We start from the raw sequence: 576,716 nt of genomic DNA, 5'->3' as shown, positions 1-576,716 counted from the left end.
ATTATAACATTACTGTTTGTGGGATCTGGCTAAGCATAAATTGTTTGCTATATTTTCTGCATTATAACAATGACAGCACTTCAGAAGTATTCACTGGCTCTAAGGTGCTATGAGATATTGTGAAAGGGACACAGAAGGGTTTTTCAAAAATTCCTGTTTTAAGGACGCTCCTCCTGATTTCCTTCTGGATGTGTTTCAAAGTATGGAGGGAAATGTACTAATTTTGCAAATGTGTATTCAACTTTTAGACGAGATGTGACCAATCCCCCCACAGAAATTATAAATAAACTAAATTATAAATTGGCTTATTATTGTCACATCTACTGAGGTACAGTGAAAAACTTTTGTTTTGCATGCCATCCATCCAGATCATTTCATGCAACAGTGCATTGAGATGGTACAAAGGAAGACAATAACAGAATGCAGTATAAAGTGTTACAGTTACGGAGAAAGTGCAGTATGGGCAGACAATAAGGCCAAAGGTCATAACAAGGTTGTGAAGTCAAGAGTCCAACTTATCGTACTAGGGAACCATTCAATAGTCTTATAACAGCGGGATGGAAGCTCCTTCAGCCTGGTGGCACATGCTTTCAGGCTTTTGTATCTTCTGCCCAATGGGAGGGGGATAAGAGAGAATGTTTGGGGTGGGTGGGGGTCTTTGATTATGTTGGCTGCTTTACTGAGGCAGCAAGATGTAGACAGTATCCATGGAGGGGGGGGGGGGCTGGTTTCTGTGATGTGCTGAGCTGCATTGACAACTGTCTGTATTTTCTTGCAGTCTTGGCCAGAACAGTTGCCATACCAAGCCATGATGAATCCAGATAGAATCCTTTATGTGGTGCATCAATAAAAATTGGTGAGGGTCAAAGAGGACATGCCAAATTTCTTTAGCCTCCTGAGAAAGTAGAGGCAGCGGTGAGCTTTCTTGGTCGTGATGTCAATGCGGTTGGACCAAGACAGGCTATTGGTGATGTTCACTCCGAGGAACTTGAAGCTTCCAACCCTCTCGACCTCAGCACCATTGATGTAAACAGGAGCGTGTGCACCCACCCCCCCCACCCCCTTTTCCTGAAGTCAATGACCAGCTCTTTTGTTTTGCTCACACTGGGGGAAAGGTTGTTGACATGACACCATGCCAGTAGTCTCTCTATCTCCTCCTTGTACCCCGACTCATCATTATCTGAGATTCGTCCCTCTACGGTGGTGTCATCTACAAACTTGTAGATGGAGCAGAATCTGTCATGAGTGTAGAGGGCTGAGGACACACACTTGCAAAGCACACTCCTGTAACATTCATCGATAGAAATGCTTGTCAAATGAGTTTTGTGTAATCTTCATTCAGCAGAAATGCCAATGTGTAGTTGGAAAAGTGGATTTTTTGTTAGGCAATAATGCATTGACTCTTGTTATTGGTTTAGTACTTTGAGCAAATTTCTCTTCTAGAAGCGCATAGCATTAGAACAAACATTAAAACACCTCTCTAGTGCCATGCCACTTAAATAACATGTCCAGAAAACACATTAACTTACAGCAGTGTGGATTGCTAATAGGGAGGGTGATCAGTCTGTGATGAGTGCAGCCTGTAGTGGTTGCACAAAACTATTTATAGTTGGTACCTATTGACGGGCTGTTCCTTTAAGAAATATCACTCACCTAACATCTGTTGTAATGAAACTGGAAATCCAGATCCCTGTGATTTTATGACAGCTGAGTCCAGAATTTATGCCCTGTCGATCTGATGCATTTGGGGAAACATAAATGAAAATGAAAGATTGAAAATAAAAAGCAAATACAAAGCTGTTTGATTTTTAATTAATGATTTTTTTGGATATCACCTGCACCGTGGGTTGAATGGTAAGTTGTGCCAATCAGAAATTTGTTGTTAATTAAAAAAAACTCCATGAAATAAAGTAATTAGATTTAATTAAGTGATTTAAGATTTGTACATTCCAAGCTTAAGCAAGTTTAACATGATTTTTTTTGTGACTAAATAATTAATAGCTTTTCTGTTGATTTTTGTGCATTTCTATTGGAATACGTGAAATTATACATTGTACAACTCCCACCATAACTCCAGTGGGACTGCAGCAAGAGGCTGTGGATGCCTGGGGCTTTCAGGCTAGAACTTAATGAAGGGCACATCTATGATCCCGTGTGTTAGAGGAGTAGTGGTAGGACAGTCTCCTAAGTGTTTGAGCCCAGTCTTTACATGATGGGTGTGTGGATTTCATCCAGTGAAATCTGTGGGTCTGTTTTCTCTGGAGCATAAAGGGAAGTGATCTTGAGCAGCAACAAGCCCTTCACCCTCTAGCCTTTGTGATTGGTCCATTATTTTTCCTCACCGGTATTCCTCTGCAAGTTTAGAAAACTCTGGATGATCTTAACAATGTAATCAAATCCCAGAGGCTTTGCATAATGCACCCATATCTCCAGTACAATACAATATTATTGTGATGCTTTCATGTTATGTGAAATGTATTGCAATCAATCAAGTGATTCCATTTAAAAATTCATCATGGTTGAATCTGTGAAGTAAGAAGCTGTGTTTTACAACAGTGAGGAATGCATAACTCGCCCTACTTGCACAATCTGATCACCAATGTAACCACACCAGAAGGAGGAAGCATACAATTAAATTCATTTTACTCATCCCTTTACCTAAAGTAATTAGTTTACATTATGGAGGCCCATAGTTGTGGTTTATGTGTGGTACAAGACCTCTGGTACTGGAGCAATAACAATTCTTTGGAGGAAAATTGACATCTGGGACCTCGATAAATAGTTATCTCATTTACCAGTGAGATTGTACGAAAGGGATGAACTGCGACTTAGCAGGAATTCAATGTCAAATTATTTACAGAAAGAGAAATGCAGGGAAAGGAACATTCTGTTAGTAAGAATGATAAAATAAATTGTTTAAGGAAGTAAAATTTAAAATTTTATATTTTTAAATTTTCTACCAATTAAAATCTGAAAGAGTGTAAGAGACACAAGAGATGGCAGATGCTGGAACCTGGAGCAACACACAATCTGCTGGAGGAATTCAGCGGGTCGAGCTGAAACATTGAAAATTCCTTTCCCCTGAATTCCTCCAACAGATTGTTACTTCACTCTTTTAATAGGTCATTGCAGTGACAGAGAGGCTGACTGGCAGTGATTAACACCATAGCTGTGTGACTTATTTTGTCAGTAGGTGAGGGACAGCAGTGGCAGAGCTTTGTTAAAGGATTGTTTAGTTGGAGAGCAGTTTTAGTATGCTCTAGAACAAAGGTTTTCAACCTGTGGTCTGCGGACCCCTGGGGGTCTGCGAGCAAGCCAAGAAAAGAATGGAAAAGCAACTTGTTACAAAGACGTAGCTTACTTGCTTGCTCCAGTTTTCCACTATTCAGAAAATCGGCCATATCTTTTCTATCTGTTATAGGCGACAATCTTAGAGACTTAGACGGTGTTCCCTTCTGGTAAGCTGCCGCTTAATATTCGATTTGTGTAGTCACTACTCACTATTCTGTTGTGCACTGTGGTGTTAGCGAGACTGAGTGACGTTGTTGGTATGCCTTAATAATATTGCTTACTTACTGTGCACTTACGCCACAGTGACATCACTGTTAAATGAAAAGTGCACAAGCGTGTAAATTTTAGATTAGTTTTGATAATTTTGTTTATCAGTAATAGTAATTAAACTGTCCAGTGTGTATTGCTGAGTATGGAGAAATTTCTGAAGAGAAAAGCTGACCATAAACCAGAAGATTCTGATGACGAAGGGGATAAGGGTGACCGAAAGAGAAAACAATGCAAGTACGATCCAGAATACATTTCATATGGCTTCATTGCAGTGGGGACAAACGTGGACCAACCTCTCTCTATTGTGTGTTTGCAAACACTGTCTAACGATGCAATGAAACCAGCGAAATTGAAGCGCCATTTAACAACAGTGCATCCGGATATTGCCAGTAAGCCGAAGGAATATTTTGAGCGGCAAAAAGAGCTGTACCTCAAGCAGAAAGGCAAAATGACAGCCTGCGCCACTGTAAATGAGAAGGCTCTTCGCGCATCATATTTGGTAGCATTACGAATAGCACGTTCCAGAAAGCCTCACACAATTGGAGAAGAGCTTATACTGCCTGCAGCAGTGGATATGTGCGAAGTTGTAGTGGGAAAAGAATCCAGTCAAAAACTGAAAGCCATTCCACTGTCTGATAACACAGTAAGCAGAAGAATTGGCGATATGGCAGAAGATATACAGAGCCAGCTGATAGCATGTTTGCAGCAAGTCAGATTTGCGATTCAGCTCGATGAAAGTACTGATGTTGCCAGTGCTGCGCAGTTGTTGGTTTATGTTCGATATTGCTGGGAAGGAGAGGCTTTGGAAGACGTCTTGTTTTGCAAGGCGCTCCCAGGACGTACAACCGGTGAAGAACTTTTCCGTGTGCTTGACACTTTTTTTGTACAATCGGCATTGGCGTGGACACAGTGTATTGGAGTATGCACGGATGGTGCTGCCGCAATGATGGGACGGAAGTTGGGTCTAGTCACACGAGTGAAAGAAGTAGCTCCACGTGTATCAGCAACCCACTGCATGATTCACCGTGAGGCTTTGGCTGCAAAGGATATGGATGAAAATCTTGTGGATGTGTTTTCCACGTGCATTAAAATCATTAACTTTATCAAAGCCAGGCCGCTCAATCATCGTTTGTTTGAAAACATATGCCATGAAATGGAAGCCGAGCATAAGCATTTGTTGCTACATACAGATGTCAGATGGCTGTCATGAGGCCGCGTTGTGCAGCATGTATATGAATTGCGAGATGAACTGCTCATTTTTCTAAATGAGCATAACGGATCATTGGCACAGTTCTTGACAAATGAGATGTGGGTTGCCAGATTAGCTTATCTTGCAGATATTTTCAACATTTTGAACAGCTTAAATCTATCATCACAAGACAAGATCACAAGACAAGGGAGCAGAAGCAGGCCATTCGGCCCATCGCGTTTGCAAGGGCCTGGCTCAAATGTTCTGAAAACACATGACAAAATCAATGCCTTCCAGAAAAAACTCCGTATCTGGAAGGGAAGATGTGAGCAAAGCGTCTATGATATGTTTCTGTTTCTGGCTGACTTTCTGACAGTGAACAAGACTAAGAGAGGCCATTGCGAGCACAGTTTTGAACCATATTCAACAGCTGTCGCATTTCAACGACGATGACACGAGCATGTTTGATTGGATTCGAAATCTGTTTGAATGCATACTTACTGATTTAACTGGACGTGAACAAGAAGAATTGGCTGAACTGTCATCTGATAGGACTTTGCGCTTGCAGTTCAACTGAATGTCACTGTTGTCATTCTGGATAGCATGTTCCCAGGAGTATCCACTGCTGTCCGGCAAAGCCGTCAATGTTCTGTTACCATTTGCAACCACTTGTGAGAAATAGCATTTTCTGCAGTCACTGCCATGAAAACCAAATACAGATCAAGACCGAATATTGAGGCTGACATACGCTTATGTTTGTCGCACATACCACCACGTTTGGACAAACTCTGCAGTGCAAAACAGGCATAACCTTCACATTGAACTGAACACTGAAAGTCAACGCTGACAATTATCGGTGATTGAAATAGTCACTATTTCAATAGGGCCTCTGTGCAGTAATTTAAGTGTTGTATGCATGAATTATCGATTGTTTGATTTTGTGGGCTTTGGGGGTCCACATCTAACAAGGACATGTTCTGGGGGGGGGGGGGGGGCCGCAGCATGAAAAAGGTTGAAAACCACTGCTCTAGAATAGTGCAGCGGCGGGATGCCATTGACTGTTTCGTTGTTGGCTCTCCTCTGAGAATGTCTGTTACAGATGTAGTTGGTTGCATCTGACCCTCTGTCCTGCGGCTGGGCTCTGGAGATCATCTACTGTAGGGCCAGTCGAGGCTGCGCTCTGGCTGACAGAGATGTATGGGGTGGTATGTGATGGTTGCTACGATGGGGTGTGGGAGCCCTGCAATGTGTAGGTGGTGTGGGAGGGAGATTGGGAATGGCTGGCAGTTTGGGGCTAAGGGAGGAGGGGGAGCAATCAAGACACCATGCATTGTGGGGGCTGTGCTTGGGATTTTAATGTATTGGGGTTGATGGATCATTTCAGTGTGAGGGCCAGGCCCAAGGATGTAGGTCAGTTAGTTACTCACCTACACTCAATTTACAATAGCTGATTAACCTATCACCACATCTTTTGGATTTGGGAGGAGACCCATGCGGTTATAGAGCAAACACCACACAGAGAGCACCTGAGGCCAGAATCGAACCCAGGTCCCTGGAGGTGTAAAGCAGCAGCATGATCTGTAGTGCCACCATGGTGGAAAAACAAAATTGATCTTCACTTGGATAACACTGAGAAAAGCTGCATTATACAGTTGAATTCCTGGGCCATTGAGTTTTGTTGGGTATGTTTTTGAGGAGAAACAGTAGAAATTTCCTGTTAGAAAGAAAGATTTGCATTTTCATTGTGTCTTTCATTTCCTCACAATGTCTTAAAACACCTTATATTTTGAAGCCATGGTGGTGTGCCACCTATGGGGGAGGGGGTCCTGGAGATGGTGGGATGGTGGTGTTCCTGTGCACTTGCTGTTTATGTTGTTCTACCAGGTAGACAGGTCAGGTTTAAGAAGTGAATTAGCAATTGATACCTGGTCAGCTATCATCCCAAATGAAGTGCGGTCACTTTTATGATGCCAGAAGCACAAATTTACACACTGAACTCCCAAAACCAGCTCAGTGTTATCACCAAATAATCTGTGTTTGATGACATTGGTTTGGGGATGAATATTGACCAGGAATCTGGGAAAAACTTCCCTGTTCTCCTTTGCAACAATGACACAGCACCTTTAACATGCAGTTCGGAAGACATACTTAACATCTCACCTCATAGTACTGGACTGAATTAAGGGTCGAAGTTTATCCTTGTTTACATGCACACTGTTCTTCACATATGGTGTTCAGTTTCATTCACTTTAGTTGGAGGCAGGGCAAACTTTGGTGAAAAGATTAAAATCCCAAAAGTTTAAGAGCTGCAATTTGCATAAATGCAAAAATCTTGGAGGATTATAGGGCTGGTGGAGGTTTTAGAAATACATTTGTTGGGGTGTATAGGCAATAGGTGGGGTGTTAGCTGTAAGCTGATGGTAAAGCCATATAGGGATAATGCAGCAAATAGAATTTTTAATTGCTCAATTGTAGTTTCTGCTGTGGATGGTCCTGTAATGAGTTGGTGCGATAATTACAGACAGTTCCACAATAAAACAAATTAGTTATTTAACTCCTTTCAGTTCATCTTTGGTCCTCTGTCCAGATATCCCAGGTGCTTACTGGATACCATGGTGGCTTGTATATTTTGGATATATAATAATAATTGGAAGTTTCTTGGAAATTTTCCTCCTCTTCTTCCCTCTGACTAAAATGATGGATTTTGGCGCAGCTAATAAATTACCAAACTAGTCATCCAGACGCCTGGACTAAGGATGCAGAAATCTGTATTCGAATCCTCCTTTGATAGCTGTGGAATTTAAATTCAGTTAATAATCTGGAATTTTAAAAATAATGACCTACTGGTTTGTCATTAAAAACCCATCTTGGGAGAGCAAAGTTCGAACAAAGGAAATGTCTGTAATAGGATAAAATAACCATGGGATGGATAGTTAAACTCCTTTGTCTGTATAATGTGTTGCTAATGTGTACCCTTCATTCCCTTTGATCGACCCATTGCCCTCCACCACCACGTTTTCCACTTAGACTAACAAGCTTTCTCTCTCTCAGTTCTGTCCTCAACCTGAAATGTTAACTGTATCTCTTTCTGTAAATGCTGTCTGACCTGCTGAATTTTTGCAGCACTTTCTCTTCTTATTTTGAATTTCCAATATCTGCAGTGTTTTTTTGAAGTTTACATCTCTTTGAGGCCTGCTTATGTTTTTGTAACTTACTTTCCTACCTACATCATCACCATATTTAGCAACCATAAGCTTCCATTCCTTCATCCGGACAGTTTATATCAATTATATGAAAGTTGAGGCCACAGCACTGATCCCTATGACACACTACTCGTTCCATCTCACCAACCAGAAAGAGATTCATCTATGTGTACTTTCTGTTTCTTGATAGCCAGCCAATCTTCTAATCACATCAATTTGTTACTTCCTACATCATGAGCTTTTATTTTCAACCTTTGAGATGATGACTTACCTAATGCTTTCTGAATACCTAAGTACAGTACATCCTCTTTATCCACAATATTTGTTACTTCAAAAACTCCAATAAATTAGTCATACATGACTTCCCTTTCACAAAACCATGTTGACTTTGCCTGATTACATTGAATTTTTCAAAGCTAAAATGTCTTTAATAATAGTTTTTAACTTACAAATTCTGGAAAATTAAAACAAACCCCTCAGCTATCTCACTTCCTTTAAGACCCTAAAATGAAGCCCATTAGGATCTGATGACATGTCAGCCTCTACTCCAACAATTCACTCAGTACCACTGACCTGGTGAGTGTAATTTTCCAAAGCCTTTTCCTCCCTTCTAATATAGAGTTATTTCAGGGATGCAACTCACATCCTCGGTTAACAAATTGGACAAAATACCTACTTACTTCATTTGCCATTTCCTTGTTGTCCATTGTTAATTGCTCAGTTTCACTTTCTATAGGACTAACCTTTGTTGTTTAAAAGTATCTATCAGAAACTCTTTACTACCTCTTTTTGTATTTCGGCCTAGCAGGATGAAAACAAAAGGTAAATCCGGGGGTTGAGGTGGGTTGTAAATAGGGGAAGATGAATAATTGTGTGAAATCATGACAAGAAGAAAAAATTGAGTGATGGAAATAAGAGATGAAACAAAATTGCTGATAGGGATCTTGGTTAACATCACACTTACTTCACAATTTCCTGTTAAGGACTTTTGTTTTGAATGTATATTTGATGTAAAACACTTGTGTTACAAATATTTAACAATAACTTGTGAAGCAAAGGAAGGTAGAGACGTAATCAGTATTATGGCCCCTATGGAGATGTCCTGTTAAATGTCATTGTGTCCTCGAGCATGGTTAAGTGTAACCTTTTAATTCAGTTATAACTCTTGGTTTTTTGATAGTGTTTTGATAGTGACAACTAGTGACATCAGTGATGCCCAGGTTTATGTTTATTAAGGTTAAGGCTTAGAGATAACCTGCCATTTAAATATTGTCTAGGTGTTGAGATAATCAAGTCATGTGGGTGAGGTATATTAGAATCTCAACAGTAGGTATTTTAGCAATTTTTCCTTCTGTTTTAGAGTTATGAAGGAGCAGTACAATCTTGCAGAACTATAATTAGGTGTAGAATTATTAGTTTATGTAATAGGACTGGGCATGTTGGTATATGCAACTGAATATGTTACTTATGCTTCAGAAAAATAGTATTTAGGGCACAAAGTGAAGAATACAAGTTACTATTAGTGCTGTCAGTTTGATAAGTACTGTCATGAGTATATGTGACTTGTCATGATTTGCCTTCACAGCTTGCAGGTATGTTCAGTCAGCTGCCAGTGCTGGGTACTCATTGCAAAATTCTCCTCAGTGAGGGGGTTACAGTTGCAGTTGATAGTTTTTCAACTTGTGTGGCTGCTTTACCTATGTGCATGGCATTCTTTTTAAGAGGATGCAAAGAGATATGGATAGGTTAAGTGAGTGGGCAAAGAACTGCCAAATAATGGTAGGGAGGTTATGTTTTAGTTACATAGGACATAGCTGACACCACATCTGGAGTACTCTGTGCAGTATAGGTCTCTTTATTTAAGGAAGGATATTAATCAGTTGGAATTAGTTAAGAGCTTTACTAGACTAAAACTGTTAGGAGAATGTGAAATTGTCCATTTTGGCAGGGGAAATAAAAAGAAAGTGCATAATCTAAATGGTGAGAGATTGTGGACCTCTGAGATGCAGAGGGATCTGGGTGTCCTAGTGCAGGATTCACAGAAGGGCAGTGTGCAGGTACAGCAAGTAATTTTAGGAAAGCTAACAGACTGTTTATTGGTGGGGGAATCGAATATAATGGTAGGGAGGTTATGTTCCTGTTATATAGGGCAGAAGCTGACACCACATCTGGAGTACTTGTATAGGTCTCTTTATTTAAGGAAGGATATTCATCAATTGGAAGCAGTTCAGAGCTTTACTGGACAAACTGCTGGGATGGGTAGGTTGTCTTATGAGGATAGGTTGGACAGACCAGGGTTTGTATCTGCTGGAGTTTAGAAGAGTAGGAGCAGACTCGATAAGATCCTAAGGGGCCCTGACTGGGTGGATGTGAAGAGGATATTTCCTCTAGTGGGAGAATCCAGAAATGGGGGTCACAGTTTAAAAATAACGGGCTGCCCATTGAAGATGGCACTCAATTCGGTTGAATCTCTGAGCTTCATGAATCTTTGGAACTCTCCTTCTCAAAGGGTGGTGGAGAGATGAGATTGTGGAATAGAGGTTGGCTGCTCGTCAGCCATGATCTTGTATTCCTGCTCCTAATTTGTATGTTCGTATTTACAAAGGAGGTGATGCCATCACTTCTCCTGTCTCCATATCCAGTCACTGTCCACTTGAGAGCCCTTTACAGAATTGTCCTCAGTAAAATCAATGCCTTCCCCATATGAAGGCACTTGCTTTATTTGTAAAAAGGTTATGGCTGATTACAATTTAGTAAGAAAATCTTTCCTGAAATGTGGTGCCCAAAATTGAACATAACACTACAGTTGTGGCTGAGCCAGAGTTTTATAAGGATTCATAATGACTTCCTTGCTTTTGTACTTCATGCTTCTATTTATGAAGTCCAGCATTCCATAACCACTTTCCCAAACAGTTGTGTCATTTTCAATGAATTATTCCCATTCGTCCCCAGATCTCTCTGTTCTTGAACTCCTTTTAGAACTGTGCCCTCCAATTTATATTGCCTCTTCTCATTCTTCCTACCAAAAGGTGACACTTGGCATTTCTCAGCACTAAATTTCATCTGCTATCTAATGGCCCATTTCACCAGCTTGTCTAAAACTCCTCAGAATGCATTACTAAACTTCTTGTAGTTCCTATACCTGCAGGTTTTGTGTCATTTGCAAACTGTTCTATGTACATGCAAATATTCTTCATTAATATGTATTAAGAAAAGCAGTGGTCCCAGTATTGTTCCTGGGGAATCCACTCTAAACTACCCACTGCTCTGTAAGACCATCTTTCACACTCTGTTTCCTGTTAGTTCTGCAGTTCTGTGTCTGTTCTGCTTTAGCCCCTTTTCCTCGGGCTTTGGTCTTGATGACAAGTCTAATATGTGGCATGTAGGTATCACTGGTGACACCTCCTGCCCCTGTTGTTTTCCTGGACAATGGAAATGTCCTGGAGTTCTCTCCAGCCCTGGATATGAGGTGCCCTGCCATGTGTCCCATTTATTATAGAGTCAAAGAGTAGAGTCACAGAGTACTACAGCACAGAAACAGGCCATTCAGCCCATCTAGTCCATGCCAACCTGATCTTCTGCCTAGTCCCATCTACCTGCACCTGGACCATATCCCTTCAAACTGCTCCCATCCATGTACCTATTCAAACTCATCTTAAATGTTGCAATTGAACCCGCATCTACCATTTCCACTGGCAGCTCGTTCCACACTTGCACCACCCTCTGAGCGAAGAAGTTTCTCCTCAGATTTCCCCTTAAATATTTTACCTTTCACCCTAGACCTATGTTCTCTATTTCTACTCTCACCCAACTTTAGGGGAAAAAGCTTGCATGCATTCACCCTATCTATACCCCTCATAATTTTGTATACCTCTATAAATCTCCCCTCATTCTCCTGTGCTCAAGGGAATAAAGTCAACATCCTTATAAATTTTCTCTGCACTCTTTTAAGCTTTACCTTTCCTATAGGTAGGGGACTAGAACTGTACACAATACTCTAAATTCGACCTCACCAACATCTTGTACCACTTCAACATAACATCCCAACTCCTGTATTCAGTGCCCTGATTTATGAAGGCCAAAATGCCAAAAGCTCTCTTTACGACCCTATCTACCTGTGACGCCACTTTCAAGGAACTATGGATCTGTATTCCCAGGTCCCTTTGTTCTACCGCACACCTCAGAACCCTACCATTCACTGTGTAAGTCTTACCCTGGTTTGTCCTCCCAAAGTGCAACACCTCACACTTGTCTGCATCAAATTCCATCTGCCATTTTCAGCCCACCTTCCTAGCTGGTCAAGATCATGTTGCAAGCTTTGATGGCCTTCCTCGCTGTCCACTACGCCCCTAATCTTGGTGTCAATCGGCTCACAGATAAAAACATGGTGAAGGTACTATTATTATTACATTACCTATTTACCTTGACCAACTTTTTAAATTTCCCAGCTCTGTGTTTGAACCAAATACTTGTTTAGCTGACTGGTCTTGTTTCCTATGCTCTTGTACTTTAACATAATTAGCTAAAATATAGCCACATTTTTATAGTTAGTATATGATTATCAGGCAAATGTAGTTTTCTTGCACGTTTCTTTTATAGCGGTGGGGCACTGTCCCTTTGATATCCCCAAATGCCACCCCCATCGCTCCAATCCCACCCAGTTCTGCTCTCCTTGGGAAGAAGCACCATTAGTAGTGGTGCATTGATGACAGCTGGAGGAGTACTAAGTGGGATGATCCCACTGATCTGGACAGTGGAGGCCTTGGAAAAGGATGATCTCAAAACCAGGTACAGAACCACAAGGAGCAGAGGAGAAGGCCCTATGGTCACAATCACAAGGATCAGTGCTTCAGTTAGGATTATTGAGGTGCCGTGGGAGTGGTGCAAAGCTCATCCATGGAATTCTTTGACAAGGAAAGGGAGGTTGATGATTCAAAGTTACTTCTCTGTGATGGGATGGATGAAGCTCAGTGCAGAGTTGAAAGGAGGCTGTGAAAACGGGGAAAATATAGCTAAGATCATCTTTTTCTTTTTGCCAATCTCGACCGTAGCTAACATGCATCTCCATCGAGCCTTCATCTCTTTACTGGACTTTTCAACTTTGCAGAAATTACAACTTTTTTCAAACTCTGCCACCCATGTTGCTACCCACCCATGTTACAGCTAGCTGCCTTCAACCTTGCCCCCTCTCCCTCCCTCCCTCCCCGCTCACCAGTCCTACTTTGGTGAATTACTGCATCTGGATCCAGGCAGCTGGCACTTTTGGAATCAGCGTGATGTGACATTTTGCATGGGAGTTGGTGAAGTCTGAGGTACAGAGTCAGTAGAAACGTGACTGCTAATCCCTTGCTTGAGTAATGATACATCTCATAAGATGATACTGCGTCTTAAAAAAAATTCTTTCAGGTCGTTTGCTAAAGCTCCCTAACCATGGACAGAAGATGTGTAGTTATCAGAGTCCAAGAGAGATGCAGCATGGAAATGGGCCTCCTCAACCCACCAAGCCTGGACCAACCCTCACCCGCCCATTTATGCTAATCATACAATAATCCCATCTTTTTTTTCCATGCACTTCCATCAACTCCCCCCAGATTCTGTTATTCACCTTGCATACTGGGGACAGTTTACAGTGGCCATTCAGCCTACCAACCTGCGCATCTTTGGGGTGTGGAAGGAAACTGAAGCCCACGTGATCAGAGGAAGAATATGCAAATTTCACACCGACAACATGGCCGTAATTCTTCAGTTACTTTATGTCCCACATTTTTTTATTCCAAAATAAACTTGATTCATCATAAAAACAACAAACTATGTACAACAATAAAACAGTGCAAACCTTTACATTCGTTAGTGTTAACTTTTTATATAAAAAACACAGCACCGATGCCACTCGTGGCTCCCTGGGGTGCTACCCCAATCCTGTATTTATGATATTTAAGGGTGAAAGATGCCCTTTGGTCTGCCCGAAACTTAATGGTCTCCCAGCCCTGCGAGATGTCCGTAGGGAATGCTGCCGACTGGCACATTCCAGGCTGCAGGAGTACGTGCTGAGGGACGCACTGAAGCTGGGTGCAGCCAATGCGAGGGCTTGGTGGGGAAGGACGACAGTTTAGGGTTCTTCTGCCACTGGAGAGGGGGAGGGTCAGGTGAGGAAGCCCATTAAAGAGTGTAAATATGGGATTGGAGTGTCACCCCAGGGAGCCACACGGGTGGCATTGGTACTGTGGTTTTTATAAGACGTAACACTAATGATTGACCTGTACATGAATGTAAAGGTTTGCACTGTTTTATTACTGTATATAGTTTGCCTTTTATTATGAATAAAGTTTATTTTGGTTAAAAAAAATTTAAGGGGCTTTCTTCATGTTCCACATTGAAACATTTTAAGGCACTATTTGGGTCATTGAGGGACATCGGTAAGAACAGAGGCAGGTTTATGAGGGCAGGGTCCTCATCGTAACACCACGCGGAGGTTCTGGGTGGTGTGGAGGGATCTGCTTGAACCCTTTGAGCCTGCTTTGTTCTGCCCAAAGGGGCCCTGTTACCTTTGTCAATATTACGATAGACACATCTTACTGCAAATAATTCAGATGGAGAATTTAAATGAGGACATTTACATGGCTGTTATTAAACCTTAAATAAGCAACTGACTTCCTGAAGGAAAACAGCAAGTAAAATCGGACTGGCCCACTTGTTCTGGTTGTTCTTCAGGAAGTCAGTAGCACAGGGAAGCTTTGTCAACAGCCATGTAAATGTTCTCATTTAAATTCGTCATTTGAATTGTATTCAGTATCATGACAGGACAATATTGGCAGAAGTAATTGGGATATGTTCAGCTGTGACTGCTGAGCTCATTATTTCAAAATGTAATGATGCTTTCTTTCATATCTATGTTGGAATATGAGAAGCAGGGTCCTCGCATTGGTCTGACCATTATCTATCCCTCACATTACTGAAAAAAATACATAATTTGGTCAATTACCTCATTGTTTCATGTGGGAGCTTTCTATGCATAAATTGGCTTCTGGGTTTGCCAACATTACAGGTGTGACTACTCTTAGTGTTTCACTGACTATGAAGCACCTTAGGATGATTGTAGGTTGTGAAAGATACAACAGAAATACCACGCCTTGCTTCAAACAATATTCCCCAGACAAATCCAACTCTCCATTGTGATTAAATAGAGACACAGAGCAATGCAGCAAGGATAGAGGCCCTTCGGCCCAACAGGTCCATGCTAACCATGGTGCCCACCCAGCTAGTCCCAATTTCCTGCGTTCGGCCCATATCCCTTTAAGCCCCGCCCCTCCATGTACCTATCCAAGTGCCTCTTAAATAATACTATTGAAACTGCCTCAACCACTTCCCTTGGCAGCTCTTATACTCACCACCATCAGTGTGGAAAAAGTTGCCCCTCAAATCCCTTTTAAATCTTTCCCCTCTTACCCCAAATCTGTGCCTCCTACCCCTGTTTTGGACTCCCCTACCTTGGGGAAAAGACTGTTACCGTCCACCTTATCTACGCCTCTCATAATTTTAAACATTTCTATGAGGTCGCCCCTCAGTCTCCTACGCTCCAAGGAATGAAGACTTAGCCTGGCCAACCTCTCCATGTAACTCAGGCCCTCTAATCCTGGCAACATCCTCATAAAATATCAGAAATTGTAGGATCGCCATGGCGCTGAAGGAGCCCATTCAGCCTGCAGAATCTGTGCTGGCTCCAGTACAGTGGTCCCCTCAGTCCAATTCCCCTGCTTCTTCCCTGTTGGCCTGCAAATTAATTTCCTGCTAGGACATGATTGGTCCTGCTTTGGCCATCCCTAGAGGCAGTGGGTCCCAAATTGTCCTGCTCTTCCCCCTCCAATGATGTTGGCACACCTGTCCCACATCTCCAGGACTGCAGTCCGCTGTGGTCAGGTAGCTGCTCTCTGGAAGACAAGGCAATCGACAACTAGGTTCCAGTTCGCCACAACTCTCAGGCAGTACAGATGTTCTCCAACCTTCGACTGCCTGCCCCCATCACCAGCTGAAGTGATGTGCCCCTCTGTGCTTCAGACATCCATAAGTGCGGGTGTTCGGATTGAGGTCTCAACATATAGTGATTTAATGAATGTGTACAAGCAGATTATGAAAGATGTGTACAGTAAGGCTGTTACAGCGCCAGTGACCTGGGTTCAATTCCGGCCACTGTCTGTAAGGAGTTTGTATGTTCTCCCCATGTCTGCATGGGTTTCCTCCGGTTTCCTCCCACATTCCAAAGACATACGGGTTTGGAAGTTGTTGGCGTTCTATGTTGGCGCCAGAAGCGTGGCAACGCTTGCGGGCTGCCCCAAGAACACTCTCTACGCAAAAAGACGCATTTCACTGTGTGTTTCGATGTACATGTGACTAATAAAGAAATCTTGTGTGTGAATTTCAGATGTGGCAGATTGCGTTTGGTTCTGAGATATGTATTGAAGGCACAGGTGGGTCTGAGGGTGGGTCCATGACCTTGACTTTGAGGGAACAGGTCACTGAAGATGTACCTTGCGGGCGTACTAGCAATGCCAGGCATGGGGGCAGGGTCAGTGACATGGGACATTGACGTTAGGTTTTGTTTACAGATTGACTTACAGATGGTTTTGTGCTGTGCTGTTTGATGTTCTAAAGGTCAGTGGGCAACACTTTTGGTCTGAGTTCTAGATCCCAATGAAAAGTATCCTGATGCCTCCAGTACAATGCTGAGGGAATGTGCTGCATTTTAGTAAAATTCTTCGCCGTTTCATGTGGATATAAGATATCCCATGGCACATCTATGAAGGACATCAGGCAGTCTTTCCCTGGTACCCCCTCCAAAGTTTATCCTTCAATGAACACCACTGAAACAGATCACCACTTTGATGTTCTGGGAGCTTGCCGTGTGGAAATTGGCTGCTGCCTTTCCATCATCACAGTGACCACATTGACTGCAATGTACTTTGGGATGCTCAGAAGTTGTGAAGCTGCAACGGAAACGTAAATCTCAAGACAGAAAATTGCAACAGTCCTTTAATCAGGCAACAAGAGCAGTTCGGATCAATGGGTGGGGAACAGATATCTTCCCCATTAAGTCTGGAGTCAGGCAGGGTTGTCAACTCTCCCCTGTTTTCTTTGTGTGCTGTATAGAACCCTTTGCCGAATCCATCAGGATGGATGAGAGCATAAGAGGGGGGAGTGGCGTTGCCAGGCAGTGGAGGCACCCAAGTCAAAACCTCCCTGTACATGGATGACGTCGCCAACTTCTGCTCGGATCCAAGGTCAGTTCGCAGATTGATCAGCATCTGCGAACAGTTTGAGTTGGCATCGGTGGTCAGAGTTAACTGCGGTAAGAGCGAGGCCATGCTCTTTGGCAACTGACCCGACCGATCCAATGTCCCCTTCATTGTCGGGTCTGACTACCTGAAGGTGCTGGGGATCTGGTTCGGAGGGGCTGCGGTGTGTAACAAGAATTGCTGGAGCGAATTGGGAAGGTCAAACAAAAATTAGGTCTGTGGAAATGGTATTCTCTGTTAATAACAGAAGAATTTGGTCATCAGGTGTGATATGCTCTCAGGGCTGCTGTACTTGGTGCAGGAGTGGCCTGTTCCCTGCTCCTCTGCCTTGGTAATCACCCGGGCTGTCTTCCAGTTCATCTGGGCATCCAAGATGGAGAGAGTCCGATGGGTCACACCCTACAAGTCCCCAGAGAATGGGGGCAAAAGTGTACCCAACATTGCCCTCATCCTGATGACCATCTACGTGTGTGGCTGTATCAGGCTGTGTGTGAACCCAAAGTATGTGGGCACCAAGTGTCACTACATGCTGAGGTTCTACCTGTCCCTCTGGATGGCCGCAGTGGGGAAGAGACAGTCACCTGTTTGCAGGCTGTGGATTTGAAGATTGGAAGAGGAGGATGCAAGGATCCTTGTTTCAGTTTATTCCCAGCAGCTGCATAACAGAGGACTCTCTGATCTACGAGCTGTTCCCAGGGTCACACACCGAGACAGACCAAGTACTGCTGGAAGGTCATCAGCTCCGTGAAAGATGCCCTTCCAACTGCCTGAAACTTGTTGGTCTTCCAGCACAGTGAGTCATCCATCAGGGGATGCTGCTGACTGGCACATACCAGGCTGCAGGAGGACATGCTGAGGGTGCAGCCAATGCAAAGGCTCTGTGGGGAAGGACAAGAGTCTAAGCTCCTTCCACTACAGGACATGGAGGGGCTGAGTCGGGTGGCAAGCCCCTCAAACAATGAAAGGGTGTATCACCCCAGGGGCCACATAAGTGGAAATGGTGCTATGATTTTAAAAAATAAGATTACCCTACTGAATGTATTGACCATGAATTAAAAAGTTTTTTCACTGTTTCTTCCTTATTATATATTTTTTATTATGAATAAAGTTTATTTTTGAAATAAAAAGGCAACAACATTATTTATTTTAATGGTAAGATAGCTGAATATGTACAATTTTAACAAAGATTTGAATAAATAGGATCTGATTTGACTTTACTTTCAGATTTGATCATTTTAATGATTTTTTTTCTTTAAAATGCTGAGCTGCACTTGCCCAAATCGACCATCAGGCGGCAGCCAAAGGCTGTGCTAACTCAATGTAGGAAACAAATAGGCAGGAGCAGATAGAGAGAGATCAGAATCATCAATCCTTACATCAGGGAAGGAGATCGTTCTACTGCAGCCCTGCGCAAGAAGTTGGTTTTGGAGTCAAATGACTCTGCTTCATGGAAACTTCAGGTGACGGGCAGATGTGTCATAGAGCTATGCAGCACGGAAACAGACCCTTCAGCCCAATCCATCCATGTTGACTCAGTTGCCTACTTGAACTTGTCCCATTTGCTGACGTTTGCCCCATATCCCTTTAAACGTTTCCCATCCTTGTAATTGTACCAGTCTCTACCACTTCCTCTGGTAGCTTGCTCCACATAACCACCAACTTCTGCCTGAAATAGTTGCCCCTCAAGTCCCCTTTAGATCTTTCCCCTCTCACCTTAAACCTCTGCATCTGGTTTTAGACTCCTCTTCCCTGGGAAAAAGACGGTGACCGTTCATGTTGTCTGTGCCCCTGCTGATATTATCCACCTCTATAAGATCACCCCTCAGCCTCCTATGCTCCAGGGGAAGAATACCTCAGTCTATCCAGTCTCTCCTTATAACTCAAGCCCTCCAGTCCCGGTAACATCCGTGTGAATCTTTCTGCACCCTTTCCAGCTAAATGACATCCTTCCTATTGCTAGCCGACCAGAACTGCACACAATACTGTGTGGTTTCTCCAATGTCTTGTACAGTTAACACAGAACATTACAGCACAGTACAGGACCTTCGGCCCACAATGTTGTGCCGACATTTTATCCTGCTCTAAGATCTATTTAACACTTCCCTCCCACATAGCTCCCTATTTTTCTATCATTCATGTGTCTAAGAGTCTCTTAAATGTCCCTAATGTATCTGCCCCCACAACCTCTGCAGGCAATGTGTTCCACACACCCACCACTCTCTGTGTAAAAAAAAAACTTACCCCTGACAGCCCCCTTGTACCTTCCTCCAATCACCTTAAAATTAGGTCACCTTATGTTAGCCATTGTCGCCCTGGGAAAAAGTCTATGTAATATGATATCCCAACTCTTGTACTCAATCCTCTAACCAATGAAGGCAAGCATCCTAAATGCCTTCTTCACCACCCTGTCTATCTGTGTCGCCACTTTCAGGGAACTATGTACTTGTAGTCCTAGGTCTCTTTCTAAAGCACTCCCCAGGGCCCTGCCATTTACTGTGTCAGTCCTGCCCTGATTTAACTTCCCAAAATGCAACAGTTTGCACTTGCTCCAGTTAAATTCCATCTGCTTTTCCTTGGCCCACTTTCCCAGTTGCTCTAGATGCTGTTGTAATCTTCAATAACTTTCACTGTCCATTATACCACCAGTTTTGGTGTCATCCACAAACTTACCAACCATGCCACTTACATTCTCATCCAAATCATTAATATTGATGTCGATTAACATTGGACCCAGCACCGATCCCTGCGGCACACTGCTGGTCACAGGCCTCCAATATGAAAAACAACCCTCCACTACCATGCTTTGACTCCTTCCATCAAGCCAACTTTGTATCCAGTTGGTTAGCTTACCCTGGGTCCCATGTGATTTAACCTTCTAGACTAGCCTACCACGCTGGACCTTGTCAAAAGCCTTGCTAAAGTCTATGTAGACAACATCTACTCCCCTGCCCTCATCAATCCTCTTTAGTTACCTCTTCAAAAAAAAAGATCAAATTTATGAGACATGATTTCCCACACACAAAGCCACATTGACTATCCCTAATCCGTCCTTGCTTTTCCAAATGCAGGTAGATCCTGTCTCTCAGAATCCCCTGCAGTATCTCTCCCAACACTGAGGTTAGGCTCGCCTTGCAGTCCTTTTTAAATAAAGGCTCAATATTAGCCACTCTCCAATCTTTCACTACCTCACCCATGGCTAATGGTAATACAAATAACTCTGCCAGGGTCTCAGCTATTTTGTACTTGGCAATTGCAAGGAAAATTGCACTTGCCAAAGTGAATTGAAGTTTAAAAGAAAAATGATCACTAAAACTGATCAAATCTGGAAGAAAAGTCAAATCAGATCCAATTCATTCACATCCTTGTTAAAATGGTACATATTCAACTATTTTACCATGAAAATAACCAACAGTTTTGTTGCCTGATGTGATGTTAAATAAGGAAGTCCTCAAGTGATGATCTGCCTCATCATTTAATGGACTGAATAACCTGAAGTTGCTGCGCTTATGTGGTTGGCATGAACTAACTTGCTGCAGGTATTAATGGTCAATACATGAGAAAGTCACGTAGCCTGTAATTGCAAAGATGTAAGGGATTACCTTAAACAATATGAGAAATATTAATTGCTATGCATTAACCACTGATGGTTAATCATTACATTTATGGAACCTCTTTCCTTCATTGTCCTTGATTGTTTAGGATGATGTTAATGGTGTTGGATTTACCTTCTTACCACCCTGCTTGTGGTTTTCTCTGTCTCTCATAATCTAACCTTTCCTCATCAATTCTCATCAACTTCTCAAGGGCACTTAGGAATGGGCAATAAATGCTAGCCTTGCCAGTGAAGCCCAGACCCCAAAAATATTGACTTAAAAATAACTGAAGAAGAAGTGGTAAGAATGGTTTCCATTTTGGGTAAGGTTCAAGACAAGGTGCATTAGATACCAGATGGTTACTGGGAAAACAGAGGCAATAGGAGAAACTTGCATATGTAATTCTGTTTAAGATGTTGCAAGAAGTTCCATATGATGTCAATGGAATCTGATGTTACTCCCACATTCTAAAGACGTACAGGTTAGGATGTTATGGGTATGCTATGTTGGCGCCAGAAGCGTTGCGACACTTGCGGGCTGCCCCCCAAAATCACTACGCAAAAGATGTATTTCACTGTGTGTTTCGATGTACGTGTGACTAATAAAGATCTTATCATTCAGCAAACACTTACAAGGGCAGCAATTGACATTCGATGATGGCAGGAAGGGGTGGCTTAGTTTCTTTTGTCTTAAATAGTTGTGAACCCTTGGTATTCTCTGCAGTGGAAGCAGGGTCCTTGAATATTCTGAAGCAAGAAGGTGAATGGTTACCATAGGTAGATGGGAATGCAGGGGTGATGTTATAGTGTGATCAGTCATGATCTAATTGAATGGTGGAGCAAGCCTGAAGGGCTGAGTGGCCCACTTCTGCTCCTGATTCACATGTTAATGCTGAGATTAATGGCACTCAGCTGTAGTTGTCCAGTGATGATCTAATGGCTTCATACGAGCGGCAGTTTGCGGTTGCAGGGATTCAGAAGTTGCTGTCTGGTTGGTGTGGCTGTTTCCCCTTTTAGTCAAACCAGCTTTCAGATCTCATCCCCAGCATGGAGTGGAGGAGCTTTGCTGATGTTGTGCTGCCAACATGTACTAAACTCGCTCTTCAAAGTTATGTTTGTCAGGATAGGTTGTGTTATAGGTTGTAGGTTTTTGTACAATTTTTGTATAATTTATGTTTTTCTTGTGAATGTTATGTGTATCTGATGCTATGTGCCTGTGATGCTGCTGCAAGTAAATTTTTCATTGCACTTCTGCATACATGTACTTGTGCATATGACAATAAACTTGACTTTGACTTTGTCCTTGGATAATGTGTTTATTTTTGCCAGATAACCTCTCCAGGATCAAAAGCAGTAACCAATGCGAAGAATGAAAACTCACTTTTATAGAGTGTATTTGTTAGAGATTTTAAGGGTTATGTTTAAAATGCCATTTTCTTTACTGTCAGTTGCTCTCAGTCTCTTCAAACTTCCTTTTTCTCTCTCAATCTCTATTTCAATACCTGGTTTGAACTTGCCTACTTCAATTTGCATTTGCTGCTAGGTCCTTGTGTTGTCAACTTCACAGTCCTCCATTCTGATTGGAGAATGAGATGTGCAGTCAGCTGATCTGTTCTCTCAGATCTCACGTGCTTGGTTTCTTTCAGTGCAAAGCTTAAAAGTTGCACTTTCAGCAACTTGCCAGACAGACAAAGTCTATAAAGCCCCAAATGTGTGAGCGCAAGTCTAATTAGTGGTGGACAACTTGGATGCACTGGAAAGAGCATAGAAGAGATTCACCAGAGTGTTGGAGACACAAGAGACTGCAGATGGTGGACTCTGGAGCAACAAACAAGAAGTTGGAGGAACTCAACGGGTCAGGGGCATCTATGGGGGGGGGGGAATGGACAGTTGATGTTTTGGGTTGAGACTCTTCATCTGGATGTAGGGTCTTGACCCGAAATGTTGACTGTCCATTTCCCTCCACAGATGCTGCCCGACCCACTGAGTTCCTCCTGCTTCCTGTTTGTTGTTTGACCAGTGAGTTGGCTGGGTCAGAGGACTTTAGTTATGGGGAGAGACTGGATCTGCCGGATTTGTTTTCCCTGAGGCGAAGGAGGCTGAGATAAGATTGAGAGGCAGAGATAGGGCAAATGGTCTAAATCTTTTTCTCGGGGTAGGGGTATCAAAAAAAGAGGACATAGGTTTAAGGTGAGAGGTAGGATTTGAGGGGTAAGTTTTTTTTACACAGAGTGTGGCTGATATCTGGAATGTGTTACCAGAGAAGGTGGTGGAATTGGATACATTTACTACATTTAAGAGACATTTAAGGCTGACATTTAAGTAGGCAAGGCACGGAAGGATACAGTCCTAATGTGGGCAAATGAGATTAGTGTTGATGGGCAAAAAGATTGGCATGGATATAGGGGGTCGAGAGGCCCATTTCTGTGCTGTTTGACTCAATGACTACGTAAAACCCTGTCTGTTATATTTCCAGAGTGCCTAAATGCTTGTTGTAGACAAATAAGCACCAGTGGGTTAGCATTGCAGTTTTATTATTGTATTTGACATAAATAGTTATTTTTCTCAAGGCTCATTTCCAGGGATAGTTAAAGTAGGAAACTTCCATAAACTTTTATATCCGCTCCATATCTTTAAGATTTAGGAGTGTTTGAAGCATAAAATTACACCTCTTTTTTACGTTGATATCTAATTTTGGAAGCATTCACCAATTCCTTCTGACACTTGCAGTGTTGTATTTGCTGTTGCTGCATTAAGGTTTGGTGTTTGTCTATCTGGCTGCTAATGAGTTATAAGGAGCACTGTGTGCCTTCAGGCTAACAGTGGAAGTGTTGTCTGTTTTATGGTTAACTGGAATATTAAGTCTGTAATGATTTTACAGTAAATTCCATGTATGTGCGTGGGACAATGATGTAACCAAGGTAAGCATTGAAATCAATGTGTGGTTTACTGTTTCATTTATGGGAAAATCAGTGTGAAATCAGCAGTGGGTTCTAGTGCCGTGAAGTTAAATAGCTGCATTTTATGGCAGTCTGTTCTGAAAAGCAAAGCACATTCCTCAGAAGAGAGGTGTAGAAAATCAGTTATTTAACCGGGAAGTAAAAATTAATGCAAGTGTTGAAGCAAACCCCTGCTTGGAACCTTTTCTCTGAAATTCCAGAATATTTTAATGTGGGAGGTTTTCCCATTAGAGTCATACAGCACGGAAGTAGATCCTTTGGTCCACTGAGTCCATGGCGACAATTAAACACCCATTTACACTAATCTCGTTTTATTTTCCACACATTCCCATCAACTCCCCATAGATTCGACCACTCACCTGCACACAAGGGGCAATTTACAGTGGCCAATTAACCTGCCAACCCGCATGTCACTGGGATGTGAGAGGACGCTGGAGAACCCGCAGGAAACCCCCACGGTCACAGAGAGAACATGCAAACTCCATACAGTGAGCACCGGGGCTCAGGATTGAACCTGGTTACTGGAGCTGTGAGGCAGCAGCTCTGCAGGTGCTTCACTGCACAGCTGACTTGCATCTCATTTCAGCATTGCAGAAAGGTTACAGTGTGGAAGGAGGCTGTTCAGCCCATCAGGTCTGTACCGACTCTATAAGAGTAAACACAAGCAGAACGCATTGGAAACACTCAGCAGGTCGGGAAGCATCTGTGGAAAGAGAATCAGAGTTCACATTTCAGGGCAATGACCTTTATTCAGAATTAGGAAAAATGAGGAATTAAAGATCTTTTAAATGGCAGAAAAGCGAGAGAGCAGTGGAGAAAGCAGAACAGATAGGGTAGAGGTCAAGAGAGAGTGAATGATACATATGATGGTGGTGTCGGCTGAGAGGGAGTGGTGAATGGCTGTTGTTTGCATCTGTCATGAATGTAAGAGGGAGATATGTGAGGACAGAGGAGAAAGGAAACGACGTGAGAAGGAGGTGTGAAATACAAAACCCACAGTCAAATGCTAAGTAACACAGAATGTTGGAAATACCCAGCAAGTCGGGCAGCAGGAGACATGAGCCCACAGAGGCTGGAATCTGATGCAAAAAAACCAAACCGCTGGAGGAACTCCGATTGAACCCGTGTAGATGAAGTTTGGCAGTGACAATGATGTCAATGAGAGCTGTAAAGAAGAAAATGTGGACTTGATTACCGTAAGTTACTGTACTTGGTGTGGTTAACTAAATTTATGGCTTGAAGTTCAGCGTCAAGCAGGGCAGTGAGTTACTTCACACTCTGGTCTCTGCCCCACTCTAAAGGTTCAAGGCTACTTTGTTAGCCCACGTCTATTGCGTGATAAGGTTTTATAGCAACCAACCAGGAGCTGAATGAAATCTTTCCAGTTAGTCAGTACTATCAGCTGGTCTCGAGGGAACTTCCTGCGTGTAAATTGGCTGCTGCATTTGAACATTTATGACTGACACATGGCTTCACAAACAATGGGAGTCTGGTTCTGAAGCTTGCTTCTTATCTCTGATGGAAACCTCTGGACAAACTGAGGAAATGCAGTGAAGTCTCCCACCCCATCCCAATGTTTTCCACTCTTCCCTTCACAGACGATTTGCTTGCATTCAGAATCAGTAAATGTCTGTAGGTGTTGCAGCACTTAATTTGAAAATCCCAGTATTAAAACAAATGTCAAGATTTTGTTATCATCAGGTCAATAATATATGCATATTAAATCAGGAAAATTATATTCCGTATAAATTTCATAGCTTAAAGTTTTGTTTCAGCTTTAAAAGGGAAGTATGTTAAAATAAAGTTGTGTGTATCACAGCCGTATCATTGGCCAGGCAATGAGGAAGAGCTGGCAGTAGAGGGCAGGATAGAGCCAGTTTCTAAGATGAAGGAGGCCTGTTCTATTTCTCCACCACCCTCGGCAGAGCAAGTCAATCATTGTGATAACAGGCTTTCTACAAAAGGATATAGTACCATTAACTTACTTTATCTGATTAGAACTTTTCGAACTAAAGTACTAATTTTATATTTGTATTAGAAACATATCAGTTACTTGGATTGTATGGCAATAGCACCTTGCGTTTATCCAGCACTTTTAAGATATGTAAACTTCCCATGTCGATCCACAAGAGCATTTAACAAGTAATGTTTGACTCTGTGCCATATATTTCAATGGGCAGACTGAAAATTGTTTTGGGGGTTTTAAGGAAGCCTTAAGAGAGAGAGGATGAGTGGTTTGGGGATGGAATTCCCAAGCACTGGGCCTCAGCAGCTGAAAGCTGGAACGATTTTAAAATCTTGGAGAAGAGCAGGTCCAAGTGATGAACGCAGAGGTTAGTTGTGCTGGAGGCAGAAACAGAGTTAAAATGGGCAGGGGCATGCACAAGGGGCAGCAAGCAAAGTGCTGGCCCCCATCTCCCACCCCTCAGTGGTCATCCTTTTAAAAAAAACTGAGTGAGGTTCTGGATGTGTGCTGACACGCTCAACCCCATTACACTAAGGATGTGCAAGCTGTCCCTCTGAAGCTGCCAAATTTAAACTCTGTGCTCATGGGGGGATTACCACTTGTTCTCCATTCTTTGAGGGATACGATTCACTAAAATGATGAAGGGATGCAAGGACATCAGGCTGAACTGTAGGTGCCCACCCACTCACCGATCTGGAAAAGCAAAGTTTCTGCTTTTAAACTGATCTGTCATGAGAGATGCAAGATTTGGTTACCGTTGACAACATTTTACCCGATACAATTGCTTAATCGCTTTTGAACCTTTTCAGAGCATTTTATTATCCAGCACGTGCTGCAAATCAAATAGGTTAGAAAGACCTCTTCCTATACCGAATGTAATTATCTAATTTAACTTTCAAGTCTATTCGTATGTCCCTGTGGAAGCTGCTCCATTATGGACCAAACGGGGTGGACTGCAGTTCCTCAGGGGCCACTTTTTTTTTGTATAAAGAAGGATAAATGGTGTATCTTGAGATTGCATGGTTAGATAGAGGTCTCTAACTGAAAAGGATTACCATTAAAATCCCCACAGGGCACAGCTAGTTTATCGTGTTGAACTCTTTTGCCCCTTTTTGATTTTCTATGACAATTACAAGATGTTTGAATGATTTGCTATACTCCCAGAGAGACTCTTTCTCAAATGTGCATAAATACAGTGACTAGGGATGTTTCCAAACATGCCTGCAGTGCATTATCTGTGAAAAGCAAAGGTACAATTGCCTCTCGGAATTATTTACTGTGGTGCAGCAGTGGGAAGTGGGATTAATCTGGTGAATGAAAGTTAATTAAAAAACACCACATTATCTTGTGCGGATGGTTGCAATTTAGACATCTTTGGAAGAGTGGTGAAGAGATTAATTTGTAATTTTATTCAATCATTTCATGGAAGTTGGGGCAGGAAGGAGGCCATTTGGCCCATAGTGACTATCCCAGCCCATGGAGCAGCTGTTGAGATTAATGCCCTTTCCAGGTTTCAGTCCATAACTTTGTAAATTATGCCACAGCAATAATCGTGGAGATAATTTTTAAACATGAGGATCATTTCTGCTGCCATCATCCTACAACACAGTGACTTCCAAACCCCACTTCAGGCAAAAATGTTTTCCTGAAACACTCTGACACCTCTACCTGAAATCTTCAACCAAGCCCCCTTGTTACTGACTTCAGTAATTTTCTATTATTTTACAATTATGTGCTTGGGCTGGGTGTTGATCAAAGCGTTGAGGAATCAGCGCTCAGCAGGTTGGGCAGCACCCGTGGAAAGAGTCACCATTACCATTTCAAAGTTTCAACCTAAAACGTTAACACTTTTCTCTTTCCACAGATGCTGCCTGACCTGCTGAATACTCCCTGCATTTTCTGTTTTCTCTATCAATACAATCACTTGGTGAGTTCCAAGCTTTTATTGTTTTTACTCTGTTGTGGAGGACTCCACTGGGGGGGGGGGGACACTCCCCAGCTGAACTGCTAGGGGCCACCACCTTAGGAGGATGTCACTGCTTTGCAACTTGAACCTGAGGGTAGAGCAGAAGTTTTGGAGTAGTTGCAGACTGGGAGACTCTTCCGGTCAGGGACTGGGTGAGGATGTTCAGAGCTCTGGGACTGATGCCAAAGGTGGAGCCTTGGAATTGTTGTGAAGGTATTTGCCGCAGAAGTTGTAGGCTGTAGATTTATGGCAGTCAGAGGAAAGTTTACGCAGTTGACATGGTGTCTGCACAGGATGGTCAATGGGATAAGGATCTGAAAGGAATGAATTTGCAGAGCAATGGCTCTTTCACCTTCTCTCCCGGTCTAAGCTTCTGCTTCAGGAATCAGCCAGCCAGTGTTGTGATCAACCGGGCCTTGGATGTAGTCAGCTGACCCAGAGTTCGTTCTCTGCTTTCTTCCTTCAAGTGGCATCAACAATGAGGCGTGCTTACGCATCAGCTGCAGGATTTAGTATCTGTTGAGGAGCAGGAGGCATCGACAACCCGGTGAGACTTCCATGGATCAGAATTTGAGGACCCGTGGGTCCACTCAGCCCTGTGCCTCACCTCGGGTACATCCATCCTCCTGGCTAGGCAGGTCACTCTGAGGGATAGTGTTGGGAGTAGGTTAATTTATTCTGCATTTAATCTGTAGGACACCTCTCCCAGTGTGTTTCCTAATCTCAGTTGTTAATGGGGCTGAAAAGCTTTTATATGATGCTTGGCTGCTGTTGATGAGCCTGCCTGATTATTTCTGTATAATTGACCGCTTCAGTAATTGTTTAGATCTGAGTTTCTGGGTTGTTTCAAAAGACATTCAAAGTCAACTTCACAGTATGGGATTGGAATCGTGCGTAGGCCAGACTGAGTAAGTCCTATTCCCTGAGGAGTTTTACCACAAACTTCTGACCTGATCCTGGTCCAAATCCCCTTCCCAACCCTAATCAATCCCTGGCAACCAACCTCTTCATGAATTCACCTGTCCCTCCAGCCCCAAAAGTTTATTGGGCCACCAAGAACCACTCTCTCAAGGTGCCTTTGCAGCTGCCAATCAGATGTCGGCAATAGCCTTTAATATTTGTAAAGATGCCTAAAATATAGCTTTATATGTGAAGGGTCCTCCAAGGCTGGGAACCAAGCATCATTAATGGAGACTTGCTGCATTTGTTAATTGTATCTGGGGGTGGGGTGACGTTACCACCTTTGTGGGTAAGGCTGAGTTGAGGCTCGATGATTTTGTAAACCTGTGAAAGAGATCGCAGGAACTGAACTTGCACCAGAGGTAATTTGTGTTTAAAATTTTGCTTTTTGTGGTACTAATTTTGGGTGAATGCTGCTGAAAACCTTGTATACCTAAGAGGAAGGATCATCCTCCAGCTTGCCAATCATTTAGCTGCACACATCAAGTCAAGTCGAGTTTATTATTATATGCTCAAGTACGGTGCGGTACAGGTACAATGAAAAACTTGCAGCAGCATCACAGCCACGTAGATTCAGACAACAACAAACAAAGCATAAATTATACATAAATGATACAAGATAGTGAAAATAAAAGACTGTGTGCAACACAAGACATTAGTGCAAAAAAAAGCAACCAGAGACATCCATGGTGGTGCAGGAGGTCCATTGTGTTCCATAGCCGAGGTGGGATTAGGCTTTCATTTCAAATATAAAATTAAAGTGCTATTATTTCAGATATTTTGCTCTTCTGTTTCGATAAATTCCACTCTCACTGTTAGGAACCAGGGCATTGAACTTTCTCTTGCTTCAAGCCTGCACATAATGTTGTTTCTGTGTTCAGAATAGATGTTTATCTTATGCAAAGATAGGGTTTAGTCAATGCAATTGATAATTTAGTATTTCTTGCTACTGTATTTATCTCCTATTTCTTTTATCCAAATAAATCAAAGCAGACAAAATAGCAGAGAAGTAACATTGCCTCTGCAATTCAACTGTATGTCAGTGAATGACAGGAGATTTACTGTTTGAAGGCAGCATTGCTCATTGAGCACTCTTGGAGTTTCGCGTTAATAAATGCTGCATAGATGGCACTGAAAGAAGGTGAAATCTCTATCTAATTGGCGTGGCTGTTGTGTTGAAATGCAACATTGTGTAATTAGAGTATAACTCACGTTAATTCCTGATGTACAAGCCATAACCATCAAACTTGTAGACAATTCATTGGACTAAGCCATGCACATCTCGGGTAGGTCATTGCGTGCACATTGAGGATAAATTTGACTTATTGCTGTTATATGGTGGTGCTTTTTTTTAACATGATGGGAATAAGCAGAATCTAACAAGCAATAAAGAGACGTTTGAAATGGTCAGTGAATTGTACCATCACTGCTGTATTTTTCCATTTTACTGTATATTCAATTGACACCAAAGTAAAGAATATTACCATCTCCCATCTTTCTCTTGCCTGTCAATAACCCTGTGATTATGATCAGGACTTTTAGCAATTTTATTTCCTTTGACGGTTGCAGGGCACATTAATGTGACCAAGTGGAGATGGAACATGGAAGTGATGCTGTTAAGATTGTGAATTGTTCCACCTTGTGGAGAATATTAGGACTGATGGGCTCCATAACGTCTATGGGCCCCTTTTAGCAGTAAATGGGCACTGAATAAACCTGTTAGTTCAGCTCCTGTTCCTGCTTTAAAATAGCAATTTTGAGCAATTGTACTCTGTTGCACTAGGTGCCTGATCTTTTCAATCTGTGTGCCAGTGAGGAAAATGAAGCATGTATAAAAATCAGTGTAAACACACACAAAAAATGGAAATGAATCAATACTGGCAGCTTTCGTTTTGAGACATGAAACTATTTTTAGATGGTGTGCTGCTGTTAAACTATTCAGATTTTCACAACACAACTTCCAATAATTTTAGGGTTTCTAAAAACTAACAATTGACTTTGAGTCAGAGACTGTGGGTTCAGGCCCTGATTGCTTCTGGGATTTTAGGTTACACGTGTATGGACTGCTCATGCAGAAACAGTCCCTTCCCAACTGGTTCTAGGACATGGAGTCTGTTGCTGGCAGCCCACCATGAGTAGATTCCATCTAAATACTATACATCTGGGTCCTCCTCTGTCCCCAGTCCCTAGCTTCTGAGCACCCCAGCCCAGCAACCCTCCCCACCTTCAACCCCACCACAATCCCGTGTGGCTGAACGTTTCCCTGACCACGTTTTGATTCCATTCCCCACTGACATCTCCTGTGTGGAAATCCTCCAACAACCTGGACTCTAATTTACTTAATTCCTTCCATGTGATCTACAATGGTGAAGTGCACAAAGGAATGAGAAATAAAGGACCGCAGATGCTGGAATCTAGATGAAAAACACAATGATGCTGGAGGAACTCAGCAGGCCAGGCAGCGTCCGTGGAGAAAAGCAGGTGGTCAACTTGGAAGAAAACTTCTTCAAAGTGGGCATCCTTGAAAAGACTTTGCAGTGGAGCAGTAATACTGGTAATACTACGTTAACCGTCTGCTTTTCTCCATGGATGCTGCCTGGCCTGCTGAGTTCCTTCAGCATCATCGCCTTTCTCATGCACAAAGGAATGGCCTTGTGTCAGGCCTGTTCGGTGCTTTGTGAATTTTGCAATGGTGTACTGCCCTTTTGCACTGCCCTAGTAACCTGCCTTTACTGGCACTATTCAATCCATGGGTTAAATTTTTTTTTCTTTATTAATGGATCAAAAGTAAAAATAAAATTAGGAACACATTCACTCTCCATCCCTCGCCAACTGCCAGCTGCACTGATCCCCTGCAAAGTGTTTTCAACCCAGCTAGCTCTGGGTCTTTGAAGTCTTTGTGAAGATTGAGGCCTTTCCATAATTGTTGGCATGGTGGATCTCTTTTGTGTCGTGAGGACCTCTGTGTGCTCAACTGTGGAACATAACTTGAAGTTACACAAAAATTAATTTTTAAATTCCATTTATTTCTATTAAATTAAGTCTTATCAGAGTTGATCTTACCTGGTCTCTGCATTGTTTGGAATCTCATGTCCGATGGCTGGCAATCAGATTTGGGCATTGCTGGTTACTGATCAACTGATGTTAAATGGTGGAATTATATGAGAACAGGTCAGAACAGTTCAACTGTGTCAGTTGCAGCAAGCTTGGTCAAACTTACATGATGCCAATAAATAATCATGCCATTCGTAACTGCCACTAAAGCCATTGCTTAGTGAATAACTCTGCTCTGAATTCACAGTAAATTATGCAAGTGTAAAACCTAGGCCAGCCAAGGCAATTTAATGAAATCAAGATTACAAGTTTCCTTAATCAAAACCAGCCACTTGGAAATTACTCCCTCTCTCTATTCTGTTACATATCTCCTGGCCCACATTCAATGCTTTGCATCATACACCACTCTCACCAAAGCAGGCAAAAAGAAAAGCTATTTGTGGTCCTCTCCGAACAATACAGAGAAACCACGAGCTGTGGAAATGACTGGTTTAATGTACTGTAGGAGTGAAGTTAGAAAGCAGGCAAGGGTTGTGGCGGCAAATAATGGAGCCGCTTCCTCGTAGCTCCAGTGACCCGGCTTCAATCCTGAACTTGGGTGCTACTTGTCTGGAGTTTGCACATACACATTGTGACCACGTGGGATACCCCCCTGGGTGCTCCAGTTACATCCCATATCCCAAAGCGGTGCCGTTAGGGTAATTGGCTGCTGCAAATTGCCACCTAGTGTGTAGGGGAGGGGAGTTACTGGGAATGTGAGGAGATTAAAATGAAATTAGTGTAAATGGGTGCTTGATGGTCAATGGGTGCTTGGTGGGCCGAGGGGCCTGTTTATGTGCTGTATAATTTCATGACCTATGATCACTAATTGGCTGCTCGTTGCACGCCTTGCCTGATATCCTTTGTGAAGCTGGTTCTTGATATAGCCTCACTCGTTTGTGTTGTCACCAAGGGCCAATTTCACCCGTGTATCTTTTCTTGGTCTGGTGTGGTTTAGCTCTGTTAGCTGCCCCACCAAGCAAGCTCCATCCCCTATCCTGCACCTCACCTGTATGAAGGGGTGCAGGCAGAGGTATAGTCACCCACCTAACATAGAAATAAAAATGGGGAATGACAAGATGTTGCAGACGGGTGCAGCAGTCCCTCCAAAAAAAAATCTAATTTAAATTCCTGCCCAAACCTTGACAGAGCTGGAGTATTGTGCCCCATTCGGGTAACACAGTGGTGTAGCCGGTGGAATGATTGGGACGAGTTCATGGGGGTGTGAGAGAGTTACAGGGAAATAAATAGGGGAATGATGGAAATGTTCTGAGAGCTGACACGGACTCGATGGGCTGAATGATGCCCTTCCATGTCATAAGAAAATACATCATCGTTGCAGATACTGCACGCAAGCAAGGATATATTGGGCATGGAAAGGGCACTGTGTAAATTTGCCACTATGAACTCTAGGTTAAATTTCAAAGAACGATTATACAAAATGGTATCCAGAAGATGAGTTATTGAAAGTACAAGGGAACTGATGGGAAGTCTGGATCAGGAGGCAAAGTCTAAAATTCGAGCCCTGCCTTTCAGGAGAGACACTGGGAAACCTCTCTGCATAGTGGAAGTTTTGAACTGTCCTCCAGAAACAGCTGTCAGTTGTTAATTTTAATTCTGAGAGTGATGAATTTTTGTTAGACAAGTCACTAAAGGACACGGAGCAAAGGTGGGTATATGCAGTCATGTCATGGACCAGTCACAACCTCACTGACACACGGAACAAGCTGGAAGGGCTGAGTGGTCTACACCTAGTTTCTATTTAGCTTTACAGTCAAGGGGCCTGGTTTATTATTATTCTCTGTGGAACTACAGTGGATGTGTTGAAACAGGCTACAGAAGAAAGCAAGCAAAACTAGGGGGCTTCTGTTTTTGACTGCTGATGTAGACCTTTGCTCTAGGGTCTTGGTGTTGGGGAAAAGATGAGATGCAAGTTCTCTCCAGTGTAATGTCCTTTGACATTTACAGCCCGTGTGAAGAAGGTGATACTGAAGAGCAACCTGTGCTCATGGAATAATATTTCAGAAGAAAGAGCAAGGGAGAAAAGGCACTGTGCCGGATCATTCTTGGTTATAATGCTACAGCTCAGAGCTCAGCAAGCATAGCCTGCCTTTTGACCTTAGACTACACTGTTCCAATGGACCAAAAGGGACATTGTGTTGAAAAGCATTTTAGTGGGCAAACGCTGAATGCATTTATCGCTTAATAGCACTCTCTCTGAATTACTTTAGGGTGTCCTTCTGCTGCTGTGCTATTAATATAAAATTGCTATTATCCACCACAGGGGAAGTGACTGAGCTCATTCAGTGCAAGTCAGTGCATTTTATTGGGATCTTGGCTCCTGAAAGTTTGCAGCCCTTTCCTTCAGAAAAATGCAGGGACAGATCCCCAGATTTGCCTTATTCTCTGTCATTGGTGATGTGAGTCATTTGCCACCTTGGGTTTAGATGTACTTGCCTTTGTCAGGTGCCACGACTGAGCAGCATGTCAGTGCACGGTTATACAAGTTCACACATGGAAAGCATAAGTGGATGAGCCACACCAGGAAACATCCAGACAGTTGCACTGTTGCCGGCACTGAATGTGTTGCCATATTGTTCCTGCTACATGTCTACGCCACAACTCATGCTGCCTGTCCTATTGAATGAACATTGTCAATGCTCATCTTCAACCAAAGCCAGAATAATGAACAGCAGATGGATTAACAATTCAATGGTGGTATTACATTCCCCCCCACCCCACCCCCAATGAATGCAGTAAAATCTCGTCCAAAGCTGGTGTATTCTCACCATTGCATAGGACTGACACCCACCACTGTAAAATGGATACCTTCAGTGCTGTATTGTCCTTGTCGTGGTTGCTGTAACTCAGTCTTGGGGGAACAATGCTGCTGGGAAGTTGATCTTCGGTAAACAAAGGACCAAGTCACTTTGTTCCCATACAGTAGATGCTGCTCGCTGGATGAAATTTGGATTCCTTTATTTGTTCCCTGCCTCCTGTTAAATGTAGGAACTGACTCTGCAGATGTCCACGCCCACCCCAGTCCCCTGCTACTCAGTCTGCTTCAATCTGCGAAGCAGGGTCTTTTTTGGACAATATCTCTCATTTCTTGTGCTATAACTTAAAATCTTCTGTATGGATGGAAATGTGTAATCTTAGAGTCATCTGTCTTTAGCATCCAGGTCATTTAATAAAATGGAAATACAATGCCTCCTTCTTGTGAACATTTTTGTTTGGATAAGGCAGGTTTTGCTGACCTCCAGCTACAGTAGTGATTTTTTTTGGCATGATCTAATGGAACCTTATTTTGTATGTTAAATACAGTAAAACTTCCTTTCACTGGACTATTGTCAAATGAAATCAACAGAAGAAAATGCTGAAACTACTCAGCAGGCCAGACAGCATCTGTAGGGAGAGAATCAGTTAGCATTTCAGGTCCACCTTTCACCAGGAGTTTCTCTTTCCACGGGCGCTGTCTGGCCTGCGGAGTATCTCCAGTGTTTTCTGTTTTCAGCATCTGCGTTTTTTTTTGCTTGTTGATGTATAAACTTTGACAACCTGTCATCTGGGGTGGCAGTGGGTGGGGAGGGAAGGTGGGGGGGAGTGAGTGAGGAGAGAGAGGATTGTGTAGGGGGAAATAAGAAAGAGAGGGAGATATTTAGGGAGGCAGTTCCTGATCTTAGACCTTTGGTCAACTGGAAGTTTGGCCTCCAATGGGGCAGTAATCCTGAGATGATCAAGATCCCAGTGAGAACTACAGGGCTTCCAGAGTTTCATCCTCATACTTGCTGCAATTTACACCTTTCAAAACCAAATTTTTGTGTGGTCTTACTCATGGTACTTGCCTCTCCCACTATCCCTTTCTGCTTCCCATCCTCAGTTACTCCTTTTCAGAGGGGGTTTATTTGGACTTCAAGTGATGGTGTAAAAGAGGTGAATTGAATTCAGCCACTGCATGGACGTCTCCCCTGATTTTCATTCCCATTTGGATTCAACAAGAGGTGAAAATCAGGGGCAATGGATAGTGAGCAGCTGAATTGATGTGGCTAGTTTACAAGCTCAAAATTATCCCCAGAGAGTTCTGGGTGTTAAAGTTCCGAGCCCTTTTCCAGTGGATTTGGCCACTGTCGGTCATTGTACTTCTGCATGCTTTGCTCCAGCTTTTCTTGTGTTGCACCACTTCCATTCAAGGGGATTAACGAGCCGTGGACATGCACATAGGTTTTCCAAAATGCTGAAACAAACTGTGGCCCAGTTTCAGTCATTTCTACACTGTTCTTAATGTCTTATCGATCAAGTAAAATGTGCCTGCATTGTAATTGAAGAGCAGTGACCTGCAGGGCTGTGAACCGAGTGCTGGAGGTTGGGATTAGGCTGGGCAGCAATTTTTCGACTGATACTGACAGAATACATTGAATGGTCCGCTTCTATGTCATAACCTTTTCCTTGTTCAGTGATCCAAATTATACTATAGTGATCAATTCATTGTGGGCTTCTCTACAGGCACTCTGCAAGGTAGTTTCTGAGGTCCAACTATTGAGTATGAACGCATCAGAAATCTCTCAATAAAAAGCCCCAAGCAAACACGAGACAGGAAGAGAAAGAAGGAATTAGTTCCAATAATGACTGCCGATGCTGGAGTGAGCAAAATCAAGAGGCCAGAATTTAAGGAGCTCCGAGATCCCGTGGAGTTATTGAACTGAGGACATTGCAAAAACATGGATGGATTTTTCAATAAGGGTAAGAAATGTGGATTTGCTAACCTGGAGCAGGCATGGAAGTGCTGGATGAGCAGAACCTGGCTTGAGTTAGGATAAGGGCAACAGAGTTCTAGATGAGCTTATTATGGAAGGGGAAAGGTAGGAGGATGGTCAGGAGTGCATTGATACAGCGGAGTCCAAGGTAGAGCCTCCCCCTCCCAGCCAACAGCATTCCCCTCAAGGCAGGATGGTAAAAATCAGGTCTCCAGCCTCCGAGGGCCAAGAATCTATTGCTTTTCACCAAGTTCATGGATCCTTTCACTGTCCAGCACAGTGGTACTCAGTGAACTGTGATGTAGAATGTGACGCGGATGAATCTATTGCGGTACGTGGTAGTGAGTCCAGGCGATCAGTGGGCAAATATGTGGCTGGACTTGGCAGTCCATTGGCAACAGCACGACCAGAAACATTAAGCTGTATCACATTCCAACGATGTGAGTGGACTGCTGTACTTGTTTCCAGAAAAGACTCTGTTATTAGGACTGAATTATTTCCTCCTCCTCCTATCTCATGTTTTCTTCTGACTCTCACATGTCAATCGCCATACCACATGTTCCTACAGAGAGGAAACTAGAACTATCTGGGTTGCAGAAATGCTTGTAATTGTCCTCATTGGTGTTCTGTGGCCATCTGTTTGGAGGTGCCATTGAAACAGAATAAAAACAGGTACTTTTTTTTCACTTTTTCCAATATGCTGCAGAGAAGCTGAACAAATCAATCCTAAACAGAGTAATAAAAATATATGAACCTTTGGAGTGAGTTACTTAAATAGGGAACAGCTGCAAAAGGTCACTAAAGATCAGATGTGTTAAGAAAGCAAAGAAAGAAGCCATGAAGTATTTGAGATAGCTACACAAGTACATGGATGTTACTGGTATACCTAATTTTTGCAACAAATTGGCAGCAATTTCCTTTGGCCCAATAGTTGTAGTCTGCATCATAAATGGGTGTGGCTCCAGTTTGATAATTGTGGTGGCTGAAATGTAAACAAAATGTGAGGTAACCTATCTTATTACTAATAATTAATATTTCACAAGATTGACTAACTTGCATTGTTTTGACAGAATAGCAAATGATACTTGTAAATTAAAGAACAATTTCCAAGAGCAATTTTCTGGCTTTTGCTATCTTCCAAATTACTGATGCTTAGGCATTGTCATTTTAAATTTTAGGGAAGCTTATTTATTTATGTATGTTGTCCTGTATAACATACAAGCCACTTCCTGATATATAGTCGACATTTTGAATAACTTTTACAACTTTACAAGTAGTAATTGTCAACAGGATGCCAGAGCTACAGACGGAAACCGACTGACTTACTACTTCAATGGCACTATATCAGATTTCCTTGAAAATTCCCAGAGCACAACCTTGAATAAAAGATTTTGGACACTTTGATCTGATACATGTTGCAAAATAGCTTTTCACAGCAATCGGGGGCTACATAATAATTCATACCACAAGTATTCCGTAGAACAAGGTTTAAGTATGTTCAACTGTTGTAAAACTTCAGGCTGTCTTAATAAATACAATTCCAAAGTATTCACTCTTCTGCTTCTACTTGAACTGAGACATCAGAAGTAATTTGGAGCTCTTTGTACATTGACAGCTTTTTCCCTCTACCCATTTGTTCCAACTGATTTCTCTACGATTACATTCCTGCTTTCACTTTTGAAGAGCTTAGGCCTGGGGATGGGGGGATGCGATGGGTGTAGCTAATAGCCGGTTGGAGACTTGGTGGAAACAGATGCCTGGGTCTGTGTGCTTTGTTGAGATTTCCCCATGCATCCTTCAAAGACGTTCCATACTAGTTTGTTTATTGCTGTACAGTGGAAATTCTGTCCCACCGCTCCATGCTGAGGTTTACTCCATCTAGTGGCCAGGAAGAAAGGTGCAGTAACCCGCACACTAAGCCTCAGGTGACCAGTGAGGGCCTGCCTGGGTCTTCATCTAAAAGGCTTGTCAATGTGGTTGCAGGGCTCTGCTGTTGCTAACGGGCCAGATAGTTTGTATTTCTGAGGGCCATGGTGATTTCACAATACATCTTAACTATTGGGCTGCGGCAGAAATATTGGTGAGGTTTTTTTGTGAGGTTGGTGGAAAACATTAATGAGAAAACAGAGCATTTAGGAAGTAGCTTTAGTGAGTGTATCTGGGGATTTCTGAGCTGCTGTCAAGACAAAAAGTGTTTCTGCTCATTTGTCTCAATTTAAAAGGACAAGTTTGAAGATCTGGAAACTCCACATCCACCCCTACAGTCCCCCCAAGCTTAGAATTTTCCCTCTACTTTAAATCTGACATTTCCACTTTTTTTTAAAAAAGCTTGGATTTCTTGGTTGTAATTGCAGAATGTCCTGGCACTGACAAAGACAATGACACTGAGACCGACTCTGGAGTACACATGTGGGCAGTTAATCCCAGAAATCCAGATGTTGCTCTAACTGATTCCCCGTTTTTCCACAAGGTGTACTGTTTTCCAACCTCCAGCACGATCTTGAGAACCATGGCATATTTACGACACGCCGAGAGCACGTGCAGCCATTTGTGTCTGTGACCATCGCAAAAGTGTTCTCCTGCCTCACCCCACCTTTCAACAGTGGTTGTAGACTTGTAGGTCACGGCTCTTCAATTACACATCCACAAATTGTTTTCGTCTGTTGAGGGTTTCTGCCTCTATCACACATTCAAGGAGAGAGTTACAGGCCCCCACCATCCTCTGGATGAAAAAGTTTTTCTCTCACTTTCCCTCTCATCTTGCTACCAGTTCCTTTAAATCTCTGCCCTAGATTTTTCACCTTTCTGTCATGAGAATTAGATCCTTATTATTTACTCTGTTTCAGCTCCTTCTAATTTTATACTCCTCAATCTATCTTCAGCTTTCTCTGTTCCAAAGGAAACAGCCCTAGCTTACTGATATTTTCAAGTCTAAGCTGTTCCTGTCCTGGCAACAACCTCCACTGCACCCTATAATTCCTGCAATGTAATGACTGAGTGGTACTTGACTGTTGCTGAATTGGTGTGGTGCATAGTTCTAGTACAACCTCCATGCTCCTATATTCTATGCTTTGGCTAATAAAGGATAGTATTCCTTATGCCCTTTTAACCTCTCCTGATACCCTTTTTGAGGATCTGTGCACATAAACTCCAAGGGCCCTCTGTTTTCCCACAGCACTCAATATGTTCCCGCTTATTGTATACTCCCTTGCCTTCTTGGACTTCCCCAACTGCATTAGCTCACATTGTTTTTCTGCCTAACTGTCTCTATTTTCCTGCAGTCTGAAGTTTTCCTCCTCACTGCCATTCACAGCCAATTTCTGGATCATCTCTGAGAAGTGGCTGAGCTGATGAGGACTTCAGGTGTCTGAATTATCCATGCTGTAAAAATGTTGTGCTCTGTTACGTGAATTTTAAAAGGCATACCAAACTACAAATATTGCTCAGCAACCTCTCAGGCATGATTTATTTAAAAATCTTTGTGTAGATTGTAATTTCTTTAGAATAATACTTCAAAATATATTGAATTTAAAGATGAAAAATTAATTTTGAATACATTTTTATGATATTTTGGTCTACTGCAATCTTGCATCAGGTCTAATCATTATTTAAGATGTTAATTTAATGGTAGTATAAAAGATGTGCATTTTCCTTCCTGGTTTTCAGCCTGTGAAAATCATTGCAGATCATTGGTTGTCTGTTCAGTTTGATGGATGTCAGGGATTCCCTTGAACTGCCACTTGACAGAAAAGGGGAAACCCACATCACAGAGGTCGTTAGTTTTTTGCACGCAGCCTTCTTTGACGTCAGTAGTGTTGCTTCATCAGTTACCACAAAACCCTAGCCAGTATCTTTATCACAAAATCCTTTTTACTTGCAATGATGTTAGGTTGGTATCCGCCTTAAAGTTAAGATCATATGGAATAGAAGGAGTCGTCTATGAGGTCTTTCAGGCCTGTTCTGTATTTAGTAAAATCATGGCTGACTCTCTGCCATATGCACTTTTCCACCCAATTCCCATATTTGTCGGAGTCTTAGAAAGATACAGCACAGAGACAGGCTCTACCACCCAGTTACGCTAATCCTACGCGAATCCTATTTTTTAAAATTCTCCCTACATGCCTCTCAACTCCCCCCCGATTCTACTATTCACCTACACACTCGGGACAATTTATAGTCATCCATTAACTAGCCAACCTGCATACCTTTGGGATGTGGAAGGAAATGGGAGCACCCAGAGGCAATCCACACAGTCATAGCAAGTGCAAAATCTACACAGACAGCACTGAGGTCAGGATTGAACCTGGGCCTCTGGCGCTGTGAGGCAGTAGCTCTATAATTACTGTGCCACCTAGTCATTAGTTTTCAATCAGCTGTTATCATTTGCTCTTGATTGAGAGGTTCTTGATCGGTAAGGGGGTTAAGGGTCCCGGGGAGAAGGCGGGACAATAGGTTCGAGAAAAGAAAAAAAAAATCAGCCACGATTGAATGGTGGAGCAGACTTGATGGGCTGAATGGCCTAATTCTGATCCTATATCTTATGGTCATCTCAGTCTTCCATAGTCAATGACTGAGCATTGGCAGTTCTCTGGGTAGAGAAATTCTGGCCCTCTGGAGTAAAAGCAGTTGTCTCAGCTCAGTTCTGAATGGCCAACTCTTTATCCTGAGATTACTCCCTTAAGATTTAGATTCTCCTCTCAGAATTTTCCTGTTGATGGTGTATGCTATCTCTTGTGAGTAAAGCTGTGGTTGGAGTCTGCAGAACTGATTAATTGGGCCATAATCATTTGCTCCCTAAAACTAGTGTGCTTCACTGATTGATTGGATAAAGCTACAGACTGGATCCAAAGAATCGTGATTATGAAGACTCCACAAAGTTTTCATGTGCGTATTTCTTTTTGGGTATAGTTGCACTTTTTGAATAAAGTCAATATGATTTGATATAAAAAGGTAATTGGATCAAATCTGCTTTGCTGCAGGAGTTAGCAATGTAAAATCAGAACGAAGTTTGAGTGACATTTACATAACTGCTAAATTTAATATCCATATTTGGTCTGTGTACATTTTATAAATGCAATAATGCCTGTCTTTCAGATGAGGACCCCATCCTGAGATCCTGGCCAATATTTAACTCTGAACCAATGTCATTAAAAGCAGATTACCTTGGCTGTTAGAAGGGTCTTCTTGTATGCATATTGGCTCGTGACAACATTGACAGCACTTTAGTCACCATCTGTGGATAGAGGAACATGAATCCCAAACAAAGGTCACCTACCTTTTCCCCTCTCAGCAGATACTGCCTGATCTGCTGGGTTCTTCAGCCAAATTTGTTTATTATCTTGCGTAAATTTGACCCCATTCCTTCTAAGGGGATCTAAAGACAGGCGCTCAGACATTTTGTCAAAGTGGTAGAGTTTAAAGGACACCTAAGGGGAAGGGAGAGAAGCAGAGACGATTAGGGCTCAGGCGGCTGAAGGTGCATCTAACAATGGTAGAGCGATTACATCTGGGGATATGCATGCAGCCAGAACAGGAAGCGTGCAGAGATCTCAGACGGTAGTACATCTGGAGCGGGTTAGAGAAATAGCAATGGTATGGCCAAGGAGGGTGGAAGCGAGAGATTTGGTGATTTAATCATTCCAAGCTAATTTTCTTTTCAATAGCACTGGTGAAAAACCTGAATCTGCTCACTTGATTGGGGAGAGGAATGTAAGGAATAGTTTTGCAGTCATTTCCCACCAATTTATTCCTGCACCACGGAAGGCACTGGTGGTTGTTTAAGGAAAGTTGGGTGAAACCGTGCACTCTCCAGCCACTCATGTTAAAGTCTTCGTTTAGGCAAACAAAGAGTCAAAGTCAGAAGGCTATTCCACGATAGGCCTTCAGTAACATATAAAGGAAATGCCCATGAAAATTTGAAGAAAAAAGAAGCAAGAGTTAGACACACTCAATGTCACTGGGTCATTGTGCAAGATAAAACTCCTGTTGTGGTTTAATATTTATTTATTTAGTTAATTATTTATCAGGATCATAGGATGTGGGTCTATGATGCTAAGTAATTGAATTGTCCTCCTGTGTGCACCTGGCTCAGATAGGGAACATTCCTGTGTCAGTCTCGTAATTCAAACCGTTGACACAACAATACAACTAATATTTCAAGATGAGGGAATGGCCTTCACTGAATCAGATAACATTTGGGGTCTCCACACTTCCAGCCCAGAGTTTTAGAGCCAAGGCTGTTTGATATGCCAGCAAATCAGTCGCTGCTCCTTGCTCAACCACTGGTGGGTGTAGACGGTCTGTGAAGAAGGAAAGTAGCCAATTGTAGTTTTTACACCAAGAGCAATGTTGGAGGTTTCTCCTCTGTTATCTCCTTCAGTCCTTGCACTCTGTTGTTCAGCCACAATGTCAGGTAGTTAAGTGTGTCACCGACTCCATACGTAACGATGAAGAATATCAACATATCGGTTTGCGCCATGCAGTTATACAACCTGCTGCCTTTTCTTGGAGCTCAGTACTACAACTTAGTTTAAGCAAATACTGATCTGGAGAGATTCAAAGCTTCTGACAAGTGGAAAGGCTGGAGAGACCTGGCTTCTCTCTGGAGCAGAGAACATTTTGAGGACATTTGATAGAGGTGTTTAAGATCACAAAGGGTTGTGAAGGAGTAACTGAGATGCTGTTTCATGCAGATGGGTCAGTAACCGAAGGTTGCAGAAGATGAGATTAATGATAAAACAGGCACAGGAAAGAAAAGAAACCTTTCATTCAGAGTGGGTTGTTCTGGAATGCAGCGGCTGAAAGGATGGCAGAAGGTTTATTATGGATTTTCAAAAGGAATGAGGGGAAAGTGTGCAAGACTGAGGAGAATGGGCCAACTGGAGAGCTCTGATTCCATGGATGAGAATGATAGAGTGACCATTCACTTCTGCATACTGCACTCATAATCTATGTTGGTATCAGTGCAGTACCATTTCTACACAACTGCTGGAAGCTGACAACAATAGCCATAATTTCTATTAGAGTATCAACTTTAGCAATGCTAAAATATATCAAAGTGCATCACGGGAGTATTATCGAGTTTAAATAAAATTGTCGTTGGGCCATGTATGGAGATACTGACGCAGAGAAAGAAAGGTCCTGTCAAAGGGGCAATTTTTAAGGAAGTCTTAAAGAAAGAAAGAGAGCAAGTGCATTAGGGAAGGCATTCCAGAGTCCAGGGCTTTTGACCATGGCTTGGCCATCAGTTTTGGAGTTATTAAATTCAGGGTGGTCTAGAGCTGGAGGGGAACAGTGAGTGAAGGGTTGTGTAGCTGAGAGAAGAGGTTAGACCATGGAGGCATTTGTAAACAAGGATGAAAACTTGAAAGACAAGGTGTTTCTTAATTTAGAGCCAGTGAAGGATAGCAGGCACTAGTTGAGTGATATTTGAAGCAAGTTAGGACATGGGCAGAAGACTATGGTGATCTCAGGTTAACATAAGGTGGACTAGCCAAGTATGTGGAGGAGTACTCAAGTCTGGAGTTGGCATAGCCAGGGTCAAAAGTTGCTGTAGCAGCTAAAATAGGGTAGAATTGGGTCACTTTACGTATATAGAAATTAGCAGATCGATATGTACATACCTAGTGGGCATTAGTCCAATACACTGAGGCTCTGAAATGGGGCAGCACCTTGTTGAGGGACCAGCTTTTTTTATATAAGTTCAGGCTCGCTTTGATGATATTTGCCAATCACTTTAAAAGAAAGAAGTAGACATTTTGCATTCATTTACCGCAGGATGCCTCAATAAACTCCACATCCACAGAACTACTTTTGAAGTGTAAGCAGTGTTTTAATGCAGGAAACATTACCCACAAATTATGTGTAGTGCATGCCTGCACTCTTAAGTTACAAAAGACGGGCTATCACTGATGGTGCATGCTTTTACAATTAACCCTGCTGTGTAAATAGGACAACACCGGTAGTCAATGTGCTGTTCAACATTTTTTATTGGATGCCAGTATCTGGGTACATTGTACTACTAGAGACCTTGACCTTTGGATAAGACATTAGACTGAGGACATTGTATGCTCCCCAACTGGATGCAGAAGATCTGATGGCACTACAGAAGGAGCAGGGGATTTTATCCCAGTGTCCTACCCCGATACTTTATCCTTCGACCAACGTTGCTAGAAGAAATTCAGCAGTCAAGTATTTCTGTTTGTAGGACCTTGCTGTGTACAGATCAACTATTTGTAGTTTTTGCTATTGGTACATTGAAAACATTTTTTAAATACTTCATTGGCTGTAAAGTGATGTGGACTGTGAAAGGTGCATTGGAAATTTCTTTTTCAGGAACTGCAGGGACGATTACAAGAAAACCAGACTGTCTATAGATTGCTCCAACCAAAGGATACAGTTTCCTGCACCACAAAACATTTTCAGCAAATAATGCCTTCAGAAGAGAGATTATCATATTAATAGTAAATAATGGTCTCTTCTAATATTATGAAGGGATTAAAGGGACTGAATCAATGCAAACCAAGAGACACTTAGAAATTAAAAAATGCAACAGCAAAGACTTGCATCTTCTCCCAGGGTATGATTCTTGATGTGTCTGTGATAGTCATTGGGCCACCTCCACCCCACCCCCCCCCCCCCCAACCCAGGAGAAGTGAGCATTTATTTTCACCAGACTGCTTGCCCATTTTCCATTGAAGTTGAGGAGGATGTAAAACAGGTGAGTATTTCACTGTCGCCTGTTCAAACCTCACAAGGAAAGTTTAAAATGAATCCTAGTGAGTTAAAATCAGAGGATGTAAACTACTCGTGTCGATCACATTCTACCTGGATGAGTTAATAATTTATTAATTGGAACGCTTTTTCATTGTCCAAAAATATCGTCTTATCTAATTTTCTGGTGACTGCATGATGTGCAAGAGAATGAAGTTTGTGATCTGAAATAACAGATTGCAGGGCATGGGAATCAGCTCTCTGCCTTGACCCACATCCACTCTCACCTCCAGAGAATTTTTCTGGTTTGTGCCCTCGCCACATTTAAAATTCTTAACCGAGTTTTCAAAAATCTCTAATTGGCTTCTGCTGAACTTTTACCGACCCCACAACCTCCAAAACATCTGCTCTCCTCCAATTCTGGCCGCTTGCATATCCCTGATTTTCACCACTACCAGTGGCAGTTATGCCATCTGCTGCCAGATCCCTATGATCTGGAATTTCCTCCCTAAATCACTCTGCCTCTGCGTCTCGCTCTCCCCTATTGCATTGATCACCATTTTTGCATCGCTGTTCCAATATGTCCTTGCATAGTCTGGCATTAAATTCGGTTTAGTGATCAAGTGAAATCCTCTGAGAAATTTAGCTGCGTTGTGAAGACAAGTTGTTGCTGCTCCAGTCAGCCAATAGCAAGATATGCTTTTTTTCTTTGTCTGGAGGTTGGAAGTGTGATGGCAGTAAACTGCAGTGCAAACATCATTTTGTTTTGCTGTTGAGGGAGAAATGTAAAGGTCGATTGGGAATATTGGAAAAATATAAGGGAATAGTTGTTGGCTGGGAATGATTACATGGTTGTAAAGTAATCAAAGGGTTCAAATGAGGTCATAAATAAGGAGAGCCCTGCTTGGCATCTGTTTAAAATAAATATATACTGGATTAATGTTCAAGGATAATGTAACCTAGATGTGCAACTGGCCTTTTAGCAGAGAGCGAAGAACAGTGATGTCATTACTGCAAGCTTATTCAGAAACAATATGCGATTGATTAATCAAAAATTCTTTCTTACATGTAGATGGAGGAGAGACATTTTAATTGTAGTTTCTCAAAAGATGGATTTCATCATGAACATTCTTTCACATGGCCTTTGGACACTTCTGTCTGAGTGTGAGTTAATACTTTGGATGCCACTTTAAGCAGTGGGAAGAGTAAGGTGATTCTCTGGCCAGCCAGGAGAGGGAGACAGAGCTCTAGAAAACATCAGTCTGAGATTGATGATGAACATTGCAAGTGAGATAATACAAATTAACACATATTAATCCATGATAACTTTCGCACCCTGACAACCCCCCTTCTTAAGGTATCCTTTCTGTCATTAGGACAATGACATAAAGCTGGCTTGTCTGTCCTGTCACTGTGACCTCCGTCCTCTGCACTCCTTCATTTCTGGTCTCTGGCGGTCCCTGTTGTCACTCTCTCCACCTATGACAGCCATGCTGAGAATTCCCTCTCTGAAGATAACTGCCTCTCTATTCTCTTCCATACTTTAAGGTGCTCCTTAAAATCATTCTCGACCAGGCTTTTGGCCATTGGTCCAAAAATCATCTTGCATGTGCTTTGGTATCAAATTTAGTTTGACGGTATTCTTGTGAAGTGAGGTGAGCTGGTTTACTTCAACAGTGATTATGAAATGCAAAGGGCTGTTGATGTTGACACATTATGGTTGCAACTGATTTTTGTAATTCAGAATACTGGTGGGATTGGGAGGATTTGGGGATTGGAGCTGGCTTCGATATTGGGATTAGGTTTGGCCTCTTAGGTTTTTACATTTCAGTGCAGAGGTATTTCAATCCCAGAGCCCTGCTTTCTGATTTCTTCGTGGGTGGCCCCTGGGATTGACGATTACTTGCTTCCACTTTGGTTGTGTGGGTTCTGAGGTGCAGCCTTGATCACACCAATACCCAGAACTAAAATCTGAAACATAAACCCAAATGAAGCCATAAATTAAAATCATGGAATCACCCAGGAGATTATTCAACCCATAATACCTGTGCCGTCCCTTTGAAAGAGCTATCGAATGAATTTTGCTCCTTACCCCCAAGCTCTACTCTTCCCTCATGGCCCTCAATTGGAATCATCAGTAGATGTGGTTTTAAGTCACTGCATTGGGAGTCTGTTAGATTTGGCCAAAGGCAATGAAGGAGGGATGAGATGTGGCGGCTGTGAATGTGGCTCCTTGCTCACATGCAGATCGGCCCCTGGCAGCAAGTGAGATCTACTGGTGCATAATACTTCAGAGGGTGCTGAATTGCCCTTCTCAGGTCTTCCCAGAGGGAAAATTGCAGGCAGTGGGACTTAATAATTACCATTCAGACAGACTGATCACAGAGTGCTTCTGCAATCTCTGAAGTACCAATAATTATAAGTATCAGTGTTGCAGTAAGCCACTTGGATTTCTGTGGTCCCAAATGTAGTCACTCTAAAGATGAGGGTCTCAGCAGCTGAAGGTGTGGCTGCCAGTGATGGAGCGAGTGATGTCAGGAATTGCCAGAGGCCAGAATTGGAGTGCAGAGGAGTTTACAGTAACAGGGCAGACAAGCCAATGTTTTGTCAACGGATAAATTATTGGTCAGGACATTTGTGTATTGAAGAAGTGATGTGGGATCTCAGTTTAACATCTTATCTGAAAGACAATGCCCCTGACAATGCAACTTTTTCTCAGTATTGCATTGGAAAGTCAACCTTGAACCTCAAGCCTCTGGAATGGAACTCGACTATCTTCTGACTTAGTGGTGTGAGTGTTATTCATTTAGCTACAGATGATACTGTACACCTCACCCGTCCAAGGCCAGGATCCACACTGACAGCTAATTTTCAGTACTGCTGTCTCTTGGTGTCTTAGGTCTCTAAACACAACTGATGATGAGCTTCACTGGAAACTAAACCTGAATGATTTTTCATCCATGTGTTTATATTTTGATTTACTGCCTACAGTTTCAAAATCGGAAAAAAAAATTCTGCTGAGAAATAATCAGTTTGAACAACAGTGAATTTAACTTGGAGAATACCAGATGGCCGAGTGGTGTGTTACAGCCTTGAATGCATTCCCAGACCTTTCTTGCGCCCTCACTTATAAACAGTTAGTTCTGGTTTTTATGTTGTGAGTCTTTGTGTTGGGCTCTGCTAAAGGCTTTTTGCATCTTCTGTCGTGGTGCCATTCTTGTTTCTGCACTGGGCTGTTGTTAGCGGTTACTAAGGGTTTGAAATTCTCCCTTTCAATAAATTGCAAGCGAATACTTGTTTTTCTTTGTACTTAATGACCCATAAATGAAATTGCATGGATGTGCAGCTCTGAAAACATGTGATTTCTGAGAGTTCTATTTTTTTAGCTGGACATTAATAATGGAGAAAACTGGGCAATTTTTCTCTCTGCATAAAAGGGATAATTTTTTTCTTTGAAGGGTTTGTTTTACTTCTCCAATAATAGGGATGTAATATTCCAAACAGAAAATTTCAGGAGTGAGAATCATTGTCATACTGCAACCTTTGGTTTCTGTTATACAACACAATCTTTATAGAATTATTTTCCACCCAAACCCATTTGTGCTTTATTGGACCTGGTCTTGACCCCAGTTCACTGTGAAGTGCTTTGGCTGGGTCACCATTAGCTGCACAGGAGCAGGCTATTCCTCAAGCTGACTTGGGCCCAGACTTTGCTCTTGAAATAACAGTGAGCCTAGTGGTGCTCAGTGTGATTTATGCCTGAGTAGTGCCATAACTACTCGATGGATGGGAGGGATGGGTGTGTGGTTAAAGGGGAAGTCTCGTGCATTGGTGTTACGATGCCGCACCACTAGTTCTGAGGACAAGACATCTCACTGCCTGCCTTGAATTGCTTGCTTGCTGTAGATGTGCTATATTTGTGTCGTAGGTGCAAACTAAACCTGCTGAAGGAAGTTTAAATTTGGTCCATTTCAGTTTTGAGTGTTTTTGTTTTTACTTGGGCTGTTGAATGATGCTACAAATCAGCCCCTTTTCCTCCTGGGCACAGCTGTGCCTGACAGATCTCACCCCAACAGGAGTTGGGGCTGTTAACTTGTGTCTTTGTCGCTGGATGTCGCCAGGTCAGGTTGGCCTTCACTCCCAGGCCCTGTGTCCCACTTGTAATGTGGGGTGCCGAGGTGGCAAGATGGCAAGTGTCTGACCTCCCAGGCATCCAGTGGGGTATGGAGTATCTGCCCTCTAAAGGAACCCTTGTGGGAGTGGTGGGAGTCACTTCAAGTTAAAGGGTTGACAGCTTCAAGTTCCTGGGAGTGAACATCACCAACAGCCTGTCCTGGTCAAATCACCTAGATGCCACGGCCAAGAAAGCTCACCAGTGCCTCTACTTCCTCAGGAGGCTAAAGAAATTCTCACCAATTTTTGTCGATGCACCATAGAAAGCATCCTATCTGGATGCATCACGGCTTGGTACAGCAACTGCTCTGCCTAGGACTGCAAGGAACTGCAGAGAGTTGTGGACACAGCCCAGCGCGTCACGGACACCAGCCTCCCCCCTTGGACTCTGTCTATACCTCTCGCTGTCTTGGTGAAGCAGCCAGCATAATCAAAGACCCCACCCACCCAGGTCATTCTCTCTTCTCTCCTCTTCCATCAGGTAGAAGATACAGGAGCCTGAGGGCACATAGCACCAGACTTAAGGACAGCTTCTACCCCACTGTGATAAGACTATTGAACAGTTCCCTTATATGATGAGATGGACTATGACCTCACGATCTACCTTGTTGTGACCTTGCACCTTATTGCACTGCACTTTCTCTGTAGCTGTGACACTTTACTCTCTACTGTTATTGTTTTTACCTGTACTACCTCAATGCACTCTGTATTAACTCAATGTAACTGCACTGTGTAATGAATTGACCTGTACGATTGGTATGCAAGACAAGTTTTTCACTGTACCTCGGTACAAATGACAATAATAAACCAATACCAATACCATTACTTGGGCATAAATTACACTGAGCACCACTAGGATGTCCTTTGTTCAGAGCGGACATTTAAGCTTCCACTGCAGCTCTCCTACATTAGGTGGCTGCTCTTAATGCTAAATGGAAGGGCCAATGCTGGCTGTGCATGTCGACTCCTTCCACATTGGGAGGGATGGGCTCCCTGCTCTGCACAAAGCTCCATGCTCTTTGGTGCTGAGTACAAAATCTCTGGCCACTTTGCTGATGTACCAGGCATTTCATTGTCCATATCCATCACTGTCGCCTGCAGATTTCACTGTTGTGGTACTTGTGCCCGACTGCTCTCTCCATAAAGTGGCACTTGCACTGTTCAAGCTGCAGTAGACTTGTACCGAGGTCACTTCCAGTCTGTCCCCTCAGCTGTGTGCGGTGTCAGTGCCTGAGCTGGCAGTTGTCAGTGCGGCAATGAGTGATGCGGTGGTCATCATCCTTACCGGCTTGGTGTTCCCCCCCACTGCCTGGCCAGGTAACAGGCCTTTGGTCTGGAAGGAGAAAGCCACAAATGTGGGTTGCGTTTAGTGGAGGGAACAGAGGTGCATGCAATGCATTAAGCGATTGTGGAATGAGGAGGCAGTGGGACGAGAGGAGGAGGATTAGGTACAAGGATACAGTCAACCTTAAAGGCATCACCCCTGCCACTGTCCCTAGCCTGGGCAATGACTGTTCCATTAATGACCAATATCCTCTCTTCCGTGGAGGTTAGGACATGCAGACTCTCCTGTTGGTGTGTGTAATCAGTCAACAGTGTGGTCAGTGCTGGCTTAAAGTGGCTGTGTAAATGGCATTGCAATCAACTGAAGCAGGTTAACTCTGCATTGTGCTCCGTGTCCTTTGTTAATGACTATCCACTTTAGCCTGCTCTTAAGTGTGGCTTTCACTTTCACGAAGGCTTACAGACTCTAGTGAGTGGAATCTCACCGTGATGGTGCATTCACTCCAAGGCCACAGCCAGGGCTCTCACACCAAATCACAGAAACATAACTTTCACTGGATGCAATTTGCATTTGTGATGACATGATCTTTGCTGATTTTAGGAGAATTGCACAAGTAACCAGGGCAATGGAAACTCTAGGCCAATGCATCTAGTGGATGAAACAGTGCCCATACAATACAGATAGCAACCAACTGTTTTCTTTCAAATATTAGTCTCCTCCCTTGTTGAGTCTACCAGCTCTGAGTTGGATTAGTTTTCAGATTAATATTTAAGATCATTGAATAACCAGCATCTAAAAAAAACTGCACTTGAAGGCCTGTGCTATTTGTCGGGCAACATATTGAACCTTTTATTGAATTACATCTTTATTATGTGAACTTTATTTGCCCATTGTTACGGAGATGTGAAAGTATTTCGACTGCCTAATAGTGAAAACTTGAATGTAAACTGTAAGTGTGTAGAAGACATTTTCTTCAAAACAAAGGGTCATATTAACTGGGTTTCTGTTAACACACTGGTTTACGTGATTTACATATGTTATGTTACTCATTACTGAACTCTGGGAATACTGTTGGCTTTAATGGAACTGTGAGGCAGGAGGCCCACGAATTATGGATCTGAAATGCAATGAGAATGATAGTAACAGATGTCATGAGGGCATAGACAAGTTATAACAGAAAGATTTAATTCAGAGAAGTGTGAGGCAACACATTTTCTTAGTTAAATAAAAGAGGCAATATGAACCAAAACTGATTAATTATAAAGGGGATGCAGAAACAGAGTGACTGCTATATGCAGATCTTTGAAGGTGGGGTGACCGGTTGAGAAGACAGTTTGGGGGAAAAAAGAAACACATGGGATCCTTGGCTTTATTAATGGAGGCAGAGGGTAAGCAAGTTGCATTAAATCTCTATAAATCACAGGTTAGGTCTCTGCTGCACATGACATTGAGTTCCCGAATGGGTGCGGAGGAAGTTTACAGGATTGGCGTTAATGTTTTGGGTCAATGACCTATCATGAGAATGATTGGCCAACAGGGGTGTTTACTCCTTTTCTCTCTCCACAGATGCTGCCTGACTGGGTGAGTATTTCCAGCACATTTTATTTTTATCTCATATACTCAGAGTTGTGTTTTACTGTTTTTACTAGAATTGTACCAGGGAAGAAGTTCTATAGAGAGACTGGAGAAACTGGGATTGTTCTCCTTCAAGGAACAAAAGCAGGGAATTCTGGAAATATCCAGCAGGTCTGGGAGCAACTGTAGAGGGAGGGACAGATTTAACATTAAAATATTATTAAAAAAATCAGAATCCATCTTTGTTTCAATATGGGATTCAATGGATTAGAAAAGCGGACCAAACATTTAGTACCTTTCCAAGTATTGGCAGCATATTTCTCTGCAGATGAATTCGGGTGAAAAGGATAATATGTTCAGCAATGAGTGCTTTTGCCTCCATTAGTAGTTCCACAAACTGTGGATCCGAATAAGCAGTTGGGCAATTTTTCCAACAGAACCCACTTATGAAGCAGCTCAAAGGAAGAGAGGGGGGAGTAAACAAATAAAACACTTGTTTTACCTGGAAGTAATTAAACATCCTGCACAGACGGAATGGATTAAGTACACTGGAAATTGAGAGCCAGATATTAAGGACCATCATTGCCTTGGACACAGTTTTGACTTGAGCCTGGTACCTGAGTTGAGTTTGACAGGACCCGAGTATATCTGTCACGGTAAGGTGTCTATTCTGCTGGAACATTAGAGTTTGAGTTGGGTCAGGCTGTAGTGTGCCACTGTGGCTCAGTACTTAATCCAGGTCAGTTTGATTTGGTGTCAGTGAGTGCTGGGTGTGTTTGCTAGACACTTGGTCAATGAGTGGACATGGGATATTGAGTGTCGATATCAAATTTGACTTGGTGTCAGTAGCATGATGTGACAGAGAGGTGGATGGGGGATGTTACCCTGGCTTGCCGAACTCATTCAAGAGCCCCTGTTCGAAGCTGGCCCTAGTGTCAGTGGTAGGGTGTGATACCTGCAATGGGAGTAGATGACAAACCTTGCTCGGGCTTGAGACATGTTTTATGGGCATCAGTTTCAAGACCACCTTGGCACCAAGATCACACATTGATGTCTGCCCCGGGAGCAAGCGGTGATTGTTGTCTAGGATTGGGAAGATTTTCTCCTTGGTGTCAGATTCAAGTTCGCCTAAGTGCCACACTTAGGGGGTGACAGCTATCCAGGCAGTGTATGAGGGGCTTCACCCGGGCTATGAGGGTCTATTGCAGACTTGGATGTCATCTGACGCATTGTCTGCATCTGGGCCAGATTGTCTGCCAACTGCTCCCAGGACAGGTACGAAAAGAATCACAAGTACCTGGGCTCGGGTGGGATTTGGATTGCCTATGGTTGGTTTGGTTTCAGAATTTTACATCTGAACAGACCTCTAATTCTATGTATATGCGGCATGTTTTAAGTTTGGATATTTAAGCTGCAATCAATTAGGGTCTGGTGTGTTGAGTCTAGTCCATGGGCTGATGCCCTGCCCACTGGAAATGGTTATTAAATTTTCATTGTCCATCTTTGGTAAAAATTGGTAAAAGAAAATAATTTGTGGCTGTACATCTTCTTCTCAATCTATATCTTGAAATGCTAACATGAAATATGCTTTGAAAATAATTATGATTTGTGCAAGCTCATAGATGGTTAAAGTTTTATTGCAATCCTGGAGGCTGTGCCTAAAATTCAGTCACTTCTGCTCAGTGTAGTTGGTGAGATTCACTCTTTCACAAATCTTACCTCAACAATCTCTAAAACACATGTCAATGGAAATTAATACAAAATTCAATTGTTTAACCATATTTTGGAGTTAGCTTTTTAAAACCTAGATTATTGTTAGGTTTTGAATCTGGATTAAAGTGCTGCAAATTTCATTTGAATTCCAGTCCCAATATGGTGTAACAAGCCACCTCCCATTAGCTCTCTATGTGCAGAAATCCCACAGCAAACATGACACTTAAAACAACACAACGATAATTGCTTATTCACCCAGTTTTGGCAGATTTTCGAAGAGAGTGAAGGAGCCATTCATCTGATTTGGTGCACTTATGCCATTCGAAGTTCCATATCTATTAAACCAATTTTCTACGCTGTGTAGGCAGAAAGAAAATAAAGAGTGAAACAACAGGGGAAAGAATTTACTTTTTAAGTAGGATGTTTATGTCTCCTCTCATGAATCAAGAATTGATGGGTTTGGGAGCCTCAATAAACATTGTTACATGTGTCTCAAGCTTTCCTCTCCACTGGAATTCAGGAAATTTTTTTTGTGAAAATCAAAACACAGGTTTATGCTGGAGAATGGGGTTTAAGGTTAACATATTAGCATTGCTTTCATAACAAGCTTTCTCAAATTCTATCGCTAATCCTCATGGTTAAGGTGAAAGTTAAGCTTGGCTACTATCAGCTAACATGTTTAGCCTTGGGCCCCTATCATTTAATAGCGTTCAGGTTCGAGCAAGCAAGAGATGCAAAGGTTAGCTCTCAGTTCCCACCAACCCCCTCACCCCACCATCTTCTTTTCTACATTGAGACATTCCCCAGCAGTAAATAAAATTGACTGAAGGAGATGGTGTTGAATTTCCAGCCCAGACAAAATTAATCTTTAGTTTCCTCTCGGGAGACTTAAGCAGAAAAATGCAATGCGGGAGGCACACAGCACAAAGTCGAGACAAGAGTGTATCTAGTTTTCAGTAATGTGCGCAATGGCAGAGGTCAAGAGCAAACTAGAAGGAAAGGAAGAAAACAGCATAATGGTTAATTCCTAACCAATGGAGCTGACATAAGAAAATTACTGCATCTTAACCATAGCTATGGACAAAGCTGACACAGAAATGAAATGTAATGAAAGAAATTGTGTAGTATGTGTGGAGGGAGTTCAATGCAGTCCATAAGGGAAGGATACACCTTTGATGTTGGTAAGTTATGCTTGTTTTCATGAGGTGTATCTGGTAGTGTGATATAGTCTTGCTCCTGTTCGGCCAGATCAATGATTAAAGCAATATATTCACACCTACCTTGTGTTAGCACACAAATATGTAATAGTGAAATCAAAGGTACATCAACTGTCGTGTAATATTTCTCATTCTCCTTCACAGCAGTGACTCTGTTTCAGAGGTATTAAATTGGGTGAAAGATGCTTTGGGGCATCCAGAGGTTATATAAATGCCACCTTTGCTTTTTTAGATGTAACGTTGAACTGAGAATGCTCTCAGGTGGGCATAAAAGGTTACGTGGCACGATCTTGGAAATGAACAAGGGCATTATTCCTAATGTCAGCCAATATTTACCCCCTAATCACCATCACAATAGCAGATTGTCAGGCCATTGTCAGATTTATACTTGTGGGATCTTGCCATGCACCAATCAACTGTCTGTTTCCCACAATATAAAAATACATAGTTAGTCCCAAAGCACTTTAGAGCCGCATTATTGAGAGGCGTTATTGAAAAGTCTGTCGTTCTTTCTTTCAATCTTTCATTTAACAGGTCCTTGCAACTTTTTGGAGGATGAACAGTTCAGTGAAGTGACATGGTATTGGTATTGGTTTATTATTGTCACTTGCACTGAGGTACAGTGAAAAACTTGTCTTGCATACCGTTCATACAGAACAATTCATTACACTGTGCAGATACATTGAGTTAGTACAGAATGCATTGAGGTAGTACAGAGTAAAAACAATAACAGAATACAGAGTAAAGTGTCACAGCTACAGGGAAGTGCATTGCTACCCAAAGCATTAAAGTTCTGCAGTGTTTCTGAGGTGAATACCTGCACATACACCACACTGTACTCATTTGTATAATCAATTAAGTGTACCAGCAGCTTGACAATGTGAATAAAGGAAATGCAGACTGGACAGGAAATCAGTGAAGAATTTGCCCCAGATACTTATGAAAACTTTCCCAAGTACAGAGGTAGATTGTCTCCTTTCAGCAATTCACCATGGCACAATGCAAGAGTGTATTGACTAATTAGCTGCGAGCTCAGATCCTTGCTCCACCTCACCATAGAGAAAATACTTAGAGACCAACCCTGGAGTAAGGTATTAAAGGACTGGTAACACAGTGATCTGTAACAAAAAAAAACTGAGAATGCCAGAAAGTCTCAGCAAGTCAGGCAGTATCTGTGGAGAGAGGACCAGAGTTATGTTTCAGATCAATGACTCTTCCTCAGAATTGTATTTTCTGACTTTTGTTTACAGTTCTCCAGCAACTAGAATTTTTTGCTTTTGGTATTGGTTTATTAATGTCATTTGTACCGAGGTACAGTGAAAATCTTGTGTTGCATACTGTTTGTACAGGTCATTCATTACATGGTGCATTGAGTTAGTACAGAGTGCATTGAGGTAGTACAGGGTAAAAACAATAACAGAATACAGAGAAAAGTGTCACAGCTATAGAGGAAGTGCAGTGCAGGTAGACAATAAGGTGCAAGGTCACAACAAGGTAGATTGTGAGGTCAAGAGTCCATCTCATCATGTAAGGGAACCATTCAACAGTTTTATCACCGTGGGATAGAAGCTGTTCCTTGAGCCTGGTGGTATGTGCCCTCAGGCTCCTGTATCTTCTGCCTGATGGGAGAGGGGAGAAGAGAGAATGACCTGGGTGGGTGGGGTCTTTGATTATGCTGGCTGCTTCACCAAGGCAGCTTTTCAATGAGGATTTCCAGGAGTGCCTTACAGGAGGAAGTAGAAAGGTTTAGCATTGGAAGATTAGTGCCTAGGGATGATCAGGAAATTGCTGCAGAGTAAGTTTGGGATATGTACATCTGGGCCTGAATCCTGAGACCTGCTGGCACATACACTGAGACAGGCAGCCACATCAGTGCTCCACTGCTGGATTCTGCAATAGTGTCCAATGTCTGAGCAGGAGCTAGCTGACATTCCCCAGCAAAGAATTTGCTCTCTAATCCTGGTCCAATGTTGGACCTAGTGCAGTCCTTCTAGACCATTTACTTAAATGAGGATGATGCATGTTGCGAGAAAGAATAAGAGAATGTTACATTTATAAAAATGATATTTGTTTGGGTTAATGTTTCAATTATTTTAATGTATTTTGATATCCAGGCCATTGGCTTGAAAGAATGTAGGTGAATAGCATTTCTTTACAAACTGCCCAGCTTCCTTCCTTGAGATGTGGTGCTGGGTCATTATTGGTGAAGGGTTCTGAGCTAATTTTGACGTCGAGAGGGTCAAGCTTTGCCTCAACAGCTCCATGTTAACTGATTTTCAAGCTTGTGAATACAAAAGTTAAGGAAGCAAATATTCCTGAAGTGATGACATCATTGATGAGTGTTAATGTCATCCAGTTGTCCTTCACACATGCACAGTAAATTAGAAGGTGCACTAATGAATTTCAGAATAGTTCTGAATGAAGGATGGTTGTAAACAACACGAATCAATCACTAAAATCTTCATCTTTCTCATTGCAATCTCACCTATCATTGTTTCAGGTTTACATAGCAGTGTGAGACACCATAACTGGAATTCATGTTTGACATATTTGAAGGTATGGGAAAAGTGGGGGCACTGGAAAACTAAGTGGATACCTCTTTCAGGAACCTGGTGCAGATGGATGGTTCCAGTGGCCACCCCCGTGACCTTGTAATTCCTGTTAAACATGTGAGGATTATGGTGAATCTTGTGTAGAAACTGAATCATTCTTCCAGCATCGTCAACAAAAGTCTGGTACATTTTTACAGAAGCACATAACGAAGTTGTGCAATTAAAGGAAATTCAGCATCTTTCATCTGTGCTTGATCATCATGAGTGTTTGGACATTGCTTCCCAGCAGCCCCTAAGTTTGAAGGGAAAGTGTGTTGACTGGGGGCAGAGTAATCGCTTGCAGGACATCTTCAACTCAAGTGCTTGACTGTTGCACTCCATTTTGCAGCTTTGTTACTTACTACTGAATGTGTGCAGCAGATGTGACATTAAACTAAACCTTTCCCGTCTCCCCTTAGAGGTATGATCACTATTTCAATGGAGAGCAGGGGAGTCCTCCCTAGCTAATTTAACAACTCTCATAGTTTGTCTGGGCATATAATCATGTTCTTTTTAGGAGCTTGCTGCGAGCAAACTGACTGTCACTTTTCCTACATCACAAAGGTGATTATATTCAAAAGTTACTTCACATAAAATGCTTTGGACTGTTCTGAAAGCTGGTTTTAAATTTGTTTTTAACTGAGAAAGTTTGTCACGCAGAGCATGTTTGAATGTGGGACCCACGCGTCTGGGGCCAGTTGGTTTTATTGAAGGGGAACTTGTCTCAATACCTGGGCAGAAAGGAATAGGAAGGTGTGTTAATGGAATTAGAGGTGGAGGAGGCTGATGTGAAGCATGAACATTGTCATGGACTCAGTGGCTTGAATGGCACATTTCATTGTAAATACAATGTAACCAATTACATTTTCCAGCACACATTTTATATCCATATTTTCATCTTATGTGAGAAGCACTTCCAATCTAGCCTGGAAGGGAAAGATCTTGGAGTGGGATTGGTTAATGAATAAAGACACACTCACAGTAAGGCCTCACGAGAAAATGTGGTCAAGGCATCCAAAACCTGTTGAAACATCAGCTGCAACGAATGACTGTATATGCATGTCTCTGCGCTCTGTTTATACAAATGCTGCCCCAAAGGCATCGACTTGTTTTCTACAGTTGTATTAGTCACACCCAAACTTTTCTGGCATAGCCTGTGTACAGTTTGAAAACTTGGCTACAGCAAGCCAGGATAATGATGTTTTGGCTAGTGTTTAGGCTTGCTTCAGGGGCTTTCATACGCCTATGAAAGCTGAAAGTTTCTGAAGGCTTTCCAGTCTCCATAGTAACGCTTTTGTTGTCCTACCACTGCAACTTTTGTTGTTTACGGCACTCAGTTTTAACCGTTTAACCCTATTTAAAGCAGGCTTAAGTCGGTACTTGGAGTTAGCATTTTCTTTTATAAGTAAACCCATTCCAAGCCCTTACTCTAAATATAACTCCCTGGGCACTGCTTTAAATGCCTGCCAATAAATAAAGAACACACGACCAAAAAAAGAGCACATATTGAAATAATATTTCAACAAGGTAATGTATTTAAAATTATCTTTAGTGGAGAGCTGATAAAAGCCACAATAAATAAAGAGATACCACAGATAGAAATCTTTCTTTTCCTCAGTGTAACAAGCTGTCCACACAGTGGGGCTAAAGGGACATGTACATACAAGAAAGAGCAGATTCAAATCAAAGTAAACCACACTGTTGCAATAATAATGTTGGCTTTCCATTTTATGACTTAGCATAGGTCATGGACTCCCAGAAAAGTCCCAAACCAACACTGTTAAATAACAATCAAATTTATTTATGAGATTGGATCAGTGCCAGTACTGCATATGGAATTGAGACAGTTGGTTGAATTAAGAGATGTGTCCATCGTATTTTGCTGTGCGTTTTTTTTATTCTTTACTCTTCATTGGCACCAATGCTTTCGGCTGTTGTAAGTGTGGGAGACAGCATACATACTATAATTTGTATTGCATTGTGAGGCTGGCCTTTGGTAGTTGCGTCAATCATATTCAGGTGCTCTGAGATGGCTTGCGAAAGCGCTTCAATCAATCAACCAGGCCTCTCCATTGTCTTTGCGTGATGTAACATTTTAGCTGAGAATAGCCTTTTCAGGGGGCTGGGAGAAAAAAAAATAAAGCGTGTAATTTAAATAACATTATTATCTCTGTTGAACTAATCAGTTAGTTGCAGGAGATATTTGCTTTAGAAGGTTTTTGCCTGCTACTTATGGCATTAAGTACCAGTGCATGGACCCAGTGTTGACTCAACGGTACATATTGATGCAAAACATACTATAAAATTGGAAGGGTCAAAGTTAGATTATGGGCCTAAAATACTGCATAGTGTTTTATAATAATAACTTATTCTAATATAGTACATTAAGTTTAAAGACTTTTGATTTATACTCATTTTCAGATTGCTTGAAATTCAGGATGCCCAATAATGTATAGTTTGCACAGTTATTTTGGATTTTCATTGGCTTCAATATTTTCTTACAACATTTTGGCTTTTGAGGCTCTGTAACTATACCATTGTGAAACTGGGATAAATGGTGACATAACAAGCTAAGATGATGATACAGTTAAGTTTATTCGGTTTTCAGCTGAATCATACAAACTAGGAAGGTCCAAAGATTAATGTCCAACCTGTGCTGCCAGCTGATCCTACCAAGTGCCATGGAGTTAAGTGAAGGAAACGGTCAAAGCTCCCCTGAGTTAGGGAACTGGAATTACTCTGGGTCACTGTCCAAAATGGCTGCAATGAAGTGGATGTGTGTTGGCTCGGGTTGGACATGAGATTGGACGTTGCTACTGGTTGAAGAGGCTGCTATTGCTCAGTGGTCAGTGTGTACCATGGCCACTTGTACATTTCCACTTCAGGGGGTACGGTAGCTTAGTGGTTGTATTACTGGACTAGCAGCCAGAATTTTGAGTTGATGAGAACGTGAGAAGAATAAAAAGTGTGATTAATATAGAATTAGTATAAATGGATGGTTGGTGTGAGCTGAAGGGCCTGTTTCTGTGCTTTACTTCTCCATGATTCATGTTCTGGACTATTGAATTTGAGTCCTACCGTGAGAGCTTTGGAATTTAAATTGATGTAATTAAATAAATCTGGAATTAAGATCTCAGAAAGCGTAACCGTGAAACTACCAGATTGTTGTAAAAACCTAGCTGGTTCACTATTATCCTTCCTCCACTAGTCTCTGCCTTTCAGGCCTATCTTTGGTTCCAGAAAGCACCAATGAGATTGACTCTTAACTGTCTTCTCTGTTTAAGGACAATAAATGAACAACAGAAAGTCAACTCAACTGCAGGAAAAGCCGAGTCGATGAAATTGGAAAGACAATAAAGGAACACAAGCAAATTAGTGAAATACTCAGAAAACATGATCACAAACTGGATGAAAGCTACCACTTCAATTCCATTTCCCCCTCAATGTGACAGTCTCAGCATCACTGGGAAAGTGGGCACATTTTACTTTGCTGGATAATAATTAATCGAGGAGCATTCAGTCGCCAGATGAATTGAACTAAATATTGCTTAAGAATGATTAAGCATTTGCTATGTACTGCAATCACATGCAGTGCAGAAATTTGCATGAAGACATTTTTTTAAGCTAAATTGCATCAGGAATTGGGCATAAATCTGTTGTTTTGGAATTAGCCTCTTGGGGTTCAATTCAGATTGTGAATTTGCTTTATTGCTTGTACTTGGCAGCTTAAAGGAACACTTTAATCAGCAAGCAACTAGTACAGGAATGGTGGGAATTGCATTGACAGAAAAGACCCAAGCTTTCACTAGACTGCACAGCATCACACAGATTCACCACCGCCCTGAGATTAGATGCTTGACCGGACAGATAAGTGTATATACTTGCCACAGTAGAACCAGTAATGCTGTCAGAGTTATCAAACATACTATTGGTGTCCATATCTGGGATTAATAGGTCATTACAGTAGAATACATGCATCTTGCAGGGCTTGTGGAATAGTTGGTATTTGCTACATGCTCCATAAGTTTATTTTGAAAAGAAGTCTATCTGATGACGTCAGGAAGCATTAATGGTACCAGCTGTAGAAGGAAGATTGAGGATCCAGGCACTAATTCCAACTCCCATCCAATAAGTACATCAATTACATCATCTGTAATGGAAATGATCACAACTGTCATGCAAGTAGCCAAACCACAATTTCCTACACTTGTTACTCAGCTCTTCAAACACTACCGAATAGAATATTATTGGAACCACCATTATATTTCAAGCAATGGCAAATGAACATGTCTCACACAAGTCAAAAGCAGGGCACAGGTTTCCCTTGTTGCAAAGAGCAATCTTGGATTGGCACAGTAATCATCCTTGTGCTAGGTTTCAGAAGTAGGACTGTTACAATAAGATATTTAATAATGCACGTAATAATACACTTAAAGTGATTTTTGTGATGTTTATTTGGCATCCAGTGTGTGCAGTTATGCTGAAATATACTCTCAGGGTGTATTTAAAGCCCACAGCCGATGGTGATTGGCTGGGATATTCTGAAGAAGAATGGTGGAGTTATCCACTGTGTTCTGGCCAATGTTTATCACTCACTCAACATTCCTGAAACAGATTATCTCGTCATTATCAGGTTGCTGCTGTGCAAGGTTACTATGGGTGAATTGGCTGGTGTGTTTTCAATATTACAGCCACGACCATGGTTTGGGATGTCCTGAGATTGTGAAAGACATAAACTAAGTGCAAGTCTTTCTTCAAATTCTTGATAAAAGATAAATCTATAAATTCTCTTAAATGTTTTGTATTTTAACATTTGTAGGATTATTTTGTGCAGTATTGTGTGAATTGGAAAGAGGGAGCAACAGAATAGTATAAGGAATAACAGTTTGTAACACATTTGGATTTGTAAAATTAAAAATTTTATTTCACAACTGTAACTTTAAACAAAAAAGAATACTTTTTGTTTTCCTTAATTTGTCAACTTTTCTTTCCAAATCAAGAAAACTCATTATTTATTTATTAATAACAATTTCATTCTTGGTCTACACAGCTGCCACTCCACAAATGAAACTTGTAATTTTAAGTTTGTCTTTTTTTTCTATATCTTTTATACCAATTAAGAAGAAACAGAGTATGCCTAGAGATTTTTCTTTGCAGAACTAACTGTTTTCTCCAAAAATTAAAGTAGTGTAGATATCAGAAATCTTGTCTTGATGAACGGTGGTCAACCTGAAATGTTAACGCTATTTCACTTTCCACAGATGCTGACTGACTTGCCGAATATTTCCAGTATTTTTTGTTTTATAACTGTTCTCCTATGTTATTATGAAATGACTAAAGTTCTCTGAAACTTATCAATAAATGTGGCATATTACTAGTTAAGCCCTTTATTGAGACTAACCAGTAATTTAAAATCAATCATGGCCTGACCTAGCCACAAGGCACAAGTCTGGGAAGTGATGCAATGCTCTCTGCTTGCCTTCACAAGTGCAGTTTTAACAACATTTAAGAACCTCAACATTCAGGACCCTGGTTGACTGGCACATATCCAATCCTGAAACCTTCATGCCTACATCATCCACACAGTGTGAGTGCAGTGTTTACCATCTACAAGAACCAAAATATGTGTGTGTAGGAGAAGTAACTGGCAAAAGCAGGAGATCACCAGAGACTGAAGGGAAGTAGGAGTTTTGGTAATGAACTGAAAATGGTTAAACTCGATATAGAGTTCAGAAGGTTATAATGCAAGGGTCATAAGCTTACAGAGAGATACGACACAGAAACAGGCCCATTGGCCCACTGGATCCATGTCAACCATCAAATGCTTGTAAAAGGAGGTGGGGCACCTGGATCTTGCGTTGAAGCTTCAGTGAAGAGAGTAGGAGGTCAAAGACAGAGGTCAGTGTGAGTAGGACAAAGAATTAAGGTGTCAGGAAACTTGTGGATTGAGTTACACTGGCAGACTGAGCAGAAGTGTTCTGCAGGACAGTTGATCAACTTGTATTTGTATTCCCCTATTTAGAGATGACCACTTTGTGAGCAGTGAATGCAGGATGCTTTATGTGCCTCATCAATTAAAAAAAACCCACCCTGTTCCATTTTATTTGTATTCTTTCTCTGCTCAATTTTTTTTAACAGCATTAGTGTGTACATTTTGCACATTCCATTCTTTTCAATGAGGAAATAAATCTCTCAAATTTAACTTCAGAAAAATTTGGCCTCGGAAATTTGACATTGACATCATAATGCAAGCAGCCTTCTGCCAACTCTGAAGAATATATTTTCAGTAAACAATGTGAAAGGGAGAGACAGAGATCACAGAGGAACATGGAGATAGCTGCCAAGGAAACTTAAATCTTGTAGAAACTAAGGCCTCGGTTCCATTGTGAAGATGCATGGACATGGATCAGTGCAAAATTAGTAGTGTAATGCTTCAAGCACTCAGCGGCTGAGCTATGGGGTTCCCTACCAAAGAGGTGTTCACTGGAAGGTCCCAGTCCTGAAGCATTATCTGTTTCTCTTTCCATAGATACTGCCTGATGCAGAGTGTTTCCTGCCTCAACAGCCTCCAAGGCACCTGAACCATCAGTCACTGTTGCATATGTAAGATCAGTCTTCTGGAGAGTGAACCCATGGAAAGCATCTGGCTTGTATGGTGTCCCTGGCCGTGTCCTCAGATCCTGCACAGATCTGCTGTTGGGGATATTTGCAGACACTTTTAACCTCTCCCTGCTTCAATCTGAAGTTCTCACCTGCTTTAAGAAGACCACTATCATCCCGGTACCTAAGAAAAACAAGGTAACATGCCTTAATGACTGCCACCTGGTGGCTCTGACTTCCACCACCATGAAGTGCTTCGAGAGGCTGGTTACGGCACACATTAATTCCAGCCTCCCACACAACTGCGATGCACTGCAATTCACCTGCTGCAAATCAGGTCTACGGCGAATACCATCTCTCTGGCCCTACACTCATTTTTGGAATATCTGGACAGTAAAGACACCTATGTTAGACTATTGTTTATTGACTACAGCTCAGCCTTCAATAATATAATTCCAAGCAAACTCATCACCAAACTCCTAGTTTTGACTCCTAGGGACTCAACACCTCCCTCTGCAACTGGATCCTTGACTTCTTGATCAACAGACCACAATCAGTAAGGATAGGCAGCAACACCTCTGCCATGATTATTCTCAACACTGGTGTCCCACAAGGCTGCATCCTCAGTCCCCTACTCTACTCCCTATACACTCACGTGTGTGGCCAGATTCTGTTCTAATGCCATCTATATTTGCAGATGATACCACCATAGTGGGCCGTATCTCAAATAATGATGTGTTGGAGTACAGGAAGGAAATGGAGAGCCTAGTGACATGGTGTCATGACAACAACCTTTCCCTCAATGTCAGCAAAACAAAAGACTTCAGGAAGGGGGGCGGTGCACATGCTCCTGTTTACATCAATGGTGCTGAGGTCGAGAGGGTTGAGAACTTCAAGTTCCTAGGAGTGAACATCACCAATAGCCTGTCGTGGTCCAACCATGTTGATGCCACGGCCAAGAAAGCTCACCAGCACCTCTACTTCCTCAGGAGCCAAAAGAAATTTGGCATGTCCCCTTTGACCTTCACCAATTTTTATCGATGCAACTTAGAAAGCATCATCTCCAGATGCATCATGGCTTGGTATGGCAACTGCTCTGCCCATGATTGCAAAAAACTGCAGAGAGTTTTGGACACAGCTCAGCACATCACGGAAACCAGCCTCCTCACCATGGACTCTGTCTACACTTCTCACTGCCTCGGTTAAGCAGCCAACACAATCAAAGACCCCATCCGCCCTGGACATTCTCTCTTCTTCAACCTCCCATCGGGCAGAAGATACAAAAGTCTGAAAGCACGTACCACCAGGCTCAAGGAAAGCTTCTAACCTGCCGTTATAAGACTATTGAACAGTTCCCTAGTATGATACGATGGACTCTCGACCTCACAATCTTCCTCGTTATGACCTTGCACCTTATTGTCTACCTGCACTGCACTTCTCTCTCTGTAACTGTAACACTTTATTCTGCTTTCTGTATTGTTTTACCTTGTACTACCTCAATGCACTGTTGTAATGAATTGGTCTGTATGAACGGTATGCAAGGACAAGTTTTTCACTGTACCTTGGTACATGTGACAATAATGTCAATTTGCCAATTTACTTTCTGCCTTCAGATTTCCAGCACCTGCAGTTTTTTGTCTTTCATTTACTGCTCACACAAGTTGATTGCGATTCAAGTGTAGTAAACTTTAGATGACAGTTTCGCAAAAATTGATCTTGTTTTGCCTGCGGTGTTCAGCGTAAAGGTGAGGTTTAAGCAGTGTTCTTTTTAAGCAGTGGTTAAATTTACCCTTGGTCAATCTGGTTCAGTATTTGCAAGGGATGAAGGAAAGACTTGTGGGACCTTGGAAGGCCTAAGTACACTGCAAAGTCAATGTGGAGATGCTGGAATCTGGAGCAACACAAAAGGCGCTGGAGGAACTCGGCAGGTCAAGCAGTGTCTATGGGGGGAAATGAACAGTCAATATTTCAGGTTGACCCTTTCTTTCCAGTCTAGATGAAGGGTCTCGACCCAAAACGTCAACTGTCCATTTCCATCCTTGATGCCGCTGAGTTCCTTCAGTGCCTTTTGTGTTGCAAAGTCAATGTGATCATTTTGAAGTGTAGTTGTTGTTTTAATGCAGGCTATGCTGTAGAGGTTTGTACAGAGCAAGGTCCCACAGCCAGCTATGTGAGAATGATCAGATGATCAGCCTTTATTGACATTTGAATCTGCCGAAATGAGGAAGTGAGCTGACTGACATGCTTGTCAATATGATGTCGATAGACTAAAAGCTCCACTCTGCAGATATGACACAAACTGTACTTCCAACACAAGCTAATTTGGATTAAGATTTAGGGATTCATGAAATAGCTACATTTTGCTGTCTGGGTCAAATCATTTGTTCACCTCTATTATCTGTCTGGAATATTGAAATAGCTAATGCTATAATCATGAACCATGACTAGTTATATTGAAGCAGTCTCTTAAAGATTAAAACATATTAGGTGAACGTAATCAAATAGTGTGACAGAAATAAATGTAATGTTAGGTTTTGCAGTGTTGATTTATTTTAATAGACTTACTGACAATTGTATTGAGGCATCAGTTTCATTAACATAACATAAGCTTTCAGCAGAAAGCTTCAAGCATTATTTAATTCTAAAACGTGCCAAACAAATTTAGCAATCTATGGAGAAAGTACCAACAATAGTTGTGGAAAAATTCTGGGAAAGAATGGCCAGAAACCTTTTAAATAATGGAGACAGGCTTGAAATGCATGACATGTATATCCTGTTCTTGTATCACCAACCTTGTCAGTTAGCTTCTCAGGTAATTAAGTAATCTTGATGGTGAATGATGTTAATGGGTGTGATCCTGTTAAGCAAGTTTTTCTAAGTGAGGGGACCACAGTGGCATCTAACTGGGGCTGCATTGCAATTTCTAGTGAAACAGCAACAAGTGTTTAATAATGACAGCTTGATTTCTTGTTTTGCAGTGAAACTTAAAATAGTGCAGAATTTCAATCCATTGTCCACTCACAACTGTAAAAGGGTGGCAAACACTGAATGATTCACAGAACATTGCAAGCTCTTTTGATGGAATTGAGCCAGCAAACATGAAATTCTAATTATACCTAAGAGGACAGTGATTGATTGGGTACAGCACAGGTACTCTGTTATTATTTGATGAAGGAAATAATATTTCATACACATCCTGTTCCTTCTACCATCTCCCATTAATAGTGTTTTAGTTAGAGGTTACTCTGACAGCAGAGAGGAATAAAACCTTTTTGAATTGTTTGCCTTTGACTCGTGCCTTCCAGGTATGTGCCTTTGAAGTGGTTTATTCCTATTTTCTTTCATTGGATTTTTCCAAAATTGAAAATCAAACAATTCATTCTCTCCTTCTCAAGCTGCTAAACTTTTAGTCTAAATGTTCTTACCCAGATGAGTCAGTTAAACTATTAGATTTCATCACATCTGTTTTTTCACTTATTCTCTGGCTAAATAGTGTTGCAAATTATCTTATGACAAGTTGCTGACACCTGACTGAAATTCAACAGCAGTACGTCTTTCAAAAAAGATTATGGAACCAGCATTGTTCATAAAGGTGTATTAATGTGAGACATTGTTAATGGTCCAGTCTTGGCAAGTGACCAATGCCATTACAGCAGGAATGTTTTGTGGGTATGAGTGTTGCTACAGCAACTTGTTTAGGGCCGGCTGAGTCCCATTTGTTGCAAACTAGTTTCCCCTGATACTGGTTCTTGCTTTCAGTTCGGGTTAGGAAAAGGGCAGCCAGAGACATGTAGGTTTTGGAAAGAACAAGTGTATTGCTCAGACTCTGGAAGAAAAGGTGGAAAGGCGGCACTCAATCTATGGAACCCTGATGCTTATCAGGATCTGACCCTCAGGAGAGCTATACGGTACCTACCAAAGTACAGCTGCAGTGGCCGGCAAACACCTACTCAAGAAGGTGACCAGTGCATTGTGTAATGTTGGGTGGCCCATGCTGAAGGGATCGCAGACCAGGAAGACTGCTGCTTTCTACATTGCAGCAGGGACATGGCTGAGTGTCGAATGGATAGATTTCACCATGAACCTATCTTCAGTGCTTGAACATTGTGTCTCTTCTGCAAATCTCAGACAACCCTCTCCATTGTAATTAAAAGTTTAAAATCACCTCGTGACCTGAGTTACCAAATGAATGCAGTGCCTAAGGAGTTCTGAGTTGTCAAATCGTTCTTCTGATAAAAAAATTAAACCTGATTGTTAAACTAATGTTTATCTGATTGCTCGAATACATATTTAAGAACTTGTGCTACTATCTGAAGAAGTGTGGAGAGATCCCCCAGTGGCCCAACTAATTTTCTGCCCTCATTCAAAAACATATGAGCTAGCCATTCACCTCTGCTGTTTATGGCCTTTAACTGTGAGCATATTGGTGACTACAGTGACCCCGTAATACAACACTACTCTTCAAAGCAATTCATTGTATCTAAGGTGTTTTAAAATCACCTGAGAGGAGTGAGAAGATGCAATATAAATGGTAGTCTTTCCTGAAGACAGACAGAGGGCAAAAACTGAAAAATGCACTTTAAACCCATAATCTTTTTGCTCTTTCAAAACCAGATCACAGTTAACGGGAAATTGAGGTGTGTGAAGGTGTGTAATAGTTGTAGGCACATGATTACAAACTTTTAAGATCCTCATTCTCATTTATAATTCCCTTTCTTTGCAACTCCTACACCTTTACGATCCTTCATTTTGCACATCCTTAATTTTAATCATTCCGCCATTTGCCTTAAGGTGCTTAGGCACAATGTTATGGAATTTCCTCTCTGAACCTTTCCATCTTTCCACCACTCTGTTTTATTAAACCTATGTCTTTGACTAAATTTATGGTCAATTAGTGTGATATCCTTTATTGGCTTGGTTACAGTTATTTTTATTAGCAATGTTCCTGTGCAGCTAAACAAATACAATGTTTTGTTATTGGTTCACCCAGGTTTCCACACCTCAGTGCACCCTGCAACTGGATCTCCTGACAGGAATATCTATCACCAGCAAACCCCACTCTCTGGAATTCGTAGATAGATGCTCTGACCTGCACCGTTTTCTTCTCTTTGGATGGGCTGAGCACAGTGGTGCAGCTGATAGAGCTGCTCCTGCACGGTTCCAGTGACCTGGATTCAATGCCGACTTCTGAGGCTGTCTCTGTGGGGTTTGCATGTTATCCTTCTGGGTGCTTTTCTTTTTCTAATATCCCAAAGACCTGTGTATTGATAGGTTAATTGGCCAGTATAAATTGCACTGTAAGTTGGTACTAGCTTCTCATTGGTTGCTGGCAACTGTCACATCAAGAGCTGGCACAGCATCAGGACAACTTCTTTCCCCTTATTGGACTGGTACAGGAGGTCTTGATATTCACAGCATCCAGAAAGCAAAGGAAGATGGGCTACGCTTCAGTGTGAAGGTCAGGCAAGGAGGGGTCAAGTTGTTGGTGAATGTACAGCTTGAAACAAAATACAAGAAGACCATGTGGGAAGAGATCCTGTGTGATGCTTCATCTAATATTGCCCCTCTCCATGACCATGACTCCTATGCTCCTGGCTCAAGTGGGGAGTGGGCTGCTGATGCCCATTTGCTTGACTGTTCATTACCTGTCAACTCACGTTATGTGTAACCTTCTCTCTGGCCTTAACCACTGCTGCGATACCCTTTTCAACTCAATTCCTCTGTCTTCCTCTCTACCACTGCATTACCTCTCATCCCACACCCTCTCTCCTCCCTCCGTGCCCTATTTTGGTCTCCCCCACTCCCCTCCCCCACCCCACCTCACCCTACACCCCTACTCTCAACCAATTCAATTAATGGTCCACCAATATTGTTGGCCCAGGACTATAAATGCATAGTAAGAAAGTGAGTTTGTATTTTGGGCTGTGAACATGATGTATGTCAGATGGGACTGTACAAAGCAACACAATGCAGTGATAGCTCACACATGAAGATCCTGGTGGATAATTGGAAGGGCAGTTATTTTCTTAGATAATTGCGTTTCCTCTGGACCTAAAAAGGAAAACATAACAGTCAAAATAGTATTCAATAAATGCATTTTGTAATGAAAAGCAATCTCTTCACTGTCGTTCTTATTATCACATTCAAGTTAACATTGTGTGTTGCTTCATTTTAGATGTAAAATGCTGTTAAAATGCAAATTATTAAAGCTTTTGCTACAATGAAATAATTGTCAGGCATGTGTAGTAGGTAAAAGAATAATTGTTGAACCATCTGAATGTAGAACTGCATCAAGGGCTTTTGTCTTAAGTTCAACTGCTTTCTGTATGGATTAATAACTGTGCTGTGATGTAACTCACTTAAGGCCAAATGTGATCAGATTAAATCCTTTTCAGCTGAAATACTTTTCATTCATGTCCAATGTAATATGACAGCATCTTGTTTAGTTGGAGTGCTATTGAACAAAGGTAGATAGTTGTCATTATAGCTTTTGATTGATGAAAAACTTTGCAGCATGTTGCTTCACATTTTTTTAAGCATTCAGTAACTCTGGCTGACATCTAGTGACCTACTGTTTCGTGACATAGACACAGATTCAGACAAAGGAAATCCCAAGCAGGTCACTTTGCATAATGTAGTGTTCTGATGTGCAGTCTATCTGTAGGAGCTGTTGATACTGCTCCTTGTTTTGAAAATCATTTGAATACACAAGACTGAAACTAAACTTCCAATGAAACTGGTTGAAGCTAGTTCATAAGGTTTGCTGTTGGAACATACCGATGTTGTTTTGCTCCCCAGATGCAGGTGAGCCACAAATCTTATCTGAGGAACGGAGAGGGTGGTGGTGTAGTGAGAGGGCTGGGCTGGGGGAGATCTATTTCAGCCCTGTACTATGTGCAGTGAAATGGAATTCTCAAATATTATTGTAACAGTGGATCACATGACACAAAAGCAGGATTGTTGCCCTTCCATTTGTTCTATTGAATACAAAGTGTGTTTAGCTCAAAACAAAACTGGCTGGTGGAAGTTTTTTTTAGCAGAGAGTGATTTTCCTGTAGCACCTCTGCTGTTTTGCTGAGCTCTGGGTCGGTCCACTTAAGGGAAGTGAAAACTGCCTGATCAAAAGTGAAGGCTGCCATTACACCGAACTGAGTGCACAGCCAATAATATCACCTGCTCCTATTTTGAGGATAGTTTGGGTCTGCACAGACAGGTGCACACCTGATTTAAAAAGTGACAAGTGTTGGGCACGCAGAGAAAATTGACCTGAACATTTATGCACATCAGTGACTTCAGACCCCATAGAACCTGAAGTGAAAATAAGCCATCCTCAATTCCTATGAAAAGCCTGACAAGGTGGAGGAGAAGACAAATGGTCAAATGCTGATTATGTTCTGCATGTCTGGCAATTGCCATTTCAATTTGAGATTTTAAACACCTCATTTTCTTTTTTATATAAGAAACATAATGTTATTTAGTGTGACAATAGTCATGAATCTTGACAACATTATTTCTGTCTCCATGCACGTAAGGCATAACCACTGCTTTAGCTTACTAGGAGTGATGATGGACTTACATAACCCCCTGTGATATGCAGGGCAATCCTGGTTTCTGTATTGATATATATACTTGCAAGGGTCCAAGTGCAGAGCTTATTGGGAAAACTCTATAAGGTAGCCAATGTGAATATGATTGACTGAGTGGCCTCCTTCAGTATTATGCCATACTGTGATTTGTGTTTTCTTTCATTAAAGTTCACTTGAAAGAATCAAACAATACGGAAGTTCAAATTCCATCTTTTTATGCTTGTATTCAAAGATCACAGCAGTGGGATGTAAAACAGACAGCATAATCATTTAATGCAAGCATTAATACTGTTTAGCTGCATAAAATATGTGAAAATCAAAATATAAGCAGGTTACCCAACACCTTTGGAAAGAGAAATGGTTAATCCTTGCAGCACTTTTCATTTCTTCTCATAAAATCTATGGTAATTTTACGTACATCATGTATGATGTGTTGTACTTATGATAATCTTATTCAATGAAGACCATTTTTTTTCATCTTCGAACTTCCATCCAGTATTGAAATTGGAATCAAAGAAAGAAAGAAAGATTTGTTCATATAGTTCCTTTCACATCCTTTTCAGGATGCCCTAAACATTACAGCTGATTTAAAAAAAAATCTGCTGCAGGAACTCAGCAGGCCAGGCAGCAGCTGTGGAGGCAAAGCTGACTTTTCAGGATGCGGAGACACAAGAGATTCTGCAGATGCTGGAATCTGGAGCAACGCACACAAAATGCTGGAGGAACTCAGACAGTATCTATGGACGGAAATAAACCATCGATGTTTCAGGTCGAGACCCTTCATCAGGATGTGACCTTGATGCAGGGTCTTGACCCAAAACTCTGACTATCCCTTTTTGTACAGAGATGTTGACTGATTCACTGAGTTCCTCCAGCAGCTTGTTTTTTGCTCCAGATTCCAGCATATGCTGTCTCTTGTGTCTCCATATTATAGCTGATAAACTGCTTAAAGTGCAGTCATTGTTGTAATGGAGGGAACAGGGAAATCCTCAAATTTTTCACAAAAGCTTGCACAAACGAGAATGTGATGATGACCAGATAATGTTTTAGGTGACATTGATTGGGAGATGGATATTGGCCAATGCACCAGGGAACTGCTTTCCTGCTCTTTGAAATTGTGTCTTGGGATCTTTTGTGCCACTGCAGTTAAGGCCTTGGTTTAACGACATGATCAAGAGACCCTGCAGCATTCCCTATGTACTACACTAGAGTATCAGCTTAGACGATTGTGCCAATGTCACTGGAGTGGGGCTTCAACTCTCAATTTCTAGTAGAGAAATTATAAAAAAGATTTTAAGGAGGCAAAGAGTGTATGCAAAAAGTGCTGGCAAGAAAATTTGCCGAAAATCTAAAGATGCTTTACAAATAAAGGGCAAGATGACAATTAATGAAAGGAGATAGGCCTATTAGAAACGTGTGAATGTGGAGGCTGAGATATGGGTATGATTTCTGATGAATGCACTGTGTCAGTTTTTACAAATGGGCACCAGACACTGACATTATAGTATGCATGTCCACAGATCCCTGAAGGTGGCAGCATATGGTGGTTAAAAAGATACAGGTATATGGGATACTTGGCAGAAGAGTGTGAGTTATTAGATGAAGCAAACAGAGCGAAAGAGAGAGAATATTAAATTTTTAACTAAATAAATCACCAGGCTCAGATGAAATGTTTTTTAGGCCATCGAGAGAAAGAGAAGAAAAAAATACCAAAAGATAAAACTTTTGTTTTCCATTCGTCTCATGTCACAGGGATGAGTCAAAGGATCAAGGAGGGTTGACAGAGATTGTGTGCTTGACAAGTGAATTTTTAGCATTGACAAGATGTCACGTGACATATAAATCACTGGAAGCCAAAGGAATGTGATACATTGGATCCAAAACTGATTCAGTGGGCAGCAGTAAAGAGTATTGGTTAATTGGTGGTTTTATGACTGGAAAGTTGTTTGCAATGCGTTCCATAGGGCTCAGTTGCTAGGTACAAAACTTTTTGTGGTGTGTATATATCAATCATTGAGACTAATAGTACAGATGATACAAAAACTGTGGTCGATATTTAAAAAGAAACCTGTAAACTGCAGGAGCATGTTGGTGCGCTGGTTAGGTGAGCAGACGTAGAACATGAACAAGGAAACGATAGATAATGCATTTCTGACAGGCAAACAAGGGAAGGGAATACACTATAAATAGTAGGATACTGAGAACTGTGCGGAACAGTGGGACTTGGTCTGCACATTCACAGAGGTAGCAGCAGATGGTGGTTAAAAATATATCGGATGTTTCCCTTGATTGGCTGAGACATAGAATATTTGAGGAGGGAAATCACGGTGGAACTGTATAAAACAATAGTTAGGCCAACCGGAAGAGGAATGTGTGTCGTTCTGAGCATCTCACTATAGGAAGGATGTAATAAATCTTGGGGAAGTGCACAGATTTGCAAGGAGTTTGCCTTAGTTGATAAAGTTTGATTTTATGGAAAGGTTAACCAGACTATAGTTTTCTTTGGATCAGAGGAGTCTGAGAGGAGATTTAATTGATATGTAAAATTTTGGGAGGCAAATCTTGTGAATCGAAGAGCCTCCATGCCTTAGCAGAAGGGTCAAAAACTGGGGTTGGGGATATTGATTGAAGGGAAGAGATAGACTTGAAGGGTTTGAGGAAACGTTTTTACACCCTTAGGGTGGTGGTGACCTGGAAATCACTGCCTGAAAGTGTGGAGAAGGCGGAAATCCTCAGTATATTTGGAAATGTATCTGGATGAATAATTGCAGAGTCATAACTCACATCGCTGTGGACCGAGGGTTAGGAAGTGGGTTTGTTCAAATTGCTCTTTCTCAGCTGGCCTGGAGATGATGGGCTAAAAGCCCTTTTCCTTCTGCCATAGACTTACCTGATTTTATGATGCACACAAAGTCAGTTTTGGATCCAACTGAGCCTCTGTGCATTTGAAAAGGCAATGAAGTAACCTATGTTTTAATACAAACCATTTTATTAAGTGATTAAGAATTTATTATATTGCTGTGGTGTTTCAAAGAAAAGCAGTTCAGTGATTCCTTCTGTTACAAATTACTGGCCTATGTTTATACCTCAAAATAATCAATGTAAGGATGATTTTTCACTTTTACTGAAGGCAGCAGTGGAAGTGTGAACAGAGTTAAATGGGTTAGGGAGTGAATGGGATAGGCAGCAATGAAATGGTGAGTGAACGGTGTGGGTGTGACTGGGGTGGGTACCAATGGTCAGGTGGTAATGTTGCAGGGTGTGAGTGGGAATCACCATCGATGGATGGTAATGGGGCAGGGTGTGAATGAGGGTGGGTGGCACGGTGTGAAGAAGGAAGGTATGAGTGAAGCATGGATTGAATTGGGCAGGAAGTGAATGAGAGTGAATGGACATGACTAAATGGGATGCTGGTGAATGGGACATGTGTGAATGGCATGAGGTGTGAATTGAGTGATCTGCAAAAGGCCCAAGTGTGATAGGTAGTGAAGAGAATGTGGCAGAATGTGAAAGATGGGCTGTATAAAGGGCAGGGGTGAATCCGGTGGGCATGTGTTGGTGGTTAAGTGTTGGACTGGGGAAAAATGAGGAAGTGGTTGGGGGAGGAGCATGTGCAGTTTGCCCCTGCCTGGGTGGTGTAGATGTTTACACAAGTGTTCTGGGATATCTGGCTGCAGCAGATTTTGGAACATTGGATAGGTGGGTATACTTTAATAAATAAATTGTCTAAGAACATTGAATCTGAGGGAATCCACCACATGTTTTGACCTGTCTGATGTTTGTAGTCCTTATGGAATTCTCTTAAATATTTTCTCAATGAAGTAGCAAATGCCATGAAAATAAGTTAGGCACAATGCAGCCTGTGTGTATTACAGTGTGCCTTTATTGTGAGGGATGAAAATGGGGAATTAAGCAGCAAACAATTGTACAAATTGGGTTGTGTTACTAATCTCAGCATTATCACCATTGAACAAAGCTGCTTTAGAACAATATTGTATGACAGCACAGAAACAGGAGTCAACCGAACTGTTGTAAACCATGTTTTATGTGCCACACATGGCTTATTCCTCCCTTTCAACCTGTCAACATGTTCTTCAATTCCACTCACCCTTGTGCTCGAATTCTCTCTTTAAATATATCTCTGCTGTCTGCCTCACTTACTCCTCGTGGTATTGAATTCAACATTCTCACCATTCTCCAAGTGAAGCATTTTTTCCTGAATTTCTGTTTGGCTTCATTAGTGACCATCTTTTGTTATGAATATGATAGTGTACCATTTAACTTACTGGACTAGCAGCCAAAGGTCTGAACCATTGATCCAGCTGCAAAGATTCAAATACCACCAATGACAATTGAGGAATTTGAACCTGAGCAATCAAAAAAAAGGATTTGGAATTTTAAAAAAAAGCTCTGTCAATAATGGTGACTATGAAACTATGGGATTGTTGTAAAAGCCCCCTTCTGGTTCATTTATGTCATTCAGGCAAACAAACTGGTTTCGTCACCTGGCCTGATTCGCATGTGAATCCAGTCCCACTGATAGGGTTGACTCTTGACTCTTCCCTTCATTTGAGATGGACAATGCTGACACCTCCAAAGATGTCCATGCCTGGGAAAGAGTTAAGAAAAAGATTTCCAACTCTGGTCTTGTCTACAAGTGGAAACCTGAAGTCCACCCTATAAAACCTTATCAGTTTTTGGGGATTACTATCAGGTCACCCTCAGTTATCCCTTTCCTGGAAGTAAGAGCCTCACATTGTTCAAACTTTCCAGATGGACACACCTTCACATTATTTTATATAATCTTTGCACCTTTCCCAGTGCATGGATATTCTTTATGTTGTGTGATGATATGGACATTTGGTGATCTAAGACATCATCCCAGCCTTGTGATAAAACTACAATATCCTTCTACTCAGGTAACCCAGCAGTATGTTTTCATTGTATTGAAGTAACATTGAAGGTACTTCAAAAGTGGACAAAGCGCTGAAGGAACTCAGTGGGTCAGGCAGCATCTAAGGAGGGAAAATGTACAGTCGATGTTTCAGCAGCAAGCAAACTGCAAGCAAGCAGCTGTATGTGGACCATTGTTTGGCAACAAATCAACTCATTTTTCCAAATGGAATCTTCTAGGCTGACCCCTCAATGCAGAGGGTCTCAGAGGCCTGATAGGATATAAACAATGTAGCTCGGTTAATACTCAGGGAACTTTGAGAGCCTAATCTGAGTATGAATCTGGGAACAGCGCAAGAGATGGTGGACAGAAGTGACAGAGAAGTAAATGTGTAAATAGAAATTGTCCAATGAACAGATTGCTGAAGCATTTTGGATTGTAGGGAAAATGGAGCCATAATCTCATTGAATGGGGATGTGGGCTTGAGAGCCTGTTCCTTCCTTTTTATATATAAAAGGAGTTTTCTGTAGCACCTTATGTGACCTTAGGATGCCAGAGTACTTTGGAAGCCAGTGAAATGACTGTTTCTAAATAGGAAATGCATCAATTAATATTTGCAGAAAAAGTCATCACAAATTGTAATAATGACAAAATAATCTGCTTTTGCAATCTTGGCCAGGACATGGCTAATGACTCCCTTGTTCTTAGTGGCAAGGTGATCTTTTGCATCTAGCCCACAGGGCAGATACAACTCAATTTAACATTTCATCTGAATAACATCACCTTGGCACTGTTGCACACTTTCTATATGGCTCTAGGCTGTCACCCTCCAGGTTGGGTATTTAATCCTCAAGCTGTAGACAGAAACAAGAGCACAACACAGTGAAACATGATTTATGTTCTTTTAAGGTGGGCAGGCTTGGTACTTTTCACAATTTCTCACATGATGTTGATTTCACATCTGTTTCCTCCTTTGAACTCCTTGCAGGATCTCAGAGGAACTAAGTGGTGAATATTGTGGGGAGATGAGAGACAGCCCGACAACATGTGATTAGCTGACACTTGTAATTGACACTGTGGCAAAAAAAACGGAGGCCACCAATTATTTTATCTCCCTGAAGCACAGCATTCATAAATGCCTGAGGATTTGTAACAATATGCTAATTATGATTAATATGCATATTACTTAATGGGCATTGCTTTGCTGATGTGTTTATTTCTAACAAAGAGACACCAGGTATTATTGATGGATTTGTGTAGCCCAGCCGAATATAATGCTGAGGTGCTGTCGTTGCAGCCCTAAAGCTGAACCTGTTATGACTGTGACCTTCTCAGGTGTGATTTCCCAGCTCTCCCACCATCCTGTTCAGTTGATTTGCAATTCTATTATTCTGTAGGTCAAGTGGCTCATTTCTACTCATCAAAGTAATAAATCTGAACGACTTTGACTTATCTCCAATTATGTGGCTTAAGCTACTCCAGTAAATAAGTTAAAACGTGATAGAGCTGAAATGTGGTTGGCTTTGGCTTTGCACAAGCTACTGGAAACCTTTTAAATTGCCTCTCTAACCAACAGTCTGAAAGGAGGACCCCCTCATTTAATATCCACAAGGCATTTATTCAACAGATGGGAAGAAGAAATGCCTGCTCAAACTACAGACAAGCTGCACAATCTAAATTTTATGATGCAGAGATGGGTCTCATTACTGGGAAAAGCATAAAAAGAAAATGGGTTTTGTAGAATTAAACATTACTGTTCCTGCAGAGGCAGAGAGAGAATGCATAGGAGAAGATTGCTCCAGCTTTAAATACTACATCTTTGGGCTCAGAGATATAGTGGATGAGCATGTAGAGTACATTTTAATCATGTCTGCAGGTCAAAGAAGACGGAAAACATAAAAAGGGCAAGGGAGACTTAACTATAGAGTATAAATTGAGGCAGATCTGCACGCTCTGGGCAGGAAGTGTAAGAATTGATCTGGTTGAATCTGAGGGACCCTGGCAGGAAGGTAGTGCAATGTGAAGTTATTAACTGAGTACGTATGGTATAACACAGTGAATAAAAATAGATTCCACTGCTGTATGCACGGACTTACTCAAGTAGCACAGTGACTGAACAAAGTGTTGCACTTCTACAGTGCCTTTCATGACTTCAGGATGCACCTTGGAGCCAATAGAATATTTCAGAAGTGTGGTCTCTGTTGTAAGTGAAGAAATGGCAGAGCCCACTTGTGCACAGGAAGCTCTCAGAAACAGCAATGCAATAATGAGCAGGTAATGTGCTTCTGGTGATGTTCACTGAAGGATAAAGGATCAACTGTCTCTGGAAAAAATCACTGATAAATGCCAAAATGGAAGGAAAGACAACAGACTCAGAGCAATTGTGGCTTAACCTTGCATCCTAGCACCATCTGTAAAATAAGATAAGATTTCTTATTAGTCACATGTACATCAAAACACAGTGAAATGCATCTTTGCGTAGAATGTTCTGGGGGGCAGCCTGCAAGTGTTGCCACGTTTCTGGCACCAACATAGCATGCCCACAACTTCTTAACCTGTACGTCTTTGGAATGTGGGAGGAAACCGGAGCACCTGGAGAAAACCCACGCAGACACAAGGAGAACGTACAAACTCCTTACAGACAGCGGCCGGAATTGAACCCAGGTCACTGGCGCTGTAATAGCGTTACGCTAACCGCTACGCTGCTGGGTGCAGTGACCTGGAGACTGGTTCCAGGATAGTGGGCTTACCATATGAGAGAGTGAGGAGGCTAGGCCTGTATTCTCCAGAGTTTAGAAGAATGAGAGGGGATCGCAATGAAACTTACAAAATTCTTACAGAGCTGGATTCTCCCAGCTGAAGAGTCTATAATCAAGGGTCATAGTCTAAGAGAAAAGGTTAGGCCATTTAGGACTGAGATGAGAAATTTTGTCATAGAGAGGACAGTGAATCTTTGGAATTTAGTATCCTGAAGGACTGTAGAAGCTCAGTCACTGAGTTTATTCAAAACAGAATTGACTTCTAGATATTAAGGGAATTAGAGGATATGGGGAGGGAATTGGACAATGCCACTGTGGTAGAAGATCAGCTATGATCTTGATGCATGGTGGAGCAGGCTTGAAGGACTGGTTGGCTTACTCCTGCTCCGATTTCTTATGCTTTTATATGTCTGCAGCTCTTGGGTCAGAATCCTCAGTCAGCCAAAGACCCATATATATATATATATATATATATATATAAAAACCTCTGGAGATGATCTTCTATTCATGTGGGCATTACTGCCAATGATCTGAGGAATAAATATCCAAGGTGTACTCATTTGCCTGAGAGAGCAGATGGGGCCTCTGTTCCATGCTCATCAGATTGATGGCAGCCCCAGGAGGATAGCACTCCCTTGGCATTGTGTTGTGACAGTCGATGCCTCACTCAAGTCTCTGGTGTGGGACTTAAACACAATGACTTTCTTTCTCAGAGTTGAAGCTGCTACCTCGAGCCATGGTAGCATCTATTGTTACATAATTTAAAGTTGTCACAGTTCTATCACTCTGTAATGATTTCTACTATTATTCTACCTTCAGAATCTGGGAGGTCAGCAAAGATTGTGTGGCACAAAGGCAAAACATTGTAATACCAGAACTCTGAGTCATAAACAGATAATGCTGGGAACACTCAACAGGACAGGCAGCATCTATGGGTCACTGTTTCAGACAGTGAGCTAGTCTGTGGTGGAAGGGAGGGCAGGAATGATTAAACAACAGATGGAATGTTGGACCCAGGCAACTGCAGATGGTTACGGGGCAAGTAAACAAACAATGGGGTCTAGTTGAGCTGTGAGTGGTAGCAGTACAATCTTTAACTGCAACCCTTCTCTAAAGAAATGGAAGCAGTGGTTATGATTTGTAATTGGTTGAACTCAAAGTTGTAAAGTGCAGAACTGGAAGTTGAAGTACTGGACCTTTAATCTTTGTTAGAAAGGTTTCGAAGGGGAAAAGCAGTGGGGGCAGATGTGAGCTGGTGTGAAGCTAAGACTTGTGCTTGAGAATTGGATTCAGCAAAAAGAATTAAGGAGACCAAAGGAAACCAGCTTATTCTTCAGTTTTCTTAAAAAAAAGAGGAAGTGATGGAAATTCACTGTCTGTTGTGGTGAGAGTATCTTGCTTTGGTTTGATCCTGTAGTTACAAGCTCCTCTTTATGCAGTCTATCCTCTTAATCATTACAGTTGGAGTTTGGAATGTGCTTCCTGCTAGGATGTTAGATACAGTGATCAAATGTAGCAGTTAAAAGGGAATCACTTAAATACTCGAGCCAAAAACTTGCAGGGATATCATCAAAAATTGAGCATGTGGGATTAGAATGGTCATCAAATGAGCATTACAGGCTTGATGGACTGAATAGCTGTATCATTCTGCTAAGCTTCTGTACTGTTTAGGGGTCACAGAATTAACCCAGCTGAAATGCTTCACCACTGGAGAAATAGGATAAAGGGAATCAGGGTAACTCTGCCTTTACTGTGCAGTAGGAAAGAAATGGAGGTACACATAAGCCCTGCAAGACCGAAGCGGGAAGCTTGCTTCCAACTCAAAAATTCACAATTATTCATTTGAGTGAGGGCCAAGGATGGAGATTATTCTTGAACTGGGAATAGAATGAAATGGAGATAATCCTTGCCTATAATTACAACATTGATTGTGGAACCATGTGATGGCAGTTCTACTGAACTAAAAACCAGATGAGAAATGTCGGAGGATCAGGGCGCGGATGATCATATCAAAGGTTGCCAAAAGACTGAGAAGACAAGAGTGTGTAATACACCAGAATCATATTTGCTGAAGATGTTTCTCAGAACTTTGGTTAGCATGTTCTGAATGTGGCCAAATCCCGATTGTGGAGACAAAGCAAGTTGGGGTTTCACACCACATACTTTGGATAGAAAAAAGGAGGTTGAAGATGAAATGATAGTTTGCAGGAGTCAAAGTGAATTGAGGGGGGGGGACTGACAATATTTGTTTGGACTAGTACCCGTGGAGAGAGAAATATTTACAATGCAGTAAAAGATCAGTCCAAACATCAATAGTCTAAAAAAAATTCAAAATCTGAATTTCAAGAAGGAGGTGACTCTTCAAGATGAATGTTAATGAATCCACCAAATATTTTATATTTTTTAGAAGTTCTATATAGTTCATAGGATTATTTACTTGTGCAACATAATGTGAAAATAACATTGGGTACACAAAAACCACCACTATACTATGGAAGTTTATCTGTATTCTGAATTATACTGGGTCCCAAGGAATGGGGAGTGAAGATCTTTCACTGTATTAGGATGTGGGCAGGGAGGGAAGGGCAATTCACCTCAAGTGGAATTAAAGGAGTAGGAGGAGGATCTGAACAAGGAAATGAACATGAGGTGAGTTGAGAGAGAAACCAGAACTTGAATTCAGTTTTAAGTAATGATCATACAGGATATATTGGAATTTGAGCACATTTTTAGTACTTGTTGTCTGCTGTTGATAATGTCAAATGTCAGAGTCCCTAGTGTCAAATTACACTAGGAACTCTTTGACATAATATATTTGATTGATCTGAATTTACATGCTACCACTAAATGTCAGTTGACCATCACCTCATTCACTTAAAGTATTGTAAGTGTATGTGTAAAAGTCACAAAAATAAGGATATCCCAATAGCCTCAAGAATATACTCAGATGAGGTAAAACAAAACTTTGCTGTCACTAGTAGGGGATTTGGTCTGTCACCAGTGGACATGGACTGGACAGCTTCCTGTCTTGTTATGCAGGTGCTTGACTTCTGAGGTACAAACTTTGGACTGTCTACAAAGAACGGCATTTCAGACATTGGAGAAATCAATTAGGCTTTGCTCTTTATAAAGCAAGTGTTCTTTTTGAAGTCGGCATATCTTTGAAAGTCCCTTAAAGGCTTCCCCGCAAAAGGTGAGTCTGTATGATTAAATTATAGACTCATCTTTCTGTTATGTTTGAGGACTTGATCCTTATGCCATGAATCAATTGAAAGATGAATTGCATCTCATTCCAGTCACTTAAAGGTGATGTGTTGGGGCAGCTTGTTTGTTTAGTTCTTTATTCTGTCTGTGTGGTTCCATTTTGATTCCTGATGCAGCAACTTCTCTTAATTTTCCTCCTTTTACAAAATTTTACTTGCAACTAATATTTTTTTGAATGTGATAGACAATTCAATAAATGGCAATTTAAAACTGGCAAGGTTGTGGAGCAATTCCCCATTTTATTGATCTATTACATTGATTTTCTTGCTTTTTTACTTAACTTTGTCTTAAGTGTGGTCCTATCAGTTCTGTAAAACTGCATTGGTGTGATCTTTTGGGTGGTCCTCCAATAAAAAAAAGCACCTGTTTTAGGTAAAATTAATTTATGGCAATCTGAGCTGAGTTGTTAAAACCAACAGTGTGATTATCCACACCAATAAATGCTATTTCAGGTAAACTTAATTCAAACCTCCCATTGGATCCGATTCCTAAATCATGCTGGAGCAATGTTAATTAAACTGCTTCAGAAGTGCTGCTTCAGAGACATCCCCATAAACTGTGTATAAACCATTCACTCCTCAAAGAATATTCTTTAGATTCCATAGTGCTTGCCAGTAAAAAAAATAAATTTCTTGCTCTTGGAAACACAGCTTCTGATTGACATTGTCCATTTTTTATATGATAGTCTACAAATGCAAAAATTATGCAACAAAAGTAAATGTGCACATGGATTCCAAATGATGTCATAAATGGGAAGGTTTGTTTGCATGATTCATTGCTGTGCTACTTCCGTCACAACCTGTAGTGGTTGACATGAGGCTCTTTCATTTAAGTCTCTGCATTGGACTCATTAAAACGACTTCATCTGAATCTTGCCTCACACAAGGTGACAAGTATGGTTGAAATGTTGTATGTGCTTCCTATCAGTCGAACAGACAGAAGGACTGTGCATTTTCATTGATCTGAAAGGCACCAGTTTCCTGCTTCCTGGAGATCCAGTAGTAAAGGCAGTGCAGCAAGAAACAGTTTCACTTATGGTATGGTTGCATTCATGTGCTCCCTGTTACTTCAGTGGGGAAGAAATTAATGTGTGGTGGCTGCTGACACTTGTGTAAGTCAGTACAGGTCACTCTGATATTCAATTTGAGCAAAAAGCTTTACTTTACTTCCCAACTTGTGAATATTATGGTAGCCAGAAACTTGGGAACTTGCCAATCAACTGCTTCAGTGTTCTAGAGGGGCATTGTGGCATTCTTCATTGCTGGTTCCCAACAGTGTCCAATAAAAGCATTGAGTAGAGAATAATGTCATGCAGCTAATGTTAAAAAAAATCAGTTCAATACTTGCAGCCATGTGGTCACTAAGCCATATTGACAGGGGAGTCTTCTCCACTTTGGGTGGGCATTGCATGGCCACGATTTGCTGCCTTCGTTTTATGCAAACAGTCCATGACTGGGCTGCACACAAAAACCTGCACCTTCTGTTAAGATAGAGCTGATGTCACTTTAAAGGTCAATTATGCTGTTACCTCTCAGGGGTCATCTGCATTTAAAGTTACTGCATGAAGTGTTGTGGGGGTGGGAGAGAGTAGAATCCCACGCATGTTGGATGGAAATGACCGACAGATTAAGTTGAGGAAGGATAAGAGGTTGTTGGAAGGTAGGGGAGACCAAACTCTTCTGGTGACTCCCTTTCATCAGCCTGCATTGATGGCCTCTGCACACAGTGAATGATGACGAGGGAAATTTACTATCACAAATATATATATAAAAAAGGGAATCTAATGTAATAGTGAAACAATAAAAGAAGCATTGTCAAATGATTCAAAGCAGTGTCTCATTGAAGCAGAATTTAAATGCCAAGGTTTCCGTTGAGTTGAAGGGGCACTGGAGAACAAATGTCACTGTATTGTCATGGTGCCAACTATCAGCTCCAGCACCGTGAATTATTATAATTGCTGTTAAGCTGCTATAATTATATGATCACATACTGAACATTATATACCTTACATAGTAATAAGTAAAGAAATTATAGAAGGTAATGGAGGCAATCAATAATTTTAATTGCCAAGACATTCTACTTATTTTATTATTTTAACTCTCTCAAAGGTAGTGCTGCCATACTTCAGAACCAAAGTAAATGAGAAGAGTGATGTTCTGCCAACATTTAAGTCGCTTCCTGCTCCTTCTGTTGGAGCTATCAATTAGCAGCTTGTAGAGGTCTGGCCTGTGGTCCTTGCTTTACACATAGAGCATAACACTATTCTCCAGGGACCGGGGCACTGTAACATTAATTTTTTTTTCAATACCTGTAATGTTGGCGAAGCCTGAATACAGACTGTAAATAAGAACAGTCTTCATCTACTGCCACGTTATCAATTATGGGTATAACATTGAAACCACCTTAGTACTGAGGTGGGACATTTTTCACCAGTCTCCTTGCAGATCCAATCAGCTCTGTTGCTTTTCATCTCCATTGAGGTAATTAGGGACAAATTAAATTCTGATTTCAGGTGCTATAAAATGCTATCTTCTCAGTGAAAAATGACCAGTAATCAGATGAACAACAGAACTTTGAATTTACAAAGGACAAAATAAAAATCTCAAATAAATGTAATTTTACCTAAGTTGAAAGGTGCTTTTCGTTTGCAACTAAACTTGGTTGAAACTGAAATAAGAGCAAAAGAAAGATGTTGTCTCCTATAGACTCTTTCATATCTTTGGCATACTCCACATCATTTGCCAGTGAAAAAAAGTACTTTTGAAGTGTCCTGATGAAGAGTCTTGACCTGAAACGTTGGCTGTTTATTTCCCCCCATAGATGCTGTCTGAACTGCTGAGTTCCTCCAGCACTTTTTGTGTATTGCTCCAGATTCCAGCATCTGCAGAATCTCTTGTGTCTTTGAAGTGTATTTATTGTCTTAGTGAAGAGAATTTCTCAGCAAATTTTCACGCAGCAAGCTCCCACGAGTAGCCACGAGATGAAAAGAGCAGGTTTATTTTTTCTGTACTGGTCGGGGGGATCAGTATTTGCCATGATAGCTGCCTCATTCTTTGACTTGGGCTGAAGAATCTGATAACGAAACCCGAGGTGAGACACGAGGCCTGGTTTAATTTCTCATTGAAAGATGTACCTCTGGTGCAGCACTTTCTCAAATTGCCTCGATCTATATGATTGTCTCTAAAGTTTGGCAACATTCTGACTCAGGTGAGGGTGCTAAACTAAGGGTGGTTCAGGCCCATCCAGTGATCATAGTGTGACAAGTTTACAAAGGCACCATTAATTGTGTATGCAGCAATCGATTAGGGAGATGTCATTTTGTAAATAAATAATTGTGCAGGTTCCAAAGGACATTTAGTACTCAAAGGGATCAATGCATCATTTCATTTTCAGCAATGTGTGACAGCAACAAAACACTTGCTTTGGGAACAAGTCTATCCTTAGTTTTGGAAGGACCAGGGTGCAAATTCACCAGGAAGTTAGCAGGGCTCCATGGGATAAATTGAGAGATAAAGTTACATAAAATTATAATATCCCATGCATTATAAACTATTAGGAGTTGATTTGCCTGGGAATAGTTTAATGTCCTCTGTGAAGCAGAAGAGACTTGAATGATTGTCATGGATTTAGCTCACTGGGGCCCATTGACACTCTGACCAACAGGATAAAACTGGCCTGTTATGCACCTTTGCCAATATTTGATTTAATCAGGAAGGATGTACAATAGGCCTCTGAGTTGATATTGCCTATTTCATCTGTTTAGCCAGTGTCATCTCTGTAGGCTCTGGAACTATACCACGTGTATGGAAGGTAGTAGTGACCAATGCTCCGTGTTTTGAGAAACTCTCATTTACTATATTCTGCTCCAGCATGGATTCTAAAAACTCTTTTTAGAGCTGTTTTTAGTTTTTGCTTATCTTGGCAGCTATTCACTTTTTTGGTTATTTTTATAGCCTTTAGGACTGGAGTTTTGGCCCAGATAGTTTAACATTTGCACCCAAGGTATTCTAACAAGAATTCCATTCATTCTATTAATTGGAGGAGTAGGAACATATGGGCGTGTGTGTGTGAGAGAGAGGGAGAGAATGAACTACCTAACTTGCTGACCCCATACTTGCTATGACCCATGTGTCTAGTTAAGGAGGCCATTGTTATATTGTACAATGCCAGCCTTTCATCATACCCTCCTTTACATTTGTTTGATTAACATGAAGAATCATCATTGGGAAACATTCTCCTTGTTTTTTCGATCAAAACCCCTCGTGATTTTGATGGTAGAAAGGAATGGTGAAAAAGGGGCATAACCTTGTGGAATCTTCAGTTCCCAACTTCCCCTCTCTGCTGGATCTCCCAGGAAACTCTTTGAAGTCAGTTTTAAATTAGGATCATAACCCCAATTTAAATATGTTAATGAAGCACCCTGTTTCTCTAGAGTGGTGCACTCGGGCTCCTCAGTATCAGCTGCCATGAAAATGATTGCATTCCCTGTATTTAAGTATTAAATCTGTTCCAGTCCCTGGCCTACTCCTTCCTCCTACGTACAAGTTAATAGCATTGATTTACATAATTTCTGAAAAAAGTTTATCAGGCTGACGTCCCAATCTCTGGTCTCCCTCAAAGTGGAGTTGTGAATAGTTATCCAATCGTCTTATTAGGTGCCTTCTTAAGGAAAAGCGTCACTTTCCCTGATATTCCTGGGGAATTGCTTTCAAAGGCAACAGCAAGTTTTGGCCAAGATTCGGAGAGCATTGCTGGCATGCCAGCTGCGGAGGGGGAGGTTTGGGGGGTGGTTTGAATCTCCTGCTTATTGTAGCTTTCCAGTCTTTCAGGCTTCTTGACTCTTTTACAGTTGACTGCATCCTACTGACAGGAGGTCTCGTATGTCTTCAGATTAAGTAGAATTCCAAAAGCATTTTTAAGTTTAGATGAGTCATTTATAAAATTACTGCTCTTACAGTATTATTTTCTACATGTAACTTCCCAGGTATTCAGCAAAGTGATAATAGCCAGAAGAAAATATAACAGAAAATGGGGGAGATACTCAGCAGGCCAGGCTGCATCTGAGGAGAGAGATGATGACTGGTTGTAACCTTATGGCCTGGGATATCCCCCCTACTCTACCTTTACTACCAGCAGCATTGAATGTGGAGCAGCACTGATTCATCAGCTGAGGCAGGACAGGAAGTTGTAATCCTGAGGAGGTTTCTTCCTCTGTGTTTGACATGATGTTATAGATGTCAGGGGTCCTGGGGTCAATAATGAGTACTCTTGTCTGTACATCACCACGCCTGCCCCTCCAGTAGGTCTGAATAAAAAAAAACTGAAGATGCTGGAAATCTAAAACAAAAACTGAAAATACTGGAAATACTCAGTAGGTCAGGTCACATCAAGAAGGTTATCAAGAAGGCAAATAGAATGTTGGCCTTTGTTGAATTTCAGAGCAGGGAGGTTATATTGCAACTGTACAGGGTACTGTTGAAGCTGCACCTGGAGTACTGCGTGCAGTTCTGGTCTCCTTACTTGAGGAAAGATATACTAGCTTTGGAGGCAGTGTAGAGGAGGTTCACCAGGTTGATTCCGGAGATGAGGGGGTTAGCCTATGAGGAGAGATTGAGTCGCCTGGGACTATACTTGCTGGAACTCAGAGAATGAGAGGAGATCTTATAGAAACATATAAAATTGTGAAAGGGATGGATAAGATAGAGGCGGGAAAGTTATTTTCATTGGTAGGTGAGACTAGAACTAGGGGACATAGCCTCAAGATTTGGAAGAATAGATTTAGGACGGAGACGAAGAGAAACTTCTTTTCCCAGAGAGTAGTGAATCCGTGGAATTCTCTGCCTAGGGAAGCAGTAGAGGCTACCTCATTAAATATATTTAAGACACAGTTAGATTTTTGCGTAGTAGGGGAATTGAGGGTTATGGGGAAAAGGCAGGTAGATGGATCTGAGTCCACGGCCAGATCAGCCATGATCTTATTGAATGGTGGAGAAGGCTCGACGGGCCAGATGGCCTCCTCCTGCTCCTATTTCTTATGTTCTCATGTTATCTTATGTTCTCATGTTATCTGTGGGAAGAGAAACAAAGTCAATGTTTCAGGTCGGAAACCCTTCGTCAAAACTGAAAAGGAGACAAAAGTAGTTTGTAAAGCTGCAGGGATGGTGGGGGCAGGGGTGTCTCTGATAGGGTAAGTCTGGGGTGACGATGGTAAGCTGTAAACAAAGTTATCTGGTGAGTGAGGGAATGGGAGCAGGTAGAGAGTGAGAACCGAGACAAAAGAATATGGGAATTGCAAAATACAGAGCAGGATGACGCACCCAGTAGATTAGGCTGGGCATGTGCTCCAGTCCCAGAGAGAGGAAAAAGAGGAAAACGAACACAATCTGAGCTAATATCACAGATGAACGACTGATGTGTACTGAGAAATCAAGCTACCTGAAGTTGTTGAATTTAATATTGAGATCAGAAGGCTGCAACATGCCCAGATAAAAATGAGGTGCTATTCCTCAAGTTTGCATTGGGCCTTAGTGTGATAGGAGAAAACAGACTAATGGGTTAGAGTGGGAGTGGGATGAAGAATTAAAGTGGCAGGCAACGGGAAGCTCAGGGCCACCCCTGGGCACTGAATGCAGATGTTCTGCAAAGTGATCACCCAATCTGCGTTTGGTTTCTCCAATGTAGAGGGGGCCACATTGTGAACACCAAATGCAGTACTCTAGATTGGAAGAAGTGCAGGTGAATCGCTGCTTCACCTGGAAAAACTGTTAGGGTCTTTGGATGGTGCAAGGGCAGAGGTGAAAGGACAAGTATTGTCTGTGGCTGCAAGGGAAAGTGCTCTGAGAAGAATGGACCAGGGAGTCATGAAGGTAACAGACCCTGCAAAATGCTGAAAGGGGAGGAGAGGGGAAGATGTGCCTGGTGGTGGAATCTCTTTGAAGGTGGCAAAATTGCAGAGAATATTAAATGCAGAGGCCAGTGGGGTGAAGGTGAGGACCAGGGGAACTCTATCCTTGTCTCGTCCCAGAGGAGAGTGAGTGAGAGCAGAGGTGCTAGAAATGGATGAGATGCAGTCAAGGGCCTTATAAACAGTGGTAGAGGGGAAGCCACGGTTCAAAAAGAAAGAAGGCATTTCAGAGGCACCTGTGTAGAAAGCCACATCATCAGATCAAATACAACACAGAGAGAAGAAATGGGAGAATGGGATAGTCCTTACAGCAGGCAGGGAGGGTGAAAAGTAGCTGAGATAGCTGTGGGAGTCAGTAGACTTGTAGTGGATGTTAGTAGCTAGCCCATCTCCTGAGATAGAGACAGAGGGTTCCAGAAAAGGAAGAGTCAGAGATTGACCATGTGAAGGTAATGGCAGGGTGGAAATTGGCAGCAAATCAAACTGTTGAGTTCTGCATGAGTGCAGGAGGCAGCACCAATGCAGCCGTTGATGTGCTGGAGAAAGAATTGAGTTAATGGGTCTGGGTAAGACTTGAGCAAAATCTGTTCCACATATCCCACGAAAAGATAGGCATAGCTTGGGCCCATGTGAGTATTATCATCATCTAATTGGTCCAATTCACTCATTGACCAGCTAACCTTGTTTAGAACTTACCACCACGGTCACCCCGGTTTTATCCTCCCTGCAACTTCACCAGCTTCTTTTGTTTCCCTTTCAGTTCTGACCTGAAATGTTGACTCTGTTTCTCCTTCCACAGATACAACCTGACCTGTTGTGTACTTCCAGCATTTACTGCCTCTGCTGAGTCTGGCTGATGGGATCGGATGTACCAGGGCTTTTGGTGGGGAAGTCATACTCACAAAATCATACCTTATGGAATATCATGCTGTAAGGTATATTTCTGTGAGTCTGCAGGATGCCAATTTAGACATCAGCCTCAGATGTTTGGAAGGCTAACTGGGTTGGGAGAGACATTTTTATATCTGAATTCAGTGTCTAAGTTGATGTTGGGTAGTCCAGTTTTTTTTTCTCTCCATTTCCCTCCACAGATGCTGCCTGACCCACTGAGCTCCTCTAACAGCTTGTTTTTTGCTCCAGAATCCAGCACCTGCAGTCACTTGTGTCTCTCTCTATTCTTTCTCGGTTTGAACTTAATGGTAGTTGCTGGGATTTGCTTGCCTCATTTCAGTGCAATTGCCATTATCTCAGAGGAATGTAAAATGCAGGACTCTCAACGCACTGCATGAATTTGATCCCTTGCTGAACTTCCATCATTTTAATTTGATGAAATCTGTATCAAAAGGGCTGAAGTCCTTTTGTTGAAGTCATTACTGCCAGTACATTCCAGAACTGGTCAGAACTTTCATCAGTTCTGTTAAACTGATTTGTGACCCCACAGATACCATTTGATCTGCTGAATATTTCCAGCAGTCTGTTACATTAGGTATTGATCACTGCTGTAGACCATCAAAGATTATTGCAGATAGAGGGGAATGTTTGTCCTGTAGTCCTAGTGTAGTCAGCTGAATTCTCAGTTTAGTCACCAGAGGATTTCTACTTCCATCTTAAACTGGCCCATTCTCATCCATTAGTGTTTAGTAGGATAGAATTTGGATGAACACTGTAAGTGGAGAAATAGTCCACTTTGCTGCATTATCATAAATGCAATGAAGTTGAAAATTGATGTGAGTGCACAACTGAGAGTCTTTTTGTTCCCATGCAGAATTTTTCCATTGCAATTATTGAGGGCTTTTCCTCAAAGGATTCTGCTCTTAGTTCAGTCACAAGTGACCTTGTTAATACTCACATTGCATAGGAAACATTTGGATTCATTTTCATTTTCACAGTCTGGATGGTAATGATGGCAAGTCCATTAGTAATAGAACTAATTGCATTTCCATCCCGTTGATATTAAGGGGATTATTTTCAGTTTCACTGCCTGTAGCTTGGTGGAAGAGTTCACCTGCCCAGATATGGTTTCTGTGATCTGGAGTAGGATGCTTGGAAGCAGGTTCAATGATAAGATTAAGAAGCAATTGGATATTTATTTGAAATGGGGAAAGGTTGTTGGGCCAGTGAAAGAGAATCGGAGGAGTGAAACTCAATGGATGGACCTGCCAAGAGCCAGTGCTAAGACGAATGCCGCCGTGAGCTCTTGTGATGTATCAGTCCATGATTCTCTGAACCTGCTTGATGTTCTTTCCTCGTTTACTCCCCAGGTACCAACAATGAAAATTTATTCCAATTATTCTCACCTTCTCTTACTTCCACTTTCTCCGTGTCACTCACAGGGTATAGGCTTTGCTGGTAAGATAAACATTTGTTGCCCTTCCCTAATTCCCCTTGAGGAGATCATGGTGAGCAACCTTGAACAGTTGCAGTGCAACGGTGAATGTATTTCCACAGTGTCATTAGGGAGGGAGTCCCAGGATTTTGACCCAGTAATATATTTACACCTGTTGCCATGTGGAAAGGAAAATGTAGCCAGTGGTGTTCCCATGCTGCCTGCTGTGCTTGTCTTCTTGCTGGTAGAGATCACAGTCTTGAAAATAGTTGCAACAGAGTCAAGGGAGGAGGCCAATCAGCCTGTGAGTTCAAGCCGGCTCTATGCATGAGCAATCTAAGTAGTCCTACTCCCCATAGCCCTGCAAATTCTTTCCTTTCAGATACCTGTCCAGCTCCCACCACTCATTGTCACTTTCTTGTGTCACTTTTGCTCATGATGCATCCCATGACGCTTAGTTCTTGACCCCTCTGCCAATGGGAACAGTTTCGCTAACTATACTCTGTCTATTTCCTTTATGATTTTAAATACTTCTGTCAAAACTCCTCACCACCTTCTCTGTTTGAAGGAGAACAACTTTGGTTTTCCTAGTCCATGTACCTAAGATCTCACATTGCTGGAATTATTTTGGTAAATCTTTTCTGCATCCTCTCTAAAGCATTACATCTGTCCAAAAGTGTGACACTCAGAACTGGATACAAAACTCCAGCTGTGGCCAAACTCATGTCTTGAATTAGTTCACTATGACCCTATGCTTCTATTTATAAATCTTGGGATCCTGTATTTTTTATAAGCACCTTTTCAATTATTCCTGCCCCTTCCAACAAACTATGCATAAATATGCCACATCTCACTATTTTTCTACCACTTTTAGATTTCTGCCTCTTCTCATTCTTCTTCCCAAAATGGCCACCTACCTGCCCATTCCAGCAGCACACAGTAGGCTGGAGGAACTCAGTGGGTCAAGCAGTTGACATTTCGACTGTCCATTTCCCTCCATAGATGCTGCCTGACCCATTGAGTTCCTCCAGCTTATTGTGTGTTGCTCCATTTTGCTACCCATTCCAGCAGCCTCTCTATATCTCTTTGAAGTCTATCAGTATCACATAGTTTGCTATGCCTCCAAGTTTTGTGTCATTTGCAACTTTGTAAATTGTACCTGGTACATCCGGCCAAATTATTAATGTATATAAGAATCTGCACTCTGATAAACAACTTTTCACTGCCATGGTCTGCTTTCTGTTACCGAGCCAATTTTTTGTCTTATGCTGTTACAGCTCCTTTTATTCCACGACCTTCAATCTTGATGACATATCTATTGCGCGGTGCCTTATCAGATGCCTTCTGATAGTCCTGTGGTTGTCCAGGTCACAGTAAGCATCCTAGAGTACTGACATGGTCCAGGAGGTGCAATCTGTTGGTCTAACATTCCCTGCTGTGCCGCTATTCATGAGATTAGCTAAACTAACAGAAAGAATATACTTAAAGTGCCTTTACTATTTGATTATTTGCTGCTTTACGCAATGTATAGGAATGTTTTTAATTCCCTGGTTCTTTGTTTAAATTAAGTGCTTGTTAAAGCCCATCAGAGCACTGTTCCTTGTACTTTTATTCACTGGGACCTTTTTCCACACCTATTTAAATTTGACAGCCCTCTGTGTCCTGCTCTCCCTTTAAACTCACTGTACCTTTGTTTCTCACACTAAGTTCACAATCCTTATTGAAGAAAAAGTCTTTGAAACCTTGGTGAGTTGCTGCACTTTGTCTCACTAATGGTACGCTGCAGCCATGGAGTGCTGGCAGCAGAGGGAGTGAATGTTTAACAAAGTAGATTCCATCCAAACAACTGCTTTGTTGTGGATGGCAGTGATCCTGCCATGGTCATACTAGAGCCCCAACAGGTGACGGACTAGTTTGCCCACCTAGTCATGCACTTGCTATGGGAGACGCTGACAAGTTTACCTCCCCAACACCAGCTATTCCCACATGACTCTTGTGTATGTCACTGATTGGCCTAAACACCCCTCAGATGGCCAGTGGAAAAGAGAGGTAAAGTAAAATGGTACAAACCAACAAGTATTTGGTCAGGGTTGAGTGTATATGCACAAACTACTGCAGTCCAGATTGGATAGATAAAATATTATTTTCTCCCGTTGCTAAATTTAGGGTTCAGTAAACCACTTTTGTTGGTTAAGCAGCTTATGTGCTGCTTGTGCAAACTTGCTCTCCACAAATTGTCTGCTATATTTCTACTTGGCAAGGATAATTACTGTTTAAGGTACTTATTTTGTGGTGAAATGCTATAGGATATTGTGAAGAAATAGTGTCATAGAGTTAAGCAGCACAGAAACAGGCCCTTCAGCCCAACTCATCCATGCAGTGTGAAAGGCTATTCTTTTAGTTCTTAATTTTAATGTTTACTTCAGCACCAAAGTTGATAATTTACTAAATCTACTTTCTTTGAGAAATTAAGTTCACTTTGCACTGGAGGTTCCCAAACAATTTGCTATCCCCTGCTTTAGAGAGATTAAATATGTTTGGCTGCCTCCAACCAAATTTCCACTGTTATAAGCATTGAATAAAAATTATTTGTTATAGTTATGCCTGCCCTTGCTAACTTTACTGTGCCCCCATAAAGGCCTTCCCCTCCCCAAGTTTGAAAACCTAGACGCCATCTTAAAACCACAAATGGCCTTTGGATAATGCAGTGATGCAGCAGTTAGTACCGCTACCTCACAGCTTTAACAACCTGGGTTTGATCCTGGCCTCTGGTGCTGTCTGCATGTGGTTCTTCCCATGGGCGGGTGGGTTTCCTCCTCTCCAATTGCTCTGGTTTCCTCCCACATCTCAAAGATGTACTGGTAGGGGAACTGGCAACTGTAAATTACCCCATAGTGTAGCTTAAGGGCAAAAGAGGAGTTGATAAATATGTGTGAGCCAGGTAGTCAGTCACGCAGAGGTAGAGGGAAATAGGAGAGGAGGAACAGTACTTATGGGGATGCTCCCATGGGAGTTGGTATGGGCTGAATGGCTGTCTTCTGTAAGCTCCAAGGGCTGTGTGGCCTACTCCTGCTCCTATTTCTTGAGTAGCACATGCGAGTCATTCCTTTGCAGTGTCTCCATGAAAACATCACTTCTCAGTTCCATTCTGGCATTGAGCACAAAACAGCATCCACAACCTTTATATGGTTTCAAAGCAGAACTTGACTTTGTGGCAGCAGATTTGAAAAATCAGGCTGTGAACTTTCACAATGTTTTTGGTGTATTTTAAGAAACAAAAACAGGTCAAAACCACAATTCTAAGTGGTTTAACTTAATTTGGTAATAAAACTTGTTAGAACTGAGAGAAAATAAAATGTGAAACAGATAGGAAAAGTATGTATGTTGTTGCTTTAAATCTTAAACTGTAATCCCTAATGATGGATTTTTCACTTGACAATCATTAAATTAAATCAAGTCAGCTCTTATGAAACTTGCTAATGTCCTGCTGTGTTTATATTTTTAATGTACTGCATTACTTTGGCAAACAGTAGGTACTGGCAGTTTATATTAAGTTATGCAGTGCAATATTTCAAATCAGGCAGCTCCTACAAAATTTAAAGATCATATTTAAATATATAAACAGTGGCAAATCATCAGTTTGTTAGTTTTCCCCTAAGCTGTATTTGTTTTAAGAAGTCATAAGGTTAAACATAAACTTTTTTTTCCAGTTTGTTTCCCTTCTCTGTGCTTAGAACACTTTAAAAAAATTATAACTGATTGATAAAATTCCTTATCGCTTGCTTGCAAAGAATTACAAAGTGTTTCCAGCACAGGAAAGGGACACGTGGCCCAACACATTCAGGCCTGCCTTTACGTTGTCCTCAAGTCTTCTCCCACTCCTTTCTGAAATCCCCGGTTACCACTTTCAAAATTACAAATGCAAGTAAGATGAAGGAAAGCCATTCATGGCACCTTTGAAATCACACCCATTTTGGGCTTGCAGTCAAGGGTCCATGGTCATAGTAAACCTCGAAAGATATGAAACAGAGGCAGGAGCAAGCCAGTCAGCCCTTTGAGGCTGATCTACCATTCAACATGATCATGGATGATCCTCCACCTCAATGCCATTTTGCTGTTCCTTTCCCATACCCTTTGGTACTTTTTGTGTCCAGCAATCTATCTGTCTCCTTCAGTACATTCAGTTTTGACCTCTACAGCCCTCTGTGGTAGAGAATTCCATAGGTTCACCACTCTTTGAGTGTAGGAATTTCTCCTTGTCTCAGTCCAAAACGTCTTGCTCCATATGTTGAGACTGTGACCTTTGCCCCCCCCCCCCCCAAGACAGCAGAAACATTCTCCCTGCATCCTGCCTGTTCAGCCTATCAGGATTTTTAGATTCCAGTAAGATCTCCTCTCATTCTTCTAAACTCTAGTGAATGCAGGCTGAGTTGATCCAATACCTCCTACCTTAGGGATAAGTCTGGTGAACATTAGTTACACTTCCTCTGTGGCAAGTACCTCCTTTCTTAGATAGGGAGATCAATCCCATATTACAGGTGCAGTCTCACAGGTACAATATGTTCCATAAGAGCATTTTGGCTATTGTGGATTTGTAACCCAAATATTACAAAGTGATTACTGAGGAAGAGAGTAATTTGGTCATTTGAATTACTCCATCAAGAGACATTTCCCAACTCCTATTGTGGATTCCTATTGTTCCTTAAATGACTGTATTGATTTTGCCTTACTCCTCTTAAACTCTGATCAGATTGGAATGAATTTTAATATTTTGATGCCCTAGGCCCAGGAGTGGGGGAGGGGAGAGTGGGTGTCTTTCCAGTACCTCAGAGGAGAGTCCAGAAGCAGGTACAGTACTTCTGCAATGGATTTTTAATCCAGCTGCTGTATTGCTATATCATTTTTGGGTTTCCCAATTAATTAATGTGAGTGGGTGTGATGATAACACTGCAAACTTGCAAGTTAATGGAGTTCAGTGCAGGAAAATCAGTCAAAGGAATTGGAAGAGTGAAGCCCAATCCTTCAAAGGCAGTGCCTTGTGTTAGTGATGCCTTCTTGGATGTGCTGCTGGGGCTGCTTGGAGAAACCCTTCCCAAATGACTGGAGAACGAAGCCTGCCAATGAAATGAAGAAGGTATAGCCAGAAGTTGTCTATGTGGTCATTACCAGGAGGTATTGGTGAAAGTAGTTTAATTACCTAATCATCGCTGGGAAGGTGACAGCACTGGTACATTCACCTCCAGCCCAATGTATTTATCACCGCATTCCCGTCTGTTTCCTGAAGCCTATTTCAGCATGTTACTCTTAACACTGACAGATCGTGCACTCTTCATGCTTCCACCTCTCCACCTATCATTGACAGTAATCCTCAATATTATGCCATGTCTCTCCCTTATGGTCACCCTCAACAAGTCACAGAGTCATAGAGAAATATAGCATGAAAACAAGCCCTTTGGCCCACCGAGTCAACACTGACCATCAAGCTCCCATTTTTTACACTAATCCTACCCTAATCCATTTTATTTTCCCCACGGTCCCATCAACTCTTTCCCTCTGATTCTACCACTCACCTACACACAATAGGTAAGGGCTGGATTCATTGGCCATTCCTAATTGACCTCTAGAAAGAGGTGGTAAGCTTCCAACTTGAACTACCATAGTCCTCTTGGTGCTGTTTGCAGGGAAGTTCCATGATTTAGGTGCAGTGAAAATGAAGGAATGATGATGTTGTTCCATAACAGGTGACTTGGAGGGAAGCCTGCAGCTGATGGTGTCCCAATGGATCTATTGGATCCTCATCCATGAACGTAGAGCTCATGGATTTAGGAGATGCTGTCAAAGGAACTTTGGCAGGTGACTGCAGTAGTTTGTGTATTTTGTAGTTGATTCTAGTGCACCAGTGTTGGAGGGAATGACAGCTCTCTCAGTTGAAATACCAGTGCCTCAGAGGTTTGTGAGAAGGAATTTGCAAGGCATTGGGATGCAAATGACTTTGCTGTTTCTGAAGAGGATGGAGTTGAGGGAGTGAGGGCCTATGCCCAGGCTAAATAATATTTCTGTTCACAGAATAAAATGTATAGAAAAGTTATTTACCTCTGTGGGGGTGAGCTCCTGCGATTCCTTTGAAGGCTGCTGGTAAGGACCCAAGAAAACCATGCAGAACTTGGTGCACGTTTCCCAAAATGGGGCTCAGGACCAAGAATTGCATGTTCCTCATATCTGATTCCTGTTTCAAGCAGGCCATTCTTTAGAAGCCAGTCTGTTTCTGATCTGGGAGCTGGCAATCAAATGGTGAGCATGTGAGAGAAATTGCACCCAATAACACATCACCTCAAGACAGGGACACAAGTGATTCTGCAGATGCTGGAATCTGGAGCAACACACACAAAATACTGGAGGACCTCAGCAGGTCAGGCAGCATCTGTGGAGGGAAATAAACAGTCGATGTTTCAGGTCGAGACCCTTCATTAGGACTGGGGTGTGATATCGTCCAAACTCTCCTTTGTTATTTCCTGTCCATCAGCCAGTTTCCATTTCAGTGCTTAGGGTGCACTCTGAATTGACAGAGATTTGAGATCGATGTAGAGTTTCACATGGAATGCAAATTGCGTAAAGTGGAAATGCATCATGTCCTGAGACTTTAACCAGCCCTGTTGGTTAGTTGTTTCCTTGGCCAAGCTTTTGACTTGCATTAGTACAATTTGCAAAGTAATCTGTGGGAAGCCAGTTTGTAAAGGATCACCAGGAGTGTAGAGAGTATTGTGAACCTGAGTGAAATGGAAAGGGGCTGATCAACATGCTGTGGTCTGTTTGTGACAGCTTTCCTGCCCCAGTTGATTGAATTGCAATGCTTTCTAAAGTGGTCATGCAAGCCACTAAGTTGTAAAAAAATAATCGCCTGGAGAAGACCAGCAAACATAACTGTGCCCAAATCCTGAAAATTAGTTTTAAAACATCAGTGACAAAGTTGGTTGTCTGCAATGTATCCCTAGAATTCAAAGTTGCATAATGCAATTAATCTGCTAATTCAAATATTTTCCATTGTTAAATACCCATGTTACATTGTTTGCTTTACTTAATTCAGACCAATGTAAAATCAACTTGGTAGATCTTTGCGGCTTATGCCTTGTTTGCGTTGCAGAACCACTTTTGGCGTTTGTACAGCATTACTGGCTTCATTCTCAGGTGGTGTAGAAAGTTTTCATTTGCATTGCGGTGTGGACTTGTGCAATATTATTGCAGCTGTGCATGTGCAGGGTTCTGTGTCTGCAGTGATTCCCTGGTCATGGCTGCATCATTCTATGATTTTTATATTTCCATTTATTTCTCCGTAACTTACTGTCTCTCACGACCCATCAACTCGCCCTGATTCTCCAGCCAACCACCTACACTGGAGGCAATTTATAGTGGCTAAGTAACTTATCAGCAAGACTTTTAGTTGTGGGAAGAAACCGGAGCACATGGGAGGAATCCCACATGGTTATAGGGAGAATGTGCAAACCCAAACCCAAGGACAGGATCGAACCTGGATCGCTGGAGCTATGTGACAGCAGTGGTAACAGCAGCACCACTTAAGGAAGATGAGCAAATGGGCAATTAGTGAAGACTTGGTTAAAGAGTTTGGGTTTCAGGAACTTCTCAAAGAAGGTAAAGAAATTTTGGAGTTAAGCATTGGGGAAGGAATTTCAGAGTTGAGCTTTTATCACAGCTGCCATTGGGCAAGAGGTACAGGAGCCTGAAGTCCCACACCACCAGGTTCAAGGACAGCTTCTTCCCTTCAACCCTCGGTTCTTGAACCAACTGGCAAAACCCTAATCACTACAGTTTAGCAACACTGACCAACTTAATCACTTTGCACTAAAATGGACTTCAGTTTTTTTTGTTCTTATTGTGTACTTTGTTGTAAAGGTTGTGCATAATTTATGTTCAATTTATGTTTTTCTTGTGAATGCTGCTTATATGATGCTGTGTGCCTGTGATACTGCTGCATGTAAGTTTTTCATTGCTCCTATGCATATGGCAATAAACCTGACTTTGACTTTGCAGCTGAAAGAACAACCACCATCTAAAATTGGGGACGATCAGGAGTCAAAGATTGAAACAGCACAGATATCTTGGTTGGAGAGATTTTAGAGACTGAAAACAAAGGACAAGAATTTTAGACTCATGACATTCGGAAGTATTAGTCAGCAAGCACATGGTTGATGTGTGAATGGGATGGCTGAATTAAGACACAGCTGGCAGAGTTTTGGATGAGCTTAAGGTTATTGAGAGGAGAGCAAAGGAAGGCATCAGGAGTGCAGTTTGATTAAGTCTGGTAATGGGTGTTTGGTTGCTATTTGTTCCCTTCTATTGCATAGTCAGTTCAACAGTTCACAAAAAATGCTGCAAGAGGTCTTCTGGTTGAGGCTGGTATGCCATGCTCTTGGGATGTCTGTTTGTCTGCATTCCTGTCCTAAAGACAGTCAGGGGAACTGGATGAATGTAAACCTATAAGCAGCTGGCATGTCTACTGTCACAGTGATCCATATGTGAACTCATGTACACTAATTCTGTCTCACAACATAAGTGATTACTTATCTCTCAGTAATGAATATAAAGCAAGTGTTTCACTCGGCTTCTCTTCTACATTGCTGTATCCATGTCATCTTTAAAGCAAAGATTTGGAGAGCATGAGTAGTTTTTATGTATGTAATCAGTATATGATAGTTGTTATCAGAATTCATTTGTGAAGGAAAACAGATAGGGATGGTTGGGTGCACTCTATGGAGGACCTCAGTGGAGTCGACCAGAAATAAGCACAAACTAAACAGGCATGTGATTCATCAGCGCCATACAAGGTTTTCTTCGGAAGCTTCAGGCCCCTAGGATTCCCCTAATGTGTTTTCAAATATTATAGTTTACTTGAACATTCTCTATGTCGGAACTGAAGTTGATACGGAGCTACGCAGAACATTAAATGGGTATTTATATTTGTTGTGAAGGAAAACATGTTGCCTGCCTTCTCTTAATAGCCTTACTTGGCAAGGCTGAGCATTGAGTTAAGTTCCAAAACATTCCTCCAGTGTAAGAATAACAGTGCAACACCCTTTGCCAAATTTTAACCATGCGGAAAATGCAGAATTCAGATCAACACACAGATTAATTTATAATGTGGACTCTTGAGAAGTGTGAGACAAAAACCTGCCAAAAGCCCAGTGCAGTTATTACAACATTGCATTAAATGGAGCAGTCTAGACTTGTGCAAACCAATTCATTTCAGGAGATTATAGTCATGCCATGGGTTTAGTGTGATTGACGTCCCAGAAAAGTATGATGTCATATTATTCAACATGTCACAGCAAACAACATCTAATATTTACATTGGCAAAAAAATAACTTCTCCAACTAAGGGTACGTGGCAGATCTTTACTCACTGTTGCTTTAGTGTGGAAGCACTGCTTTGGAATGTTGCGTTTACATTACTGAGCAAGAATAACAGCCAAATTGGCCATACACTATAGAATTTATACTTTTCAAATAAAGTTTGCTAAGGCATTAATCTTCTGCACTGTAAAAGTAGTACCAAAAATGGACACACAAAGTGAAGTAAAGAGTGACAAGGTTCAGGGAATAGTTATAGCTCTCTGTGCATTTTCCCTTCAGGTATTTGCTGGCTCTTTCTACTGACCTGGGAGATTTGCTTTCCTTTCGCTTTCTATCCCACTGCTGGATTCCTTCAATTCCACAGCTGTGAACCTGCAGCAGAGAGAATAGACAAATGGAAGACCAAAATTAGAGCTTGCATGGACAGTAATTTATAGACCCTTTCTATCTGACATTTTATCTGGAAAGCTGATTACTTGACCTGTTTATAAAATTAATCCTGAGTATCTGATATGCTGATAGAGTGCTTGTCATTAAGGTAGCTTTTATACCAAATTCAAAACCCATTTAGGGGCTTTAAATATGCTATCTACTATTATTTACATCCACCTGCAATTAAACGTCTCACCTCTTTATCTACATAAGTATTCAGATATTTAGTTATTGCTCTGATTGTAAAGAAACCAAGGCTCCAACAGCTATGCTGCTGAATGATTGACAGTCTATAGCCCTTACTTTGATCAAAGTTTTAAATACAGGAGGAACTGATGAGACTAGATGGAGAGAAACTATTTCTTTTAGTTGGGGAATCATGGATTAATGGGCAAAAAATAATGCCATGCGTTTCGTGACTGAAACTAGGATAGGAAAAATGTTACGTGCAACAGATAGTAATAGTTCGGGAATCTCTTTAGGAATTGGCAGTTATTGCTTGACCAGTTGTTAAGTATGTTAACCAAAGGTATTAAAAGATACAAAGTAAAAATGATTGAGGTTAGGTCACAGATAATCTCACTGAAAGGCAGAAGAGGCTCAAGCTGTGAAATAATTCTGTTCCTCTGTCCTATGTTCCTGTAAGGGGGAAAAAAACTTTGCCAGAGAAAGCCACCTCTATAGGTTTGTTTAATACAGGCACGATTCATCAGTTTGCATGTGAAGCATTGGTTATCATTGGGATTTACAATAATGTTGAATGCCTCACTAGTTGTGCAGCAGATTAGAAGGAAAATCCTGGCATGCATGTTGAAAATGGTAATATGTTTCCTGTGATGATTAGTTTATCTTATTGTACATTACCACTTGACGCTTTTTAAAGTGTTATGATATCCTGCTGCTGCTCTGTTGAATTGGGTTGGTTTAAAGATTAAGTTGTTACATTCATATGTCTGATTATATCAACTGAAAATTAATTAACATCTGTATGACACAATAGCCCAACCTAAGGACATAAGTTCTGGACCATCATTACCAGGCAGAGAGAAACCACAAAATCCAAGCAGATTTAGTCTAGATACATACTGTTCTCAGGGCACAACCCTGACTCCCACCTATGAGTGTTGCAGGAGAAACCAGGCCCCATTGAAGCAGGGGCTTCCTTGGGTCACTCAGGCGTACAACTTTTGATCTGGGCTTTGTTCAGTGCATTAGCAACTTGTATTTACTGAGCATCTTTTTCAAAAAAGTGAATATTTTAGAGGGCCTTCCACAGGAATGATTAGTAGACAAATGTTGACACCCAGCAATGTAAGGACATATCCTGACAGGGTTGTAGTCCATCCTACTCTCTCACACACAGCCCAGTTGATCCTTTGTGAGTTTACTTTCTGCATCATGTAATACTTTGACTTTAAAATCCTTTGTTTTCAAATTTTTCTATGGCCTCAGCCCTCCCTTGCCTCTTTGAGCCTTAAAACCCTGTAAAATAGTTGTACCTTCCAGTTCTCACCAGTTGTCCTTCATCAGTGTTAATTGTTATGTCATTGGCAGCCATGTCTTCAGCTGTTTAGTCTCCAAGCACTAACCCTCCCCAAACTTTTCTAGTTTTCCTTCACCTTTAAAGATGTTCTTTAAAACCTACGTAGCTCAGTGTGAATTTTGCTTAATAACGTTCTTGTAAAGCTTTTGGGATATTTTTCTACTTAAAAGACACCAATTAACTGCAAGTTATTGTTACTGCTTATTGTCTTTTGGCATTATTACGTCCTACTACAATATCTCATTTTAAGTTATTTTAATGAAAAACATTGTTAATAAAAAATAGGATAACAACACTTTCACACTCTCTATTTCACTCACTTTTTATCTTCATCCATTATGTCAGTTGCCTGCTGAAAATCCTCAGTGTTGTCTCCAAATGGGGAGCATAATTAATTCCTTCACAAAATTGGATGGATATTTCCATGAAAGATTTACTAATTTTCTTGTACGTTTGTGGCAAGGAGGCTTATTTACGTGGAAAGTTACAGCTTGTTCAGTGAAACTTTGATCTCCCATTCACTGTTGTTTATTTGGGAGGCAAAGCACCAGTCAAAGGAATATTCTGCACCTGGGCTTTATTCACAAGATCTAGCCACAATCTTTTTTTCCTATTTTGCAGAGAAGTTACCTGATACAATTCAACTTCACCAGATGTAGTATATGGAGGATTAAAATTAAGCATGCTGACTCTTCTTTACATGAAGCGATTAAGTCGAATCAAACCTGTTAATTTAAATATCAGATGGTTTATTGGATTATGTAATCTGAAAGCAAAGAATATTTATTCTGCTGTTTACCTGTTGACAAATTTTGAAAGCGAGTCAATTAATAACCTGGCTACTCATATCTGTCACCAGTAATTGAAGATTGTGGTTCGAAAGTGTTGAAAATTCATGGAAGCTAGTCAGTGAACTAATCATCATCAGAGGCTGTGGCATACATTAGTCATTAGGCTGGATGCATAAACCAGATGCCTGGAAATTCTGAACCAGCTATATTTATCTAATTGTCAACACATGAGCCCAAAACAGCAAAACTAGCTGACGAGATGTCAACTATACATAAACCACACAGAATAAATATTTGATCCAGTTTTACTCGCAAATTAGTTGAAGGGAAAATCAGTACTTTTGGCCTTATGCAAATTGATTCAGAGCGGAGAGATTTGATGATGTTGCTTATTTGCTAAACTTATTTCACATAATGACCCAGTAGCAGAAATAGCTTTTTGTCAGTTCCTGGGCTCTGCTCTTGGGCTAACATTCTTGAACAATCAGTCAGAGAAGATTTCCCATCCAGGGACTTGATCCAAGGTACCAGTCTTTAGCCATAGAGTACCCACTGAGATCTCCATGTAACATCCTGTTGTTATTGATTCTTTCATCCTTCCATTGATGTCACGATAGGTCCCTAGACCCCACCCATTGTCCAATATAACATTTTCTAAGTGAGACCAGCATTTGCTCCTAATCCAGTTTTGGTGCCCAGCTCTCTGCACTGTACCAAAATGATGACTGGTGGGTTGCCTTCCCAATAATGTTTTTCAAGTCCTTTTCATACTTCATTATTCAGTAACACTTCATTACCTCATGATTTGTAATGCTATGAATAAACTTCATAAACACAAAGCCGCGTGTCTCCTTCGGAAAAAAAATTAACTCTGGTGCTTGTTCATTCTCAGGTGGTATCTCTCTCAACACCGAATAACAACAATAATCTGTACTTGATATATAGTCAAGCATCCTAAGGCACTTCCTGAGTGTTAACAGATATTAGGGCAGGAATCTTTTTTAAACTGCTGGGTGTTAAGGGATGTATTGAAGATACGGAGGGATGAGGTGCAGAGAGGATTAGAAAGCTAATTCATACACCTAGGTGGCTTTAGCACATTGAAAAGGATTTTAAATCTGTTTCAATGGGACACTTTCTCATTTGCTTAAAGACTAATCTGCAACTGGTCTGGTCTCGTACTGCAGGAATTCCTGCAATCCTTGTGGACAGACACTGGGAATTGATCAGCAGCATAATTATGAAGTGTATCTGAGTGCAGACTCCATTTAGAGTTACCGAAATCTGAACTCACCTTTTGGAATTACCGTATCACTTAGAGAGATCTATTTACTGAAATCTTCCATACAGTGGAAAATTTCAGCCCGAGTTAAATTAACAATTATTGCAAATGATCCTTGTTTAGAATCAAAATCAGATTTGTTATCACTGCCTTGTACATGATGAAATTTGTTGTTTTGCGGTAGCAGTACAGTACAAAGATATAAACATGACCATAAATTACAAAATAAATAAACAGTGCAAAAGAAAGGAATAACGAGGTAATGTTCATGGGTTCATGGACCATTAAGAAATCGGATGGCGGAGGGGAAGAAGCTGTTCCTAAATCATTGGGTGTGGGTCTTCAGGCTCCTGTACCTCCTACCTGATGGTAGTAACGAGAAGAGGGCATGTCCTGGATGGTGAGGGTCCTTGATGATGAATGCCGCCTTCCTGAGGCACCATCTCTTGAAGATGTCCTCAGTGGTGGGGAGGGTTGTGCCCGTGATGGAGCTGGCTGAGTCTACAACCCCCTGCAGCCTCTTTCAGTCCTGTGCATTGGAGCCTCCATTCCAGGCTGTGATGCATCCAGTCAGAATGCTCTCCACCGTACATCTGTAGAAACTTGCAAGAGTCTTTTGTGACATACCAAATCTCCTCAAGCTCCTAATGAAGTAGATCCACTGTTGTGCCGCCTTTGTGATTGCATCAATGTGTTGGGGCCAGAATAGATCCTCTGAGATGTTGACGCCCAGGAACTTGAAGCTGCTCACACTTCCCATCACTGACCCCTCAATGAGGACTGGTGTGTATTCTCCCGACTTCCCCTTCCTGAAGTCCACAATCAGTTCTTTAGTCTTGCTGACACTGAGTGTGAGGTTGTTGTTGCGACAACACTCGACCAGCCGATCCATCTTACTCCTGTATGCTTCCTCATTGATCTGAGACTCTACCAACAACAGTGTGTCATCTTCAAATTTATAGATGGTGTTTGAGCTGTGCTTAGCCACACAGTCATGAGTGTAGAGGCAGTAGAGCAGTGGGCTAAGCACACATCCTTGAGGTGCACCTGTGTTGATTGTCAGTGAGGAGGAGATGTAATTACCGATCCGCACTGACTGTGGTCTCCCAGTAAGGAAGTCAAGGATTCAGTTCCAGACAGAGGTACAGAGGCCTAGGTTTGGAAGCTTGGTGATTAATACTGAGAACGCCGAGCTGTAATCGATAAACAGCAGCCTGAAGTATCTTTTGCTGTTGTCTAGGTTCTCCAGAGCAAAGTGTAGAGCCAGTGAGATTGTGTCTGCTGTAGACCTGTTGTGGCAGTAGGCGAATTGCAGCAGGTCCAGGTCCTTGCTTAGGCAGGAGTTAATTCTAGCCATAACCAACCTCTCAAAGCACTTCATTATGGTAGATGTGAGTGCTACCGGGCAATAGTCATTGTACGTCCTGCAGCAAAACTTCCTCGCACTCCTCTTCAGCTAACACCAATATTTCCTTCTCTTTTCTCCCTCATGTGATTCTCCAGTTTCTCCTTAAATGCACTGTGCTGTTTGTATCAACGACTGTGCGATTTGCATCAATCTACAGAAGTAATGTATTATTCCTCATTCTAAGTTAAAAAGAAAATACAAGGAAGTTCCATCCAACAGATGAAGCGCAAAACATGCAGAAGTGAAGATTAAAACAAATGGACAGAAAGAAATAAATATTTTGGGGAATAGTGACCACAGACAAAGCACAATTATTAAGGAGGCAAAAGTGAAGCACAGAAATGCAAAGGCACCAATGTAAAAGCAAAAGGGGAAAGAACGAGCAAAGTAAGGTACTTAGGAAATGGTGGAGAGATGTAAAGTGGAGATCATGAGGTAAATTTGGTCTTGGATGCTCAACAAGGACAATGCCAGATTTAATAAGTAGGCTAATTGTTACCAATCAGTAAGTCCAAAGAAAGTTCTAGCAGGGAAGGTACAAGAAGTATTACGATTCAGACATAAATTTACATCACTCAGGACAACTAGATAATGGGCTTGAAGTTCACAATGGGTAATAGCTAATCGTCTGTTTTGTTATCTACAGACAGGTAGGCAGGCTGAGATCCTGGTCTAAAACCCTAATGCCCTAATTCTGAATTCTACTCTCAGTTTGCTGAAATGTTTTAATATTACTCTGAACACTAGCCACTAATTTGAAAACTCTGCTTTCACAAAGATTAGCATTGTAAATTCTAATGTCAGGGTTGAGGGAAGATCTAGTGATTTGATTAAGACTCCTGGTTTTACTGTGTATGCTAACGATAAATGCTGCTATTTATTGCTCCATTGTAATGAACACCGTCACCTTCATTATTCCCTCAGCACTTCACTGATTTCCAGCAAGGTTGAATCTGACCAAGATGCAATTATCAATGTGAGCCAAATAATATTAGTCTCCCTTTGTTAAAAGAAATTAAAGAGCCACAGAGCATTTCAAAATGTGAGAATTATGTTTTTAAAAATTTGACGCTTGCCGTGACAATTTTTACTTAAAATTGACAAAAATACAATAAACATTTTATTGAAGAAAATGGGCAGCACAGTGGCACAGCCAGTACAGCTGCTGCCTCACAGCACCAGAGACCTGGGTTCAATCCTGATCTCGGGAGCTATCTCTGTGGAATTTGCACGTTTTCTGTGTGACCGAATGGGTTTAAATTAATTAAATTTTTTAAAATTTTATTTACAGCGTAGTAACAGGCCCTTCCAGCCCAACAAGTCCACGCCGCCCATTTTTTAAACCCAAATTAACCTACCTGTACGTCTTCAGAATGTGGGAGGAAACCGGAGCTCCCTGAGGAAACCCACGCAGACACGGGAGAATGTGCAAACTCCTTACAGACAGCGACGGGAATCGAACCCCAATTGCTGGCGCTATAGTAGCGTCGCGCTAACCGCTACACTACCGTGCCTCTGTGTGCTCCAGTTTCCTTCAACATCCTGATGACATGTGGGTTGGTAGGTTAATTGACTACTGTAAATTAAACCTTGTTTGTAGGTGAGTGTTAGAATGTGGGGAGAATAAACAAAAAGTATTAAAGTAGGATTAGCAGAATTGGGCACTTGATGTTCAGCGTGGACTCAGTGGGCCGAAAGGATTGTTTCTGTGCTGTGCTTGTCTGTGACTCTGAAAATCTACAGAAGTAACTTGACAGATTTATTGTAAGAAAATAAAGAACAAGAGGAGGGAGCTCTGTAGGATGGTTGCAGGATCAGCATGAAAGAGAACAGAGATTAAGTCACATGCAGCAAATATATCCACTCTGAAATGCCAGCACAGACATAGATGGTTCTAAAAGTACATGAGTAAAAGTTACAGATCATTCATGCTTGTTTGAATGGATCAACCACAAGGACCAAATGGAAGATGCTCTAGATAATAAATGGGGTAATTCTCTTCTATCTTGAATTCTATGAGAATATAGGCAGATTAAGATATAAAATAACCCTTTCCTTACTTGTAATGGATAGGTCAAATACAGAGAATGTTACATTCCTTTAGTGCAGTGTATGGAGTCAGTGATTATAAAGTAATTGAAGAGCTTCAGATCTACTAGCAGTCCAGCTGGAGAGTTATTATAAGGCAAGAGAGGCTTTCAGCTGAGTGACTTCCAAGATATTGCTTACAATGGAGTTATTTAAAATATCCATGCTGTTCCTCAAGCAATGTCAGAAACCGATTGATGTTTTCTTATTGCACTTATGGAAGTGGAGCTATTGAGTGATAACTTTTTCATGTCTAAATTCTGTATTCACCCAAGTTCCTAGGCTTAATTCAGCCTTAAACTCAATGGCTCGTTGTATCCAGGCAACAAAATCTATACTGATGTGACACAGAGTTACTCATACCTCTGTTTCAACTCTGTTTGCTGAAAATGTATGAGACCCAATGGAGAAAACAAAGTGTTATGTGAAAGTTGAGTTGTGGATCCATGACAAAACAGTGGTACGTTCTTATTTGACTTAAAATTTGCTCCAAGTACATTGCTTTAAATATATGCCTGTTTTAAATAGTAAGTTAACTTGTTAAAATAATGTGATAAGTGTTTAGAGTTATTGACATGCCAGCCATATACCATCATTTCATGTACCTTTATCTTTAAGAAAGATGGAATCATTATGCCAACCCAAATTAATAATAAAGACATTTAGGCTGACTTTAGTTTGAGTGTTGCTTCCAAAGAAAAGTATCCATCACTTAAAGTATTTTATCTTATAATCTTGAAATGATAAAGCATTGCAGAAAATAGTACTGCACTATTAGTTAGGAGGTTATTGGAAATTAAAGAGAAACTCTGAGAGGAAGAAAGGCTCTTGATGTTAGCTGCTAGTGCATATTTGTTTTGTGTGTCAATATGTGCTTATGTATGCATGTCTTTGTGTGTGTCTCTCTCTGCCTATTCACACCAGAACATATATACATGTATATGTGCATATATCTGAGTATGTTATCACTCAAAAGTCATCACTCAATAGCTCCACTTCCATAAGTGCAGTAAGAAAACATCAATCAGTTTCTGACATTGTTTGAGGAACAGCATGGATATGTTAAATAACTCCATTTTATGTATGTGTGTGCACATGCATTTGTCCAGATGTGTGCCTTGTGTGCACATGTATCTATGTTTGTGGACCTGTAGATGTATATTACATGTGAATGTTAATACATTGCATGTATAAGTGAGTGTGTGTATGTGTGAGACTTTACATTTCCACAATGAGTTAGAGAGATCTATTTTTTGTCAAGATAGTTATATCTTTCTTTGATTTTTCTGGAAGGAGATGAGAAGAAAGACTGAAGTGGGTGCTGGGGTGGAGGAGGAAGAAGAAACTAACATTTCATGGCCCAGACTCTCCCAATTTCTGGCCCGGTGACTTAAGAAATACACACTGTTGTTCATAATCTCTCTTTATAATGATTTTTTTTTCCAGTGGCCTTTATTAAAATAAGATCCAGCTGATTGAGGTCACAGCTTTGTAATATTGATACATGACTGCAAGGAATAAAGCAAAATACACAAAATACATCTTTCAATTTCATGCAAAAAGAAAACAAATACTTCCAGAAGTCAGTGCTTGGGAAGTTTGTAGTGTCATAAAGGAAAAAAAAGACTGTGTATTGTAGATTCCATTGCCACAGACGTTAAATCCTAATGCTCAATGCAGTACTCCTTTATCTTAAGCACTCCAGAGGTAGCCAACCCATGTAGTTAGACAAGCTTAGGTCAACCGTGAAACATTAAATTTGGTGACGTGGGGAATATAACTGTGATTGGGGGAAAGTCAGGGACTTGGATGAAGTCTCATATTAAGCTGTGTGAAACTAAACACACTGAATTAAAACACAACAGCCAATCCCATCTATATCCTCCTTCCCACACCCCCCCCCCCCCAACCATCCCAGGAGAGTCACAATGCAGCCATTTTAAATTATTAATTTGTTAATTTTCATATTTCGGTTATTTTTCAACATTATTAGTGGAAAAAAAGGCTTTGACCAAGTTAGTACTGGGTTGCATTGATGCAGTCAGAGGTTGAATCAAACCTCTGAAAGTATCCTGAGCAACTCTTGTGCAGAAAGGGCCAATAAAAAAACATCAGGACACGATGGCATCTTGGATATCCGACCACTGCACAACGTCCTACTATTTCTGTGGAAGTATCTCATGAATTGCACTTTCTGTGAATATGTTATTAATTTAACGAAAAAAGCTCATGTGTTTTTCATTTGGTTTAATGGTAAAATTCTACAACTTTGAAATGACACTGGGCAAATTTGAAATAAACAGGTTAACACCTCTGTTAAAATATCAAGCAAATTATTTTCACATGGATGATTTAGGTGTTCCCATGTTGGGCAAGGGCACGTTTTGGGCCTGCATTATGAATAATGCTCTTCTAACGGTTTAAAAATAAATTGGCAATGCTTCAGCATACACGTATGAATTTGTTGGTGACACAGAGTCTAGAAACTAGGATATCCCCCAATGTGTAAATTTAGAAAAAAAAATGCACTTCATGCATTTTGTAGTTTAAATCTTTTTATCGACCACTGCAAGAACAGCTCCAAGCCCCCAGTTTCTCTGCAGATATTGTAAGGTTTCTTTCTCCCACCACCAGCCCCCACTTACAGTGCTCCTCATTTTTTTTCTGCTGATTAGTGTCACCTCACATACTTAGAATGTCCACCTGTCTGTTCAGAGTGAGAACACATTCCTCATACTGCAGATTTGCTCATTTCACACCGATGTCAGAATTACTTATTAAATCCAGCACCTTCGGAGACTATATGCCTTCGGAGAGCTGATGAGTTGCTGTCCAAACACTAACTGACAATGAGCATATGCAGCTGGTGCGCCTGGTGAACTCATTTACGGAGATAAAAATGTCACAGCAATATACTTTAAATCGTTCTCCCCCTTCATCATCATTAATTGCTGGTTATGGAACACTCCTTTGCTTAATTCGGCAGTGTTAGGACGATGCCTCTACCATTCTGATTAAGAATTAAAAACTGTGCAAATCCATTTCAGCAGTGGCATTATTTCATCGGGAGATGGATTTTTGCTCTTAATTAGCTGGTTGGCCACAAGGGAGGATTCAGAGTCAAGGGTGTGATACAGCCTCAAGCGGGAAGAGATCAGTCTAAGAGAAAAAGCTGGTACTGGGGAATAATTGGCAGCTCACGCCAGAATGGGCTGGTTATAACAGTGACAATATGTTCTGCTGTAATTTCAGGGCTGCTTCCCTCTGTTATTTAAATACCGTATATTTCAGACAGAGAAAGCAATATTAAACTAAACTGTCTTTTTGACCCAGCCCTCCCCTCCCCTCCCCCTCTTCCTCAGCTTTAAAGGCTGAGTGCAATTTCATTAGGATTGAGTCTCCGTCATGGAAGGACTGGATAATCCACTTATCTCCCAAAAGGAAAAAGAGTTTGTCTTATTTATTTTTCATTTAATGTCAGGGAGATCCAGCAGAAGAGTTTCAGGCAGGGATACTAAATCAGTTACGTCTTAGGCTTGGGAGGGTACTTAAAGGGATAGTGTTTTCTTGCACTTTTATGAGCAGGGGTCCACACTGATGTTCAAAATGTTGAATTCTGTCAGACTCTGTATGACCAACAGTACCAGCCCAATTAGTTTCTAAAATATCAAGTCCTTTTCCATCTGTGGGATTTGCCAGCTTCGCTTTGATCCTGAATGGGGAGAGGGATCATTGTAAACATGATACACTACAGGAGAAGGCCATTTGACCCATTGTGATCGTGCTGGATCTTTGCTGGAGCTACCCCACTGGTCCCACTCCCCTGTGTTCCCCCCCCCCCCCCGAGTCTCTCAAATTCTTCCTCTTGGAGAATTTATCCAACTCCCTTTTGAAAATTACTATTAAACCTGCTTTCAGCACCCTTTCTGCAGCAAATTTCAGATCACCACAGCTGGTTGTGTAAATGTTTCTTTCTCATGTCACCTCTCCTCTTGCTCTTCTGAATATCTTAAGTCTGTGCCATCAGGTTTCTGGTCCTCTTAACGCACTGGTCTCAAGTTCACCACACACTTTACAATGTGCCCAGTCATACATTCCATTGACTCCATTATGAGTAAAATCAGACAAGTTGTCTCGTTCAGTTGTGTCAAGTTTCTGTCAGGCAAGTAAGATGAAAGTCAGCCTAGTTAGATGAAATTCCTGCCAATGGACCTGCACTAAGTGCTCAGCCTAGTAAGTAAGACCACGTTAGGGTGCTGCGTGCACCCAGTCCTTGTATGTGCAACATCTTTCACGTATCACACCATAACACATTGACGCTGGAGGAATTCAGTGGGTCTCGCTTGATCCACTGAATTCCTCCAACATCTCGTGTGTTGCTCCAGATTCCAGCATCTGCAGTCTCTTGTGTCTACACTGTAACACATGTTCCCTTAAGCTTTTATTTCACTTTCATTCAGGACAGCAAAAGCTGACTGCAAGGGCAACATAGAGAAATGCCCAAAGATGAAGCATTCTGCTGTTCTATGGCGCAAGAACAGAGGGATGAGACTAATTGGGTAAATGTTTTAAAGGGCTATCACAATGTGCTGAATGGCCTCCTGAGCTGCACCATTCTATAATGCAATATTCAGCTAAGGCTGACTACATCAAAGGCATGTGAATGTGAGAAATGTTTAGCATTCGGCGATCAATCTCAGCAATCCAATGCCTCAATTTTTTTCTGAATTACTGATGCTGATTTGATTTCACTTCAACCTTCTGTCGTTTACCAGTGTTATGGTCGCTCTGGGAGACAAAGAAACAATTGGATAGTGGAAACTGTGGAGAGGATGAGGGCTGCTGATGGGGAGGTAAGTGAGAGGAGAATCTATGTAATATCCCCGCAGAACACTGAGCAAAATAGCAGAAAGGAAAAAAAAAATCAATGAATGTTCAGCACTTCAGTACAGTGCAGTGTTGCAGTGTTGAGGGAGTGCCACCCTATTGGATAAGGTGTTAAGCTGTGACCTGCCTGCTCCATCTGTGAATATAATAGATGTGGTGGGAATGCTTCTAACTGAGGAAGGTAGACACAGTGGCTGAGGGCCGTGGGAGCCTGGGTTGAACTGCAGAGTCCCGAGGAATGATTGTCAACTTGCCTTTTCAATTCATATTTATTTTAATTTGTTCATACGTTTGGAACTTGTGTGTCACTGGCAAGAAAGCTACTTACTGTCCATTCTTATTTGCTGTAGAGAAAGTGAGCTACCTTCCAGGACTTTGTCCCAATGATGATGAAAGAGCAGCAATATATTTTGAAATCAGGATGGTGTGGGATTTGAAGGGAACCTGCAGGTGGTGGTGTCCCCATGCACCTGAGTTCTGTCCTTCTTGGTGGTTGAGGCCATGGGTTTGGGCGGTGCTGTTGGAGTAGCCACAGTGAGTGTCTCTGGTGTATTTTGTTGACAGTGCCTGCTGCAGATACTCTGTGCTGTTGATGGGCGGAATGAATATTTAGGGTGGTATACATGGAGCCATTCAGGCAGGTTGCTTTGTCCTGGATAAGGTTGAGGTTTCTGAAAGAGCTGCACTCATCCAGGCAAGTGGACAACATTCCACCTCACTGCTGACATGACTTGTGGCTAGTGGAAGGATTTCAGGGTGTCAGAAGGTGAGTCACTTTCTGTCAGCTACCCAGCCTCTGACCTGCTTGTGTTGAGTTTCTGGTCAATGATGAACCGCAGGATTTTGATGGAGGGCACGTGGTGATGGGAATGCTTCTGAATGTCAAAGACAAGTGTTTAGACTCTCTCCTGGATTTTTTGTGGTGTGAATGTACTTGACACTTACCAGCCCATGCCTGACCATTGTCCACGTCCTGCTTGCTTGCAGGCATGGACTGCTTCATTTGCTGAGGAGTTGCAACTGGAATTGATTTTTTGTAATCATCATTGTGCATCCTCACATCTGAACTTATGAGGGAAACAAGGGTCATTAATGAAGCAGCTGAAGGTGTCTGGGTATAGGACCCTGCCTCGAGGAACTCCTGCGGTGATGTCCCAGATGATTAACCTTCAACAAGGTATGAGTCACTGGAGTGTTTTCCACTTGGTCAAATGTTGCCTTGATGTCAAGGGCAGTCACAGTCCTTTCCCCGTGGAATTCAGCTCTTTGTTTCATTTTTGGATAAGGTCTGGAGCCTATTGGTTCTAGTGAAACCCAAAATGGGCACTATGGAGCCGTTTTTTATGTTAGTTCTGCTTGGTAGCACCGTTGATGACATCAGCCATCATTTTGCTGAAGAATGGATTGATTTTGCCGTAATTAGCTGATTTTCTACATCAATGCAGTTCTACTATACTATTCCCATATCCCTCGATTCCCTTCATATCCAGAAAGACAGCCCTCCGAGTTAGTGAATTTCCAAGCCTCTGTGCAAAGAACTTTCTCCTCACCTTAGCTTTAAGTGGCCCGGATCTTGTTCTGAGACTCTGACCTCAGGTTCTTGACTCCTCAGCTAGGGGAATCCATTCCCTGCATCCAGTGCATTCAGCCTGTTAATCCCTTTGAGAATCTTTGTCAGTTTCAATGATATCTTTATCCACTTTCCTAAATTCTGAAGAATACAGACCCAGTCTGCTCAATCTCTCCTCATTCAACAAAGCAGCCATCCCCGGAAACAGTCTGGTGAAATTTTGCCACATGTCCTCTATGGCAAGTACATCCTTTTTTAGACAAGGAGATCAAAACTGTGTATGTAACGTTCCAGGTGCAGTCTCACAGAGGCCTCATATAATTGCAGTAATTACTTAAATCCTCTCATAATAAAAAACGGTGTACCATAGGCCGAAGGCAAGTTGGAGGAACGACACCTCATATTCCGCCTTGGTAGTCTCCAACCTGATGGCCTCAACATCGATTTCTCTAACTTCCAGTAACCACCCCCTTTGTTTTCCCTCATTCCTGTGGCCCACTCACCCCTTGTCTTTCCCATCCCCTGCCCTCATGACCTGCCCACTGCCTTCCTCCTATTCCCCACCTCCTTCCCTTTATTCCATGGTCCACTGCCCTCTCCTATTGAATTCCTTCTTCTTCAGCCCTTTGCCTCTTCTACCCATCACCTCTCAGCTTCTTGCATCACTCCCTTTCATTCCCCCTCCCCCACCCACCAACCTTCCCCTCTCAAACGGACTCACCTATCACCTGCCAGCCTGTGCTCCTCCCCCTCCCCCCACCTTCTTATTCTGGCTTCTGCTCTCTTCCTCTCCAGTCCTGGTGAAGGGTCTCGACCTGAAACATTGACTGTTTATTTTGCTCCATAGATGCTGCCTGATCTTCTGAGTTAACATAGAAAATTACAGCATAGTACAGGCCCTTTGGCCCACAATGTTGTGCCAACATTTTATCCTGCTCTGAGATCTATCTAACCCTTCCCTCCCACATAGCCCTCCATTTCTCTATCAGTTCCTCCAGCATTTTGTGTGTGTTGCTACAGATTCCAGCATTTGCAGAATCTCATGTGTCACAATATACCATTTGCTTTCCTAATTTATTATGGCACCTGCATGTTGACTTTCAAGGACACTCAGGTCCCTTTTAGCACTGAAATTGAGCAATTACTCGCCATTTAAAATATTATAATTTTCTAACCACATTTTCCCACGTAGTATTGCATCTGCCATGTTCTTGCTCATTCCCTTAGCTTGTCTACTTCCTCTTGAAGCCTCTTTACATCCTCTCCCCTACTTTCAATTTTCTCACCTCATTTTATATCATCAACAAACTTGGAAATATAATACATTTGCTTCCCTCGGCCAGCTGAGGTGCACACACTGATCCCTGGGATACACCTTTGTTCATAGCCTGCCAACCCAAGAAGGATCTGTTTATATCCACTCTTTGTTTTCTCTCTGATAATCAACTCTCAATGCATTGAGAATTGATTATCAGACTGAAAGCAAAGAGTTGCCCTAATTCTACATGCTCTAACCTTGTTGACCAACTGTGTGGGACCTTGTCAGAAGCTTTCTGAAAATTCAAATACATTACATCCACTTATCTGTTCAACTATTCACACCTACAAAGGATTTCAGGACGTTATTCAAACATAATTTTCCTTTCATAAGTCTGTTTCGGCTCTGCTCGGTTCTATTCTTTTCAACGTATTCTGTTCTTACATCCTTTGTTATTTTGCCTGTACATTGACTTTAGGTAATGGGGTCTCTCTTCTCCTTTAAAGTGTGGAGACAATTGCTGCGATTCAGCCCACGGTAACCGCTCCAGAATCTATAGAATTTTGGAAGATGATAGCTATCTTGTAGGCATCTCTTTTAAAACTCAATCAAAATTTACTGAATGTAGGCAGCCTCGAGGCACTCCTGCTTATGTTTCCCATACCCCCTTCTTAACCTAAACCTGTTCTTGTCACCTAACACAGGAGCTCTGTTAATGCTGCCTGGATACGTTAAAAGGCCACGAATTCCACAGTGGAGCCAGTGGCAGCAGGAAGAGGACATCTGAAAATTGCCATGTTGTATTTACTGGTAGCTCTGACCTTCCCACTATTACCATCTCCTATGAATGGAAGTGACTGATGGAGCATTTGTCTGACTAAAGTGTACAGATCATTGTGCTATGATGGACAGAAGAACATCACAATGCAGTTTACATGCAAGAATGCACAAAAAATACACCAGAGAAGTATTGCCCTTTAGTTATCCCCTTCTTTGCTATAAACTTCTATAATTCAATGATTAACAACTCTGAACTGTGAAATAATTGCTAAATTAGTCAAGGTAGATTGCTATGCCAATACATAAAACAGGGTAAAGTTTCCAGTCATTATTTTTAGCGGTCAGAAAGTTGAAAATACTACAAATCTGACGTGTTGACTTCTGACCCTAGTTCCATGACCTGTATCTACGCTGAATGAAATCATTGCCTGAATTTAGTAACATGCCTTCTCGTGTCTGTTCTCAGTTGTTTGGAACTTGAGCCTCAGCCATCCGCATGCTTGGGACACATGACCATTGCAAGGATTGGAAACTGTGCTGACTTTGTGCCCATTTTGTCATGTGTGGAATTCTTCCCTGATCCAATCAGGTAATAGCAACAGTTGGAAGCTGCCAGCAGGTCCAGAATGCCTGCTTCCCATTCCATAGATGACTGACGGCTGCCATTAGCCAGACGTTTGCTCTTAGTCTTGTGCACGACATAAAATGGAGTACGGTGTGCAATTCCATTAAACTACTTGTGCACAATAAACGAGATGACATTTTATGTTTTTAATGAAAAATAGATTTTTAAATGAACCACAGAAAATACACGATGGCACTTGTACCTATGCTTTATTCTACTTAAATGGGCATCAATCACAAGAGAAAATGTATAACTATCATGAATAACACAGCCGTTTAATTGGAAATCAACATGGTGCTGAAGATGAAGCAATGACAAGTCATGGGCTACAGACCGTGTGCGTAAATATTGCAAATTCTGAATCATTCATGTAGTCATAAAAGTACCTCAAAATAATGATGTTTTAATGGGAGAATTAGCTCTTCTGCTTTGTAATTGTGTATTTTTCTGCCGCGTAATGTCCCTAGTTTCCAAATTTGGAAGGAAATATCGATAAAATAAAATCCAAGGTGTCAGAGTTCCTATAACTGCGGGTGGTGATGCTTAACAATCAATTTATTTTCTGTGCTCTAATGACACATTTATAGAGGATTATGCAATTTGCATTGTAAGATTGCAACCAAGGATATTATGCAAATTCTATAATTTGCATCATTATAATGGTAAATTGACTCAAGTGTGGCTCTGGAACAGGGGATTTTAAAGAACAACCAATGATTCTTTTTCAGTTAATCAGCCATTTCACTTTTATTTGACTACAGCTGCCATCAATTAATAGCCAATTAATTGACTCATTTTACTTCAACTCTGATTTTCTGCAGTATGATTCTAGAGCTCACTCTATCCTTGTATTTGTTAGTAAATTCTTAGGTAACCAGAATTCATACACACATAGCTCTTCAAGCACGTTCCTCTTGGTTGTCTCTCCACCTTTCATCCTCAGTATGCCCAAGCTTTTGCACAACTCTGCTGCACACGTCGCTGCTCCTGTGCTCGCTTGCCTAAGCTGACCCCTAGTCTGCTAACAACTCAAGTTTTAAAATTTACTCTTGGCCTCATCCCTCCCTACAACTGTAACCCTGTCCAGTTCTCTTACAACCCCGCGAGAGCTCTGCACTCTGGACCCTTGCATGTTGCTGATTTTTAATTGTCCACCAATGTGGACCATGCTTTCAGCTGCCTAAGCCCTAAACTATGGAAACATCTCTGGAAGCTTCTTAGCCTCCACCTCAACCTTTAAGGTGCACTTTAAAATTCAGCCAATTTTTCAGTCACCAGATCTAATATATCCTAATGGAGTTAGATTTTGTTTGTTAATGACTAGATACTTGGTATTCATTTCTGGCATGTGACTATTGATAACCGTGCCAATAATTATTGACCTTGAGGCAATGGTGGTGAGTTTTCTTCCTGAACTGTATGTGGTGAAGGTCCTCCTGTAGCAGCAATATTCTGACCTAGTGCTGTTGAAGAAATACCAACAGATTTTCAAATCAGCGTGGGGTGAGATTTGGAAGGGATCTTGCCATTCCATTCCAGCACAGAAATCCAGGACAATTCCCCAGTGAAGTATAGAGGAAGTGCCTTCTTTGGGTGAGACATTAGTTTGAGGTCTCACCTGCACTTGTGTCTTCATCAAGGCCACACAAAAGGCAGAAGGTGCATGCAATCTCCCAAACTACCCATGTGCCTGCTCCATCAAGCACCTTCTACCCCACAAGTGGCAGAGTCTGTGGGTTCCACACTGGCCACCTCACAATCTACAGAACTGGTCTGAAGTACGTCATCCTCAATTCCAAGGAACCACCTGAAGAAGGAAAGACATCAAAAGATCACAGCAGCATTTTGACAAGTAGGGGTGTTAACCCACGTATTTTTTTACCCCCAGTGATTTGGCTAATACTCATCCCTCCAGCAATGGTAATAAATAAAAGCAGATTATCTAGTCATTATTACATGGTTGTTTGTGGGAGCTTGCCGTGCTCTGATTGGCTGCCAGGTTTTTAAAGGGACTTCCTTGCCTGAGAAGAGTCCTGAGTGCTAAAATGTGCTGAAAAGTGTACGTCTTTCTTTTATTCTTTCAATTTTATGCAAGTTTAAAAATGTTGCATTTCTACATATTCTCTGAGGTTAATTAACTGTATGCATGGTGGCCTCCTAATGTTGCAGTGCACAGGTCACAAGGAAGGCAGCAGTGTAATTCTACAGTGCTCCCAATTGTTCTGTTCAGGATCAGTAACAGGTTTACACTTTGTCTGGGTCAAGAGTCTGATGTACGAATTCATTAAAACAGTTCAAAATGTAGCAGTTTCTGAAATGTGAGAACTGGGATAAGATCTAACACCAATTTCATATGGGTAAGATTAGTGCAATGTGTGAAGACAGCAATTTACTGGGCACCTCCTTTAACTACAAAATAATAACTGGGCTTGCATGCCAAATAATTATCTTGCACAGTTTGAAAGCTTTAGCCCAGCACCTGCTGAGACCTTTGCCAATTTTACAACTAGTGGTCTATGCCTACAAAGCATAGACCCACCAAAGGGACTACCTTGTATTGTTAAATTCTCATCCCTTGTGTTTGGGTCCCCTCCCAGCCTGGCTCCAACATCTCTAATTTCCTCCAGTCTTTTCCTCCACTGCTCCAGTTCTTATCACTTGCTCAGTCCTGAACTTAATTGCTTCCCCGCTGGCAGCTGAGACGTCAGCTGTGTGACCCTAAGCTTTAGGATGCCCTCCCTAGATCTCTCTGCCTCTCTGCACCTCTCCCTCCCTTTAGGAGATACCCAGGATCGACTCATTCCGTGGCTCGGTGTCAAATATCGTTTGATAATGGTGCTGTACACTGGCTTGTGAAGTTGCACTACATTAAAGCTGTTATATGAATACAGGTGGTTGTTGCCCAATTGATTCTGGCATAGTGTGCTGTCCCAGGATCAGTTTCTAGGATGGGTTTTGGCTAAGGAGAAGCAATGGTTCAGGTCTCGAAGCAGATCACGCCCTTAGGCAAGGGATGTGGGGAAACTAAAGGAAGTCAAACTATCTACTGGTCCAACCGTGGTAAGTCTCTAGTTCCTTTCGTTTTCAGGCCTTCTGTTCTCACAACATGCAGGGAAAACTGCTGATAGATTGAAATTAGTGGGATTCTAATAGATATCTGTGCTGTTGCGGCAGCAGACTCAGTTCATGGTTATATGAAAGGGGTTAAGCATTAACTAATTTAATGTCAAGATGAGACATGCACCTCCCTGATGTTCTGTTTCTCAAGACTAAGGTTGTCTATCTCCATCACTGCTCTTGCCATACAGCACTGAAACAGGCCCTTTGGCCCATCATGTCCATGCCAGCCATCAAGTATCCATCTATACTAATTCCATTTACCTGCACTTCCAAACCACCTACTCCTTAAACCTATGCTCTCTGGTTTGAACCACCTTAGTATGGGGAAAAGTTTACAACTGTCTGCCCTATCAATCCCCTCAATTTTGTGTACCCCTGTCAGGTCCTTCTCAGCTTTCTTCACTCTAAGGAAGACAAATTCAGCCTTTCTAGTTGCTTCTCACAACTGAAACACACCATTCCCAGGCAACTTCCTGGCGAATCTCCTCTGCAGTCTCTCCAGACCAACCACACCCTTTCTATAATGTGACGACCAGAACGATACAAAACAGCTCCAGCTAATCATTTCAAATTCTCATTCATGCCCTTGCTCCCATAGTGTTATTCTATTCTGACGTACTCCTAACCAGTCTCTCTTGTTCTGTCCTCTACATATGAATGGTCTGGCTCATACCAAGTGCTCCCAGGTCATTGACTTATCTTCTGAGGAGAAATGGTCTTTGCTATCCACCCCCTTCTGGGCCTCTCATAATTTTATGCATCTGAGACTTTACCTCTTTACTTGCTGTTCTACATTGGCTCTTAGTTAAGTAACATTTTAATCTTAAATCATGTTTGCAAATCCCTCTATGACCCTATCGCAGTTCCCTATTTTTTCCTTTTCCAGCTCTGTAACTCTGAGATATCCATGTTCCTTCAATCCTTGAGTACTCCTGACTTCAGTTGTTTTGCTATTGATGTCAGTGCTTTCAGCTTCTACCATCCAAACCCTTCCTAAACCTCTCTGATTCTCTACCTCCTTAATATGCTCATTGAAATGCAGTTCTTTCACCAAGCTTTTGGTTGTCAGACCTAAAATCTCAGTATGCAGCTCAGAATCAAATGTGTTTGTTAATCACGCTTGTGAGTTGCCTCTGGATGTTTTGATATATTAACATTGCTCTATAAAGTATCATTATTTAATATATTGTTACACTTAAGATAAAATCTTAATAAATACAGTAAACAGCATTCAAAAAGTTAAAATTGATACAGATACTGATGATAAAAATGATAGGACTGCAGCTCTTGTATGTCTATACTCACTGGATTTGAGATAAGATGGGAGGAAAGTCATGTGAAAAGGAGCAGGCTTTGATAACATAATGCATGGTAGACTCATGGCCAAGGTCAGACCAAGTGGTGTCGGGGAGAAGCAGCAGAGTGTATGGCAGGTTGGCTGGAAAGACAAAGAGTAAAAGGAAGTTCCCTCAATCAGAAAATCATGCGAAATGGCGTTCCATGGGGATTAGTACTGGGATCACTGTTTCTACCATTTAAATTAATGATTTGGATTTGGGAATCAGAAATATGACTCAAATAATTTGCAGATGACCTGAGAATTGGGGCAGAAAGGGGAGTGTTGAGGTTCAAGCTTTGATGGGGGAATGTGTGCAGTTAACCGAGTGGAGGAATCTAACAAAATTCAGGAAGACGTTAATAAATTTGCAGAAGAGCCCCATTGTCAAATGGACCGCAATATAGACAAGTGCAAAGGGAGAATAAAAAGATCATAGAACTGTAGGAAGATAAGTGTTAAGATGGAGTGCTTATTTGTACAAATTTAGCAATTTGACATCAGAGCAAAATACAGGATTGTTTGAGTGCACCATAAACAGGCAAAATCCACTTTCTAGGCCCATATTTATCTAAAGGGTACAAAAACTTAACTGAAGATGGATAGAAGGAAATGAGGAATCCTTAGTAGTATCAATTTCAATAATTTTACAGATATTCAAACTATATTGTTCTGGAATAGATAAAAAGTATGACATAATTAATTGTTAACCTTTCTTCTGACTTTGGGTGTACTTTGAGATTGGGGAATGTTGAGTTGACAGAGTTTAGCTCTTGAGGATGGGGACAAGAAACTTGGTAAGGGACTGAGTTTTTACCAGGATCCTGTCAATTTCTCTGTGGTTCTTGAATTCCAGAGTGGCGTGGATGGATCTTCTGCTTGCTCTCCTCTGCCTTTCATCATGGAGAAAGTTTTTAGGAGGAGTCTACAGATTTTTCCAGGAATTCTCCCTATGTTGTCTTCTGATGTCTGTTGAATCTAGATCAGGATACAAAGCCATTACTGCACTGGTAATCAGTATTGGGCAGGATGTCTGAGCTTGGTGCAACTCTTGACGAGTGTTGCCTGAGGCTTGGAGGGACCTGGAATCTCAGCAGAGCAGTTGTAGGATTACCCTTGTCACCAGCAAGATGTGACATTGAGTTGTGCAAATGACCTTGTCCCTTTGAATTCTGATAGATCTAGATGGATAGGAGGAAAAAACCTGGATTGCTCCAAAGCACCTGTACTGGTGGAGTAGTCTCCAGGTTTTTTCTGTGCCATTCACCCAAGCACAATGGGCTGATTGACTACCTGTTGTGGTATATCATTTAATTTGACATCAGTAAAGTATACATGGACCAATGGGAGAGCATTAAACTTTGAATTCATTAATGAGTGGATATTACAAGGATCTTTCATGAACACTAAAGCCCCAAGGAGTTTCATCTGGGACTGGCGTAGTGCCAAATTGATAATGAGCCCATGAACTACAAGGACATAAATTATGGAAATAAATCTACAATTAACAGGCATCTGGAAAACAAGTATCACTGTGGCTTTTGCATAGTTTAAAGTTAACTGTGTTTGAAGATTCTTGTGTGGTTTCATCTAAGCACCTCAACACTCTAGATATGTTCCCCTGGGCATAATTACCATGAAAATTGTAGCATGCAATAATATCAGAACATTTATCAGAAAAGCAATAAGCAAAATTAAACACATAGGGTTGTTAGTCCTTTGACTTTTTAGCTTTAGTGCACAGCTAAAGAAAATTGAACTTGTCAAAATAATCAAAGTAGAAGGAAGAAACGAGGTGGACCTTGTCTTATGAATAAGATTTTGTAGACATACTTTCCCTTAAATAACAACATTAGCATTTTGAGAATTTTTTCCTACACAGTCGCACTGTGTTTTAGACTGCTCTCCAAAATGAGTCCATACTCCTGACTGCATTTACACAGCCCCATATCGGGGTATAGTGAGGAATAACTAGAAGCCCTGTGGAATGATCTCAATGCCTCATTCCATTGCGCACCCCACAGGATCTTTCGAATTCAGAAGGGATAAAATAACATAAGGCTTTAACTCATAAACATTTGTTAGGCCAGGTATGTAAAAGATGTGACGAGCAGTATTCATGGTCTGTGCTTGAAGGATACCAGCTGGGAATTGACTGTGGATTAGATGGGGCTAGTTAGCCTTTTATTCTGATCAATGATACCTCTGGAAGATTCTTTGCATCTAGTATGTCAACCGGACTAATGCTGATATCTTCACTGTGCAACAATCCTCATGCAACCACTCAGCTGGACGCTGTGTGTGGATGCTTGGTTCTTGTCTTCACAGGCAAGCCTCTACTGCCAGCTCACCCACGATCAGAGATCCCGTGCTGGTCCAAGAAATCACTCTAAGGACATGTTGAGAGCATCTTCCATGCAGGCTGGTGTAGGCTTCGTGGGCTGGGAAGAGCAAGCCATTAACTGGCCTCAATGGTACCATAAGGGCAAGGGCCCACTTCAGTGAGAAGTGCTTGGCCCTAAGAACCGAAGAGAGAGAAGAGGAAGGAGAAGGAAAGAGCTCCCATCAGGAGGCAGCACAGCCCTGAGCAAACATCTGCACCTTCTGTGGCTGGAATCCGGAGTCAGACTCCCTCTTCACCTGGGGCCCCATGTGTGAACTTGTGGAAGAAGTTACCCTTGAGTCAAGGGATCACCAATGACAACTGGCTGCGGAAGAGATAACCAGCCTAGTCTCTCCTTCTAGCTTTTGACTCATAGCCTTGTAAGATATCAAATCCACATCTGTATATTTTTTTCAATGGCACGAGCTATCTCTCTCTTTCCAAATCTTTCAGGCAGCATGTGTCAGATTTTGCCACCCTCCAGATGAACAAGATTCTCCTTGAGAGCTTCTACCAATAACTTTCACTTTATGCTCCCAGGTTATTGATTTATCTGCTGAGGGGAAACAGTCATTCCTATCCACTGCCTTCTGGGCCTCTCATAATTTTATGCATCTCAACTAAATCTCTCCTCAAGGTTTTTTGCAAATGTACTTTTTTTGGAGCATAAGCACCAGCAAGGGACATTCTGGGCTGAATGTCCTGTTTCGCTATAATGCATTTTCCTGGAGGTATGGCTGGACTAATCCGGTAGGGATCAGATTAGGCATAGCTGCCAGTTTCAGATCTGCAGATTGACAAGCCAGCACATCCAGGGGTAGTCACTACCCATTTGATGTAACTTGCTCTGCAGCTATGCTTTGGTCACATCAGCCAGCTGCAAACAATGTGAACAAATACCTTTACAAAAATTCACTCTGGGACTTCGGTTTGAATCAAGGTTGGAGTGATGGAATGAGATGATACTGCCACTGCCAGCCGTAACTGGTCTAAGTGAAATATAATTGAGCAGCGTCAATTCAGTTCTCATGGGCATGAGTCCACAACACAAAACTGCCCATAATTCAGTACTAATTGGCACTAAATTGGATGTCTCACTCAGAGAGGACAAAAGGGTGTCTAGCGAGGGGAAATGAAAATGTCACATTGATGGAGTAAGGGGCACTCTTCAGGAGATTGGGGTTAAGGCATATTGTCTGAGCACTGTAGACGGAGCTTTATCCTGCATCTAATGCATGTTACATCTGACCTGGGAGTGCTTAATGCTCATACTGGTTGCAGAAAGTGGGAAAAAATGCTTTGTCACCTCATAAAATCGATGAGCACTAAATTAGCATAAGTGCACACGAAGAATAAAGTCATATAAAAGCCACCTTTGTTTCTGTGATCAGATTCCGGCCTACTGCCACCATAACTGGGAGAGAAGCTTGTCGTGAGATATGGAAAATTTTGCCTTAAATTCGTAGTGATCTTTTATGCTACACCATCAGCTATGCTATTTAATTTAAAGGGGCAGGAACATCTGAACCCTAAATGGCTTTCAATCAGAATTCCGGACACTTGCAAATATATTTACAAATTCGAATCATTTTGTGGTTTTCTTGTCTGTCAGAGTTATCTTATTGTGCACTATTTTGGGCAGGTAGAGAAACTGTTGTGCAAGTAAAGAAATTTGCACTTCTACAAAAGCACTGTCCTTTAATGCAACAAAGGCAATGATGTTTTTAACACCTTTCTGTAATTTGATATGGAGGGCTTCATTCACCAGGTGAAAGCTCAATGTGTTCTGCCACTGAGGGGAAATAATTATCAAATACTTGGTTGATAAATTATATATCAGAGACAGAAATGCTATTGTACTTGTTCTACAAATGGGAGGATAAGATAAGATTTCTTTATTAGTCACATGTACATCAAAACACACAGTGAAATACATCTTTTACGTAGAGTGTTCTGGGGGCAGCCCGCAAGTGTCGCTACGCTTCCGGTGCCAACATAGCATGCCCACAACTTCCTAACCTGTACGTCTTTGGAATGTAGGAGGAAACTGGAGCACCCGGAGGAAACCCACGCAGACACGGGGAGAACGTACAAACTTCTTACAGACAGTGGCCAGAATTGAACCCGGGTGAATACAGTAGGTTATTTTGCACAAGGTCCTCCCTACCCATGTCTCATGTTTGCTCCCCCACCCTGTGTTAGCTCCTTGGGCCACTTGATGCCTTGTGGGGTGCACCGTTGAGCCTAATCCTATCCTTGCTTGATGTGCATGGATATGCCTTCCTCCCAGGAGACAGTGTTTAGAGGTCAAGGTCATTGGCAAATTTCATCTGCACTGGAACAGAGGCACAAAAGTCACCTCCCCGTTAAGCTCTGCTCCAGTTAGTAACTCAACATACACTTTGGTCTAATGTTCAGTCTCAGGCTGATAAGGAGAAAGTGACATTTACTCCATGTGAATGTCAAACAATAGCCAGCTCTGGGTGGGACTTCAACTGAATCATTGCCACAGTTACCGTTACATATTGACTGAAGTTCTGAGGAAATTCACCTTGGGTCAGTCTGACTCAGTTGCTGCTCAAATAAACTTGCTGGCATTATCTCCACTTAAAGACAGTAAATGCTGGAAAAACTCTAATCCTATATAACTACGGTAAGACGTACTTATATTCAGGTCCTCTTGTAATAAAAGCCAACGTACTGTTTGCCTTCTGAATTACTTACATATTAACTTCCAGTGATTCATATACAAGGAACCCGGGTCCCTCTGAACACAAACACTTTTCAATCTCCCACCCTTTAAATATTACTCTGCTTTTCTATTTTTTCAATCAAAGTGAATGACCACACATTCCTCCTTGTTATATTCCATCTGCTATTTTCTCAATCATTTCATATTGTCTCTCTTTATCCCCATGAAGCCTCTCTGAATCCTCCTCAACCCACATGTCCATCTAACATTGTGTCATCAGCAAACCTGGATATATACACTTCGTCTCCTCAGCCAACTTATTGATATAGTTTGTGAACAGCTGGGATCACAGCACTGACCCATGTGACACCCCTGTAGCTGTAGCTTCCCAACCTGAAAATGAGCTATGTTTTCCTACTTTCTATATTCTGTCCACTAATCAATCCTCAATCCACAACAGTATATTAATCCCAATCCCATGTGCTCTACTTTTCCATAATATCCCTCTGCGTGGCACCTTATGGAAAGCCTTCTGAAAGTCTCAAACATATCACATTAACGGGTTCCCTTTTCTCTCTTCTGCTAGTTATAATGTCAAAGTATTTTAATTGGTTTTCAAACATGATTTCCCTTTCATAAGTCCATGTTGCCTCTATCCGATCCTATTATTATTTTCCGAGTGCCTTGTTAGCACTTCATTATTAGTCAATTCCAGCATGACCTAAGGTTTATTGGTCTGTAATTCCTGTTTTCTTTGTCCATCCTTTCTTAAATAGTGAAGATGCATTTGCTACATTACCAGCTGTGGAAATCTTTCTGGAGTCTATGGAATTGTGGAAGATGGCAACCAGTGAGTGCGTCCACTGTCTCAATAGTCACCTTGGGATGCAGATCATTGGCCTTCAGATCATTGGCCTTCAGCCCCGTTAATTTCAGCAGTACCATTTTAAAAAAATTTCTTTCAGCTTCTCATTCATTCCATACTTGTTGTTCTCCACGATTTCCAAAAAGCTTTCTGTGTCTTATTCTGTGAACACAGACATGAAATATTTGTTTAGTTTCTCTGGAATTTCCTTATTGCCTGACATAATTTCTTCCATCTCAGCCTGTAACAGAGCCACAGTAAGTTCTACCGGTCTCTTCCTTTCTACATACCTGCAAAAGTTTTCGATAGTCTGATTTTGCGTTTCTTATTAGATTTCTTTCACATTCTACTTTCCCATTTCTCTTCAGTGCCTTGTTCCTCCTTTGCTGAATTCTGACATTTTAGCAACATTATATGTCTCTTCCTCTGATATATTACTATATTTTATTTCTCTTGTTAACTATGGCTGGGCCACTTCTCCTGTTGAGCTTTTGTGTCTTCAATGGATATCCATTTGCTGTAAACATTGTGGTAATGTTTTAACTGCTAGCCATTGCTCCTTTACTGTCATTCCTTTGAATGCAGCTTTGCTAATTTCCATGAAAATAAAAATAAAAATGGCAGATGATGTACATCTGATACAGAAACAGAAAATGCTAGAAACACTCAGCAGGTCAGGCAGAACTGACAAATGGTCTTGGACCTGAAACGCTGACTCTGTTTGTCTTTCCACAGATGCTGCCTGGCCTGCTGAGTGTTTCCAGCATTCTCTAGTTTTGTCCCAAACTTCCATCGGGATATACAGTATGTATCTGCCTCCAATTCTAGAACCCACTAGATCTTTGCTCCCTCTCAGTTCTGGTACTCTGCCATATCTGTCACTTCTTTCACTCAACATTTAGGGCTTTGAATGCCTTACTTCACCCTCTCTATTTATTTTCACCGATTCACTCCTTGAATCTCTCTTTGAACTTTTGATGTCTGATGATTTTCCTCTGAAGAATCTGAGGATGTTTTACTATGTTAGGGGTGCTTTATAGAACCAAGCTATTGTTGTCTGATCAGTTTCTGATCTTTTGTTCTCTTTAACTGCCAGTCTCGCCCTCCTGTTCTCTCAATGCACTTTGACCAGGTCATTTTCCAATACAAGGATGCTGTGAGCTATAGGGACATCCCTGGGTGTCCTGAGGAGTATTATGGGCAATGGAGTTCTTCTAAAGTTTAGTCACTGTTGTAATGCAGGAAAAGCAACATCCATTTGGCGTACAGCCAAATCCTATGGAATGCTTTTTTCTTTGACTTGATCCTGTGCCATGTGGTATCCTTTGGGCACAGGTGGTGCTTCGGCAGTCATAATATTTTACAAGCGTGACAAAACCATCGCCAAGGCATGTAATTAAATTCCTAGAGGGTGAAGTGGAAGAGCCGAGCATCGTTCCTTTCTTATTATGCTACTGAGGAATGCAGACTAAACTTAAAGCCAGGCTTTCATGGATGTCTGTGTCCGGGCTTCACACCAGTAGTGGCAAAGCAAGCCTCCCTTGTTAGGGGTCATCAGCAACTTTTCTTTCAAAGGTGAAAGTGATTTCAAGGAAATTCTAGGCTCTTGATGTTGGTTTTGTTTTTATTCTTCAGGATCTCCAATGCTTCAGTGTAATCAACTCAGATTTTTCTGCTGTCTGTAACTTCTACAGACTCTCTTCCTAACTCAGATTCCCAATCCCAACTATCACCCAGTTGCCTTTCCTTGATAACCTCTGAAATGACTAGACACTCTTATAAAATGGCAAGATCTAAATTAGATCTGATGAAAACTCACTGACCTGAAATGTTTGTTCTGTTTCTCTCCTTGCAGGTGCTATCTGAGTTGCTGAGTATTTCCAGTATTTTCTGTATTTAGTTTAAGATCACCAATGTCCATGGTATTTGTACTTTTGACCTAAATGATACCCGGTATTCCGGGATGGGAGAAGAATGTTCATCAGCACTGTACAAACTCTAAACCAGTCAGTGAAATTTGTGTTCTGTTCTTCTGTCTTTTTCTGTTTGCTTTCCTCACACATTCTACCCATCAGTAAAGCCAGGCCCTTTTTCTATAATGTGTCCTGTGAACTGATGCCACTTATTATTTATGCTGCTACTCATTATCCTTGCTGGATCTTGTCACCTTGCATTTGTTTGCAGTAAATGATACCAGACGATGATTAGCTATGACTTCAACCCAGGCAAGCCTGGATGTTTATGGTCCTTGAGGTTTTTGGACTCATGGACATCAGATTTTGTTTTTGTTCCCACTTCCAACTCATTTAGAACATAGAACAATACAGCACAGTACGGGCTCTTTGGCCCACGATGTTGTGCCGACCTATGTAGACCTACTCTACAATCAATCTAACCCTTCCCTCCTACACAGCCCATAACCCTCCATTTTCTTACATGTACCTGTCTAAGAGTCTTTCAAGTGTCCCTATTGTATCAGCCTCTACCACCACCCCCGGCAGTGCATTCCAGGCATCCACCACTCTCTGTGTAAACAACCTACCTCTGACATCCCTCTTAAACTTTCCTCCTCTGACCTTAAACTGATGTCCTCTGGTATTGAAATATGATGGAAACAGTCCTGGCCCCAGCAGTGACCTTTGAGGCACCATACTGCACACTTACCTTCTCACCAGCCTCATACAACCAATTTTTGCTCCCTAAACTACAAAACTAGAGGGTCTTCAACCTGAATTGTTAACTCTGTTTTCCTCTCTCCACAGACGCTGCCTGACCCGCTGAGTGTTTCTGGCATTTTTGTTTTTTATTTCAGATTTTCAGCATCTGCAGGCTTTTTGAATTTCATTTCCTGAATGCTGGAAATATTCTGCAGCAACTGTGAAGGGAGAATCAGATTTAGTTCAGGTTGATGACCTTCCTCAGAACTGGGAAAAGTTAGGGATGCAACAGTTTTTAAGGAAGTATGTTGGGAAAGCGAGCGGATGGGAAGAGGAAGATTGGTGGGGGGGGGAGAGTTGGAAAGAACAAAGAGGAAGGTGGAAGGCAGGGGCAATTGTGTAAGGAAATATTGGGTTAAGAAAATAAAAAGAACAGTTGGGTCCAGAGGAGCTGCAAATGGCAACAGCAGAACCATTACCCACAGCTGCAGTGCAAAAATATCGGGAGATGGTAAAGGTCTAAAATTGTTGAACTCAATATTGAGTCTGGAATGCTGTGAAGTGGCTGCCAAAAGGTGAGATGCTGTTTTTTGCTTGCATTGCTTCAAAGAAAAATTCAGTCTATTTCCAAAACTCCCCGTCTTCATTGCTCGTTCCAGCTGTGTGGTTAAATCTTCCAGATTGCACTGCATCAAAAGTATGGCTGAAATCTATCAGGAAATCTTTTGCACAGTTCCTCCTGTTCCAGCAATTTCACTTCTCAATGATGACGGCTTGTATTTAGATGGAGTCGGCAACATTGTAAAATGTCTCAAACACTTTGTGGGGATGACTACCACACTACATTGGAGACCACGGTCTATGCAGAGATATTGGATTCGATGACCAAATGCTAGATGTTAAAGGCAGTGAAGGGAATGGGCAGAGAGATTTAGGGAAGGAACTGCCAGGCTTAGAGCCTTGGCCAATGAAGGCATGACTGTCAATGGTGCAGTGATTTAAGTTAAGATATCTTTATTAGTCACACATACATCGAAACACACAGTGAAATACATCTTTTGCGTAGAGTGTTCTGGGGGCAGCCCACAAGTGTCGCCACGCTTCCGGCGCCAACATAACATGCCCACAACTTCCTAACCCGTACGTCTTTGGAATGTGGGAGGAAACCAGAGCACCCGAAGGAAACCCACGCAGTCACAGGGAGAATGTACAAACTCCTTACAGACAGTGGCTGGAATTGAACCCGGATCGCTGGCGCTGTAATAATGTTATGCTAACCGCTACACTACTGTGCCTGCCCCTGGAGTATGTTCAGAAGGTTGAATTGGAAGAATGTCAACATCTTAGGGGGTGATGTCACGGGGAGGGGTTGGGCTGGAGGAGGTTACAGAGGAGGTTAATGGGGAATGAGTGCTTGGAGGGAATTGAAAGCAAGGATAACAATTTATAAATGGAAGCCTAGCTTAACCAGAAGGCAAATTAAGCGAGTATAGCTGTTATGGATGAACTTAAATGGGATTAAGTTACATCATGCATTGAGTGGTTCAGAGGACTTCAGATTTAAGGAAAGTAAAAATTGGGAGGCTGGTCAGGAGTGCATTGGAACAGGCAAATCTAGAGGTGAATTAAGATTTCAGTATTAAGTGACCTAAGGGAGGGTTGGAGTGGAGTTTGACGGACAGGACCTCATTCCTAGTGCAATGATGGCTTCCTGTTAAATCTCTTTTTCTAGCTGGCTTATCGTCTGTTCCTTCAGGAGATCTTGTACTTTCCCTGTATTGAATGTCCAGCTTGTTTTTTTGTGTTACTTCCTTCAGCCTTTTTTCATGTAGTTTTGCGAGGAAACTATCTTAGTCTGAGGGGGAGAAATGAGCAGAGGAAGTATTGATAGCAGATGATGAGGCCTTGGAGCAACTAGAACATAAGTGTGGATTGGCTGGCAGTAAATAGCCTGATTTTGGATGCAAATGAAGTATTGACATCCCATTCACTTCTAAAGCAAGATGGCGCCAGAGCGTGGTGACTTGTTGTAAGCTGCTCTCTACAGAGCTACTCATTACCCTTACTATAAGCGTTCATCAACGCACTCTGTACTAACCCAATGTAACTGCATTGTGTAATGAATTGACCTGTACGATTGGTATGCAAGACAAGTTTTTCACTGTACCTCGGTACAAGTGACAATAATAAACCAATTCCAATACCAATCTTCAGGTGCATCTTAAAATCAGAATGTGCTGAAAACATTCAGCATGTCAGGCAGCATCTGTGGAAAAAGAATTGAAATTAACATTGCAGGTCAGAGATCTTTTGTCACTGATGAGGATCTTTGGCTTGAAGTGTTAATTGTTTCTTTCTCGCAAACGCTGCCTGACATTCTGAGTGCTTCCAGCATTTTGTGTTTTTATTTCAGATTTCCAGCATCTGCAGTTTTTTGATTTTCATCCTCAGAATTCACATACGTTAGAACACATCCAGTTTCCTTAATGCCCAAATCTGGAGTGCATCTGCTCCAGCTGTCTTAGCTTTCATTGGACCATTAAGATTACAGGACAGGAGGAGGCTGGCTACTCATCTTTGCTGTGCTAGATTTTTGACAGAGTGATCCAAAGTTAATCCTGTAGTTGAAAAATGGTTCAATATTTTTCTCTATTTCAAAACACAGCCGTTGATCTTTCCATCAGTTGTATCTATCCCTGCATTTGTAAGACACCTAGTTGTTGAATGGCACCCATGTATCTAATATTAATCTTTGTTCCAGTTAGATTAGCTAAACAGGCAATAAAGAATAAAGAAAATGGGAGGCACAAAATTTATTAGCACAGAACACCAAATGACCTGAATATGAACTTCAAGATGTATCCCAGTAGGGATTATGATTGTTGAAATAAATGATTTTTGAAATATGTAATTGTAAATCAATTTGCAGACTGCGGGCTGCAGGAAGTTCAGGGGTCAGAACATAACAGAATACATTAAGGAGATATGGCTATTAAAAATGTAAATAAACCTCACAGAATTAGTCTAGACCTGGGTGTTGGCCACGTTTGATCAGATGCATCATTGAAATCAAGCTGGGACTTAGTAACCTTACTACATTTATCAGCAGGCTACAGCAAAGTACCATCATCACTCAATAGGAAGTTAAATAAACAGATTTGATGTTTGTTTGAGAGAGAAATTTATTGTAAATGATAGGATGCTTAGTTGTAAAATGGAAAATTAACACACTGCGTGATTTTGTGAAAGTTTACGTTGTTAAAAGGTAAAAAGGTATCATCCCAGTTGAGTGGAGATGATGCTTATTGTATATTCATACAAATCAAAGAATAATTGAGAGCTTTTGTAGCCTTTTTTGATGTTGAGTTTGCAAAGCCTTAACCCCAGGTGGCATTGCAATTAGCTGCTGAATGGAATCACCTCCTTCATTGTCTGTCAGCTCTGTAATTACATAAAGTGGGTAAATTAGTGCATTCTGGTGGCAAACTAACACAAGTAAATGTTCGTGCTCAGAGGGGGCAGGAGATTTCCCTGGATACGATGTCAGGGAATATGTCGATGAGAGCACTATAAAGCTCTTTGTAGTGAGCTTGTCTGCCTCAGTGACATTTCAGCACCATGCTGGAATTAAATAGAATCCAAAATGCTGACGCAATCAAATAGCCAGATTATCATCATTGAGGCTGCTGCCAGAAGACTGAACATTATATAAAAGTGTCTAAAACCGCTGGTTGAATTTTTAAAAAATAAGTGAACAAAATGCTATTCATGCAGATTGCAATAATTTAGTAAGTTATTCTGTGGTAAAAAAAATAATGCAGCAAACAGATATAAAAAAAATCCATTTTAAAACAAGTCCTGTGGCAGTGGAACATTGTGGAATGAAACTACTCTCAGTTACCTTTGATCAATCTATTTTGATTTTGTTTTAGAACAATTGTCATTTTTAACCAGTAATTGAAAACTGTACAATTTATTTCCAACTATGGTTGAATTGTTAACCTATGAACAGTAAGTCTTGGATGAAATATTAATTCCTGACACACTCTTGATTTCAGATTTTGGGGATAGGCAGAGTAAAACTATATTTTTTAAAAGGTCCATTTGTTCTCCAGAATATGTTAGAGGGTAGGGTGTCTAAATTTGGACCCACACCTCACACACGTAGAGAGCAGGCTGTGATCTTCCTGGAATGTAGCCAAAATATCTGCTTGCTTTTGAGTTTTAGAATTGGAATCACAATTTTATTTAATTACAGTCACACAACCTCTGCTGTTAGCTTTTGAACAGAGAGTATAAGCTCAATTCATGGAAATGCGATGAGCAAGATATTCCTCCCATTTGTTTAGTATGGGATTCAGTTGTGAACAGCTAAAATTGAGAGACTTAAAAATCCAATGCTGATTAATCAAGGACCGATTGATTTTCAAGTTTCCCGATGCACTGTCAAAAAATACCTCAGCACTGTCCAGTGCTGGATTCATTCTTCTTGTAGTTACCATCGGGCAGGAGGTACAGAAGCCTGAAGTCCCACACCACTAGGTTCAAGAACAGTTACTTCCCTTCAACCATTCGGTTCTTGAACCAACCTTCACAACCTTAATCACTACCTCAGTATAGCAACACTATGACCACTTTGCACAACAACAGATTTTGTATCTTTTTGTTCTAATTGTGTTCTTTTCTTGGATAATTTTGTATAATTTATGTTTTTCTTTTGAATGTTGTGTCTCTAATGCTATGTGCCTGTGATGCTGCTGCAAGTAATTTTTCATTGCACTAATGCATACGTATGTGTACTTGTGCATATGACAATAAACTTGACTTCAACTTTGGCATTTGGGTTCAATTTAAAGCTAGGTCAGGTGTGGTGAGACTTATTGTCTCTAGTTAACAAGATAATGCCCCCACCACTTGCTCCCCAAACTCCCAAATCCAAGATGCCAGTTTGGATACTGTTGTGCATCTCTGGCCCATGGAACTAGTACAATAACACCGAAAAATAAAAGGGATCTGGTTTCAACAACACATCACAAAAAATGTGTTGCTGTGGGTTTTAAAGATGGTATTTAGGCTCATGGCTCATTTCACTTTAACTTGGATCCTTATGCATAAACCAGATATTTTTCACTCCAGGACTCTTTCACAAGCATAGTTTATATAGTTTATGCCTCTTGAGCTTGCAGGTCATGACTTTAAGGTCCTTTATTAATAAAATTGTATCACATTCAGGATAATTAGGTTTTCAGGAAATGTTTGAGTTAAATTGTGCAGGAGTAGTACCTGAATTTTGCTTTCTTTTATTTGGAGTGATGGATTCCCCTCCCAAAGATCATGCCCCAGCTATCCCTTCCTGCGACTCCCCCAGCAACTCCCCCACCTACCCCATTGTTCACTCTGGGAACCTCTGGCCTAACTTTCTGGCATAACTTTGGCAAGTTATGTTGTATGGTTCTGTTTGATAACCTTCAGCTTGCCAGCCGAATCCTTACTGTCTGAACATACGACATGTCGAGATGTGGGTATGGCTGATGCTGAGTGTTAAGATAAGATAAAATATCTTTATTAGTCACATGTACATCGCAACACACAGTGAAATGCATCTTTTATGTAGAGTGTTCTGGGGGCAGCCTGTAAGTGTCGTCACGCTTCTGGCGCCAACAGACCATGCCCACAACTTCCTAACCCGCACGTCTTTGGAATGTGGGAGGAAACCGGAGCACCCGGAGGAAACCCACGCAGACACGGGGAGAATGTACAAACTCCTTACAGACAGCAGCAGGAATTAAACCCAGGTCTCTGGCACTGTAATAGCGTTACGCTAACCGCTACACTACCATGGTGCCTCGTTTGCACATCAATTCCTTCAGTTTTTTTCATAAATATTCTGAGTTAACACAAGATGAGGCGAAGCTTAACTTAAGCCATTGAGTTGCTTTGCTCCACAGTAAAGTGACTGTGAAGAGCAGTAGATACGGTTATGTTCACAACCTTAGTCTCATATTTGATCCTGAGAGTTTCAGACCACATATACGTCCCATTGTTATTTTCAATTTATTAGTGCCACTAAGCTCCCCCACCCTTGGAACCCTCATCCATATCTTTGTTAGCACCCAGACCTGCCTGAATGAAGTGATAGAAAGGATGCTACACCAGAGGAGTAGATGGCAGTGTTGTGTTTCCTTGCTTTGGGCTTCTTCGCCATCTGTAGCAGCAGATTTCACAGCCCACAAATCTGCCATTTTATCACCTGCAATTGTTTCCATGTGACCCTGGTTAAACCCTGACCATCACCCATTCACCATCCATCCCTTCACACTCCTCCTCCTTCAGTTTTGATTCCTCTAGTGGTGCCACAGTGCCCATTGGCCTCAGAAAGGTGGCAAAATTAGTGCCATTTAAAAGAGAAAGAGATGGCCATTTGTGGCCCAGGTTAAAAACAGTCTTTTTGCTTTAAAATATCAGCGTAGAAATTAGATCTTATCATTGTTGCACTTACTACAAATATCAGCATAGAAATTAGATCTTATCATCGTTGCACTTACTGAAAAGCCTGTTCAGTAGTCCGACACAAAATCATGAATCAGTTTGAAACAGCATTACGTTGGTTTAGACCCAGAAGCATGCACTGAGACAGGAGCTGTGCAGTTCCCAAAGGGGCAAGGCTCAATTTAATGCGCCTTTTGACAATTTGCACTGTACTAGTGACAGAAGAGTATTAATTCTTAAGGTGCCTTCACACTGTGGCTGCCATGGAGGAGAGAGAGGGAGCAAGCACCAAAATTTACTCAAAAGGACATGCATGGTAGAGAAAATGGAAGCAGGAGGTAAGTCCCGTGTGCTAGTGGTGGGAGGGAAGTCAGGGGCCCAGGACCCTTGTTTGGCCTGGGACAGTGTCACCAGGAATGAGAATTCCCAAGCTATGGAACAATGCTGTGCAGGAAATTTTATGACCTTTCTACTTACGTCAAGGTGAACTCCAGGCAACAGAAGAACTGCTATTTCATGCCTGCTTTTACTCAGTCACAGATATACGCACGCAGACATAAAATCGAACTGTTAATCAGGCACCCCTTCCTTTCCTGCACCATCCCTCTCCCTGTTGAAGTGGGTGTTGCATGAATAGTGACGCTTTCAAGTGCACATCAGATGCAGGAAAAACAGGTTCACCAAGGTGACTGGGGTGTGGAAGTGCCCAGTCCAGCTCTGTGTTGGGAATGATTGATAGCATGATCTACACTGGATTTGCATCAATTTATACATGATTTGCACATAGAAACTGGCACTAATTGATCCAATTTCAAGGCAATCATATTCAAACCAGCTCTCTTATTTGAAAAAGGGTTTGAAGACCTTGAATTGCAATTATTATCCCGGACTTGGTAAAAGGAACAATGTCGTGTAATTATCTCAGATTTGTGTATTTTAAATGAGCAAGCTATAGTATTGCACAGTTGGGGTCACTTAGTCCAGTGTGTCTGCACCAGCTCCTTGGTGGAGGTTTCCAGCTGAAATCACTCCACCTGCCCTTAACCCAAACCCTCTCAACATATTTTCCTTCAAGGATTTAATTTCGTTTACAGAGTTATTATTGAATCTGCATCTTCCTACCATTCAGACAATGCACTTCAGAGCAAAAGTTGCTGGGACTAATCAAAAAGTCTCCTCATGTCACTGCTCACCTTGAAATTATGTACCCTAGTTGCTGACTCTTCTGCTGCTGGGAGCAGTTTCTTCCTTTACACTCTATCACCATTCCTCTCGGCCTTTTCTGCTCTAAGTAGAAGAATCCCTATGTTCAGTTGTTCCACAGAAAGACATGGAATGGATTTCTCTAAAACCTCTCTAGAAAATTGCACTTGGCTTGCATTCAATGTTATGGATTTAACTACCTTACAGCTAATAAATCATTATAGGTAATTGCAGTAATACATTAATGTGAACACTTTCAAAATCATAGGCAGAAAATTTCTGGTCACACAGCAAACACTTAGGTCCTTTGCTTCAACACTTCCCTCCTTGAAGTGTCTCATTTTTTAAACAAAATTATTCATGTAATGCTGCCTCCAACAATCAGGTCTTGCCCTTCATCACGTTGTGGAAATCTGTTATTCCTACATTCATGTCCCAAGCTCTCACTTAATATTTGTCACCTGAAAGAATGGTGGTAGCCAGAATATTGCAAAGAGACACACGCTTGCACTCTTGCTGTGTTTGATGAATTATTTGTCATTATTCAGTTAGCCATTATTTAGAACTGGATTTGTATGCAAGATGATCAGAGGCCATTTCAATAATTGGAAATTGCAGAATGACGATATTTTATTTAGATCTACCTCATCACTTAATTAGTTTACTTGGCATGTTAATGACAGATTTGAAAATCATTCCTGAGAAACCATTGCAACTAGTAATCTCCATCTATATAATTGATTGCTGCTACGTAATATATAACAGTGCTGATTTTGGCTAGAGTCAGACCTTTGAAAATATTACTGTTACTCAACAGCATCCCAAAGTAATGGATTTTGATAACGCTTGCCATGAACACTACTCAAAGTACATAGCATTCTTCTCAAAGATGGTTACTAAATGATGCATATGAATCATGTTTGGATAACTTTCACACAGCTGCTTAGTACAAAAGCATAAAGACTTGCATTTCTATAGCACCTATTGTGATCTTATCTCAAGAAGTCCCATAATGCTTTTGTAGTGTGTGTATACATTGTTGTTATGTAGAAAAAATGGCCGCCAATTCATACATGGCAAGCTTCTAGAGAAGGAATATGATGATGGTGTTAATCTATTTTTCAATATTGATTGAGGAATAAATATTAGCATCTGGAAGTGTGTACCTCCAATGGTTTAGTGTTGCATTGGGATCTCAGCCCAGATTTTGTGCTCAAATTTCTGGACTTGGCAACTATATAAGTCTTTCTAGCCAAAGATTGAGCCACCTCCTGAAGATCTTCAACCTGAGGGGTTCCTCCTCCAGTGTCAATTGACTTACTTCAACTGTCACTGCGGCCATAAGGTGCAGCATTTGCAGGGTTGCTTGGACTTCCCTCTGACATGAGCAGGTCACAATCATTGGGTGGGCCAGGTTATGACCTGGCACCCTAAATCCTAAGACCAAAATCCAACCAGTTATGAAAGGAAAATGGCCCGACCAGAGCAGACTCTTCTGGTGGAAGTTATGCTTAAAACAGCGCTTGCAGTTCACACAACTCTGGCAGCTACCTCAGTCTGCCTGCTGGTAAATGGCTGGAACCAAGGTGGGTGAAATTCTCCACCCTCGTTGACTGCATCAGATTTGGACGTGGTATTAATGGTACACTTTCCTATCCTACAATATCAGCCAAAAGCTTGAACATGAAAATCCTTTTGTGAACTCACATGGGTATGGAATTGCTGATCAGTGGTCCCATGGCAGCTGAAAATGAAAACTGGTTTAAGTATTAATTGCTGAACTTCTCCTAGTTTGTTGTTCCCACTATCATTTATTTTAATTTCAGTGAGGACTTGACTCTAGCCTGCACTGTAGACTGACACTAGGGACTTTGGCTAACTGGAGCACAGAGTGATGCAGCTCCTCTTTTGCCCAAGGCTACATTAGATTTCGACAGGCTGCATCTGCATTATTCAGTAGTTAAGCGAGGCACTGTTGACGTTAGGGAAAAGTTTAGGGAAGTGTTTAATATTGAGCAGTGTGCTTTAGGACACCACTGCGCCAGCCAATGAGTTGAACACAGGCAAGTCTTACAGCAGGACTCAGAATAACCAGTCTATTTTAAAATGTATGCTGATTGCTCAGTAAATTATTTCTGTATAAAAAGTGCATAATAGCAAACAGTCTACAGAGTCTATTTGGACAGAGCACAACAGAAAACAGTCTACAGGGATGATATTTCTGGTAAAGTGCTTTAGTTGAGGATAGTTACAAATTTTGAGGGGGAAATCAATCCTGGTCATTGACAGTAAGTTAGTCTACAATGTGTTAATTAAAAAATATAATTGCTGGGATGTAGCTAGGCCAACATTTGTTGTCCAAACCTGATTGTATTGGTGGTGAACTGCTGCAGTCCTTTTGGTGAAGGTACTCACACAACGTTATTGGGTAGGGACTTCCAGGATTTGAACCCAGCAGTCATGAAGGAATGAAAATACATTTCAACATCCATGTGGTGTGTGGCCTGGAGGGGAACCTGCATCACTGGTGTTCCTGTGCACCCACTGCCCTTTTCCTTGAACATCACAGGTTCGGGAAATGCCGCTGAAACAATGTAATGCATTTCCTAGATGGCTCAGGCTGCAGCATTTGGTGCTCAGTATTAGAGCAAATGAACGGTGGATAGGGCACCAATCGAATCGGCTGCTTTGTTGTGAATGCTTCTCGTGCTTGGACATGCACATACTCAGACAAATGGGAAGTATTCCACGTTATCCTGACTTGTAACTTGTAGATGCTGGCATGACTCTGATGAATCTGGAGTTGAGACACTAAGGGGAATTACCTCATCTCTGTTCTAACCAGGAATAGAGGTATCATCCTGAGCAGCCAATATTAAGAGAAACCATATTCTTGTAAGGTCATGTGCCAAGCTACATTGGATAACCAATGAGCTGTGAAGCCTGAAGTTAGATCTGCCCAAATTATTGGAAGCCCCCCAAGAAAAATTTCTACTGCGAAATAACAAGTCCATAATACTGAATGGCAAAACAGGCTGGAGGGCTGTTTGGACAGCTCCTGCTTCTGTTTCTTAAGTTCTTCATCTTGCAGCACTACATATTAGCTGGTCACATTCCGAGAAACATTTTCAAAGTTAAAAACAGGACCGAGCAAGTTCTTAAACTCTTGGCTGTGAAGTCCAGCTGTTCTAAAGTGTATATGAAGTAGGGAGCTTGAGAAGGAGGTAGGACCACAGCCTTCTGACACAGCACGACTCTGTCGGACATCAAATGGATGGGATGAAAATGAAGCTGGGAGTACAGTGGGACATTACCTTTATCAGTGTCAGGACTTCTGGAAGTCAATGTCCTGGCCCTGTGGTTTGGGTGGTGAGTCTTAGTGTCGAATGCAGATCCTTATAAGAGTTCCTGCAATTTACTTCAGGAAATATTTTATTGGTGATATCAGTTTAACTTAAGGCTCAGAGTTACTGAAGCTTGAAGTTGTGTTTGGTGACTTAGATCTGTGCTTTCTGAAGTTCTCCATCACAGGGGTTTAACCTTACCTCCTGCCTGATAAATCATAGCAATTAATTATTCTGCATCAGTCCTGCCTGGGTCTGATGCAGAATAATTGTTTGCTATGATTTATCAATAACCTGGTTCTCATTGTACAATGTGACGATCAGAATGCTTGAAGGGAAGAGTGGTCTTTCATTGCCTAATCATTCTTATGTAAGCAATCATCATAGCCTCTGATACATAATGGGATGGATCATGCTGATGGCTGGCTCACAGTTCTGTAAATATAAAACCATCAACTGGCTGCAGTAAGTGTGTCTGTGTCTTCCATATTTTCACATCTGAGCACTGCAGCGCAGAAGTCCAGGAAGGAGTGGAGTCAGATGCAGTCACATTTATGCTCTTGCTACATCCCTGGACTCATTATTGGGTCCAAGGTATTCTGTAATATCCTGGCAGAGGGGTCAAGTCCACTTCATATTTGGTCCCTGGGCTTTATGCCAGCCACATCTGTGGCCTCTTTCAGGGTCCCTGATCCATAATTAATTTTTGACAATCTTGGTGTATAGTTACTTAGCAAAATCACTGAAAGGAAAAGGTAAGGTACTTTGGTGGTGCAGTGATTTAGTTACCGGATTAGTAATCAAAAAACCTGGACTAATAATCCAGAGGTGAGAGTTCAAGTCCCACCATGACAGCTGTGGAATTTAAAATTAAATTAATAATCTGGTATTAAAAATTAATCATGAATAACGATGACCACAAAACTTCTGGATTGTTGTAACAACCCATCTGGTTCACTAATGCCCCACTTTACCATACCAATGACCCCATTTACTTTGAAATGCTGCAGCAAGCTACTTAATTGAATTATGTTGAAGCAGAGAAAGAATAAGAATAGGTTGATCCAGGCAATGATTCAGACACAGCAAACTCACTCCCAGCTGAGTTGACCTTAAAGTCCTCCAAACAAACATCTGGTCACTAGTGTTCCTGAAGTCTTCCCTCAGCTGACTTAGAAGCAGCATTGAAAGTACAAGGGCACAGAACGCACTCTTGATTGGGGACCTCAATGCCTGTCGCTAAGAGTGGCTTAGTAGCTCCAACACACTGAACTAGCCAGGTCCTAAAGGACACAACTGGGTCTGTAGCAGATAGTGAGTGAACCAGGTGTGAAGGATACACCTACTTGACCTCATCTTCAGTCTATCTGCAGTAGAAGTGCACGTGGAGATAAAGGCTCACCTTTGCACTGAGGACATCCTTTATCCAGTTGTGTGGCACTACAGACATACTCAGTGGAATAAACTTGACAGTTTATCTGCGGTGAACCATCAGCAACAGCAGAAATGTACACTCACCTCAGCATATTCCTCACTCAACCATTCCTCTCAAATCAGGGCGTTAACTCTGATGCAACGAAGATTGCAAGAGGGCATGCTGGGAACAGCACCAAGTGAATGTATTAATCAGGTGAAGCTGTGACAGCAAAAAACAGCAAAAACACCATTCAATAGACGAGCTAAGCAGTCGCACATTCAACACAGCAAATCGAACCACTGCAGTCCTATCCATATCTTGCCATGAATGGTGGTGAACAATTAAACAGCTAATAGGAGGATAAGGCTCCAAGAACACCCCCATCCTCAACAATGGTGGGGCCCAGCATGTGAATGCGGAAGACATACATTCACAACCGTGTTCCCCAGAAGTGTTGACTGGATGTTCCAGCTCAGCTTCCTCCTGAGATATCAATGTACTACCAAGAAACAGCTGAGAGCACTAGATACATCAGAGGCTACAGGACCAGACAGCGTACCAGCTGTGGTACTGAAAACCTGTGCTGCAGAACTAGCTGTGCCTCTAGTCAAGCTGCTCAAGTGCAATTCTCACACTGGCATTTAGCCAGCAATGTTGAATTATCCAGGTAGGTCCCTTTCACATAATACAGCACAAATCTGATTTGGCCAGTTACAGCCCTATCAGATACTCTCAATCGACAGCAAAGTGATTGAAGGTGTAATCAACAGTGCTACCTAGCAGCATTTACTCACCACCAACTGCACACTGGTGCCCTGTATTTCACCAGGACTACTCAGCTCCAGACTTCATGGCCTTTGTCCAAACATGGACCAATGAACTGAATTCTAGAGGTGAGGTAAGAGTGGCAGCCTTCCTCAGTGCAGTGTCCTAGCCCCAAACGTCTTCACCTGCTTCGTCATTGACCTTCCTTGTATCATAAAGTCAGAGTGCGGATGTTCATTGAAGAATGCAGAATGTTCAATTCCATTCACAACTTGTCAGCAGATGAAACAGTCATTGCCTGCATGCAGCATAACCTAGACAACATTCAAGCGTTGACTGACAAGTGGCAAGTAACATTCATACCATGACAGTGCCATGCAATGACCATCTCCAGTGAGAGAATCTAGCTTCCTTTGGCATTCAATAGCATTGCCATTGCTGAGACCTGACCATCAACATCAACATCCTGAGTGTCATCATTTAGACCAGACGCATCAATGACTACAGGAGCTGGTCAGAGACTGAGTGCCTTCTGATGTAACTCACCTCCTGACATCCCAAGGTCTTTCCACCACCTACAAGATACTAGTCTGGATGAGTGCACATGTAGCTTAACACCATTCAGGCCAATGGAACCTTCTTGAATGATACCCCATCCACCATCCTAAATATTCAACACCCTGTGCTCCTGGCACCCAGTTACTCACTGAGGATACACTGAGAATATCTCCAAAATACACAGCCTCTACCACCAAGGACGACAAGGATTTCAGGAGCCACCACCTGCAAGTTCTCATTCCGTGCCACACACCAACCTGACTTTGAAATACATTGCTGTTCTTTCATCCTTGATGGATCTAATCCCTGGAACTCCATTCTCAACAATAGGGGCACCAGTGGGAGCACCTTCACCAGAAGGACTGCTGTGGTTCAAGAAGGCAGTTCACTACCGCCTTCTCAAGGGCAATTTGGGATAGGCGATAGATGTTGGTTGTGCCGGTGACATCCAGATCCCAATAAATTAATAACTGAAAGAAAAAGAATGTTTATGCCCTCCCTGCTGAAAGATATGATTAGACTTAGCAGAATCATATGAAAGCACAACATCCGTAAGAGTGAAATCAAATGGGTTTTGACCAGCAAGCCACTGATTCAATTACATAACATCCCATGTAAAAGCTGTCTGTGCTTCTGTTATAGTGTTCTAATCTCTTTGTAAACTAGTTAAGCTATGTTTTGTAGCATATTAGTTGTTATAACCTTTTTAAACTATTTCTTATTGTGTTCAGTTAGATAAGGAAATAGTACTTGATGTTTCGCCACATTGAATGCCATTAAGTCCAATGACATATTTAGCTGAAATGCCTCCTATTTACAAATAAATTAATGGAAGACATATTGTCTGTGATTAGTAATATGTGCTAAATATGTTTTGTATGTTGTTTTACTTAAGGCACTAATCCATTTGTTTTGTTAAAATGGCAATTTCACATCAACACATTCTCACGTTTATAACTGGTATAATATACGTGATTTTGAATCTATACAGTCACCATTGTATTTACACATCTGCTCTAATATCCAGCCTGGTGCAAAACTCTTCTTCGTCTGTTGTGCATAAAACCCTATTCTTAAAAAGAGCTGACAATTTGAAAGATAACCTGACACCAGCTCACTCAGGTGATCTTTTCAGTTGCTAGATTTTGTTCCTGTGTATATACCCGGTGGATTTGTAAACGCAAAATACATTAAGTACTTAAAGACTACACAATTTCATTATTTTGTTGGGATTCTTGGATCAACAGAGAACACATTCCCTGTATGAAGTGTTATCAATCATCGTGCAACATCAGGAAAAATAGTCAGGCAATTATGAGTGAGTACTCTTATTATACTAAATGTCTTTTTATGCCCTTTCTCCTGATTAGTTTGAAGAGTGTCAAATGAATAATGCATTGAATTAGTGTGAATGTACGCAAAGGAGGCTGTCAAAATGAGAACTGACTGTAGGAGAAATTCTAGAGTTTCATTGTTTTTTGTTATATTTTTCTCCAGAGGATCTTTTAATAACTGAAGTATTTTACTAAGGAAAGAGCTTAGAGGGGTTTTACTTCATCCTCTGCATTATGTTAAGTTATTCTTTTCACCAGCATTTCCTAATGTCAGCTGGATTTAATGCATTATAATTTACTCATTGGCTAATAATTGGCCGGCAGGTGTAAACTCCCAGAGACAAGCTATGTAGAATATGCTTTCTCAGGCAAGATATACAAAGATGCTCAGTCGTCTTTGGGGAATGTGTGTTTTAATCTGTGTTTTAATCTTGGGAACGTCACCTTTTACTGTTGGAAACATTCATCGTGTACATGAGTGTGTTCACATCAGCAAACTGTCAGTAAAAGTTAAGAGTTTGCAAAAGCTCCCAACGATATGATTTGCTTTATCTTTGATCTTCTTGAATTCCCATTTCTCCAAGCACAGTTAATGAAAACATGAAATTTAATAATGGTCGGAATAAGTAAGTACTTTAATAAGCAGATCTTTATTCCCAATCTCAGCAGAGGGCTGTTTGGAGAATTGGTAACTAGGAGTGAAGGTTTTCCATTGAGAGCAAGGAGAAGAAAAATCAAAGTGCAAAGGCAATTCCCCAATAATAGGGTGCACCTCTTTGCTGTCAACACAAACTACAATGGCAGGGACCTTTAGGAAATCACAGGTTCCTCATTAGCTGGTAGATTAGCCCTAGTCTCGGTGTTTAAACAGGAATGTAAAAAAATATAATATGCTGCAGAAATAATTACTTCAAGTTGTGCTCAACAAAGTTGTGAGTTTACGAAAAGGGCACATTGTAATGATTGGCTTTCCTACATCTTGTTATACAGTCTGAATCCATTTGAGATGTCATGGGTGTGACCATGTTAAGCAGAGCTGTGAAGTTGCGGATGATCTCATAGTCTGTCAGTTACAGGCTGGCTTCCTGGTCTGAGATGATCACTTGTGGCAGATTTGGGGAGGGCATGACCAGGCCTCTTGGTCTTACCTCAACATCATCTCCCAGCACATGGAGGCAGTGGGTAAGACTAGGATTTTCTGCCTAGGTTCACTATACAGGGCTTTAATGGGAAGTGGTAGCATTTGAGAGAAGCCATTTATGAAAAAAAATCAGATGTCTGATCTGAAGAAGAATTCAGTTGTTGTTATATGTTTAGGTCTTTTTGTGGTAGTCCTTGATGCATAATGGACTTGAAACTTTCTCTCTACACAGAGTAATGAAGTACATTTATGGAGCAATTATTTCCAATGGGATCCACGAGAAAATAAAATGTGGTAAATTAATCCATGATTGTATTATCAATTGTGTACAAAGAAGGCATTGCCAGGGTGATATTTAGCTAAATCTGTATCGTGTAGTTCTGAGTATATTTTTTCAATGTACGTTGGCTGAAATCCCCGGGATAAACTGAACTGATTTATTTTTTCAGTACAAGAAGTTGAAATAAATGCCACAATATTAAATTCAAATACAGTATGACTGATGTTGCAAATTATTTAATAATCTGGCATTAAAAATTGCTATTCATTTTACTTTCTATTCTTATGTTAGAAAAATAATGATTAAATGTAGCTGTCTCACAACCCACTGCTGAATTACATAAGCTCATCTACTTGTCTTTTGTCAGTATCAAGTCAGACTAAGTATGTTATACATGAGAGGAATCATTATAGAAGCTTGACTTGCTGAGGCAGTCTTTTGCTGTTTACCAAGATGGAGTGAATCTGAAAGCTTATACCTCTTCCCTGGGATGGCAGTGGATGGTGCAATTGATAGTGCCAGAGTTCAGGGCAGTGATCAATTTTTGTCCAGGCAACGTCCTTTTTCTTGTACATCAGTACTCACTGCTAATGCCACCTTACAGCTCTGCACATGAGGAGAGAGCTTTTATTCCCATTTCACTTATCATAAAAAGAGAAGCATTACAGGACTATCAGTTTGACTCATCTGTCAGAGCAGGCAATCTGATCTGTAGCCCCGTCAGCAGATTTCTTTCTGTGTGTGGAGATGAAGGAAGGTGATGTGTAAAACCCAGGCATCATTATTAAAACTTTTGCTGGCTGCGGCAGCAATTTTCAAATCAAGCACTCCATCGGTCAATGCTGTGTTGTTATGGGCTCTTACATCTCTCTAATGGACGTGCAGCAGTTAATTTGGGGCTTTTCTCTCCCTCATACATTCCTTATATCATCTTTGGAAGAGTGTTAAATATAGCAGGGTAGAATTTTGCACTTGGTTGCTTGTGCAATGGGTACTAGCCATTGTACATAACCTACTGATTTCAGCAGAACTGAATATTGGGAGAGAGTACAATGGTACCCATTTAGTGAATTTCTGCACTTGTATATAAGCTCAACTTTCTGTTCTCTACCTATTTAGCGTAAAGTTTGAGACTCAGAATGCATTCTGAGCATCCCCAAGGAAATAAGTGTTTCATTGGAACTGAATAGAACTCAAATCAGTTCAGGGTGTTGAATCTCCAGTGCACTGTTTTGGGTTGTGAATTTGTACAGAATGGTGCCTTCCAGATCTTGGCTGTGATTTTTGGGGAGGGAAGTCAATAGAGAACATTTAGGAAGATTGCATCAGTAGATTGCAAGCCATCCCAGCCTATCCCACTTAATTTCTAAAGAGAGACTATCTGCTTAATTGGCTTGGATATTGTGTATGGCTCAGTCCTGCACACATTACTCTTCAGCAATGTAGTGGATTTCTGCCATACTTTCTGGCAAGAGGTGGCAGTGGGGTTGGAACTTCTTAGCGAAAGACCTTGGCCAATGTTGCTGAGATAAAATTCACAACTTCCTGTAAGCTTCCCAACAGGCATGAGAGAATGGTCTATCACTCTTTGTATTGGTTGGATCTTAATGTAAACAAGAAGTAAGAGAACTCCTGGGAGAACAACATCAGCTTCTGCTGTCTCTACATTTATGTAAATTAAATCCGTCCTCTTTGGTGCCACTGGTAAATTGATCTCAAAATGGCGGTGCAGACTCGAAGGGCCGAATGGTCTACTTCTGCTCCTATTGTCTATTGTCTATTGTCTAAATTTCTTCTACATCCTCCAAAATGCCTTGACATCCTTCCCACAGTGCAGTTACAGAAATGAACAGAATGCACCATCTCAGGCCTAATTATGCCCTTATTTTTATATGTTCTTTTGATATCAAAGTTAAATGTCCCATGCTCTTATTTTCATCAGCCTTCCAACTTGCTGTACTCCCTTCAAGGATTTTTGCACCTATATTTCCAAGTCTCTCTGTTTCTCTGCTCACCTTAAAATTATATGGTTTTATTTGTGTTGCCTCTCCCCATTTTTCCACCAAAATGTATTGCCTCATGCCACTGTATTGAATTTTATCTATCCTATGTCTGTCAGTTTCACTCACCTATGCCTCTTTGAGGTCAGTTACCACCTTTCACGTCTTACTACATTTCTGAGTTTTTATTATTAACAAGATGTAAAATTAAGCTCAGTGTATCTATGTCGGGAATGCCAATACATATAGTATACAATGGTTGGTCTCAGCAGTGTACCAAGAAAGGGTAAACTGTGTTCTGTTTCTGTTTCTTTGACAAATCCCAGTTCAGTCATACAGATAGAGCTGTGGCTGAAAGAGTTGATGGCAGAATAATAAGGACAATATATTGAAGAGAAATTATTCCTTTTGTAGAACACTTTCAGAAATAGTAAACATTGTAAAGATTTGCTGAAGAAATTATTTTCCTTGTTGCAAAATCAAACTTTGTTATGAAATCATATCATTAGGAAAATGTCACACCAAAATCAGTATCTATCATAACTATTACCAAAACACCACAATTCATCTTCAGCTACAACTGTTATTGTTTTGGAGATAGTAACTTAGAAATTCAGATGCATTATACTGTTTTATTCAGCTCTACATATCTGAAAGTACAAATGTTCAGATTACAACCATTTGGAAAGTCAACTGAGCACTTCTAGTCATGATTCTTCCTTTGTACACCTGATGTTATTCCCCATGTTGGGTGCCTTGTGGAACGTTGTGGGGGAAATAAGTCATTCTGGAAATGGCTGTCATTGGGAACTCTCAGGGCAGTAAGGCCTTTGCAGCACTGGGTAGGGTCGCCACCAGTTCCCATACATTGCCTACCTCCTTTCTTGGCACCTTCACTGATCTTCCCCTGGATCCCCCAAGCAACCCTGACCTTCCATTCTCTCACCTGCATTCTTGAGCTCAGTTCCAAATCTTCTGAACTCCATCTCCCATCTCTTCCCCATCAATTGGCTGGGGTCTGGAATGAAATTCCCAGGCTCCACCCCAGTCCTGCCAATTACCTGACCTTCTCCACACACCTCACTACCTGGTTTTGATCCTGCATATTTATCTGACACCAGGATCTGATCCTCAGCCTAACACCCTCTCTCCCTCCTGCCTTGATCCTGGGTGGCACATTTTTAACCATGAGGCCTTCATGTGCAGCGCAGAGACAGGCCCACAACATAAATGGCCATTGGATGCAGCTTTGTCCATCTAGCGGGGAACTATTAGAATGCGCCAGAATTTCTAAGTAATTAACTGAATTGTATAGGAAAGACTTATGTAATTTGCTTTACAATTGAGGCTACCATAGTTAATACACACGTTAATCGATACAATTATAATTGTAGAGAATGCAAGCAATGTATGAAATAATCAATATATCACAACAGTTGTAATTACAGTTGGCTTTTGTCAATGTGGCCCCATCCTTAATTGCAGCAAAAAGTAAGTAAAAGCAATCATAAATCTGAAAATACATGAAAAATAGCAGATACAGAAGAATTGTTTCTCTACTTTCTTTGAGCACCCATTTAAATATTGCAAATTAAGGAAAAAGATCCTGAAAAATATAACAACTGATTTCTTTTCTTAAAAAAAATGCTCTGCCAATCTTTTAAACTTATTTGTTGATCTGTTTAAAAGATTTACCTTTCATAGGTAAACAGAATACCTTTGATTCGAGGCCTCCCTTGGTTGGTCCAGCAGTAAGGATTGATTCGATGTGAACTCCTGTGTAGTGTTGATTTTATCATCAGACCCTCTGTCTGGTCACTCTGTTCCACAGCAAGCCACTGGGGAGCAGTGTGGCTCTGGCTTGCAGAGGATACCCGGTATTGTTCTATCGGTCTGATGACTGAATCCATCTGTCATCAGTTGTGTCTCTCACCCATGTACGAGATGCACAGTGAGGAAAATATTTTGCAGAATATCCATCTGTCATTTGGCAAATGCTGCTCATGAGCAAGGAGACATTGTCAGTAAAGGACTGTCATGTGACCCCACAATTTCATGAAGGAGGACAGAGCCTATGATGCTTGATGGATTGAGACGAAACACAAGGAGCACCTTAATGTCTGTGATGAGTCTATTACCTGGAATAAACTGAGGGATGCTCTTTCATTGAACAAGTCTGATACAATTTGATTTGAAAGTGCTGCTTCCAATTCACAGTGATGACTTGCGTATGTTATCAGAGAGTTGGGTGCACAGCGTTCTGCTGTGATTCTCCCAGTGCACCCAGGCTTAAGATGTGCGTGTGCATGTGTGGGTGTGCACTTGTGTGCATTTGTGTCAGGTGTCGGGAAAGGTCAGGCTCGTCTCATTAATCCATCTGCCACTGCTCCTTGTGAGGTAGGATCAGAGAATGTGCCCGAGGCTTTCTATGGTGTTAACACGGAAAACACATCAGAATGGGAGAGTATTTACTAAGTAGAAAGCAGCCCTGTTCTGTATGAGTAGACAGAAATAGATCACCATGGAAAACCCAGCTTGGGAAAAACACCCCCATTCAGACTGGTGGAGAGGGGAGGAAGGTGTGTGGAAGAACTGGACTTGGCTCAAGGCCATTTAAATAGTTACAGGTCTTTTAAAAAAAGAATCAATGGCTCAAAGCTTCCCTCCCTTTTTTTGTATAACGATACACCTGCTAACAATTTTTAATAATAACATGGGACAGCAGACTAATTGGGTTTATATTGTAATTGAGGCCTGTGCTTTTCTGTCTCTTCTATTGTCAAGATAGTGGTGGGTCAAGGGGCTGAAAAAGTCAGCCACTTCCTCATCTGCCCCGGCAATGAGCGGCTAAACTACAATTAGGCCAGTTAATCTGGCAGGGATTGCTGGAGGCTAACGCCTTTGTAAAGCCTGTGCTGCCTGACTGCAGAGGAACACAGGCACACTGTGTGCTTTTGGAGAGTAGGGCAGTGTCCTTTACCAGGAATGAATAGACACAAATCCAGTGAAAGGACAGCGTTTCCTCCAATGGAAGTTTTCTTCAAATCCTTCTCCTTTATATTGTGCATGGAACATTGAGGGAAATTAATTAGTTGGTAGTTGGTATATCTTTGGAATATTAAAATATTTTTGTTAATTTGTGTCCCAAAGTTTACAGTCAAAAATATTACTAAAGGATTTTGATTTTGTATCCATTCAAATGTATCAGCAGCAAATAACAAAATAATTTTCTGAATTATAAAATGATATGAAGGAATAAAAATCTTTTTCTCTAAACAAGTGATAGACCAGCTACAATAGTACGAGTATAGGAGTCAAAAGGGGTCATTCAGTCCCTTGAGGCTAATACACTGCATCTAGAAGAAGTCATGGCCCCTCGATCTGCCTCACCATTCAGTAGTGGCTCAGCTAGTAGAGCCACTGCCTCACATGGCCAGAGACGTGGTAGAGACAATACTGATCTCAGGTGCTGTCTGCGTGGAGGTTGCAAGTTCTCTCTGTGACCCCTGGGTTTCCTCTGGGTGCTCCGGTTTCCTCCCATATCTGAAAGACATGCAGGTTGGTAGGTTAATTGGCCACCGTATCTGGGAGAAACACCTCATTCAGACTGGTGGGAAGTGAAGGAAGGTGTGTGGAAGAACTGGACTAAGGCAGGCACGGTAGTGTAACGGTGAGCTATTACAGCGCCAGTGACCTGGGTTCAATTCTGGCCGCTGTCTGTAAGGAGTTTGTACATTCTCCCCGTGTCTGTGTGGGTTTCCTCCAGGTGCTCCGGTTTCCTCCCACCTTCCAAAAAAAATGTACAGGTTAGGAAGTTGTGGGCATGCTATTTTGGCGCCGGAAGTGTGGCGACACTTGTGGGCTACCCCCAGAACACTCTACGCAAAAGATGCATTTCACTGTGTGTTTCAATGTACATGTGACTAATAAAGATGTCTTATCTTATCACGACCACCCAAATAGTTGGACCCGGAGGGCTGAAGGGTCTGGTTCTGTGCTGTATCTCTCTATGACAATTAGATCATGGTTATAATTTACAATCATCCATCTACCTTGGTTACATAGCCCTTTAAACCTTTGCCCAACAAAAATCCATCAATCACAGTTGTACAATTTTCTGTTTAGCCTCCAGACTTAACAGGTTTTGGGGATGAGAGTTCCAGATTTGCACCACCCTTCTAGTGATGAACTGTTTCTTGACATTGCTCCTGGACATTCTGGCCCTAATTTTAAGGTTATGCTGCTTTACACGGTACTCTGCCATTAGATAAAAATGTCATCCCTTTCCTTCTGGAGTGTGCACCTACCACAAAGGTGTGGAAAGGGATGCAGTCATCTTTGTTAAGGTTCATTCTGTACACTGGCATAACACAGGACTCTGTGCTCTGTTGGTTGTTCCCAGTGAAGCACATTGAGACAAGCACAAACTTCTGCTGGAAGATAATCAGCTTGGTGAAAGATGCTCTCTGCCCTGCCAGAACTGGTCTTCCAGTGCAAGGAACATGTTTTAGACTGGCACCTTGCAAGATCAGGGCTACCTGCTGAGGATGGCACTGAAGCTTAGTGCAGCTGCTGAAATGGCCACAGTTGAGAGCCTTCACATCCTTGGATACTGAGTGGCTGCGTTGGGTGTAAAAACCTCTCAAATCTATTGCTGAAGGGATGTTTGGAAAAGAAAAATTGATGCTATATTGACAAAATGTAAATCTTGTAAGCTAATTTAATGGTACATATGGTACAGTGAATGAAGACAAATGAATGTCCTGTTTTGTATAATTGCAAATTTTAAGAATGAAGACTTCTGGAAAAAGAAAGTTTTTTCCTAGATTTCCTTAATATGTTGTCTCCTGCAGCCAGAGAGAAATTATGTTGTAAATGGAATGGGATTTTTGTAGATGCTTTGTTTGTAAAGTAACTATAAGCAGGGAAGTTGTCAAAGCCTTCTGAGAATGCTGCTGTAACCTGCAGAAGGAAGCACTCCTTCATAAGTAAGCCTGAAGATTATTACAGTCTCTGAAAAACCTTGTATGTATAAGCTGGACTAAATCCACAGGTTTCTCCTATTTTCAGGTCGTATGCTTAAAACCAGTACTAATGTTTCTATCATCTGTCCTTAAAGGCAGCCAACAGAAATAAATAATCTTTCTTTAAAATAGGAGTCATCCTGCGTTTACCAAACTCGGAAGCTGGCTCAAATTTCCCAGCACCAGGTGGTGATTTACAACAGCACCCATCACATCTCTATTTACAAACTGACTGTGATTCATTTTTGCTCTTAACATGCTGCCATTCTGAATTAACCCTCTGAGCATTTCAATGTCATTGTAGATCACACTCAGGTACATTACAGTTCTGATGCTCAGTTGAATGATGTGATTTGCACATCATTCTATTATTTTCATACTTCTCAAGTTCTCGTCAATTTGCTCAAGTTTCCAAGGATTTTCCTTCTGAGAATGTTTCAGTGTTAGAGATGTACTTACCCAAACCAGTACTTAATTCAAAAAATATTTTTGCAGATCAGTGACAGCTATGGCAAATCATTTCATCTCTTTCTGTTTCCATGGAAACCAAACGCCAGGAACTTCCACTGGGGCTTCTCTTAATGGTCTGTCAGAGCCCTAGATGAGCTGTGTCTGCAGAGTTCCTGCCATTCACACAGTAGCTGCTTGGCAGAATCCTTGAGAATGCCTGTTGTTGTTGCTGCTCCAGTATGACAATATTCTCCCAGAGCAGGTTGTCTCCATTATCCAATGTGGTAGAATACTTCTGCCATTCATTTGCTTTCTGTGCGTCTGGACATTGATCCTGAATTTTCCTTTTTACCGTTATTTGTTGCCCTGCAGTCAAAATTAAACATGAAATAACCCTCTGCATCAAACTTCTCCATTCCACTTGGGGCATTGTTTACGTATCTACAACACAAACTCCAGTTCCTTGGTAAACCATGCTGAAATTTTGTAAGCTTTCTGCACATCTTCTGACAACATTTCGTCACTTTTCAAAGGTGGCTTGCCAGTTAATCAGAAAATCAGGAGCGATGTATCCGCAATCTTCTGACAACATTTCGTCACTTTTCAAAGGTGGCTTGCCAGTTAATCAGAAAATCAGGAGCGATGTATCCGCAATCTTCTGACAACATTTCGTCACTTTTCAAAGGTGGCTTGCCAGTTAATCAGAAAATCAGGAGCGATGTATCCGCAATCTTCTGCCCATTACTTCAGATGGAAAACACGAAATAGGTGAGCAACATTTTTGATAAATGATGAGGAATTGTTTTCAGTGGCAGGACCAGGGATTTAAAGTGATTGGCAAAGTAACCAGTGGTAATCTAAGGACATTTTATTTATGGAATGGTGTGTTGTTAAGCATATTTTCTGCATATCCCTGAGTTGAATCGCTCTGCTGTTGCCTACCATGCCTTCAGAAATCTGACAGAAGGTCATCAGCCTGAAATGTTGCTTCTGTTTCTGTTCCACAGATGCTGCCTGACTTGCTGAATGGTCCCAGCATTTCCTGCTTTCATTTCAGTGACTACCCCACCTCCCACCAAAGCTCTCAGCCTCCCCTTCTTTAAGATGCTTATTAAAAGCTACCTATTTGACCAAGCTCTTGATCCACAGTCCTAACACTTACTCATGCGTCTCTGAGATTTTATTTCATACCTTCCTTGTGAAACATCTTGGACCATTTTACTATGCTAAATACAGGTCCTTGCGTGGACAATTCAGAGTGCATGAAACAAGATTATGCTCTGCTTCACGGAATATTTGCCATTGTAGTTTTGCAGCTACACTGAAAAGCAGGAGAGTTCACTAATGCCCTAGTTTGGCTTTTGGCTTAGGACTGCAGCGGTTTAAGAAGGCAGTTCACCACCACTGTCTCAAGGGCAAATAGGAATGGGCAATTAAATGCTGGCTCAGCCTGCGAAGCCCACATCCCTTGAATGAATATAAAAAATTTAACAAAACCAAAGATAACGGGATGAGCTCAGTGCTCATGGTCACCACCCGCATTGAAGTGAGCTGAATGTGGACGGCTGAACAAGCCGATGAGCTCCTGCTGCTGGGGGTGGGGGGCATCCAGTGGACCCTCAGCTGGCTGCCCGTGGGAACATCCTGTTAATCTTTGACAGGAGGCAGAGGTGGTGGGGGGGGGGGGGGGGTGGGAAGGCGGAGCTATATCTCCTGTCAAAGCTGTCAAGGCTTCGTAACAGATTTTAACTGATATTCAGAGACTTCAATGATTAAGGTTGCTCTAAATTAAAATTATTATTATTATTAAATTAAACCACATCAAAATATACTAAATTCAAGGAAGTATTCTATTTGAAAGTTCTTAAGTTAAATAAAGCATAAGCAACTTACCTTTCTTTCCTAATCTCTAGATCAGGAATCCCATTCAAAGAAACTCAGATTCTATGTCAGGTCTGGCTTAATGCTCAATCAGACTCTCAGTTGATGCCACCAGTGATGCAGTGCAATGACAGGTGTGCGACACATCCCAAACTTGTGTTTATGAGTTTTCTCTATAATGCCTTTGGCTCTTTAGGGTACACGTCCTTGATCTGCAAATTTATTTATGATGTCACTCTTCACCCATGGAAATACATTGTACCAAACTACCCATAATTCATTTTGTCCAGCCTCCTTGATTTATGAAGTTTCGCTTAATTAAATATTTTCCAGTATCTGTAAATCGAGCAATCTCTCGACTTGGCTGGCAGAGGCGAAGGTTGGTGGTTCCCTTCAGAACACCCAGCTGTGGTCAACCTGACTTGGCCCCTTATTTTCAGAAGGCTTTTGATCATTCTACCAGTCTGCATCTAGTGAAAGGAGGTATTTTTAGATTAAGGTTTGATTAAATGAATGAATCAACATTTTGCGCTGCGCACCTTAAACAACAGCCTGGTTTAGGTCCCTCTGTCCAGTTGGCTTCATGTAAAGTGCCTTGGCCATGGCAAGTTTGTCAGGATGTTAAAAGCTGGATGACTTTTTTAATTAATGGAACCATGAAAAGTGCAGTACAGGAGGTAAACTAGTACCTGGCTTTAAGAGGAACTGTCTATTCCATTCCCATTTTAGTGCTGCTGCAATCTTGGAACCTTTTACACCCTTTGAAACTACTTCCCTAATTCCCTTTTTAAAGGTTATTATAGCTTCTGCTTTGACAGCTACTTGTGATAAACCTTTCGATGCTTAAATGCCTGGTGCGTAAACATTTCTCCCCGATGTTCCTTCCCTCTGTAATTAGTTGTGAGTCAATGGCTATTTCTTAATGATCAGCTGAACAGTGGCAATGGTGGAAGTCAGTCTTTAGCTCCAGATCTTAGTGGCACGCTGCTGACCAAATTCCAACAAAAGTAACTTGTATTTATGTAGCACTTAACATCGTAACAAAAGTGCCAAAGGGTTTTGCAGGGATTAAAATCAAGTGACATTTGATACTAAGCCACATTAGATAAAGGAGTAAGTTTTAAGCAACGTTTAAAAGAAAGGGAAGGAAGGAGAAAGGCAGAGAGGTTTTGGGAAGGAATTCCAGAGCAACTGAAAGCACGGTGGCCAATGATAGAGTGAAGTAAATTGAAATCGTACAAGGAGACAGAATTGCAGCTACACGGAGATCTTGGAGTGTTCTAGAGCCACAGAATGGAGAGGAAAGTACATGAAGAATTTGTAGAGAAGGGTGTGAGTTTTCAAACTAGCCTATGTTGCGGTACTGCATGCCATCTCTCAGTTGAGGCATTAACCTAAGGTTTTGTCTAAACTCTCAGATCCATGTTAAAGGTCTCATGGAACTATTTCAAAAAGGAGTAGGGGAATCCTACCTGCTGTCCTGAGGCCAAGATTTATCCCTCAAATAATGTCCCCAAAAATCCCATTTTTTTTGTCATCATCACATTATTACTTGTGGGAGTCTACTTGTACAAATTAGTTGCCATATTTCTGATATTACAACAGCACCAATGCTTGAAAAGTTCTTCACTGACTGCAAAGTGTATTGGGACCTCCTCGGTCACGAAAGGTGCCATAGAAGTGCTGGCTTTTCTTTTTCTACTTTCTTGTTCCTCAAGTCTCCTGGTGCCAGAGCTGGGCTGCAATAGCCTCATGCCTGTACTCTGCGCACTGCAGGTTTGCTTCTCCTTGCTGACGATAGCAGTCCATCTTGCTGATTGCCAGCAGTCAGAGGTCTCTTACCTGCACATTCTGCTGTGCCTCTTCTCCTTTCCCAATTTGTGCAAGACCTCTTTGCACCATGGCCAAAAATTGTGACTTCAGAAAAATTAGATTGCTGTCAAGCTGGTCAAACATCATTCTTTCACAGTACTTTACAGGTTTGTGTATTTTTTTAATCAGCTCATGCACTTCTATAAAATGCATGTGGACTGGTTGGGGACTCCAGCATATGTGTTTAAATAAAGGACTGGGCACAATATACAGAATATTCGTAGGCTTCAGATGTAAAGTGTCATGCATGCAATGTTTTCATGTACTGAAATGAAAGCTCTAAAGGAGGCATCATTTTTAAAGCTTAATTTATGCCAAAGGCAATGTGGGGGATGGTCTCCTGTATTCAGGAAGTGTAGAGCCTCATAATTACAGGGAGTTGTCTGGATGGCAGTTCCAGTGAAATCATAAATGAGTTCTTTTTGGTTTCCAATTTCACCTGAGATAGCAAGAAAGAGAAATATCTCCAGATCTGTTCACACATTGGAAATCATTTCTGCAATGCAAATAAAAAGGTAATGAGATCAGAGAATAATTTGCCTTTAAAATGTGAAAATTAAACACAAAAGTAGTCTGTTCACTTGTATTCTTAATTACCGTGCTAACCGGCCACTGAGGAAGTAGCTCATTACATTTTAATATGACCTCTGTAAGTAATGGGCTTATTGACCAATAATTCAGTTCCTTCATATTTCACATGCTGTGAGAGAAAGAAAGACTTATTACCATTCACATCCCTTTTGGGAGTTTACAAATCATTTTACAGTTAATGAAGCATTTTTAAAGTGTAGTCATCATTATAATGTGGGAAATACGGCAGCCAATTGGCATGCAGCAAGCTCCAACGTACACCAATGCAATAATGACTGGTTAATATTTTGTAGAAATTTTGAGTGAGGGATAAATAATGGACAGGGCATCAGGGATACCCCTCCTATCCTTCGTGTATGTGTGTCTAGGGCTAATTTATGCCCACCAGTGACCTCAGTTTAAAATGTCATCCAAAAGGTAGCACCTCAGACAATGTGGCACTACCTCACTGTTGCGCAAGTCTCTGGAGTGGGGCTTAATCCCACAATTCATCGACTCAAAAGTAAGATTACAAACCACTGAGCCATGGCTGATTATGTGGAAAAGACTCTGCCCAACTTTAAAGGAGGAAGATTATTGGTAATTGTCAGTAGAGAAAACATGTCAGATGATAAATCCTCAGTGAACACCTCTTCCCCCTCAATAAACTCTAATGATGACATTTAGTGTTCCCAACAGTGAAGGGAATACTGAAGCAATCTCCATTCTGCAACTGATGATCTTACAATAATAATACATCACGGTGTAATTAATAATGTATGAATAATAAAAATAATGTTATGATTAATGTTATTTAACTGATGATACAGTAATAATATCATGTGCTTAATAATGCATAAATGACAAAAATAATATTATGATTGTGAATATACTCTATGAATAATTAATTTTTTAACTTTACATACATTTTGCCCTTCTTAATATTTGTTTTGATAAAAGATGAATATGCTGTGGTCTGGTGCATTAATAATCCTTTGACAACAGGCCAATATACATGGTCTTCATCTTGGCAGTTGCTTACTATGCATATGTTACTGCATGTTCCTAAGCAACTGTGATTTATCTATCCACGAGAAGTATTGCCTTTACTTTTCTTATTTCAAAAACAATAACACAGAAGTTTACACGATTCTTCAGATTTATGCTGTGCCAGTGGAATGTTTAATCATGTTTCTTAAATGGGGGATTAGGTGGAAGCCACAATAAATTCAATTATACTCTTTCAACGAGTTCAATGAACTTTAAGATAGTTTAATTTTGGGCGTGTGTGGATGAGGAGTAACCTTGGGGTTGGGGGAGCAAGGAAATGAACAGCTAACACATTTTCTTAATGTGAGGACATACCGTGGGATTGGGGGACAGTACTGAGGAATAGTAAGTAGAATCATTTTTCAGAAACGTAGCTGGTGTAGCAACACATTATCTCCAAGGGTATGGTGAGGTGGAGAGAAAGAGAGGGAGGAAAATGCAGGGTACAGTAGTATATAACACCATCCATCACAAATAATATGCACATTTGGAATGTTACAGGCTACACAAGAGGGAGAGTTGTTGAGCAAGGACTGGAGAAAACAAGGACTGCCTAATAAAAGCAAACATAAGGTAGGGAAAGATATTTAAAAATACAGTGCAACTGAGTGGGAAACAGTTTCCTCTAAGTACCAAAAGTATTTTCTTGGTCTTTTAAAGGAATATTTCATTGTGAAAAAGATGTAGAAGTTTATACATATGTCTGCCAATCAGATTCCTTTTGCTTTCAGCACTCCAGTTAAGGGGTGCTGGGTGGGATGAACATTGCTTCTCGATGGTCGTAAATAAAACTACTTTAAATACTTTCTATCCAATTCCAACAGAATATCAATAGAGTTCAGTGTGCTTGACCTTAAAGAAAGACAATACGATTGGCTGGTAAGGAAGTTTAATGGGTACAAGATGTAACCAAGTACAGGGGACCAGTGTGTGAAGGTGGATCTGTCGTGCAGTCTATTGGCACTGCAACCCTTACATTTAGCAGACACTATAGCATTCCTCTGTCTCTCTCTCAGCCAACTGTTGTTGTAGGTTTTCAACTCCTGAAGTTTGAAACAGTGTAATTACAGTAATAAAGCTATCCATATGACAGAAGTGATTTTAGGACAGTAATATTAAACCTGAAGTATTAAAATGATCAACTAAATGTACTTTTAATCATAAGAATTACAAACTCAGGTTCTCAATTTGCTGGAAAGATCCTGAGAGCACTATTACAGGATGGGACCAGTCCAAGAAGGTCCATCACTATCTTCTTGGGGCAGCTGGGAATGTGCAATAAACGCTGGCTTATCAACATCACCTACATCCTGAGAACAAATATTAAAACATTCCCCTTTTCTTGAACTCTATTTTACATTTAAAACTTTAACATTTTGTTGACCTTTTTACAAACCCTTAAGGCTAATCTATTTATTTTAAAACTTAAAATTTTTAAAACATATATTTTGTACACAAAGTTGTAGGATTTATTTTCTCTCCTATTTCTTCCTTGCCCCAAACATTCATTTTAGACGGTGGCTAATTTGAAATGAATGCCCCAGTTTTTAAGAACATGTGGGATTTACCTGCATTAATGGAAGCAAGCCCAGAACTTCTGAGCATGGGTTGTCAAACACAGAGGTTCTGAACTTACTGATTTGGAATGCTGAATGTGTTGGCTTACTCCGTCACTGAACTACAGGGCAATGTTCATCTTGCTGAGACACCCCAGTATTTATTTGGTAAAAGGTTCCAGATTCAAATGATTCCAGTGGGGATTGTGGGGCTGTAGAGAAGGAAGCTAAAGGGTAATTGGTTACTTTATTAAAACATTATTTTGGCTCAGTTCAATGTTTTCGGAATTGGAATTGGTTTATTATTGTCACATATACAGACATACAGTGAAAAGGTTTTGTTTACTCACCACCCAGACAGACCATTCCATACATAAGTACATTGAGGTAGTAAAGAAGAAAACAGAATGCAGAATATAGTGTTACAGTTACAGAGAAAACACAATATAGTTAGATAAATAAAGTGCAAGGGCAACAACGAGGTAGATTGGGAGATCAGCAGTTCATCTTTTAGCATATGAGAGGTTCATTCAAGAGTTTGACAACAGCAGGATAGAATCTGTCCTTGAGCCTGGTGGTATGTGCTCTGAAGCTTTTGTATCTTCTGCCTGACAGGAGGGGGGAGAAGAGAGATTGGCCGGGGTGGTAGGGGTCCTTGATTATACTGGCTGCTTTCCCGAGGCAGTGGGAAGTGTAGATGGAGTCAATGGAAGGGAAGCTGGTTTGCATAATGGACTGGGCTGCATTCATAATCCTCTGCAATTTCTTGCCATCTTGGGCAGAGCAATTTCCATACCAAGCTGTGATGCACCCAGATAGGAAGCTTTCTATTGTGCATCTGTAAAAAATTGGTGAGAGTCATTGGGGACATGCCAAATTTTCTTAGCCTTCTGAGGAAGTAGGGGTGTTCATGTGCCTTCAATTATTTATGCAAGCTTTTGCATGTTTTTAGCGTTTGTAATATTACTGGTCATGTTGTTCGGATGAAAGGTGAACGTCTGCCAAAACAAATCTTCTACTCCCAACTTAAAGTAGGTAAACGTAAAAGAGGCGGACAACAGAAGAGATTCAAAGACGTCTTAAAAGCCAACATGAAGAAATGTAACATCGACATCAACAACTAGGAAAACAATGGCAAGGACAGGAAACTCTGGCAAACCATCATCCGAGAAGGAACAGCAACTTTCGAAGCCAACAGACGTGCAGAATTAGAGGAAAAGAGAAGAAAATGGAAAGAGAGGCAGCAACAACCAAAGCCTGATCTGCCATCTGGAACTACCTGTCCTGAATGCGGAAGAACTTTCAGAGCCAAGATTGGACTCATAAGCCACTTAAGAGCCCATAAATAGATCAACGGAATGAAGACCATCATCCTTGACCTCGAGGGATAGCCACGCCAATGACTTAATATATTTTTAACAGTTCTTATGTGTCTCTGAATGTCAGAGATGTTCAAGTACTGTTAATTAAACCTCACAGTTGCTGAAATTGGCAGAGTTGTGGATGGGGTTAGGGTTAGTTTTACCAGAAGTTCAAAGCTGTCAGGGGTGCCCATAGAAGACAGAGGGTGGTGGTAGATTGAGCATATTCTGCATGGAGGTTGGTGACCAGTGGTGTTCCGCAGGGATCTGTTCTGGGACCCCTGCTCTTTGTGATTTTTATAAATGACTTGGATGAGGATGTGAAAGGGTGGGTTAGTAAGTTTTCAGATGACACCAAGGTTGGTGGTGTTGTGGATAGTGTGGAAGGTTGCTGTAGATTACAACAGGATATTGATAGAATGCAGAGCTGGGCTGAGAAGTGGCAGATGGAGTTCAACCCGGATAAGTGTGAAGTGATACACTTCGGGAGATCAAATTCGAAGGCAGAATACAAGGTTAATGGCAGGACTCTTAGCAGTGTGGAGGAACAGAGGGATCTTGGGATCCACGTCCATAGATCCCTCAAGGTTGCCATGCAGGTCGATAGGGTTGTTAAGAAGGCGCATGGAGTGTTGGCCTTCATTAATCGAGGTATTGAGTTCAAGAGCCGCAAGGTGATGTTGCAGCTCTAAAGAACTCTGGACCACACTTGGAGTATTGTGTTCAGTTCTGGTTGTCTCATTATAGAAAGGATGTGGAAGCTTTCGAGAGGGTGCAGAGGAGATTTACCAGGATGTTGCCTGGATTGGAGAGCATGTCTTATGAGGATAGGTTGAGCGAGCTAGGGCTTTTCTCTTTGGAGAGAAGGAGGATGAGAGGTGACCTTGATAGAGGTGTACAAGATGATAAGAGGCATAGATCAAGTGGACAGTCAAAGACCTTTTCCCAGGGTGACAATGGCTAACATGAGTGTATGTAATTTTAAGATGATTGGAGGAGGGTATAAGGGGGATGTCAGGGGTAAATCTTTTACACAGAGAGTGGTGGGTGCAGGGAACGCACTGCCGGCAGGGGTTGTGGGGGCAGATACATTGGGGACATTTAAGAGACTCTTAGATAGACACATGAATGATAGAAAAATAGGAGGCCTATGTGGGAGGGAAGGGTTAGATAGATCTTAGAGCAGGATAAAATGTCAGCACAACATTGTGGGCTGAAGGGCCTGTACTGTGCTGTAGTGTTCTACGTTCTATGTTCTATGTTCTATGTTCTATGGGTGTTTTGGTGAAGGGACGGCAGTATCTTCCTTGAGTGCCCCATTGATGTCCTGGTAACACTCAGATCATGCTAGTAGAGTCCATGGTGAGGTAGGCTAGCAAGCTAGGGCCTCCACAACTGGTCCAGGTACAAACAGGTGTGGGGAGATAGTGACTGGTGATTCTAGGTGACAACCAAGGTTATAAAGATTCACCTCATAGGCTGAAAACCCAAATCACTCAAAAGCCGAATGTAGATCTTGGAAGCCTATAGATTGTAAGAATGAACATGATCACACTCCACCCTTGGTATGATTTTACATGCCACAGCATGACAGCGATTAAACTCATCTTCAGAACTGAAAGGGTTAAGCACAGCTTGTCCAAAGTATCTCACTCAACACGAGCATTAGATCTTTTGCCTTCACCTTGCAACTGCTTTGGACACTTCCAGTTGGCAGAAGAACAATTACAAGGTTATGGCACGCAGTCAACAGCCATTTAAAATGCAATATTTCAGACAACTTCCACTTAATAGCACTGCCCACTCACGTTGGGAATTTATACATGGTGCGGCATGATTACAATATGAGTTTTTAATGACCGAGTGGTGGCTATGTCTGAAAAGTAGTTGGCATATTATTTATCACTAAATGGACAGCAAGGTGGAAAAGGAGAATAAGCTGAGGGATTACTCGCAATTTATTTAAAGTTTTCTGTCATTGTGAAGCTGTTATCACTAATCGGTGTTGCATTCAAGGATGTTTTCTGGTTTTTGAAAAGATTGACTTTGTATGACTCATTAGCGGGGCCAGATTTCCTGTAACACTTCCAACCTGGAGCAGCCGGGGTTAGTGTCTCTGCTTTGGGCCCATTCAGGAAACTGCTCCTAAAATTCACATGAGATTGAGTTGGTTAGATTAGGCTTGATGTTTCTGCTAAAACTCATTTGCACAATCACAAAGACAAATTTTACCACAAACCAATGAAATAAAAATAGAAACATTTCCCTCCTTTCTTTCCATTCATAAAATAGTCTTTGAAATATTTGTATGATGTCAAGATGTAGTTTGATTAATACAGCCGGGAACGGGTTTAATAACAAACATAAGGTTTTTAAACCAGAGTGATCACCACCTGTGAGTAATCTGATTTCAAATTGCCAAAAATAACTCTAGGCAAACAATTCTGGACCATTCATTAGTTTAATTCATAGACACAAGCCAGCTTCTTAGTAAATTAAATATTTCTTGGCATGGAAAGAACTTTTACAATGCTTTACTTTGAACTATCTGCTGGAGGATCTCAGCAGGTCAAGCAGCATCTATGGGGGAAAGGAATTGTTGACGTTTTGGGTCGAAACCCTGTGTCAGGACTGAGAGTGGAGAGGGGAGATGGACAGTACTGGCCAATTCCTTTCGCCCCACAGCTGCTGCTTCACCCCTGCTGAGTAAATAGGTTTATATGGGTTGGCACAACATCGTAGGCCAAAGGACCCACACTGTGCTGTATTATTCTATGTCTATGATTTGAAATTCTCCTGATCTTTGGTGCTGGTTTGACCAGTTCTGCTCGAATTTTGCTGATCGAACACTTGGAAATAAATGGAAATAAACTTTAATGGATCATTGGATGCATTGAAGGGGATTTATAAAGGGATTTAAGGAATGAAAAGGCTGGCTTTGGCACTGTGAATCGTTTGTATGACCCCCTTGATCAGTGGCTATTACTTAATAACTGAATAATTACTTAATAACTGAAGGACGTGATTGCTAAATTGACAAGTTTGAAGCCAGATGAGAGAATACATTGTTTTTTCCTACTAATTAATTGATCAAGGATAAAAAGTACAATCGTCAAAAACAGGGGTACTTGCCTGTATTATGGAGTTCAACCCAGATAAGTGTGAAGTGGTTCATTTTGGTAGGTCAAATATGATGGCAGAATATAGTATTAATGGTAAGACTCTTGGCAGTGTGGAAGATCAGAGGGATCTTGGGGTCCGAGTCCATAGGACGCTCAAAGCAGCTGCACAGTTTGACTCTGTGGTTAAGAAGGCATATGGTGTATTGTCCTTCATCAATCATGGAATTGAATTGAAGAGCTGAGAGGTAATGCTGCAGCTATATAGGTCCCTGGTCAGACCCCACTTGGAGTACTGTGCTCAGTTCTGGTCACCTCACTAAAGGAAGGATGTGGAAGCCATAGAAAAGGTGCAGAAGAGATCTACAAGGATATTGCCTGGATTGGGGAGCATACCTTATGAAAACAGGTTGAGTGAACTCGGCCTTTTCTCCTTGGAGCGATGGAGGATGAAAGGTGACCTGATAGAGGTGTATAAGATGATAAGAGGCATTGATCGTGTGGATAGTCAGAGGCTTTTTCCCAGGGCTGAAATGGTTGCCACAAGAGGACACAGGTTTAAGGTGCTGGGGAGTAGGTACAGAGGAGATGTCAGGGGTAAGTTTTTTACTCAGAGAGTGGTGAGTGCATGGAATGGGCTACTGGCAATGGTGGTGGAGGCATATATGATGGGGTCTTTTAAAAGTCTTTTGGATAGGTACATGGAGCTGAGTAAAATAGAGGGCTATAGGTAAACCTAGTAATTTCTAGGGTAGGGACATGTTTGGTACAACTTTGTGGGCCGAAGGGCCTTTATTGTGCTGTAGGTTTTCTATGTTTCTATGTTTCTATAAGAAAATTATAGTTGGATAGAAAGGGATCTTGTCCAGACAAAGCCCTATCTTGTCTAGAAGGAATCTTTGGAAACAGAACTGGGGTAGAAATTCATATTGGATCACTGGTGCTACATGGGTGCTGTGACCTCAGCCATCTCCTGTACTCTTAATGACTTCAATGGACCTGCATTTGGGAGGGAAATACAAAGGGTGTCCAATACCATTGCATTTACTGAGCATTAGTTACTAGCAGCAAAGTTTTAATTAACAAAGGGAAATAATCATTGAACGAAAAGAAAGAATCGGACCTCATTTAAAACTAAAAATAACAACTTTTAGTGCTTGAAAGGTAAATAATATAAATGAAAGCACATATGTTTGGAGCATAAAATTACTGTAGAAAGGAGATTGGAATGTTGGGAGGAAATATGGAGAGAAAAAATAATGAGAATGATTAATTTTGTAAACTAGCTGTTGAAACAAAGTCCATAAATATTTTTAAGAGGAATCAATTGCTTGGAAATGTGTAATATTAAAGGTATGAAAAACAGAGAAAAGACATAGATGATACTATGTTGTTCATATGGGGAAAATTACATAGGCTTCATGATTTGAATGGTTTGTTGCTTGCTTCAGTAGCCTACGATCCCATATACAGAATATCACCCACACCCCCCCACCCCATGTCAATTCATGTTAAAGAGAGATGGATAAACATCCAGTGAAGAATGGTACAAGAGTTGTAATGCTGAGTATAGATATAGGTTCTGGAGATCTTAATCAGTTAAATGTCCTGTTATTACTGGAACAGTGGAAGATATGTGAAATAATTCAGTCTCTAAGACATGGAGAAGGGTGAACTCTGTGTTTTATCTCCTCAGAATTGAAGAAAAACACACTTTATCTTCCCTGAGGTTGTACAGATGGTTAGTGGCATCCTTCAGTTCAGGAGATGAAATAGGATGACAATATCCAAGTTAAACCAGATTGGACATTATTTGTTAGGTTGGAGCATGAAGGGAATAATTCCTTATAAACATAATTCCAGGTGCTCCAGTTTCACTGTTTTTTGACCTGCAATCCATAAAACATGAGAAGACATTTCAGCCCATTGAGTCCCTGCCACTCACAGACCAATCCCATTCTCCCAATAACTTTTACTGTAACTTATTCTCTCCATGTTCCCATCATCAACCCCCAGGTTCTCCCACTTACCTACAAAGTAGGGGTAATTTACTGTGGCTGGTTAACCAGCCAACCCCTGTATCTTTGGAATGTGGGAGCACCCAGGTAAGCCCACACAGTCACAGGGAGAACGTGCAAACTCCACGCAGATGGCACTGGAGATCAGCACTGAATCTGGGTCACTGGAGTACAAATTCCATTGTAAAACCCCCCAGAAAATCAGTGGCCTACAGTAAGTGTATTGAACTGAAAAACTGGGCATTGTGTACATGGTAAGTTTATCATGGTTGGCAATATTAAGTTTAGGAATGAAAGCATGCTGTGATTGATGTACAACTGTAACATGAGTAATTAAAAAAAATGGGCAGAATGGAGACAGATTTGGCCTGCACGCCACATTCGGATGGTGCCGTTAGTTCACTGGATGGGTGGTGAGGAGGTTGGGCTGGGCTGGCACATAGTGAGGCTCCACCCCTCGGAGGCCATGACAGCCTTTGAAAGAAGACAAGGCTGGGAGCAAGCCTCAGCTCTAGTCAATATTGTCAAGGGTTTGGAACAGTTTTAAATATCTCTGATATTTAGAGACATTTAAAAGCTTTAAATAATTCAAAATTAATATCTTTTAAGGAAGTGCTCAACTAAATCGCATTAAAACACCTTGAATTTACCTTTTGCCTCTTCATCTCATTTGAAAATCCTCATTCAAATGAACGAGGGCTCTGATCCTATGGCAGGTGTGGCTGGAATGGGAGAAGAACATAAGAACTAGGGGCAGGAGTTGGCAAGTCAGCCCCTTCAACTTGTTCCACCATTTAGCAAGATCATAGATGATTCAACCTTGGCCTCAACACCACTTTTCAGTTCACTTCCATTTCCCTTTACTCCTTTGTGGTTCAAATATCTACCCGTCTCTGCCTTGAATATATCAAATTAATTTACCTTCACATTTCTCTGGGGAAGAGAATTCCAAAGAGTCACAACACTCTGAAAATGGGTGCCTCTCCCCCCAAAACTGTGCCCTCTTGTTTTAGGTACTCCCATCAAACATCGCCTCAGCATCCATGCTGTCAATTCCCCTCAGAATCTTGGAGGCACAAGAGACTGCAGATGCTGGAATCTGGAGCAAAAAACAAACTGCTGGAGGAACTCAGCAGATCAAACAGCTTCTGTGGAGGCAGAAGAGATGGTCGACGTTTCAGGTCGTGACAATTCATCAGTCCTCAGCATGGAAACGCAACATATGTGGGCTCTACCATGGGTTCACATGGGTAGCAGATCCATCCATGTTGGTCCAGGACTTTGCTGGGAATGGCTGAGCACTCATGGTTCTCTTTGGGAAGCTAGCACAACTTGGCCCAATTTCTCTCAGGAAAATCGCCTTCCTTTGTTCTACCTTGGAGCTAATCCATTGAAATGAAAACAAAATCACAGGTGACAATGAAAAGTGCTATGTTGAATTATAATATAAAATGATTACACACGCTAACCTGTCTTCTAACAAACTCAGAGGTCCATTTTAGCACTAGACTTAACATCATGCTAAAGCAGTCCCTGGTGTGCTGAAACTCATCACAAATGTACACCTTCTCATTCATCATTGACTTATTTTAGGGCATTAAAGCATTTTGCTGTTCTTGCTGATTACCCATGACTACAGCATTTATATATTTTAATTCATTTTAAAATGGAATGGACACTACAGATGGATTAAGAAGTCATACCTCACTAAGCCCTTGTAATGTTTAATTTATGCCATCTAGTCAGTTACAATATGCTTCTTGTATTATGAGTCTCGGATAAAATGAAGGCTGTTTGCTCCATTTCATATCTCTATTAATCTTTTTAGTTGACCATAACTCTTTACAAACTTGCCTCTTGTCCAAAAGCAACTCTTAAGTGCCAACAATTAAAACCAACCTAACATGTAATGACACTTGTACCTTTTCTTTTGGAAGACCAGGAGAAAATGAAATCACTGCAGTCATTTTTGTAGAAAGGAGCGTTAAACTTGCAGCATTTAACACGTAACCTTTCAAAAAATGTTAGGGAGATTTGCTCCAGGAGTCTACAAGGATCACATCAAATAAATTAGAAATTTGAAATATGTTAAAGCATTCAAATATTCCATAGAATTCAATGATGCAGCCTCTGGACATCTTCAAATATGTTTTTGAAAAATCCTATAGAGGTCCTTCATTTGTGTTGAGATACTGGTGAATGTAATTTAATATTTTGGAACCGCTTCTTTAAATGACTCAGATTATAATAATCTTTAATCAAATATCATGGATTTCCTTTTGGCAAATATATGTTGAAGATAATATGCAGACTTCATACATATATAAATAGTTATGATACATTTTTAAACACCCTAAATATGTGTTTGACCACTCTTTGGGGAAGGATAAATTATCAAAGCAACCTACAGGCATTCTTAAATGGTGCTTCAAACAAGCTGTACAGATTTGTTAAAATATGTTTAAAAATTAGTATTAACATTGTTAAACATATTTGTGGCCATTTTTAAATGTTTGAAGCGGCTCGTAGAATATTTAAATGTATTACTCACAAACTTTTGATGTCCTAATTATATGCTGACATCTTAAGTATGTTTAAAGTGCTCCATAAACAATTTAAATATATTGAGACATTATATATAGCTGATTATTAAAAAAAAGAATCTAGAAATACTTATTCAATGGAATTAGATTCCACATTAATAAGTTTTGAGAGCCAGTACAATTATAAAGCTGTAATTATGGATGAGTAAACCACTAAAGACTCACATGAACCCCACACAAAAAACATTTTCAGGGATTTTACAGCAGGAAGAGTTTATAAATACCTGAATTTCTCATTAGTTCAGTGATTTATAAAGCCAACTGTCTGCTGATTCCACATGCTGGATGATTATTACTGAGGGGAGCCAATGAATATTTTGGTTGTGTGTCTCCATTGCAAATTTCAGTTAAGGCTTCAGGTGCTACTGTAGGGGAACTGCATATCTTTGTAGGTGCAGGTACCAGTAGCTTCTCAGTTCTCGTCTACGAGCTGCATGAGACAGTGGTCAGCACCTTCTAATAGTAATTGTTATTACCAGTGCTTATTCACAGTATGCAATGATATCATTGTCATCATGGGGTGGATTTTCTACACAAGTAATTATCTGCTGACTCCAGCAAGTGCACCAAACATTTGTGCCATTAACTCGGGTCTTGCTCAGGTGGAGGAGGATGAAAAAAATGCAAGAGCATGGAGGGGGAGGGGAGGTGGCCATACCAAGCTGATCTCACCTTCTCTTTGCTGGTTTCTGCTGTACCTTACATGTCCTGGCTGTAGTTTGCTGCTCCCAGGCATGTGAAGTGCAGCCAAAGGCTTCATTCACCTTTGGAGAATGGGAGGGCTGGACTCACCATGATAACAATTGATAGTGGGTCATTGGGTGCAGAGACAGTGACTGAATCTCAGGTAAACCCATAATTAACCAATCAGCACCCAAAATTCAAGGTCCCTAAAATGCACACAAACACACACACACACACACACACACACACACACACACACACACACACACACACACACACAATCTCGCCCTGCTATACTAATCCCGCTTGTCTGCATTAATTCCATATCTCTCCATGCCATGCTCATTCAAGTTCATGTCAAGATGCCTGTTAAACGTTGTTACTGTTCCTGTCCTCACCATCTATTCTGACTGCTCATTTCAGATACAAGGTACTCTTTGTGTGATAAATTTACCCTTCGAATCCTATTTAAACCTCCTCCCTTTCACCTTAAACCTGTGATGCCCTCTACTTTTAGACACTCCTACCATAGGAAACAGACACTGGATATCTACTCTATCTATGGCTCTCGTAATTTTATAGACCTCTATCATGTCACCTTTCAGCCTCCTTCGCTCCAGGGAAAGCAGACTAAGCCTATCCAGTCTCTCCTAATAACTGAAGTCCTCCACTTTAGACAACATCCTTATGAATCATTTCTGCACCCCCTCTCTCTCTTATAGTGTGTGTCCAGAACTGCACATAATACTCCAAATGCAGCCTAACCAACATTTTGTACAATTCTTCTCTGGAATGTCTTTTTACTACATATACTCAGGAAGTTGTTGTTGACATCACAGTGTTCTGATAACAAACAACATGAGTATTGCTTTCATTACAATTGTAAAACCCGAGCCATTGTAAAAATAATATTCTGAGATTCCTATAAAAATCTTAAATTTCCACTGACATATTGAAATAGCCTAGAATTATCCATGAGGATGTATCTGAGACACAAAATAGGATCCTTGAAGTATCTGCTTGAAAGGGAATATATGGGACACCTTCAGTGTGCATTTGAAACAACTTAAAGGCATTTAGATCTGCTTTGAAACTGCTTATCTTTAAGTATGTGTTGACATTTTCCATAGATTGTCTTAACGATGCATTTCTAATCAGTGAGAGAGGGAGAGCCCTCAGGGTGAGATATCAGCATGTGCATTCTATAAGATTAAGTGTTATTTCCATCTTGTTTCAGGGATTGTTAACCTGTAAAGTGTGATTAGGCCATTAACAGTGACACACTTTATTATTTTATATGTTATGAAGATCAACATAAAATAGATTAAATTCAGTTCAGTCATGTATTTGATGTAAAATAAACCAATCTGTTGATTTATATTTGGGCTCATTTAATTAGTGTGCATATCAGTCCATTTTCCAGAATGCTTGCGGTTCATGTGCAAGTTCACAGTGTGGGGTTATGTTGTTAAATTTCTGAGACATGCTACCTTCCAAATAGAGCTTGAACTGTAATAGTACTTTTCAGCTCATAGGACAAGGGACCCACTGTAAGGAAAACTGGTGCCATGGAGTAAACATAGAGATATATGTAAATTTAAGTTGGACAGAGACCCTTGAGATTTGTTTAAGAAAGATAGCAGACAGCCTTAAACAATTTAAACCTACCTGTAGACATTTTTAACTAAATAATGATACAACTGTATGGAAACTTATCACTGGTCAGAGTCTCTATGGCAGCAACAGCGCAATACATTCCAATTCTGAAATTTAGTACTGAGTGGAGTATAAACTACTGCATTTGATACTCCCAGCAGGGTGAACTTCGTCAAATGACTTTGCTTTATACAGAATTAAAGCAGGAAACACCGGATAAACTCTTCAGGTCAGGCAGTATCTGTGGAGAGAGAAGCAGAATTAACATTTCATTTTCACCAAGACTGCTTTTGCACTGAGATAGTGCCCTTAACATCATGAGCATCATTAAAATTGGCACTGAACCACTTAAGAGAATCGGATGGTTGGAATTAGTGAGAGAGTTTAGTGGAGCAGAGAGGTTTAGGGAAGGAAATTTAGAGTTTGGAAGGTATGATGCAATGATTAAAATTGGGGTGGACCAAGAGGGGACTATTGGAAGGGTTTGGATCTATAGATGATTTAGACAAAAAATAGATGTTGATAAATATGTGTATGACTGCTAAAATGAGACCCTTTAATAAGTGTTGAGGCAGGCTGTAGAAATTTTGAGCTGGGTGTTGAGAGAGCTTATGCTCATTGAAGAGGGAGACAATAGGCATTGCAAGATAGAGCCAAAAACAATCTGTAGGTATTGAATAGATTCATAAATGATCTGCAGACATTTTTAAGTGAGTATTTTAGCCATTTATATGTATTGTGAGTTTTATCTAGAATATATCTAGATAATCTTTAATTGCATTAGGACAGCCTGATGAAATTCTTATTACAGGTTAAGAAAACCAAAAGCTGTCCTACAGTACTGTCAGACATTACTTTGGGATGTGGTCTTGTTGGCCATGTTTGGATCATGCTCATTGGTTGTCTATAGCACTGCTCCTGATGGATTTTGAGTGGTCATTAAGAGGGCAATGGAGAGGCAGGCTGCCACTATATATGTAGACTTAGCTGCCTGACCATGTGACTGGGAACTTCTAGCATTTGAAGCTCTTCTACAAACATCCTTAAATATTTAGTAAGTTGCACAGAATCCATAAAATGTGTTACTTTGCATACATTATTAGACAACATGCAGGTGTTCTTAACTATGCACTTAGCAGAGCTTACAGAACTCCTTAAACATGTTTTGAGATCACCTGCACGTGTTCTTAAACAATGGAATCCTATAACTGGAATGGCATCGACCTACTAATGCTACACAATTTGCTGAGTATTTCTAACATTTTTTGTTCTGGTTTAAGACTTTTATCATTTTCAGTATTTTGTTTTCATATCCTTAAGTAGATAGTTGACACACCGCAGCATCTTTAAAAATGATTCAGACTATAAAAGAACATCATGATATGTATTTGAAATTTAATAAAGGCATTATTAGCATATGTTCATTGCAATCTATGAGCTTCCTTAAAATATAAATTGGACTAACAATCTATGAAGATATTCTTGAGGTAATCAATATTATACCTCTGATAGGTGTTGAGATTGCTTTCAAAGATCTTTAATTATGCACCAGGTGGTCTATCATTTATATTTTGTCAAATGTTTCACCAATTGACAAAAATGGGCTTGCAGTGATAATGCTGGTTCACATTAGATCTGGTCTTATTCTACTTTGGCTAGTTTTGATGTACAGCACTGAGCTCCATTAACTAAACTAAATATGGTCGAACAGTTATCATTCGTAATGCATGCAGTTGACAGAATGTTAATACATAGGCTGCAGGGATAACATTGCCATGTAAGGGGACGGTTGAGTTACCATCAGCCTGATTGTTTATAGATTTTTTTTGCTTGTCTACTTAATGTTTCATTCAGTCTTCAGAACTGTTCATCGAAGGTCTTAAAAGAGCATGTATTTTTAATATAATTTCACGTTTTGTTTAACACCTGTCTTAATGCAAAACGATAACTAAAAGTGAAGCTTTTCTCTAAGGTCCTATTACTTAAATATATGAAGAAGCTCCAATATTTTACATTGTGAATTTTCATTTCACCCTCAAGCTACTGACAGACGCTGAGAGAAGCTCCAAGAACAACCTTGCAGTCAAGCTGTATACTAGTGTAAGAAAAAATATTTAAATAGGGGTCTAAAAATACACCCCCAGGTTTGCAAGATTTAATGCCAACCCATCAGAAAGTGTTTCACTTCAGCATTATGTGTGATAGAGTGGTGCAATGAATATTTGCATTCCTATATTAATGCGTAGTAAGGAATTTGCCTATTCTTATGAGCAGGCTGGAGTATAGCAATGAGCAACAGAGTGCTTGTGTGTCTTCTTAGTTTAACTGATACTGAGCAGGAAATACTAGGAGAGTGCAGGGTGTAATTATTATGCCCTTTGACAGCTTTTTCCATCTTTCCTTACACCATTTCAAGATTAAAAGGAACTCAAAGCAAGACAGAAGCAAAATACTACAGATTCTGAAATCGTGAAGTGCTAGAATAAAGGCATATTTACATATGCCTTTACATATTTACATATGTACATATTTATGGAAATGTTTAAAGGGAAAAGGTAGCACAGTTGAGTATGGGGATATTGTTAAAAATCAGGTTGAAAATAAAACAACAGGAAAGCAGCTAATTTCAATAGACTTCATAGAAGCATAATGAAAAACTGCTGAACATTTAAGGAGAAACTTGCATCTTTGTAGCATTTTTTACAGATCCAGGTTATCCCAGAGGAAGTACTTCCGAAATGTAGCTATTGTTGCAATGTAGAAATACACCCAGCAACTTGTGCAGAGCAAGATTCCACAAATAACAATGTGATAAACAACAACAATCTCCTTTAATAAAAGAAATTTTATAACATAACAGAACCTTCCAAACCACTTCATAGAATTGTTTTCAAATGAAAAATAATAAACCCCAAATCACTTAAGGTGGTATGAGGACAGATGACCAAAAACTCAGGCAAAGAGATAGGAAGTATTAAAGGAGGAAAGCGAGATTGGGATACAGGGGATTTAGCAAGGATTTACCTAGGATAGAAGCAGGCTAAGGGTGGAGTGGAAGAAACAAGTATGAAAGCAATGGATGAGGCTGTAGCTGGGTGATGCATCAAAGGTGAAGTCAGCAGTGATGGCATGAATATAAAGTTAGAAACTCAGCTAGGGATGAATTGTAGCATCAAGGCTGGGAAGAGTTTGGCACAATTTCAGTTGGCTACCAAGCAAATGATGTAATTGATGGCTAAGGAACAGTTCCTGACAGGAACCAGAAGACAATGGTTTAGCTATTCCCGGTACTTGATTGGTGGAAATCTCTGCTTATCCAGTAGTGATGTCTGACAATCAATTAACAATTTGGAGATATTTAGAGAGGTCAGGAGAGGTGATGGTGAGGTAAAACAGGTTGTCTGCAGTGCACTGAAGGAAATTGATACAATAATTCCAGATTTACGTGTGTTTGATGTACAAACATCTGCTATAGCGCCATTGGCTCTTTGGGGTATCTGATTTTGTTTTTTTTACCCCTCTCTGATGTATAGTGCACCATCATTGGAGTACAGTATTCTGTAACACATTTTATCCAGCTTTTTCAATTTGTAAAATGTTACTTAACAAACCATTTTGCAGGAACACGTTTGCAGAAATACATCCCTTTCCTGATTTGACGAATGGAGACACGAGTCCTGATGAAGGGTCTCGGCCCAAAATGTCACCTGTTCATTTCCCTCCATAGATGCTGCCTGACCTGCTGAGTTCCTCCAGCATTTTGTGTGAGACTCGACGAATTACTGGATCAGATTTTTGATAGGTGTTGCCAAGTGACAGCAGGTAGGTAAGGGATTAGGAATAAGTTAAGTATGGGCCCACAGGAGGACAGTAGACATAACAGTGTGTGCATGGGAAGAGAAGAAGTGCTAGTGATTTCCCATGTAAAACTGGGCAAGTAAGAAGAAAAACTGGATGAACTGGCTTCCATTCATCAGATGATGGTGGAGAGGTGTTAGAGAAAGAATCCATGCTCAGTGGGGTCAAACACTATTGATGGGTCAAGAAGGATGTGGAAGGATAGATTATCTTAGTAACAATTATCTGAGATGCCATTAGTGGGTTTGATCAGAATTGGTACTGTTGCAGGGCAGAAAATAGAACAGATAATCTGCTTTTGTGGTGTCGATAGAGAGATGAATATTATCCAGCATATTGTGGACAACTCTTCTGTTCTTCTTCAAGTAACTCTGTTACTCCATCTGAGAGAGCTGTCAGGGTTACAGTTTAAATTCCATTCAGCCACTCCAACAGGACAGCACACCTCCCTCATTACCAGATCAATGTACTTTCATGACAAAGGAGATATAATAAATCAAGTGAGATGTATTAATCCCCCGTGTATCATCCAGACAAACTGCTCTTCCATGGATCATGCTGAATATACTCACTTAATGGCCCCCATTCCTCATTTGCCATATGAACAATATTAGATATTGATGTCAGTCATTCCTCTCCGGCTTTCAAGTTGGCTGAAATTATGGGCTTTCAAGATATTTTTTACTAATCAAAATCCAGATGTTTAAAAGATTCTTCCTCCCCACTGCTTAGGGGCAGCTAGGATCCAAAAAACTTGACTATCTACGCTTTACTTAGACACCTGTGCCTTGTACCAAAGCCACCTAAGAAGTGAGCCCTTGCTTTGTAGGAGTTAGAGTTGACAATGGAACCAGCCGGTTCTGTACATTTGCAGTGATAAAATTGAAACTGCACTGCAGTATTTACCATTAATAGGAGCGTTAATGGCATGACATTAACGCTCACATGACATCTGAACTTGAAAAAGTCGATGAACACGCGATTTACGTGATCTTGGTTCAAGCTGGAAAGTACAGAGCAAGTTAATTAAGTAATTAAAAAGTTCCAGCTTGCACTATTTTAGGAGCACTCTAAGGGTTATTTTAAGTAGAAGATTGCAACATTTTGCTCAGTCTACTATTAATATTAAACTTCAACTTTTGTCTACACTGTAAACTTCATACACAAGAATTGATAAAGGCTCATTAAGCTTTTTCAACATTTTTCATTGACTATAAGGACTTTCAGAATAAAGTTTAGGACTTTACTCACTTTTTCCCTGAACTGCCTCAGATATGAGTCTCCAGTCTATTTGCAAATGTGGCCATAATTTAGTGAATTCTTTTCAGCAGCACCAGCTGAAAATGTTCAAAATTATCTTGCTGAGGGAGGCAATAATTTCCCCCGTTTTACCAGTACCACTCCAGCTGACTTGGAAATATATCACCGTTTCTTCATCAGCACTTGGTCTGAATCCTGGAACTGTATCTATCAGCATTGTGGAAATATGCTCACTAGAAAGACTGCAGCTGTTTAAGGTGGTTCATCACCATCTACTCAAGGGCAATTAGAGATAGGCTTGTTAGTCATACCTACATACCAAAGAATGAATAGACTAAAAAAAGTCTAATGCGTAAGACATACCGTATGTGGGACAAAGAACAGAAATAATGGTCTGGCATTCTGCTCAAACACTTTTCATAGTAATTTTTGCTGAAAGAGATCGGTTCACAAAATCAATGCAATAAAGCAAGAAGGACTTGGATGTATAAACGACATTTCACCAACTTGTCTCTTACTTTGCAAACATCTTTACTTCAAAAAACATATTTCCTTCAATGTGAAGAGCTTTGGGATGTCCTGGGGTTTTGATAGGTGTCATGTCAATACTGTCTAGGAACGAACCAAAGTGTTTTACAGGAAATAAAGTAAATTGTTTGAGATGTGGTTATTATTGCAATGTTGGGAATATAGTAGCCACTTTGTGCACAGCAAGCTTCCACAAACCGCAGTGAGATATTGGTCAGTTGGGGGGTAAATATTAATCAGGACATACAAAAGCACCAGAATTAATTGCAATACATTCAATATTGTGTATTGTACTTGGTGCTCATGATGTGGACTTACCTTCATTGGAGGCACAGAGTTATATAGCATGGAAACAAGACCTTCAGCCCACTGTGTCACTGCTGGCCATTGAGTACCTATCTGTATTGATCCTGTTTCCCAGAACTCGTCCTTAGCTTTCTATGTCATGTTGCTTCAAGTGCTCATCTAAACACTGCTTAAATGTTGTGACAATACCACCCTCCACTGTCCCCTCAAGCAGTAAGTTCCAGATTTCAACCATCCTGTGGATGAAAACATTCTTCCTCAGATCCCTTCTGTATGTCACCCCTTTTCTTAACCTATGCCCTCTGATTATACACACCTCTGCTAAAGGGCAAAGTTTAGCAATACATAACCCATCTATGTCCCTCATAATTTTTTTCTACCTCCGTCAGGTCTCCCCTCAGCCTGCTCTGCTCCACAGGAAATGAACCCAGCTTATCCAGTCTCTCCTCATAACGGAAGCGCTCAATCCCAGGCAATGTCCTGGTGAGTCTCTTTTGCACCCTCTCCAGTGCAATCACATCCTTTCTGTAATGTAACCACCAGAACTGCGCACAGTACTGTGGCCTAACTAACGATTTATATGGTTGTGCCATAACCTCCAAGATAATGAAGACAAATATCCTGTATGCCTTCTTAATTGCCAATCTACATGTCTTGCTGCCTTTGGGGACCCTTGGACATGTATATCAAGGTCCCTCTGTTCCTCAGTACGTCCTACGGTCCTACTATTCATTATCTATATTTCATACTCTTCAAAGACTACCTTCTTCACGATCAACTACCAATCCTTGTGTCATTTGCAAACTTACTAATCATACCTCCTACACTCACATCCAGATTTTTAATCTATATAACAACCAGCAAGTGTCGCAGCACTGATCCCTAGGGTGCACCACTGGTCACAGGCTTCTCACTGCAAAAATAACCCCTGACCATCATCTTCTGCTCCTATCACTGAGACAACTTTGGATCCAATTTACCAACTTGCCCTTGATCTCATGGGTTTTACCTTTTGGACTTGTCTCCCACATGGAACCTTGTTAAAGGCCTCAGTGAAATCCTTACAGACTACATCAACAACACTACCCTCAGCAATACACTTAGTCACCTTCTCGAAAAGTCAATCAAATTAGTCAGACACAACCTTCTCTTAACAAAGTCTTGCTGATTATCCCTGATCAGTCTCTGTCTCTCAAAATGCAAATTGATACTGCCCCTCAGAATTTTTTCCATTTAATTTCCCTATATGTTATATTGGACTCATTGGCCTGTAACTGCCTGGTTTAACCATACTGCCCTTATTGAATAAAGGCACCACATTCACTGTCCTCTGGTCATCTGGCACCTCCTTCCTGGCCAAAGATTTGAAAATTCCTATCAGGGTCCCACCAATCTCTTTCCTTGCTTTTCCTATCAGCCTGGGATGCATCTCATCAGGCCTCGAGGATTTATGTACCTTTAAGCTCACTATGACATCTAAAACCTCCTCCTTTATGTTAATAATTTGTTCTGGAATCCACTGTCCCATTCTCTGAATTCTCCAACTACAATTTCCTTCTGCATAGTGAATACAGATGAGAAGTGTTCATTTACATCTTCCATCTCCATGCCACTTTGTTCCCTGATGTGCCCTGCTCTTTCCCTTGTTACTCTTTTGCCCTTAATATATTTACAAAATGCTTTGGGATTTTTCTTACATTGTAGAAACCGAATGTAGATTGGGTGACTTACTTGGCAGAACACCTCCATTCAATCTACAAGGGCAAGCCTGAACCTTCAGTTGCCTGCCACTTTAATTCCCCATCCCACTCACACTCTGTAGTATGAGAGCACGTGGCTGTCACGCGACAGTAACAACACTGACCCCTCTGGTCGGAGGACAGCATTGCTTATCGGATCAGAAGTGACACCACTGTCAATCAAGATTTGGCTCCACCCTGCCCATCAGGTGTGGGCATAGGGATTGACCTTGGAGAGCACCTTTGTTCCTGAACCTGTCTGATCATTGGCCTTGGTAAACACCTTTGTCCTTGACCTCCAAGCCATTGGCCTGTCTAAATCACCTGGCCAGGCTCCACCCAGCCTCCCAGCACTATAAAAGGTGTTGCACCCCCCTGGCCCTTCCTCTTTCGACTGCCCCAAGAGTAGTGAGACGACGCTGCAGAGACCACTGGTAAGAGTGTGCATCACCATGTGGTTTGGGAGTGTCTTAGTCAGATTCCAGGGAGTGTTAGGGCCAATACTTGTTTAGGTCAAGGTATTCAGGCATTGAAGTGTTTATCCCTTGATAAGCTGTACCTTGCTTATTGTGTGTGTGTGTGTGTGTGTGTGTGTGTGTGTGTGTGTGTATCTCATCCTCGTTGCGACTGCCCCTCACGTTCGCAGTCTCCTGCGTGTGTGTGTGTGCGAGTGTGCATCTGTTCTCAATCATTCTGTCCCCGCGTTTGCCTTTGTGATTAAACTATTTTTAAAATCCAAAGCCTATGTCCAGAGCCCTCCATCTTTAAGATTCCAAAAGAACCTTTTCACACAACACACTCTAACCTCTCTGTATTTGGCATTCATTACTGTTCCAATGAAGCTCAACATAAGCCTGAAGAAGCACTCCTCATTTTCTGATTTGCACACTACAGCCCTTAAGATTGATCTCTGTATTCAACAATTTCAGATAACCATTCACTCCAGTCTCATATCTTACATTCCAGCACTTAACTCTATCTCTTATCTTTTATTTCAGATTTCATTCATCTCCTCCTATTTCCACCATCTTCAGATATTTTGTTAATCACTAACCTTTACCAACCTCTCTCAGATGGCAGTCACTGTACCAGCGACTTTCCCCTTTGTACCCTCTGTGCCTTTTCCCCTTTTCTGCAACTTGTTTCATTTCTAATTTTTCCCAGTTTCAGGTCATCAATCCACAATGTTAACTCTCTTTCTTCAGAGATGCTGTCTGACCTGTTGAGTATCCCTTGCATTTGTTGTTTTTATTAGCCAGGATGTGTCCAATTTTATGGAAAAAAACAGTGTACAGCAGTGATAGGTCTACTAAGGAAATGGATTCCATAAAGTTTAAAGAGCACCAGTTCCAAAGAGAATGTGTCCAAAGAGACAGCTAAAAGACAGGAAGCCAGCAGCAGGGGATGCTAGGGAACCCACTCTGCAAAGCTTTTTGAGCACAAGTAGTACGTGAATCAAATTACGTGGCTTCAAACATTAACAAAAGGTCAGAGACATGATTTCAGAAACTTGAGTCTCTGTTAGCTTGACATCTACAGTAAGGCAGATATCAGGGCCTGTTACAAAAGAAGCAAATCAAGATTATCCCTTGAGATGGAAGCCTGTAAATCTAAGCCAATTGTTTAGAAATAACAGTTAGATGGATTGGAACTCTTTAAGGCTGGGGTGGGGGGGGGGGGGGGGGAGTGCGGGGTGAGTGTAGGAAACCAATGCAGAGGTCTGGAAAGGAGTGTGTGCATGGACAGAGGAGCAATTCATACTTTGAACACCACTGTACAGGAAGCAGTGTCCATCCAGTCTGGTGTACTTCCACGGGAAGCAAAATTTAGAATTTGTAATTAAATCTGAAAAGATCCAAACTTTAAATCCCAAAACTTTATAGGTTGACAAATGTTAGCTAGAGATTAGTACAAATAGAATTACTCTCAGTGGCACAGTGTTGCAAAGCCTATTTTTCTTAAATCAATCACTGTGCCATGTTTTGGGCATGAAGTGATCACTGTAATGCAGTTACTATGATATACTTTAGCCCTGTTATTTTTCTCCCGCAGTTCTGGATATATTTCTACTTAGTCAGCTATATCCAAGCTTAATTTATGAAGTTTGCACTGGTGTGTGCTTTATTAGAGCTACTTTAACATTAACACGGAATGCAGTACATCATTGTGGACTGATCCCAGACAGAATGCAGAAACTGATTAATGAGCAGCTATGAAATTCTAACGTTAGTTGAGCATATTTCTAACGATACGTCACTGCTCATTTGATCTATCCATATGTCCATGTGTCTTTGATATTTAGTTAGGTTTGAGATTCCTGCTGTACTGGATCCCATGTTTAGATAGAACTTACAGCACAGTAGCAAGCCACTGAGCCTAATTGGTCTCAACAAGGAACAGAAGGATGTACTGAAAAAGTTGAATAAAGTCAGGAGGGAGGAGGCTTGTACTAACATCTCCTCACGTGTCTTGGTATCAGTGTGCTGTTATTCCACTAAATTGATTAGGGATGTTTTACAACATTAAACATGCTGTATAAATGCAAGTTGTTATTGTGATATCCTTATTAGATTTATTAGTGATTTATGGATTAAAAGATTTTGGCAGATTGTTAGTCTGTGGATGGAATAACCTGCAATGAACTCAAAGATCCTTAAGGCAGGGGTGACAATATTTCCAGATCTCCTGTTGGACAATGTGTTTTCCTGACGTACTTCACTGGATGTGAAGTGTTCTCAGGCATCCTGACTTTATCAGAGGTGAAGAATCAGTGCTCATGTTCTCTATCTTCCCTGCTGCACATTAGGTTATTGGAAGTACTGCATAGATCAGAGATTCAACCATTGAGTGGTTCTGCAAGACTTGAACTGCAAATAGTACTGGAACTCTTAGCCTCACTGTGCCCACAACCTCAGTGCAGTGAACGACAGCATTGGTATTGGTATTGGTTTATTATTGTCACTTGTACTGAGGTACAGTGAAAAACTTGTCTTGCATACCGATCGTACAGGTCAATTCATTACACAGTGCAGTTACATTGGGTTAGTACAGAGTGCATTGATGTAGTACAGTTAAAAACAATAACAGTACAGAGTAAAGTGTCACAGCTACAGAGAAAGTGCAGTGCAATAAGGTGCAAGGTCACAACAAGGTAGATCGTGAAGTCATAGTCCATCTCATTGTATAAGGGAACTATTCAGTAGTCTTATCACAGTGGGGTAGAAGCTGTCCTTAAGTCTGGTGGTACGTGCCCTCAGGCTCCTGTATCTTCTATCCGATGGAAGAGGAGAGAAGAGAGAATGTCCCGGGTGGGTGGGGTCTTTGATTATGCTGGCTGCTTCTCCAAGACAACGAGAGATAAAGACAGAGTCCAAGGAGGGGAGGCTGGTGTCCGTGACGTGCTGGGCTGTGTCCACAACTCTCTGCAGTTTCTTGCAGTCCTGGGCAGAGCAGTTGCCGTACTAAGCCATGATACATCCAGATAGGATGCTTTCTATGGTGTATCTGTTAAAGTTGGCGAGAGTCAAAGGGAACAAACCAAATTTCTTTAGCCTCCTGAGGAAGTAGAGGCACTGGTGAGCTTTCTTGGCCGTGGCATCTACGTGATTTGACCAGGACAGGCTGTTGGTGATGTCCACTCCCAGGAACTTGAAGCACTCAACCCTCTTGACCTCAGCACCATTGATGTAGACAGGCGCATGTACACCACCCCCTTTCCTGAAGAGGTATAAGAGAAGCAAATGAAGATGCAAGGTGTGGCTGCAGTGCAGGAAGAAAAGAAAGGAAAGATAATATACAAACAGAATTTCCTGGATCATTTGACAAAGGCTCTTTGACCTGAAAAGTTAACTTGGTTTCTCTTTCCATAGATGCTGCCTGATCTGCTGAGTGTTTGCAGCATTTTTGGTTTTATTGTCCTTGATTTCCCCTCCTAATCTACAGCTTCAGTGGTGTGCCCCTCAGAACCCAAGACCCTTCCTCAAGCATTCTCATTCATTCTTAACCAGCATGGGGAAGGTTACTCTTATCTTGAGAACACTCGATAACATTGCACGGATCACAAAAACCCCTTGAATCATTGAATAGTATAGCAGTGAAGGAAGGCATTCAAAACCTTGACTCCACTCCAATAGTAAATCACAGTGGCCCATCCAACTATTTTTTTTACTATATCCCTGCAATATTCTGTCTCCAGTTAGTTATTCATCTCTTTTTTGAAGCTTACTGTTCAATTTGTATGGCAATACATCAAAAATTGTATTCTAAATCCTAACCATGCTTGTACAAAATATTCATTCCCCAGAAGCAAATCAATCTTCTATCTCTGATTAATCTGATGGGAGAAGGTGGATAGCAGTTCTCTCTCATTTTCTCCTGAGACGGTCCTTTGGGCTCGGTCATGGATCACATTCAAGAGTTTGATAGATTTTTGGATGCACTGTGGCACAGCTAATAGAGCCACTACCTCTCAGCACCTCAGTCTTGACCTCTTGGAATGACTTCCTTCCATTCTGGTTCTGAGGTGACTGATGAAGCAAATGTGGGAACCACAGATAATTCCACAAATGAAGCAGGGGTGCTTGACCTCTTCCTGTGGCAGAGCTCGGAATAGTGTGGCTTTTCTAGTGCCTGGTGTCAGGCATGTGGATGGTGTGGACCACCCAACCGAGCTAATTGTGTGTGACTATTGCCTCAATGCTGTAGATGCTGGCATGGGAGAAGACATGGATACTGGTTCACTTGTTCTTCCAGTGAATGTAGAGAACTTCACAAAGGCAGCATTGATGGCATCTTTTCAGTGCCTTAAAATACCTATAATTCAGTCTCAGAAGCATATAGGAGAGCTGGGCATCACAACTGCCCAGTAAATCATGATTTTGTGCTGGGTACGAGGTCTTGATCTTGACCTCTTCCTCTATTGACCAAAGGCTGTGCTGGCACAAGGAAGGAGGTAACGAATTTCAGCATTGATGTCTGTCTTTGCCGAGATGTGGATCCTGAGATATGAGAAGTAGTCCACGTTTGCCACTCTTATAATCGGGGCGAGCATTGTATCATGGGGCAAGTTAGCAGGGCAGCTTTATCTTGCAGATATTGAGTATGAGTCAAGGATGGCTTGGAGCTCAGCCTCTGAGCACACACAAGTACAAGTGTCATCTACCTTCTGGAGCTTGACTACTGAGGTTTGGGTAACCTTGGTTCTGGAGAGATCTGAAGTTTGTTGGAGCTGGGGCAGAGCTAATGTACAGCTTGCTCTGCGTTCAGAAGGCGAAGCGATAGAACTATTATTGGCAGGAAATATTGAGAGTTGAAGAGCTGTATTCATCCTTGTTGTTCTCATGGGGTTATTGAACCCCTTTGTACACTGTAGCTGAGGTCGCTGTATGATCCTGATGACTAGCTCTGCCCAGGGCTACTAAGGCTGAGCTTTGGGACACATGCCTGAGGCTGGAGAATGGTACCTCCCTCCACACATACACTTACTGCACAGTCACAGTGAGGTTAGTAATGGGCATAGTGGTTAAGCTAATGGACCAGTAGCCAAGGGCTGGATTATTTATCCAGGGAGCATTCGAACACAGAAAAAGAACATAGGACAGTGCAGCACCGGAACAGGCCCTTCGGCCCAAGGTATCTGTGCTGAGTACAATGCCAACTGGAAGTGCCTGCACATGGCCTGTATCCTTCCATTCCCTGCCTGTTCACATGCCTGTCTAAATGCCTCTTAAACGTTGCTATCATATCTGCTTCCATCATTTCCCCCGGCAGTGCAATCCAGACACCTACTACTCTCTGTGTAGAAAAAAAAATTGCTTCATAAATCTCCTTTAAACTTTCCCCCCCTCACCTTAAAGCTATGCCCCCTGGTATTTGACATTTCCACCCTGGGAAAAAAGATTCTGACTACCTACCCAATCTATACCTTTCATAGTTTTATATACTTCTATCAGGTCACCCTTCGGCATCCGATGCTCCAGAGAAAATCCAAATTTGTCCACCCTGTCCTTATAGTTAAAACAGTCCAATCCAGACGACGCCCTGTTGAGCCTCTTCTGCACCCTCTCCAAAGCCTCCACATCCTTCCTGCAACACAGTGACCAGAACTGGGCACAATGCTCCAAATGAGGCCTAACCAAAGCTGAGCATGAATTGCATCTGGTGGTGGACTGCATTGTGCTTCCCGCTGGGTGTCTCTGCAGATCCCCAACATCAGGTACTTGTGATTAGTTAATGTGTACTCAGAAATACTTCAGAGAACCGTTAATACCTGGGATAGGATTCCAGAATGCCACATGGGCTTAAACTGATGATGTGGTGGGTCAGGTGGATTATGCTAAACAGAAAGATCTTCCCTAGTAATAGGGAAATATTTTGACATTGGTTATGTGATATCCACATCAATCGTCCAGCTAACAGTATATTACTCAGCAGGACAAGATTAGGTTCCTGATATTCCTTGCCATGGGAGTATTCCTTCATTCATTTTAAATATCCCAGATTTCCATTTGCAAATCAATCAGTTACGCACAGCTGGGGTCATTTTCTTTGTGGGTGTTAAAGCTATGAAAAATTTTACGAAGCGTTTAAAAATAAAAAAACATTTTGATCGAATAAATAGAGAAAGATTGTGTCCAAAAGCTCAAGGTTTTTAACAAGAGAACAAAGACTTAAGGTCATTGGCAAAACAAAACACTAGCAAGGTGCACGTGAGAGTGAGTGTTGTAGTGGGTGGAGGGTGGTGTGGGTGCGTACATAATGATCGAACTGGAGCAATACAAGCACACTTCTTGCTGTGGTGTTTCATCAGTTATGGCCGATCCCTGCACCTTAATTGTTTCCCTACAGACCCTTTCAATCCAGAAAGTGACTGTTTTGTTGTCATGTGAAAGGCGACATGGTAGTGTAGTGGTTAGCGTGATGCTATTACAGTGGCAGTGACCAGGGTTCAATTCCGGCCACTGTCTGTAAGGAGTTTGTACGTTCTCCCCGTGTCTGCATGGGTTTCCTCTGGGTGCTCTGGTTTCCTCCCACCTTCCAAAGATGTACAAGTTAGGAGCTGTGGGCATGCTATGTAGGCGCCGGAAGAGTGGCGACACTTGCGGGCTGCCCCTAGCACATTCTCAGTAATGCAAAAAGACTCATTTCATTGTGTGTTTTGATCCAGATGTGACTAATAAATATCTATCTATCTATCTATCTATCTATCTGAAAGGGATCGAGATTTTATCTCTGCCCGAGTGTTTGTTCCACCATAAGAAAAGCCACAAAGGCCTCACACTTGGCACAAGTTTTATTAGTCATTTTTGGTCACCTCTGTCGATGGTTTAGACAAAAGATTGACAAAGAGGAGAGAGGTCTCTGTCCCTGCACCAGGGAAGCCATAAAGACAGGAAGTGGTTAATGAGGTCAACACCAGGACTGAAGTGTTGGGTGCAGTGCCACTAAAAGTTAGATGGCTTCACATGTATAGTCAGGGTTAATAAATATGGCACCACCAGCCTCACAATTACTTCATTCTGTACACCTGCCCCTCATTACACTAACAACGTCACTGTCAATCACAACATCTCCCTAACCCCACCATATCCTCACACACTCAACATAATTCCAGTACTCACAATCACATCTCACCACTTACCCAGCTAGTTAACTGGCACAATACCACACATTCAGCAACACAGGTTCTTCCCTCATTCAGGACGAAGTGTAACACAACCTCTGCCAACAACAACAGACTGGCATCACCACTGCATCCAGGGACATAGTGGCCTGGAGGAGTGAATACTCACCAACGTTGGAGTGAGTTCATGGCCAATGATAGTACAAAGGTCACCGAAGATGATAATATGCTCACGTCAAACTCCTCCTCTCTACATCTATTTCTTATTCATTCCACGATCTCTTCTGATTTACAGGATACAAATGGTGTAAGCATGCTTCTGAAAGTTGCTCCCCTGCATTGCAGCATGGAGTGTTGAAGCTTGGAGCATGGAAACAAAGCAATGCAGTTAGGGGCATTAAAGTGTGGAGCATGAAACTTGGGTCTCTGGGCAATGCTGCATGGAGAATGGAACATTAAAACAGGAGCACCGAAGCACAGAGCATGACAATGGAGCATGAGAGTTGGGAGCATTAGAACATGGAGGATTAAAGCTTTGAGCATGACGCAAGGAAGCATTGACATTGAAACTTAGGAGCACAGTGAACCGGAGGATAGAGCAATGAAGCATGAAGTGTTGAAGTGGAGCATTGGAAGTATAGAGCATTGAAAATATGGTGCATTTGAAGCTTAGAAATGGCAATAGAGCATGGATGTTTATAATATGGAGCATGGTAATTTTTGTCAATTTTTTGTCTAAACCATCAAGAGAGGTGACCAAAAATGACGAGTAAAACTTACACACAGCATTTCCACCTACAGTGGAAACAACCTTCCTGCCTCTATCTTATCTATCCCTTTAATAATTTTCTATGTTCTATAGGATTCCCTCTCATTCTTCTGAATTCCAGTGAGTGTAGTCCCAGACGACTCAATCTCTCCTCCCAGACCAACACCCCTCATCTCCAGAATCAACGTGGTGAACCTCCTCTGCACCGCCACCAAAGCCAGTATATCTTTCCTCAAGAAAGGAGACCAGAACTGAATGTAGTAGCTGTGGCCTCACCAGTACCCTGTACAGTTGCAGCAAACCAACCTTTTGCAATTTATGCACAAGCACTCCTGAGTCCCTCTGCACAACAGCATGCTGCAATCTTTTACCATTTAAATAATAATCTGATCTTCTATTTTCCCTTCCAAAGTGGATGACCTTGCATTTACCAATATTGTTCTCCATCTGCCAGACCCTTGCCCACTCACTTAACCTATCTATATCTCTCTGTAGACTCTCCGCATCCTCTGCTACATCTATTTCTTGGTTTATTGCCCGTGCCACTGTCATGTTATTATTTGGTGGCCTAGAGACAACTCCCACCAGTTATTTCTTTCCCTTTACTATTCCTAAGGGCAGGCACGATAGTGTAGCGGTTAGTGTAATGTTATTACAGTGCCAGAGACCTGGGTTCAATTCTGGCCACCATCTGTAAGGAGTTTGTACGTTCTCCCTGTGTCTGCGTGGGTTTCCTCTGGGTGCTCCGGTTTCCTCCCACATTCCAAAGACATACGGGTTAGGAAGTTGTGGGCATGCTATGTTGGCGTTGGAAGAGTGGCAACACTTGCAGGCTGCCCCCCAGAACACTCTCCGCAAAGGATACATTTCACTGTGTGTTTTGATGTACATGTGACTAATAAAGATATATTGTCTTGTCTTGGAAGACGTGCGTGGAAGTGGACCATTGAGGTGGAACATGGGGCATGGTTTATGGAACATGGAGCACTGGAGCAGCAGAGCATGGGTCAGTGACGCATGAAGCATTGCAGCATGGAGCACTCAAGCATAGAGGAATGAAGCATTATGGCAAGAAGCATGAGGGAAATGAAGCATGAAGCATTGCAGCAGGGAACTTTGGAACATTGGAGCATGCAGCATGAAATTAGGGGTCGTCTAATTAAGACAGATGAGGTGAAATTTTTCCGCTCAGATTGTTGGGAGTCTTTGGAACCTTCTTCCTCCAAGGGCAGTGGAACCAGAGTCTTTGGTATTGGTATTGGTTTATTATTGTCACTTGTACCAAGGTACAGTGAAAAACTTGTCTTGCATACCGATCGTACAGGTCAATTCATTACACAGTGCAGTTACATTGAGTTAGTATAGAGTGCATTGATGTAGTACAGGTAAAAAATAGTAACAGTACAGAGTAGTGTCACAGCTACAGAGAAAGTGCAGTGCAATAAGGTGCAAGGTCACAACAAGGTAGATCGTGAAGTCATAGTCCATCTCATTGTTCAATAGTCTTATCACAGTGGGGTAGAAGCTGTCAAGTCTGGTGGTACGTGCCCTCAGGCTCCTGTATCTTCTACTCGATGGAAGAGGAGAGAAAAGAGAATGTCCCAGGTGGGTGGGGTCTTTGATTATGCTGGCTGCTTCACCAAGACAACGAGAGGTAAAGACAGAGTCCAAGGGGGGAGGCTGGTGTCCGTGATGCGCTGGGCTGTGTCCACAACTCTCTGCAGTTTCTTGCTGTCCTGGGCAGAGCAGTTGCTGTACCAAGCTGTGATACATCCAGATAGGCTGCTTTCTATGGTGCATCTGTAAAAGTTAGCGAGAGTCAAAGGGGACAAACCAAATTTCTTTAGCCTCCTGAGGAAGTAGAGGCACTGGTGAGCTTTCTTGGCCGTGGCATCGATGTGATTTGACCAGGACAGGCTATTGGTGATGTGCACTCCCAGGAACTTGAAGCTCTCAACCCTCTCGACCTCAGCACCATTGATGTAGACAGGTGCATGTACACCGCCCCTTTCCTGAAGTCAATGACCAGCTCTTTTGTTTAGTTGACATTGAGGGAAAGGTTGTTGTCATGACACCATTCCACCAAGCTCTCTATCTCCTTCCTGTACTCCGCCTCATTGCTGTTTGAGGTACGGCCTACAACGGTGGTATCATCTGCAAACTTGTAGATGGAGTTAGAGCAGAATCTGCCACACAGTCATGAGTGTATAGGGAGTAGAGTAGAGGGCTGAGGACACAGCCTTGTGGGGCACCAGTGTTGAGAATAATCGTGTCGGAGGTATTGCTGCCTGTCCTCACTGATTGCGGTCTGTTTGTTAGAAACTCAAGGATCCAATTACAGAGGGAGGTGTTGAGTCCTAGGTCTCAGAGTTTGGTGACAAGCTTGCTTGGGATTATTGTATTGAAGGCAGAGCTGTAGTCAATAAACAAAAGTCTAACGTAGGTGTCTTTACTGCCCAGACGCTCCAGAACTCAGTGTAGGGCCAGGGAGATGGCATCCGCTGTAGACCTGTTTCGGTGATAGGCAAATTGCAGTGGGTCCAGATTGTCTGGGAGGCTGGAATTGATGTGTGCCGTGACCAACCTCTCAAAGCACTTCATGATGGTGGATGTCAGAGCCACTTGTCGGTAGTCATTGAGGCATGTTACCTTGCTTTTCTTCGGTACTGAGATGATAGTGGTCTTCTTAAAACAGGTGGGAACCTGAGATTGAAGCAGGGAGAGGTTAAATATGTCCGCAAATACTTCTGCCAGCTGATCAGCACAAGATCTGAGCACACGACCAGGGACACCATCTGGGCCAGGTGCTTCCCTTGTGTTCATTCTCTGGAAGACTGATCTTACATCCTCAACTGTGATCACAGGTTCATCTGCATTGGAGGCTGTCAGGGTGGATGGTGACAATCCACTTCCCTTCTGTTCAAAACGCACATAGAATGCGTTAAGTTCTGAAGTAGATGGAAAGTTGATAAGCAAGAGGACAAAACATTGTAGGCATAGGCAGTAATATGGAATTGACGTTACAATCAGATTAGTCATGATCTAGTCAAGTGTTGGAACAAGCTCGAGGAGCTGAGTGGTCCATTTGTCCATTTGCTGAGTGGTCAATATGTATGTTCATTTGTAAGTGGAGCATTGGAACGTGGAGATAGGGAACATAGGGCATAGAAGATGGAGCATTAAATCTCTGGGTGTGGAGAATTAGAGCACGGAGCCCTGAAGCATTGGAACCCACGGCACTGAAGTGTGAAGCATGAAACATGGAGCTATGGAGCATGGAGAATATAGCAATAGAGCTTGGTGCATTGAAGCAGAGCTTGGAACATGGAGCATTCATGCATGAAGCTTTGAAGCATGGAACAACAGAGCATGGAGCATTAGAACACTTAAGGTTTGAGCATGGAGGCATGCAGTATTACTTACTTACTGACACAGAAGGAAGATATTTGGCTCATTGGGTCCATTCTGGATCCCAACAGACCAGTCCCATCGTAACCATTCTCATCTTATTTTCCCCTGACCCTGCATCTCACGTGTCCATCAGCTCCCCTCTGACTCTTTTGCCACGTACTGAGGGGTAATTACCAGTAGCCAATTAACCTACCATTATAGAGCATAGAAACTGGAGCATTAGAGTAGGGTGATTTGGAGCTTGGAGCAGTAAAGCTTTGAGCATGGAGAACTGGAGCAAGGAATGGAGCATGGGGCGTGGCTATATAGACCACCGATGAATTGAGTAGTGGAGTGTAATCACTGAAGCACAGAGCATGGAACTTTGTGGCATGAAGCATTAGAGCATGATGAATTGGTACACTGGAAGATAGAGCCTGATGCATGGGTCACTGGAGCATGCAACGTTGAAGTATGGAACATTGAAGCATGGATGATTGGAGCCCGAAGCATTGGAGTATGAAGCATCGGAACATGGTGTATTGCAGCATGGAGCATCAGTTGAAGTACTTAACAGGTTGTCACAGGCCATGGGGAAGTTTAGATCCAAACGGCTTTGGCCAGAGTCTGGAGCCCACCCTTTCCAGCATGAAAATGGAGACCAGTTCCGCGTCAACGCGTCCAACCCCTGCATCTGACGGCTGAGGCCTTTGCCTCCATTGTTTTCTGCAGTGGAAGCTCAAATCCCAGACTATGGAAGAGCTTCCACAATCTGCTGTTGCCCAGAAAACAAGGATTATGGAGGTAGCATCTCAGGAGAGGGAAGTGGCTCTTGATGATGACATATGCAATCTCACCACTGCCACCTTTGCCTGTGTCTGTGCTGCAGATGACCAGGAGGTTAGTCCAGACTGCTGCCACTCATGATGAGACAGAGCAGTCTGAAGTTTGCCTATCCGGGCCCACTGCAGTCGAAGTCAGCATTTGTGGGTACAGCAGTGTCCTTTGCTGAAAAGGAGTGGGCCTTCCACCAGCTTGGTTCCCACGGAGACACAGAAGGACACACAAAACCATGTGAAAGAGGCTGTGCAAGAGTGTGGTTGGTTGATACTAGATTACTCAGCACACAGCAGCTGTTTGAAGTTTAGATCCACTGTAGTCCTTCCTGAGTCTGGTCTGAGCACCTGAGCTATTGTTTAAGGAACAGTGGCTATCTCCGTGGTTCCTCATTGATCCATAGCTCAGTAGCCAGAGGGGAAGGCCCAAAGACAAGGCGGTTGAAGGAGGAATGAGAGAAGGACACTGCCCGGCATGCTGGCTGATTAGTGTGAGGAGCCAGGGATTCAGGGAAAATCCTTGCTCCTAGAGCCAGCTATTGATCTGGCATGGTGGAAAATGTGGAGGTAATAAATAAGCCACAGGAATTCCACGGGTGCATGTCATTTGCAGTCATTACTTCTGCTGGTGGTCATAGACTATTTTGACCTCTGAACTCAATGCGCCTCTGAAGTAATCATAACGGTTGTTTCCATAGTACTTGCAACTTCTTGCCACAACCCTTCTTCCTCTCCTCCATCTGAAGGGGAAGCCTTTCCTTCAGGCCTCTCCTCTTGCTTGTAGTCACACTGGGGACCCACAACTGAAAGCTTCCATTTTTGGGATTGAAGGTGGTCCTATGCCACCCACTACCAGCAACCATCACCCACCAACCCCCCCCCCCCCACACACACACACACACAATTTCTAAAGTAGATGGCAGATGGTTCCACAACACAGTTATCCCAGAACTCTACAAACAGCAAGTAATGGAGGATCCCTTTAAACAATGCAGTAGGGAGTATTTATTTGTGCTGTTATGAGCTGACTTTTCATACATTATTAATACTAAGTTTTAGCAGGGTGCATGTGGTTCAGTTTGTTAGAGCAAGCATTGAATCAACATCACACTGGGATTGACATTACTTGTGATCTACTCTCTATACTCCCAGTTCATGCATTAATGGTGCACCTCAATATTGTAGCTAGTGCGAGGTGTGCTTCAATTATCCAATTGTGGTTTGCCATTAAAATTTGACACACTTTGCACTGGCAAAAAAAATAATCAATGTGATCTAAGGTTTGGGGTCAGCATTGCAAGATCATGGAGCCCAGAAATGCCTTTACAGAACTCTTAACTGCGTATCACAGAATTCATTGTTAACAAAATGAATGTAATCTTTGCTGTCTGTTTTGTCAGGTTAATATTTGGAATATTGTCATACTGTTAATTGGAATACACAAAAAATGATCAACTTACAGTAATATGTTGTTATTATGTACTAATTGATGTTGGCAAAATTGTACAGCAGTCTTCGAATACGATCTTATCTAAATATATTCAATTCCTTTAGTAATTAAAAAAACTTTGTGGCTTTCTAAGAGAACTTGTTAGAAAATTCTCTTGGTTCCCATCTGCCAAGTGGAGAAATTCTGATTGTCCTTATGTAAAATTTACTGGAGTTCAAGAAACCCAGGGGTTTCCATGTGATTGGAGTCGGAAGCTGAGGCTCCCCAAAGCCCTGTTTGCACTCACCCTGTAAATTAGCATTTATTGCAAATTTGCAGCATGTTTGCAGCATTTTTATGTATTCTGATATGAATGAAATGAAAACATCCATCTGGGTTGCAAAGTTAAAACCGTTCAACAAAGGAAAAATGACTTAGCCTAGGCTGGAACAGGTAACTGGTATTGGCATTGGTTTATTATTGGCACTTGTACCGAGGTACAGTGAAAAACTTATCCTGCATACCGTTCATATAGATCAATTCATTACACAGTGCATTGAGGTTGTACAGGGTAAAAATAATAACAGAATACAGAGTAATGTGTCACAGCTACAGGGAAGAGCATTGCAGGTAGTCAATAAGGTGCAAGGTCAAACAAGGTAGATTGTGAGGTCAAGAGTCCATCTCATTCGCATAAGGGAACCGTTCAATAGTCTTATCACCATAGGATAGAAGCTGTCCTTGAGCTTGGTGGTATGTGCCCTCAGGCTCCTGTATCTTCTGCCTGATGGGAGAGGAAGGAAGAGAGAATGAGCCGGGCGGGTGGGGTCTTTGATTATGCTGGCTGCTTCACCAAGGCAATGAGAGGTAAAGTCCATGGAGGGGAGGCTGGTTTCCGTAATGCGCTGGGCTGTGTCAACAACTCTCTGCAGTTTCTTGCGGTCCTGGGCAGAGCAGTTGCCAAACCAAGCCGTGATGCATCCCGATAGTACATCAATATGGTGCATCAGTAAAAGTTGGTGAGTGTCAAAGGGGACATGGAGCTAACCTGATACACAATTTGATAAATGCCCACTGCAAAGATAGCATGCAGCTGAGTTGTGGTTTAAATACAGGAAGGCTGAGTGAAAATATCCCTTACTGATATAGAATGGAAAGAGCAGATAGAACTTTGCTTTGAGTTCATGGGGCAAAAATTAGAGCAACACTTCTAACCTCACAGTCCAAGTTTGTCGAATCATATATTGGATTGAAACTTTGAATGTAAATGAAGGCTACAACAAATGGCCAGTTCAGATTTCCTTTCATCCTGGCTTGGTAAGAGAACAATATCAGGAACTACACCATTCTGTCTTCTTAGGCTATCCCTTGGGGTCAAAGATGACTTGCTTCTGATCTAGCTTTTGGGTTCTAAGGTGGCTAATGTGGGGACATGGCGTGACTGGCAGGAGGGTGTTTTGTAGTTTGTGTTCTCCCGTCCCTGTTTATGCAGGGCCTCTATATGCTTTCGGTACATGGCCTTGACGTACTTAATACCTTTCTGAATGCTCCTTCTCCATTTTGAGTGGTCATAGTCCAGAGTTTCCCAGGAGTGAATGGGAATGTTGTACTTCTTTAAGGAAGCCTTGAGCACGTTCTTGAATCTTTTTCTTTGTCCACCTGGTTATCTCCTCCCATGACAAAGCTCAGAGTAGAGATTCTCTTGTGGGATTTTGGGGTTGGACTTGTGAATGAAATGGTCAGTCCAATGTAGCTAACAGTAACCAGCATCTCAATTCTGGATACATTGGTCTGGGAGAGGACACTGACATTAGTTCGCTTGTCCTTTCAGTGAATTTGGAGGATTTTGCAGAGCCATCATTGGTGGTACTTTTTTCCCAATGCATAGGAGTAACTCGAATAGGTAGTCCAGGTCTCAGAGGCATGTAGGAGGGCAGGGATCGCTGCTTCCTGGTAGACTGTGAGTTTTGTGCTAGGTCTGAGGTCTTGTTCTTCATGTACCCTCTTCCTCAATTGACCATAGCTGTGCTGGTGCATTGAAGATGGCCATGTCCACCAACAGACAACTGAGCTGGATGATCCACAGGTAGACATAAACTGTGAGAGGGATGCTTCAGTGGGGAGGGTTAGCTGAGAGTGGCTGAGGAATTTGCTTAGTCTGTACTAGTGCTTTGGGCTCTTGACTGTTCCAAAGTATTGCTCATCAGCCTTCCTCATTCTACCCTCTGTAACCAAGGATATCCAAAACTCTACTGCCTGTGTTGTAACTTGCACCAAGTAACCTTTATCCGTCCACCCTTTCTTTGTTGAACTTCAGTAGCTCCCCGTTAGGCAACACCTCAATCTCAAAATTCTCAGCAAACTCCTCCATGGTCTCATCTCTCCCCTTATTCTCTTCAGTAATCTAGATCTCCTCTAATCTGGTCTCTTGAGCATCCCTAAATTTAACCCTTCTTTGTGGCTATCCCTTCAGATGACACAGACTCAAAGCTCCAGAAATCCACCTTTAAAGCTCTCAGCCTCCTTACCAATCTTTTGTTTTTTTAAGACGCACCTTAAAATGTGATCCTTTGTCCAAGATATTGGTTACTTGATCTCATATCTCCTTAGGTGACCCCACGGCAAATTGTGTTTGATAACCACTCCCATGAAGGGCACGCTAAGTTAAAGAATGCAGTGGAACTTGTTTTCATTAGGTTATTGAGAATGTCAGGAGATATTGACAGATGTTATCCTTCATGTCAAGTGCATTTTCTGCAAATCAGGAGTGTTTCCTTCATTCTTATAAATATGTGCAGTGTATTAGTAAATTGGTTAAACCTTTTGGGAGAGTACCAGTCAGTATTATCGTCTGGGTTGCAAGAAAAGCCTTGCTTTGCTGCTGTTGTTCACACCAAGAACCTTGTGAAATTTCTAATTACCTTATCATTGAAGTAAATGTTTGGATGGAGTAAGCACTCCTTGACCCCTACATGGCAGGGAACATGGTCCATTAGTTAGGATTGATAACTTGAATTTTTACCGACCTAATTACAGGTTATTACAATAGGCTGTAATTTGATTGGAGGAAAATTAAAGTGCCTCCTGCTTTTTACCTCACGGGTCATTTTGTCCCTCTCAAGCCAAAATTCTTAGCTTGATTAAAAATTGATCCATAGGCTTTAAATGAATGCACAATTACAGCAATTTATCACAACAGACAGGGAGCTCAGAGACACAGCAGTGCACTTTGAAGTTTACATTCAGATACTGCATTTGATGTAGAAGCTTCATTGAAACAACACTGCAACAGATCACTTGATGTGGAAATGTACGAAATGTTTGAAATGAGGTAATACTGCTTGTTGTATATTGCAGTGTACAGACTAAAAATAAATTGGACACTCTTCCAATAGAACTAGCTGGAATAAGTGTGCATTAGCCACAACATATCGCACAATTTTACACCTAATTTATTGGACTTATTTTCATATAACAATTGATTTTCAAATTTATATATGTACAGCAGGTATCTTTGTTAGTATCTGCATTTAAGAACATAAGACACAGAGGCAGGGGTAGACTGTACAGTTCATCGAGCTGACTCTGGTATTCAAATAGACCATGGCTGATCTTTGTGCCTGAACCCCACTTTTCTGCCTGAATCCCATATCTTTCAATTCCCTGAGTGTCTGTTGATCTCTGCCTTATCAATGGCTGAACATCCACAAGCCCTGGAAGTGGAGAATCCAAAAGCCTGACAACCATATGCATAAAGAATTCTTTCCTCATCTTAGTCCTAAATGGTTGAGCCCTTATCCTGAGACTGTGCCCTCTGCTCCTAGATTTTCCAGCCTGAGAAAGGAGCATCTCAGTATCCACCCTGTCAATCCCTTACAGAATCGTCTTTATCTTTTCAATTTAATTGTTTTTGTTCTTTTTGGGAATGTAAATGTGACGTATGTTTTATAAAACTTACTTCATCAACAACAACAATTTATGCAGTGCCTTTAATGTAGTTAAAAAGTCCCAAGGTGATTCACAGCCACGATCAGCAAAAGAAAATTTGACACTGAATATTAGGGCAGTTGACGAAAAGCTTGGTCAAACAGATGGGGTGTAATGACTGTCTGAAAGGAAGTGAAAGCAAGATAGGTTTAAGCAGGCAATTCCAGTGCTTAATGCCCCAGCATAAAACAGGCACAAAACAAACTGAAAAAGCTGTGAAGTCACCTGTGCTGGTGAACCAATTCGACATATTCCATATATTCCCCAAAACACCCTGAGCTGATGGGAGTTGGTCAAACATTGCAACATGTCACATTTATAACATTTCCAAAAGATGAGATTTTTAAAATAATTATTTGCATTTTAATTGTCATCCTTGATCTCCTAAATCTCATCCACCAATTTTGTAAAATGCTGTTCAAGAGATTTTGTCATTGCAAATCCACTAATTACACTTTGAAGTGCACAAAGGTTTTGATAGTTATACTGACCAGACAAATAAAACAAATATTGTTTAGCATGTTATAGAATAGAACAGTACAGCACAGGAACTAGCCCTTTGGCCCACAATGTTCTGCTGAACTAATTAAACTAGTAATTAAATGCTAAACTAATCCCTCCTGCCTACACAATGTCCATATCCCTCCATTCTCTGCACATCCATGTGCCCATCTAAGGGCCTCTTAAACGCCTCTATTGTACCTGCCTCCACCACCACCACTGGCAGCGCATTCCAGGCACCCACTACTCTCTGTGTAAAAAAAACTTGCCACACACATCTCCTTTGAACTTATTCCCTCTCACCTTATATTGCTGTTAGAAACTGCAATATTAACTGGCAATATCCCAGGGAAAACAACTCAGAGCATGAAGGCACATTATGCACCTTGCATTGTTTCCTCCTTTCCAACAGGGATGTGTTTGGGCAGATATTTAAACTGGTGACAGATGCAGATAGTAGTACATGGACGTTGACAATTTTCCCTCCTCACCTCCTCTCCTGAATGGTTGATTGCTTGTTAATGTTTCATTTCCAGGGTCATTGGCTTCCTCCCATTGTCTTGCCATTCTTGGTTTTATCTTAGTAATGAGTTACACATAATATTATCAGGGCAAGCTAATAGATGTTCTAGTGAAAACACATTTATATTTAGATGCAAGATCTGGGAATTGCCAGCAAGGGCAACATTTATTCCTCATCTCTAATTGCTCTGGAGATGGTGCTAGTGAACTGCCTTCTTGAGCAGCTGCAGTCCTCCTGGAAGGAACTCCCACAGTGCTGTTGTGCAGAGAGTTTCAGTACTTGGTCTTGGTGACAGTGAATGAATGACGATATGTTTTCAAGTCAGCGTGGTTTATAACTAGGAGGGAAACCTCTAGATGGTGCTGTTCCAGAGGGCCTTTTGGCTTTGTCCTTGATGGTAGAAGTTGCTTGTTTGGGAGGCACTGTCAGAGTAGCTCAGGAGAGTAATTGCAGTGAATTTTGTAAATGGTACACACTGCAGTCACTGTGCATTGGTGGTGGAGGGAGTGAATGCTTAGGGTGGTTGGTGGGGTGCCAGTAAAGTGGGCTGCTTTGTCCTGATGAAGGGTCTCAGCCCGAAATGTCGACTGTTTATTTTCCTCCATGGACGCTGCCTGACCTGCTGAGTTCCTCCAGCACTGTTTGTGTATTGCTCCAGATTCCAACACCTGCAGAATTTTTTGTCTCTGCTTTGTCCTGGATAATGTTGAACTTAAGTGTTGTTGGCACTGTACTCCTCTATCCATCACACTCCAGGTTTATGCCCTGTAGTTGATAGAAATATCTTGGGGTGTCAGGATGTAAGTCACTTACTACAGGAGACCTAGCTTCTAATCTACCATTGGACGCATGGTGTTTATGTAGCTCGTCCAGTTAAATTTTTAGTCAATGGTGACACCCAGCATTTTGATGGGAATGGAGTTGGTAATGGTGATGCCATTGAATATCGAGGTTAGGTAGTCAGATTCTCTGGAGATGGTTGTGGCTGATTTTTGTGGTGCAAATGTAACTTGCCACTTATCAGCCCATGCCTGAATCTTGTCTTGCTGCATGTAGGCATGACTTGCTTCACTTGCCGGTGAGTTGTGAATGGAATTTTACATTGCATAATCATCAGTGAACATCCCAACAGTGACCTTATGATGGACATAAGGTTGTCGATCAAGCAGCTGGTAATGATTGGGTCTAGGCCACCCCCTGAGGAACTCCTGCAGTGATGTTGTGGTGTTGGGATCATTCATCTCCAACAACAACAACTGTGAGGTGTGACTCCAGTTATTGAGCTAGTTGTTTCAGTCACAGAATGTTCCAACTAATTTTACCCCTGACTTCTATTCTTCCAAGTAATTGACATGATAAATCTGTTATGGGATGCATTCAATGATATGATAGTTATTATGATTAAACATGGGAATGTATGGGGAGTGATCTGAAGTACATGATTATAAATGTGACTATGTACCTAAGCTAACTTGGCCATCTTTTCCTGCTCCTCTGCAGTAATTTGACAGGGAGATCCATTGGAACAAGTCATTCAGTTTCCCCTACCTCCACTTCAGTATGTTAAATTGCACTTCTGCATGAATTTTATACCTTTCACCCCCATCACGTTTTGTTTTTAAATTTTATCATTTTGCTGAGCCATTTCAGCAGAGAATTGAGAGTGAAGAATGTTGGTGACGGGCTGATATCACACATTGGCCCGGAGTGGCTAAGGCTGAGATTCCTTCAAGATAGGATATCTGTGAAACAGCTGAGCTTTCTGACAATATCTAATGCTAATACATTTTGAAAAAGCTGCAGTCAAGTGGTCAGACAGGTATAGTGAGATTTGAACCTTTGTCGTCTGGAATTATTAGTCCTTCCCTCTGCGTTACTGGGTTTGTTTGTTCTTATTTGATTTATTCCAGATTAAGCACATTTCCACATTGTGATCCTTCCTTTTTAACACTCAATTGTTCTTTTACAGTTTGTCACTACAGAAATTAAAGACAGTAATGCTATTGTTAAACTGTATATTGTCTTTACTATTAGATTTAGAGATTGATTATTGGTCCACTATGATGGCCACAGTACCATGAACTTTCCTTTCTACAGAGATGCGTGTGGGTAGATATTTCAGCTAGTTGAGAGGTGAAGGTGAATTTGTAGCTGCTCTCTGAAACTCCACCATGGTGAAGCTCATCTGAGAGGGGCGATATGGTGGACTTCAGGTAGTGCAACTGTCTCACACCCCCCGTGTCCCAGGTTCGATTCCAACCTCTGGTGCTGTCTGTGTGGAGATTGCATGTTCCCCCTTTAACCACGTGGGTTTGCCCAGTGCGCTCCAGTTTCCTGCCACATCCCAAAGACCTGCTGGTTGATACATGAATTGCCCTACTGTAGCTGGCTAGTAGGAGATTTAGAGCGGGGATGGGCATGTGAGAGAGAATAGGTTACTGGGAAATAAGTGGGGGAATGGGACTGATAGGATTGCTCTGACAGCTGGCATAGACTTGATGGGCTGAATGGGCAATTTGCTGTTGTAAAGAAATAGAAGAGCAGGATATTAATTACAGCCTCCTCTCATTATGCATGCATTGGTTTGTTTTCTGTCATGTATTACTGGTTTGGTCACAAGTTTCCTACAGAACAATTTCAGGTGATTTAAGCCACTGAACTTGAACTAAAAGGTGCTGAACTGAAGAAGGTAGTGATTGTCCTCCAAAGCCCAAATGAAAGTGAACCAGAACAATTGGGCAAAGGTGAATTTGTTTCAATTTAGATGGATTGGAGTTTTGCAATAATTCTGAATCTTATCCCTCCAGGGCAAAGTACTTTACAGTTAGTAGTGGAATGAGTTTCTGCTGTCTTTTCACATTATCAACAACATTGTGAATTTAAATCTGTGAATTGAGCAAAAGTCCTGCTTATGACACGGAGATTTAGAAATCTCAATTGCTATAAATGAGTTTAGCTATCAGGTGCAGTTTTACATTTTCCTCCATAATCCTTAACAATGACAAATTGCAGCAATGGTGCAAATGCCAGCATTGGAAATTACAGTTAATTGAACAATAATTGTTTTATTTTGTTTATCCAACATTTATCCCTCAATCAATGGCATCAAAATTGATGTTCTGATTATTTACCTCACGCCTGTTTGTGGGATCTTCCTGTGTGGGGAAAAGAAGATGACTATTGTTGTTATCTCATTGAACAGTGGACTTATCCAATCTCACCAGTTCATATCCCACTCTAGTGCAGATGACCCAGGTTAGACACTTCATTGTGACACTCAGGGAGTGCTGCATTATTGGCAGTCCTGCCTCTAGTATGGCAAGTCAAACCACGGCCATGCCTGTGAACTCAAGCATTCTTTAAAGGGGGTTCTCCTTGGTGCAATGGCCAATGTGTCACTGCCATTCATGAGAGCTTGCTGTGTAGAAATTAGATTCATGGGAGCTTGCTGTGTAAAAATTCGATTCATGGGAGCTTGCTATGTAGAAATTGGCTGCCATGTTTTCCTTCTTACACCAATGATAATACTTTTTTTTAACAAGAGTGTGTGAACCTTTGGGACATGCTGAATCTGTAAAATCTGCTAATAAAGTGAAGTTCTTTTTGTATTTATTTTAGGTGGCCTGGTGCCTCCATTAAAATAGTTAAGTAATTTCAAACTAATGCCTTGCGTTAATGTTACACAGCGTAATGTCTAGGCTGAGGCGTCCGTCGTATAGCATGAATAACTCAGAAGAATATTCCAATATTTAAGCCAGTAACATGTCCCTGTTGACAGTACTGAACTGCATTATACATTATAATATTTCTTTTTTGAAGTATTTCAAAAGTCATTTCATCTAAAAATTTATTTCAGATAATATTTCACGGTGTGTAGTACTGACAGTATGGTTGCTAAATAAACAGGAGCAGTGAGAGATGTCAAACAGCTTGATGCTGAATGTAACTGACACACCAAGCTTGTTTAAAAAAGGAATTCCACAGTTTTAGGGCACTGTGCAGGAGAATAGTCTGATAGATGGGGGGGAAAAAGTTGTTTCAATAGTTAGTCTGCTCGAAGGACAAATTATTACTGGTACTGTTAATGGAATGCAGACAGTCTGGCACTGGAAGGGAAGAGGTCACTTATAGATGAGGCCCTTACTCCCTGTAATCTGTTGGTTTTTTTCCCATTAATCCAGCCAGTCTGCTCAATTTTATAGATGCTAGATCAAGATCACTGATGTCCATTGGCCTAGACTGGGATGACAAAGACTGCAGCATCCTCTAAATGGTGGCTTATTCTTCAGATGTTCTAGGCTTGGGCTTTGGTATGGATGTCGTCGAATTCACAATTGTTAATGAAAATCAAAAATTGCAGATAATGAAAATCTGAAATAAAAAGAGAACATACTGGAAACTCTAGCTGGTCAGGCAGCATCTGTGGAAAGAAAATTAACGTTTCAGGTTGAAAATCCTGCATCTGATGAAGACCCATCTGATAAAGGGTCTTTGACCTGAAACGTTAACACTGTTTCTCTTTCCACAGATGCTTCCTGACCTGCTGAGTGATTCCAGTATTTTCTGTTTTTATTTCCCAACTGTTTTGGTAATTGGTAATTACATTATTATTGTCACATGCACCATCTTAAGTTAGAATACATGTGTTGGTCACTCCACCATTCAAAGCCAGTGCTTGATTTGTTTTCTTCATCACTTTAGTCATAAAATCAAACAATAATTTGGATGTCAAACTGACATAGTCCCAAAAACACAAAGGCTTTATACAGGTAGCAGTACAGTTTATGCATAGTTCATTTTTCATATTTAAACCTCGATTGAATCAGTTTTCTCTGGAAATTATATATGATTCCAAGGGTTGAACTCATTTAAAATCAACTCAAGCAAAAACCAAATTGCTGGAGGAAATCAGTGGGTCAAGCAGCATCTGTGGAGGCAAAGGGATAGTTGATGTTTTGGGTCGAGACCCTGCATCAGGACTGAGAGTGGAGAGGGGAGCTAGCCAGTATGAAGTGGTGAGAAGGAGGGGTGAGGTAGAGGCTGGCAGGTGATAGGTAGGAGATGATGGGCAGATGGACCCAGGTGGGGGGGGGGTATCTTCCCTGCCAAGCCCGCTTCTACCTCTTACCCAAGATCCAGAAACAGGACTGTCCTGGTAGGCCCAGTTTTTCTGCCTGCTCTTGCCCCACTAAACTTATCTCCTTATACCTCGACTCTCTTTTGTCTCCCCTTATTCAATCCCTTCCCATCAACATCTGGGACACCTTGTATGTCCTACACCATTTTGACAACCTCTGATTCTCTGGCCCTCACCGCCTCATCTCCTCCACTCTCCCCTCCCTCCATCTGGTTCCAGCTCTCCCCTCTTTTCTCTCTCCTTACCTGTCTCTACCTATCACCCACCAGCCGTTGTCTCCCGACTCCGCCCCTCTCCCTCCCCCTCCTGGCTCCATCGGCCCATCCCCCTCCTCACCTGGTTGTGCCTATCACCTGCCAGCCTCTGCTTCACCTTCTCTCTCACCTTTTGTACTGGCTATCTCTCCTCTACACTCTCAGTCCTGATGCATGGTCTCGACCTGAAATGTTGACCATCCCTTTGCCACCACAGATGCCGCTTGACCCGCTGAGTTCCTTCAGCAGTTTGCTTTTCACTCCAGATTCCAGCATCTACAGTCTCTCTTGTGTCTCTAAAATCAAGTCAATGTGCACCTTAATTTCTTTTTCATTTGGCTAGAGCTGATCTTTTAGAGTTCTTTGTCCAGTAGCTGTGGGGTAGCAGTTGATGGCCTATAAAGATTCTGCTACTTATCAGTGCTTTCCATGTAGGGCACTTGATACATTTGTTAGTTGGCTTACTGATTTGCCCTTTAATTTTTGAATGATATCGTAAAGCATAGTTTAGAGGGAATTAGATGGAATGTAAACGTAGGGTAACACAATTCTACAGTTCTGACCAAGTTTTAAACAAAGTTAATCCACAGGACAAATAGGAAACTATTCAATCTACAAGGCTTAGAACCACTCAGAACCCACTCCAGAACTGAAGTCACTCCAACTACCATCATCGAGTTACAGTTTGTTTGCACATGCAGTGGTTCAGAGGCTGAACTCCAAGTTGTTGTTGTTGACTCCTTCACTGAAGAGTATGAAAGAATGGGCATTACACTCAACATTTGCGAAACAAAGGTCCTCTACCAATCTGCCCCTGCCGTACAACAGAGCTGCTTGACTAAGGTCATTGATGAGACCCTGGGAAATGTGGATCATTAAGAATTAATGCACAATGCACTGAATCTAAAGGCAAAGCTGGACTTAAGTTGCACTTCTGACAAAGTCCCCCTTTTTGCCTATTTGTGCAACTAAGTTAAAATGCTATGTATGAAAGCACACTCTTTCTTCAGAATTAACAACCAGCTAATGATAACAGCCATAATATTTGGCTACAATTGAAACAGTGTGTCATTGGCTGTAAAGTGCGTTGGACCACCTGGAACTTGTGAAAGACTCTATACAAGTGCAAGACTTAATAATATTGCAGGAACTTGCTATTTCTGGGAATTAGCATATTAAGAGGTTGCCTTTGTACATTGATTGTTGAAAAAGGAATTTCACCCTCTGGGTCTTACAGAAAATTCTGCCTAATCATTATGGATGATTTAACTTCCTCAGATATGTTGATTTATTTTTGTCATTTACATAAATGTATTTGTTTGTGTTGGAAATGGATCTGATCAAATTAGGAATCTAGATGTTTCCATCCATTACAATGTACAATTCCATCCAAAATTATATTGGGATTGAGGTCACAGAGGCTACGGTATAAATGCATATTATTTTTTGCTACAAGGAGATTATTCTCCATCTTAACCATCTCCACCTGAATGGTCCAGTGTATGAAAGATCAAAAGTATCATCTGTGAAGGATCTTACCCAGCTTTCCCGAAACACAGCATTGTAGTGATTGCCTGTTCAAAGCATTTTGCATGTTTGCAATTACTGTACATTTATACAAGCAACAAATTTCTTGCTGATTTCAACTGCGTTAGCCACATGAAAGAAATAACATATCTCCTCATTTTCCTGAAAGGCATTTGTCTGCTGTTCTCAATTCCACAGCTCTGACCATTAAACAAAACTTACTGTGAAGTATATGATCTTCTGGGACACCATAAAAGTTGCAATGAAAAGTTTTAAACAAAGCTAATCCACAAGCTAAATGGGAAACCGTTCAACCTCCAAGGGCCAGAACAACTCAGAACCCACTCCAGAACTGAAGTAATTCCAACTTCAGTCATTGGGTTGTGGTTTGCTTGCATATGCAGTGTTTCAGAGGCTGAACTCCAAGTTGTTGTTGTTGACTCCTTCACTGAAGAGTATGAAAAAAATGAGCATTACACTTAACATTTGCAAAACAAAGGTCCTCTACCATCTGTCCCTGGCTTGATGAAGGTCATTGATGAGATCCTGGGAAATGTGAACCATTTCCCATTCCTTGGGAACCACGCTTCAGTGAAAGTAAAGCTTTGTGTTGAAATTCAACATCACCTTAAGTGTGCCACCTGAGGAAGAGAGTTTAAGGATCAAGTCCAACACTCATGGTCTACTGGGCAGGAGTGATCCCTGCTCTTCCGTGTAGTCCTGAGACATAAACTACTTACAGCAGACATTATTGTTCTCTTTCCGTAGTGTGTGTTGTTATTGTTGAGGAAACCTTGACTAAAATGGTCCAGTTTTCTGTCAGTGAAGGAGGGAAGGTGACGCATTGTAGAATCAAAGGCAAAGAAGTTTATTTGGCAATTGCCTGACTTGGCCCCATATAATGAAGAATACTGGAGTTAACCAGCAATGTAATATCAACATACTAGGCAACAAGAATATTCATTTGTACTCGTTTTAGTTTCTTCATTTAAATTTCCAGTTTGACCTTCATTTTTGTGCAGAGAAAGGTTGTGGGATGTGACAAGGGATGAAAGACTTGACTTATGAAGAGAAATTGGGTGTTAGGATTCTTCACCATGGAAGGTTAACCAGGACCTAGTTAAGGTATTCAAGACAGCTGAAATTGTTGAAGTTTTTGGTAAAGAAGAGAGAAAACTATTCCCTATGACAAGTAGGTCAGTATCTGAAGGTGAGAGATTTAAAAGCACGGGCAAAAGATTTAGAGAGAACATGAAGAAAAGGTATGTCACTCAGAGAACCGTCAGGATCTAAAACACTGAAGTGAAGAAAATAGTGGAAGCTGATTCCATATGTAATTTTAAAAGGATTATAATGCTTTGGAAGCAATTCAGAGAAGGTTTACTAAACTAGTACCTGGAATGGATGGGTTGTCTTGTGAAGAATGGTTGGACTTGGGGCGAGGCTTGTGTCTGCTGGAGTTAGTAAGGGACTTAATAAAATCCTAAAAGATCTTGGCAAGGTGGATATGGAGGGGATGTTACCTCTTGCAGGAGAACATAGAACTATTTAAAAATGAGGAGTCACTCATCTAGTACAGAGATGATACAACTTTTTTTTTCTTTCAGAGATTTTTGAACTCTCTTCCTCCAAGGGTGGTGGAAGCAGAGTTAGAAAGATACTTGATAAGCAAATAGGTGATAAGGTACCATGGGAGATGGGAATGCAGAGCTGAGGTTACAATCAGAGAAGTTGGGATCTTACTACATCATGGAACATATTTCAGGGGCCAAGTGGTGTGTTCCTCGTCCTAATTCATATGTTCATATATTTGTAAAAACTCTTTGTCAGGAACTTGCAGAGTTATGGTCGAGGGTTTAGGACAAAGCATCATAGCTCTTTTAAAGAACTACCATAATTCCCTCAGACACATTCCCTCTGTCTATGCTGTAAGTCTCCATAAGCCCATGTAATTCTTCTTGTTATAGAGTGGAGACAGTCTAGGTTGGGGACCTCACAACAGCTGCTGTGTTAATCTGTAAATAATCAAGGAGGAAATAAGATTTGGAGAAGATTTTCCCAGTTGCTATTATGTTTTATTTTAATTACTGCACTGAGGAAGAAGTAACAAAGCTGACCGAGGGAGATGAGTTCCACTTGTCAGCTAACGATGGAGCTGAACTCTTGCCTTTCCTTGGCAGTCAAGCCGATGTATTACCATTCTTCAAACACACACAATACTTGTAAATGTGCAGATGGGAATTTTTGTGGCTGGTGCATTACACTTAATGCTACAAAAGTGGAAAACCTCTTTCATATAACACACAGAGAAGTGACTGGGCAGCAGGTCAGTTCAATTGATTTGATTATTTTATATAGAGAAGTTGCTTTCTTTCAGAAGTTGTATAAACAGCTTTAATAAATCAAGATTAAAATTCAAAGACTCAACAGTAAAAGAATATTTACTGCAGTTGCCTGTGTTTTTTTGTATAAAGTAATGATCTTGTCTTTTCAGTGTCTCTGTAAATGACTGTTTTGAAATGACCTTTCTTTTGCTGGTGTTGATGTAAACGAGGCTCAGGGAGATGGCACCAAACAGGTGAGAGCGAAGGTGATGAGACCCATAGGGATTCATCAGTAGTTCAGAGCAGCCTTGAAAGCCCCTGGGTATTCTGTACAATGAGGAACTTTCTTCTTTACCACTGATGTTTATTGATTTATCTAGTTCATAGGGAGTGACTGCTAATGTTCTGCTTTCATGTTTCTGCTTTGTGCGTGGGCATAGAAACAGGAATATTGCAAATTGATCTGTCTCCCTGCCTTTGTCAGGCCTGAGCTCCTATTACATTAGCTTCGCTGTCCTTCCAGCTCTTGCTCAGTTTTCCAGTGTATAATCAGCATGGCTAAACACTGAGGCTAGAGCTGATTAATTTCCCACATGCTCTGCTGGGCCCATTGATGGACTTGCTGTTTGATGATCTATGCAATAGATGGGCACTTTTGATTACTTGACCTCTGGTCTTCCACACCACCCCCACCCAACGCAAGCTGTGTACTCCAGCACCTGTTTAAGTTAGCAGCACACAAAATGAGTTACAGAAAGGAAGGGTGAGACACTGCTTTATCAAAATGTGTGGTTCTTTTACAAAGGCATTTTCTAGCAATATAGTGTAGATTCAGATATCACAATATGGTGTCATGCATTACATTTAATCCATTGGCAAGAAAATCCAGTTATAATAATGTCAAAGTACATATACCAGGTGACACTTTAATATATTCCTTCTTCCTGATCCTTATTGACATATTGTGAAATATACCATTAATTTATTGTGCCTGCTTTGAATAACTTGGGCTATTTTATCCTAATTTTGCTTTCATTTTAAAAGCTTGTTAGAAGTAAGTAATCAATACCAATCAGACTTTGCTCCATTTTCTTTTTCTTGTTTACTTGTAAGAACCAATATCAATATCTTAGTAAATTTGAACATTAGACTGCTGCTTTATATTTGTCATGTTTTAATTCTGACAATCACAGTGTCGAACAGTCAGGATTTCCCTGCAGTAGTTCAAAGAGAATGAAAATCATGTAAGCCATATAGAGTGGCTGATCCAATGTAGCCCATTTTACACTATCATCTAAATGCAACTGCCAAAGTCTCTGACTTACCTCCAGCTGTATTACTAGGAGACAGTTCATAATTTTGTAACTTTATCAAAGAAGGCTTGTGATATTTTCCCTCCTTGATGCTTGGCAACTGATCACATTGCATGTAAGTTGAATTGCAGAAAGATTATATTCTGTATCTTGCATTAGGTAGGTGTTTGCGTGTGGTAGATGATTCCCTTTTATGTACTTAATTGCAATTGTGCACCAAAAATGATGAAACTAAAAAGGATAAAGAATTTGCATACCTTTAACTCCTTTCAAACTTCATCACGTCCCCAAACTCTTGACAGCAAGTTAAATAGTTTTTTACGATTACTGTTGCAATGTTGGAAATGTGGCATCGAGTTAGTACACAGCACACTCCTACAAACAGCAAGAGATAAAAGGGTATCAGGGATCTCTGCTGCAGGAGTTGGGGGAAGAATTAGGGGGTCTTTGCTATGATGGATGGACGGTGAAGCTGTAATTAGTTGAGAAATGAGGGAGACATTGTTTCGGACTCGGGACCTGGGGATGTTGTATGAACAGACATTGGAGGCTCTTGCCAAGGGGAGGGATGTCACTCCAAGCATGAGACTCAAGGATGAGGTGAGTGGTAAGTGAGTGGAGAGGTTCAGAGATGAGGCATTTTTCGGGAACCTCTTTGGATAATTGACTCATGGGGAATGAAGGTTGGCAGTGGATGGGGGTCAGGGCCTGGCCCCAGGGCATCATGAGGGTTAGGGTGGAGATCAGAGGGTGGTAGGACTGTGCAGTGCAGAGTGAGGGTGCTGGGGGATGAATGGTAAGCCTGGGACTCGCATGATAGAGGGTGCCAACCAACCTGCCTTGGGAAGAGCAGATTGACCTGGAGTTGTCCAACAATGATTGACCCCAGACGTCATGGTGGCTCAACTGCCCATGCTGTGTTCCAAAAGGAATATCTTATGGAGAATGGCAATATACGATGCGTCACAAGGACGACCTCCTCCAGGAACTATTTGGTTGACATTCCGGAGTGATGTAAAATGACCCCAGCATTCCCTCAGAATGTCACCCGAATGGGCAGGTGCACCAGTTGGCTTTGACAGAGGGTGCTGAGGTGGACAGTGGGGAATAGGGAGACCAAAACGGCTTGAATGGTGATGGTGGTGGAAAAGTCATGTGGTGGCATATTGCTGGGGAGGTGGGGAAGGGGGGTGTTGGGGCCTGGGTTGCAGGTGATCATAGAGTCAGGTGGGGAGCCCTAGACTGGAGGATGTTGAGGGTATTAATACTGTGTAGGATGTAGGGTGGATGCATAGGATAAAGTTAAATAATTAACTTACCTGGCTGGTATCCCAATCTAGCACTGCACTGGGCAGACCAAGTTGTCCTGGCAGTACCCAATGACAGGCACTCACAAAACAACAAGGCCCAGGTTACCCTGCAGTACATCAAAATTAAATCCCAACAAGGGCCAAGGATGACTCACACCTGGTCAAATTTCCAAAATGACATGAAACAACCTAGAAATGGTTGGTAATGCATTTCACTCTGCGGAAAGAAAATAAATCATTTTTCCATTGAACGATGGTGAAAAAATCCATAGTTATTCAGTTAAATTTCTGGACAAATATTCTGAAAAGTTATCTCAGCTTCCCTTTCCAAAGGTGCTGCTGGGCCTGCAGAATTTATCCAGCATTTTCTTTTTTCTTTGTTTTAGATAGAAGATTGACCTGATTTGCCAAATAAACCAGAAGTCGTAATCACTTCATGTGCACTGTTGCAGAAACTCTACCTGTACTTGGAGTAGATCACTGCTTTGTTAGAAATCCAAAACAAAATCACAAAATACTGGAAGTACTCAGAGGTGACGAAGGGGTCCCTGTCTTGACCATCTCTTCCCAATGACGCTGCCTGACCTGCTGGGTGCTTCCAGCATTTTCTGTTTTTGTTTCTGCTGTAGTTGTATGGGTTTAAAAAAATAAGGCTTTCTTAAGAAAATTATACAATTATTTATCATAAAGCCCAAACAGAATGGAAATCAAAAACAAAAATGTTCATCCTGCCCAGTGTGTTAGGAAGACAACCTCTGTGCAACAGAAGTGCTGGACAATTAAGAGAGCATCTGACTCCCTTGGTGTTCAATAACAATATCGTCATCAAGTCTCCAACCATCAACATCTGGGATTTACTATTGATCAGAAGTTCACTAGACTTGCAAAACAAATACAGTGACTACAAGAACAGGTCAGAGGCTGGGTATGTTGTGACGAATGACTGACCTCCTGAATCCTATTTTATTGTCTACAAATGTGGTGGAATGTTTTCTACATTTTTGGATGAGTGCAGCTCCAACAACACTCAAGAACCTCAACACCATCCAGGACAAAGTAGTCCACTCAACTGGCACCAGTCCATTATCTTCATTCTCTTCACCACGGGTGCTGCATGGCTGCTGGGTGTACCAGCCAAAAAATGCACCCCTGTCACTCACCGATCTGCTGACACCAATGCCAATCCTCTCCTACCTAAAAGAACAGGGCAGCAAACACATAGGAGAACAAACATCCAAAGTTCTCTTCTTTGTCACACACATCCCAATGTTGCCATTCCTTCACTGTTGCTTGGTCAAAATCTAGAAACTCTTAACAATACTATGGGAGTGTCTTTGTCACATAGGACTGCAGCAGTTTAAGAAAGCAGCTTATTTCTTTTTCAAGGTCAGTTAGGTATAGGCAATAAGTGCTGGCCCTGCCAATGGTGCCCACAGTCATTAATGAGTAAAGAGATATCCAGTACCAATTACTGTAGAAGGTGATGAACTTCATGGGGTGGTTGCTTTAGTACAGTAATTAAGATAAACTGTGCTGGCTGAGAATGCACATAAATTATACGTTAATCTACTCACAGCACTAAATATGACCAGATAACTCAAACTATCTTGGAACAATAGTTTTCGTCAGTCTATATTTTAAGACTTTCCATTACAAATCATTAACAGAGATTTGGAGGAAATCTATCTCGTTCCAGAATGCACCGGAGCCATTATATGACATGTCATCTGTATCTGTGTTAATGTCTACAGGATCGTGTACTTCCCATGACTTAATATTCTGAGGGGCCTGGAACCTTGGTAAAGGACGTTTGCTGTCTGGTTTAAGAAATATTATAAATTACTTCAGTTATACCAGATTGCATCAAATGTCACATGGCTGTTTTATGTGCTGAAAATTGTAACGGGGTGCTTCATTTACAATGCAAGGATCTTAACATAAACTTTATGAAGTTCTCCTGATGATTTCTCGGTTCAGTGAGAACTGCAGATTTCCTTTTAGTGTTTACACATGACTATTGCAGGAGCATATTCTCTTCACTTCTTCTTTTGACTGGCAAGTGCAGTTAGGGGGAGACTAGCCCCATGTGTTGCTTTGAGCGACTGGTCAACGTGTAGCAGTAGGGGAGTAAAAGGCCCACACACTCAGGCACTTAACAACGCCTTGACGATTATCAGAATTTCATTGTGTTCATGGTGGGGAGCATGGCATTCTGCTACAGCTGAAATAAGCACTTCAGCTGCCTCCGATGATATCCAACAGAAGTGAATGCATCACCTGAAGTTAGAGTACAAATCATTACTGGTTTTATCCCAGTCGGGTTTCTTATTTTCAAATGACCTTACTTTGTATGACTGCCTTTCAGGCACATTCCACCTCCTTTCCCTTCCCTCTGCACTTGCTGAGTTTAAGCCCTTTCTTTGTCCTTTGTTTGCTCAGAGTAGCAGTGTAACCAGTAGAATTGATCGAACATCGCATTTTGGTATTGTTCCAGCTGCTCATCAATATGGTCTGGGCTGGGATGCATTGACTGGAAAAGAAGGGCAAGACTGAAATTCACTTTTTGTTCTTGGTGCCTATTAGGGCTCAGTGGAATGTCCCTAATCTGAAATCTGTTACACTGACTGCTTGCTATCGACATGCAGATTAATCAGCGCATTACCTCTGAGTGCTGAAAGTCTTCTAATGTATCGGAGGAAACTGAAAGGCAGGCACCTTTACCCACAAAGCATCTTTGGACAATTACTTAAGAGCAATTTTTAGCAACGAAATAACCATAAATTAGCATTTTACTTCATTGTTTTCCGATTGATTTATTGCTGCTGTTTGTGGGATGCATTACTTCAGACCTGCTTAATACCTGAAAGCTACAAAAAAAGCCGTCAACTTTTTATAAGGATTTACTATTTGAGTTAATTGAAGATTTAATCATCTTAATAAACAACATGGATATACATTTTTAATATGAAGCAAATTCTGGAACCATCTTTGGTTTTACGGATATCTGGCCTTTTCAATCCCACAACAGAAATTCACAGAAATGTATTTTTCTCCACTGTAATAAAAGTAACAATAAAACATGTCCTTCCATTGTAACCAGTCTTTCTCAACCAAGCAGTTTGTTCACGCGATTGAACCATACAATTGTTATGACACAGAAGGAAGCCATGCAGCCATTGGGTCTACTCCAGTTCCCTGTAGAGCAATTTATTCAGTCTCATTCCCCTATTCTTGCCCCATAACCCTGTCAATTATTTTTCCATCCGGTGCCTATCCAATTCGCTTTTGAAAACCCTTATTGACTCTACTTCCACCATCCTTATAGGCAATGAGTTCTGGTGCACAACCACTCTCAATGAAAATTCCACCCTCCTCCCCCCTTACCCCCACAACCTCCCTGGTCCTTATACCACCTTCCCTCTACTTGCTTTATCTAGACAAGTTAGGATTTTGTACAGCTCTGTCCAATGTCCTCTCAACCTTCTCTTCTCCAAGGAGAACAATCCCAGCTTCTTCAGTCTCAACCTGCGGCTGAATCCCACAGCTGAGGAACCAATCTAGTATTTTTTTTCCGGGGCTCTCTCTTGGACCTTCTTCAACTGAGGTCTAATTGGACACAGCACACCAGTTCTGGACAAACCAGTGTTTTATAAAAATTCAACATAATCTTGCTGCTTTTATCTCAAAGCATCCATTTGTGAAGCCCAGCATCTTCTATCACTTTTCTTGACATCCTGCACTCAGAGGTTGATGCATATATGCATCCAGGTTCCTTTGTTCTTGCACGCCCTTTTGAACTGCGCTATTTAGCCTACACTGTCTTTCTCTATATTTTTCCTGCCAAAATCTATTGCTTCACATTTACTCTATATTAAATTTCATCTGCTAATTCTGTCAGCCTGCGCAGTCTATTCCTATTCCCCTCACTGTTTACCACATCCTCAAGCTGAGTGTTGCCTGTAAGTTTTGAATGTTGATTCTGCAAACACATATACAAGTCTCTATTATATCAAAAAATGCAGTTGTCCCAGCATTAAGCTCTTGGGAACACCACTGCTTACTATTCTACAGTCTGAAAAACAACAGTTTACCCCAACCATTTTTTATGTTTCATGTGTGGAGTGGTAGATGATGAAACAAGAGAAAACAGTAATATAAAATAATCAGGAGCCATAAGGTGGAGCATAAATGTTAGATTCGTAGGTCGAATTCACATTTGGTCAAGCAGGGGCTTGCTTTCATTAACTAATTCTGAAATTAAGGAAACAGAACCAGGTAATACTTTAACTTCTAGAAGACTGATAACTGAAAGCAGGGCCTTGCTCAGGAATTTAGGCTATGTACACTTGTCAGCTTTTGGAGGACTTATGTATTCTTAATATTAGGGGGGAAATGTGTGTGCATACACATTTTGCCCCATAATATGACAACTGTTTGCAAATGTGTATAATTTCATCTTCTTAGATATAGTTTGAAGGTGGGTTGAAAGGGACAATGCCCCTGCTTGACATCATACCCTCAACAACCTGTGCATATTTCTGACCCACAGGCATATAACCTAAATTTTAATACATACAAATACAAAGCTCAATCATCAATTTGCACACTAATGTAATTTTTAAATCATTTATGTCCATTTCAGCAATGGAGATAACATTAGGCTCAATAGTTAAGGACATAATTCTAATTTGATTTAGAAGTCTCACACAGATTCTTCATATGTGTTAAATATATTTAAATTTGTTAGTGGCGGCTAACCTAAAGTGGCTGAGATGGCAAAGGAATCGGGCCAAAAGAATAATGGTGCTCATACTAATAGATGAAATGTGGATAGAGGTCTGCTAATTATAATGAAACTTTATAATGCTAAATTCAGTAAGGAAATCTACTGCCAGTAACAATACAAATGACAATGAATTGTTTTTTTAAAAAGCTTCCTGCACATAATTGGGATTAGTTGATAGGATACTCTGTGGGTGTCTGTGTATTGTGTGTGTGTGGGGGAGGGTGGGGTTGTAATTCTACATAATCTCTCCATTAGCACAAAGCAAAGGTAGTTGGGCCACAATTATAACTTGGAAACAGGAAATCTATGTTGGGACAGACAGATTTCTAAGGATTTCATTTTTTTCTCATAAATTCTTACAATGCAATCAATGATAAAAAAAAATTGACATTCATTTTGATCATTTGTTTTAGATGGTCATGTTATTGTTGAAAGACAACACATCTTGTCAACATATACTAGGTTTCTGTGCAAGCATCTAGCGTTGCCAGTCAGTTGGTTTCATTGACTGAAGCTTCTTCTACTCAGCCTCAACAATGCATTGTAACCATTCCTATATCATCACTGGGTCTGAATCCTGGAAATCCTGGCAGGCATGGACTGTAGTGTAGTGATTAGCATGATGCTATTACAACGCCAGTGACCCAGGTTCAATTCCCGCTGCTGTCTGTAAGGAGTTTGTACGTTCTCCCCATGTCTGCGTGGGTTTCCTCTGGGTGCTCCAGTTTCCTCCTACATCGCAAGGACACACAGGTTAGGAAGTTGTAGGCATGCTATGTTTGTGCCAGAAGCGTGGCGACACTTGCGGGCTGCCCCCAGAACATTCTACGCAACGATGCATTTCACTGTGTGTTTTGATGTACATGTGACTAATAAAGATATCTTTAAAAAAATCTCCCCAACATTATTGTGGGGTTAACTCCACCACATACTGTAGACTGCAATGCTTCATGCACCATCACCTTCTCAGAGGCAATTGGCTTGGACAATAAATGGTGATCCCGAAAGATGAATCGAAGAGAACCTAGCTGAAGGGAAGCTAGGTCACAGTTGTGTAACCTTTCCCTTTTGCCACGCGAGTAGCTGTCTTTATGGCGAGTTGGACACCCATTACATACGGAGTGAAAATGTCAACTTGGTATTGACCAATAGCAAATGCTAAGCAATTTTGGACAGCTGGTCTACACTAGTTGGAAACATGACTGCTCAAAGTTATTTGCTGTCATTACTAAATGAATAGATGCAGACAGCATCAAACTTGGTTATAATTCCGGCTGACATTGTCTAATACACACACGAACAATTGACGAGTGATAGGAGGACTATTGCAGCTCATCCAAGTATTAATATTGTTTGAATTGACCATACTTTGCTCACACATAAGGTATTATCTATTTAAAGGATTCTAGATAACTTGCACGGGTGTTAAATTGAATTTCTTGTTTAAATGATGAGTGAAGGTTCTGCAACTTTCCAGACATACTCTTTGTATGATTGACAGCTAAAATTTACAGTTGGAGGATTGCACAGTATAAAACCTTTTTACATAGTTTTGAAGTTAGTTAAAGAGTGACAGATAATAATCAGTATCGCACAATGTCAGAAATAAAAGGTTCCATCAAAATTTTTAGGACCACATACAAGCTAAGTAAAGAACGTGGGGCCAGTACTTACATTGTGTGAGCTGAGCTGACAAGTTCTGTTTGAGGTTGATTCAGTGCTGATTTCATATTTTTTTTAGTCATTGCCACCTGTTCCTTGCTAGTTGCACAATGAATTGAAATGAAAACACATGAATTGTTAAGCATTCTGGAATGCAACCATATCATAAACCTCAGAGACTCATTCAAACTGAACACATCACCAGATAAAATTGAGGACATTGTTTCTGGAAAGCGACCCAAGTTCAATTCCGGCCGCTATCTGTAAGGAGTTTGTACATTCTCCCTGTGTCTGCATGGGTTTCCTCCAGGTGCTCTGGTTTCCTCCCACATTCCAAAAAGACGTACAGGTTAGGAAGTTGTGGGCATGCTATGTTGGTGCCGGAAGTGTGGCAACACTTGCGGGCTGCCCCCAGGACACTGGACCCAAAAGATGCATTTCACTGTGTGTTTCCATGTACATGTGACTAATAAAGAAATCTTATCTTATCTGCACTCCTGCCAAGCAGATTGAGGATGTTAAGCTCTGTCATAACAGAAAGAATGAAGTCCTGCTGACTTATTAACCTCCTGCATGAACCAAACCCACCTGTTTTGTAAGGTTAAAATTAACTCCAGTGCATCCCTGTCCATACAGGTAATTTCTTAGTCAGTTGTGGGAAAGTCCAGTAATTAGAACAAGGAAAAGTAAAGGCTGGAAACTGAACTTGAAGCTAGTGGCCACCCAAATGAAGGAGACATTCTCTGATTATGAAGTTGCTGGAACTGTGGATGACCAATAATGACCAAGTACTCCTGCCTCAACATAAACACTAAGCCAGGCAGGTTTGACGCGGGGAAACCAAACACAAGTTGGGTATCTGCTTTACAGAGCACCTGGATTCGGTCTCCAGGGGTTACCCTGAGCTTCCAGTCATGACCCTGAGCTTCCAGTCACTCTAATTCACCATCCCACTTCCATTCTGATGTATCTGTCTGTGACTTCCTGCACAGTTATATTGAGGCCCAATGTAAGGTTAAAGAACAGCTCCTCAACTTCTGCCAAGGTATATGACAGCCTTCTGGACTCAATATCAAGTTCAACAACTTTAGGCAACTTGCTTTCTCTATTTGTATTGGAACTGGTCTGTTGTACTGAGGGTCATCCATATGTGATACTCTCTGGCATTTCCTACAGCTTTGCACTTCATTGCTTTTACATGTTCCTCTGTTTATGTTCTCTCTCTCTCTTTCTCTCTCTCTCTCTTTCTTCCTTCATTAGCCTACTGATCAGATAGCTTCATCCACAGCTTATCACCATGGCAACCCTGATCCATCCTATCAGAGATATTCACTGTGTCCTCTTCTCTGTTCTATCTTCTCTGCAACTTGCTTTCTCAGTTGTCCAATTCTGATGAAGTGTGTTCGACCCGAAACGTTACCTCTGTTTCTCTTTCCACCCTCGCTGCCATCCTGCGGAGTGCTTCCAGCATTCTCTGCTTTTATTTAAGATCTACAACAACTCTGATTTTGGCTTTTTTGAGGTAGTTTCTCATGTCTGACGCACTCAGATTTAGTCCCTGGATGAAAGGATCAACTGTGGGAAGGTCAGGAGTGCAGTCACAAGGGGGTGTGGTGTCATCATGGTATATTTGGTGGGGGGGGAGCTCTACAGCAACAAGGAAGCTGCGTGGGTTTCCTCTGGGTGCTCCAGTTTCCTCCCACATTCCAAAGATGTACGGGTTAGGAAGTTGTGGGCGTGCTATGTTGATGCCGGAAGCATGACGACACTTGCGGGCTGCCCCCAGAACACTCTACACAAACATATTTCACTGTGTGTTTCGATGTACATGTGACTAATAAAGAAATCTTAAAGAAATCTTACAATGAGTTTCAAATAATTCCAAGCTCTGTTCCTGTACTGTGTGTCAGTGAATAACAAGGAACTTATGATAATGGAGGGCATGTAGTAGCTCAGTACTGGACAGCCTTAAAAGGTTGCACTAATACAGGAAACAACCCCCATGTGTAAAACCAACATGTTAGGTATGATATTAATGGGCCCATTGATATGAAAGCACTTGCTATGAGTAGGGCTTTGACTGACAGTGTTGGTGATGATGACAGTGTGTGATGAAGTGCACTTGTGCATTGATCCAAAACCACTTAATAAAGTCTTTTCAAATGTAAACCACTTGGCCATATAGCTGCCTGAGGTAGGGAATACGAAGCAAATCTGTGCTGTGGATTCAAAGAGAAGCTTTTAGAGTGTTGTATTAGATGGTGAATCAAATCTTTTGATGACCTTTTTAACACTATTTGAAAGATGTGCATGGTTTCTGTACCTTTCAAAATGTCTCAAGCACCTAAGTAATTTCAGAAAACACTTCAAGAGGCATTGGGAGATCTGGAGGGAGTCACTATTGTGATGGATTACATTTGAGCCTATGGTGCAGATTAATAACACCATGGTATAGAAATTTGAAGCTTTGATGAAGCAATCCCAGCAAAAGATTAATTTTATAGCTTCAAAAATATCAACTTGTTGTTTGCAGGACAGGCAAAAAAAAAGTTCTCAGTTAGACCCAGTTAGCCTAGAAATCCAGCAAGGTCAATATTGAGGACAGCATGCCAACTCATTGCACCTTGGGAAACAAAGGGAAAGGAGGAAGCACTCATTGGTGACAATATGTATCCTTGATTGTACTACAGCAGTAGATGATCTGAAACTGTTAAGACTAACAACAAACAAAAGGTGCCGTGACATAAGTAAAGAAGAATAGCTCAGTGTATAAGAGGTTGAGGTACTAAACTCTGGAACTCCCTCTCTAAACCTCTCTGCTTCTTTCTCCTCCTTAAATATGCTCCTTAAAAGCAAGTCTCTTTTTGCTCACCTTTTCTTTTATCTCCAAATTGTTTGATAATTGTTCCTATGGGGCACCTTGGGATATTTTACCAGGTTAAATATGCGATAAAAGCGCAAGCTGTTGTTGATATTAAGTGCTGTATATCAAAGTAAACGATGAAATTACATAGGCCACATTGCAATTCAGGATTGTTCCCAGAGAGGCAGGGAAATGATTTACTTGCCTTTGGTGAAGGGGTCTGAGACACACATATCTAGATACGATGTATGCAGGCTCAAGTCACAGGTGCTTGTAGGTCCTAACCCTTTGTTAGATACTAATTATCAGAAAGGCCGTGGGAGGAAATAAGGTGTGATCAGTTTGAAATGGAAATGGTCTTAAATGTCCCGTCATGGTTGACAGATAAAGTGATGTCTAAGATGGAAGTTTACTATCCATACCAAGTACACATTCCTCCTTGTCCTTAAATAAACCACAATATGGTTCGAGGAAATTCCAAGAGTTTCACTACAATTTGACTCAACAGATTATGATTGTATTAGACTCAAAGTACAACCAGGTAGTGACGTTAACATTACATAGCCATTCCTGGAAGAAGCATGCAAGGTTGGCACAGAGTCTTCCCACGTCTTCCTTAGCAGGTACAGTGTGCTGAGAGATACGAGGCATTTCACTGCTTGAATCAGCTGTCGAAGAAGGCACTCTTCTCAATGATTATACAACTGGGCTCATATTTGTTGATACTTAGGCAATTAAGATGTGAATTGATTGTAGTTTTCAATCACGGTCAATTACGCAGGCACAGTAGTGTAGTGGTTAGCGTAACGCTTTACAGTGCCAGCGACCCGGGTTCAAATTCGGCCACTGTCTGTAAGGAGTTTGTACGTTCTCCCCGTGTCTGTGTGGGTTTCCACTGGGTGTTCCGGTTTCCTCCCACATTCCAAAGACCTACTGGTTACGAGTTGTGGGCATGCTATGTTGGTGCCGGAAATGTGGCGACACTTGCAGGCTGCCCCCAGAACGCTCTATGCAAAAAGATGCATTTCACTTTGTGCTTCAATGTACATGTGACAAATAAAGATATCTTATATATAAAAAAAATTATGGTGAATTGATGAGGTGAACAGACTGAAAGTTTGTGTTGGTTGAAGATGGGACGAGAGGATAAAACCTTAAAATTAGAGACAAGTCTTTCAGAAGTAAAGTTAGGAAACACTTGTGGATGAAGTGAAGATTAGACATTAGGATAGTTGATGCTAGGCCAACTACCAATTGTTTTTTATTAACCAACATTAATGGGAAATATGGAGAAAAGGTGGATATATCAGTTACATCACAGAGCAGACGTGATCTCATTGAATGGTGGAGCAGTCTCAGTGGGCCAGAAACCCCCTCCTTTTCCTATATTCCTCTCAGTATAAATGTTTTTTTTAAAACAAAAAGCTGTACCTGGAACAACCAAACAGGCCCAAAGCACTTGATGAAATTGTAGGTTATTAGAATGGCTGAAGAGTCATAGAAATCTCAAAGTGTCTGCAACTCCTCCATCAAAGCCACAGTGGGTGAGAAAATTCCCTTCCTTTTGCGACTGCTTTCCTGAGTTCTACTGCAGCTTGCAGGAGTCCGTAAAGCTCTGATGAGGATGATAGACCCCATGCAAGGGTTATGGATGGCTCATAGGTCATCCTACAATCTCCAATGTGCATGTACACTGTCCTTATGACATTAGTCTTAGTAAAAGCAAAGAAAAGAGTTTGTCATTTGGCCCCTCAAACCTGCTGCTCCATTCAACAGGGTTATAGCTGGTTGTATACCACAGTTCCATTTTCCTACCAATCTCCTTAGAGCACAAATATCTAACAATCTTCCATTCTGCACACACTCTGAGAACCTTTGAGACAGAGAATTCCAAAGTTTTACAACTATCTGAATGTAGAAATTTCTCCTCCTGTCAATCTTAAAAAGCCAATGATTTATTCTAGGACCATGGTCCCTGGTTCGAGTCACTCCATCCAGGGGAACCTCTCTCTCACCATACAACCATACACATCTGAACACGGTGGGCCATGAGTCCCTCAAGCCTTCTCCAGCATTTGTATATGAGAATGGCTGATCTGACTGCAACCTCAATTCCACTTTCTTATCTGCCTTTCACATGCTTGCTTATCAAGAATCTATCTTCCATTGTCTTAAAAAATCCAAAGACTCTGCTATCACCACCATTCAAGGAATAGAGTTCCAGAGACTCACAGCACCCTGACAGAGAAAACTTATAGAACATAGAACATAACAGCACAGTACAGGCCCTTCGGCCCACAATGTTGTGCCAACATTTTATCCTGCTCTAAGATCTATCTAACCCTTCTCTCCCACATAGCCCCCCATTTCCCTATCATTCATGTGACTACCTAGGAGCCTTTTAAATGTCCCTAATGTATCTGCCCCCACAACTCTGCCAGCAGTGCATTCCACGCACCCACCACTCTCTGTGTAAGGAACTTAACCCTGACACCCCCTTATATCTTCCTCCAATCACCTTAAAATTATGTCCCCTCGTGTCGCCCTGGGAAAAAGTCTCTGACCGTCCACTTGATCTAAGCCTCTTATCAACTTTACCTCATCTCTGTCTTAAATGGGCAGCCCCTTATTTTGAAACACTGACCCCGTCTTTTAGATTCTACCACAAAAGAAAACATCCTCTCTACATCCGCTCTGACCCCTCAAGATCTCATACGTCTTAATCAAGTCCCCTCAAAGTTCTAAACTCCCATGGATATAAGCCTAGCCTGTGCAATCTTTCCTCATAAGACAATCTAGCCTTTTCGGGCATTAGTCCTATCTAGCCTGTTAAGCCCACATTGAATTTTAGATAAATGAAACTCTAGAAAATACAGACCATACTGCTCAATCTTTCATCATAGTACCACCCTCACATCCCAGGGATCAATCTAGGGAACTGTTATTGCTTTTCCTCTAAGAGTAATACATCTCCTTTGGATAAGGAGTTCAACATTATACTTTGGGTGTGCTCTCACCTATACAAGGGCTGGAATTCTCCCAAAACCTTTCTGCCCTTCTTTCTTCTTTTAAGGTTCTTTAACAATTGCATCTTTGCCCAAGCCTTTAGATAGCTGTCCTAATTATCTCCTTATGTAGCTGAACAATCATTTTTGTTTGGTATTTCTCATGTGAAGCACCTTGGGACATTATAGCCATGTTAAAAGTGCTGTGTAAGTAGAAGTTGTTATTTTACCACTGTAGGGATATAGTCAAAAGCACTGTGTAATAATGAGAAAAGCCACAGGTGGGATGAGAAGAATTGCAAAATGGAATCAAGGTGACTATGAAGAGGAAACAGGCTTCAAAGAAGACATTGGAGGCTGATCTCTGCTAGGTTATAGATGAAGTTTGGAATGATGGATGCCCAATATAATGATACAAGTCAGACATGTACTCTTGCCTTTTCTGAAGAAAGTTGAAGAATTACAGGTATAAGATACTAATAAAACAGGGTTGCCTGCTGTGATAACTAAAAATAAATCTCCTTCAAACAAGCATGAAGATGAAAAATCACCTTACTGGGGACTTTTCCCTAACAGAGAATTCTAGGAACTGGTAAATGATTCAGATTGTCCAGATTGTCCTGATAGATTTACTGTTTTCTGGATCCCCCCTGCATTTCTGTCTTATTTTGTACAGGCAAGCAGGTCACAACTTGAATCATTCGCTGTTTCAAACAATATTCAAGGGTAATTTGGTTTCTTCCTGCAGAGTAAAAAAGAGTTGGAAGTTTTACATTTTAAGGTCATTCCTATCTAGTGGTTATTTGTAATCCTTGATATACGTTTTTGTACATTTGATCTTTTGCTCTTCTGGACTTGGGCTCAAAGATCTAGGCCGACACCATTGTGCAGTTTTGAGGGAGGAGGAGTTATCTTTGGAAATTGAACAGACATTCTGTCAACCTCCAACCACCCCGACCCCTCCCCAAAAAGAAACTGTGTGGCACTATTCAAAGTTGAATAGAGAAGTTCTCCCTGGTGTTTTATTTATCTCTCAACCAACATTGCTAGAGTATTGATTATCTGGTCTTTATCACTTTGATTTTTATGCAAGCATGTTGTATAGTAATTTGCTGCAGTATACAGTTCCTACAGTATAACAATAATTATGCTTGCAAAAAAAGTACTTCATTGACAACAAAATGCTTTAGGATGTACTGAAGTTGTGAAAGGAACTGTAGAAATGGACATCCTTCTTTATTTCTGAATTTGCTAGTGAGCACCTGGCCTTAGTGATATCATCCCTGACCTGTAAGTGCCTGAAGTCATTTGACTACCTTCCCAGTATTTATCTCAGTTTTTCTTACTTCGGGTTTATGTTAGATAAGAATCCGTTCTTTCTGTGGCCTCCAACACAATTTCTGATGACAGTGCCAACATTTTAGCCTCCATTACAATCACTCTGAGCAGCAGATGTTGCCAGCACTCTACGACCAAAAGGGAAATGCCTGGCCACAGTAATGAGTGACATCTCTGTCAAACTGCCTCATGTTTGATTGTTAGTCAACCCATTGGTCTCACTGACCAGGCCAGCCTCTCAGTGTTGAGTTGTAGCTGACAATTATCTATTGTTTATTTACATCATATAGTTTTGAGTAAAAGTGTCAATTGCTTTTCTTATTTAAGTGGACACTTAATGCAGGCTTGTAAATAATAGGTTACACAGCTGTCAAAACTAGGAATGAATATATTTTGTTATCACAATGGAAGAATTTCTTTGGAAATATTACTAAGATGTTCTGCTTAGATATTGTGAAACAACTCATGATAAAAACTCTTCTGAGTTCTAGGTGGATTATGTACCACCCCTTGCTTCTTGCCTCTTTTTCTGCTACCTCTAGTGTTGCTAATTGCTTTACTCTGACTCTCAATTGATGAGCTTGACATGTGGTCAAGTAAGACATCAATTTTACCAGTTCTTAAAATTTATTTTTAACAACACCCTTTTGAATTTTACCTGAATTTATGGACTAGAATTGTATAGATCCTCTGTTAAAGTGACTTTGTTCAGGGGAAATTGGTAAATGTGAATCAGTGGTGTATGTAATTAATATTCTTTCTACTTGCATTTAATCTTGCAAAATACGATGAACTGCATGAGTAGGGAACGCCCTTTGCAGATTTTAAAACGTACACGTATTATTTAACATTGTCAAGGTGTAATTCACTATATTTTGACTGCAATTAGAAAAATTGCAGTCTGGAATGCACTGACAACATAACTGAAATCAGTTCATGGATATGTTTTCAAAAAATAACTTGCCTCTACTTTCTACATCATCTCCAATAAACAAAGGAAGCATCGGAGTATCAATTATCACTTTTGCATAGATGTCAAAGTCTTGGAGGGGATGCGGCAGAGACTGACTAGAGTGGTAGCAGGGAAGTGGGGCGTTAGTGTTGTGGAATGCCTGGAGAAGCTGAGCCTGTTCTTGAGCAGAGAAAGTTAAAGGGGAGATTTGATAAAATAATTGAAAACTGATTCTACTATGATAAGACTATTGAACGGTTCCCTTATATGATGAGATGGACTCTGACCTTGAGACCTTGCACCTTATTGTCTAGCTGCACTGCACTTTCTCTGTAGCTATGACACTTTACTCTGTACTGTTATTGTTTTTACCTGTACTACCTCAATGCACTCTGTACTACATCAATGCAATCTGTCCTAACTTAATGTAACTGCACTGTGTAATGAATTGACCTGTATGATCGGTATGCAAGACAAGTTTTTCACTGTACCTCGGTACAAGTGACAATAATATACCAATACCAATACTATTGTCTATCTAAGGAAACAGGTGTAAACTAATTGGTTTGAAAACAAATATCAGAGGCAACACGAAGAATATCTTTTTGTATATACATGCTGCAAGGTGACATCTCGAATGCACTAGTTGGAAGGGTGGTGGAGGCAGACCTGATAACATTTACAAAGCAATGATGAGTCAAGTAGTTGCTCAGGTATACCCTGTTCACAAAAAGCGGGATAAATGCAATTTGGCTAATTACCACCCTATCAGTTTACTTTAAAACATCAAAAAAGTTATGGAAGCTGTCACCAACAGTACTATAAAGTGACTGAGTAGTAACCCACTCATTGATGTTTTGGTTTGCGTTTCACCAGAACCACCCGGCTCCAGACCTCATCACAGCATTGGTCCAAACATGGACCAAAGAGATAAATTCCAGTGGTGACTGCCCTTCACATCAAGGTAGCATTGACTGAGTACATCATTAAGGTCCCCTGGTAAAACTGAATAAATGGATATCGAAAGGAAAACACTCAAGTAGTTGGAGTAAAGGAAGATGGTTGTGGTTGATGGAGCAATCATCCATCCATGGAGCAATAGGTCAATCATCCCCAACCTCAGGATGTCACTGGGGGACCTCTGCAGGACAATGTCCTAGGCCTAACCATTTTCAGCTGCTTCAGTGATTGACCTTCCTTCCATCAAATTGGGATGTTCATTGAAGATTGTGCAATGTTAAATTCCATTTGCAATTCCTCAGTAAATGAAGCAATCCACAGTGAAAGACGAACAAAATTCAGGCATAGGCTGTTAAGTGGCAAGTAATATTTGTGTCACAAAGTGCCAGGCAATGACCATCCCCGACAAGAAACAATCTAACTATCTTGGCATTTAATGGGATTACCATTGCCCTGTCCCCCACCATCAATAATTGGAGGTCACCAATGAACAGAAACTCAACTGGAACAGTCACATAAGCAGTATGACTACAAGAGCAGGTCAGAGACTGTGTATCCTGCACCAAATGACTCAAATTCTGACACCCAAGACTTTTCCATCATCTGCATGGCACAAGTCAGGAGTGTGCTGGACACTCTCCCTTGCTTAGATGTCTACACAACCAAAAAGTTTCAAGGAGTTCAATACCAGAAGTTGGTGTCAGATTTTAACCATTATAATGGTAAGTACTTATAGCTGCACTGTCATTTCTCACTGTAAACTCCAAGTCGTTAAGCTGGATTCACACTTAGTTCCCAATGTTTATAGATTTCAAATAAAAATAAGAAAATGGAAATATTTGTCATACGTGCATTTAATCAATAATTTAGCAGCACTGTCGAAGGAAAATACAGAATAAAAGATCATATGTTATTCATGCTTACTTAAGTTGGAAAATTATTAATTGTTGTTCTGGGAAAAATCAATTAGTTAATGTCTTGGACTACATTGTTCTTGTTAATTGTAGCTATCAGTTCTAAAAGCCAAGGTCAACACCAAAGAGCTTCCTCAAGGAGAATGTTATATGTATTGTGACAAGGGATGACCAAACATAGACCTAATAACATATAAAACGATGTACAAGTTGTCATCAAGCTTTGTTCTTCTACATAGCTTGCTGTACTATGGAGTTAATGTGTTTAAAACACCATTAATAGGCTCTAATATATTAACTATGAGGAAATATATCAACCATGAGGACAGCGTAGAGTCGTGCCTTTAGTTTGGATTGCTCTAGAATAAATGTGATGGTGGAATCACCTCCTTTAGTGCAGTAACATTATATGGATTGAAAAGCAGTGAGTAAATGGAAGTTAAAATAAAACTCCATTCTTCTTGGTGATATTCTAAAAATCAAAGTATGAATTTCAAATTGCCATCCATATTACTCAGTTCTGTTGATTTTCATGCTCCTTGAAAAACATAGGTTTCCATGTTCCATGTAGATTTGTGTCCATACCTCAGGTAACTTTCAGTGACATTCCAATCAGATACGTATCCAACTCCTTTCTGGAATTATTTATTGCACAATCAACTTCCTCACATTCTGAGACTATCCAGAAAAGTTTTAATTGGCTTTATATTCTCAACGTGGATTCTGCATTTGGTGATTTGTGTGTGCCCTGATTAATGGCCTCTTTCACATTTGGTTTCCTGATAGCTTCCACTAGGGAATGTTTGTAATCAATACCTGCTTCCAGAGATTAATTTTAAAATATATTTGCCCTTTTTGGAATGCTTTCTTCCTCTCAGTCCTAACAATTGATTTCCATGGAAAATATTTTTTAGTATTGCAAGGAAAACAATATTTGGCCCAATTAATCAGTTCCCCTTTGCTTGATCTTTACCATGTTGACCTTTTTTTAAATCAAATCTTGAAATCTTTCTTCAAGAGGAAACATTTCTAATTGCTCCTGAGGCCATTAATCCCCTTTTTTTCTCTTGTTGTACCCCACCTCCGTACATCTGCTGCTGAAACCCTTTGTTACGTTCCGACATGACTCCTAAGCCACCTCCCAACTCTCTCCTCCCAGAAACTTTAACCCATGCAAAACTCTGCTGCCCATATCCTACCTCGCACTACCCTGTTTTCCCACCACAGGGTGTGCTCACTGATTGGCATTGCCTCTAGTTCTGGCAACATCTCTGTTTTCAAAGTTCTGGGAATACCTCTGTTTTCAAAGTTCTGCCTTGCTTTTCCCCTTTCTACTTATTTGGCCTCTTCCACCCGATCCTCCTCGGAATGCTGTGTTCCTTCAAGAGACTCTCAGCTCCACCTCACCCATTCACTCTCTTCTTTTATAGTGCTCTTTGAACCAACATCACTGATCAAGTCTTAGGCCAAAATTTGTGACACAGTATCAAATATTGTCTTATAAAGTTCCTGTGAAGCATCTTAGAATGTTTTACCAGACCAAAGGCACTATATAAGTACAAGTTGTTCACATTTCAATTCTCTTTGTTTCATATTTACAAACAGATTTTTAACCTGATAAATTTGTATGAGACTACCAGGGATAATGAACTTACCCTCACTTTGATCACTGCCTGTGAAGCTCTCCTTCCCTTTAATATGGATTTCATCTTAATTTCTTGGTGTTTAAGTCTTCTTCATATTTTTGTTCACTTCCTGGAAATAAAAGTTATAATTTAATTGTGTATGTGCCTAATCCCCACTCATCCCTCATTGTTTCAGTGGCCCATCTCCAAATCTTTTTATTCCTTCTTGGATTTCTCTCTCGCTCTGAGCAAGAAGACCTGAAGGACAGTGTTGCGAGGTTGCAGATCTAGAACCAAGACACAAAAGCAAATAGAGCCTGGCCTTTGGAAAAAGCTCTAACTCTGATAATGGGATGTTTTCCACATAGCCACTGGGATCACAGTGACCTGGATGTTAGTTCTGCTTAGGAGACTACAGATGCTGGAATCTGGAGCAACAAGCAAGAACTCAGCGGGTCTAAGCAGCATCTGCTGAAGGAAAGAAATTGTCAACATTTTGGGTCTGATGCAGGGTTTGAAGGACTTATGAAGGGCTGATGCAGGGTTTCGATCCAAAATGTCGACAATTCCTTTCCTCCCACAGACACTGTTCACCCACCTGATTTCCTCCAGCAGGTTGGTTGTTGTTGGTTCTGCTTATCCTGCTCCTGGTCACACTCAGTATCCACACCCTTGAAATCAGCATCGAGCTTCAGTGAACGGCTGGTGGGATTTTGAACACCTAGACAACAGCAAAGCATACATCAGGCTGCTGTTTATTGATTACAGCTTGGCATTCAACACCATTATCCCCTCTGAACTAATCAACAAGCTTCAAAACCTGGGCCTCTGTACCTCCCCCTGCAACTGGATCCTCAACTTCATTATTGGGAGACCACAGTCAGTGTGGATCAGTAATAACGTCTCCTCCTCGCTGACAATTAACACAGGCGCACCTCAAGGATTCATGCTTAGCCGACTGCGCTACTCTCTCATGACTGTGTGGTTAGGCACAACTCAAACGTCATCTATAAATTCGCCGATGACACCACTGTTGGCAGAATCTCAGATGGCGCTGAGGAGGTGTACAGGAGTGAGATACATCAGCTGGTTGAGTGGTGTCGCAACAACAACCTCGCACTCAATGTCAGCAAGATAAAGGAATTTATTGTAGACTTCAGGAAGGGGAAGTCGGGAGAACATACACCAGTTTTCATTGAGGGGTCAACAGTGGAAAGGGTGAACAGCTTCAAGTTTCTGGGCGTCAATATCTCAGAAGATCTATCCTGGGCCCAACACATTGATGAAATCATGAAGAAGGCCCACCAGCGACTCTACTTCATTAGGTGTTTGAGGAGGTTTGGTATGTCACCAAAGGCTCTTGCAAATTTCAGCAGATGTACGGTGGAGAGCATTCTGACTAGTTGCTTCATCACCTAGTATGGATGCTCCAATGCATAGGATCAAAAGAGGCTGCAGAGGGTCGTAGACTCAGCCAGCTCCATCACTGGCACAACTCTTCCCGCCATCGAGGACATCTTCAAGAGGCGATGCCTCAAGAAGGTGGCATCCATCATTAAGGACCCTCACCACCCGAGACATGCCCTTTTTACATTACTACCATCGGGGAGGAGGTACAGGAGCCTGAAGACCCACACTCAATATTTCAGGAACAGCTTCTTCTCCTCTGCCATCAGAATTCTGAACAGTCCATGAACCCCTGAACACTACTTCATTATTCCTCTTTTGCACTATTTATTTATTTTTGTAACTTATAGTCATTTTTATGTCTTTATGTCTTGCACTGTACTGCTGTCACAAACTAACAAATTTTACATCATATGTCAGTGATAATAAACCTGATTCTGATTCATGTGCTATTTCTTCAGTGGACGTCACAGTGAGTGAACACAAAACAAAAATCAAGTCGTTCTTGTTTCCTTTTCTCTTAGCTGGAATATTGTGTCCTACTTGGGACACTGTGCTGAAGGAAGGATTTTCAGATCTAGGGAATGGTGCTCATAGTCATAGAGTAATACAGCATGAAAACAGGCCCTTCAGCCCCACTTGTCCTTGCTGACCAAGGTGCACACCTAAGCAAGTCCCATTTGCCCATGTTTGGCCCATATCCCTCTGAACCTTTCCTATTCCTGTACTTATCCAAATGTCTTTTAAATGTCATTATTGTACCTGCCTCAACTACTTTCTCTGGCAGCTCGTTCCATATACATACCACCCTCTGTGTGAAGAAGTTGCCCTTCAGGTCCCTTTTATATCTTTCCCCTCTCACAAACTTATGACCTCTACTTTTTGGTTTACTTTCCCTAGGAAAAAGCTTGTGTGCATTCACCCTCTCTATGCTCCTTAAGATTTTATACTCCTATATATGGTCCCCCCGCAGTCTCCTATGCTCCAAGGAGTAAAGGCCTGAGGAGATATACTAAGGAAGAGTGACTTCAGTTATGTGGAATGGCTGGAGAGGTGGCCCTCTCTGAAGTAGGGGAAGTCAAGAAGTTAATTTGACAGTCATGGTGAAAATCACAAAAGCTCTTGACAGACTAAATAAAGAGAAACAATTCCTAGAGGCAGAAGTGCTTGTAACCAAAAGACACAGATTTAAGATAGCTGGCAAAGTAACTAGAAAACGATTTCTTGCTTACAGGAGATTTTATTTTAGTCTGTATTGCACTGCTAGAAAGGGTAGTGGAAGCAGAATCAGTGGTAATTTTCAAAGGGGGTGGGGGTGGGATAAATATTTGAACATTTATAAGGCTCCGAGGAAAGAGAGAGCAAATGTTGCTACCTTAAAGGGCTGGTATAAGCATGGTAGGCAGAATTCTGGGTTATGTTATTAACTGATTTCTGTCCACTTGCTGTGATGAGTGCAGATTCCAGCCCTAGCTTCTGGAATGTTTTTTTTTCTCCCTTTAGGCTGCAGTTTTCACTCGGCAGTGGAAGGCAAATATTCGATTCCTTCTCCACTGCCACCCCATCTCTCTTCTCAAACAGGGTTCCATTGTCTTCACCTTGCACACGACTAATCTCCAGATTTGTCACTTTCACTGTGTTCGACATAATTCCTCCCACCACCTGGACATTTTCCACTCCCCTCTGTGCTTTCCTGAAGGACTGTTCCCACAGGGATGCCCTCGTCCATTCCAGCATCATCCTTCCTCGTGCAGCCAGAGCAGATGCAACATCTATTCCTTCACCTCTTGCATTGTCAGGGGCCACAAGCACTGCATACAGGGGGAACTGCAATTTACATGCACTTCACCTCATCTAGCTCACTCTGTTCATTACTTACCTTACAATGTGTTCTACACCAGGGAGCCAAATGCAAATTTGTTGACTACTTTGACTCTGATCTCCCTGTGGCTTTCCCTCTCCATTCCTATTCTAAACTTCCCCGATCTTGGGCTCCTATACGTATCAAATGACCTGACTGTGAGTTGTAGGAATGTTGCCCCAAAGTTAAAGGGGTGTTGGGAAATTAAGTGAATATCCTTAAATGCCTGATTCTCAACCCGTCCAACTTTTTGGGCAGTTTTGAATTACTTGGTATCTATAGTTCAGGAACAGGTTGCCTAACCAGTCCACAATGGCATTTATACTCCACTGAAGCCGCTTGCCATCCTTCCTCATCTAATGCTGCCCCATCCCTAGTGCTTAGCGTAATGCTATTACAGCGCCAGGGACCTGGGTTCAATTCTGGTCTGTAGAAGACCAATTCTGGTCTCCAAGTCTGTAAGGAGTTTGTATGTTCTCCCTGTGTCTGCGTGGGTTTCCTCCGGGTGCTCCGGTTTCCTCCCACATTCCAAAGATGTAGGGGTTAGGAACTTGTGGACATGCTATGTTGGCACTGGAACCGTAGCGACACTTGCGGGCTGCCCCCAGAACACTCTATGCATTTCACTATGTGCTTCGATGTACACGTGACTAATAAAGATATCTTGACTTATCTAATCTTTTCTTTTCTTATCTCTCTCTAGCCTCCTCTTAACTATCTCAACCAATCCCTGTGGTTGTCATCCACTGGCTAAAGAAATATTTCCTGAATTCCCTGTTAGATTTCTTGATGTCTACCTTATATTGATGGCCTCCAGTTTTGTTCTTCCTCACAAATAGAAATATTCTAGTCGAGAAATTCTGTTAGCTGGTTAAATATTAGAATTTAATCAGTACCTAAAGTGCCTTTTGTGAAGATCACCAAATTGCCTCAGGTCCCCCATACATACGGTGTGGAAAGGTATCTGAGTGTGCACGGTGGCATGTCAGTCTGCAACGAATATTTGAACACCACTTCCCTCAAATTCAGTTGTGTGAACTGGCCCACAGATAATGCAGGTCACTCTTGTAGTTGGATGCCACCAGAACAAACGCAAAGCCTGCTCTGGTGAAGCTGGAAGGATATTTACCTGAGCAGGTGCGAGGTTCAGGAGTCTGATACTTGCAGCCAACTACTGGTAGATTCCCTTTCTTACCTCTCGCTCTGGGATGCACAAACAGGGGTATAATGGTATAACTAAAGCAGAGGACACACAAAAGCCTAGAATCGAAATTGGGAGAGACAAGGCCACGATTTAAAGCAAGGCTGATATGTTAAAAAAAAGACAAGGGCCTATCAGATTGGAAGTGGGCATAGGTTATGATGCACAGGCCGATGGGTTAACAGTCCTGTGAAAAGCAAATAGGCGATCCCCAGCTTTTAGTGGGAAGCACCTCTATCACATTCTCAGTAAAGAGAGGTCAGCTGCGGAGATGATATTGCCTGGCAGGGTGCCCGGGAATGGAGGCCATGAAGCTGTCACAGCTCTCATCACAACCCCAAGGTAGATGTACACAGGAAAGGAAATTAAGGGCAACAATTACCCACCCCTCCACTTGCAAGGTCCCAGTGCTGTGACCACATTCCATTAGGAGTTCAGTTTAAGTAATTAGCCAGAGTTAACTCTGCTAAATCCTGGTTGGGTCAGTCTGACAGAAACTTGGCAATATTTCTGATTCCACAGGCTTAGCACTGGAACCAGAAAATATTCTCACAGTATTAACTTGTATTGTCATCACAGGACTGCTCTGATCAGTGTTTCCTCACCAAAGTCACTGCATCCCTTGCATATTACACCACTGAGGTCATCCCCACTGCTGCTCCTCTCCTTAAAAGCTCGATACTTTGACGTTTTCTCTTGTAAAGTTAGGTCAACATGACTATTTTTTACCGAGGCGTTGTGAGTTGCCAGTTACTTGCAGAAAGTTTCTCCGATCTGCATTCAAAGTGTTAGTTTTAAAAAGAGCGCTCTTAAAAAATCGGATTCCCATAAAATGGGTCACATGCAGGGAAGAAATGAGATAGTGAAGGCATTCACCCACCGACAACCTGCATACTGTTGGTACCTTCACCTCAGTCAAACCTCCCCAAGGCATTTAACAGGATCAGCTTCAAGGAGGAGAGTAAGCTGGAGAGGTTTAGGGAGGGAATTCCAGTGCCTGCAGCCTTGGCAGTTGAAACACAGTTGCCAGTGGTGCAGTGATCAGAGACAGGGGTGTGCGAGAAACCAGAATTTGAGGAGAGCAGAGATCTCAAATGTTTGTAGAGATAACAGGGAGAGGGAGGGGCAATGTCATGAAGCAATTTGAAACATAGATGTTGTCAACCTGCGTACCATGTGGTTCAGTAAGCATATGGGACTTGGTGGAATTAGATCAGACTTTAAGATAAGGTCAAATGTATGTTGAAAGATGGCAGGTCAAGCAGAAGTGTGTTGGAATAGTCAAATTCAGAGATAACAAAGGCAGCAGATGAATGAGGCTGGGTGGTGGTACAAGGGTGCAAGGTAGCTCAAAGCAGAACATCTCTCCCCTCCTAAACAACATAAGCAAAGCAGTGAAAGAGAAATTCCTGGATCCTCTTTACCACCAAGCCACAGAATCAATTGTCTGACTTAGAATATAAAACAAGACCCAAGCCCGTAGAGCCTTTGCCAAAACATTCACGGCAGGAGAATTGTGCATGATGTAGGATGCAAGCAATGTAAGCCAACTGAAATTGATATACCCATGCATTTGTGAACTTTCTTTTTCATGGAAAACAATAAAAAATAACACCAACGTACAGGTGTCCAGGATATCTGTTCTTGGGATAAAGTAGGCCGATAGTTAACAAAGGTGATATCATAAATTTTATGCATACTTTCCTTTGTCTTTTGAATTAACCTGCTTTTTCACTTAGAATGGGTGAATTTAATAATCTCTTGCTACTAATGGACATTTCTCTGTTTCGCATATGGACTCAGAGACGATGAAAAATTAAATTGGATTGAAATGGGCTTCCTACATTATTTCATATTCATGGTTCAAAAAAGAGTTCAGAATCTAATGAAATATGTAGCTCATTGCAGCAATACACATTTTCTCAATAATATAATGGCAGATCCAATTCAGAATGCTTGACTACCTTTTTATCTTAATATTTCTTTACTTCCATTGACTTGAAAACTGTACTTAAGGAAGAAAATATGCCTAATAGAGTTCTTATTGCTGTTGTCTGAACTTGACAGAATTGTTCAGCTGCAGTAAGTGAGACCTACGATTAAAATAATGGCTGGAGGAAATTTAAAAATGACTGCTCACAGATATAAAGGTTATACAGTTAGATTGACGGTTAAAATAATGGATGGTCAGAGAATGGGTGACAGGTTGTGGGTTATTGTGTTTGTTTCTGAGGGAAACAACTTTTCAAGTCAGATAAATCATTTTAAACCTACTGGACAAAACACCATTTGGCCAGACTTGGGCATGCTTGTTCTTTGAAAGGGGAGACATGTTTAGTTATATGTTACTGCTTTTTGGCTCTAATACTGCAAGTTCCCCATCCTGTATCTACCCAATCTTTTTATCACTTTAAGGACTTTGATTAGATCACCCTTCTAATCTCAATCCAGTGTTTCAGGCTGACTCTGATAGAGCCTTGACCTGCTATTTGGTATTGGTAGTGGTATTGGTATTGGTTTAGTATTGTCACTTGTACCGAGGTACAGTGAAAAACTTGTCTTGCATACCATTCATACAGATCAATTCATTACACAGTGTATTGAGATAGTACAGGGTAAAAACAATAACAGAACACAGAGTGAAGCGTCACAGCTGCAGGGAAGTGCATTGCAGGTAGATAATAAGGTGCAAGGTTATAACAAGGTAGATTGTGAGGTCAAGAGTTCATCTCATCATATAAGGGAACTGTTCAATAGTCTTATCACAATGAAGCTGTCATTGAGCCTGGTGGTATGTGCCCTCAGGCTCCTGTATCTTCAGCCTGATGGGAGAGGGGAGAAGAGAGAATGACCTGGATGGATGGGGTCTTTGATTATACTGGCTGCTTCACCAAGGCAACGAGAGGTATAGACAGTCCTTGGAGAGGAGGCTGGTTTCGATGATGTGCTGGGCTGTGTCCATGACTCTCTGCAGTTTCTTGCAGTCCCGGGCACAGTAGTTAATTATTGACTGTCTCTTATTGACTTTATAGAGCTCTGATTATCATAGATCCAGTAAAGGGAAATTGAAACAATAAATTGTGGAACCACTACTCGTCCTCCCAGCTTTTTTCCTCTATGCCATATTTGAGAAATGCACTTTAATGCTATCGCAAACTCTGGATCCATGAGTTGCTAGTGATTCCAATGATATATTCCCCAGTGGTGAAGCCACATATGGAATATTGTGTACAGGTCTGGTCTTCCTACCTAAGTTAGGATATAGATATGATGGAGGGAAGGCAACAAAGAAGCACCGGTTCTGATTCCTGGAATGGTGGCTTGTGAACAAGATGTTAAACAGGCTGTGTCGATACTCTCCAGAATGCAGAAGAATGAGAAGTGATCTCATTGAAACATACAGAATTTGTACGGGGCTTGACAAGGTAGAGACAGGCTGGGCTGTGTGGAACCAGGAGTCTCAGTCTCAGAAGGAGAGGTTAGTCTTTCATCATGATGGTGAGAAGAACTTCCCTCACCCAGAGGTCAGTCAGTCTTTGGAGTTCTGTATCTTAATGGGCTGTAGGGGCTCAGTTGCAGAGTGTATTGAAATAAGAGATTGATAGACATTTAGGTTTTAAAGGAATCAAGGGAAATGGATTAGTGTAGGAAATTGGCGCTGAATAAAAAATACCCGCCATGATGTGAATGAATGGTGGAGCAGGCATGAGAGGACAAAGACTTACTGCTGCTTTTACTTCTTATGTTATTCTGGGCCTGCCAGAGTCCTGTAGTATATTTAATATTTCAGGTTTGAGGAATCCCCAGTAGGATGCCCCGGTTCTGACATGATAATAACTCTTCACTTCCTTCAGCCAAATGTTCATGATGGTTTTTGGCAGATTGCTCAGGACAGTACAATAGGGCCAACCATCTTCATCTGCTTTTATGCCACATAATCATGTCCGAGGTGTGGATGCTTCCTGATGACTGCACAGTGATCAGTTCTATTTGTAGCTCTTCTGGTGGTGCACATGCAACAAAGACCCAGGCAAAGCTCGGGCATGGATCGATAAGTGGTCAGTAGCAGTGAGGCACGAGGCAGGAAATGATTGCTTGGATAAGATAAGATATTTTTATTAGTCACATGTACATTGAAACACACAGTGAAATGCACCTTTTTGCATAGAGTGTTCTGGGGGCAGCCTGCAAGTGTTGCCACGCTTCCAGCGCCAACATAGCATGCCCACAACTTCCTAACCTGTACGTCTTTGGAATGTGGAAGGAAACCGGACCACCCAGAGGAAACCCACGCAGACACACGGGGAGAATGTACTAACTCCTTACAGACAGTGGCCAGAATTGAACCCGGGTCGCTGGCGCTGTTATAGCATTACACTAACTGCTACACTACCGTGCCTGCCCCAGTATCAGTATCAGGATAGCTCTAACAAAGTCAAGAAGCTTGGTACCAGCCAGGAGTAAGCAATCACTAGATCTGTGCCCTGTCCATCAACTTAAACATTGACTCCTTCCACCTTGGCTGGATAGGTACCATCTAAAAGATCAATTGCCAAACTCACCAAAGCTTCTTTGACAATTTCTTTCAAACTCACAGCCTCTAAAACCTGGAATTACTTCCATCCTTCAGCACATCCCCTACCCACCAATCTCACACCGTGCCCCTACCTCAAATCAGCCCGGACCCTGGTCACCCATGGCCTCAATAAGCTGACCCTCTAACTCTCCCCATTCACCCATTAGCTCATGCCCCAGAATTCACCTTTCCTCAATGCTCTGAACGGTGTCCACCACCCCGATCTGACTGTTGACTCTAACTGGCTCGTTCCCATTCCTATCTCTCTGCTCTCTCTCTCTCTGCACCAACCAGCCTTGTTCCCGGAATATCCTTTGTGGAGATATACTGCGTTTGTTCAGTAACCTTGGACTTTGGCAATGCCCAAGTTTGCTGAAATGGTTGCAGTGTGCTGTGATGTCATCCCATAACACAATTCCTAGGCAAAATGTGTGCCCTGCCCACAGCAATACTTACAACTAATGACATAAATCTAAGCAGCCCAGAGTGAGACCAAGTGGTTGTTGGTGGAGAGAAGAAAGCTTACGTGAGGGTAAGAGCAGAGCATGACTCATGATGCAGAGGAAGGAAGAGAGCAAACACCAACAGGAACTGAAGGGAGAATGGGAAGTGCACCAGTATGAACAGAGGAGCAATAAATAAATACCTTCAAAGGAGGTTAATCTGATTCCAGTAATTGTAAAACTATTAAATTTCACAGGTAGGTACCTCACAATAGAGATTCTTCTCCCAGACACCTCTTTTGTGCCTGCTTTTGATGTTGAGTACTTCATTAGCATCGATTGCAACTAATTTTCATGGCATGTTAGGCCAGCAAGGCAGTCCTGAGGCAGTGCCCCAGGGTACACCGCCTGAAGCCTAGTCACTGCTCACAGACCGCTTCACTACATGGGATGGCTGCAGAATTGAGGCCTCCAGGTGAATTGAACCTGAGGGGCTGTGAAAGTTTAGGGCAACTGCAAGAATCACATGCTGGGCAAGCACAAGGCACGGGCCAAGTCGATGGCTAAAAGCTTGGCTGAAGAGGTTGTGCTCAGGAGCATCTTAAAAGAGAATAAAGAGACAATGTTGTTGAGCGAATTCCAGAGCTTAAGCTACACGCAGCCAAAGGCATGCTCTCCAATGGCAGAAATAGGGGATGTACAGGAGTCTCAGTAGGGGAGACATCTGGGAGAAAATTGAGAGGATGAGAATTTCATAACTGTGCTGATATCGCAGGAGAAGCACACATAGGTGAATGGGCACAGGTACAGGCAGATGTCGGATAGACTGCACTTGGAATACAGACAGAAGAAAATTGGACAAGCTCATCGCAAACAAAAAAAGAATACAAAGTTAAATCATCAGAAGTTGTACCATTTAAGTCAGTCTCTTAATTTATCAGATGGCTCAAGGATATCTTTGTGGAACAAGTCCATCTATCAGCATGAAAAGTGGCTTCCTGAAACAGTAATTACTGTAATTAATAAGAAAGACCATTTTGCTTAAAAGGCTTGAGAATGAATAGCCTTACAACTTCAAAAGTGCTTTTGATTTGGTAAGTCACTTTCAGCTTTTAATGCTCCCTCCCCACACAGTGTGGAGAAGTGCTGCTGTATACTTTACAGAGGAGAGTCATTACTTGTGCAGTCTAAGAGCAGTCATTGCATTCATTACACTTCAGCAGAGCAGAGGTAATGTTCAGCTTCTTGCGCATATGAAATATGCATAGCCTAATTCACTATAATATTATCTGGAAACACTCAGAGTCCTGCAGAGTAACAAGAAAGTATGTTTACTTATCTTTCACAGCAGTGAGTCAGGCAGTTTCTTTAGTGTAAAGAGGATCAAGGACTTACTAAGTTTACTCTGATTTTGATTTTGACTGGGCATGCAGTAACTTGACCATATTAGTGAGCTACTTGATTCTACATACTTCGCCTGTGAACTAACTTTAAGCGAATCACTTGCCAACTCTGGTCGTATCCCTGAAGTTTGCAACCTTTGACTGCCTGTCTCCAAATGTCCGACCTTCCACTTTCCTTTTATTGGTCACCAAATCTTTGCAGTACACTTCAGCAGAGCAGAGGTAATGTTCAGCTTCTTCCTCCACCAATTGGAATGGGTACCACTTTTTCATTATGTGATTGGACGATTTTGAACTGTGAGTGAACTAGCCTTTCTTTCACCCCCATCTCCATATTTTACTAGCTGCGTTTAAAAACAAAGGCAATCTGTGAATTTTCCTATTATATTTTTCCTGGGTTGCTTACAGTGCTGTCTTAGAGGTAAGTCCTGAAGACTGTAGGGCAACCTTGGAGTGTTGGCAACTTCACTGGGAACATCAGGAATTCAAGAGGTGACCTCATTGCTTATGTGTTGGTTACAAGATTTATCAAAGCTATATTTTCCCGTTATTGTGGGATAGAGAGGGCCATGAGTTTCCCAAATACTGTTTTATTGAATGAAGTTGTTGAGCACGAATGAACAATCAACTTAGTGTGGTAATTTCTAACTGCTTTTAGGTATTGGTATTGGTTTATTATTGTCACTTGTACCAAGGTAGAGTGAAGTGTGTGGAATATGCCCAGTCAGGGACAGCAAAGTAATACAAAAGAAGATAAAGGAGTGCAATTGCAGCAGTGTTTAATCCCATTGTTAGTAGCTGAGCAGAAGAGGTTGTGGCAAGAACCTACCATTGGTTAATAACATGGAAATACCATGTACATCTCAGGGTATGCTACAAGTTAGCTGGAGCTGGATGAACTCCTTATCATTCGGGAAACTGGGGAGATGATAGGAGTTATCAGGAGGCAGTCACACCTAGGTTACAGGGTGCAGGTAGCTGAGTGACCATCAGGAGAGGGCAAGTGAATAGGCAGTCAGTGCAGGGTACCCTTGTGGCCATTTCCCTCAATAACGAGTATATTGCATTGGATACTGTTAGGGGGTGGATGACCTACCAGGGAAAAGCCACAGCAGCCAGGTCTCTGGCACTGAGTCTGGCTCTGTGGCTTAGAAGGGAAGGGGAGAGAAGAGGAGTGTGGTAGTGATAGGGGATTTATTGGTTGGGGAAACAGATGGGAGAGATTCTGTGGATGAGAACAAGACTCCCGGATGGTATGTTGCCTCCCAGGTGCCAGGGTCCCCCACAGTATTCTTGGGGGAGGGGGGTGGTGGTGGTGAGCAACCAGAAGTTTTCATGCACATTGGTACCAATGACATAGATAGGAAAATGGATGAGATCCTGAAGAGGGAATATAGGGAGATAGGAAGGAAGCTAAAAATCAGGACCTCAAAGGTAGTTATCTCTAGATTGCTACCTGTGCCATGCGCCAGTGAGGATAAGAATAGGAAGGTATGGCAGACGAATGCGTCGCTGAAGAGTTGGAGCAGGGGTCATGGGTTCAGATTTGTGGATTACTGGGATCTCTTCTGGGGAAGGTACAACCTGTACAAAAGGGACGAGTTACACCTGAATTCAAGAGGGACCAATGTCCTTGCGGGCAGGTTTGCTAGAGCTGTGGTATAGGGGAATGGGAACCAGAGTGTTAGTCAGATGATGGAGCAGTCGATGTAAAGGTGAATGCAATGTGCAGAGAGCCTGTGAGGAAGGATAGGCAGTGGATAGTGCATAAATGCAGTCAGTTGGATCGGTTGAAATGTGTTTACTTTAATGTGAGATTAAGAATAAGGGTGATGAACTTAGAGCATGGATCAGCATGTAGAATTACGATATTGTGGTTATTACAGAGACTTGGCTGTCACAAGGGCAGGAATGGCTGCTTAATGTTCCGGGTTTAGATGTTTCAGAAGGGATAAGGACAGAGGTAAAAGTGGACGGGGGGGGGGGGGGGGGGGGTGGTGGAGTGGCATTGCTAATCAGGGACAGTATCACAGCTGCAGAAAGGGAGGACATCAAGGAGGGATCGTCCACAGAGTCAGTGTGGGTAGAAGTCAAAAACAGGAAGGGAGCAAACACTCCATTGGGAGTATTCTATAGGCCACCCAGTAGCCACTGGGACACTGAGGAGCAGATAAGTAGGCAGATTTTGGAAAGGTGCAAAAATAACAGGGTTGTTGTCACGGGTGACTTTAACTTCCCTAATATTGATTAGCACCTTCTTAGTGCAAAAGGTTTAGATGGGGCAGAATTTGTTAGGAGTGTCCAGGAAGGATTCCTGATGCAGTATGTGGACAGGCTGACTAGAGGAAAGGCCATACTGGATCTAGTACTAGGCAATGAACCTGGTCAGGTGACAGACCTCTCAGTGGGCAAGCATTTTGGAGATAGTGACCACAACTCCTTGACCTTTAGTATTGCCATGGACAAGGATAGGAGCAGATGATATGGGAAAGTTTTTAATTGAGGGAGGGCTAATTATGATGGTATTAGGCAGGAACTTGGGAGTGTAAAGTGGGAGCAGATGCACTCAGGGAAATGCACAGCAGAAATGTGGAGGCTATTTAGGGACCACTTCCATGGGGTTCTGGGTAGGTTTGTCCCACTGAGACAGGGAAAGAATGGTAGCGTAAAGGAACCATGGTTATCAAGTGAGATGGAACATTTAGTCAAGAGGAAGAAGGGAGCTTTCTTAGGGTTTAGGAAGCAAAAATCAGACTTGGCTCTTGAGAATTATAAGGTAGCCAGGAAGGAGCTTAAGAAGGGACTTGGGAGAGCAAGAAGGGGACAGGAGAAGGCCTTGGTGACTAGGATTAAGGAAAACCCCAAGGCGTTCTACACATACGTGAAGAACAGAAGGATGAGTAGGGTGAGGGTAGGACCGTTCAGGGATAAAGGGGGAAACGTGCCTGGAGGCAGAGGAGGTAGGGGAGGTCCCTAATGAGTACTTTGCTTAAGTGCTCACTAGGGAGAGATACTTTGATGAATGTGAGGTTGGTGTAGAACAGGCTAATGTGCTGGCGCATGTTGAGGTTAAGAACGAGTTAGTGTTGGAGCTTCTGAAAAACGTTAGGATAGGTAAGTCCCCAGGGCGGGACGGGATATGCCCCAGGTTACCACGGGAAGTGAGGGAAGAGCTTGCCAGGGCATTGATGATGATATTTGCATCCTCCCTGGCCATAAGAGTGGTACCAGAGGATTGGAGGATGGCAAATCTTGTTCACTTGTTCAAGAAAGGTAATAGGGATGATTCTGGGAATTATAGACCAGTGAGTCTTACGTCAGTGGTGGGCAAACTATTGAGGAGGATTCTTAGGGACAAGATTTATGAGCATTTGGAGAAGCATAGTCTTATTAGGGATAGTCAGCATGGCTTTGTGAGGGGCAGGTCGTGCCTCATGAGCCTAATTAAGTTTTTTGAGGAGGTGACAGGACAAATTGATGAAGGTAGAACAGTGGATGTGGTGTATATGGACTTTAGTAAAGTGTTTGACAAGGTTCCTCATGGTAGGCTGATCCAGAAAGTCATGAGGCATGGGATCCGTGGAGACTTGCATGGATTCGTAACTGGCTTGCCCACAGAGGGCAGAGGGGGGTAGTAGGAGAATATTCTGCCTGGAGGTTGGTGACTAGTGGTGTTCTGCAGGGATCTGTTCTGGGACCCCTGCTTTTTGTGATTTTTATAGAAGACTTGGAGGAGGAAGAGGAGGGATGGGTTGGTAAATTTGCAGATGACATGATGGTTGGAGGTGTTGTGGATAACGTAGAAGGTTGTCGTAGGTTACAACGAGATATTGACAGGATGCAGAGTTGGGCAGAGAAGTGGCAGATGGAGTTCAATCCGGACAAGTGTGAAGTGATGCAGTTTGGAAGAATGAACTTGAAGGTGGAGTACAAGGTTAATGGCAGGATTCTTAGCAGTGTGGAGGAACAGAGGGATCTTGGGGTCCAAGTCCATGGATCCCTCAAAGTTGCACGCAAGTTGATAAGGTTGTTAAGAAGGCGTATAGTGTGCTGCATTCATTAGTCGGGGGATTGAGTTCAAGAGCCGCAAGGTAATGTTGCAGCTCTATAAAACTCTGGTTAGACCACTCTTAGAGTATTGTGTTCCGTTCTGGGCACCTCATTATAGGAAGGATGTGGAAGCTTTAGAGAGGGTGCAGAGGATATTTACCAGGATTCTCTGCCTGGATTGGAGAACGTGTCTTATGAGGAAAGGATGAGCAAGCTAGGGCTTTTCTCTTTGGAGCAACACAGGATGAGAGGGGACTTGATAGAGGTGTGTAAGATTGTGAGAGGCATAGATAGAGTGGACAGCCAGCACCTTTTCCCCAGGGCAGCAATGGCTAATATCGGAGGGCATCAGTTTAAGGTCAGAGGAGGAAAGTTTAGGGGAGATGTCAGAGGTAGGTTTTTTACACAGAGTGGTGGGTGCCTGGAACGCTCTGCTGGGGGTGGTGGTAGAGGCTGATACAATAGGGACATTTTAAAGACTCTTAGATAGGCACATGGAAGTAAGAAAAATGGAGGGTTATGAGCTGTGTAGGAGGGAAGGGTTAGATTGATTGTGAAGTAGGTTTATATAGGTCGGCACAACAACATGGGCTGAAAGGCCTGTACTGTACTGTGCTGTTCTGTTCTATGTTAATATTTTTGGGTCTGCTCTACAGTTGTTAGATTATTTTTGTTGTTATACCTCAGTTCAGCTTCATAAGTGATTTCCTGCTTCTCCCTATCTTCACGGATGTCTTCCCTTTCCTTGGAATTCTGTTAATCACATCCCAAGAAGAGCCAGGTAATTGCAATGGAGCATTATATCAGATCTTGTTATTAGTGTGAAATGTTCAAAAGTATAATACACAAAATAAAAGAACAATTAATTTAACAATGATGTGATGCAACACAATTTCATAGTAGAAAGCCTACATAAGTGGACAAAGTAATTAATAAATTAGATCTATAAGTAGAAAATAGTAGTTCAGTCAGAGTTCTGTCCACACGAACTTGAATTCCACTGTGGAAGATGGTGAATTTAAATGAGTGATTAAATAAGATGTGGAATTAGAAAAACAAGCCAGTCTCAATATTGATGGCCATGAACCTACCAAATTGTTGGAAGAATAGAGATAGTTTTGCATTTTGGATACATGATTCACTAATGTCTTTTGAGGAATGAATTCTGTTGTCCTTACCTGTTTTCGCTTATACATGACTCCAGACCCAACAATGTAGTTGACTCTTAAATTCCTCCACAGTTAGAGGGAAAACAGAGATGAATGAATAATTAATTTAAAAAAAACTAAACCTACTTAAGTAATAAAAAGTATTTCTTCTTAGCACTGTGTAGGTCAGAACCAATTGAAAGCTCTTTCTTTGAAAATTGCACAGTGACGTGTCTTCCTTCCAGGATGTTGGACAAACTTGATGAAAAACACTATGATGCTGGAGGGACTCAGCAGGCCAGGCAGCATCCATGGAGAAAAGCAGGCGGTTAACGTTTCGGGTCAGGACCCTTCTTCAGGACTGAAGATAGGAAAAGGGGAAGCCCAGTATAGAGGAGGGAAAAGCAGAGCAGTGATAGGTGGACAAAAGAGGGGAGGCAGGGTGGGCACAAGGTGGTGCTCTACTGTTCCCTCCTCTATATTGGGCTTCCCCTTTTCCTATCTTCAGTCCTGAAGAAGGGTCCTGACCCGAAACGTTAACCGCCTGCTTTTCTCCATGGATGCTGCCTGGCCTGCTGAGTCCCTCCAGCATCATAGTGTTTTTCACCTTGATTCCAGCATCTGTAGTCCTTTGTTTCTCTGTGGGGCAAACTTGTTGCTTTTAATAGAGATTTTAGATTGACTTCTCAGTTCAATCAGAAACAATATCCTGTATTTTGTTATTCTGATAATGGTGACACAATCAGCCTGCCCTGTCATACTGAGTAAATTTGAAGCAACATTTGCAGTTAGACATAAAAAACTGGAATGTGGTTTCAGAGATCCCCTGCTCTGTGCAAGATGCTCTGTTGCAGTCCTTGTCAATAAATTTGCTATTGAAATGACCAGAAAGGTGTGAACCTGTAATCTTTGTCGACTAAACCTGCACAAACAATGGCTGAAAATTTTGAATGGTTGAAGAGCTGCAGTATTTTATTACCTACTTACAATCACCATAGGTTCCCTCTGCTGTGTGGTATTAGTGGAAACTTTTGGAATTGGTTTATTATTGTCACTTGTACCGAGGTACAGTGAAAAACATGTCTTGCATACCCTTAGAACCATAGAACCATAGAACCATAGAACCAAACAGCACAAAACAGGCCCTTTGGCCCACCATGTTGTGCCATCCATCAAACCACCCTCACACTACCTAACCCCTTCCTCCCGCATATCCCCCCATCCCACACTCCTCCATATGCCTATCCAACAAGTTCTTGAACCTGTTCAATGTATCTGCCTCCACCACCACCCCAGGCAGTGCATTCCATGCACCAACCACTCTCTGGGTGAAAAACCTCCCCCTGACATCTCCCCTGAACCTCCCACCCATAACCTTAAAGCCATGACCTCTCGTCTTGAGCATTGGTGCCCTGGGAAGGAGGCGCTGACTGTCTACTCTATCTATTCCTCTCAGTATTTTATATACCTCTATCATGTCTCCTCTCATCCTCCTCCTTTCCAGTGAATAAACCCCTAGCACCTTAAGCCTCTCCTCATATTCAATACGCTCCAATCCAGGCAACATCCTGGTAAATCTCCTCTGCACCCTCTCCAACGCCTCCACATCCTTCCTATAATGAGGCGACCAGAACTGAACACAGTACTCTAAGTGTGGCCTAACTAGAGTTTTGTAAAGCTGCATCATCACCTCGCGGCTCTTAAACTCAATCCCGTGACTTATGAAAGCCAACATCCCATTGGCCTTCTTAACTGCTCTTTCCACCTGTGAGGCAACTTTCAATGAACTGTGAATATGAACCCCCAGATCCCTCTGCTCCTCCACACTGCCAAGTACCTTGCCATTCACCCTGTACTCTGCCCTGGAGTTTGTCCTTCCAAAGTGTACCACCTCACACATCTCCGGATTGAACTCCATCTGCCACTTGTCAGCCCAGCTCTGCATCCTATCAATATCCCTCTGTAAGCTCCGACAGCCCTGCACACTATCCACAACACCACCTATCTTAGTGCCGTCCACAAACTTACTAACCCAGCCCTCCACCCCCTCATCTAAGTCATCTATAAATATCACAAAAAGTAGAGGTCCCAGAACCGATTCCTGCGGGACACCACTAGTCACTGCCTTCCAATCTGAGGGCACTCCTTCCACCACAACCCTCTGCTTTCTACATGCAAGCCAGTTCCTAATCCACACAGCCAAGCTTCCTTGGATCCCTTGGCCTCTGACCTTCTGAAGAAGCCTACCATGAGGAACCTTATCAAATGCCTTACTAAAATCCATGTAAACCACATCCACCACACTGCCCTCATCAATCTTCCTGGTCACCTCCTCAAAGAACTCTATCAGGCTTGTGAGGCAAGATCTTCCCTTCACAAAGCCATGCTGGCTGTCCCTAATCAGTCCATGATTCTCTAGGTGTTCATAAATCCTATCCCTTAGAATCCTTTCTAACAGCTTACCCACCACAGACGTGAGACTCACCGGTCTATAATTCCCTGGCCTATCCCTATTACCTTTTTTGAACAACATTCGCAACCCTCCAATCCTCTGGCACCATCCCCGTGGACAACGAGGACTCAAAGATCCTTACCAGCGGTTCAGCAATCTCCTCCCTAGCCTCTCGAAGCAGCCTGGGGAAAATCCCTTCAGGTCCCGGAGATTTATCTGTCTTAATATTATTTAACAACTTCAACACATCCTATCTCTTGATATCTACAACCTCGAGAACATTACCCCTACCAGCACTCCCTTCCACATCATCAAGACCCCTCTCCCTGGTGAATACCGAAGAGAAGTACTCATTCAGAACTTCTCCCACTTCTGCCGCCTCCAGGCAAATTCTCCCACCTTTGTCCTTAATCGGACCTACCTTTACCCTAGCCATCCTCCTACCCTCACGTACTTGAAAAAGGCCTTGGGATTTTCCTTAACCCTACTAGCCAAAGCCTTTTCATGTCCCTTTCTAGCTCTCCTCAGCCCTTTCTTAAGTTCCTTCCTCGCTACCCTATATTCCTCACGGACCCTGTCTGAACCTTGCTGCTTATACCTCACGTATGCTACCTTCTTCTCCCTAACAAGTTCTTCCACCTCTCTCGTCACCCATGGTTCCTTCACCCTGCCATTCCTTCTCTGCCTCACCGGGACATATTTATCCCTAACATCCTGCATAAGATCCCTGAACACCGACCACATCTCCATGGTACATTTCCCTTCAAAAAGGACATCCCAATTTACACTCCCAAGTTCTCGCCTTATAGCCTCATAGTTTGCCCTTCCCCAATTGAAAAACCTCTTGTCCTCTCTGCACCTGTCCCTGTCCATGACAATTTTAAAGGTTATGGAGCAATGGTCACTGTCCCCCAAATGCTCACCCACCAATAGATCCTTCACCTGTCCCGGTTCATTTCCTAAAACTAGATCTAACATGGCATTCCCTCTAGTTGGCCTGTCAACATACTGCATCAGGAATCCCTTCTGGACACATTTAACAAATTCCGTCCCATCTAAACCTTTGGCACTAAGCAGGTTCCAGTCTATATTTGGGAAGTTGAAGTTTCCCATTATAACAACCCTGTTATTTTTGCTTCTCTCCAAACACTGCCTACCAATCTGCTCCTCTATATCTCTACTGCTACTGTGCGGCCTATAGAATACTCCTAGGAGAGTAACTGCTCCTTTCTTGTTCCTTAATTCCACCCATACGGACTCTAGAGATGATCCTTCTACAACATCCATCTTTTCCACAGCCTTAACAGTGTCCCTGACCAGTATCGCCACCCCTCCTCCTCTTCTCCTCCCTTCCCTATCCCTCTTAAAACACCGAAAACCAGGAATATTCAATATCCACTCCTCTCCTGACGTCAGCCACGTCTCAGTAATAGCCACGATATCAGAGTCCCCCATACTTATCCAAGCCCTCAGTTCATCCCCCTTATTCCTGACACTTCTTGCATTTAAGTAAACACACTTCAGTCCATCTACCTTACTACTTTTATAGCCTGTATTCTGCTTCTCCTTCCCCAAATCCTCTCTACCTGTTTGATCTAACTTTTCCCCATTCCCTTCTTCCTCTGACCTACTCCTCCGGTTCCCTTCCCCCTCACAAACTAGTTTAAACCCTCCCGAACCACCCTAGCAAATCTCGCCGCAAGGATATTGGCCCCTTTCTGGTTTGGGTGTAACCCGTCCTCTCTGTACAGGTCCCACCTTCCCGAGAAGAGATCCCAATGATCCAGAAATTTAAAACCCTCCCTCCTGCACCAGCTTCTCAGCCACACATTTATCTGCCACCTCCTCCTATTCCTGCCTTCACTATCACGTGGCACTGGCAGCAATCCCGAGATTGCTACCCTTGAGGTCCTGTTCCTCAATTTTCTGCCTAGCTCCCTGAACTCACTCTTCAGGACCTCATCCCCCTTCCTACCTATGTCGTTGGTGCCAATATGGACCACAACTTCTGGCTGCTCTTCCCCCGCTCAAGAATCCTGTGGACCCGATCAGTGACATCCCGGACCCTGGCACCTGGGAGGCAACATACCATCCGGGATTCGTGCTCACTGCCACAGAACCTCCTATCTGTTTCCCTGACTATCGAGTCCCCTATCACTACCGCATGTCTCTTTCCCACCCTTCCCTTCTGAGCATACAGATCTCTTCCCTTCATACAGATCAATTCATTACACAGTGCATTGAGGTAGTACAAGGTAAAAACAATACAAAATGCACAAAGTGTCACAGCTACAGAGAAAAATGCAGTGAACGTAGACAATAATGTGCAAGGTCATAACAAGATAGATTATGAGGACAAGAGTCTATCTTATTGTACTAGGGAACCATTCAATAGTCTTATAACAGTGGGATAGAAGCTGTCCTTGAACCTGGTGGTATGTGCTTTCAGGCTTTTGTATCTTCTGCCTGATGAGAGGAGGGTGAAGTGAGAATGTCCGGGGTGGGTGGGGTCTTTGATTATGTTGGCTGCTTTACTGAGGCAGCGAAAAGTATAGACAGAGTCCACAGAGGGGAGGCTGGTTTCTATGATGTGTTGAACTGTGTCCTCAACTCTCTGCAGTTGGTGAGTGTCAAAGGGGACATGCCAAATTTTTTTAGCCTCCTGAGGAAGTAGAGGCGCTGGTGAGCTTTCTTGACCATGGTGTCTATGTGGTTGGACCAGGACAGGCTATTGGAGATGTTCACTCCTGGGAACTTGAAGGTCTCAACCCTCTTAACCTCTGCACCGTTGATGTAGACAGATGCATGCGTACAGCCCCCCTTCCTGAAGTCAATGACCAGCTCTTTTGTTTTGCTGACATTGAGGGAAACGTTGTTGTGAATGACACCATGTTACTAAGCTCTCTATCTCCTTCCTGTACTCTGAATCACCGTTATTTGAGATACGGCCTGCTACGGTGGTATCATCTGCAAATTTATAGATGGAGTTAGAGCAGCTTCTGGCCACACAGTCGTGAGTGACCAGGGAGTAGAGTAGGGGGCTGAGGATGCAGCCTTGTGGGGCCCCAGTGTTGAGGATAATCGTAGCGGAGGTATTGCTGCCTATCCTCACTGATTGTGGTCTGTTGGTCAGGAAGTCAAGGATTCAGTTGCAAAGGGAGGTGTTGAGTCCCAGGTCTTGGAGTTTGGTGATGAGTTTGCTTGGAATTATAGTATTGAATGCAGAGCTGTAGTCAATAAATAATAGTCTAACGTAGGTGTCTTTACTGTCCAGATGCTCGAGAGCTGAGTGTAGGGCCAGGGAGATTGCATCCATCATAGACCTGTTTCGACGGTAGGCGAATTGCAGTGGGTTGAGATTTTTTGGGATGCTGGAGTTAATGCATGCCATGACTCAGATAAAGTTATTAAAGCTTCTTGGAATTCATTTATCTAACATTCGAATGTAGCATGAATCTGACAGGCACTTACAAATTAAATAAGAGCTATAGTGCAATTATTTGTTTGGCTTTAAATTTTTGAGGGCTTTGAGTTGGACACATTCAGTTCATAAGCAAAAAAACAAACTGCAGGAGGAACTTAGCTGGTTAGGCAGCATCTATAGAGGGAAGTATCTGGTCCAGATGAGGGGTCTCAACCTGAAATGTCGATTGTCCATTTCCCTCTACAGATGTGGCCTGACCTGCTGAGTTCCACCAACAGTTTGTTTTTTGCTCTGCATTCCAGCATCTGCAGTCTCTTGTGTCTACATTTAGTTCATATCTCAGTTCTTGCCATTGCAAAGTCCTACAGTGTGAAAATCGAACTTGTATTGTTTATCTTTACCAGTACTCGATGAGGCAACTTACAAATCATGGAGACAAATTTTCAGTTCTTTCATGAGTGGTTGCATGTTCATGTTGCTGAGGGAGTAATCTGTGTGACCCACTCCCAACTTCAGACCTGAACCTGTCCAGAGCCATCAAAGCATCAGAGATGAATATGCATACTGATGTAAGGAGAGATGTAGGTTAGAGACAGGTGTAGACTGCTAACTTTGTTTCTCTTCCCACAGATGCGGCCTGACCTGTTGAGATTTTCTTGCATTTCTTGTTTTTTACTTTAAGTTTCCAGCATTTGCTGTCTCTTTTAATTTTGATTTAGACTAGAGACGGGGCTGGCTTATTCTGTCCTATACTAATGTAAGTCATGAAAGCTTAACACTCAGCACTGTGAGCACAAAACACAGGCATTGTGAGGACATCAGGCATAACTCCTTTGTTCTTTGCAATAATACAATGGGACCTTTTCCAAGCACTGGAATATTGACATAGACTTTTGTGTTTAACACTTTAGAATAGAAGTTGAAGGCACAATTTTTGAGCCAGGCAAGCCTGCTACCAGTTGAGCCATGGCTATCAGAATTTTATCATGGTTGAACTCTGAGAGCAGCGTTGTTAATCGATTCTTGTTGATGAAGCAACTGCTAGATGTTAAGGTCCTGATTCGCAATTTGGAAAAAATGGAAGAATGTGGAAGTACTTTAGGGTACTCACTAAAAAAATACCAGTAAGTGTGGGCATTTTGGAGTTTGCTAGCTCAACAGGGATCTGAAAGTTCAGATGTGGTTCACACAAAATCAAATTTTAAAATAATTGATAGTGATGTCAATGCAACATCTTTCTGGAAATTGAGCAATTATTAGTACGAGTGATTATTTGTCCTTTCCTTTGGTATTCATAGTTCTGTTTTAAAGACTTTTTTCAAACATCTGATAACTAAAAGGAGGCTTGGAATCAGAAAAGCTAAACTCATTGGATCCTGAGCAAGCATATTTATCCCTGGCATTCTTTGCAAGATCACACTAATGTTATGTTTTATTTTGTTTATTGTGTTGTGTAAGTTATGTATAATTTATGTTAATTTAAGTTTATGTAATTTATGTTGGTCATGTTTGTAATGTACTGTGCTGCTGCTGCAAGAAGCTAATTTTCATAGCACCTGGGTATATATGCTCACGACAATAAACTTGAACTTGAGGTATCAGATGTACTTTGATAACTGTGAATGATCCTTACAGGGCTCAAGTTTGTCAAAGTCCACCATATATTAGCATAAGTGCTGTAATTGTGGCCTTCTGTGGCCATGGAAGAGAAAGACAAAAACAGATTAGTCACATTTATGTATCCAGAGTAAAATAGAGGTTGATTTTGACAACCTAGTAATACACAATGTTTTCCCAGGACAATGTAAACCCTGGGAGAGAAGTTTGAGCAGTGAGGTGTTATCCATGTGTCCATCCTGTGCTTGAAAAAGTCTGCATTGCTATGATGTGTACATTTTTGATTATTTCTTGTCATTTCGAGGCCATAGGTGAGGCTGCTTTAAATGGATATCAGATTCTCGCTATTGAAGCATGTACTGCACTTTGAGCTGATTTTACACAATGTGACTTGCAGCATAGCCTCAAATTCTGACAAAGTGAAGTTGCTTTTGACTCTCCACGATGAACGATATAATACCTTGAATGATGTAGGAGAATGGAAATTCACTCAATTTTTCAATTTCTTTCAATTAAGCAGCAGCATCTGTTGGGTTTGACTTCACAGGATTCTCCAAGGATTTTTTGAAATCTAAATCTAATTCAGCAGCATAAATGATTTTGCCATGTCCCAAGACTACTAGACTGGAATGAATTCAGGCCTTTCCTTTAAAGATTCACCTGCCACTGTCTATGCGCAAGGGTCCATACCTGACTACACTGCATCAGACTAAAGAAAGATCTGCATTTACACCGTGCCTTTCACATCACCTGAGGGCATTCCAAAGCATTTTACAGGTAATAAATACTTGTGAAATATGTCTACTGTTGTGCTGTAGGAAATCATTTTGCTGTTGGTACATGAACTAGGTGCCCATAATAGTGAGGGTTAAATATTGTTGATTGAGGAATTAACATTAGCAAAGACACAAAGTAATTCCACTGCTCTTCAAAATTGTGCTGAAATCATTTTGCTGTTGGTACATGAACTAGGTGCCCATAATAGTGAGGGTTAAATATTGTTGATTGAGGAATTAACATTAGCAAAGACAGAGTAATTCCACTGCTCTTCAAAATAGATTTCTACCCAAGAGTCAAAACTTGGTGAAGCAATAAAAGTTAAAACTGTTATTTAGAAGTTTTATAATTGTAGAAAAGTTAATGTAAAGCATCAAAGTTTTTTTTAATATGACTTGCATTGAGGTATAAAACTGACCTGGCAAGCCATTAACCATTGGAATAAAAATTGGAATGGACTTGCTACACAGTCACACAAAGCCCAAACTTACTTTCTTGAGAAGTCTTTGATAAGTTAACACTACAGTTATGACAACTCTATAAACTGTAAAGCTCCTTTCACCACAGCTCACTTTCAAAGGTGTGCTCAAAATTACTACTCGTTTTTAGGATCCAAAAGTTGCATTGCACAGCTCTAAAACGTTAAACAAAATGAAACAGCTTTTCCCTCAATCTGTGCCTCGACACAAACTGGTAGAAATATAATAGGGATTGTAATATGATGCGGTTGATGGGTACTTTGAACTGAGTCTTACATCTTGCGATGGAGCACATGTTCACGCTTCCATGCTGTGAGAGCAAAAATCACAGAGCTGTTGCCCCTATTATTTATTATAAAATTGCCTACAAGTGGCATAAACTTTATAGTTTTTCAAACCTATCTTTTAACATTATAATTTTTGACAGGCTGTTCAAATTGAAATGTAACTGTTGGTGCTCCAGAACTTCAGTGGTTGCATGTTAATGCAAAGAATAAAATTCTAACGAGTACTTTAACTCTCACTTGATATTGACATTCTACTGGAGTCATAGGAACAAAGGAACATAAGAAATAACAGCAGGAGCAGGTCATGTGGTCTTCAAACCTGTACCACCGTCTAATAATAACGGTTCCTACATTCCGCACTTCAGAAATACTTAATTGACTGTAATCTGCCTTGAGATCACAAGAGAAGCTATATAACTGAAACTCAGTTTCAATTAGATCATGACTGATATTCTACCTGCATATCCTACCTGATTTCCAAATCATGTGATTCCCTTTGTGCTAAAAGAGCTTTCAATGTCAGTACTCAAAGAATGTATTCAAAGACTGAGCATCCACAGCACTCCTGGCTGTAGAATTCCATTGGATCAAAGAAGTCTCTCCTCTTCTCAGCTCTACATGTCAACTACTTAACCTGAGACAATGTCTCTTATCTGAGTGGAGATTTGTGTGCCACTCTCTTTTTCTTTATTTTCCCTCCCGATATCCTTCATGATTTTGAAGCCAGTCAAATTTGTCCTCTTAAGAAGAATGATTTCACCTTCTCCAGCACTTCTATCATTCTGGCAAACCTCCATTGCATCATCTGTAAGGTTTTGACATTGTTATTAACATGTGGTCTCCAGATTTGAGCACGGTGACCCTGATTTTACTGTCGCAATAAAGGGAGCACTGTCGGGATTCTGATGAAGCATCTCAGACCTAAACATTGACTGTTTTTCTTTCCATGGATGCTGCCTGACCTGCTGCATTTTTCCAGCATTATCAGGGCTCACTGCCATTACAAGAGAAGTCTGACAGCAACTTCCAGCATCTCTACATGTGAGGTTAAGCAATGAAATCTAAAGTTGGTGTCAACAGTAGCCTGCTCCTCCACGGAACATCCTGCTGTGGTCCTTGTTGACAGTGCACTGAAATCACCATAATGTCATGAACTTGTAGTAATTACCCATTTGCTTTGTATTGGGAATGGATGGAAATGTTGGAGCTTCTATAGTTAGAGTAAGTTTTTAGCAACAAAATGCTGAAAAGTCTGTTTTTTTGGCCCAGAAATTAATTTTACAAGCATGCAGTCTCTTTCCCTCAGAATAAAATTTTGAAGATTTAATGACAATTGTTTTTTTCTTATCTCCTTTATTTCTTTCCCTTATGCCCACCTGTATGTCACAATCTCTGTTTCACTCTCTGTACACTAATTAAATGTAATTCATAATTCCTGTGTTTCTACTTTGCGAGTCCTAGTGAAAATATTTCACTTTGTTTGGTTGAGGAGCTGCCTGGTTGGTTTTCTTGCCAACATCTGCTGCAGGTCTCCTGTAGTAGGCACAATGCAAGATCAGGCTCTGGAGCTGTAGGAATTCAGCTTTCAAATCTGGGAAAAATCTCATGGGTAACAGCGTGGAAAGTGAACTTGAAAGCCATTATCCATTTTTCTAGTGGCATATGTGGAACTGCATGAAGATGATCAATAGCTGAGAGCAGATTTAAATGTGTTCAAATAACCTTCCGAATATTCATTGTAAGGCTTCACCTGAGCAATGGTGAGCTACTAAAGGAAGCCAGCATCAGTAGAACCTTCACCACCTAATGATTGAGGGGAGCTGGAGAGAAGAGTAAACTGGAAAAGAAAGAAAAAAAGGATTTGTACCACTATGTTACAGCAGAGTATTTGATCCAAGGTTTCACATGCAACTTAGTTTCCATTTTGATTATCAGTGAACCTTGCACCAATTTGCTTTGGACTAGTATTAAAAGAAATAGGTCAGTATTTAGGGACCTGCTGCTAGCTTGTAAATGTTTTGGGCTTCAGTAATTACAACATTAAAAGTTTATGGTGCTCTTATGATATCATAAGCGTTGCAACAGGGAATGTACAATCTACCATCATTAGCTTGGATACTTTCACCATTATGGCCAGACTCCAGGTCATCTTGACTTATGTTTTTCTGATAGTATGCTCTCAGTCAGAATTACTTTATCTTTTAATAATTAATCTAACTTTTCAGCCTTCATATCTTTTCATGAGCAAATGAAAAACGGTGAATGAGGGGGAATGTTCTAATCTCTCTAATAATGCTCTGTGGTATTTTAATTTTGAATACTTTTAAAACTTAAACTATGTGATGGAAAAATTGGGTTAATCAAGCCCTGATGAATTATCATGGCCAGAACACAGAAATGATGAAAGGGTATGGATCAGAATCCGACTGCCTACCAGAGGTTTTATGTAATTTGACAAACTGAGCAGGTTATGAGGTAGAGAGTTGATCTTTGAGTGAAACATCAGGCCACATCGCAGCGCATTACAACACGCCTTGCACAGCATGGACACTGTGCCGCAGTACACCGTACTGCAGTAAATCATAGTGCCCCACACAAAACCCTGCTAAGGCATGGCACATGATACCAGAGCAGACCACAGCACACCACATAAAGCCACACCAGCACATGCTGCACCACGTCACACTATATCATGCCACTGAACACCATCCCTCAGCACATGACACCACACCACGCAATACTTTGCCCACATGCCTTGGTGCACTCAAATTTCCTTTGGTTGAAATTTGTTGAAGTCAAAAAGGGGAGGTCTCCTAATCTCAGTGGGACTCAGTGTCACTTTTGGTGGTGTGGATAAATATTGACCAAGACGCTGGGAGTTTCTGTCCTCTTCCTCAAAATAATGACCATGGGATCTTTTATGTTCATCTGAAAGGGCACATAGAGTCTTGGTTTAACATTTTATCTCAAACATATCATCTCCACAGTGCAGCAATTGCTCACCACTGTCTGAAGTTCCAACCTACATTTATTTGCTTGAGTTTCTGGAGTAGGGCTTAAATTTATAATTTTCCACCTCAGAGGCCAAGGTGTTACTAGCCTTATCCAACGCCACAGACCCATTCTTTCCATCAAGGCACTTCCTGACCCCATTCCACCTCTACCTACACTTCTCCCACTTCCCAGTTCAACCTTCCAGGGCAACAGTACGAGAACCTAAATTATTTTCTTTGCAATAATTACCTTGGTGCTTTTCCTGGGGAAAAAAATCTTCAATGTCAAATGGGAAGTATGTAGTAAAACAAGAATTATTTCCCCCAAGTGAGATTTTATTGTCAATTTAAAATTTCATTACAATAAGAACTTGGTTCTGTTCAAAGAACATGTGAGTGACTGGACTTGGTCAGCAAAAGGTTTATGGAAGGGATCCTAATGAAAAGAATATTTCAAAAATCTTAGCTTTGATTTATTGCTTCATTTAATATGTTCCTAGACTAGGATGTAGAATTTGATAACACAGCAACTCGCTTGAAAGATCTGAAGGCTGTTTGATCGGCAACATGGTGCTTAGTAGTATGCTGATTTACCTGTTTGACATAGACTCCATGTGTGCTCTTTGGTAATAACCTCAGAGACATTAAATATTGGGAGTAAGTGAGACGGTCTTTATTTTATTTATTTAGCATGAGAATAAAAAAGCAAGCCTTTGAACAGTTGAGAGTTTTAATTGCTCAAATATAATCTAATGTGCCATATTCTGGGAATGATTGCAGTATGTCAACTTCATTTACTGTGAGATCACACATGCAACCTTGCGAAAAGTACATTACCAACTCATGTAACACACATAAACATTTGTCCTAATAAGAGATTATAGAAACCTTACCTACTCTTCCTGGATCTGGAAAATATCAAATTTGTAAGAGTACTGGCTCAGGTCAACACTGCAACTGTTGTGAATGCTGCTTAGCGTTTCCTAAGAAGAAGAAGAAGAAGAACGGATTTTATTTCCATTCAGTGTTGGGTTGGCTGACTTATGGCAGAGTGGGTGAAGAATGCTGCAATCAGGAGTCAATGGGTCTGTGCTAACAGGCACATTAAGCAGACTAGGTTATGACAATAATCATACCTTTATATTAATTTGTTAAACTATGTATGCACGTTTACAGTTCATGTGGTTCCAAACCATATTATTGCTGGTTGTACACAGTACAATCTCATGCTTACAACGGAAAAACTAAGCTGCTTCCTCTTTCATGCTGTGTCTAAAAAGCCAGGGGATGGCCGAACAGGTTATTCTTTCCCTGTTGGACAACCCTGTTGAGGATGCATCTGACTTGAACTGCATCTAGCGTGCACTCCTGGACCTTGATAAATGGTAATCGGCAACACCTGGTCTAGGATAACTCCCTTGGCTGGAAGACCAGCAGGTTTAGAGCAGACTAAAGGACTACTTCCATTAATCTGATGGACATTAACAGCAGCTGGAAGACCATCTTGGTAGAAATGCAGGGGAGCCGCCCACAGAGTTAAGTATCATGTGTCATTTCATCAGTAGTTTATCCATATAGAATATAATCTGAGTCCCTCTTAGATGGTTATGAGGAAAAAGTAGTTGTCCAAGTTAATTTACTTTCCATTCATAAATTAAGACTAATTAACTTCACTCATACATTTTTATTGTTAACAATATAACAATTATACAGTCCAAATTTCATAAAGGCAGAATTTACATAGAACTCCCTCATTAGTAAGCCATGATTACATTTTCTCCCACACAAATTAGGAAATAATTCTATGCCTGGATTTATTTGGGATGAGCCAGGAGAGCTATTAATGCACTTGTTGCAACAGCTTGCAATGTTAAACGTGCTACATGCAATTGGTGAGAAGGGCTGTTAGAAGGTGGAATATGGTTTTGCTCCTGTGTCAACCTTGAGGGCAATTTATGGCATGTTGAAAGGACCGCACTGGGAGAGCCCCTTGGGACGTGTTGGTCAGTTCCAGTGACAAGACATATTGGCACTGAGAATTTGGTTAGGGAAATGCATGATTGGGTTAATACTCTCCCTTCCCCTCAGGTCTCTATGCATATTCCATGCAAACTGTTGACTGAGAGCTTTTGGGTCAAAGTAGTTGCTCTTCAAGAACTTTTCGACATGGACAGGTGAGAGGGTACTGTCCAGCTTGCTGTGATGTTTGTGACTCTTGATGTGTGAAGCTTGCCTTGTTAGCTTTAGGAGAACCAGCCATCACAGTGTGGGAGACATGTAGCACCTCAGCATGTGGTAACACTTGGCATTTGTATACTGTGGCTCTACAGACCTCCTGAGAAAGCCTCGTAGTACTGGAGATCCCCTCCCATCCAGCCCTCCACCCACTTGGTCCAAGGACAAAACAGAGGATTGTGTGCATGATAATAATATGTCTGAATTTAAATAGGCTGCCCTGCACTGACATAGGTAAAAAGATAAACCTTTTGTAAAAAAATTACCAGTGGATGATTTGTGTTTGGTCAACCACATGGCAGCACAAGTCAGTGCATTGAACATAAGGAAGAAAAAGGAAGAAGAAACTTTCAGGAAAATTGCCTTCAAAATTAAATACACTAATCACACCAATTGCATGCTACATGTTTAACAAGAATGGTATTGATTTATAGGGGAATATATTTTTTTACAAGCTACAGTAAGTATGCAAATGATGTATAATTAGCACACTTTATCAATAGTTTATCCATACAGAATAGAATCTGGGTTTCTCTTAGATGATTATGAGGAAAAAGCAGTTGTCCAAGTTAATTTACTTTCCATTCATAAATTAACTCTAATTAATTTCACTCATAAATCTTTATTATTAACAGTATAACAATTATGCAATCCAAGTTTCCTAAAGGCAGAATTTACATAGAATTCCCTCATTAATAAGGCATGATTACATTTTCTCCCACACAAATTAGGAAGAATTCTATGTCTGGATTTTGAATTAAGTAGTGTACATTGATGATATTTAACAGAGTATTTTAATTGTAATTAATATTGCATTGATATGTTCATGTGTTCAAAATTATTATACCCCACATTTGATAATGGAGTCATTACTTTAGTTAGGTCAGAGAAGATGTGGTGGCAAGTGATTGTTCCTTCCTGACTTTTTATTGCCCAAGGATTTGACCTCAGCTCTGTTTAAGTCAATAGTTATTAAGTTATAAGTTTGAATAATTTGATTTTTGTGCATCTACAATATTACATCAGCCTTCAGTATAGCTGGTTTTGGATATTATTTTTCATAATAGGGCCATCTGGTAAACTTAAATTGATGCTTGACTGTAACCAGATGATGAAATCAGCTGCTGTGGAACCTGAAATGTAGGTTCAAGAATTATTTTCTAAAACTTGGACTAGACATGTTGGCCACTTCAAAAATGCAGTGATGGAGGTTAAGTACCACGTGGATGGATGGAAAAGTGGTGCAGTGATCCAGATTCAATCCTGACATCTGCTGCTGCCTGTATGAAGGATGGAAAACATGTGGGTTTCCCCCAGGTGCTCTGGTTACCTCCCTCCCCCACACAAAAAAGTGTGCATTGGTAGGTTAATTCACCATTGTAAATTGCCCCTAGTGTGCAGATGAATGGTAGAATCTGGGAGAAACTGAGGAGAATGTGGGGAGAATAAAATGGATTTGTGTAAATGGGTGCTTGATGGTTGGCATGGACTTAGTGGATTTAAGGGCCTATTTTGTCTGGAATAACTGATGCTGATCTCTGAACATTTCCTATGGAAAAAGACCATTTGGCCTATCTACTTTGGGCCAGTTCCAAAAGAGCTATCTTCTAATTTAACCGGTCCAAAACAGATTTTGCTTTAACCAGTTTAATACTTATCTTTTAAAAAGACTAAAATTTGCAGAAGTACAGTCCATCTAACCTTCTCCCTATTGTTCTTTTAACAGTAAGTTTGACTTTTTGCCCTTGAGGCAAGGATTCACCAACCAATGGAAGTAGTTTTCTTTATACATTCCTTAATAAAACACTTGCTCATTTTGAAGGCCATTTTAAGATCTCAGCTGAACCTTTTTGTTATTGAAACCTGCTCTAGTTTCTTCTTGTAGCTGTCTTTCCCCTTTAGCATCATATTAAATATTTTTTTACCCTCTCCAAGAAAAATAACTTCATGCTTTATAGCAGATAAATTAACAACTTTAAGTGGAAAAAATACATTAATGTCCAAAAATATAGGAGATCATGATGCAGCTCAGCCTGTTCAGGCTCTTCCAGAGATCTATTCAATTAGTCCCATTCCCTGCTTTCTCCCTGAAGCCCTTCAAGTATTTATCCAATTCCCTTTCGAAAGTTCCTGTTGAATCAGCTTTACACTGCCCTTGCACACAGTGGATTCCAGTTCGGAATAGTAGTTGGTTTATTACTGTTGCATGTATCAAGATACCATAAAAAATATTGCTTTGCATGGCATCCATGCAGATCATTTCAACACATAAGTACATCGAGGTAGTAGAAAGGGAAGAGCAGTAATAGAATGCAGAATAAAGTGTTACAGTTGCAGTGAAAGTGCAGTGCAGGTAGACAATAAGGTGCAAAGGCCACAGCAAGGTAGATTAAGAGATCTAGAGTTCATCTTTATTGTACAAGAGGTCCATTCAAGAGCCTTATAACAACGGGATAGAAGCTGTCCTTGAGTCTGGTGGTGCGTGTTTTCAAGCTTTGGTATCTTCTGCCCAATAGAAGGGGGGAGAAGAGAGAATGTCTGGGGTGGGAAAGGTCTTTCATTATGTTGGCATAATGATATTAATGGTTATATATATATATATTTGAGTATGACACAGTGATGCTAGAAATCAGTTTGCATGGGAGTGATGAAGGGTCATTAACATGAAACACTAACTGTTATTTCTTCTGCAGATGCTGCTTAAACTGCTGAGTTTTTCAGACAATTTCTGCTTTTATTCTTTGCAGAATGCACCTGAGAGAGTTGCTTCCTCTCAGATGCCATATCCTCCCAGGACATTAGAACCTGCCTGGCACACTGTTTGTGCCACTTGGGTCTGTCCTTGTGTTGAAATATGGGACGGACAATCTTCCCACTGCCTTTTTCAAATCCACGGTTCAAGATTCTTACGGGGAGCCAATTGTGGTGCCTGCATATGATGTGATCAATGTATGCCATTTGTCTCCATGGTAGTATAACTTCCACACAAATGTGAGAGTGTATGGAGGCCCTGTCCATCTTTTCCTCTATTTTTGGGAATATGTGTTGAAGTTCTTCACTGTGGAAGTTAACTGTTTATTTTAAACTTTTGATTAATTTGCAAAAGCTCTGAAGGAAGAAAAGTGTAAGCCTGGACTTCTGTTTCATCTTAGATCTGTTTTAAGTGCCAGTGCCATCTTCACTCCGCTGGTTGGAGCCCTCACAGTAAGAAGGCCTTCGCTGGCTGTGGTCCTTGCTGGCTTCACTGGCTGCTGTCGAGGTTCTTCACTGCTGACCACCATGGCAGAGTTATCACTTCTCTGGCTTTTTGATAAGGTTTAGCTATACCCCTGCTGTGACCTTCCAGAAACTTCTCTCGGCTTGACCAATTGGATAGCAAGGTGGTAGGCCACTGCTAGTCACTTCAAAGGATAATGAGCAACACACAAAGCACTGGGGGAATTCAGCAGGTCATGCACCATCTTTGGAGGGAACGGGACAGTCAACGTTTTGGATCAAGACCCTTCATTTGGACTGTCCAGATGAAGGGTCTCGACCTGAAACGTCAACTGTCCAGATGCTGCCTGACCTGATGAGTTCCTCCAGCACTTTGTATGTTGCTCCAGATTCCAGCATCTGCAGTCTCTTGCGTCTCAAAGGGTAATGAGTTTGGGGAATTTTTTGTGTCTCTGTCATGAGTTTGGGGGAAGCTTTTGAATGAAACCCTCCAAATGAGGTAGGGGCAGGAAACCAAGGCTCCATTCAGACTTGTATATTATTGCTCTCTACCTGGACCGACACTTATGTTGAATATTCAATCACTAATCAATGGACCTGCATGTATTCAGCAACACCTATTCCTGCCATGGTATCACTAACCTGTGAGCTCAGACTGAACGTCTGGCCCAGCTAGCTTTGTCAGTTTGGATCTTCCACTAGTCTAAGGTCAGCTTGGCTAACCTTCGCACAATTTCCCGTTCCCTCTTGTGAGAAACTGCTTGATCACAGTGTTCTTTTATTTCTTTCCTTTGGAATTGATATGGGAGAGAGAGAGGGAGAGAGAGAGAAAGGCCTGCACTCCATGTGGAATCCAGATTGAGGTGTCAGAAATATGAGTGTCTCTTATGAATAGAGGATTCTTACCTTTCATAGAGAAATTGGTGATTAGTATATGCTTAAATTAAGAATTTGAAATTGGTATATTGGGAAGATTGGAACAACTGGGGAGTAATCTTAAATGTTGCTTTTCCTAACAAGAATGTTTTTCCATAAGGTTAAAAGATGTTGCTCAATACTTTTGATGTACTGATTTTGAGTTCTAGAGTTCTTTTGGAAAGCTTATTTTGATGCAATCACAATGTTTATTCTGTAAAATGCAAATGAGCAGCCAGGATTCTGCAAATGCAAATGTGTAATGTGCTTGAAGTTCAGCATGTGACTGGTAAAATGCAAATGAGAGTCCAAGGACTGCTTTGCAAATTGATTACATCGGACCAACTGTTTTTTAAAGAGGAGTATTGGGAGAATTAGAGGGGTGGGGGTGGGGGTGGTGGGAGCGGGGAAAGAGACATGAAAAAAAGCAGAATATTACGAGGTAAAAGCAGACATTAAGCCACAATACTAGCAGTAACTATCTTAATATTTCTCCAAGATGCATGGATGGGAATGACAAGGGACAAAGTGACAAATTTTTAAAAAACTGTTGTACACATTTCCATTCCTTAACGTGTAGATATCCTGGATATTTCTGGTTTAACCTGTCTGACATGGCGGAGTGTGATAATGGTTCCTCCACAGAAGACGGTGTACAGAAAGCCCAGTGGGAACTCCAGTGAAGACGTACTCTGAGGGCTCCAACCAAGGGAGTGAAGACAGCACTGGCACCACCTGAATCACCGGAGGTGATGAGTCAGCTGAAAGGAGTGAGATAGAACGTCTGGTTGAGGGGTGCCATGATAACAACCTCACACTTAACATCAACAAAACCAAGGAGCTAATCGTTGACTTCAGAAAGGGGAAGTTGGGAGACCAGGTGCCAGTCAGAGGTGGAGAGAGAAAGCAGCTTCAAATTCCTGGGAGTTAACATCTAGGGTCACCTGTCCTGGGCCCCGCACATTTGATGCAATCGCGAAGAAGACGTGCCAGCGCCTCTACTTTCTTAAAAGCTTAAGGAGATTTGACACATCACCAAATACTCTAACAAACTTCCACAGATGTACCGTTGAAAGTATCCTGACTGGTTGCATCATGATCTGGTACAGCAGTTCCAACACGGAGGAACACAAGAGGCTGCAGAGAGTAGAGGACGCAGCCCAGTCCATCACGTGCACAGCCCGCCCCACCACTGACAGCATCTACAGGAGGGCGGCATCTATCATCAAGGATCCCCACCATCCGGGCCATGTCCTCTTCTAGCTGCAGGAGCTACAGAAGCCTGAAGTCCCACACCACCAGGTTCAGAAACAGCTACTTTCCAACAACCATCTGGTCCTTGAACCAACCTGCACAACACTAATCCTACCTCAGCAACGGAACACTACGGACCACATCTTGCACTACCATGGACTAGTCTCTGATTGTGTTTTCTCTTGCACTAATATCTTGTTTAGCACAGTCATTCTTTTCTCTTCACTGCCTTGTATAAGTCATGTATAATTTATGTTTTGTGTGTTGTCTGAGCCTATGTACCTGTGATGCTGCTGCAAGCAAGTTTTTCATTGTACCTGGACCTCACCGTACTTGTGCACATGACAATTAACTCAACTTGCCCTGAGGCAGGAGACCAACCTTTATGAAGAGCAGACCCGGAGTCCTGGAGCCCAGTGAAGATATCTGTGACTGGCCCCAAACATAAGGGATGGTGTTTGGGACTCAGACAGATAGTTAGAGCCAAAGTTAAGTTTTGCATGATGTGTGTGTGTGACTAAAGCTGTGGTTACACCGGGATCTGACTTGTGTCTTTTTATTTGCCTTGAAACTATAAAGCACCTGGTTCAAATACACCTGAAGAGATATTGGTCAAAGTGCTCAGAAAACATAGGAGCAACAACCTTGTACATCAGTGTTGTTGTACGGAAATTCAAAATATAGAAGACAGTAAGTCCTTTTCTTATTTATTGCAAATGGTTAAAATTTCACTAGTTCTGTCAGTAGTGATCAACTGTAAGGTCAGTCTCTGTTTTAACACCTGAAACTTACATTTTACAATGGTCATGTTCTCTCGTGTGATAGTGGGACACTGCTACTTCTTTACCCTTGCAGTTCCCAGTTTTAGCCTAGCTCAGCATTGTCTTTGGAAACAATCTTCAGGGTCAACTTTGCTGAAGGATTATTCATTCATTCAATCCCCTGTGTGCCTCAAATGCGAGAGAGAGAGAGAGAGAGAGAGAGAGAGAGAGAGAGCCATCCCGCTCTCTGTGCTATGACTCCTTAGCATCATCCCTTTTACACTTCTCATATGGTATTTGGCAAAGGACCATACTGGACAATGCTTCAGGTGGCATTGATTAAGTCATCTCCATCTCCTCCTCTGCATTGTTTAGATAATGTGTTCAGTATTTTCCCTAATGCATCTCCTGGTTTGTAATCGTTTCACCAGAAAATCCCAAAGCTTCTTCACAGGCACATGATCTAGCCTTCCACACTCCTCTTGTTGTGAGATTCTAGCATTCTTAGCCATATTGGAACACTTACTTCTGAAGATCCTCACTTTTATCTCTATTCCCACTTGCTTTCACATCAAACCTTCAGTGTGGTAAAGGAAAGGCTAGTTTTGATAACTTAGTTCACTGGAATGCCTTATTTAAAATTTTTGAATTATGAGGCCAGGTTGCAGAGAGCTTTTTTGAGCTATCTTGAGTTTTTAGGTAAGGGGGTGCTCTGGGCTGCTCAGATGTTTAAAACTATGAAATGATTTGAAAGAGTAGAGAGAAACTGTTCCTTAAAAGGAGTAGAATACAGAGCAAGAGAGCATGGTGTTAAAATCATAGTGGGCCATTCAGCAGTAATTTTCTGGATTGATGACCAGTCCAGATGAAGGGTCTCGATCTGAAACGCCGACTGTCCGTTTCCCAATGTAGATGACTTCTGACCCATTGAATTCCTCCGGCGTCTTGTGTGTTGCTCCAGATTCCAGCATCTGCAGTCTCTTGTGTCTCCATTCAGTGGTAATGTCAGGAAGTGCACCTTCACACAAAGGGCCATGGAAATCTGGAGCACTGAGTCTGCAGATCAATTGATGCATATTTGTTTTGCAAGTTTATTGAGGGTGATGAAATTATGAGACCAGATTGCAGAGAACTTTTTTGAGCTACCTTGAGGCAGGTAAATGATGTTAAAGTGTAGATCAGCTAATTGAATGGCTTGAGGGGATGAATGGCCTCGTCTTGATCTGTTTATCTGCAGAAATATTTCAGTGAAGGGAGGAAGGGAATCCACACTGCAGTCAGGCTTGTGATCCGTGGCCAATGATCTGCCTTGAATACTGTGTTTATGCGTGGATGTACTGTGATCCTATTGGACAGGAAAGTCAGATGATCTTGTGTGCTTGTTTTGTAACAGAGGACCATGACACTGCCTGGAATTAACATTTTGGTTAATCGTTCTGCTTTGTAAGTAAGCCACCAGCACTTTTGAGGTATATACACGATGAACGAATGCATTTGTGAAAATGATAAGAAGATGATCTCAGGTGGTTCATCTACAGGATTGTTGAAGGACATTGACCACTCTTGCTTGTCAAGTTGTAGTTGAATTTATAGCACCAAAAACTAATTTTTCATTGCGCTTTCCAGCAGCCATTCACATCGAATCCTATTTGTCTGAGGCATTCATGTGTACCCCCAGCGCATTCTCAGTAACGCAAAAAGCTGCATTTCACTGTGTGTTTGATATACATATGACTAATAAATAAATACCTAATCTAATATCTAATCAACTGAGAATGCAAAGCCACTGCAAGGAACAACAGTGTTGACCTAAACTGGACTATAGCTGCTTAACTATTGAATAAGAGCGGGAGAACATGGCTGCCGCAACTGGGAGTGTAAGCATATAAAACTGAGTTCAAGAATGTTTAGCTAGTACAGCGAATAAATGGCCACGTTCTTTAAAGTGGACAACAACGCTGATGCTGAAGGAGAAGATGATGTGAGAGTACACAACAATGTGATATCTGGGAATAAGAAAGTGATACTCCAGAAGGGATTGGGCCAGAAGTATATGGCATGCTGACAAATCTCAAACCAAACAAGGTGAACGATGCTTTGTTTGAAGATGCTGTACGGAAACTGAAAGGGTAACTTAAATCCAAAGCTAGAAATAGCTTACAGCCAAGTTTGGGGCAAGGGGCCAGAAGCAGGTTGACACTGTTAGTGAGTACATTGTCTTGTTAGAGAATTTATCCTTGCACTGCAGCTGAGTTTCTCTTTGGATTGTACCTTGTGTGACAGGTTTGTTTGCGGAGTGGTAGATGAAGAAATCACTCAAAGCCACTGAGCATGTAAAACCTGATATTCAAAATTACATGTAAAATTGCTTTATCAATGGAAATGGGATCCAAAAATGCTAGAGAATTACCTTCACCTGTGTAGCTGCAGTCCATGGTCAGAGAGCTGCAGTGATAACTTTAGTACCTACAATATCATGGTTAAAATTTAGTAGTGAGTCCAGTTCAGCCAGTTCCTTTTGCTGCAATAGTCATCGCTCACCATATCGTTGTCAGTTAGGAACAACCTTGTGTTTCAGTTGCCAGAGAAAAGGTTCCATTCAATAGCCTGCAGATTCAAGTCTAAGATGGGCAATGAAAGCAACTTTGGTGGCAGTTAGAAACAACAATTGAAAGGACTCTGCATGGTTTTCAAATTCATTCAAAGTGGAACTGGGATTGGATAACATTCATGCCACAAGCAGACACTGCAGCAGACTTCTGTGCAAAGGTGTAGATTAACAACCAGTGCAGTGACTTGCCAATTGATACTGCTGCAGGCTGTTAGATAACAAGTCAAGTTACTTTAGCAAATTCAACCTGATGTTGATGATAGAAAAGCAACATTATACTGAAAACCTACTTTGGTGAGATTTTACAAATATTAGGAAAATGGAGTGTACTGTGCAACATGACGGACAGTGAGTACAGCCACCTTTCATTGTGCCAAACTGTGAGAACATACCTATCTTAATCAAAGTCAAAGTCAAGTTTATTGCCATAAGCACAAGTACATGTATGCACAGGTGCAATGAAAAACTTGCATGCAGCAGCATCACTGACACATAGCATCAGATACACAACATTCACAAGAAAAACATAAATTATACAAAATTATACAAGAAAGAACACAATTAGAACAAAAACAAAACAAAGTCCATTGTAGTGCAAAGTGGTCATAGTGTTGCTATACTAAGGAAGTGATTAGGGTTGTGCAGGTTGGTTCAAGAACTGAATGGTTGAAGGGAAGTAGCTTTTTTTGAACCTGGTCGTGTGGGACTTCAGGCTTCTGTACCTACTGCCCAATGGTAGCTGCAAGAGCTGGTCATTGACTTTAGGAAAGGGGGCGGTGTACATGCACCTGTCTCCATCAATGGTGCTGAGGTCGAGAGGGTTGAGAGCTTCAAGTTCCTAGGAGTGAACATCACCAATAGCCTGTCCTGGTCCAACCACATAGACACCATGGCCAAGAAAGCTCACCAGCGCCTCTACTTCCTCAGGAGACTAAAGAAATTTGGCATGTCCCCTTTGACACTCCCCAATTTTTATCAATGCACCGTAGAAAGCATCCTATCTGGATGCATCACGGCTTGGTATGGCAACTGCTCTGCCTGGGACCGCAAGAAACTGTAGAGAGTTGTGGACAAAGCCCAGCGCATCACGGAAACCAACCTCCCCTCCATAGACTCTGTCTATACCTCTCGCTGCCTTGATGAAGCAGCCAGCATAATCAAAGACCCCACCCACCCAGATCATTCTCTCTTCTCTCCACCCCAATTAGGTAGAAGATACAGGAGCCTGAGGGCACATACCACCAGGCTCAAGGACAGCTTCTATCCCACTGTGATAAAACTATTGAACAGTTCCCTTATATGATGAGGTGGACTCTTGACCTCACAATCTACCTTGTTTGACCTTGCAGCTTATTGCCTATCTGCAATGCACTTCCCTGTAGCTGTGACACTTTACTCTGTATTCTGTTATTGTTTTTACCCTGTACTACCTCAATGCATTGTGTAATGAATTGATCTGTACAAATGGTATGCAAGACAAGTCTTTCACTGTACCTCGGTACAACTGACAATAATAAACCAAAACCAATACCAATATCATAGAACATAGAACTATAGAACAGTACAGCACAATATAGGCCCTTCAGTGTACAATGTTGTGCCGACATTTAAACCTTGCCTAAGACTATTTAACCCCTTCCTCCCACATATCCCTCTATTTTAAATTCCTCCATATGTTTATCTAGTAATCTCTTATATACTTGCCTCCACCACTACCCAGCCAATACTCTCTGGGTAAAGAACCTTCCTCTGATATCTCCCTTGAACTTCCCACCCATTACTTTAAAGCCATGCCCTCTTGTATTGAGCATTGGTGCCCTGGAAAAGAGGTGCTGGCTGTCCACTCTATTTATTCCTCTTAATATCTTGTACACCTCTATCATGTCTCCTCTCATCCTCCTTCTCTCCAAAGAGTAAAGCCCTAGCTCCCTTAGTCTCTCCTCATAATGCATACTCTCTAAACCAGGCAGCATCCTGGTAAATCTCCTCTGCACCCTTTCCACCCTTATCAATACCAAGAAAATAGCATAGCCCGGATGGTGGGGATCTTTGATGATAGATTTTGCTTTCTTGAGGCAGCGTCTCACATAGATACTACTGATGGTGGGGAGGGATGTGCCAGTGATGCATTGGGCTGAGTCCACTACTCACTGCAGATTCTTATGTTCATTCGAATTGCTGTACCAGACCATGATGCAATCAGTCAGGATACTTTCAGCAGTACATCATTAGTGTTCAGTGACATGCTGAACCTCCTTCACGTTCCAAGAAAGTAAAGATGCTGATGCGTCTTCCTTGTGATTGCATGAGTAAGGTCTGGCTGAGACTGGAAGAATGCTTCCAGCATTGTTGATTGAAACTGGCACCTTATCATGTTGTTGGAAGGATATGACAATTTGATTGTACACAACCACACTGGTACAACAAAGTACAATGTGTGGCAGCACATGTGAAGTGAATGTGGAACAAGGAGCAATTAAAGTGCACGATGAATGTGAGAACAATTTAGCAAGTGAAAAGTATCTTGTTCATTATGAAACTATGCATGGTTTGAAGTTGCCGTGTGATGTGTCATGTTCTGGTGTAGATGTGGCAATAAGCCACATGATGGACAATGGGCAAGAAGGAACCATTGCCTTTGCTTCTTGCACTTTCTAAAGGAGGGAGTGTAATATAAACACAAATCAAGGTGGAAACACTTGGAATAGAGTTTGGAATCAAGAAATTGCCAGTTTTACCGGGCATATCCTTTATCCTAGTGATAAATCATGTCACCCCTAAATGATATTAGGTTACAAATCAGCCACGCTTATTGCAGTGGCATCAAGGATGAAACATGAGCAATCCTATTGTGGTATGACGGTGTTATTGTGTATAAGAATACAAAGCAAAAAGCCACAGTGGGTGCTGAGTTGCAGCTACCATATGAGAGCTCTGATGCTGGATGTACAAGTACAATCTGCATGTTAAATGTGGCCATTGAGGACTTTCCAGTGACTACACTTTATCTGCAAAATCGCTGACAAGACCCAGAATGACTTAGTGTTGAAAAGGGTGAATGAATGGACAGAATTTGACCAGTGTCCAGACAAAATACTGAAAGCATTCCACAATCTTCACACTGAGTTGTCATGTGAGCAGAAATAAAACAGAAAATTGTGAGAACAATCAGCATGTCAAGCAGCATCTGTAGAAATAGAAACAGAGTCAGTGGCTTGGGTTGAAGACCTTCGTCAGAACTGGAAAAGAGAGAAACTGATTTAGTTTTAAGCTGCAGAGAAGATGGGGGAGGGAGGGAACGACAAAGGGAGTATCTCTGGTAAAGTGAGGCCAGGTTTGGTGTGGGCATAGGTTGTAAATGAGATTATCCAGTGGATGGGTTAATGAGGAGGGTTAAAGAGAGAGAATCTGAACAAAGGAACGTAAAAAACTGTGAAATGAAGGAAGTTAAAGAGGACAACACAAAGGAACATTAAAGTTGCAAATTATGGAACTGTAGGACAAGGTCTGCAGGTCAATCTGTGCTAATATACAGAGAAAAACTGAGCTGGTATCGCAGCCGGACTGGCCAGTTCTGATGCAGAGAAAGTGAGTTACATGAAGTTATAGAATTCATTATTGAATCAAGAAGACAGCAACATGCCCAGGTGGAAGATGAGGCACTGCTCCTCAAGCTTACATTGGGCCTCATTGTAACAGTGCAGGAGGTGATGGACAGGTCACCATGGGAATGAGATGGGGAATTCAAGTGGCAGACAACAAGAAACTCTGGGTCATGTCCAATGAGCAAAGATGCATTAATTGAGGCCTTAGGTCAATAAAACCAAATACTTTGAGAGAAAATATTTTGTTTGAACTTCATGCTGCACACATGGCAGAGTCACTATGAAAGCAGTTGCTAAGAGCTTTGCTTACTTCCCTCCTTTGGTCAATAACATTGACTCACCGGTAAGCAAATGTAGTACTTGATAAAATTGTCGGACCAAGCCACCAGCAGCTGGAAGGTCAGTCAGAATAAGTGAGGAAGTTTCAAGGATATACGAAACTTACAGGGCCAGTTTCTTGCTGAAGAACAGGACAGCTTCACACACTTCCATGGGGTGAACACCTTGAAGAAAAGTTTAAGAATACATCAGATCCTTATTCAACCAAGTTTAGCTTCTAGGCTTGGACAGAGGGTGAGCTTTGACAAAGGGTCTCAAACCTGAAATATTAACTCTGTTTCTCTTTCCACAGATGCTGTCCAACTTGTTGAATGTTTCCAGCATTTTGTGTTTTCATTTTGGACTGAAGCAGTTGAATCAAAAACATCACAACACTAATTGAAGGAATGCAGTCTCAAGCAAAACAAGTGTCTTCTTGTTCCCAATCCTGCTAGTAAATCAAGCCCACACAAGTGGGAGGTTGGAATCATCGCAAAGCTTTGAAGAACCAAGAGATATTTGGATGAAATTGGCAATGAAGTCCAAACCATTCAGGTCACCAAACGCCCCTGCCAGAGATAAACCAAGAGTGAATGAACCACTTGACCGTAATGTTGTGTCTGAATTGGATCTGGTGCAGACTTTTGGAAGTGAAGTTCCATACTCAAGCAGCTCTGACAAAGAGATATAACCTGCTTTAATTTCAAATCCAGAACCAAACAGTTAACAAGATCCTTGACCTGAAACAATGATTCTGGTTCTCTTTCCATGGATGCTGCCTGACCTGCATTTTTTTTTTGTTTTAATTTGATTTACCTGAAAATGGAATTTGGGTAACCCACCCCCCACTGCCTGTGAGCTTTTCCCACTCCCACCTGTTCAGCCAGGTTCTCTCTCCCTTTGTTCATCTTTTCCATCCCTTCCCTCCTGTTCCCTAGCCTCATCCTCCTCCCCCACCTGGTTCCATCTGCCCATCACCCACATACCTACCCACCTGGATTTCTTCTCCCTTGGTTCACCTTTCCTATCCCCGCTCCCAACTGGTTTCATCTGCCCATCATCCTCCCCTCATCTGGTTCCATCTATTACCCCTCCTTCTCTCTCCTGGCTGTCTTCCCTCTACACTCAGTCCAGGTGCAGGGTCTCAACCCAAAACGTCGACCATCCCTTTACTTCCAGATGCTGCTCGACCTGCTGAGTTTTTCCAGCTGTTTTTTTCTTTGGTCCAGATACCAGCATCTGCAATTACTTGTGTCCCTAGTCTATAGGTTAAGCCTGGCAAATAAACCAACACTTTTTTAACATGCATATGCTATGCCTTAATGCATTTTTGAAGGCATGATAATCACTAAAAGAATTAATAATTTCTGTGATAAAAAGGCATCTCACTGTGGACTGAACCAGGTAGTTGAAGTCTATTGTGAAAAGTGACTGTTACCATCATTAGAGAGCTGATACCTTAAGTTACAGCAAACGTTTTACAGGCTGGTCCCCAAAGCTTCTTCCATAAATCTATTGTCATTACAACTCAGAAGACATGATACTAAAGACACCATCAGGATTTCACACAATTGGAAACAAGAAACTTCCTTTCCGGACAAAGAAAACTCCATTGGGCCACCCTGGAACAAGTATATTTGATAGGATATAATATAATCATACAATCTAAGAGACTTAGTTACATTATCTCATCCAGCATGTTGACAAATCCAGATAAATATAGTTATGTTACTTTTGCACATGCATGACATTTTCCCTTTTAAATCACAATGAAATTATTAAGTGAGGTCTCCAAGAAACCATTCTTGTAATTCTACCCTCAGAGAGAACTGGGCCAACCATCGGAAGGAACTAAATCAAACAGCCCGGCAGGAACTGAATGGAAACTCTGCTTCCACTTTGAAAATTAATTTTTCTTGTCCCTAAAGGGGAAAGTACATACATTTTTCAAAAATTTAAGCTATCTGTGCTGTCAGCAAGCTATTGATTTGAAAGTAAGGCTTTGGCCAAAGGAGAGAATGATTTAACAAAATATGTTTTAGTTTTCAGTTACAATGAGTTTGTTCTTAGGTCACAATAGGAACAAATGAACGTGGTCAGGGAAGGCAGCCAAATGGACAAGAGGATCATTTTTCCAAATAAATTGAAAGAGGATATAGGATTCCTTACTGCCTGCCCATGTTTATCAGCGGGATGAGTAACGGCCAGGGCGTGACGGAGGTTTCCCCTGCTCTTCTTTAAAACAGTACCACAGGACAACATCTTGAGAGGGCAGATGGGACTTCAGTTTAATATCTCACAGAAAATACAGCACTTCTGACAATGCAGCAGTCCACCAGTGCTGCACCTGAGTGTTAACCTCAAGTTTGTTACTCATGGTATCAAGAGATTAATATTGGCCAGGTCATGGAGAAATCTCCACAGCAATTCTGAGAAGTAGTGCAGTGAGACTGTTTGGTCTCATGGCTCTATTAGTCCAATGGTTGATCTGCATCTTTAAGTTTGAATCTCCAGGCCCCCGACCTTTTGTGTCAGAGGCAAGGGTGTTCCAATAGAGCCGGAGCCAGCATTCAGAGCTGCACATAGAAGGATCTGTGTATTGGCAGAGTATTATTGGGTGCGACTCCTGACTGGAGTAGGTTCTGTTGAGCATGAAAGATATTGGTGCCTGTGTAGCCTACAGGGCCAATTAAGATAGAGGCACTGTGACAGAATACATTCTTGCAGGGGACAGCTACTGTACCTAGGTATGAAGTACCACTGGAACCCTTTACCTTTCCACTTCTGGTGAAGTCATTGAGCATCTTCCGTTACTGGTCCCCTGTTCTCTGATTCAGTGCAGGTTGCTTTCAGCATATTAGCCACCTTCAACCTACCCTGATGTGCTGTTGTTTTGCATCCTTGTAAGTCCATGTGAGGGCTTTAGGGAATTGGCACAAAAGTGGAGTTGAGGCCTACGGAAGATCAACCATGATCGTATTGAACGTTGGGACAGGCCTGAGGGGCCTGGTGGTCTACTCCTGCTCCTCGTGTGTGGGCCATGAAACGGCGCACTCCTCTACAGTGGTTTTTGTTGCAGGAAACACTTCAACCATTTTACCTTTAAAATGGTGAGCATGATCCCTCACTTTGTTGCCAGGCAACTTTCTGAAGACACTGCCTGTACTCCCAGCACGTCATAGCATTATATTAAATGCGCCACACGGAGCATTAAAACAGGAAGATCAGAGCTCATCTCTGTTGGTTTTTATGCTTGAGAAAAGACTCTTCCCACCCTTCCTCATTTCATACCAGCAGCATAACCTTCCATTCCTCTCAACATTGTGCACTTCACACTTTTGATTAAACACATCATATTATTCACCAGCTAATCTATGTGCTAGTAAGTACCACATTCTCACTACTCTTGGCCTAATAGGTTTCTCCTGAATTCCTGACTGAGCTCATTGGAATGTATCTTTTGAGTCTGGTCTCCTCCAAAAGTGGAAACATCTTTGGTGTCAGGTCATGAATCAGCCTTCTCTTTTGTAAGGAAACCAGGATGTTCTTTTTCTCCAAATAAATATAATCTCTCAATTCTTGTGTTACTTAATCTCTGTTTGCATCTTTATACTATGTGCATATTAGAATATATGAAATACTCCGAATGTGATCAATCTAAAGTTTACATACCTCTCTACTTCTTAATCAATCATTCTAGACAGAAATCTTGCTGTTTATTTTATTGATGGTCTTCCCATCTCTCTTTGGAGCACACCTATCCTCAATCCATTGGAATCCCGGATGGAAATTATGGAATGGAATCCCAGATGGAAATTATGTCCGGAGTATGCTCAAAAGTTGCAAATGACTCAACCGGAAAATTCATCTAGATTCAGCTGGATGCATTTGGATAATTTTCCATTGTGTTGATCTGTGAGGATTGAGGAACTGATCCTATTGTCTAAGAATGTAAAGTAGTACAGATCTTCCAGGATTTCCTTTGCCTTTTGATTATCTTCCTCTGCTGTTGTTTTTCTGTCTGTGATGAACAAATAGAAACAAACAGACGAGCTTTAACTATTTTAATCAGAACACACAGTGTGGTTGGACCACACTTGGAGTATTGTGTTCATTTCTGGTCACCTCATTATAGGAAGGATGTGGAAGCTCTAGAAAGTGTAGAGGAGATTTACCAGGATGCTGCCTGGATTGGAGAGCATGTCTTATGAGGATAGGTTGAGTGAGCTCGGGCTTTTCTCTTTGTAGAGAAGGAGGATGAGAGGTGATTTGATAGAGGTGTACAAGATAATAAGAGGCATAGATCGAGTAGACATGTAGAGACTTCTTCCCAGGGCAAAAATGGCTAACACGAGGGGGCATAATTTTAAGGTGATTGGAGGAAGGTATAAGGGGGATGTCAGAGGTAAGTTTTTTACGGAGAGTGGTGGGTGCATGGAATGCACTGCCGGCAGAAGTTGTGGGGGCAGATACATTAGGGACATTTAAGAGACTCTTAGATAGCCACATGAATGACAGAAAAATGGAGGGCTACGTGGGAGGGAAGGGTTAGATAGATATTAGAGCAGGATAAAATGTCGGCACAACACTGTGGGCCGAAGGTCCTGTACTGTGCTGTAATGTTCGATGTTCTATATCACAGAATATACAAACAAAGCAAGGATATTGAATTTTGCCCCTTTAATCACTCTGTTAGACACATGTAAACATCACCACCTGCATGTTCTTTCCTTAGGCACATACCTAACTTGGTCGTATATCTCCATTCCTTAATCATTACTGGGTCTAAATCCTATCCAATAACTTCTGCTGCAGATTTACTAAACAGCAACAGGATAGTGACATGTTGCTTTTTATTTATATAATAGATATAAATATTGACATAGACACCAGGATCATATTCCCTGCTCTTCCTCAAAATAGAGCCACGGGATCTTTTATTTCCACCTGAGAGAGCAGGTGGGAACCCAGTTTAGCACCTTATCCAATAGATGATATTTTGATAGTGCAGTGTCCCTCAATGCCACACATTTACACAGGAGGATAGTTTTTAATTCCTTTCCCTATCCGGATTAGACAAAAGTATGCAACAGTTGCTGGTAATGCTCAGTAGCTGAAGGGAAATGGATCTGGTTTCCAATGGTGAGGAGGGGAGGGGTTGATTTGGACATATAACTGACCTTTGGCCAGTTTAGTGGTGAGTAATTACTTTAAGTGCCAGCTTTGCTTTGGAATGAGGAAATTAATTAGATACTTGCTCATTGGTTTCATCAAGGAATGGTAGTAGAATGGACAGTAGGGGAAGAAGTCCAAATTCTTACTGGTCTTAAGCCTAAGGCATGACCAGCAGTGAAAGGTCTTTTGTATTGGGGAATGGTCATTGCTGAGTTTGAGTTTTCAAAATCTCATGTTTCCAATTCACCCCACTGTTCAGAATGTGTTATAAGATGTGTGTGGAAACAAGAAATACAGTAACTGGAACTTTTAAAGATACACTCTAAATCTGGCATCATCAGAGGATATGTGTGGCTTATGTAGCATCAATGGAAATGAAAATATGGAATTATTTTTAACATCCATTTGGATGAATGGCAGTAATACTGAGGCTGCATGGAAATGGGAATAGGGCAGGGAGATCCCTTTGGTTCTGAATACTGTGAGTCTTTATCACCATTTCCACCTCCATCTGTCCCATCCTAGTTTCTACTTCAGACTTTATCTAGAATTCCATAACCTCACCAGGTTTTCTGTCACCAGGCCTGATTTTGTTCACCTCTCCACCATCAGCTGCCTCCATCCTAGTAATTCCAGCCCCACCAGCTGATGAAATTCTTAAGGCAGTGCCTTCACCTCCTCTCACCCGAGCTCCATTCTCCACAATATTCTTTATGCATAAACTCTAGAGTGCCACGGCTCATGTCCTTTAAACAAATGTACAAACCAGGCACTTAGCTTCCAAACTTCCAGAGAATCCAACCGTCAGTATGAAGCCCCCTTGAGTGACGTGTGTTACAAATAAATCAGCCATGGTCTGATTGAATTGTTATGTTTGTTTTAGATTCTTGATGAGCAAGGGAACGAAAGGTTATCAGGAATATATTTGGGTTACAGTCAGATCAATCATTATCTAGTTGGGCAACAGAGCAGGTTGGAAAGAGTGAGCAGCCCATTCCTACTGCTAATTTGTATGTTTTTGTGTCTGTAAGGGATCCCGTGGCCTCCATGTGAAGAAGAGTGGCAGAGTTCTTCCGATGCCCTCACCAATGTTTTTCCTTCCATCCACATCCTTCAGAACACTGATAATTTGTCTATCGATATATTGCTGTTTCTGGGAGCTTGCTGTGCAGAAATTATCTGCTGAATTACAGTGTCAACACTTTGTTTGCTCTAAAGAGGTTTGGGAATGTACGTAGATGGTTGTAGAAAGGCAAGTTTTATTTTGCTTGAATATTCTTGACTCCCTCATGTCCAAAACATAAGAACCTAAGAAATAGGAGCAGTGATTGGCCATTTGTCCCTTTGAGGCTTTTCCATCGTTTATTAAGATATCAGATGATCCTCAACTTTAACTTCCGCGCTATCCTTACATCCCTTGATTACTTCCGTACTTCTCTTCCAGCACTTTAACTCCAGTGCACATTGGAGTTCTTCTCATTCTCCACCATGCTCAAAAGTCAAGGGCTGGAATACCTGCTCCATTAAACTGTCCTTTCCTAAGTCTTCACTTGCCATTTGACATCCTGTAAAGTGCTCATGAAGCTTTGAAGATGTATGTCGTTGCTGTTCATTGCTTGTCAACTCCCACTCCTTACCTCCCATTTGCCCTCATCCACACACCATTCCTCGTCCTTCCTGTCATAATACACCCTCCTATGCCTTTCTCTCTCACCAACTCATCCTCTCCCTTCTGCCGCTTATCATCTTCCTGCCTCTCATCTCCATTCTACCGCTCCTCACACTCCCACACCTTGCCCTCCCCTCACTCTCCCGCTACTCCTTATCCTCCCTCACACTCCCCTTTGTCACACAACTCAACCTCTCACTAAATCCCCACTCACTCCCTTCCCACCAACTCATCGCCGTCCCACTCACTCGTCACCCGTCCATCCACCCCATCCCTCAGACACGTTCCTTAACCTTCTTACCACACTTCACCTCCCCTTCACTCCTCACTCCCTCACCCACTCGTCACCCTTCCACTTAATCCACTGCTCTTCATCTACTCCTTACCCTCTCAGACCTTGCAGGAGACTCTGAACCTTACCAGCCTTGCGCATCAGTTAAAATTGTGCATTAAATGCCCTGCTGACTAAATCGTCAGTGATTTCTTTGCAAATCAGCAGTAATTGCATCCCAAACAAATTTAATTGCCTTTGTGAATAGCAGTCTGTGGTTGCTTTCATTTGCTAGATTACCTCATAATCTTGGAATACACTGAAATATCAGAGTCAAAGCATAATTTTGGTTGTACAGTGCATACTGGAAAATTTATGGGAAGAGATTTCAAAGTTGAAATCTAATTTTAGGGTTCAGATGATGTTTCTAAATTGCCTGAGCTTTTCTCTTGTGGTTTTGACACCAGTTGAACTCTGAGATTAGATTACAGTCTTGTATTTCACTCCCTGTCATCGATTATTCGATATTTTATCATATTTGTGATTAATTCAGCAATCCACATATAACCCACTAGAGAATTCGGTTTCAGTTACAGTCTGCTTATTAGAACTAATGCTGCTAAACTAACCAGAATACAAGTTCCTGTGAGACAGCTGATAATTTCAGTTAAACATTTCCCTGCGATTCATTCCTTCCAAGATTGCTGCGTCCATTATCTGAGAGGTATAAATAAGATTAGGTGTTGCTAAGATCCAGGCGATGATTCAAGGTCTCCGTGGAAACAGGTAGACTGAGGGTATGAAGCTCACAGCCTGATGATGGGAATAAAGAAAGGTCACCACTGAGCACAATTAATTTCCTGGCTTGGGAATTTTTCCTGTCAAAACACTTCTCATATCTGGCCCAAGGCCATGGGAGCTCTCCAGTGAACACGGACTCCATCCAAAGGTGTGTATCCCCTTCTGTAACACTCAGAGAGCAACAAGGCAGGGTTTTAGATGCTTGCAGTATTATTCTTTTCCCTTTCCAGCAATTGCACTTTAATTTTAATTCAAAACTTAGAAAATTAAAGGAAATAAAATTCTCGGTGAAACCACATTTCCGCATTTCATGTAAATTGCAGGCAGGTTCTTGTAAGCAGAGTTGAATATTCAATCTTTCAGCTTGATTTCTCTAAAAAAGCAGATAAAATATTATGATTTTGGCTTCACTGTATCTTAACTGCTCCCTGAATTTACATTTGCACATGCAAAACCTTGGAATATTACTTCATGTTTTTATTGGTGATGCTGAACATTGGGTTGTATTTCAAGGGCCATTTGGAAGATGCGCTGCTAGTTCTACCGAGACTCAGGAGAAGGCTTATGGAGTAGCTTTGTTCCTTACTGTGATGTAAAACTCTTCCTCAGTTACTCTGTACATCTTGTTGCTGTCTGTCTCGCAGTTTCTGTGGATGTTAGGAACATTAGGATGTTAGGTCCACACTCATAGGGTTAGGCTGCTCAGCCCTTTCTGTACTGTTCCACCATTCACTTCAATCACCTCACATATAGCTGCCAAGGATTAAAAGGAAATCATCTAGTAAGGCATTGAATTTATTCTCACTCCCAAACTACCTTCACCTTGCTAGTTTGCACATCAGTTTCCTCATTTTTTTTTCCTAATGTGTAACATTTGGCAATTATCTGTACAGAATTTCCACCTGCTGTGGTCTAGCCTACTTGACAATTTTATTCTTGGCTCTTACATTGGAACAGCCTGACACCTGCCAGCCCAACAATCTTCCTACCCCTGCCATCCCTCTCGCATACTCCTCCCCCACTACTTCACATGGGATAGCATCACTAGAGAATTTAATCTACCTCCTCCGCATTCAAATGTCCATCTAAAAAATAACCTTAAAGCCTTCCCAAGCAGCGTCTCTCCAGACAGGCATCACCCCTTTTACCAGTATCCAAATGTTTGGCCAGTCCCTAATTCACCTGCACAACTGATTTTGGAATTGCACCACTTTTGATGACATGAAAGGGAGATGCTCCGAGTTGACCTTGTCCATCACTGGATCACATTCTCTGCCTCTTCTACGCTGCTGAAGTTGGTTGTAAGCAAGCAGGCCGCTGCATCACTACTCAAACACGGTTGGCAGATAGGCTTGTCAACTACATGGATGTCTTCCTTGAGACATCAACACATGACTTCCTGCCCTCCAAACACCTCTCCTGCCATTGGTCAACCCACACAGTCAGCCTCACCAATTGAAACACAGGCTCTTCATCACTTGATTGCATACTTCTTGACAGTCAATCAAACAGCTTGTTTTTAATATTTTTATAACTTACAAGCAAAAGTTCTCAGAGGAAGTGAAAAAAAAATCAAACTATTATCAAACTAGCCATCATGGCTGATTTCTTGGATTCCTTTCCTGAAAATTAATGTGTGATTCCCAGAGACTCCACAGTAATAGCAAACAGTAGTCAACCCAACTGAATGGGCATTAATATATTTGAGTCCATAATTACTGAATGTAATGTGACAAATTCCTTCTTCCTTTATATTGTAAACTGCTGGTATGTGATCCATTGCTCCTATCTTATACCTCTTATGAAAGAAAGCCTTAAGCTTTAGAGTCCACTCTTTACTACTAATCAAGTCGAGGAAAATCTGGAAGATGTTACTGATTGCATCGCACTTTCTAAGTACAAATGACTCTTCTTTTGGCATATGTTGTCATTTCAACCACTGAGTGTGTTGTGGGCCTGGCATACGCACAAAAGCCTGTATTGGCATATTTGCCTCTCTGGTCATGATTAGACCAACATTTTTCATCTGACATCAAAAAGCTTGTCAATAAGTCTGTGAAAGAAAGTACTGCTACAGCACGTTATCTTTGGTAACATAATTTAGCTATCCATGGTATTATAAGCCCTGTATTTTGCAGTATGCTGCTTTATTAAGTCAGATGATCCCAAGGAGTGCATGAGCTGTGTCAGGAAATGGGGCATCATCATTAAGAACTTGGATTTCTTGATGATTAAGGCTGGAACTAATGATGCACGTTTCCTTCAGCATGATTTTTGTCTGATTGTGGCGTTGCTTCATTAGCATTGCCTAGACTAACGAGGTGTAGCTGTAATGAAGCAGTTTTATGTCAAACACCATGATTGATAAAGAGCTTCATGCACTAAAAGAAATTTAAAATATAATTACAATTAGAACTGGTTGAGTAAAGTTATTATGGGACTGCTTAAGGGTAGTTGAAGTTCAGTATAATGTCAAGTTGTAAAATTAACACATCAAAACATAAAACAAGAATTGCAGTAATATTGATTACACAGTATGTTTTTTCAAGGGGCTGCTTCTGGCTAGCAAATGTTCATAAAATGAGCTTGAACCATTTGCTTTTGTTACAATCTTTTATGTCGTTGACTTTGCAGATATGCAATGCTATTAGAAGCAAATGCCTGGCAGTGCCTTGACATACATAAGTTGTTGCACAGCTTGTGCTGGTACAGTCTGTCTTATTTTATGATCACAGGTTATAACTGTTTTTTTTGGCTGTTATTATCCATTGGTTATGGCAATAGTCTACTTAATTTTAACAGTAACAAAAATGGATAATTCAGAACTAAAGCAGAAAAATCTTTCAGTAATGAACATACACACACATGCAGCATTATGTTCTGCTGTTCAGATACAAAGAATGTAAATGTGCTGGTGTTCATTTCGCCACAGGTTATTAATGAGGACCAGAAGCATAGATTACCCATGATAATCAGGGAATGAACTAAATTAAATTTGCACTTATTATAAAATTAAGTGTATATTTATCATGGATTTATTTCTCCTGGAAAGAAAGACCATTCTTTTAAAACTCGATATGGAAGGTATAAAACAGAACAATGACTTGACTATGTGGACAGGGTTTGATTCCATATGCCCAGAATTAATTTTCATAACAGTCTTTCATTCATCAGTCTTTTTCCTATGTGTTATTCGAGCAGTGAAGAGCAAGATTAATGGAAGGCGGAGAAGCTTTCAAATGAACTCCACCCATATTTACCTTCGGTTGGTCCCATTGCTATTTGGACCAACCGAAGGTAAATATTGCTTTTTCGGTTAGACAGAAACCAACATTTACTTATTAATAGTGAAAGGTCAAAGAACTACATTCGAAATAAAACCAAAAATGCTCTAAAACCCCAGTGAGTCAAGCAGCAACTGTGCAGGGAGAAAGAGAATGAATATTTCAGGTTAATGAACTTTCAGTGGAACCAAGGGAACCCAATGTCTAGGGTTTTGTATCCTGATTAATCACCTGAAATGATAGCTCTGTTTCTCTCACCATAGATGCTGCCTGAGCTTCTGAGTAGTTGCAATAACTTCAGTTTTATTTCAGATTTCTAGCATCTGCAGTAGTTTACTCTTGGAAACAATTACATTTGTTGCCTGATGATAGTTGCATCCTTCCCGTAAATCTGGCAGAATAAGAAATGCTTCAGTAGAATGAAAGTTGGAGATTTGATTCAGAAGGCACGAGCCCTTCCCTGAGGCCCGGGATAGAAGCTGAGAATGGCCTGATTTCACTGTGCTGCTGGAGTGTAGCCTCATGACTGTACTTCAGTGCCATGGAGCAGGGGCAAGGGGGTGGGGTGCAGGGAGGGAGCAGGGGTCACATTCGTGAAACTTTGCATCTAGTTTACTCTGAGGCTTTACAGACTGCAGCCCACAGGTTTCCACTGGGCACAAATGTAGCCATGACATTGGGTGTGCACATGCTGCTCTCTTGGGATCAGGGAGGATTAGAGGAGGAGGGGGTTGGGAGCTGGATTTCGCTTCAAGTTTGCCTGAGTCCCACACCCATAAATTACTGGAGGCTGGGTAAAATTTAGGGAGTTCCTGGGATGGAGTTGGTGGAACATTTCTGTTTCTCCTGGCTTCCCTTTAATACCTATTAAAATTATTGAGGATAGATTACTTCAAATCATAATACACGCTAGAATTTCCTGAGCAGAGCAGGTATAATATATACATAAAGGAGCTGCTAGTTACGCATTAGCTATGTGCCAGGGAATGGAATCCCATTTTGTTGTTTCAGACATCAGTATGTGCATCTCCTGAGACCAGAGGTGTTCCAACAGTCACTCTGAGAAATGTGCAGAGGTCTGCATTTGGAAAGCCTCATTCTCAGACCTTAAGTTGAATGAAACGTTTATGATGTGTGAAGTTCAAGCAAACATGAGTTTTGGCTTTTCAGTAGGGCTAGTCACATAAGTTCTCACTTTCCTTGTGTTTCCCCCTAACTCTTAAAGTTATTCCCTTCAATCTATTTACCAGTTTCCTTTTCAAAGATAAATTCTCTTTTGAATCTGTTTTCAACTCTTTGAGGTGACGATTTACTGAAAAAAAAACCTTGCCACATCCATCTCCTTTTATGTGTCAGTATACAGCTGATTGACAGGGATCTATAAATCCCCTAGCAATCTAAAAGAACTTCAGGTGCATAATTACAGAGTGTGGTGGTCAATTTGACAACACTTGGTAATGGTGGAGTTGGTGTGGAGATGGTCTTCCAATGTGTGACACAACAAATGGGTGGTTTCCTTTGAGAAAATGGAGCCTCCTCTTGGCATTGTTACCACGAGGTAGAGACAGAAGCAATGGTACCTGTTCCTTCATAGGCTTGCTAACACTGTCATCTTCCTTTAGCTCCTCAGTGGCCCTCCAAGAGAGAGAGGTATAGATGTGTCCAGAAGACCCCAGAGACTACTGGTGAGGTTTGGGGTGGGATTGCTACTCAAAGACATGGATATTAATTGAGATGCTGGGCCCGAATCTCTTCCATTACTTTTATATACTGTGGAATGCAAGCTCCTTGCTGGACAGAGAGAGAAAAACCAAGTCAGATCAGAGGCACAGCTTAAGGCTTTTCTTGCAGCAAGCGGGGTTACACTCCGGTGTGGCACTACTCAGTGAAGAAAAATGCCGGCCTTGATCTTGTGCTGCTAATGCAAGTGCTGAAAGCATATGGAAATGAAGCACAACTGAAATATTGCACCTCCCACCTCATTTCCCCTGGTCTGCATTTCAGCCGAAGGACGATACAATTACCACATTCAAAAAGAAAAATTGTCAGGGCAATAGATTTGCTTGATTGCCCTTCAGAACAAGTACAGCACAACCATCAAACTCCACTTGTTTAAAAAAGAACAGGTTACTAGTTTGAATGACAGGTTGAATGTAAACAGCGGTGCTTCAATATTCAAGATTCATTAATGCAATTTATCTGCGTACTAATGGACTACGCAATCAAACTGCCAGGGCTACACATATTGTGAGTCTGGGGGAAATCTCTATAACTAGTCCAGTCAAAAAGATACACTGACTAAAGTGGGACTGGAGTGAATCAATGAGCCGGACTGTGCTCAATCCAGACCAATCCACACACCAGCCACCATGCTGTTCTCATGGACACGAATATTCCACTGCCCAATGAGCCAAACTCCAGGCCTCACTGCTGCAGCTGTCCTGCAATGTGGAGCAGTCTATCAGCAGCAAGTGGTGAACAGTTTAAATAGACTTAAATCAATATAAGATATAAAAAAGATTTTTTAAAATTTAGATGCAGACTTGTTTGTTATAGAAATTAATTTGAAACGTTAATGTTGTGTAAGATAAAAATTACTCATATGTACCTTTTCAATGTCGATCAGGTGAATGGTGCCATGCTACATATGTTAGCTGTAGCTGGTGTAAGGTCAAGTGGCCAGATACAGAGTGTAACAGGCCCATCACCCCCACTACAACTGAGCTTAGCACCGAGTGGTAAGTGCACCAGCACCCGACCTTGAACATCTTCCTGACTTCCGGGCTGCAGCACACAGATGTGGAATCCTGGGACATTCTGAGCCACCCTCTGCAGCTAGTCCACTGTTCTCTGTGGATCTGCCCATTGGCCTTCATCATGATCTGACCCATGTTATATCATAATGATTTCTTCATGCTTCGTAAAGATAAGAATTATGGAGGATAGAGGAGGCACGGGGGAGGAAGGTGTGTGCCATTGAACCAAACTATGAAGAACCGTTGAAGGTTCCTCACATATATATCCAGAGTGCTTATATATCCAGGGTACTACCCCATCCTGCCAAAGTGAGCAGCTAACTCTCATCAAATGTGCTGAGTTCACTGGCAGGGTTGTTCTGTTCATCAATGGGCACAGAGTGAGAGCACAGAACCAGTGCTGTTAACTTAGCCAATGTATTTCCACATAGAGAAGCAGGCCCCTTTTTACCATCTAACCCACCAAGATCACTTTTTATTCCTTTGTGCCTTGTTTTCTGGTGAGTATAGGGAATGAAAGTATGTCTTAAAAGGAACAAATAGGAACAGCTCGTTCATTTAACTTAAAACTTTCAGCAAGGAGCTTCCTGTGGTGACAAAGACTTGCATGCCAGCAATCTTTGGTTCACATTAGTCACTCTTTGTGATCCTACAAACTGCTTTAATTGATTTATTAAGCAGTGGCTATACCTTGCTTAACCAAGAAAGGAGATAAAAGTGAAGGGATTTGCAATGTACTACAAAATACTTACTGCTCAGGAACAGGCCATTCAGCCCAACAGATCCATGCTGATGTTAGTGCTCCACATGAACCTTCTCCCACTCCTCCACATTACACCATATCGGCAAAATATTTCAATCCTTTTGTCCACCTGTGTTTATTTAGTTTCCCTTCAAAATCATCTCTACTATTCCTCCGAGCTACACCTTAGTTTCACGTTCAAATTACTCCCTGAACAGATAAGTTCCTAAATTAGAATTAGCACCCAACTTTAATCAGAGGTATTTTGCTAACACTGCATCAGCCAATGAATCTGTGGGCATAACGCACACAGCAGAGAGTCTAATGGACACCAAACAATATCAGTTAGCCAGTAACCAGTTTATTTTTGGAGCAGAGGAAATAAACAACAACAACTTCTCCGAATAAAACCAGGATAATTTCTACAACAAAAACACAATGAATGAAGGATGCTTACCTTTAAATCAAGTACATAAAATCAGTCTCAATCGCTTTCAATAGTATAGTCATGAAACTTGATTGATGGGGGAATTACCCAATCATCTCCACTCCAGCGAACCAGAGTGTCACCACAAAATGCCCTTTTTTCTTATTCACTAACAATATATGAGAGTTTCTAGCAAACCCTGGATTTACTATCTAACCTCAATGGCAGATACTCTTTTACAGACAGGTCCCTGAACTGGCCTGGTCCACATGTAAAAACAAGGTGACTAGAAGTTCTTCCCTGATCTGTAATGGTAAGTGCGCTATATAACCATTGAAGTTCATTAAAGTCAGTGGTGCTGAATTTCAGAAGCAGACTATTACACAGTGCACTACTGAACAAGGATTGATTTTCAGACATTTTTCCACATTTGCTTTCTCCAAATCCCTTTCATACACTTTAGGGCCTCTATCAGGTCACCCACAAACTACTCTCTTCTAGAGGAAAGAGTCAAGCCTGTCAGACCTTTCTTGAAAAGTACGACTTCTAAGTCCTCAAAGCATTTTAGTAAATCTTTAATCCACCTGTGGCAGTACCTGAACAGTGTCTTTACATTGTGGAGCCCAAAGTACTCACAGTACCATTTCATAGTTTATTTAAGTTCTTTATATACTACTTCATTTGCATCTGTAAAAATATGAATTTCAAATAATCCTGAGTTAGTGAATTGAGTGAAATTCTTGGTGGCCAGTGGCTCATTATTATGAATAGCCCTGGCAATTTCAATTCCCCCCAAAACACAAGGGGATTGCAAAACAGACTGAAGATCTCCCAGTTTAAAAAACATAGATAGCCCATTCTCCCCGTTATTCTTCTGTTAGTTCTTCGAAAAAGATATCCAACTAGTCCCATTTCCAATAGTTCTTTCCCCATGGTCTGGAAATTATTTCCCTTTAAGTGTTTATCTAACTTTGGAAAGTTATTAATCCTTTCTGGCCATGTATTCCTAATCCTAACATGTTGTGCAAATTTATTTTCCCTCATCTTCCCCGTGGTTCTTTTATGATTGTTTTCTGATTGCAGCCTATCTGGGAAGTCTACTCGGGAAGTTTACAAGTTTTTACAAAATTCCTCAGACAAGTAGAATTGCCAGCATTTGCTGAACTCTGTGTCATCATCACCTCCTTTCTGTAGTTCTCAGCATACTGTGATACTTTCTCATGAATTATAATCCATGACCAAGAAAAAATTGCTGGCCTTTTGGTCTCTTCCACAAAAATCCAGGTGCTTAATCCTCAGAGAAACAGCAGCAGTCACAGAATCAGATAAAGTCATGTGGTGCTCCACATAGAAAAGCTTTTTATAGACTGCAGAGACCAGTTCAGAAAAGGGGAGATGAATCACAATGGAAAAATATAATTTCACGAGATTGGTACCTGACTGATAACCTTGTGTCATACAGACAGCTGGACATTACATGAACTGCATTGACAGACACTGGCTTCTTTGGGGATAAACGACATGAAAATGCACATCATCTTGATAGACAGAGTGACCAATACTGAAGCAATGGGAATGAGTGGACTGCATGTAATAGCATAACATTTTCTATTGGCAGTGGTGCAATGGTCTAACCATACTGTATATCCTGTATGACTGAAGGTCAGTGCTCCCAGCAGATCAGACATAAGGAATGTGCGGAGGAAATCCTGATGGGAAGACAGAATGGATGAGGTGGCAATGAAGCCATGCAGCACCAAGGCATTAATGGCTGGCCTGATTTTGGCAGGATATACCCAGCCTTGGTGACAGGTGGAATGGGGGTAATGATCTACATTGGCAGGGGTGGAAATTTATATACACTACCTGATTTCAATAATGGATGTCTGAATCCTTACCCCTGCTTACTCCAGGGGAGGACAATGTTCAGATCTACTTCCAGAAATACTAAACTTTTCACTAAGGGTAACATGATGAAAAAAAATCATGATGAAAGCAAAGCACTACACGTGAGCTGGGATATAGTTGTAACTGCATGAAATGTAAAAAGGTTTCCAGCATTTTCTGGTTTTAGTCACAACCAGTCACACTTTCTCTTTAGTGACAGTAATATAGAATTACCACCTGTTTATCTTGTTAGTTCATACTTATCTCTTTTTTGTCATTTATGCTTATTGTTGAGAGAGGGAGGAAGATTTTGCCTATTGTTTGTTACTGTGAGAAGTTCCAAATGTTGGTCTTGGCAGTGAAGGGAACTAGATTAGCAATACCTCAGGCTGACAGGACAGTGGAGATTGTTTCCAATGCCCTCAGTCTCACTGCTGTAACATAAAATGCAGAGAACTCTCAGCCTGTCAGGTAACATCTGTGTAGAGAGATACAGTTAAGGTTTCAGGTCGATGACCTTTCATAACCCTCCAGGCACTCCTTTCATTACTCGCTGGCTGTTACCATTCTCGTTCAGCCAGTACAACCACTGCTTGAGTCACTCAACTTCTCTGGCCTCCCTTTTGTTCTTTCTGCCCCTGTCCCTTTCTCTGGAACTTAAAACTTGTTTCTTTATATTTTTCCCTGGAGGTGGAAATAGCCGGAAAGATACAATACCTGAAGAAGAGGAGAGAGAAAAAATATAATATAAAATATATGACTGGAATGGCTGATTATCTGCTATTGCGGAATGCAGTGTTGAACGTCCTCCTTCAATGCAGTAAGTTTTAAGGATCCCATAAATTAATAAAAGAGGAGATGATAATTCCAAGCAAAGCAGTTAATAATGGGAAAAATTACAAAACAGTAGTTGGAACCAGAGGAGTTGTAAATGGCGAGAACTGAACCATTACCAAAGATCTGTACTCTGAGAAAATGAACATTGGTGGTGAACTGAAATTGCTGAATTTGATACTGTCTGGAAGGTAAGATGTGCCTTGTGAGAAGAAGAGGTGCTGTTCTCTGCTTCTTCTCCATGTGTGAGGTTGAGACCAGAGGATGAATTAAAATAGCAAGTAAGCAAAAATTCAGAGCTAAGTTTGAAGTGACATGTTCAGCAAAGAAGACATCTAATTTGCATTTGGTCTCCACAAGGTGGAAGAGGCTACATTGCAGTGTCTGTTGGTTTCTTTTGCTGCTGCAAGCATTTACAGCCATGCACCAGGCTTGAAACCAATTGTCTTATCTCCTTGGAAGGTTTTGTACTGGATGCTGAGCTTTCTTCTCATTCAAAGCATTGCAACTCCCCATTAGGTGGACTGTTGTAAAATTATATTTGCAGTGGTTCCAATGTTTCACTGCCTCCACATCAACTATTGTACCTACCCTCCTGGAGATTTGCCACATGTTGTACTTTTTCTCTCTCTCCCAGGCACTTGCAGAGTAGCCATTGAGCGACTGTTTGCTGTGGCCTTCTCGTTCGTGCTGCGGCCTGTAACCATTGTCTGCCAATACCTTGGCTTCTTGGCATGTCCCAAGCCCACCTGATCAACAATCTGCTTGGGCAGGGGCAGTTCATCCCACGTGGATTGTTTCCAGGATTTCCTTGCTGCCCAAGCCTGTGACTCTTTCAATAGTCCTCAATCAAGTGATTCAATTCAATGTACAATTATAATTGCTGAAGCACACTCATAGCCCAAAACTATAAAAGACAAATAGATCCATCTATCTCTCTCCGTCTGTATAACCTACAACCTAGAATCTCTCCTGCATACATGCCCAACACTGTTTTGCACCATCTTAGCAGAGGATCATGCAAATACTTTAAATACATGTCTAAGGCTATGATAGATTGTCATGTCACAACATTGATGCAATATGCTACATGTTAACAGTTGTAGCTTTAAACCTTCTTGAACAGCCGTTCTGAAGCTGGGTAGCTCCTGTACCATCTGTGGCAAATTCTCCCATTTTCAGCATTCACCTAGCCCACAGGATTTCTGCCTAACCCACTTGTTTGCCCATGTTACACCACATGTTGCTCTGGGTGATTTTCGGAGCTCTCGTCCTCTGCCTTGCATGCTCTTCTTTGCCAGGAGAGCTTTGAAATGCATTGCTGCTGTCTGGTCACCATGGGAAATATGCTTTTAAGCAGTGACCCCTTCTCTGATTACTGTGTAACAAAGCGTGGGGAGAAATGACAAAATGAGTGAGATCCTTTCATGAATCATTCACGTTCCATTTTAATGCTGCTTTCTAAGTGTAAACCTGCCTAAGACCAGTGGAGTGGTGTTACCTGAAGGCATTGAATTGAATCTTGAATCTGGATGTCTGCAATGTGCACACAAGGAAGATGATACAGACAGAGAGGTCAGAGTTATAACAAGGCCCAATGTAAGCACCTCATCCACTGCTTGTGTATTTTGCAGTCTTCTGGATGGATTGTGAATTCAACAGCTTCAGGAAACTCATTCTCTCTGTGTCAGAACTGGCCATTTCTACCATAGGTCAGCCATTGTTCAGTTTTTCAGTCCCTATAAGCATGGCCTGACCTACTTACCATCACCCACAGCTCTGCATTTCACAGCTTTTACATTCTTTGTCTCTCTCCTAACTGTCCTTTCACAGATTTTGAGTTTCTTTCTTCATATTAACTCTCTAACTATCTTCAATAATCCATCAAACGTTCACAAGATCACAAGACAATGGAGCAGAAGTAGGCCATTCAGCCCATCGAGTCTGCTCCACCACTTCACCATGAGCTAAACTATTCTCCTATCTAGTCCCAATTCCCGGCCTTTTCCCCATATCCCTTGACACCCTGACGAATTAGATACCTATCAACCTCCTCCTTAAACACCCCCAATGATCGGGCCTCCACAGCTGTATGTGGCAACGAATTCCATAAATCCACAACCCTCTGGCTAAAGAAATTTCTTCTCATCTCTGTTTTAAATAGGTACCCTCTAATTCTAAGACTGTGCCCTCTTGTCCTGGACTCACCCACCAAAGGAAACCACTTAACCACATCTATTCTCTCCAGTCTTTTCAACATTCGAAATGTTTCTATGAGGTCCCCTCTCATTCTTCTATACTCCAATGAATACAGTCCAAGAGCCGACAAATGCTCCTCGTATGTAAGCCCTTGCATTCCAGGAATCATCAGTAGTTATTTTATCAATAGCTTATCCCCAAGGCAACCCTGAACTCAACCTGTCAGATATATTCCCTCTGTCCTATCCACCCTCTCTGCAATTTAAAAATAACTCGTTTTCTCTCTTTTTGGTTCTGAGAAGGGTCCTCATCCTGAAATGTTAACTCTGATTTTCTTTCCCCTGATGCTGCCCGGTCTGTTGAGCGTCTCTGATTTTTTTCTGTCAGTGCAAGAATTAAACACCCTGCCTAAAAATCTACCATGTGACTGAGATGCTTTAGAGATCCTTATCAAAGGATAAAATGGGTAAAAAAGCTGTTGTCTGGGGAATATCCAAAAATTGACTCTCCAAGACGAAACAGTGCGATGGACTACCTGAGGACATTGAGGGATCTTAATGGTGTAACTTAAAAATTTTCGTACCTTCTGTGAACATTAAGCATGCGCGTAATGATGACTTACAGTACAGAACAAAGCTCTGCTTATGGAGTTAGATTTTGCTGTACACAGTAGAGGCTGCAAAATAATACACCCTGCAAAAAGGCAGGGAATCACTGACAAAAGCTCTCAGATTTCTGTGTTGAACGGCCCATGAAATTGCTGCCAGATTTTGCCCATTATGACATTGAGTATTGATTGCCTCACTGTTATTTGCGCTGCAACTTTCGGGACAATGAATTTTTAAGGCAACATTTTGAAGTTTATCCTCTAAGGGAGAGCTTGGGAAAGGAGCTACTACATTTCAGCTGTTGATTTAAAATGATTGGAAAATCATTTGCAGCAGAGGTTAGCATTTCCAAAATCAGGACAGGAGTTCCAGTCAGGTCTTAAAGCGATTCTTTGTACTTCCAACACCTTATGTGCTAATGTGATACTTCCATTTCCTGCGCTATCTATCCTTGTGGTCTTTGAATGAAGCTGATGATTAATCATTAATTTATAGGCATCTGATCCCGAGAGGAACTCAGTTAAAACTGCCCAAGTGAGCTTCACTTATTCCTCTTACGGTTGGTGAAATGGGAATATTTCAGGCATGCATCTTACCTGGACTCAGATAGCCATGGGTTCAAAAAAGTGTACAGCAAAATCTAATTGAGGGCAAGAAGAAGTATTGCTGGTGTTGGAAATCTGAAATGAAAACAGAAGGTGCTCAGCAGGTCAGACAGCATCTATAGAGAGAGTAGCCTCAGCTCATTCTGCCCTCTCAGATTACAATACAGGGTTCCGTCTGATGAAAATGAAGAAAATCAGAGAAGTTCACTTCTGTTTCATTTCTAATTGACAGTGTCATTCAGCGTTCCTTCTCCCAATTATTTCTTTGTTCTGATTTTAAAAATTGTAACAGCAAAGCCAATGTATGTAGAAACTCTTAACATAGCATCACAATTTTCCCTTCACATATTTTTCCAATTAATTTCTGAATTTTTCTATAGAATCCACTTACACTGGCCTTTCTAGGTTGCAACTACACTGTTTCAACGTGTATTTTTCTCTTGTTGCCTCTGTTTTTAGTCTTTTGTCTTCAATAAATGAATATGCTCTAAAACTCCTCTGACTAGCTTAGTACATACCCACTGGCCCAACTCAGTTTTCTACCTTTAAAATCATTCATTAATGAAAGCAGAATGGAAAGCAGAAAATTAGTCCGTTAGCTGAATCTGAAATAAGGCATTGTTCCTTTGCCTAGACCTAGAACTCTACCTGGACTCAGAGCTCTCAATGCTCACCCACTGATGAATGGTTCTTTACTGCAGCTTTTGAGTACTATTCCATGCTTTGTGTAAAGCAATGGGAAGCATGCACCCAAAATGACTAAGTCTACCGTATTTTCCTCTTTTTTTCTCCATGGAAGTTACGTTCACTCATACAGTGAGTGACCTGGTAGACTGCAACTGGTAATTCATCTCTGGGAACCCAACATTGTTGAGCAGGCTGCTCTCCATTGTTTTTTGTAGCAACATGTCCACAAGTCATTACTGGATCCCAAAATCATTGGCACTACTCTCATCATGAGCAGGATGTGTCCAAGTCAATTGCAGGCAATTTCCCTTTAAGTACTTGCTAATTTGCAGGCTTAAATCTCTGCTGAATATTCTCCACATTCAAATTTGTGACTGCACCAGCCTTTCTGGTTACCAATATGAGCCTGTTCGCAGTGGAGCCTGATATCTGGAATATCAGGATCTATGTCCAAACCTCAAAGATTCTGTGTTCAGTTGTGGAAATTCTTCCCTAAACCTCTCTCCCCTAGTCTTTTTTTGGTTCCTGCTTAAGGATGCTCCTAAAACCCACCATCTAGATCAGTCTACCTTAACATCTCCTCATGTGGCTTCTTCTCAAATTTTGTTGATAATGGTCCTTTGAAGAACCTTGGGATATTTTACTATTTTAAAGGAATTGGAATTGGTTTATTATTGTCGCATGTTCTGGGGTACAGTGAAAAACTTTTGTTTTGCATGCCATCCATACAGATCATTTCATTACAACAGTGCATTGAGGTAGTACAAGGGAAAACAGTAACAGAATACAGAATGAAGTGTTACTGTTACAGAGAAAGTGCAGTGCAGGCAGATGATAATGTGAAAGGCCATAATGAGGTAGATTGTGAGGTCAAGAGTCTATCTTTTTGTACTAGGGGACCATACGAGGGTTTTATAACAGCGGGATAGAAGCTGCCCTTAAGCCTGGTGGTACATGCTTTCAGGGTTTTGTATCTTCTGCCCAATGGGAGGGGGAAGAAGAGAGAATGTTTGGGGTGGGTGGATTCTTTGATTATGTTGGCTGCTTTCCTGAGGCAGTGAGAAGTGTAGACAAAGTCCATGGAGGGGAGGCTGGTTTCTGTGATGTGCTGAGCTGTGTCCACGACTCTGTAGTTTCTTGCGGTCTCCAGCAAAGCAGTTGCCATACCAAGCCATGATGCATCTGGATAGGATGCCTTCTATGGTGCATTAATTAAAATAGTTGAGGGTCACAGGGAATATGCCAAATTTCTTCAGCCTCCTGAGGAAGTAGAGGAGCTGGTGAGCTTTCTTGACTGTGGCGTCTACAAGGTTGGACCGGGACAGGCTATTGGTGATGTTCACTCCGAGGAACTTGAAGCTCTCACCCTCTTGACGTCAGCACCGTTGACGTAGACAGATGCATGTGCACTGCCCCCCTTCTTGAAGTCAATGACCAGCTCTTTTGTCTTGCTGACATTTATGGAAAGATTGTTGTCGTGGACACCATGTCACTAGTCTGTCTATCTCCTTCCTGTACTCTGATTCATTGTTATTTGAGATTTTGCCCAAGCCATGATGCATCTGGATAGGATGCTTTCTGTGGTATCATCAGTAAACTTGTAGATGGAGTTGGAGCAGAATCTGGCCATGCAGTCGTGAGTGTATGGGGAGTAAAGTAGGGGGCTGAGGACGCAGCCTTGTGGGACACCAGTGTTGAGGATAATTGTGGCAGAGGTGTTGCTGCCTTTCTTTACTGATTGCGGTCAGTAAGTCAAGGATCCAGTTGCGAAGAGAGGTGTTGAGTCCTAGGTCTAGGAGTTGAAGATGAGCTTGCTTGTAATTATATTATTGAAGGTGGAGCTGCAGTCAATAAACGATAGTCTAACGTAGGTGTCTTGACTGTCCAGATACTCCAGAAATGAGTACAGGGTAAGGGAGATGGTGTTCACCATGGATCTGTTCCAGCGGTTGGTGAATTGCAGTGGGTTGAGGTTGTCTGGAAGGTCGGAGTTGATGTGTGCCATGACCAGCCTCTTGAAGCACTTCATGATAGTGGATGTCAGAGCCACTGGACGGTAATCATTAAGGCACGTTACCTTATTTTTCATAGGTACCGGATGATAGTGGTCTTCTTAAAGCAGGTGGGAACTTCAGATTGAAGTAGGGAGATGTTAAAAATGTCTGCAAATACCCCTGCCAGTTGATCTGCACAGGATCTGAGGACATGGCCGGGGACACCATCTGGGCCAGATGCTTTCCATGGGTTCACTCTCCAGAAGACTGATCTGACGTCCGCAGTGGTATCTGTGGGTTCAGGTGCATTGGAGGCTGTCAGGGTGGGAGGTGACATTCCCATCCCCTTCTGTTAACATACATAGAATGCATTAAGCTCACCAGGAAGGGATGTGCTGTTGTCGGTGATGCTGCCCAACTTCATTTTGTAGCCTGTTCTAACTTGTAATCCCTACCACAACTGACGGTTGGTCTGGGACTCAGATTTGGACTGGTATTGTCTCTTGGCATCCTGATGCCTTTATGAAGGTTGTATCTCGATTTCTTGTATAGTTCAGGGTTACCTGATTGGAACGCCACAGTTGTGGATATCAGTAGGGAGCGGATCTCCAGATTCATCCATGGTTTCCTGTTTGGGAACACCTGGATTGACCTATATAAAGGCAAGTCATTGTGATGTGAACACTCAGGCTTTATGTGTTATGATGTTCAAGTTGAAGAATCATGCATTAAAAGTTCATTTGCAGGTTGGAGAATGTTTGAAACAAGCTATCTGAGGGTTATTGGTGATCAACAGTGTCAACAAATCCAGGAGATAGTTAATTTTCAGTCTTTTTATTCAAACTAAAGCACAGTAAAATGTCCCTGCTCAGTCACAGAAGTACTTCACTTCAAATGCTATATTTATTCATGAACCTTATTAAACCAATAGTTTCTGCAGCAGGGCCATGAACAGTAGTAGCTCTTGGACAGACTTGTCCTTGCCTGTTTAATCCCAGTGATACTTTATGAAGCAACTTGTGGCTGGAGGGAGATCAAAATAACAAATTCAATCAGATTAAAAGGTAGTGAAGCTTACTGTGTAGGCATTGAGAAGCAATTGTGAATTAGTGCGAGTTAGTTCAATGACAAATTAAGAACAGAAAGTAAAATAAAGGGAGGGAAAGAGGTTAAATTAAAAGAGAAAGTGAAAAGAGATAAGCAGAAATATTTTATAAATTATATTTACAGTAAATCTACAACAATTAAGATATGAAAAAATGAGATACCACACGTAATAATTCATTTTCAGTGATAGAGTAGTTGACTGGCAGTAATTCATAGTTACCGCTGCATCTACACAAAATGAGCGAGCCCTAACCTTCTGTGGTAAGTTTAATTTGATTTGTATCCACTGTGCAAATACAGTATTTTCACACACTTTAATGCACTTCAAACATGTGCCAGATAATAAAAAACTTATTTTTCAAAATTAGCAGCTGAGTGATGCAATTTGGACAAAATAATTTGGCTTCCATATTTAGTAGCACGTCTGCCCTTCAAGCATATCATAGATTTTGGAATTTGGTGTCATGATTTACACCGTCAACTGAATCATTTGATGGAAAATGGAACATTGGTTCTTCTTGATGTAATATAACAATTAAATTAACAACAATTTCACATCAGATGCATTAAAATTTGTGTCAAATGATCTTTCATGCTGTTGGATCCACTTTGGGTTTTCAAAGACTTAATGCTTGCCTGAAGCAAAATAGTTCAGTGTGGAATGAGCTGCATTGTTGCCAAACCATACATTGGAAACTGTATTAAATACAGCTTCATGGCTGTGCGACTGAAGTAGAATTTAATATAGCAATATTAAGATTGTCTTATTGGAATTAGCCTTCAAGGATTTTTTTCTTTGTATTCCTGCTGTCGATTGCAACACCGGTTACAAGATGCAAAGTTCACTGAAGTTGAAAATATTCATTGTTTTTATTCCCTTGATTACATACTTATGCCAAGGCCTAGTTTACCATTTAAAGAACAATTTTGTATAATACAAACCTGTTAGCTTAAACTCCAAAACAAATATTTCTTCAATAATTTTATTCACTATTGGTGCCTGTTAATGATATTTCTGTGCATAAGACTTTCAGCTATGTTTTATTCTTAGGTTAATCTTTGAGGCTGTAATTCTACTGACTTATATTCTAAATCGAGGTTCATGTAATAAATGCGATTTAAACCACCACTGCTCTCTTTTTCTCAGGCAAGAACAAAGGAAAAGGAAAAGTTAAAACAAACTTCTCTTTGAAAATTGAGAAGAGTTGTGAAATGGCAATCTGGGGTCCTTTCCTTCAACCATACCTCAGCATCCTATCTGAGCTGCTTTGTGTTGCCATCTTACTAACTGTTGTTCAGCACTTCAAAAGGCAAGTGGTTTTGAGGGTATCACAGTTGGGAATGGATACAAAATGAATTATTCTGCAATTACTATTGTCCATTTCAAAATGATTTGAGCTCGTGGAATGAGTGTTTTCATATGTTGATAAAAGCAAGGAGTTCCAAAAGTTTTAAATCTTTTTTATCATGTAAATAATAATGCTTAAGAAAAAAGGTTTAAGGATTGTCACATAAATTATAATGTTGGGATTTTGTTTTAACATTGTCACTGGCCTGTATTAATAATATTGATATATCTATTTACATCTCTCGTTTTTCTTTCATTCTCTTGCACTCTCTCTCGTTCCTCATGTCTTGTATGTCATCTTCTCTGATGACAAATTTCCTGAATTTATTAAGAATATGCTTGCTAAAACATATGGGCCATTGTAAATTATTTATAGTGTGAATCATTAATGGTAAGCAGTAGAGGTCAATAATCCTTTGATGGCATCAGCAACACAGATGTCAAACTCATGGAAAACTAACTTTCCTACAAATCTAAGATTTTGCTTTCATCAGTCGAAAATAAATTGTAGATATTGTAGCAGCTTAAAACGAGGAACCAACTGAAGGAAAAAAAATCTTTCTAGCTTAACTTTGGATCATGTGGAACATGAGGATATATACAACATTCTGTGACGTTGCCAGGTTCACAAGTCTGGCTGTAGAATGAAATGTTTCACACCACTTTACACAATTCTGATTTTAAACAGATGATTTCCTTTCTTGTGTGAACAGTGCTTTAGGCTTAATTATGGCATTTTTAAGATGTAGACCATGCCAAATAAGCACTTTCCTGATGACCAAAGCACTAATGGTGTAAGAAGCTTGGGCTCGAAATTTATGCTGCAGTCCACTGGCAAGGCCAAAAACTAATAGCTGACAACTCCTCGTTCCCTCGAATAGCAATATACTTCTCTATTAACTTTCATAATGGCATTTGCCTTTGAGCAACCAGAAATCTCTGAATAAAGTAGTTACATCTAATCTCTGCAGCATCTTTCCCCATCTAAATTGGAACCAAAGCTTTTCGTTTAGTCTGATGCATGTTAGGGATCCAATTTATCTATTTCTTTCTGGTCTTGAATAATAGCTCCCGTGTGTTTTATATTCTTTGGAGTAAACAATTCCCAAGTTCACAAGCCTTGGGCTAATTATCCATTATATTGTCTGATTCCATATCCCCATCAATACCTGGATTTCTTTGACATAACATGATGACCAGAAATGCACGTATCATGCCAAATATGGCCATATTATAGCCTTGTGTTGATTATTACTGTTTCCTTAAGAACCTCTGCTTGAAATGCCCAACCTCTTTCAAGAAATGGTACTTGGCAAGAACCGTTTAACTTCCAGTTGGATAGCTCTGTTAAACTGGAACAGGACATCAAAGAAAAGAAATGTGAATTCTGGGAATCTGGAAAACACAACAAAACCTGGAAATGCACAGATGATTGGAAAGAAAGCAAGGCAGATGTTTCTGACATTCTATTTTAATTATGTGTGCAGATTTCTGGTAATATAAATAGTTAATTGATGGAAATCATGTTTTTATTTCTAATTTCTGAACTCCACAATACGAATAATTATCCTTACAATAATGTATTCAGTTCACAATTTCCCTTTTTTTCTGTAAATATTGCAAAATTGATTCTGGATTGTGCAAAAACTATTGTAGTCCATTTGTCGGTCTGATACCCTTAAAAAAGACTCAAAGGCTCATTTGAAATGTTAGCGTTGATTAGTTACACAATCCTACATTAACCTGTAAATTAAAATTCCTTGGTGCAATTTGATGGCTGATTTAATTTTGTCTTTCTTTGTTTGCCTCAGGCTAATTCCATTATGAATTCTCTATACAGTTTTTCCCTCAATGATTAGCAGCTTAGGCAGAAGTTCTGATTACTATTGTACACTTAGCACTACATAAAGCAGGGGATTAATATTCCCCCGAAGGATTGTTGCTATGGATTTGCTCTTTTCCTTCTAAAAGATGTTTCTGCAGCTTCAATTGTCCATAAATTATGATCTCCTGTGAATCATCACCCTGCCTGACCCCAGTTTAACAAGCCTAAGAAAGTGCCCCAGTCACAGGGAGAGAAGAAAGTGATATCCTCAATTATTAATCACCAGCCTATGATAATGCACATGTAATGATTTTACATGCCGCTGCTTTCACTCCACTTCAGAAAACATTTTTCTCAGACAGGTAAAATGAAGATGAAAAGGGTATTATGAAAAGATAATACCAAGATCCTCAAGTCCATCGTGTTATTATTTTTAACATCAGATCTCTGTGGTCTTGCTCGCAGAATGTGTCATGGTGGGGTGGAATATCATTTCACTTCCAACTTTGCGGAGTTATCTGTGGGAAGCAGTGAAACATTTTCCTGGGGAAAATGGTAAATCAAGGTAGGGATCATCTGTGCTGCCTTCACCTGCCTTTGAACATTAATGGGGTATCAGGGGCTCTGCCAGATGTTGTGCAATTAGTTCCATTCTTGCTTCTCAATTTGAGGAAACTTGCATCTCCACATTATCTTTCATGACCTCAGGACATCTGACCCAATCATTCAAAGACATTATTGTCACCGAGTCCCCCAACATACTGGGGACCGCCACTCACCAAAATCTCAATTGGTTGGTCCAACTGCATAAATACAGTGGCTTCAAGAATAGGTCAGCGGCTGGACATCCTGTGATGAGTGACACAATTCCTGACACCCCAAAGACTCTCCATCACCAGGATAGTGATGCTATACTTGCCTGGATGAGTGCTGCTTCAACAATGCTCAGGAGAATTGACACCATCTAAGACAAAGCAGCCTATTTGATTGACACCCCATCCACCAGTCTAAACATTCATTCCCTCCACCACTGGTGCATAATGTCTCCAATGTGTCCCATCTGCAAAACGCACTGCAATTACTTCCCTGTGCTACTCCGAATATATATCCCAAACCCACCATCTCTGCCAGTGACAAGGGCAGCAGACTCTTGGGAACACTACCATGAACGGGATTCCCTTCAACTTACATTCCATCCTGACTTGAAAATGTATTGCCATTCTTTCATTGTGATTAGATCTAAATCTTGGAACTTCTTACCAACACTCTCAAGCAGTATTATGATAGGTATAAGGTAATTGGTTTTATTGATGTTGAGAGGTCAACTTTGACCAGGATTCTCTACATAGTTCCCTTGCTTTTCTTTGAATTGATGCCATGGTACCTTGAAGTCAATCTAAGAGTGCAGATGAACCACAGTTTAACATTGCACAGGAAAGTTGACTTATCAGAGGGTGCAGCATTCCTTCCGAAGTACATAATGTATCAGCTAGGATTATTTTGCTCAGATAAGATAAGATATCTTTATTAGTCACATGTACATCGAAACACACAGTGAAATGCATCTTTCTTTTCGTGTAGTGTTCTGGGGGCAGCCCGCAAGTGTCGCCACGCTTCCAGTGCCAACATAACATGCCCACAACTTCCTAACTTGTATGTCTTTGGAATGTGGGAGGAAACTGGAACACCCGGAGGAAACCCACACATTCATTGGGAGAATGTACAAATTCCTTACAGACAGCAGCCGGAATTGAACCCAGGTTGCTGGCGCTGTAATAGCGTTACACTAACCACTACACGACTGTGCCTGCCCAAGATTAGTACCAGATCCCACTCAAAGGTGATAGTCCTACCCTAAGAGGTACCATTTATACAATTATCTTTGAGGGAAGTTTCTGTCAAGATAACCTGACTGAACTTGTCTTCTTTCATGCTTTATGTTGTTTCTTGTGTTCTTATAACCGGATCAAATCTAAAGAATTTAGTCTTGCAATTATTATTGACTTACACTCTTTCTTGAATTAGATCCGTTTACAGTATCTTCACATTTTTTAGAAAATATATTCAAGGGACCTGGGTATAGCTGACAAGGCCAAGCTTTACCACCTATCTCTAATTGCCCTTGAGAAGATAGTGGTATTTTGTCTTCTTTAGCCAATTCTGTATGGTAAGGGTACTCCCACAATGCAGGTTGATGAGGAATTCCAGGATTTGGACCCAGTGATAATACAGACCAGCAATATGTCTGCAAGATGGGATATAGTTTCCTTCGAGTTGGTGCAATGTGCTTATGTGGTGTTGGTCACAGGTTCATGGATAAACCTGTGGATAAAGTGCTATGGATAAATCCTTGGCAAATTGCTGCATTTTATTTCTTGGAAGGTCCTTTCTGATGTTGTAGTAGCACCACTGGCACTTTGGGTACAACTTATATAAAATCCTTTTTTAAACTTTATTTATACAGCACGGTAACAGATCTTTCCGGCCCAACGAATCCATGCCATACATCCATACATTTAAACCCATGTTAGCCTACCCTTATGTCTTTGGAATGTGGGAGGAAACCGGAGCACCCGGAGGAAACCCATGCAGGCACAGGGAGAATGTACAAACTCCTTACAGACAGCGACAGGAATTGAACCCCGATCACTGGCGCTGTAATAGCGTCATGCTAACTGCTACACTACCGGGCCGTCCTATTATTTATAGCCATCTATTGTATGTAAGGAAAATAATGACTAGCCCCTGATTTTCTAAACAGAAGCAAACATCTTTGTAACTTCTCCATTTCCACAAATTAGTTTGGACGTATGAATACTTTTTACCATGAGGTATAGGCAACCTTGTTTAATGTTTACATAGTTTTGTCTTTTGTTTCAGCTGCAGCATATCTTGTTTGGCCTTTAATTATTCAGCCTAATTGAATTAATACAAGTCAACCAAACAGTTGCATTCTGCATTCAATCTTAGTCTTTCACATTCAATTTCCCTTCTTTCTGTGAATGAGTTACAAGGATCAGTTCTATTTATACAATAAATGCAATTCACCTGTGAGGTAGTGGGATCACCTTTTCTGGAAAGTCAGCCTGTTAAGAATAATGTAGACATTTTAGAGTTTAACACAAGTTTTCATTTTCTCTGCTTCATGTTCCATGCTTGTCTCAGAATCTGCAACAGGCGTTGAGATAGGCTGAATGATTTAGATTTCTTTCTTTCCCTACAATGGGTTCAAGCTTAATCCGGGTCCTTTGCTCCTTACGACTGTTGGGAGGAGGTTGATTAAAGCGGTACAGCAACAAATTGTGGTTAAAAGGCACCTTTAATGAAGTAAAATGATCCAAGCTGCTTCATATACAGTGCTAGAACAGGAGGCCATTGAACCCTTCATGACTTTGCCAGCTTTATCTCAAAGTACTTGCAATTTCAGATACTTTTAAAAATGATCCTTCAAATTAAAATTCATTTCTTTAAATTTATAGGGTTCATGTTTTTGTTGGAATTGATAAGTAAGCTAAAAGAGGTTGCAAATGCTTGTGTTTTACTGTGCAAGATTGGTACTGATGGAGTTGGGGTTGTATATAAGCATGGATAGGGGCATCAATCAGATTGGGAATCTCTACATGCTGTCCGAGTTATCAGTACTGGGCCCCCAAATACTTGTAACCTAATTTGATGACTTAGATGAAGGGACTGGGTGCATTGCAGCCAAATTTGTTGACAATATAGAGATGGATAGGAAAGTAAGTTATGAGGAAGGCAGAAGGATCCTGCAAAAAGGACATAGATAGTTAAGCAAAAAAATTGGCTGATGTAATGTGGAGAAATGTGAGCTTATCCACTTTACGTGTTTCAATATGATCACCTCTTGTTCTTCTGAATTCGAGTGAGTATTAGGAAACTTTCTCAACCATTTCAACCCAGGAATCAGCATAGTGAACCTCCTCCGAACCCTGAATAAGTGCCATCCTCCTTAAAGATGGAGTTAGAAAAGCAGAATATTGTTTAAATGGTGCAAGATTACAGAATGCTGCTGCACAGTGATCTCTGAGTATTCTCATACGTGAAACGTGAAAAGTTTGTAGGCAGGTACAGTAGTAATTAAGAAAACAAATGGAATGTTGAACTTTATTGCAAAGGGGATTGAGAACAAAAGTAGGGGAACATTGCCACAACCATACAGGGGATTGGTAACTGCATGCAATGTAACTTCATACATTTTCTTCTCCTGATTTATGGAGGGTCATTCTTGCCTCGGAGGAAGTTCAGAAAAAGGTTCACTAGACTGATTCCTGGCATGAATGGTTGATAATTGAGAAAGTTTGGCCAATACTCATTGGAATTTAGAAAAATGAAGTGTGATCATGTTGAAATATTACAAATCCATTTGGGGGATAATAGACAGGTGCTGAGAGAATGCTTCACCTCATGAGGGAATCTAGAACTGTGGGGCATGGTTTCAGAATAATGGCTTGCATATCTAAGGCAAAGATGAAGAGGATTTTTTTCTCTCAGATGGTTATGAATTTTGTGTTTAATCCCAGAGAGCTGTGGAGGCTAAATTGTTGAACATATTTAAGGCTGAGAAAGGTAGACTTTTGAACAAAGGGGAGTCACGGGTCATGGGGATCAGGCAAGGAACTGGAACTGAGGCCAAAATCAGATCAACACTTAGGCAGCTAAATTGAGTAACTGGTTAAGCTTTTGCTGAAATGGGTATGAAAACAAATCATTCTCTCAGTAAGAAGCTCAACTCCAGGGAGAAAGTTTTGATCCTTTAGTTAATTAATGTATAACCCCACCAAGATTTCTCTCTGTGGCTCAGCAGGTAATGGAACAACAAGCTGTGAAAGGGAATCTTGAAGAACAAAACTATCCCAGCTACAGTTATCAATGAGTGAAGCTGGCTGGTCTCGGCAGAGGCAATGACAGGGCAAATGGTCTTCAAGTGCCTAGGTAGAGATGAGTGTGAAGTGGATAAAAATTCTGCAGATGTTTCCTAATTATTATCCAGTGCTTCATGCTAGGGAAGGCTTGTGCTTAAAGGCAATCAGACAGCTCACTATCCAGGTTTCACACAGTGGAAACACGAGAGGGATGTCGGCAGGTATGCAATCATATTCCAGAATAAATTGCTGCTTTCAGGGGAATGGGAGAGAAAATTAAGAGAAGGAACATCATTCTGAATTAGAAGGTGACAATTTTTTTTAAATATTTTCAATTATGTTCAACTGCTTATCGATTCCTGAGGAGATGGGTAGCCTAGGATGTGCTTAATAAGCAAGTTTTTTTTCTTAAAGTAATAAAAAAGGCTCATTTAGTGTCCAAACTATATATGTTTCTGATTGATAATACAATTAATATGCCACATTCAGGCTTCCAGAATATGTGAAAAACCTGGAGACAGACATCTCCTGTAAAAATAGTAGAAACATGTTTGTGCCAATTTATGCAGAAGATCACTTAACACCTGTCTTAGGGTAATGCAGCTGATATTTTTAAATTTGGCATTTATAGCTTCCTTAAGCAGAAGGAAGTGCTTCATCTGGGCACTTGCTATAAGAGTGGAAATAGTGAAGAGACTTAGCTCACCCTCTTCTGCTAATGTAGTGGGTCTAAGGTTATTACATTTCTCCAAAACACCATTATAACATATATTCCTAAGGTACCTATACTTCGTATTTTAGATGATCCAAAGCTTATTACTACACAGACCATTAAAAGCAGGATTGCTCGTAATGGGCTACTGGTGGCCTTTAGAATAATTGCATGTCATTTAAAAGAATGAAAAGAATTGTTATCTGTCCCTCCTTGCCTGGAAGAAACTTCGAGTACAATCACTCCAGAGTATAATACCTAAAATGAAGAATCAATCAGAGATACAGAATAAAATCTTGCAAATGCTTGTTAACACCTAACTAGCCTCTCTGTGGATTAGAAAAGATGCCTCATTTGTCTCTCAGACAAAGAAAACAATAACTTAAATAAAATAAAGAACCTATTCCCGGTTTGTGAAAAAACATCGGCAGATCTTTATGGGTGCTTATCAAGACAGTGAAAGTTATAGGAATTTTGATAGTGCGTGTAAGGTGAAAGTTTCCCCTGGGAATTGGATAGGGAACTAAAGGTTTTTGTTTTGATCTAATTGGCTATAAGTAACATTGGGAAACTGAAGGGAAATTTCTTCAAACAGAAGGTTGTTGAAAATGGAAAAACATTGCATGAAAGCAATGGGAGATAGTGGAAGCAGATTATCCTTATAAAGCAATGGATCAGAACCTGGAAATCTGACCTGAGCCCAGTATGACCCAGTTGATTCATCTTGGGTTGGGTGGGGCCTTGCTGTGCTGAGCTGCATGGGACTGGCTCAGTGCTTTATCCAGGCCAGAACGATTGCCTGATATTACAGCATGGTCCTCTGGTTTTGATCAATATTTGGTGCTTCATCCTTGAGCATCTTAGAGATTGTTATATTTATATCTAGGGCGGCATGGTAGTGTAGCAGTTAGCGCGACGCTATTACAGCGCCAGCGATCGGGGTTTGATTCCCGTCGCTGTCTGTAAGGAGTTTGTAAGTTCTCCCGTGTCTGTGTGGGTTTCCTCCAGGTGCTCCGGTTTCCTCCCACATTCCAAAGACGTACGGGTAGGTTAATTTGGGTTTAAAATGGCCGGCGCGGACTCATTGGGCTGGAAGGGCCTGTTACCACGCTGTAAATAAAATGTAAAATTTTAAAATTTAAATTTAAAAAAAATTAAAAATTAAAAATTTAATTTAAATTAAAACTTAAAAAAAATTAAATTTAAATATTTGTGGCACGGTTCAGGTTGGTTTGGGTCATGTCCGTGTTGGCCATGGCTAAGCAGGGTTCAGGTTGAGTTTTAAATCTTGATGCGAGCAAATCCCAACAGTGTACATGCACATGAGGGTGACTCATTTGTGGAGTTGAAGGGGAAAAGCTAGATTGTGGGGCTAAATTGGACAGGACAGTTATGATGAGCTGAGTATCTGGTTGGAAAGTGAAGCTTGCACCAGAGTTTATGTTGGAACGGTATTCCCCTAAGTAATTCGCACACTGTGGTAGATTTGAACCCATGGCCTGAGCTTTAATTCTTGCTCACCCTGGCCCTTAAACAAAGGTTTCAAATTTACCCTCCAGCTTTTTCTGTTTTCAGACCAGCTGCTCATATACCTCTTCCTTGTGGGAAACCTGGGGTCTAAGTTGTATTTAAATTGTCTGTTCTGTGTAAGAGCAAGCACAGACTTGGTGGGACACATGACCCCTTTAGAGCTGTGTTATTCTTAGAATCAGAATCAGATCACTGACATATGATGTGAAATTTGTTGTTTTGCTTCAACAGTACACTGCAAAGACATAAAAACCTATAAATTACAAAAATAAATAAATAGTGCAAAAATAACATAAATTATGTGATCTTCAGTACACATCCACGTGTGCTCTAATTTTATTTATAAACCTCAACAGTTTTGGTTGGGACCATGAATCAGAACGGAGAAGGAAGGGGAAAAATTGCCAGTATATATGAGTATATGGGGGGGGGGGGAGTGGTGGTGGGGGGGGGCGGTGTGAGGGAAGGTGTCGGGGCTGGGGAGCTGCGATAGAGGATGGTAGGTGTTAACTGGATCTAGATGGGGAAGGGATGATGGGCAGATGGAATCAGCTGGGGGAGGGGATGGGAGAGATGAACAACGGGAGAAGAAAACTAGGTGGACAAGCAAGTGTGTGTGGGAGGAGAGCGCTGGGGTGTGGGTTACCTGATACTGAAAAATTCAGTGTTCATACCATTGTCGTGTAAGCTACCAAAGCAGAATATGAGATGTTGTTCTTCCAGTTTGCGTTTGGCCTCTCCATAGCAGGCTGAGGACAGACAGGTCAGTGTGGGAGGGAGAAGAAGAGTTAAAACGGCTTTTGCGGACAGTGTGGGTTCTCTGCAAAACAGCTGTCTTGTCTACAGTTGGCTTCGCCAGTGTAGATACAGGAAGATACAGGACCCTGAGGGCATATACCACCAAGCTCAAGGACAGCTTCTATCCCACTGTGATAAGACTATTGGACGGTTCCCTTACATGATGAGGTGGACTCTGACCTCACGATCTACCTTGTGACCTTGCACCTTATTGTCTACGTACACTGCACTTCCTCTGTAGCTGTGACACTTTACTCTGTTCTGTTATTGTTTTTACCTGTACTACCTCAATGCACTCTGTACTAACTCACTGTAACTGAATTGTGTAATGAATTGACCTGTTCGATCTGTATGCAAGACAAGTTTTTCACTGTACCTCGGTACAAGTGACAATAATAAACCAATACCAATACCAATAGAGGAGCTCCCATTGTGAACATCAAATGCAGAACCTCTGCCTCACCTGGAAGGGCTGTTTAGGTCCCCATATTGTCGCGATGGAGAAGACGAAGGGACAACCTCTTCCTATGGTTGCAGGGGAAAGTGCCAGTAGACAGGGAAGGGTGGATGGGGAGGGATGAGTAGACCAGGGATTCAAGAAGCACGAAGAGTGGTCCCTGCGGAAAGCAGAAGTGGGGAGGGGGAAGGGGAAGATGAGACAGGGGTGGGGGGGGGTGCGGAATGGAGGAGGATAACGTGCCTTCCCCTCTGCCTTTGAAGATGGAGCCCTCGCATGCATTTCCTCCATTTCCTGCATGCCTGCTTTCATCGCTCCCCCCCTCTCCAGACAGAGCAACAAGAGAGTTCCGTTGGTCCTCACCTTTCACATCATCCACTGCCATTCCATCAGCTCCAAGGTAATCCCACCACTAGTTGCATGTCACTTTAGCTCTCCTTCCCATTCCCACATCATCCTGTCTGTCATTGGGCTTCTCCGTTGCTATGGAGAGTCCAAACACAAATTGAAAGAACAACATCTCATATTCTACTTGGGTAGCGTACAACCCAAAAGTATGAACACTGATTTCTCCGATTTCAGGTAACCCACACCCCCATTCTTCTTTTCCCACACATACTACCCATCCACCTGGTTCTCTTCTCCCTTTGTTCACCTCTCCCATCCTCCTCCCCCTCCCCCCCCCCCCCCCCCCCCCCCCCCCCCCCCCCCCACCTGGTTCCATCTCTCCATCATCCCATCCAATCTGGTTCCTCTTATCACCTACCAATCTCTATTCCATTCCCTCTCCCCTCCTGGTTCCACCTGCCCATCATCCCCTCCCCATCTAGTTCCACCTATCACCTACCATCCACTAACGCCCCTTGCCACTATATAGTGACAATCTTTCTTCTTCCCTCTCGTCCTGATGCAGGGTCTCAACCTGAAATGTTGACTTGCGCCTTTTTTCCTCCACGGATGCTGCTTGGCCCGCTGAGTTTTCCAGCTTTCTGTTTTTTTTTGTATGTAGTTTCTAGTTTTCTCTCTTCCTCCTTTCTTAGATAGCATGGTTATATTTGCTCCCTTCTAATTAGTGGGTACTATTCTGGAATTGATGAGGTTTTGGAAGCTGATAACCAGTTCCTTCACCATCACCGCTGCCACCTCTTTTAAACCTTAGAATGCAACTCCTCAGGATTTTGGTATTTTTGGCTTACGGTTCCATTATTTTACCCAATGTTAGTTCTAATTTCCTTCACTCTAGTCATGCGGTTCTCTACTATTTCTGAAAAGTTTTCTATGTCTTCTTCTGATGCAAAATATTTGGTTTGATTTCTTTATTCCTCAACATATCTTATTCTTTTTCAATCTGTAAGGACCCTTCAACTTGTGTAAATCTTTTCCTTTTCACACATCCATAGAAGCTATTACAGTTTGTTTTTTATGTTTTTTTGCTGGATTGCTCTTGTATTCTACTTTCCCTTGGTCCTCCTTTGCTAAATTATGAGTCGTTCCCAATCCTCAGGCTTATTGCTCTTCTTGGCAACATTACGTCTTTTTCTGTTGACCTAATACTATCTTCAACTTTCTCTTATTAGCCTGGACAACTTTTCCAGATGGGATTTTGTGCCTTAAGGGATGTATATTTGTTGTAAACTTCTTTAAATTACTTCTTTAAATGTCAGACATTTCTAGAAGACTGTTACATCTTTTACTGTCACCCGCTCTTCTGCCATCCAGGATAAAGATAGGGTTCCTCTTGTCCTCACTTTCCACCCCACCAGCCTCCAAAGTCAGTGGATTATCCTCTGTAATTTCTGCCACCTTCAATGTGTTGCTCCCTCCAGACACCTCTCCCTTACTTCTCTCTTTTCAGCATTCTGATGGGAAGCTTCCGTCCACGACTCCTTGGTTTACTCTCCACTTCCGCCAACACCCACTCACTTTTCAAGCTGCCTTTCAGCGTATCCAGAGGAGATGGAACACCCGCCCTTTTACCTCTTCCCTTCCCACCATCTGGCACCACAGATACTCCTTCCAGGTGATTCATGTGTTCCACTTTAGAGTATTGCAACGAATGGTCATGATGTGGTCTCCCCCACATTAGAGAAACCAAACACAGATTGGGTGACCGTTTGCAGAACCATTCTGTTCAGTGCACAGGGATGGTCCTGAGCTTTCAGTTGCTTGTCACTTTAATTCTCGATCCCACGCCCATTCTGACCTCTCTGCTTTTGGCCTCTGGCAATGGTCCAACAAAGCCTGATGTAACCTCAAGGAACATCACCTCTTTTTCTGACTGGAGACATTACAGCTCTCAGCACTCAACACCGAATTCAACAATTTCAGATAGCCAGGCTTTTTAACTCGTATTGGACCTGACCATTAACTCTGTTTCCTGCTCTTGGCAGATGCTGCCTAAGTTGTTGAGTACCTCCAGCATTTTCTGTTGTTATTTTACATTTCCTGTAGTGTTTTATATCTCACACTTCCAGCATTTTTTTCTCTTCTTCAGCATTTTCATTCATCTTAAATTTACATCTCCTCCAGACAATTGAATTGTGATCAACAAGACTTTGCCATCATTAGAACATAGAACATAGAAAAACTACAGCACAATTCAGGCCCTTCGGCCCACAAAGCTGTGCCGAACATGTCCCTACCCTAGAAATTACTAGGCTTACCCATAGCCCTCTATTTTACTCAGCTCCATGTACCTATCTAACAGTCTCTTGAAAGACCCTATCGTATCAGCCTCCACCACGGTTTCCGGCAGCCCATTCCATGCACTCACCACTCTCTGAGTAAAAAACTTACCCCTGACATCTCCTCTATATCTACTCCCCAGCACCTTAAACCTATGTCCTCTTGTGGCCACCAATTCAGCCCTGGGGAAAAGCCTCTGACTATCTACCCTATCAATACCTCTCATCATCTTAAACACCTCTATCAGGTCCCCCCTCATCCTCTGTCTCTCCAAGGAGAAAAGGCCAAGTTCCCTCAACCTGCTTTCATAAGGCATGCTCCGCATCCCAGGCAGCATCCTCGTAAATCTCCTCTGCACCCTCTCTACGGCTTCCACATCTTTCCTGTAGTGAGGCGACCAGAACTGAGCACAATACTCCAAGTGGGGTCTGACCAGGGACCTATATATATTCCTCAGCCAACACTGCCAACTTTTGTGTCATCCATCTCCACCCTATCACAGATATTCCCTTTGTTGTCCTCACTTTTCCCTCTTCTCTACAACTTAAAACCTGTCTGATTTCTAACTTTTCTCAGTTCTGATGGGAGTTCATCGACCCAAAACGTTAACTCTTTCTCTCCCTGCTGATGCTGCCTGACCTGCTAAATATTAACAGCATTCTCTATTTTGATGTTTTTCTTCCTTGGGAACTGCCACATATTTTCCTACAAGCAGTGAGAAAGCAGATGCAATTATAAAAGGATTATGCCACAAGCTTATGCTGTTCCTTCAAATTAGGCAATCCTTTATTAGCTTCCTAGAAATTGCAAAATGATGAAGGTTTTGAAATAATGGAATATTCCACTTGGTGAGTGTTTGCAATCATGTTTCCACAAGATCAATATCTGGAAGGCATGAGAAATGCAAATTAACTGTTTATCTCAAGTGAATTTTTATGATTATAAGGTATTATTGCCCAGAAGTCAAGCTTTGAAATTGTTATGGGTTATTGGTTAAATCTCCTGTCTCATGCTTTAGTGGAAGTGCTAAAACATGTCATATGCTCAATTATATTCCCATCTCTGTGTTTGTATCTGTTCCAAAACTGCTTGAGGTTTCAAAGCTTAATACTAATGCATTTCTTCTTAAAATTGTAGTTCTAAATTCACCACATTCTGTCATTAAAAAGACAGAAAATTCACAAACAAGGCTATTACTGCAGATATTTTCCATTTCACAACTAAGACCAGATAATTGGGATTTGTTTTAATTGGTGGGCATTTGGGCTGTAAATCTTTGGAGGCAGTGCTATATGGACTAATGGTGAAATGAGAGCCCTTTTTACGTCCTATTTTCTTTTGTATTGACTTTGGTGATGCTGCTGCACTTGCAATTAATTACCACGACAAGATGACAATATCTACAGTGTTATGCCAAGGGAGTGCCGCACTGCCTGAAGTACCACCTATTGAGTGAGATGTTAATACAAAGCCTTGCCTCTGCTCTCAGCTGGATGTCCAACATCCTATGGCACCATTTTGAAGAAAAGTGCAGGCGTTATACTTGGTGTTCTGGCCAATCACTCAACCAACGTCTCAAACTCAGATTATTTTGCCACAGTGCTGTGTGGCAGTTTACTGTAGCTTGTAGTCTGCAAATTGACTGCTGCATTTCCAATGACACAACAATGATTATATGCAAAAGCACTCATTGATTGTCAAGTACTTTGCAATGTCCTGAGGATGTGAAATATACTGTATTAAACCAAGCCAAGCCAAGCCAAGCCAAGTCAATCCAACTAATAGCAATAGCTCAGCAGTCCCTTTATACTCATGTTTCTGATGGGTCCAACTTTGGCCCCAGATAAGAACCAGCAGAACATCCAGGTGTCCTGGTCTACCTCATGGCCCTTCTGCCAAAATCTCCTCCTGGATTTGTAGTGGGATTGCACCCAAGTAGATTCTGGTTCTGGGATTGAAATTAAAGGTTCTGATAAATAGTGTCCTTGTTATCTTTATCAGTCCCTGATAGGTAATGACTAACAGGCAGAAGTGATCAATGCGCCATTGTTTAATGGCAATTCGAGAGCTCAAATTCAGACTTAGATTTAAAATGCCACATTTATGTTTGTGAGTATAGTATTGGATTCTTTCACTCCATGATCATTTATTTCCAAAATTTCAAGTTTGATTTTACTGAATTGCAACCTCTTTGTTTCAATCTTAATTGTATTTTCACTTGAAACAGATCCTAATGAATCCAAAATTTGAGCATATCCCAATAAAGTTCAGAATATTCTATTTATTTTCAAGCAGTGTTTTATTATTTATTCAACCATTTTTGCTCAAATTTCTATGGCACCTTTCATGTCCTCAGAATGTGCCAAAGCATTGCACTGTGCTTTTGATGTGTTATTCCTTTTATTATGAAAATGAGGCAGTCAATTTTCACCAAGCAACTAAAACAGCTACGTGATACCAACCAGATAATCTGCTTTAGTAATGCTAGATAATGGATAAATCTTGGCCAGGGCACTTCTTCAAAACAAAGGAGATGGAACCTTGGTTTAAAATCTCATCCAGTAGACTATATGTCAGGCTGTGTAGTACTCCCCAGTACTTCAGTATTGACTCAGCCTAGATATTTGTGCTCACACATATGGAGTGAGACTTGAACCCAGAATCATTTGTCTCAGTGTTGGGAGTGCTATCAACTGAGCTGCAGCTGTTGTGTTGAGAACTGCACCGGTCTTCTGACTGTTACGCTCCCTGCAAACACAAGCAGCTCCAACTGTTGACTGGAATTTACTGATGAAGGTCTAATACCTGAACTGTAATTTACGTTGTTTTAGGTTTGCTCTTTCTCCAGTTTAAATGCAGTGGAAAGGTTAATGGGAATATTGTCCTTTATCTCCAGGAGTCCGGAATATGAAGGTGAGGAGGCATTACTTGGGTTGTAGAAAGTCTCCGCCAGCTGGAGAAGACATTTCAGGGCTCACACCTCAGGAAGTTCTGTTGGTCTTGGAGGAGAAACAGTACAGATTCGCCGGACATTTACTTGGGTCCAAAGAGTTAAATTATGCGGACAGGTTCCATGATCATGACTTGTTCTGAGCCCGAACTGATGACAGTTAACCATAAACGCACAAAAGTAGATAAATGAGGTTGAGATTAGACATAATTTTACTGAATGATAGAGCAAACCTGAGGGGTTGAATGGCCTACACTTCTTCCTACACTGCTAGCAACTTAGTAACCACTGAAAATGAACAATCCTGTGCATTGATTTTAGTTTATATTTATACTTTGCTATTAATTCTTCATTATGGTCCATGTTTTGTTTTCCATCTGTTCCCTCTGAGTGTTGCTTTGTAAACTGAGAGGTTAGAAAAGCAGGACATAAAGCTGTCCTTGACTTTTGATCCATGCCTCTGCTCACATAATGTGCACTTGCTTGGGAGGAGACAAATGATGTGTCTGTTATTCTTTTTCCCGTCAAGGTTGGCCGACCCCAGTCCAGTGGCCCAGCTGAAAAATCAATGAAATGATGTGTTTTTTTTGAATAAAATAAAATTACAAAGCAGATATAAAATAAACACCATGTCCTGCAGAGCACAGTGCAGTCTAATATCATCTGGTGCTATTCCTGTTTTAATCACTTGAGCTTTTCAGTAAGTGCTCCCTGTTCAAGTGAAATAAAATCCACAGGACATCATTGCAGTCCATTACCTCAATGTAGGTCATGAGAGCAGCTGATCAGAAGGACGATCAGGGCAGCAATTTATCATTGGCTATCCCAGCCTGGACTCAAGTCAGAAGCCAGGCAGCCATTCCTCCAAAAGGCCATTATTTGTCATGGTCGCTTCATTTACCTTCAAAGAATGAAACTTCTTTATCATCCGCTGTCAGGACACATGATGGATTCATTGACAGATCACTTCTTATTTTGCGCTTCATCAGACTTATTGATGAATACTATTTGATGTTAAGAAATTGAGTGGCCTGGGTTTTTGACTAATATAGATTTCTCAGTTGTGCAGCACTACATTATGAGCCATGCAGTTTGTTTAAGGTACTCTGTCCGCAGAATCTCAATGTGTATTTCACTGACACTCTCATCTTCTAAGGATTTCAATGTCAGCAAAAATTAAAGGACACTGTTGGCTTTTTAAAGTGCTCTACAAGAGATATTGGCAGGTTTTTTTGAACCAGGAGGAGAGCACAGTTATATCGCCTGATTCATGATCTTTGTTGCTTCTGCCTTTGCAGATTTTCAGAATGATGTTACAGTGTTAGAAACATGAGGCTAAGAGGTAATTTTTGACTTCCGTACAGGTTCGAGTCTGGTGTTATCACAACAGCTGTCTGTTACTCAGGAGTACACCCTCCAGCTCCCTCAAGAAGACCTTTGTCCTCCCTTAGATCCAGACCTTCCCACCCAACCTTCCTCATCTGCACTTTCCAATTTTAGACTTGCACTCTTGGGTCTCTCGATCCGTAGCCACCCTGATCTCCTCAATGCATGCAATGCTGGCAATATGCTCTCCCACCTCACTTCCGTCTCTCCTGACCCCTGTCTGATACCCACCCTTCACCAAGGCCTCCCAATAGCAGACTGGAGTTGCATCTTTCCATTGCTTGGGGCTCTTCAGAAGCACTGATTGCAAAACATCAGAGCCCAGCCAAATATTTTTGGTGTTGTCCTTTTCAGTGGACAACTATGCAGATTTTGCACCCAACCCTTGTTGTAATAAAGGGAAGTAATTCTGACCCTATAATGTATCTGTCCTATGTGTTGTTGCATGTGAGGAGGTGAAGGGACAATAATAGTACTGGATTGGGAAAAAAATGCCAAAGTAAGTAGGAAATAAATTGTCAGCAGGTGTAAAAGCCATGAAACCTCAGAAGAAGTTGATGTGAATTTTATGTGTGGTCAGTGGAAAAGGAGATAATAGTTGCTGCACACAGTGAGCTCATTATCTCCAGTGGAATAGCTTATAGTTTGGACATCTATACCAACTGGGATATTAGAGGAGGTAATAATCTATAACAAAGATTGTAGAAAGTTATTAATCTTGTCAAACAATTCTTCCCACTGCCCTTCTGTATTCTAATCTTTCTGGATTAGGCACAGGGAGATAATAATGCCATTCTTAACCTTGCCTGAAGAGTATTTTATTTTCTCTTCTGGGAATCTGTTAGTGCCAAGGATTGTAATTGAAGATATTTGGTTCTCATACTCTCCCTGTGAGACGTACACTCTTCTGCTTTAGTCAGCTTTGAGGCAGAAGGTTGTGGGTTCAAGCCCAATCTGTTGCAGTGCAGTGAAGCACTAAGTGAGTTCCACATTGTCAAAGGTGCTGGCTTTGTGATAAAATGTTACATAGAATTTATAGCACAGTGACAGACCTTTCACCTAGTGCCTATGTTTAAGCTCCCCTCTCACTCACTACAGATACATGTTAAACTGAGGCCCTGCTGATATGTTACAGTACACCTAAAGGATTGCACTACAGTTTTGAAGGAGAGCATTGGAGTTCTCCTTGTGTTCTGGCTTATTATTATCCCTCATTCATCATCACTAAAAACAGATACACTGGGCATTTACTTTAGTATAGGTTGAGGACATTTACCCATAAAACACTAGTAACTAAACTTGGAAAGCAATTAATTAGCTGGGGACTGCATTGTGGCATGCTGAAGATTTGGAAGGTACCAGTTATATACAGAGCACTCAATCTTCTCCCGTGGGTGCAATAGAAGTAGTGGCTGACATTGGAACAATGGAACAGGAGGAGGTCATTCAACCTCTCAGATCTAACCTGGTATTAAGTTAGATCATGATCGCTTTGTAACTCAACTCTTAGAGGCTTAACATATCATTTCTCCATTGCACATGGTGCTCTGCTAGGATTAAAATATTACAACTGGGTAATACATGCATCAAAGAAGAAAAGGGAGGAAATAAAGACTTGTATTTATATAATATGTTCCACAAACTCCAGACACCCTAAAGTTTTCAGCAACTTTTGAAGTACTTTTGATGTGTAGTCATGACCGTAATGTAAGAAAAGCACTGGCTGATTTTCTGCACAGCAAGATTGAACAGACACCAAAATAGTGATATTGATGAGATGATCGCTTCAAGTGAAGCTGACCAAGGAACAAAACTGGAACTTGGTCTTCAAAATGGTGCCATGGGATCCATTCAGTCCAATAGGGAGGTTGCCAAAGATTAGTTCTTGACATGGGAAATTCGACACTCAGGTTGGCTGACATTAGATGTTGCTGATTTCTGTTCCCTTTCACTGGTTCAAAATCCTTCAAGACATCGATAACATTACTGCTTCTCAGTAACCCATCCACATCATGAGTCTCAGGTGATTTGTGGTCAATAAGTCCTAGTATTTGAGCCACCCTTGCTTGTGGCACATTTGAAGACACTGTATTGACAAAGTTTTAATCAAATGGCAGAACAGGAGAGAGAGGTTGGAACATTTTTGATCAGCGTGTCGGTTTCAGATCTGCCAGTCTCTAACTTGGTAGAGATGAACAGTGGGCAGTTGGTGTGTCTTATGCTACAGCAGGGATACAGTGATGCTAGTACCTCTTCCGGTTACCTAACTTTGTCTTTCTGTGTCCCAATCAGTCATACAAAAGTTTCAAAAGAGATCTACAAACCACAAAGCCATAATGAACAGACAATGTGTTTGATTTAAGGAAAATAAGTTAATGGAGAATTTTGTCTCATTCCCTCATAAGTACAAATTGTGGCTTGAGATCATAGTTGAAACTTCTCCCATTTTGTTCCCCAAGTATGGAATCCAGGTTCAACAAATTCCCTTTAAATATAGGAGAGAAAATATTTAATTGGCTCACTCATTCTACGTAGAGAGACCTAAGTGATCATTCCAATGGCATACTTGGATATATTTTGGGCAGGACAGAATCTACATCAAGTACTTCTGTACCCATTGCTGCAGGAGGCCATTTTAAGCTCTCCTGCTGATCAAAGGCTAGCATTCCACTGTGAACATCATGTCTCTTTTGAGTGAGTAGACTCGATATTGTCACAAATCACAGTGTTATGAAACTTGGAGGCATTTGAAATGAAGCTTACTTCAATATTCTCTCCATGTTAAACTGAAGACCTTTAAAACTGTCAGAATATTTTGCATCTGGAGCTTTACATTTATGCTACTGCATAATGATCACGGGTATAGATTCAGAGTGAGGTAATATTAAATAATGCTAACTTATCATTGTTGAACAGAAATGCAAAGCCATTTAAAATAAACATTATTTCAAACAGCAAAGCACTTGAGAGCATTACTGATATTGTGGAGAATATTTCACTACTTAAGTTTGGAATACCAGGGATTCTACAGGAGAAAAAGTTGTTGGTTTAATTTTTAAATTATTCAGAATTGATTTGCTTTTGGAAGATTTGTAGCATATTTTATCATGTGTTCTGCAACGTTGTATTGATTTTCTGGATGCATTATTGACATCATCTAATTATATTCAGATGAACAAAGTTTTTTTTAATGACCATTCAAATAGTCCTGTGAATACATTCAAACCCAAACCTTGAGTTTTGGAAAGTTACTCAGTCTGGTGATATGCGTCTCAACAGGGTTAGATAATTGACCCTTCCCTTCCTTTTTAATGGTTATTTCTTTATTAAAGGAAAAAACATCCCATAGGTCTGATAATGTGTGGATCATGGTTCCTTTGGATATATCTGGATTCAGGCAGCTCTCCTGAAACTCACTCCACTTTCCCATAGGAATGAGACCCATTCCCAAAGTCAGTTGGAAGGTAAGCTACAGTAGGATAGAGATAGGTTAAGTGAATGAGCAAAGATCTGGCAAATGGAATAAAATGCAGGAAAATGTGAAATTGTCCATTTTAGCAGGGAAGGTAATAAAAAGTATATTATCTAAATGGTAGATTGTCAAATTGCAGAGGGATCTGAAAGTACCTAGTATGCAAGTTCGGTAAGTAATTGAGAGAGCTAACAGATGATATTGTTTATTGTGAGGGGGATTGAATATAATGTAGGGAGTTTCAGTTATGTATGTCATTAGTGAGACCACGTCTGGAGTACTGTGAACAACATTAGTCTCCTTATTTAAGGAAGGGTGTTAATGCCTTTGTTCAGAGAAGGTTTATGAAATATTCAAGTTTTCTTAAAAGGAAAGGTTGGACAAGCTTGACTGATATCCACTGGAGTTTGAAGAGTGAGAGGAGACTTGATTAAAACACATAAGATCTTGAGGGCTCTTGACAGAATGGACAGAGAGAGGATGTTTCCTCTTGTCCGATAATCTAGAACTATTGTTCAGTGTTTAAAAATAAGGAGTTGCCTACTTAACAGAGAGATGAGTTTCAGAATGGAACGAGTCTTTCTTGCACGGTCATGACAGCCTCTCCACTTCAGAAATCCCAAACAAGAATGGCTCTGTGACACTTACTCTATATCTATTCTCACAGGTGCTGCCTGATCTGCTGAATATCTTCAGCATTTCTGTTTTTATTCAAGATTTCCTCCATCTGTGATTTTGGGCTTTTCAATTCCAGGAGAATAGTGTGATCTGTTGGTTCCTAAAGAAGTAACAATGCAGCAATTATTGCAATATACAATTATGCCAAGACATACAGAACAAGTAACTGATTTGGTCAGTTGGTCAGCCTAGCAAGCAATAGACAAAGAGCAGCAGCACCTTCTCTCTCATTGGCTTCTCTTGCTTATTGAGGTGTTAAGCCAAGGCAGGTCAAAGTGAGTATTATTTCCAGCTCATGGAGTTTGAAGACCATTCTCCCAGATTCTGCTCTGTACTGCTAGCTTTTATGGAATTTGAACCCATTTTGAACCCCCAATCCTTCATCAAACATCAAAGTACTTTCCCAGCACTTGTTTTCTGGCCTCCGTCACTGATCCACCCATAACTTCTGTACAGAATTTACGCTGTACCTTACAAGGCCAAGATAACGATGGTCAGCACAAAAAGGTTGTAACCTTATGTGTGCGGAAGAGTGTAAAAGGAAATGTGCTCCTCTCATACCACAAGCTCTTTGAATGTCTTTAGAAGGTTTATTGATGATAAACCTGTTCATTCTTATTTGCTATAGTATATTTATTATAATTTCCCACCTTGACAACAAGATATCCTTACTGAGTTCTCACAACTAACCTGTGACTAATCTACCTACCCATTTATAAGTTCTTTGCCCACTTTCCTGAATTCCGAATTAAATCTTGTAAATATCACATGCAGACAAAATTAATTCACAATACCTCCATGTGAGGGTGGATGTGAAATAATTTTCTCTGCTCCTTTTTAAACCTCTATGCATCCGAGGAGAATTATTGCAGATTATCACTTCTCCTTAGTCTCCAACTGACCCAGGTCAAACTATGTACCCCTTTACTTACAACTTTGATTTGTCTTACAATACTTTGTGTTTTAACCCTTTCTAGATTGTTTCAAAATCAAATTTTCTCTGGAGTGTGTTTGGGTCCCTTAATGATTTAGGTAGTTCTCTCTGTCTGTCTGTCGCTCTCTCACTCTCTCTCTTTCTCCATCTCACTCCATCTCTCTCTGTCTTTCTGCCTTTCTGTGTCTGTCTCTCCCTCTCGCACACTTGTACACATACCACATTAACTATTTCATAGTGTGCTGCCGCCAAGTAACCATGCATGTCTGAGATCCATTCTTCAATGTTAATTCACCATGTATTTACCTCATGTTTGTTACCTCACTCACAACCAATCACGTTTGATACTCACAGCAGTATTCCAGTATCATGCCACATGTATCATCCAATGTAAACCATAGTTTGGCTTTCTGTTGATCTTCAAAGGAACAGGGAAAGTTGAGGGGTCTGTATTTGCCTCTACATGTCTTAGTGTCTCACGTACTGGTCAGGAAAACAAAGGTTGTTTGCCGAAAATATTCATTGACAAAAAAAAGACTTCACTGAGAGAAAATAATTAATAAACTATTCTTAACTACACCTTTCCTGGCAAACTTAATACCAGACTGATATCTGTTGGTGAATTTAATCAAGGTAATATTATCACATTTGAAAACAATTTTGCAAAACCTCATATTTGGTGGAGTGACTTCTGTGATTTTGACTGAAAACACAATAGAAACTATTGTTTCATCTTTTTCAGGAGTCCTTAATAAAACTTTACTCTTCAATACAGTATTTCCATAATACCCTTGAAACATTAATCAGATATTCCCATTTGGCCCCATTTACTAGTATGTTCTTATTTGATTAATGAAATGTCCCAGAAATATCCCGATATATTGCATCTTTGTCTATTCTTTCAATTCATAATCCCAAACCAAAGCATTAGTGAACTCAAATGTTTTGTCAAAGTTCAGTTCTATTTACCTAATTAAAACATTATTCCTTCATATGAGGTAAACTCCACAATGCACTTTTTTTCTTCTGTTTTCTTTTAGCTGAAACCTGATCATTCCCTTAGATGCCAGGTAAGTTTCTCCTTGTTGTAATTTTTCTTGTAAATGAGCAACCCAAAAGGAGTAAAGTGTGGCAGAAAAAGTCTTAAATTCAGATTATCACCATGCAGTGTCACTTGATGTTTGCAGATAAATTCTGAAATTCTCAAAACTGCCAGATATCTTGCTATGCCTCTCGTGGTCCCGAAAAGTCATTGCCATCTGTCTTTTAGAAAATACAAAATCCACTGTGGCTCTGCCTTAGAGCCTGAGGGGTTAATTTGTTACTATAGGGAAATGTGGATTCTATGCAACTTAACTCAAAATTTTCCCTTGAATTAAAGGCTAGTCAGAACAACAGAATCATCTCAAATATCCCAACATACTAATTAAAAAAGCTGCAAAATTTAAAATTCCCTATTTTTGATATGCGATAGTCTTCCTGAAATAATTTACAACATTAACCAGGATGCTATATGGTCATGGTGGAATTTTGGTCCATATAATTTTTTCCAAATGTAATTCTGATCTATAATTTATCAGCTGAAATACAATAGGAATAAATAAAGAGGAAATATAGAAAGATGCAGGTAAAATGCACCAGCTTACTAGCAAAACTCAATGAATCACATCTTTGTTTCATTCTTTCTGCAGATGCCTTTAGGTTACTTGAGGTAACTGAGTAAAAAGTGAATGTCACTGGAATTTAAATTTAAACTGCACAAAACAAAAGCAACTTCTATCTATAACTCAATTATTTTAAAGACAGACATGGAAATTAGGTTTCAAGGTCAAATCCTACCTCTGAAGAGCAAACACTTAAACTCATAGAGCATTAACACACTTTAAGTAAATTGTGAGCCAAAACTTACCAAATCTCAACAAAAATGTACAAATGCAAAAATGAACAGTTCAACAATATAAACAATACTACAAAAGGTTAACAGCTTTCAACTCTGAACTGAACAGTGACTGAGACTGAACACAGACAGTAGACACATTTCAAAGACGTAATTCTAAACAAAGAATGCTCAGGCAAACATCCAGATACACTTTCTCACTACATTCCTTTCACTCTAGCTTCAGTGCCATTTGCAACTTCAAATATCTTTGCTGTAACCTGGGTCTGAAATTCAAATTCTTGGAAGGTACCCACTTCTGGGCCACAAACATTGTTGATGATAATGTTTGAGCTCTCTGCGGGGCACTGCTGATAATGGTCAGGATCTTGTGAAAGTCGATGCTCCCCATTCCCAGGGACTCGAAGAGGCAGTCTCATTGTCTACTCTTGTACTGTCAGTTAGGGCTCCCTCATGTTTTAACTCTGAAGATCAAGCAGTCATGAAGGCTTGTGTAAGGTCAGCCCCCATCCAGCTCAGGGTGACTTATTTGAAGAATTCTCCACCTCAGTTTGAGGTTAGAGAGGCTGGAGTTGGTCATTGAAGCCGGTGCATCTTTTAGAGTTTAAACTGCAATGAGTTGCAAGGGATGTATGTGTGGTGGTGCTAATGGTGCTATTAGTGGTTGTGGTCAGTTGTGCATAGCCATCATCTTTGCCTCTGCCAGACAACCTCGCCCAGGTGACCATGCTGGCATTGGATAGTTTGTTCTATTGGTCCCACATAGTGGAGGCAAACTGGCAAGGGAGTGGTTGTCGGTCATTTTAGTCTGATAAAGGCCAGGGTCTCCTGCTCCAACCTTGGAGGCAGCAACCACAACTGCTCATGGAAGGCACAATCTGGATTCAAAATCTGGAGCAAAAAACAAACTTCTGGGTGAAGCTCGGCATCTGTGGAGGCTGAGGGATGGTCGATGTTTTGGGTCGAGACCCTGCATCAGGACTGAGACTGTAGAGGAGGGATAGCCAGTACAAAGAGGTGAGAGGGAAGGGTGAGGCAGGGGCTGGCAGGTGATAGCTAGAACCAGGTGAGGAGGGGCATGATGGATAGATGGAGCCGGGAGGGGTGGAGTCCTGAGACAGTGGCTGGTGGGTGATAGGTGGAGACAGATAAAGAGACAGAAAAAAAGTGCAGATGGAGCCAGGTGGGGAGAGTGGAGGTTAGAGGCAGAGGCTAAAAGCTGACATGTGGAGACACAATCGCTCACTGTGGTGCAACTTGTCTTTGAAGCGGTCGGGTTTTTGCCTGCCATGGGGCATGATCTGCTTTGGATAGAGGCAATGGTTTGTGCCGGCTCAAGGCCTCCCATGCATCCAACTCCTCACGTAGTCTGGAATTCTCTGTTTATAACAAAACATTTTGCTCACGTATCTGTCCTTGCTTGTTCAGCAGGCTACACACCCTCTCGTGAGCTGTCTCCTTCCAAAGTTGTTGGTCATATAAGCAGTCCAGATGCTTTCCAACAACTCTACTACATCCATTCTCCCGTGGTAACATTTTATTTCCATTCCATGTCTTTCATTCTAATATGCCAATGTTGTTGCCTTAGGTTTCACATTCAATTTGAGTATACCAATCTTCCTTTTCAGGAGGAATATTTGACCGAATCCTTCTATCTGAGGAAGAAACCTCCCCTTCTGAAGCTCCATAAATGCATCCCCTCCCTTTCATGAGATTGGCTCCTCCCCTCAGAAGCTCTACAGCAAAAGCCACACCTCTCCTCTCAGCAAGTGGCTTATATCAATTGCTACACCAGCAGGAATTAAAACACTGTCTCATTATTGCCAAAGGGTCAATTAACCAAAAAACAAAATGCAGATTCTGGAAATATGAGAGAAAAACAGATAGTGCTGGAGTTAGATGCATGGGAGTCCTTGAACCAGCACAAACCATTGCCTCCACCCAGCAGATCTGGAATCAGTAGATCTTCATCCTGAAACGTTAACTGTTCCTCCTTCCTTAGATGCTGTCTGACCTGTGGAGTGCTTCCAGCATTTTCTGTTTCTGTGCCAGTTTACTCTGTGCGTTGGCTCTTGTGAACCAACAGAAAGTACACAAATCAGCTTTGGATTTTGATTCTACCTCGATGCAGGTTACACAGACAGGTTGCAGAATAGTGAATACTCCAAAATCAATTCCAGCTTTAGATACTCTCTCCTCAATCACTCATACAATTGTGAAAAGACAAGTCAGAAGGTGGACTTCTCTTCGCCCAGGACACTTAACTTCTTGTCTTGGCATCTGGCTAATTTCTGAAGGGCAGTTATTTAAACAAAGGAGCCTGGACAGTGTCAACACCCACCCCCCTACCCCCACCTCCCCCTCACAACCCTTTGTCAAACTGACCTGTACTTTTACAGCACCTATTTCCTGGCCTTTCACCAATAACTTCTTTAAAGATTTGCACTGTAGCCTACAAGGCCAAACTGACATAGGTAAACAGGTGGTAAGCACAAACAGACTGTAATCTAGCGTATGCAGAAGAGTATAAAAGGAAATGTTCTTTTCCCAAACCATGAACTGTTTACTGGCATTTAATGTTATTGCAAGTTTTATTGGTTATAAACTTAGTCAATCTTATTTGCAACGATACTATTCCTGACCCACAACGTTTAGCATCTTCATATTTGGAGTCGCCGGAAGCATCAATGCTGATATGGTATTTACTTATTCCTGTAAAATGTGTCCAAAGGCCCGGTTTAAAATAAGCTACTTAATTTGATGATTGATTAGTTAAAAAGGCAATTATAAAATGATAAAAATAGTGATTTGCACATTTGTGCAAAGAGATGTTCTGCATAATTACTAACTAATTTTGCAAAGAGGGATGGAACCATTCATGTTTTCACTTTATCATAACTTAAACCTTCTTAGATTTAGACTTTAAAAGCTTGAATCAAAAGTACAGCATTTTTTTGAAATTGTAAAAGAACTGTAAATGTTCGCTAACAACATAATTATTTGCATAATTATATCCTTTACCAAAATATAATTATTTATATAATCATAGACTACCCCAAACAAATGCATTTTGCTAACTTCTAATTGTTCTGGCAATACTTCATCTAAGCACACTATTTCAATGCCAAATAAAACAGACATCTTCACACAACACCACCATTCATTTACATAACTGCAAACTACAAGTTCCTTACTCAGATATTAAAATATGGTCTCATGAGCTACCTTTTCCTAAAACCTGCCAGAAGTCATCTACTCACTTTTCTCACAATTTACTCCCTCCCTGGAACTACAATACAATTTATAGCTTGCTCTCCTATTTAAATGCAATAGCAATGTAATCATTTACGAGTTTTATTTTAAAGTTGTGTAAGCTTGTTCACTGCAATGATGTGTTATGTGTGATTCTGCATAGCTGTATGGAAGTAGTTGCGTTTATGGTGAGGCACAAGGATATTGATTAGTATAACATTTTTTTAAAAGGAGTCTTCAGAGAATACCTAGCACCCTTGGTCACATAATTAAATTGTGGTGCTAGCCATCTCTGATTAATCATCTTTTTTGTAAGCGTGTAAAATCTGGGACAAGGGAGTTTCAAAAGTTGCCAGGCATTAGTCTCTGGTGAGCTGCTAAGCTCAGAAACAGTATGATTGCATTTTTATGGCTTTCAGATATTTAATAGCTTCTTCCTGTCATTTTCTGAATGAGTGACTATAGCTTGGACCTCAGGGAGTAGGAATAGCGTCACACAGTGAGGAAAATGGCTGCTACCCCTATATTTGAATGATAGGCTTGGTCTTAATTGTTCTCTTAATTAGCTGCGGTAGTGCCAGCATCTGGGGAGAGATCACTTTATTGGTAAACAGCTCTACCTTGGAGCTCTGTTTACTGTCTCTTGGATACATGACAATCAGCTTCTAGCACAGTTGCATCTCCTTAGAGACGGAAAGCTGCCAAAGCTCTCATTCCCCAGGAACTGCTACTCTCAACATGTGATTTGCAATTCAAAGGCCGCCAACTGTTTGTTGTTAAATTAAGTTTTAATATGGCAAGACTGGCTTTATTAGGAAGATGTATAGAAAATGAAAACAAATGAGATTTTATAAAGCTGTAAACCTCTTACAAACTGAAATTAACAGCTCGTTGCCAACGGTTTTAGAGGATTTAACTGGTGCCATTGGAAACTGGTTGGGGTTAATTGCAAAATAAAGCATGTATAAAATTAGTTAGATTATCCCTATTTAAGGCATAAACAGAGATTAATATTCAAAGTGTTTAAAATCTTGGGGGTCCAATGAGTGTCAATGTTTCACTTTCAATATATTTGATCATTGTCTATGTTTCTTTTAAATAGTAATTAGTGGTTAACCCATGTAGATTGGAGAAGAATCTTTCATCTGGGAAGGGATTATTAATTAGAAGATTTTCAATGGGTTTGGCTAGATAAATATCAGCGCTTAATTGGATCACAGTTAACTACAAAGGCCACGTAGGTACTTAGAATGTCAGACGTTAAAGCCTTGTATTTGTTAGCGTTTGCTGACACAGTCAAGATATAGATTCTATTCGTTTCTTGTTACATTTGACTACTTTAAATATTATTCAGTACCAACAGCTAATATCAGATACCATTCATTATTATTGTTTAGTTGCCACTGTATCCTTGCCACTCTCTTAGGATCAACCTCAGTTTCCTATTGATCCCTGAGTTAAACTTTCAAACCCTGTGTCCTCTCCACTACCCAGACCTCTGCAGCATCCTACATTACACTGCCTCACCTTATCTTCCACTGAAATCCTCATTGTGCTATTTTATACCTACAGTTACTCCTACACTTAATACATTGGTTTAATGTTTTACACTCTTTGCAAACTTGAACTCATCCAAAACTCACCTGCTCATGTCTTAACTCACAACGTCCTACTCACTCACCACCCCTGAACTTGCTGATCAACATTAACTCCTTGATCACTAATACCTCAGTTATAAACATTCTTATCCTTTCCTTCAATTCCCTCAATAGCCTCTCAATTTCCTACCTTTGTAATCTCCTCTGGTCCCACAATCCTCCAAAGTTTCTGTACTCTTCCAATTCTGGTCTTTTGTCATGGAGTCATTGAGCCGTAGAACACTGAAACAGGCCTTTCAGCCCAGTGAGTGTGTATTGACCCACCAGCACTCATTTACACCAGTCCTATACTAATCCCATTTCATTCTTCCCATGTTCCATCATTTCTGCCCAGATTCTACCAGTCATCTATAGGGGGCAATATATATTAGCCAATCAATCTACCAACCTATAGGTCTCTGGGATGCAGGAGGAAACTGGAGCACCTGGAGGAAACCCATACAGTCATAGGGAGAATGAGCAAACTCCACTCAAACAGCACCTGAAGTCAAGATTGAACCTGGGTTGCTGGTGCTGTGACGCAGTGGGTCTATTAAATGTGCCACCCAAGTCTCCTATTTTCACTGGTGGCTGACTATGTCTTAAGTTTCCACCCGAAACCTCTTCCTTTAATTATCTCTCTTTACTCCTTCATAGCATTCCTTAAAAGTTTTGGTTACATCCCCTAAGATCACATATGTTATGGTGTCAAACTTTGGTTGATAATGCCCCTAATTTAGTGCTTTGAGTGTTTATATTTCATTAAAAGCTCTATGTGTTTCCAAGTTTTGTTGTATGAAATTGTATACATGAATATTTCATTCTGAAAAGTCATCTAACTGAGCAATAACTCAAGAATATTCAGGTAGATTTGCTAACATTTGGCCCTTTATCCAAAATATAACCACGTTGTGTCCAGACCGACAGACTTTTGGATGGTGAAAGAATCAAGGATGTTGGGGGGAAGGCAACAGAGCTGGCTTGAAGTACAGCATGAGCCATGAGTATACTGAATGGTGGGGCAGGCTGGATGGGCCACACAACCTACTCCTGCCTCCATTTCTTATGTTCTTATCCTTGACCCACACTGCTTCAGACTGAACATGTCCAAACTAATACTCCTCAATGGATCACACCAGATTACGTGTCAATTTCTTTTAAAGAATTGAGTATTTAGGCAGAAGGCCCAATATCTATTCTCTCTATTGAAGTACATTTTAAAGTTATATTTGAAGAATCTTTTTGACAATAACTTTATACCAGGGGTTAATATCACCATGGTGTTCATATCTTGTAAGCAGCTTTCCCATTGGGAATTCCTTGACATTGGAAGGGTGGGGTGGGGGTGGGGTGGGGTGGGGAAGAGAACAAAAGGAGAGCTTCAGGCACAATGGAGATGATTGGTATCCAACAAATGGTACCTGTGCACCACACCTTGTAGGCAAAGTGCATGTACCACTGCTTCCCTGTATGAGTGGCAGTTTCAAGTAACCAAATAAGGTTATTTATATACATAAACAAATAAACATTGCAAGTTTATGTAACATGCTGCCTCCATTCTTACAACAACTTGCAATTCTATAGACCTTAACTATCCCAAGGCATTTAACAGGAGGGTTATTGGGTAAAATTTTGCACATAAGGGAACATTAGCTTAGGTGGCCAGAAGTTTTTTAAAGAGCATCTCAAAGGAGAAGTGAGAGGTGGAGTGGTTTAGACCTAGACAGCTGAAGACACAGCTGCCAATGGTGGAGCAATGAAAATCAACCGCACTTAACGTCATCGTAAGCATTACCAGTGGTTGTTAAAGTCATTCACCATCCTGCACTCAGTTCATTTCAAGCTCCCGTTGAACATAGCAAGTAGTAAACCAATCAACAACGTGAAGCAAGTTACTGATGCTCCAGTATCACAGCCCACTCTCTTTCCTTCAATAACTGAGGACAACAGGAGAGTTGTAATTGTGAAGTTTCTACCAATTGAGCTCATTATATGGACAGACTGCTTAGCTATTTATAGAGATGGTGACCATGTGGGTGCTGCCTGTGGACTTTTTACACATTCTCCCTTTGACTGTGTGGGTTTCCCTTTGATATTCTGGTTTCTTCACATATCCCAAATACGTGTGGGTTTGTAGGTTAATTGGCCACTGAAAAATGCCTTTAGTGTAGTGGGTGGTAGAATTATTGAGTAAGAGCAGAATACAGGTTTATAAGGGAAATTACTGGGAGAATGGGATTACTTTGTTAGCCATCTCAATGACTAAATGACCTTCAGTCTCTAAGGAGATATGGAATGTGGGAAAATGCGAACTTATTCAATTGGGTGAGAAGAATAGAAAAACAGAATACTTCTAAGCAGTGGGAAAGAATTAAACGTTGGTGTATTGAGGACTCGTGGGGTACTGATCTGTAAACATGGGAAGTAAACGTCAAGGTACAGCAATTAGGAAAGAAAATGGAATGTTAGCCTTTATTGCAAGAAGATAGGAGTACAGAACCAGGAAGTCTACTACAATTGTATAGTGCTTAGGTGTGACCACAATTGAACTGGTGTGTGCAATTTTGTTCTCCATACCTAAGGAAGAAAATGGTCTGTGCAGCATAGATTTAGACTGAACCATAGAACCATAGAACCATGTTGTGCCGTCCATCAAACCACCCTCACACTACCTAACCCCTTCCTCCCACATATCCCCCCATCCCACACTCCTCCATATGCCTATCCAACAAGCTCTTGAACCTGTTCAATGTATCTGCCTCCACCACCACCCCAGACAGTGCATTCCATGCACCAACCACTCTCTGGGTGAAAAACCTCCCCCTGACATCTCCCCTGAACCTCCCACCCATAACCTTAAAGCCATGACCTCTCGTCTTGAGCATTGGTGCCCTGGGAAGGAGGCGCTGACTGTCTACTCTATCTATTCCTCTCAGTATTTTATATACCTCTATCATGTCTCCTCTATCCTCCTCCTTTCCAGTGAATAAAGCCCTAGCACCTTAAGCCTCTCCTCATATTCAATACTCTCTAATCCAGGCAGCATCCTGGTAAATCTCCTCTGCACCCTCTCCAACGCCTCCACATCCTTCCTATAATGAGGCGACCAGAACTGAACACAGTACTCTAAGTGTGGCCTAACTAGAGTTTTGTAAAGCTGCATCATCACCTCACGGCTCTTAAACTCAATCCCGCGACTTATGAAAGCCGACATCCCATTGGCCTTCTTAACTGCTCTTTCCACCTGTGAGGCAACTTTCAATGAACTGTGAATATGAACCCCCAGATCCCTCTGCTCCTCCACACTGCCAAGTACCTTGCCATTCACCCTGTACTCTGCCCTGGAGTTTGTCCTTCCAAAGTGTACCACCTCACACTTCTCTGGATTGAACTCCATCTGCCACTTGTCAGCCCAGCTCTGCGTCCTATCAATATCCCTCTGTAAGCTCCGACAGCCCTCCACACTATCCACAACACCGCCTATCTTAGTGTCGTCTGCAAACTTACTAACCCAGCCCTCCACCCCCTCATCTAAGTCATCTATAAATATCACAAAAAGTAGAGGTCCCAGAGCTGATCCCTGCAAGGACACCACTAGTCACTGCCTTCCAATCCGAGGGCACTCCTTCCACCACAACCCTCTGCTTTCTACATGCAAGCCAATTCCTAATCCACACAGCCAAGCTTCCTTGGATCCCTTGGCCTCTGACCTTCTGAAGAAGCCTACCATGAGGAACCTTATCAAACGCCTTACTAAAATCCATGTAAACCACATCCACCGCACTGCCCTCATCAATCTTCCTGGTCACCTCCTCAAAGAACTCTATCAGGCTTGTGAGGCAAGATCTTCCCTTCACAAATCCATGCTGGCTGTCCCTAATCAGTCCATGATTCTCAAGGTGTTCATAAATCCTATCCCTTAGAATCCTTTCTAACAGCTTACCCACCACAGACGTGAGATTCACCGGTCTATAATTCCCTGGCCTATCCCTATTACTTTTTTTGAACAAGGGGACAACATTCGCAACCCTCCAATCCTCCGGCACCATCCCCGTGGACAACGAGGACTCAAAGATCCTTACCAGCGGTTCAGCAATCTCCTCCCTAGCCTCTCGAAGCAGCCTGGGGAAAATCCCGTCAGGCCCCAGAGATTTATCTGTCTTAATATTATTTAACAACTTCAACACATCCTCTCTCTTGATATCTACAACCTCGAGAACATTACCCCTACCAGCACTCCCTTCCGCATCATCAAGACTGGTGAATACCAAAGAGAAGTACTCATTGAGAACTTCTCCCACTTCCGCCGCCTCCAGGCAAATTCTCCCACCTTTGTCCTTAATCGGACTTACCTTTACCCTAGCCATCCTCCTACCCTTCACGTACTTGAAAAAGGCCTTGGGATTTTCCTTAACCCTACTAGCCAAAGCCTTTTCATGTCCCCTTCTAGCTCTCCTCAGCCCTTTCTTAAGTTCCTTCCTCGCTACCCTATATTCCTCATGGGCCCTGTCTGAACCTTGCTGCTTATACCTCACGTATGCTACCTTCTTCTCCTTAACAAGTCGTTCCACCTCTCTCGTCACCCACGGTTCCTTCACCCTGCCATTCCTTCTCTGCCTCACCGGGACATATTTATCCCTAACATCCTGCATAAGATCCCTGAACATCGACCACATCTCCATGGTACATTTCCCTTCAAAAAGGACATCCCAATTTACACTCCCAAGTTCTCTCCTTATAGCCTCGTAGTTCGCCCTTCCCCAATTGAAAAACCTCTTGTCCTCTCTGCACCTGTCCCTGTCCATGACAATTTTAAAGGTTATGGAGCAATGGTCACTGTCCCCCAAATGCTCACCCACCAATAGATCCTTCACCTGTCCCGGTTCATTTCCTAAAACTAGATCTAACATGGCATTCCCTCTAGTCGGCCTGTCAACATATTGCGTCAGGAATCCCTCTTGGACACATTTAACAAATTCCGTCCCATCTAAACCTTTGGCATTAAGCAGGTTCCAGTCTATATTTGGGAAGTTGAAGTCTCCCATTATAACAACCCTGTTATTTTTGCTTCTCTCCAAACACTGCCTACCAATCTGCTCCTCTATATCTCTACTGCTACTGGGGGGCCTATAGAATACTCCTAGTAGAGTAACTGCTCCTTTCTTGTTCCTTAATTCCACCCATACGGACTCTAGAGATGATCCTTCCACAACATCCATCTTTTCCACAGCCGTAACAGTGTCCCTGACCAGTATCGCCACCCCTCCTCCTCTTCTCCCCCCTTCCCTATCCCTCTTAAAATACCGAAAACCAGGAATATTCAATATCCACTCCTCTCCTGACGTCAGCCACGTCTCAGTAATAGCCACGATATCATAGTCCCCCATACTTATCCAAGCCCTCAGTTCATCCCCCTTATTCCTGACACTTCTTGCATTTAAGTAAACACACTTCAGTCCATCTACCTTACTACTTTTATAGCCTGTATTCTGCTTCTCCTTCCCCAAATCCTCTCTACCTGTTTGATCTAACTTTTCCCCATTCCCTTCTTCCTCTGGCCTATTTCTCCGGTTCTCATCCCCCTCACAAACTAGTTTAAACCCTCCCGAACCACCCTAGCAAATCTCGCCGCAAGGATATTGGCCCCCTTCTGGTTCGGGTGTAACCCGTCCTCTCTGTACAGGTCCCACCTTCCCGAGAAGAGATCCCAATGATCCAGAAATCTAAAACCCTCCCTCCTGCACCAGCTTCTCAGTCACGCATTTATCTGCCACCTCCTCCTATTCCTACCTTCACTATCACGTGGCACTGGCAGCAATCCCGAGATTGCTACCCTTGAGGTCCTGTTCCTCAATTTTCTGCCTAGCTCCCTGAACTCACTCTTCAGGACCTCATCCCCCTTCCTACCTATGTCGTTGGTGACTGATTCCTGGGATGAGAGTTGTTCTGTGAGGAAAGATTAAGGTTACCCTTTCCTCACTGAGAGGTTTTCTCACTGGGTGAGAAGAACTTCTGAGAGTGATCGAGCATGCATATACAAAGAAACAGTTTCATCAGCCTGAAGAACCTAGAACTGGACCCATGATTTCAAGATAAGGGGTCAGCTATTTATAACTGATATTAAGAGAAATTTCATCACCAAGTAAATCTTTGGACTTTTCCATCTCAGAGAGCTGTAGATGCTCAGTCACTGAAGTTGATTCAAGGCTGGGACTGACAGACTGAAAGAATCAAGGAAGTTGGGGGCAAGGCAACAGAGCTGGCTTGAATTACAGCATCAGCCATGAGTATACTGAATAGTGGGGCAGGCTGGATGTGCCACACAGCCTACTCCTGCCTCCATTTCTTATGTTCTTATTTTGAATTCCAAGATCCTAGGAGGGAAATGAATGACAGTCCTGTCTGTTCTTGGTGATGTGTGGGAGAGAAGTGTTGACCAGGAGGCTCAATGAAACATTACCCTGTTTATTCATAGAATTCAGGCAGCAGAATTTGAGGACAAACCTGTGTAAATTTCTCACTTTGTGGATTCATTTTGGTTTTCTAATAGCAAAGGGTTTCTGTGTAAGCAGCTGCTTGAACCTGATTGTGCTGGGATTAGATTAATAGAACTTACTATGGTTTAAAATCATTTTCTGTAATTAAACCGATATGTGAGATGCTTCATTCACCACATGTTGATATTTCATGGAGGATTCCTCTGAAGGGATTGTTGCTAAAAAGAGTGTACTCTTTGTAACAAACAGATTATCCCAGAATTAGCTTTATTACCAGCTGAGACACACAAATTGAATAATTATTGCAGCATTTGATTAGTTATATAACCCATCTACTTGAAAATATGCCCAGTTAATTGGTTGGCCACCATGTTTGGCGTTGGTGTTGTAATTCAGATCATTAGCAAGCCATATTATCATCTTTTACTGCATATGCACAGTCAAAATCCTGCAGGGAGACATCATTTCCCTGTTCAAAAATGACTCCAAACAGCAGGAAAATTGCCAAAAAAAAGAGAACAATCACAGCAACAATTTAGCAAATGAGCAATTACAGCTCTTGGGTTAATCTCAGATCATTGTAACCCTGCTGTAACATTACAAAAACAGTTAACAGTAGCTTCAGCGACATGCACAGCTGGGCTGAGAGTATCAGTAGAGAGGGTGGAGGGAAGGGGCTTGTGAGTAATACGGGGTTTAGAAGTCTATGGCCAGGCTGCTGTGCTAGGTGGACACTGCACAGCATTATTCAAAGCCAGTGCTGGCACCAGATGGTCACAGCAGCCATAGTGTAACTATCACGAATGGCAACCTCCATTTAATATTGTCTTCGGTGGAAGTCAATGCAAATGCTTCGTGCTTACACTGCAGAACAGGAATATTAATTTCACCACGAGTGCCACTGCCAGGGTAGAAGCATGGGGCCATAAGTGAAACAGCTTTCCAACTGAAAAATGCTGACACTCTGGGAGTGAGTGTTTTATGGAGGAAACCCAGCTAGCAGGGAAGTGCTGAGAAACAGCAGTTTGAGTGTGATGAAACATTGAAAGCAATGAACAAACTAGAAGAAAGCTGTGAAACAGCAAGGAAGCAAAAGACAGACGAATAGGATTCAGACAGCATCGAATAACTCCAGTGGGAAGCAGTGACATGGAGAAATGAGACAAAGTATTGCTAAACTTCAACAATGAGGAGCAAAAACAGAAGAAAAACAAAGTGAGAAAAAACAAACATTACAAGGATAAGATATCTTTATTAGTCACATGTACATCGAAACACACAGTGAAATGCACCTTTTGCGTAGAGTGTTCTGGGGGCAGCCCACAAATGTCACCACGCTTCCGGCACCAACATAGCATGCCCACAGCTCCTAACCCGTACGTCTTTGGAATGTGGGACGAAACTGGAATACATGTAGTTAGCCTCTGTGGTTTTTGTGATCCTTTTTGTCAGATTTTTATGGGTCCATAGTCCCACTTCAGGTTTAAGTGGACAGTGGCATCACTGTGCTGATAGATACAAATGATGTTAAGCGGAAGCCCTGACTGCCTTCTCAGATGCACACGAAAGGTCAAAGAGCAAGTGCTTGTCCCTCTTATTCTGGACAAACTTTATCCCTCACTCAACATTGCTATCTTATCATTATTCCATCACCATTTGTGGGACTTTGCTGTGCATAAATTGGCTGCTACCGTTGCTGCATTACAAAAGTGGTTACACATCAGAACTGCTTCACTAGCATAATGTGCTTTGAGATGCCTTGAAGCGAATATGAAAGGCTCCATGTAAATAGACATCCAAACTCCCTTCTTTTTGAGTGGTTTTTGTTTACTTTTTACAATACATTTATTAAAATCAAATTGGAGAACTTTTATGTGGTGAATGTCAATGTTGGCTTCAAATGAAGCAATGTTGTAGTGTACACAGAACTGGATGGACTCTATCACTGCTGTTGGGCTCCACTCTACTATTGCACCTTGTTGGAGCATAAAGCTTTACATGGGCTCCAAGTGAGACAGGTTCTAGACAAAGCATCCAAAAACAAAATAGTGCAGAAAATTGGAAATCTAAAATAAAAACAGAAAATCAAGGTTGAGGAGCATCCTTGGTGAGAGGAAGAATTACGTTGCAGAGAAAGGGCATAAGAGAAGAGCTCTGATATGAAAAAGACCAGCAGTGATTGAAAGGCACAAGTGGAAGTGGTGCTGTCTGAAAACCGAGTGAGTAAGAGAGGGAATGTCTGGGGAGGCTGAGGAGGTGGGGGGACAGATAGAAGGAGACCATGAAATCTGCATCTCTCTCCTCTGCTGGTAATTTCAGGTTTCGTTCATCTCCTCCTAGTTACATTCCCCTCCCTCCCCACCACACTTACCCCTTGCTATTCACTCCTCTTTACCACCCTCCTTCAGTCACCCCTGGTTTCCATCCTATTGCCATTAAGTCATAGAGTTTTACAGCACAGAAACAGGACCTTCGGCCCAACTTGTCCATGCCAACCAAATGAGTGAGTCCCATTTGCCTGCAATGGGGCCTTATCCTTCTAAACCTTTCCTATCCATGAACCTCTCCAAATGTCGTTTAAACAATGTATCTTCCTTTACCACCTCCTCTGGCAGCTTGGTCCATTTACCCTCCACCCTCCATGTGAAAAACTTGCCTCCAGGTCCTTTTAAATCTTTCCCCTCTCACCTTAAACCGATGTCCTTTAGTTTTAGAGCCATAGAGCAATAGAGTAATACAGCATGATACAGGCCCTTCGGCCCAACAAGTCCATGCCGACCATGTTGTTCACCCAGCTAGTCCTGATTTCCTGCGTTCGGCCCATTTCCCTCCAGGCCCCTCCCCTCCATGTACCTATCCAAGTGCTTCTTAAATTATACTATTGTAACCTGCCTCAACTACTTCCTCTGGCAGCTCGTTCCATATACTCACCACACTCTGAAAGTGTTCCCCCTCGGGTTCACTTTAAATCTTTCCCCTCTCACCCTAAATCTATGCCCCCTAGACACCCATATGCTGGGATTGTGACCATTCACCTTATTTATGCCCCTCATGATCTTATACACATCTATAAGGTCACCCCTCAGCTTCCTTCACTCCAGGGAAAACAATCTCAGCCTATCCAGTCTCTTCTCATAACTCAAGCCCTCCAGTCCTGGCAACATCCTTGTTAATCCTTTCTGCACCCTCTCTAACTTAATTACATCCTTCACTTTTGTTCTCCTTTTCTTCCCTTGTACTCACATTCTCTACAACAAAGCATACATTTTTTCCCAACTCTTGCCTGTTTTGATAAAAGGTAATTGACCTGAAATGTTGGCTTTAGTTCCTTGCCCTCAGATGCTGCCTGACCTGCTAAGTATTTCCAGCAATGTCTGTTTTTGATTACAAATAATGGGATTGGCATTCAGTGAAGTTGTATCTCACAGGATGGTCACAGAAATTGAATCATAAAATGCATGATATAAAATCAGCTACCTGTCAAGGTCGGTAAAAAGAAGATTTATATGAACAGACTTTCTTTACACTCTTCCCAATGTCAAGATAATTTAACCCCCTGTTAGTCCTATGTTTGATATTGTTGACGGTCCTTGCCAAAGTTTGAGGGCTGGGGTCAAAAACTTCACCCTGAAGGGGGTTGTGGGGTGGGCAATGTGCTTACTTTGTATGATTACGCAAAGAAGCAAGACCAGGGGAGCCTGAGTCAAAGCCTCTTATCCCATCTCTCCAACTGGATGCTGACTTGCAGACCTGGATTGAACTGTTCTTGTGGTTAAGAACAAGAAATGGCAGTGTACATGATCCCTTAAGTCTTCTCCATCATTCAACAGGATCCTGGTTGATAGTCAGCCTCAGTTCCACCCTACCCTTTTCCCTTCAACCCTCTTGGATAAAAAAAATTAAATTAGCCTCGTTGACTTGTTCACTTCCTTAACAAAACATCTATATCTGTCTTATGCTGGTAACTTTGCACCATTTTAATACAGAATGGCAATATTATGCCCTTCCAACATTATATGCTGGAGATTTTTATTCTCTGTATTTTCTTCTGGTTCAGTGTCTTTCGTAGCCAAGTCCTGGCTATTAAACACTATGCCCAGGGTTTGAATGGTAAGCCGTCATTCCTAAACTTAGACTATTGTTTTTCTTACATTGCATCATTCTAACTTCACTGACTTTGGAAGGCAAAAAGGTAAATATTTCATGGGCTTAGACCATCAATGACAGAACCAGATTTATTAGCTGTAATTTAATAAGTAACAAAAACAATGGTACAGAGTAGTCTTGCCTGTTGCTCCTCAAAAGTGAAAAATCAATAGGGGCACTTTCAGTACAAAACTGAGCTGGGTCAGGCAGAAAGCGTGTTAGTATTGAACTTTGTGCATGCTTGTGTGTGTGTGTGTGTGTGTGTGTGTGTGTGTGTGTGTGTGTGTGTGTGTGTGTGTGTGTGTGTGTGTGTGTGTGTGCACGCGCGTGCGTGTGTCTGTGTGTGTGTGTGTCTGTGTGTGTGTGTTGGGGTGGGGGAAGGAGGTGTTGGAGTCATTTAATGTGGTCTGTATTTGCTTGTTTCCAAATAAAAACCCCATGTCATAAAATTTAGCATTTTGACCAGTGTGGAACTGTGTCAAAATCCTTGCTTAAATCTGTGAAGATTGCTCATCAACCTTTCTTGTTACCTTCTCCAAAAATTCAGTTACCAGTCAGAAAGTCTCAACAAATCCATATTGTCTCTCCCTGATTAATCTGTGCCTTATTAAATGTCCCTTGGAATGGATTGAATAATTTTCCCCAACTATAGATAAACTAACTGGCCTGAAATTACTTAGGTTGTGCCTACTTTCCCTATTAAACAACAGATCAATATTCAGAGTACTCCAGTCTTCTGGCACCACTCTTGCAGCCAGAGTGGAGTAAATAATTGTAGTCAGAACCTCGACAATTTCCTTCCTTGCTTCTATTATTAGTTAGAGACATATTTCATCAGGGTTCTGGCAACTTACCCATTTTCAAAGACGATAAACCCTTTAATACTTCTTTTAACTACATTTACTCCATCTAATACTTTGCACACATTTACCTCAGCTACAAAATCAGCATTGCCCCTCTTTTGTGATGACAGCCACAGAATATTCATTCAGAACCTCACCCACATCCTTTGCCGCCACATTCAGAATACCTTCGAGGTTCCTAATTCTTTCCTTAGTTATTTTTTGCTCTTTATGTACTTATAAAACGAGTATAGATATTCTGTGATTTGCCAGTATTCTTTAATATCATCTATTTGCTTTCCTAATTTTGCTTTTAATTTCACTCTGAAACATTCTGCATTTCTCCAGGCTTCCTATTGTATTCAGCTCTGACATGAGCTTCCATCTTTTGCCTTACTCTAACCTCTATGCACCTTGATATCTAGCGGGCTCTAGATTTTGCAGTCCCTACAGTTTTCTTTCTGGGAACTTGAATCTCCTTCTTAATGTCCCCCATTGCTCCAAGATTGATTTGCCTTCAAGTAGCTAATTCAAGCACCTTTTGCTCATTCACTTCTCAGTCAAGTACAATTTGCCTTTTTCCCAAATTAGAATGGTCGTTCCTATTTTTTCTTTGTCCTTTTCGACAACTATGCTAAATGTAATTGAATGATGATCAGTATCATAAAAATATTCCCTTGCTGATATTCCTTCCACCCTTTCAGCTTTATTTCCTAAAACCAAATCTAGAATTCACCCCCATCACCCTAGTTTGGTTTGCTGCATACTAGCTAATGGATTTTAGGAATTATGTGTCCTCTATACTCCTTACACTGACTGTAAATTAATATTAACATGATTAAAATCTCCCACTATTATTGGCCTGGTCAGAAATTAACCTCCAGAATTGCTCTTTTATCTCCCTCAGGTTATTTGGAGGTCTATAGTACATTCCCAACAGTGTAATTGTCTCTTTCTGTTCTTTTGTGCAACCCATGTAGGATCATGTGTTGGTTCTTCCAATAAACCATTCTTTCTCAAAGCTGTGATTGTTTCTGCAAACACCATCAACACCATCCCTCTCCTTTTTTGTCCTGCTCTATAAAACATCTGTGAGCAGTGAAGTTAAGCTGCCAGTCCTGTCCTCCTTAAAGTCACATTTCTGTAATAGCCATGACATTGTATTTCAATGTGCCTTCAACTCTCCTGCCTTATTCACTATATTCATTGTGTTAAGGTATATATAATTAAGCACAGCCAGACTTCTTTTGTTTGTCTATTTTTAATCTTTGTCTTCTCTGCCTTTCAAAGTCTCACTAATCTACTGACATATTTAGTTCTTCATTTCTCCCTTCTGAGTCTTTGGTCAACTTTCAATCCTCCACTGAGTCAGTTTAACCCTTCCCTAACAGCTGCCTGTGAAGATACGGCACCCTGCCCTGTTGAGGTGCATTCCCAGAATCTGAACAAAGTGCCCTCGGAATGAAAAGCTCTCTTCTGCCATGCACCTATTTTTGCTATCCTTCTGTTTCTATACTCACCAGAGGCTGAATATAGAAATAGAAGGATAGCAAAAATAGGAAAAAAATAGGACAGCAAAAATGCCTGTGAGGATCAACTTCTTAATCTCTTTCCTACTTCCTTGAAACCTGCCTAGAGGACCTCATCCTTTTTTCTTTCATTGTTGTACCAATCTGGACCACAACATCTGGGTGTCTACCCTCCTCCACCAGGATGTTCTGTGGCCACCCCGTAACATCCTTGACCCTGGCACCTTCCTGGAATCTTTTCATAGTCATAGAATCATAGAGTAATACAGCAGAGACACCATAGTGCCCAACAAGCTAGTCCCATTTGCTTGTGTTTGGTCCCTATCCCTTTAAACCCCTCCTATACATGTACTTATCCAAATGTCTTTTAAATGTTATTATTGTACCTGCCTCAACCACTTCCACTGGCAGCTCATCCATATGCACACCACTCCCTGTGTGAAGAAGTTGCTCCTCAGATCCCTTTTAAATCTTCCACCTCTTAAACCTATGTTCTCTAGTTTTTAGTTCCCCTTCCCTGGGAAAAAGACTGTGTGTATTCACCCTATCTATACTCTCATGATTTTATACACTTCTGTAAGGTCACCCCTCAATCTCCTATATTCCAAGGAATAAAGTCCTAGCCTGCCCAACCTCTCCTATATTGCAAGCTCTTGTGTCTTGGCAGCATCCTTTTAAATCCTCTCTTCACTCTTTCCAGTTTAATGATGTCTTTCCTATAACAAGGTGTCTAAAACTGTACACAATACTCCAAGCGCAGTCTTACCAACATCTTGTACAACTGCAACATAATGTTCCAACTCCTATATTCAATGCCCTGGCTGATGAATGCCAGTGTACCGAACGCCTTCTTCACCACCCTGTCTGCCTGTGACAGCAACACTGTATGCTCCTGGCTGTAGAATTCCCTGTAACTATTCTTCTCCTGAACTTTATCCTCCCTCCTTGCACAGTTGAAGTACCTAACTTGGTCTTGGCTCTGCCTGTGTTCCCCAGGGTAACTCTCTTCCCCAATCATTATTCAAAACCAAATACTAGTTGGATTAGAATTGGTTTATTATTGTCACATGTACCGAGTGAAAAACTTGTCTTGCATACCATTCATACAGATCAATTCATTACACAGTTCATTGAGGTAGTACAAGGTAACACAATACAGAATGCAAAATAAAGTATCTCAGCTACAGCTACAGAGAAAGTGCAGTGCAGGTAGACAATAAGGTGCAAGGTCGTAACGAGATAGATTGTGAGGTCAAGAGTCCATTTTATCATACTAGAGAAACTAGTTAGAGGCCAAAGTACCCCCAGATATCTTCTGAACTACATGACTGCTCTTTTTTGTCTGAATGGCATTCCCCCAATCCTTCTGTTTGCTCGAACTGCAGACTGACTCCCTCCTGAAATCTGCTGTTCATGAAACAATGAGCCTTGTGGAAGGACCACAGGGGGTCAAGCTCCATCAGCTGATGATGCTTCTTGTGATTGTCCAGGACTTGGGAAGTGTCCTGGAGTTCCCACTTGGCAGAGGATGTGCATTCTGCAGATCTGAGTTGTTCTGCCATGCCTCTTTCTCTTTAGAGTGGCTCACTGAGCAGAAACCAGAGCAATCTAAATTATCTAATTCATTAAGTATGAAGCTACAATTTGCCCTCACCTCACTGAAATCTCTTACATACCAAAGTGCACACTCCATAGCCATCACACTCAGTTGGCACTGCACACTCTGCTAAAACACTTCACAGAGAAGGTTTAATTAAGATATTTAAAAATTGTTGAAGAGATTAGATTCTGCTCAATAGAATTGTTATCTGAAATGGTTTATATTGCAAGGACTTCGGTTCATGAATTCAGAGCCCAGGTGGATCTTTAAGGTGTTAATGAGCATTATTGTTCACAGAGAATGTTCATTCAATCCACCAACATGTCATTAAGCTGCTGGTCAACTGAACTGTCCTTTCAATGCTCTGCCTTACTCGCTTTCTGACCTCTGTCCTTGGCCTTCTAAACCATTCATTGGTTTAATGTTAGTTTAGCAGCACTTGATCTCCCAACTAGGCACATCACAGCCTTCCCAGCTTTATAATGAATTCAATAAATTCAGGTAGTTAGCATTTCCAGTATTTTCTGTTATCATTTCACAATTCCAGCATTCATAGCATTTTTCTTCAGTGATTCTGCTTTTCCCGTTTACATTTCCTCTGGACTTATCTTTTCTTATCTGCTTCATTATTATCCTTTTTGCTTTGCACTATCATCCTTTTTGTCATTTAACCTCTCTGGCCTTCCACTCCAACACACCTTTCTTCCCTTCTCTGTGTTTTAAAGCAGACATTTATAATTTTTTCCCAGTTCTGATTAAAGGTCATTGATCTGAAAGGTTCACTCTGTTTCTCTCACCCCTTAATGTTGCCTGATTTATGTTCCCAGCATTCTTTTATTTATACTTCAAGTCTCCAGTGTTTTGCATTTGGGTTTTTTTATTGGTCACGTTGCTTGAGGGAAAATTACTGGCCCTGAGCATGGGAGAGAAGAGATCCTTCAAAGTAGCACAGTTCGAATGAGCTATTTAATGTTCATTCAAGAGAGCAGGCAGTTAACATCTCATCCAAAAGACAGCACCACCATTAGGGTAGAGATTCCTCTCGAATGCACAAGAACATCAGCCTGGTGTTTGCACTCGTCTCTGGACAGAAAGCTTGAACCCACAGCCTTCTGACTCAGAACTGGGAATGCTATCCACTGAGCCATGGCTGACACAAGGTCAAGGATGTGGCAGTGCAGGAGCATGAGCTCACTGTCAAGGCCACCTGCAATTACTGAATCCGGGACTGAGATCCCACAGGACAGGAGTTCTGAAATCTGAGCATTCGTGTTTTACATTTTCAGGGGTTCTTCTAGCCTGCTTGCTGCCAAAAGCCATGAAAGGAAGTGAGCCTTTGCTCCCTGCAAACCAAAGGGCAATTTTATATGCAATAAGCCCCTATGTTAAAATATCTCTCTGGGGATGAAAAGAAAACTAAGCTACTGGAATCCACTCCCTGAAATGGTCTATCAGTCCTTGCAATTTAGACAAGATACCATGAATCAAGTTTGTTAAAAATAAAACAGTAGCGTGACATTAAGGTGGTAAATTTCAGTGAGATTTGTTTAGAGATACTTGGACACAAATACAATAAGCAGTGCAAACACCTTGCTGACTTAACTTCCATTTACACATCACTCTTCCCCTTGCCCTCAAGTGATTGTTTCCAGGATGGTTTATATTATGTGGCTCCTACTTATTTTGCAATCAAGTGTATTTGCCTAGGATTAATGCCTTTGAAGTGACATTTTGCATACCAGACAGCGATGCGTTTTAATTCCGGATGTGGCATCAAGTCAACAGAGTCGGTTAGCAGCTGACGGATTTTCTCCCTGCATGGAGTAAACAAATTTAAAGTCACCAGCCAAATATTATAAATAGACTGTAAAATAAAATGAGACTGCTTTAAGATATGAATTGGGACATAACCCTATTCATCACAATGGATTGATCTGAGAGGATGCCAGTTATACTGTGAAGTCCAGTGGCACCTATGGAGGAGCCTATTGCTGGCATTAGTGCAGTAATGCATGATTTCCAAATCCAATTGCAGGCTTCTGGGGAGACCATGGTCACTTCAGGGCCATCTGCAGCTTATTCTCCAGTGACTGATATCCTAGAACCATAGAACCATACAGCACAAAACAGGCCCTTCGGCTCACCATGTTGTGCCGTCCATCAGACCACCCTCACACTACCTAACCCCTTCCTCCCGCATATCCCTCTATCTCACGTTCCTCCATATGCCTATCCAACAAGCTCTTGAACCTGTTCAATGTATCTGCCTCCACCACCACCCCAGGCAGTGCATTCCATGCACCAACCACTCTTTGGGTGAAAAAACCTCCCTCTGACATCTCCCCTGAACCTCCCACCCATAACCTTAAAGCCATGACCTCTCGTCTTGAGCATTGGTGCCCTGGGAAGGAGGCGCTGACTGTCTACTCTATCTATTCCTCTCAATATTTTATATACCTCTATCATGTCTCCTCTCATCCTCCTCCTTTCCAGTGAATAAAGCCCTAGCACCTTAAGCCTCTCCTCATATTCAATACTCTCCAATCCAGGCAGCATCCTGGTAAATCTCCTCTGCACCCTCTCCAACGCCTATAACCCTCCTATAATGAGGCGACCAGAACTGAACACAGTACTCTAAGTGTGGCCTAACTAGAGTTTTATAAAGCTGCATCATCACCTCACGGCTCTTAAACTCAATCCCGCGACTTATGAAAGCCAACATCCCATTGGCCTTCTTAACTGCTCTTTCCACCTGTAAGGCAACTTTCAATGAACTGTGAATATGAACCCCCAGATCCCTCTGCTCCTCCACACTGCCAAGTACCTTGCCATTTACCCAGTACTCTGCCCTGGAGTTTGTCCTTCCAAAGTGTACCACCTCACACTTCTCTGGATTGAACTCCATCTGCCACTTGTCAGCCCAGCTCTGCATCCTATCAATATCCCTCTGTAAGCTCCGACAGCCCTCCACACTATCCACAACACCGCCTATCTTAGTGTCGTCTGCAAACTTACTAACCCAGCCCTCCACCCCCTCATCTAAGTCATCTATAAATATCACAAAACCTAAACCCAGACACGGCTTTGCTAATAATTGTTTTGACTGGGGGCTTCAGACACCTTTGACCTCCAATGTACAGCAGCCTCTCTCGTTTTGCTTTGATATGCTGGGGGGCTGGGTGGAGCAAACTGTAACGCATGGTTCCTCCCCAGTGATCTGCCTCTTTATAGCACTCGTTTTTCTCCACACTCACTGATCAAGGAACAGGCTGCTGGAGTGTGTAGCAGCAGGGAAATAGCTTGAGCTGGGATGACCCTTGTGGTCTACTGTCACGTGTTGTGCTGTGGACTTGCAGGATCAGCATAAGGAATACAAGATACTGCAGAATGAAAGTTGGTCAAAGAGTCATTCAGCACAGTAACAGATCTTTCAGCCCACTGAGTCCTCACTGACCATTAAGCACCCATTTCTAACAATACTGCACTAATCCCACAATTTCCATCAACTGCCCTCAGCTTCTACCATTCACCCACATACTAGGGACAGATTACAGGGGCCAATTAATTGATCGACCAGCATATCTTTGAGAGGTGGGAGGAAACGGAGCATCATGCGATCGCAGGGAGAATGTACAAACTCCAGAGATTAGGAATGTGAGACAGTTCTTTTTGGGCCACTGTGTTGTGCTGTAAGTGCTGCTCTTCTTGGTACTGTATGTCCTGATACACAACAGCCAGCCACCATATTCCCTATACCACAATAGGAAGTGGAGGTTTGGCAGAAGAAAGACTTCTTGCATTTACAGTTGAGAATAACATGGCACTGAGACCCATTAGCGCATTTATACTTCACCAGTATTTGGCGGAGAGGAATAGGTTTATTCTGTTTTAACTGTGTTTCAGGATTTTACTTGAGATATCACCAACAAATAAGTCATGGATAGATTGGTGTAGGTTAGAGGGTAGAGCGTGAGGATATGATTTTGACCCTCTATCACGTAAGCACAGAGACGATTCACTGTGTTTTGGACAAAACAGGCAATTAGGTGAAGATCATCCAGTGCATTCTGCCTTAGATCACCATCCAAGTTAGGGTTCAGCATTTATGTTGTCCAAGTCCTCCTCTGCTGCTGGTTTTTGTCCAGCATCCTCCTCCACAACATCCATAGCCTCTGTATGATGAAGTTCTTCAATAGCCAACTGACTACTGTAATCATTGAAGCTACAGTATTATATAAAGATTGAAGATGTGAATTTTAGCCACTGAGCCATCCAGAGTAGGTTGTGAATCTACTGATTTGATATACATTCTTATATCACTGTTCACCGTTATGAAGCAAAGCAGTTTTAGCCTCTTCTGTAAACTTTGCAAGCCTTGAGACCTCTGCTCTCCATGAATAATGGTCTCCTCATCCTTGATTTTAATGAACCATCATTTATGGCTGCCTCAATCCTAAACTATGAAGTCTCCTCCTGAAGCTATTCCACCTCTATTTTGGTCTCCTTTTTGATTCTCATTAAAACTTATGAGTTTGTCTAAACTCTTGGTCACCTGTTCTATTATGTGGCTCAGTCCTTGATTTTGTTGGAAAATTTCCTCTCTCTCTCTCTCTCTCTCTCTCTCCTCTCTCTCTCTCTCTCTCTCCCTCTCTCTCTCTTCCTCTATCTCCCTGAATTCATGACTTGTGTGGTGAACATGACTATCTCTTGGGAAACTGACCTATGTATTGTCTATTCTACACACATTAATTTCTTTTCAATTAAACCACTGGAATATTTTTCAGGGTGTGACATGAATAATTTTTATAATCTTGTTTTAAGTCAATGCCTTTTCTGCTTCTCTAATTTTCCTATTCATATAGCTTGCTGGAGACAATAAAATCCCCTGGAAGTTTATGGTGCTAAAAAAGAAAGTAAGTACTTTTATACCATGCTTGTTCCAAAGTATTTTAACATCAGTGTACTGGCTTTAGAGCGTAATTACTATCTTGCTATAGGAAATGCACTCACAGCCAGCATTCGTAAACAGTAATGAAACATAGGACCAGAGCATCTCTTTTAGGCTTGAATGAAAGATGAATCTTGTCCAGGACACTCTGCTGCTTTCCATGGAGTCATTCACATCTAACTGAGTGGGCAAGCTGTTGCTGGTGGCCCAGCAGGACCAACACACCAAGCTTTTCTGGTGATTGCAGGTGTGCAGTGCCCAGGATTGTTTAATTTGCTTTGAGTTCGAAGCAATTATCAGAAGCCAAATCAGAATCATAGCTCCAAAATTGTCCAAATTATATGGTGTTGACAACATTAACCATTCAATATCACCCACATAAATATATGAGGTTTTATTTCTGACCTATTAAAATAATATTGAGTAGGATGCACTTTTTAAACTAATTTAAACAACTTAACTACTAAATATTAATTATTATATAGTTAATTATTAATTCTATATAATTATTTTATAGAATTAATCATTTTAATATGGATGGTGACTAAGTGAAATCTTTGTGATGAGAATAATAGTAAGAATAAAGATTATATGAAACATTATAATCAGTTTTATCTAACATGAACATCAAAATGTTTGTATAATGAGCATTCAAAGCCCATCAAATTATATAATGATCCCTAAATGTGACAAATGTATGTGATGACCTTGGCTCCAGTTTGTATTGATTTAGCACAAGTATTTTGAGTATTGTCTTATCAAGAATTAACACATGGGATACTGAAATGTAGAGGAAAAGGAGGGGGCATATCATGAGGAAAGACTTGATTTAATTCCATTAGTGAGTATGAAAAGCTATTACCTTGCCAGCACAATTTGTCTGACAGTCTGAACATTAACTTTACGTTTCTACACAAAGGTTCCAAAGGCACCTTCTGCCTGGATTTGAGTTGCCGAAGGCTAAAAATTAGTAGTGTAAACAGGCCTATAGCCTGCCCTGTGGCTAGTCCTGTATATAAAAAAATTTGCAACAACTATTCTGGATCAGAGATTCCCCTAGGCAGCCCAGAGGCAGCTCTCCAGTGCAAATCTCTGTATATAGACATCCTCACAGAGCAAGCAGTAGGCGATACCAAGGCGTGCTTATCATCTAATAAGCGATCAGTAACTACCCCATAGAGCAAAATGCTTCTGTTCCTGTAATAAGATTCGAGCACTTTTCAATCTTTTTAAGCCTGTGAATATTTTTTTCTCATTGGGCACATTGCTTAGTTATAATTCAAAGGTTATTTTTATTCACTGAATGCAGATGCTATTTTAACTCAGCTGATGAAAATCGTGAACAATATTTGGATAGATATTAATGCTGATTTGAATTAAAATATTCTGCACTTCAGACTCAGTTTTGAGTTTCAGAAATTGGAGGATATAATTACAGGACTGAGATGCTTGGGGTCAGCATTTGGAAAACACCTTTTAATTTGATGCAAAGATAAAGAATAAAAAGGTGTGGGTGGAGATATATTATGTTGAATTGTTTTCCTTCCATAGATTTCTTCAACATTTCCCTGGTTTACAGTGAGCAGGGCTTGTACATGCAGTAGGTTAAGACTAGGTACTTCCAAGCAATGTGCTTGACCATAAAATGGTTGTTGGACCATATATCTTCATCATCTTTACAACCACATTTCCATCTTAGATGGAAATTCCAACCCTTTCTCAGTTCACTTGCTACTGAAACATATACGTATGAAGTATGTGCATGACATGTGCACACATAGGCAGAACAGTAAGAGAGCTGAATAAACAAGATCCACTTGTTCCAGCAGCTCTACGAGCCTCTCCCTGATTCTTAATATTACCTGCAGTAATGTGCGTATAAGTAATGTGTGTATACATGCGTATGATACAAATTAGCAATGAGGATGAAAAACAAGCTGAGAAAGGACTTCTATTGCAAGTATATCCTTCCTTCCAGAGAACAGACCTGTGTACATTATTCTAGATATGGTCTTCCTTGTGTCCTATGTAATTGAAGTAAAATATCTGTGCTCCCATACTCAAATCCTCTTTCAATAAAGGCCAACATACTGCTTGCCTTCCTGATTGCTTGCTGTACCTGTATGTGAACCCTCAGCAATGTATGTGCACCCAGGTCCCACTGACCACCTGCACCTTTCAATCTTTCACCATTTAAAAATATTAAGGTTTTCCAACTTTTGTAGAGAAGTGACGACTTGACATTTTACCACAATATATTATTGTTGACATGTCCTCATCCATTCACTTAACCTGTGTATATTTTTGTATTTTCCTCATAACTCACAATGCAACCCAATTTTATATCAGCACTTTCTTTTAGCCAGAACAGCATCAAAAAGGATCAAAATGGCTGTTCAGAAACATTGGAAGTTTTACTGTATATCTTTGGGTGTGGGAAATCATAAACAGAATGCACAAACATTTTTTTAAAGCATATAACATTGAGGAAATTGGTGGCAATGGTGAAAACATGCCTGCACAAACAATGCCATGGAACAGTGCAAGAAAGCTATTTGTATTACTGAATGGGTTCCAAAATATACAGTGGATGAATAAATCTTTTAATACCGTGTAAAGCAAATAATGTTTTATTTAGTGAAGTGGTGCAAAACTTACAGGATCATTTAAATTGTAAACCATCAGAAATGGTGGAGAGCTTCAAATTCAGAACTAGGAATCATAATTCAGGTGATAATTTCAGTGACAACCTTGTCTTGTGAAGGACAGTTTTCTGCACTGTAACCTTGGCACCTTTTTTAACAATGTGCTGTTGGCAAATTTATTTGTGGTCGAGTCAATGAGCAAATTCATCCAAGGTTATTCACAGAAGAATCCCACATTTGACCTTGCAAGTAAAATTGCAATATCTACATAGATGCCATCTTGGAATGCCAAAGGATTTGGTCCAATGCAGTTTACAGTTGTTGTGCCATATTTAAAGTTACAGTCCCAAAGCAGAAACTAAAACATATCACTGGGACAGGGTCAAATTTCTGTTATAGTTGCAATGGAAGTTGTTGTCAATTTAAAATAGCAAAATATTTTAACAGTTAGAGAAAAGGGCATATGTCCTCAGTAAACAAGCTACAAGGCAAGATAGTTAGCCAAATCAACTATAGCAGTGTGAGATACAAGAGACTGCAGATGCTGGAATCTGGAGCAACAAACAATCTGCTGGAGGAACTCGGCAGGTCGAGCAGCATCTGTGGAGAAAGGAACCATCAACATTTTGGGTCGAAACACTGTGATGCAGGTGATGCAAATCCTGATGCAGTGTTTTGACCTGAAACATCGACCTTAGAATGGCGCAAGGGGAGTATTTATCATTGAATAGTTCTACGAACTCTTGTCCAATTTGATCCGTAAGTAGATATGTGACATGTCGTAGGATCTGTCATCCCCTTAGCTGAGTAAACAGTCAATCTAAAAGTGGGAATGCCTACCTCTCAGTCTTTGCTTTTCTGTTGGTTAAGTTATATTCTGCACAGATCCCAGTGCTGCCACCTGAATTCACTGCAGGAAGTATTGGAGCAGCATTCCCCCACCTCCCCACCCCCATATAAAATGGCTAAATGATACTTGCTTCCATAGTTCCTTCATTTCCTTCCCGACCTTTCCCTTTATCCTGTAAGGGCATGCTTTGGTGTAGCATTCTCCTTCATGGCTTCCAAACGTTGAATATTTCCAAGTTCATAATGGAATACCTCAGGGTACAACTGATGCAGCTCCTTCATGGTCTTGATCTCTCTCTTATCTAGTCTTATCTTTGATAGACAGCTCCAAACCCATCAAACTGGATCCTTGCCCTTGGGTGATCAGAAGAGCAAACTTTGCTTCACCTTTATCATTTTTCTCACTGTAACTTCACATATCCCCATCAGCTTAAACCTTTCCCCAGCGTAGGTATGGAGAATGGCAGATGACACCTTGATCTTAACTACACCACTTGGCCAATTTTGCTTAAACTCCTACTTACACATCACTGGTACAGCAGCACCACAGTCAATTTCCAATTACAATCTCCTTCTTGTAATGTTTACTGATGTATGGAAGGGCTCAATGGCTGTTTGAATTAGCTTGAATGGTCTGTATAATCCATCTAGGTCACCACCTTCTCCACCTAGTTCATGTGTACAGTGTCGTTGAATACTCTTCCTAATAGGATTTGCACTGCTTGTGCTTGACAAGGACTTACTTTGCTTTCAATCTCTTGATAGATGTCCCATGTACCACAAATATGGCCAATAGTCTGTTTGTGTTTGCACTCATGAGCCCAGTGTTGTGTGCTGAGTTAAGCTGGTTTCTGCCTTTTCCAGAAGATGCTGAAGAGATAGAACCTGTGCTTAGTGACATTACAAATCATGTGCTTGCTTATCAGCTGCCTCAACTGCCTGGGCTTCCTTCAAATTCAGTTCCATTGAAACATGGAAAAATAAGAGCATTCAGTTCTTTGAGCCTGCTCTGCTATTCAGTACAACCATGGGTGGTCATGTACCTCAATACCACAATCCTGCTTTCTCCCCGTACCTGTGTCTAGAAATCTATCCTTCTTAAATATTTTCAGCAAGTGAACCTCCACATCTCTCTCTGGTGGAGAACTCCACAATTTCAACACCCTCTGAGTGAAGAAATTTCTCCTCATCTCAGTCCTAAGTGTCTTTTCTGATACATCGAGACCATTACTCTTGGTTCCAGATCAAGCCTACCACACCCTGACAGACTTTTGTGCATTTCAGTGAGATCGCCTGTGATGCTTCTAAACTCAAGCAAATATAGATCTGGGTGATCTAATCCCTTCTCATTTAATTATACTTCCACTCCAGGAATCAGTCTGTTGAATCTTCAGGAGTAGTCTTACCAAGCCCTGCATAATTGTGGTTACATATAATTGCTGCTATTTTCAAAACCTCTTGCAATAAAAGGCAACCTATTGTTTGTCTTCTTAACCGCTTGCTGCACTGCATCTTTGCGTTCAATGACTGGTGTGCAAGGGCACCCAGATCCTTTTGTATATCAACATTTCCCAATCTGTCACAGTTTCATTAACACCTTGTTTTCTGTACTTCCTAATAAAGTGTATAATTTCACATTTATCCATGTTATTAGGTATCTGCCACATATTTACCCACTCAATCAACTTGTCTAAATTGCCACGATGCCACTTTGCATCCTACAGAGGGCGGGATGGATAGAACATAGGAAATATCCTTGATACATTGACGCAAGGGCAGAGGGGTTTAAGGGGGCAATTAGAAGGTAATTACACCTCTTTGTCTGTATCATACATTGCTAATAGCAGAGCTGTGGGAATTTCACATTCAGTCTGAAGATGAGAAACTTAGCTCTGAAACTAATGCCTTAAAAACAATTACAAAAGGATGCAGCTACATAGGTCCCTGGTCAGACATCACTTGGAGTATTGTGCTCAGTTCTGGTTGCCTCACTACAAGAAAGATGTGGAAGCCATAGAGAGGGTGCAGAGGAGATTTACAAGGATGCTGCCTGGAATGCGGAGCATGCCTTATGAAAGCAGATTGAGGGAACTCGGCCTTTTCTCCTTGGAGAGACGGAGGATGAGGGGGGACCTGATTGAGGTGTAGAAGATGGTGAGAGGTATTGATAGGGTAGATAGTCAGAGGCTTTTCCCCAGGGCTGAATTGGTGGCCACAAGAGGACATAGGTTTAAGGTGCTGGGGAGTAGATATAGAGGAGATGTCAGGGGTAAGTTTTTTACTCAGAGAGTGGTGAGTGTGTGGAATGGGCTGCCAGCAACGGTGGTGGAGGCTGATATGATAGGGTCTTTCAAGAGACTGTTAGATAGGTACATGGAGCTGAGTAAAATAGAGGGCTATGGGTAAGCCTAGTAATTTCTAGGGTAGGGACATGTTCGGCACAGCTTTGTGGGCCAAAGGGCCTGAATTGTGCTGTAGGTTTTTCTATGTTCTATGTTCTATGTTCTAAGTCAGGGATGGCTAAAGCTGAGTGGGAAAGAAGATGAAAAGGTAAGAGAGTAGATAAGCAATGGCAGACATTTAAGAAAATACTTCTGACCTCTTATCAAAGACATATTCCATAGAAAAGTAAAGACTCAGTGAGAAGGCGGTGAACTAAGATAAGGACAAAATACAATTGAAAGTAGGAGCATATCATTTTGCAAAGGTTGGTGGTAATGAAGAAGATTGGGAAAATTTTAGAAACCAGCAAAGGCAGATTTTCAAAAAAGGAGGGAGAAAACAGATAACGAGAGCAAACTAAGGTAAGATAACATAAGATACTTATTTATTAGCCACATGCACATTGAAACACACAGTGAAATGCATCTTTTTGCATTACTGAGAATGTGCTGGAGGCAGCCTGCAAGTGTCGCCACGTTTCCGGCGCTAATATAGCATGCCCACAGCTCCTAACCTGTACGTCTTTGGAATGTGGGAGGAAACCAGAGCACCCGGAGGAAACCAACGCAGACATGGGGAGAATGTACAAACTCTTTACAGACAGTGGCGGCATTTGAACCCGGGTCACTGGTGCTGTAATAGTGTAACGCTAACCACTACACTACCAAGAAATAATAACAACCAACAGCAAAATAACTACAACCATGTAAAAAGAGTATAGCTAATGAAAGCATTAGTCCCTTGGATGTTGAGACTGGGGAATTAAGGAAATAAAGAAATGGCACAGTAGGCTCTAGACTTTGAACAAAGATTTTATATCTGTCTTCATGGTAGAAGAGACTGAAAACATCCCAATAATGGTGGAAATCCAGGGCAGAAAATGTCAATCCCATTTAATTAAATTAGGAGACCACTGGTTTTGAGAGGGAGAAATAAAGTCATTGACATGGAGCAGATGCTTATTTAACAGAGGTGGCCAGAAGGATGGGTTTCGTTCAGGAGTAATGTTAACATTCATGTTCAGTAAGAACATTCAACAGAGGAGAGCATGGTTTTATGAAGTAATTTTGCATTATCTCGCAAAATTACCCCAATTATCTCACAAAAATTATAAAAAAACAGTGGAATAATGGAACAAAAATAGAAACATTACTTTTATGATTATCAGAAAATGAATCAATTTTGTCTCTTAATTTGTCAATCATAAAACTGCTGCTACTGTAATTACTAATCATATTGTCATTTTCTTTCCTACACTAATCACACATCAATATCCAGGCAACCAGCTTCCACCAGAATTAATCTACATGCAGATGAATTAATTTTACTTTGTTGCTAATCAAATTACCCTACTCGACTATATCCTCTTGGCCAGGCAATTTTCTTTTCACATTACAATTTCCGATTACAATTCAAACACACTTAGGGCTGACAATGCAAACCACTTAAATTGTTCTCTTTTCATTTGAGCTAGATTTAAAATGTCAAAATGTTAAAGTTGCCATTTCTCATGTGCCAGTACTTTCTGAAGCCTATGTTAAAATCTGTACCAAAGCATCTTTAATTGCCAATATTTTGTCAGCAATTTAATTTTTGTATATAAAATAGCAATTCAGCTACTTTGTTAACATTAATACAAAAGAAAAAATACTGCAAATGATGGAAATCCAAACTGAAAGCAAAAAAATGTTGGAAATACTCAGCAGGTCAGTCAGGATCTGTAGGGAGAGAAAATTCGAGTTAATTCAAGTTCCTTGGTATGGCCATTGACCTAAAACATTAATTCTGTTTCTCTTTCTCCACATTTGTGACCTGCTTTACATTGTGAATATGTTGTTTCAATCTCTTGTGAATGCATGAGCTGGAACTTTCAAAACATGGTTAACAATTTGACACCCACAATTACCTTCCCCCTTGTCCTCCTTTTCACTGACTTCACTGCTGATGGGAAATCTCCACTTCAGCAAAGCTATTATATGCCCACTAAAGCTGTCAGTGTAACCCATGGTCAGGGAGTTTGCTACAAAGTGCCCAAAATCCATCAAACCACCACAGAAGACAGGGCACTTTTAAATGTAGGTTATCGGACTGGCACTTAAATTTCACAATCTTTGATACAGACTTTTTTAAAAAAAGGTTCAATGCTACAAGCAACTTCCAGCCACAAAACAGGCCCAGCCCCCATATAAGATGTATCACCATGTTGAATCTTTACTAATTGCACATCGAGGAGGCTGGTTCTTTAGCTCCTAATAAGCACCTTTTATAATTTGCTTCTAATTTGATGACTGCCAACTGTACCCCAATGGCTGTGTTATTTCTGTTTTTTTTATGATCTGGGTATCCATTGATAGCGAATTGTCACTCTGATTTAAAATATTTCTTTCTAGTGATAAATCATTCTTCATGGTATTAATCACGCTCTGCCATGTTACCACTCTCTAATACATTGAAGAATATTTTTTGAAGCAAATTTGTTTTTTTTCTAAATTCCACTTCAAAATGCAGTAGTGCACAACAGATTTTGGCTTCACTTATCTGAAATGAGAAAAAGATATCTCAAAGTACGTACAATTTTGAGACCAATTTGTCTCCAGATCATCAGCTGTGCTCCAAGTTAGAAACTCAGCGATCACAAAGGAGGCAAGTGGTTTCAAATTCTGGATCTTCAGTTTATGGAATCTCAATTTTCAATCCACATCGGCATGAGAGTCTCCTCTCACTCTGTGGCTATAGTGATGTCAAACCAGCCTGGGCAATCCTAACCTATCTCTTTATGGATGTAAATTCATCGCACTGAGGTGTCCAGAATGACAAGTGATGTAGTACTAAATCAACAGTCAGTTCGTTTTAGTGAAAATAGAAGAGGGGCTGGTGTGAATGCTTTTATGCGGTAGGAATGATTTTGTATGGTTGAAATTAAAAGCTCACCAATTGGACGATCTTCTCTTGTCCAGGAGTATCAGCACCAAGATCCATTTAATCTAGTAAAAGCACTCCAAGGCACTTCACTGAAATGTTATCAAAGAAATTAGAATTGAGGACACAAGGGATCGAAGATGTTGGAATCTGGAGCAACAAACTATCTGCTGGAGGAACTTAGTGGGTCGAGCAGCATCTGTGCAGGGAAAGGAATTGTTGACCTTTCAGTCCTGGCCCGAAACATCAACAATTCTCCCCCCACCCCACCCCGACCCCCCCCCCCCACATGCAGATATTCCTCCACCTGCTGAGTTCCTCCAGCAGATAGTTTGTTGCTCTAAAATAAAATTGATGCTGCGGCATATAAACGGATATCAGGACAGATGCCTGAATGAAGCAGCCAATTTCCACACCATGAGCTCCCATAAACAATATGATAATTACTAAATACAGTAAACCGTCAATAATCCGGCATCCTGATGGTTCGGCACCTAGCTCCCTCATTAGTCTGGAGTGTGAGCCAGCAGTCCAGAGTGGACTGTGTGGCAGAGCTGGAGCTGAGGCCTGGAGCGCTTGTATATTTCCCACTTCTTTTAAACTCACTAGGTTCATCAGAAAAGTTACTAGACTACTATATAACAAACAATAAAAGTATGTTAATAGGCATAACATCCAATAGTCCAGCACTGCCCAAGGCTCAAGGGTGCCGGATTGTCAGAATTTTAGTGTAATATATTTCATTGATGTTGAGTCAATGACCTAGATTGTGAATAAATTCAGCAGCACCTTCCAGGCCAATGGGTGTGCAGTTTAACAAGGAGATCCAGGGGTTGTGCTGCTCCACACTTGGCGCTGAGATTCATACAGGGGCATGCAGTTCCAGTCCTTTCCCATGAATTACCCAATAAACATGGCAGAAAGGTCAGGGTTGGTTCATTCAGTGGCAGTGAATTTTAACAACATGGTAAGTCTTAAATTACTGCCAAATAAACTCTCTGGCCCTGAAAACTTAATATTATAAGCATGGAGTCTCATTCCTTCAGAACTTAATTAAATTGAAGATTTAAAAAAAATATACTTTCTCTTTTTTCTATTTTCTTCTTGATATGGTGCCTTCAGAACATGATTTAAATAAGATGCTCATAAATGCCACAGGTACCCTGTGGAGAGTGCCATGTCGGATCAGACACCTCATGGCAACAAACTGTGACTCAGAGGCCCAGGAAAGGTCCTTCCTTTGAAACTGACCACACATTGCAGACAATATCATTTGCCACAGTACAACTTAAAGTCTCATTGCTCACCTGTTCAAAATGTTTCAGTATCTAAAACTCTTCCTTCCTGTTTTTTAAAACACAAAACACCCCTGCAATGTGTGAAATTCTCTGGAAAGTTTTTTTCTTTGCTTCACCCTTCTCCTTGGTAAAACCTCTCAGACTGACAAGCCTAATATCTAATAACAAATATGGTCATTGGGTTAACTCATCCAAATTGACATCCCACGTAAAATTAAGTACATGTTTAAATTCCTGCTGTGTATTCTCCTCAACCACTTCTTATATCATTAAGCCCAATTAAGCAGGAAAACCTTGAATTTCCATGGGACAGTCGATTTCCTGTGGCTTTAACTGCTTGTAGCTATTTAGAGTCATTTCACAATCGACACAGTTTAATTTCCTTGCAGCTATCTTGCAATAACTTGAACCCAGAGTGATGTAGATAATGGCTAGATCTTGTGATCATCAGGATTAATTTGGACTTGGTACTGAATACATTTGAGTGTTAAACTGCAATAAATTTTGTTTCACTTTGTGTAGCTCAGAAGATTCCGGGTCTTTGGGTTTAAGAAGTTCCTTACAGGGGGATAGTAGATTTGAGAGGTGGATATTTCAAGGGAAGAAATTCCAGGGCTTGAGCTAAGCAGCTGAAGGAAAGCCTGCCTGTGGTAGAGCAATTCAATTTGGGGATGCATAAAGAGGCAGGATTGAAGGAAAGGAGAGATCGCAATGAGTTGTAAGGCTAGAGGGGATTGCAGAGATGGAAAGGAGCAAGAAACTTCCAAACAAAGTTGAGAATTTTACAATTGAGATATTGTTGGAGCAGGACCCAATGTCAGTCAGCAAACACAGGTGTGATAAAAAGATTTATTTCTCTGGATCAGGACATGACCAGCAAGGAAATATTTATTATGAGAAGATGGTGGTGAGGTGAGCTGTTGCTTTGGACAACTGTAGACCATCTGCTTAAGGTACCTCCACAATGCTTTTGGGTTGGAAGTTCCACAGCAATAATGAAGGACTAGTAAAGATGGTGTGTAACTTGGAGAGCAACCTGCAGGTGATGGTGTTCCTGTTTGCCTGTTTTTTTTACCAAAATAAACTTTATTCATAATAAAAGACAAGCTATATACAATAATAAGACAGTACAAACCTTTACATTCATGTACAGATCAATCATTGGTGTTACTTTTTATAAAAACCACAGCACCGATGACACTCGCGTGGCTCCCTGGGGTGATACCCCAATCCCATATTTACAATATTTAAGGGGCTTCCTCACCTGACGCCACCCCCCCTCCAGTGGCAGAAGAACCCTAAAATTTCGTCCTTCTCCACCGAGCCCTTGAGTTGGCTGCACCCAGCTTCAGTGCATCCCTCAGCACGTAGTCCTGTAGCCTGGAACGTGCCAGTCAGCAGCATTCCCCTACGGACATCTCGCAGTGCTGGGGGACCAACAAGTTTCGGGCAGACCAAAGGGCGTCTTTCACCGAGTTGATGACCTTCCAGCAGCAGTTGATGTCCGTCTCTGTGTGTGTCCCCGGGAACAGCCCGTAGATCAGAGAATCCTCTGTTATGCAGCTGCTGGGGATGAACCGTGACAAGGACCCTTGCATCTTTCGCCACACCCTCCTCGCAAACCCACAGCCTGCAAAGAGGTGGGCAACCGTCTCATCCCCAGCGCAGTCCTCCCGGGGGAAGCGTGCGCTGGGAGTGAGGTTCCAACCATGCAGGAAGGATCTGACTGGGAGGGCCCCTCTCACCGCCAGTCAAGCGAGGTCTTGGTGCTTGTTGGTGAGTTCTGGTGATGAGGCGTTCTGCCAGATGGTCTGGACAGTCTGCTCAGGGAACCACCCCACAGTATCCATCGAGTCCTTCTCCTGCAGTGTCTGTACGATATTCCGTGCTGACCACTGCCTGATGGACTTGTGGTCAAAGGTGTTGGTCTGGAAGAACTTTTCCACGAAGGACAGGTAGTGCATTGCTCTTGTGCATCTTGATGATAGAGGTCATGGGTTTGGGAGCTGCTCCTGGAATAGCCTAGGTAAGTAACTGCAGTGTACTTTTAGGAGATGGTGTACACTACAGCTGAAATGCACTGGTGGTGGAGGAAATGAATGTTTATGGGGAACCATTCAAATGAACCTCTTTGTCTTGAATGGTGTTGATCTTCTGAGAATGGTTGACATTCCACTCACCTAAGCAAGTGAAGAGTATTCCATCCCCTCTGGTGGGTCTGTCCCAAAGGTGTGACAAGATGCACCCAGGGATTGTGACTGAGTAATCTGGAACATTGTCCTTCAGGTTTAATTCTGTGTGTCAGGCTGTGAGACAGCACTCTCAATTTAGGAACCAATCCCCAGTTTGTAGGGAGGACTTTGCAAAGTTGACTGGTCTGGGAGCAACTTTCATTGTCTGAATTCAGTACCTTGGTTGATGTCTGTCTAGTTTTATTCCTTATGGACACAAGAGACTGCAAATGCTGGGATCTAGAACAAAGGACAAGCGGCTGGAGGAACTCAGCAAGTCAGGCAGCATCAGTGGAAGGAAAAGAACATTTCTGGTTGAGATCCTGCACCTGGACTCAGCAGGGTCCTGATGCAGGGTCTCGACCTGAAAAGTTGACTATCCCTTTGCTTCAGATGCTGCCTGACTCGTCAAGCTGCTCCAGCAGCTTGTTTTTTGCTCCAGTTTTATTCCTTCTCTGTTTAAACATAATAGTACTGGTTGGAATGAGTGGCTTCCTTGGCCACTTTGGAAGGCATTTAGGAGTCAACTCCATGTATGCCTGACCGGGTAAAATTTGGCAGATTTCCTCCCCCAAAGGACATTGGTGAACCTGATGGGTTTTTATAATCCGGCAGGATTTCATGCTCCATGGTCACCATTACTAAGACTAGATAGTGTTCTTTTTCTCTGCACCCCCCCACCCCCCATCAACCCACCTTCCCCAAATTCCAATTTAGTAAGTGAAGTTGAGTTCCACAGCTGCCAGGGTGGGGAGTGGGTTTTAAACTGGGATCTCTGGATTGTTAGTCCAGGCCCTTGGATTCTGGATTACTAGTGTGATAATTTATCTGATGTGTCACACTCAGATCCTAGGGGACGATACAAGTTGGGAAAAAGGCGGCAGAACATTGGGTGAAGTGCCATTCATGGGAATGCAGGAATGTGCAGGAGTGCCCTGAATAAATGTAAACATACTTCTCTATTTTTTAAGCTCCAACCTCTTTCAATATAGGCAATTGCCTTCCTAACCACCTGCTCCACCTGCCTGCTAATCATTTGCCAATCTTGCACAACCTCGATTCAATGTATATATCTGGTCTGTGTGCACATTCAGAAAACTCAGGGAGAAAGTTGTTGACCTGAAAGCATAGCAGATATGTTCTGCTCTATTTTTTGTCAGGGCTTATGGTGTTGATACATTATGTTTCTGTAATATTTTGTTATTGTATCCAGTATCCAATTTCACCACACCATATATTTCCCTTTTGAAGTATACTGTATGTACCTGTGAACATATACATTTGGCTGCAAAGGAAATTGTTGATTATGGGATAAATAATGTGGAAGACATGGAAGAAATCCTCTAGACTTCTTTGAAGTAGCACCCATGGAAATTTTTACAGGCGGCACGGTAGCGTAGTGGTTAGCGCAACACTATTACAGCACCAGTGATTGGGGTTCGATTCCCGTCGCTGTCTATAAGGAGTTTGTACATTCTCCCGTGTCTGCGTGGGTTTCCTCCGGGTGCTCCGGTTTCCTCCCACGTTCTAAAGACGTATGGGTAGGTTAATTTAGGGGTTTAAAATGGGCGGCGCGGACTCGTTGGGCCGGAAGGGCCTGTTACCACGCTGTAAATAAAATCTAAAAATTTTTTTAAAAATTTAGAATTTAATTTAAATTTAAAGTAGGAAGCTTTCGGAAGGGGCAAACTAGGCAGTGGGGTAAAACAAAAATCCATCATCCCTTTCAAGCAGGCAATAATGTCAGTTAAAATCTAGGAGTCCAGGTGTCCCATAAGTTGGAGGAGCCAAAAATGTTCTTGTTAGTTTGCAAAATTGTAATTGGACACCGTCATTGCATCAATGAATATGCAAAGCAGCATGTGCTGATTGTCAGAATCTGGATTCTGTCAGGCAGCCAGCAATAAGCCTAAAATTGCCTGATTATTAATGTGGATGCAATCCACCCTTCCTTGATTAAGTTTACTTCAAGAGACCTTAATGCAGGTACGTATGAATTATGAGCAGGAGTGGGCCACTGGCCCTTCAACCCTGCTCTGTATTCAATAAAATGGCACTTATTCTGACTGAAACCTCAACTCCTTAAATCTTGTATACCTCGAGTAACCTTGGTAATACATCCAATTGTCTAAAAAAGACAAAGACTCTGCTTCCATCACCCCTTGGCAAAGAGAGTTCCAAAGCTCATGACCTTCTAAGAGAAAAACATTTTTCCTCATCTTTGTCTTAAATGGGTGATTTATTTTTAAACAGAGACCCTGGTTTTTGATTCTCCCGCAAAAGGAAACATCCTTTCCACCTCTACCCTGTCAAAATCCTTAAGGATCTTACATGTTTCAATCAAATCCCCTCTCACTCTTCTAAACTCCAGTTGATACACCCCAAGCTTATCTGACCTTTCCTCATAAAATAACTAGCCTATTCCAGTTAGCAGTCTGGTAAACCTTCCCTGGATTGCTTCCAATGCATAACATCCTTCCTCACGTCAGGAGACTAATACCATAAACATCACTCTGGATGTGGTCTCAGCCCAATGTAACTGAATTATAACCTGCTTACTTTTGTATTCAATTCCCCTGATGATACATTCTGTTGGCATTCCTAATTATTTGCTGATCCTGTATTCTAGCCTTTTGCAAATCAAGTGCTTGTACACCTAGATCCTTTTACTTCTCAAAGTTCTGCTATCTCTTATTTTTTAAGTAATATGCTTTTTTTTTTCTCTGCCATAATGGTCAGTTTCACATTTTCACACATACTCCATTTGCCAGTTCTTTGCCTTTGTTGACTCCTTATGTTTCTGCCTATTTCTGTGCCTTCAGCAAATTTAGCCACCATACCGTCAGTGCTTCCATCCATGTCATTTATATGAATTGTAAAATGTTGAGATCCCAACTCAGATCCCTGTGGAATACCATTCTTCACATTTTGCCAACCAGAGAAATACCCAGTTATGCCTATTCTCTATTTCCCGTTAGCTAGTCAATCTTCTAACTGCACCAATATGTTATCTACACCAGGAGCTTTTTTCTCTGCTATGATGCAGCACCTTATGAATGCCTTCTGGAAATGTTGGTACCTCAACCAGTTTCCCTTTATCCATAACAGATATTACTTCTTCAAAGAACTCCAATAAATAGTCAAACATGATTAGGCGTTCACAATACCATATTGACTCTGCCTGATTACCTTGATTTTTTTTCTAATTGCCTGCTACAATATTTTATTCAAAGCTTCTAACCTTTTCCCTTCCAGATGATTCTCATTATGGTTGACTGGCCTTTAGATTACTGCAGACTGCCTCGCCTTTTGAATAAAAGAGTCCCATTTACTATATTCAAATCTAATGGAACCTACCCTGAACCTATGGAATTTTGGAAAATTAAAATCAACACATTGGCTACTCTCTTTTAAACCATAAGACAAAGTTCATCAGGACCCCAGGGACAGGAGTCCACAGCTCCAACAGTATGCTCTGGATCATTTCCTCGACAATTGTAATTTTCCAGAGTCCCTCCCTCCCTTTCAATTCCAGATTTACAGGTATTTCTGGGATGTGATATGCATTCTCTAGAGTAAAGACTGATATCTGTTCAGTTCATCTTCTAACTCCTTATTTTTCATTATTAATTTTCCAGTCTCACTTTTTACAAAACTGATGCTCATTTTGTTAACTCTTTTCAATTTTAAATATCAATAGAAACACTTACTATCTGCAATAATATTTCTGGCTGTCTTTAACTTGTGATCTAATTTTTCCTTCTTAATTAATTTTTAGTCATCCTTTGCTGTTTTTTTATATTTTGTCCAATCTTCTGACCTGCTACCCTCTTTGTGCAACTATCTGCTTTTATTAAGCTTGATACTGTTTTTACTTTTTTAGTTAACCATAGATGATGGGTTTTCCTCTTTTCTTTCTCATTGGGATGTATCTATTCTGTGTATTGTGAAAGATTAAATGTTTGGCACTGTATCCCAATTGTCCAATCCCTTAGTCAACATTGTGCCGGTTCACTTTAGCCAATTCTTTTTTCATGCCGTCATAATTGCCCTTTTTTAGGTATAAAATATTAGTCTTGGCTTCATTTTTCTCTGCCTCAAGCTGAATGTAAAATTCAATAATATTATGATCACTGCTACCTAGGGGCACTTACACTATGAGGTCATTAATTAATCATATCTCACTACATACTACCAGATCTAGTATTTCTTCCTCTTTGATTGGTTCTGAATGTACGGTTCTGAGAAACTATCCTGAGGATAATAAGAGGGTAGATAAGGGTAGGGCAGTGGATGTTGTCTATATGGATTTTAGCAAGGCCTTTAACAAGGTCCCTCATGGCAGGCTAGTCTGGAAGGTTAGATCGCATGGGATCCAAGGGGAGCTAGTGGATTGGATTCATAATTGGCTCAGTGATAGGAAGCAGAGGGTGATGGTTGAGGGTTGTTTCTCAGACTGGAGGCCTATGTCTGGTGGTGTGCCACAGGGTTGGTGCTGAGACCTTTGTTGTTTGTAATTTATATAAACAATTCAGATGTGAATGTACAAGGCATGGTGAGTAAGTTTGTGGATGATAGTAAAATAGGTGGTGTTGTAGATAGTGTAGAAGGTTATGAAAATTTACAGGGGGACCTTGATCAGCTGTGAATGTGGGCTGAGGACTGGCAAACGGCTTTCAATCCAGATAAATGTGAGGTATTGCATTTGGGAGATCAAACCAGGGTAGGAGTTATACATTGAATGGTAGGACCCTGGGAGTGTTATAGAACAGAGGGACCTAGGATTGCAAGTGCACAGTTCGCTGAAAGCTGTGTCACAGGTAGATAGGGTGGTGAGGAAGTCACTTGGCACACTGGCCTTCATCAGTCAGGGCAATGAGTCTAGGAGTTGGGAAGTTATGTTGCAGTTACGTAAGACATTGGTAAGGCTGCACTTGGAGTATTGTGTACAGTTTATGTTGCCCTATTATAGGAAATATGTTATTAAGCTAAAAAGAATGCAGAAAAGATTTACCAGGGTGTTGCCTGGACTTGGGGGCCTGAGTTACAAGGAGAGGTTGCGTAGACTAAGACTTTATTCCCTGGAGCATAGGAGACTGAGGAGTGACCTGATAGAGGTATATAAGATCATGAGGGGCATAGATGGGGTGAGAGCACATAGTCTTTTTCCCAGGGAAGGGGTGCTACAAACAAGAGGGCATAGGTTCATAATCAGAGGCGAAAGATTTAAAAGGGACATCAGGGGCAGCTTTTTCATGCAAAGGGTGGTGCATATTTGGAATGAGCTGCCAGAAATAATGGTTGAAGCAGGCACATTAGTCACATTTAAAAGCCATCTCGATAAGCACATGGATAGGAGAGGTTTAGAGGGCTAAGGGCCAGATGTGGGCAGATGGAACTAGCTCGCTGGGCAACACAGTTAGTGTGGATGAGTTGGGCCAAAGGGCCTGTTTCTGTGCTGTATGACTCTATGACTCTTCTCCTACAGTGTGGTTAATATTAGAGGGTCTGTATGTCACTCCTACAAGTGACTTCTTTCCTTCTGCGTCCCATATGTCATCCCTCACTATTGCACTTAGATCATTATTAATTATCAGAGCCACTACTTCACGTTTTCCTAGCTTCCTGTCCTTCCTAAATGTCACATGCTCTCCAATATTCAGGGTCCAATCTAAGTTATCCAGCAATCATGTCATTAATCAGGTCAAACTTATTTATTTTTATCTGAAGTGCATCTGCTTTGTTTTGAATGCTCCTGATTTTCAGAAACAGAGCCTTTAGTTTGCCATTTTTGTAACTTCTAGCCTTATTCGATAATTTAACCTTAGCGTTCTGTTCTCTTTCATAGCACATAGAACATGGAACAGTACAACACAGGAACAGGCTTTTCAGCCAACAACGTCTATGCCAACTATGGTGCCATTCCAAACTAATCCCATCCACTTGAACATGGTCTGTATCCCTCTATTCTCCGACTGTTCTCGTGCCTGTCTAAATGCCTCTTAAACGTTGCTATCCTATATGCTTCCACCACATTCCCTGGCAGTGTATTCCAGGCACCTAGTACTCACTGTGCAAAAAAACTTGCTATGTAAATCTCCTTTAAACTTACCCCCTCTCACCTTAAAGCTACGCCCTCTAGTATTTAACATTTCCATCCTAGGAAAAAGACTCTGACCATCTACCCTATCTACGCCTCTCATATGTGCTTCTATCCGGTCACCCTTCAGCCTCTGACGCTCCAAAGAAAACAATCCAAGTTTGCCCAACCTCTCCTTATACTTAATACTCTCTAATCCAGGCAACATCCTGATGAACCTCTCCTGCACCCTCTCCAAAGCCTTCCCATCCTGTGGTGACCAGAACTGCACGCAGTACTCCAAGTGTGGCCTAACCAAAGTTTTATGTAGCTGCAACATGACTTCCCAACATTTATACTCAGCACCCCGACTGATGAAGGTAAATGTAGCATACACCTTCTTTATCACGCTATCTATTTGTGTTGCCATTTTCAGGGAGCTCTAGACTTGTATCCCAAGACCCCTCTGTACATTAATGCTCCAAAAGACTCTGCCATTTACTGTATACTTTCTTCTTATAATTCACCTCTCAAAGCGCAGCACTTGTCCGGATTAAACTCCATCTGCCATTTCTCTGCCCATATTTCCAACTGGTCTGTATCCTGCTGAATTCTTTGACAGCTTTACTCACTATCCACAACTCTGTCAATTTTTGTGTCATTATTAAACCTACCAATCTGCCCACCTATATTTTCATTCAAAACATTTATATATATCACAAACAATGGAGCTCCTTTCCCTTCCTGTCACAATCTATCATTTCCCATGTTTAACACCTTTCTCTTGGAGCCTTGTCTGTAGTCTGATTTACCACACCTTCCCAACATTCATCTCCTGAAACAAACTAATTTTCAATGTAAACTAATTGTTGAACGAAGCAGGTTAGTGGTACTCTAGATCTTGTTGCTGTTTGACTGAGCAACTTGAATCATTGTTGGGATCTGGAGAGAAAGTCCTGTCATTGGCAATTTAGATTTTTTTTTCTTTTTAGCTCCTGTAATCCAACATGCCAATGAGTGAAATGGCTAATTGGAAACTCACGAGTGCTTTGCACGAACAATCGGCTTTAGTTAAAACAACCAAATCGCCAACATAAGTGTGTGAGGTTCCTAATTCCTAGATTTTGCCAATATGTCCTTAAATTGTCCAGGCTTAGGTAAGTGGCTTATAACATCTGAAAGTAATGGAAGTACTTCACAGTTTAGGCAACATCAGGGGAAACTGAGTTGATGTTTCAGATCAATAACCTTCCATCAGTTGTCTCTCCACAGATGCTGCCTGAATTCCATTATTTTCTGTGTGATTTTAGAATTCCAGTGTTTTGCTTTGGGTAAGTGAGTGATTGCTTTACAGGTCAGGAGTGTGTACTCCAGAAAGGGCTCACAAAAATGTTACTTACGTGGATTGCCATTTAGTTTGGAGGTTGTTTTCCATGGTCCAGATTTACAGCTGCGTAAAATAAATTAACAATGTGCAAGCTCTTAATTCATGTGACATTTTCTCTTTCCACAATTCAATCTGAACCTCAGCAATGGCAAACTGAGAGCCAGGGATTACAAGTGTCACATTCTGGCTCACTCTCATGAATTGAAGTATTTTTGAAGCAGTTTTGCCACCTTCAGGGCTGGAAGCATCATCAGAAAATTCTCCTGGGACTTCAAGCCCCACACTCCTGCTGCTGGGATATTTTATCTCCAGTACAGAGATTTGGAACTGCTACTATTGTTGTGGTGTGTATTGAATTCAATAAGTACTTCCAACTCTGCATACTTAACCCAACTGCTAGCTGGAATTCACACACAATTTCCCAATGTGAACTTACATCTTGCCATGAATGCTGTCAGACTTGGCACTTCATACTTTCATTGGTGAGAAATAACAGTGCGAGACCATTAACAATAAACTGTTAGGTATTACACAAGGAAAGACCTTAATGATGGCACATACCGAAAGATCTGGGATAGAATCAAAGCCTAGCTCCTGCTGACATTCTTACATAGGCTTCCTTTTGACCATGTGCTTTCTATTTCTAAGTTGTTTTTAAGTCACAGGCCCAAACAAAATGAAGTCCATTGAATTACCAGAAAACAGCATTAAAAGGTGCTTTGCTGTTTCCCACAGTGACCCATCCACCTCCACTGCCTCTGTTAGATATGTGGAATGCAGTAGAAGAGGAATAGAAAATGTCGCATTAAACTAAGTACAAATATTAAAAGGATAGGTGTAATGTTACCATATGCTTATTCAGTGAGATCATGTCATTCTGTGTTTCTTGGCAAGAATATAAGTGTTATTGAAGGCATTGTGGTTGGTGCCTTTGCTACATAGGTCACATTGTGCTGCCAATAAATATTAATTTGCATTGATCCTCTGCAGTCCTTTGTGCAGATACGTTACATGTTTCAGACCATGTTAATGGAACAAACACACAGTAAAAGTAGAGTGGGATTTGCAACAAAGTTATTTTAGAATGGTTCACTCATTAAGCTAAGTATTTATATTTGAACTGTTTTTATGAATGTTTTGAATCTTTGTGGAATACCATGAGGTAGTCAGTTTAAAAAATTCATTATCTATCTTATTACATAAGGTATATGAGTTGTGCAAGTATGTGGGTTGATGTTTGCTTACAGCTGTACAAGTGCATGAGTTAATATATGTTAATCTATGCATACCTGTGTGTGTGCATATATATGTCTGTGTGTGTGTGTGCGTGTGCGTGTGCGTGCGTGCGTGTGTGTGCGCGTGTGTGTGCATGTGTGTGTGTGCGTGCGTGTGCGCGCGTGTGCGCGCGTGTGTGTGTGCGTGTGTGTTTGCGTGCATGTGTGTGCGCGCGCGTGTGTGTGTGTGTGCGTGTGTGTGTGTGCGTGTGTGTGTGATATCTCAAACAAGAGCATGAACATTGATTGAATTTCCACCACTACTCCACCCACCACTCCTTGTAGTCAGCTCAGTCTGAACGAGGAGGATAATGCCACTGAACTTTCAGAGAGCAGCCAGTGCAGTGCACCTCAGAGGGAAGTTTGTCGGAGCTGACGTGGGTGCAGCATTATGCCAAGAAAGACTGAAAACCCAGGGCAGTCTTGTTATGACACTAATTTGCACAGTGATTGGATCTGTTGTGAACCTGTCTGTTTGGATCATTGCGTGCCATCATCATAAAGCAAACTTAAAATGGAGACACATTTCTGCAGGCAGCCAAATTCGAGGAGGATACCACATAGTCTATCTTGTCTGTCTCTGAGTGGACAGAATCCACACTGCTCTTTCGTCATTGTGGGGTGTGGTTGAGGAGGCACCTGGTGTGACTTTCCCTGTGCCCAATAGCAGGGAGAACCCTCTCTAGTTACTACAGTCCGATTTGTCTTGTTTCTTGATGATGATCATGATCACAGTGTCCCTGAAGTCCTCTGGCATATCCTCCTCTTCTCGAGACTGATAGGATTCTTTTCAACCAACATCACATCCACTCCAAAACCTCAGTAGTTGAACGACAGTATGCAGATAATGCTTCTGTGTGCATGCCATATGAGGCTGAGCTCTGAGACTGAGTCAACTTGTGCACAGAAGCGTATGAGAGTATGGGACTTATACTCAATATCCATAAAACAAAGTTCTTCCACCATCTGCCCCCGATATAGAACACAAACGCTTTGACAGAGATGTCCATGATGAGCCCTTGGAAAACAGATATATTGGTATCGGTATTGGTATTGGTTTAATATTGTCACTTGTACTGAGGTACAGTGAAAAGCTTGTCTTACAAATCGATCATACAGGTCAATTCATTACACAGTGCAGTTACATTAAGTTAGCACAAAGTGCATTGATGTAGTACGGGTAAAAACAGTAACAGTACAGAGTAAAGTGTCACAGCTACAGAGAAAGTGCAGTGCAATAAGGTGCAAGGTCACAACAAGGTAGATCGTGAGGTCATAGTCCATCTCATTGTGTAAGGGAACCATTCAATAGTCTTATCACAGTTGGGTAGAAGCTGTCCTTAAGTCTGGTGATACGTGCCCTCAGGCACCTGTATCTTCTACCCGATGGAAGAGGAGAGAAGAGAGAATGTCCTGGGTGGGTGGGGTCTTTGATTATGTTGGCTGCTACACCAAGACAATGAGAGGTAAAGGCTGAGTCCAAGGAGGGGAGGCTGGTGTCCATGATGCGCTGGATGGATATATTCCTCTATCTCACAAGCCAGCGAAGGCAGGCATTGGTGATGAAATCTATCATCGCCATCTGTGCTGCAGGAATACCTTTGGTTTCCTCAGGAGAAAGCATGCTTGAAGATTAAGATGTTAAATCTATCACAAAGTGCATTATTTACCAGGAAACAGTTGTCCTGGACTTTCTATATATTTTCAAGACCTGGAATACTTACCAAAGGCACCTCGAGGCACAGGAAAGATCCTGTCTCCATAATATCCTCCAAACCCACTGGGAGGCCTGGTGAATGAACATTAGTGCCCTTTCCCAGGTTAACATCTCCAGCCCTAGTTACACTCAGAAGGCGTCTTTGGACAGATCACATCTGTTGCATGCCCAACACCAGATTCCTGAAACAGAGCTCTCTTGCACTCATGGATCACCAGATAGACAGACGAAATGATCTTCAAGGATCTTCTCAAAGCCTTCTTGAAAGAGGGGAACATACCCGCTGACTCCTGAGAATCCCTGGCCCATGGCCACTTCAAAGTGGAGAAGGAGCATTCAGGATGGCACGGGAACCATGAGACCATGTACTGTGAGCACACAGTATTCCCAGTGTAAATGGCAGAAGGGCCACACATCTCCCAAACGATCCAGTCGCCTGCCCTGCCAATCTCCTCCTGCTCCATCCCTGGCAAAATCTGTAGGTTCCACAATGGCCTTATCGGCCATCCTACAACCCATCAAACCAGGACAGAAGCAAGTCATCCTTGATCCTGTGGGACCATGGAAGTATACAGAGAAAAATTCACTATAGACCAGATAAATAGAGCAGAACTGTTTTGCCTTTCCACTACAGGGGTATCCAGATAACACAATTATGTTAACACAGAAAGTTATTTGGCAAGTTCATCAGCATTGACAGTCGAAAGATAGATATTCCATTTGGTACGGAGTTCAGGGAGACAGGTGTGGTGCTGAAAGGAAGCAAAATATTCTTGCTTTTCTATTGTTTGATATTTTGCACATCTGAATCTAATTTGAAGATTCATGATGTCAGTAATTAGCCTCCTCATTAGGTGTTGCGGCACTCTTTGTTTAATGCTTTGACCTACCACTTTAATACTGTCTAAGTCTTTGCTTATGTGATGATATACAGGGACGAAAGGAAGGACAGTGTAAGTCCATACTGCTCTGTCCAGTGGAATAAGATAAGGTAAACATTATCTTGCCAAAAAGCATCTTGTCATATGCACCAAAAGTTTAGGCACCTCTTTCTCTTGTAAGTTTGCACACAGCAAATCTCAAAGCTACTAAGAGGCAGCTAACTGATCAGCATTTCTTGGTTCTGCCACAGCCTTGCAACTTATTCACAGACACCTATGTAAGTGTTAGATTGACCATTTCTGGTTTGACCTGTAACCACTTACAGCATTGCAGGCACATGTTTGAATCTGTTTGGGAATGCTTCTAAAAGGGATACAAACAGTTGAGATAGATTCCAGACTGTGTTGTTGAAGCTCCTCTAAATCTGTGATGAAAGTATGCTAAACTCTGATCTTTGTGCATTTTGTTTCCTTATTCTTTTCATTAGTGTTGCCTAAAATCAAGTTAGTTTTCTCTTTTATTGTATGCTCTTGGAACTTGCCTTCTGAAGCCAAATGAAGCCAGAAAAAACAAATGAAATATCCAATTCCTGAACGTGATCAAATGGATCTGTTTCTCTCCTGATAGAAAATAATTAAATAGATTTTAAATCTTCAATCACTCCAGCTACAATATTGCTCAGAACTTTCTAGATTATTGCTGGGATTATTATATATTCCAGCACATAATCTTTAATATTTATTTAATGGGACTGATAGCTGCATAACTGAAGTGAGGTCAGGATGTTACTGACTTTACTATTAATAAGTGCACAAAGCTTTATGTGCGCCTTGTAAAGATAATCTCAGAAACCAGAACTAAATCTGGAACCCATTCAAACTCATGGCTGAAGAAAGGGACCAACACAAACCCCAATTCCCAATCCTGAATGTAACAAAATACCAACTCCCAACATCTTTAACTCCCAAAATTCAGTATACATAGGCATCCAGGAGAGGAAAACTTCCACAAGTAACTCCAAACACTGAGATCAAGGAGGAAGAACTACCCCATTAACTCTGTTTCTCTCTCCACAGACACTGCTTGACTACACCCGGTTTTTTAGGTTTTATTTCAGTCGATGAACTTCTGAAATGCAATCACTGTTGTAAGCTAGGGAATGTAGGAGCCCATTTGCACAGGACAAGATCCCATAAAATAACAATGCTCCAATGACCAATCTACTTTTTTTCGTGTTATGTTGCTTGAGGTGATAAATATTGGCCAGGATGTCAAGGAGAATTCCCCTGCTCTTCTTCGACAACTATTAAATTGCAATGCTCCTGCACTGTGGCATTGGAGTACAGCACAGTTACAGTACTGAAGTCCAAATCTCTTAAGTTTATAATGTTTTGAGAATTTGATAAGAAGCATATTTATATAATGAGTCTGGCTAGCAACTTAATTTGTAAAACCCCTTTGAAAAAGAAAATTAATTTTTGCTCCATATGTGGATGGTCCTGCCAAGTTATATCCTTGCTTGAACTGTACTCACAGACAGCAGACTAGTTTTGGATTGTTTTGAATTAATGGGCAATGGACTACCAGTTCCAATGTTTCAATATTGAACGAGGACCATTTTTAAGGATCAGTCACAGTTGCCATAACACCGACAACTTAAACTTCCTTTATGTAAAGTATCTTGAGAAAGTATGACAGGCGAGGATAACTGAAACTCTACGCCACCTGACAAAGCAATAAAAAGGGAAATGGCCAGTAGCTAAGTAAAGACAGATGGAGTGAAGGGGGAAAGAAAAGGGGCTGAGACCTCAGACCATCATTGAGAAGTAAAGCAGACAAAGAGTGAATGCCTGGGGAAAGAAACAAAACACAGGCTGAAGGAGAAGAAGATGCAATTGCGCACTCAGCTGAGAGGATTCCTGGGTAGTGGAAGAATTGCCAACACTTATTTCAAAAAAATCTTACAGCCCACATATTATTGTGTATTTTATTTGAGAAGAAATCTTTGAATGCTAGCAGCGATAAATTAAAATATTGAAATGAAAGGCTTACAGCCCTGACAGGAAGATTGCTCAGGAGGAGATCCTCACTTAGTTCTGAAAGCAAGAGAGCCTTACAATGACGAAAGGCTATACAGAGCCTGCAATCTCTGCTTCAAGCACAAATTTCATTGTGCAAGTGAAATGATGATCACCTGCTCCAAAATTCTCTTCTTTCAATGTACGATTCAAGGTCTACGTACAAAAGAACAGTTACAGAAAAAATATAGTATTATTTTAATTTTTTATGTCCAAAAATACAAGAGTTATCATTATTTTGTATATGTGTACAGTCTGATCCACTTATATTATATATGGGAATAGCTTTCAATTTGAATTCATATTAACATGGACATTTTGCACATTGCCCTTTTGTTATGGAAAGATTTTTCATTATCATTCTTGGTATGAGAAAATGTTTTCCTGGATGTTTCCACACAGTAAAGAGATACTCACATATAAGCCCTAGTTTTCTAGTCTTGCTAGAATCACTGCTCAGGACTCTTGTCGCTGTTGTGCCTGGGAGATCTGCTTTGTCAATGTTGGGTGCTGGGATCTTCCAGTTTGAATGCACGGACCATCCTTTTGTCCATTCCCTATCCCAAAAGATAAAGCCAACAATCAAAGTTACTGAATGACTGAAATTTTAGCCCAGAAATCAGATCTTATCTAATTTTACTGATAAAATGCAATTTCATGTCATGCCAGTCTCATGTCAATTCCGCTTCCACTAAAGAAAACATAGTCATAGAACAAATTAGCTGTAGCATAAAGGTAATTTTACATACTGAAAGAGGAGTTTAAACAGGAAATGCATGACGTCTGACCATATTAAATTCAGTGCAGTTGCCAACACTTTATCGCATGGGACTTCAGAAACAGAATCAGAATCAGGTTTACTATCACTGACTTACGTGTTGTGAAATTTGTTGTTTTGCGGCAGCAGTACATTTTATTGACTTTATTGTCAATCCTAAAAACACACTTCCCCTTCTTTCCTTCTCTGTTCACTTACTCCCATGGCTCACGCCTCCACCTCTGCCAACCAGCTATCAATATCTTATACAGATCAATGACCATAAAACCATAGAACTATAGAACAGTACAGCACAATACAGACCCTTCAGTCCACCATGTTGTGCTGACCTTTAAACCTCGCCTAAGACTATCTAACCCCTTCCTCCCACATATCCCTCTATTTTAAATTCCTCCATATGCTTATCCAGCAATCTCTTGAATTTGACCAATTTACCTGCCTCCACCACCACCCCAGGCAGCGCATTCCATGCCCCAACCACTCTCTGGGTAAAAAAACCTCCCTCTGATATCTCCCTAGAACTTCCCACCCTTTTAGGCTGACCTTTCAGGAGAACCAGGAAATGTTGGAGTCCTTTCTTAGCTCTGCTGAATGATTATCAACCTGAAACATTTACTTCTATCTCCATAACCTGGCCAATTGAGTATTTCGAGCACTTTCTGTTTTTATTTCAGATTTCTGGCATCTGCAGTATTTTGCTTTTAAATTACAGGTGGCCATATGAATATATTTGCTGTTAAAGGAGGATGGATAAAGAAAGAATTTGTATTTCCAAAGTGTCTCTAATGATCACAAGAGGTTCCAGAACATGACATTTCCAATGAAAACATTGTTGACGTCGACAACTCCTTTCCTCCCACAGATGCTGCTTGACCTGCTGAGTTCTTCCAGCAGATTGTTTGTTGCTCCAGATTCCAGCATCTGTAGTCTCTTGTGTCTCCATGTTTCCAATGAAGCACTTTTCAAGCATAGGTTACAATGTGGGAAACACAGCCAATTAGCATACAGCAAGATGCAGCAAATAGCAAAGTGATAATAACCAGATAACCTGTTTCTGTAAAGTTGATTGAGGAGTGAATATAGATATCATGGTGAACTCTCACTGGTGAAGGTAAGGGCTATCTAATTTTCAAAATTCTTTAAGGGTCTGAATGTTTTAGTGGTGAGCGAATGTTTTAATATATGGATAAGTCAGCAAATTTACCACTGGCATTGGAGGCATAAAGAGGATGTTGGAAGGAGTCATTTCATACAATTTATTATTATAATGTGGATTGCATTAGCACAGATAGGTATTGAAGCTAAGTCAATCATAGGATTTAAGAGAAAATTAATGCTTGAAGAGGGAAAATATTAAGGTGTGGGGGATGGAGCCAGAAAATGAGATGAAAGTGGACAGTAACCATGCAGGAGAAGTGTGCAAGAAGGGCAAGGACCTCCTTCTGCTAAGTAATCTCAGGCAAAAGGTGGTATCATCTTGCATGGGGAACTTCTCCAAACTGAGATATTCAAACAGTTAAAGAGCTGTGATTTCTGCCAATGAAATCACGTTCCTGTTCTGACAGGAACTTGTTTAAAACCATCCATTGTACTCATGAATTCTGAGAGCCACTGAATGAATCTGAGGAGCAGAAGCATTTAACAACATAAGTAATATCTAAATGAAACTTATGAACCATTGTATTTCAGCAAATATTTCAGCAAGAATTCCAGCTGTGATGCTGTGCCCTTATATACAATCTGGTGATTGCATTGAGAGGCTTCACTTGTGGTATGCTTAACAAGGTCCTAATCATGTCCTGTGTTTTACCTTATAAAACACAGGACATGATTAGGACTTTGTTAAGCATACCGCAAGTGAAGCCTTGGATCAAATACTTCCTCATGCATAGTGCAGGAAGGATGCTGGGCACGCAGTGATAGTATCAACTGTTAGCAGTGCATGTTTAACAAAACCACTGCCCCTCAGAACAGAGGTAGGTGACAAGCAAGCTGCGTTGGCAATGAAGAAGAAAATAGAGTTCAGCAGAAGGAGGCAGTTCCTTTTGCGGTACATTAAGGGAAACAAAAGACGAGGGCTTTAGTGCAGTAAGGTAAAAGATCAGCACAGATATTAATTAAAGTAGAACAGGTATAAAAGGCAGCTCCTACTCCAGTTTCTGTTTCCTAAATGCATCACACCTGCATCTTTGTTGAAGTATTCGTTATAGAGGACTTCAAGTGAGACAGCTCAGTTGCAATGATGAATTGGATTGTCAGAATCAGAGTCAGAATCAGGTTTATTATTGTTTTGCAGCAGCACATAAAATTACTATAAATTAAAAAAATAAATAAATAGTTCAAAAAAAGAAGGAATGACGGGAGAGTGTTCATGGGTTCACGGACTGTTCAGAAATCTGATTGTGGAGGGGAAGAAGATTGTTGATTATTATCTAGGTCCAGTCTTTTAAATCTTTTAGGGATGGGGGTGAGGAAGGGCTGTTCCTCAAGTGGTCCTACCCTCTTGCTGGTGTCCTCCTGATCCACCACGATCTCCAGTACAGTGGCGGGGAAACAGGGTGCTTACTCCTGTGTCCATCTTGGCACTCTTTACAGCAGCTTACCCCCAGACCATCTCATTATTGCCTATCGTGAGAGGGGTTGGCTTCAGATCTCCAGCAACAATGGGACATGGTGCAAGTTAGTCTGCAGTTTCCCTCACAATTCCTGAAATTACTCCTGATTAATAATGTGTGCAATCCGGTAAAAGATGGCAAATCCTGCTCCGTGAAATCCTGCGTCCGTGAAAATTTTTCTCAGCAACACCAGAACAAATTATGATGGGCCGGCCGAACAGGAATGGCTCAGCATGTGCTTTTAAGCAAACTTGAGTTTCTCAGCCTCAATTTCTTCACAGCTATCAAGCCTGTGTCTCAGATCATTCATTCTAATAACTGTGTCTCAGTCCAGACATTTAACAAACATTATATTTCGAACTGGCACTTGATCATGTTTTTATGACCTTTTATGAGCATCAAAGATGGTTGTAAATGGAAAAGCTGACAGTTTTAATTAGACTTTTGAAAAGACTCATTATGCTCTGTGCAATTTGACATCAAAAAAGTTATTAGTGATTGCTGTAACCCATGTAGATTTGCTGGTGTAATGTTCCATTTCCAAAGGAATGAGAGGAAACTGGATCAAATGGCAGGGCATGGAGGTGCACAAGAAATTCCCACAAATTCACAAGCTCAGCAAAAAGGAAAGTGAAGGCATAGATCGTCAGCCAGTTTCAGTCCCTTTGATTTCTGTTAAACTGTTCAAAAAATAACTCGACTGAAGGTACCCACGAACCTCCGACGGTAACACAGGACTGCTTATCCAAGAGAAAACATCAGTTGAAAAAGGGGCTGGCATTTAATCTCCCACTGAGGAGTACTGAATCTGAATTAGCCCAACTATACATTGCCCATTTGCACTGTGTGCTCATATAATGCTTATGAGCTTTGAATTAGTCAAATTTAAAGATTGACTGATGCTCCCCACTTTACACAGAGTAGTGCAGCCTTTGTTATTCCCCCTCTGATGAGGATTTACTGTTATAAAAATCAGTAAAAAAGCTTTGCTGCCGACATAAGCACCATTTATATTGCAGGCCCCAGTTAGATTGACACATGGCCACTAGACAAAAGTAACACTGCAGTCTCTGCAGGCAGAATGGATTCTTGTTTAGTTTTCCAGTTTTACGATGTGATAACTAGCCCTCCAAAAATACCCCAAAAACAGTATGCATTAATCTCAGACAATTTTCAGGCCCCTGGCATAGGCACCTAAACAGCTGCTATGCCCCCTTACCTATGTTAATGAGGGGCCTACCACCTGCTTCAGGTTCCTTCTGATTGGTTGAACAGTCCCAAGTAGTTCAAGCCTCAGGTTTTCTGGGGCTGAATATACTTTTAGTGAATGACTCCAGAGAGAAAATAAAACAAACTGGACACATTTTCTTGGCATCTCCTGGATCCAGAGTATTTCTGATAGCCTCTGCCATCCACAGATCAGCCCCAGCAGCAGTACACAATGTGTCCAGCTTGCCTCGAAGTGATTATGCTAAAGGGAAAAGTCTGGAAATTGTTTGCTTTAAAACTTGGCCTGATTATGCGGAGGAAATGTAAGGCTACAAGGAAAGAGCAAGCAAATGGAACTGATCGGATTGCTCTTTGAACCAGCTGTGACAGACTTGATGGGCTGGATGGCCTCCTTCCATGCTATATGTTGCAAAGATTGATCAGAATGAATATGCGCTCTGGTCATTGCATCTGAGCTGACTTGATTAATATCTTCTCCATTGGATGATCCAACAAAGATGCTGGTAAGATTTTTTTTTAAAGTAACACTCAAGCAGGCCTGCTTCTTTTTGCTGGAACCCACAGGGAGACTTTGAAATGTATCCCCAATCCAATGTGGCAACACCAATGTTAGACATTCATTACATGATGATGGACATCATGATTGTGTTTCCAGCATCCTTGTTGCTTAGGTGAGCTGTGCAGTGCATGTTTATGCAGGTCTGTGCAATGTGGAAGTCCTGCTGTTGAAGTTCCTGGGGTAAACTAGGATGATCCCAGGGAAACCCTATTTTTAATCACAACTTCACGGGTCAGTTTATTGCATGTATGTTAGTTGGATCCCTGAACGGTATTTGGTTTGGCTAGGAGCTATCTGCAATTGAGTGGGGAAGGGGGTGAGATGTTTTGCTGTGGCTGAAAGCAGTGTCTGGAGCCAACAGGGCTGGGGAACCTAACAAAAAGAAATTCTATAAATAACTGGATGTGGGTTTCCTTTGCACGTGTTTTGATAGAATCGATTGCTGAGGGATTGGTTACATTGGAAAACCAGCTGAGGAACTTCAGTTTTTCAACTTGTCTCCCCGCACCATGGCCATCGCAACGCTGAACACCACAGACATGTGCACCGTTCAGCATTGCTAAGGGTATAGTCAATAAAATTAAATAAGTTGATGTGTTTCTTTCTTTTATGCTATTAAAATGTACCTAGATACATGTAATAAAAGTGCTATGTTCTGGACTTTAGGATCTGTTTTCTTTGGATAAGACAAAGCTGAGGGGAGATTTGATAGAAGTATATAAAATGATGTGTGTGGTCTGAACAGAGCAGATAATGGGAGGCTGTTTCTATTAGTGGAGAGGTCACGGTTATCAAATATAAAAGCATGTGGATGGAATTTGGAACGTACTGATTGCAGGTATTGTGGTAGCAGGCTCTATTCTGGCCGTCAAGAGGGAATTGGATAAATTCTTTGATGGAGGAAAAAAAAAGACCAGTGGGTGGGACTGGAGAGTTGCTCTGGTATCGAGCTGGCATGTACACTATGGGTTGAGTGGCAGCTTCCTATGCTTTACTACGATTCTATGAATTTGCAATTGGAATGGAAGGGTACCAGACTTGATTTTAGTCCTAACGCAACTCTGACACGCCATACTGTAGAACATTTTAAGCGTAACTACACCGACCAGCTCCCGCAGCCATTGTTTTATTTATTCTGTACTTATTTTTCTACAGCTCCTTAGTTCTCCTCCTCTTGTGATCCGCAAGCATTGTAATGACTGGCAATGTATAATTATTTCTGATTAATTTTGTTTCGCACTCCATCTCTGGATCTCATTTTAAGAGTGATTAATTAATTATCCATCTTTTTAATGAAGGAAATTTCTGAAATGTGGGGGGGAAGAAACAGAACTTTCATTGGCAAGTTTGCCTCTTTAATTTCCACTTCGGCTCAATTGGCGATATGAGTGTGAGTGAGGTGAAGTATGAATGAGGTGCCCATGTGATTTAAGTTCCTTTAGATCTTGCAGAAGACTTTAGATTTATTCTGGAATAAATGTGCTCCAACGCTTAAAAGTATTTGGGTCAGAATCAACTCTTCCATTCTGGGAATCCAATCAATTAGTAATAATAGAGAAATAACTTCCAATTTAACAATTACTATCTGTGAAAGTCCTCCAGAGGAGGTAAGCCTTCCCTGATCATTTTTTCCACCCTGTATGTTGGAATCTTGGGATAAATTGCAGAGAAATATCCTAGAATTAAACAGAACAATTGTCTCATTTCTTCCACTGTCACCTCTCTGTTTGAGCCTCCACACCCAATGACGTGCAAGAAATTTGTGGACTTCTTTTGTTGGTAAGATTGAGTCTGTCTATTCGGTTGCTTCTATACACTCTCCTTGCTCATAAAGCGACACCTCTTTTTTGCTTTTCCCCATTACCATTCCTTGTTCTGAGCTTGCAACTTTCTCTGGACTTTCTTTGAGCTCAGCCCACCCACAAGGCCTACGTCCACTTCCCCCGATCCATGCACACTTGACAAGCTAACTGCCCATCTTGACTGCCAGCTTTGCTGATGTGGGAAGTTATTTTCCCAAGGATTTGTAATGATGAAGTTAGCATCGAGGATACCATCTTCTCATGATGCCATCCAAAGAGACTGTATTTCTGACTCATAATTATTCCACAAACAGCATCACTAAACCCAATTTATCTGGTGACTGGTATTTGTGCTCTTTTCAAATTGGTAGCAGTTTTTACTACATTGCAACATTGACTACACTTCTGAAATACTCTATTTTGTGCAAAGTGCTTTGTGAGAAAATGAAATGTGCTATTGAACTGCAAATACTTCCTTACTGGAAACCTTTACAAGCAGGTACAGCTTAAAAAATGGCAAATTATAGACACAACTCCGAAAAAGAATTTTATAAATAAACTCAGTTGAAGACTTTGTGACTCCAGCAATATACTAAATACCAGCAAAGGGTGAAAATCTTAGAACCACTGCACAAGTAAGTGTAAGACCTCCCACCTATTCATTTTAGGTAGCAACATATTAAAAATGATTTAACATTAAGCACAGTAGCATCACAATATTAACTGTGCTACACAGAATCTTATTACTTTAATTTGCAAACCACATACACAGGCATGTTATTTATAGTACTTCATTCCAATTAACTTTCATATTTGAAATCATTTGAGAAGGTGAAAAGCCATTTTGCATTTAAAGAAAAGCAACGTACTGTGATTTCTCCTGATTTGTTTTTCTTGCTTGAGAAATAGATTCTATGATTTTTGAACATATCTCCTTTTAGAGTCCTCAGTGATGAATATATACAGAAATTATACTTTTCACCAGCCTTACCCGAGGATGAAAGGCTGTCTTAATTTGAAAAGTGCAAGGTATAGCAAACACACTGTAAGTTAAAGCACTTCCTCGTGTTCATGTTTCCACAGACAATTCACACTGCTCCTTCCTGCTGATTTTTGTAACAAATATTCTGATTATCTCTCAAGCATAGGATGTTAATGTGTTTCTCCACTGTAGCCCTTGCACACTCCTGCTGTAAATAGACCCAGATGATGTCTTAGAATCAGGTTTGTTATCACTGACATATGTCATGAAGTTTGTTGTTTTGTGGCGGCAGTACTGTGCAAGACATAAAAATTACTATAAGTTACAAAAATAAATAGTGCAAAAGAGGAATAATGAGGTAGTGTTCATGGACCGTTCAGAAATCAGATGGCGGAGGGGAAGAAACTGTTCCTGAAACATTGAGTGTGGGTCTTCAGGTTCTTGTACCTCCTCCCTGATGGTAGTAACAAGAAGAGGGCATGTCTCGGATGTTGAAGGTCCTCAATGATGGATGCCGCCACCTTGAGGCACTGCCTCTTGAAGATGTCCTCGATGGTGGGGAGGGTTGTGCCCGTGATGGAGCTGGCTGAGTCTACAACCCTCTGCAGTCTCTTTTGATCCTGCACAATGGAGCCTCCATACCAGGTGGTGATGCAACCAGTCAGAATGCTCTCCATCTGTAGAAACTTGCAAGTCTTTGGTGACGTACCAAATCTCCTTAAACTCCAAATGAAGTAGAGCCGCTGGCGTGCCTTCTTCATGATTGCATCAATGTGTTGGGCCCAAGATAGATTCTCTGATATGTTGACACCCAGGAATTTGAAGCTTCTCACCCTTTCCACTGCTGACCCCTCAATGAGGACTGGTGTGTGTTCTCCTGACATCCCCTTCCTGAAGTCCACAATCAATTCCTTGGTCTTGCTGATGTTGAGTGCGAGGTTGTTTTTGCAACACCACTATTTAACACCTATTTTAAGTCTGAATCTTCTTCTTGTCTAATTCTGCAAAGCAACCAGTCACTTCCTATCCCGTCTCTACTACTTGTTTGTCTGGCATCCATGGCAGCCAATTATTGGTACCGATGTGGTTGACTGTGTCGGATATGATTAATTATTTGGATTTAACATTTAGCTGTAAGCTGGCTATTTTGTCTTGCTGCATACGTACATATCACTTTCAGGACAAATTACTGTTCTGTCAGAAATACAGATAAGAAATGAATTCATCTCCAATGGGTTAGACATGCCATTAGTCCTGGCCAAGTGAAGACATGGCAGTGTAATCAATTGGCTTTTTCAGTGTGTGAGTACTTCTGTGATTTATACAAACTCCCTGCAGAGTGGAACTCTGAAATATTCCTTTGAGAGAGTGAGTATTTCCAGGGACTTATGATTAATATTATTTCTACCTTTCCAGTTGATCTTAGGGACAAGTGTTGATGATGTCATTTGAAAAACGATTGGAATGGAGACCAAGTCTGATTGAGTAAATACTATCTTTGTGCTGGTTCTAGGAAGATTATAAGCCAAAATTTCTGGAACATTTGAAGAACTTGGAACCATGCACAGTAATAACCTTTCTCAGGTGTAATGGAACTGAAGGTTGACAACACCCAAAGGCAGCAGGTCCGAAATAAGGAAACACAAAAAGCAGGAAACTCACAGCAGGTTAGGCAGCAGCTGTGGAGAGAGAAATGGATAAAGACCTGAAGCGTTAAGTCAGTTTCTCAGTCGCATTAGGTGATCCTGACCTGTAGAATTGAGTGCTTGCAGTATTTTCTGCTTTCATTTGAGCTAAAGTAATGTAAGTCAGAATAATTGTTTATCTAGGGACCAGTCTGCTGGCCATAAGCAATGATGGTGAAAAGGAAATCTTCCTCTTTCTTTCAAAGTCATAAATGTATATATTTAGAAATATTGAACGTGTAAGTTCTTCAATTAAATTATTTACAGTGCATTTTGTGCATGCGGGAAGCAAAGCTATAGCATTATAATAGAGAATGTTTACGTGTGTACATGTGGTTGCACATCCTTCTGACTGGGATATCCTGTAGCCAAGGTGATTGCGAACTTCTTTAAGTTAATTCCCCAGAAAGTACATTCAACATTCATCATTTAAATTAAACAACAAATAAGAAAAGACTAATGTTAACAATTCATTTATGATATTTTAAGGAAAGACACAGATAGGGAACATCTATTTCAAAAACTCTGGCATTTACTGTGTGGTAATTGAAATAAAATAATGATTAAAGTGACTGAGAGTGAAGACGTAGTTAATGTAGTTTGGAGAATGGAGCTTTCAAAGGTAATAGCAGTTTGCAAAGGTTGTCTGAACTGGGGAAAACCAGTGGGGCATTCTTACAGGGGCAGCATGAAGATAATGTAGATTGATGGTGTGTTAGCAAGGAATTGTATCTATAAGCAGTACATAGTTCCATTTCAATGGAAAAATGAGAGGTAAAGGGAAATTGAGTTCACAAATATGAAAAGTCCAGGATTTCCTTGCACTGTGTTGATACCAGGATTTTGTCTGTATGTGTGTGGGCCACACCACCTTCACTGTACTTGTGAGGCTTGTTTGGTGTTGTTTAAAGGAAAGCTGCCTGATCGGGCCCCGGACTCTGGTGTCCCAAGCTGGGAACCACCTCCAGCCCTGCCCTGTTGTCATGACCTCCAGCTGACACCCCAATAGCTAATTTACCAACTACCCCTCCCCCTAACAAAAGTTACTTTATCCCTGATCCTTGCCCAACACCTTCCTAAGTACTCTACCCACCTTTGACTCAAACTCCCTTCAAACCTGGCTCAATGACCCCTCAACTAATCTGCTTGGCTGACTATCATCTTTCTGATTTTTGGTTGCCAACCACATTTTTGCAATTGAGATGGGTTCTCAAACAAATTATTCATTGGTTCACTTGATAGTTCAATTGCCCTGAACAAGCATTATTCAATTACTGAGCATGTATGCTGCAAATTGCTAAGGGATAGTTAGCACCTTGTTTGACCCAGGTATTAGAGGCCAGTACGTGTGTAGCCTTTGAGTCAAGTTCCGCCACCTGTTTGCTTGACACTGAGCTCCTGTTGCAAAATCTCAAAAGTCATAACAGTGGCAGCAGACAAAAAAATGAATGGTGGCAGTGCAAAATGCAGACAAAGAATGTAAAGCAAAGCCTCAAAATAAGTACGTATTTAAAAAAAAATAATGAGGAATTATTAGAGCATACAGTCTGAGGGCTCTGAGTAAACCAAGCTGTGGTAGTATGGGTGATAATATATTAGAGTTACAGGACATGCTCACATATTTTGTTGTACATAATCTTGGTTTCCATGACAAAAGAATAAGATTAAATACAGTTATTATATGCTCATCACACCCTTAAGATTCTGTTATTGGCACATTCCCAACATCTTCTATATTTTCTAGTACACTTTTTGTTATTTATAACCATTATTGATTTGCTTTGTGCATCTTTCATGCTGCTTCATTGTGCAATGTGGTGCCACTCTTTCATTGCTGTTGATGACCTTTGCTGCTCCACCTTAGCAGTTGTTCATGGAAGTATTAATGCTGAGTTTGCTTGTGTCAGCTAAGTATTCTGCTGCTGGCTTCTGTCATTTAACACGGAAAATAAGATTTGTAAGAGGTGGATGAGAGAGAAATTGTTTCTATTGCTTGGGAGGTGTTAGGTAAGGGGTCATGATCCAAACATTCAGACCAGATCTCAGGAATGCATGCTAGGAAAACCAGACTGCAGAACCGACTGCAATATTCAAGTTCCCACCACCTGGCTGGGTTCATGCAATGCACATTTGAAGGAAGGACAGACACACCAGCTGAATGAAAGCTTTGCAGAGATGTCCATGAAGCTGGCTGAACAGCTAAATCTTAAATGGACAGATGGAAAAGTTTGGTGAGAGAGATCAGCAATGTGGGTCTGTGGTAGTGGAAAGAAAATGGGGTTTGTGAGAGGTTGGGGGGGAGGGGAGGTTGAGTGGAGGAGAAGAAGGTATGCAAGAGGTCAGTCATGATGCTCTTCTCTTCATGGTCAGGATAGGGTTAAAGGACCAGCTCATCTTTTCCTGCCTTGTCCTGCTTGGAAGTTTCGTATAAAAGAAATAATTGAGGATTAGTCAAATTTCCCACATCCTGATTACAACATAATACGTTTCTTTTTGTTTTTATATAGATCATTCATTTGTCCTTGAATTCCTTATGGAGAATGGAAATATCTCCGTAATAAAGTAGAACAGACAATATATTCATGATGTTCTTGCCAAAATTCATCCCTCCATCAAGGTCTCTGAAGAAAAGCAGACTACCTTATCACTTTCACATTGCTGCTCATGGGAGCTTGCTGTGCATAAATTGGCTCCTCTGTTTCATCCACCATAAAAGTGCTCCAATGGCTGTCAAAAACCTAGGCACCTCCTAAAGTAGTGGAAGGTACAAGTCTTTATCAGCTGGGATCTAACCCCCGGCATCTATGGAATTGAATTTCAGTACATGCAGCATGCCTTCCTGAAAAGAGAGAGTTAAACTATCACCTTCAATACTGGAAGGAAGTATTGAAGCCAGTCACTTAAGAGTCAATGAAAGCTGAATATTTATGACTACAGGGAGTACGTGTAGCTATAGTTAGACTGAAGTTCTGAATTAAGTGCTGCAAGGACAGCGAGGGTTATAGAATTCCATGTGTTCAAGGTAGTCTACTTCAACTTCTGTAACCTTGCCTATTTGCATCCTTTTTTGATGCTGAAACAACCCTTTTGTGCAGTCTTTTTTTTAACCTCCAAACTGCAATGTTCCATTGCACTTTCAGAGAGCCCGCCTTAGTTTTGCACCTTCTGGCAAATGTCCACTTAAGCCTTGTTGTCTGTATCCCACTTTGAATTAAGTCCCACTGACCCATTCCCTGATCCTCTGAGTCCCTGAACTCAACAACACCTTGTACTTGTGTTGTGCCTTTGAACTTACAAACTATCACAAGACACTTTCCTGCCATGTTAGTAATAAAAATTGACCTTTAGTCATGTTAAGGAACACATGACCAAGAAAGGTGTGTTTTAAAGGAGGAGAGGGAGTGATGGAAAGGTTCAGGGAGGTCTTAGCGGCTGAACCTGGATGCCAGTGATAGAGGAATAAAGGTCAGGACGATCGATGTCAAAAACTGATCAATGCAGCTATTTTATAGAGTTATAGAATGGGGCATGGTTATAATAATAGGAAAGGGTGAGACTATGAATGAATTGGAATTTTTTCTCTGGCCTATCAATCGATGGCAATTAAAAAAATATATATATATACATATAATCACATTCAATTTGCAAACCTGCTGTGCAAAAAAAAAATCAATTATAATACTGAGGGGTTAAACCTGTGTGTCTGCCACAGAGGAAATAGCATGAAATCAGGATGCAGAAAGAGGAAGAACTTGCAGCATACAGCCTCCCACACAAAGCATGATTGAAACAGCATCTGATATTAGCATGAACAGGTGATTGAAGCAGGAACAGCATCAGGGTTGACATTTCAGATAGTCCCAGCAGAAGCAATGCAAGCCTCTGGCCTTCTGTTGGGTCGGTGCTCCATCAATTAGTGATTACTAAAAGTGTATTTGAATGCACAAGGCTTGTGCTTTGACCCACGTTTGGAGGAAGGATTCTCTATCGGATCAACACACAAAATGCTGGAGGAATTCTGCGGAGAGAAATGGACAGTCGACGTTTCAGGTCGAGACCCTTCATCTGGACTGGGTCCTCCAATATTTTGTTTGTTGTTCCAGATTCCAGCATCTGCAGTCTCTTGTGTCTCCATTTGTCTTTTGGAATCTCTTTGCACCAGAGCACGAATTACAATGGGGGGGAAATTTTGTCTCTGATTGCTAGTGCTGAACGCCCACCAACCATACTTGCCCCCATGCACGTGATTCCATTGACTTCGTACAGCAGTTGACATACCTGTGCACCTTTTAGGGCTGATGATCAAATGCTTGTTTAAATTTCTTCCACCTGCTCACCAATGGTAAATTAGCTGGTGGCAGGGTACTACCATTGGATCCCAAGCGTATGGTGGCATTGTATATGGGTTGATTCCCACCATCTCCATCTAGTAAGATTTGAGTTTCAGCCAAGCAGTTAATGGGACAGTACTGAGTAAACACTGATCATTCGCCTCTCTGAATATCCTGCTGACCTGGTCTTGTACTTTTCCTTGTGCATTACTGTAGACAGGCATTACAAAAAGCCAATTAGTTTCCTGCAAACAGTTGTGGAACAGCTATAGTCGTGTTCCATACTATAATGTGGCAGCAATATTTTGATGACCAGTTTCATCCTGCCCCCCCCCCATTTAACCTCAATCTTTTAAATATTAAAATGTTTAATAACAAAACATATTGGATGTGTTTAAATGCCTTTTTGATACCCAGGACAAGAGCCCACCTCACTAAGAAATTATTTACAGAAGATTTGAGTGGCACTGCATCAAGAAATAACAGCATCAGCAGAAAGTTCCTGGTAACTGCTGGCCTGTGTTCATCCCAGTCTGGGGTGAATCTATGGAACTGATGTGCTAAATTACCTGCTGTAACAGCTTCAGCTCCATGGAGGAAGTATCAATAATGACATTGACCTACCATAATGATTGAACGGGTTAATAATTAATGGACAGTAGTCCTTCCAATTGGTCAGCAGTTTCCTTGGTTTATGTTATATTCTTAGTAAAGTGTTTATGATCTGCAGAACAAAGGATGTTGGTTTGGAAAACAAGCTGAGCTTTACTACTTCTGAAGTGCAAGGGAATATGTTTCAATTTTGGGGTTCCATTATTTCAAATAATGGCTAGAGGGCCTCTGCTTGGTGTGTGCTGAATTTCCCTGCTGCTTTCTTGGCAGACCAGTCTTCTCCACTGGAAGCACAGTGAGAGGTGAAGATCCCTTCAATCTCAGGTAAACATTCCCAAATGAGTTTTGAGGCACCCAGGTGAACAACAGCTTACATTATTCTGCACCAACAACATACCTCAACACTAATGTCTGATGAACTTTGGGGTCAGCTTTTAATGGCCCTCACCAATTATTTTTAAGACTATGCTGAGTTAGTTCATTTGTGAGCAGACAGTTTTAAATTGTGGGCTACAATGACTAGGTTTAAACTGTTCAGATATTTCATGAGCTTGTGCTTCTGAAGTGAAGAGACAAAGCAATAGCCTACTGCCCAACACACACCCTGCATAAATCAGTTTACATTGATGTCCAATGATTCAAGTGGCATTTCACATGTGTAATATCAGGCTTTGGAATGTCAAACCTGTGAAATAATCCTGAGGATGGCGAAAAGACCAGTCACGCCCAAGGAATAAAACTTTATACTGTTCACTGATCATGATAGCTCCCAGCAGAATTCGAGCCATTAATATGACATCTGGGAAGCTGAGGTGCAATTATACTTCAAATAATTTTCCAGATGTATAACCACTGTCAGATTGTATAATTCCTTTCAAATTGACAGACCGATGTTCAGGTAATCTCAGCAGTCCAACATATTATTCTGAATAGAAACTTGATTATTTTGCTTGTTTTATTAAGTCTTTGTCATACACATGAAGTATAATCTGCAAAAAAAAAATTCTAGGGAAATTTTCTAGTTGACAGAATGAAAATTTTACTTGGGCAAATAAATATTCCAAGAGAGAACTCCAGCAGGTATTGTAAAAAGGAAATGTGTATTATGTGGGCTGGTCACATTCTGCATGGCTTTACTATAATGCTCATTCCCTGCTGCTCTTTGTCAATTATTTTTTTTATTCTTCAAGTCAGATGAGCATGTTCCACCCACCGTTCATTGTATCATCATATTGAGGCTGTGCAGCCAGCATCACAATGCACATACATACAGACTCTCACACTCAAACACAGCTGCCTGGGTTTGCATAAACACACTGAAATACTCATATACTCGCATGGTGCTGACAGATGACAGATTCACATACACACACATTCACATTTCACAAAGATGTTTGCATCCACTCACACCCATGTGCACACTTTAACATTGTTCATTCTGATGCATACTCACTTACAGGTGTATGCACACTCCCATAAATTTGCTTGCACACTCATAAGCAGTCCCAGACATGTTCACACATGCACATTCTTCCTCGCACAAATACTCAACCTCCTTTGCATACACCTGCATGTACACAGGCTCTCACATTTGTACACGAAAATGGAAAGTATATTTTGGGAGCAGGAAAAGGCAGAATAATTTTCACTATGTGGTGGAAAATGTATTGCCATGTGTCAAGATTGTCCACATATAATCAATTTACAGAACAGCTTCATAAACATAGTATCAAGTAACTGTTTAAGCACTACAAAATGTGCAAGTCATGTTCTGAGTACATTGGTGTTAGGGGCAAAATCAGCATTAATTACTCAACCCTAATTTTCTTCAAAATGTGGTGGTGAAGTGTCTTCTTGAATCTCTATAATCCATGTGGTGAAGGTACTCCCATTGTGTTGCTGTATAGAAATTTCCAGGGGATTTTGATGACCGATCTATGATATACTTCCAAGTCAGTGTGTCACTTGAAAGGACACTTGGAGTGGTGGTGTTACTATGTGTCTGTTACCCTTGTCCTTTTTGCATGGTCGAGTTTGTGGGTTTACAAGATGTTGCCAAAGAAACCTTGACAAGGTGCTATATAAAATCAGTACCTCTTTATGATAGTACACCTTGCTGCCAGCGGATGGAATACATATGGCCTCCTTTGTCCTGGATGATGATGAGCTTCTTGAGTGTTGTTAGAACTGCATGCAGGCAGGTAGAAAGTACTGCATCATACTTTTGACTAATGCCTTGTTGACAGTGGGGTAAAAGTAAAGAAATCATATAACACAGGATACCAAATCTTTGATTTGTTACCATAGCCAATGCTTAAACGTGGCAAGTCCAGTTAAGTATCTTGTCGATTATGATGATCCCAATGGATTGGTGCTGATGAGTGGATGAAGATAATACTATTAAAGATCAAGGGGATGAATTTAGACTCTGTCTGGTTGGAATTGATCTCTGCATGGCAATTATGTGGTATGAATCTCAGTGATTTATCCAGCTGAAGTTCCCTAAATCTGAAGTTTACGGTGTTCACAAAGTTGACTCTTATCACTGCTGAGAAAACATTGACTTTCTCTCCATAGTAACCAAGCCACTGTTTATAGCATTTAAAATAAATAGTTGCATAGCTGCTGCTTCAGTTGGACTGGGGGCATACCATGCTTATTGTGATCTGCATTAGTCTCTGAGTCCTGTGCCTGCAAGAATAAAATGAATAACTGAATTAGTGCTAGGTATACTGCCCATTTCCAGTCTCCAGCATTCCTCATGAGTCTGACTTCACTGTACAAAAGCTCTCTGATTCAGAACACATTGATATTAACCTCCATAAATACAGCACTAACTCCTTTTTATTTTAAAAAAGGAACTCCCATTATGCCACACCTTTCACAACCTCGGAACATGCCAGTGAGTTTTGCAGCCAATGAAGTATTTTTGAAGTGCAGTCACTCTTGGCAGTCAGCTGGGGCACAAGAAGTTCCTACAAACAGTAATGTGATAAATGAGCTGATACTTGGTGCCAAAGTTTTTTTTGTTCTTTTAGCACCTACATTTCTATCAGTAGCAAGCTGCCTCCATAAGTATCCTTTGCAAGTGTGTTTTCAGGAATTACATGCATCACATGATATAACTTTAAAATGGAAGGCTGTTTAAATAAAATATTAAAACAGGACCAATCAAAACCAGGAAAATGTTCTTATCCAGATGGCTGCTGTTTCTGTGCAATCACACCGGGCATGGCTGGCGGATTTCATTTGTTATGTGGCTTATTCACAATTTTTCACCACACACAGTTTTTAATATTACAATTTTTGCAATCTTTAGTTGCTTTATCATTGACCTTCCATCATAAAGGTTAAAATTAGATCATTGTGAATGAATTTGTCATTTTCTTTGGGCCACCTGAGGAAGACTAATTCTAATCTGAAGGAGTTCAAAAAGATTTTAAATATTTGCAGGGGGGGGGGGAGGTGGGGAAACTTGATTACATATATATCAATTGCAATTTAAACAATTAAATAGTAAGGGTAATCCAGTGAAGACTAAACACCTACACTTTTGAGTATTTTGAGTTATATTTATATGTGCACGTAAGTAGAACCCCTTTCAGTCTAAATGCAGTCATCAATGATTGGTATTGAAGACCAGTCACTCTGATGCACTGTGATTACCGACACCACTACCTGGAAAGAGATTCGGGTCTGCCAACCTTGGCAAACCATTAGAAATCCTACTTGGTTCTGACTTTTCTGGTTGCTCCTCATTGACACCCTGCAATCCCAGAATGCTGCATGTATCACTCTGGTTCTGTTTTACGCTTTCCAAATTAAATTAGGTGATTGCCAATTCAAACATATCTGAGTGTATATTATTTTCTTCTGAAGCAGGTAACTCAGATATTTGTCAAAGTCCATTCTCTTAATGCGGAACAAAGCACTGTCTGCTCATCCCACACAACTGGCAGTCCATACACCACATTAGTGTTATTGGTTTATTATTGTCACATGTACTGAGGTACAGTGAAAAACTTGTCTTGCATACTGTTTGTACAGATCAATTCATTACAACAGTGCATTGAGGTAGTACAGGGTAAAAACAATAACAGAATACAGAGTAAAGTGTCACAGCTACAGGGAATTGCATTGCAGGTAGACAATAAGGTGCAAGGTCGTAACAAGGTAGATTGTGAAGTCAAGAGTCCATCTTATCGTATAAGAGAACTGTTCAATAGTCTTATCACAGTGGGATAGAAGCTGTCCTTAAGCCTGGCAGTATGTGCCCTCGGGCTCTCTTATCTTGTGCCTGATGGGAGAGGGGAGAAGAAAGCGTGTCCCGGGTGGGTGGGGTCTTTGATTATGCTGGCTGCTTCACCAAGGCAGTGAGAGGTATAGACAGAGTCCATGGAGGGGAGGCTGGTTTCCGTGATGCATTGCGCTGTGTCCACAACTCTGCAGTTTCTTGCGGTCCCGGGCAGAACAGTTGCCGTACCAAGCCATGAAGCATGTAGATAGGATGCTTTCTATGATGTATCAATTAAAAGTTGGTGAGTGTCAAAGGGGACATACCAAACTTTTTTTAGTCCCCTGAGGAAGTAGAGGAGCTGATGAGCTTTCTTGGCTGCGGCGTTGACGTGGTTGGATCAGGACAGGCTATTGGTGATGTTCATTCCAAGGAACTTGAAGCTCTCAACCCTCTTGACTTCAGCCCCATTGATGCAGACAGGTGCATGTACACCGCCCCCTTTCCTGAAGTCAATGACCAGCTCTTTTTTATTTTGTTGACACTGAGGGAAAGATTGTTGTCATGACACCATGTCACTAATCTCTCTATCTCCTTCCTGTATTCCGACTCGTCGTTATTTGAGATATGGCCTACTATGGTGGTATCATCTGCAAACTTGTGGATGGAGTTAGAGCACTTGCTGCACTATCAAAGCACCATAGCTGCAAAGTGTGCCATCAGTGGGATCCACTATTTCCATCTGCCAAGTCTTCTCCAACAACACTTCCCAAATCTGAGACCATTACCACTTGAAAGGATAAAGACACCTGTGAACATCACCACAGCTAACATCCTCTATCCTAGTTTGCAAACCTATTGCTGTTCCTCCTTTTGTCACTGAACCAAAATCCTGGAATTTCATCTCTAACAGCACCATAGAAGTACCTGGGCCTACGTGGACTGTGTAGTTTAAGAAACTGACTCACCACCATCTTAAGGACCATTAAGGAAGGACAATATATGTTGGCCTTGCCTATGATAGCCACATCCTATTTGTCCATTGTGTAGCAATCTAAGCTATTCCTCCAAACACCATGCATTATTCTAAATTATGCTCCAGTAATCCACTGTCTACTTTCTGATTGACAGTGTAAAGATCTTTCCACCATGAGTGGTAAGGTTGCTCTTTTTTAAACGTATGCAGTTACTGACTCACCAGTGAAATGAGAACAAGGCTCTTTGCAATGTGCACTCTCCGAGATTGTGGTGTTAATTATGGAGGAAAAACCAGACAATCTCCCAGCTCTCATTTAATAATGTAATTGCCAAGCTGGCTTGCAGCCACCCATTCAGCTTCCCTTTAAAAATCACCAGTGGGGGTGCAATTGACACAAACTACTCTCCCAGTTCCTTTTTGTGTCATTAACCTAGCATCACATTAATGAGGTGAAAGACAGTGGCAGTTTTTAAATCGGTACCAAGGTGCTTTGATGCAGACCGTGAAAGACTTGTGCATATTATCTGCTCAGATACAGAGCTTCATTTCAAAATCACTGGATGGGACAGGACAGGATGTGGGGAGTGATATTGAGAATGATAAGTATTGGCTAAAATGCTCGGATTAACTCCATTATTGTTATTCTGGATAGTACCCCAGGATCTTTTACATTCACCTCAAAGGACTGTCAGAGTCCTTGGTTTAGAATGCCATGTAAAATATGACGTCTCCAACAATACGGTTCTCCCTCAAAGGTACATCACTGGGGTCAAGTACTACTTGCCTTTGAGAGGTAAGAGGACTATCCACTGAGTCACGGCTGGTACTCAACAGTAGCTTCAGATTTTAGTACACTTTAGGAAAAGTAACAGTTGAAATAAAACCCACGATTACATTCTTGTTCAGATATGACATGTGATTCTCCTTTCTAGATTCCTGATAATTGAAAGGGGAATGAGATCCAGGATTACCAGAGAGAGAGAAATAATAGATGTGCAGCAAGATGTTCATTTTCAGGAGGCTTGCATGGCCAGTAGTTTTCTGCGTATAAACTATCTGTTGATTGGGGAATATTGATCCGATGGAAATAGAGCACCTTCTCCAACCAATAAAATCAGAAGGTGGAATAAAATCTGTCCAGCATTCATCTCATCAGAGGCTTGGTCTTGCTTTTATTGTCGTTAATTTTATAGCCAAAGAAGGAGCTGTACTCATCAATCATCCTCTGTTATGGAGGAAGACTAATGGTTGGGTCAAAACAGGAAGATGTGATCTGCATGTAATGGGATTTTGTTTTGATTGTCTTGAATACCAACATGCCCATCATCCTGACTGGTCCTTATTTTACTGCAAAGGATTGAAAGCTTCTCTTTTCACTTTACCTGGATTTCAAATTCTTAGCTGTTGCCTGTGTAATCCATAACAAAGCAAGCAAAATGCAGAATCATTATTAAATAGAGCAACAACTTTCTCAATCCAAATTTGCAAAAACCTGATGTAACTTAAACCATAAGATAAATATTAATTTAGCCTCTTTCAGATTTTTTTTGCAATCAATACATTAGTTGTATGCAGCATTATTGATCTTTCCTGTAAATCAACCTCATCACATGTTGTTGATGAAACAGAGTGTGCCTTTACCACCTCAATATCCAAGAGCAGCAAGTTCAAAGGATTGATTAGAGAGTCCCTTCCATTGTATTCAGGCTTCCTGGATATTATGTGTTGCCACTCAATTTCATTGATGTAGATCAACAGAAGCATCATGTTATCAGGTCATTGTTTCAGTGATTAAAGCACTAAGTAAATTCATTAAGGGCAAAATGGGCAAACAAATAACACATTTACGATGGTTATGGGGTTTGCCATTCACCTCAAAAGGTTGACACCATAAAGGCATACATGCTGTGCTAACCTCCGGTGTGGTCACAGGTGGCTATACACTACAACTGAACCACTGAACACCTTTAGGCCATCAGGCTGACTTTTGGTGGCAACCTCCAATGTAAAGCCAAGGGTGACTAAACTTTCAGATTCTGGTCTGAAATGACTGGTGGCAAGTGAACTGCCAGTATGTGAAGGCTGTGAGGCATGCACGGTGCTGTAAAATGGTGTTCGATATGCACTTAAAACTGCAATGTGCAAAATTCTACTATGTGCACAAGGCCTTTTGACAACACAAACACCGGTTTTAACCAGAGGGTCACAGTTTCTATTGGTTTCAGTTAAAGGGTCTGACTCAGCTGATGCCACTGCTGGAGAATTAAAGCTGTCATCTTTACCTTTCCAAGGTCATTGATTTCTTGCAGCTCCGCTTGCTTCAGCCACTGCCCACTGCCCACCCCCACCCCCACCCCCCACCCCCGACCTCTCATTACGTCATCTACCTGACTGCTCTCAATATCTGCCTGAATACTACAATCACTGCCTCACAAACTACCTGCCCAAACCCCTGCAATCACTTGCTCGAATCGCTCCCACCCCTCTATCTGCCTGAGCCCTCCCCACCCCTCCTCCCCTTTCAATTGATCTGCCCGGCCCCTCAAAATCCTGGAACTCATGACGAAGCTTCGCTGCAGGAGATGTAAGCCTCGTCACAACCAACACCAACTCTGTCATCCTGTACAACCCCCTCCCAAAATTCCCACTCCTGGGGGTGGCAGGAGATCACAGACAAATGGTCTTTTCTACCATGCACATTGCCCCGGGACTTTTAGACAGTAGGATATTAGAGCCACTCCATTTCAGGTACCAAGCCAAGAGCTGTTGGGGGCCATACCTAAGACTTCCTTAATCTATATAAATACAGCTAACATACAATTGCTTTCACTAACAAGCCCGATGGAATGCTTGAAATTATAATGATATTGATCAGTTCCATTTGCCTACTATATGTAAGCCAGCATCTAAGGGAAATCATTAAACCCCCTCCATCAGGGTTTCGTTTTAACTTGCATATTAAGCTGCCTGGGCTGTGCATTGCCAATGACATGAGAAATAATCAGTTTTAAACTTTGTGTGTATTGCAACCAACAAGAAAGAATCCAACATGGGTAAAAAAAAACTTTTATTTTTTTAACATAAATTGAACCCATTCTTCAGTCTGATGCTGTCAGTATCTGCCTGCTGATACAAGGACTTCCTCTCAAATCAGTAGGATACTTGTAACACTCCCATTTCATTGCTCATGCATAGTCTGCTATTTGGAGTGTGTCTAATATAAATCCATCTCAGACCTCAAACTCAGCAGCTTGCCTTTGACCTAATGTAGGACAAATGTCTCGCATTAATATGTCATTAAAAGTATCATAAGCTTGAATGATACTAACAGGAAATGGTGGTGAAATTGTGTGGGGCATGCCACATTGGTCACCTGATAATCAGTTCCACCTACGTCAATAAACCAGGCATGTTACTTAAAGGTAAGTAAATATGATTCGGTTTGGATTGCTTCCCACTCTATCACCAAGTTTGCCCACATGCTATCTCTTTAAAAGGCATACTTAAGCAAAAGTCATCTTATTTGAGAGATTTATTAGGATTGATTGGAAGCAATCATGTGCGTCTCTACATAACCTTTATTGGAGTAAAATGTTCTAAGGCCCTTCATGGAGTGATTGTGAAATAAGCTTTGATACTGAGCCACGTAAGGAGATAGGAGGACCAGTCACCAAAGCCTTGATCCCAGTGACATTTACAGAGAATGAGCGATTCAAAGAATTCCAGAGTTTAGGGCATTGGCAATTTGAGGCACAGCCACGAGAATTGGGTGATTAAATTTGGGGATGCTTAAGTCCAAAATCAGAGCAATAGATTCATCTTGTGGGATTATACAACTAGAGGAGGGTACAAAGATCGGGAAGTGCAAGGCTGTAGAGAAACTGAAAATGAGGAGATAAATTCTCCTGAAGTGTTATTGGTAAGGAGTTCCAGGATTTTGACCCAGTGATGTTGAAGGAACAGTGAAAAATTTCCAAGTCAGGATTGTGTACGGATTTGAGGAAATCTTGCCGCTTATGTGCTCCCATGCCACCTTATTCTCTTTCTCTTAGGCAAAAAAGGTTGCAAGCATTGGAAAAGCAGAATGGCCTAATTCTGCTCTGATGTCTTATGGTCCAAGCCTTGTCAAGTGGTTGCAGTACATTCAGAATATTGTACATCCAGAATATTGGAACACACTGTATGTACAGTGGTGGAGAAAGTGAAGCTATTAGGTGGTGGATGCGTTATCCTGGATAATGTCATAGAGTGATAACAGGTGGTGAGAGTCTCCCTTATTGTAGGTGGTTATAACCTGGTATTTACACACACAAATCCTACTTGTTGTTTTCACCCCTTGCCTGAATGTTGTCCAGATCTTGCAGCATCTGGGCACAGATTGCTTCATTATCTGAGGAATAGTGAAAGGGATAAAGACTGGGCAATCATTGGAGAACATTTTCACTTCTAACTTATGGTGACATAGCTGAGATAGTTGGGCCTGGAACCACTGCCCTGTGATCAATCATCAAAGCCACTGCAATGCTGTGACAGGGCTGGGATGATTGACCTCTGACAACCAGAGCCATCCTCTTTTGCGTGAGGTATGCCTCCAACCAGTGAAGTTTTCTTTTTGATTTGCAATGAGTAGAAAATTGCTAAGGCTTCTTGATGCTGCATTTGGTCAAATGTTCTGTCAATTTTAAAATTCAGCTCTTTTTACCATATTTTGGAAAAAGCTGCAATGCCACCCTTGTTCTCTTTGTCCCAGGTGGTAGAGGTTGTGTACACAGGTTCTTGGTGCATAGGTACTGCTCGATAGCATTGCTTCTTTTGCTGGTGATTAAGAGTAAGGCAGTAATTCACCAGATGGGAATCATCTGGCTCCTTGTGGGTGTGGACAAATTTTTAAAACCAAGGCACTGTTGAATCAAGACATAATATAGTCCAGCAAATGGGGGTAAGAGATGAACAGAACCTGCTGGAGCTTATGATGCAGGTGGCAGCATTTGGTATTTGCTCGGGTTTACAGAGGGTGCAAGATGGGAGGGCAGCTAGCGAAACAGTGAAGTGATCAAATCTGGACCTCTCAAAGACATGAAGAGGGTTTCGTCTGCAGGTGGAGTGAGATTAATGAGATGGGCAGTGCATGGGAGATGAAGGTAAATAATCATTTTTTTTTTGAAGCACTAACATTGTATCTCTACAATTGCCTTGTCAATACAAAGTGCTGCACAGGAGGTCTGGATTTTTTAAAAGAAGGACATTCAGATTGAAATGATTTGTGGGGACAATAAAACAGGCAGAGAGGTAAGCAATGTCTTTATTCCAGCAAGGTTGCAAGCAGTTTTGCCTATCTATGAAGAATGTTAGAACAAATGCATTTCTCTGCACAGGTAGATTATTTCAGAATACTTTTCAGACAATGAAATACTTTAGAAGTGTAGTCACTACAGTAATGAAGTAAAACGTTACAGCCAATGTGCACACAGCAAGTCCCACAAACGTTGATATGGTGATAACCAGATAATAAGCTTACAGAGTAAAGTTAAACTATTGGCTTAGACATAAGGGAGAATACCCTTGCTATTCATCAAGATCATTGCATGGGTTCCTTAAACATTCACCTTGGAGAGTAACTGCAGCTTCGTTTAATGTCTGATTTGAGAAACATTACTTCTGAAGGTACAATACTCCCTTAGTACTTTCCAGTCCTGATGAAGAGTCTCGGCCCAAAACGTTAACTGTTCATTTCTCTCCATAGATGCTAAGTTCCTCCAGTGTTTTGTGTGTGTTACTCCCTCAGTATTGATCTGGAGTGTCGACGTAGAATTTTGTAGATGATCAGTGTTTCAGTAAGGCATGACTGACCAGATACCAGCTCACTGCCTTTAAGCATTCCATTGCTGGGAATTTCCTGATCAGCTGTCATTAATTCCAATGGAAAATTGCAGATGCACAGGATTTGCGACTATCTTCTGATGAAGTGATGTAAGTTGATTAAGACTCTGCCAGAGAATCAACAATTCATTGTATGTGTATTACCTGTCATTGTGCTTGATATAATTTCTATGTTATATTCAGTGAAAGTTAAGGATTTCTAAGGGTGATTCTACAAAAATACACTTGTATTTTATTTGAATAACTCTTTGATTTCAGTTATCTTTATTAGTCACATGTACATTGAAACACACAGTGAAATGCATCTTTTGCATAGTGTGTTCTGGGGGCAGCCTGCAAGTGTTGCCACACTTCCAGCGCCAACATAGCAGGCACCAATATCTATTATGTATCCTGACTGAGGATGCAGTCCTAATTACATTTTTTCCAAAATAGAACACTTCCAATAGGGTTGGAGTTATTAATCATCCAAACATACAGCATTATCATTTCATATGAGAAGTGCCTTAGTCCTCCCAATACAATATGGCTATAAAATGAATATCTTTAACATGGTTTCCTCCTTTAACTGGATCGTTAATAACTCCTGCAGTTCCAAAATGTCCCTTTTGAAGGAACCATGGTTATTCATGCAATGATGGAAAGGAAACTAATACGTACAAGATTTGTTATTGATATTAAATTTGGAGTCAGGTATTGAGCATGAAGTTCAGTAAAAGTGGATGGTTTACGTAGGAGCACGTGATTGCAACTATGAAATAACATTCACTATTTGTTGTATGTTGCTCATTAATTGTTGACCCACTTTGGGAACTAAGATTGTTGCACTGCCTCTCACTCACTACTGTTTTGCTTCTCTGCAAGAAGAGAGAGAGGGTTTGTATTTATACATTGGGCCAGATCGAGCTGTGATGTGGGAAGTGTTTCTGTAGGGATTCACTACCCATCACCCTCTGATGTCCAGCGTGTCTTTGACTTCCAGTGGCATTTTTGAATTGTACTTGAGCTGAGGTGTTGGATGCACTTCGTCTCTGGCTGCTCAGTTTTATGCCAGCCAGAGCTGGTGTCTGAGCAACTGTTCCATTCTTTTGAATAGGGTCACCGACCTTCACTGCACAATTCAGTTAATTTTTTTTTGTTTCTTTTTCTTTGTTTCATTTTAAACTACTGAAAATCAAATATATAAATGTACATTTAATTAAATTTCTTATTTCCTCATTTAAAAAAAATATTTAGATTAATTTTAACCTTTTGTTAAGCTTCCTGAGTTGGAAAGACATTTAAAAATAGTGAAAATTCCTTTGACATCAGCAAGTTGTCAAACCCCACGGTGCCTTGCAGAAGGATCACAGAATGAAGGCCTCCCGTACAATGGATCCAGTCTTTGCAGCAGGATAAGAACAGCCGTGACATTAAGTGTCTTTTACGAGTTTGGCATGTTTCATACTGTTTAACAGTCAATGTTGTACTATAGAGATGTGGTCATTGTTATATTGCAAGAAATGCAGCAGCCAGTTTCTGCACAGCAGGCTCCCATGTGATAGTGACCAGATAATACAGTTTGGTGATATTGGTTGAAGGGTGAATTTTGATTAAGATACCAGATTAAAGTTCACTATTCATCTTCCAATAGTGTCCTGGGATCTTTTTATATCCATATAAGTGGGATCTCAGTTTAATGTCGCAGCAGTGCTGCTCTCCCTCACTACTAGGATGTGAAGTGTCAACTTAGATTATGGGCAGAAATCTCTGTAGGGGCATTTAAACTGATGACCTGACAATGTGAGGGTGTTGTTCAGTGAGCCATGGCTGATATCAAGCTTGAAGAAACACAACTACCCTGAAAATGTCCATCTAACATTTAAAGAAAACCCATGGCAATTTTCTGTGTCTATCCACAGCTGTCATTCTTCCTAAGTGAATTCAAATGAATGCAAGATCAGATTATATTATGCTCGCATTCTGCATTTTTCCTTTGTGCTGCTATAGTATCATTCGCTTCTCAATTAAACATGAATTATAATTTAAGTATTAGCGGAAACTTTTCCAAGAACACTTCCTATTGTGTGGTGTGATGCTATCACTATGCTAAATGGGATGGATTCAGAATTGATCTTGCAATACAAACTTGGGCATTCATGAAGCACTGTGGGGCATTGAACAGCTATAGAGTTGTTTATCACAACAATCTTTAAACTCCTGGCCCAACATATCCCTTAATCTATTACAGCTGGTAAGCCTGGTTCAATGAGCATCATATGAACATGCTTGGATTAGCACTAACCAGTGTGTTGCCAAACACACTGGACTACATGTATGCTAAACAGTGAAAGGAGCATGCTGTCCATGGGTGAGACTAAAGCTTTCAGTGATCGATTCCACTTGTGAATGGTGCAATAAATAGTCCACGAGAGGGCAAGACTTCATGAACATTCTCTTTTCTCACTGATGGTGATGCCCAGAAAACGAGGAAAAAAGATGAGGTGGGAGTGTTTCGAAGCTTCTTCACCCAGAAATGCCAAGCGGATGATCTATCTCAGCCTCTTCTTGAGGACCTAATATCTCACAAATTAGCCTTTCGCCAGTTCGGTTCAATCCATTTGTTACTATGAAAGAGTTGAACATTCTGGATGCAGCAAAGGTTATGGGCAATAAGATCTGCTTCGGTGTTATCCAAATGGGGAATGAAACTGCTACTCATGCCCTGTCTGGCCTTTAAAAGCTGAACAATATCTACATTTGTGCTGATAAGCCGCAAATAACATTTGTACTGCACGTGTGCTTGCCAAAGACCATCCTCTTTTTTTTTGAGAAACATTGGCATTTCCATCACCAAATTCCTCACTGTGAAAATATTGCAGTCACCACTGAGCAGAAAGTTAATTGGACCAATCATATACTGTGGCTACAAGGGCACTTCAGACGATGGAAGTGCTTTACCTTGCTTCTCTCCAAAGACTTTCCAGTACCTGAAAGACATGATGGGAATGTGATGGAGTTTGTAGAGGAGTACAGCTGCGATAATAGTCAAGAATTTTGACTGTGCAAGATCAAGCAAGCTGCTTGATTGGCATCCTGTCACCCAATAACATGCCATGGATGCACTGTACCATCTACAAGATGCAATGGGACAACTTCCTGAGGTTTCTTGGGCAGTATCTCCCAAACGTACAGCCTCTAACATCTAAAAGGATGAGGGCAACATAGAAACATCACCATCTCCAACTAGCACTCCATAGCAACTGGAACTATATTGTCGTTCTTTCATCACTGTTGGTTCTGAACCCTGGAATGGCTTACCTATCACGGAGCACCTTCAGCTTCTGCTCTGCAATAGTTAAAGGAAGAACCTGTGTGTTTTTCTTTTATTATTACTTTATTCTCAGACCTGTGACTGAATTTCATTGGTTATTCTCAATTGCTGTAAACCAAGTTTTCTTGGAGATTATTATTTTCACCTTGTAATCCTGGGAAGAAGATTAAATACATAATATTTTTATGTAGTTAATTAAGCATTCCTGGCTCTCATGTTGGGTGCAAGGACATTGTTTTCCTCACTGTTTGAATGTCTGGAATTAAGCTTGGGATCATGAATGCACAAAGTATGTGCCTATTCACCATCAACCCCAGGGACCAAAAAGAAATTTAAAAATAATTTTTCTTGAGTTGAGAGGAATTGCTGTCACCACCTTGCTGCCCCCATATTAACCCAGACTGTTGCTCCACTATTGTCGCTCCACAAATGAATTTAAAATAAACCCATATTTTCTCATTCTTCTTGCTCATCCCGTAGAAAAAGGCCTTTTGTCTCCAGCTCTTGGACCACCAAAGATCTGATTTTCCCCCATTGTATTTCCCTGTAGTATGTTATCTTTCACATGCCCTTCAACTCCTTTTGAGATCCAATGTTAGCTAGAAGAACAACACCCTCTCTTCCATCTTGATACTTTGCAGCCTTCTCGAAGGAACGTTGAAGTCTCCAACCTCAGGTAAACAGCTCTCTTCTTTTCTTATTATCATGCTTGTGTCCCTCTCTCACTGTTTCTTTAAAATGTCTTGCTAATGATCAGTACTCATGCTCCTTATTACCTGATCTGTCTTAACCTATTTCCACGTACTTTTTTTTGTCTTTCATTCCTTCCTCTGGATCTGCTTTCAAACTGTAATCCCTCCACTCTTCCCCCAGTTCTGAGGAAGGGTCGCTGATGTGAAATGTCTGGTTTTTCTTTCCATATATGCTGTTCACTAGCTGAGTCCTTCCAGCATTTCTGTCTTTTGTTTCAGATTCCAGCATTTGCATTTTTTGTTTCCCATCAACTCCACTTCGATTTTCCTGCTACCCACCTACACTAGTGATAATTTCCTGCTGGCTTAAAATCAGTCCCACGTAACTCTCTATTCACATTATCAAATGTTTCTAGCTGCAGGGGCCCTACTATTTCCACTCATCTGCAATGTTCAGCCAAAGTAGAATGAAAGAACATAGCAGTTCAACTGCAGATCATGTGTGGCGCAAACTTAACTGCCATGATTTTTTATGATATATTTTTTAAAAAAACACACTTTTCAAGAAGTTAACCTTAATCTCAAAACCATTCACACCCTCAGATCAAATTAATTGTCACAATGAGTTTCTGCATATCTTTGAGCAAGTGCATGTTAAAAGCTTTCAAACATTAGCGTAGTGGTTAGCACAACACTATTACAGCGCCAGCGATCGGGGTTTGATTCCCTTCGCTGTCTGTAAGGAGTTTGTACGTTCTCCCGTGTCTGCGTGGGTTTCCTCTGGGAGCTCCGGTTTCCTCCCACATTCCAAAGACATACGTGCAGGTTAATTTGGGTTTAAAAAATGGGCGGCATGGACTCGTTGGGTCGGAAGGGACGCTGTAAATAAAATTTAAAAATTTAAATTTAAAAAATTAATTAAAAAAATATTAATTTACCTAGAAATTATCTGCTCTACCCTAATAAAACTAGTAATTGATTCTTTGGGTTTTAGAGTAATTTTCACTTATTTCAAATTGTACTCCCAAGGCGGGAACTACGCTACTCACTCCTTTTATAATAAGTCCATTTTCAACATTGATCCCCTTTTTAAAATCCATATTAGGGTAACACCTTCATCAAATGAATTGCATTCTGAAAGTGCCTGATTTCTCTGTTCATGGACGAGTGTGGTGGAATCTTGAGAAAAAGAGGTACTTGTCAAAAATGGTGTAATAGTATCAGCTGTGGTTGAGCAGATAGACTCTTGCCTTTAAGTTAGAAAGCTGTCTATTTGCAACAGAAACTCCAACTATAATAGAACATTTTTAGGCAGAATCATTTCCTATCATTGAAAGAACTTGGACGACATCACAAAAATCTTTGTGTAATTTATTGTCAGGATGTGGAGAATTCTGCAGCATGCTTTAAGATTTTGTTGTAACCAATTCATCCCAATTTTGCAGTTGAAAGTTTTTCAGCCACTTCTTACAGGTGCCTGACTGAGAAAGAGATTGGAAGTGTTTTAAAAAGCCCCTTCAATGTAGAGGTTCTTCCACATCTGTTACATCTATTTCTTAGCCATCAAGTACATGATATGCCTTCAGGCTAATTACAACATTACTCCTTTTTCCACTTTAAATCTTTTCATTTGGAAATTATCCTTCTTGAGCACACTATACAATCAAGAAAATGTGACAGATTTCTACTTGCTGCATGGGTCTTGACTCGCTTTTCCCCAGCAACAAGCATAATTAGTTTTAAAGAGTATCCACAGTGATGTTAGTGAACTAAACTGGCAACAGTGTGTATGATAAAACTACAGAGAATTTTCAGTATTCAGAGATTGAGAATAATCTTCCATTATATGCGAATGCTGTTTATTAATTAATAGGGACAGACAGGCCCAAAAGAAAATCATCGTATTCAGCTTTGTAAAGGTAAATTCTGAGGTGATTCCCAGTTATCTTGTTCAAATTCTTCTGCACTTTGCAAAACTCGATTCATCCACACATTCCTGGCTGCTGAAATGTTGCCCTGAGGAGCTGGAATATTTTATAGGATGAGTCTAGCTAATCATAGTATAAATTTAGAGATTGACCCAGAAAATTTCGGAAGAATCATTTTTCAGCCATATCCTCTACATTTTGCCTGCAGGCTATGTATCTCCACACCTGGCTTTATCCCTGTTTAGGCATTGCAGACCAATACAAACTGGGGGAGTTTGCAAGGGAGATTCCAGGAATGACTGGCACACTTCAGGTCCGAGAAGCAAGTCATTAAGTGAAAGGTGAATTTCACAATAACAGCCAAGGATGAAGCATATTGAAGATATTTTAAGACCTGGCATGATCAAAGGAAAGTCGATAATAATGGGTCCACTTTTGTTGTGAAGTAGTGTTAAGCCTAACAATGCTTATTATTTATGTAGAAATTGGAGAACAGATTCTAGCAATCAGAGGTGGAAATGAAATGCCTGGAAACTTGACATTGATAGAGGAAGACTGATAAAGAATGAGACAGACAACTGCATGGCAATCTCAGAACATCTCAATAAAGGCAACAGATCTGAAGATAATTTTATCCCCCTAAAACAGTTGATTACTCAGTGAAGAATCTAGCCATTTTATTTTAATGTGCAAATCAAAGGCACAGATCTCAAGGCATTGGTCAGTTTCAGATGTTGTGCTAGCTGATCTATATACAAGCACCACGCCTCCAAATAATCCATTTATCAAATTGGTCTCATTCCCTGCCTTTGTTTGTCAGAGACTGTGTGCTAGACTAATGTACAGAGGCACTCCATGAATCATGCCAGGAGAATAACAGTGTTTTTTTTAAGAAAAGGAGGGCAGATATATTTCATAGATGCAGGTGCTGCAGGAAATAAATCACCTGGAAACATCAGGTGCACGTACAAATATGTAATTAACAGAGAATGGAAAGCTGGAGAAGTATTTACTTTATTGCTCCTGTCCAATTTCCTAAACTCATTTAGAGTGTTTCCTTACCACCAAGTTGTCAGTGAATATTTCATGAAATTAAAGAACAATTTGTAAGATAGTCATAGATATATTTTCCCATGAAATATAAGACCACAGGTGGTGTTGATGTTGTTACAGTATTTTTCCAGAATGATGGCTCTCAGTTATTCACATTCTTAAGACCTGATTTAACCTTCAGAATGAAAGTGTGTATTTTCCACTGGGGGAAAGATGGGCACTAAATTTATCCCCTACTAGGTAGATTGTAGTTAAAATATCCACTGAAATGGTTATGCAAAAGGAGCAACACAAAAGGAACAGAGCTTCTATTCCACTTGAATTAACTGAAACCTTACTGGGCAGTTTTAGACAACAGCTTTCAATTTTAATTTTTTCAAATCCCCGTGAGGTCAAATCTCCTCCACCATTCTGGGACACTGTGAATGGACCTGTGATGGAAGTCTGGTGGAATTACTCAGAAGTAGACCTGAAACTTGGACCTGAACTCGGAGAAGAAATTAAGCTGGTATGGCACACCAGTGAATGATGCAATCAGCACAAATGGGTGAAGTAGGCAACCTTAACATGATGACAATATTTATACAAGTTATTTTCATTCCTGCTAACCTGCAGTTTCCCCATCATGGAGTAGGCCAAGACTTGCTTCAGACATGAAGCCTCATTAGCATGGAAAGAGAGAAGCCAATGTCTGTACCACTGGCTGATAGGTCCTATATCTGGGAATCTCCACTTCATTATCTCTCATGGGAAACACTGATTCTGCAAAACCACTGCTAAACATACATAATAGAATCAGTCAACCATTTAGCCCATTTTACCTGCTTGGGGTGTAAATATCTGCTACAAGGTTTTAGAAAACGGCAGAAGATGCAGTCTTGTAAAGGGCGTGGCATTTCAACAATTTGAGCCTGTCCCAACATTCAGTGACATAATGATTGGTCTGTTAACTGCACTTAACCCATCTTTTCCCCATTTCATGCAACAGGATCATACAAACCAACAACAAGGAAAAGCCATTTGGACCCTTGAGTCCATTGTACCATTCAATACCACGGCTGATCTTCCACTCAATGGCGTCATGTCTGCCAGTGCCTCAGTGCCAATTTTCTGCACTAGCTCCATATTCCATAGTTTCCTTAGCATCCAAAATACAAAACTGTATCACTTCTTCCTACTTTTAAGCCAGCTTTGTTCAAACTAAATGTATGGTTCAGTTTTTAGTATCCATTTTCATTACTCCTCATGGAGAGTAGTGATGTATTATTTGCATCTCTAAATGGACTCCAGTGACCAATTGATTTGCATTAAAAAGCAAAGTTTCAGTGATTCCTGGTTGTTTTTTTTTGGTTTCCATTGTTGGTTTCCACTGTTAATTTCCATTTTGTTTAGTGTTCCAAAGTATGCTAATCAGATTCCCAGGAAATTTCAGCCTAATTTGCAACTGGAAGATTAGCATCGCTTGGGGTGTAAATATCTGCTACAAGGTTTTAGAAAATGGCAGAAGATGCAGTCTTGTAAAGGGCATGGCATTTCAACAATTTGAGCCTGTCCCAACATTCAGTGAGATCATGATCGGTCTGTTAACTGCACTTAACCCACCTTTTCCCCATTTCATGCAACAGAATCATACAAACCAACAGCAGGGAAAAGCCATTTGGACCCTTGAGTCCATTGTACCATTCAATACCATGGCTGATCTTCCATCCAAACTCCATTTTCCTGCCTTATCTCAATGTTCCTCTGTTCTCTTGGCCTCAAAATCTACTCTCTTCAGTCATGGCTGTACTTAATATGTAAGCATCCACAAGTCTCCAGGGTGGAGAACTCTAAAGATTCACAGTCCCCTTAGTGAAGAAATTTCTCCTCATCTCAGCCCTAAATTATAGCCCATTATACTGACACAATGACCCCTTAATGATGCTTAACAACCAAAATTCTCATGATATGTTACTTCATTTAATAGTAAGACTGGTAACATGAAGACCCATTTTGACCTATATGCAGATTTATTCTTACTTATTGCTAATAGGCTTGAGTTCCTAATTAGATCAATCTTTTAAATCTGTTTAGCTATTTAATTATAGCAAAAGCTAACTATATAATTGCTAATTTATAGTTGAGCGCAACCCACTAACCTTGTATTTGCTGTTAATTCCTCCACTGGTCATTTAATGAAACCTCCAGGAGTGCCTCTGGTCAGGGTTGGCATTCCCACCACATTGCTAAGCCCATAACATTGTTACCTTGCTCTAATGTTCACAAAGTTCCCTGTTCCTGAGATGGTTTAACTCTGACTTAAATAGCAACTGCACTGATTAACTGGGCAACCACATAGCAGGTACACTTAAATATTGAAGATGTGAAGTGATGGTGTTTGGAAGAACTAACCTGGTATTCTGCTATTTTTAGGTAAAGTTGGGGAGGGGAGACATAATAATGGTGTCACAAGATCATAGGGACCTCAGATGCATGTGAACAAATCTTTGAAGTGAGCAGTGCAGGTCTTTAAGAAAGCATGTGGGATTTCTTGTTTTGTAAATAGGAGCAGTGAAGACGCAAGATTTCAAGTTCATTGTTGTCAACAGCATGTACACACAGGGTAGAATTGCCATTAAAATTAGGTCATGGTAACACTATTTCATAGAGCATGTCGGAAGAAATTATTTCCTCTGGCAAGTGATTCAGTAATTGGAAGTCATAGATTGAAAATAATGGTTGAGGAATGAGAGCAGAAATGTGAACAAAATTCTTCTCATAGCAAGTTGTTATCCTACAACCTGAAAGGGTGATGGATTCAGATTTTACAGAAATTTTTAGAAGGCAATTGAAAGTGTTCTTGCCGAGAATCTCCAGGGCTCTGGGGAAAAATTAGGTTGTGGGATTAAACTGCACGGCTGTTCCGAAGAGCCAGCACAGGCATGGTTGGCTAAATGGCCTCCTTCTATGCTGTGGTTTTGTATGCAACTGTGGAATATGTTTTGCGCTAACAGTTGACAAATACCACATAAGTTTGTGCAAATGGTACACTATAGTTGTTGATTTGTCAGCTAATACAGGTGCTGGTGGCTATTTCCTTTTGCTTTATACCGTCATACTTCAAGTACTTCCAGTTATTACACTGGTGGGGATGTGTCATTTGTCCTTGAGAAACTAACCATAAATGCCATGCACCACTACACAATTTACAGTGGTAGCTGACAACGGGGCTAATTCATCTCTAGTTTAGATCTCTGGGAGCATTCTGCCATTTCCCAGTGGCTTGCTGAACAGTTAACGACTTGTAATCAGAGTAAACAAATCTCAGGAAATCACCCAGTCCATTTCAATGTTGTTTTGTAATGGGCCTGTTAAAAATAATCCTTTCAATTTTAACATTGTATTTACCTATATTTTGCTTTGATAATAGAAAGTATTCATAGGGTTAAAGCATCATAGAGTTATGGAGTTGTACAGCATGGAAACGGGCTCTTTGGCCCAACTTGTCCATGCTGACCAAGGTGCCTACCTGAGCTTGTACAATTTGCCTGTGTTGAGCTTTCATATCCATGTACCTGTCCAAGTATTTTTTTAAATGTTGTAATTGTACACATCTCCACCACGTTCTCTGGTAGCTTGTTCCATATCCCTACCACCCTCACTATACAAGGAGGGACACTAGAATCCCAAATCTTCCCTGTCACAGTGTTTCATTTGTGCAGTTACAGTGGAAAGCAGATGTAGGGACATGCAAGATAATTAGATAAATACCTTAGTTTTTATTTAAGACAATTTAAAATAATATTAATTTTTAAAAATCTTAAGATTGGATGACAGGATGCGAGGCCCCAGCCCCAGCCTTACCACTGAGGCCATCCCCCAGAACACCCTGACAGTCTTTGGTGGGGTGTTCTGGGGGATGGCCTCAGTGGTATGCCAGCTGAGGCCTCACCCACCTCATTGTCCAGCTCCCGGAGTGTCAGTTTGTTTGGTTCTCTGTATCCAGCCTAGGTAAGTTATGGTGACCAAGTAGTTTGAACCCAGCTCAATCTGCCCCCATGTCTCTCTAAAAGACACATCTCTGGACAGGTGGCACTCCCTCAGTGGAGCCCTTCAGTGGCTGTCTAGATTTTGAGCTCACTTGGACTTAATTTCACAGCCTTCCAACTCTGCGACAAGAGTGTAATCTGCTGAGACTAATCGTAATTTATAGCATTAATATTAGACTCATAGTAATTAATATTAGAAATAAGAGCTGTTGTTGCTAGAATTACATGTGTATGAGTGCACTTGTCAGAGACAAATTTGTCAAGAAGGGAAGCTTATGGTAAAGTATTAATGGGATTGCTCTGTGGTAGACTATTTCAAGAGATCCTCCTGCAATGTCTCCTGATGTATCAAAACCTCAATAAATGACTTTCTGATATCTCCAAAGTATTGGTGCCAACACAAGTCATTTTGTGGGCAAAATCTCTCACAGCTTAGAGTTACTTGTGATAACTCTGTGGGAGAGGTCCCAGGGTGTATACAGTGACTATTGAAAGATCAGGCAGCTTGGAATGTTGGTCTCTAAACAGAGTCTGTTAGAGCTTGCATTCCAAGCTATTTAACAGACCCAGCTGAGTTCCTTACTGTCAATTCAAATGGAGTAAACTAGTGAAGATTCTTCGTGTGCAGACTCCAAACTACTGAAGACTTATAACATTTATTGCCCTCAAACTCAAGCATAGATTAAGTAAAGTCTGAATACATTTAATCCTGCTATATCAGGGTATCTCTGTAAGGAAAAAAATAAAACTACACTTTAGGGGTTTTGCTGCTCCTTTCTTTTTTTCTCAGTATTACTTGCATTAAAAGCCCTTGTTAAAAGTTTCCTTGTATTTCATTGGAAAAATAGGATTGCTCTTTGGTGATAATAATGTACAGATAGTCATGGTTTGTGTATTTTGCAATGTCATTGAATAATTCCTCAGTGAAGCAAACTTCCACTAGAGAGACAAAAAATCTTCATTGCATTTGGACAGAATCCAGGGACATTGTGTAGCTCGTGTTTCTTTTTCTATCTAAAATGTATTTATGTACAGAGTTTTTTTTCTTTGTCTCTTGGAGTTTTTGCTTCAGAAAGCTTCTTTGTCTGATAGTGGAAGCAAAAATGAGCTATTGAGCATCTCTTCTTCATGGACCAGTGAGCAGGGGGAAAACCTGCCCTCTTATTACCTGAGGACATTGAAGAAATACAAGAGCAATTAGTTGGTAGATAATTAAGCAGCACATAATCAGAATACTACAGACAAATCACCTTTAGTTTAAAGTCGCAGAGGGGCACACAAAGCATTCATGTAGGAGACGCCAGCTTGTTTTCCTTAATGAGGATACCAATACTATTGTCTTGCCTTTCTGTTTTGTTCCCTACTGACATTTTTATAGTTCAATTTTGGTATACAATTATACGGAAATTATACAGAACTGTGGTGTATACTTAACAGATTTATTAATTATGATGGGCAAGATATAACTTTGTATTTGTGATATGTTCATATTTAAAAATGTGTCGTGAATTATACTATTGAAATTGCGTAGATCACTTTATTACAATGGTTTCATTATTCTGTTATTGGACTCTGTTTTGTTAAAATAACATTCTGCTGTTCTGAGTGGTCCCTTCTTTGCAGCAATCTATGTGCAGTAACCAATGCACATGACCTCCAATGTCATAACATGATGCATGTGGATTTTTGTATTGCATGGCTGCAAGTTCTTGGGGCCAAACTATTTTGTAATATGCCATCCACATTAAAATGAAATGCCAGGCATCATCACTGGCACTGTTATACTTTTTTGCTGATTTTTTTTTTGCTTCAAAATGGCAAGGTTTTGGTAAAATGAAAATAATGACCATTGCACTGAAGATGTGACCAGCTGGGACTTTTGTAAAGGCTAGAACCTCACACAGAAGCCCACCTTTCATTTGTGAGCCTTGGCTAAACCTTAGTGCCCAGACTAAACCTTGGTATCTTCCGTCATTGGCCCATTCTGGTATAAAGAGTGACACTGCAAAAGGAAGTGGTGGGGCATATTAAAACACCGTTATAAGCTTGAAAGCTGGAATGATATTCCTTCGACAAATCTATTGCAAAGTATGCACTGTGATTCTGGATGCTCAGTACAATTTTGCAGTGCTCAATTTATACTTAGTTTGTTTTCCTTGATCAAACTGCTTACAGTTGTCTTCAGAACACCTGGTTGGATAAAGGATGGTCGCCATCCTTGCCATCACTGGCAGGAAGAAGATTTACTGGGATGTTGCCCAGCACTAGAGAACATTAGCTAAGAGGAAAGATTGGACAGACTGAACTCACTTTCTTTGGAACACAGGGACATGGGGGAGATTTAATCAAGCTGAATAAAGATATGTTAGGTCAAGTTAGACCAGAAATGAAGAACCTCTTTCCATATCAGTGTGGTCAACAACCAAGGGCAAAGATTTGAAATGATCAGTAAAAAGTTTAGAAAGGTTTTGAGAAGAAATCTCTTCTTGCAAAATACAGTGGGAAGTCATTGTCTTAAAGGGTAACTGTAGCCTAAACCCTTATTATACTTGGATGGGTATTTGGTGTGCTGTGACCTACAGGGCTATGGACCAAGTAGAATTTGTCTGGAGAGTTCTTTAGCAGCCAGCTGGACATATTAGCCTGAATGACCTCTTCCTAGGTCACAAATACCTATTTTTCCATGTAATCACATCACAGGTTCCGTTTCTCAAGCAGCAGCACATTATCAACCTGTTTTGCATTCTGCCAGATTTTTGTGTCTATTCATTTCATCGGTCAGGCTGTGAAAAGGATGCCAATTTATTCAGGTCCATTCAATGTTACTGCTCCGGACCACGTTCGTCCTCCTTTGCTTGGGACAGGACAAGCACTGCTAAAGGTTTTCTTGGTTGCTGAATAAATGGCTCATCTGTGGGTTTTGATTTCAATTATTTTCACTGGAAGTAACTTGTGGGCAAGTGTGGAATCTGTTTTGTCTTTGTTTCTCTTTATTGGTGGAATGAAGCCTGAATTATCAAATAACAAAAATGTAACCTTCAGCTTCTTGTCAAAAATAACATCAACATCTAATCTGTAATAAGAATATACAAAAGGGTATGGGACATGTGATAACTGAGTGAATATTTTTAAAAATTGCAATAAATGGTATTCACAATTATTGTTTCCCTATGGTTTGAAAGTAAATTGCAGGAGCAATGATCACAATTGAATATTCAGAAGGATTGTTAACTACATATAACCGAACAGGTCACCCCTGTATAATTATTACATTGCTGCACAGGATTGATCATTCTGAAATCTCATCCTTTTTTTGTCTTAATAGCCACGATTTCAGTGATTAGACAAATTCAGGATGTAACTTGCATAGTCTGTATATGAGAGTTCAAATTGATTGTGTATCAGAAGCAAGCTTTTATCGTCTTAGGCACAATATCACAAATCCCAGGCAGCACCTTGCTTTGTCACAGAAAGCACCTATTAATCCAGGGGGTATTTTTCTCTGTTCATTGCTTAAAGAGGATGTATTTACAGTGTAGCATTGGGCAGCGGGTAGAGGATGTATTTCTCCACTCTGTCTCATAACAGTCAGTTTCTGTGATTCTCAATAATGGTCTTGCCTTTATTCAGAGAATTGTTTCCATACCCTTCCATCAATCATATTTCACTCTGATTTAATTAGATTTTAACTGTAGCTAATTAGTCTGATTTGTGCTTGTGTGAGTGGAGTTCATTGCCTCCTCCCAATTGCAGTAGCTAAGCTGTTTGAAGCTGCAACCTTAAATGTCGCAGAGAGACATTTCTCAGTTTCGTAGTGCCATGCACACATATCCGCAGGACTTGACATTGTGATTGTCAAGAGTCATCATGTTGAATAAGCTGGGGTAGAGGTTTTTGCTCTCTGTCTGCCTGATCTGCTGTCTAAGCATTGTAATGGTTTCTTGAATTAGAGGTTAAATCAAATTGTTCTGAGGCATCGGCTGTTCAAGATGTGTGCAATCTAGTGTTGTTTTTCATGCCTGCAAGTTGGCTGACTTGATTAACCATTTTAAGATTGATACAATATCACAACTGGTCTCCTAATAGTATAAGGAATTAACATTTAGATCAACACAAAAACCGCTGGAGGAACTCAGCGGGTCAGGCAGCATCTATGGAGGGAAATGGACAGTCGATGTTTCAGGTCAAGACCCTTCATCTGGACAGAAAGATAGAAGGGAGATAGCCAGTATAGAAGGTAGAGGGAAGGGGTTGAGCAAGAGCTGGCAGGCAATAGGTGGATGCAGGTGGTGGGGGGGGGGTGGTGATAGGTTGATGGAGGAGGGGAGAGTGGGAATAGTGTCAAAAGCTGGAAGGTGATAGGTGGAAGTGACAAAGGGCTGAAGGGGATGGAATCTGGTAGGAGAGGAAGGTAGAGTGTGGAATAAAGGGGGCAGGGCAGAGGAGAGTCCTTTTATTCCATGCTTCACCTTCCTCCCCTGTCAGACTTTTGTTCTTTCCAATGGAAGGTCGTCAACTTGAAACGTTGGCACTCGCGCGCTCTCTCTCTCTGGCGCACTCTCACTCTCTCAGTGACCTCCCACCCCCCCCACCACCACCACCCCACCTCCCCCAGTGCTGTCTGGCACACTGAGGATTTCTAAAAGTTTCTGTTTCTATTTCAAGTTTCCAGCATCAGCAGGACTTTGCTTTAAATCAACTTCCTGCCGCTTGCAGGGAATTCACCAGATTGGCAGGGATTGACCACACCCCCTGCCCGCCCCCCTTAGGAACTGAGAAGTGATATCAAAAGCAAGATGGTGCTCATTTATGATGGTCACCAGTTATGGGTGCTTTCCAGAGCAGATTTGGGAAACTGAAACCGAGCACTGGTAGCATTGACTCTGGGTTTTACCATGGTTGCAGCTTGCTATCCTGGAAAGAGAACACACTTGTACTACTGTCCACTGCTTAATGCTTAGAAAGTGGTCACCTTATTGTCTCTTCAGTCTAATGAACAGTATCACTACACAAAGCCGAGGGCAGTGAAGAGACACCAAACACTCAGTGGTACTCGCACCACCTGCTTTAGTTCCATGGCAACAGGACATGATATGGTTACCTATCCCTGAAGGAGCAGCATTGTATACAAAGACTAATGCCATTCTGGGAGGCCATGACCAACCTGAATGACAAAATGTAGAGAGAGTTTTCCATCGGCATCACAACATCATTCTGCAATTAAGATAACAAATGGGCTTTGTTTCTGTGCTGCCTCGTATTGCTCTGGTGTGTGTGCTCCATGTTTGTTTCACCACGTTATTAAGCATGGTGTCAATGCACTGTTTGGCGATAGTTGCTGGTGCTGTGTTTTGGCATGGGGCCGCATCTCAAAGGTCTTTCACTATTTTGCAGGTGACTCTAAAGCTTTGGAGAATTCACACCTATTATTATAATAAGTGCCTATGTTGTTCGGATAGAATTCAAGTAAATCACATATAAGTACAACATGCTATTAAACCCACAGCAGGTCGGGTAACATCTGTGCCTCACCTGCTTGGTATTCTCAGCATTTTCTGTCTTATTTCAGATTTCCAGCATTTGCAGGTCGTTTATTTTTGTGGAGTAAATTGGAAGTCTTTTTACTCCATTAACTTTCAGTTATCATGTATGTTAATGTCCACTACTGTTGGCAGTGATGGTCTCTCATGTATTGTTATCCAACAGACACCTACTTTTATTTTATTATATTTCTTTCTCAGGATAAATGTGCCACTGGCAAGGGTGGCGTTCGTTGTCTATCCCTAAATGTACTTGGCAAAAGTGGTGATGAACTTCATCTTAGCCTGCTCCAGCCTATATCTATTGCCACAACATTTTTGGGTGGGTGATGGATATCCTTATGAGAAGTGATACCAGTCCAAAGTGACCATGTCCTAATTCAGACCAGGTCCTGTTCACCCATTGCCCTCATGCTTGCTGCCTTACGTTGGCTCTTTGATGAGCAATGCTTTGATTTGTCTCTTTTCAAATCCCTCTGTGGCCTCCGCCTCTCTATCTCTTAATCTCCTCCAGCCCCACAATTCACTATTCTGCGTTTTCCCCCATTTCTGGCGTCTTAATCATCCCGGTTTTAATTTTCTCCTTTTAAGCCTTTTCGGCCTCTCTACCTCTTTCCTCAAAATCTGCCATTTTCACCAAGCAGTTTGTCATCTGCCACAATATCACCAGATGGGGCTTTGGTCCAATTGTGTTTGAAGCATCCTGAGATGACATGTTACTTAAATTACTGTATGTGTAAGTTAATGGATATTTAGAATTTGATTTTTACAATTTCAGTGAATCATAGGAAAAATAGTAATTATAAAATAATTAACAACAATTCAATTACCCTTTCATTAAAACATATAAATATTTAGAATTGTTTAATTCATTATTTGTTATTGTAATCCCTTGGCATTGGACTGTACTCAATACTTAAACATTCCTTAAAAGGATTCAATGCCAATACTTAAAATAAAATTCCACTTGAAATGACTTCAATTCATAGTCATGCAACATAGAAACAGGCCCTTCCGTCCACCCAGTTTGCACCAACCATCAAGCAGCTACTTTAAACTAATCCTGCATTAATTCCAGTTTGTTCTCTGCGCAGTCCCATCAAATCCCCCCCAGATTCTACCACTCAGTCACACACTTGGGCAAAGTTATACTGGCCAATGAACCTATTAACCCACATGTGTTTGGGGTGTGGGAGGACACCAGAGTACCCAGAGGAACCCCACACAGCCACAGGGAAAACATGCAAACTCCACACATTCAACATTTGTGGTCTGGATTGAACCCAGGTCTCTGGTGCTGTGAAGCAGCACCTCTGCCAGTTGCACCACTGTGCCATCCTCTGTGTGACTTAAAATATGCCACACAAAGTTGCTGACAATGCCGTTTCATACAAAGTTCCTCAAATTGTGTTGAGAAATCTTGTATAGTACTTGAAACAATTTTTAAAAAATTAAACACATGCACATCCAAAATCAAAATTCAATAATAAGCCATTACAATCTGTGATTGCTGGAGCTTATAAATCTGTGACAAATAAAGTCAGATTTTTTTAATCTTATTATGCAAATTCAGAATCATCTATCTTTGAGGTGTGTATGCCCATTAAAATAACACTTTGATCACACCTATGTGTATATAATCCTGCTGTAGTGATAAACTTAAAACAGAAAATATTACTTTAAAAACATAATTTATGAAAGGTTAGCTCAGTACCTAGAATTCCAATGCTTTTATTATTTTCCATTCAAAGAGTTAATAGAAATCCTCTTGCCTATAATATTTCTATTATCTGATTGTTGCTAATTTACTTGCTTTGGTTTGTGTCCTCTTCACTTAACTCTACGCTTAACATATCAACCTGAGCTTGGCCTGGCTGGCACCTCACATTCACCCCCTGTGATCCTGTGACTATCCTGCCCCTCGTGACCCTGCAGGATTCATTGCACTGGTTGCCTCTACTTTGTACCTTTTTGCAAGATGGAGCAATTGAGAAGGGGCGACTTGTCCCCAGGTTGTGGACACTGAAGTCCTGCCATTTGCCTCGACCTGTCTTTGACAGCTCACCACTGTCAGACCCTTTGTTTACTGCTTCTAAATATCGCTGATATTCACAGACATTACAAATCAGTTTAAGTGGATTCGAGTACTTTTGTATTTATTTGGAGTTGTTTTAAAAATATATACATTAATCTGCTGTAAATAAATTAAATATGGAAATGGAAACCAAGCAAAAGACTTAACCCAAACTTGCCTTTTCAATGAAAGCTGGTGATTGAACTGTTGAAGCTTAGAGACCAGCTTCACATCTAGCCCCTCAGCTCAGTATGATCCAGAACTGCGACTGGGCTCTGTGTGTGGTGGTGGGGACTGGGGGGGGGGGGGGGGGGGGGTGGAAGGTCAGATGCACTGATTTCCATCTTCCACAGTGAGTGTGCAGACATAGATATCAAGGGGGCAGCCCCACATTGGAGCTCAATCCAGCCAGTCATTTAACCACAAAGAGACCTCCAGGTGGCAAACCACAACAATGGGGAGGTATGCTAAACATAAATCGAATGAGGAACATGAAATCATAGTGACACAGTACAAAGGAAACCACTCAGATCACTTAACCCATCCTAGCTTTTGAAAAGAGAGATCCAGGTAATCCCACTGCACTGCCCTTGCCCCATAGCCAAGATCAGTATTTATCAAATTTCTTTTCAAAAGGTAAAACTGCCCCTGCTTCCATTGCTTTTTCAAGCAGTAAGTTCCAGAGTCTGGCAACGTGGCTGGGCAAATTTTGATTTTCACATGTCTGCTCTACATCTTTTGCTAATTGTCTTAAAACAGTGTCCCTCAGTTGTTGACTGTTCTACCACCAGAAACAATTCTTCCTGTTCCCCTCTGTCACAACCCTTCATGATCTTAAACCCCATTAAATATCCCGCAACAGCTTTTGTTCTCAGGGGAAAATGCCCATCTTCTCCAGAGTCTGTGTGACTGGGCCTCCATTGCTGGTACTACTCTAGTAACTCTTCCCAATCCCACTCTTGAGGCAAGAGTAGGCAATGTTACCTTCGTGTCACAGATGCTGCCTGAACTGCTGAGTTTTGTCATTTTTCTTTTTTTATTTCAGATTTGAGGATTTTTTTTTGATTTTCACTTATTGCAGTTGTTGTGTTCAGCCTCGAAGGGTTTCACCCTGCATGTGATCTTTTCAAGGTGTATATAGTAAGCATTTAAGGTGGACAGGTGGTTCTCCTTGTGGACTATACTGAAAGTAGCAATAAAAGCAATAGTTATTCCACACTCTGGGGCTGACCTAATTATTTGCACTCTTGAACTAAATAGTTGTAAATATTTCCGTATTGGTACTGGCTCGGAAGAAATTCATGTAATACCCAGACGACAACATGGAAGAAAAAATAATACAAAGGGAAGTACAAAGCTCTCATTTGGGTCTTTGTCGTGGAAGAGAAATCACGGCAGAAAAACTGAGAGAGCAAGTTCTGCAACCTTCCCCAGGATTATAGAGGTTTGTACTGGAAACATGCAGAGTCTCATTTTGGCGAATATTGTATTACAGAAAACGATAGTATTACAGAAGTTTCAATGGTCACTCAAACCAGGTTAAATATGGCATTGAGGACACAAATGGCATAATTACATCAAATTCATATTGAAATTTCGGATATTGGAATCATGGAATTGTTACAGCATGGGAGGAGGCTATTTGGTGCCTTAAAATCCTGAGGAGAGCAATCCTATTGGTTCCACACCCTTGTCTTTCACCACAGTACTGCAAGTTATTATCACTCAGGAGCAAAATTAAAAGTTTCTGTTTGAAATCACTGATTCTGATTCCATCACTTCATTTCATATGTTTACTCCACTCAAAGCAATCATGAACTTGCACACTCCTATCAAGTCTCCTCTCAACCACTTTCAACTCCAATAAGTCGAATTCCAGCCCTCATCCCTGCATCCATTCCAGTAAATGTTTTCATTAACTTTTGCAGGATGTTTACATCCATCCTGCAGTGTGGTGAACCACTTGTGAAAGCCATATTAACTAATCAACACAATGATTTCAAAAGCCAAAAAATGTATTTTTTGCATATGGAAATCTAGTATCAATAATCTTTGCCAAATGGCTAATTGCCAGTGAAATCTGCAGTCACTCAGTGGCTTTGCAGAATGATTACGATAAAACCAAAATTTTTCATTTTTAACTTTGTCTTCTTTGTAGCATATTCCTCAGAAAGAGAATGGTTGAAATGGAGAAGCCTGGATGTGGTTGATTTGGAGTAATGATTACAGATTCTGCTGTCAGACACGCAGTTTCAAATATTGACAAGATTATTGGGAATTGTATTCAGCGGGGATTTTAGAATACTTCCCTGATGGCTCCTGAATTGATGTGTGCAAATGATGCATAATGCACTTTCTAATGCACTTAAACCTGTTGGAAAGTTTCCTTGTTCTAAGGGAAAAGCGATGTTTTGTTGAGAATCACAGCACTGGCCAATCATTAGTATACTTTATGGAGACGTCATGCAGTGTTTGCTGTAGGACATGGTAAAAAGGCAAGGCTAGTGTGCTGAAGTCAATGTATTGTAAATAAAGAGTTAAGGAGGACCTAAGTCATGCGGCATTTCAGTTGCTGTGAAATTGGCTGTGCCCAGAAAGACTGCTCTTCAGATAGGAAGTTTAAACAAGAGCTTTGTGTGTGTTGTTTTGAAGCCAGATATTCAGTATTCAGACCTGACCATTCCAAAGCGAATCCTCTCCATGGCGATCCATGGTGGCTGTGTTGGACTCTCCTGGCAACAGCAAAATCAAGATCTCACTTCCTATTGGTGCCACTCCATGATCAAAGCGAGGAGGCATCTGTGTTCCAGCGCTCACTAAACAGGAAGCATTTGTCATGGTTCAGTGTAGTCTGTGAAAACACGGGCACTGTCCCTGGCATGATCTCTAAAGCACTGGAAGAAAACAAAGAGTTCCACAGCATATACATTGTGGTTTGCAAAAATAAAGTCTCATAATCCACAATTAGAATTGGGGACAAGAAGGCATCTTAACTGTTGTGCTTCATCTAACTTCTGACCCAGAGTTAGTCTTTCCACTTTAATTATAACTATAATTTCAAAAAGAAATTTCAACATTGTAGCAATGGTGAATTATGGTATGGAATCAAAATGTAGTCTCACTAAACCATCCACTCTATGTTGGTCCAAGCTAGATACTTACTGGTAATGCTCTTTTAACTTGCCCTTTACCCTCACGAGAACATTTTTCATTGTATCCCTCATTTTTGCTTATGGTGTTGCATTTGTTTTTTTAATGATCTGCCTAATTTTACTTTCCAGGTTGGCTAGTTATCATCTTGGTTTTTAAAGTACCTATAGCTTTCTTCTGCTATTTCACCCAATCTTGTGTTATCTCTGTTTTATTTTTCATGTTCTCATTTCTTTGCTGAAGTAACCTTGCCTCTTCTCACAGTAGTGATTAACAGCAAGTGTTCCACCACAGGAATATTGGTCAAGGGCTACATCCTAAATCCTCCTCAAATGTTACAACCGGTTGTCTTTTAAGAAAGTGAGTTAAATCAGTCTCCTCACAACTTAAGTAAAACACCTGCTTAGAAGGAAGAGGAAGTTCCCCTATAATCATTCAGAACCATTGAGGAAGTACAGTGATCTCGGAATGTTTAAGAACATATGTTGGCCCTTTGGCCCAACATATCTGCGCTCACCATGATGCCAATCTAACTAATCCTATCTGCTCGCATGTGATCTGTATTCCTCTGTTCTCTGCCTGTTCACGTGTCTGTCTAAATGCCTCTTAAATGTTGCTTCTGTACCTGCTTCCACCACCTTCCCTGGCAGTGTGCTCCAGGTACCTACCACTCTGTGTTCAAGAAAAATACTTGCCTCGCACATCTCCGTTAAAGTCCTTCCCCCAACCCCCCCCCCCCAACCAACCTAAGCGCTCTGCCGTGGGAAAAAGCTTTGTCTATCCACCCTATCTATACCTCTCATAATTTTATAAATTTTAAACATTTCTATCAGGTCACGCCTCAGCCTCTGACGCTCCACAGAAAACACTCTGGACAACTGGTTGTAATGTTTGAGCAAATTCTCCTTATGGCAAATACACTTGAATTTTACATTTTGTGTTGATGGAAGTCACTCAAGAAACTAACCAAATATTGGGTTCATCTTTGGCCAATTGAATAGCTGGCTTAGCTATTTTATTTTGAGCCTGTGACTGTGGGATGAGCTCCAACAAACCCACACGAAAAAGAAACATTACCTCCAGTCTTGGAGTCTCCCAACCCACAAAATCCATTTCTCCCTCCTGCCCAAGATCCACAAGCAGGATTGCCCAGCCCATTGTTTTGGGCTACTTCTGCCCCCACTAAATTATTTCTTCCTATCTTTACTCCATCCTTTCTCCCATAGTCCAGTTCCTTCCCACTTGTGTCTGTGGCACTTCTGACGCTTTCCATCACTTTGAGAGTTTCCAATTTCCTGGTGCCAACTGGTTCATTGTTACCATGGACGCACACCTCCATCCCTCACCAGTGTGGTCTGAGGGCCCTCTACTTCCTTGAAGAGAGGGCCAACAAGTTTCCCTCCACAACACACACATTCACTTGGCTGAACTTGTCCTCACGTTGAACAAGTTCTCCAACTCCACTCACGTTCTTTAGACCAAAGGTATGCACAAGCTACACCTGCTTTTTAATGGGATATGTAGGAACAGTCCTTGTTTCAGTCTTACTCAGAACCCCTCCCTCAACTCCTTCTCAGGTACATTGACAACTGTATTGGTGCTGTTTCTTGTACTCGCACTTAAGAAATCATTACTTTTGCTGCCTTTTCTATTCTGTTATCACTTTTGTGTGGTCCATCTCTGATTCTTCCCTTTCCTTTCTGGATCTCTGTTTTCTGAATGAGAAATAGGAGGGGTACTGAGACTTGGATAATATCAGATGTAAGGTGTCACAAACCAGCAACAAAAGAAACACACTGAGCATGATTCAGTGTTAAAAACTATTTTATTAATCACTACTTATGATAATACGTAAAATAAAAGTTAAAAAAAAATGTTAGTATGTTAGAATTCAAAAATGTTAAACCTCGAACGTTAACCCCAAAACTAAACTCTTTGTGTGTGTGTGTGTGTGTGTGTGTGTGACAAAGTCCAAAACTCCCAGTTCCTGAATGGTTCTTAAAGTTCAGTTCCGCAAGCCATAAGGTGAAACATGAGCAAGGGCTTCTTCAACAACCACCGTTGTCTGAAGATAAGATGTAGATGTAGAAAAACATAGAGAGAGTACATACGAAATCCAAATGTTCCACGATGGAACCCAAACGACACTCCAGTGTTTACTCGGTAGTGACTTCCTCACCCCGAAAAGCATCCGAACCGTGGTCGTCCACACACAAATACCTGTTTCCTTCTACAGGTCAGCAACAAAGTGAACTCCACCGGGTTACTTCCAACTTCCATACATGGATTTCTATGGCAAACACAGTTATTGTTTCTCATCCATCGATAGAGAAAACAAGCAGGCTGGTGTCTCTCTCCCTTCTCTCTCTCTCCTTCTTCTTCTTCTTCTTCTACAACGTCATTACGTCCTTTATCTTCTATTGACGTAAGCACGCCCCACACACACATACACACACTCTCTATCTTAAAGGGACTTTCACTGAGTCCGTAACAAAGGATGCAGAAGAGAAGCTGTTAATGGTGATTCATGGACTACAACTGGATTGGTTACAGTAGCTGGATAAAAATCCCAGCTCTCTTCACTGTCCTTGTAGCTCAGACCCTGGGCCATTAGGCTGCAGCTTTACATGGAATAGGCAGCCAGGGAAGACTGATTTCAAGCTAATTGGCAAAAAACATTTTAAGTGACATGAGATTTATTTTATACAATGAATTATTGCAATCTGAAACTCGCTAGCTGAAAGGACACTTGGAACCAGATTCGGTTGCAAATTTCAAGAAGGAATATCTGAAATGAAAAAGTTATGAGCAAAGGACAAATGCATTGATTGGATCATTGATACTGGTATGATGGGCTGAATGGCCTCTTTTTGTGATATTTCATTTTGTGACTTCTTTGATGGCATGAGTAACAAGCAGGCATGATTTAGATGTGATGATGTGCAGTTAGGCTTTCTAACAGCTTGAGCAATTAATGTCAAGTACGCACTTCTGTACATTTCAAGTGGAAAACAATTGGTTGATTTTAATTCCAGTTTTTCAAAGAGTTCAGGTGCACAGTGGGAAAAAAAAGCACTGAATGACGTTAGTTAAGCTGGTTCAAGAAGTGGTGGAAGCTGAGAGCTTCAGTGTTATGGAAGTACATTGCGGAGTTTGTGTTTGCTGAATCAATCTAGGGGAAAGATTGCATTGTATCTGACCCATACAACTGAACCCTGCAGTCTCGTGAATTTTGAACCCAGCAACACGTTATCATATGAGGCAAAGTGGAGAAATGTTGCATTTTTTGACAGCAGACAGACTTTTAAACAAAACACAAGCCATCTTATGTTCTTCTAGTAACAAAAGCAATTTGCAAAAGTTATAATGAACTCCAGGAAACAATACAACTTCTATTCAATAAACATGAATCTCCTCAGTATTTAACTCTTACTGCTTAAAAGTTCACATTTGATCATTTGATCCGTGTGTCAAAAATATTTCAACACCTCAGTAATAAGCTGTTCTGAGAGATTGCTAACTTTCCTGTGCAAGCCAATGTTTTGTGGCTCTTATTGCCAGCTGCAATTACATGGGAATTTGTTCACTTCAGTTCCCTTTCCTGATGATCAGGGCACAGGCAACTGGCAACTTAGTTTAATAGAAGTAGTTTTGCTATAAGATTTGCTAATTTTTTAAAGAGTAGAAGTTCTGCTTTGGATACAATTGGCTAATGTTCATAAGTAAAAAATTTGTTCACGTTTACACGTGCCCATTTGTGTGATAGCAAATCAAATCTTCCATGAAGCAGCAATCAAGCACTGTTGTTAGCATATATAATTTTTAAAAACCTTGAAATATCCAAGTCTGCTAATCTAGTTTGATTTAATTAATAATGCTGAAAATGGGGTTATCACAAAAATAAGCATTTTATCAAAGTATCAATCCGAACAGTGAGTAACCATATATTAAATAGTTGTAACTAATTAATCTTAAAGGTGTCACAGCACCATTTGCAAATGATATTCAGATAAACTAAAAGAAGTGTAATGTTTAAATGCATTGTTTTAAACCACAAAAGACTGCAGAAATCAATTTGCACCAAATCTAACACTTGACAATCCTTTGTGCTGGAAACAAGGCAGAGAGACTGAAATTAATAGCTCAGTGAATATTTTGTAAATTGCAGTTTCCTTGTACATCTAAATAGGAAATGTTGGCAAAAATGGGCAAGAATGATTGCAAAACTTCCAACAGAGAGTGAAGAAGGGGGCCTGCAATAGTTGAACAATTCCTTTACTTGCCCTCAACTGAAGTTGAATATTTTAACATGTGGCTAGAAATTAGATTAGACACATTTCTGGTGCACTAAATGTGTGCTGAAGTTAGCATGAAAACCAAATGCAGTCACAAAAAAATTGCAAAATTGAGACATCCTTACTTAGCACAGTTTAGGTGAGGTTAAAACCTGACCTCTGAGAAAGACAGCAGCAAGAGCACTCACATACTGATACTTGGGAAATGGAGCAGTGTTGAAAAGCAATCTATCCATGCCAGCCACAGGCTGCATGAGCCCCTGAGCTATGGAGAAATCACATTGGACTAGAGATTGGGTCGAGTGCACCAAAGGGTAAGCAAGGAGCCTGTAACATCCACGATCGGGCCAGGGGTGAACTGTTGGCCATAATCGCACCCCATAGAGTGGGGTGGGACAATGCTATCTTTATTAAATAATAGTCACTATTTCAACTGAGTTTTAAGTATAAAGATGAAGTTCCAATGATGTCTCTTGAAATCACACAAGCTTCATTATTTTCAGCATGATGTACTCCTTGCTGAACTATGTGTTTATAATGGAGGACCATAACTTGCAGCTTTAAGTTTTTCCGCTCTTAAGTAAATATAATGTTAATAGCATTATTCTCTGGACAATATGCACTGTTGAAATTGCGTCAGTCTTATTATGAACTGTGTTGGGAAGAGCCCAGTCCATTTTCCCAATGTCTTGGATCTTACCAGGAAACATCTGCAAAGACTGCAAACTCTGCCCCAAAACTGCTCTATTAAAACTTGAAGAACAGCAGGTTTCAAGTATTCCAGTTTCCAGGCAATATTCTCCTCTCCTGCTCTCCAGTTGACATTCTTTTAACCTCGACTTCCTTTCACATCAAATAAACATAAGTTTTTAAAAATATATAAATTGAGGTAAGATGAATTGAAACTGAAGATATTAAAGTCAGGACATGTCCTTTAGAATCGCTAGAAAATATTTTTGGGCAAATAAAATTTCAAAAATGCTTGCGGCTTTCCTTTCACTTTAGGTGCATTTTGTGCTGAGGCAGGTTGAAGGCAGCAATGATTGAGACGAAGCAAGAGAAAGATTTTAACTTTTACCAGGGGGATGGAAAACTGAGAGAATTCGCTCTTCTCCCACTCTACCCAGTGCACACATCTCCACTATCCAACCGCCTCACCTTCACCAACACAACAGATATTACATCCTTCACTAGCAGCTCTGCCCACCTCCCAACACAACATAATCCTGTTACTTATTATACTGCCTTGCCCAGTCCCATCCATCATACAAAACTCTAGACAGAACCCACCCAATGTTCACCCTCCTCTGCTCATCTCCCACCCATTTATACAGTGCTCTAATCAGCCTCCACCCATTACACAATGCTTAGCCCATCTTCCTCTCATTATACAAGACTCTGCCTATCCCTCGCCCATTATACAACACCACCCAACTCCCATCCCATCCTGTGTCCACCCGCCACTGATCATGTGTTCTTCCCAGCTCCCATCCTTCTAGAACTCTTTCATCTGTCTCAAATTTGTATTTCTCCAAAGTCAATCAAAGGGAGTGTCTAGCAAGCCTTAAATTGGGAGTTCACACTAAACTGTTTATCCTGCCAGCAAAGTGAATGTTCCCTCTGTTCCAGAAATGACCTAATGTTTAGTGATCATCTTTTCTCAAGCTTCTGAGGCAATGAAGGAGCTGAGATGAAAATTGCTGTGCCTGTTCCCATAACTGTGCTAAAATTATCGGAATGAGTACTACATTACAGGAAGTCAAATTCTGGTAGAGTAAATGGCAGGGACCTGAGGAGCATTGATGTCCAGAGAGAACGTAGGGTGCAAGTCCATGACTTCCTCAAAGTGATGACATGGATGGATAAGGTAGTGGAAAAGACCTTTAATATACTTGCCTTCATAGATCGAGGCATTTGAGTATAAAAACATTGCAGCTGTGGAAAGAATGGGTTTGACTATATTTGAAGTATTGTGTACAGTTCTGGTCGCCACAGGAAGGATGTGATACCAATAGAGAAAGTGCAGTAGAGCTTCTCCAAGCAGTAGAGATGTTGCTCAGAATGGAGGGCTATATTTATAAGGAGAGATTGGATAGGCTGGGTTTATTCAGGATTATGTTGTGTTGGGAGGTGGGCAGAACTGCTAGTGAAGGATGTAAAATCTGTTGTGTTAGTGAAGGTGAGGGTGGTTGGATAGTGGTGGTTGGGCGTGACATTATAGAGGTTTATAAAATTATTAGAGGCATAGATAGTCAGAGACTTTGTCCCAGGGCAGGGTGAGCCTAGAATTAGAGGACATGGGTTTAAAGTGAGAGGGGAGAAATTTAAAGGAGATCTGAGGGGCAAGGTTTTCCACACAGAGGATGGTGAATATCTGGAACAAGTTGCCAGAGGAAGTAATGGATGCAATGTTTAAAAAGCAGTTGGACAAGGAAGGCAGAGAAGAATATGGGCCAATGCTTGCAAATGAGATCAGCATAGATAGCTATCACTGGTGGCACGGACTAGGTGAGCTGAAAGGGCCTCTTTCTGTTCTGTATGGTTCTATGATTCTGTGAGGATTTAATCCATTGCATCAATATGATCTTCAGTTAAAATGTTTTTGTTATTAAAACATTGATTTTTGTTTGTTTATGAATATGAAGGATGACTTCATACAGAGAAGGGTGACTTTGTATAATTGGTTATTATTGTCACAAGTACTGATATACAATGAAAAGCTTCGTCTGCATGCCATCCAAACAAATCATGTGTTTAAAATTTATTGTGCTAATGGCAAAGGGAGAATGGATTAGACGTAGGACAAACCATTACGGTTCCACAACCAAATCCCTTGGATATTACCTCTACGAGGACCTTCCAATTCATCAGTATTATACTCCCACTGGGTCAGGCTTTATGACTGGACTCTGTCACAAGATTATATGAGCAGAAGGCTGACATAGAAACTCTTGTGCCTGCTCCACCATTCACTTAATTTATGACTGATCTATATCTGTTCTCCCACTACTTGCCTTAGTACCATTACCTCTAATCTCTGTGGCTAACAAATTTCCATCAATTTTAGTCTTTAAATTTTTAATCAACTTCCCAGCCTGAATCTTGTTGGGGAGAGAATCCCAGATTTCAGTTATCCTCTTTGGGGAAGTGGATTCTGCCATAGGACCGGCTCTAGATTTACACAGTCAATTCATAGAATTGTAAAATGATCGTGTGACATTGGGGGCTATTTGGCCATTGTGCTTGTGCTGGCTCTTTGAATGTGCCATCATTTTAATCCATGGCCTTGATCTTCCCCCCGCAAAGCTCTCAAAATTATTTCCTTCCAAGTACTTCTCCAATTCCCTTTTGAATTCAGTGCAAAGTAGCTTTAACTCATTGACCAAAAACTAGCAGCCTCTTTAAAGTAACTCCCAATGGCTAGTAGAAAAAGTAGTTCCACCTGCCAGCTTACACAGAACTTGCAATGTTCCAAAGCTAAAATGTAGTGATCAGCTAGGCCATGGCTCAGTGGCTCCAAAGACTTGAGCACAAAAACCAATGCTCACCCAATAGGGAATGCTGCACAGGTGCAACCTTTCAGATGAGATGTCTCGGTTGACTGTAATGATTGAATGACACTGGGCCAGAACTTGCTGGAAAATACCTGTAATCTTGAAACAAACTGCAGGCATTAACCACTCTCAGTTCCCACCAACCCTACCACTGGAAATGTCAGGAGTTGGGACTCCTGTGTGAGTGTGGAGGTCCTGAGCTCCCTGACAAGCCCTTTTTGTGGTTTGCCAATAGCATTCCAATGCTGGACACTATACAGTGTGGCAGTGAGCTTAGGCAATGGGTAACTATATCAAGCTAAATCTTTAGGTTGTATTTGGTAATATTTTCAGTTTACAGTGCTAAATGGATACGTTGGACTGTACAGTCAGAATCAAAAAAATTACATTAATCAGCTTTTTATTAACCCAGTTTATTTGTTCTTAGGACAACACTGTACAGATATTTTGGTTTGGACTCACTAGGCACAACACTTCAGCCTAAATAGTCACTGAGCTAAAAGAATTATCATGAGTCAACATGGTTAGCCTGGCACTACACAAAATGAGATACATCTGATGAGAAAGCTGGACTTTTCAATTAGTTTCTGTGGTGATATGACCACATCCAAACAATTTTTAAAAAAATTGAACAGCATTGTTGTTGGAAGAAATTCTGGGACATTTTTCATTAGAAAAGAGAAAAGGTAAAGGAGAAGATATGAAAGAGGTCTTTAACATATGAATTGGTTGAAGAGGGGAGATGACGAAGAGATCACTTCCACTTGAGGAAGGTTCCAAAACTAGGGGCCAGGGGTACAGGATAAGTTATTATTTTGCTAAGGCTACCGGGGAGGTTTGCTAAGGCTACTGGGGAGAATTTAAACTGGAATTGTTGGGCGGTGCAAACCGAACTGAAGAGACTGGGGAAGAGGCAGTTGGCTCTCAAATAGAGAAAGCTTGTAGACAGTGCGAGAGGGAGGATAGGCAGGTGATAGAGAAGGGATGTGCTCAGACCGACAGTTTGAGATGTGTCTATTTTAACACAAGGAGTATTGTGAACAAAGTGGATGAGCTTAGAGCGTGGATCAGTATGGAGCTATGATGTGGTGGCCATTACGGAGACTTGGATGGCTGAGGGACAGGAATGGTTACTTCAAGTGCTGGGTTTTAGATGTTTCAGAAAGGACAGGGAAGGAGGCAAAAGAGGTGGAGGCATGGCACTGTTGATCAGAGATAGAGTCACGGCTGCAGAAAAGGTGGACGTCATGGAGGGATTGTCTATGGAGTCTCTGTGGGTGGAGGTTAGGAACAGGAAGGGGTCAGTAACTAATACTGGGTTTTTTTTAATAGTCTGCCCAATAGTAACAGGGATATGGAGGAGCAGATAGGGAAACAGATCCTGGAAAGCTGTGGTAATAACAGAGTTGTCGTGACGGGAGAGTTTAATTTTCCAAATATCAATTGGTATCTCCCTAGAGCAAGGGGTTTAGATGGGCTGGAATTTGTTAGGTGTGTTCAGGAAGGTTTCTTGACACAATATGTAAATAAGCCTACAAGAGGAGAGACTCTGCTTGATTTGGTATTGGGAAATGAACCTGGTCAGGTATCAGATCTCTCGGTGGGAGAGCATTTTGGAGATGGAATTATGATCACTATCTCCTTTACAATAGCATTGGAGAGAGAGAGGAACAGACAAGTTGGAAAAGCATTTAATTGGAGTAAGGGGAATTATGAGGCTCTCAGGCAGGAAATTGAAAGCTTAAGTTGGGAACAGATGTTCTCAGGGAAAAATACGGATGAAATGTGGCAAATGTTCAGGGAATATTTGTGTGGAGTTCTACATAGGCATGTTCCAATGAGATAGGGAAGTTATGATAGGGTACAGGAACCGTGGTGTACAAAGGCTGTAATAAATCTAGTCAAGAAGAAAAGAAAAGCTTACAAAAGGTACAGAGAGCTAGGTAATGTTCGAGATCTGGAAGATTATAAGGCTAACAGGAAGGAGCTTAAGAAGGAAATTAGGAGAGCCAAAAGGGGCTATGAGAAGGCCTTGGCGGGCAGGATTAAGGAAAACCCCAAGGTATTCTACAAGTATGTGAAGAGCAAGAGGATAAGACATTAAAGAATAGGACCTATCAAGTGTGACAGTGGAAAAGTGTGTGTGGATCCGGAGGAAATAGCAGAGGTACTTAATGAATACTTTACTTCAGTATTCACTATGGAAAAGGATCTTGGTGATTGTAGTGATGACTTGCAGCAGACTGAAAAGCTTGAGCATGTAGATATTTGAGAAGGAGGACGTGCTGGAGCTTTTGGAAAGCATCAAGTTGGATAAGTCATCGGAACTGGATGAGATGTACCCCAGGCTGCTGTGGGAGGTGAGGGAGGAGATTGCTGAGCCTCTGGCGATGATCTTTGCATCATCAATGGGGACGGGAGAGGTCCTGGAGGATTGGAGGGTTGTGGATGTTGTTCCTTTATTCAAGAAAGGGAGTAGAGAGAGCCCAGGAAATTATAGACCAGTGAGTCTTACTTCAGTGGTTGGTAAGTTGATGGACAAGATCCTGAGAGGCAGGATTTATGAACATTTAGAGAGGTACAATATGATTAGAAATAGTCAGCAAGGTTTTGTCAAGGGCAGGTGCTGCCTTATGAGCCTGACTGAACTTTTTGAGGATGTGACTAAACACATCGATGAAGGGAGAGTAGTAGATGTAGTGTATATGGATTTCAGCAAGGCGTTTGATAAGGTACCCCGTGCAAGGCTTATTGAGAAAGTAAGGAGGCATGGGATCCAAGGGGACATTATTGCTTTGAGGATCCAGAACTGGCTTGCCCACAGAAGGCAAAGAGTGGTTGTTGACGGGTCATATTCTGCATGGAGGTCGGTGACCAGTGGTGTGCCTCGGATCTGTTCTGGGACCCTTACTCTTCATGATTTTTATAAGTGACCTGGATGAGGAAGTGGAGGGATGGGTTAGTAAGTTTGCTGATGACACAAAGGTTGGAGTTGTTGTGGATAGTGTGGAGGGCAGTCAGAGGTTACAGAGGGACATAGGATGCAAAACTGGGCTGAGAAGTGGCAGATAGAGTTCAACCCAGATAAGTGTGAAGTGGTTCATTTTGGTAGATCAAATACGATGGCAGTATATAGGATAATGGTAAGACTCTTGGCAGTGTGGAGGATCAGAGGGATCTTGGGGTCAGAGTCCATAGGATGCTCCAAGCAGCTGTACAAGTTGACTCTGTGGTTAAGAAGGCATACGGTGTATTGTCCTTCATCAATCGTGGAATTGAATTTAGGAGCTGAGAGGTAATGCTGCAGCTGTATAGGACCCTGGTAAGACTCCACTTGGAGTACTGTGCTCAATTCTGATCACCTCACTACAGGAAGGATGTGGAAGCCATAGAAAGAGTGCAGAGGAGATTTACAAGGATGCTGCCTGGAATGTGGAGCATGCTTTATGAAAGCAGGTTGAGTGAACTTGGCCTTTTCTCCTTGGAGCTACAGACAATGAGAGGTGACCTGACGGAGATGTATAAGAGGCATTGATCGTGTGGGTAGTCAGAGGCTTTTTCCCAGTGCTGAAATGGTTGCCACAAGAGGAAACGGGTTTAAGGCGCTGGGGAGTAGGTACAGAGGAGATGTCAGGGGTAAGTTTTTTACTCAGAGAGTGGTGAGTACGTGGACTGGGCTGCTGGCAACGGTGGTGGAGGCGGATACAATAGGGTCGTTTAAGAGACTTTTGGATAGGTACATGGAGCTGAGAAAAATAGAGGGCTATGGGTAAGCCTAGTAATTTCGAAGGTAGGGACATGTTCGGCACAACTTTGTGGGCTGAAAGGCCTACATTGTGCTGTAGGTCTTCTATGTTTCTATATCTAAAACTGAGTGGAGAAGGAATGTTTTTTATATTGTTGTGTGTTTAGGATGTAGAATTCAATCCCCACAGTAGTTTGGGTGCTTCAGAAGAGAAAAAGGAATAGAAAGGCACACTGGAAGGCTAAGAAGAGGCAAATGGAGTAGGAGGAGACTGGTGTGGAGCATAAGACACCAGTTCAACCAGATGGGCTGAATGGTACATTGGTGTGCTGCATTTCTCTGCAATTTGATCATCTAATTGTAAATGTGCACTGCAAACCTAAATCAAATTGTATTTGCATTGCTCTAGTAAACCTTACCACTGCTATGTTCCTGGTGATTAATATCTTCATGATACGGTTGCAATTTGGCCTATGAATGAGTTATAAAAACTTTGTATTTGTACACATTCTAAAGTAACACTGTCCCACTGTCAGAATATGCCCCCTAGATGCAAATTCTCCTTTTTGTTACCTCACAAAAGTCCTTCATAATTCAGACATTGCCTTTTAAATAAATAATATATGCTGCAGAGTAGTTTGGAAAGGAATCTTTGGTGTCAGTGCCAGTAATTATATTTACTTTATTAAATGTATTTATTTTAGAACTAGAAAAAAACATTTATAGTTTCTTCACTGTGATCAGTTAAGCAGAAAGTATTCAAGCATTTTGAACCAGTGACTCTGATAATGGCATTCATTGCATTAATTGCAGTTGAAAACTTTAAGAGAGAATTGATGGAAAAAAAAACTGCTGGTTTTCTCATATACCCACCGGAAATTTTCCAAATGACCCTTTGGGAAATTTTCCAAATGAACCTTCATTGTTAATCCAAATGCTGTCCAAATGTATTCAGTATACAATCAACTTTAAAACTGCCTTATTTTCTCATACACATGACTGCACATAGATTTTTGAAATGGGTTGTAGCTTGCAGAAATGAAGAACAGTGGGGAATGCACTGCTCATTTGACACACACAGTGCTGCGAACTTGAGTGCCCGTGAAAACAATAGTGGAATCTATTGCTGTCTCAATAAGCCGCCTTAATCTATGAAGTCCTCAACAAATGTCCTTGTTGATTGTGCCTCTGCTTACACTGATGATGTATTTACATTGATTCTTTTGACCCAGTGACAATGATGGGCAGCACAATAGCACAGCCAATAGAACTGCTGCTTCACAGCTCCAGGAGGTCTCGGTTTAATCCAGTCTTCCGGTGCAGCCTGTGTGGAGTTTGCACGTTCTCCCTGCGACTACACGAGTGCTCTGGCTTCCTCCCGCACTCCAAACGTGTGGATTGGCAGGTTGATTGGCCACTGTAAATTGCCCCTGGTGAGTAAGTGAGTGGAAGAATCTGGGGCAGTTGATGGGAATGTGGGGAGAATAAAATGGGATTAGTGTAAATCGGTGCTTGATGGTCATTGTGGCTTTGGTGGACCAAAGGGCTGGTTTCCATGCTGTATTCTATGATTCTATGTGGATCATGTAGTGAATTAAATTCAGGCTGCAGTGTTGCTTTCTATTTCAATAGCACAAATATTCTTCTATCCAAATCAACACCTAGAAAGACTACATTTGCTTTTCTTTTGGTGCTAGCCCAGAACTCTCTTGAGAGCATTTCTCACTACCCTTGCATTGCTAGTGATAGGATGTTAATGCTTTATAAATGGGATCAGAAGCCTGATTGCCTCATTTAACACTTGGCTCAACTTTGGGCCCTGCGCCCTGTTGTCCTACCTGATTCAGGAACAGTGTCTCTTCAGAATAGAAATTGGGAGATATGGTATGAATGGGGCTCTCGGCGCCGTGTTTTAGGGGAAGTTGGTCGTGGCCTGCCATGCACCTTTGGCTTAGCTTCACAGCTGAATTGACAGAGCAGGCCCAGCCAAATGTAAATGTTGAATTTTCTTCTTAGGGCTCTGGAGGTGCAGAACTTCTTTCCAAAGCTTATAGCTTTTACTGGTTGCTATCACCCCCAGGACCCTTACAATCCCTCTCCACCTGTGAGTGACTTTTCTGGCACAAAACCCAGCCTGATTTTTGGGACTTCAGGAACCCTAATGCAGACTGCACATTTCAAGTTGGTTAAATGAGGGTAGAGGCTTTAATTTGGATGTGGGGTGGGGAAGGGGAGCAATGGCAAGTCCTCATTGCCATCAGAATAAGTGGAGAGTGAACGAGCTTGCACTTTATCAGCAGTCCAAAGGTCGACAATATATTTACCATTCTCCTTTTATGATTGCCCTCTTACATAATTCCATTGCTGAGGTAGATCAGAGGGAAGGTGATGAAATAGTTGAGAGTGTGGTGATCATTGAATGTCCAAATATTTTCAGCCTTTTAATTTGTCAACTACATCCCGTGACAGTGATACCAAAATTCTATTCATTCCCTGAGTAAAGACATTTCTCCTTATTTTACTCAATTTATTAGTTACAATCTTGTATTTGTGCTCAGGAAGCTTCGGATTCAGCCAAGAGTAGAAAGTTTACTTCACGTCTAATCTACTCTGCTCAATGCATTCACTCTGTTAGAGGAAAAACTGAAAGTGGTAGAAATACTCAGCAGGTCAAGCAGCATCTGTGGAGAAAGAAATGGATCAATAACAAGTTAATCTCTCATATGGTCTCTGTAAACTTTTTTTTCTAATTAAGTGTTTATATGTCCTTTCATACCATATAGAGGCCACATATTAAAGTGAGCCCTATATTCTATGGACTTCATTATTTTTTTGCTGTTAAGCCTATAATTGGTTTTATGACAAAAAAAGCCTTACTGAGGATATCTACCCAGCTTGCAACTTAAGCCATTTAAGAATGTTTTGCTTATCCTATCTTTTTTCATCCCCTTTATTCTCTAACTGTATGACATGTTATCCTTTTGTCCCAGATATTATTTGATATTCTTCACTAATCTTCAGGATTGGCAGGGACCTTTAATTCTAACTGGCACTCTGAATATTATGTTGCAAATAGTGCAAGTTGTTATCAATCCATTCTCACCACCAACAATGTATCTGTCCTGATATGGTTAACTTGGGACCATTGAACTTTCTAAAATGTATGATTTATAGTATTGCTTTTGTTGTTTGGTTTGACTTGTGCATTCAGTTTAGAAATATTCTCCTTTCTTCACAATTTGCTCACTTAACCAATATTTGACCTGGAGTTACTGGTCATGTAGTAATACAAATTAGAGGTGAGGGGTCATTTCCATTCTCAATGGCAACCAGCTGATATTTTTTATCTACCCTATGAGAATTTATTTTGAAAATATACATGGAATCTCTCCCTGGGTGTTTGCCCAGAAACATTGTGTTGTAAAATTTGGACCCAATCCTGGAGATGTGTGTGTTCTGTCATACTGGTTTGTTCAATATTGACCATACCCAGGTGTGCCTGGCTACATTTTTTTCCTACATTTGAGGAAATCCCAGAGACAGCTTTTCTCCTCTTCAGTGTGTTCTCAATCAGTGAAACAACAGCCTCTTTGATTCAGTGAGCAATAAGTAGGTAAATCTATTTGGCAGCTATTTGAAATAGCAATTTTATATAATTCTCAACATTCCACAACTTTGGGCAAATTTCTTTCAGGGGTGGGGTGGTTATTTTTATAGGGAATAGGTGACAGAGGTTCAAATGCAGCAGTTTGGACCTCCCTACGACTGGCTCACTGGAACATATGAGTGGGAGAAGGCCATGAGCTTGCTGTGCTATTCCACAACAATTGTATTAGGTCAAGAATAGCAGCAACTTCAAATCAATAGTTGTGTCAGCAGTGGCCAATGCATTCTTTCCTTTTGTGGCTGGGGATGGTGTGTAGCATGTGGAGATGAGGAAGGGAATAAAAATAGAAACATCGTTTTTTTTTTGGTTGTCCCAAAGTAAGGTGAATAACTAACTTGTTTTGTAATTCCAAATTATGAACTGGCTTTATGTTTCACAGAGATGTGCAAAAACAGTATGTACTTCAAAGCACCAATGCATTATTCCCATTCCAGTTGTTCTGATTTCTGGAAAATTATGAAGTTAAATACAATGATTAATCACTTCCTATATGGGCATGTCACCTCTGCCTATTACAATGCTTGACATGCCTTTTTGTAAAGAAATGCTTATGGAGAGTATTTGTAAAGAGATTCCTTCCCATTCTCTGCTTGCACTTTAACAATAAATGTTGCTGTCAGATCTTAAGCAACAATAAGATAACAAAAAGAATGGCCATAGTGGGTTTAGGAAAGGAATACTTGCTTAAAAATGAAACCAATCAGAGAAAAAACAAAATACATAATTATTTTGTCTGGTGAACTTTGGAGTTTCATCGGTGTTCTTCAAAAGAAGCATTGCAGATGATGGACTGAATTACCTCTCTGTGTGCAGTATTACTCTATAATGCGATACATGAGGGAGTCTTAGTTTTACCAAGCAGACTGCAAAGTTGATACTTGGCTTTTGGCTAGTGAGTATAGTATAATTTGTGTATTCTTGATCAGTAGAACCATTTGTTTATATGAGTGCTGAGAGTTGTGAGAATCAGCCAATGGTCAGTGTTCTGCTGGGCAGCTGTATTTCCGTGGGAACATTTTGTTAGTTCCAGACAGCATGGAGCTTTCAACAGCTCCCAACTGCATTACACATATAACACACTAACTAGGTAGATGGAAGAGTAGTTAAATGAATTGTCAAATATTTTCAGCATTGAATTGACACCACAAGCAGGTCAAGAATACCTCCCTCATTTTCTGTATGGTAGATTGACAGAAGCCATTGATCCTCTCAGACAGTTCAGTATCCTGAATTGCTTTTACTCAATGCTGCACTTTTGCCAGTTGATGGCTTGTCTTCACTGGTCAAGATATAGCAGTGATCTACTGAATTGCAGTACTTGCTTCACAATACACCATCTCTCCAGCAGATACTGAAGGGCATAGCGTAACAGGCATCTTTTAAAGCCTTTTCTAATTCAAGGAGAAGGCAACTTTGAAATAATACGTTTTTGCCCCAATGTATTTTTTTTATTTGAGAATTTTGGAACAAGTACACTCTGACCCAAAGACACTGAATTCCATGGGTGGGTTTCTGCTCCTTATTCCTGCTGTCATTTATATTTCTGACCAAAGCTCTGGAGTCTGCTGTGGCTCAGTTTCCAGTCCCTGAAATGAAAAGGTTGTGGATTAAAGTTGTACTCCAGGGATTGATACTCCAGTGCATTTCTGAGAGCGTGCTGGATGATCAAAGGTGCTGCCTTTCAATTGAGATCTGGTTCTCATGTACTGTAGGTCTGATGGCAGATTGCCGAGAATGCTGCTGTCTCAGGTGAATATGTAAGATCCCAAGGTACTATTTGGAAGAAGATTGAGGGTATAAGCCCTAATGCCCTGAGCAATATTGATTCCTTTGTTAAAGTCACTAAGAGATGGGATTTGTTCATTATCACAGAGGTGTTTCTAGGAAACGTTGTGCAGAAATTGGCTGTTTTATATTGTATGAGCCAACAAGGGCTACTCTTCAAAAGTATTTCTTTGCCCTCAAGTTCTCTCATTCCTCCCTCCCAGTACATCTACCTCCTCTCTTGGTCTTTAGCTTTGTGAATGAGGTCTTCCTGCCAGTAAGAATCCCAGCCTGTCTGTCAATGGTTGGGAGCCCCACTCGAAGGAGCCATGTAATTATATTTTGCAGGCATTTGGGAAACTCATTCTACTGGGTTTTGCAAGCTCACCTCACCCTCGCACAGAATTGGCCAACAGGCTGAAATCCAGCCTGTTAATTCTGTTTCATTTTCCACAGATCGCCTGCCTGCCCGCACCCTTACCAGAAGAGTCAATTCAATATGTAAAATCTGATTAGCAGCAGATAGTTGAATTATTAATTGCAATGTTGAAAAGGGATGAATTTATGACAATGGGGAAAATGCAAGAAGTGCAACTAGCAGGATTGTCACAGCTGGTAGAGTAACCCACAGCTCCAAACACCTGGGTTCAATCCTGATTTTCAGTGTGGAGCTTACACCTTCTACCTGTGACTGCATGGGTGTCCTCCAGGTGCAGGTTGGTAGGTGGCCACAGTAAATTACCCCGAGCATGTAGTTGAGTGATAGAATCTGGGGGGAATTTATGAGAACTTGGGTAGAATAAAAAAAAAGGTAGGATTGGCACTCAATTGTTGACATGGACTCTGTGTACAGGAGGTCCTTTTTCCATACTGCATGCCTATGAACCTATGGATACATAGAGTTGGTGGGCTGAATCACCTCCTTCCATGCAGTAATCATTCCTTGGTTTTGTGAGCTTTTGTTTCAAAGGGTGAAATAGAGAAACCCTGGATATTGATTATCTATTCAGCTTTGAAATGCTTCACAATTAAATCCAAGCTCGTTCAACATTAGCACGATACAGCAAGATCAAGATCCTGCAGATGCTGGAAACCTGTGATAATATGAGAAGATGGTGGAAATATTCAGCAGGTCAGGCTACATCCATGTAGAAAGAAACTTTCAAGCAATACAAAGGGAGGGAATGGATTGGGGATGGTTGAGGAAAGAACAAAAGGGAAGGTCTAAGATATGGTGGAAAGCAGGCACGACTGTAATGGGACAAAAAGAAAGAAAAGACAGATTCATGGAAGGCTTAAGTGGTAATTGTAATTATCGAAAGCTACTTACTTTTTTTTTAAATGTATAAAAAAAATTGGTACAGTGATTATGATCTGAGATAGTTGAACCTAGTGGCCTAAAGTTTTTAAAGTGCCAACCATGAAGCCTACAGTTCCTTTTAAGCCTACATTGAGCTTCTACATTTTCCCCTAAGGTTACTGAATAATAATTAGCAATGGTAACACTGACTAATTTCAGCATGTATTTACAAAAATAAAATCATATTTCACTAATTTACTGGAGTTCTTTTGAGGATGACTGGTAGAGTAGATGAGGGGGAACCAGTGGATGTGTATTTTCAGAAGGCTTTTGATCAGGATCCGCACAGGACATTGTTGACCAATGTTAAAGGACACTGAATCGGGGTAAGATATTGACATGGATTAAGAACTGGATCCCAGGCACAAGCAAAGAGAAGATAAATGGATTTTTCTTAGGTTTGAATACTGTGACTAGTGGAACTCCAGCTAGTCAGTGACCTATAACAGTGGTTTGGCCAATCTGCCATTCAAAAGGATCGTGACTAATCTGACATGCCTTAGGTCCGTGCAAGGTTGCCAGTGTAGGATGGATTGGTTGGTCATTTAACTTAAGCAGCAGAGGTGCTCATACACTTACTTGGGGCAGGCTGTTTATGTTGTAAGCATTCTCCTGTATTCAATATAAAAGCAACTTGGCTTTTGGACTGGCACAATCACACTCATGGGACAAACTGCAACTTCCCCATCACTACTCCATAGGACCATCTATAGCAACAGGCAGAAGCGTTCTTTACCTCAGGAATATTAACTACATTTTTAACTTGAGTGCGGGGAGAATTACTATTTTCCTTGAGTGGATGGAATGAGTTTACTAAAAGTAGGCTGTGGTCTTGAGTGACAGAACGATATTAATTGAAAGTGTTGATAGGATTCTAGCACAGTGGAAATAAATGAGCCCAGACATTAGATCACATAGTGCTCTTTGTCTCAGTGTTGTCTGATTGAAAACGTACTTGCCGTGGATGAAACATGATGATAGTTCTGGATTGTTTCACGTCATGCTGGTTATGAGCTATTTCCTGGCCTCAGCCATACTTGCACGTCTGATGTGATTTCTGCATCAGATGCACACCAAGTTATTTCACTTCTCCATCCCGAGCTCATTTAGACTGTTTCCCTGGGAGCGACCATTGTTGTGTAAACGGGAAAGCTAGACATTCTGAGCACAGTGCTGGATTAGACCCACTGAAGTGAGAGGTGGTCCAGAGCTCGACTTGTTCAGGATTCCCCCAACATACTACTAAGCCTCCTCTACCCACCAATCACCTCAGACCCCTGACCCACTGAACCTCCTTGGTCCCAATGAATGTTTCAATCTCTTCCCCCACTCAGCACCTCCTCTGGCCCCCTTACTCTGACTCGAAGTAAGGCCCTGATTTTGATCACTGATGCCTGGGTCACACAGCTGGTAGAGTTGCTACCTAAAAGCACCAGAGACCTGCATTCAATCATGACCTCGGGTACTGTCCGTGTGGAGTTTGCATATTCTCCCTGTGACCGTGTGGATTTCCTCCAGGTGCTTGAGTTTCCTCCCACATCCCAAAAATGTGCAGGTTAGTAGGTAAATTGGCCTCTGTATGTAGTTGAGGGGTAGGGAATAGGGCGGTGGGGGGGGGGGCAGTTAATGAGAGTGGGGGGAATGTAAGATGGGGTTAACGTAGGATTGGTTTAAATAGCTTGGCATTGATTCAGTTGGCTAAAGGGCCCACTTCTGTGCTGTATCTCTATGACCTCCCTCACCCACTACCTGCCAGTCCTCTGCCCTGAACATAGGTCCAAACTAAACTCCCCCCTTAGGCCTTGAATCTGATTGGGAACTTCATTCGTATCCCCAGCCCCTCAGCTGCTTCCCTGATCAATGACCCAGACCCAGACCAAACTGATCCCGATTCTGATTACTGACCTCAGCGACCTCAGTGGCTAACCCCAGGCCCCGCAACTGCATACCCAATTGCTAACTTGTTCCAATCCTAGGCTTCAAAATGGTTAATGAGCACTGTCCCTGGCATTTCCCACCCCCCACCAATTAGGCAGCCTGTTTTCATTCACTAAAAGGTGTGAACACACTTCAGTACAACAGCCACCTGACACATTCACTGGAGTCCATTGAAAACCCAGGCAATGAAACTTAAATCAGTAGATCAATAGAGGAAAATAAAGTGAAATACCTGGTAGATGAAGCAGACACTGCAAACCTGCCAGATTAAGGCCTCGCCAACGTACCTGCTGTGTCTCCAGTCCTTTGCCTGATTCCCATAATTTCCTTTGTGAAACATAATTGGCAAGAGTTATCAGGGTCACTGCATTAAAGAAAGACACTATATTGCATCTTTCACAATCTCACAACATCCGATATTTGATTTAAGTACTTTTGAAGTATGGTCACAGCTCTCACATGAGTTAATTTCCTTACAATCCACAAATGGCAAGAACAATTTGTTTTAGTGATGTTGAATGAGAGATAAACATTGCCCATGACACTGCAGATATCACACCTGTACTTCCTTTAGGTCATGCCATGGATTTTTTTTATATCCACCTCAAAGCACACTCTTTCAGTATAATGCCTGAACCATGCACTGGAACAAGACTCCATATCCTTCTGCTTTGAGCAGAGACAGCTATCTGTGCAGGTAGGGTTTCTCTACAGACCCTCAATCTTAGCAATGTAAGAGAGAAATTCCTGAAAATATTCAGCAATTCAAGGAGCATCTGAGAAGAGAGAAACAAAGTTAATGTTTGTCAATAACTTTTCCTTGGAGTTCTGATGAGTGGTCAATGATCTAAAATGTTAATTCTTTTCCTCTCCACAGCCCTGCCCTGCTGAATATTTCCAATATTTTCTGTATTAATGCCTGGCCCAATACCACTTGTGAATCCCATTTGTTTAAAACCATGTGGAGTCTTTTGAACTGAGCTTGTTTTAGTTGGCTGCTGATGTTGATCAAATCTCATAAATCTTACAAATATCCTTGTTGCAAAAAGATATCAAGTGACAAACCCAAAAGAACTGGTGTAGATCAAGAACTAAGCATACATAAACTTGTGAATGTACGTCCTATGCAAATTCGCAACAAAGAACATTTGCATTGTCGAACACAAAGATATTTAACTGCTTCTATTAAATAACCAATTTCTCTCTACACCTCCCAGCTGCACCCAAAATTAAAGGGTCAGGCTCAGAACTAGAGAGTAATCAGAGCTAATTACCTCTGATACTGAGATAGATTAATGAGATGCCAGGTAGATTTTTTAATGCCAAACACCCGTCATCCTTGGAGAAAAATGTATTTGTGGGAGTGAATGGAGAATTGTTTGGAATTAATTGGGAGAATAAATCAATATTAAATAACTTTTAAAGGGACAAACTATTTCTTCAAAAATATTTGAAAACATTTCTTTTCATCTTCTCTATAAAGGTGCCACTGTGAAGAGGTCACATTGGAATTGCATTAATGCAGCACATTGCATGTTACATCATTAAAGAATATATTTTTATTTTGCACACTCACCTTCTACAAATGATGCACGCACTGGCAAGTGATTGCATTCAGGCAGTTGTTTTCAGTCCAAAGCACATTAACCTCACTTCCAAGCTGCAGAATGAGTAAATTATTAATTGCTACTCTTATTCCTTCAGCAATGAAAAGCAATTGTAACAAGTGTGATATAAAATTGAGGAGAAAAAGGGTTAAAGAAGCTTTGTGAAGACAGATAAGCAATGGAACATTCCAAGCCGTGCACCCTTGTCTTAACTAGTAATTATGGAGAATTTCTCAGTTGGCAAACTGATGCCAATTACTGTGTTATTGCCTCTTTTTATACCTTGCACAGTAGGGATGCCTTTGGATAATGACTTACATGTAGAGTTAATCACTGTGTTGGCTCTCGTAGTGCTGCAAGCAAATGAAGTCTTGATTTTCCCCATGTAAAAGACTACGGCTTGAATCATCATTGATGAATCTGAAGTGCAGCCCACATGTGGCTTCTCAGTAAATCAAACACAGGTATTTGATAAATCCAATTACAGCACGTTACAAATGTTGGGATAATATTTAAAGCAGATGGGACCTTTACACATACAGCATGGTTGTCAGCTCCGTCAATAGATCCTCCACATGGCTGGGTGCTTATTTCTGTTTAAACACTTGATTTTCCAGAATAAGCTATTGTCACTATATCTGGTTGGCATGGAAGTGATGTCGGCAATGCCTGGTGATGCTTTAAAGCACCATGGAAGCCACTTGTACAGAAGGTATTTATACAAGGATTGAAAGATCCATAGATCCCAGTGAATTTGAAGTGGGTCCTTCCACAAACAAGTGATAAAGAAAACTCTACTGAATTGAAAATGTTACCATGTGTATGATTTTATGTAAATATATTGAGAGGTAACTAATTTATCGTGCTAGTATTCTAACCTTAGAGTATTTACCTTTTTATTTTCTCTCTCATCTTCCCCCTCCTTGATTCTTGGTGCTTAGTTTTTGGCCAAGACTGTTCTTGGCCAAGTTTGAGCTAATGAACCTGCTCTTTCCTCATCCTGTTCAGTAGCGAAGTGTAGATTTGATTTGCGTCCTAGTTAAAATAGAACAATTGAGAACCTTTAAGCTAAATGCAGCCAAGATGGTCGATGGCTTACTTTTTTTTAAATGGATCTAGTTAAATTGAGATGAACTCTTACATGGTTCCTGGATTTGAAATGGTCTTTGTGATCGCAATCCTTTCTGTCATGTTTCCCTCCTGCTTTAGTGACAAACTTTGTCACAAGACCTTCCGACACAAAACCTAGATCAAAGTACAGCAAAATCATTGCCATGTCACTCCAATTCACAAGGATAAGCATGAACATTTTAAGCCTTTGCGGTGTCTGTATGAACAGCTGCCACTTCAGTTACTTTCTGTGTTTATGACAACAACTTTTACTTATATAGCACCTCTAATACAGTGAAAGGAAACACAATTTGACACCAAGCAACATAAGCAAATAACAATACTAGTAGGCAAATGCTTGGCCATGGAAATAAGCTTTGAGGAGTACGTTAAAGTAAGAGGGAGAAAGGTTAGCAAAGGGGATTCAAGACCTTGGAGCAGGCAGCTGAAAGCATGGCTACTAATGTTAAGAATGAGGAGAAACTGGGATGTGCAGGAGCCAGAAATAGCATTGGTATCGGTTCACTTGTACCGAGGTACAGTGGAAAACATGTCTTGCATACCGATCGTACAGGTCAATTCAATACACAGTGCAGTTATATTGAGTTAGTAAACAGTGCAAGCAAGGTAAAGCAAGTCTATGGGGTTAAAGCCAGAATATTTTACTAAAACAGAGCATGATTCCATGGGGCCACACTTTAAAAGATGAATTCCAAATGAAATTTAAAAATACCAATCCTAGATGATTAGGGGACAAAATTTTGAAAACTTTACATTTTTGTCTTATTCTCAGATTCGAGTTGTTTAGAGTTTAAGGATTGATTACTGCTGGTTGGCCAATTTTATTTTGCCTAGCCTGCTTACAGTGTGAAACCATATTGCTAATTCTTCACATGCATGCTGATAAACAACCAGCCAATGTGCTCAGAACAGTGGGACATTATGGCAAGATCACAACCTCTGTGCCAAAAGACAGACTTTGAAAAATGGAAGTTCAATTATATTATTTGAGTCATGGTCAACACTGGATTAATTAAAGTGTGGTAATTTACAGAAAATAGGGATTTGGGATTGTGATCAACCCATGTAAAGTAGAACAAAGAATTTTTGCATTTTACAGCATTTTTCATGATCCAGTTGTTCCAAAGTGCTTTATAGCCCATCAAATATATCTGAAGTGTATTCACTATTTTAAAGCAGAAACCACGGCTGCCTCTTTGAACAAAGCAAGTTCTGACAAACAGCATTATGATTAAAAACCGGATAATGGCCAAGCAATTTATCTGGGCCTTTACTGGCACAATAAATGGTCAATATGTGACACATCAATGACCATGTTCTCATGGGCCAACGCAGCAAAATTAATTTGCAATTGAGCAGAGGGCACTGGGCACTATTATTTTCTGTTTGTGCACTTTCCTTTATGAAGTGTGGAATGCACAAATAGATAGGCAGTAGATCTGGGACTGGAACCAGAGCTGGGAGGTTGGGAGAGAGTGTTGACTAGTAGTCAGGGACTCGTTTGTTACATAGAATGGATTAGAAAAGGCAAATGGCCCTTACTGACAGACTCAGGAGAACTTGTAATGGGGAATAAAGAAATGGCAAAGGAATGAAACAATTACAGTACCATGTGTCTGTCTTCACAGAAAATACACATTACTTGCTGGATATCATGGAGACTCTCGGTTCTGGTGAGAATGAGGAACTGAAGAAACTAGTCAAAAATAGTACTAGAGAAGTTGATGAGCTTGAAAGCTGATAAATCCCAAGGACCTGCTGATCTTCATCCCAGACTTTTGAAGAAGGGGGCTTTAGAGATAGTGGATGCTGTTTACCAACTTGTGAAGTTTTAGAGATTCTGGAATCCATAAATGCAAGATATTTAAGAGAGGAATGAGAGAGAAAATGGGGAACTACCTACCTGTTAATCTGATCTGGTGGTGGAAAAAATGCTGGGACCTACAATGAAGGATGTGACAACAGAATACCTCGAACAGAAGAATAAGATTGGGCAGACTCAACATGCATACATGAAGGAAAAATACGCCTTATTTTTCTAATCTGTTAGAGTTCCTCAAGGATATGACCAGTGGAACAGATGAGGAGAAACCATTGGGTGTGATGTATTTTGAGAAGACTTTCAATAGTGTCCTGTACAGGAGGTTGATTAACAATGTTAGGGTACAAGGAATTGGGGGTAATATACTGACATAGACTGAGAATTAGTTATTGGACAGAAAGCAGAATGGGAATAAACGGATCCTTGGGTTGGCAGTCTGTGACCGTAGGGAGTGGCGCTTGGGGCCCCAGCTATTCACAAACTGAATCACTGATTTGGCCGAGGAGATGAAATGTCAAATTTCTAAGGTTGCTGATGATAAACTAGGTGGGATTGGGAGTACGGAAGAGATGCAGTAGTTCTGCAGATAGTGCAGCTGTCTTGCAGCTCCAGCAATCTGGTGTGCTGGTTGTTAAGTTAACTGACTACCGTAAATTGCACCTGGTGTAGGTGCCTGAACTGACTATCGAGGAGTGTTAATGGACGGGTGTTAGAGAATGGATTACAGGGAGATGATGGGCCAAAAAAACCACCCCTTTGTTGTAAAGAAATATGAGAATTCCTAAAGAAGCTTTAGGCGGAAAGGGACAGGCTGAGTGAGTGGGTGAGACATGGCAGCTGGAAAATTAAGTGATGGAAAAATGTGAGGTCATCCAATTTGGTGCAAGTAATGGAAAAGCAGAGTATTTTTTTTAAATAGTGAGAGAATGGGATAGTGTTGATGATCAAAGGGACTTGGGTGTGCTTGTACACAAGTCACTGAAAACCAATGCACAGGAGCAGCAAGTGAGTAGGAAGGCCTACAATAAATCCTCTTACAAATAATGAAGTCTTATTGCAATTATGGAGAACCCTGGTGAGACGGCATCTGGAGCATTCTGTACAATTTTGTTCTCCTTACCCAAGAAAGGATGTACTGGCTGCAGAGAAAGTGCAGTGGAGATTGACTAGACTGGTTCCAGGGATGTCTGAGGTGAGGTGGTATGATCTGGGACCGCATTCTTTAGGAGTTAAGGAGAATGAAGGGAGATCTCACGGAAACCTACAAAACTCTTTAAGAGCTTGAGGGGCTGGGTGCAGAGAGAATATTTCCTCTGGCTGAGGAGTCTAGGATTGGGCGAACAATTTTAGAATAAAGGGAAGCTGTTCAGGATGGAGATGAGAAATTTCTTCACTCAAAGCATGGTGAACTCTTGGGATTATCTAGCTTGGAAGCTCAGTCATTGTGTCATTCAAATGAGAGAGTGATAGATTTCTAGGTATTAAGGGAACCAAGGTATATTGGGACAGTGCCGGGAAGTGGCATTGAGGTGGAAGGTCAAAGATGACCTTGATGAATGCTGCAACATGATTCAATGTCCAGCTCCTATTTCTTACACTTTCATGTTCTCAAATGCATGAGGAGGAGGCTCACCTTGTGATTGGGGTCTTGCAGGCTGGTATCACGTGATTGGTCCTTGGAGGTTCTGGGATACTGGGGCACAAGGTGATGTGTTGCAGATGTCAGGAAGTGCCAGAAATATCCTGCAGGACGGGCAGCATCTGCGGAGAGGGAAGCAGAGTTAATGTTTCAAATTGTTGACCTTTTTCCTAGTTCTGATGAAAGTTAGAAATGAAGCAACTTTGAGAAAGTGTGGAGACACAGACCAGGAGAGATTGACCGACAGAGGCTGTGGTAGTTCTGGGTAAAAGTATGTTTGGAGGAGGTGTGAATAGAAAACCTGAAATTCCAGCAGAGGAGAGAGGGGTAAAAATGACTGACGCAAAAGTAAGATAAAAGAATGGAATAGCTAATTTTTCAAAACCGGCAAATTAAATGTCAAGTCTCAAAGACAGTAATGTGCCAAGTCAGAAGGTGAGCTGCTTTTCCTCAAGCCATTCCAGTCTTGTTTGTCACATTTATATTCTCTCCTTTTTCTCGCTCTTTTCTGCAACTTAAAACTTGCTTTATTTATAACTTTTCCCAGTTCCAAAGAAAAGTCATTGACCTGAATCATGAACTCCAATCCCTCCTCACGCAAACTACCCAGCCTGTTGAACATTTCTAGCATTTTGTGTGTGTATTTTAAATTTCCAGCATCTGCTGTATTTTGGTTTTATGTTTTTTAAATTTTAGTTCAGGAATAAAATGTGGTCCAAGGGAATGAGGAAAAATTATCCGCTCTTCTTCAAAATTGTGCTATGGAGCTTTTAGCAAGCACTTGAGAGAGCTGACAGGGCCTCATTTGAAAGAAGGGATCTTCAACAGGTCATTGCTCCCCCAGTACAGCAGTACAGTGTTTTATGTTCAAATCACTAGAGAGGGACTTAAACCCACAGTATGCATTGAGAGGAGAGTGGAACCAGTTGCACCATGGCTGACAGCCAAGGAACATTTTTAGGGCTTTTGCAGCTATGGAAATGGTTTCTTTATTTTGGCAGGGGGTAGAGCAAAGGGAGAGTATGACAATTTTCATAAATTGGCTCCTGGACCATTTGGATTAAAATTCAATCTTTTCAATGGAGTTTAGATGAAGATTGTTTGAAATTTACCTATGCAAAAAGTGAATCCAGAGGAGAAGAAAAAAGGGATCCAACTGTCTTTTCTAACAGTGGTTTCCTCCAGAATTCTAGACATTCACAATTGTGGCTTTGTCATAAATTACCTTTTAAAGAAACAAATCACTTTGCATCACAGGCAAGAAGGATGGATGACTGGGTGCCAAGTCAAAACCCAAAAGCAGCCAAATCCAAGTCACTAAAACTGTCATTCCTCCCTTCAGTACAACAGTGAAGTAGGGTCTTGGCTCAGCTCCAACTTTCCATTTTGCCATGTAGGAAAGAAAACTCTCTTCTGAACTCGTTAGACTCTGATCCAGTAAAGCTGGTGTTTTTGACTCATTTCTGTTAACCTCCTGAAACAAGACCATTGTTGATTTGCACTTGCATTCAAGGCACTTAGCAAATATAGGGGCTACCCAGGTTATGAATGACCTGACTTGCAGAAATCTGACTTAACACAAATTCTCCCATACATTTTAAAAGCATTTTCTAAAATGATGATAATATATTTTTTGGTATTTATGAATGACTGGATATGGTATATATTCCATTAATTTAATTATGGGTACTTTTAAGGTGTTTTCAATAAAACAAAAGGATTATAGCAAGTGTATGTAGATCGATATGAAATGCCACAAGTACTTGCACTCAGACTATGGTGGAGCTAACAAACAGAAGGTCCGTTATTGTGGACAGTTAATTGCAAAATGCACAGCAGTGTCTGTCTGGAACTACTATGTTTCAAGTTCAGACCATCTACTTCACTACTTTCCCTTTGAAAAGAGGAAAAAAAACCCTTGGAACTATTTAACTATTTACATGCATTAAATTATGCAATTAGATAATTATTTACAGATATATGGATACACAGTTATAAATCTGACTGCTTATAATTTCACTCAGTCTGTCTTCTCATCTATACAACCTTTTACTACAAGCTGTACCTACCATCTCTGCAGGATCCACATCACACATTAGAAATTTCTGACATAGATCAGTTCTTCATGTAGGCCTAATACCCATTACAATCTAATACCCAATCTGACATATTGTTCATTAACATGATTATCCCCATAAACTTTGAATACTGTCTCATATACCCTAGATCACCATTTTCCTGGTGTCATCTCTTACACTGTGGAGTTTGCATAAAGCTTTAAACAAATATCTAACAGCCACAGCAAATTATACATTTGGCATGTTACTGGATGGCATTAACTAATTGATGATGATCTGTCTTGACTACATTTTAGCACTCTCTGGCTTCGTAGACTCTTACAGCATGAAAAGTGGCCCTGAGGATCTCTGAGTATAGGCTGATCATCCCATTCACCCATCTACATTAATCCCATTTTATTCTCACCACATTCCCGTCAATGCTTATCATTTCCCTACACATTAAGGAAATATATAATGGCTAATTAATATGGTATGGAAGTAAGGCATGTGGTGAAATCCATGCAGTCAAAGGGAGAACGTGCAAACTCTACATAGACGGCAACAATGGATGGGATTGAAACTAGGCCAGTGAATTTCTGAGGTAGTTATGCCACTGTGACAACTTAAGTTCTTCTGTAGCCTTGCATCCTTACTTACCTCCTTCGCTTTCAATTTCTAAACAGTACTTCTCCCCTTTTCTTCTTTCCCTTTTTAGTTTTGGTTGTGGATCTATGTACTGCTTCTTTTGAGGTTCATATCTTGGGCTCCACCTCCACATAACATGTTGCTTACTGTCCTCAAGGCAAAACACCCAGACACTGGAAATCTAAAATAAAAATAGAGAATACAGAAGATACTCAGAAGGTCAGGTAGTGTCTGTGGTGAGAGAAACAAAGATAATGTTTCAGGTCAATAATCTTTCATCAGATAAGTTCTTGTGACAATAATATCTGGAAATTTAGATTTGAAGAATAAGGGAATTGGACATAATTAATTCTACCAACTTTTAATTTGTTTGGGTGACAACACCCGAAAAACAGTTGAATTCTGAAAGAAAAATTTGCTAATATTCTTGTTAAAATAAACTTTCTGATCAATAGCAGTTTAAAATTTTAATATAGGACACTAAATAAACTGAAACTGAAGGACACATGTCGATCAGGCCAACATTCACTGTTTAAATATACAAACATAATTTGACTAACAGCCCTGCCTAATGTCCTTGTGGTTTTCTTTAATCTGATTCACTGCAGGCCATGAAAATATGCTGAAATGAAAGCTGAAAATATAAAAGTCATCCAGCAGGTTGGGCTACAACTATGGAGAGAGAAATAATTAATTGATTCAGACTGGTGACATATCTTTGAACCAGAAGAACACAAGGACATGGAAGTTCATGTTAAAGCACCATTGCATTGGAGGTTATGCCATTTTTGTGTGCGGCCTCCCTAACCTATTAATTTATCTCACTGGGGCTTAAGGCATTGCACAATGAGGTCCAATACTTTATAGGAGAAAACATAAGCAAAGTGTTTTCCACTATGAACTTCACCACTGCTGAGCTAGTAGGGAAAATAGGGTAGGTCACAGATTATGGATGGTATAGGATCAGGTTTTTAGGCAGAATCGGCTCAAGAGTTGGAGGTTTGAAGACATGAAGGAAAGATTTGACATCATGGAAAGGGACATCGAGGATGATGGTCAGACACATTAGTAGGTGGTGGGACGGAGTCAACCACGTGATCTGTCAGTGTCTCGCGGTGGAGATCAGACACACAATTGAGCTGCAGTCCAGAGATTGGTTGGGGGTTTTGGCACTGTGCTCTGTAGCCTTTACACCATCAACAATTGGTGGGGACACTGAGGTGAGGTGAGAGCTATCAGGAAGTCAAATGCTTAAGGAGATCCAGTGCCTTGGCCTCCACAGCAATGGACCAGGTGAGGCTGCCTCCTTTCGGCAATGCTTATGTTGACCTCATCTTTCCAGTTAAGGTCCAATTTGAGCTAAGTATATGCGAGGACCTGGACCAAATTTTCTAAAGTGTGTGAACAACTAACAAAGGACCCAAATGTATTAAGTGATCAGGGTTTTAGATTAAATTCTTTTGCCCAATGTAAAAAGCTTTGTGCTGTGTGAAGAATTTCTGCTCCAAGAATTGTAACAAGAAAGAACAGAAGACAGTTACAGACAGAGAAGGCAACAGGCAAGTAACCAGTCTTGCCCCTCCACTGGGTTCAAATTGTTAGTCTATTTGTCCAACCTGCAACACTGTCAGCTGAAATTTTCTTCAGAGTTATTTGGAAAAAAAAAATCAATCTTTGCTTTCAGACCTTGACAAGCCCTGGTCTTGAAATTCATCTGTTCAAGACCCAAAATATACAAATATTTCTGAGTGAACTAATGCCAGTCATTAATAGGAAATTGAGTTTTTGGTGCAAAAAAATTGTGTACCCTGCCTTTGTATGTAAGAAGCTATTTTCCCTCTATATGGGTGTTTGAATTAATTGCACAGTGTGTGGTATTCCTGCTCCTCAGCAATGTAATAGTTTCGCAGACAATCTAGGACATTTAGTTTTCAGCATGCACTGAAGTTACAGCATGCAAATAGTTAGTGTGCAATCTTGCAAACAAGCCACTACCTCTGGATCTGAATCTGCTGTGGCTCAGTACATTTGGAATAAATTTCAGATTGTATGGATGCACCTCAGTAAGTCTCAAAACACTTTACGGCCAAGAAAGTAACTTTCGGAAAGAATATTGACCAATATCCTGCTTGATGATGTACAACCATGGGGTCCTTTGCATCCACCCGAGGAGACATTGGAGCCTTGGTTTAAAACTCGTCTTAAAGATTGTGTAGCACCCTCAACAAGTCTCTTGTGCTTAAGCCTCAAGTGGGCGTTGAACCCATAGTCTTCTAACTTCAAGCTAAGTGGGCTACCTCACAGAGCCACAGCAATCCTTGGAGTCCTTGGTTACAAAAGTTACAGTCAGCCAAATTCTTTAAGTCTTTACACACAAGAAATGCAGGAGCCAAACTATGCACAACAACATTCCACAAACACTAATGTGATGTTGGTAAGACAGTCTCTTTCTCTTGAGTCATATACAGCATGGATACAGCATACCAACAAAGGTGTCTTCCTGCACTAGTCCCATTTGCCTGCATTTGGCCCATTTCCTTCTAAACCTTTCCTATCCTTGTACCCGTCCAAATGTATTTTAAACATTGCACCTGCCTCTGGCAGCTCGATCCACATACCCACCATCCTCTGCATGGGAAAACTTGCCTCTTAGGTCCCCTTTGAGTCTTTCCCCTTAACCCTAATGCCCCCTAGTTTTAGACTCCCCTACCTGGGAAAGAGACAGTGACGATCCATCTTACCCAAGCCCCTCATGATTTTATAAACCTCCCTAAGGTCACCACTCAGCCTCCTTTGCTCCAGGAAAACAGTCCCAGTCCATCCAGACCCTCCTCATAACTCAAGCCCTCCAGTCCCATCAAAATCTTTGTGAATCTTTTCTATACCTTCTCTAATCACGTTCTTCCTACAGTTTGACAAACCAAACTGTACACAATATTCCAGGTGCAGTCTCACCGACATCTTTTACATCTGTGACATAATGTCCCAACTCTTGAACTCAATGCCCTGCCCAATGAAGGCAAGTGTACCACATGCCTTCTTCACTACCTTATCCACTTGTGTCGCCGCTTTCAAGGAACTATGTACTTGTACATATCTCTGTACTACCACACTCTCCATGAACCTGTGCATGTCCTGCCCTGGTTAGACTTCCCAAAATGCATCACTTTGCATTAGTCAGAGTTAAGTTCCATCTGCCATTCCTTAGCCCACTTTCCCAATTGATCTAGATTCTGTAGTAGCCTTGGACAACCTTCACTATCCACCACGTCACCAATTTTGGTGTCATCCACAACCTTACCAATCATGCCACAGACATTCTCATTTAAATAGAACATAGAACAATTACAGCTCAATTCAGGCCCTTCGGCCCACAAAGCTGTGCTGAACATGTCCCTACCCTAGAAATTACTAGGCTTACCCATAGCCCTCTATTTTACTCAGCTCCATGTACCTATCTAACAGTCTCTTGAAAGGCCCTATCGTATCCGCCTCCACCACCGTTTCCGGCAGCCCATTCCACGCACTCACCACTCTCTGATTAAAAAAAACTTACTCCTGACATCTCTTCTATATCTACTCCCCAGCACCTTAAACCTATCTCCTCTTGTGGCCACCAATTCAGCCCTGGGGAAAAGCCTCTGACTATCTACCCTATCAATACCTCTCACCATCTTATACACCTCTATCAGGTCCCCCCTCATCCTCCGTCTCTCCAAGGAGAAAAGGCCGAGTTCCTTCAACCTGCTTTCATAAGGCATGCTCCGCATTCCAGGCAGCATCCTAGTAAATCTCCTCTGCACCCTCTCTATGGCTTCCACATCTTTCCTGTAGTGAGGCGACCAGAACTGAGCACAATACTCCAAGTGGGGTCTGACCAGGGACCTATATAGCTGCAACAATACCTCTCGGCTCCTAAATTCAATTCCCCGATTGATGAAGGACAATACACCATATGCCTTCTTAACCACAGAGTCAACCTGCGCAGCCGCTTTGAGCGTTTTATGGAGTCGGACCCCAAGATCCCTCTGATCTTCCACATTGCCAAGAGTCCTACCATTAATATATATGACAAGCAAGTGGATCCAGTGACACACGACTTATCACAGACATCCAAACTGCTAAGCAACCCTCCCTTACCACCCTGACTCCTACCACCAAGCCAATTGGCTAGCTCACCTTGGATCCCATGTGATCTAAATTTCTGGGCCAGCCTACCATATTGGACCGTATTAAAAGCCTTGCTAAGGTCCATGTACACTTGCCCTCATCAATCCCTTGGTCACCTCTTCAAAAAAAACTCAGTCAAATTCATGAGAAATTATTTCCCACAAACCCATGCTGACCATCCCTAATTTGTCCTTGACTTTCCAAATGCAGGTAGATCCTGTCTCTCAGAAATCCCCTCAGTAACTTTCCCACCACTAATATTAGTCTCACTGGCTTATAGTTTCATGGTTTGTTCTTGCAGCCCTTCTTAAATAAAGGCACAACATTAGCCACCCTCCAGTCTTCCGGTACCTCATCCGTGATGAAGGAAGATACAAAAATCGCTCCCAGGGCCCCAGTAATTCTTCCCTGACTTCCCACAACGTCCTAGGACATACTTGGTCAGGCCCTGGGGATTTATCCACCTTTGTGCACCTCAACACCACCAGCACCTCCTCTAATGTAATGTCAATATCTTTCAGTACATCACTGTTCTCTTTCCTGAATTCCTTAGCTTGCCTGACTTTCTCCATGATAGATACAGGTGAGAAGTATTCATTTAAGACCTTGCCCCAAAGATAACCACACTGATCCTTAAAGGGACCAATTTCTCTCATGATACCGTTTTGCTCATATTATACTTTTAAAATTTCTTAGGATTTACCTTCACCTTGTCCGCTGAGCATATCTCATGTTCCCTTCTCACCCTCCCAATTTCCTTCTCAAGTGTACCCCCAAATCCCTTGTACTCCCCAAGGGATTTGCTCGATCCCAGCTGCCTGACATATTTCTCCTTTCTCCTGACTAAAGCCTCAATATCCCTCATCAGCCAGTGTACATGTTGGCTCTAAACTCTCCCCATCTTGATTTTAAAAGCCTCCCACTTGTCAGATACCTCTTTGCCCACCGACAGCTTCTCCCAATCAACCTTGTTTGAGGGCTACACATTAACCAATACACCAAGAAAAGCTGCCCTTCTCCTTGTGAAAATATTGCCAAGGGTTCTTTATGTGACCCTGATGGTCAGGCAGGCCTTCAGTTTACTGTATCATTTGTAAAGCAGCACCTCTGACAACGTAGCACTTTCACAATACTGCACTGGAGAATCAGACCAGAGAGTTTTCTGCTCAACCAAATTAACACTCTTGAGCTTGGACGACCTGTAACAAATTTTTCATATTCCAATGCAGATTTATACTTTGATACTTTTGCAGGAATTGATTCAACTTTAGTACTCTTTCTCTCTTGAAATCTAAATTACCATCCTTGATTCATTAAAAATAAAAGTGATGGGATGCAAAAACTTGTTAGTTTTGTATCACCTAAGAAGTGGGTTTAACCCAGCTAATTATCAATTCAAATACCAACATTTATGACAAGTTCCATTCAAATGCAAGGTATGAACCAGTAAATACAATATTCTGTTCTTATGTATAATTCACAGTATATAGAACATTAGAACAGTACAGCACAGGAACAGGCTCTTCGGTCCATCATGAAGTGCCAAATTAATTAAACTAGGAATTAAATACCTAACTAAACTAATCCCTTCTGCCTACGCAATGTCCACATCCCTCCATTCTCTGCACATTCATGTGCCTATCTTAGAGCCTTTTAAACACCTCTATCTATCTGCTTCCACTATCACCCCTGGCAGCACATACCAGGCACCCACCACTGCGTAGTTTAAAAAAAAGCTTGCCCTGCACATCTCCTTTGAACTTGCCCCCCTCACCTTAAATGCATGCCTTCTAGTATTAAACGTTTTGACCCTGGGATAAAGATACCGGCTGTCTGCTTGATCTATGCCTCTCATAATCTTATATTACTTTGGTCAGGTCTCCCCTCAGCCTCCACTGCTCCAAAGAAAATGACCCAAGTTTGTAAAACCTCTCCTTATAGTTCATTCCCTCTAATCCAGGCAGCATCCTGGTAAACCTGCACCCTATCCAAAGCCTTCACATCCAGAATTGAATGCCATACTCCAGGGCAGCCTAACCAGAGTTTCATAAAGCTGCAATATAACTTCCTAACTCTTCAACTCAATGTCTCGACTAATAAAGGCAAGCATGCCATACGCCTTCTTTACCACCCTATCAACCTGTGCCGCCACATTCAGGGAGCTACGGACTTGGACCCCTAGATCCCTCTGTACACTAACGCCATTAAGCATCCTGCCGTTAACGATGTACTGCCCCTTTACAGTTGATCTCCTGAAGTGCAATACCTCACACTTGGCCAGATTAAATTCTGTCTGCCATTTCTCTGCTCATATCTGCAACAGATCTATATCCCGTGTATCTTTTGGCAACCTTCTATACTGTCCACAAGGCCACCAATCTGCAAGCTTACTAATCCGCCTATGCACAATTTCATCCAGGTCATTTATATACATCACAAACAGCAGTGGTCCCAAGTATGGATCCATGCAGAGCACCACTAGTCATGGACCTCTAGCCAGAGTAAGTCCCATTGACTACTCGTCTATGGGCAAGCCAATGCTGAACCCAAATGGCCTAGTCACCATGGATCCCATGCATCTTAATCTTCTGGATGAGCCTACCATGAGGGATCTTGTCAAACACCTTACTAAAATCCATGTAAACAACATCCATGTCTCAACCCTCATTGAGTTTTTTTTGAGGAGATGACAAAAATGATCAATCAAGTTAATAAGACATGACTTGCCCTGCACAAAGCTGACCGTCCCTAATTAGGCCATGGTTTTCATAAATTCTATCCCTAAGAGTCCTCTCCAATAGCTTCCCTACAACTGACGTAAGACTCAGTCTATAGTTGGTGTATGTTATATGCTAACATCTGCTAACCATATGTTAGCATTCTGGTATTCATCCATGTAATGGGGACTGTGTCACGTATAAAATGGTGCATTCAAATTTATTTGCCCGATTCTGGCTGAATCACTGAATTGAATTTAACAAATTAGATGAAATTGAAGAATGACAAAAGCATCAGAGATTTAAACCTTTCTTTCTGTTCATGTGGCATCAAAGTGTACATGCAAGTTCACTGTTCAGTGTCTTTGTCTCTGATTGTGTCCTCCCTGGATCTACTTCGAATTTTTGCAAAGATACCAAAATTTGCTTTTCATGACTATTTCCCATTCAATTTCACTTGTCTCACGTACATATGTCTGCCCCTCATGCCAGGACTCAGTTTCTCAGCGTCTCTGCTGACACTTCCTTATCTCGGGTAGTAAAAGTTACTTAAATATTTAAATTGCTGGATTATTGGAATCTCTACAGTACAAATGCAAAGGCACTCTAGCCTGGAAATTTATCTAAACAATGAACACAAAAATAAATTGTATGCAAGTCATCACCAGTTTTTTGTAACAATTCCTTTTTGGTGCAAGAATTTCATGCACACTCATGCTCTTTATCTGGGGTCCAGGGCACCCAAAAGTAAGTGGTGGTAGTGTAAGACCCAATTTTCATTTCTGATGAGATTTTCCAGCACATTGATATTAATAAAGACTGACAAGTTTCACTCACAGCCCTTGCTAGTGCTGTAGGCCAAACTAAGTTTTATACAAGAACCATTTCTCCTGCATTCTTAGATAAATTGCTTCACAGATCTCAATGATCATAAAATCGTAACGCTTAGAATGGGTAATGGAGGATATAGACCATTTCGAAGGTATAACAGTCAAATGGAGAGGGGCCAGTTTCAATGGGATGAAAACAGATCTGAACTGGGTAAATTGGAATTAAAGCTTGGCAGGCAAAGCTGTATAGAACAATGGGAGGCCTTTAAAGTGAAGATGTTTCAGCTGTGTATAGTCTAGGGACAATCCCATGAGGGAGAACAGTAGAGAAATTAAAACCAGAGCTCCCTGGGTGACCAAAGAGAGAGTGAAATAGATTAGAAAAGGAGAGTTCATGACAGATGCCAGATTGTTAATGTAAGCGAGAAGCAGGCTGATGAAGTTCAGAGAGGAAGTGAAAAGGAAAATAAGATGGGCAAAAGGAGAGAGCTTGAGAAATGATTGGTAGCACACATAAAAGAGAATCCAGAGAGATTCTGTATGTATGCAAACAGGATATGGGTTGTGAGAGGATGGGTCTGGTTGATCAGAGACAGAGGACATGACCAAGGTACTAAATGAGTATTTTTCATCAGTCGTCACACAGGAAGATGCTGCTGGAGCTTTGGCAAAGGAAGATACAGATGGGATTCTGGTTCGGCTGACAAATCAAAAGCCCAGTCACCACACCCACAGATTATTTCCACAGGGTGCTCTCCAATAATTAGAGGCCGGAACTGACAGCAGAAATCTTTCAAGAATAGAAGCGGTTCCACATCCACCAGATCAGAAATAAATACAATACAGGGAAAAAAAGACATCTGACAAAAGCGGTGGCATCAAAAACCTCCTCCACCCAGACTTCACAGGGATCAACTTCCTGCAAGAGAAATGTCTCTGCAGGCTCCCCTTCCACATTGCAGTCCTTAGTCAGCAGGAGACACAGGAGACTGCAGATGCTGGAATCTGGAGGAACTCAGCGGTTCACACAGCATCATGACCCGCTGATTTCCTTCAGCACATTGTTTATTACTCCTGAATCATCTGTGTGGCCTCTGAAGACCTCAATATGAGTTTACATGCATACCTGTACTACTCTCAAATCTTTCCTCAGGATCCTTGCAGGCCATTTCTGCTGAGAAATGCCATACGCTATCTATCTATCTATATGTAACACTTTGGATTTTTACAATGCAGCAGTGAGCAGCAAGGAAATTGTGCCTTTTCAGTCGATTTACTGGCAACTTCCTGTTCTCCTGTGAGGACTCTGCCACCATCCCCCTCCCGCCACCCCATCTCCTAAATCATTGAAGCTTGCATGCATTCCCTGGCAACACTACCCAGCAGTTGGAAGAGTGCTGCTTGTTTGTGATGGGGCCCTTTAAGATCTTCTTCCTATGTGCAAAAAGGTAATGAAACATTTACCAATGTCAGAAATTCATCTAATGATGTCCGCTGTTCCTGGTAGTGAAAGGTGTTAGACAAGAGCCTAATGGTGCTGTTTACAAAGAGGCACTAAAAATATCTGCAGTTATTTTTTTTAAAGACTTTTTCAATACTGCATTAAAGAGGTTGCTAATGTCATTTTAACAGCAGATGATTAGTGCAGACAAATTTCTAGACTGTTACGTGGCTAAATGGGTATTAATGTTCAATGACTAACAGGCTGGTAACAGGGAATTTTCAGATTTACTAACAAATTTTTTAAAACAGGCCCTAATTTAGGGCACACAATGAGAACTCAAATGACGTATTTAAATCCGAGTATACCACCCTAACAAATAGAACTGAGCAACTTGGCTATGCAAATCAATGACCCTTTCATCCCTCTGGCAATAAGGGACATACAAGGCTGACTAAACAAAAGGCTCTGCTCTGACACATTTCGCTAAGGCTGAATTATATTTTCTGCAGGAGTAATTTAGAAACCAGTATAATGCATTTCCAGATAGCAAAACTAAATAAATCCCAGCACCTGGGAGGGACATTTAAAAGGCTGGATTGTTGGCTATGAGTAAAATCAAAGTTTGAAATAAATTTGGAAAACAGAGGAATATTCAATGTCTGTCAAAGATTGCTGTAAAAGATCAATTATGGCTCTCGAGGATATAGACAAAGTGCTCTGGAAAGACAGCAAATGTTTCTGCAGACCAAAAACAAGTTCTCTTAATCTGTAGCTGTGTTCTTAAAAAGTTCTCTCTAAATGGATAACATTTACAGAACGTATTTACATTCAAATTTCCTGGAAAATTATGAAAATTAATTGAAATTATCTCCAGCACAGGGAGGTAAGGTAAGCTGCCATTCTACTGACAGGCATGTCCACATTCCTTAGAAGTCACCCAACTCTAACCCATGCATAGACTAGGCAGAATCATAGAAAACTGCAGCACTGAAGGAGCCATTAAATCATTTTGTTTATGTTTATTCTTGAAAAGAACTGCCTTGTATAGTTCCACGCCCCAGCCTTTTACCACTGACTCTGCAAATTGGTCCTCTTCAGGAATGGCTCATTTTCCTTTTGGAAATTCCTTTGAAATTTCCATCAACCACAGAGAAGTCCTTATTGTACCCTGCTGCTCATTTACCTTGGTGTAGCGGTTGCTACCGCGAAATAAAACAAGATGCTAGACGGAGGATTGTCGAACAAGAAGTGGTTTATTTTCCCGCCTTGCGCGGGCCCTTTAAGGGAGACTGTTCCCGCCCAAAGCAACCTGCAATGACGTAAGTACTACGTCATCAAGACTTTCCCGCGCGCGGGTTCTCCCCGTTGCTCGGGAAAGACGAGTCCCGCCGCCATCTTGGGCCTCGTCGCTCCGACGCCGCGCGACCCGACTGCCGAGCCGGTTCGCCCGACTAAATGGTGAGTCGCCACACAACCCCACCAAGAACCGGCGATACAGTCCCCAAGGTCCACGGGCTGTGCCAGCTGCCGCTTAGGGGGCCGGCCTCTGCGTCGCGGTGTTGCAACCTCGACAGGTTGTTGCAGATCCAAATGGGCCGGTTTGAGGCGGTCCGCCGTGAAAACCTGTTCCCTGCCTCCAATGTCCAAAATAAAGGTGGATCCATTATTCCGTATGACTCGGAACGGTCCCTCATATGGTCGTTGCAATGGCGCCCGAGGTGTGCCCCTGCGAACGAAAACAAACTTACAGTCCCGTAGTTCCTTGGGCTGGCAGGATGGGGCTTGACTGTGCCGTGAGGTGGGAATCGGGGCCAAGTTGCCAAGCTTCTTGCGCAGTCTTTGTAGGACTGCTGGGGGTTGTTCCCCTTGGTCCCGAAGGGCAGGTATGAAATCCCCGGGGACAACTAGGGGCGCCCCGTACACAAGCTCAGCTGACGAAGTGCGGAGGTCTTCTTTGGGGGCAGTGCGTGTGCCGAGCACGACCCAAGGCAGCTCGTCAACCCAGTTAGGACCCTTCAGGCGGGCCGTCAAGGCTGATTTCAGATGGCGGTGAAAACGTTCCACCAACCCGTTTGATTGAGGATGGTAGGCCGTGGTGGTGTGCAGCTGCGTCCCTAGCAGGTTCGCTAATGCAGCCCAGAGACTGGAAGTGAATTGGGTGCCTCTGTCGGAAGTGATGTGGGCCAGAACACCAAAACGTGAGACCCAAGTTGTGAGCAGCGCCCGGGCGCAGGAATCAGTTGTGATGTCAGTCAGGGGGGGTTGCCTCAGGCCACCTCGTGAACCGGTCCACGATGGTAAGGAGGTACCGGGCTCCTCTTGAAACTGGCAGAGGGCCCACGAGGTCGACGTGTATGTGGTCGAACCTCCTACGGGTAGGCTCGAACTGCTGTGGTGGGACCTCGGTGTGTCGCTGGATTTTTGACGTCTGGCAGTGCGGACAAGTCCTGGCCCACTCACTGACCTGTTTGCACAGGCCATGCCAGACAAACTTGCTGGCGACCAGTCGGACAGTAGATCTGATGGATGGGTGCGCCAACCCATGTACCGAGTCAAAAACGCGTCTCCGCCAGGCTGCAGGGACTATAGGGCAGGGCTGACCAGTCGCAACGTCGCAAAGTAGGGTCCGCTGACCTGGACCAACCAAGAAATCTTGGAGCTGCAGACCCGAGACTGCGGTTCTGTAGCTGGGCAGTTCGTCGTCGGCTTGCTGTGCGTCAGCTAGGGCCGCGTAGTCGACACCCAAGGATAGGTTGTGGATGGTTGGTCTGGAAAGTGCATCAGCAACGACATTATCCTTTCCGGAGACATGTTGGATGTCAGTTGTGAATTCGGAAATGTAGGATAAATGTCTCTGCTGATGAGCTGACCAGGGATCAGAGACTTTGGAGAAGGCAAAGGACAGAGGCTTATGATCGGTGAAAGCGGTGAAAGGCCTGCCTTCTAGAAAGTATCGGAAATGCCGGACCGCCAGATACAGTGCTAGAAGTTCCCGATCAAAAGCGCTGTACTTCAGTTCGGGCAGTCTAAGGTGCTTGCTGAAAAATGCCAAGGGTTGCCAGCGGCCTTCGAGTAGCTGTTCCAGTACCCCACCCACCGCGGTGTTGGACGCGTCCACCGTGAGGGCAGTCGGGACGTCAGTCCTAGGGTGTACAAGCATTGTGGCATCTGCCAGGGCGTCTTTGGCCTTAACGAAAGCAGCCGCAGCCTCGTCAGTCCAGGTGATGTCCTTGCCCTTACCAGCCAGCAGCGAGAACAGAGGGCGCATGATAGGGGCTGCTGCAGGGATGAACCGATGGTAAAAGTTGACCATCCCAAGGAATTCCTGTAGGCCTTTGACTGTGTCGGGGCGGGCAAAATGGCGGATAGCGTCCACCTTGGCGGGTAGGGGTGTTGCCCTGTCGCTGGTGATTTTGTGGCCGAGGAAATCGATAGAGTCAAGTCCGAATTGGCACTTGGACGGGTTGATCGTGAGGCCGAAATCGCGGAGGTGGGAATACAGCTGGCGGAGGTGGGAAAGGTGTTCCTGGCGGTTACGGCTGGCGATCAGTATGTCGTCTAAATAAATGAACACGAAGTCCAGGTCTCGGCCTACCGCGTCCATCAGCCGCTGGAAGGTCTGCGCGGCGTTCTTAAGGCCGAACGGCATCCGAAGGAATTCGAACAGGCTGAATGGGGTGATAATCGCAGTCTTGGGGACATCATCCGGATGGACCGGGATTTGGTGGTATCCCCGAACAAGGTCCACTTTGGAAAAGATGAGGGCCCCGTGTAAGTTCGCTGCGAAGTCCTGGATGTGAGGGATGGGATAGCGGTCCGGGGTGGTAGCGTCATTCAACCTGCGGTAGTCGCCGCAGGGCCTCCACCCTCCGGTGGCTTTGGGGACCACGTGCAGGGGGGAGGCCCAGGGGCTGTCTGACCTGCGAACAGTCCCCAGCTCCTCCACGTGACGGAACTCTTCCTTTGCCAGGCGGAGCTTGTCTGGAGGTAATCGTCGTGCTCGGGCATGAAGGGGTGGCCCTGTAGTAATGATGTGGTGTTGTACCCCGTGTTTGGGCCTAGAATTCGTAAACGAAGGTGCCAAAATTGATGGGAATTCGGCTAGGAGCTTGGCGAAATCGTCGCCAGGAAGCGAAATGGAGTCCAGGCGCGGGGCTGGTGTGCTGATTTCTCCCAGGGGATAGGTCTGGAAGGTGCTAGAGTGGACTAACCGCTTCCCTCGCAGGTCGACTAACAGGTTGTGGGCCCGAAGGAAATCAGCTCCTAGGAGTGGTCAGGCGACCGTGGCAAGGGTAAAGGTCCAGGTAAAACGGCTGCCGCCGAATTGTAATTGAAGTGTACGGGTGCCGAAAGACCGTATCGTTGTACCATTGGCGGCATTGAGTAGAGGACCAGGTGGCCTGTTACGAGTGTCGCGGCCGGTCGGGGGCAAAATACTGACCTCCGCTCCAGTATCAACGAGGAAACGCCGTCCAGATTTCTTGTCCTGAACGAAGAGGAGGCTCTGTCGGCGGCCAGCCGCCGTAGCCATCAGCGGCGGCTGGCCCTGGCGTTTCCCTGAAACTTGCAGGGTGGGCGGCATCGACGGGCCTCCGCATCCCACCTCTGATGGTAGAAGCACAGCTGGTCACCCGTGTCGTCGTCTGCGTTCCTGGGGTGTGGTTGCTCGGTTGCTGGGGCCGGGCGAGGCGGGCGTTGGGCTCGCGGCCTGGTGATTTGACTGACGGACGAGCCGCTCTCGCGCTTGGCCCTCCACAGGACATCTGCCCGGGCAGCCACCTCACGGGGGTTGCTGAAGTCGGCGTCAGCTAACAACAGGTGGATGTCATCGGGGAGCTGTTCGAGGAAGGCCTGTTCGAACATCAGGCATGGCTTGTGTCCCTCGGCCAATGCCAGCATCTCATTCATTAGGGCGGATGGGGATCTGTCCCCCAGGCCATCCAGATGAAGCAGGCGGGCAGCGCGCTCACGACGGGAGAGGCCGAAGGTCCGAATCAAAAGGTCTTTGAAAGCCGGGTACTTATCTTCCTCCGGAGGCGACTGGATGAAGTCTCCAACCCGGGCAGCTGTCTCTTGGTCCAGAGAGCTAACCACGTGGTAGTACTTCGTGGAGTCGGAGGTGATCTGCCGAAGGTGGAATTGTGCTTTGGCCTGGTCAAACCAGACGCTGGGCCTAAGTGACCAAAAGGTGGGCAGCTTGAGGGCCACTGCGTTGGCTGCTGTGCTGTCGGCCATTGCGCGGGTCCAAAATCCGTTTGGACCGTCGGGGTCACCAATGTAGCGGTTGCTACCGCGAAATAAAACAAGACGCTAGTCGGAGGATTGTTGAACAAGAAGTGGTTTACCTTCCCCCCTTGCGTGGGCCCTTTAAGGGAGACTGTTCCCGCCCAAAGCAACCGGCAATGATGTAAGTACTACGTCATCAAGACTTTCCCGCGCGCGGGTTCTCCCCGTCGCTCGGGAAAGACGAGGCCCGCCGCCATCTTGGGCCTCGTCGCTCCGACGCCGCGCGACCCGACTGCCGAGCCGGTTCGCCCGACTAAACGGTGAGTCGCCACATTGGAATCATTTTTAAACACATTTTGCCCCTTAGACTTACTTTAGAAGTTGTAAACCATCCTGCTCAAAGTACCTTTTGTGGTCTCTGGAGTGGCACGTCCAAGACTGAAATCTGTCTACACAAGTGAAGATGAAAGTAGATCTATGTATCTGAAACAACTTCCATCTTCTAATTACACAACCTCCACACTTTACCTTTTGTGTATTGTAACATGTCAAAACAATCCAGTGTATGAGCAATAATGCAACACCATAACACAAGCATGGAAAGGGACGTGCCTTCGACAACTATTCAACAAAATTCTTGCTGTGTTCCCATGCTTTTCTTAAAAAAAATATGAATTTATTTATACACACTTATCAGTCAGTTTCTTAGATATCAAGGTGATTATAATGTCAGAATTGAGTTGATTTTCCTCTGGAATTTTATGTTGTTCAGCATGAGATTTACTTTGGTAGTTGTGCTCTCACTGTGCTTCTCAAAAGCATTTGACTGAAAGTCAAAACAAGCTCTTGCGCAGGTCATGAAATTTGGAACATCACGTGCAGTGCACTGATGTGCGTAGAGAATTCAGGAAAGAATGGTGAGCATAATCTGGGACTATGGGCTGTAGAATTCTTCACCAGATATTAATCTAGCATTTTTATAGAAAAATTGCTGGATTAGAAGATTGCCAAAAGATACAGTGGGATATAGATCAGTTGGCGCTATGGGCAGAGAAATGGCAGATGGAGTTTAATCCAGGCAAGTGCGAAGTGTTGCACTTTGGGAGATCAAATGTAAAGGAAAAGTACATAGCTAATGGCAGGATCCTTAACAGCATTGATGTACAGAGGGATCTTGGGGTCCAAGCCCATATCTCCCTGAAATTGGCCACATATGTTGATAGGGTGGTAAAGAAGGCATATAGCATGCTTGCCTTTATTAGTCGAGGCATTGAGTTCAAGAGTCAGGAAGTTATGAGCAGGCACAGTAGTGTAGCGGTTAGCATAACCCTATTACAGCACCAGCAACCCGAGTTCAATTCCAGCTGCTGTCTATAAGGAGTTTGTATGTTCTCCCCGTGTCTGCGTGGGTTTCCTCTGGGTGCTCCGGTTTCCTCCCACATTCCAAAGACATACAGGTTAGGAAATTGTGGGTATGCTATGTTGGCACCAGAAGCATGGTGACAATTGTGGGCTGGCCCCAGAACACTCTATGCAAAGGATGCATTTCACTGTGTGTTTCGATGTACATGTAACTAATAAAGATATCTTATCTGTTATCTTATCTCATGATGCAGCTTTATGAAACTCTGGTTTGACTGCATCTAGAGTATGGCATTCAATTCCGGTCACCTCATTATAGGAAGGATGTGGAAGCTTTGGAGAGGGCACAGAAGAGGTTTACCAGGATGATGCCTGGATTAGAGGGCAAGTGCTATAAGGAGAGGCTGGACAAACTAGGGTAGTTTCCTGTGGAGTGATGCAGGATGAGGGGAGACCTGATAGAAGGTTATAAAAATTATGAGAAGCATAGATAGACAGCCGGTATCTTTTTCACCAGAGTCAAAATGGAGGGCATGCATTTAAGATGAGAGGGGGAAAAGTTCAACTTAGATATGTGGGGCAATTTTATTTTGAAAACACAGGAAGTGGTGGATGCCTGGAATGCACTGCCAGGGGTAGTGGTGGAGGCAGATACTATAGAGGTGTTTAAGAGGCTCTTAGATAGGCACATGAACTTGCAGAGAATGGAGGGATACGGACCATGTGCAGTGTAGTTTAATTAGATCAGCAGAACATTGTAGGCTAAAGAGCCTGTTCCTGTACTGTTCTATGTTCTAATATCTGATGAAGAATAGGATTTCGTTAGCGAGGAGTACAGAGACTGATAAATCAGACAGATTTTTAAAATGACAGAGATATCAAGCAAGACAGAAAATGCCACAAATTTAGAAGATTAAGCAAGGTTATGAGACTTTGATTAATTTACCGTGTCAGAGCAAGGGAATTTTGTAACGTGATCAAGTGCCTTGACATACGAATCTGGCATGATACATACCCATGCTAACTTTGGGTAATGCAGTCAAAGAAGAATGGTGATATGTGACCCATCGAGTTTTGAGAGCTCTAAGGGTTATAATTTGCTGGATTTTATATAAAATATCAGAATAACAAATGTAAGGTGCTGAGGTTTAAGAACTTGTTGACCTTAATTGCCTTTAATTGGGAACGACACACATATGCAAGGGTAAAAGGCAGAGAAATATTTCAGTGGAGGGTAGCGGTAGATCTCTGTTACTGTCTTGTTCATTGCTGCACTTAAAGACTCATATGTCAAAGGTGAGTAACCCTCAGTTGTTTTAAGCTCCAACCTGTGAGTCTAAATGATTATGTAGCCCTGGACTTGTTTCAGCTTCATACTAGTTGAAAGCTAATTGAAACTAAAAGTTAATTTTTAAGAACCATGGATTTGAAATTCCGTCACACTTAATGTGCACCTTTTATATTTTAGTCAAGCCATTAAAATCTATTTAAAGTAAATAGACTCAGCTATTGCCGATGCGATTTGTGGAAGTGCCAACCATTTTCTGGTTTAATTATAGAAGCAGTTCCAAAGACAATTCAAGTCTGCAGTTCAATGGATTTGGCAGGATAATCCCATCCATATTCCTGATGGGCAGTCCCAATTCACGGGATCTGTGCCAAGGGCAGAATCTATATATTCCTCATTTACATGTGACAAAAAAAATCACCTGCTAATCAAGCACTTCCACTGGAAACTGTAATGAACGCAATAACTTTCATTTATGCAGGGCAATTAATATTATTTTAAGGAGCACGAAAGTAACAACAACACTGCTTAAAATTCAACACTCAGGCTGGAAAGAAGTTCTGATGAAAGGCCACTGACCCAAAACATAAATCTGTTTTTCTCTCTACAGATGCTGCCTGACTTGCTGAGTATTTCAAACATTTTCTGTTTTTATTTAAGATGTATAGCATTTACAGTATTATGGCTTTGTAAGGAATCTCAGGGGCAGCTGGCAAATTAGGACCAAATTGGAGGAGAGAGACAGACAGGCAGGAAGGGACTTGAGAGCTTGGGGCCAGAGAGCTGAAGGACAACTGGGGATGCACAAAAGGGAGGAATAGGATGAGGTTTTATTTCTAAGGTTACAGAAATAGGGAGGCTGCAAGGCCACGAAAGGATTGGAAAACAAGGATGAGAATTTTACACTCTGCAAGCAAAAATCGACTTCAAATCCATAAGGAACTACTTAAAAAGAGCTGTATAGGCAAGGTAAGGAGCTTATTACTTTCAGACCAGCACCACTTATGAGGAGGGAAAGGAGCTGTTTAAAAAAAGTTGAGTTATAGCAGAGCGGCCATTGTGAGAGTGGCTCTTTTGAGGTTGAAGTGCCATGTTTGAGGTACAAATACTGAGGCTTTGAGAGGAAGTTTAGCAGTGGTAAGGCAAGATCTTTTACTTTCCTCTGTTCTTAATGGGTTTGCAGATGGCAGTCGGGGTCCTTGCACGCTCCTCCGGTGGAACGTGGGAGATCAGGGAAACTTCCAATGGCACTGGTGACTATCCGTGGGGAGTGTGTCCCACTGTAGCTCCTGACTGACCACGTAGAGCAGCTGGAATGGCAGCTGGACTCTGTGAAGAGCATCTGTGATGCTGAGACCACTGTAGACGGGAGCTTTAGTGAGGTGGTCACTCCAGAGGTACCAGCTGGGTGGCCACCAGAAAAGGCAGAAGGGACAGACAGGGAGTGCAGGATTCCCCTGTGGCCATCCCCCTCAGTAACAGCTATTTTTGGGGGAATGGCCTTTCAGAGAAGAGCAGCAGCTAAATCTGTGGCACCACGACTGGCTCTGATGCACAGCAGGGGGAGGGTGGAGTCAGGGAGAAATGCAGCGATAGGAGACTCGATAGGCAGGGGGACAGACAGGAGATTCTATGGCCGCGAGCAAGGTTCCAGGATGGGGGGCTTGCCTCTCTGTTGCCAGGGTCAAGGAGGTCTCCAAGCAGTTGTGGTACATTCTCAAGGGGGAAAGTGAGCAGCTAGATGTTGTTGTACACAGCGATACAACAACATAGGTAGAGAAAGGGATGGGGTCCTGCAAAATGAATATAGGGAGTTAAAGAGAAGGTTAAAAAGCAGGACCTCTGGGGTTGTGATCTCTGGATGACTGGATTACTCCGTGTTATGCGCTGGGAATAGAAAGACAGGGCAAATGAATGTGTGGCCGAAGAGCTGGCGCAGGCAAGAAGGATTAAGTTTCTTGGGCCATTGAGATCTCTCCCGGGGCAGAGGTGACCTGTACAAGAGGGACGTGTTGCATCTGAACTGGAGGGGATCAAATATCCCAGCAGGGAGATTTGCTATTGCTATTCAGGAGGGTTTACTCTACTACTATGTGTCCCACCTCCCTGCCAGAATAGTTTATCAAATGAGAAAGATGAAACAAATAGAGGTTAAACGAGCGAGTCCAGTAGGCAGGCCAGGGAGTGAGTAAGGTCTGATGGGTTAAACTACATTTACTTTAATGCAAGAAGCCTGATAGGCAAGGCAGATGAACTCGGGACAAGGATCAGCACATAGAAGTGTGTTATTATAGTTAGTATGGGATCATGGTTGAGAGGAGACCAGCAACTCAGTGTTCTGGGGTACAGATGCTTCCAGTGTGATAGAAGTGGAGGTAAGAAAGAAGGGAGAGTTGCATTATTGATTTGGCAGAACATCACAGCAGTACTTAGAGAGGATAGGCCAGGAGGAATGTCCAGTGAGGACATATGGGTAGAACTTAGAAATAATAAAATAATTACTTTGATGGAATTGTACTGTAGGTGCCCTATTCCCCCTGCCCCCGCCCCACACAATAGGCAGTGAGAATTAGAGGAGCAAACGTGCAGGGAAATTGCAGATAAGTGGAGGAACAATAGGGTTGTAATAATAGGTGATTTTAAGTTCTCTAATATTGACTGGGGCAGACACGGTGCTGAGGGATTAGATGGGCAGGAAAGTTTTCACATGCATTATGTAGGTGGCCCTAAAAGAGAAAGGACCACACTTGACCTCCTATTAGGAAATGAGGCTGGGCAAGTGGCTGATGAGTCGGGAGGAGCACTTTGGGACCAGTGAACAGAATTCTATTGATTTCATTATAGTTATGGAAAAAGGCGGGGATTAGTGTAAATAGGCATCTTGGTTGGCGTGGACAAATTGGGCTGAAGGGCCTGTTTCCATGCTGTATCAAATTCTATGAATATATGAACTTACAGTCATCAACACGGTAGCGTGAGGGGTGGCACGGTAGCGTAGTGGTTAGCACGACGCTATTACAGCGCCAGCGACCCGGGTTCAATTCCAGCCACTGTCTGTAAGGAGTTTGTACGTTCTCCCGTGTCTGCGTGGGTTTCCTCCGGGTGCTCCAGTTTCCTCCCACATTCTAAAGATGTACGGGTAGGTTAATTTGGGGTTTAAAATGGGAGGCGCAGACTCGTTGGGCCGAAAGGGCCTGTTACCACGCTGTAAATAAAAACAAAAATTTATTCAGCATGGGATCAAGGATGGCAACATATTTGCAACTTTATCATTGTCACCTTCGCTCATCACTGAACAAATGTCCCTTATGTTCATTGATATCTGGAGTCTACTGCTACCATCTTTACCAGTTTTATTTGATATAAATAATGTGATGTCCATCCAAGTAGTCTGGAAGTTAAAGTATGTTGTTTTAGAATTACTACATTAGTCATTCAAACCTGCCTACAGATTGTTCTTCCAGTCAATGTGTGCTTGTGGTACTGAACATTCCCTACTTATAATATCTTGAGACATTCCAGGTTTGAGAGAAAAATCTAGGTACAACTGCTGAACACATTCACACAATTAATTTTGTATTATTGGCACTAAATGATTATATCTCTGAATTTCATCAATTTCCTTCAATCACAGACTCACGAGATGAAAACCTACTATTCATTCAACTTACATGAAAAATACCATCATGGATGGATCTTCCACAATGGAGGTTGGGAAGAACAGGGTTGCACTTCAAACCCCAGGATAAAACAACATTACATTTTAAGGTACCTTCCATTCTGCAACGTGCTATAACAGTTTATGGTTGTATTAACTAATGAATAGTATGGTGAAATTTATACTCAATTTTGAATACAGCCAATATTAGAACAATTTTAATCAATTATCCTTGCACATTCTCTACTCGTTTCATAAATGACAGCACCAGAAGAAGGTCAAATCAAAATAGGATTCGCAGAAAGCCAGCTTTGAGGATGCTTCAGTTTATAAGTTTACAGCACTTGTATGAGCTTTACTTGAATCTGTAAATTATTATACTATTGAATGATTCCCTAGTATGATAAGATGGACTCTTGACCTCACAATCTACCTCATTATGACCTTGCACCTTATTGTCTACCTGCACTGCACTTTCTCTGTAGCTGTGACACTTTTATTCTGTTATTGTTTTACCATGTGCTATCTCAATGTACTGTGTGATGAATTGATCTGGATGAATGGTATGCAAGACAAGTTTTTCACTGTACCTCGGTACATGTGACAGTAATAAACCAATTCCAATTATACCCAGTCTTCTTTCACTTAGAGCCGAGAATGAAAAAATCCAAGTGTTGAAAGAACAGAATTGGTCATTTATTTCCTTATTCTGGGAATATGATGCAAAGGGATAATTTTGTTTAAATTACAAGCTATACAGGGTTACATTCAGACCACACTTGGAGTATTGTGTTCAGTTCTGGTCGCCTTATTTTAGGAAGGATGTGGAAGCTTTAGAGAGGTACAGAGGAGATTTACCAGGATGTTGCCTGGATTGGAGAGCATGTCTTATGAGGATTGGTTGAGTGAGCTAGGGCTTTTCTCTTTGGAGAAAAGGAGGATGAGAGGTGACTTGATAGAGGTGTACAAGATGATAAGAGGCATAGATCGAGTGGATAGTCAGAGACTTTTTCCCAGTGCAACAATGGCTAACACGAAGGGACATAATTTTAAGGTGATTGGAGGAAGGTATAAGGGGGATGTCAGGGGTAAGTTTTTTTTTTACACAGAGTGGTGGGTGCGTGGAATGCACTGCCTGCAGAGGTTGTGGGGGCAGATACATTAGGGACATTTAAGGGACTCTTAGATAGACACATGAATGATAGAAAAATAGGGGCTATGCGGGAGGGAAGGGCGAGATAAAACTTAGAGCAGGATAAAATGTTAGCACAACATTGTGGACTGAAGGGCCTGTACTGTGCTGTAGTGTTTTATGTTCTATTTCACATGGTATCTGGATTTACATAGTCCAGTGCACTTAATCTCCAAAATGATCTCAACAGTCGTCCAATTGTATTCTATTCAATTACATATCTATTCATTTAAGCATGTATTCCTTCTTCAAGAATCCCACTTTACATTAATCCTCTTCTCCATCTTCTTTCAAATCTACCTCCTACCTCCCCTCCTTTCTTCAACCTAGTACCATTGCTTCACCTTCAATGCACAATGGGCATCTTGTAACCTTCCTTCTCGGTTAATACTGTCACTCTCCATCCCTTTGTCCTTTGTGGCTGGTACTTCTCCCATATCCCACTCATTTCTTATATTCTTATACACAAAAGAGCCAGAGTAGGCCCAACAACCCTTTGAGCCTGCTCTGCTACTTAATAAGATCATGGCTGAACAGCTACATCAATTTTAGTTTTCATACCACATCCATTCATTCCAGTATCCAAATACCAATGCTGTCAAGTCCTCGGAAATGAATGCTTTACAATGAATTGACTCATATTCATTTAATCTCCAGGAAATATTGGCACTGTTATCTCCCTTCAGCAGATGTTGGTAATCTTCCATCTCTCTTCAGTCTGGATACGCCCTTCCATTTCCTTTCTATTTCCACTTTCATCACTAATTCTCTGCTTTTTCTCAGTGCTACCCCATGAGAGAACATGAGAACTTAAGAAATAGGAGCAGGAGTAGGCCATCTGGCCTGTCGAGCCTGCTCCGCCATTCAATAAGATTGTGGCTGATCAGATCTGCCTTTTCCCTCGTATTTAAAGGGGTCCAAAATTCTGCATAACATAGGTATAAGTTCTCACGGCAGGGGTTCTAGCCAATACGGTGCAGAAGTGGAGATAATTTCCCTCAAGCTAGAAACTTCTGGATTCTAACCAGGGTGGATCACCAAGATAATGTTTTCCACAAAGCTAATCGCTGCTGTGTGTGCTGTTTGGATTGTCTTTCAGTTTGACATGGACCCTAATGGAAAACTTTACTCTGTTATGTGTAATAGTGTTGAACACCCAATCCTTGTAAATGTGCTTAGGAGTTTGACAAGTGGATTTTGGACTTATTCCAATGGGGTCGTTTTCCTTTCACAGCTCACTATGCAAGGTTTTACATTTTGTTAAATGTAAATTGGACATGTGCTGGCAAATGTGAAAACACTGCATCTGTCCTAGAAAATATTTTTTCAGCTGGTACATCCATTCAATTCAATGCAGAAGATACTGTTTAATGATTCAATCAAGGAAGAATACCTGGACCATAACTATTACTGCAGTAGCTAAAGGGTTAAGGCTACAATGGCAATAAATTCTACTTCCACAGAACCTTACTGAAATTTTGATTTCTTAGTCTAGTTTTCCCCATCTATGGGGTTGGGGGCTTATAGAACTGGAGAAAGCTGTTGACAGGGAAATTTGCCATCTTTTAACCTCCTCACAAGTTAGCCGGGGTTTGTAAATGTGCTTTTTCACCTTTTCCAGAATACTGCCTTGTTTTCAAGTGGAGTAGAAATGTTAAGAAACACAAAATATCCAAACTGTGTGAGGTAGACTGCATGAAGGTTTCACCTGTCCTTCACAGTTTCTACTTCTTTCTTGGGAATAAGTCAGAGGACAAACATGGAAAATTTTGTTGTCACATTAACCTCACTTTTCCTTTCTTTGGATTTTGTTGGAAGTTCCCTACCACTGCTAATATTGGACAGCAACAATTTATTATCTGGTGATTTTAATGTAATGTATCACAAAGTTCTGCACAGGAGCAATCATCAAACAAAATTTGACACCAAGCCACACAATGAGATATCAGACATCTGACAGAGCTCTGGGTAAAATAGATGTGAATTTTGAGGAGAAAGAGGCAGAAAAACAGATTTGAGGAGGGAATTCCAGAGCTTATGAATTCAGCAGCAAATGACTTACCACAATCAAAAGATGTGCAGGAGACCAAAATTGGAGGACTATGGAGAATTTGGAGGGTTCCAGGCAGGTAACAAAGAAAGGGAGGGGTGATACCACTTGGAAAAACACTTGTTGGCCCTTACTATTGCTCAGGCAATTTCTGCCTAGGATTTAAAATCTTATCCACAACATGTATGCACTGAGAAATCAGATCCATCATAGTCTAAATAATATTTTTCTGAAGTATGGACATTTTCAGGCAATTCCTTGTCCCTCAGATTGAGGAATTTGACGATGTTTTCCTTGCAAAATTTTCCACTGAGAAAACAAATCACTTTGTCAACATGTTGCTACACACCTCCGTAACTGGTGTCTTTTTTTTGCCTCTAGAATTGCATTAAGAACCAGTTGGTAGTGTTTTCAGCTGTTGGGCTAGGAGAGAACATGACCACATACTGTAGCATTGCAAGTGCTGGCAAGTAGCACCTTTGCAATGTGCTGGTGAGTCACTGCTCTGGAAGCTGGAATAAGCTATGCATCCAAGGCACAATTAAAAACACCAAATAGCCTGGACTGAGAAAATACAAAGTCAATTTAAAGTTATCTGTATGCTTGGAAATAAAAGAAGTCAATTGCAATGTTGTTTTAATCTTTCTTTGCATAACTAACTCAACTACAACGGCAACCTGCTGTCTCAGAAAGCAGGAAAGAAAGAATTTGTATTTATATAGAGCCTTTCACAATCTTCAGGGTGTTCCAAAGTATCTAAAACTCTTGAAATGTATCACAATTTTAATTTAAAGGACAAATGTCAATTTTTGCACAGCAATCTCATATACGCAGCAGTGAGATAGTTGACTAAATTATCTTTTTTAATTACTGGATGAAGGATCAAACTGGTTGGATAATTATTCCCCTTCTTTATATTAGATAGTGGTTCTAATTCACTGGACTTGCAAACAGAATTCTGGAGAAAGGAGTTCAATTCTCACTGTGACCACTGGGGAATTTAAATTCAAGAAATTAACTTAATTTGGTATATTAGAAATTAGTAGTAGTAATGGTTACAATGAAACTACCAGCTTGAAATACCCATTTGCTTCACTAATATGCTTTGCAGGAGGAAATTTGCTTACATTGGGACTCCAGACCTATTAATCTAGTTGACTCATCAGCCCAGCAAGCAACAAAGTTGAAGGCAATTATAGATGGACGATAAGAGTTGGCCTTGCTGGCAATGCTCACTTCTAGCCAAAGAACCAAGAAAATATATAATGCAAGAGTTTTTTTTAATTCACTTTAGATGTTAAACAGACGCCCCTTCTTCCATCTCATCTAAACCTCCAACGATGCAACGGTCACTAAAAATGGGTTTATTATTGTCACATGTACCAACGTACAGTGGAAAAACTTGTCCTGCATACTGTCCATACAGATCAATTCATTACAACAGTGCATTGAGGTAGTACAAGGTAAAAACAATAACAGGGTGCAGAATAAAGTGTCACAGTTACAGAGAAGGTGCTGTGCAGGTAGACAGTAAGGTGCAAGGTCATAACGATGTAGATTGTGGTATGATCTTGTCATACTAGGGAACCGTTCAATAGTCTTATAACAGTGGGATAGAAGCTGTCTTTGAGCCTGGTGGTAAGTGCTTTCAGGCTTTTGTATCTTCTGCCCAATAGGAAGGGGGAGAAGAGAGAATACCCAGGGTGGGTGGAATCTTTGATTAAGCTGGCTGCTTTACTGAGACAGTGAGAAGCGTAGACAGTCCATGCAGGGGAGGTTACAACAGGTAAGTACTCCTTTACAGAATATATTCCAGTGTCTGGGGTAGAAACAGTTAACCACTGACCAAGGAGCAATGGTGCTACTGCCAAGTCAAAGGTAAAAGCTAACTATCGACCACTTTTAGAATTGAAAGGTGATAAATGCTGATAAATGGACAAATTGTCAGTGTCCAGTGACTAAGTGGAAAGCAATACTAATGATTTCTAAATATTAAATGCCAATGCTGGAAATTGATATTTTTCAGTGAAGCGAAAATACCTGCATACCTCATAACCAAAACTTACTTTACATTCACAGAAAAATAATCAAACACAGAAGTATGCCCATCATAAAGTTACAACTGCACAATGCTACCCAATATGATGTCTCTCTATTTAGGCTTGCAAATGGCTACTTGAGCTGTCCTTTGACATTTAGTAGATACATCATCTTTCGACAGATTTGGTAAAAACACTTCCTTTCACTTTAAGATGGAGTCCAGAAAGATAAAATAGATTCTTCATTTGAAACTTTCAAGGTGCCATTCCAAACATTTTGATATTTCTAGTAATAACTTTGGTTGCAAAAGCATTACATAACAAAATAATCTGTTGTTGCTGGGAATAGTTGCCAAGAAGCTAACAGTGTGAAGAAGCTTTGGGCCAGTTGACACTGTCCAAAAAACATCTTCCATCAATTGTTGAAAAATCCTAACAAAGGCATCAACATTTTTCTTCTTTAGACAAGCTTTTTGTGAGGAATAATAAAAACAATCTTTCCTTCTCCTGCCACTCAGGATTGGCATTATGTTAAATGGTTATTCAATAAAAACTGTTGTCAATCTGAGAAGGTGGGTCAATAGTTTAACACTGGAATGCTGATATATTTCAGACCACTGGCTCAAGTCTGTATTGAAAAGCAGAAGCGGAAAGATGATCTATACAAGAACTTGGAAGATTATGAGGATATGAACCGCGTTTTGAATACCAGAAAAAGCACAAGTTTGAAAGAGAAACACAAATGTAGAAGATACCAATCATTCGACAATAGCCCAGCTCCTCAAAGTACAGTGTCAGGAGGAATAAACAGCCAACAATTCAAAGAGAAAATGGTTGAATACTTAGAAACCAAACCACTGCTAGGCCAAGCAGCTACATAAGTTTACTTTAAATCAATTCAAAAGGCAAACAGTTAATTATCGCCTTCTTATATGTGACCTTCACAACATGTACTATGTTATTTTAATAGTGGGACCAGTAATGTGCTTGGTCAAACTCAAATCGACATTGTATGTTGTTCTAGAGGGAAAAAAAAATCTTCATGAAACCACAAATCAAAAAATTGCACAGAATTCAAAGCAAAGAGACAGGCTATTTGATTCAACTGGCTTGTGGCAGTATTTATATTCCATGTGAGTCTAGTCCAAAACATGAGCCTTATAACCTCATCAACATATTTTTTTTTAACTCCTTATTTGTTTATCCCCTTAAATCTATGTTAGTTACCTCAACTACAGAATAGCAAGTTCCACATTCTCACCATTTCCTGGGTATAGAAGGTTCCCTCCCAATTTTCCACTGGATTTGCTAGTGACATTTTTAAAGACTCCTTGTCTGTATCTTTTATTTTATGGGATTGTGGGAGTGTTGAAGGGCTGCTGATGTAAAGGATCAACAACTTCTCTCCTACTGACCAAGGTCAGCCAGAAGAAGGCATTCCCAAGCTATCCAAGCAGATGATTTCCCTCAAAGCTACAATGACAAAGTTGCTAGTTCAGCAAGATGCTGACAGGCATGGAGCACATTCGGCCCAACTCACCCATGCCAACCAAGATGCCCATCTAAGCTTTTCCCATTTGCCAATGAATCACACCGTTCAACTTAAATCTCTAACCTGCTCTTGGCCACCATCAGGAAGTTCTGGTTCTTGATTATACTTTTATCTAATTCTACAGGCCTCTACCCCGTTGACATGAGAAATAAAGAGACCCAATGTACAATGATGGAAAATTGAAGCCTCTGTGGATTGACTTCATTTTCTGCCACTGCTGTCAGAAGTTTGGCTGCAGCTCCATTATGTGAACAGAACTTTCAGAACACTTCCAGGAAAGTTATGGCAACATGGACTATTGGAATTCTGAGGAAATCCAGACCAAAAGTGACCGCTGATGACATCTATGAATCAGTAATAAAGATTTATTAATTTAGGTTTTTTTTACACTGGGAGATAACTGGGCCAAATGCTAAGTCAGTTTCATTAATCCAATGCTTTTTGACTAAACATGGGACCTACTTCTAGCCTGTGACTACCTGGTGGGAAATGGATTATGCAGCTGTCAGTTGAATGCTGAGGGGACAACAGTTTCCAGAGTATTATGTTGCACACGCCTCTCCTGGTGAGAGCTGGTGGTAAAATTGTTGCAAAACTTTTTCACCAGCTATTGCAATGTAGCCACTCGAGGGAGGCACAACTCAGAAGGAACAAAAACAATGAAACTTCTAAACTTAAGAAAGAATGGTCTTGCCGGTATCAACCAGTAGCTATGGTGCACGTTCATTGCAGCTGCTGCATGCTGCCTCACCTGGACCACATGGGCATAAAACAAACCCACGGAAAAGAGACAGTAACGATCCCCGGGGACCAAATCAAGCTTGGACTCTTAAGGGGTCACCTTTGTCAGGTCCAGGAACAGGCACACAAAGAGCTCCTTGGACAATCTACTCCTCGTATGGAAAGCTAGGGCGGGGATGGGAGAAAAAAAAGAGTATGTAACAAAAAGATCCTGTAATGTAACCTTTTCCAAAAATTCAGGAGCATAGCAGGAATGCAAATGAGGAGTTTTGCAGCAGTTAGGAAACTAAGTTAATGTCATTTGCTTGCAGAGGGGAGGCATCAAATGGGATGAAGCTGACATATAGAAACAGAGTTTCTCTTTGTTTTAGCTGTTAGTTGAAGGTTCTTATTTGTGTCTCTCTGTTTTATAGAATGATTTCCTGAGCTACATCTGTACTAATCTCACTGTTACTTGAAAAGATAAGGGCATTTGACCCAACCTGATCAATGTTGGTGTCTGTGCTTCACATAAGCCTTCTCTAGCACTTCTAACCTACCCTTTCAACACATCTTTCAAACTGCTTTTCACTTGGGTGCTAAGCAAACCTGCTCCTGGAAATGTATCCATGGGTTTTGTGTCAACTGCTCCTCGTGGTGGGGAATTCTAGTCTCTGGATCAAAAATGTCTTTCTTGATTTATTGATTGCTGCCTTTTTTAAAATTTATGACCACGACAGGTCAAGGTTCTGGTCAAGGCCAGAGAAACAACAGCTCTCTGGCAGATGAGTCAGCACACAGCCAAGTCTGTGCCATTGGTGACAGGGAAGTGTGCAGCTCGTCTGTACTGAAGGGACAATACTTAAGGTGGAGGTGGGTGGGGACAGGGGTCGGTGGTGCTGAAGAAAGAGAATTACATTTCTAAAGCACCTTGTATGACTTGAGGAGACATCTGACAACTGAGGAATTCTTTTTTGAAATCTGAAATTTAAAAAATGAGGATGTTGGAAATACTCAGCAGTTTAGACAGCAATTCTGAAGAGAGAGAGAGCTGATGTTTCAAGTCTGTTTTTCGCCTCACTACTACGGAGTATTTTCATCATCTGCATCAGATTTCCTGCCTCTGTAGTGTTTACTTTCTTTTGTGAAGTCTAGTTGTAATGTGGGAAGTGTGGCAGCCAATTTGTACACAGAAATTTCCTGTAGAAAGCCACATGAAAATAACCAGTTCTTCCTCATTCATGCAACAGCAATGTTGCTGGTTAAGCCGGTATTTATTGTCCATGTTTAATTGCTCCCAGAATGGTTTGGTCATTTAAGGGTTTAGATAAATGTTAGACAAGTTGGCCCACCAACTCTGTGCCAACATCGTGCCCACTTTTGCATTAATCATACTTTAACCCATTCTATTATGCTCCATTCCCCCCGCCCCTCCCCAGATCCCCCACTTATCTACACGGTAGGGACAATTTATAGTGGCCAATTAACCTACCAATCCACACCTTTTTATGACGTGGGAGAAGACCAGGGCACCCAGAGACAACCCACCTAGTCACAGGGAGAACTCCACATAGACAGCATCAGAGGTCAGGATTGAACCCAAGTCACTGGAGTTGTGAGGTTGCATCTCGATTAAATGTGCCACAGGTCACCCCATAAACGTCCATACCAGTGGATGTTAGTCCTTCAACATGGTCTCAGTCTAGTCTCTGGAGTGAGGTCTCATCCTCTTTCCAATTTGTTAACTTTCGCCACTTATTATTTGTAGGGTTAACAATGGATCCTTTACAACTTGGCTCGGTTGATAGAACTCTCGTCCTAGCCACTTGTTATGAATTCTCTTTCCATAGATGCTGTGTGAACTGTTGAACATTTCCAGCATTTTCTATTTTGGTTCAAATTTTCAGCCATTCATAGAACATAGAAGAATACAGCACAGAACAGGCCCTTCAGCCCACAATGTTGTGCTGACATAGCTAATCCCTCCTACCTACAGAATGCCCATATCCCTCCATTTTCCTCTCATTCATGTGCCCATCCAAGCTCCTCTTAAAAGCCCCCAGTGAAGCCTCCACCACCCCATCAGGCAACACATTACAGGTATCCACCACTCTCTGAGTAAAAAATGTACCCCTCACGTCTGTTCTGAACCTACCCTCTCTCACCTTAAACGCATGCCCTTGGGTATTGGACCACTCAATAATGGGAAAAAGATATTGCTTGTCCACCCTATCTATGCCCCTCATAATTTTATACACTTCCAACAGATCACCCTTCAGCCTCTGCCATTCCAGAGAAAAGAGCCCAAGTTTGTCCTCTCCTGACGGCACATGCCCTCTAATCCAGGCAGCATCCTAGTAAACCTCCTCTGCACCCTCTCTAAAGCCTCGACATCCTTCCTATAGTGAGGTGACCAGAACTGCATGCAGTACTCTAAATGCAGCCTAACCAGAGTTCTATAGAGATGCATCGTAACTTCTTGACTCCTATACTCAATACCTTGATTAATGAAAGCAAGCATTCCATTAGCCTCCTTAACCACCCTATCTATCTGTGTAGCCACTTTCAATGAGTCATGGACTTGCACCCCCAAGGACTCTCTGCTCTTCAACACTGTTAAGGGTCTTGCCCTTAAGAGTGTACTGCCTCTTGACATTAGTCCTACCACAATGCAACACCTCACATTTATCCTGGTTAAACTCCATCTGCCATTTCTCTGCCACATCTGCGATTGACCTATATTATGCTGTATTCGTCACCAGTCTTCTACACTATTCACAACTCCACCAATCTTGGTATCGTCTGCAAACTTACTAACCCACCCGTCAACATACTCATCCAGGTCATTTATGTATATCACAAACAGCAGAGGTCCCAGTACAGATCCCTGTGGAACACCACTACTCACAAATAAGTCTCTTCAACCACCACCCTCTCTCTTCTATGGTCAAGCCAGCACTGGATCTTTAAAGGGCTTTGGAAAGTCCTGGAGGACGCGAAGGATGCTGCATGAATGCAAGTTAGTTTACTCACTCACTGAATTTCAACAATTGCTCCACAATATTACTGCTCTGTTCTCTTCTCCACGCAGCTACCAAACAACCCCACTGGAAATGACTTGTTGAGATGCATCAACCCATCAGGAGATCAAGGCCTGCTGACATTGGGCAGCTGGCTGAAGATTCTCCTGAGGTTTTCTGGGAGAGCCTGGGTTAGACTGCAGGCATTGCACAGTGTGGCTACTGGGAAGCAGATGTAGCTGAGATCATTTGAGGACCCACGCCTGCCTTGAGTGGATACCATGGGGAACACCTCCTTGCCAATGCTGTCCCAGTGTCCGTTGTCAAGGATTTGTGCAGCACAGGACCGATTCGTCATTAATCCCCTCAGCTGGCAAGGTCAAAAATTAACCTCACCCATAGAAATGCCAAAAAGATATTTTGACAGCTGACCACATCAGACCTCCAGGCTTGGAGGGCTATCAAAATGTTTCTGAATCTCTAACATTCAGACACATTAAAAATATTTAAAAAACAATTAAAATTAAAAGTTTTAAATCATTAAAAGTTTTAAAGAGGAAGACAAAACACTTTCAGACAACTTGAAGCAATTAAAACCATTTAAGTAATCTCAATGAACTCAAAAGATTGAATTATCTAATAGTTAACAGTGTCCTTAACAGATATTCTTCTCTATTGAGATGAGTGGAGTCCATCCCAGTACTGATTCAACAGGCAGTTTCCCAGTATTAGTGCTGGGTACTAACTCCCCATAACCCTCTACCCCACTACCATCTTAACATCAACACATCAGTGTGCTACCCAAGCCTACAACCCCAACAACTGACCTCATTTCCCACCATTCGTTCCCTTGACCCTACATCCATTTGAATGCTTACGTTGCTCAGCTAACATGGTCAAGTACTAAACTAAATTTTTGCCCACCATACAGCAGGAGCCAGAGCAGAATTTAAAATACATCCATCAGAGCTGTGCCCTTGCTTTGAGAAGTGCATTGGAAGAATGCAAAAAAAATCACAACAAAACTCTGGAAGTATGTTACTGGTGCACTAAGTATCCAGTTGCATTTAGCAATTGGGATCAGATTATGCACAGAAACGTTGCTCTCTGCAGTAACAGTTCCGCAGCTCTCCCAGTTGTGAAATGCCTTGGAACACGAGGTTGTGTAAGGTGCAACTGATCAACAAGTAATGCAGATAAGAAGTTCTTCTTTGGTCACCAGCAGTGAACCAGTGCAATAACGTCAGCTACCCATTGCATTCATAACCCTCTACACCGGGTCCAGTAATCCGTTCGAACAAATGTTAAAGATGGTAATACAAGGAGTTGCAGATCCACGAGAAGCTGCCACCACTGGTAGCAAAAGGCGCTCTTTATTACATCCGATTTTTGTTTTATTTTGCTTTGCGTATCTTGCAAATGTGAAGCAAAAACTCATTTGAAATGTTTTTGATTATCCACTTTTATAATTAACCCTGCCCTATCTAGTTGAATGCTTGCGATGCTCAGCTTGTCTGACAATGTATTAAAAAGACTCTTCCCCTGCCGTACATGATTGGAGCAGAGAAGAATATCAATTAAAGTTCATCCAAAGCCAGGCCCTAACTTCATGGAGTAATGCCAGTACTGGCAAAAAGCATACTTATGCAACTGATGGCACTCAAAGCATCCATAATAAGGATAAGTTAGCTGGAGATTTTATGTAGCCAGGAGGAGCCATAAGCAATATAGCCACAGCATTTGTCTCAATCCATTAATGTATTATAATGAAAAATGTATTGTCAAACCAATATAGGCTTCATGCTGGAATGGCTAAAGATTTCAAATCCATCCCAGAGTGTTTTATATGGATTTTGTATGACAGAGAGATTCCCTTTCATTGACAGCCTCGGGTGAAAGGTCAAGGATGAGGCACGACCAAGGATAAAGAAGATGGGAGGGACTACAAGGTAATTAAAGAGGCAGTGTTCAAGCGATGCCAGGCTAGGATTTTTAAAAGTTTACCAGACTTCTGGAATTTGTGTTGCAAGAACCACTGTGGCTCCCATTGGATTAGTTTTAAACCCACATACAGAGAACAAAGATACATTCTTCACCACTGTCTCCAGAAAGCTTTCTTGCACTGGCTGACGGATCATAACATTAAAGTTTAAAAAGCTTTATGCAAGTTTTCACTGCTACTACAAGCTTTCTTTTCTTATTGCATAGTTGTGATATTTGGCAAAGTATTCTTTAAATTCAAATTCATTTCTTCCTCAATGAATTATGTATCATGATGATGTACGAATTTCTCTGTATCATTATACCAATCCAGTTCCATTAAGAAAAATTTTTTTGAGAAAACACATGAAGTATTAGAAAGGAGAGTAGCTGAATTATTTACAGTCTTTGTTATTTTTATATACCTTTTCAATTCAAATGAACAGAATTTCATGTTTTAGAACTTTATAGCATCTTTGAATGAGTAAGAACCTGTTTTTTTTTTGGACAAAATGATTAGGTTAAGTCATAATGCAATTTTCATATTCTGTTTAAACTCCCAGCATCACACATCACATTTATACTGGGAGTTGACTTTGTTGCCAACGTCTTTTTTGCTCTCTATCAGCAAGTATAGTTTTTGCTCTTTTTTTTGACATGTCTTTTTTGCTCTTCATCAGTGAGTATATTTTACAGAACAGTAACAGCCTGTGACCTCTGATACTGCTGGCCTAGCGCCTCATGGATTCATAGAGTCATAAAACGAGACGGCACAGAGACACCCCCTTCATCCCAACTCATTCATGCTAAGGTGTCCTCCTGAGCTAGTCACATTTCCATGCATTTGGCCCATACCCCTCTAACCTTTTCTCTCCATGTACCCGTCCAAATGTCTTTTAAACATTGCAATTGTGCCCGTCTCTACCACCTCCTCTGGCAGCTTGTTCCTTATACCACCCTCTGTGTGGAAAAACCTGCCTCCCACGTCCCCTTTAAACCTTTCCCTTCTCACATTAAACCTATGCTCTCTAGTTTTAGACTTCCCCCACCCTGGGAAAAAGACAGTGACAATCCATCTTACCTAGCCCCCTCATGATTTTATAAACCTTTATAAGGTCACCCCTCTGCCTCCTTTGTTCCAAAGAAAACATTTAGCCTATCAACTCTCCTGACAACTCAAGCATCCAGTCCCAGCAACATCCTTGTGAATTTTTAATGCACCCTCTCTAGCTTAATCACATTATTGTAGCCACATTTCATGAGGTGGATTTCTGGTTTGATCATTGTTCCCTCAGAGAATGGATCACCTCTCTGAGGAAATCGATGAAGTACACAGGTCCTACATTGGTCAATTTGCTCGACTGGCTGAGTACATTTGAGGTGATATATTTTAATTAGTCACACGTACATTCCACTGTGTGTTTCAATGTATCTTTTGCGTATAGTGTTCTCGGGGCAGCCCGCAAGTGTCGCCATGTTTCCGGAGCCAACATAGCATGCCCGCAACTTCCTAACCTGTACGTCTTTGGAATGTGGGAGGAAACCGGAGCACTCGAAGGAAACCCACGCAGACACGGGGAGAACATACAAACTCCATACAGACAGCGGCTGGAGTTGAACCCAGGTCGGTGGTGCTGTAATAGCGTTATGCTAACCGCTACACTACCATGCCTGATTATAAAAGTTAATGGCCACAATTAAACCTTGCTGTATAGCAGCCCAGCAAATAAAATGCGTGTCACATTAGTGCAGCAGGTAGTACTGCTGTCTCACAGCTCCAGCAGTTACAGTTCAATCCTGACCTGCAGTGCTGTCTGTGTGGAGTTCATATGTTTTCCCTGTGACTGCATCGGTTTCCTGAGTGCTCTGGCTTCCTCCCCCATTCCAAAGGTGTGCTAGTTGGTGGATTAATAGGCTACTGTAAATTATCCCTCATGTGGGTGGATGGCAGGTGCATTGGGAGAAGTTCATGGGCATGTGAGAGAGAATAGGTTAAATGGGGGAATGGAACTCATGGCAATGGTCTGCCAGCCAGCATGAATTTGATGGCTCAAATCGCCTCCTTCTCTACTGCAAGAAAATACAAAATATAGGAGATCTTGATTTTTTTTAATTTAATGTAGGTTTTGAAATGTATTTATCCTTTCAATATATAGAATGTTGGTACTGCTCCCTTTGGACTCATAAGCCATTTAGACATGGAAATACATTCCTGTTCATTAATCATTGCTGCATTTAAATCCTGCAACTCCTCAGCTAACAGTACCTTCAGTGTGGATTGCTCTGTGATACTTGGTTGTCACTTGTGTGTGCTAGGGATTTCAGCTATGTTCACACAGAAGGATCAGTTGTATTGTGTTTTCACTGAGGCTACTGTTATGGACTTTTTATGCTTTTCCCCTTTCAAGTCGGCTTCAGGAGATTGGTCGTTTGCACTGGCATGTGACATTTTGTCTTCCTCTTTGGAATTCTCCACCACAAAGGGAGAATGCCAAATCCTGTTGCTGGAGACACCATTTGTTGCAGTGAACAACAGAGCAGCAAGGGAGACTTGGAAATTCCTGTTACAAAAAACAAAGGGAGCAAAAACAGAAAATGTAGGGAAAAGCATAAAGGAAGCAGCTACTTTAACTGCTTTTAGAAGTTTCACCAAAGAAATAGGGTAGCTTTTGCAACAACAGACCTAGGCTAAATTTTAATGGCAAGTTCTTTTTAATATATAAATTATTAGATCAACGAGATGTTGGTTTCTGAAAATGCAACCATTTTTCCAGGTTTTATATTGTGTCAGCACTCTCTACCTAGCTCAGTTACATTGCATGCATTCTTCCATAATCTTAACAGTGTTTAATCCAATTTCACACAGATTACATTGACACTGAATGGATATCACGTGCATATTCCAGGCTACAATCATTGGGCCAATGTTCCTTGTTCAAATAATAATAACCAGTCATCTAGAGAAATAAAGGACTGCAGATGCTGGAATCTAGGCGAAAAACACTACGATGCTGGAGGAACTCAGCAGGCCAGGCAGCATCCGTGGAGAAATAGGTGCAACAATAGGTGCCTCGCCACAGGTGCGACACCTGCCCCGACAACACCTCTATCACCTCCATTCAGGGACCCAAACAGTCCTTTCAGGTGAGACAGAGATTCACCTGCACCCCCCTTAATATCATCCACTGCATTCAGTGCTCCAAGTGTGACCGTTTCACAGGACACCTGCGCTCTGTCTGTAACATGATCTCCACCTCCCCATTGCTAGTCACTTCACCTCCTCCTCAATCACAACTATGTCAGTCCTTGGCCTCCTCCACTCCTCCAGGAGAATTTTAAGCACAAACTGGAGGAACAGCACCTCATTTTCCATCTTGGAACCTTACAGCCTATCGGCATGAATATTAAATTCTCCCACTTTAAGTAACCCCACTCCCAGCCATGCCTCTTCTTTTCTTCCTTTTCCTAGCCTCTCTCTTTATTTTCTACCCCCCTTTTTTCCACCTTACCTTTGACCCATCTCCCGGTGGATCTGCTCCCCCCTCCTCCTGCCCATCACTATCTCTTACCTGCATCTGCCTATCACCACCCTGTGCCCACCCCGCCTCCCCTCTTTTCTCCACCTATCACTGCTCTGCTTTTCCCTCCTATATACTGGGCTTCCCCTTTTCCTATCTTCAAGTCCTGAAGAAGGGTCCTGACCTGAAATGTTGACTGCTGCCTGGCCTGCTGAGTTCCTCCAGCGTCAGACTGTTTTTCATACCACAGTCATCTATTTTATATTAATTTAACTGATCTAGTTGTGACTAAATAATTGCTACCTGAACTTACATAAAAGCAGGAATCATTTTTTTATAAACATTTTGTTGAATGAAGAAATTTAGTAGCCATATAATATGACATTATAAAGCTTTTAATCTCTTTTTTTCTTAAATAGAGGAATTAGTACATTTAACCAATTGCAAAAATCACAGTCATTCCTAGGCTTTGGTTGCAATGGGGTGGAAATTAGTCCCCTTTTTGTGCTAAACATGCAGTGAGGTAGCAAATGTATGTTGTACGCCACTTCTGAAATTTGTTTTCTGTGAAGACAATGGAATTGAATTTCAAAACCAAAGTTCCACCTGCTTACATTAATTCATTGTACTCTTAGTGCATCTAACACGGGACAAAATTGCCACCCCACTGTATTCAATTCCCCTAAAACTTATAATTAATAGCTCAGCTACCACTGTAAGGAGGACTGCCTCAAGTTTCTCCCCATTGACCTTTTATCAGGAAATTGTAAAGTTGAAAATATGTACAAACTAAGTATATGAATGAAGAGCAGGAGTTGGTCATTGATCTTCTTAAACATGCCAATATAAGATCATGTCTTATCTTCTATTTCTTATCCATTTCCTTGATCATCTGTTAATTGCATTGAATTGCCAAGAAATCCATTGATCTCAGTCTAGAATACCTCCATCACCCATCAACTGCTCATTCACAGCCCACTGAAATAGAGAATTCCGGTAATTAACCGAATGTCACACAAATGCAGCTATAGTATTCACCAACCTTTGAAATGATTCATCCGGAAAAGGACCCATGGTCATACCCGCAAAGGCATACCCATCTCCAAGACATTGGGATAGGGCTTAAGGCAGACAGCTAGATCATTTGTCTGATGAGTTTTATTATTTTTCCACTAAATCTATTCTTAATACAATGACAGGGCTGTTCCCATCATTCTCGCCAGGAAGCTGCTGTTACTCTTGCTTGTGGAAACCAGGCAGGGTAGGCCAAATAGTCCCAACAGAAAATCTGAAGTAGCAGGGAGATGCCTAATATCAGAGCTGCAGTTTTGCAGTACAGATTTCATTCTTGTCACACTACTTTATATGCTTGGGAATAAATACTTTGGTTGAGATAATTTTTGGTTTTATTACCTATAATTTACTATGTACACTTTGCTGTTGTTTAGAAGGGAACAAAGTTGAAAAGGTAAGCAGAGTTACCTTGTGGATAAGTTTATTCCCGAAATAGACTGCACACATCTACTGTTACTCATAAATGTGGTTCTGGGAAATACGAAGAAAAGTTTGCTTCATAGGCTGCATGTCACTTCAACAGAGATAGGAGCACTGGACTGTAATCTCTGCATCTAGTTCATCTCTGTATCTAGTTCATCTCTGTCATTGGGGCAAATGGCCTCCTTTGCACAAAGCTCTAATGTACGTTGGAGCACGACTTCTAATTGTCCCTGTACAATTGCATATCAGCAGACTTTCTAATGCACTGAGAATTTCCCTCTTTAGGCCTGTTCCCTACTGTAAGTGCTTTGCTGCTCAAAAGAAACACCCAAGTCCTCTACAGAACTAGGTGTGTGAGCTCTCCGTTGGAGAACTAGCTACATTGTAGAACTCCAGGTCATACTGTCTTATTTCAGCAGTGTTTTCCAGCCTACTAATTGAGACAATGTGTTCCATCTGGCATTGATCTGTTGCAAGGGATGCTTGAACAGAGTTTATGCAACTAATGCATACACTAATGCAACATAAGACCTTGAGCTGATGTAGAAGTACAAATATTTTAAAACAAGCATTAATGTTAACTCTAAACTGAAATCCTGAGGGACAAAAAATTACCTGGCACAAGATTTTGTTTTTGTGATTGTGCAAATCAAACCCAATAATTTGCATTATTTACTTGAGTTTTGACATACTAATGCCCTTCTTGCAATTTGTTAATTCAAGTCACTTCACAGAAAAGTTTCCAAAACATGATTTAGAAATCGCTGTTGCTACATATTTGGAGGGGGTCACTGGGCAAGGTTAGCACTGTTACGCAGCAAGCCTGGATGTTAACTCCATTTATATTTCTAATCCCATATATACTGATCTATATTGGGTTTCCATTTAATCTTCTGCAACTAAATAAACAGCAACATGTTAAGAGGAGCTTTTGTCACAGTGCCTTGGGTCAACGGCTGCCGTTGACGTTACTAATGTTGGCTAGACTCATAACTTCCACGTTATATCTCTTGGCAGTTGTGGATACAAAAGAGCAATAATATAGTTAACCACTTTCATCATGTTGCCTTGGATGTTTCTTTCAAACTTAGAACTGTCTTGGAAGTAAAACAGGCCCTTGGTGCTCGCCCAAGCATCACTGAAGGTGGCAGCACAAGTGGATGAGGTGGTTAAAAGGGCACATGTGATACTTGCCTTCATTTGCAAGGGCGTAGAATGTAAGAGCAGTGAAATTATGGTACAACTATATAAAACATTGACACGAGAGAGACTGCAGATGCTGGAAATCTGGAGCAACACACACAAAATACTGGAGGAACTCAGCAGGTCAGGCAACATCGATGGAGGGAAATGAATAGTCGACGTTTTGGGCTGAGACCCTTCATCAGAACATTGGCTAGACCACGGTTGGAGTACTGCGTGCAGCTCTGGTCCCCACACTTTAGAAAGGGTGTGCGATTGCATTGGAGAGGGTGCAGAGGAGATTCACCAGGATGCTGCCTGGGCTGGAGTGTTTCGGTCATGAGGGGAAACGGGATAGGCTGGATTACTTTCCTTGGAGCAGATGAGGGCGAGGGGGAACCCGACAGGTATACAAAATTATGAGGGGCACAGATAGGATATACAATAAGAAACTTGTTTTCATAGGAGAGGTGTCTAAAACCTCAGGTAGAGGTTGAAGGTTAGGAGTATGACATTTACAGGAGATCTCAGGTAGAATTTTTTCACCTAGAGGGTGGTTGGAATCTGGAAGGCACCGGCTAAGTGGGCGGTGGAGGCAGAAGCTCTCACAGCATTTAAGTGGGATCTAGTTGACCACTCGAGTTACCAAGCTGTAGAAGATTATGGGCCAAGTGCTGGAAAATGGGATTTGTGTAAATAGATACCTGATGATCAGCTTGGACATGGCAGACCAAAGGGCCAGTTTCTTTACTATATTATGCTATGACTCCAAAACGTTAGAATTTTGAGCCAGGAGTAGACCATTGAACTTGCCAAGTCATAGGGTTGATGCAGATACAAGATGGGTTTGTAAAAAGAATGGTAATGTTTTTTTATTAAGAGGAAACAATAAACATTATCTGGAAATTTGTAACCTGTGGTTCACTACTACCCCACAGAGAAAAGAAATGAAAGAAAAAAACAATTTTAATCTCTAATTACACCCCATGCTTGTAAAATTAAATGTTCATAGATAGAGAAGTTGTTTAGCAATAATTGATTATCCCTACTGAGGCTCCTCACTGAGCCACACCATCTTCACTTGGAAATATATCGCCATTCCTTCATTGTCACTGACTCTCAATCCGAAGATCCCTATCCAACTAGATTGTGGGAACAGCTTCACCAGAAAACCTGCAGTGGTTCAAGAAAGGACCTCACCACCAAATTCCCAAGGGTAATTAGGGACTGGTGATAAATGCTGGCGTTCCCAGCAATGTCCACATCTCATATATTGATAAACAAATAATACTGCATTGTCAGGTAGGTGCCGTGGTTCTGTAACAGGTTGACAAGAGGTGCAGCTAGTTTTGCAGTGTAAGTCTTCAATACTACAGCCATGATGTTTCCTGGTCTTTTAACCTGCACTGTACCAACTACTGTCAGCCTTTTCTTGAGCACTAGTACAAGGCTGAAGCATTTGCAGCCTCTTCAGTCAGATCCCCGTCATCAAAGTAACCAATGTTCAGCCAGTCTGATACACTGAGGAGACACAAGAATCTGCAGATCCTGGAATCTGGAACAACAAACCATCTGCTGGAAGAACTCAGCGGGTTGAGCAGCATCTGTGGGAGGAAAGGAATCGATGTTTCGGGGCAAAAGCCTGCATCAGGACTGATGCAACATTTCGACCTGAAACGTTCATAATTCCTTTACTCCTACAGATGCTGCTCGATCCGCTGAGTTCTTCCAGCAGATGGTTTGTTGCTCCTGATACACTGAGGATTGGCTGAACATTGGTTATTGCAATCGTGGGAATCTGACTGAATATGGTTGAAAATGCTTCAACCTTGCAATAAGCACTCACATGCTAGGCCCTGTAAACAAAAAAAGGATGGAGTGTTCTTTGACCATCATCCTCCTCTAAATAGCATCTCATTTTTAGTTACACCTCGTGCTGTGGATGGTTCAAAGCATCTCATGGGGTGCCGAGTTTTGAGCTGCCAAAGCTGCTCAGAGTCTATCTCACTGAGCACGAATCTTGGTTGTAGCTCTGTGCTCATTGCCAGTGTCAGGCAATGATACTTGTCTATTCCTTGATGGTATAGTGGTAAGTATCCCCACCTGTCATACGGGAAACTGGGGTTCAATTCCCCGTCAGGGAGGATATCCTTTAATAGGGCGGCATGGTAGTGTGGCGGTTAGCGGAACGCTATTACAGCGCCAGCGACCCGGGTTCAATTCCCACCGCTGTCTGTAAGGAGTTTGTACGTTCTCCCCATGTCTGCGTGTGTTTCCTCCGAGAGCTCCTGTTTCCTCCCACATTCCAAAGACATACAGGTTAGGAGCTGTGGGCAAGCTATGTTGGTGCCAGAAGAGTGGTGACACTTAAGGGCTGCCCCCAGCACATTCTCAGTAATGCAAAATGACACATTTCACTGTGTGTTTTGATGTACGTGTGACTAATAAATAAATATCTTAATACCTTCATGTTCAAGATTATTCTTTTAACAGAATTTAAATTCCCACAGCTGCCATGGTGAGATTTGATCTCCTGCCTTTGGATTATCAGCGCAGGTTCTGGATTTCTACCCTAGTACTTAACCAACATGCTACCATCATAACCTTGATGCCCTTACAAGTTAATGTATTTGAATGCAACTATCCCTACATTGTCCTTGTTAGAGGATGACCAGAAAGCTACTATGTTAACATCATGACTTTATGTGGGTTTCAGTGCTGAGTACTATTTTAATGCAGTCTGTAATGAACCAGGGTAACGCGAATCACAGGCTGCATCACTGTGTTTGACCACACTGGTCTTGCTGGTAGTGTCCTGAAAAATTAATAAATTTAAAAAAAACTTCTTATAAGTATTTTTTGGACCCCAGAAGTTGCTGTCTGATTTACACCATAAAAAGAGTGCAAGCTGATTTGTTTCATCGCTGTTCCCAACACAAATCCTGGTCAAAAAGTGGGAATGGGGGAGAGTGCATACTTGTAGCGTAATATACAGTAATATTCAATACGATGGGTTCAGTTAAATGTGTGACACCAGAATGTTGTGTTGTAGCAATGCTCGGTCACAATGTGGAAATTGGTTCTACTTTAAACTGAGAGCTCAGTTTAAGCCAGACCCCAGAATACCTCAATAATTTGGAAAGTTGGGAGTTGGTGCATTTGCTTCAGCCTTCATGCAGTTGCATGTGCAGACTGCTCCTGGCTTGAGAAAACAAAACCCCTGGAAATTTTTTTTTTGGAAAAATAAATTCATTTCCCTCAATTTTCTCCTTAATATCTGCCAATGTTGACTGAGTATTAATTCAATTTCTCATCCAGTGGATAGAACTCTTTTAGGCTGTTGCTTCCCAGCACAGCTGGGTTTAGTTTAACTAATACATCTTGTGGGAGATTTACTTCTGTTTAATATAAACTGGGAAATATAATTTTCTCATTTGGCCTTTTTGGAGCTGCAGCCATCCTGCTAACAATATACAGTGAATATAAATATGCAACATCCTGACTAAATTGGTTGAAGTAATTTGTGAAGGAACTTAACATAAAAGCAAACGTTTGGCAGAGGCTGTGGCAGCTTCTGGCAGACAATGCTAATTTGAGACAACAGCCTATTTATTAACACTGTTTAACCAAGCTTAAAAAGGGCAGAAAACTTGGAGGTACAGTTTTATCATCACCCCGACAAGGATTTGGGTAATCTACTGCTATGGAACTGAACAATGGGCTGTAGCTTAGAATCTGATCTGTTCTGATGAAGGGTCATTAACCCAAGATATTAACTCTGTTTCTTTCTCTCTCCACAGATGCTATCTGACCTGCTGCAGATTTCCAGCATCTGCAATTTTTTTTTGTTGCCAATCAGCCAAACATTAATGACCTTTGTGCCTCCACCATTTAGAAGAGAGCAGTTCCCCTCCCACCTTCCTTCATCACATCCTTGAGGCATATCCTTTGAATAGTGTAAGTACATACAGCATCCCCAACCTTAATTTTTTTTAAATACAAACCCCTGCTGTTGTAGCTCAGGGGCTCAACACAGTTCCAGCTGTCACCTATCGTAGTGTTGCGTGATGTCTATTGTAGCACCTTGAAAGGTTCTCAGGATATACCACACCACCAGTTAAATAAAAATCTTACCCATTTTCATGTGATATTATCTTGCAACTAATCAAAAGATTGTCTATTTTAATTATAATATAAGTGTGCTTGTGTTTGTTCAAACACAAACACGGGTATGGTAGCAAAGTGGTTATCATGGATTAATAATCAAGAGGCTCGGAGAGGTGACCTGGAAACATCTTAAAACTTCAACCTTGCACATAGGGAAATTTCAATTTGGTTAATTAATTAAATCAATCTGGAATTAAAGCTAGTTTCAACATGACCATTGAACATATGGATTGCTGTATAAACTCATCCACATCAATGTTAGACGGGGAAGGAAATTTTTCACGCCATACCTGGTTGGGCCCTCTGCACCTTCCAGGCATAGAAGTTCCTTCTAAATTCTGTTTGATTTTTTGATGGCCATCTTGTACTTGAGGGGTTTGAGTTTTGTTTCTCATTAAGTGAAGATTTACTGATCTAGAAATTAGATTGTGCAAACACTTTTTTTAATTTCAGTAGCACATGAATGAAATTTGATAACAACCATTTCAGAGTCATTTTCTGGCCCTCCAGAATTTTACCTGGGCACATGCCAGCTGTACTTCAACAGTTTTAACTGTTGCTGGGATATGGACATAGCTGGCAATGTCTGCATTCATTATCCATCCCAGTCCGCCCCTGCAGTGAGTAGACAGTAAGGAATCAATCTTATTGGTGCGTCTAGAGTCAGATATATGCCAGACTGAGCAAGGATGGAGATACAAGAGACTGTAGATGCTGGAATCTGGAACAACAAACAATCTGCTGGAGGAACACAGCAGATCAAGCAGCATCTGTGGGAGGAAAGGAATTGTTGACGTTTTGGGTTAAAACCCTTCATCAGGACAATTTCCTTCCTCAGGACTGAGCATTGTCAGGAACATCTAGGTCTTCATTACGGAGTGCTAGACAAGGATCTTACTAAAGTCCCATGTATACTCCTGATCTTTCTGCTACCCCATCCCATCTCCACCCCCTATCCCCAACCATTTTGTCTGACTGCTGACCTGGCCTCAATCCCAGACGACACATTTACATTTGTGGAGAAAGTGCATTTTAGTTCGACTAGAATTTACTAGCGGTGAACCCTCAAAAGCAACATCACCAGTGTATTGCTGCAACAACTGTATAGCATACCCATTGGGGTGCATTAGAATTTCTAGTTAACTACCAACCATATCAAAACCTTGCATAATTTGTAAAGGCATCCGCTGGGTTACTCTTCAGCATTCTCCATTTCAGATCTGTATGCTTATAGTTCTGGTGTCATTGTTGTAATTTTGCATCCTCTCCTGAACTCATGCACCCATTCTATGATATAATGACACTCATCTAGCACTCCCTAGTACAGTCTAACCAGGATTTGATATGTTTAGCAATGCTTCTTTCAAGTGAGTGGTAACTTTTCTGTTTATCATTCATACCAATGCACAGCTGACCAGATGAACAGAGGAAATTATCCAAGAATGTTTTTTTAAAGCCTCATTGAAACATTGTAACAGGTCCATGAACTTGTGGGAATTCCTGGCCCATGACCACTTGGGATTCGGGATGAGATGGCGAACTACAAATCCATTTGTGGGGAACCCACAGAAGCCCAACGTGAAAGGTGGGAGGAGCGCATCACCTTTCAAACTACCCACCTGCCCACTGTGTCAAGCACCTCCTATCCATGGGTGGTAGAATCTGTGGGTCTCTTAACGGGCTCATCAGCCATCTTAGAACCCACAGAGATGGAGTGGAAGCAAGTTATCCACAAGGACTGCCAAAGACAACAAATGCATAATGCTTCACTTTTTTTTGCATTGAAATTGATTTGACAATTATATATCTGTTCTGGTTTTGAGTCCACAGTCCAAATTGCAGCATCTGTTGAAGCTTGGTGTTTAAAACTACTTGGACTAGAATCTGGACAGAGTCTGTTGTTGCAGTCAGGACTAAACACATTTGTTTCAATCATAGCCAGCAAAAATTCTTTTGCTTTCCTTTTCATTGAACTGTAAATCATTTTAATTTGTATTTCACTTGATATTGAGAGGAGGGGATCTACAGGAGATTTACCTGTTATGACTAACTATATACATAATTGCGCATATGAATGTAATGTAAGGGATGTGCATAAGTACAAAAATAAAATTCCCAGTGGAGTGGCCAGAAGGAACCTCACAAGAGACTCAGAATTTGGGGTAGAGCCTGAACCAATTCAAAAAAAGAATGCAGGCTGTGTATCTACAATTTCTTGATGTGCTTTGCCAGAGGACAAAGTTCCAGCCTACTGTTGTGATCTAGAAAAAAATTACCCACAACATCCTGTATTGTCTTCATATGTCATCTTATCTTATTGGAAGTGACATGAGATTACAATTGTATGATTCATTCAAATTGTTTTATAGTTTTCCTTTGTATTTCCCTACATGCTGCCTCTCACAGATGTTAAATTGGTATTTAAAATTCTGCAAATGTCTTTTTTTGTTTTGAAAGGTAAAACTCGAATAAAGAAATGTAGGTCTAATTTTGACACTGTTTACATCAATTTAAAGGCTAACTCTGAAGTATAAAATTTACACTGTGAAATCTTGATCATGGTGCTAATTCGTGGAGTACCATTCTACTTGGCGGAGAATTCTGCTTGGATCAGGAATTCAATCAGCTGCAGATAAAAATAGCTAATTTAGAAACCTTTGTACCAAAGCCAACTTAATTATTCATTCAGCAATATAGTCTAAACAATAACAGGGCAAAAATCTCACTTAGCAGCATAGATATTTTATGCAACCGATTAGACCAGAATGTTATGGATTTATATCAAGATAAATTTGTTTGCGATTTTTTTTAAATTCAAAGATTCTGTCACCCAGATTTTTCATAACACCCAAAGGTTCAAGTTCAAGTTGCATCACCTGGCCTTGCAGAGAGGTCTATGTGATCATTCTCTGTAACTCTGTTATTTTGGGGTCTTATGGTTCACCAATCTGAGGTTACTGCACAATAGTTTAGATCTTTTGAAATTGTATTATCTGATGTATTATCATTGTCCAAAAGGTGCATAATGCTAGCCAGTTTTGAGAGTGCTAGAAAGATGCTCCTCTAGAGCATGAGAAAATTCAGACACTCACTGCTCCTTCCTGATCTAAAAACCAGACGTGGCCTCAAGCCAAGGAAGTCAGGCTCAAACTAATACCAAGCATCAAGACAGACAAACTCCAAAGATGACACGAATCATCCATTGCTACCAACATTAGGGAAATGTTTGGAATGATGGTCAAGAGCAAAAGAGGATTAACTATTTTAAAAACAGGGTTATCCTTAGTTGTGTACAGTCAGACGCCCTTTTATTGCAGAGTAAGAATTTACTGTTCCTAATAAGTGATCCCTACAAATTTAAGAACCTTTCCATGACTGGACTGCCAAATAAGATATCTTTATTAGTCACATCTACATCAAAACACACAGTGAAATGCATCTTTTGCGTAGAGTGTTCTGGGGGCAGCCCACAAGTGTTGCCGCACTTCTGACGCCAACAATAGCATGCCCACAACTTCCTAACCCGTACATCTTTGGAATGTGGGAGGAAACCGGAGCACCCGGAGGAAACCCTCGCAGACACGGGGAGAACATACAAGTTCCTTACAGGCAGTGGCCGGAATTGAACCCAGGTCGCTGGCACTGTAATAGCATTATGCTAACTGCTATGTTACCGTGTCTGCCCATAAAAGGCATATATGAACACATTTCCCACATGGGAATTTCTTACTATATGAGGAGGAAGAGGAAAGCTGAATTTGGACTGATAATTGACAGCTAACCTAAAAACACAAAATATTTTTAAGCAGTAGTAATTTTGGTAGTTTTCCAGGCATCATTTCCGACTACATTTTATATCTGCTGGCTGGGTGGCTGCAAAAGCACGAGTATAACCAGGTAGCATCGATCAATTCTTGGTGTTGTTCTCAAAAGGACAAGATGATCACAACCCGTATACGCCAAATCAGGATAAAATTTAGATTCACCCACAAAGCCGAATGTATTCTATTCACAATCTCATGTTGCGAATATAGCGCTGATTTCTATAGGCAGGAAAGTGCTTTGGAAATAACAAAAATCATTCCAAGTCTAACGCCACATATATCTCAATAAAACAAGTGTATTTGTCATACAGCAACAGAAATTAAATAGGATGACTCAATGCATATTATGGAAAAGGTTTAAAAGCAATGACTCCAAAGCTCAAAAGGAAACATTAATTTAACAGCTAATTGACTTGCAACTAATGGTTCCTGATTAGTCCGTTCCTGTAATTGTTGCACTAATGGCAAATGTTGTAATCTCATGTATCAGATCTTTATCTCTCTGTAGGCCATGTATGAATACTCTCTGTGTTTATTAAACATTTCCAGCTGCACCATTAGTGCAATAACTCCAGGAACCAGCCTTGCTGCTGTCCAAACTTACTGGCATTGCAAATCTGCAACGACACTGACAGCTTCTTCCCTCAATCCATTCTCAGAAGATTGGATATTTTGTTTTTAAGTGAATTGCTGCGTGAAAAGTGAATTAAAGATAGTAGACAAGAACGTTGTTGGAATGAAAAGTACAAATCATTGTAGTGTACTGAGAGGACATCCCCATCACTTTGAAAGGTAGAATAAGGCTGAGGGTGTTCAAGATGTGTTATGTGGGGGACTTATAGGAACTACAACTCCCAGGGGCCGTTAGTGCAAGATGGTGACCACTAAAGTATTTAAAGAGGAATCCTTAGAGTGCTGAGAATTTGCAATTCACCTCCACATAATAATAGAGAAATATTTAAAGAAAAGCAATGTGAACATGAGGGAGAAAGAAATGGAAAGATACACCAAATAAATGAATAGAGGGATATGCTGACAATGATCATAAGAAACAGGAATTAGCCATCGGACTGCCCCAGGCTGTTGCACCTTTCGGTGCGAATATTACCTCATCTGATCAGCAGCCTAAGCTCCACTTTCTGCCTGATCCCCATAACCCTCCATTCCCTGTAGTCAAAAAATCTCTCTCAGACTCAAATAACTCAGCGTTCACACTTCTCTGGGGTGGAGAATTCCAAACATTGGTGACATTCTGCACAAAGAAATTCCTTCTCATTGGTGTCCTAGGCTGGAGTCTTTTTGCCCAGAAACTATATTCCCTAGTTACATATAATCCTACAAGAGGGAACATTTTTACAGCACCTACCTTATTGAACTACCCCCTCCTTCTTCTCCCTACCTCCCCCCACCACACCCCATCCCCTCCCACCCCCCACCAAGTCTTCTGTTTTAATGTGATCACTTCTCATTCTTCCAACCTTCACAGAATGCAGAACCAACCTACTTGATTTGTCCTTATAAAATCACCCCTTCATCCTGGGAGTGAACCTTTGACCCTGTTACCTCCAAGGTAAGTATATCTGTGCTTAAATGAGACCAAAACTATACATAGCTCCCCAGGAATAGTTTCATCAAAGCCCAATGCAGTTGCAGCAAGACCTCCAACTTTTGTATTCTACCCCTTCATTTGCTTTCCTAATTACTTGCTCTATTTGCATGTTAAATTTGTGTTCTTGTATAAGGGCATCCAAACTGCCAGCATTCACCAACCTCACCGCTTATACTTCATCATTCTTTTTGCCCAATAAGAAGAGTGGGAGGAGGAACACAAGTACCATCGTACAAAGAAAGTAAGAGCAGTAGGTACCCATTCAGCCTCTTGAACCTGCTCCACCATTCAATATGATCATGGATAATCCTCCATTTCAGTACCATATTCCTGCTCTCTCCTCATACCCCATGACACCTTCGGTATCAAGAAATTTATCTACTTCCTTCTTAAAAATATTCCATTAGGTCAAAAGGACCTGTTTCTGCACTGTAGACTTGTGCGTTGCAGTGTCCTCAGGCCAACATCTTCAGTACCCTGGTTACACTCAGTTGACTGTTCACATGCTTGGCACTAGACTCTCAAAGCAGCCACTCTGTCACTAGGCAGACAGAGTAAAAGATTGAAGGATGTACTCAAAACTAACTCGGGGAAACAAAAATGTGGCATCCCCATTAACTCCTAACTACTCAAAGCAGAGAAGGGGCATTTGGGATGCATATGGAGCACACAGAGGCCTTATGTGAATGGTGGAAGGAGCAGACGTCCTCACAACCTACCCACCTGCCCTCTCCCATCTGTGGAAGAGTCTGTGGTTCCCACAATGGCCTCATCAGTCACCTCTGAACCCACGATACCAAAGTAGAAGTAAGTTGATTTTAAGGGACTGTCTGAGAATGAGGAGAATTGTGTGATTACAATGCTGTATTTCAATAAAATGGAGTGAAAGGCTCAATCACAATGCAGATACACAAACATCCAGAAATTTAGCCCAGTTGCTAATGCTATAAGTATACTTTATGATAACAACATTGTATTGTACTCTGCCATCAAAAGTCAGTTCTTTTGACTTAATATGGTGCTTTATCAACTGGGAATGAATTTCTGCACAATGACGTTGTTTAGAAATGATGGGGGCAGTAGATTTGGCAAAACTTGGAATCTTCCAATACAAGCTAATGTTAGACCCCAAGGTGACTGGTATCTTAAACCAAGTTTCACTCACCATCACAAGCTTTAATGATCACATTTAACATTAAATAATGTTCTGACATCAGGAATGAGAGGCACATGAAGAAAAACTCAAATGTAATTCTGAGGGAATCTCTTAGAATAGCCTAACAAAAATAGCCTTTCTACTTACGAGAGGCAAAGCTTTATCTACTGTGTCCTGCTACTGAAACCAACAATGTCAGGAGGATGAGTAGACATGTTTTGGCACTGCACACAAAGCTTATGAAGCCACCATCTCTGCACCACCTTATTTCTTCCACTCAGCAAAAAGTAAAATGATAGGTTCCAGATCACGCTCCATAAATAAAGAATGTAAAATAGAAAGAATATGAAGCTTTTAAATAGTTGCCACTAGTAAGAATATTGATTAGATCTCTAAATGGTTTTGATATACTGCACCTTTAATGGGAGAGGCAAACACACATGCAAAATTCAGAATTCATATGAAGTATCAGGGGAAATCTTTTACTTGTTGCCCCACTATAAAACTGTCCTTTTTACACTGAGCTGATCAGTCGAATTATCAATCCTCATGTTTATTTTAAACTAATGCTTTGTTGGAGCTGTATTGTTGTCAGTGCTTCCTCTAGACAAAATGTAGAAACTTCTGATTATACTGGCAACTCAGCTCTTACATTTAAATATTCCAGTGGCTATGCTTTTGGAGTCGATATGTTGCTTTAAATGTGTGAGGAAATTTGGACTTAGTATTGTCAGGCAATAGTGAGTTGTCAGGCCATTTTATAACTCTTTTGAATTTTAATTTATATTAAAGCCACTGCTTTATGAGCAGAACAAATGCAAAATCTACCCTACACAGTTTATTTTCTGCAACAGAACATTTCATTTTTAGGATGGAGATGAGAAGAAACTGCTTTTCCCAGAGAGTAGTGAATCTGTGGAATTGTCTGCCCAGGGAAGCAGTGGAGGCTACCTCATTAAATATATTTAAGGCACAGTTAGATAGGTTTTTGCAAAATAGGGGAATTAATGGTTATGGGGAAAAGGCAGGTAGGTGGATCTGAGTCCACGGCCCGATCAGCTGTGATCTTATCGAATGGCGGAGCAGGCTCGATGGGCCAGATGGCCTCCTCCTGCTCCTATTTCTTATGTTCTTATTTTTCCACTGATTTTTTTTTGTCTGTTCTGATTTCTTTTTATTCTTTTCCTAATTTTTAGGGTTCTTCCATTTCAAATAGCATTTTGATCTCCCTGCAGCTATGACCATTGAACTGGCTGCTGAGAGATGTGTAAGGTTACAACAATTCTCTCTCCCTTCCCTTGGGGTGAGGGTGGAAAGGACCTGAGCTATGCTAAGTGCCTTGATCAGTCTGGCTGAGATCAGGAAATTACTGGAAGGGAGAGTGGTGTGAACATTATTGTCTTATAGAACTATACAGTCAGCAGTCTATTTTTAACTGCTGTAAAGGATGAATAACTTTTATTCTGACAAATGTGCTTCTGTAAAGGTAATGTTTCATGACTGGAAGCTGAATAGAGGGGGCAGAAATGGGCAGGGAAATAGTCTAATGAGTCATTGGACTTTTATATTTAATTCAGAGATTTTTTTCTGGCTTTTGTTGACTGTGTAAATGGGAATAGTGCAACAATCAAAAAAAAAATTCCCTTGCTTAAGAAATGATTATTAAAGCCCCCTTTTAAAGGCTAGGATGTTCTCTTTATGATCTGAAGGGTGTTTCCTTGGCACAGTGTTTAAATATAATGCTGTAACTTGATATCCAAAACCAATTAATGTTTATATGATTATTCACATGGGGATGAGTCAAAATAAACTGAAAGTGAATACTTGTTAATAATTCTAGCAAAGCCTAAATGCTTTCAAATCTTCTGTTCCAGCAGTCAATGTGGGTATAGAGATATCCATGCATCTAAAACAATTACAAAGAGATATATCATTGTAAGGAAGAATGTTTAAATACACCTGGTAAAATAGAAGCCATTGGCAGACAGGCAATAGGTGTTTACATGTGCTATTTATATTGGGAATAAAATGATGTGCATTGTCTATTGAACACCCTGAAGTTTAAATTACAAAAACCAAGGCAAATGTCAGGAAACAGCTTATGATGTTACTAATCATTAAAATGTACAGTTGTTCAACAGTAATGCAAAAATCAATCATAACAAATATTGCAGGATTTAGCAAATCTCCTGAATAAGTAACCCGTTTCAATAGAAATTTATAAAGCTGTGGCTCCCTGCCAGATTGTCAGGATATGTAGATTTATAAAGGTTTACTTAACAACCCACTGGAAACAGACTTCATCCCAGAGTGAATCCTCTCACATGCTGGACAACGATTGCCTTTTGCAACCACTATTGAAAATTTCACCACAGGATAAATAAATCTGCAATTTCTTTTGTATTATGAAGAACTTAAAAGGTTCTAAGTCAGTTAAAATTTAGTTATTCGGCTTAGGTCTTTCACAAACTAAGTGTTCAGTTTGCATGCACAAATTAAATGCTCAGCCTTCTGGTCATTAGTCAGAAACATTAACATTAAAAGATTAAAAAGAATGAGGGCATGAGGTACTAGGGAAAGGTAAGGGCCCATTCGGGATCCAGATGGTGATATGTGTGTAGAGCTGGAGGATGTAGGTGAGATCTGAAATGAATACATCTGATCTGTATTCACTATGAAGAAGGAAATTATAGTTGGAGAATTCAGGGAGGGGGACAGTGGAATTCTCAAACAAAACACCATCAAAAAGGAAGAGGTATAAATGTCTTAGTGGGCATAAAGGTGGATAAATCCCCAAGGGCTGATAAGATGCATCCAAAGCTGCATTGGAAGTCAAAGGAGGAGATTGTTGAGATTCTGACAAAAATTTGCAAATCTTTTTGGAAGAGGTGCCAGTTGATTGGAGGACAATGAATATGCTACCTTGATTCAAGAAGGGAAGCAGGAATAAGCCAGGTAATTATGGGCCGGTGAGTTTGACATCGGTGGTAGGGAATTTACTGGAAAAGATTTTGAGGTCCAGGATAAATCTGCACTAGGAGAGGCATCAATTAATCGTGGATAGTCAGTATTACGTTGTTAAGAGGAGATCATACTTGACTAATTTGACCAACATTTTTCATGGAGGTGACTAGGTACGTCAATGAAAGTGGTGCAATTGAGATAGTTTACATGGAAATCAGTAAGGCCTTTGAGAAGGTCACACATGGGAGATTAGTCCTAAAGGTCAGAGCCTATGGGATTCAAGGCAAGTTGACAAATGGGCACCAAATTTAGCTTGGTTATAGGAGACAGAGGACGATGGTTGAGGATTGTTTTTGTGATAGGAAGCCCCGTGACCAATGGTTTTCAACAGGGATCTGTCCTGGGAACCCTCAGTATTTGTTATATCTATTGGCAATCAGGAGGAGAAGTGTTGCAGGTGCAATTAGTTAGCTTGCAGATGACAGAAAAAATGGTCATTTTGTTGACAGGGAGGAAGGTATTCTTCACTACAGAGTGATATTGATGGTAATATGTGCAGAGCAATGACTCATGGAATTTAACCGTAAAAGTATGAGGTGTTGTTTTGCTAGGACATACACAATGCATAGCAAGACCCTTTGAAGAACAAAGAAACAGAGGCACACATGTCCAAGGTTCCCATGAAGGTGGTGTGGTTAAGAAGGCACAAAGAATGCTTGCCTTCATTATGGTTATGGTTCAACTTTATAACTGGCTAGGCCACAGCTGGAGTACTTTGTGGAGTTCTGGTTGTAACACGAAAGGAAAGATGTGATTGCACTAGAAGGGGTGCAGAGGAGATTCACCAGGATGTTACCTGGGATGGAACATTGAGGAGAGACTGGATAAGCTAGGTTTTGTTTTCCTTGGAACAGAGAGTTGTGAATGCAGCCCAGTCTATCACGAAATCCAGCTTTCCCTCCATTGACCATTTCTTCACTTCCCGCTGTCTTGGGAAAGCAGCCAACATAATCAAGGACACCTCCTACCTCGGTCATTCTCTCTTCTCACCCTCTCATCAGGCAGAAGATGCAAAAGCTTGAGAACATGTACCACCAGGCTCAAAGATAGCTTCTATCCTGCTGTTATAAGACTCTTGAACTCTTATACGATAAAGGTGAACTCTTACTCTCCCAATCTACCTCATCATGGCCTTGATCTTTTATTTGTCTACCTGCACTGTGCTTTCCCTATAACTGTAACACTATATTCTGCATTCTCTTATCCCCGCTCCCCCCACATTAGTTCGATGTACTTAAGTATGGAATGATCTGTCTGGATGGCATGCAGACAAAAGCATTTCACCGTATCTCTGCACATGTGACAATAATAAACCATTTACCAATTACTTCTGTTTAGTGCTTAAGTTCAACTTATCTTTCAAATATAAGAACTGGTGGATACAAGCAGGTGTGGATCAGTTGGGCAGTGACCTTTGTGTTTGTTTTGTAATTCTCTAATAAGAATAAAAAGCAACTGCTGTAAATTAAGGTTGCAGTTCAAGGGATATATACAAATTGTAATTCATTTAAATGCACAATAAAAAAAATCTCCACCAAGACTAGTTTGTTGATGCATCATTATCTGTGCTTATTGGCTTCAGTTTAAGGAGAAAATGGACATAGTTAGTTAACATTCCCAAGGCTTTCAAATGCAATTGAAGCTATGTGAAATTTGTGCTACATGCCAAATGTGACTTACTTCTACGGGTGCTTATTAACATTTGTTTTTGTGGATGCGCATTGGAACAAAGAAAGAGGTTGATTTAAACTGTGTGCCTGTCGATGTTGTATTTCATGCAAAGACTAGTTGCTTCAATAGTAAATATTACAAATATAATGAATGCACCGACATATCTTATGCTAGATTGGGCACTTGAGAACTAGCCAAAGTAGAAGGCACAACCAAGTGGGTTAATAAGCTAGAGGGTCCCACAAGTTCATTAATGTAATTAGCAGATCCAGCAGTTGTTTCAAGAATGCAGGCTTTTATCATGCATCAAAGCCCATTTTCTTGGCCAGAAATCTCTTGTTCAGTTAAATCTGATGCTATTTATGAGTCTGTTTTAAACTATTCCCTGAGATGAGCTTCAGATTATGATGTCTCTTTTATTAAGATGGGCTAAATTCTACTCAATTTTAGTGTGTTGGCTGCATTTCAGTACATCAAAGGACCGATTCACATGTTTTACTTGGAGACACTAAGTACTTTTTCATGCTGCTCAATGCATATTAATGTGGTCATTTTAAGTGTTTTTTGTGTGGGTGCATAGTAATTTTCTTGGAGGAATCCGAGGAAGGAAAATGCAAAATCTCTTTATATCCTGAGCTGCTGTAGATAAATACAGCCACTGGGTTGGTGTAGCTGGACATCAAATCTGAAAGGGAAAGCCTCTATTTCTGCACATAATGACGGCCTTATCCACTGCAATTGCAGCAGCTGAGACGCTACATTAGGAGCACATCTCAGGATTCAATGTCAATCAAATGTGGGTCTCCCAGTCGAGGAACATGAGGGGGAGCTAATATTTCAATGTGTCCATTGGGTCAGTAAAGGAGAAAGATTTTGTCTGCCCTATTCATGAAGTTGTAAACTTTTAAAGGTGTGGATTTTCAACGTCACCCCAAGTATTCAACATGCCTCCTGTTCAAGAAAAAGAAAAAAAAAATTGCCATTATTGGCAATAAAGTCCAATAATACCAATAGTATGCTTACTTAACTTACTGTGTCTTTAACATTTCGCAGTGCATTAATCAATAAAAATGTAACCCTGAATTTATAATGTCACATATTCATAATTAATGTTAACTAGTTTAAGGAGTCTAACATCGAGCTGATTCCCACAGTTGGAAATGCTTAATAAAACTGACACTGAGCCACAGTACGTGTTTTGACGAGTCACCAAAAGCTTAGTCAAAGAGGTAATTTTTTTTAAATTGACATCATAAAAGACACAGGGAAGTTTACTTGTTATATTTCAGAACTGACCTAGGGAACTGAAAGCACTTTTACCACTGGTGGAACAATAAAAATTGGAGAAGTTCAGTTGGAATGCAAACGTTCTGGAGAGTTATGACCTTCTGGAGGAGGTTATGAACCTATGAAGAGTAAGCTATGGAGGGATTTGAAGACCAACATGAAAACTTTAAACCTGAGGTGTTTGCATGCTGAGAGACTATGTAGATCAGGAAGCATGGAGATGATGGGTGAACAGGACTTGAGGCAAGTTAGGATGTGGGGAGGGCAATTTTGCACATTTCATGCAGAAAATTACTTTTTCTATCTATTCAGTCTTGTTATCTATTATGGAGTGTGGATAACATCACAAGACCTTTTGCACAATCCCCCATTAAATGCCCCATTCTGCAGGGAGTGCCTGGTGCTGGCACACAAGCTTTAACCTTGAACATTGGCTCTTTAAAGAGCTGAAGGCAGCAGATAACTAAGTTATCAACTACCTGCATCTCGCGTAATTGCACGCAAATGTTCTGAGTGTTAATGGTATATAGACAGCTCCACGTGCTGTTTGATTGCAGCGTCCGTTTTTGAGTGAAAAGGAACCCTCCGGACAGAGCCTTGCCTACAGCAACCCAGATGGAACTTGCTAAAACTGTTAACACACCATGCCAGAAGGATGCAATCAACCCATTCATTGTTTTAGCAGAGTAACTTAATTCACAATGATTTACTTTTCATGATCTAAAAAGTTCAGGCAATTTAAAAATTGACCTACTAAGAAGTTTATTTTTATTTTGGTACACATTTCACAACTATCAAGCTCTCGGAATTCCTTAGATCATTAATTCTGAAAGATATCTGGCTTACTAGCTGAAATATCTGGTCTAACTCACTAATAAAATGCTTGGCTCACTGACAAGAAACTTGTGTTTAGAAAAGGCATCATTGCATTACTGTTTGAGTAGCTATTTGTAGGGGATCATTTATAAAACAGGATAGATTAAGTCAGCAATTTTATATTTGTTCCAATAAACATGGTATTGGATGGTCTCAAAGAAAGCATACAATGGTATCCAAAAGCAAGTTAAATTTAAATAGAATTGGCAAAGCTACAATTTAGAAATGCCAGTGTTTTCCAAGCAAAATACTTAACAAGAATTGATAAGAATTTATATTTCTTTATAGTTAATCATTAGGTGCAACTTTCAAATGAGTTTCATTTCCTAAAATCATAAAGTGATACAACTAAGAAGGAGGCCATTTGGCCCATTGCACAAGCCCTTTTGCTGGAGTTATCTAATTATTCACAATCCCTTGCCCTTTGTATTCATTCTTCTCTTTGAGCATTTACCAATTCCCTTTTGAAAATTCCTATTGAATGTTTGTCCAATTTGTTTGATGCTTTCCTGAAGACAATTAAGGAAGTGCTGGGTACCCACACTCCTTGAAAGAAAAATGTTTTATCTCTGGTTCTTTTCGCAGTCAACTTAAATGTTGTGCACTGGCTACCAACCATTCTAGTCGCCAAAGGACACTGCAAGCATTTGGCTTCTCACCCATTTGTGATAAGCTGTGGTTAAGAAATGAAACATCTGCTGCCGTTTAAAAATGTTTAAAAATATTTTGGGCTTCCAGAAAAATTGCCCCATTGCTCTGCTCTGTGGCCAAAAATAAAATGACAGAGGGGTATGGAAAAATATCTGAATGTATGGTACAGCACTTTTACCAGATGTAGGTCGGGAATATCTATCATGTAGAAAGACTTTTTTTTTGCAATGAACAATGGAATTTTACGAAAACCTTAGTGCAGTAGTGCTGTGTTTCTGCATTTATGTCCCTGATTCTTTGTGCATCAGAAGCATGGATGAATAGAGGCTGCTGGAAAGTCACTGGAAAGTCAAATGCCGAGCATTATCTATTTTCACTATACTTGTGCAAACCATTCTCCAATACAAAGCTCAAGAACAGTACGGGCATTGCATGGTGAAGCAGGTCTGAGCGAGGCTCGAGCTCTGCCTTATTTGTTTGTTATGGGGCCCAATCTTCCTTTGAGCAGCTGCATCCAACTTCCTCCAGGTAGATTCTCACTCATGAGGTTTCCTTTGTGCTTTCTCTCAGCCACTCCCTTTTGCACTGCTAATGTTGCCCGAAAACCCTCTTATTGTCTCCCTTATCCCTTGATATTAGAGTTACGTCACAGGGCACCGATACAAGATCTTCGACCCACCGAGTTCATGCCAAACATCAAGCAAAACAACCCGGGTCATCCAGGTCATTCTCTCTTCTCTCCTCCTCCATCAGGCAGAAGATACAGGAGCCTGAGGGCACGTACCACCAGGCTTAAGGACAGCTTCTATCCCACTGCGATAAGACTATTGAACGGTTCCCTTATACGATGAGATGGACTCTGACCTCACAATCTACCTTGTTGTGACCTTGCACCTTATTGTTTACCTGCACTGCACTTTCTCTGTAGCTGTGACACTTTATTCTGTACTGTTATTGTTTTTACCTGTACTACCTCAATGCACTCTGTACTAGCTCAATGTAACTGCGCTGTGTAATGAATTGACCTGTACGATCTGTGTGCAAGACAAGTTTTTCACTGTACCTCAGTACAAGTGACAATAATAAACCAATACCAAATACCCAGTGACAATAATACACACAAATCCCATTTTATTCTCTCCTCATTCCCCTCAAATCCCCCTAGACGCTATCACTCACCTACACACCAGGGGCAATTTATAGTGGCCAATTAACCTACCAATCCACATGTCTTTGCAATGTGGTAGGAAACCAGACCACTTGGAGAAAACCCAAGCGAGAACAAGTAAACTCCATACAGGCAGCACCCAAGGTCAGGATCAGAATCAGGTTGCTGGAGCTGTGAGGAAGCAGCTCTAAGAGCTCACCACTGTTCTGTCCTATGTTGCCACACATGCTCCTCTATTGTCACCCTTCTGTGGATTCTCTAATAACATCCTTAAACGGCACAGTTGTGCAGCTAGTAGAGAGGCTGCTCACAGCTCCAGCAATCCAGGTCGTGTCCCGACTGCCAGTGCTGTCCATATGGAGTTTGCATGTTCTCCACATGGTTTCCCCCAGTTTGACATGATGACTTTTAGGTTAATTGGCCACTGTAAATTCCTCCTAGCGTGTAGACATGCGGTGGGGTTGGGGCTTCAGTACACTATTGTAGGTCCTGCCACTGCTCAAGTCACATTGGTGGGGCAGTCTGGGGGCCAGTCAGATAGACTCTCCTCAGCCTGGCCAGAAGCCTACAGGTGTTGGGGGAAGGGGAGAGGGTGGACAGTGGGTATCAATTGCAGGGAGCAGGCCCCTATCAGCAAGAACCGGCCCATCAAATCTTAAACATCATATTCATTTGACACAAAGACGTTTTGAATGAAGCCAAGGGAATGATGGAATGGTTAAACGCATAATCCTTCCTGAATAGTTCGAGTTTGAATGAGACAAATATCAGCACTAGTTACGGATTAAAAACAGACCATGAATGCGCTTGCAAAGAGTCCCCAGAGCCACGATGGGCTGAGTGGTCTGCTTCCGTGCTGCGGGTTTCTGTGACTCTGTGAACAGTGGCTGCACAGATTACAATCTGACCACATCCAAGTTGCACAAACTTCAAATCTGGCATGCAGTTACCCCAAGGGAGAAATGTGCGATAAGATGGTTAATGGAAATTTCCTTTTTCTTAACATGTTGCTTTAATGCCTGATTTTATTTCCAATTAGAATAAAATAAGGCAGTCTCCCCTCTTGTAAATTGCATGGATATTTGGACAAGCGTCACGACAATTAGCCCTCAGAAAAAGTGTTAACGTTAAATGGCAATGTTGGGATAAGATTGCCCTCCTATAACTAAGCTGGCTACATCCTGCAAAGATGATTTACTGATAAACCTTTCATGGACACAGCCAAAGCTGGTTATTAAAACGCGGTGAGTAACTCTGGCTTGTCTGTAAGGAGTTTGTACGTCCTCCCAATGTCTGTGTGGGTTTCCTCCGGGTGCTCCGGTTTCCTCCCACATTCCAAAGACGTACAGGTTAGGAAGTTGTGAGCATGATATGTTGGTGCTGGAAGCGTGGTGACATTTGTGGGGCTGCCCCCAGAACACTCTACACAGAAGATGCTTTTCACTGTGTGCTTTGATGTACATGCGACTAATAAAGATATCTTAAATCTTTTTTTAAAAAAAAAATCAGGGGATTTGGATGTTGTGGAATTCATTTATATCATTTGTTATCAGGGGTTCAGTTACAACCACATGGATGCTATGGCCAAGAAAGCACACCAATGCCTTTACTTCCTTAGACTTCTAAGGAAATTGGACATGTCCCCGATGACTCTCACCAGTTTTTACAGATGCACCATAGAAAGCATCCTCTCCAGCTGCAGCACACTGTGGTACGGCAACGGCTCTGCCCAAGGTCGCAAGAACTTGCAGAGAGTTATGAACGCAGCCCAATCCATCACGAAAACCGCCCTCCCCTGTCTTGATTCCATTTACACTTCCTGCTGCCTCGGGAAAGCTGTCAACATAATCAAGGACCCCTCCCACCCTGTCATTCTTTTTCCTCCCCCATCCCATCAGGCAGAAGATACAAAATCTTAAGAGTCTATACCACCAGGCTCGAGGACAGCTTCTATCCTGCTGTTATCAAACTCTAGGACATACCTCCTGTATGCTAAAAGATTAACTTTTGATTTCCCAATCTACTTCGTCGTGGCCCTTGCACCTTATTTGTCTACCGGCACTGCACTTTCTCTGTAACTGTAACACTATATTCTGCGTGCTGTTTTCTTTTTAATACCTCAACATGATTATATATGGAATGATCTGTCTGGATGGCATGCAAAACAAAAGCTTTTCACTGTATTTCAGTATACACATGACATAATAAACCAACATGATCTTTGTTAGATTGGATAGCCTATAAACATATAATGGATAATGGCTGTCTGTGGGGGTTGGCGTTAGATAGGCTGGGATATGGGGCTCAGGGTTACACCCTGTCAGGCACATTGAGTGCAGTCCATTGCTGGGGCGAGGCAGCAGCTCGCCAGAGGTCAACTGCTCCGATCCTATGGTCCCTCTTATCACCTCCTGCTCGGTGTGATGGAAGTTGCTGTTCCCCCCTCTTTGTTTGCTTGCACAGCTCTCTCCAGCCCAGAGATCCCATCATATCCAGCATTTATGCCATCAATAATGAGATGGGAGAGCCTGTAACAATACACAGTGAAGATGGAAAGCCAGGATCTGACAACCTAAGGAGCATAGAGGAGAGGTAGGGACAGATGTAAGAGCTGGGTAGATGCTTGATACTACATAACTTTTGAAGGATGAACATGAATATCTTCAGAAGCAGGTCAGTTCTAATTCAGAGAAACTGAAAATAGTTCAAAAATTAGAGCACTATCAGCTGGAATCAAAGGTTGGCAGAATTGAGGTAAGAAGCTGAACCAAGTAGTCTGCAGGTTGAAAAGCTACTCACTCTAGAGACTCAAATAGAATTGAAAGATGCTAAAATAGATACCTTAAAACGGCACTAGATGAGTTGCAAGAGAGTCTTTTTGAACAGTCATCTCAATTACAAAGTAGTGCAAGAAACAAGAAGTACTGGCATCAAACTTGAAGCAGCAAGTTGTTGAAAGACAGGCTGGAATGGATGTATTCTCAGTTTTGGTTTAAGCAGTGAAACTGCCTTGCCTGGAGTAAATTAGAGCAGATTCTATCTGATAAAGAAAACCTTTCAGTGACTGAAAGGCATTATCTCAGAAATGACAGAAGAGTGGTTGGTATATCTTTGTCTTTGGGAGAAGAAAGGCTTTCACTGAGTAATGAGCCTGAGCAAACTACAATGTCAATGTAAGCAGAAAATGCTGGAAACCCTCATCATCCTTGGTGGAGAGAGAACCAGAATTAACATTTCATGTTGATGACCCTTCATCAGCTCTGAACAAGTCTGCAGGATTCTTCAAAGAGTGAGTGTGCTTGCTAAAATGTCAGTTAGCATGAACTGATATGGATCAAAGACATAAACCACTGGAAGGTGAAGAGGTGTGTGTGTGTGTGTGTGTGTGTGTGTGTGTGTGTGTGTGTGTGTACGTACACACACACACAGCCATTTCTTGAGGTACCAAATTCCACATTCTCACCACTCTAGATAAAGAAGCTTCTACCGATTTCTATTATTGGATTTATCAGTGAACGTCTTATATTTATGGTAATAATTTTAACCAAGCCCACAAGACGAAACACTTGTTTAGCCTTTCAAACCCACACAGAATCTTAAAAACCTCCATCAAGCCATGTATCAGGCTTCTCTTTCAAGAGAAATGGGCCCCATCCTGTTCGATCTTTCTTCATAATTATAACTTCAGTCCTGGTATCAGCTTTGAGTATACATGGGTTTTGTTTTGCACCTACTCCAGTGCTTCCATATCCATTTTTATAATCTGAAGACCAGAAATATATGCAACATTCCAAGTGACAATATTCTATTGTTGAGCTGAGTCCCTCTTAATGGATTTTTAAACATGCTGAATAGAGATTCATTGATGGTTGCTTGTGCTAAACATGCACTTATAATAGCAGCTTCATGTTATACTGCACTTCTGAATTTCAGCTCCAGTGAAGCAAATTGAACCAAATCTCAGAAGCGGTATGCAGAGTGCAGCCGCTACTATAGATGCATTTTTAGTGCAAGGGACCACTAAATGGTGGAACTCCTCCACTAAAATGCAGACTCAAAGCCCTAATGCAAAGGTATCATCTTGTGCCTGCCAGTCAAGGTAAAAAAAAAACAAGTTTTCATTTTTTATTGGAACATAAATGAAAGATTGCAAAATAAAATTGTGAAAAGGCTTAAGAGTTTGATGGAAGCAACAGGTTAAGTGACCTTAAATGTGGTTTGGGTGATGGTGGATGCAGTCAGTCTGCTTTGCTCCAGGTCCTGAAATTCTTGCCCCAGCTTTAAAATCAATCCCTTAAAGCCCAGAGTGGGATTAAAAAAAACCTTCAAAACAGGTCGAGTCTGTGGCATTCGTTTCCTGGGTGAGGAGATGAAACCTCGTCAGCATTCAAGTTAAGTTTACTGTCACGTGCACAAGTACGGTGAGGTACAGGTACAATGAAAAACTTGCCTGCAGCAGCATCACAGGCACATAGGTTCAGACAACATGCAAAACATTATACCAGACAGTGAAGAGAAAAAAACTGTGCAAAACAAGACATCAGTGCAAAAAAAAACAATCAGAGACAAGTCCATTGTTGTGCAAGAGGTCAACATTGGTTCAATTTGCCATATGAAAAGAATTGGATGTTGTGCCATGCGTTCCTGTGGGGGTAATCATGGACATGGATTGGGCTCAAATGGCCCATATCTGTGTTGTGATTTCCAAGCATTTTATAAATATATTGAGTAAAAATTCTCTCAATGTTGTAGATGCCAAATAATTTAAATTTGTTAAAGTTATAATATAAAAGGAATACAAAGATTAAAATTTGATTTCATTTTAGTTCAGGTGCATCCATATTATTTCACCCATGGAAAATTAGTGTTTTATTTTTCTAGAAAATGCATAACATTTGACTTTAATTTTGGCTCTGTTTCAGTTTAAATCAAGCAGTTTATTTTCAGAACGCATGGGAGCCAGGGCTTCTAAGAAATGACTAGGACTTCTAATGAATGACTAGAGTGTCTCTGTGTTGTAAATGTCTTCCAGTCTTTTCGGTTAATATATGTGACTGAGAAAAATAAAACTGAAAGAAAGAAAGCTATTTGAAGAGGGTCATGTCTTAAACGCACATTCCAAAATAATATTTCATGAAACCAATCAAGTTAATTTGAAGTTATATTTTTCTAATCTAACTCTGTTCCATCTCCCAATGGATTTTGTTTCGAAAAATATGAATTAGTACCTTTTTCAAGACATTTTCTGTTCTTACAATTAATGGTCTTTAATATAATAACATGGTGGACTTCACTGATGTAGTGACATTTTCTGTATTTATACTGGATGAGCTCATCTTAAAATCAATAATGTAAAAAGTTCAGTGCTTTAACATTCTAAACGCAACGTGTTCAAGAAACTTTCTCCTTGCCCCATTTCGACACACATTTTCAAGATCAACCAAGGTTTCTACATTTTAAGGAGTATCATTGCTTTAGTCAGTTCCCTGTTTGCCATCAGCAACTGTAACTTTTGCTGCCCGAGCCCAAAATTCTAGAATTCTCTTCCAAAATGGTCCTAAATCTACCTGTCTGGTCAGATATTGATAAATTCCTTCTGTAAAATATTTGAGATGTTTTACTAAAGGCAGTTCATAAATGCAGTTATTAAGGTAAAAGGATTCTAATTTTGCCAAGTACATGCAAAAGAAAGTCATCCAGCACCACAAATAGTTACCAAACACAACTGTGACATCTGATAATATCTTTAAAGAAAACAACTGTTGCTAAAATAAACTCATCCAGGATGTTCCAAGAAAAGGTTCCATTCAACAACTCCGTATAGTAACCATTCTGTGATTTAATCATTGTATCATTGATGGAAGCCATTCCAATAACCAACTCTGTCCCATTTCAACCATCCACAAATGAGACAGCTTCCCTCAATGTTCCCAGTCTAAAGCCACCATGATATTCTTCACCTCTCAAGTACCCTCCAGACCTTCTCTTTTTATTTTGAAGATGAGAAACCCCAGCTTCTTCAGCTGGAATCTTCTTCCCAGGGTCAAAATGTCTAATACTAGAGGGTATGCATTTAAGCTGAGAGGGGGTAAATTCAAAGGAGATGTGCGGGGCAAGTTTTTTTTTATACACAGAGAGTGGTGGGTGTTTGGAATGCACTGCCAGGGGTGGTAGTGGAGGCAAATATGATAGAGGTGTTTAAAAGGCTCTTCAATGTGCAGTGAATGGAGGGATATGTACATTGTGTAGGCAAAAGGGTTTAGTTTAGTTAGGCTTCTAATTACTAGTTTAATTAGTTCAGCACAACATCGTGGGCTGAAGGGCCTGTTCCTGTGTTGAACTGTTCTTTATTAAATGTTCATGAATTTGAAATCCCTTGCCCCTAGAACATACTAATAAATCTTTTCAGTATCATTCCTAGATATTCACCACCTTACATCCAATGAAGTCTTCCAGTTGTGTGTACCATATATTGCAAACTTGCTTGTTCATTTGTATGATTTATACTTTAGGAAAAGCAGATTGATAAATAGTCTGGTGAACAAAAGGCCTAGGAGATAACAAACAGCAACAGAATACAATTTTCAAGTAAATGCCACTTGTAATCTCAAAAGTAATGCATAAATCACTTTAGCTGTATCCAATGGGCTTTTGCAGATCAGCAAATTCAGAAGTTATTTGACCCTACCTTTGAGAAGAAAGTTCCCCCTTTGCACTAATTTCTGCTCCACTTCCACAGACTTTGTTTTCAATTGGACAGGATACCAAAGATTTGACCTATGCCCCTTCGCAATTTAGAGCAGCTATTGGCTAATTGAGTTGGCAATCAAACCTCCCAGTGGGCTCAAACAAATAAGGCCATTCCAATGTTATTTCTGTTTATATAAGATTTTTCTTTAAAATGACACACTAAGCTGGAAATTAAAATTTTTGGATACTTCATCTAGTCCTGGAAATTAGATACATTTCCAAGTTTTTCAAGTGTTGTGTATAATTGACCTATTTTGTGCTGAATTTAACACAGCAACATTGTGATATGATCCAGAATAATATAAATACTAGAACAGTTAAACAGAGGGCAGGTTGCTAGGCTGGGTTTGTAGTCACGCAGATACTGAAGATTAATAGATGATCTATTTGAGATGTTTGAGATTATTAAAAGTTCAGTTAGGGCGAATAGGGATTTCGTCTGGTGTGGGAGCCTGCAACACGGAGTACAACTTTACACTTACATCTAGGTCAGTCCAAGGGGATGTCAGGCAACTCTTCCTCCATGACCCCATTATTGGAAATCTGGAGCTCTCTTCCAAAAACAGTTAGTAGGCTATGACTCAGCTGAAAGTTTCAGAAATAAAAAACATGTATTAGACAAGGGCATTACAGAACCAGTTAACCAATGGAGTTAGGATACAGAGCGGCCATGCTCCAGTTGAATGGTGGAGTAGCACAAAGGGCTAAATGTCCTACTCTTTTTTCTATATTATGTCCAAAGAGAGAACAATGATTTCCATTTATAAAATCTCTTTGCAAGATGTCCCAAATTAACTCACAGCCACAGAAGTCTTTCTGAAATGCAGGAACAGTTATGCTGTAGCAAGTGGAGCAGACAATTCGTGCAGTACAAGCTCCCACAAACAGCAATATGGTGACACTTAGATAATCTATTCCCTTCATAACGTTGATTGAGGTTTAAGTGCAAGGTAATACTCTGGGGAGATCTCTTCTTCAAACTATGCCATGAGATTGTTTACCCCCACCCAAGAAAACTGATGGGACCTCCGTTAAATATCTCCCCTCAGGTGCAACATTTCCAAAACTATGCAGTGTTCCTTCAGCACTAGAGAACTGGCCTCAAGTTCCATGATTACATTGTTGAAGTTGAGTTTGAACCAACAATCTTCTGGTTTCAAGGAATTAATTTAAGAGCAACTTTGCTCAAGTTAATTTGAAATTTATCCCAGTTAAACAGTCAAAATTTCCAAAGAAATTATAATATAGTGTAGCTGAAGACTACTCTTCCTATTTCTCGTGTGCCAACAGTTATTTTCCAACTGCCAATATGAGGCAGGGAAAAAAAAACTACTGGAATGATTTAGCTTAAAATACAAAATGCATAACAATATCCTAAGTTTCTGGAGATCCTTCTGATTTACAAGCAGTTTGAATGCTGGAATGATAGATTGCCAAACAATTCTGTTCATGATCAGAAGACGAATTTCATTTGGTTGCCTTAATACATATAAAATGGAGGAACAATATACGTGTGCACAAGGGTTACATTGAATGTTAATTAAACTCCAAAAGAAATAATTCTGAAGCCACAATATATTTTGCTATTATTAACATTAGGAGTAGACAATCAGAAGGAAATGTCTGCATTTACAGAAAAAATAGCTGCAATGTGCAACTGTATAATTGAACTTAAAGTCAAATATTTCAAGTTGACACTCAGTGCACTGACGCTGTAATTGGCATATCTGAGGAAATATTTTCTTAGGGAATTATGACACCATACAGGAATCTTGAGTAAAAATAAGCTTTTTACTCAGAATCTGACAGAATTGATGGGAGTATGTATCAGCTTTGGTGCAAGGAGAAGTACACTAGCCTCTGAATCAGAAGGTTATAGTCCAGTGCCATACTAAACTGTCAGAGGTGCTGGGTGAGACATTAAAGCAAGACCCCTGCTCTCTCAGGTGAACATTAAAGATCTTGTGGCATTATTTTGAAGAATAGAGAAGTTATCTTAGTGTCTTGGTCAATATTTAATGCACAGTCAATATTAATGAAATCGATTGGCCTAGAAGTTGAATTGCAAGCAGCTGAATAATTTTTCCTAACACTCTGAACACCACTTGTTTCTGGAGTGGAATGCAATTGTGATCATTTACGTGGGCAACAGAATCTCGCAGCAGGTAGTGCTGTTGTCTCACATTTCTGAAGAATGGGGATTTGATCCTCTGGTGTAGTCCATGTGGAATTTGCATGTTTTGTCCATGACTGCATGAATTCCCCCTCCTCCCCCCCCACCCCAGTTCCCTGGTTTACACGAACAACTCAAATACGTGATGATTGGTAGGTTGGTTGACCTCTGTAAGTGACCCTCAGTGTAAAGGGAGCAGGGAAATTAGGGTGGAGTTAGTGAGCATGCCAGGGAGAAAAAAAAATTCTGGGAAATAAGTGGTGACTGAGATTGATGGGAATGCTCTGAGATGGAAAACAGACTGGACAGATTGAGCGACCTCTATCTATGCCGTAATGAAATATGAAGGTTTCTGCACTGAATCAAGCCACCGCAGAAATTTGACCAGGCACTATCAGTCCTGACTTGCCCTCGCAACCAGAAAATTACCATTCATTGTTCCAAAGAACACCTGTCTTTGGGCACTCCTGGAACAACCATGGGGACCTGATCCAGGTAAATCTACTTCAACTTACCATGTGCTCTCCTTTGCACCAAACCAATGCCAAGCTTTGACTCTGGCCCTCTCGATAACACACCCCATCCTCCAGGCTCAGCCCAGGTTCTGGATTCCATATTCTCTTCCATGCAACAATTCTTCGGCACACTTTTAACAGTGCAAATTAATTTCAAAAGCCACACCTGATTTCAATTGAAGTGCAGTTTGTGGGAACTTGATGTGCACATTGTCTGCCATTTTTAATATTACTGTGCCACCTCATCAAGATTCACTTTGGGGCACTTTGAAATGTGAAATGCAGACACTTTTCCTTTTAGGAGATTCAGCTTCTTGAGCCTGCTTTGTCATTTAATGAGGCCATGGCTGATCTGTGATCTAACTCCCCTTATACATCTTTGTCCCTTGTCTCTAGTTAAAGGAAATTTATTAATCTCAAATTTATAATTAACGAATGACCTCACATAAATTACTGTTGATGGAAGAGAGTTCCAAACACCTATACCAGTGTTATGCTGCAAGTTCCACACTAGTGGGTGGTGAAGTTCCTCTGAAATCCTTGTGGGAATGGTTTGCTACAAGCCTTTGGAAATGATATTTGAGTTATTTTCAGTGTTGGATGTTTCAGCTTCCATTTTATCTTTAACTCTTAACATCAGCAGATGTTCAAGAAGGCAAGTGCTGGGAGCTTCCCAAAATGGATCCAATTATTTGATGGGTCTGGTTTCTGGTTTTGTTTTGGTTCATGGCCTCCTCTTGCTCTTTAGGAGATGTAGGTAATGCGTTTATGGGCTTCATAACTTGTTGGGAGAACAAGGACATGGAAGGAGCCTCCTCCTGACATAACTGCTGCACCAGAATCAAAAAAGTAAACTGCTGGAAGAACGCAGTGGATCAAGCAGCATCTGTGGGGGCAAAGGGATGGCCGGCATTTCTGACTGTGACCCTGCATCAGGACTGAGAGGGTAGAGGGAGTATATCGAAATGAGAGGGAGAATGTTGAGACGGAGGGTAGTAGGTGATAGGTGGAACCAGATGACGAGGGGATGACGGGCAGATGGAGCCTGGTTGGGGGTGAGGGGGAGCGTTGAAACTGATAGATGATGAGTACAACCAGATGAGGGAAGAGTATTGGTAACGAAGGGGGAGAGATGGAAGAGGTGAGCAAAAGGAGGAAGAAACTAAGTGGACTGGTGGGAGCGGGAAAGGAACACGGGGGGGGGGGGGGTGTAGGTTACCTAAGAAATGGAAAATTCATTATTCATGCCATTTAGTTGTTGGCTACCCATGCGGAATATTAGGTGTAACGTACAAAAAAATGTCGGAGGAACTCAGCAGGTCGGGCAGCATCTAAGGAGGGAAATGAACAGTTGGCGTTTCAGGTGAAGATCCTTTATCAGGACTGGAAAGGAAGAGGGTAGAAGCCAGAATAAAAGAGTGGGGGGAGAGGGAGGAGCACACGTAGGCAGGTGATAGTCCAGGTGAGAGGGGGAAGGTAGGTGGGGGGGGGGGGAGGGGAGGGAGGAAGTGGGAATGATGTGAGAAGCTGGGAGGTGATAGGTAGAAGAGGTAAAGGGCTGAAGGAGATGGAATCTGATAGAAGATGGTGGACCATGGAATAAAGGGAAAGAGGTGGGGAACCAGGAGGAGGAAGGTGTGGGTGACGGGCAGGTCGTGAGAGCGGGGGAGGGGAAAGAGAAGGGGTAATGGGACCAGAGGGATAAGGGAAAGCAAAAGTGGTGGGGGGGGGGGGGGGGAGGGAACAGAGGGGAAGGGATACCAGAAGTTAGAGACATCGATGTCGATGCCACCAGGTTGGCGACTACCAAGATGGAATATGAGGTCTTGTTCCTCTAACCTGCGTCTAGCCTCAACTTGGCAGTAGAGGAGGCCGTGGACAGACATGTCAGTGCGGGAATGGGAAGTGGAATTAAAATGGCTGGCCACCGGGAGGTCCTGGCTGTTACAGCAGTTGGAGCGCAGGTGCTCGACGAAGCAATTCCCCAATCTGTGTCAGGTCTCACCGTTGTAGAGGAGGCCACACCGGGAGAACTGGATGCAATAAATGACACCAGTGGATTCAGACGTAAAGGACTGCCTCACCTGGAGGGACTCTTTAGGGCCCTGAATGGTGGTGAGGGAGGAGATGTAGGGGCAGGCGTTACATTTGAGATGGTTGCAGGGATAAGTGCCTGGAGGGGGATTGGTGGGGAGGGATGAGCAGACAAGGGAGTCGCAGGGGGAGCGATCCCTGCGGAAGGATGAGGTGTTGTTCTTTTAGTTTGTGCTTGGCCTCACTGTGGCAGCAAGGAGGCCGAGGACAGACAGGTCGGCTTGGGAATGAGAAGAGGAGTTCAAATAACAAGCAGCCAAAAGCTCAAGATGGCTGTTGCAGAAAGCGTAGGTGTTCTGCAAAACAGTCACTTAGTCTACGTTCGGTCTCACTGATGTAGAGGGGGCCACATCACAAGCACCAATTGCAAGAGACCAGGTTGGAGGAGATGCACACGAATCCCTGCCTGAACTGGAAAGGCTGTATAGCTCCCTGGAGGCTGGTGAGGGAGGAGGTGAAGGGACAGATGTTGTGCCTCCTACCGTTGCAGGGGAATGTGCCGTGGGACAGGGAGGGGTGGGTGGGCAGGGATGAGTGGACAGGGAGTCATGGACAAAGTGGTCCCTGAGGAAAGCAGAAAGTTGGAGGGGGGGGGGGTGAGAAGAGGGGAAGATGTGACTGGTGGTGGGATCCTGTAGGAGCTGACGGAAATGGTGACGGATATGCAGGATGTGGAGGCGAGTGGGGAACTCCATCAACACATACAAAAAGTGCTGTAGGAACTCAACGGGTCAGGCAGCATCAATGGAGAGAAATAAACAGTTGATGTTATGGGTCGAAATCCTCCAACAGTCCTGATGAAGGGTCTCGACCCGAACTGTCGACTGTTCATTTCCTTCCACAGATGCTGCCTGACCCGCTGATTTCCTCCAGCACTTTGTGTGTGTTGCTCCAGATTCCAGGCAGGCACGGTAGTGTAGCGGTTAGCATAATGCTTTACAGCGCCAGTGACCCAGGTTCAATTCTGGCCACTGTCTGTAAGGAGCTTGTACGTTCTCCCCGTGTCTGCGTGGGTTTCCTCTGGGTGCTGCGGTTTCCTCCGGGTGCTGCGGTTTCCTCCGGGTGCTGCGGTTTCCTCCCACATTCCAAAGACGTACGGGTTAGGAAGTTGTGCAGGAATCAACACCAATGCAGTCGATGTAGCAAAGAAAGAGTTGGGGAGGTGTGCCAGAGTAGGGTTTGGAACAAGGACTGTTGCATGTAGCCAACTAAAAGACAGGCATTGCTGGGGCCCATAGCTGCCCCTTTGATTTGGAGAAAGTGGGAGGAATTGAAAGATTGCAGGGTCTCAACCCAAAACATTAACAGTCCCTTTGCCTCCATTGTGTCATTTGACCTGCTGAGTTCTTCCAGCAGCTTATGTTTTGCTCCAGATTCCGGCATCTGTTGTCTCTCGTGTCTGCTGCTGTGCCAGAAGCCCCCGAGAGCTCCAGATTTGCAGCAGTAGCTACAAATATTATCAAATTCTTTAAGGTAATAGCCCTACAGGCTGCTGCAAGCAAAATTACTCCAGACAACATTACCTGAGGGTAGCTGGTGGTAACCGCCAGCAGCATTCCCACAGGTCACCTCAATACTACTACCACGTACAGTTGTGGAGCAGGACCAGAAGAAGATGTTTGTAAGGCACTGAGTTCATACAAGTCTGATAATGCCATCTGGCCCAGGTGTAAAATTATTTGTGACACTTTCACCTGTTTCATGTAAGATCTCCAGAAACCAGGGTTAATGTCCTCTGGAGCTTACCTGGTCTAAGCGAAGCACATCTGCTGTAAAACAAACACATTTATTCTTCTTGCTCCTGCTAAGCACCTTCTAACCAGTTTGAAAGTGAAAAGAGTAATGAAGGTTAATAAATAGCCCCATTACTTCCAAACCCAGTCTGAAGTAAATACTGCTCATGTCCAGGCAATGATTACAGCAGTAGATATAGAGTTGTGGAGTCATAGGGAGGTACAACACGGAAACAGGCCCTTCAGCTCACTGAATCCGTGCTGATCATTAAGCATCCATTTTTACACTAATTCTGCTAGAACCTATTTTTCTCTCACCACATCCCCATCAACTCCCCCCATATTCTACACCTCATCGACACAGTACAAACATTTTACAGTGGCCAATTAACCCTTCAACCTACACATTTTGGGGATGTGGGAGGAAACTGGAGCACCCAGAGGAAACCCACGCGACCACAGGGAGAACATGCAAACTCCACACAGACAGCCCCAGAGGTCAGAAGAGGATTGAATTTGAGCAGCTGGAGCTGAGGCAGCAACTCTACCAGCTGAGTCACTGCACCAGACATAAATTCAGACACGATGTTCACTGCCGTTATGTCTTTGAGATGCTCTTGCATTTGTAGTTGAATGTGGAAAGTGCCGACACTGCCGTCAGTATTTCAACACATCTTTACAGAACAGACTGTTTGCAGCCTTCTCTGCTGCAATCAAGGGAAATCATGGGAACTATAAACTTAAACTACTGCCTTGGTATAAAATACTCAGAAAATCTTATGGTTGGTCTACTGAGGTGTCAGTGACAACAAACCTCCTGGCATTCTTCACATGAATATTATAAATGTAAAGAATTTTAAAATAAAGTTTTTAAAAAGATTCTTGATACTTCAGCTTCCACTTGAATCATCTATATGCTTCAATCTTTATTTATCTCCCTGTAAAATATTTGAAATGTTAATTAATAATCAGGTATATACCTGAAAGGAAAGAATTTGCAAGTCTATGGGGAGAGGGTGGGAGTCTAACTGGATTGCTCTTTCATCGAGCTAGCATAGACTTGACAGGCTGAATGATCTCCTTGCATGCCGTAACCATTTTATAACTCTAGTTCCTGGTGTGCTTTCTGTGGGAATTGTTTTAATGTGATAATGATCGGGATCCTTTGATTTGATATCCAACAGCAGCAAGTGTTAGAGAGAGGAAGCTCTTGCTACAATGAGTGCTGGATCTTTGTGGGAAGTTTTCTTCAAGGTCAGCGAACATGTTGTCACTTTTGCACCAAGTGTGCATTCTGGTCCAATAAATACAAGCCAAAGTCTTGGGCCTCTGGGTTTCCTGTGCCACAGCAGCAAAGAATTCAGATCCTTTTGCGAGTTAAGTATATATTTGGAAATATCTTTGAGAATGGAAATTTTAAAATATCGAATCCCAAATGCATTATTTTAACTTCACTGCAAGAGTGAAGGATTTGTAATTTAAGATGCAGAACAAGTATCACCTCAGGAACTCCACATCCTCCTTCTTCATGCTCTTGCTTATGAAAACCGTGGCGCAGAGCCACTATACTTATACGCATAATTATTTGAAATGAACAATTGGGCAAGCTTAGCATCCATAAATCCCAGCTGGGATAACCCTCCCATTGGTTGGTTAGCAGTGAAGTGGTAACACCACTGTTGCTAATTGGCAGGAAATTCTTTCCAGAAGCTTCAATTGCTGTACATTGTAGGTATGCACAGTTATTGCCAACTAAGATAGATTACTCATAATAGGAAATCAGCAAATATTGTTCTGGCACGGTCTTCAAAAAGCAAAAATCACTTCTCTTCAAAAATCACATTCATCAACCAAGAACTGCCCTAGCTGCTCATTGCTAGCCTCAGATTTTGATTTCTGTTGCATCGCCAATTTCCATCATTCCAACACGAGGGACCATGCCTTCAGATCGCCAAGCCTTTTGTTCTGGTGTTCCCTTTACAAACCTCTCCACCTCAATCCCACTTTCCTCTTTTAAAGTCCACCTCTTTGTCCAAACTACTGAACTAAGTTTCAATTCAATTCAATTTCTTTGATAAAGGGCTTGAGGGACCTTGGAACATATTGCTATGTTAAAGGCATAATATAAATGGAAATTGTTGTTCAATGACTTCCCAGGTGAGCGGTGTCAAACTAATTCCCTCTTAGATTGGTGGTAATTTAAAATTTGGTCTCTTTTTTTTAAGTTTCTGAATTTGAACTTTCATTGTGTATTAGAAACCACACGGATCCTAAAATGGATCCTTGGGCAAGTCCAGTCAAAATTCCCTTCATCCTGACACATTTAGTTCTTCAGGGTGCTTCTTAAATAATCCCAAGGTTTATACAGAATTCCTCCCACATCAGGTCAAGAGGTTGACTCTGAATGGTCATCTCCCTGAGAACTAAAGTTGTGATCAGATTACAGTCATGCACTCACTCCTCAAATTCATTATTTTGCTTAAAGCAGCTGGAGTCTGGTTCTTTGTTAAAATGGCATTGTCCGAAATAGAATTTATGCCAGCTCTCTGTCCACAGCAAAGATTAAACAGTTTTCAGTCTTTCCCTGGCTCGGCTTTCCCCTTGCAGTGTTACGCTTGACTACCTAACTGAACTGGAAAATCTAACCTGTCCCAGTTGGCTTGTTCTGAGTTTATTCTCAAGTTTGGCTCACAAGTGGAATTGAAAGGAAATTTCAGAGTTGCCTCTGCCTTTTGAATACTTTCTGTTTGCTGGAGTACAAAACGTTACTGTGTAATCCACAGAGAGTCTTTCCCAGCTCTAGTGCAGGGATGCAAAGTTAAATGGCCTTGCTGCCAGTTCAAGATACTGTGTTATTTTCATTTATTTCAGGCAGGCAGCAATGTGTGGGGGAAAGGAGAACTGCAAAACAAATGATGATCTGTCCACATTGTCATTCTTCTAAACACCAGCCCCATCAATTGAACGTAGGGACTAAGCTTCAGTGAGATTTGTATAATATGGCCGACTGACTCCATACTGATGCTGAAGGGAAAGGCACCTCTCCTGGGGGTGAGAGGGGAGGTTAAAATTCAATTGGGGCATGAGGTGTCATGTTATTGGCTCATTGCTAGGGATGAACTGCAAGAAGTTCTCTTTTAACACTGGTCTTTGGGACTCCAGGCTGTAGCTACAGAGAACTGTCCCTTTCTTCCTGACTATACTACACACTTCCACTGGTGTATTCTTTCTCACTCTTACTTCACCCCCTCTATTCACCCCTCCCCATCACCAAAGCCCCACCCCGCTCTCCACCATCCACCACACCTGCTCCACTTGACCAGCACCTTGTGTTGTGGCCAGATTTCATCTCTCACTTCCACCCCACCCCCCCCCCCCCACTACAATCTGTTGTTATCCATTGAGTCACCAAGCACCTGGATGGGGTGAAAAGCTGGGACTCCTGCAGTAATGCATCGTGAGTAACCACACCCACGTGACTTGAAGTCATGTCCTCCAATTTCTGATCCCAAACTACATCTAAACCAGCACCTAATTGAAGAGGTTTGATTGAATCACACTCTCCAAGCAATGGAAGCAATGGTCTCCGACTTTGCTCAAGATAACTTTCCATGGACATAGCTGTCCAAATTCTCACTGACCTCACTAACTCCTGTATATTTCAGTTACAATACGTTACTTGTGAATCAAATCTTGTTTCCTATATTGAATGAGAAAAAGTTTTTATTTAGTTATATTTTCCCAGTTTCTTTAACCTATTAACCTAGTGTAGGAAATAAAAAAAAAGTATAATGTCGCCAGCCAATCATTTAGCTGCTGCCCGGTGACACCACTCCTTCATCTTCTTTATTCCAATGGTGGGTCCATCCTCCTATTCCCACTCTCAGCTCTTGCAGATTCCCACTTTTTCTCAGGTTACTTCCTCCACACCACCCCCCCCCCCCCCCACCACCTTTTATCCTGCTTTGTGGACTCAGCTCTCGCTGATTCCTCTTGTTCTTCTTTTGCTCCTTTGCACAATCTTCTGTTGCTGATTCCAGATCTCTCGTTCTTCTCTCCTATTGTTCTGTTTTGCTTCCTTAACCTTTGGTGTCTCCCACTCACTCCTTTATCTTCACTCTGCACTCTCAGCATTTGGTAATTGTCTCTGTCTCTGCATCTGTCTCTGTCACTGCTTTTATCTCTGTATCTGTCTTTGTCTCTTTGTACTCTATTTATCCCTGCTTGGACTTGGTACGGCAACTGCTCTGCCCAAGACTGCAAGAAACTGCAGAGAGATGTGGACACAGCTCAGCACATCACAGAAACCAACCTCCCCTCCGTGGACTCTGTCTACACTTCTCACTGTCTCGGTAAAGCAGCCAGCATAATCAAAGACACCTCCCACCCCGGACATTCTCTCTTCTCCCCTCTCCCATCGAGGAGAAGATACAAAAGTCTGAAAGCATGTACCACCAGGCTCAAGGACAGCTTCTAACCTGCTGTTATAAGACTATTGAACAGACCTCTTGTATTATAAGATGGACTCTTGACCTCACAATGTACCTTGTTATGATGTTGCACCTTATTGTCTGCCTGCACTTCACCTTCTCTGTAACTGTAACATTTTTCTGCATTCTGTTATTGTTTTTCCCTTTTACTACCTTGATGTACTGATGTGGTGAGATGATCTGTATGGATGGCATGCAAAACAAAGTCTTTTATTGTACTTTGGTACATATGACAATAATAAACCAATTACCAATTACCTGCTCTGCAGTCTCTGTTCCTGTGGTTTTCTGCTCTGCCTCAGATCTTTCCTCCTTGACCTGTTCTGTGCTCTCCACTCTCCTTGTCTTCTTCTGCTTCCTAGCCCCTTCCTTTTAGTCCAGATGAAGGGTCTTGACCCGAAATGCTGACAATTGCTTTCCACCCACAGATGCTGCTCGACCCACTGAGTTCCTCCAGCACATTGTTTGTCACTCCAGATCCCAGCATCTGCAGTCTCTTGTGTCTCCTTCCTTTTATGCCCTGTCCAGAGTTCTCAGCACTCACTGTCGAACTGAATCAAATATTGGCACTTTGTTTTGAAATTCCCTGATGAGAGATCAATCATGTTAGAAGCGGGCATTTCACACAATAAGACATTGTATTTAACTCAGGTTTTGCTCACCTAGTCTCAGGTGCATCATAGAGTCAAGTCACATCCAATGATTGGCTAGGTTTGTTGAATTCAATTTTTAGCCAAAATATTAGATTAAGCTACATTTAAATTGTTGGATGAGACAGTGTGGAAGAGCCTTAACATTTGCCACTTAACATTGAAAATACATCAGTGATGTGGTAATGGCATCCTTAATAATCCATCTGGAATAAGCAAGGTTTGTTCTATTGTATTAACACTTTGATGAATGGCTACACCTCACCTTGGTCAGTATTGTGCAGAATTGTGTCAATCTCTAATGTTTTTGAATAAATTAAGCCAGAATAATCAAGAGTTAAGGTGCCATGGCATTGGGTATCCTGGTTGTGGCTCTGATTGGCTAAATCAGGTTTGAATTTCCTAAAATATTAACATTATTGCCTGAACACTTTCAACCTAAAGATCAAATTAAATGTATAGTTCAACTTCACTCACATTAGAATAAAGCTGCAGGTTAAAATGTTCCTTGTGTAACTGAAGATAGACTTGGTTCATACTTCTGTTCATTTGCATCAAAAATTGTTATTAATTCTTAATCCAACAAAAACCTCTGGTAATCATGATCTTCCATCTTCTGGGAAAAGGAGTGTGGGTTTAGATCCTGCTTTATAATGATATTCTCTCACTCCTGAAAACAACCAGCTTTCTATTTTACCCATAAGGTATTCTGATTCTGTGTCTGCTAGGACTCCAGACCTCTGTAGGCTTCCGAACATCTAAAAGGACTTGTCAGCATTTCGAGGTTGATTGGTGATGTTGTATGCTATCTTGCATACACTACCTGCCCTAAACTGCCTTTTTTGTTGTGCAGAGCTGCAAGATCTGAAAGTAAGCATGTCAGTTTAATCATGTGCAGTGGTAGCTGCTACCATTCAATGACAGAGACACTGAGCTTTATTTAAAAGATGAAGAAATTCTACTTGAAGTAGCAAATTTTTGAATACCATGGGAACTGATATATAATGAGTTCACTGTAATGCTCCTTTCTTTTCAGTCTGTTTGGTTCTGTGTTGATGTGTATTTTTCACTCTGTAAGGAGTATCGTAAGCTAGTTTATCGATATTAACCTGATTACTTGATATTTGAATATTCTAGAATTGTGGGGAAATATACGGTACAATCCTAAATTCTGTCTGATGAGTAACGATTTATATATAACTCACGGTCTAAGCACAACAGATACCTTTTTTTCCCTCAAGTAATTAGACACGTTCTGTACCTTTGCAGATCCGATCATTACCTACATAATTACACTAATTAGAAACTTTGCTGATAGAAAATAGAGAACCCCATGCTTTCAAGCATCTACATCAGGTAATGGGCTTCCTGCACTAAGAAACTCAGGAGATTCTTGCAACATAGTCCACATGTCAAACTACATCCTGAAGATGGAGGTCTGATCCTGTTATGAAATATTCAACGACTGAAATCTCAGTTTATCCCGCTGCACAAAGGTTGTTTAATTGTAATGTGAACTACATTGTCCTGGTGATGGCACAAACTTATGGGCAGAAGCTCATTTCAGGGTCAAGGCTGTATAGAGACAAAGAGCTGAGAAATTCATCTTGGATGGAGACACTAAATGGACAGAATCAGATCTGTTGGCAGTTATACAGCTTGTCTGAAATTGAATATTGGATGGGAAATATAACAAGATCCAGCTGCATTGCCACTCATTTTGTGCCTCTGAAGAAATTGTTTGGGAAAAGTATTGAATGAGCAAGAAAAAAACCTAAAGTATATATAAAAAAAACAGGTTGGATTTGTGCCAGGCTTTTAAATAATATGTGTCAAACTAGATAACATTGGTTGCAAAATAATACTAACATCGTTTTGGGAAGCTTGCTCTTGGCAAACAAATTAAACCATGGAGTTCATTGTTATATTTCCAATACCTCTTGCAGGTTTGATGCATGAGAATTGGATAACCAAGATGAATTGAAACGCAGATATATTTTTAGTGCTTCCAATGTCATTTTACTGTGTTGAGTACATATATAACACAAAGATGCTGCCTTGTTGGCCCTTGTTGGCCCACTTATCAGGTATCTGCAAAATTACCCAAGCTCATTCATGCACAGATTGAACGATTAAGGTTTACAGAATTGCTGAGCCCAATAAGAACATACAAGCAAAGAAATATAAGCAGAAGTAGACCATTCATCCCTGTGTGATGGCTCTGCCATTCAATAAGATCTCCTCCCCAGCTCCAGTTTACTGCACTAATTCCATATCACCTGATTCCTGTAATGTCCAGAAATCTATTGATTCTCTTAAATGTTGTCAGTGCCCCTGAGTGTCCCCAGCATTCCACAGCAGAGAATTTCAAAGATTCACCATGAGAAAAAAATCCCACCTCAGTCCTCAATAGCTAAACCCTTAGTTTGAGACTGTGACCCCTGATTCTACACATCTGCATCCACAGTCAAGCCTGTCAAGAATTTTGTAGGTTTCAATGATATTACCTCTCATTCTTCTAAAGTCTGAAGAGTACTATCTTAGTCTATTTGCATTGAACTACTATGGCCCCACTGTCGATCACTGCACTCACTCTATTACAAGTATATCCTTCCTTAGTTAGGGAAACTACACCTGTACAGAATATCACCAGGAGTGAGCTTGCTGGGGCTTTATATATTTTCAGTAATAAATTGTCTTCAAGACCTCTTGCAATAAAGGATAGAATACCATTTAGTTTCCTATGTATTCACTGTACATGTACATTAACTGTCTAATTAGTGGCATATTCTTATGTATGTATATTCTGTTGCTTCCTGACACATTCTGGTTATCATAACCGATTTCGCTACCCTCTGTCATCTTGCTTTTTTCCTTTTAATTTTCTAAATTTCCCCTAGCCTGATCTTTCCCCCCATCTATTTTGCTTAAAGCCTTATCTACATCCTCAGCTATTCAATTCACCAACAAACTAGTCCCAGGTTGACTTAAGCAAAGCCCATCTCAATGGAACCAGTCCCTCTTTCCCCAATACTAGTACTAGTACTAGTGCACCATTAATTGAATATCTTTCTTATAAAATATTTGAACCATAAGTATATTTCAATTATTAATGTGCGCATTTATTTGTATTCGTTGTACCTTTGATTGAATTGCATCCAGAATATGATACAACAGTTTTGATTTTTTAATAGGAATAAGGTGAAGTTAATGTTATTTTAATCAGCAATGATCAATCAAATGCAGCAATCAGGAATTGCTGTCCAGTTGCTCATCCACAAGATACATTAAACTAATACCTCTGCATATATTCAGCAGTGAAATTCATGTAAGGTCATAAAGTTGTGCTTCTTAGACAATACTTATCCACAGAAACGTTAGGACTGGTGCATTCAGTGTAAGTGAATTTTTAATGGCATCAGATTTATGGTCAAAAAACACCTCTAACTTTGACAATTTAATTTCATAAATGTGGAGTTACATTCCTTCTAGAACTTCATTATTGTTAGAATTTTTTTTTGCTTTAGCTTTCTGTTTCTGCTGTCTCTCAAGGACCCATTTTTCTTCCCATTTTTTAAAAATGTCATTCTCTACACAGGATTTTATAATGAGTTATATATTTTAATTTTCTATTCCTGGCTTAGATTCTGGTCTATTCAATCACATAATGTCATTTGAATGGAATCGACAATCGTTTTTCTTGGAGTGAAAAGCAATAATTATCTTTTCTGCATTGTTTTGTGTTAATCTGCAAGTTTGACTGTGCACCTCCTCGCAATACATGGATGATGCATTTCTGGCACCAGGTGTGCACTTAACTCTCACGTGGCCCCACTTTTTCAGGCATTACAGAGCAAATTTCACTGATATTCTTCCAAAATGTTCTGCTTATTGGCACTCTACATTTTTATAATTTTGCACTGCAACTGGGTGATTTAAAGAATCACTAATTCTCATTTGCAACTTGTACAGTCTTTTCCACAATGCTTTGGAGGCTAGTTGTTCACGTTAAGATCTGTTCCCTCTTAACACTGAGCTTCTAATGATCTGCACTTCAATTACAACACTGGGAAACTACTTGGAATCGACCTTTGTAACGTGGTCCGCTGGCATTGCTGAAAGATTTGTAGCTGGACCGGATGTGTTGGTGGGGCCACAAGTGCGTTAAGGGCACCCTTTGGATATAGTGTAGATCGACTCACTACTAAATACATTGTACAGTCCAGGGTCTACAGGAACCCATGTTCCTATCTCAACTTCTTCAAGGAGCAATATCTCCCCTGAAACATTCAATTTGAAGGCAGGGTCCAAAACCAATATATTCAACTTAATTAAGGACAAATATAATGGCATTAAGAAGAGTTATCTAAAGTAAAGTGGCAAATGAAGCTTAGGATTCAGTCAATCAAAATGCAGTGGGAAATATTTAAGAGGATCTTTCAGAATAGATACTCTTCAACAAGAAAGGTAAATTCCAAGGAAAGGACTCGCTATCCTTGGTTAACTAAAGGGAAATTATATAATTACAGAAAGATGGTGGTGGGTCAGAACTTTTGACAGAATATAAAATATCAGCAGTGCATAAATAAAAGTTTAATAAAGAAGGAAAAATCAGGGCACAAGAAAAATCTGGCCAAAAATATTAAAATGGATAGCAAGGGTTTCTATAGATATTCAAAAAAGAGTCACAAAATGTGAGTGTTAATTCTGTAGAAAGTGAGGGGAATTAGAAATGAAAAACAAGGATTTGGTATTGTGCATCAGCTCTCATAGAGGATGCAGGTAAAGATGCAAAAACAACTATAAATCAGGAATTGAGAGACAGAGGAGATCAGGAAAATTAAAGTCACTGGGAAAATGGTACTGAACAGATTGTTGGAACTGCAGGCTGAGAAGTGTCTTGGATCAGATGGACTTCATACCAAGGTCTTAAAAGAAGTGGTTAGTGAGATAGTTTACACATTGATTTTAACTCTCTGAAATTCTCTAAACTGGGCAAGGTTCTATTAGATTAGAATACATTCAAAAAGGGAGGGAGACAAAAAACAAGGAACCACATGCCAGTTAGCTTAACATCTGCCATAGGAAAATGTCAGAAGAAATTACTAAACACATTACAAGAGAGCATGTAGAAAAATTCAAGGTAATCAGGCAAATTCAACATGGTTCTGTGAAAGGGAAATCATGTTTGACCAATTTATTGGAGTTCATTGAAGGAGTAACATGTGCTGTGGATAAAGAACTAGGGATGGATGTACTGTACTTAGATTTTTCAGAAGGCATTTGATAAGGCTTGTATCCGCAAGAGCTTGGAAGACCGAGAGTAGAGTTGATGAAACATAGGATCCTGAAGGGCATTGGCAAGGTGGACATTGCGAGGTTGTTTCCACTTGTGGGAGAATCTAGAACCAGAGGTCACTGTTTAAAAATATGGGATTGTCCATTAAAGAAAGAGATGAGGCAAAACTTTTTCTTTCAGAGAATGATGATTCTTTTCAACTCTCCTCCTCAAAGATCAGTGAATGCTGAGTCTTTAAATATTTTTAATATTCAGAGACAGATAGATATATTAATACTTGATAAGCAAGTGGGTGAAGGATTGTCGTGGCTTGATGGGCCTGCACAGATTAAATTATTTCATTAAATGGCAGAGTAGGATTGAGGAGCTGAGTAGCCTACACCTGCCTCTAAATCACATAAGACCATAAGACATAGGACAAAGGAGCAGAATTAGGCATTCTGCCCGTCGGGTCTGCTCCACCACTCAATCAGGGCTGATTTACTTTTCCCTCTCAATCCCATTCTCCTGCCTCCCCCCCCCTCACCCCCCCCCCCCCCCCGTAACCTTTGATGCCCTTACTAATCAGGAACCTATCAACCTCCACTTTAAATCTATCCAATGACTTGGCCTCCACAGGCCTCTGTGGCAATGAATTCCACAGATTCACCACCCTCCGGCTAAAGAAATTTCTCCTCGACTCTGTTCTAAAGGGACATCCTTCTATTCTGAGGTTGTGCCCTCTGGTCCTAGACTCTCCCACTACTGGAAACATCCTCTCCACGTCCACTCTATCCAGGCCTTTCAATATTCAGTAGGTTTCAATAAGAACCCCCTCATCCTTCTAAACTCCAGCGAGAACAGGCCCAGAGCCATCAAACGCTCCTCATATGTTAACCCTTTCATTCCTGGGATCATTCTTCTTAACCTCCTCTGGACCCTCTCTGGTGTCAGCACATCCTTCCTCAGATATAGGGCCCAAAATTGCTCACCTTACCCCAAATGTGGTCTGACCAATGCCTTATAAAGCCTCAGCATTACATCCTTGCTTTTATATTCTAGTCCTCTCGAAATGAATGCTAACATTGCATTTGCCTTCCTTACTACTGACCCAACCTGCAAGTTAACCTTTAGGGAATCCTGCACCAGGATTCTTTACCTCTGATTTCTGAATTCTGAATTCACTCCCCATTTAGAAAATAGTCTACACCTTTATTCCTTCTACCAAAGTGCATGACCGTACACTTCCCTACGCTGTATTCCATCTGCCACTTCTTTGCCCATTCTCCCAGCCTGTCCAAGTCCTTCTGCAGACTCCCTGCATCGTCAACACTACCTGCCCCTCCACCTATCTTTGTATCATCCGCAAACTTGGCCACAAAGCCATCAATTCTGTCATCCTGGGGTGTAGTCTATCTGGTCCAGGTGACTTATCCACCTTCAGACCTTTCAGTTTCGCCAAGCACCTTCTCCTTAGTAATAGCGACTACACTCACTTCTGCCCCCTGACACTCTCGAATTTCTGGCATATTGCTGGTGGTTTCCACAGTGAAGACTGACGCAAGATATTTATTCAGTTTTTCTGCCATTTCTTTCTTCCCCATTATTACCTCTCCGGCGTCACTTTCCAGTGGTCCGATGTCCATTCTTGCCTCTCTTTTACTCTTTACATATCTGAAAAATCTTTTAGTATCCTCTTTTATATTGTTGGCTAGTTTACCTTCATATTTCATCTTTTCTCCCTTTATTGCTTTTTTAGTTTTTAAAAGCTGCCCAATCCTCTAGCTTCCCACCAATTTTTGCAATACTGTATACCATCTTTTTTGCTTTTATGCTGCTTTTGACTTCCCTTGTCAGCCAAGGTTGCCTCATCCTCCCTTTAGAATGCTTCTTCTTCTTTGGGATGAACTGATCCTGCATCTACTGAATTACTCCCAGAAACTCTTGCCATTGCTGCTCTATCGTCATCCCTGCTAGGATCCCCTTCCAATCAACTTTGGCCAGCTCCTCTCTCATGCCTCTGTAGTTACCTTTACTCAACTGTAAGAGTGATACATCCAATTTTAGCTTCTCCCTCTCAAACTGCAGGGTGAATTCTATTATATTATGATCACTGCCTCCTAAGGTTTCCTTTATCTTAAGCTCCCTAATCAAATCTGGTTCATCGCACAACACCAAATCCAAAATTGCCTTTTCCCTAGTGGGCTCAACCACAAGCTGCTCTAAAAAGCCATCTCGTCGGCATTCTACAAATTCCTTCTCCTGGGATCCAGTGCCAACCTGATTTTCCCAATCTACCTGCATATTGAAATCCCCCGTGACTCACCGTAACATTGCCCTTCTAACATGCCTTTTCTATCTCCTGTTGTAATTTGTACCCCACATCCTGGCTACTATTCGGAGGCCTGTATAGAACCCCCATCAGGATCTTTTTATCCTTGCAGTTCCTTAACTCTACCCACAAGGATTCTACATCTTCTGATCCTATGTCACTTCTTGCTAAGGATTGATTTCATTTTTTACCAACAGAGCCACCCCACCCCCTCTGCCCACCTGCCTGTTTATTCGATAGGATGTGTATCCTTGGATGTTTAGCTCCCAGCCGTGATCCTCCTTCAGCCACGACTCTGTGATGCCCACAACATCATACCTGCCAATTTCTAACTGCGCTATAAGCTCATCTACTTTACTTCATCTACCTAACATGTTACTATGTTCATATGTTTGGATGGTTTACAAAGATAGATGACACAGAGTTATGCACAGTTTATGTCCTCAGCTATTGACTCACACCCACTGCCTGCGTTGCTGTGAGAGTTGAACTCAAGGCCAATCACATTCAGCTTTTAGCCTCAGGATCATTTCAGGCAGCTGTGGCTGATCTATGCTTTAGCTCACAGTTTGATACATAATGCATCATTACAGAGGCTACAGAAGCTCTACCCTCAGAGGCAACTCCCTCTACTCTTCTTTTAGCCCAGATGCACCCGAGAGGATGCAGGAACTTGTCAGCATTGTGGGCTGACAAGGCCCCAAGGTTCAGACCAGCACAGGCTGGACTCACTTCAGAACCCAGAGCCCCTCATGAACTGTAAAGGCTTCCACTCCCTCAATATTCATGATATGATTGATAGCACTGAAGAACTTCCTTGAGGTCACTGCCAGATCCTGTGATTGCTTTATTTCTGGACATTCACAGCTTGCTGGCATCCTTCAGTGTCCACACTGCCTCGATACATGGATATTAGTTGATAAGAGCTATTCCCTTATCTGGCTTTGGAGCCTTCTAGCCTTGTCACAACATACTCTCAATCTATGTGTCATCAGAAACTTTAGCAATTATACCTTCAGTGCCTTTATCCAAGTCATTTGTATAAATCGTAAGAAGTTGAGGCCCCAGTACTGATCCCTGTGGCCCAACACTCATTACACTTTATCAGCCAGAGGAAGACCTACCTACGCTGACTCTGTTTCCTGTTAACCAGCCAATCTTCTGTCCATGCAATATGTTAGCTCCTACACCAGGTGCTTTTATTTTCTGCAATAACTTTAATACGCCACCTTATCAAATGCCTGTTGGAAATCCAAGTGTAGTCCATCTACAGGTTCCCCTTTATCCACAGCAGATCCCCGATTGCTGGCTCATGGCAATTTTGCAAGAGAAGTCTAAGATCTTGGGCTGAATTGGACAGGTCTGGGCCAGCAGCAGTCAACTCTAAATAAATGAATATGATAATGAGATATCGAGATCTTTCCCTGTTTATACATTAAATAAATTTCTGTCATTTATTCACACATATTATTCTGCTTATGGTGCCAAGTCAGCAGGGAAGGATTTGGTGGTAAGGATAACCAGCCACCTGGTGGCACTGCCAGACAGTTTCTTAGGGTGAAGGAAGGCTGCTCTTGGAGCACTGGAAAAAGTTATTGATGACAACAAGTGGTCTCCCGGGTGGAGAGCAGGTGAGTCTGGCTGGAAGAGGAGAGGGAAAAGAATGAAGCGTGCTTGCACTTCAGTGTTTTGTAATGGGGACCTAGTTTGTGAGGTGGGTGCACATGGAAGTCCTGCAATGCTGGTCCCAGTGAGTGTCTGCCATGGACTGCATGCCCACACTGGGGATGGAATTCTTGGTATTGGTCAGGCTGGATCGAATTCATAGAGCCATAGAATCATAGAGAGATACAGCACAGAAACAGGCCCCTCGACCCACCAAGTCCATGCCACTCATCAACTGCCCATTTTGCACTAATCTTACATTAATCTCATTTTTTTATTCTCACCATGTTCTCAGCTCATCCCAGATTCTATCACTCACCTCCATACTGCAGGCAATTTACAGTGATTAATTAACCTACCAACCTGCGTGTCTTTGGGATGTGGGAGGAAACCGGAACACTCAGAAGAAACCCACGCAGACATGGAAAATGTGCAAACTCCACATAGCCAGAGGCTGGGATTGAACCTGGGTATCTGGCACTGTGAAACAGCTGCTCTATTAGCTGCACCAGTTAGGGATCAAAAACACCCAGGGTGAGTTTAGATTAGCTCTGCCTGGATCAGCTTTTAATTTTGTACCTGAGTTGGTCATTCAGTGTAGATAGTAAAATTTTATAGTTACAGACGGTCATTGACTTCAGGAAAGGGGCGGTGTACATGCACCTGTTGACATCAACGGTGCTGAGGTCGAGAGGTTTAAGAGCTTCAAGTTTCTGGGAGTGAACATCACCAATAGCCTGTCCTGGTCAAATCACCTAGATGCCATGGCCAAGAATGCTCACCAGTGCCTCTATATCCTCAGCAGGCTAAAGAAATTCGGTTTTTCCCCTTTGACACTCACCAACTTTTATTGATGCACCATAGAAAGCATCCTATCGGGATGCATCACGGCTTGGTACGGCAACTGCTCTGCCCAGGACCGCAAGAAACTGCAGAGAGTTGTAGACACAGCCCAGCACATTGCGGAAACCAGCCTCCCCTCCTTAGACTCTGTCTTTACCTCTCGCTGCCTTGGTGAAGCAGCCAGCATAATCAAAGACCGCAACCACCTGGGTCATTCTCTCTGCTCTCATCTTCCATCAGGTAGAAGGTACAGGAGCCTGAGTGCACATACAGTACCACCAGGCTTAAGGACAGCTTCTATCCCACTGTGATAAGACTATTGAATGGTTCCCTTTTATGATGAGATGGACTCTAACCTCACAGCCTACCTTGTTGTGACCTTGCACCTTATTGCACTGCACTTTCTCTGTAGCTCTGTACTGTTATTGTTTTTACCTGTATTACCTCAATGCACTCTGCACTAACTCACTGTAACTGCATTGTGTAATGAATTGACCTGTTCGATCTGTATGCAAGACAAGTTTTTCACCATACCTCGATACAAGTGACAATAATAAACCAATACCAATACCAATGGTGGTGCGGTGAACAGTGTGGAGCTTATTGATAGACTTCAAGATGACATAGACTGGCAGAATAGGCCAATAAATGGCAGGTGAAAGTTAATAAAGAGAAGTGTGAATTGACAAGCTCTGGTGGAGAGAACAAGGAAAGACAATGTTGACTAATTGACAGAGTTGTAAAGGGTGTACAGGACATAGCAGCCTGCTTGATAGGCCACCCATCCACTCACTCCACACCGACACACAATAGCAGCAGTTTGTACCATCTACAGGGTGCTTTGCAGCTACTCAGAAGACTCCCGAGACTTGCAAAACCAAGATCTCTACCAGCTAGAAGGTCAAGAGGCAGCAAAAGCATGGGAACACCACCACCTGAAGGTGCCCTCCAAGCCACTCACCACCCTGACTTGGAAATATGTCAGAGAAACAAAGGGCTGCAGATGCTGGCATCTGAATGAAAAACACAATGATGCTGGAGGAACTCAGCAGGCCACGAGCATCCATGGAGAAAAGCAGGCGGTCAATGTTTCGGGTCAGGACCCTTCTTCAGGACTGAAGATAGGAAAGGGCAAGCCCAATATATAGGAGGGAAAAGCAAAGCAGTGATAGGTGGACAAAAGAGGGGAGGCACGGTGGGCACAGGGTGGTGATAGGTAGATGCAGGTAAGAGATAGTGATGGGCAGGTGTGGGGGAGGAGGGGAGAGCAGATCCACTGGGGGATGGGTCAAAGGTAAGACGGGAGAGGAAATAAAAGGGGTCCAGGAAAGGGAAGAAGAGAAGAAGCATGGTGGGGGGTTGGGGGGGGGGGAGGTTGTGGGGAGGGGAGGTGGGGATTACCTAAAGTGGGAAAATTCAATATTTATATTCATGCCGTTAGGCTGCAAGGTTCCAAGAAGGAAAATGAGGTGCTGTTCCTCCAGTTTGCACTTGGAAATGTGTCACCATTCCTTCACCATCACTGGGTCAGAATCCTGGAACTGTCTACCTGACAGCACTGTGAGTATACCCACACCTCAAGGACTGCAGCTGTTTAAGAAGGCAGCTCACCACCACCTTCTCAAGGGCAACTAGGGTGGGCAACTAAATGCTGGCTCAGCCTGTGAAGACCACATCCTTTGAATGAATACAAAAAAATAAGAAAGAAAAGGACCTGGATGTATATGCCCAAAAGCCTTTGACAAGGACAGGACATGTTGTGAGAATGGTTAATGAATCTTGGACTTCTCAAATGGACATATACGTTACGAAAAAAGGAAGTTATATTTGGCCTTCATAAAACACTCACTAGAAAGATGTGAACTTCCCAAGGAGGCTGCAGAAAAGATTTCCGAAAATGCTTCCAGGAATGAGGGATTTCACCCGCAAAGTTGGGGATACTGGGTTGTTCTCCCGAGAGCAAAGAAACTTGAATTGATTTGGTAGATACAGAGAAGACCATGATGGTTTAGATACAATAATTAGAAGCTGCTCCCCATTAGCAGAGGGTTCAAGGACTGGGACACAGCTTTAAAGTGGGCAAAAAATAAAAAAGAGTAAGGAAAGTCTTATGTGGTAGGTGATTATGATCTGGAACTCACTTCTGTAAACCGAATAAATCAGGGCTTTCAACTTGCAGTTGGAGTGAAAATAATTTGCAGAGCTGTGAGGTGTGTGACTGGCTGAATTGCTCTGCAGGGGGCTGAGATGGACTCAATGGGCCGAGTAGCCTCTGTTTGTTCTGCAATGATTCCTTATTCCAGTAGGAGGCCGTTCATGCTTGTGCCAATTCTTTGACAGAGTTAGTCCCATTCCATTGCCCATATCTGACCTGTTAATTTTAACATTCCAGTAATTAACCTAAAAGCATTTAAATTTGATAACAGCCCTCGATCCCAGAGGAAACCTCATCATCACTTCCTCTAATCAAATTTAAATCAATGGAAATATTACAATGTTTCAACTAACATTGCTTTTATTCCATGAGAGTAGATTTCAAGTCTTGATAAAGTCATCACAGAAGATAGCTTGAAAGAGTAACCTAATTTAAAGTTGTGAAAAAGTCAAACTAAAACTACTGGAGATTCACACAGCAATTTTATGATATATTGGCACTCGGTAGACAGAATTAGCTTCATATTGGCAGAAACTGTTGGCATGTATTTTCCCTGATTATGTCTTGTCCAGAGATGTTCCCAAAATCAACTTATATTTTTCTATTATTTGATTCCTGAACATGGATACAGTATTGACAAACATTCTAGAGTTCATTATAGATATTTGACCTCAAAGCCAATTTACTGATTTTATGCATGGATCGCAAAGATCTTGATGGAGATATCTATAAACGGCACATGCATAAAATGACATACTTCCAAAGACACATCAGAGAGCACATCTATTATGGTAGGAAACTTTGGAATATCAACCTATCACCGAATTTCAAACATGTTTGTGTTCGATTTAATTAGAGCGACTGTTTTATAAATGCTAATTCTGCTTCACTATATATATTCCATTGTTCCCTTTCCATAGTTTCAAAGCAGTATAGCCTTGAGATGTATTGCCAGAACCATCTGCAAATTATCCTTAACCAAACACGTTCTTTCCTCTGACTATAGATGTCATTAGGGGATAGTCACAGCCTAAGGCTATGCATGAACTTTTTCATCTAACTGTACACTTTATCTATAATTTAGTCTGCTTTCCTAAATTATTCAAACTGACTGTAGGTGAAAATAGTGGAATTCACTGAATCCTTCCTTTAGGTTTTTAAAGTAAAACAGTTTTTATGTTGATTTGAATTTTTAAGTTTTTTTTTCTCCCTTTTAATCAGAGATGAGAATTGGATTGTACATGTTTCGTTTTGATCCTGCCTTCTCTGTACCCAGAGTGCCTTTTATTCTAATCAAGTAAAAGTGGGACTCAACTTGTGTTAAATAAGGTTGAGTGCACTGTGGAGTTAATAAAAAATATTTTCAAGGTTAATGAGGGTGAATGATGCTAAACATGTTTATTAGAGATGCCACAAGCCCAACAGCTATTTATAATGCATTTGCAATTAATTTCCTTGTATTTCTTTTCTACAAACCACCAGAAAATTCACTCTGGCATCTGTCATGTATCTTATTGTAAGTAGCCTGGTACCCTTGGTGAATGTTTCTTGGTATCCTACAAAAGCTCAAACCAGCTTCATAAGTATTCAATCAGGTGCTGTAGAGTTTGATTAAAAATTTCTTTCAGGCTGTTCTATAGTTTACATGTAAATTCTGATGAGTTCCAGCAATTACATTTTGAGTTATAATATTCTCTTCATTAGTGGAACATGGCTGGAACTACCATCATTACTACTTCATTTCTTTCCTAATTGTTATTGCTGCAGTCCTCATTTGGGAAAGCACAAAACTAAATTGTTCCCCGTCCTTCACCAATGCTACACCACTATTAGGGGATGTGCATGCCTATCAATGGTTTTATTTTCTGTTAGAAGGCACCTCAGTTTGGTTTGGTGGCTTCCTTACTGACATGCTTTGGACATGCCTGATAATGTGAAAAATTGCAGTTGTCCACCATCATTCACAGAGGAGTACATGGCAAAGCATGTCTTCATCTGTCCCCCAATGTTCCATAGAATCAAGAAACGATGTACTATCAATCAAAAGTAAATTTGACTCGTCTGTCTTGGTCACCATTCCACATGCTCCTACTTTCCTGCTTACTCTACATCTATAACATCCTACGACAATTAGTAGCATAATCTAACCAACCTCACATTTGTGCTAATGAACAGAGAAATATTTATGCATATAAATTCTATTTTATCTCTCAATTTAGTGGGAACAGGAGCACCAATCAGCCCCTCAAACTCATTAAGCTCCTCATTTAGTTCATGGCTAATCCATCCATTAACCTCTTTTGCAGAGTTGGTTCCATTGCCTGTTACAGCTTTACCCAACAAATTGCTGTCAAGTTCAGTACTGGAATTTTAGCACTAATGGCCATTCTGAAGAGAATTCATTTGAATCCTTGAAAAATTCAGTGTTAATTGAAAAATATCTACATTTGAAAAAAATTGTGTATATTTACCAACGTTTGGATTTAGTAGAGGTTTCCTAACAACCTTATTTTTCCTCAGGAGTTTAATAGCCAGTTAAGTACAAACTTTCTGTCTCTTCTATTGGTAACTGCCTTAAAATATGATCTAACATATTTTTCAGATATACTGAAACTGATTGGTTCAGGTTGTATTTTGATTGACAGTTTCGCTTTGGACATAGATTCACAGAGCTATAAGGCATAGAAGCAGGCCCTCCGGACTAACGTCCATGCCGACCAAGGTGTCTTCCTGAATTGGTCCCATTTGCCTGCATTTGTCCCATATCCCTCTAAACCTTTTCTATCCATGTACCTGTCCAAATGTTTACTGAATGTTGTAATTTTACCTGCCCCAACCACCTCCACTGGCAGCTTGTTCTATATACCCACCACCCTTTGCGTGAAAAACCAGTCCCTCAAATCTCCTTTAACCGTTTCCCCTCTCACCATAAACCCATGCCCTCTGGTTTTAGACTCTCCTACTCTGAGGAAAGAGACTGTGACTATCTACCCTATCTATGCTCCTCATAATTTTATAAAACCTCCATAAGGTAACCCTCAGCCTCCTTTGCTCTAGGAAAACAGTCCCAGTCTATCCAGTCTCTCCTTGTAACTCAAGCCTTCCAGTCCTGTGAATCTTTTCTGCACCCTCTCTGGATTAATCACAGGTTCCAATAGCATGATGACCAGAACTGCACACTATACTGTAAGTGTGGCCAAACCAACAATTTGTGCAACTAACGTGGCATCCAAACTCCTATACTCAATGCCTCAGCCAATGCAGGCAAGTATATCATATGCCTTCTTCACCACTCTGTCTACCTATGTCACCACTTTCAGGGAACTATGAACATACCCCAAAGTCTTCCTGTTCAATGACACTCCCCAGGGCCCTGCCATGTGTTGCCCTGACCTGGTTTAACTTTCCAAAATGCATCACTTTGCACTTGTCCGAGTTAAATTCCATCTACCATTCTCTTGCCCTCTAGATCCTGTTGTAACTTTAGACAACCTTCTTCAGTGTCCACTTTTCATTGTCATCTACAAACTTACTGATCATGCCACCTACATTCTCTTCCAAATCATTAAGATATATGGGATGAACAATAAAGGAGCCAGCACCAATCCCTGTGGCACATCACTGGCTACAGGTCTCCAACATCAATCATCAAAGATCCCTGCCATCCAGGCCATGCCATCTTTATGCAGCTACCATCAGGCAGTAGGTACAGAAGCTTGAAGTCCCACACCACCAGGTTCAAGAACAGCTACTTCCCTTCAACCATTCGGTTCTTGAATCAACTGGCAAAGCCCTAAACATTACAGTTTAGCAACACTATGACCACTTTGATCACTTTGCACTTAAATGGACTTTTTTTTTGTTTTAATTGTGTTCTTTCTTGTAAAAATTGTGTAAACATGTTTAATTTGTGTTTTTCTTGTGAATGCTACTTATATGATGCTATGTGCGTGTGATGCTGCTGCAAGTAAGTTTTTCATTACACCTGTGCATACATGTACTTGTGCACGTTACTCGACTTTGACTTTGACAATCTGAAAAGCTGCCCTCTGCCTCCTATCACCTAGCCAATTTTGTACCCAATTTGCTGTCTTACCCTAGATCCCATGTATTCTAACCTTGTTGGATAGGATGTCCTAATAAATTTTTGGATAGAAAAAATACTATTTCAACTTAATGTCAGTGAAAAGTTCTGTGAAAAAAGCAACACTCAAAAGATAGAAAAAGGCTGTCTGGATATGCAAGAACGTATTGGGTAATATTTCTGAAATCTAGAGAAATCCATTAGGTACTTACCTATGTTGGTGCACTACAACCAGTTGTCAAGGTTTTTGGGTAGGGCATCACAAAACCATGCCCCTTAATATCTTTGGAGTAAAGGCCACAGGTGCATTGCATCTTCAGCACTCTCATGAACTTGAATTAGATAAAGAGTTTTTGGCAGTAAGTTAATTTTTTATCTTTGTTAGATTATTCTTTTGATAGTTAAATTGACATTATTTCAGATTTTTGAAGTCCTGTGCAACACATTTACTGCTTTCAAAGTAGTAAATGTGTTGCTGGTAAGGCCTTATGGGAGCATGAGTTAATCAAGTACTTATGAGCAGTTAGAAGCAGATGTTTTTGATCATTTACTCAGTGTAAAGCCAATAAATAATTAGGGAAATATAGGCTTTATAGATATTGATGCCATTGTGATCTCTGCCAGTGGCTGTATGTAAAGGATGTGGCTTTACTCAAAAGAAAATTACCATGACCTTTTGCCCTCCTCCTGGTGCTTGCTACTTTCTTAGCATAACCAGTAATATGTACAACATCATTCTGGCCAAGTTGCAATGTTGATTCCTCCGTTGTCATTGATCCAAACCAAAAGATGGATGCTTCACTCTAAAATGCCACCAAAATATCATTTGACATTACTTCACTTTTGTCTCTATGCCTTTCCTTGGCTCTTAAACACCTTCCAGTTGATACCACTGTGTAAATCCCCGAGTATTCAGTAGGTGATAAAGATGCTTTCAATTTCTGTTAACATGGAAAAATGTTCCAGGCAACTCTTCTGGCTGAACATTCAATGGGCTGGAGCAGAGATGCACTGGTGTCTGTTGGTTTCTTCGTGTTGCTGCTTACATAAGCAAATAAAGTGGGGGAGAACTATGACCAGAATATCCCTTATTGAAGATGGTAACTCTCAGGTAAATTTTGTCTGGATACAACAATGTATCAAATTGCTTACCAGTACGATAAGAACCAAATCATAAAAGTACCCTGCACGGCACAGTAGTGCAACGGTTAGCGTAACGCTATTACCGTGCCAGTGACCCCGGTTCAATTCCCGCCACTGTCTGTAAGGAGTTTGTACGTTCTCTCTGTGTCTGTGTGGGTTTCCTCCGGGTGCTCCGGTTTCGTCCCACATTCCAAAGACGTACAGGTTAGGAGCTGTGGGCATGCTATGTTGGCGCCAGAAGCGTGGTGACACTTGCGGGCTGCCCCTAGCACATTCTCATTAACACAAAAAGACTCATTTCACTGTGTGTTTCGATGTACATGTGACCGATAGATAAATATCTTACAGTATCTTATCTTACATATAAGGTCACCTTTAACTTTACACCAAAGAAACTAAAAGAGCTGTCATTTGTATTCTTTGCAAGATTGTGTGGCCCTTTTACTCTCCACATTTAATGAAGTTTAGGTAATCAGTAATTATTTTATTCTAGTAAATAAGTAATTGTATAGTTAAAAGACATATTTATCTTGCAAAATTCTACTCAAAGTCAGTTTAAGAAATAAGTCTAGTTTGCAGGACCATTGGTTTGTTTCATCTATTTTTGTATTCAGTTGTTTTCAAAGTTGTTTTTCATAAAATAGAAAAAAAACTCACCTCTGATTAACGCAAGCCTTGCTCCTATTTTTAGCTGTGTCCATGGCCTCAGTTATTTTGCACACACTTTGCTGCTCTTGAAAATACCTTCATATTGATGAAGAAACAATAATAAAAAGCAGATCGTATTCCGAGAGTTCTGAACACTATTCCAACTTGATCTGCACAGCCCATTCATGTTTAAATCAGATGTTAATTGTGAATGCCATGTCCATATTTCCATTCACAACATGTAACATTCCTGATGAAACTCAGAGGCCCTGCAATCAATTTAAAATAAGCCTCATGTAACCCAGCCAATTTTCTTATCGCCCCTTAGATGGATCTTGCCCACATGTTGTCTCATTAGAGGTTGCAAACTGTTGACTTTTGATACACTGATGTTTAAGAATTTTGCCGGTAACTTTATTTATCTGTGAACTGGTAGGATGTGAACACACAATCTCAAATAACATCCATTGAGTAGTTTAATTCAGAATTGTGAAAAGAATTTTTGCATAAAATGAGTCCCAAGCGTCTGAAGAATGGTCCAAATATTCTTTAGCTTTTTACTTTTAGTTGCCTCACAAAGAAGAGTGTTGTTATTGCTACTTGTCTTGAAATAATATAAAATTGATTTGGATCCCACAGAGTTTATCACAGAAAACAATTTCAAGTTTCATATTTTCATTTTACTCATCATGATGATCTGGTGTTTAAACTGATGAAACCAGGGATTACAGGAAGAACCAGGTGAAACAAGACCAAAATTGATAGAGTCCTGATCCAGGGTCTTGACCCAAAATATTGACATACAACTTTTGCAACGGATGCTCATTGACCCATTGAGTTCTTCCAGCGTTCCAGATTACAACATCTGCAATCTCTTCTGTCTCTGTCTTCTGTTGTATGTGCTTGGCAAATTCCTTATTGGCTCACACAACTGGGAGGAAAAAAGGGCATAAGTTAAAGAATAAATAAATTACTAATTGTTAATAATGATATTTGACTAATACATTATCTGAAATATTAATTCCTGAAAATATAAAATGAGGAATAGAGGGTGATTTGGTACAGGACTAAATGGGATTGGATAGGTTAGAGTTATTTTCATTGGCAGAGTTGGGGCCAGGGGAAGACTTAATTGAAGAGTAGAAAATGATGTGTGGCCTATACAGAGGAAGGAGCTGTCTCCCTTAGAAGGAGGGTCAAAAATCAGGGTGCCTAATTTTAAAGGTGAAGGTTTTGAGGAGCTATAAGGGTGGGGTGGGTCTGGAACTCGTTGCTTGAATGGGTGGTAGAGTCAGAAACCATTATCACATTTAAAGAGCACTTGGATATGTACTCAAAGAGCCGTGTTCTTCAGAGCTGTGGGCCAAGAGCTGGAAGGTGGGATTAGGCTGGGCTGCTCTTCTTTGACAAGCACCAACATTACGGGCCAAATGGCCATCTATTGAGTTATAAGTTTTCCATGATTCTAATTAAGGTTATACTGTTGGACAATCTTTAGTCATCTCCATCCAATGCAGTATTTGAGTGGCTATAAGTTCCTACCATCTCTTCACAAGCAACAGGATATGTTAGACAGGTTTCCTGCTCTTACTTGCCTTCTCAGGACCCTTTTGGAAAAGTGCGTGGGTGTGTGGAGGAGGACTGGCTGGTCTGGGTGATTTGTTCTGTCATCAAGTAGCCTCTGAATACACACCGTCTACACTGAAAGAGTGACAGTGGCCACTAGAGAGCAGTCAGGGCTTGTAGGCCCTTGCCTTTGCAATAATCCGTGATTTCACAAAAGGACACCTAAAGAGGGTAACTTTAAGGGAAAACACAAACTGAACAACAAAGACACATTTTGTAATCATTTATGTTAACATGCAAACCTAGAATCCAGGCCATCCGTAAAGGAATCCTGAAGTGCCGATAAAGGGAATACAGGAGAAAACAAGAAACAGCAACAAAAGAACTGATTGTGGTGGGTGGAGGGGGGGGGGGGGGTGCGGGGAGGAGGATTGGAAGGTTTCATCTTCCTCCATCCCATCTCTAGAACACTGTTTGAAAACATTGCAGAAGTCCCAGTCTGTTAAGGATTCTCTGAAGAAGTGCATTATTATTTTTTAATCCTTTGGCTGCCAGGAGGACTTTGGAATCCGCAGTCTCTCTACGCCAACCATTTGCTTTAATGCTCTCGCTGATGTGGCCCATCATTCAGAAATAATAACGTTACATTCCTAAAACTACCAAATGTCCAATACAGTGTTCCATTATTGAAAAAGTGCAATGAAAAATAGTAATAGACTTTGCTACCTTTTTCAAATGTTCCCCTCATTCTCTCCATTCTAATTTAATAATTTTAATTACTTTTACTCAATCTGCATACATATTCATTGCTTCTATTGATCACAACTTGTCTTTCCTTTGAAAGGCAAGTCTTTAAACAGTTCACAAACCTGATTCCTTTGGTCCCATGACAGCTTGTAGGCATGTGTTGTAATTGCATAATATATCCCCAGCTGACAACCAGTTCCAAAGACCGTTTTGACCAATTGAGTTTCATAAGTCTAATTATTGACTTGACCACGTCATAACTATGACTAGCCTTACCCTTAATGCATTTCTACGTACCAATCTAGAAAAGGCAAACATAGGACCAGTTGGTAATGTGATAATGTCGTTTAAAAAGGGGGAGAAGTTACAGATTGGCACTTACAAGCTACTCAAATGAACAATGATGGCAGGAGAATTACTGAAAAAAAATCTGAGACACAAGTTAAATCGTCCTTTGTAAATTCAGATGTTATTTAAGCAGTCACCATGGACTACATTGAGTTTTTTGAGGAGATAACAGGGAAGATTGATGAAGCAACAAGTATGACAATGTCCATATGCCAGCTGAATCAGAAAAATATTAGTCAGAGATATCCAGGGTAAGGTGGTAAATTGGATCCAAAATTGACACAGTGGCAGGAAGAAAATGGTAATAGTTACTTGGAGGTAGGTGGGATTTAGTGACTCACTCTCAGCCTCTTGCTTTTAGTGGTAAATATCAATAATTTCACTTAAATGGTGAGAAAATTTCAAATGCAAGAAGATTTGCCCTGTGATCGATGGTGGGGTTGAGAGTTGTAAACATGTAAGATGTCAGTGGACTGGTTAGTTTGGCTGAAAAGTACCAAATGAAATTCAACCCAAAGTAGTGTGAAGTAATGCAGTGGGAAAGAGGAGCAAGGCAAGGATATAACCAATAAATGATAGGAAACTGGAGAGTGTTGAGCAGTAGGAGGATCTTGGAGTGTGTGACTACAGATAGAAGACATACCAAAATCAAAAAGTAAAAACTGAAGATGCTGGGAATCTGGTGTGAAACCAGGAAATGGTGGTGACACTCATCAGGAAAATAAAATCAGTTTCTCTCTCCACATGTGCTGCCTGACCTCCTGAGCATTCCAGTGTTTGCTGTTTTCATTTAAGAAATCGTACAGGGTGCTCTCCGTTATTGCACAGGACATAGAATATAAGAGCAGAAAAGCCCTGCTAGAACTTTATAAAGCCTTGATTCACACACCTGGAGTACTGTGTTCCGCTCAACACATCATAAGAAGGAAGTTACAGCATGAGAAAAGGTTCAGGGATTTACTAGCATGTGGCCAGGGTTGGAGGCATCTATTTATGAAGGAACATCAGGCGGGTCATGGTTGTTTTCCTTTAGAACAGATAGGAAGAGCAAGTATCCATTAGCAGAGTGGTCAATAACTAAGGGGAATTGATTTAAGGTAATGGGTAGAACGTTTAGAGAGGAGTTGAAGGAAAATTCTTCTCATCCAAAAAGTGCTGAGGGTTTAGAACTCATTACCTGAAAAGTGGTGCCAGAAAGCTTGATCACATTTGAAAATAGCTTGATGCACCAGGACCTGGTCAGCTATAAACAGACTGGGGAAGTGAAGTTAAACTGGATGTCTTTTTCAGCCAAGATGAGCTTGAGGCTATGATCCTGTAATCTATCCTCTCAATGTTGGATAGGTCAACTCCCACCTAACCTCCAAAACATATACAGCAAGTGCAGTATGAAAGATCTATTAAAGAAAGTTGAAACACGTAAGCATTTTTGTTTAATGGCTTTGGGTCACAGCCAGCAACTTTTGTGTAAGCTACAAGTAGGTGTAAAATTGAAATGGAAAGATACAACTATTGGTATAAATTATTCAAAACAAATGAATACACCTTTGCTAATGCATTTGTTGTAACTCCATGTCAACCTTTTAACTTGAGTATTTTACACCACTAGGATTATCAATTCTTGGCCTATATAAACCTGCAGGTGCCAAGAACAACAGAAATGGCTTGTATTCCTGCCATTTTGTTGTTGGCACAAATATAGTTGGGATTTTGAAAATATATTTTACACTGGAGCATGACGATAATTGATTGCTTCTTGGCTCAGCTGCTAGTTTTTACGTTTGGGATTTTCATTTTGGTCTGACCCACACCGACACCCTCAACCCATAAAGCCGGATCTAAGCCCGTTCAGAGGTGTTGTTAAAGCCAACAGTGTAAGCGGAAACTTGATTAAGTTTTGTTTGGTCCGATTTGCATTTGTTGTGGAAGAGCACAATTCTTAACGCTAAAGCTGCTTTAAACTTTTAGGTTCCCTGAATTTGGATTTCAGGAGGGTGTTGTTTGCAAATTAGTTCTCGGTTATCACATGGTGGAATCCAGCTTCCTCATTCCCAGCGGCTGACGGTTTCCTAAACTCTTGACTGCAGTGCGTGAACACCAAGGCCTGTCTCATGGAATCCACTGCTCCGAAATCCGCATTAAAATAGAGCCAACATCACACTGGCCAAATGTTGAATGCAAACATAATGCATTTTAAAGGAATTGCAAGCAGGATTCAAATTTCAGCTTAGTGTAAAGTGCAACAAGTTAATGCAGCAATGGTTTGAGACACAGTTCTACTTTTGATAAGATCCTTGCAATTACTTAATTCAAAACTGTTTTTGTACTGTTGAAGCACTTACAATTTCAGTGCTTACCAATCCAACATCAAGAATGTGGTCATTTTCACTTAAGTAAATATCTGACAAGTGAATATTTTTGCTAAATAAATACAGCTTCAAAAAAAAACTCAAACCATTTCTGTCTACGCCATCCTGTTAACGTTCTGTTTGCAAAAGTAAACTTCTGTTAAGTGAATTCTTTTTATTTTTACCCAGATGACACATTTTTGATTTAAACCCTGCCAAAACAAGTTTTACTGTAACTTAAACAAAAATGTCTGACAGTTCAGTGAGACATAACATCATGCCTCTATGGCATGTAGTGCAAAAAGCATCCGTTTGCAAATGTGACAGTCTCTCAGCAGGACAATGCATAGTAAAGTGCAGTGATTTTTTGGCACAGTCACATGGGTAAGATTGACAGGTGATTAAAACATTTCTACACCGTAGGATGTGTTTTAATGCAGAGTTATTGCATAAAGCCTGTACTGTGTTCTGAATGCACAGTTGGTGTTATGAATTACAGTAATTGTTTGCATTGGTCTTCCTTTATGTCCTTGCCAGCTGGCAGCAACTTCAGCTGTGACACATGACACTACAGCTGTGTCCACATGTTTCTGGGCCATGGTATCAAGTTATATAATGTATGCCTTTGATCAGTATTAAAAGTAGTCAATTGCCTTTTAGAGAGAGAAAAGAAAAGTGTATTCCGAGTAATCTAAATCACAATGTCTTTTGCTATGTAAAAATAATTGTTTGGCTTGGCCAATTAATATTTCTGGCAGTCTAAACATTTGAATTGCTGCAGTGTCATCCTAAAGATTATTTTAAAAATAAAGCAATTAATCATCCAATGTTGAAGTAAAATAAAATTGCAAGCACCCTGGAGACATCACAGACTTGAACTGTAATATTTCTGACTTTATCACAATATACAGTTGGAGACTGTCAATCCTTATGGTTTGACAAAGTATTTTTTGTTCTGGCCTCAAATTAACAATATTTTCTAGCTGTACTGAAGTTAATTCTGATGTTTCTGGTTCCTTATAATTGGTTGTCCTTATGACATATTCTCACCACAATGTCAGGAGTTGAGAATTTTTGGCCAGTTCCAGATATGCTGTATTTTTATTCTAAGTCTCTGCCCACCCTTTATAATGTAGGCAGGAGGAGTGAGCTTCTTACATTGGAGCTGATGCATCCTCATCTCTTAGCTCAAACATCAGTGGAAGTTCTCCTGCTGAGAAAATGCGGTGAGGGGAGAACAGGTTAGTGCCAGATCATGTCAGGCATGGGACAGTGGAGAGAATTTTGCCTCTGTATCTCCTGGTCATGTGTTCCAAGTCCCACACAGGGGAAATGAGCACTCAATCTGAAATGATGTTTCAGTGCAGTACCAAGGGGGAGCTGCTCTGTCAGTGTGCCACCTTTCAGATGAGATGATAAAACGACGCCCTGGGTGAAATGCTCTCTCAGGTGAATGTAAAATCTTGCATGGCATGTTGCATGGAGAAGTCCAGAATGTTGCATGGCGATGAGGGCAGGGGAGCTCTCCTTAATATCCTGGCGAGTATTTAACCCTCAGTCAACAGACCAAAAGCAGAGCGCTGGTCATTTTCATTTCTGCAAACTTGTGCATAAGCTACTACCATGTTTACTAAAAAAAACAATGTTTACACTTCTAAGACACTTAACTGGTTCTACTTTGACCTGAGGTAGTGAAAGTTGCTATTCAAATTTTATCTTCCCCTTTTGGATCCCTGAACAGCAAGGTGAATTTCCTTTCCCAAATTAATTCACTGTTGCTCCCCAGTCAATCTTCCCATCTCACCAGTCTTCCCAAGCTCGTAGCTCATAGGCCCATATAATCAGGGGTCTTTCAATGTACTCTCACTGTGACTTCCAGAGTCTAGTACCCTTTTCAGCTGGCAATCTTCAGAATTTCATAACTCTGTCACTGAACAGGCACCATGTTTCTGCGGCTGCTGTGGGCTTCAACTCCAGAATTCCTTCCCGAAGTCCCTCTCCCTCTTCATCAGTAAAAATGAAATGTCTCGACCCGTAACGTTGATTGTCCGGTTCCCTCCACAAATGTTGCCTGACCCGCTGAGCTCCCCCAGCATCTTGTTTACTGCTCCAGATTCCGCCATCTGCAGTTTCTTGTATCTCACCTCTATCTTTCTATCCTTTAAAATACCCGTTGAAACTTACCTCTTTGACCAAGCTTTTGGTTATTTTTCTAAGCAATTCCTTATACGGCTCAAAATAAAATTATGTTTGACAATGCTTCTGCGAAGTACCTGGGGATGTTTTACCACAGTGAAGACAGTCTACAAACACAAGATGTTGTCACTGTTGTTGTTGATTCACAGTTACTTCAGCAGACAGGAAACCTCTCCCTCCTCCATTCCACAGGAGATTTTCTTTTAGATTTATTTTTGGTTGTGTTCATGTGCCATTTCAAGATAAGAGTACCTATCTTCTGCACTGCATCTGTGTAATTTACAGAATGCAACTTTATTGTGACGTTTTAATGCTCTGAATAATAGTGATAAAGAAATGTACAACGAGTGCCATTAGGAATGGTCATTGTCCAAGCCGCATACATGTTTTTACTAGCAAAAGAATTAATGATTTTAACATAATTAAACCATGATAATCAATTATGTATTTTCAGTGTGAATAGAGTGGAAGCCTTACTTCAATGTACCTCTTTTCAGCAAGCTTTGGGAATGGGTTAGGAAGAAAAACAGATTTTTTCTGTCTGCCTTTTGTTGGCCAATAACAGATTATATTTCATTGTCATCAAGACTCAAAGCCAAGGAAATGTTCTTTTAATTGTCACAAAGTTACGGATGTTGCAAATGTGGACAAATAGGATGCAAGTTCAGAGGTAGCCTCAGCAGATGTCTTTACGGCTGGGTCTGTAAACAGTTTAAGTGAATCACAAAGAAATTGTAGTTTTCCACTTAAATAGTAAGCTTGGCAGATGATGGTGTCCTTTTGAAGACCAATCTTTGTTATTTTTCTTCTTTTTAAAGGGTGTTTGCAAATCACTCTCACTTTCCGTCAGATGAAAATTGCAAAGTTGAAAACAAATTTCAAACTAATGTGTTTATACAAAAAAAGCCAAGAATATTGAAACAATTTATATGTTAACATGTTGAGAGGATTGTATAATTTGGGACCTTAAATTATTAATCTGGTGCTATTAACCAAAAGCATATTGATTGTGAATTCCTGGCAACAACCATATTTCACTATTACTTTGGCCATGAAGGAAAGACAAGTGATTATCTTAATCCTCCAATTCTTTATTCATGAATAATGCACAGATTGCTGCTTAGTCTACATAGGCTTGCATACTGGCAGCTTCTCCATTGGTTTCAAATGAATCAGACCCTTATTTTGCAAGATAGCAATGATCATCACTTCTGTGATAATCAGCTGTCAGAAATTCTAATATCCTTTTCAAGATATGAATAGAATGACACAGTAACGTCTCTTCTGCTAAAGCAAATAATATCAGCAAACTGGCTTGAACTTATTTAACATGTGCTTTGCTTGTTTTGTACTTTTGGTGTGTTATTCAGTCTCCTTTATTCCAAAAGCAGATATCACACACCTGGAGGATCACAAAATGACTTCAAATTGCATAATACCAGTTTCTAAGCCAACTGTGACTACTACCGTTGAGCTATATCAATTACTTGAGCAGGCAGACAGTGCTTTGTGCTGCATTGTGCTGGCTGTGGGCAGCAGCACCAAAGGGAACTGCTGGTGTTCATCCACTCAACAATAAGTCTCAGACTTACACAGGACCACTTGAAGTTCAAGCCATGCTGGACGATGTATCTGTCTGTTGATTGTAAGTGGTGTTCAATAGCAGAGCCTGAATGTGCTGGGATAATTCCCCTCTTCTTTCTTACAGTAGCCCACCTGGTGAAAGATCAGAGACCCTGTTAATTTCAAATGGGGATCTCGACCTGGAGACTAGGAAGAAAATCATAAGTTATTTAATTTTTACTTCAGTTGTTTTCTTTTATTTCAACATTTTCATTTTTTTTCAGTTATTTATAGCAATTTTACTGATTTTTGCATGTATCTGAATATCAGAGAAAATTAAAACTGTAAAACAGCCTCAAAGAAATTAGCAGACAAAGCTCCATTCCCCTGCTCTCTGTCAAAGGCTGTCAGGGACTTCGGGGGTGGAGCCTTGGCAAAACGCCAGCTGAGGCCTCCTTGTCGCTGAGGGTCAGCGCATTCAACTCTTTGCACCTTACCCAGGTGGGTGCAGGCAGGCAGGGATAGTGGGCGAGCAGCCAGATCTAGCACCATCTGCTCCATACTTAGCAGACTGTATTTAGAGCTCATTAAATTAACAATTAGCACCTACCTAAAAACAACTGAATTCTAAAGACAAAAACAATGCATTTTGTGATTCCCTCTGTTAGATTGATTGTTAAATCTTCAGATCATAACAGAATTTAAATGATACTGCACATCCTTCCGTCAATATAAGCCCCCACTTGTGTGTACCAATGCACTAGCCTTCCCCTCTAGCCTTAGTGATATACCTTGCCATCTGGTGAGTATATCCTTAACTTAAACCACAAAAGCTACACGGCTGGAAATAAACTTATTCAATTCCATTCCACGCTGTCTGCTTCTTGTCTGGTCACTTGAAAGCTGAATGCCTTTAATTCTTTCTGTTCCTTTCACATCTAACGATGGTTATATTTGATGGAAAGAGGTGTGTGCCGTTTCACTGTAATTAGATAATTACCTCCTCCATGCCATTGTTACCTTTTGACTTGATTATTCCAAAGCAATCTGGCTAGTTTCCGTCATCTCACTCTTCACAATCTTGTGTTCATCTGAAATTCTGCTGGCACCAAGTCCTACCCACATATGCCACCTGACTCGTTGACCTACAATACCTCAGTTTTAAAATACTTATCCTTGTTTTCAAATTCCTTCACATTTCGATTGTCCCCTCCAGTCTGACAACTCTCCAAGACGCGGGTACTCCTCCAGTTCTGGTCTTCCGAACACCCATAAACTTAGTTACACCACTAATGTTGACTGTGTCTTCAAGTGCAAGACCCTCAACTTTGGTGTTCCCTCTCTGAGTTTCTTCAGCCTCTCCCAATTTCTGTGCTCCTTTAAGAGACATTTTAAAACCACCCAGCTTTTGGCCACTTGCCTTAATATCGCTTTACAAGACTTGGCGTCATATTTGTGCTTGGTTACAACCCCGCGAAGCACCAGGGGACGCTGGCAACCTTAAGGGATCTGCACAAGTTGCAATTGTAGTATCAACTTTGGTCATCAACATTGTTTCAGTACATAAAGGCAGTGTGTTTACCTTTTGTTTCTATCATGGCATTATGCATTCCATTTGTATTAGAGGGTGAAAAATAACTCATTTTTATTCCGAAGCATTAACCACCATGCTTCATTTTAGCAGAACAATTTCCATCTTGGGACTGACACAATAATTGAAGAATGAAATAAATAAAAAATACCAATAATTAATATTTAGAATTGTAGTTTTCCTTCAGCTAAACACATGTTCCATCCACTGGTTACATGCTAGACAGTTCTGTTTCATATATACTACCGCATGCTCTGCAGGAGAGCTTGTCATCTGTCAAGATAGGAAAGGACAGGCATGATCAGGTTCATTACAGTGCAATTGCTAAATCTCTGCCAAGTGGTTCAGCTATCAACCCTACTGCTTTTGAAATCACTTGATGAATGAACTATATTGACAGTAGCCTTAACACTTGTCAATTTATCCACGATCATGTGTTATCTTCTCTAAATCAAATGCTGCATTTCAATTCTGAAGGAATAAGTGCTTTATGATATCAAATATGTTAAATTATCCCTTTTGAAAGAGTTGTGAAGAAACTGGATAAAAGGAAGATTTGGGCACATGGAAAAGATTGAAGGGTTGTCATGCTTTTCTCAAGAGGCTCGGTGCAGTAGCAAACATGTGTTTCCTCCCTTCTGTCAGCCTTGCCAGCAGCCAAAGAACTGCTTGTTTTTCGCAAGGGAAATCGAGAAAGATTTCCTTCAGAACCATTGAATGACGAAAAGGAATCCGTATACAGTTTTGTACTGAATGGCGCTCAGTCCCACGCAGAAGAAGGAGCATGTTCAAATGTGTAAGATCATACTGCTCTTGAATTAATACATTGCATTAAATTACATAGCCTAAATGGCACAGAAAGAGGACAATCAGCCCAACTGATCTGTGTTGCTGCTTATAGAGTCATAGAGTCATACAGCACAGAATAAGTTCCTTCGGCCCACTGTGACCCTGCTGACCATCAAGTACTCCTCCTATCTTATCTAATAATGATGCATTAGGACCATGCCATAATTTATTCTCTCTCATGAAATTTAATGAAGGGCATGGATAATGTGAATGCACACAGTCTTTTTCCTAGGGAAGGGGAATCAACAACTAGAGGGCGTGGGTTTAAGGTGGAAGGGGAAAGATTTAAAAGGGGCAATTTCTTCACGCAGAGGGTGGTACATATATGGAATGAGCTGCCAAAGGAAGTGGTTGAGACAGGTACAACAACAATATTGAAAAGACACGGACAGATACATGGATAGGAAAGGTTTAGAGGGATATGGGCTAAACACGGGCAAAAGGGACTAGCTTAGATAGGCATCGTGGTCAGCATGGATGAGTTGGGCTGAAGGGCCTATTTCCAGGCTGTATTACTCTCTGAGTCACACATACCCATCAACTCCACTTTGCCATTAACCTACACTAAGGAGTAATTTACAGTAACCAATTAACTTACCAGTATATCTGAGGGATGTGGGAAGAAACCAGAGCACCCAGAAGAAACCCACGTGGTCAGAGAGAGAACGTGCAGACTCCATACAATCAGCACCAGAGATCAGGATTGAATCTGGTTCACTAGAGATGTGAGGCAGAAGCTGCACTTTCAGCTCTGCTTCGAAAATTTGGTTCTATTGAATTCAATGGAACAGAATTTCCAAGGCAGAGGACATTGTGCCAATGCTACCATTGTGGATGGGGCAAATTTCTACTCTAGTATGTTACCTTTATATTAATTTCTTGTTTTTAATTCATGGGAGATGGAAATCATTCACTGAATAAAGGAAAAGGCAATGATATGGTTATTTACAGCAGTCAAAATATAGTCAAATTAGTAATAAAAGATTAAAATGGAAAAATTAAGATAGATTATTGCTTTTAATTAATCACATTACATAAATTAGGTAATTCACACGGGGAATTAAAGTTGGCCTCACCAGTGACATCCATATCCCATGACTGAATAAAAAAAATACAGCAGCGCAATTTTAATTGATAAAAATTTAAGATATAAAAATATCTGGTATCTTATCACATTTTGCTCTGTATTGGATAACGCAATCAAATGCTGGTCACTAGTATGATCATTTCTTCAGACTGGAAGCTGACAGCCTTGCCCAGTTTGCCAGGTTGGTGATGACATTGACAAATTCATGATTTTTGAACAAAACTCAAAAGAAAACCCTCCTGATATTACCAATTTAATTCCTTTGCATTTCATTAGGAAATTAGTGAGAGCTTGACGATTTTATCTTTCAAAGGAGGAAATGGATCATACAGAAGAAATCACATGGCCAGTCTTATATAGGCTGTCAGCAATGTCACTGGAGAACTAATTGTAACGAGTGAACCAGAGACAAATCAGACAGTCAGACAGTCAGAAATGTACTATAAAAATATTCTAGGATGATCTACCCCACTGAAATCCTTCGTCTCTGATGACAGATCATAATACACTGGAGTCGAATTTGGTCTTTACGGACTGAGTCTGGGAAGACCGCAGATTGGAAAATCTGGCAAGTAGCATTGCTGGAGTTTCCTTCCTTTTAACTTATTGGAAAGAAAGCTCGGCTACATCAGTGGTGGGTGTGCAAAGTTCTCTGGCAGGCTATCCTCTCTGCATCCTGCCTTAGGCAGTGCTTCAGACCGAGTCAGTGAAGATTGAGATCAACCTCCCTGTGTTTAAGGTAGTGCTAACTGAAGCTGTCCTTCCCATTTAAGGTTCAAACTACCCAAGAAGATAGTGTGTGTTTAAGTGTGAAAACATTCTTTTAAAATCTGAATGGTGAGTTTGCAACATGCAACTTTTCAAACAGAGTGATAGAAAGAGGTCAGAAGTTCCAAAGTGTAAGTTAGCTGGACTGAACAAGGCACAGGGCACATTCCTGTCTGATCCTCATACACTGTCAGGTCAACACAGACCCTTGATGACCTGCCCATCTCCTCTCTTCCCCTCCCCCATCTTTTATTCTATGGTCCACTGCCCTCTCCTACTGGATTCCTTCTTCTTCAACCCTTTGCCTCCTCTATCTATCACCTCTCAGCTTATTACATCTTCCACCCCCCCCCACCCACTACCTTCCCCCCTCACCTGATCTCACCTATCCTCTGCCTGCGTGTGCTCCTTTCCAGTCCTGATGAAGGGTCTTGGCCCAAAACGTCGACTGTTTATTTCCCTCCGTGGATGCTGCCTGACCTGCTGAGTTCCTCCAGCACTTTTTGTGTATTGCTCCAGATTCCAGCATCTGCAGAATTTCTTGAGTCACAGACCCTTTGAAAATAGTCCTCAGGTCTTGTTTAAATGAGCCCGCCGAGCTGTAGCCTCCAGCTGCTGGGCGGCCCGCCAGCAAAAGATGAGTCAGCGTCAAGCCACTGAGTCATCTGTTTTCAGGAGGGGACTGAATTGACAAGCCTGAGGAATCAGGGGATTCCTCCAGCTCCACCTGTCCCATCAAGAAGATGGCCTTTTCTCAAATATCTTTTATAACTTGCCTTTTAGTGGTGGTTGCAAGAGTGGTTGAAGAGCCCAAGTGAGGCAGACCCTCTCACTGCTGAAGAGGAGTCCTTCAACAGATGGTTGGCCATAAGACCATAAGATATAGGAGCAGAATTAGGCCATTTGGCCCATCAAGTCTGTTCTGCCATTCAATCATGGCTGATTTCTTTTTCAACCCCTTTGGTATTGGTATTGGTTTATTATTGTTACTTGTACCGAGGTACAATGAAAAACTTGTCCTGCATACTGTTCATACAGATCAATTCATTACACAGTGAGGTAGAACAGAGTGCATTGAGGTAGTACAGGGTAAAATCAATAACAGAACACAGGGTAAAGTGTCACAGCAAACAAGGAAGTGCAGTGCAGGTAGACAATAAGGTGCAAAGTCAAACAAGATAGATTATGAGGTCAAGAGTCCACCTCATCATATAAGGGAACCATTCAGTAGTCTAATCACCATGGGATAGAAGCTGTTCCTTGAGCCTGCTGGTGTTTGTCCTCAGGCTCCTGTATCTTCTACCTTATGGGAGAAGAGAGAAGAGAGAATAACCCGGGTGGGTGGGGTCTTTGATTATGCTGGCTGCTTCACCAAGGCAGCGAGAGGTATAGACAGAGCCCATGGACAGGAGGCTGGTTTCCGTGATGTGCTGGGCTGTGTCCACAACTCTCTGCAGTCTCCCCTTTCTCCTGCCTTCTCCTCACAACCCTTAACCCCTTTTACCAATCGAGAACCTACCCATCTCTGCCTTAGATACACCCAATGATTTGGCCTCCACAGCCCTCTCTGGCAACAAATTCCACAGATTCACCACTAACTAATTTCAATAAAACATTGTTCATTTGTAAATCCAAAGCAAAATACTGAGGATGCTGAAAGTCTGAAATAAAGCAGAGAATGCTGGAAATGCTCTCCAAGGCAGCTTGCATCTCTGGAGAGAAGCTACAAGAAAACTGAAATAAATCAGAAAATGCTGGAAATCTTCTACAGTAGGGATAGAGGAACAAAATGAGTCTTGATGAAAAGTCAACGGCCTGAAACATTGACTCTGTTTCTCTCTCCACAGATGCTGCCTGATCCACAAAATGTGGTAGGCTTGAGGGACCAAGTGGCCTACTCCTGCTCCTATTTTCTTGCACTTTTGTATTTCCAGCATTTTCTGATTTTATTTCAACTTTCCTTTATAGTCTGCCTTTTAGCAGGGCAAACCAGAGCCACTGACAGAAGTTGTTTATCAAATAAAAAATTGCCGTAGCAATACAAGGACCTATGATCAAAAGCTCAAATTGTTAAGAATGAAAATTCTTCCAGGGTCACTGCATTAAACACACAACATTGCAGTACCTTTATATTCCACTTCAATTCAGTTCCATTGAAGTCATATAACCTAAATACTTTAAGTGGAGTTATAGAGTACTGCCTCTACTGCGTTATGTGTTTATTACTGGCAACCAAGAACTCATTTCTACTCACAGCTTTAAACAAGGAATGTGAAGAAGAGAGGCAGGGACATTTAAGGAGGGAATTCTAGAACTTAAAGCCCAGAAATTGAACAGGTAGGAAACCATGGAAACAAATCAAAGAATTTTAAAATTGAGGTTTTTACTGTTTCATGGAAAAAGTGTCCATTCCATATCAATGTATACCCTTTACACCTTGAAAGAGTGTGGATAAAACAAGCTTACCAGCCAATAAACCAGTAAGTATGCAGCTGCTCTCAAATCTCAACAATTAAGTATCGTATGTTACTGGGTTTCTATTTATCAGGCCTCAGTCTGCACGGGATTATACATTGTCATGTGCAGGTTGGTGTAGCTGGTTAGTAAATGATTGGGTTGGTCATTTGTTACAAATCAACGATTTAGCCACGATTAAAGTTCGTAATCCCTATTCAAGTCGGAGTAATGTATGTGGTAATGGAATCCGTGTGTATGTTTTCCCTCAGCAGGGAGCAGATTATCACAGGTGTCATATTCCGTTAACATGCTTGTTATCGTATCACTGCGTCTGAGCATACTAGAGAGCGTTCAGATGATCAGTGCCAGCATTGCCTGCACTCCAGTAGATTAACCTCTAATGAACCTAAAGGTGAATTCAATCAAACAAACTTTCTGCTGCCCACAATCCAGTTCCTTGTGACCTATGTCCAAACTCATGTGCACTACTCTCACTGAAAGTTCAAGATAAAATCAGTTATGGAGCTCTCCAACAGTTAATTTCTTCAATAGAATTTGACCTCGTGGCACACTAACATTGATTTTCAGTAACTAGCCCAAGGGCGCATATTATTGTATACTGGAAACATTGAATGGAAGTAAAAGGATAGTTTGTCCTTGTATTTGCTTTTGGGATCAGAATTAAAATACAATCATTAGCATATACTATGTATTAAGAAAGTGAACCAACATTGAATTTTATTTTAAACACTTTATCTTATGAGTAAATCATAGTCCAACAGACAAGGTGTGTATTATTTCATCATTTGAAAGCAATGTTAATCTTGTCATGTGGTGAGAATGAATGTCTTGCATTTATATAACACCACTCACAGAGTTAGGATGTGAAGATTTTTATCTTTCGGCTTAATTTACATGAAATGTTTAAACCTCTTTTGGAAAGTGTAAACCCACACAACCCAATGGCAGCGGAAAACCAAGCATCCAGTTTCCCATGTGGCTGGAGGTAATGAGCAGAAATGACTGTAGTATTTTGGAGCTAACAATGGATTGGTATTTGTATTTTGTGATCCTGCAAAGGACCCTGAAATCAGTGCAAAGGACCCTGAAATCAGTGCAAAGAACCCTGAAATCAGTGCAAAGGATCCTGAAATCAGTGCAAAGGATCCTGAAATCAGTACAAAGGACCCTGAAATCAGTGCAAAGGATCCTGAAATCAGTGCAAAGGACCCTGAAATCCTTGATCTTGAAAAAGATGTTTGAAAATCTTCACTCAATGCAGCAACACTGTTAGGTCACACATTGGTAACTTTCATATAGGTATTTTCCAACCAGTTGGACTCAACACTGGGTTCACCAACTTCAGATCTTAACCACCATTGTTAGTTTGTTTGTTAAGGTGGGTTTTGCTCATGGTCATTATTCCCATTTCCCTGTCCCTTCTCAGTTCACAGGTTTCTCCAACCAAGGCAGCAAAGGAAACAGTCAGGACATAAGTGTGGCATTAGAATAAGGTTAAGGACTCCTGCCTACTCAACACTTCTCCCTGCAGCCTCCTGTCAGCACTTTAATTATCATTGGTTGGGCTCCTGCAGAAGTGGTTCTGGTCAGATCAAAAACTATGGCTTTTAATGAATATTACCATATTACCATTAATCTGTGACACACGTGCAGAGTTCTGGGTCTTTTAAGATTGACAACTGCTGCTTAAAAGGTGACAGATCGGCAAATGGATTTTTTTAATGTAGATGCTGGAAATCTGAAATAAAAGCAGGAATTGCTGGAAATAGTCAGCAAGCCTGACAGTATCTATGGCGAGAGGAACAGAGTAAACATTTCAGGTCAATAGCCCTTCAGCAGAATTGCTGAACTAAACATTTCTGGCAGGTCGAAGTCAAGTTTATTGTCATATGCAGTATGCACAGGTGCAATGAAAAACTTACTTGTAGCAGCGTCACTGACACATAGCATCAGATACACAATGTTCACAAGAAAAACATAAAGTAAACATAATTACACACAATTTTTACAAGGAAGAACATAATTAAGAAAAAACAAAGTCCATTTTAGTGCAAAGTTATCAAAGTGGTTATAGTGTTGCTAAACTCTAGTGATTAGGTCTGTGCCAGTTAGTTCAAGGACTGAATGGTTGAAGGGAAGTAGCTGTTCTTGAACCTGGAGGTGTGGGACTTCAGGCTCCTGTACCTCCTGCCCGATGGTAGTTTCGAAAATATGGCATGGCTCGGATGGTGGGGATATTTGATGATGGATGTTGCCTTCTTGAGGCAGCACCTCCTGTAGATACTACCGATGGTGGGGAAGGATGTGCCCATGATGTATTGGGCAAAGTCCACTACTCTCTGTAGCTCCTTACGTTCCTGTGCATTTGAATTGCCGTACCAGACCATGAAGCAACAAGTCAGGCTAATTTCAACAGTGCATCTGTAGAATTTTGTTTGTGTGTTCGGGATCAAGCTGAACCTCCTTAACCTCCTAAGAAAATAAAGACGCTGGCACGCTTTCCTTGTGATTGCATCTATGTGCTGGGCCCAGGACAGATCATCCAATATGTTAACGCCCTGAAATTCAAAGCCGCTGACTCTTTCCATCACCAATCCCCCAATGTAGACTGACATATGTTTACCCTCCTTCCCCTTCCTGAAGTCAACAATCAGTTCCTTTGTTTTACTGACGTTGAGTCAGAGGTTGTTATTGCGGCACCACTCAACCAGATGTCTTGTTTTGCTCCGGCAAACTCACTCATCACTGCCTGTGATTCGTTCAACAACAGTGGTGTCATCAGCGAATTTGTCTGTGGCATTGGAGCTGTGCTTAGCCACACAGTGATGTGTGGACGGAGAGTAGAGCAGGGGGCTAAGTTCTATTTTTGTTTCAGATTTCCAGCATCTGCACCATTAGGCAGGAAAACTCTTGCTGCAGTTTATTGCAAGGAGTTTGGAACACAAGTGTGAGGAGTCTTGATGCAATTACCCTGGTGACACCATGTGGGAGAGCTTTGGGTCCCCTTAACCAAGGAGGAATACACTTAGAAAGGCTGTAACAAAGATTCACTATATTGATTACAGGGATAAGAGAGTAGTCCTGTGATTAGTTTGAAAATGAAGTCATATTCACTGCAGTTTAAAGGTGAGCTCTTGAAACTTGTGAAATTCTTAGGATTGACAGGGCAGGTATTGAAAACTTTTCTGGTCAGTGAGTCTAACATCAGCAAATACAATTCCAGGAAAAATGATTGGCCATTCGGGTCTGAGTTGAGGAGAAACTTCTCTCTTTCAAATCTTTGCAATTCTATACCTCACAGGGTTATAGATCCCCAATTGTTAAGTTTATTCAAGACTGAGTTTGCTAGTTTTTTGAGATCTAAGGGAAACAAAATATTTAAGGATAAGGTAAGAAAATTAAGGTGTCATAGAAGATCAGCCGTGATCTTCTTGAAAAGGAGAGTAGGCTCATGGTGTGTGGCCTCTTCCTGCTTCTCTTTTTATGGCTAAAAGTACTAAGGGCACAATATGGCAGCAGACTTGGACAGGAACTCATTCCCAGAAATAGGCGTCACTTTAGCGCTTGGAAGTTACTTGGAGTTCTCCCCATAAACAGCTTGTTTCAAAGCATTCAGACTTGGCAGCATCTGAATTTGAACCATCGGAAAAAAAGGCTGGAATTTCTTAATGTCAGTAATTCTAACAGTGGCTCTGTGCCAGAAAAAAAACATAGCACTTTCAATGCTACTGTTCATTTAATTTCCAGTAATGTGACATTTTACTTTCCAATGTTGGATCAATGCAACTATCAAAGTATGGCACTAGCAAACTGCAACACCAGTGGAGTCCATTCTCACAAGGTAGACCGATTCTATTTTAAGAAGTGTACTATCTTAGCTCTTTATGAAAATGATATAACATCTGTTCTATGGAGTAGAATTTCTGTGATGTTCACAGAGGTGGTAGGATTGGCACATTACTCCAATTGTGCAATGTCTGAATTAGGCACACACTAATGATCACCAACATTCATGACATGGATCATTAACTATGTACAGCCAAAATGATCTGAGATTACTGCTGGGAACTTACATAATTCAAGGGGGTATCTTTTAGCCAGCTGCAGAATTAAAGAGTGTTAAGACTAGAGCTGCAATGGAGTAGAATCAAACCAGGAATGCAATTTTTGGAGCTAGAACTTCAGCTAAAACAATGCAAGCACTTGGACTTGTTTGGACTTTCAGAGGACTCTCTCCCTCACAAGATAGGAAGTATTTCAAGGTCTGGATGTCACTGGTAAGGTTACAATTTGTCGCCCTTAAGAAAGTGGTGATGGTGAGCCACTTTCTTGAACCGTTGCAGTCCTTAGCACAGCTCAAACACCACCTATAAATTCACCAATGACACCACTGTTGTTGGTAGAATCTCAGATGGCAACAAGAAGGTGTACAGGAGTGAGATAGATTGGCTGGTTGAGTGGTGTTGCAACCTCACACCCAGAGTCAGCAAGAGCAAGGAACTGATTGTGGACTTCAGGAAGGGGAAGTTGGGAGGGCAACCACCAATCTTCATCGAGGAGTCAGCAGTGGAAAGGATGAGCAGCTTCAAGTTCCTGGGCGTCAACATCTTGGAGGATCTATCCTGGACCCAACACATTGAGGCAATCACAAAGAAGGCATGCCAGTCGCTCTACTTTGTTTGGAGTTTTGCTATTTCACCAAAGACTCTGACAAATTTCAAGAGATGTACAGTGGAGAGCATTCTGACTGGTTGGATCACAGCTTGCTATGGAGGCTCCAATGCACAGGATCACACGAGGCTGCAGAGGGTTATAGACTCAGCCAGCTCCATCATGAGCACAACCCTCCCTGCCATCAAGGATATCTTCAAGACACGGCGCCTTAAGAAGGTGGCATCCCTCACTAAGGACCTTCACCATCTGGGAGATGCCCTTTTCTCATTACTACCATCAGGGAGGAGGTACAGGAGCCTGAAGACCCACACTCAGTGATTCAGAAACAGCTCCTTCCCCTCCACCATCAGATTTCTGAATGGTACATGAACCCATGAACACTACCTCGTTATTCCTTTTTTTTGCACTATTTATTTATTTTTGTAATTTATAGTAATTTTATGTCTTTTCACTGTACTGCTGCCACAAAACAACAAATTTCACGATAATAAACCTGATTCTGATTCCTTCTGATGAAGGTGCTACCATATCGCTGTTGGGTAGGGGGTTCCAAGATTTAGATCCAATGGCGATAACTTTCCATATCAGGATAATTATTGAGGGGAATCTTGAGGGGAATCTGTGAGTGGTGGTGGCCCCATGCACCTGTTACCCTTGTCCTTCTTGGCGGTCGGTAGAGGCTACAGGGTTGGGAGGTGCTGTCGGAATAGCCAACTTAAGTAACTGCAGTGCATTTTGTCAAAGGTACACACTGCAGCTACTGTAGATGCTTAGGGTGGTGGATGGGGTACCAATCAAATGGGTTCCATTGTCCTGGATGGTGTCATACTTCTTGAGGGTGGTTGGAGCTGCACTCATCCAGGCAAGTGGAGAGTGTTCCACCAAACTTCAGACTTGTGTCCAGTGGATGGTGAAAAGGTTTTGGGTTGTTAGAAAGCGAGTCACTCACCTCAGAATATTCAGCCTCTGGCTGGTTCTTGCAGCTGTGGTATTTATGTGGTTAGTCCAGTTGAGTTTCTGGTCAATGATGTTTGGAAATGTGACTGGATCAGACTGGTCAGGGGCAAAGTGATATCACTCACCACTGATTTCAAAGAAATCTACCCACAAAAATCAAGTGATCTCTGTGCTACAGATTCCTCTTCACCCAACGTCCGCTGTCAGGTGTCAGCTCCAGAGGATCACTGGTGTCTGACAACTGTGACATCATCAAATCCAACTGAGCAACGAATCACGTTGAAAAATTCTCACAGACAGCAAACTTGGGGAGAAAAGTGCAATTTTTTATGAACTTTTAAATCTTTTGCAGAGCATGAAACAAAGATTGGAAAGTAGCCATGAGACTGAAATAAAATCCAAACATTTTATAAAAAATCTTCTTAAAAACATGAACTTTTGAAGTATTTACTTAAGGAAATGACAATCTACATATAAAATTAGTTCTTTAGAACCAGTGACATAGTTGCACAGTAATTATGGCTCAGTACATCTCTGGAAGCTCATTTGACTTAACATTTGCCTTAATGTTTTCAGAGATTTTATTCTCCCAAACAGAGGGCTCATAAATTCCACTTGTTCTCATCAGTTGACTAATTTCTGCAGATTCAATTGGAGAAAGTTGGCAAACAGTCCACACGTGGAGGAGCAGGGAATCATTGACGGCAATATTTGAGTTTCCACATCTAACTGTACATGTGCAGACAGTAGAAGCTGATGTTGGATTTGCTCCATTTGAGAGACACCACTTAGAACCTTGCCATATGCTTCCCACAAATTCCAAGCCAGCGTGAACCATTACTGCCCTACAGAGCACAAATGGAAGCAGATGAGTCAAAAGTTCCAAGGTACCAAATACGTGTCAACATTAGGCAAAGTATGCAAGCAACATATTGCCAAGGAGTTCGTCCCTGGTCATTAACACTAAATGAGCTGTTTAGTCGTGGCTGAGCATTCTTCTCTGCTTCTGAAATTTTGCTCTATTGCAATCGGATGAATTTTAGAAGTGGGGTAGAGCATATCCACCAGGCTCAAGGACAGCTTCTATCCTTCAGTTATAAGACTACTGAATGTTCCCCTTGCACAATATGATGGACTCTTGACCTCACAATCTACCTCATCATGGCCTTGCCCCTTATTGTCTGCCTGCACTGCACTTTCTCTGTAATGGTAACACTTCATTCTGCATTCTGTTATTGTTTTACCTTGTACTACCTCAATGTATTGATGTTATGCAATGATCTGTATGAATGGCATGCAAAACAAAATTTTTCACTGTACCTCGGTCCATGTGACAATAATACCAATTGACCAATGCTCTTCTCCCTTTTATAATCACTTACGATTAAGTGAAAAAGGTGAAGCTAACTCATTGCATTTCATAGGATGCCTGCCTTGCACCTGTAAATCACTCTGGAATTCTTCCTAGTGCATTAACTCTTTAACAATTTGCCCTGTAAAAAAACCTTCAAACATGTCACTTGGAATTTTCACACAAACTCTGTAAGAGAGTGCATTACTGTTGAACTTCCAGCATCTCGGGTTTATCTTGCTGTTTGCTGCGTAAGTTAAGACTTAACCAGAGGCAGGAATGGCCTAAGGGAACATGCGAACACAGTTAGGCCATTCAGTCCTTCAAGCTTGAACATGACCACTTTGGCTGTAATTTAGTACGAAGAGGATAGAGGCAGCAAAGAGGATTGAAATCAATGGTATTTCCTAAAATCCATTCTTATTTTGTCTTCCAATTCACTCAGTTACTCTGCAACAGAACAACATGCTGAAGACCATATTAATGTACTGGAGTAGTTTAAGGGTAAAGTCCTATACAAATTTACCAGGATGCTGCCTGGATTGGAAAGCATATCTTATGAGGATTGGTTGAGTGAGCTAGGGTTTTTCTCTTTGGAGATGAGGATGAGAGGTGACCTGATAGAGGTGTACAAGACGATAAGAGGCATAGATCGAGTGGACAGTCAGAGACTTTTTTCCAGGGCAACAAGGGCTAACACGAGGGGACATAATTTTAAGGTGATTGGAGGAAGATATAAGGGGTAAGTTTTTTACACAGAGAGTGGTGGGTGCGTGGAATGCACTGCCGACAGAGATTGTGAGGGCAGATGCATTAGGGACGTTTAAGACACTCTTAGATAGACAAGTGAATGAAAGAGGAATGGGGAGCTATGTGGGACGGAAGGGTTAGATAGATCTTAGAGCAGGATAAAATGTCAGCACAACATTGTGGGCTGAAGGGCCTGTACTGTGCTGTAATGTTCTATGTTCTACGTCAATACAAAACCAGAGCCAAGAGGAAAATGATGGCTGTGCAGAATCAGGAATCTGCTGACCAGATGGTCAGCTCATGTCTTATTCCAGAGCAAGTGATTCAGATTTCCCAAAAAGCACAGAAAAGAAATTTGCGATCTCAGGACTGCTGTCTTCTGGAATCATTTAGGTGCTGTACAATGCGATGCAATACCCATAAATAACTGCAGATTGTCTGCAGAGTATGGTGCTGCCCACTTCTCCTAACTCCAGACTGAGGTCCCCAACATGGTTCAGAATCTTCATACAGTTGCCATGGGGATGTGTGCCACATTGTAATTCTGCCTCCTTTATCTACTTTCACCATAGTTCGGTGTGTGGACTGCTCCCATAAAAATCATTCAAAGTTCTTAGGTTATGTCCAGCAGTGAGGACACATTTGGCCCAGGACTGGATGAGCCGGCTACCTATCAAATCAGTGTCATGTTCAGGCCATCCATTTCCTAACACAAGTGACAGCATTTGTATCTGAAAGCTAAAAGGGTCCAGCAAAGCCATTGTGCTGCCAAAGACCTCCCTATGATTCAGTACAAGACACTAATAACAATGCCATCGCCATCCCAAGAGACTTTGGTGGGTATTGAAGAATAACCACCTCCCAGACCTCTCATGCAGTGAGTGATTTTTATAGGGACTGAGGTATTACTGATCATGTTCTCTTCCATAACAGGTTTTCATCAAACTTGCTGATCAACTGTCCTTTTGGTATTAATATAGAAAATATTTTCATGGTAAGAGTAAAGTGGTGTCACTGCATATCTAAAGATCAAGCGGGTATATCCAGCTGTCAAAGTGGATTATTTCTGCCAACCCTAAATGGACGCCTGAATTATTTACCATCCGAAACGTAACAAATCATTGAACTGAGCTAATTAACTGTGCAGAACAGTAACACTGGTGTGTTTACTGCAAATCAATCCAGAGTTGTCCCCTCTTGACAGCTTGAAAGTGGGGCCCAAGGAAAATTACAAAATAGTTTCGACGCTGTGGATGCAAATGCACAGGTTCAGATGGAACAGTCACTCCACACCTGCATTACAGACCACCAGTCTGAAATTCCTGCATTCGGGCTAATGGTTACTTCATGACAGCTCCTAAGAACCAACTGGGGAATTCTAAAATTCCTCGCTTTTAGATCACTGTTACAAGTGAGAAGTTACTAACAACCCCAAATGAAAGAATTTTCCAGCGTGAGCTAAATGACAATAACAGTGAAAAAGTGAAGGAAAATATGAGAGCAAAGACCTCCAAAAGACTGAAGGAATTCTTGGAAAGAAGTACATGAAATCCAGACAAAAGCAGTCAGCAAGGTGTAAATCCCCCTCAATCCACCCTTAAGTATTATAGCTGGTGGCTACTGGTGAAGCATAGTGGAAGTGTGAAAGGCCAGGTCACACTGTAAGTAGCTCAGAGTCTGAATATAAAGAAAGCAGTTCAGCCAAACTACCGCTGGGCATTGGGAAAATTTGGAATTAAAAACAGACAAGATCAGTCTTGTGTAAAAAGGAGCTTTCATGACTTGTATTTCAATAACAACTGATGTTCATATAAGAGCCTTCAGTGAAGTAAAACAACCCAAAATTCTACATGGGAGCAAACTACTATTGAAGGGCTTTGGGCACATGGGAATACATGACATCAAATGCAGGTGTCTCCCCAGGCCCCACTAAACCCACCAAGATATGCACTTTCCTGATTTTATAAACGTATCGCTCTTCCTTCATCAATGCTGAGTCTAAATCCCACATCTGTGTACTCAATAGCACTGTATAAGCACATTTCCCCAGGACTGCAGCAGTGCAAGAATGTTAATTTGGAATGGACAATAAATGCTGGCTTTGTCAGCAGCACAAATGAAGAATTATCCTGTAAATGAAGAATTATCAACGAGAGTCCGACGCTTAGCCACAAAAGGAGATATTAGGGTAGATGTCTAAATGTTTGATCAATGGGGTAAACTTAAAGGAGCATTCTTGAAGGAAGGTAGATGGCCAGAATGATGGAATGGTTTAGAATGAGAATTCCAGAGTTTTAAGGCTTTGGTAGCTGAAGACCACTAATGGTGGGATGATGGAAGCAAGCATAAGCAGGAAGCCTACTAGCAAATTTATTCTTAATTGCTCTGTGTGATCTTGCTCATGATACCAGGCATTCAGGAGTGATTGTCTGATCAACCATTTCAGTGAGATTTCCAGAATGAACAAATTATATTCCAACCTGTTGCAATAAAGACCAAAATACCTTCTGCTTTCAGCAGCAGATCACTCACGACTGGCTGTGCATTTTTGCAATTCGGACCATTTTAACAAACAGTTGAAATAACATTTGGAAAATCATGTGCAGCTACTATCCAATTTAGGACTACGTCAGTCCACATAGCAGTCAGCTATTATGTGACGGGCCTGGGAGGAGAGTTTCTCTTTGCAATCTATTTGAAGTTGAAAAGTCTCTTGATCATCATGTACTTTTGACAAACAAAGCATGCAACTCATTCTAAAAACCTTACTGGAAATCCACCTCACCGTTTCACCTGCCCACTTTGTGTCAGTACAGGAGATGAGAAGTAACTTTGCTGAAAGACTTATTTTCGGCCACAATTTCCCTAGCAGCTATGTGTTTTGAAGTGCCTGTTCTTAGTTGGTCAACTAATCTTTTTTATCAGTGCAGCAATAGGGGAAGATTTATCATTTTACTAGAATTGCAGTAGAGTTTTGTTGAAACTTTAAACTTCTCAAGCAAACATGCCACTCTGACAGGTTTAAAGTGGACATTCTGCAACGATGCTAGTAAACGTCTACATTCAGCATTCTGAAACAAAACATTTGCATTCATTTATGGTCAAGTGCCAAACAGAAATTGCCCACTAATTTGTTCCCATTAAAATAATAACCGTCATGTTGAAATGAAAACACGAATCAGAGAACCCTAAATGATTGTATAAAATCAGGTATTATGTGACAGATCCAAGTGTACTATTGAGGGGGGTCATGGGAATTAGAAATATTTGGAGTTTTTCTCAGCTGTGGTTGAATTTGAGGCTTCTCTGTGAGCATTAATCAAACAGGGGAGCCATGGATGGCCACACTGCACCAGTTTAATCCTTTACTCCATGCTACTGTTCTCAGTCAATTATCTTCAACCTCCTCCACCACTTGCTTAAAATAACAGACAAGAAGTCAATGCAAAAGTAAATTGGAAAAGATGTAAAATGAGCTACCAATTCTTTTTCACTTGAAAACTACCCCTCTGGAATGCAATGAGCTTATCCTTAACTATTTCATAATGTATTGAGAAAATTATATACAATGCACACTGACATGAGAATTTCTTTCTCAAGAAATGTAAAGCGCATTTCATTATTTTAATGGTGTTACATTGAACTGCTTTCATTGAAAATACCTCTCTAAAGCTGCTTCACCTATATATAAAAGACAGAGCATCAGATGTTCAAATCTAGATTGAGTACTCATTCAGCATTTTCTGTACTGTAACAAGAACAGAGACTATCACCATCCGATGGCATTAGCTTAGCTCCTACCATAGACTGTCCTTCCGTCTCTCATTCCAACCATCACCTCAAACAACTGCTCAAGCTTAAACAGTTCCTGTGATAGGTTGTAATCCTGTTTAGCCTAGAGCTGAGGTTTAACCTTGGCTTCTCATCCACACCGAGACCATTTATTTATCCTTTGGCTGTGTTTCCTGACTCTGCCTTATTAACATCATAGCTGCACGGTTATGTGGACTTTGTCACCTTCCTCCCCTCCTGAATGTGATTTTCTTATTTGCCACTTGCCAGCCTCGAACTTCCATAATCTCCAAGAAGCAAACCTTAAAATAAAACATAAGATATCTTTATTAGTCACATGTACATCGAAACACAGTGAAATGCATCTTTTTTGCGTAGAGTGTTCTGGGGGCAGCCCGCAAGTGTCTCCACGCTTCTGGCACCAAAATAGCATGCTCACAACTTCCTAACCCGTACGGCTTTGGAACGTGGGAGGAAACCAGAGCACCCGGAGGAACCCCATGCAGACAAGGGGAGAACGTACAAACTCCTTACAGACAGCAGCCGGAATTGAAACCGGGTCGCTGACGCTGTAATAGCATTACGCTAACCACTACACTAAAACAGCAAGTGCAGAAGGTGCTGGAAATATTCAGCAGGTCAGTCAGGCTCTGTGGAGAGGGAAATAGAGTCAGTTTTTCAGATCACTGACCCTTCATCAGAACCAAATAATGAGAAAGCAAATGTACAGAGAGGGAGAGGAATGGAGAGAACAAAGGGAATATCCGTGGTAACCCAGAATATCCAGATGACACGATGCTTTTGGAGTTAGGGATAGAGAGGGAATAAAAAAAACATGCTAGAACTGTGACAGGCAGAACACAGCAGCTGCCAGAAATCTGAAACAAAAGAGAATTCTCGAAATATGCAGAAGACCTGGCAGCATCTGTGGAGGGAGAAAAATTGAGTTAAGGTTGATGAACTTACATTAGAAGTGGCCAGTTCTGACATCAACAGAAGAATCTGGTTATCTGAAATCATTGAATTTAACATTGAGTCCGAGAGCTGGAAGATGAGATGCTCTTCCTTTACACTCTGTGGGCTTCATTGGAACAATGCAGGAGACCAAAGATAGTGAAGCCAGAGTGGGATGGAGAAACAAAGTGCCAGGCAACTGGAAGGTGAAGGTCACGCTTGCAGACAGAATGCAAGGCAGTCACCCAATCTGCGTTTAGTTTGACCACATTGTGAGCACTGAATGCAATACACTGGGATGGAAGATTGTTGAATTCAGTTATTTCAGATAACCAGTCATTTTTTTCTGTCTTCACAGATGCTGCCCTGTCTGTTGAATAGTTCCAACATTATGTTTTCTTTTGTTTCAGATTTCCAGTTCTATTAACGGGACATCTCTGAAAGCATTGTGTTACCCGGTCAACTGCAGTGTCCACCTCATCACAGACATTCCTCTTGTGCCCTTCCCTCCCCCTCTCTTCAACTTAAAATATATTTGTTTTCTCACTTCTACAGTTTTGAAGAAGGGTTATTAATCAGAAAGGTTAACTTCATAGATGCTGTCTAACCTGCTGAATATTTCTGGCATTTTCTGTTTTTATTACAATTGTCGGGTACCCCGTCTTCCATCAACTTAAGTTCAGCTCACCCATTCAACATTCTGGCTCCACAAATGAAAAATGTTGTCAGTGAATCAAAACGATTTACTTCACAGAAGAAGGCCATCCTGTGCACCGTGTCCACACCTGCCGGAAAAAAAGCCATCCAGCCTGACCCATTTCCCAGCTTCTGGTCCTTGGCCTCGTAGAGACCATACAATTCTCTTTTTAAACATGATGAGGATTTCTGCCTCCACACCCATTCAGTCATTGAATTTAAGGCTCACACCAACTTCTGGATGAAAATACTTTCATCAATTCCCCCCAATCCTGCTACTAGCTACTTTAAATCTATACCCCTGGTAAGTGACCTCTCTGCTCAATGTAATAGTCCCTTCTTCCCTGTTCTGTCTAAATTACCTTTAATTCCGTGCACCTCACTTAAAGTTCCCCTCAGTCACTTCAATTCTTAAGGAAACTGGCCACTCTTTTCTCATAACTACTTTTCTCCAGTCTTAGCAATGACCCTATAAATCTCATCCGTACAATCTGTCATGCTCTCACATCCTGTAATGTGACCAGAACTGAATACAGTAGCGATGTCCTAACTTGTATATGACACACTTCCAGATTGATTTCCCTATCCTTACGTTCAATGCCTCAGCTAATTAGGGAAAATGACGTTTTGTCTTATCTACCTTATCTTCCTGTCCTGTTCCCTTTGGAGATCTGTAGATGTGCACTTTAAGTTCCCTCTGTCCTCTATTCTTCTCTGTATCCTACAATTTATTATGCATTCCCTTGCCTTTTTTGTTCTCCCCTAATGCATTACCTCACACTTCCCCAGACTGAATCCCATTTGCCACTTTTCTACCACCGAACCAGACCAGACTTCCTGCAGTCTACAACATTCTTCCTCTCTATCAATTACATGGCTAATTTTAAATCATTTGCAAACTTCTTAACCTAGTCTCCAACATATAAGGCTAAATCATTGACATGAAGCAGCAAGGGACCTTTAAGCTTCATGGAACTTCAATGCAACCATCCTTTCAGTCACAGAAGCACTCACAAGCTATTATCCTTTGCATTCTGCCACTGAACCAATTTTCAATCCAATTTGCCACTTTCCCTCAGGTGTCATCAGCTTTTATTTTTCAGATCGGTCTGATATGTGGGATCCTGTCAAAAGCCACAATAAACTCCATGTAAATGTCATCAATCACAATAGTTCATTAATCCTCCATGTTATCTCCTCTAAAATTCAATTGCATTGAAGTGCCTTGAACATCCTTGTCCCCATCTTTTACCCTTTTGTGACATCAATGGACTTTCTGCATCTGTAACCTGCTTCAGCTTCATGCCAACTCTGCCATGCTGCCATGTTTTGAAACTGTCATTCTGCTTTGGTCCCAGGACTTCCTGAGCACTTTTTGCTACTCCACTTCTTTCTCTACGCAAATGCAATTTTTCCAACCATTCAGCTGCCTTTACTAAATGTCCTACCAGTTCTTCCTCACTCTTACATAAAATATTTAATTTATTTTACCTTCTTCTGTGCTCATTGATATACGTTCTATGCTAAAAGTGTTATATGAATGCAAGATGTTGCAGTTTGGAATATACTGCCTGATAGTGCAATGGAAGCAGAGGAAAGAGCTTCGCTTGGGATTAATGGGGTAGCTTCAACAAAGTGTCAGCATATGCATGATGAGCCAAATGGCCTCTTTAATCAAATACAG

This window comes from Pristis pectinata, chromosome 3 (assembly GCF_009764475.1).
Source record: "Pristis pectinata isolate sPriPec2 chromosome 3, sPriPec2.1.pri, whole genome shotgun sequence".
In the NCBI taxonomy this organism is placed as follows: domain Eukaryota; kingdom Metazoa; phylum Chordata; class Chondrichthyes; order Rhinopristiformes; family Pristidae; genus Pristis; species Pristis pectinata.
The sequence above is the reverse complement of the archived record's forward strand: the minus strand, read 5'-3'. Positions refer to the sequence as shown.